We start from the raw sequence: 576,716 nt of genomic DNA on the forward strand, positions 1-576,716 counted from the left end.
GTTTCCCAGAAGGGCCAGAGCTGCTCCTGAAAAACCCAGGAATGAGCATGTCTTTCACCTGCTCCAGTCCCTGCACTCACTGCCCAGCCACACTGATCTGCTCTAGGTCATTCAATAAACAGAAGCTCCCTTTGTCTGGAACGTCCTCCTCCACCCATCCTTTTCCTTCAGCTCCTCCACTCAAGCTGAGTCGCAGGGATAATTGGGTTGGAATGATAATGTCTGAACAGGCAGCTATACATGGTGAATGTACTAAATACTACTTGGTTGTACACTTTAAAATAATTTGTGACATTAAACTTTAAAGAATGGAAGAGTTTAAATGGCTCTAAAATCCCAAAGAACATACAAAAGGTTAAAGAAAACAAAGACGCGGTGAGGTTTTTATTGGAGGTGCTGTGGTGCTGAGGCTGCCTTTAGCAGCCAAGTGAGAGGGGGTGCCTGCAGAGGGGAGGCCCGGAGGGCACCTGTGCCTCTGCTGTGGGGCAAGAGCCCCGACCCTGAGGAATCTGGAAGTCAGTTGGCACCTATGGGCCCAGAACATGGGCAGAGGTAGGATCAGTGGTGGATTCAGCCAGTTCGCACCGGTTCATCAGAACTGATACCTAATTTTTTGTTGAGTTTGGCGAACCAGTTGTTAAAATGGCACTTATAACCAGGGTTCTATCTAAGGTGGGCACCTGGGCAGCCGCCCAATGTGGAAATTGCAAATATACATTCCTCACTCTTTTTAAACGTTCATCTGGGCAATAGTGAATTCTAAGTGCCCTAGTAATGTTCATTCCATCCATAGGTGAAAAAAATTGCAAGTGAGGATGCCATCAAGAAGCAATGTGGAAATATCTTAAATAACAGTTTAATTGTTTTTTGTCAGGTGTTATTTAATATTTTTATTAATGTTTTAAAACTTATCTAGTTTTTGTGTACCTCTTTTATTGTTCTTATTTAAGTATTAAATACATGAAATAATAAGTACCTTTTGATATATCTTTTTTTATACTTAAAATGGTCATTAAGTCAGAGAACCGGTTGTTAAATTATTTGAATCCCACTTCTGGGTAGGATGTTGCTCGGTGTGTGTGCGTGTTGGTGGGAGTGCTGCGGGCAGTGGGTTGCAAACAAAAATGAGGCAGGGGACCCAGGAAACAGCCACGTACAGTTCTGATTGTGCAGGGGACCCCTTTCGGCAGATGTAGGAGACCGTGTTTACTAGAAACACAGTAAGTAAGAGAGGGGGCACGTTACATGATCATTTTGGAGGTCAGTGACTTGATCCTAGCAAGGAGAAAACCTAGAATGCTGACTCCAGAGTTCAACTTTCTGTAGTTAATAAGTAATTTGTTCAATTTGAAGGAGGTTTTATTATGAACTTGGTAAAAAATCTGAAAGACGTTTCTTTTTATGTAGCAGAGTACAGGTTAAACTAGACTTTTTTTTACCATCTTGCGCACCGCCCTCTGCCTGGCACACTAATGGGTGCCCACGTGAGGACTGGGTCCATTCAGGCAGGGCTGCACCTGTGCCCACTTAGCCTACCTGTCTGTCCTTCTGCCTCATCTGCTCTTTCTCCTTGTACTTTTTATTGTGCTAAAATATACATAAAACTTACCATTTTAACAATTGTTAAATGTATAGTTAAGTAGCATTAACTACATTACAGTGTTGTCTATCAAAGAATTTTTAACACCCGAAGCAAATAGTCCATCCCCACTAAGCAGTAACTTTCCTTTCTACCCTCTCCACAGCCCCTGGCAACCACTGTTCTTCCACTTTCTGTCTCTAAGAATTTGCCTGTTTGAGGTGCCTCAGTTAAGTAGAATCATACACTATTTGTCCTCTTGTGTCTGGCTTACTGCATTTATAATGTTTTCAAGGTTCATCCATGTGGTAGCATGTGTCAGAATTTCATTAACTTTTGAAGGCTCTGTAGTATTCTGTTGTATGTATATACTATACTTTGTTCATTCATTCATCTGCTGATGAAAGATGTTTTTTAAAACATCCAAGAAAAAACTACATTTAAGCTAAAATAGGGACATAGTTAATTTTTAATTAGGAATCATCATGCCATGGTGAGGCGATGGTGTTCATAAATAACTTTTTTGCACATACTACAAACCTCATTTACCTTCTGAAAAAAAAAATCAATGTGAAATGCTGAGATTTGCACACTTGGAATAACAATTTAGATTTTGCTGAGTATCAGTCCATTATAAGAAATTTATTTTAGGAACAACTATACAAGAAATAGAGACTTGTGACCAGGTGGCAGACATTTTAAAACTAGTAGCTGACTGGACAAAATGGTAAGAAAATTACTTTGAGCATTAGAGGAAACTGAACAGGCACGCTGCCACTGTGAGCCAAACCCCCTAAGGCCAGGGTTAAAGGACCATAGGGAATAGCAGAACCTGAAGGTTGCACTCTGCAGCCCATGACTTCCACTGAGGAATCTTAGCTCAGGAGTGTGAGTTCGGCAAACCAGTTGTTAAAATGGCACTTGTAACCAGGGTTCTATCTAAGGTGGGCACCTGGGCAGCCGCCCAATGTCGAAATTGCAAATATACATTCCTTACTCTTTTTAAACGTTCATCTGGGCAACAGTGTATTCTAAGTGCCCTGGTAATGTTCATTCCATCCATAGGTGAAAAAAATTGCAAGTGAGGATGTCAATCAAGAAGCAATGTGGAAATATCTCAAATAACAGTGAAATCCCCAAGACATGTGGGTCTAGGAACCGGGAGGCAGAGCACTCTGCCACGGTGCTGGAATGGAGCCCTGCATAGCCAGATGCCTGGGGCTCAAGGTAAGAAGACTGGCACCAGCACAGCTCTCACCATAGGGCATTTGGAGAGAGGTGGATGGGAAAGAAGAGGAGGTCTGTTGTCTGTTGGGTTGCCTCATGGGGATTCCCTTTCCTGCAACCACTGAAGACATGAGTGGCTTCTCTTGGAAGCACAAAGAGGCAGCTGGTGCCCTGATGTTGGCAACCTGGAGGTCTTTGAAATTTAACTGCCTGGTGAGACAGAGGGTGAGCAGGACAAACCAGCCTGCCATGCACACTCCTGTCTGGAAAGGTCACACAAGCCAGCCCTCCCCTCAACTGCCCTTCTCTACAGCATAACCTTTATTTTTTTTCTCACATGGCACATTTTTAAACAGCTACTTCTTTTTTCCTTTTAAAGAATTAAAGCTTATTTTAAAAATTATTTTATTTTAGCCTGACCAGGCAGCGGCGCAGTAGATAGAGTGTAGAGGACCAGGTTCGAGACCCCGAGGTCGCCAGCTTGAGCACGGGCTCATCTGGTTTGAGCAAAGCTCACTAGCTTGGACCCAAGGTCGCTGGCTCGAGCAAGGGGTCGCTGGCTTGAGCAAGGGGTCACTCGCTCTGCTATAGCTCCACAGTCAAGGCACATATGAGAAAGCAATCAGTGAACGACTAAGGTGTTGCAACAAAAAGCTAATGATTGATGCTTCTCATCTCTCAACGTTCCTATCTGTCTGTCCCTATCTGACTTTCCCTCTGTCTCTATGTAAAAAAAAAAAAAAAAAAAAAATTTGTTTTAAAAATCATGCTTTAAAAATAATTTTTTTAGCTGAGAAAGTATTTTATATTAGTTTTAGGTGTACAGCATAGTGGATGGTTATATAATTTACAAAGTATATACCCTGATAATTCAAGTACCCACCTGTCATAGTTATTACAATATTGATTATATTCCCCATGCTGTACTTTACATCCTTAGTACTATTTTGAAACTACCAGTTTGTACTTCTTAATCTCTTCACGTTTTTCACCCATTTTCCCAAACTCTTTCCCTACGTGCAAGCATTATTTTTTAACTTAAAAAAAATTTTTCTCACCTGACCAGTCGATGGCACAGTGGATATAGAGCGTCGGACTGAGATGTGGAAGACCCAGGTTGGAGACCCCGAGGTCGCCAGCTTGAGCACGGGCTCATCTGGTTTGAGCAAAAGCTCACCAGCTTGGACCCAAGGTCGCTGGCTTGAGCAAGGGGTTACTCAGTCTGCTGAAGGCCCACGGTCAAGGCACATTTGAGAAAGCAATCAATGAACAACTACGGTGTCGCAACGAAAAACTGATGATTGATGCTTCTCATCTCTCTCCGCTCCTGTCTGTCTGTCCCTATCTATCCCTCTTTCTGTCTCTGAAAAAAACCAAAAAATAAATAAAAATTTTTTCCCATTGATTTGAGAGAGAGTGTGGAGAGTGAGGGAAAGGGAGAGAGAAAAAAGCATCGACTTGCTGTTCCACTTAGTTCCATTTACGTAGCGTGCACTCATTATTTCTTGTACACGTCCTGATCAGGGATCAAACCTGTGACCTGGGTACACCAGGATGATGCTCCATGCAGCCAGGGCAGCATTATTTTGTTCTTTAAATCTATGAGTTTCTTTCTGTTAATGAAATCGTGTAGTATTTTGTCTTTTTATGACTTATTTCACTTAGCATACCCTCTAGGACCATCCATGCTGTCGCAAATGGTAAGTTTTCATTCTTTTTAATGGCTGCGTAGTATGCCATTGCATATATATACCACTGCTTTTTTATCCATTCATCTATTGATGAGCACTTGAATTGCTTCCGTATCTTGGCTATCATAAATAACACTGCAATGAACATCAGGGTGCATATATCTTTTTGAATTACTGTTTTGGGTTACCTCAAATGGGTATATACCCAGAAGTGGAATTTCTAGGTCTTCAGGCAGTTCCATTTTCTATTTTTTATTTATTTATTTTTTATTTATTCATTTTAGAGAGGAGAGGGAGAGACAGAGAGAGAGAGAGAGAGAGAGAGGAGAGACAGAGAGAGAAAAGGGGGGAGGAGCTGGAAGCATCAACTCCCATATGTGCCTTGACCAGGCAAGCCCAGGGTTTCGAACCAGAGACCTCAGCATTGCCAGGTCGATGCTTTATCCACTGTGCCACCAGAGGTCAGGCTCCATTTTCTATTTTTTGAGTAAACTCCACAGTTTCCTACAGTGGCTGCACCAATTTGCATTCCCACCAATAGTCACGAAGGTTCCCCTTTCTCCACATCCTCATAACACTTGTTGATTTGATAGCTGTTCTGACATATATGAAGTGATGAAGTGAAATCTCACTGTGGTTTTAATTTGCATCTCTGATGACTAGTGACATTGAGCATGTTTTCACATGTCTATTGGCCATCTGTATGTCTTGGGAGGTCTTTTCAGGTCCTCTATTTTTAATTGGATTATTTGTATTTTTTGTGTTGTTTGTTTTGGATATTAACTTAAGGGATATATCATTGGTGAATATCTTTTCCCATCCAGTAGGCTGTCATCATTTTGTTGGTTTGGTTTTCTCATTTTGCTCATGGATTCCTTCCTGAACAAAAAACTTTTCAGTCTGATGTAGTCCCATTAGTTTATTTTTTGTTATCCTTGCCCAAGGAGATATATCAGAAAAAAATACTGCTAAGAGAAATGTCAGAGATTTTACTGCCTGTTTTTTTCTAGGGGTATTATGGATTCTAGTCTTACATTTAAGTCTTTAATTCATGTTAACTTTATTCTTGTATATTGTGTAGGAAGGTGTCCATTCCCCCACTTTTTTTTTTAACGAGACAGACAGGAAGGGGGAGGCATGAGAAGCATCAACATGTAGTTGTGTCACTTTAGTTGTTCATTTATGAGAAACATACATATGAGGGGGCTCCAAGCAAGCCAGTGATCCCTGCTCAAGCCAGCAATCTTGGGCTTCAAGCCAGTGACCCTGCGCTCAAGCCAGCGACCTTGGGGTTTTGAACCTGGGACCTCAGTGTTCCAGGTCGATGCTCTAACCACTGCACCACCACTGATCAGGCCCCACTTTTTGTTTTTGTTTTTTTGCAAGTATCTGTTCACAACACCATTTATTGAAGACTGTCTTTTCTGATTGTATGTTCCGGCCTCATTTATCAAATATTGTTTTGACAATATAGGCGTAGGTATATTTCTGGACTCTCTAGTCTGTTCCATTGATCTCTGTTTTTTATGCCACTACTATGCTGTTTTGGTTACTATGGCCTTGTAATATAGTTTGATATCAGCATGATTCCTCCAACTTTGTTCTTTTTTAAAAATGCAATTAGGTTTTGTATTTTTTTTAGATTTTATTGATTATTTTTTTTTTAGAGATAGGGGAAGAGAGAGAGAAATAAAAAAATTTATTTATTTTTGTGGCAGAGACTGGGAGAGTCAGAGAGAGGGACAGACAGACAGGAAGTGAGAAAGATGAGAAACATCAGTTCTTCATTGCGGTTCCTTAGTTGTTCATTGATTGATTTCTCATACATGCCTTGATGGGGGGCAGGGGCTACAGCAGACCGAGTGATCCCTTGCTCGAGCCAGCTACCCTGGGCTCAAGTTGGTGAGCCTTGCTTAAACTAGACGAGCCCATGCTCAAGTTGGAGACCTCAGGGTCTCGAACCTGGGTCCTCCACATCCCAGCCAATACCCTATCCACTGCACCACTGCCTAGTCAGGCGAGAGAGAGAAATAGAAAGAGAAGTAAGAAGCTGGAAGCATCAACTTGTAGTAGTTGCTTCCTGTATGTGCCTTGACTGGGCAAAGCCAGGGTTTTGAACCAGCAACCTCAGTGTTCCAGGTCAACGCCTTATCCACTGCACCACTGCAATTCAGGCCACTTTGTGGTTCTTTCTCAAGATTTCTGTGGCTATTCCAGGTCTTTTGTAGTTTCATACAAATTTTTATATTATTTGCTCTAGTTCTGTGAAAAACAGCATTGGTAACTTGATAGGGATTGCACTTAATCTATAAATTGCTCTGGCTAGTATGGACATTTTAACGATGTTAATTCTTCCTATCCATGAGCATGGTATATGCTTCTAGTTCTTTTTATCTTCTTCAATTTCTTTCTTCAATGTCTTATAATTTTTTGAATATAGGTCTTTTACTCCCTGGTTAAATTTATTCCTAGTCATTTTTTTTCTGATACAATTGTAAATGGGATTGTTTTCTCAGTTTCTATTTCTAATGGTTCATTATTAGTGTATAAAGATGCAACAAATTTCTGAATATTTGGTATCCTACTACTTTTGATGTTTGTGATTTTTATTTTTCATAAGTTATAGTTCCTTTCATTATCTTTTATTGATATCTTTACTGTGGAAAATATACATAACATAATACTTGGTATCTGAACTATTTTTAAGTGTAAAATTTAGTGGCATTAGTATATGCATATTGTTGTATAACCACTGCTAATATCCATCAATAGAACATTTTCATAATCCCAAACAGAAACTCTGTACCCATCAAGTAATAACTCCCCACACCACCTTCCCCAGTCCATAATAACTGTTATTCTGTTTGTTTCCATGAGTATTCTACTCTAGATACCTCATATAAATGCAACCATACAATATTTGTCTTCCTGTGTTTATTTAATTTTTGCCTTTCATTGTAAGTGACCGCTCTTAGACTTTTATCTCATTGAAGTTTTATCCGTGTTATTTGCATCTTCAATTGAATTAAATACTGGTTTTATGAAAATGATTTTTGCTTTGTCATGCCGACAGGTCAGTCGATGTGGAAGGCTGACCTTCACCTGCCCTCCAGTTCTCTCTGAAGTCATCTCCTAAATGCCCTTCGACAGACTTATCCTCTTCAAACTGGGCTTTCCAAAGAAGTGTCCTGTACGACTGGACACAGATTCGAAATCCTTCTCCCTTTCACGGGCAGTATTTTTCTAACCCACACAGCAATGGAAAGGTTTCATCCTGCTGTTACCCCTGCATGCGTCCTGTTGTTTCTGGCTTTCAATTAAAGACTGCCCTCTAATACCTATGGGCTGGGGTTGCCAGAAATAATACAGGATGCCCCAGTATATTTGAATTTCACATAAACAATGGGTATTACTACATAGTATGTCTCAAACATAGCACAGGACAGACTACACTAAAAATTTATTCATCTAAAATTCAAACTTACTTGAGAGTCCTGTGTTTTATTTGCTATATTTGGGAGCCCTTCTGTGGATACTACCCAGAATACCAAACTCAAATCCAGTCCATAGACTACTATCTTTCACCTTGAAAGTCTAGGTAGAGTATGAACCACACTCTTTCCCCTTTGTCTTTTCTCAGGCCCTACAGAAAAATGCACCAGACCATATTAATCTATGATAATTTTACTTACTGTAGGACTAGGGCCAGTGCAGAAAAGAGTTACAATGCAGGCACATGATTTCCAGAACTTGGTAGCCCTTTACCACCTGGGCAGTTCAATATGCATTCCCTGCAGCTGGAGAAGCTCAGTGGACTCACACCAGAGAAATCTATAGGGCAAGAGTGGGGCCTTGCTCAGCTATGGCCTTCAGGTTGGCCTGCATTCCTGGTGTTTGCTGGGAGAGGATGCACAAATGTTTTCTGAGGACCAGATTTTCTGAGGACATGCATGCACATGCAAGAACAGGCATGGAGCCATTTTCAGTGAAATGATAAATGGTCTGAGGCTTCAATCCTGCAAAGACAGTGGGTGGAGGAAAATTTGCCAGACTAGTGGCCTTTGTTGGCCTTTCTTCCTGGCCTACAAAGTCAGTCCTGGGGCATTTGGGATAAAACTAAGGGGAAGCTCTAGACCTGAGATGCCTGTGTCTGCTTGGAATCTCTGGGTATATCCAGTGGGTACCCTAACCAGTCTCCCTCTCCACAAAGCCCATGATTGGGCTCTTGTCAAGTTGAGCTGTTTCTAAAGAAATGCCATATTTTGCCTTTGCTGGGTAACTCAGTGGATAAAGTCTTGTCCTGGTGCACGGAGGTCACAGGTTTAATCCCTGGCCAGGGCAACTAGGTGGAACAAGGAGTTGATGCTTCTTTCTCTCTCTCCCTCCCTCCGCTCGTGCCCCTCTCTTCCTCATTTTCTCTCTCAAATCAATAGAAAAATTTCTTTTAAAGAATTAAAAAAGGAAAAGGGGCTATGATTAATCCTCACAGCCATTTCCTTTGATTGATCCTTTTAGATTGAGGCTCCCTGTGCACTTCAGGGGAGACGCTACAAAGCCCCTTGCACATCTCCAGTCAGGAAAGAAATGACCCTTTATGGCTGCTGAATGATGAGTCAATAAGAAGTTCTTTATTTTCTAAAAGTATAAAAATACATAGAAAAAGGGACTAACTCTTGGCTAGAATTAAGAGATAATATAGCCCTGGCTTGTTGGCTCAGTGGTAAAGCATTGGCCCTGCGTGTGGAAGTCCTGGGTTCAATTCCAAGCCAGGGCACACAGGAGAGGCACCCATCTGCTTCTCCACCCTCCCCCTTTCCCTTCCTCTCTATCACTCTCTTCCCCTCCCGCAATCAAGGCTCCACTGGAGCAGAGTTGGCCCAGGCACTAAGGATGGCTCCATGGCCTCCGCCTCAGGTGCTAAAATGGCTCCGGTTACAACGGAGCAATGCCCCAGATGGACATCATCCCCTGGTGGGCATGCCGGGTGGATCCTAGTTGGGTGCGTGTGGCAGTCTGTCTCTCTGCTTCCCCACTTCTCACTTCAGAAAAATTAAAATAAAAAAAAGAGATAATATCGTTTAACAAACATCCCTGTGGGCAAGCCCACAATAGAACAAGTATTGCTCCCAAACCATTAATAATCTTACTCATCACTCTGCCCCAGACTCTTTTGAATTAGTTTTATTAAATCTGACTCTAAAAGTAAGGATTGTACTTCTTCACATTGATAAAATAAAATTCCAAGGCTCTGAAGAAAATATTACGTTAGTCCCAGGGAACTTTTCTCCCCAAGAGTTGATTGGTCACTTTCTGTGGAAGAAAAGACAGGCAGAAGAGAAGTTAGCAACTCTTGCCATCAGAGGCACACAGGCACACCTTACTTCAGACACATCACTGAAGAGACCAATGTTGTCCCATCCAAATCTCATTTATCTTCCCACCTATAGAATCTATGGTAATTGGACAAAAAATACTTCCTGAAGTGTTTAGGAAAGTTGCTCTATAATAAATATTTATCATTTCTATATAGATGCAGATACTTTAAAATCCTGATAGACTAATCCATTCATCAGTTCACAAACACACAACTCAAGGAGAGGCCTGAGGCAGGGCATGGGGCTTCCCTGCTTGAGGGGGCCCAGCCTGAGCTCTGGGGTGTGTTCCAGAAGCACTTTTCTAATCCCACATTGGTCTGGTATGAACTTGTCTTTTGGTTTCTGACTGTCAGAGTCTTCTTTGGGTGAAGTGAGGGGTTGGGAAGGAAATCAGGACAGTAAAGGACATGGACATTCAGGCACAGTAGCATATTTCGTTCTCAGGAAATGATTGTCTAGCAAGCCGTTGGCCTGGACATTCTGGGACCTGAAGCACCACTGGTTCCGCTAGGGCTGCGGGCAGGAAATGGTGCTGGCACTGAGGTTCGGGCTCCCCAAGCTGCCAACTCTTATGCTAAACTCAGACATAGCCACTTTTATTTTAAAAGTTATAGAGGTATAGCCTGGCCTGTGGTGGTACAGTGGACAGCACACCAGCCTGGAATGCTGAGGTCAGTGTTTTGAAACCCTGGGCTTGCCTGGTTAAGGCACATACGAGAAGCCACTTACAAGCTGATGTTTCCTGCTCCTCCCCCCGCTTTCTCTTGCTCTCTCCTCTCTCTAAAAAAATCAACAAATCTTAAAAAAAAATTTTTTTTTTGGTTTCATTCCAAATGTATAACTGGAAGGTGCCTCTTTTAGATTTGCTTTTTTATTTTTAGATTTGAATTCTAGTCATAGGTGCCTTTATCGTCCAAATTTCAGCAATGGTACAATGCATATGAGTTTAAGCTCACTCCCCAAATGTCTTTAATTCAGTCAGTTCAGATGTGTTTCTGACCAGTTCTGCTCTAGGACTGACTGACCTTTTTATACAGCTGGGCTCCCAACCGGTATGACTTATACTCCAGTCTCCTCTTTTCCTCTTCTCTCTCCTTCTGTACCTCTGGAAGCTGCTCATAAACCCTTAGAAATGGCACCAGTGGAAAGACAGGAAGCGGTAAGGTCACCAGAACCCAGAGGCACACACTGTCTCCCCACCCACCACCCTAAGCTCTGCTCTTTCAAGGCCTCCTTTCTGGCACATGGACACAGAAAACCCTGGTCTGGGGTGCTTATGATCTGGGAGACAAGTAAATAAAAACACAATAAAATCCTGCAAATAGTAGTTACTTCTGGGAAAGGAGTGGGTTAATGGGGAAGAGATAAACTGCTTTTTACTCTACATGCAAAACTGTATATTTTCAATATGAGAATAAACATGTATTACAATTTTAGATTTTTAAACATAAAGGAGATATATGTATGATAAAAGTACAATAGTCATATCTCCAAAAGGCTATACAATCTAACAGGAAAAGAAAAAAGGTATTCTGAGTGAAGTATGTCAGAGAAGACCAGAGAGGAGATTAAGCTTAAGGTGGGTCTTGAAAACTAGGAGCAGAAAGGGGACGAGAGGAGAGAGAGTACCGCGAGCTGGGCTACGGAAGGTCTCATAGCAATGTGAAAGCTTGGACTCTGTCCCATCAGGGATTGAGTGGCACTGATTTTAAGGAGGAAAGAGCAAGATCAAACATGGATTTGATAAATATGCTCTTGTTGCAAATAATTCTAAATTTCCAATAAAAACAGTTAAATAGTGGAATTTTTTACAAACAGTTAATGGAATTATCACAAAGCATAAAAAATTATCTTTTCAAAATTTTTTTCACAGTTTCAATGTGAAAACTGTACAGGAAAATGTTCACAATATAAGGTTGAGCATAATAAAGCTGGATACAAACCTGTATATATTTGTTTGAACAGTGATTTGTGGGAAAATGTGTGTTAATACAGGTCCCTGCCAAAGCTGCACTCCTGCCAGAAACAGGAATAGAGTGTATTATATTTAGATGCAAGGGTCATGAGTGATAGGCATTTTCTTATTTCTTCTTTTCTCTATATTTTCCAACATTTTCTATAATCTGAAAAAATAACCCAGTGAAAATAATGGAGAGGTTCTGTGGAATGGATTAGAGAAGTCAGAGAGCAGAAGTGGAGAAAACAATAGCCCTCTGGGAGCGAGAAGTAGTCCAGAGCATCAAGAAGCCCAGGCTCTAGGATGTGCTGGTGGGCTGCATGTGTAGTGAAGGGTAAGGGACCGACTGCCCAGCTCTCCAGAGACTGGGTGTCTCAAGCAAGCACAGGAGTAAAGAATGGGGAGTTCCATTTTGGACATAGTGAAGAAGATCACTATCTGAGAAAGCAAAAGAGGAAGTCAGGAAAGAGACCAAAGTGGAACAAACACATGCTTTTAAAAGTCATTGTGTCTACCTGAATCATTACCAGCTAGAAGCAGCGGTCACTGGGACTTGGACGTGAGCTGCAAATTATAGAATTGTGACAACAATTCCAGTGCCATGCAGACTTTTCCTGGATGTGGACTTTTCCTGGACTCCTGCTCCTTGTGACAGCTCCTAACAGACTGAACTGGAGTTGGGTTGCATTTTTCAGGGATTTGGCATGGTGTTAGGGCCAAATTGGACTTGGTGAACATGTTAAGGACACTACTCTTTTATGGAATCTTGCTGTATTGGCCAAGAGTTTGCTTAAAGGCTTTAATCACTGTAAAAAAAAAAATAGAAGACTAGATAAAGAAGATGTGGCACATATACACCATGGTATACTATTCAGCCATAAGAAATGATGACATCCGATCACTTACAACAAAATGGTGGGATCTTAATAACATTATGCGGAGTGAAATAAGTAAATCAGAAAAAAACAAGAACTGCAGGATTCCATACATTGGTGGGACATAAAAATGAGACTAAGAGACATGGACAAGAGTGTGGTGGTTACGGGGGGTGGGGGAAGGGAAGGAAGGAGAGGGGGAGGGGAAGGGGGAGGGGTACAAAGAAAACTAGATAGAAGGTGATGGAGGACAATCTCTTTGGGTGATGGGTATGCAACAGAACTGAATGACAAGATAACCTGGACATGTTTTCTTTGAATATATGTACCCTGATTTATTGATGTCACCCCATTAAAATAAAAATTTATTTATATAAAAAAAAAAAGTCATTGTGTAGATCAGTCATAGTCAACCTGGTCCCTACCACTCACTGGTGGGTGTTCCAACTTTCATGGTGGGTGGTAGTGGAGCAACTAAAGTATAAATAAAAAGATAGACTTAACTATAGTAAGTTGTTTTATAAAGATTTATTCAAACTTAGCAAAAATACAACATAAAGTACTTGGTAAGTAATTATTATTATATGCTTTAACTTGCTGTAACTCTACTTTATAAATTTTATAAAGTAAAGTTACTTCCCTACTTTATAAATCACCATTACTGTGGAACCAGTGGGCAGTTAGAAAATTTTACTTATAACAGAGATACAAAAAAAAAAGTGGGTGGTAGGTATAAAAAGGTTGACTACCCCTGGTGTAGATGGTATTATTTTGAGTTGTACTCTTAAACCTGTATGGTTTGGCAAACCATGTCATCCCAATAAATTAAATTAAAAATAAAAATAAAAGGTTTTCAAATAAAAAATAAGAAGAAAAGAAGTCACTGTTCATGAAAAACACAATGAGCTATATATCACCTCACACCTGTTAAAATGGCTATTATAAAAAAAAAACAAGCAAACAAGGGATAGTAAATGTTGGTGAGGATGTAGAGAAAAGGAAACCCTTGTGCATGGTCAATGGGAGTGTAAATTGGTATAGCACAATGGAACACAGTATGGAGGCCCCTCAAAAAACTAAATATAGAGCTACTATATGATCTAGCAATCCCACTTCCAGGTATTTATCCAAAGGAGATGAAATCACAACCTCAGAGAGATTATCTGCACCTCCATACTCATTGTAGCACTATTCACAGTAATGAAGAAATGGGAAGACCCTAAGTGTCCATCAATGGATGAATGAATAAATAAAATGTGATATATATGTATATCCATATATATATATTTATAAAACTAGATAATGTAATATTATTCAACCACAAAATAAAAAAAGAAAAATAGAAGAAGAAGAAGAAGGAAGAAGAGGAAGAAAATCCTTCCATTTGCAACAACATAGTCGGACCTTGAGAGCAATATGCCTTTATTCTGGGGGTGAGCCAGAGCTCTTGACCACTTGCTGGCTTGATCTGTACTTCTCTAATTACTCTTATTCTTTTGGCCTTACCGTTTAGACCTCTGAATCATTTTCTTCTTTTCAGTAGGCCTGTCTTTCTGGAAAGCCAGGAAACCTAAACAAGAGAAGAAGGGTTTGCAGTGAACAGTGATTTAGCAACACAAGAGCTGTGTGATAGAGCTGCTAGGACTTTGTGGCCCTACCATGGGCTGATGGTGCTAGATGGCCACCAATGGCCACGGCCACAGCCAGGGTTAGACTATGACTGTCAAAGTAGCCTGTGTCCTGAAGACACAACACTCTGGCATAGACTAGACTATGAATTGCAACACTGCCCAGTTTACAGGGAATTCAATGAAGGCATGAGGTAGTACTTTATAGTTTTCACAGCTCTCATCTCTTATTTTATTGATCTCATACCTAGCATAACTGTGAAGAGCACAAACTCTGGAACCAGCCCACCTCATTCAGATCCCAGCTTATTAGGTGTGTGATCATGGGCACGATCCTTCATCTCTCTTTGCCTTAGTTTTCTTATCTCTAAAATAGGGATATCAAGACTATCTATCTAAGAGGTGTTGTAAGCATTAAACAAGAATAACATCTAGGTAAAGCCTAGATCAAGGGCTACATAACTATTATTATTATAATTATTATTACCACTACTATGACTACTACTACTACTATTATTATTACCACTCTGTGAAGCAGATAAGCCTGGAATCAGCCCTTTCTTTAATGAAAAAAACCCATTATATTATGTTTGGGACTAACTTGCTCACAGACAAAGAGCTCTTTCATAAAAACATCTTTCTCACTGCAGTCTCATTTCTAAGTTGCAGCAACAAGATAAGAACAACTGGGCTTATCTGGACCATGCAAGTACTGGCAGCGACTGGGCAGGTTCTGTTACCTAAGGAAGTAGACGTTTCAGCAAGTAAAAAGTCACTTTCCATTCACATAACTGGCCTGGCACTGAGCAGTCCTCCCTAGCAAGAGGCACACCTTGACCCCTCCCCCCAGGAACAGGAAAGTGAACAGAGCACCTCGTTTAGGGAGCAGGGCGTGCAGGGCCCTGACGGCCCTGCCACTCTCTCCCGGTGTTGAACAGTGCCTCCCGTTCACTCTGTAACATGTTCTGCAGCTTCCTCTCCTGGACTATTAACTTCAAGCGCTTTATTCGCTCCCCAGAGTGGGAGATAAAGTCAGGTCTGTGAAGCTGAAGTGATTCCTAAGGAAGAGAAAAGCCCATCCTCACATTAATGATGCAGTCTGCTGTCCAAGGGCCTAGAAAAACAGTACTTGACCAACAGACTTAAGGAGCCCATGTGTAAAGGTATGTTCTACTCTCTAGAAAATATCTCCAGTTGAAGAATAGCCTAACAACTCTCTGTGTGGGACAGCTCCAGTAGGAAAATCAGAGGGTCAAAGACATGCCTTTGGACTAGGTCAAGAGCTAAGACTGTAACAACTACAACTCTCCAAATGGGAGAGCTTGGCCCATTGTGCTGTCTTACATTTCCCTTCAAACAAATATTACATCATTAAACAACATTTCCTTTAGGTCTCAAAAACATAAAGAAGAGACTTGGCCCCCTTTGAAACCTGTGTTAAACAGAACAGAAGTGATGGAGGAACAAATGTAAGTCTGATGCAAACGTGAGGCCCCCAGAGGACAGGCAGGTGTCTACACACCCAAGGACCACTGTCACAACATCTTCTGATGCGTGGTTTAAAATGGTTAACAGAGTAAGGCAGCCTTTAATTAACAAGGAGAGTGAGAATAGATGAACTACAAAGGTGTGAGAAACCAGTGTCACATGACTGAACTTCTGAAAGTCAAGTCACAGATTTAACGTCATTGTTGTGCACCCTTCCTTCCCCCTTAAATGTAGGGCTAAAATGAACTCAGTGCCATGCACCTGCAAGGTTGCTCTCACAAATGGCTTCGGTGGACCTCGGCCCAGGCCTGCTGGTATCCCACGGCTGTCTGTGTGCTGACCCTGCCAGTTCTGTTCCGGAGTGGTTCCCTCCAGGGCTTGGTGTTGGTGACTGGTGCAAACCAGGAGATGCCAGGGCCATGAGGCTTGAGCAGCTTTTCCTTCTTAGGGCCAGACTTCACATTTTCCACAGGAACAAACCATGAGACTCCTGTAGGAAATATTTTTTTTTTTTTTTTTAATTTTTCTGAAGCTGGAAACAGGGAGAGACAGTCTGACAGACTCCCGCATGCGCCCGACCGGGATCCACCCGGCACGCCCACCAGGGGCGACGCTCTGCCCACCAGGGGGCGATGCTCTGCCCATCCTGGGGATCGCCATGTTGCGACCAGAGCCACTCTAGCGCCTGAGGCAGAGGCCACAGAGCCATCCCCGGCACCCGGGCCATTTTTGCTCCAATGGAGCCTTGGCTGCGGGAGGGGAAGAGAGAGACAGAGAGGAAAGCGTGGCGGAGGGGTGGAGAAGCAAATGGGCGCTTCTCCTGTGTGCCCTGGCCGGGAATCGAACCCGGGTCCTCCACACGCTAGGCCGATGCTCTACCGCTGAGCCAACCGGCCAGGGCGGAAATATTTTTTAAGTGATAAAAAAAGATGTTTCCTTTTTCTCATCAGAGACATGTGTATAATAGAGGCTCTCAGCAGACTCAGCTGATGCCCAGAAGTCTGCTTACTGTAGGCATAACTCTGCAATTGTAGTGCTGGATACTTCTAAAATTTGGTTTTCTTGTCATGGTGGTGCTGGGGTGGAAATGGGGTCAACATAGAGACATTTAGAAAAACAATCCGAGCATTTCAAGAAACTTAAAATTCACTAGTTTTTCTGCTACAGAACTGGGAATTAGAAACTAACCTTCACAGGAGCTCTGCTTGTTCTTCCTTAACTTTTTGTCCCCAAGATAATTGGTAAGGAGCTTTTTTTCTTCTATTTTTTCTGCTATTTTTTCTTCTGACCAAGAAGTCACATCACTGTCTTCTTCCACTCTAGTCTTGCTAGAAATTGGAGTTGGGAAAGTCACCCCAACATCTCGAGTGTGTTTTTTGACACCATTCACAATCTCCAAGTTACCTGAAGGGAAAGATCACCAATGGCTCTGGAAGCAGCCTTGAGACTTATTTGGCAGGTATATTCAAATCAGTAAATGAAACATTTTAAGGCTTCAAAAATGCAGGCTACTGCCTTTGTGGGTGGGTGGGGGATATATGAGGGAAGGAAAGTAAGGGGGGAGGTGATAGGAAGAGAAGGAGGAGGAGGGGAAAGAGGTTCTATATCTAAGCCAGTTTAAATGTTAGAAGAAAAGAACTACTAATATAGATTCCATAGAAGGAGAATTTCAGCTCTAATCCCAAGTGAGACAGAGTAAATGACTGTAGTCCTACTGGCAGTCACACAAGTAAGGACAAGATTGACAGATGTCAAGACAAGATTTGAGGGGGGGGGGGAAATCAAGGTGGGAGTTTTTGTTTATAAAATCAAAAGTCAGAGCCTGACCAGGCAGTGGAGCAGTGGATAGAGCATCAGACTAGGATGCAGAAAAACCAGGTTCGAAACCTCGAGGTCACCAGCTTGACACAGGCTCATCTGGCTTGAGCTGGAGGTCGCTACTTGAGCATGGGATCATAGACATGACCCCATGGTCACTGTATTGAGCTCAAAGTCGCTGGCTTGAGCAAGAGGTCACTCGCTCTGCTGTAGCCCCATGATCAAGGCACATATGAGAAAGCAATCAATGAACTAAGGTGTCATAATGAACTGATGCTTCACATCTCTCTCCCTTTCTGTCTGTCCCTCTCTCTGTCTCTGTCAAAAAAAAAAATTTTTTTTAATCAAAAGACAGAGAAAGGCATAATATGAAAGCCTCCTTCCTATTCCTGTTCTCCATTTGCTCAGTTCAGAACCCCACTGATTCCAGAAAACCTTTTTGTGCATATGCATGCAATCTCCTTCTTCCTTTTTTTTTTTTTTTGTATTTTTCTGAAGTTGGAAACGGGGATGCAGTCAGACAGACTCCCGCATGCGCCAAACCGGGATCCACCCGGCATGCCCACCAGGGGGTGATGCTCTGCCCATCTGGGGCATCTCTCTGCTGCAATCAGAGCCATTCTAGCACCTGAGGCAGAGGCCACAGAGCCTTCCTCAGCGCCCGGGCAAGCTTTGCTCCAATGGAGCCTTGGCTGTGGGCTGGGAAGAGAGAGACAGAGAGGAAGGAATGGGGGAGGGGTGGAGAAGCAGATGGGTGCTTCTCCTGTGTGCCCTGGCCGGAAATCGAACCCGGGACTCCTGCACACCAGGCCAACGCTCTACCACTGAGCCAACTGGCCAGGGCCTTCCTTTATTTTTTTAAATACATGTAGCAGCATGCTATTCACTGCTCTGTATCTTGCTTTTTCTTTTTAGTTAAATATCTTTGAAATCTTGCCATATTTGTAGAAAGAGAAATTTGCCATTCTAAGTAGAATTTCATTAATTAGATGTACAACAATTTCTTTAACCACTTGGTTAACCGTGGATACCTAAATTGAATTTAATGTTCTACTATGATAATACTTCCATTAACTTTGTGGTTATTTCTACACACTTGTCATTTTGCACATATGCAGAGTGCATATACAGGCTAAAGTCCAAATGTAAAAGTACTGAATGAAAGTAATTTTGACAGAAACTGCCAAACTGCCTGTCATAGGGATTATACTTTCGACTTATACTCCCACTAGAATGCACGAGAGCACCTATGTCCTTATACTCGCCCATACACTTGTCAGCAACCTTAGATTTTTGCTAATCTGATAGGTAAATGATGGCATTTGAGTAGTGTTAATCTTCATTTAGAATGAGGTTGAGTACCTTATGTTTAACAAATACTTGTATTATGGTGAGAAGAATGTTTAAATTCAATAAATTTACCTGCTTGCACGCCCTTGTTTAACATATGTGCATTTTGCTTGTCGCAAAGGGTAGAGCTTGAGCTCCAGAAAGTACTGGTAGAAGATGAAATAGAGTCAGAAGAAATCATGTGGTTTTCCACCTAGAAAAAATAAGAGACCCTGTTACCATTACCTGCAAACAACAGCACAATTACCCACAGGATAAGAAAATGTATATCACCACCAAGAAGAACCCTTTCTTTTTTCAAATTTTAAATAAAATAGTGAGAAGAGGCGAGGCAGAGACAGACTCTTGCATGTGCCCTGACCGGGATCCACCCAGCAAGCCCACTAGAAGACGATACTCTGCCCATCTGGGGCCCTTGCTTCTTTGCAACGTGAGCCATACTTTTAGCACCTGAGGCGGAGACCATGGAGCCATCCTCAGCGCCCAAGGCCCATTCACTCCAATAGAGCCAGGGCTGCAAGAGGGGAGAGAGAGCCTGACCTGTGGTGGTGCAGTGGATAAAGCATTAACCTGGAACACTGAGGTTGCCAGTTCGAAGTCCTGGGCTTCCCTGGTCAAGGCACATATGGGAGTTGATGCTTCCTGCTCTTCCCTCTTCTCTCTCTAAAAATGAATAAATAAAGTCTAAAAAAAAATTAAAGAGGGGAGAGAGAGAAAGAGAGAGAGAGAGAAGTGAGAGAGGGAGCAACATATGGGTGCTTCTCCTGTGTACCCTGACTGGGAATTAAACCCTGGACGTCCACATGCCTAGCCAATGCTCTACCGCTCAGCCAACCGTCCAGGGGCAAGAAGAGTCCTTTCTTATCCAATCCAAATTGTGGAGATGAAGTTTCCAAATTGTGGAGATGAAGTGACAATGTGAACATGCTGAACATGCTACCACATAATTTATGATAGGGAGGAGAATGCTGTTGTAGTTGAATAAGGGCCTTAACTGTTTCCTGAAGGTAAGATAAATCAAATAAACAAACAAACAAACAAAATCAAACTAGGTATATTCCTAAGACTTGAAAACACTGGCCTGGGCCAGATAGATCGGTTGGTTAGAGCATCATCTTGAAGCACAGAGGTTGTCAGTTTTATCCTCAGTCAGGGCATGTACAGCAACAGTTCTATGTTCCTGTCTCTGTCTCTCTCTCCCTTACTTTCTCTGTACAATCAATAAAATAAACATTAAAAAAAAGAATAAAGGAAAAACCTTAAAGAGGGTGCTAGCCAAAAATTAGCTTAGTTGGTCTTCAGAATGAAATTCTGACTAGATACCTGCATAAATTTTGATGAGAGATAGAGGGCTGGGGATAATTAAACAGTGTGATAAGCTGTACAGTGCTTTCTATCAAATCAGACTCAGATACTCACACAAAGATAAAGGCCAATGAGCTGAAAGGCCCCCTGAGAAGTCCTGAATGAGTACTGGAAAAAGCATTAAAGAGCCTGAAAAGCCTTTTCCGTTACATCAGAGATAGGATAGAAATGAAAGGAAAGTTCATAGGTTTAAGTTGATGGTGGAATATTAGTGGATGATAAATTATCAAACTATAGTTGAACAAATATACATAGTATAAGATAGTATTTCTTAAACTTTATCATAACAATGCCCTGGAGGAAAGGCCCTTACCCAGAACACTGGCTTGGAATCTCATGGAGATATGAGTCTCTGTATTTTGAATAAATTCCAGGTGCTTATCTCCTTAAGCAAGTTTGGCAGAGGTAAACAGAAGCCCAACTCAGAAAGGAAACTGAAGATATCTGCTCCCCTGAACTAGATAAATTATATTTCAGGGACTTCAGGAAACTTAGCAACAGAATCCTGGAGGAGAGGAGCTATGTTAGATGTCTTGAACAGGAGATGTTTTGTTTTGTTTTTTAATTTATGTCTTTTATTTTTTTAACTTTTAGAGAGGAGTGAGAGAGAGAGAGAGAGAGAGAGAGAGAGAGAAGGGGGAGGGAGGAGCAGGAAGCATCAACTCCCATATGTGCCTTGACCAGGCAAGCCCAGGGTTTTGAACAGGCAACCTCAGCATTTCCAGGTCAATGTTTTATCCACTGTGCCACCAAGGTCAGGCAGGAAATGTTTTAATTTTCAAAAAGGTAAGCGTTGCAAACTGGTGGGTTTGACACTAATGAACTGAGAGATTTAAAAATGAATCACCAACCTGATAATCTGAAGCATCTGCAGGTCAAAGAAAACATGAGCAAATTTCAGACAAGGAGCAGTAAGGCAGGCAGAACAAGCCTTGCCTGCTTAGCCTTATTTTTCTTATGAGACACAGTCACTATTTGGCAGACCAAAAGAATGTGCAGTAGAGACCTTGAAGACAACAACAAAACTTCTCATGACATCTTGCCTGCATGAGTTATATGCTTAAATGATAATATATAGAACCATAACTGCTTGAAACACTCTTACACAAATATTATCAGCACAGGTGAGAGGCCTTTGCTGAGTGATATATCTTGCATTCAACAACTATTTCCTAAGCACTTACTGTGTGCCAGTCACTTGGTGTATTCTGCCTATTCCTTCTTAACACTGTATGTATCAATGTCTCAGAGATATGGAAAGCAGATTTCCCCTAAAATGTACATCTTGGAGGGCCTAAATGGCCATCACAATCCCAAATAACAACAGGAATGATGGGCCAAATCAAGTAAGGGATAATTGTAAAGTAGGCAGGAGGAATGGAAAAAACTTGGATGCAGTAGACAAAGCTCTGGGTCTGGAGACCTAAGCCAGCCACAGATCCTCCCTTCACGAGCCGTGTCTACTTGAAAAAGCCACCACCTCTCTGTGCCACTTTCCCAGTTGAGAAAGTGAACACCTACATTTCTGAAATTATGGAATTGTTAGGAAAACAAGTCAGTTTGATAATAACCAGTAAAAAAATAATATAAATCTGTGAAATTATTATCTTAAAACAAGTATGAGTACAGAAAGGGTGATGAGAAAGATGTGAATGACCAGAAATACACTACACCTTCTCTAAGGCTATAAAAGAAACAAGCAAACAACAACAACAACAAAAACACAATACAAAAAAAGAAATAAAGGAGGAAAAAGCACTTGTACTAAAATAAACTGATTTTCAAGATATATTTTAAGTACAGCCTGACCAAGTAGTGGATGGAGCATTGGACTGGGACACAGAAGACCCATGTTTGAAACCCCAAGGTCGCCAGCTTGAGCACGGGCTCATCTGGTTTGAGCAAAGCTCACCAGCTTGAGCTCAAGGTCGCTGGCTCGAGCAAGGGGTCACTCGCTCTGCTGTAGCCCCAACCCCTGCCCTTGTCAAGGCACATATGAGAAAGCAATCAATGAACAACTAAGGTGCTGCAATAAAGAATTGATACCTCTCATCTCCTTTCCTGCCTGTCCCTATCTGTCTCTCTGTCACTCACACACACACACACACACACACACACACACACACGATATATTGTAAGTACAAAAAGCAAAGTATGCTGCCATTTTTGTGAAATGAGTATTAAATATATTTTTTGTATTAGTATAAAATACCTGTGGAAGAAAAGAACCCAATTGGAAAGGAGAGGTAAAACTATTTTTATTTGCTAATGAGATGATTCTCTTTGTAGAAAATATGAAAGAATACATAAAAGTGTACTAGAACTAAAAGAAGTTAAGCCAGATTGCAGAATATAAGATCAATAAGATTTTAAAAATCAACTGTTTCCATATCTAATAATAAATCTGTAATAAACTTCCAAGAAACAATTCCATTCATAATATCATCAAGAAGAAAATATTTAGGAATAAACAGAAGTGCAAGCTTTGCATTCTGAAAACTACAAATCATTGATGAGAGAAATTAAAGATCAAAATAAATAGTGAGCCCTGGCCAGATAGTTTGGCTGGTTGGAGCATGGTCCCAAAGCACAGAGGTTGCTGGTTTGATCCCCAGTCAGGGCACATACAGGAGCAAATCTATGTTACTAGATCTGTCTCTGCCTCTCTCTTTCTTCCTCTCTCTCTAATATAAAAAAATATATATTTTAAAATAAGTAGATATTCCACATATGTAATTTAAAAGTGGGTAAAAGATTGAATAGACATTTCACCAGAGATATGAGGGCTAATTAGCATATAAAAACATGTTCAACATTATCAGTCATTAGGAAAATGCAAATTAAAATCACAATGAGGTATCACTTCATACTTACTAGGGTAGCTATAACAAAAAAGATGGACACTACTAAGTGTGGACAAAACAGAAACAGAAATCTTCAAATATCATGAATGAAAATGTAAAAATGGTAGAGCCACTTTGGAATTTTATTAAAAACTAAAGATAAACTTAACATATTACCCAGCAATTCCATTCAGATAAATGAAAACATATGTCCACACAAATGTTTTCACAAATATTCACAGCATATTATTTATATTATCAAAAAAAAAAACCCAAACAAATTAAACAATCCAAATGTCTAACAACCAGTATTTGGATAAATGAGGCATAGTCATATAATGGAATACTAATCACCAATAAAAAGGAACTACTGATACATACTACCACATAGATAAACACTGAAAACATGTTAAGTAGAAGAAGCCAGATGAAAAGCACTACATATTAAATGATTATATTTATATGGAATGATCAGAAAAGGCAGAGGCAGGTTAGAAATTGTGGCTATAATGAGGATTGATTGCCAACAGGCAAAAGGGACCTTTTCAGGTGACAGAAATGTTCAAAAACTGAACTGTGGCAATGACTGCACAACTATGTAAATTTACTAAAAATAATTGAATTGTACACTTGAAACAGATGAACTTTTATGTAAATTATACATCACCAAAGCTGTTTTATAATCTCTAATGATATGCAAGAACAAGTAACATTGAGTGACTCTAGAAAGAGCAGGGTGTCTGGGAAACAAGTGGGGAAGGACACTCTATCCAATTTTTTTACATTTTTAATTTTGTACCATGTGATTGTCCTACCAGTTTAAGAAGTGAGACTAAACAAACAAACAAACAAAAACTTAGGCCTGACCAGGCAGTGGTGCAGTGGATAGAACATCAGACTGGGATGCGGAAGACCCAGGTTCGAGACCCCAAGGTCGCCAGCTTGAGCATGGGCTCATCTGGCTTGAGCAAAAATTCACCAGCTTGGACCCAAGGTCGCTGGCTCAAGCAAGGGGTTACTTGGTCCACTGAAGGCCCATGGTCAAGGCACATATGAGAAAGCAATCAATGAACAACTAAGGTGTCACAATCCACAACGAAAAACTAATGATTGATGCTTCTCATCTCTCAGTTCCTGTCTGTCTGTCCCTGTCTATCTCTCACTCTGACTCTCTCTCTGTCTCTGTAAAAAAAATTAAATTAAATTAAAATTAAAAAAAAAAAAAAGCTTAGAAGAGTCCGGCAATCAAGATCTACCAGCTCTGGTGAGTTCAACAAGTGGAAAATCGATGTTAGGCTAGAGAAGTGTTCTAGCCACAGAAAGGAACACGGTTAATTAAGTCTGCTCTGTCAACATGCTTTCACCACCTGAAGTACAGCATGCTTAGGTGTTTAAAAGTAGGATACTGACAAACTGAATAGACCCAGGAAAGCTGCCAACTTAGGAAAAAGGAGTAAGAAACATGACCTTAGAGGAATGGTTCAAAAAGCAAAGACTAATAAGAAAACAACCCTTAAGGGGAGGAAATGGGAGCCAAGAGGTAGATAGACCCATTTTCTGTGCCTGAAGAGTACAAAACTGAGAACAGAGCCAGAAAATCCATGTGAGCAGGTTTTGGATCTTTGTAAGTTATACCCTTTGATAAATGGAGTCTTAGACAAATGGAATGAGTTGCCCATGAACAGTGAACAGAAGAGCTGTTGAAGCAGAGGCTGGAGCACCTTGTGGTATATGTAGCAGAGTGCGAATGATAGTGTCCTCCAAGCCTGAGCCTGTGAACCCCCTGCACTTCCAGAATACACACTCAGTGGTATGCATTACTGGTGTGAAAGAACACATTTACATTTGATTCAATGAGAAGCCTTATGGGTATGCTTCCATTTCTAGGTTGTCTCCCTGATTAAGTAATTCCTGCCCTAAAAAGGGTTAATATTTAAAAACAGAAAATAGTCTAAAAATTAAATTTTCTTTCAACAGAATACATTTAGTTAGCCCTCTAGACTGGTGAAAATAAAAATGACATTAAAAAACAAATGTTTTCAAGGATGTGGAGAAATTGGAACCCTCATACAATGCTGTGAGAATGCAAAATGGTGAGAATACTTCAGATAATAGTCCAGTAGACCCTCAATGGTTAAAATATAGTTACATATGACCCAGCATATATCCACTCCTAGGCACAAGCACAAAAAACATCCACATAAACACATGTACATGAATGTTCACAGCAGCTATGTTAATAGTAGCCAAAAAGTGGAAGAAATCCAAATGTCCATTAACTGATGTCTGGATAAATAAAACATGGTATATTCATACAATGGAATAGGATTATTTGGTAATAAAAAGGAATGATTACAAGCTACAGTATAGATGAACCTTGAAAACATTAAGCAAAAGAAGCCTGTCACAAAAGAACCATATTGTATGATTCCACTTAAATGAAATGTCCAGAATAAGAAAATCTATGGAGGAAGTACATTATTAGTGACTGCAGCCGGGGCTAGGGCAAGGGTGGGAGTTTGGGGGAAATAAGGAATGATTGCTAATGTGTACAGTGTTTTGGGGAGTGTTGAAAATGTTTTAAAATTAGATTGGGGTGATGGTGCACAACACCATGCACACACTAAAACTCACTCAACATTTTTCTTTTTGACAAAGACAGAGAGAGACAGATAGGGACAGACAGGAAGGGAGAGAGATGAGAAACATCATCAATCCTTCGTTGCAGCACCTTAGCTGTTCATCGATTGCTTTCTCATATGTGCCTTGACTGGGGTGGGGAGGGCTACAGCAGAGCAAGTGACTCCTTGCCCAAGTCAGTGGCCTTAGGCTCAAGCCAGCAACACTGTGCTCAAGCTGGTGAACTGTGCTCAAACCTGATGAGTTCGCGCTCCAGCTGGCGACCTTGGAGTTTCGAACCTGGGTCCTCTGCATCCCAGTCCGACGCTCTATCCACTGCGCCACTGCCTGGTCAGGTAAAACTTATTCAACTTTACATGTGAATTTTATAATATGTGAAAAATCTCAAGAAAGCTGTAAAAATGAATTTATTCATGTATGCCAACTGAAATACATGTAGATTATGAAGCCTTATTTGGACAGAAAACCTCCTCATGTTCTATAGCTCTGCATCTTTTCTGTTACTGAATACAAGAACAATAGAAGGTGACCAAGTGTCATTTTAACATAATAAAGAACAGACAGTCCTAACAAAAATGTGGTGCTGGATGTTGTATGTTATGATGAAACACTACACACACACTATGGTTAGAGCCACATGCAAACAATGAGAATCACACAATCATGCCATGTTGACTTCCAGAGTCATAACAAACACAATGCACAGGTCTGCATTGTTTGACAATTTGTGCTGAGAACCCACCATGGGATAGATCATTTTTGCTGAATTCATTTACAGATGGTGTCTGTAAACCACAACAGGTCACTTTCCTTGGTCCATGGGACAGGCTCAAGTATTTCCTCTAACGATAGCATCATTCCTCAGGGCCTGGTATTAACCAGGTGTGGGTCAGTCCACTTAGTTCTCTGCAATGAGGCTTACACATAAAGATTTTTAAGTGCCTGATCAGGTGGTGGTGCAGTGGATAGAGCGTCGGACTAGGATGCGGAAGACCCAGGTTCGAGACCCTGAGCTCGCCAGCTTGAGTTCAAGCTCATCTGGTTTGAGCAAAGCTCACCAGCTTGAGCCCAAGGTCGCTGGCTCGAGCAAGGGGTTACTCGGTCTGCTGAAGGCCTGTGGTCAAGGCACATATAAGAAAGCAATCAATGAACAATTAAGGTGTTGCAATGTGCAATGAAAAACTAATGATTCAGCGGTAGAGCGTCGGCCTAGCGTGCGGAGGACCCGGGTTCGATTCCCGGCCAGGGCACACAGGAGAAGCGCCCATTTGCTTCTCCACCCCTCCGCCGCGCTTTCCTCTCTGTCTCTCTCGTCCCCTCCTGCAGCCAAGGCTCCATTGGAGCAAAGATGGCCCGGGCGCTGGGGATGGCTCTGTGGCCTCTGCCCCAGGCGCTAGAGTGGCTCTGGTGGCAACATGGCGACGCCCAGGATGGGCAGAGCATCGCCCCCTGGTGGGCAGAGCGTCGCCCCATGGTGGGCGTGCCGGGTGGATCCCGGTCGGGCGCATGCGGGAGTCTGTCTGACTGTCTCTCCCTGTTTCCAGCTTCAGAAAAATGAAAAAAAAAAAAAAAAACAAAAAAAAAACACTAATGATTGATGCTTCTCATCTCTCCATTCCTGTCTGTCTGTCCCTGTCTATCCCTCTCTCTGACTCTCTCTCTGTCTCTTTAGAAAAAAAAAAAAAGATTTTTAAGTGACTACAAGTTAACTAACATTATCAGCTACCATGGTTTAAGCTTTATTGTTGAGTCTTGGAAGATGATACATGCTGGCTGGCTGATTCTGTTTTAATTTCTATTATTATGAGAGCAAACTCACCTGCTGATGCCTTATTCCACACTGGGAAAAGCAAGTTAACTGCCATCATCTCAGAGATGTTTCAGGCTTTTTGTAGTACTTTTTATTTTAACTAAAATGTGAGACTCGTTCCCACATTTGTTGATCAAACACCATCAGATAGATCCAGGAAAAAAAAGCTTTTCAATTAAAATTTTACTCTTTTAGGTGGAAATAGAAAAGCATATCTAATATAGAGGAAAAGGCCATGTTTTCTTACATGACAATGTGGCTATTCTTCGTGGAGAAAGGACTATTGCTGACCTCCTGGCAGTCAGGGGACCGCAGGGAGATGTTTTGTTTTCCCCCCAGAGGAATGGGTTTATGTCCATTCATTTATAACTGCTCAAGGTTAGGACCAGAGATTCACAAAGACTGAGTCAAAATTAGAAATATAGTAGATAGTATCAAAAGATATTTTTTTCTTGTGAAAAGTTTTTAGTTATGTGCAGATCAAATTGGCAACTGTGGTTTCAATAATAAAATTTACTAACCCATAAAGGGAGACACAATCACAAAGTATCATTCAAAACAGCACTTTCACACAGTTTTAATTCCTAGAGACAAAATTAAAGCTTAAAAAAGAAGGAACTCAGTTAACTAATATTCAGCATTAGAAAATCAGAACTGGTCGTTTATTTCAGCATGTATAATAGATAGCAATTATGAAAAATCTTCCCCAGAAAATTAAAACTGTGTCTGCAAAATAGATTCTTAGAAAATTTATTCTGTTATACAAATGGGATGATTCTGCATGATGCCAAAATTTAACATATGATCATAAGACTGGATGGTTAAAATGTAAACTGCGTTCAAGAAAAGCAAACAGGATAAAAAAGTTTCCTAGATAATGGCAGGGTTTGGGGTAGGGAAAATAATGAAGCAAGTCATTAATTAATAGATATGGGCAAAACCAAGTTAATAAGTGACCATGAAAAGCTTGTAGGGGGTGGCAGAGCTGGATGACATGGGTCTCAGGGGATTTTCTATCAGATTGGAAAATTATGGTCTGGAAGTACCTCCTGCTCCCTTTTTCTTCCTCTGCATTCTCTCCAATCTTTCCTCTTGGCTTTAATATTTATGAAGATTATGACCACCTCTACATGATTCTAAAATCTTTATTTCACTCTGATATATCTATGTGTGTTAGATATTTTCAGTTGGATGTTCTGATCTAGCTTCAAGTTTAATAAATAGAATGGCTTCACATTTTGGTCAATTAGTTTTGTCTTTAGAACTCTTTATTTTGATAAGTTAGCATACTATTTCAGCTGTTTTGAGTAGAAATTTCAAAAGAACCATGGCTAATAATAAAGTCCAACTGATTACAGTCCAGCTTAAAAGAATATTAGACTTTCCTAGTAAGTTTAGGAATATCATTTTACTTAAAAACTTCTATTGACAATTAGCTGAACATAAAATAAAATCATACCTCACACACAAAAATAAAGTCCATGTGGAGCAATAGTTTAAGTGTGTTGCTCTCTACCCTAAAGAAAATACTAAAAGAAAACCCAAAGAATATTTTTAAAATGACCTTGAGTTTGAGAAGATCTTTTTCAGTGTGGAACAAAGAAATAAAAATTTGAGTATATAACAAGACTACAGGCAAATCTCATTTTATTGTCCTTTGCTTGATTAAAATCTGCAAACACTGTTTATTGCAAACTGCAGGTCTGTGGCAATCCTGCATCAAGCAAGCCTATCAGTGCCATTTTTCCAATAGCATTTCCTCAGTTCATCTTTGTCATATTTTGGTTATTCTTGCAATATTTCAAACTTTTTCATAGTTACTAAATTTTGTTATGGTGATCTGTGATCAGTAATCTGATGTTTCTTTTGTAATTGTTTTTGGACACAATGAACATCACCCATATAAGACAGCACACTTAATAAATGTGTATATTCTGATTGCTCCAATGACCAGTGGTTCACCCATCTCTCTCCCTCTCCTTGGGCCTCCTTAGTACCTGATACACAACAATACTGAAATCAGGTTAATTAGCAACCCTACAATGGCCTCTAGAGTTTAAGTGAAAGAGCTGCAGGTCTCTCACTTTAAATCAAAAGCTAGAAATTATTAAGCTCGGTGAGGAAGGCATGCTGAAAGCTGAGATAGGCTGAAAGCTATGTCTCTCGCACTGTAGCACTCCAGCCCGCTGGGAATACCAGTGTCGTTTGGAAGAAACCTACTCAAGATACAAACTTATGTCAAGAGGAAGAGGGGGAGACCTGCCAAGGGAGGCAAAGAAGACCTCCTGAATCTCCTTCCCCTCAGCTTTTATTGATCAGAAGCAGAACAGAGGTAACAGGATTACAGGGAGGGAGACCAGGTGGTAAGGGGAAAGAATGACTAATGGCCATTTGCTGACATGAAGAAAGTGATAATTTGGGTCTTTACATTCTTTCTCTTTTGCTAATTAACAAGCACAAAGGAAGGGGCAATCTAGAACCTCTAGGCTAATTTTCTAAAGCCCATTCTCATGCCATCCTTTGTGTCTACACAAAGGTAACTCACTCACAATCTCTTGGTGTTTGCATCCAAGAGACATTCACTCAGGCTTTTAACTAAAGTTCCCCAATCCAAGTCATAGAGCAGGGGACCCCAAACTACAGCCTCGTGGGCCGCATGCGGCCCCCTGAGGCCATTTATCCACCCCCCTCCCCGCTGCACTTCTGGAAGGGGCACCTCTTTCATTGGTGGTCAGTGAAAGACGCAAAGTGCAGCATTGCTCACATCCTGTACTACTTCTGGTGATGCGGAACGCATGCGTCAGGGCTCCGGAAGCCCATCATATCACTTGTTATGCTAGCAGTGACAAATATGGAACCAGACATTGACCATCTCATTAGCCAAAAGCAGGCCCATAGTTCCCATAGTTCCCATTGAAATACTGGTCAGTTTGTTGATTTAAATTTACTTGTTCTTTTATTAAATATTGTATTTGTTCCCGTTTTGTATTTTACTTTAAAATAAGATATGTGCAGTGTGCATAAGGATTTGTTCATAGTTTTTTTTTATAGTCTGGCCCTCCAATGGTCTGAGTGAACTGGGCCCCTGTGTAAAAAGTTTGGGGACTCCTGTCATAGAGGGTTCAAGGTTAGATGGGTGATTGCCTACATTGCACCAGTCACATTGTGAATGTAAAAAAAAAAAAGCTCTCAAAGGAAATTAAAAGTGCTACTCCAGTGAACACAGGAATGCTAAGAAAACAAAATAGCCTTACTGCTGAAATGGAGAAAATTTTTCTGGTGAGACCACACCAGCCACAGCATTCCCTTAAGCCAAAACATAATCCAGAGCAATGCTCTAACTCTCTTCAATTCTATAAAGGCTAAGAGAGGTGAGAAAGTTGCAGAAAAAAAGCTTAAAGCCAGCAGAGTTTGGTTCATGAGAATTAAGGATAAAAGCCGTCTCCATGACATAAAACTGCAAAGTGAAACAGCAAGTGCTGATATAAAAGTGGAGGCATCTAGCAGAGATAATTAATGAAGATGGCTATATTAAACAACAGATTTGCAATATTGACAAAAGAACATTATACTGGAAGATACAATCTAAGCCTGACCAGGCAGTGGTGCAGTGGATAGAGCGTTGGACTGGGAAGCGGAGGACCAAGGTTTGAGACCCCAAGGTCGCCACCTTGAGCGCTGGCTCATCTGGTTTGAGCAAAGCTCACTGCTTGGACCCAAGGTCACTGGCTTGAACAAGGGGTTACTCAGTCTGCTGTAGCCCCACAGTCAAGGCACATATGAGAAAGCAATCAATGAACAACTAAAGTGCCACAACAAAAAACTGATGCTTCTCATCTCTCTCCGTTCCTGTCTATCTGTCCCTATCTATCCCTCTCTCTGACTCTCTGTCTCTGTTAAAAAAAAAAAAAAAAAAGATACAACCTAAGACTTCCACACCTACAGAGAAGTCGATTGCTGGCTGTAGGGCCAGTAGCCATGGCCACCATCACAGCCACCTGGCCCCTGCAGGTTTGCATTTGATTCAAACAGATTGTACTAAAACAATGGCACCCGGCGGACAAAAACACACACTGGGCTCCAAAACCCATTCATTCAGTGCTCACAAAGCTCCTGTCTTATCTGAGTTTCCTAGAATCAAAGGTTTCTAGCTCACTAGGCTAGTGAGCCTTATTCACCTCTGTTCCCCATCTCCTTCTCTCTGCACAAACTGCACCAACTGGCTTCTCCTTCAGCATTCTGCCATCTTGGCTGCCTCTCCTCTCCTCCACTTGGCCTTTCTCTGCTCTCTCCTCTAATGCTAATCTCAGGAACTGAGAGAGAGCAAGCTCCTGGTCTGCTCCCATTTCATAGTGTAGAAATCAAAACCTTTAATCCAATATACAAATAAGGAAGTCTCTGATACAAAGTCACTTATCTGAGGCATAATGAGATTCCTCATGAGAGTGCACCACCCCACATCATGCAATCAGTCAAGGGTGTGGGGAAAAGCTTAGTCTTAAAACTAAGCCTTAGGTTATAATGACCTGGCCTGCTTACAGCCTGTACCCCACACCCAATACAAAGTATAAGTGAGCATACATATATATCATATTACAAACTTATTTGACCAACACTGGCTTCAAAGGGCAGGTTAGGGGCTAATGCAGCTGCTAAGTTGAAGATAATGCTTATTTACCACCAAAAACCCTAAGGCAGGGGTCCCCAAACTACGGCCCGCAGGCCCCCTGAGGCCATTTATCCTGCCCCCGCCGCACTTCTGGAAGGGGCAACTCTTTCATTGGTGGTCAGTGAGAGGAGCATAATTCCCATTGAAATACTGGTCAGTTTGTTGATTTAAATTTACTTGTTCTTTATTTTAAATATTGTGTTTGTTCCCTTTTTTTTTTTTTACTTTAAAATAAGATGTGTGCAGTGTGCATAGGGATTTGTTCATAGTTTTTTTTTAGTCCAGCTCTCCAACGGTCTGAGGGACAGTGAACTGGCCCCCTGTGTAAAAAGTTTGGGGACCCCTGCCCTAAGGCCTTTAGAAATCATGCTAAATCTACTCTGTCTGTGCTCTATAAATGGAACAAAGCCTGGATGACAGCACCTCTATTTGCAACATGGTTTACTAAATATTTTTTTCTTTTTTTTTTTTTTTTATAAATTTTTATTAATGTAAATGGGATGACATTAATAATTCAGGGTACATATATTCAAAGAAAACATGTCTAGGTTATCTTGTCATTAAATTATGTTGCATACCCCTCGCCCAGAGTCAGATTGTCCTCCGTCACCCTCTATCTAGTTTTCTCTGTGCCCCTCCCCCTCCCCCTCCCCCTCAATCTCTCCCTCCCTCCCTCCTGCGTCCTCCCTCCCCCCACCCCTGGTAACCACCACACTCTTGTCCATGTCTCTTAGTCTCGTTTTTATGTTCCACCAATGTATGGAATCATGTAGTTCTTGTTTTTTTCTGATTTACTGATTTCACTCCGTATAATGTTATCAAGATCCCACCATTTTGCTGTAAATGATCTGATGTCATCATTTCTTATGGCTGAATAGTATTCCATAGTGTATATGTGCCACATCTTCTTTATCCAGTCTTCTATTGAAGGGCTTTTTGGTTGTTTCCATGTCTTGGCCACTGTGAACAGTGCTACAATGAACATGGGGCTACATGTGTCTTTACGTATCAATGTTTCTGAGGTTTTGGGGTATATACCCAGTAGAGGGATTGCTGGGTCATAAGCTAGTTCTATTTGCAGTTTTTTGAGGAACCACCATACTTTCCTCCATAATGGTTGTACTACTTTACAGTCCCACCAACAGTGGATGAGAGTTCCCTTTTCTCCGCAGCCTCTCCAACATTTGCTATTACCCGTCTTGTTGATAATAGCTAATCTAACAGGGGTGAGGTGGTATCTCATTGTAGTTTTGATTTGCATTTCTCTAATAACTAATGAAGCTGAGCATCTTTTTATATATCTGTTGGCCATTTGTATTTCTTCCTGGGAGAAGTGTCTGTTCATGTCCTCTTCCCATTTTTTTATTGGATTGTTTGTTTGTTTGTTGTTGAGTTTTATGAGTTCTTTGTAAATTTTGGATATTAGGCCCTTATCTGAGCTGTTGTTTGAAAATATCATTTCCCATTTAGTTGGCTGTCTGTTTATTTTTATATTAGTTTCTCTTGCTGAGCAAAAACTCTTTATTCTGATGTAGTCCCATTCATTTATCTTTGCCTTCACTTCTCTTGCCATTGGAGTCAAGTTCATAAAATGTTCTTTAAAACCCAGGTCCATGAGTTTAGTACCTATGTCTTCTTCTATGTACTTTATTGTTTCAGGTCTTATATTTAGGTCTTTGATCCATTTTGAATTAATTTTAGTACACGGGGACAGGCTGTAGTTGAGTTTCATTCTTTTGCATGTGGCTTTCCAGTTTTCCCAACACCATTTGTTGAAGAGGCTTTCTTTTCTCCATTGTGTGTTGTTGGCCCCTTTATCAAAGATTATCTGACCATATATATGTGGTTTTATTTCTGGGCTTTCTGTTCTGTTCCATTGGTCTGAGTGTCTATTTTTCTGCCAATACCATGCTGTTTTGATTATTGTGGCCCTATAATATAGTTTAAAGTCAGGTATTGTAATGCCCCCAGCTTCATTCTTTTTCCTTAGGATTGCTTTGGCTATTTGGGGTTTTTGTATAGTTCCATATAAATCTGATGATTTTTTGTTCTATTTCTTTAAAAAATGTCATAGGAATTTTGATGGGAATTGCATTAAATTTATATATTGCTTTGGGTAATATGGCCATTTTAATTATATTTATTCTTCCTATCCAAGAACAAGGAATATTTTTCCATCTCATTGTGTCTTTTTCTATTTCTCTTAACAATGCTTTGTAGTTTTTGTTATATAGGTCCTTTACATTCTTTGTTATGTTTATTCCTAGGTATTTTATTTTTTTTGTTGCAATCGTGAAGGGGATTATTTGTTTGAGTTCATTTTCTAATATTTCATTGTTGGCATATAGAAAGGCTATGGACTTTTGTATGTTAATTTTGTATCCTGCAACCTTACTGTATTGGTTTATTGTTTTAGTAATCTTTTTGTGGAGTCCTTCGGGTTTTCGATGTATAGGATCATATCATCAGCAAAAAGTGATACCTTTACTTCTTCTTTTCTGATATGAATGCCTTTTATTTCTTTGTCTTGTCTGATTGCTCTGGCCAGAACTTCTAGCACCACATTAAATAAGAGTGGAGAGAGTGGACAACCCTGTCTTGTTCCTGATTTAAGGTGGAAAGTCCTCAGTTTTATGTCATTTAATATGATGTTGGCTGATAGTTTATCATATACGGCCTTTATCATGTTGAGATATTTTCCTTCTATACCCATTTTGTTGAGCGTCTTAAACATAAAATTGTAAAACACACATTTCTTAAGAACCCTTGAAAGCCAAGATATTTACAAAACAAGACTAGTTGCCAATGGGAGGATAGGAATGAGTCTGGGGCATGGGGATAAAAGTTTTAAAAGACACTAGAAACACATTTAACTCAATCCTTGGAACCTCGAGTTAAAAAAAGAATATTTTACTTTATCTTGTTATACAAACTGTATATAGTACTTTTCTAATTCTATTATTTCATTCTGTGACTAGAAGGATTTATTGTGAATTCAAATAGGTATTTTCGGCAGAAACTAGAATGCAATGAAAAACTTGAGAATTAGGCCCTGGCCGGTTGGCTCAGTGGTAGAGCGTCGGCCTGGCGTGCAGGAGTCCTGGGTTCAATTCCCGGCCAGGGCACACAGGAGAAGAGCCCATTTACTTCTCCACCCCTCCCCCTCTCCTTCCTCTCTGCCTCTCTCTTCCCCTCCCACAGCCGAGGCTCCATTGGAGCAAAGCTGGCCCGGGTGCTGAGGATAGCTCCATGGCCTCTGGCCTCAGGCACTAGAATGGCTCTGGTCGCAACAGAGCGATGCCCCAGATAGGCAGAGCATTGCCCCCTGGTGGGCATGCTGGGTGGATCCCGGTCGGGCACATGCAGGAGTCTGTCTGACTGCCTCCCCATTACCAACTTCAGAAAAATACAAAAAAATAAAAAGAAAAAGAAAAAGAAAAGAAAAACTTGAGAATTCTCCTTTCTAGCTCATAATTAATATTTTGTGTTTGATCAATCTGGATTACCTTACTTTTTAATTAATGTTAAACAAAAATAAATTTATGGTTATTAGAAAATACATGCTTTTGATAAAATAATAAAACACACAGAATAAATAAAAAATTAGAATACCATAATTTTAAGATGTTATTATTTTGTCATGTATATATATATATATTTATTATATTTAGAATAATAGAAATATAGCTTTAAATCTTGCTTTTTATCTCTTAACATACATGAAATGTAACCTTTAGGTTCCAAAATACTGCTTTTGACTGTTGCTTCTCTCCACATATGTTCATAATGGTAAACACTGATATGAAATCAGCCTGTTTTATAAAAAGTAAAAGAACACTGGAAAACATTTGACTTGACATTACTAAAACTCTCATTTTATTTTTTATTCTCTCATGGAGGTCTCCTTGTTTGGTAGTAGGTTTGTGTTGTTCATTTGCCTGTCTGCTAATAACATGGATAATTGAAAGTAATGAGGTAAAAAAAACCAAAGAATTCATCTCCAGCTTTTTTCCATAAACAAAAACTCCAAAACCTTTTATTTTGTACTGACAGTAGCAAACTCTCCCCCTTCTTCAACCCAGAAACAGAAAAAGAGATGAGGGAGGGAGGGAGGAAGAATACAAGAGAAAACAAAGGAAGGGAGAGCACAGGAGCAAACACAGCAAAAGCATGATAAAGGGAGGAAAGGAGGAGCAACCAGAAAAACAAAAGACACAGTGGAGACAGTAGACACAGGGGGGCGGCAAGGGGGAGAGTGCAGTGCACAGTGAGCATACAGAGGCAGACTCAGGGAAAAGATAAGGCAGTGAGAGAAAAGCATGGGCTGCAGAGACAGGGGAGGGACTGCATACATAGAGCAGAGAGACACACAGAAAAAGTCAAAGAAACAGTAGGTGTCATTATAGGAAGGAGGGAGAGATAAGTAGGCAGCTGTAGCTATTTCTTAATACTGACTCTTAAACCCTCAAATGTATAAAGGGGCAAAAATGTGTTGGGCACACATGTTCAGGACAAAAAAAGGCATTAACACATCTAAGGAAATCTGGTTAAAGACAAGATAGGAGTTCAAAAAAGAAACAAAAATGATCAATAAACACACAAAAGAAAAATTTAAAATCCACTGGGTATGATTTTTAAAATGCAAATCAGAATATATATCATACATATTTCTGCCCCATCTGACTGTCAAATGCTAACAAGAATGCTATTGCCAGGTATTGCTCAAGGTATTATTATATATAACTGGGGAAAAAAAAATTTTGATTCAGCATTTCAGTACAACTTAGCAGTGTGTGTTAAACATTTTTAATGTGTATACTTAGTAACTCAGAAATTCCATGTTTAGAAATGTATCTCAAGGAAACAAGAATATTCATAAAGATGTAACATGACTATTCATCTGAGTGCAGATTATGATAAAAAATTTCCAAACAATTCAAATATTAGGAATAGATAACTGATTAAATACTATATTTATACAATGAAATCCATAAAGCTATTAAAAAGACTACATAAACCTGTATTTGACATAGAAAGACATCTATGATATATTAAGTGTTGAGGTTCAAAACAATACACATAATATGATTTTATTCTTTTGACTGTTGTCTCCATATATAAGCATGATTGTAAAGACTGATATGAAATCAGCCCACTTTATAAAAATGTAAGGAACACTGGTAAATTTTAATTGAACATTAATAAAGCTCTCATATTCTACTCTTATTGAGGTCTCTTCATAGGGTATTTAGCTACATTAGAACATGGACATAATAAAAATAGATCCAACATAAGCAGTAGGTGCATGAATCACTAAATACAAACCCACAAGCTTAATTAAGAAAATGTTAATCATGACTGGTTCAGGATGGTAAGAAGTATGGGTGATTTCTTTATACTTTCTATATTATCTGAATTCTTTATATTTAGTTATCTTTTTACCTTTATACTCAATGGAAATAAAGAATTATCTTTTTTGACAAAATATTTTGTAATAAAAAGATAGCAAAAAGTAGTAGAAGCACCAACAGAAGCTGTCCTGACAGCTAAGTCATCCACAGCCCATGATGAGGAAAGACATAAGCATATTCTAGTTGAGACGAAGCCTACAGAAAAGAAAGAAACCCAATATAAAAGATAGAGAAACAGATAAAATAGATGAATTTTAGAAAATATGATGGCATAAAGATAGGTTTAACGAACCTCTTCTTCAGTAACTGGAAGACACAAACAAAAAGCAAAAAAAGTAGAAAAGAATATTCAGAATCTAGGGAAGAGACTCAACTCATACCACACAATTCCAGAAATACTGTTAGGAGAAACAACTGGGACCAAATTTAAGGGGCCATCACAAAACTCTTCCTACACAGATCATACAGAAGGTTAAAAGGCAAGTCAATTAAATTTCTTGTATCTCAGTAAAGGAACTGATGTACTAAGTGGCCCAGGAGAAAGATAAATATTCTAATTGAAGACATGTTCCCTGTGGAAAAATAGCGCCTTCTGCCCTAGTCAGAATGATATACATTCCCCTTCTGGCCAGGAAGAAGTCAGAAAAAGGTCTGGGAAATAATCCCTTAAATATAAATATATTAGTTTCATTACTAAGACTTGCTAGAAAAAAAACCCAAAACCTCAGTCATATCATTGCTCACACAACAATGCTATGAAAGCTACCACCAGCTGACCCTAAACTAGTACAGTAACAAAATTCCAAGGCCATTAAAGAACTAGATATTTTACTTACCTCCACAATTGGTAAAGTGTCCATCAGTTTATGAGTTTCAGAAACAATGGCAGCTAAAACTGTCACCTAATGTATCTGTTCAGAGTACTAGAATCACCTACTATCTTCCTGCCTTTCCTAATTTTAAGGGAAAAAGAATACAAGCCATATAAAATTAGTCTTCAAGTTCATGTCCAGGAAAGAATATTCAAGCAGTATCTTGAAAACAGGTAATAAGAATATCATAGAGAATTCCTCTCCATTACTTGTGGGCACATAGATGGTTTCAACAACACTGTTCAGAGACAAAAACAGTAATCTAAGAACAAAAAAGGGAATTGTATAGCATTAAAGTAAAAGAAAGGAAAAAAAGAAAGAAGAGAATTTATCTTCTAAGGCTTTCCCATTTTAGTCAATATTTATATTCTTACTTTAAAGAAAATTTAAAGAGCCTGGCCAGGCGGTGACATAGTGGATAGAGCATCAGCCTGGGACACTGAGGACCCAGGTACAAAACCCTGAGGTCACCGGCTTGGGCGCAGGCTCATCCCGCTTGAGTTCGGGCTCACCAGCTTGAGCATGGGTTCATAGACATGATCCCATGGTTGCTGGCTTGAGCCAAAAGGTCATTAGTTTGGAAGTCCCAGGTCACTGGCTTGAGCCCAAGGTCGCTGGTTTGAGAAAAGGGTCACCGACTTGGTTGTAGCCCCCTGCACAAGGCACATATGAGAGAGCAATCAATGAACAACTAAGGTGGCACAACAAAGAAATGATGCTTCTTATCTTCTCCCTTCCTGTCTGTCTGTCTATATCTGTCCCTCTCTCTATCTCTCTGGCTTAACAAAAAACAAACAAATAAATAAATAAATGCTATTGCTATTTAAAAAGGCTTTTAAAAAATGCTTTGAAGGAGTAAAGTAGTATTATAAAATCACCATATAGTACAGATCTGCAGAACCTTTCATGGAGAAATTTTTTTAAAAAAGAGTTATGTATCTAATGGAATAGATCCAAGATAAGCTAAGATAACAGAGGGAGATTAAAAGGCAGTTAATAAAATGAACACAACTCATAAAAAATAATATCTATTATGTTAAAGCCCAGGGACAACAACAAAAAAAGATTTCAAATCTATAACCTCATGTTTTACCTCACAAAACCAGAAACTGAAGAGCAAACATAACCTAAAGCAAGTAGAAAATTATTAGAATGAAAATGAATGAAATCGAGAAGAAAAAAAGAGAGAAGTCAAAGAAGCCAAAAGTTGGTTCTTTGAAAAGATTAACAAACATTTGGGGCCTGCCTAGGTTTTACCTTCTCTGAATATATGAAAACCCACTGAATTATACACTTAAGAGACTGAACTGTATGGCATGTGAATTTTATTTCAAGAATAAAAAAATTATAGAGATTGACCAACACTGAGGTATACCAATCACTAAACTTAAGGGGAGCAAAATTTGAATTAAGGATTATTATCCAAAAGTTTTATACCCAATCAAGTTGTTATTTTTTTTAAAGGTTTTATTTATTTATTTTAGAGGGTGGGGGAGAGAAAGAGAGAGAGAAGGGTGGAAGGAGCAGGAAGCATCAACTCCCATTTGTGCCTTGACCAGGCAAGCTGAGGGTTTCATTTGAACCGGTGAACTCAGTGTTCCAGGTTGACGCTTTATCCACTGCGCCACCACAAGTCAGGCCTGAACAACTGTTTAAAAATCTAGCCAGCCTGACCAGGTGGTGGCGCAGTGGATGGAGCGTCGGACTGGGATGCAGAGGACCCAGGTTCGAGACCCCGAGGACACCAGCTTGAGTGCGGGCTCATCTGGTTTGAGCAAAGCTCACCAGCTTGGACCCAAGGTCGCTGGCTCCAGCAAGGGGTTACTCAGTCTGCTGAAGGCCCGCGGTCAAGGCACATATGAGAAAGCAATCAATGAACAACTAAGGTGTCGCAACACGCAATGAAAAAACTAATGATTGATGCTTCTCATCTCTCTCCGTTCCTGTCTGTCTGTCCCTGTCTATCCCTCTCTCTGACTCTCTCTCTGTCTCTGTAAAAAATAAATAAATAAATAAATAAATAAAAATCTAGCCAAACAAAATACTTATTTAAATTAACAAATTCATAGTTATATGAAAAGACTCATAGTAAATACTGACCCTATATTTAAAAACATAAACTAATATAAAGTAGGGATTTGGCTCAGTGGTAAAGCGTCGGCCTTTTTAACAAACATACTATGGTAATAGAAGATGTTAATAATACAAAAAACTTGGGGAGGGGTCAGGGAATGCTATTATATTTATACTTTTTCTACAAATCAAATATTATATTGGATTAGTATCTAAAATATATCACAAGAATAGAAGTACTTCTGAATTTCTATCCTCTGCCTACTGTACACTAATTGAAAAGGACAATCATAAGAAAAGAAAGTAATAGGACAATCTCACTTATGGATATAGAAACAAAAATTCTAAACAAAATGTTAGAAAGCCAAATGTTGTGGGGTTGTGTGTGTGTATATATGCTTGTGTGAATTCTTACCAAGAAGGTTTACTCCAGGAATGCAAGGTGAGTTACATTCAAAAATCAATCAAGGCCCTGGCCGGTTGGCTCAGTGGTAGAGCATCGGCCTGGTGTGCAGGAGTCCCAGGTTCGATTCCCAGCCAGGGCACACAGGAGAGGCACCCATCTGCTTCTCCACCCCTCCCCCTCTCCTTCCTCTCTGTCTCTTTCTTCCACTCCTGCAGCCGAGGCTCCATTGGAGCAAAATTGGCCCAGGCCCTCAAGATGGCTCCATGGCCTCTGCCTCAGGTGCTAGAATGGCTCTGGCTGCAAATGGAGCGACGCCCAGATGGGCATGCTGGGTGGATCCCGGCTGGGCACATGTGGGAGTCAGTCTGTCTGCCTTCCCATTTCCAACTTCAGAAAAATAAAAAATCAGTCAATGTGATTCAACACCATCAATAAAATAAGGAGAAAATGCACAGGATCATATCAATATGATCAGATAAAACATTTAATAAAAGTTAGTAATCAGGTGTGATAAAAGCTTACAACAAAGAAAAAGAACAAAAAACTTTAAAGCAACTATCCTAAATATTGTGAAATGTGGAGAATGTTCATTGTGAGATTAGGAATTAAATAAGAATGCCAACTCTTACCAATTCTACTCAACATTTTAGTAAAGGTCTTAAGTTGTATCAGCAGAAAGAAAAGAAAAAAGGTATTAGGATAAGAAAGGGAGACATAATACTGTCACTTTTCATATTTGACATAATTTTGATAAAAGTCCAAAATATATACAGAGAACTAATTAGAATGTAAATTTTTAGAAAAGTTGCCAGATGAGATCAAATTTTTTAAAATCTACATTTTTCAATATAATTTCAACCTAAAATACGCCTGACCAGGCAGTGGCACAGTGGATAGAGCGTTGGACTGGGATGCGAAGGACCCAGGATTGAGACACCGAGGTCGCCAGCTTGAGCGTGGGCTCATCTGGCTTCAGCAAAAAGCTCATCAGCTTGGACCCAAGGTCGCTGGCTTGAGCAAGGGGTTACTCGGTATGCTGAAGGCCCATGCTCAAGGCACATATGAGAAAGCAATCAATGAACAACTAAGGTGTTACAACACGCAGTGAAAAACTAATGACTGATGTTTCTCATCTCTCTCCGTTCTTGTCTGTCTGTCCCTATCTATCCCTCTCTCTGACTCACTCTCTGTCTCTGTAAAAAATAAATAAATAAATAAATAAATAAAATTAAATGTGTCTAACCCCACAACCTCTCCAAACATTAAAAAAAAAAAAAATCAAGGAGCAAATTAGAAGACACATGGAGCCTTGTAGGAGTCAGAGCACAGTGGGAGCTCCCCTGCTTCCACGAGGGGGGGTTGAGGCTGAAACCCAGAAGGGCTCTCATTCCAAGGAGAAGAGCAGAAAATATCGCTCACAGCCACCTGCCTGGGGACCTGGGAATGAGGAGTGCTGAAAGGGCTGGCTTGTCTTCCAAAAGGAAAGTGGGGAGAGAGAAACAGATGGCCAGGGGAAGAGGAATGCATGGGATGACCTGAGAAGCTGACTCATCCAGTGCGAAGGCGGCCATAGCTGAGGGAGGGGTTGATACCTCCACACAGCACAAGCCTAAAGTGGTTCCGGGTGACTCACCTCCGAAAGCTCTCCTAGCTCTCCAATCAGCAAAACAAGACACAGCTGAAAACAGGAAGTGGGGAAGAAGGGCAGTAACTCATGTCTCCATGGAGATCTGAGATACACCTCCCCCTACTGAAGCAGAGAAAGCACCCCCACCCCCTGGAGAGTAGCTGGCAGATCAAGCCTTCAGAGTCTCTGGTTACACCCACCACATTCCTGGATACAGTTTCAAATAAGTCCCCTGCTGAGATCAGTAAACAAGATTACCATCAAGTTAAGAAAACTAAGAAGAAAACAAACAAATCAATACTTCAAAGCAGCTCTACTAGGTAAGGAGATCACAACTGGAAGAAGCCTGTAAGTCAGGGGTCCCCAAAGTTTTTACACAGGGGGCCAGTTCACTGTCCCTCAGACCATTGGAGGGCTGGACTATAAAAAAAACTATGAACAAATCCCTATGCACACTGCACATATCTTATTTTAAAGTAAAAAAACAAAACGGGAACAAATACAATATTTAAAATAAAAAACAAGTAAATTTAAATCAAGAAACTGACCAGTATTTCAATGGGAACTATGGGCCTGCTTTTGGCTAATGAGATGGTCAATGTGCTCCTTTCATTGACCACCAATGAAAGAGGCGCCCCTTCCGGAAGTGCAGCGGGGGCCGGATAAATGGCCTCAGGGGGGTGCATGTGGCCCGCAGGCCGTAGTTTGGGGACACCTGCTGTAAGTCATACAGAGAATAATGGGTAGGCAGAGAAGCGTAAGTCATATGCTTCAACAACATAACTCCTCAGAAAAAGTCCTGGATGAATTGGAAGTAATCAAATTACCAGATGCAGAGTATAAAATAATGATTGTTAGGATGCTTAAGGATCTCAAAGCTACAATAGATGGACTTAATGAACACCTCAATAAAGAAATTGTAAGCATCAAAAAGGACATGGAAATAATAAAGAAGAACCAGACAGAAATGACAAACACAATATCAGAAATGAAGACTACACTAGAAGGAATTAAAAGCAGGCTGGCTGAAGCAGAGGATTGAATCAGTGACTTACAGGACAAGATAAGTGAAAACATGGAAGCAGAAAAGCAAAAAAAAAAAAAAAAGAGGATCAAAAAGTCCGAGGAAACCCTAAGAGAGCTCTGTGACAACATGAAGAGAAACAATATCCGCATAATAGGGGTTCCTGAAGGAGAAGAGAAAGAAAAAGGACTAGAGAAGCTCTTTGAAGAAATTACAGGTGAAAATTTCCCTAAATTGAGGCAGAAAAGAGTCGCATAAGTTTAAGAAGCAGAGAAAACACCATTAAAAAAGAACCCAAAGAGACCCATAACAAGACATATCATAACCAAACTACCAAAGCTAAGAGATAAAGAAAGAATATTAAAAGCTATAAGAGAAAAACAGTCAATCACCTACAAAGGAACACCCATAAGGATGACCTCTGACTTCTCAACAGAAACACTTGAGGCCTGAAGGGATTGGCAAGAAATATTCAAACTAATGCAGAACAAGAGCCTACAACCAAGACTTCTTTATCCAGCAAGACTATCATTTAAAATTGAGGGAGAAATAAAAGGCTTCCCAGACAAAAAAAAAAACCTCAAGGAATTCATCACAACCAAACCAATGCTGCAAGAAATGTTAACGGGACTGCTGTAGACATAACAAGCGGAGGGGGGAGGGATAAATAAATAAATAAATTCAATAAATATTATATATATTAAAAGAGAAATATAGATGAAAAAATGGCAGGGAGAACACAAGATGGCACTGGAGTAGGTGGACATACCAACATCCACCTCCCAGGATCAAAGTGGATTAAAAACTAATTTTAAGAACTATCATCTGGAAAAACCAACTTTGGACTAAACTAAGAGGACTCTCCAACCAAGAAACACTGAAGAAGCCACACCGAGACTGGTAGGAAAAGCGGAAATGCAGAGAGGGCTGCCCAGCTACCCAGAGCGAATGGCAGCTGGGAGAGACTCACGTGGTGGGAAGTGAGTTTAGCAGAGAGGGGAGGGTCCTGAATACCAGGAACAAAGCCCCAGCCTGCAGCCCCAGAGCCTAGAAGAGGCGTAAGGACAGTATTCAGCTGGAAACAAGTCAGGATACTGTTTGTGAGAAAGAATCTGATTTCTCAGACCCGGGATTCTTCTTAAAGAGACTGTGCAGAAAACCTCTCTCATAACCACTCACCCATGGTTCCAGGGGACAGGGAGAGAGGAGAGGTCCAGAATAGCAGGAAGAGAGTATAATCTAGGAGGCACAGGGAGAATCATTTTGGGAGACAGCCACCCTAATCCCTGGTATGAGTCACTCCCCAAATCTGAAGTGAATATTACCCCTGGAAACAGCAATACCAGCAAAGAAAAGCAGGACACCAGCCAAACAAGCTCTCCCGCGGCACTCAGACCAGAGTCGCTTAGAAGGAGGGAGCTTTCGGGGCTACAGTAGTGAGTGTTAGGGTCTGAGCTGCAGCACCCTCACCCACATGGCTGAGGGCTTGCCGGAGGGCAGGCAGCAGTGGGACACAGAGGCGCAATTCTGTTGGCAAGGGCAGAAGCTCCTGGCTGCCACTGGGCTCAGGTGTGAGCTCAGTCTTGCCCAGCTGGGGAGAAGTAGGTGTGCAAAAGCGGTCAAGCCCAGCTGCTGGCAGCCTGCAATCCAGCCTGTGGGAGAAGGGCAAGAACCCAGGAAGGGGTGGAGACCAGCCCTTAAGCAAGGGTGCATGAGCACAGCCTTGCCCCGCCCACTGAACCGAGGCTTGTGGCCTGACTTAGGAGCTGGCTCCTCCCAAGGGGGTGGAGACAAAATCCCAAAACAGGCAGAGTCCCACTACTGAGTGTGGGCATGCAGTCCTATCTGACCTATGGAGCCAAGGCTAGCAGCCGTTCCACGAGTGGGCTCCTCTTGAAGGGCAGGGCAAAAGCCCAGAAACAGGCGGAGACCCGCAGCTGAGCTAAGGTGCTCACCACTGCCCTCAGGGCCGAGCATAATGCCACCCATAAGGGTGGGGCAAAGGCTAAGGCCACCAAGGCTTGTAAACCCGAGCACGTGATTACAGCCACTCCCACAAAGGAGAGGTGGAAACCACAGCAATAGCCCCAGTGGGCAGGCACCGGCAACGCCCAAACACAAAAGCCCTACACAGTAACAGAAGAAGGGGTGGCAGGCCCGCAAACAGATAATACCTAGAGAACAGAGACCATACCCAGTGGACTCCAGTGGCCAAAACCTTCCTTTACACAGAGAAATGCAACACAAATGAACCAAGAGAAATCCCTAGAAAATGACCTGAATGAATCAGATATAACCAAATTACCAGATGAAGAGTTTAAAATAATGATTGTTAGGATGCTCAAAGATCTTAGAAAAACAATAGATGGTCATTACGAACACCTAAATAAAGAGATAGCAAATATAAAAAAGGACATTGAAATAATAAAAAAGAATCAGTCAGAAATGACAAATACAATATCTGAAATAAAGAACACAATGGAAGGAATTAAAAGCAGGATGTATGAAGCAGAGAATTGAATCAGCGAGTTAGAGGACACCATAAATAAAGGCACAGAAGGAGAGCAGAAAAAGGAAAAGAGACTCAAAAAGTCTGAGGAAACTCTTAGAGATCTGTGACAACATGAAGAGAAATAACATCTGCATCATAGGAATTCCTGAAGAAGAAGAGAAACAAAAAGGGATAGAGACGTTGTTCAAGAATATCATAGCTGAAAACTTCCCTCAATTAAGGCAGGAAAACATCTCACATGTTCAAAAAGCACAGAGAACTCCATTAAAGAGAAAACCAAAGAAATCAATACCAAAACACATCATAATTAAAATACCAAAGCTAAGTTATAAAGAGAAAATATTAAATCTGCTAGAGAAAAAAAAAAACTATCACCTAAAAAGGAGCCCCCATAAGGTTGACTTTCATCTTCTCAACAGAAACACTTGAGGCCAGAAGGGAATGGCAAGAAATATTCAAAGTAATGCAGAACAAGAGCCTACAACCAAGAATACTTTATCCAGCAAGGCTATCATTTAAAATTGAAGGAGAAATAAAAAGCTTTCCAAACAAAATAAAACTCAAGAAATTTACTACAACCAAACCAAGGCTGCAAGAAATGCTAAAGGACCTGTTCTAAACAGATCAATGAAGAAAAAGAATATAGCAAAAGAGAAATGCAGTTTTTAAAGAATAAAATGGCAATAAACAATTATATATCAATAAACTTAAATGTAAATGGACTAAATGATCCAATCAAATGACATAGGATAGCTGCGTGGATAAGAAAACAGGACCCATACATAGGCTGTCTACAAGAGACACACCTTAAATCAAAAGATGCACATAGACTGAAGATAAAGGGTTGGAAGAAAATATTTCACTCAAATGGAAATGAAAAAAAAAGCTGGGGCAGCAATACTTATATAAGACAAATTGGACTTAAAAATAAAGGATATAGTAAGAGATAAAGAAGGCAACTACATAATGATAAAGGGAGCAATCCAACAGGGAGATATAACCGTTATAAATATCTACATACCTAATATAGGAGCACCTAAATATATAAAGCACACTTTGATGGATTTAACGGACGAGATCAACAGCAATACTATAATATTAGGGGATTTCAATACCCACTAATATCACTAGATAGATCCTCAAGAAAGAAAATTAACAAAGAAACAGCAGAGTTAAAGGACATACTAGATCAAGTAGATTTAATAGATATCTTCAGAACCTTTCACCTAAAAGAGCAGAATATAAATTCTTTTCAAGCGCTCATGGTACATTCTCTAGAAGAGACCACATGTTAGGGCACAAAAGCGGTCTCAACAAATTTAAGAAGATTGAAATCATATCGAGCACTTTCTCTGAACACAATGGCATTAAACTAAAAATTAAGCACAACAGAAAAACTGAAAAATACTCAAACACTTGGAAACTAAATAGCATGTTATTATATAATGAATGGGTAAATAATGAGATCAAAGAAGAAATTTAAAAATTCCTAGAAACAAATGATAATGAGCATACATCAACTCAAAATTTATGGGAAACAGTAAAAGCAGTACTGAGAGGGAAGTAGCATTAAAGGCATACCTCAAGAAGCTAGAAAAAGCTCAAATAAAGAACTTGACCCAACATCTAAAACAGGGGTCTCAAACTCAACTCAGCATGTGGGCCGCAGAGCAAGATCACAGCCGTTCGGTGAGCCGCACTAGGTCTACAAAAGGCAATTGTTGGCCCTGGCCGGTTGGCTCAGCAGTAGAGTGTCGGCCTGGCGTGCAGGGGACCCAGGTTCGATTCCCGGCCAGGGCACATAGGAGAAGCGCCCATTAGCTTTTCCACCCCCCCTCCTTCCTCTCTGTCTCTCACTTCCCCTCCCACAGCCAAGGTTCCATTGGAGCAAAGATGGCCAGGGCGCTGGGGATGGCTCCTTGGCCTCTGCCCCAGGCGCTAGAGTGGCTCTGGTCGCGGCAGAGTGACGCTCCGGAGGGGCAGAGCATCGCCCCCTGGTGGGCAGAGCGTCTCCCCTGGTGGGTGTGCTGGGTGGATCCCGGTCAAGTGCATGCAGGAGTCTGTCTGACTGTCTCTCCCTGTTTCCAGCTTCAGAAAAAAATACAAAAAAAAAAGGCAACTGTTACACAACACTTTCCTTGAACTTCGTGGATTAGTCTGCGGGCCGCACAAAATTGTTCAGCGGGCCGCATGCGGCCTACAGGCTGCGAGTTTGAGACCCCTGATCTAAAAGAACTAGAAAAAGAACAGCAAATAAAGCCCAGAGCTAGTAGAAGGAAGGAAATAATAAAGATCAGAGCAGAAATAAATGACATAGAAGCTAAATAAACAATAAAAAGGATCAATGAAACCAGGAGCTGGTTCTTTGAAAAGGTAAACAAGATCGATAAAACTTTAACCAGACTCATGAAGAAAAAAAGAGAGAGGACTAAAATAAATAAAATTGGAAACAAGAGTGAAGAAATAACAACTGACACAACATAAATATAAAATACTGTAAGAAAATACTATGAAGAACTGTACACCAAAAAACTAGATAATCTAGATGAAATGGACAAATTCCTTGAAACATATAATCTTCCAAAAATTAATCTGGAAGAATCAGAAAACCTAAACAGACCAATTACAACAAATGAGATTGAAACAGCTATCAAAAAACTCCCAAAAAAGAAAAGTCCTGGGCCTGATGGCTTCACAAGTGAATTCTACCAAATATTCAAAGAAGAACTAAACTCCTATCCTTCTCAAGCTATTTCAAAAAATTCAAGAGGAAGGAAGACTTCCAAGTTCCTTTTAGGAGGCGAGCATAATTCTGATTCCAAAACCAAGCAAAGACAACACAAAGAAAGAAAATTATAGGCCAATATCCCTGATGAATTTAGATGCTAAAATCCTCAACAAAATATTAGCAAACCAGATCCAGCAATATATGAAAAAAATCATACACCATGATGAAGTGGGATTTATTCTTGGGAGGCAAGGCTGGTACAATATTCATAAATCAATCAGTGTGATTCATCACATAAACAAAAGGAAGGAAAAATACCACATGATAATTTCAATAGATGCAGAAAACGCATTTGATAAAATCCAGCACGCATTCATGATCAAAACTCTCAGCAAAGTGGGAATACAGGGAACATACCTCAACATAATAAAGGCCATCTCTGACAAACCCACAGCCAACATCATACTCAATGGACAAAAATTAAAAGCAATCCCCCTAAGATCAGGAACAAGGCAGGGGTGTCCCCTTTTACCACTCTTATTCAACATAGTTCTGGAAGTCCTAGCCACAGCAATCAGACAAGAAAAAGAAATAAAAGGCATCCAAATTGGAAAAGAAGAAGTAAAACTATCATTATTTGCAGATGATATAATATTGTATATAGAAAATCCTAAGGTCTCAGTCAAAAAACTACTGGACCTGATAAATGAATTCAGCAAGATGGCAGGATATAAAATTAATACTCTGAAATCAGAGGCATTTTTATACACTAACAATGAACTGTCAGAAAGAGAATTTAAGGAATCAATCCCCTTTACCATTGCAACCAAAAAAATAAAGTACCTAGGAATAAATTTAACCAGGGAGATTAAAGACTTGTACTTGGAAAATTATAAAAGACATTGATAAAAGAAATCAGGGAAGATACAAACAAATAGAAGCATATACCATGCTCATGGTTAGGAAGAATAAACATCATTAAAATGTCTATATTACCCAAAGCAATTTATAAATTCAATGCAATACCGATTAAAATACCAATGACTCACTTCAAAGATATAGAACAGCGGTTCTCAACCTGTAGGTTGCAACCCCGGCAGGGGTCGAATGACCAAAACAGGGCTCGCATAAAGCCATCGGAAAATACATATGTACATTTTTAAATAAAATATGTATTTCCGATGGCTTTAGGTGACCACTGTGTTTTGGTCATTCGACCCCTGCCAGGGTTGCGACCCACAGGTTGAGAACCGCTGATATAGAACATATATTCCAAGAAATTATATGGAACCAAAAGAGCACACGAATAGCCTCAGCAATCTTGAAAAAAAGAATAAAACGGGAGGTATCACACTTCCGGATATCAAGTTATATTATAAGGCCATTGTACTCAAAACAGCCTGGTACTGGCATAAGAACAGGCATATAGATCAATGGAACAGAACTGAGTACCCAGAAATAAACCCATATTTTTATAAACAATTGATATTTGAAAAAGGAGGTAAGAGCATACATTGGAGTAAAAACACCTTCTTCAACAAATGGTGTTGAGAAAATTGGACAGCTACCTGCAAAAAAAATAAAACTAGACCACCAAATTACACCATTCACAAAAATAAACCCAAAATGGATAAAAGACTTAAATATAAGCTGTAAAACCATAAGCATCTTAGAAGAATACATAGGCAGTAAGCTCTTTGACATCTTTCGCAGCAATATATTTGCCGATTTGTCTCCGCAGGCAAGTGAAACAAAAGACAGGATAAACAAATGGGATTTTATCAAACTAAAAAGATTCTGCACAGCTAAAGACAATAAGAAGAGAATAAAAAGACAAACTACACAATGGTAAAATATATTTGACAATGCGTCTGATAAGGGGTTAATAACCAAAATTTATAAAGAACCTGTAAAACTTAATACCAGGAAGACAAACAATCCAATCCAAAAATGGGCAAAAGAAATGAATAGACACTTCTCCAAAGAGGACATACAGATGGCCAATAGGCATATGAAAAAATGCTCAACATCACTAATCATTAGAGAAATGCAAATTAAAACCACAATGAGATATCACCTCACACTAGTCAGAATGGTGCTCATCAATAAAACAATACAGAATGTAAGTGCTGGTGAGGATGTAGGGAAAAGGGAACCCTCCTGCACTGCTGGTGGAAATGCAGACTGGTGCAGTCACTGTGGAAAACAGTATGGAGATTCCTCAAGAAATTAAAAATTGAACTTCCTTTTGACCCAGATATACTACTGTTAGGAATATACCCCAAGAACACCATAGCACTGTTTGAAAAGAAGAAATGCACACCCATGTTTAGGGCAGCATTGTTCACAATAGCAAAGATCTGGATACAGCCCAAGTGTCCGTCAGAGGATGAGTGGATTAAAAAGCTTTGGTACATATATACTATGGAATACTACTCAGCCATAAGAAATGATGACATCGGATATTTTACAACAACATGGATGGATTTTGATAACATTATACTGAGCAAAATAAGTAAATCAGAAAAAAACTAAGAGCTTAATGATTCCATAAATAGGTGGGATATAAAAATGAGACTCAGAGACATGGACAACAGTGTTGGGGTTTCAGGGTTGGGGGGAGGAGAGGGAGGGGGTTGGGGGAGGGGAGGAGCACACAGAAAACCAGTTAGAAGGTGACGGAAGACAATTTTTATCAAAATCACCCCATTAAAATTAATCCAAAAAAAAAAAAAAAAGAATTTGGCTAATTCAGGCAGTTAGAAGAATAGTATAAGGATGCTAATTTTGCTTCTCAGGCCACATCCTGCAAAAGGAGCCCCAAGAAAATTGGTGATTTGGCTCCTCTGATTTTGCCAATTGGATTAAAAAAAAATAGGTCAGGAACGCACTGAAATGGAACTAACAATACATGGGCATAAATTTAAAGGACTTTTAGATACTGGAGCTGATTTATCTGTTATTGCTAAGCAACACTGGCCCCCTTCCTGGCCCACTCATACAGCAGCCACAGAATTAGAAGGTATAGGGCAGAGTAAATCCCCTCAAGAAAGTTCTAGTTTTCTACATTGGGAAGATTAAGAAGGTCTTCTGGATTTTTCAAGCCTTATGTGCCCCCTGGATGGCCAGTTAATTTGTGGGGTAGAGATATTTTGAAAAATATGGGAGCATGCTTGTCAGTCCTAATGGTTTAGTCAGTACTCAGATGCTTGATTAGAGATTTTTGCCCACTAAGGGACTAGGGAAAGAACAGCAAGGAATTCTCACCCCCATTGAAGTGGTACCCAATACCAAAAGGTGTGGATTAGGATATCAAATTTTAGCATAGGGGCCTTGGTAGCTCCTGCTACCTCAATAATGCATTGTGCATACCCAATTACTTGGAAATCACATAATCTTGTATGGGTAGACCAATGGCCCCTTTCTCAGGAGAAACTTAGGGCAGCTTCTCAATGGGTATAAGAGCAGCTACAGCTTGGGCACATTTAACCACCTAATAGCCCATGGAATACACTTTCATATTTTGATCTTGTTGCCTCCTCAATTATCAAGGGGCATAGCTTATAGGTTTTGAGCCTCAAAATTATTGTTGTTCCTTTATTCAAAGGATCAACAACAATAGCTCTGGGAAACTTCCACTAAATGGCAAATCGCTTTTGCAAATCAATGGACAACTTTATGAAAAGACTGGTATGTCAACATAGAGCTCCATGTTTTATAGGACATACTCAAGCTCATGCCATGCTCCCTGGAGCTTTAGCACAAGGGAATGCCCTTGTTGATCAAGCTACCCGAAAGAAAATTATTTGGAGCAACCATGACAGATCGAAAAATTCAGTCTCATACTATTCATCACCAGAACGCTGCAGCCCTGTGTAAAGAGTTTCAACTTTCTCGGGAAGCTGCATGGCAGATTGGGAAATCCTGTCTAAGGAGTCCTACAGTACAATTTATCCCTTCACTTGGAGTTAACCCTCAAGGACCCCTACCAGGACAACTTTGGCAAATGAATGTTACTCATATCCCTTCATTTGGCAAACAGTCCTATGTCCACACTTCCTGATATCAAGTTATACTACAAGGCCATTGTAATCAAAACAACTTGGTACTGGCATAAGAACAGACATACAGATCAATGCAACAGAACTGAAAACCCAGAAATAAACCCACGAATTTATGGTCAATTGATATTTGACAAAGGAGGTAAGAGCATACAGTGGAGTAAAGACAGTCTCTTTAATAAATGGTGTTTGGGAAAACTGGACAGCTACTTGCAAAAAAATGAAACTAGACTACCAACTTACACCATTCACAAAATAAACTCAAAGTGGATAAAAGACTTAAATGTAAGCTGTGAAACAATGAACAACTTGGAAGAAAACATAGGCAGTAAGCTCTCTGATATCTCTGTAGCAGTATTTTTGCCGATATCTCCACGGGCAAGTGAAATACATTTGCTAGTACAACAACAATACCCTAATACCAAAACCTAAAAATGTATCAGGAGTAAACTAAAGGTCAATTTCCATTTGTAAATATAGACCCCCCAAATCCTCAGCAATATATTAGCAAAGTGAATAAAGCAACATATAGAAAGAATTATATAATATGACCAAATAAACTTTTTCCCCAGATTTCAGAATTTTTGCATATATAACTGTTAATCAGTCAATGTTAGTAAATCAACAATCAAATATCATGTTATTGAAAATTAATAACAAACAAAATAATGATCTCAACAGTCATAGAAATAGCATTGATATAATTCAACACTTTTTCATAATGAAAACATTCAGCAAACCAAGAATAAGTGAAACTTCCTCAATTTGACAAAGAACATAAATGAGAAAAGAAATCACAAGTGACATCTTTTCCCTGAAATCAGGAAGAAGAAAAACTCTACTTTATTCAACATTGTACTAGAGTTTTTTCTACCCAGGGCAATTAGGCAAGAAAGTAAGAAAAGGAATCCATGTTGAAAAAGAAGAAGTAAAACTAATCTAGCACAGATAGCATGATCTTTTATATGGAAAATCCCATAATATGTACTAAAATACCCTTAGAACTAAAAAAGCTAGCCTTGCAAGATTACAAGATCAATGTACAATTATCATACTAAGTTCTATTACTCAGTGCTGATTACTTTACTTATTTAAAAAATTATTCACCCAAAAAGACAAACCAAAATGTATCTTTGTACATGCCTCTTAAAAGCTAAAACATGACAACCAGTGAAGAGGAGTAGGGCCAGGCTCCCTAAGGTTGGACAGCTGCAATTGTTACCTAATGCCACTAGGATCCTCCCAGGGCCAGCAGTAACCTGAGCTCCAGCACTCTTCTCTTTTTGTTCCCCTATCCCCTTTCTGCAACCTGACTCCCAGCCAGACCTTGGTTTTCAAGAAAGCTGAACCTTTCCAGATGCAGAAGCCACAGGGAAGGCCTGGTGCTCTTGGAAAGAAGGGTTTCCAGGGCCTGCTTGGAGACTCAGGCTTCCTCCATCAGGACTGGCATTGCAGCATGAGGGCTTGAGGCTAGACTCTAGACCAGGGATCGGGAACCTATGGCTTGAGAGCCAGATGTGGCTCTTTTGATGGCTGCATCTGGCTCTCAGACAAATCTTTAATAAAAAATAATAATAATGTGGAGACACCTGAAGATGGCAGCGGAGTAGGCAGATGCATAGACTCCCAGCTCACACCACTGAACTGGATTATAAACTAATTTATGAACAATCAGCATGAAAAATCAAATCTGAACTACAAGAACAGCTTTCAAAAACCAAGGAGCAAAAAAGAAGCAACAACAAACCTGGTAGAAAGCACCTGAATCTCCCCTGCTTACAGGAATGGGGGAGGGGTGAGGCTGGGCTCTCACTCCAAGGAAATGAGCAGTAAATACTGCTCACAGCCACTTGTCTGGCGACCAGGAAACGAGGTGTGTTGAAAGGGCCCGCTTGTCTTCCAAAAAGAAAGGAGAGAGAGAGACGGATGGTGAGGGGGAGAGGAATATAGGTGATGACATGAAAAGCAGACTCATTCAGTGCTGGAGGTGGCCATAACTGAGGGATGGGCTGATCCTTCCACAAAGCAAAATAAAAAAGTACTTCCAGGTCACAGAGATACACATTTCTCCAGCTCCAATCAGTGCAACAAGACACAGCTGAAAACAAGAAGTGGGGAGGAGGGGCAGTAACTCAGGTCTCCATGGAGATCTGAGATACACCTCTCCCTACTGAAGCTGAGAAAGCAACCCGCCCCCAGAGAGATTAACTGGCAGAAGAAAACTTCAGAGCCTCAGGTTACACCTACCGCATTCCTGGATACAGTTTCAAATAAGCCCCCTGCTGAGAACAGCAAACAAGACAATCACCTGTTAAGAAAAAAAACAAATCAAGACTTCATAGCAGCCAAAATCCTAAAGTGGATTACAAATAATAGCTGATGCCAACCAAAGAAGACCTAGAAACAACACAAGTAAAAACTGGAGGCAGACAACTCCAAGCCTAGACTCAACCAGCTCTACAAACAAAACACCCAAACACCCAGACTCAATGAGAAGACAAAGAAGTGCAATCCAAATGAAGCCCCAAGAGGAAACTTCAGGAGATGAACTGAGTGATATGGAAATAATCAAACTTCTGGATGCAGAGTTTAAAATAATGATTGTAAGGATGCTTAGGGATCTTAGAACAACAATGGATGGTCATCACGAACACCTAAATAAAGAAATAGCAAGTATAAAAAAGGATATTGAAATATTAAAAAAGAATCAGTCGGAGATGACAAATACAATATCAGAAATGAAGACCACAATGGAAGGAATTAAAAACAGGATGGATAGGGCTGTTGATCAAATCAGCGAGTTGGAGGACAACTGGAATGAAGGCATGAAAGCAGAGAAGAAAAAAGAAGAGACTCAAAAAGTCTGAGGAAACTCTTAGAGAGCTCTGTGACAACATAAAGAGAAATAACATCCACATCATAGGGATTCCTGAAGAAGAAGAGAAAGAACAAGGAATAGAGGGTTTGTTCAATCATATCATAGCTGAAAACTTCCCTAAATTAATGCAAGAGAAACTCTCACAAATTAAAGAAGCACAGAGAACTCCACTAAAAAGAAACCTACACCAAGACACATCATAATTAAAATGCCAAAGCTAAGTGATAAAGAGAAAATATTGGGATGACGTCAGAGTAATGGCATGGTAGGAAGCGATACCGATAAATCTCCCCCAAAACTCAACAAGATCTTCAACCAGAAACAGAAAAACCTATCCTTGGAGCCTCCAGATGTTTTGCAATACACCCGAAGGTATGGTCGAGCGAAGAATTGGCTAAATATATAATCAAACCCCAAAGGAAACAGGGAGTAAGAAATGCTCCACCTTCCTCACTAACCTAAACAGGGCGGCTTTCACTGGGAACTGAGAATATAGAAACTAAGGCAGGCAAAGGGGATGAATAGATCCAGGCCGTGGCACAAACGGCCGAACCAGGCTGTGGCACAGAGATCCAAGCCAAGGAAAAACTGTACCTGTCGCAAGCCGGGCAATACAAGCTAACACTCGCACAAAACCCAGACAAAGAAAGACAAGCAGGGCAGCCATATTCCCCAATCTCCGGGTAGGCGTGTGCAGATAATGGGTGAGAGATTCCTTCCAAAGCCCCGGGAGTGGGCACCCGTGTTGCCCCACAGAAAGGTAGAGTCAGAGCCTTTGTGTGGGCCAAAAGCAGAATCTCCAGGCCGCCCCAGTGCCCTGAGGGAGCCACGCATGAGGAGGGAGCGAGAGCCAATACCAACGCTGGAACTTTTTCATGCGGGAGGGGGATTCACTCAGAGGGTGAGGCGGCCAGCCTGTTATCCTGGTCTGTGCGCATGGAGAGTGAGCGAGAAATTCCTCTTAGTGCCTCAGGAGTGGGCGCCCGTGTTACCCCACAGAGGGGCAGAGTCAGAGGCCTTTGTGTGGGCCGAAGGTGGAATCTCCGGACCGCCCCAGCGCCCTGGGAAAGCCGCGCACGGGGAAGGAGCGAGACCCAATTCCAATGCCGGAACTTTTCTGTGCGGGTGGGAGTTTCACTCAGAAGGTGTGGCGGCCAGCCTGATATCCTGATCTGCGCATGCACATAGTGAGCGAGAGATTCCTTCGAGTGCTTCGGCAGTGCCCACCCGTGTTATCCCACAGAGGGGCAGAGTCAGGGGCCTTTGTGTGGGCCAAAAGTAGAAACTTGGGCCGCCCCAGCGCCTTGAAAAAGCCGCGCTTGGGGACGGAGCGGGAGACAATTCCAAAGCTGGAACGTTTCCATGGGGGTGGGGGTTTCACTCAGAGGGTGAGACTGCTGGCCTGATATACTGGTCTGCACGCACAGATAGTGGGCGAGAGATTCCTCCAAGTGCCTTGGGAGTGCGCGCCCATGTTATCCCACAGAGTGACAGAGCCAGAGGTCTTTGAGTGGGTGAAAGCCCCGCCTGATTATGCTAGCAGCTCTAACTGACTGAGGCTCACCCAGAGCCCTGTGCTGAGTGGGAATAGAGTGGGGAGTTGCCAGCTTTTTGAGCCTCTTACTATCCAGGCAGAGGCAGCAGTAACCCCAAAGTTGGATTATCAGGCTACTAATTGAGGAAGGAAAGACTAGGAGAAAGGCTCCAGGAACACAGACTCTCTCACTGGTGGACCCTATAAATGCTAATGCGCCTCGACTGCCAATGAGACTGAAGCACAATACACAATATTGCCATAGAGACTTATCAACTGCAAACCTCTACCTGAGTGTGCCAAAGGGGCAGAACTCGGGGTACAGAGTCACCAACCAGGAAGAGGGAGAGGAAAGAAAAAGCAAGAAGATAACCTCTCAAAATCAACAATAATCTGCAGACTTTATATCCTATCCCATTTTATTATATTTGTTCATTTGTTTCTCTTATCTTCATTCTTGATTTTTTTTTTCCTCCTCCAATTTGGTCATTTAACTCTCTGCTGGTCTTACTCTCTCCTCTCCTTGAACTACACTACCCATAAGTGTTACATCTCCCATTATCTTTAATTTCCTCTTCCTTTCTCTCTATGAGGGTTGCACTCCAAAACACTTAATTCTCTCTCTCTCTCCTCTTTTTTCTTTTTTCTTCTTTCAGTGGTTCCCTCTTTTTTCTCTCTCTCTTTCTTTTCTCCCTCTATATTAGTTTCTTCCTTTCTCCTTTACGTCTCCTCTCATTCAAACCTCAATAACGAACAATATCTTATCTGGGACTCAAACTTATGTTTGTGGCATTTTGGGGGGGGGGGGTTACTTCACTTTTTTAACACACTAGCAGTTCTCCTATCCCTGGCTCTCCATTTTATCTAGTTCTTGTTCCACTAAATACAACACTAATTTTTTAATTTATCCCCCCATTTTTCTGTTTCCCTCTTATTCCTCACATCATAACTCTTAGTCAACCAACACCTAAAAGCAAATCATTTTATTCTTGACCCAAATTTTTTTCTTATTTGCTTTTTGTGGGTCCATACCCCCTTTTTTCTTTCTTTTATTTTTTTTTGCCCCTTTATTACTTCTCCCCAATTCAGGCCCTCCATTACAGGCATTGTTTGTTCTATTAAGTACAATATAATTGACAGTTCACCACAAGATTTTCTCAAGAAAGAGGGGAGAGGAGAGAAGAGGAAAAAAGAAGGGGGGAATAATTTCATTTTTTTTTAATTTTTATTTTATTTCATTTTATTTATTTAATTATTAATTAAAAAAAAAACAATTCTTTTTTATTTTTAATTTTTTTTAAATTCTTATTCTTTATTAAATCTCATTAATACTATAAACAAAACCACACTCCTATTAAGGAAGAGAAAATCAAATATCATGGATACAAAAGAAAGACAGGGAACACAGCTAGATGAGAAAAAATCTATGGAGAAAAAATTTAATTTATTGGAAACCTTGGAGCTAAATGACAGAGAATTTAAGATAGAAATCCTAAAAATCCTCCGAGATATACAAGAAAACACGGAAAGGCAATTTAGGGAGCTGAGAAAATAACTCAATGAACACAAAGAATATATTTCCAAGGAAATTGAAACTATAAAAACAAATCAAACAGAGATGAAAAACTCAACTCACGAGCTGAAAAACAAGGCAACAAGCTTAGCTAATAGAACAGGCCAGATAGAAGAGAGGATTAGTGAAATAGAAGACAAGCAACTTGAGGCACAACAGAGAGAAGAAGAAAGAGACTCAAAAATTAAAAAAAATGAGATAGCCCTACAAGAATTATCTGACTCCATCAAAAAGAATAACATAAGAATAATAGGTATATCAGAGGGAGAAGAGAGAGAAAATGGAATGGAGAACATACTCAAACAAATAATAGATGAGAACTTCCCAAGCCCGTGGAAAGAACTAAAGCCTCAAATTCAAGAACCAAACAGAACTCCGAGTTTTCTTAACCCCAACAAACCTACTCCAAGGCATATCATAATGAAATTGGCAAAACCAATGGCAAAGAAAAAATTCTCAGGGCAGCCAGGGAAAAGAAGAATACAACATATAAAAAAAGGCCCATTAGATTATCATCAGATTTCTCAGCAGAAACTCTACAAGCTAGAAGGGAGTGGACCCCAATATTTAAAGTCCTGAAAGAGAGGAACTTTCCGCCACAAATACTATACCCATCAAAGCTATCCTTCAAATATGAAGGAGAAATAAAAACATTCACAGATACAGAAAAGATGAGGGAATTTATCATCAGAAAACCCCCACTCCAGGAATGACTAAAGGGGGTTCTCCAATCAAATACAAAGAACAACAACAAAAAAAAACAAAGCCACAAGTAAAATCTCCAAGAAGAACACAATAAAACCAAATTGAAACTGTGACAACAACAAAAAAAAAAGGGGGGGGGAGAGGATGAAGATTACCAGTAGCAAAGGACGATGGAGTGCAAAAGTACTCACAAAATAGTGCGCTACAATAAACAGGGTAGGAACACTTTTCATTACATCAATGTAACCACCATTGAAAAAACCACCACAGAAGCACATGAGATAAAAAAGATAGCAACAGAGGAAAGATGTATGGAATACAACCAAATAAAGACAAAAGATAGAAAAACAAAAAAGAAGGAACAAACAAGACATAAAACTAACAGAAAGAAATCTATAAAATGGCAATAGGGAACTCACAAGTGTCAATAATAACACTAAATGTAAACGGATTAAACTCACCAATAAAAAGGCATAGAGTAGCAGAATGGATTAAAAAAGTAAATCCAACTGTATGCTGCCTAAAGGAAACTCATCTAAGTAACAAGGATAAAAACAAATTCAAAGTGAAAGGCTAGAAAACAACACTCCAAGCAAATAACATCCAAAAAAAAGCAGGCGTAGCAATACTCATATCTGATAATGCTGAGTACAAGACAGCAAAAGTACTCAGAGACAAAAATGGCCATTTCATAATGGCTAAGGGGACACTGAATCAAGAAGACATAACAATTCTTAATATATATGCACCAAACCAAGGAGCACCAAAATAGATAAGACAGCTACTTATTGACGTTAAAACAAAAACTGACAAAATTACAATTATAATTGGAGACCTCAATACACCGCAGACGGCTCTAGATCGGTCATCCAAACAGAGAATCAACAAAGATATAGTGGCCTTAAACAAAACACTAGAGCACCTGGATATGATAGACATCTACAGGACATTTCATCCCAGAGTGAATGATTATACTTTTTTCTCCAGTGTACATGGATCATTCTCAAGAATTGACCATATGTTTGGCCCCAAAAACAACATCAGCAAATTCAGGAAAATCAAAGTTGTACCAAGCATATTTGCTGATCATAAAGCCTTGAAACTAGAATTCAACTGCAAAAAAGAGGGAAAAAATCCCACAAAAATGTGGAAACTAAACAACATACTTTTAAAAAATGAATGGGTCAAAGAAGAAATAAGTGCAGAGATCAAAAGGTATATACAGACTAATGAAAATTACAATATGACATATCAGAATCTATGGGATGCAGCAAAAGCAGTGATAAGAGGGAAGTTCATATCACTTCAGGCATATATGAACAAACAAGAGAGAGCCCAAGTGAACCACTTAACTTCACACCTTAAGGAACTAGAAAAAGAACAAAGACAACCCAAAACCAGCCGAAGAAAGGAGATAATAAAAATCAGAGCAGAAATAAATGAAATAGAGAACAGAAAAACTATAGAAAAAATTAATAGAACAAGGAGCTGGTTCTTTGAAAAGATCAACAAAATTGACAAACCCTTGGCAAGACTTACCAAGGAAAAAAGAGAAAGAACTCATATAAACAAAATCCAAAATGAAAGAGGAGAAATCACCACGGACACCATAAATATACAAAGAATTATTGTAGAATACTATGAAAAACTTTATGCCAATAAATTCAACAACCTAGAAGAAATGGATAAATTCCTAGAAAAATAAAACCTTCCTAGACTAAGTCAAGAAGAAGCAGAAAGCCTAAACAGGCCTATTCATACAGAAGAAATAAAAAAAAACATTAAAAACCTCCACAAAAATAAAAGTCCAGGCCCTGACAGCTATACCAGTGAATTTTATCAAACATTCAAAGAAGACTTGGTTCCTATTCTACTGAAAGTCTTTCAAGAAATTGAAGAAGAAACAATACTTCCAAACACATTTTATGAGGCCAACATAACCCTCACACCAAAACCAGGCAAGGATGGCACAAAAAAAGAAAACTACAGACCAATGTCTCTAATGAATACAGATGCTAAAATACTAAACAAAATACTAGCAAATCGAATACAACAACATATTAAAAAGATAATACAACATGATCAAGTGGGATTCATCCCAGAATCTCAAGGATGGTTCAACATACGTAAAACGGTTAACGTAATACACCATATCAACAAAACAAAGAACAAAAACCACATAATCTTATCAATAGACACAGAAAAGGCTTTTGATAAAACACAACACAATTTTTTTATTTAAGACTCTCAACAAAATGGGTATAGAAGGAAAATATCTCAACATGATAAAGGCCATATATGATAAACTATCAGCTAACATCATATTAAATGGCACTAAACTGAAGGCTTTCCCCCTTAAATCAGGAACAAGACAGGGTTGTCCACTCTCTCCACTCTTATTTAATGTGGTACTAGAGGTTCTAGCCAGAGCAATCAGACAAGACAAAGAAATAAAAGGCATCCATATTGGAAAAGAAGAAGTAAAGGTATCACTTTTTGCAGATGATATGATCCTATACATCGAAAACCCCAAAGAATCCACAAAAAGACTACTAGAAACAGTAAGCCAATACAGTAAGGTCGCAGGATACAAAATTAACATACAGAAGTCAATAGCCTTTCTATATGCCAACAATGAAACAATTGAGAACGAACTCAAAAGAATAATCCCCTTCACAATTGCAACAAAAAAAATAAAATAGGAATAAACATAACAAAGAATGTAAAGGACTTATATAATAAAAACTATAAACCATTGTTAAGGGAAATCGAAAAAGATATAATGAGATGGAAGAATATACCTTGTTCTTGGTTAGGAAGAATAAATATAATCAAGATGGCCATATTACCCAAAGCAATATACAAATTTAATGCAATTCCCACCAAAATTCCAATGACATTTTTTAAAGAAATGGAGCAAAAAATCATCACATTTTATGGAACTATAGAAAACCCCTAATAGCCAAAGCAATCCTAAAGAAAAGGAATGAAGCTGGGCGCATTACAATACCTGACTTCAAACTCTATTATACGGCCACGACAATCAAAACAGCATGGTATTGGCAGAAAAATAGACACTCAGACAAATGGAACAGAATAGAAAGTCCAGAAATAAAACCACATATATATAGTCAAATAATTTTTGATAAAGGGGCCAACAACACACAATGGAGAAAAGAAAGCCTCTTCAATAAATGGTGCTGGGAAAACTGGAAAGCCACATGCAAAAGAATGAAACTGGACTACAGTTTGTCCCCCTGTACTAAAATTAACTCAAAATGGATCAAAGATCTCAACATATGACCTGAAACAATTAAGTACATAGAAGAAGACATAGGTACTCAACTCATGGACCTGGGTTTTAAAGAGCATTTTATGAATTTGACTCCAATGGCAAGAGAAGTGAAGGCAAAAATTAATGAATGGGACTACATCAGACTAAGAAGTGTTTGCTCAGCAAGAGAAACTGATAACAAAATAAACAGACAGCCAACTAAATGGGAAATGATATTTTCAAACAACAGCTCAGATAAGGGCCTAATATCCAAAATATACAAAGAACACTTAAAACTCAACAACAAACAAACAAACAATCCAATAAAAAAATGGGAAGAGGACATGAACAGACACTTCTCCCAGGGAGAAATACACATGGCCAACAGATATATAAAAAGATGCTCATCTTCTTTAGTTATTAGAGAAATGCAAATCAAAACTGCAATGAGATACCACCTCACACCTGTTAGATTAGCTATTATTAACAAGACAGGTAATAGCAAATGTTGGAGAGGCTGTGGAGAAAAAGGAACCCTCATCCACTTTTGGTCGGAATGTAAAGTAGTACAACAATTATGGAAGAAATTATGGTGGTTCCTCAAAAAACTGAAAATAGAATTATCTTATGACCCAGCAATCCCTCTACTGGGTATATGCCCACAAAACTCAGAAACATTGATACGTAAAGACACATTCAGCCAGTTATTCACTGCAGCATTGTTCACAGTGGCCAGGACATGGAAACAACCAAAAAGCCCGTCAGTAGATGACTGGATAAAGAAGATGTGACACATATACACTATGGAATACTACTCAGCCATAAGAAATGATGACATTGGATCATTTACAGCAAAATGGTGAGATCTTGATAACATTATACGAAGTGAAATAAGTAAATCAGAAAAAACCAGGAATTGCATTATTCCATACGTAGGTGGGACTTAAAAGTGAAACTAAGAGACATTGATAAGAATGTGGTGGTTATGGGGGGAGGGGGAGAGGGGGAGGGAAAGGGGGAGGGGGAGGGTCACAAAGAAAACTAGATAGAAAATGACAGAGGACAATCTGACTTTGGGTGATGGGTATGCAACATAAGTGAATGACAAGATACCCTGGACTTGTTATCTTTGAATATATGTATCCTGATTTATTAATGTTGCCCCATTAAAAATAAAATTTAAAAAAAAGTAAATATTAAAAGCTGTGAGAGAAAAAAAGGCTATCACCTACAAAGGAGCCCCCATAAAAATGACATCAGACTTCTCAACAGAAACACTTGAAGCCAGAATGGAATGGCAAGAAATATTCAATGTAATGCAGAACAAGAACCTAAAACCAAGACTACTTTATCCAGCAAGGCTATCATTTAAAATTGAAGGAGAAATAGCCCTGGCCGGTTGGCTCAGCGGTAGAGCGTCGGCCTAGCGTGCGGAGGACCCGGGTTCGATTCCTGGCCAGGGCACACAGGAGAAGCGCCCATTTGCTTCTCCACCCCTCCGCCGCGCCTTCCTCTCTGTCTCTCTCTTCCCCTCCCGCAGCCAAGGCTCCATTGGAGCAAAGATGGCCCGGGCGCTGGGGATGGCTCTGTGGCCTCTGCCCCAGGCGCTAGAGTGGCTCTGGTCGCAACATGGCGACGCCCAGGAGGGTCGCAACATGGCGACACCCAGGATGGGCAGAGCATCGCCCCCTGGTGGGTAGAGCGCCGCCCCATGGTGGGCGTGCCGGGTGGATCCCGGTCGGGCGCATGCGGGAGTCTGTCTGACTGTCTCTCCCTGTTTCCAGCTTCAGAAAAATGCAAAAAAAAAAAAAATATATATATATAAAATTGAAGGAGAAATAAAAAGTTTCCCAGACAAAAAAAACTCAAGGAATTCATTACAACCAAACCAATGCTGAAGGAAATGTTAAGGGGCATGGTTTAAACAGATCAAAGTGGGAAAAGAATATAGCAAAAGAGGAATATAGCTTTAAAGAATAAAATGGCAATAAACAACTAGATATCAATTATAACCTAAAATGTAAATGGATTAAATGATCCAATCAAATGATGTAGAGTAGCTGCGTGGATAATAAAACATGACCCATACATAGGCTGTCTACAAGAGACACATCTTAAAGTAAACGATGCACATAGGTTGAAGGTAAAAGGATGGAAAAAAACATTTCATGCACATGGAAATAAAAAAAAAGCTGGGGTAGCAATACTTATATCAGACAAAATGGACTTTAAAACAAAGAATATAGTAAGAGATGAAGAAGACCACTACATAATGATAATGGGAGCAATCCAACAGGAAGATATAACTATTATAAATATCTACGCACCTAATATAGGAGCACCTAAATATATAAAGCAGACTTTGATGGATATAAAGAGTGAGATCAACAGCAACACTATAATAGTAGGGGATTTTAATACCCCACTAACATCACTAGATAGATTCTCAAGAAAGAAAATAAACAAAGAAACAGCAGACTTAAAGGACACACTAGATTAACTCGATTTAATAGATATCTACAAAAATTTTCACCCTAAAGCAGCAGAATATACATTCTTTTCAAGTGCTCATGGTACATTCTCTAGGATAGACCACATGTTAGGGCGCAAAAGTGGTCTCAACAAATTTAAGAAGATTGAAATCATATCAAGCACTTTTGCTGATCACAATGGCATGAAACTAGAAGTCAACCACAACAGAAAAGCTCAAAAATTCTCAAACACATGGAAACTAAATAGCAGGTTGTTAAATAACAAATGGATTAAGAATGAGATCAAAGAAAAAATTTTAAAAATTCCTAGAAATGAATGATAATGAGCATACAACAACTCAAAATTTATGGGACACAGCAAAAGCAGTACTGAGAGGGAAGTTCATAGCACTACAGGCACATTTTAAGAAGCTAGAAAAAGCTCAGATAAACAACTTAACCCTGCATCTAAAAGAACTAGAAAAAGTACAGCAAGTAAAGCCTAAATATAGTAGAAGGAAGGAAATAATAAAGATCAGAGCAGAAATAAATGACATAGAGACTAAAAAAAAACAATACAGAGAATCAATGAAACTAGGAGCTCGTTCTTTGTAAAGGTAAGCAATATTGATGAACCTTTAACTAGACTCACCAAGAAAAAGAGAGAGAGGACACAAATAAATAAAATTAGAAATGACAGTGGAGAAATAACAACTGACACAACAGAAATACAAAGGATTGTAAGAAAATACTATGAAGAACTGTATGCCAAAAAACTAGATAACTTAGATGAAATGGACAAATTCCTTGAAACACACAATCTTCCAAAAATCAATCTGAAAGAATCAGAAAACCTAAACAGATTGATTACACCAAATGAGATCAAAACAGTTATCAAAAACCTCCCAACAAAGAATAGTCCTGGGCCAGATGGCTTCACAAGTGAATTCTACCAAATATTCAAAGAAGAACTAACTCCTATCCTTCTCAAGCTATTTCAAAAAATTCAAGAGGACCCTGGCCAGTTGGCTCAGCGGTAGAGCGTTGGCCTGGCGTGCAGGGGACCCGGGTTTGATTCCCGGCCAGGGCACATAGGAGAAGCGTCCATTTGCTTCTCCACCCCGCCCCCTCCTTCCTCCCTGTCTCTCTCTTCCCCTCCCGCAGCCAAGGCTCCATTGGAGCAAAGATGGCCCAGGCGCTGGGGATGGCTCCTTGGCCTCTGCTTCAGGTGCTAGAGTGGCTCTGGTCATGGCAGAGTGACGCCCCGGAGGGGCAGAGCGTTGCCCCTGGTGGGCGTGCTGGATGGATCCTGGTCGGGCGCATGTGGGAGTCTGTCTGACTGTCTCTCCCCGTTTCCAGCTTCAGAAAAATACAAAAAAAAAAATTCAAGAGGAAGGAAGACTTCCAAACTCCTTTTATGAGGCAAGCATAATTCTGATACCAAAACCAGGCAAAGACAACATAAAGAAAGAAAATTATAGGCCAATATCCCTATAATGAATATAGATGCTAAAATCCTCAACAAAATACTAGCAAACTGGATCCAAAAATATATGGAAAAAATCATACACCATGATCAAGTGGGATTTATTCTTGGGAGGCAAGGCTGGTACAATATTCACAAATCAATCAATGTGATTCATCACATAAACAAAAGGAAGGAGAAAAACCACATGATAATTTCAATAGATGCAGAAAAAGCATTTGATAAAATCCAGCACCCATTCATGATCAAAACTCTCAGCAAAGTGGGAATACAGGGAACATACCTCAACATGATAAATGCCATCTATGACAAACCCACAGCCAACATCATACTCAATGGGAAAAAATTAAAAGCAATTCCCTAAGATCAGGAACAAGGCAGGGGTGCCCACTTTCACTACTTTTATTCAACATAGACCTGGAAGTCCTAGCCACAGCAATCAGACAAGAAGAAGAAATAAAAGGAATTTAAGTTGGAAAAGAAGAAGTAAAGCTATCATTATTTGCAGTTGATATGATATTGTATATAGAAAATCCTAAAGTCTCAGTCAAAAAACTACTTGACCTGATAAATGAATTCAGCTAGGTGGCAGTATATAAAATTAATACTCAGAAATCAGAGGCATTTTTATACACCAACAATGAACAGTCAGAAAGAGAAATTAAGGAAACAATCCCCTTCACTATTACAACAAAAAAAAATAAAGTACCTAGGAGTACATTTAACCAAGGAGACTAAAGACTTGTACTCGGGAAATTATAAAACATTGATAAAAGAAATCAAGGAAGATACAAACAAGTGGAAGCATATACCATGCTCATGGTAAGGAAGAATAAACATCATCAAAATGTCTACATTACCCAAAGTAATTTATAAATTCAATGCAATACCAATTAAAATACCAATGACATACTTTAAAGATATAGATCACATATTCCAAAAATTTATATGGAACCAAATGAGAACACAAATAGCCTCAGCAATCTTAAAAAATAAGAATAAAGGGGGAGGTATCACACTTCCTGATATCAAGCTATACTACAAAGCCACTGTACTCAAAACAGCCTGGTACTGGCGTAAGAACAGGCACATTGATCAATGGAACGGAATGGAGATCCCAGAAATAAACCCACAGCTCTATGGACAACTGATATTTGACAAAGGAGGTAAGGGCATACAATGGAGTAAAGACAGCCTCTTCATCAAATGGTATTGGGAAAATTGGACAGCAACCTGCAAAAAAATGAAACTAGAACACCAACTTACACCATTCACAAAAATAAATTCAAAATGGATAAAAGACTTAAATGTAAGGCATGAAACCATAAGCATCTTAGAAGAAAACATAGGCAGTAAGCTCTCCGACATCTCTCGCAGCAATATATTTGCTGATTTATCTCCACGGGCAAGGGAAATAAAAGACAGGATAAACAAATGGGACTATATCAAACTAAAAAGCTTTTGCACAGCCAAAGACAATAAGAACAGAATAAAAAGTCAAACTACACAATGGGAGAACATATTTCACAGTACGTCTGATAAGGGGTTAATAACCAAAATTTATAAAGAACTTGTAAATCTCAACACCAGAAAGACAAACAACCCAATCAAAAAATGGGCAAAAGAAATGAATAGATACTTTTCCAAAGAGGATATACAGATGACCAATAGGCATATGAAAAAATGCTCAACATCACTAATCATTAGAGAAATGCAAATTAAAACCACAATGAGATATGACCTCACACAGGTCAGAATGGTGCTCATCAACAAAACAATACAGAATAAGTGCTGGTGAGAATATGGAGAGAAGGGAACCCTCCTACACTGCTGGTGGGAATGCAGAGTGTTGCAGCCTCTGTGGAAAACAGTATGGAGATTCCTAAAAAAATTGAAAATCAAACTGCCTATTGACCCAGCCATCCCACTTTTAGGAATATACCCCAAGGACACCATAGAACGGTTCCAGAAGGAGAAATGCACCCCCATGTTTATAGCAGCATTGTTCACAATAGCGAAGATCTGGAAACAGCCCAAGTGTCCATCAGATGACGAGTGGATTAAAAAGCTTTGGTACATATATACTATGGAATACTACTCAGCCATAAGAAATGATGACATCGCATCATTTACAATAACATGGATGGACCTTGATAACATTATATGGAGTGAAATAAGTAAATCAGAAAAAACTAAGAACTATATGAACCCATGCATAGATGGGACATAAAAATGAGACTCAGAGACATGACAAGAATGTGATGGTAACAGGGAGTGGGGTGGAGGGGTGGGCAGGGGGCGAGGAAGGAGAGGGAGGGGTGAGGGGAGGGGAGGGGCACAAAGAAAACCAGATAGAAGGTGACGGAGGACGATTTGACTTTGAGTGAGGGTTATGCAGCATAATCAAAAGTCAAAATAATCTGGAGATGTTTTCTCGAAACATATATACCCTGATTTATCAATGTCACTGCATTAAAATTAATAAAATTTTTTTTAAAAAAAAGCTAAAACATATTCCCCAAACATCCTTATTCACCATAACAGTGCCAAGAACAATAGTATTTTTGACACTGGACACTCAATCCATATGTAAACAAATAAATACTGGGAAAGCTTTATCCTCTGAGGGAAATGAGAAGTATAGATCAGTATGTACCTAGTCTGATTTCAGGTCCCATATCCGCTACTTACTGACTATGTGACATAGGCCAAGTTAATGCTACTATTCTACTTCGTCCACATTAAAATGAGAATAATAGAGTTGTTGGGGAAATAAATTATTAAATATATGTAGCGTGCTTAGAACAATGTCTAGTACAAAGAAAATGTGATAAGTTTTAATATGTTATTAAAGTCACTCCCAAAAATTCAACTTTGGTGAATATAAACAGGCTATATAACACTGCATTTACTGCAAGGTTAGCAAATTTATAGCAAACTCCCAATGCTGAACCTTGGCAGACGTTGTTAATAATGGCAGTATTCTTTTTCCAGAACTTGTCTCAACCTTCTCAAGACCTGTCTTCAGTCCACATGGCAGAAAACTTTAAAGCTGTTTGCAGTCCTGTGTTGCTTCTATTACCATTCTACCAAAACTGCACCTAAACTTAACTCCTGTTCATCAGGTTTGCCCTCGTACCTTGCAAAGAAATTCCCTCTCCCCCAAAAAGAAGTCTATTACTGACTCCTAATTTCTAATGTGCCTACTAACTATAGAATATTGAGTTACTGTTTAAATGTTACACCCCGCGTTTATTGTTTAGATGAGTATTACCATATTTCCCCATGTATAAGAAACACTCCTTTTAGAAAAATTTGAGGTCTAAAAACTGGGTGTATCTTATATAGTGGTTGTAGATTTTTTAACTTGCATTTCCCAGTTTTTCGTGCTTGTTTAGCACTCATTGTTGTAGACTTTTTTACTTGCATTTCCTGCCTTTTCGCACTTGTCTTTGTGCTCATTGTTTCACACTTGTTACTGGTATATTACAGTAGGTTACATTTTACCACGTTCTGCCTAAAAATGGCTCAGAAATAATTTTCATACAGTGCTGAATTCAAGTTAAAAGTGATCTAGCTTGCAAAAGTGGATAAAATCGTGCTGCAGAACGTAAGTCTGGTCCTCCTCCCACTGAGAAATCAATTTGAGACTGGCTACAGGAAGAAGAACCCCTCCTGAAAATGCCACAGCAGAAGAAGTCCATGAGGGGAAAGTCAGCAAAATGACCTGATTTAGAGAGGGAATTGAAGATATGGATTGAAGAGCAAAGGGCAATTGGAATTCTGTGTCCACAAAGATGGTTCAGCATGAGGCAAGAAGAATTGCTAATGAAAAAGTTACTGATTTCAAGGAGGACACAATTGGTGCTTCAGGTTCATGGAATGAAATGGACTAAGCACGCATACACACACCAGGCTTGCCCAAAAGATGCCTGAAAGCTGTGAGTAGAAAGTCCCTGAATATTGTCATTTTGTCATTCAATGTCAGAAGACACATCAGTTTGAGTTGGGACAGATTGCAAATATGTACCATGTCCCCCTTCAATTTGATGTCCCAAGTAACAGAACTGTTGATAAGAAGGGGGTGAAAACTGTAACTGTGAAGATAAGTGGACATGAAAAGAGCCATTATACAGTTCTACCTTGTTGTGCTGACAGAACCAAGCTGCCTCCTATGCTGATTTTCAAATGCAAAACAATGTCAAAAGAAGACTTTCCTCCAGGAGTGATTGCTTACATTCATGATGAGCATTGGATGGATCAGGATGGGATGAAGATCTGGTTTGATAAAGTTTGGAGAAGGAGACCAGGTGGGTTCTTAAGCAAACCTGCCCTATTGGTGCTTGATCAGTTCAGGGCACACATAACAAAAAACACAAAGAAGACTGCTGCAGAGCAAAAACAAAACTTGCTGTAATACCTGGAGGCTTAATATCCCAGCTCCAACCACTTGATGTCAACATTAACGAACCTTTCAAAGCTGCCATGAGAGATGAATGGAACCAGTGGGTGAAGTCTTCTGGGGACAATTTGACACAAGCAGGAAGAGTGAAGAAATCAATGATAGGAGAAGTTTCTACCTGGGTGAAAAGATCCTGGGATAATATCAAGATTGAGATCATTGTCAAGTCATTTAAGAAGTGTGGCATTTCAAATGCCATAGATGGAACTGAGGATGAGGCAATATATGAAAACAGTGATTCCTCAGCAGACACAGATGAGTACAAGCTAATGGATGGGAGTTTCGACAGTGATGAGGCGTTGTATAAATTTTATGATGAATAAAACTTGAGTTCAATAACTTTATGTAATACATTTTTTTTTCAAAATTTCAGGCCCCAAAATTAAGGTTCATCTCATACATGGGGAAATATGGTAATAAATGGCCAGTGCCAATGTCAAACTCTAGGGAATGTCTTTCAGTCACAACAGCCTCTTTCAGTTCCTGGAACCGGCCAAGTGTTGTGCTGCTGTAGGCCTTTTTATGTTCAGTCATCCCTTGCCATATTGTGGTACACTTTTGCGATCTCGCTGTATTGCAGATTTTTAAATTGTATATATATATATAATTTTGTATCACAGATTTGGCACTATATTATGGGATTTTGCAGTTTATAGATATTTTATATATTTATTATTTTAATTATTTTTGCAGTAAAATAAGCATTTTCTAGCCTAAAAAATTGAATGTATTTATAAGAGTGTGGGAAAAGTTAATAACAGTGTGGGAAAGGTTTATAAAGCCTTGAAATATATATAAATAATAAAATAAATATAAGGTCGCTACTTCACGGATTTTCGCCTATTGCAGGGGGTTCTAGAACCTAACCTCTGCAATAGACTAGAGACCACTGTACTGTTCCCTCTGTCTGGAATAATCTTGCCCTTGCTAACATAGGTGACCCTATTATCTTTGGCAAATTTTTATTTATCTATGAATTTATCACTTCTTACTTGTTTACTGTCTCTATCTTCAACTACAATGTAAATTCCACAGGGTAGGTCAGTTGCTGGATTATTTATCATTTATTGTATACTCTGGCATACAATATATGAGAAACAGGTAGTGATGGATGAATGGATGGATGGATGGATAGATGGATGATGGCTGGCTGGATGTATGGATGGGTAGATGGATATATACATTCTGTTAGCACAGATGTAACTTAATTTCTTATTCCCTAAAGTGAACATCAATAGGTTTTTCTTAAGAAAAATGGAGATCAGAATAATAATCTTTAATGTAAAAACATATTTAGTAAATGACATTTAACACAATAGAAAAATATATCAAAACATGTGAGATTTTTTATGAAAATGGTTGAAACCAAAGCAGTTTCCTTTTATTCCTCAGTCATCTAGAAAATAAAATCAACCAGAATATTCAAATTGATAGCTAATAAAAATCTTATGATACATTGCTGGTATATAGTAACTCTAGGCTATAAAATATTTACTCACCATTATAACTCATACACATTCTGTGAAGAACTAAAGTGATTTTCTTAGAAATTAAATCTCAGCTACCATGCCTGATGTTAGTGGTCTACTTACCCATTAGTTAAAATGATGGTATAATAGTTCAAGTCAAATAGAGACATTCCACTAGGATTTAGTTGGTCCATAACTATGACAGGTAAAGAGTCACCATTAATTAGCCAATACAGAAACATATAATCACTACATTTTATTATACATAAAATTTTCTGACTCTAGAAAAAACACAGATGAAGATGAAACTGATTAACATGGCAACAAACACAAATGTTTCTAACTCTAGTAATAAAGTAAATAGATGATTCTAAAACTGTTAAACCTACCTCTAAGAACAGTGAATTAAATTCACTGTTCTGTAAGAGTCTACAAGAAAAAAATCTAATTTTGGGGAATATCTGTCAAACTAATGGATCTGTCCCCTATTTTATATCTTAATCTTAATTATGATTCTATTTTTTTAAAAGCACCAAATTGTTTTAAAGTATCTAACAAGATAATTAAATTAGATCACAATGAAATTTGTTTTCCCATTTATTTATCCTTTTCTCCTTTGAAATATTCTCCCACTAGTAATTACTGATTACCACTAGTTAAAAGCTCTTGATTCCCTCATTGTGGCTCATATATAAAAATGTACAATATCTATGAATACAACTAACAATTTCAGTTATACAAAACCAGAGAATCCCACTAATACAACTGCACTTTATGGAATCTTTTCTGTGTTTTTTTTTTAGAAAATGTGTTTATTGATGCTTATGTAAATACTCCAGAATATTACTTTCACTGCCTCAGTTCAGAAGTGGCCTGGAGTTGGACACTGTAATAATAATAAGAGGAAAATGAGAAAACAGCTCTAATTGTGATGTATTTGGGAGCAATAGTAGCAAGAAGTGACTCTTTCATAGTTCTTATTTGTGCCAAATCCTGTTCTTTTTCTTTGTTAAATTTTATTTAGAAATTAAATTTAAAGGGGTGACATTGATCAATAAGAGCCCATAGGTTTCGGCCCTGGCCAGTTGGCTCAGTGGTAGAGTGTCAGCCCGGTGTATGGAAGTCCCAGGTTCAATTCCTGGTCAGGGCACAAAGGAGAAGCGCCTATCTGCTTCTCCACCCTTCCCCCACTTCTTCCTCTCTGTCTCTCTCGTCTCCTCCTGTAGCCAAGGCTCCATTGGAGCAAAGTTGGCCCAGGTACTGAGGATGGCTCCAAGGCCTCCGCATCAGGCACTAGAATGGCTCTGGCCACAATGGAACAATGCCCCAGATGGGTAGAGCATCTTCCCATGGTAGGCATGCCAGGGTGATCCTGGTCGGGCACATGTGGGAGACTGTCTGACTGCCTCCCTGCTTCTAACTTCGGAAAAATATATAAAAAAAGAAAGAAAAAAAGAAAAAGAGTACATAGGTTTCAGGTAAACATTTCTATAACATTTGAACTGTTAGTTATGTTGTATACCCATCACTCAAAGTCAAATCATTTTCCATCACCATATATCTTCTTTTAAAAATGGTGAACCATCTGACCTGTGGTGGTGCAGTGGATAAAGCATCTACCTGGAATACTGAGGTTGCCAGTTCGAATCCCTAGGCTTGCCCAGTCAAGGCACATATGGGACTTGATGCTTTCTGCTCCATCCCCCTTCTCTCTCTCTCTCTCTCTCTCTCTCTCTCTCTCTCTCTCTGTCTCTTTCCATCATCTCTCTAAAATAAATACATTTTTTAAAAATATTTAAATTAAAATGGTGAACCATGAGTTTTGTTGCAGTCAACTAAATGTAATCCAACCAACAGTATAAAATAATAACATGAGGTCTTGGCCAGTTGCTTATTTGGTTAGAGCACTATCCCAAAATGATATGGTTGTGGATTTGATCCCTCATCGGGGAATACATGGGAAGCAACTAATGAATGCTCAACTGAATGGAACAACAAATGAATGCTTCCCTTACCCCTCCCCTCTCTCTCTCTTCCTCTGTCTTTCTAAAAATGGCCCTGGCCAGATACCTCAGTTGGTTGGAGCACCATCCCAAAGAGCAGAGGTTTCTGGCTCCATCATAGGTCAGGGCACATATAGGAACAGCTTGATGTTCCTGTCACTCTCTCTCTAAAAAAATAAATAAAGAATGAAGAAGAACAAGGAGGAGGAGGAGGAGGAGAAGGATAAATAATAAATTATCTAAAATACTTTGCCACTTTCTTTGGAAGTTACCTGATTTGTTCATTGTGTGTGTGTGTGTGTGTGTGTGTGTGTGTGTGTATCTTTACCTTCCTCATTGCTCATCTTAAATTAGACAAATGTTAATATTCATTTGTATTTCTTGAATTTAAATTAACAGAGTAGTGGGAGGCTAATTAAAGAGAGGAAGTTGGACTAGAATTAAAAATTGGCAGCAAATTACTAAGTATTGTCAGGCTGACAAGGGCCTTCAAGGCAGGAATGCACAGGGATCCTCAAAAAAGGGAGGCTTTAACACAAACTGATAGTTCCCTGATTAACTTTCTTACCTTTTTTTGTCTCTCCCTACTCCATTCTCTCAATTTCCTTGGTCATGGCTGCTGCCTTTCCATCTTCTATTCACCCTTCAGCATAATCTCAACTCTGAGCCTCCATGTCCTTCTTAGATGCACAATTGTTTCCTCACAGATTTAGCACATTCCAGAAATGTCTTACCAATTAAGCATAGTGCCTAAGGTCTACCATACTTTAGCAGTACATAAAAATGTTTTAATTTTAATTTATTTTAAAATGAGAAGAAAAAAAATGAACTCAGTAATGTTAAACATAATCATGAATTATATGCATTTATCTTTGTATCAATGCAATTATAATTCTTAATATTTTTACAGAGAAAGAAACCCACAAAATCAAAATTTTCTTAGGCCCACAGAAGTCATAATGGGCCTTAAATTCCTCTGAGTCAGCCCAGCCCTACATTCCTCCCCATTCAAAACTGCTTCAGTCTAGCCTTATGGGTAATGCCCAGACCAGAGGTAACTATATGAGCATTTATTTCAATCCTGATTTATAGTGATGGCTGCATAACTCACTTAATTTACAAAAAAATTATGAAATGGTCACTTGAAATAGGGTGAATTTTATAGTATGTAAAGTACACCTTATTAAAATTTTAAACTAAAGATATAGAATTTAAAAGAGCAGAAACACAGTTGTGTCTAAAGATATAAAAAGATAAATTTCAGATTACTATATTTATTTGAGAGTTAAAAATTTATATACCCTATATATGATCAATATTACAAACATGGAGAAAGAATAGTGACAACAAAAATGCCAAAACTTTCTATATATGAAAATAATGATTGAAGTTTTGTGCTAAAAACACTAACTCACTATAGTAGTAATTAGGAGAGCCTGGTTGCAATTAAGTACAGGAAGGATATTAAAACTTCCAATAGATATTTCTGTAAGCCACAACAGAAGAATAAGAACAACAGAATAATTGGAACCACATCCCAACCCACTTCCTTGTTATTTACCAATATCATTTGAAGAATACAGTTTAGATGCTGATGTCAGACAATCTTCAGTTGACAACTTTAAATCATATTAAAACTTAAAAAAAATTAAAGAATTTTATAACAAAGCTTAAATTTTATAGCCCTGAAACAACAAAAAATTTGATGCCCACTAAAAACCACATCCCCGCCACTGTGATAGCTGCACAATGTAATGGTTTTGTTGTGGCTGAGGCAATCATCTCTAAGTTAATAATTAGCTACTACTCAAATCAAGTGTAACTTGTCTATTGTACACTGGGTTGCTTCTAAGAGAGGAAGTACACCATTTTTAGCAACTGATATTGAATATTACAATCATTCACTTGTAATCCTACATAAAGCAATCAAAAGGCATAGAGGCCCTGGCCGGTTGGCTCAGTGGTAGAGTGTCGGCCTGGCGTGTGGAAGTCCCGGGTTCGATTCCTGGCCAGGGCACATAGGAGAAGTGCCTATCTGCTTCTCTACCCCTCCCCCTCTCCTTCCTCTCTGTCTCTCTCTTCCCCTCCCGCAGCCGAGGCTCCATTGGAGCAAAGATGGCCCGGGCGCTGGGGATGGCTCCTTGGCCTCTGCCCCAGGCGCTAGAGTGGCTCTAGTCGTGGCAGAGCGATGCCCCGGAGAGGCAGAGCATCGCCCCCTGGTGGGCAGAGCGTCACCCCCTGGTGGGCGTGCCGGGTGGATCCCTGTCGGGCGCATGCGGGAGTCTGTCTGTCTCTCCCCATTTCTAGCTTCAGAAAAAATAAAAAAGGAATAGAAAAGTATCTTTTTAACCACTGTGTAAAATCATTTTCAGTTATTTTCCAGGCAACTAAAATTAACTGCAAATGTCATCTACTTAATGCAGGAGAAATATAAAAAAGAAAATGAATACATGTTTTAAAGGTGAAGTTTATTATGTTAGTTTGAAAACTATCTAAATATAGCCCTTCTAATTTACATAAAGCAAATTTTTATTATTTTGTGGTTTGGTTTTTGTATCTAGAATCTACAAATGTTATCTTAAATTAAAAGATTAAATGAAGTTAGTCAAGATTTCTATATTACAAAAAGATATAATAATTTGATAAAATCATTGTCAATAACCAACTTCTGAATCTCAGCATAATTTATAATACTGTAAAATACTTTTTCAATAATGTAATAAAATTAATGCTAGTCATTAGCAGAATACTTTCAATTTACAAAGAAGTTTTCACATCCTTTATTGCACTAGATCTTTAAAACAACACAGTATATTAGTATACTAAATATTTGTGGTGGGTTCCCCAACATTCATTTTCCCTTCCTCTGACCAAAGGATAACCACACCATTTTGGGGGGGAATTACCTCTCCATAGTCACAGCCATATGATTTGGGTGAAGTTACCGCAACACTAGTACTGACAATGGCTTGATGTAATCTATCTTCCAGGCCTCACTGATTAGTTAAAGTCATTTAGCCCAGTGAAAATATATGGCCTTGTTTTCTGGGACTTCAATGAAAAAGGACATGCTTTTTCTTCCACGAGAATCACTGAAAGATTCTGAAACCTTTAAGACTGGTACAGTATAAGAATGGGAGATCTGGAATGAGAACTGCTACAGCTTCAGCTCCTCCTAGTGAAGGATGGAGAAATGGGGGAAAATGAGAAGAAAGGCAGAGAGCAGAAAGTAGGAATCAAAACAAAAAAGTGAAGAAAGAGAAGTGAGAGAAAAAAAAAGAAAGGTGATGTCCATATCTAGAGAAGTACACATGAGAAGAAAAGAGGGAGTCTAGAGACAAGGAATAGTGCAGAGAAAGAATCAGAGAAAAACAGCTGGAGTTTCAGTGGGTTCAGGGATGAATATGCCCTTATTACACAATGCTGGGCACTCCAGGTAAGCTTCAGCATAAATGGTCATCTGTGCCATGCCCTCCAAAACTCTCTAACACTGTTTACAACTTCGAGGCTATTCTGAATGCAGAAGTTGTAGCAAGTATCCAAGCAAACATAGTCTTTGGTGGAAAAGAACACCACCTATCAGAATTTAGACATATAGAAACAGAAGCCTTGAGAGGTTAAAATTCAGATTCATAACTATACCATACAAAGCCTATAACAATCTCCACCCAACTACATTCTCTAATCCTGTCAGAGAGCCACAGAGAAGTATGTATCACCTCCAACTCTCCCATATGACTTGGATGCCTCTACTAGTAAATCTTAAATGGGCATGTCACATTTCCACTCCAAGCCTCATCAGCTACCATGGAGCTTGGGACTCAGGGATTGCTCAGTTGAGCAAAACTGAAACAAAAAAATCTAGTCACCCATGACTTCAAATGCTATTTTTCTAATTCTCATATTTTAACAGAAACATTTGTCCACCAGGTTAAATTCATGATAGTTTTCATTCATTGGAACTAAACATGATTAGATAATGACTAAGAGGGGCCACTTTATTGCACTAACTTGTTACGGTTCTTGTCACACTGCTGGTGGAAAGTCTTTGCTATGTGTTTCTTTGACACTGAGTGAGCTTTTGCTTCTTCTGTTTCTTACTCAATTTGCCTTCTCCCCTGGAACTTCACCACAGAAAAGCTAAAGCTTGCCTGTCCCTCAGGGCCAAAGGTATTGCCTTCCTGAAGTAAGAAAAAGAAAACCAGTCAAAATGTCAGACACCAAAGTTCTTGCTCTGACTCTGTTGGTCAAAAAGATCAACCTCTCTTAGGCTCACTTGCCTTGTAACTAAAATGGGAATAAAAATTTCTTCCCTCTCTACTTACTTCAAGTGATTATTATGAGGATCATATAAAATAGATGTGAAACTGCAAAGCTCTAAAATAAGGCACAATAGATTTTTATTGTTAAAAGGCAGTGTATGACAATAGACAAGATATAAAAACAACCTAAGTGTCATTCAATGGCAAATGGATAAAGAAAATGTAATACATATATCATATATATATATCACAGAAATATATATGTATATATACATAGACACAGTTGACCCTTAAATAATATGAAAATTAGAGCACAAACACCCCCCACTCTTCAACACATACAATTGAAAATCAACATATAACTTTCAACTCCCTAGTTGACCCTCAGTATCAATGGGGAATTGGTTTCAGGACACTCAGTGGATTACCAAAATCCAAAAGTGCTCAAATGCCTTATATAAAATGGTGTAGAACAATGCATACAGCCCGTCTTCTGCATCTGTGAATTGCCAATGGAGGACTGAAAATACCGTTTCCAATCAACATGGAAGCATAGGGAAATGCAGTACTGGAATCCTCCCATAAGCACAACAAAATTACAACTAAACTGAAGAAAAACATCATTCATAACCACTGAAATCTAGCTAAACAAAAGTCCTACCACTAAGAATATGCAGAAGCCAAAAAAAAAAAAAAAGAATATACAGAAGCCAAATCTAGATGAGTATGAGGGGCAGAAACATAGAACAGGCTGGTCCATACCATGTGTGGAGGTTAAGAACTTGGAGAGACGTCTTGGTTGAAGAGGTGTCCCCTCAAGATCAAGGGTTCCAATGTCAGGAAGAGAAGTCCCCGCAACTTCTGGCTGTGAAAACCAGAAGCTGAGGGTGATGGAGAACTACTGGAGTCCCAAACATTTTCCCTTAAAGAGCCCATACACAGACTTACTCAGACTCAGTCCCTCTGAGTTCCAGCTCTGGCAAAGCAGCCAAAAAGCACTGGGGATGTACAGGGAGGAAATGAACTGTCTGGCACCAATACAAAAGTTGAAGGGCAGCCTTCTCCCAGACAGAAATGCTAGAAGAGACCACTGCTCCTTTGCTGAGCTCTCCATGCCCTCACCCCCCAACAAAGCTGACAGATGGATACCATATCTGAGTTTCCATCAATCAGGCTAACACTGTTTTTCCTGCCCTGGTGATTCGCTGAGACACACTGCCTGATGCAACTTTTGGGTCCACCCACGCTGTTTCCAGTAGCTTTTCCATGCAAACAGCCTATCTTGTCTCATGCTTTCAATTAAAATTTCTCAAACAAGCAGCATCTGGACTCTCACTAAGTGACCCCAAGCCTGGCACTAGCAGCAGCCAGCCTCAGTTCACACTACAGTCTCATCTAGGAACCTCCAAGCCTGGCACAAGTAGCAATCATCTGCAGATAGCTTTATAGCTCATGCCTGACGGCCCCAGTCAGTGCACAGGTGGCAGCTCACCTTGTCTTGCATCTCCCAGGAGGCCCCAGAGCCAGTGCACACAGTGAAAGCTTCAGACAACTTCAAAGTACCACCCAACCACACCCATGAGCAACACATTCAAGGGGAGAGTCAGCAGGCAACAGAGCTCTGCTGATGTAAGTCCTACTCCATGTGGTCAGACCCTGTACAGCTGATCCTCCATGGTGGTTGCACCAGTGCTCCCATCCAATTAGCCTGGGGTAAATCCCTCCCAGGAGGTGACAACAGCAATCAAGGCAAAACTACAACAACTGTGTACACACCCCAAATAGAGGACATGCAAGGAGGGCACAGCTCAGTTGATTGGGGAGACTGTGTCACTAGACCCTACAGGACACCTACACCTACATCTCCTACTCTACCAAGCCTGGGAGATGTAACAGTCCTTTCTAATATATAGAGAAAAGAAAAACAAAACAAAACAGAGAGACTGTCAAAATAAGGAGGAAAAGAAACATGTGCCAAATGAAAGAACAATAACAACAACAACAAAAAAAAAAAAAACTCCAGAAAAAGAATTAAACAGAACAGAGACAAATGACCAGATGCAGAGATCAAAACACTGGTTTTAAGGATGCTCAATAAACTTAGGGAAAAAGCCACTGAACTTAGAACTTCAAAAAGGAGACACGAAACATAAAAACAAAGATAGAAAACATAAAAAAAAGTCAGAAATGAAGAATACAGTAACTGAAATGAAGACTATATTATAAGAATCAACAGTGGAGTAGACTCAGCAGAAGATTAAATCAAAGATACAGAAGGTAAGGAAGAAGAAAACATGCAAATTAAACAAAACAACAAATCCAAAACCATGAGGATACTATAACCAGAATCTGGGACAACTTCAAGTGCACCAATTTTTGCATCATAGGGGTGATGGAAGAAGAGAGATAGCAAGAAATTGAAACCTAGGTGAAAAAATAATAATGAAAAACTTCCTTAATCTAGTGAATAAAATAGAGATACAAGTCCAAGAAGTGCAGAAAGTCCCAAACAACCTGAACCCAAAGAGGCCCACACTAGACACATTATAATTAAAATACCAAAAGTTAAAGAACAAGAGAATCTTAAAAGCAGCAAGAGAAAGGCAGTTAGTTACCTACAAGGGAGCTTCAAGACCCTAAGGTCGCCAGCTTGAGTGCGGGCTCATCTGGCTTGAGCAAAAAAGCTCACCAGCTTGGACCCAAAGTCGCTGGCTCCAGCAAGGAGTTATTCAGTCTGCTGAAGGCTCCCGTCAAAGCACATATGAGAAAGCAATCAATGAAAAACTAAGGTCTCGCAACGAAAAACTGATGATTGATGCTTCTCATTTCTCTCCATTCCTGTCTGTAGTGGAATAACCCATTGCATGGCCTTGGATGGGAACACAGCCAACAAGAAATGAATGTTTTGCCAAGAAAATTGTTTTGTGACTTGAAGGCGGGTCACTGAAACAGGTCTATGTGACTGAAGGCAGTTGCTGGGCTTTTCTCAGCAAAACATTCTCATAAGATTTCTATACTTTCCAAGGTTATCCCTTAAGATAAGGAGAGGAATGTTATGGGATCCATAGAAGCAATAGCAATTAATGCCTTCTGATATTATGTTGTTACTAAGCTATCTTGCAGGTGCACTCTGTATCTTTAAGTAAAAGTTACCCTTGATGTTATGCCAATTTCTCAGTAAACAAGCTTTTTGAAATCTCGTGAATAAAATTAGAACACAGCGTGAACTCCAGGCCATTTGCCTGAGTGAGTGGTGGTCCTTTGCTAGTCCTTGATGATTTCATCTGCTGATCTCTCTCTCTGCACCCCCGACCCACAACAACATTTGGCACCCAACGTGGGGCCTTAAGAAGAGGTTGGGAACAGATGGAACCCCGAAAGCGTAAGTTGGACGTGCTGTGTATGCGATACTTTCGGGTAACTAGCAAAGTCATGGGAAATTCCCATTCATTATGGGACAATTATGTACAGGTTTGAAATCCCTTTTAAAAGGCTCTGGGATTCAGATAAAAGACAAGGTTTTGTTATGTCTTTTAAATGCTATTCAGAAACACTGTTATTGGTATACTCCTGAACATTGTAATCAATTGAATTTGAATGTTTGGCAACAAGTAGAAAAATCTTTATGCTGTGTTCATCAGCATGGAGATCCACTTGATGCTGAAATGTGGGCTGCTTATAATCTTATTGCTACATCCCTTGGACCTTTGCAATCAGATGGAGATTCTGTTAAAGACTTGAGTGAGGTTATTTTTAGTAAGCCTGAAGAATTTGATTCAGCACAGAATGAACAGAATAATGACTTGGACAATACTGTCTCTGCTTCTGAAGTTACTGATAATGTTAATGAAATTCAGCCATCCACAGGCTTTCATCCCTCTTCCTTAAAAAATGAGGGAGCCCCTATAGATGATGTTGCCTGTCTAAAACATTTATTAAGTAAACTACAATTTACACTGGAACAACAGGAGAATGGAAATCAGTATACTGCTTATCCTGTTCAAAAGCAAGATATATGTGAGCTTACAGCTCCTCCAATTCAAGGTCAAAAATTAACTGGTACTGGCAAGGGAAGGATTTTTCAATTCCCTGAAATCTCTGAAATGCAACAGGTGCTTATGCATCATGAGGACTTAGAATCTAATTCTAGTTATTTTTCTGCATCTATCTTTCCAATTATTCGACAGCCTTTTCCTCTTAATGCTCTAGATCCTGGGGGAGGGCATAATATCCAATTTGACCAAACTGAATTTACTTTCTTAAAGCTAGTCAAACAGCCTGTTACTACGTATGGACCTCAGTCCTCATATGTTCAAGGTCTTATCTATTCCTATTGTAATGATCATTTAATGATTCCTTTGGATTGGGATTTACTTGCTAGTACGGTTTTGGAACCAGGACAATATTTACAATTCAAATCTTGGTGGAGAGAGGAGGTTCTTTGAATATCTCACATGAATGCCAGAAATAATCTCCGGAGCTACTTTTGAAATGCTCATAGGCGTTGGTGCTTATGCAGCTGTGGGACAACAAACTGGTTATACTGATGCTATTATAGCTCAGATTAGATCACTTGTCTTAAAGCCTGGATGCAAATCACTGGAAATGGAGACAAGGAAAAAAAGGCTTACAGCTTTACATCAGTTGATACAAACTAAATTAGAATTAGGACATATAAAAGAATCATGAAGTCCTTAGAATTCTCTAGTCTTTGTAATAATAAAATAAATAAATACTAATTTTCTTTGGTGTTTTAGCTACGGTCCTCTGAACTATCATTTTGTTTCATTCTTATTCTTTGCCTGGAAACTGAGGCATGGGACATGTGTTGGATCTGACTATAAAAAATATCCCAGCAGCTGCCAAGAAAATTTTCTTGGGGAAATTTTGTTTAGTCTCATCCATCATTAGTCCCTCTGTCAGAAAATGCCCTGATTAAAATCAGGCAGGCATCTTTCTAGTCTGACTGTGCTCTGAAATCCTGGGTTTCTGTGGTTTGTCTGGTCTGGTTTGTCTGATTCTAATTTCTGTTTAGTTTTGTTTGATGTTGTCTAAAATGTGATTTTAAAGGCCTGAACTGTTTACATACAAAAATTTAAAATGCCGGCTTTTATATTGAAAAAATAGTTTCATCCATATATTTTTTGCTTTAAAATTAAAAATTATAAGGAGCACTCATTTAAATTTAAATTGAATATAATATGGATCCTTAAGACTTGCTAATTTTGTTAATACATTGTAAGGTATATTCAAAGTTTGAAATCAAATAAGAATTATTTGATTAAAGTTATATGTTATACTTGTGTTTCTGTGTTGAAAATTGTCTTGTTTGTGTGTAAAATATGCTCAAATTTGTAAAACTAAGGAATTAAACAAAATTAAGTCATTTTAAGAATTTATCTCAAGCTGCTTCAGACAGTTGGCTGCTTGTAAGGCAACATCCTGAAAAAGGAGGCACTGAGGAAAGCGGGAATTTAGTTCCTCTGATGCCCTATAATAGACTTAACAATACAAAAGACTTTTAGATATAGAAGCTAATACATCTCTTATTACTAAGCAACATTAGTTTTCTTTTTAGCCCACTTAGGCAGTAGTCACTAAGCTGCATGGCTTAGGAAAAATCCCTAACAAAGCTCTAAAATTTCTTTTACAACAGGAAAATAACAAGGGTCATTTGGCCTCTGATAAAGAAAAACATTTATCTTATAAATAACTAAAAGAGCAACTTTTTAAATTACAGTCTAAACTTTCTGACAAGGCATTTTTTATACTCACTATGACCAAATTTCTGTCAAAGCTCTTAAAGAGTTAAAAATGGCTTGTTCCCAGTATAAAACTAACTGTCTTATATGCAGGAACTGCTATACTCCTTCATAGACTCTGAATGTTTTATTTCAAAAAATTCAGAAATGTTAGCTTGGACTGTTCTTTCAAAAGTGAGAGTTACAATATATAACTTAGGAAAATCAAGCTTGTATTCAAGCTAATCAAAATGCTAATGCTAACCCTCTTATTAATATTACACAAGATGAACTTTTTAAATAGAGAGTTTTCTAATTTACAACAGCAATGTAGACAAAATGTAGGGGTGAGGATTTGCTCTTATTTCCACAGATACGGGACTAGTAGATACCTTACAGAAAATTGAAGCCTCGGCATAAGTTGAAAATAGAAAAAAGGGGCCCTGGCCAGTTGGCTCAGTGGTAGAGCGTTGGCCTGGTGTGCGGGGGACCCGGGTTCGATTCCCGGCCAGGGCACATAGGAGAAACACCCATTTGCTTCTCCACCCCCACCCCCTCCTTCCTCTTTGTCTCTCTCTTTCCCTCCCGCAGCCAAGGCTCCATTAGAGCAAAGATGGCCCAGGCGCTGGGGATGGCCCCTTGGCCTCTGCCCCAGGTGCTAGAGTGGCTCTGGTTGCGGCAGAGCGACGCCCCGGAGGGGCAGAGCATCACCCCCTGGTGGGCAGAGCATCGCCCCTGGTGGGCGTGCCGGGTGGATCCTGGTTGGGCGCATGCGGGAGTCTGTCTGACTGTCTCTCCCCGTTTCCAGCTTCAGAAAAATACAAAAAAAAAAAAAATAGAAAAAAGGGAAATTTGACAATTAAATAAACTTACCTAGGAGGCAAAAAAATTTTTTTAATTAAGACTAAGACTTCAAAAAACATCATTGACTCTGTTTCTAGCAATGCTAGCTGTTGTGTCTATAACAATAAGCATAACTAACTATTCTTACTAAGTTTATATTACTTAAATAAGCAATGTTGAATAGTCAGACACTGTATCAACATTATGTAAATCAACCTTTATAAAAAATTTGTTAGAAACATCCTCAATCTTTAATAATCCATTATATAAATGACATATTAAACAACTGTGGACTTCTCAATAATGTATAAATAGTAACATTAATACTAAAGTTAATGATTGAAAACAGACTGTGATTGTGTTAAAAAAAATCAAATTGTTAGCATGCAAAGACAAATTAAGCTATAATGTGATTAGAATGTAACTACTTTTTGTGTTACCCCTATTTCTTAAAATCATACTTAATTCCCTTAGGAAAATGTTAAAAAAAACATTTGTTAAATCATTATAATGTAACTAAAGAAATCATTAAATTACAAAGACATATTCATGAAGCTTTTCAAAGAAAATTAGAAATTCTAACATGGCAACCTATATTGAAGGGATTAATAGATAATTTATTGCAATTAAATCCTATTGAATATATTAAAGGATTTTGGGGATCCACTGTAAGACTTATATAATAATATTCATTCTATGTTTTCTTTTATATGTAGTCTGTTGAAAAATCAAAGCAAGAGAAATAAGGGATGAATGACAGAAGGCTGTGTTTTCTGTAGTTCTTCATAACATTCAGCATAAACAAAAAGGGGGAAATGTAGTGGAATAACCCATTGCATGGCCTTGGATGGGAACACAGCCAACAAGAAAAGAATGTTTTGCCAAGAAAATTGTTTTGTGACTTGAAGGTGGGTCACTAAAACAGGTCTATGTGACTGAAGGCAGTTGCTGGGCTTTACTCAGTAAAACATTCTCATTAGATTTCTGTACTTTCCAAGGTTATCCCTTAAGATAAGGAGAGGAATGTTGTGGGATCCATAGAAGCAATAGCAATTAATGCCTTCTGATATTATGTTGTTACTAAGCTATCTTGCAGGTACACTCTATGTATCTTTAAGTAAAAGTTACTCTTGATGTTATGCCAATTTCTCAGTAAACAAGCTTTTTGAAGTCTTGTGAATAAAATTAGGACACTGCATGAACTGAGGGCCATTTGCCTGAGTGAGTGGTGGTCCTTTGCTAGGCCTTGATGATTTCATCTGCTGATCTCTCTCTCTGCACCCCCGACTCACAACAACACCTGTCTGTCTGTCCCTATCTATCCCTCTCTCTGATTCTCTCTTTGTCCCTGTAAAAAAAACACACAAACCCCCCCCCAAAAAAACCAAACAAATAAACAAAAAACATGACCCTTCCTGCTGTCTACAAGAGACTGGCTTCAGATCAAAAGACACACATAGGCCCTGGCCAGTTGGCTCAGTGGTAGAGCGTCGGCCTGGCGTGCAAAAGCCCCGGGTTTGATTCCAAGCCAGGGCACACAGGAGAAGCACCCATCTGCTTCTCCACCCCACCCCCTCTCCTTCCTCTCTGTCTCTCTCTTCCCCTCCCACAGCCAAGGCTCCATTGGAGCAAAAGATGGCCTGGGCGCTGGGGATGGCTCCTTGGCCTCTGCCTCAGGTGCTAGAATGGCTCTGGTCCCGACAGAGTGACGCCCCGGATGGGCAGAGCATCACCCCCTGGTGGGAGTGCCGGGTGGATCCCGGTCAGGCACATGCGGGAGTCTGTCTGACTGCCTCCCCATTTCCAGCTTCAGAAAAATACAAAAAAAAAAAAAAAAAAGACACACATAGACTGAACTTAAAGAATGAAAAAATATTTATTTTTTACTTTAGTGAGAGGAGGGGAGGCAGAGACAGACTCCCACATGTGCCCCAACCAGGATCCACCTGAAAAGCCCACTAGAGGGCAATGCTCTGCCATCTGGAGCCCTTGCTCTATTGCAACCAGAGCCATTTTGGCACCTGAGGCAGAGGCCATGGAGCCATCCTCAGCACCCAGGGCCAATTCTCTCTAATTGAGCCAAGGCTGTAGGAGGGGAGGAGAAAAGTGAGAGAAGCAAGAGGGGAAAGGGTAGAGAAGCAGATGGGCACTTACCTGCATGCCCTGACCAGAAACTGAATCCAGGACATCCACATGCCAAGCTGATGATGTTCTATGACAAAGCCAACAGGCCAAAGCTGAAGAAACATTTTATAAAAATAAAAACAAGACCCTGGCCCATTGGCTCAGTGGTAGAGTATCAGCCTGGCATGTGGATGTCCCCAGTTCATTCCTGGTCAGGGCACACAGGAAAAGTACCATCTGCTTCTCCACCCCTCTCCTTCTTCCTTCTCTCTCTCTTTCTCTCTTCATCTCCCACAGCCATGACCCTATTGGTTCGAGTGTATCGGCCCCAAGCACTGAGGATGGCTCCATGGAGACTGGGCCTCAGTTGCTAAAAACAGCTTGGTCACAAGCATGTCCCCAGAAGGGCAGAGCATCGGCCCAGATGGGGGTGGCCAGGTAGATCCCAGTAGGGCACATGTGGGAGTCTGTCTCTCTATCTCCCCTCCTCTCACTTGGAAAAGAAGAAAATAAATAAATACATACATACATACATACATACAAAAAGGAAAAAAGGCTGGGAGTAGCAAAGACTATTTAACAAGAGACAAAGAAAAACCTGCAATTCTACTTCTGGATATTTACCCAAAGAAACCCAAAACACTAAGTTGTAAAAACCTCTACATCTGTATGTTCACTGAAGCATTATTTACAATATCCAAGACATGGAAGCAACTTAACTATTAATAAATAAATGACTAAAGAAGTAGGGCATATATAGAATGAAATATGATTCAGCCATAAAAAGGAGTGAAATGTTGTCATCTGTAACAACATGGATGGACTAGAAGGTACCATACTAAATGAAATAAGTCAGACAGAGGAAGACAAATGTCATGATTTCAGCCATATGTGGAATCTAAAAAATGAAATAAACAAGCAGAACAGAATAAGACTCACAGATACAGAGAAAATTTTGATGGTTCTCAGATGGCAGAGGGGTTGGCGGATGGGTGGAAAAGGTGAAGGATTAAGAAGTAAAAATTAGTAGTGACAAAATAGTCATGGGGATATAAAGTACAGCATAGAAAATATAGTCAATAATATTATAATAACTGTGTATGGACAGGTGAGTACAGATTGAGGTGATCACTTTGTAAGTTATATAAATGTCTAATCACTGAATTGTACAGCTGAAACTAATATAATATAGTATATCAACTGTAATTTAAAAATAAAAACTTATTTAAATTAAAATTTTTTTTCAATCCCCTATTGATTGAATCTGCTGATGTGAAACCCAGGGATATGGACAACTGATTATATATATTGTACTTAGTGAAAAAAATCTGTGTACCGTATTTTTTGCTCCATAAGATGCACTTTTTTTCACCTAACAGCAGAGGAGGAAATGCCCATAAGTCTTATGGAGCGAAAAATATGGTATTTTAATAAATATTTTTGCCTGACCGGGTGGTGACACAGTGGATAGAGCGTCGCACTGGGATGCGGAAGGACCCAGGTTTGAGACCCGGAGGTCGCCAGCTTGAGTGTGGGCTTATCTGGCTTGAGCAAAAAGCTACCAGCTTGAACTCAAGGTCACTGGCTCGAGCAAGGGGTTACTCGGTCTGCTGAAGGCCCACAGTCAAGGCACATATGAGAAAGCAATCAATGAACAACTAAGGTGTCACAAGGAAAAACTGATGATTGATGCTTCTCATCTCTCTCTGTTCCTGTCTGTCTATCCCTCTCTCTGATTCTCTCTCTGTCCCTGTTTTAAAAAAAAAAAATTTAACACACCATTTGGTTCAGAATATTTTTTTCCTATTTTCCTCCTTAAAACCCTAGGTGTGTCTTATGGTCAGCTGCGTCTTATGGAACAAAAAATATGGTAAATATGAACCTATGCAGTTCAAACCCATGTTGTTCAACAGTTAACTGTATACAACGGAATTTCATTGGTCAAAAAAAACAAAAAATAAATAAATAGTTTACCACTTGCAACAATATGGATGAAGCTTGAGAGCATTATGCTAAGTGAAATAAATCAGAGAAAGGCAAATACTATATGATCTCACTTACATGTGTAATCTAGAAACAATTTAAAAAATATTTAAATGCCAAGTTCATAATTTAGAGAACAGATTGGTGGTTGCACATCTGTTCAGGGAGTAAATAAGGATGGGCAAAATGTAAAAGGGGGTCAAAAGGTACAAATTTAGGCCCTGGACGGTTGGCTCAGTGGTAGAGCATCGGCCTGGCGTGCAGAAGTCCCAGGTTCGATTCCCGGCCAGGGCACACAGGAGAAGCGCCCATCTGCTTCTCCACCCCTCCCCCTCTCCTTCCTCTCTGTCTCTCTCTTCCCCTCCCGCAGCCGAGGCTCCATTGGAGCAAAGATGGCCCAGGCGCTGGGGATGGCTCCTTGGCCTCTGCCCCAGGCGCTAGAGTGGCTCTGGTCACGACAGAGTGACGCCCCGGAGGGGCAGAGCATTGCCCCCTGGTGGGCAGAGCATTGCCCCCTGGTGGGCGTGCTGGGTGGATCCCGGTCGGGCGCATGTGGGAGTCTATCTGACTGTCTCTCCCCGTTTCTAGCTTCAGAAAAATACAAAAAAAAAAAAAAGGTACAAATTTACAGTTATAAATAAGTTATGGGACGTAATGTTCAGCTTCTTTCCATAGCTAATATTTGTGTTTCTCTGTTGAGGAGATAAATCATTCATTTAGAGGAGTTCTTTTATACTTTTATCTAACCATTAAAATTGTGACTGTGACTGAAAGGTAATGTTGAAAACCTATACATAGTATTTCACCTTTAACCATATTGATGTTTTTACTTCTGTGCACTTCCTTACTTTTGTCTGAGAAATTAAATCTCCACATCAGTGTTCTAAGTTTACTTCCCATGTATGCCATTTAAATCTGAAGTTCCCATCTGAGATATCTAATTTTTCATATGGTACAGCAACTGGGTCTGCTCCAGTGAAAAAGAGGCAAAACGCCCTTTCGAGAGAAAGTTAACCCTTTTACTACGTTAGTTCAGTATTTAGCATAACATAGCTGATACCTATCTAAACCATGGATTCTTAATCTGCAGTTAATGGAAAAAATTCTGGCAACTAACTAACCTGAATAGAAAATATACACATATATCTTTATTTTCATCAAGCTCTAAGTCAGCGGTTCTCAACCTGTGGGTCGCGACCCCGGCGAGGGTCGAACGATCAAAACACAGGGATCGCCTAAAGCCATCGGAAAATACATATTTATTACACAATACATTTTTTAATAAAATATGTATCAACATATGTGTAATGTTTATTGGCAATTGAATCATAGGTACTGCTGTGGTACCTATGTTATGTTTGTTGATTTGTTGCCTACATTCATAAATGAAGAAAGTGCTAAAATTTACTTAGAGCAGCGGTTCTCAACCTGTGGGTTGTGACCCCAGTGGGGGTAGAACGACCAAAACACAGCCTAAAGCCATCGGAAATACATATAGGCCAGTGGCAAGTTCAGTCATGGCCACTCCTAGACAAACTGGATCTCCATCCTGATTTAAGAGTTGAATTGAGAGAAACAGAGAAAACTGAGAATTAAAACCATCATATGATTTCTCACAAACACTAAATAAATACAACAAACTACTATTATGGACATCTGCTGGTGGTGAGACTAGATTCATATTTATTGTGCATTTACTGAATTTCTCACCCTAAACCCTACGAATCAAACTAAACCAAAAAAATAAAATAAAATATTTTTAAACATATATGGAGTTCTTTTTAATATATTTTACCTTGATTACACTAAAAAAGTAAATAATTGAATTTGAATTTAAATAAGTCAATCTGTTGGGAAGGAAAGAATTCAAGTAGTATTTGCTTTTCCTCTGTTGGGTAGGAGGCTCTCCCAGGAAAAAGGTCTAATTTTCTAATAAGCATAACAGGCAGACATACTAATGGTATTTGCTTTAAAAAAATCCATAGAAAGTTTTTATCAGGATACCCCTGGTTTAGAATTATACGGCATACAAACCCAGAACCTATAGATTTATGGATATAGGGAACAAGTTATGCAATTTTCGGAGTGTGTTTCACAGCACGTAATGTTTCCTATTGTATGTGGTAACACATGTACTTCACTAGAAATCTTATCTAACGCTCTGGAATTGAGAGCTCTGTCTATTGTGGAAAGAAAGGATCTGGGGAGCCCTCTCAATTTCCAGAAGTTCTCTCTGCTTCTCCTGTGCCTTTTCATTGCTTGTATCTTTGAAATTACAAGTAAAGTTTGATACTGATTAACATCTACAATTTATGTCAGTCTAATCTGACAATCCAATTATTGACACATATGTAAAAATACCAGAACACTGACTGACAAATAATAAGTACCCTATAAAAATGTGTTATCAAAATTATCATCTACTATATTATCAGTCATCATTATTTCAAAGTTCCTAATTTTCACTACCTTGAATTCTTCTAAGGCTTTCATTGCACAGAATAACAGTATGACATATCAAAATCTCTGGGATGCAGCAAAAGCAGTAATAAGAGGAAAGTTCATATCACTATAGGCCTATAAGAACAAAAAAGAGAGAGCCCAAGTAAACAACTTAACCTCACATTATAAGAAACTAGAAAAAGAAGAACAAAGGCAACACAAAACCAGCGGAAGAAAGGAGATAATAAAAATCAGAGAAGAAATAAATGAAATAGAGAACAGAAAAACTATAGAAAAAATCAATAAAACAAGCAGCTAGTTCTTTGAAAAAATTAACAAAATTGATAAACCCTTGGTAAGTCACACTAAGAAAAAAAGAGAAAGAACTCATATAAATACAATCCAAAATGAAAAAGGAGAAATTACTACAGATATCATAGATATACAAAGAATTATTGTAGAATACTATAAAAAACTATATGCGACCAAATTTAACAATATAGAAGAAATGGATAAATTCTTAGAACAATACAATCTTCCTATACTGAATCTTGAAGAAGCAGAAAGTCTAAACAGACCCATAAGCAGGGAAGAAATAGAAACAACTATTAAAAACCTCCCTAAAAATAAAAGTCCAGGGCCAGACAGCTATACTGGTGAATTCTATCAAACATTCAAAGATGACTTGGTTCCTATTCTACTCAAAGTCTTCCAAAAAATTGAAGAAGATTCAACACTGCCAAACACATTTTATGAGGCCAACATAACCCTCATACCAAAACCTGGCAAGGACAACACAAAAAAAGAAAACTACAGACCAATATCTCTAATGAATACAGATGCTAAAATACTAAACAAAATACTAGCAAACTGAATACACCAACACATTAAAAGATTAATTCATCATGATCAAGTGGAATTCATCCCAGAATCATAAGGATGGTTCAACAAATGTAAAACAGTTAATGTAATACACCATATCAACAAAACAAAGAACAAAAACCACATGATTTTATCAATAGATGCAGAAAAGGCATTCAATAAAATACATCATTTTATGTTTAAAACACTTAACAAAATGGGTACAGAAGGAAAATATCTCAATATAATAAAGGCCATGTATGATAAACCATCAGCTAACATCATATTAAATGGCATAAAACTGTGGAGTTTTCCCTTAAAATCAGGAACAAGACAAGGATGTCCACTCACTCCACTCTTATTCAATGTAGTGCTGGAAGTTCTAGCCAGAGCAATCAGACAAGAGAAAAAAATAAAAGGCATTCATATTGGGAAAGAAGAAGTAAAGGTTTCACTTTTTGCAGATAACATGATCCTGTACATTAAAAACCCCAAAGAATCCACAAAAAGACTACTAGAAACAATAAACTAATACAGTAAGGTCACAGGATACAAAATTAATATACAAAAGTCCATTGCCTTCCTATATGCCAACAACAAAACATCAGAAAACAAACTCAAAAAAACAATCCTCTTCATGATTGCAACAAAAAAAATTAAATACCTAGGAATAAACATAACAAAGAATGTAAAAGACCTATATAATGAAAACCAAAAAGCATTGTTAAGGGAAATCAAAAAAGATATAATGAAATGGAAAAATATTCTTTGTTCTTGAATAAGAAGAATAAATATAGTCAAAATAGCCATATTACCCAAAGTGATATACAAATTTAATGCAATTCCCATCAAAATTCCAATGTCATATTTTTAAAAAATGGAACAAAAAATCATCAGGTTTATATGGAACTATAAAAAACCCTGAATAGCCAGAGTGATCCTAAGGAAAAAAAACAAAGCTGGGGGCATTACAATACCTGACTTCAAATTATACTATAGAGCCACAATAATCAAAACAGCATGGTATTGGCAGAAAAATAGACACTCAGACCAATGGAACAGAATAGAAAGCTCAGAAATAAAACCACATGTATATGGTCAAATAATTTTTGATAAAGGGGCCAACAACACACAATGAAGAGAAGAAAGCCTTTTCAACAAATGGTGCTGGGAAAACTAGAAAACCACATGCAAAAGAATGAAACTCAACTACAGTTTGTCCCGTTGTATTAAATTAATTCAAAATGGATCAAAGACCTAAATATAAGGCTTGAAACAATAAATTACGTAGAAGAAAACATAGGTACTAAACTCATGGACCTTGGTTACAAAGAGCACTTTATGAATTTGACTCCAAAGGCAAGGGAAGTGAAGGCAAAGATAAATGAATTGAACTACATCAGACTAAGAAGCTCTTGCACAGCAAAAGAAACTGACAACAAAACAAACAGCAAACTAAATGGGAGATGATATTTTCAAACAGCAGCAGAGATAAGGGCCTAATATCTAAAATATACATAAAGAACTCATAAAATTCGACAACAAACAAGCAAACAATCCAATAAAAACAATGGGAAGAGGACATGAACAGACACTTCTCCCAGGAAGAAATACAAATGGCTAGAAGATATATGAAAAGATGCTCAACTTCATTAGCTATTAGAAAAATGCAAATCAAAACTACAATGAGATACCACTTCACACCTGTTAGATTAGCTATTATCAATAAGACAGGTAATAACAACTGTTGGAGAGGCTGTGGAGAAAAAGGAACCCTCATCCACTGTTGGTAAGAATGTAAAATAGTACAATTCCTATGGAAGAAAGTATGGTGGTTCCTCAAAAAACTAAAAAAGAACTACCATATGACCCAGCAATCCCTCTACTGGGTATATACCCCCAAAACTCAAAAATATTGGCATGTAAAGATACATGCAGCCCCATGTTCATTGCAGAATTGCACAGTGGTCAAGACATGGAAACAACTAAAAAGCTCTTCAATAGAGGATTGGATAAAGAAGATGTGGTACATATATACTATGGAATACTACTCAGCCATAAGAAATGATGACACCGGATCATTTATAACAACATGGATGAACCTTGATAACATTATACTGAGCAAAATAAGTAAATCAGAAAAAACTAAAAATGATATGATTCCATACATAGGTGGGACATAAAAATGAGACTCAGGGACATGGACAAGAGTGTGGTGGTTACCGGGGGTGGGGAGGGAAAGAGATGGGGTGGAAAGAGAGAAGGGGCACAAAGAAAACCAGATAGAAGGTGATGGAAGACTATATGACTTTGGGTGATGGGTATGCAACATAATCAAATGCCAAAATACCCTGGAGATGTTTTCTCTGAATCTATGTACCCTAATTAATCAATGCCACCCCATTAAAATTAATAATAAAGAAAAAAAAGCTTTTACACAGCAAAAGATCCATCAAAAAAACAAAAGAAAGCTGACTGAAATGGAGAACATATTGACCAATGATACATCTGATAAGGGATTAATATCCAAAATTTATAAATAATTTATATCAGTCAACACCAAGAAAAAATAATCTAACTTAAAAATTGGCAGAGAAACAGAATATATACTTCTCAAAAGAGAACATACAGAGGGCAAATAAACATATAGAAAGATGTTCAATGTCAGTAATCATCAGAGAAATGCAAATTAAAACCACTACATCACTTCAAACCTGTCAGAATGACTATCATCAATAAACCGACAAATAGCAAGTGCTGGCACAGATCTGGAGTAAAAGGAATCCTTGTGCACAGTTGGTGGGGATGCAGATTGGTATAACTACCATGGAAAAGAGTGTGGAGGTTCATTAAAAAATTAAAAATGGCCTGACCAGGCGGTGGCGCAGTGGGATAGAGCATCAGACTGGGATGCAGAGGACCCAGGTTTGAGACCCCGAGGTTGCCAGCTTGAGTGCGGGCTCATCTGGTTTGAGCAAAAGCTCACCAGCTTGAACCCAAGGTCACTGGCTCCAGCAAGGGGTTACTCGGTCTGTTGAAGGCCCATGGTCAAGGCACATATAAGAAAGCAATCTATGAACAACTAAGGTGTTGCAACGTGCAGTGAAAATTAATGATTGATGCTTCTCATCTCTCTCTGTTCCTGTCTGTCTGTCCTTGTCTATCCCTCTCTCTGACTCACTCTCTGTCTCTGTAAAAAAAAAAAAAAAAAAAAAAAAAAAAAATTAAAAATGGAGCTGCCTTATATCCCAGCAATTCCAGTTCTGGGTATTTATTCAAAGAGACCAAAAACACTAATTTAAAAGAATATATACATCCCTATGTTCACTGCAGCTATTTATAATAGCTGAGGTATAATAACAACTTTAGTGCCCATCAATAATTGAGTGGATAAAAAAGTTGTAGTACATGTATATAGTAGAATATTATTACTCTGACATAAAAAGAAATAAAATTTTATCATTTGTTACAACATGAGTGGAACTATAGAGTATTAAGCTAAGTGAAGTTAGTCAGAAAAAGACAAAATACCATAACATTTCACTTTTACATAGTATCTAAAGAACAAAATAAACCAAAAAAAACCCTGAATTGGAACAGATAATGAATGGGACTACATCAGACTAAGAAGTATTTGCTCAGCAAGAGAAACTGATAACAAAAGGGAGAGGGAAAGGGGGAGGGGGAGGGGCACAAAGAAAACTAGATAGAAGGTGACAGGACAATCTGACTTTGGGTGATGGGTATGCAACATAATTAAAAGACAAGATAACCTGGACTTGTTATGTTTGAATATATGTATCCTGATTTATTGATGTTGCCCCATTAAAAAAATAAAATTATTTAAAAAAAAAAATTTCTAAACACAGAGAACAGACTGATGGTTGTCACAAGGGAGAAGGTTTATGGGAATGAGTGAAAAAAGAAAAGGGATTAAGAAGTACAAACTGGAGGATGACGTCAGAGTAATGGCGCGGTAGGAAGCAATACCGATAAATCTCCCCCAAAACTCAACAAGATCTTCAACCAGAAACAGAAAAACCTATCCTTGGAGCCTCCAGATGTTTCGCAATATACCCAAAGGTATGCTCAAGTGAAAAATTGACTAAATATATAATCAAACCCCGAAGGAAATAGGAAGTAAGAAATGCTCCGCTTTCCTCACTAACCTAAACAGGGCGGCTTTCACTGGGAACTGAGAATATAGAAACTAAGGTGGGCAAAGGGGGTGAATAGATCCAGGCCGCGGCACAAATGGCTGAACCAGGCTGTGGCACGGAGATCCAAGCCGAGGAAAAACTGTTCCTGTGGCAACCCGGGCAATACATGCTAACACTCGTGCCAAACCCAGACAAAGAAAGACAAGTGGAGCAGCCATTTTCCCCGATCCCCTGGTTGGCGCACGCAGATAGTGGGTGAGAGATTCCTTCCAAAGCCCCGGGAGTGGGTGCCCATGTTGTCCCACAGAGAAACACAGTCAGAGGCCTTAGTGTGGGCCAAAGGTGGAATCTCTGGACGGCCCCAGTGCCCTGGGAAAGCCGCGCATGGGGAGGGAGCAAGAGCCAATTCCAACGCCGGAACTTTTTCCGTGCAGGTGGGGGTTTCACTCAGAGGGTGAGGCGGCCGGCCTGATATCCTGGTCTGCGCCCGCAGATAGTGAGCGAGAGATTCCTCCGAGTGCCTCGGCAGTGTGCACCTGTGTTATCCCACAGAGGAGCAGAGTCAGGGGCCTTTGTGTGGGCCAAAAGCGGAATCTTGGGCCGCCCCAGCACCTTGAAAAAGCCACGCATGAGGACGGAGTGAGAGCTAATTCCAATGCTGAAACTTTTCTGTGCGGGTGGGGGTTTCACTCAGAGTGTGAGACAGCCGGCATGATATCCTGGTCTGCATGCACAGATAGTGAGCGAGAGTTTCCTCCAAGCACCCCGAGAGTGGGCACCCGCCCGTGTTACTGGACAGAGTGGCAGAGCCAGAGGTCTTTGAGTGGGTGGAAGCCCCACCTGATTATGCTAGCAGCTCTGACTGACTGAGCCTTACCCAGAGCCCTGTGCTGAATGGGAATAGAGTGGGCAGTTGCCAGCTCTTTGAGCCTCTTACTATCCAGGCAGAGGCAGCAGCAACCCCATAGATGGATTATCAGGCTACTAATTGAGGAAGGAAAGACTAGGAGAAAGGCTCCAGGAACACGGACTCTCTCACTGGCGGAGCCTATAAATGCTAATGAGCCTCGACTGCCAACGACACTGAAGCACAATACATGACATCACCATAGAGACTTATCAACTGCAAACCTCTACCTGAGCATGCCAAAGGGGCAGAACCCGGGGTACAGAGTCACTGACAAGAAAGAAGGAGAGAAAAGAAAAAGCAAGAAGATAACCTCTCAAAATCAAGAATAATACGCAGACTTTATAACCTATCCCATTTTATTATATTTGGTCATTTGTTTCTCTTCATTCTTGATTTTTTTTTCTCCTTCAATTTGGTCGTTTAACTCTCTGCCGGTCTTACTCTCTCCTCTCCTTGAACTACACTACCCATAAGTGTTACATCTCCCATTATCTTTTCTTTCCTCTTCCTTCCTCTCTATGAGGGTTGCACTCCAAAACCCTTAACTCTCTCTCTCTCTCCTCTTTCTTCTTTTTTCTTCCTTTAGTGGTTCCCTCTTTTTTCTCTCTCTCTCTCTTTCTTTTCTCCCTCTATATTAGTTTCTTCCTTTCTCCTTTACGTCTCCTCTCATTCAAACCTCAATAACGAACAATATCTTATCTGGGACTCAAACTTATGTTTGTGGCATTTTGGGAGGGTTTTACTTCACCTTTTTAACACACGAGCAGTGCTCCTATTCCTGGCTCTCCATTTTATCTAGTTCTTATTCCACTAAATACAATAGTAATTTTTTAATTTGTCCCCCCATTTTCCTGTTTCCCTCTATTCCTCTCATCATAACTCTTAGTCAACCAACACCTAAAAGCAAATCATTTTATTCTCGACCCAAATTTTTTCCTTATTTGCTTTTTGTGGGTCCATACCCCCCTTTTTTTTTGCCCCTTTATTACTTCTCCCCAATTCAGGCCCTCCATTACAAGCATTGTTTCTTTTATTTAGTACAATATAATTGACAGTTCACCACAAGATTTCCTCAAGAAAGAGGGGAGAGGAGAGGAGAGAAAAAAAAGGAAGGGGGGAATAATTTCCTTTTTTTAATTTTTATTTTATTTTATTTTTCTTTATTTCATTATTAATTTTTTTTAAAAAAACTCTTTTTGATTTTTTATTTCTTTTAACTTTTTATTCTTTATTAAATCTCATTAATACTATCAACAAAACCACACTCAGATGCCATTAAGGAAGAGAAAACTGAATAACATGGATACAAAAGAAAGAGAGGTAACACAGCTAGATGAGGAAAAATCTATGGAGAAAAAATTAAATATATTGGAAACCTTGGAGCTAAGTGACAGAGAATTTAAGATAGAAATCCTAAAAATCCTCCGAGATATACAAGAAAACACAGAAAGGTAATTCAGGGAGCTCAGAAAACAACTCAACGAACACAAAGAATATGTTTCCAAGGAAATTGAAACTATAAAAACAAATCAAACAGAGATGAAAAACTCAATTCACGAGCTGAAAAATGAGGTAACAAGCTTAGCTAATAGAACAGACCAGATAGAAGAGAGGATTAGTGAAACAGAAGACAAGCAACTTGAGGCACAACAGAGAGAAGAAGAAAGAGACTCAAAAATTAAAAAAAATGAGATAGCCCTACAAGAATTATCTGACTCCGTCAAAAAGAATAACATAAGAATAATAGGTATATCAAAGGGAGAAGAGAGAGAAAATGAAATGGAGAACATACTCAAACAAATAATAAATGAGAACTTCCCAAGCCTGTGGAAAGAACTAAAGCCTCAAATTCAAGAAGCAAACAGAACTCCGAGTTTTCTTAACCCCAACAAACCTACTCCAAGGCACATCATAATGAAAATGGCACAAACCAACGGCAAAGAAAAAATTCTCAAGGCAGCCAGGGAAAAGAAGAATACAACATATAAAGGAAGGCCCATTACATTATCATCCGATTTCTCAGCAGAAACTCTACAAGCTAGAAGAGAGTGGACCCCAATATGTAAAGTCCTGAAAGAGAGGCACTTTCAGCCACGAATACTATACCCATCAAAGCTATCCTTCAAATATGAAGGAGAAATAAAAACATTCACAGATACAGAAAAGATGAGGGAATTTACCATCAGAAAACCCCCACTCCAGGAATTACTAAAGGGGGTTCTCCAATCAGATACAAAGAACAAAAAAAAACAGAGCCACAAGTAAAAGCTCCAAGAAGAACACAATAAAACCAAATTTAAACTGTGAGAACAACAAAAGGAAAGAGGGGGAGAAGATGGAGATTAACAGTAGCAAAGGACGATGGAGTGCAAAAGTACTCACAAAATTGTTCGCTACAATGAACAGGGTAGGGACCCTTTTCATTACTCAAAGGTAACCACCATTGTGAAAACCACCCCAGAAGCACATGAGATTAAAAAGATAGCAACAGAGGAAAGATGTATGGAATACAACCAAATAAAAACCAAAGATAGAAAAATGAAAGAGAAGGATCAAACAAGACACAAAACTAACAGAAAGCAAGATATAAAATGGCAATAGGGAACTCACAAGTATCAATAGTTACACTAAATGTAAACAGATTAAACTCACCAATAAAAAGGCACAGAGTAGCAGAATGGATTAAAAAACAAAATCCAACTGTATGCTGCCTACAGGAAACTCATCTAAGTAACAAGGATAAAAACAAATTCAAAGTGAAAGGCTGGAAAACAATACTCCAAGCAAATAACATCCCAAAAAAAGCAGGTGTAGCAATACTCATATCGGATAATGCTGACTACAAGACCGGAAAAGTACTCAGAGACAAAAATGGCCATTTCATAATGGCTAAGGGGACACTGAATCAAGAAGACATAACAATTCTTAATATATATGCACCAAACCAAGGAGCACCAAAATATATAAGACAGCTACTTATTGATCTTAAAACAAAAACTGACAAAAACACAATCATACTTGGAGACCTCAATACACCGCTGACGGCTCTAGATCGGTCATCCAAACATAGAATCAACCAAGACATAGTGGCCTTAAACAAAACACTAGAGCACCTGGATATGATAGACATCTACAGGACATTTCATCCCAAAGTGACGGAGTATACATTTTTCTCCAGAGTCCATGGATCATTCTCAAGAATGGACCATATGTTGGGCCACAAAAACAACATCAGCAAATTCAGAAAAATTGAAGTTGTACCAAGCATATTTTCTGATCATAAAGCCTTGAAACTAGAATTCAACTGCAAAAAAGAGGGGAAAAATCCCACAAAAATGTGGAAACTAAACAACATACCTTTAAAAAATGAATGGGTCAAAGAAGAAATAAGTGCAGAGATCAAAAGATATATACAGACTAATGAAAATGACAATACGACATATCAGAATCTATGGGATGCAGCAAAAGCAGTAATAAGAGGGAAGTTCATATCACTTCAGGCATATATGAACAAACAAGAGAGAGCCCAAGTGAACCACTTAACTTCCCACCTTAAGGAACTAGAAAAAGAAGAACAAAGACAACCCAAAACCAGCCGAAGAAAGGAGATAATAAAAATCAGAGCAGAAATAAATGAATTAGAGAACAGAAAAACTATAGAAAAAATTAGTAGAACAAGGAGCTGGTTCTTTGAAAAGATCAACAAAATTGACAAACCCTTGGCAAGACTTACCAAGGAAAAAAGAGAAAGAACTCATATAAACAAAATCCAAAATGAAAGAGGAGAAATCACCACGGACACCGTAGATATACAAAGAATTATTGTAGAATACTATGAAAAACTTTATGCCACTAAATTCAACAACCTAGAAGAAATGGATAAATTCCTAGAACAATACAACCTTCCTAGACTGAGTCAAGAAGAAGCAAAAAGCCTAAACAGACCTATCAGTAGAGAAGAAATAGAAAAAAACATTAAAAACCTCCCCAAAAATAAAAGGCCAGGCCCTGACGGCTATACCAGCGAATTTTATCAAACATTCAAAGAAGACTTGGTTCCTATTCTACTCAAAGTCTTCCAAAAAATTGAAGAAGAAGCAATACTTCCAAACACATTTTATGAGGCCAACATAACCCTCATACCAAAACCAGGCAAGGAGGGCACAAAAAAAGAAAACTACAGACCAATATCTCTAATGAATACAGATGCTAAAATACTAAACAAAATACTAGCAAATCGAATACAACAACATATTAAAAAAATAATACATCATGATCAAGTGGGATTCATCCCAGAATCTCAAGGATGGTTCAACATACGTAAAACGGTTAACGTAATACACCATATCAACAAAACAAAGAACAAAAACCACATGATCTTATCAATAGACGCAGAAAAGGCTTTCGATAAAATACAACACAATTTTATGTTTAAGACTCTCAACAAAATGGGTATAGAAGGAAAATATCTCAACATGATAAAGGCCATATATGATAAACCATCAGCTAACATCATATTAAATGGCACTAAACTGAAGGCTTTCCCCCTTAAATCAGGAACAAGACAGAGTTGTCCACTCTTTCCACTCTTATTTAATGTGGTACTAGAGGTTCTAGCCAGAGCAATCAGACAAGACAAAGAAATAAAAGGCATCCATATAGGAAAAGAAGAAGTAAAGGTATCACTTTTTGCAGATGATATGATCCTATACATCGAAAACCACAAAGAATCCACAAAAAGACTACTAGAAACAATAAGCCAATACAGTAAGGTCGCAGGATACAAAATTAACATACAGAAGTCAATAGCCTTTCTATATGCCAACAATGAAACAACTGAGAAGGAACTCAAAAGAATAATCCCCTTCACGATTGCAACAAAAAAAATAAAATACTTAGGAATAAACATAACAAAGAATGTAAAGGACTTATATAATGAAAATTATAAACCATTGTTAAGGGAAATCGAAAAAGATATAATGAGATGGAAGAATATACCTTGTTCTTGGCTAGGAAGAATAAATATAATCAAGATGGCTATATTACCCAAAGCAATATACAAATTTAATGCAATTCCCATCAAACTTCCAATGACATTTTTTAAAGAAATAGAGCAAAAAATCATCAGATTTATATGGAACTATAAAAAACCCCGAATAGCCAAAGCAATCCTAAAGAAAAAGAATGAAGCTGGGGGCATTACAATACCTGACTTCAAACTATATTATAGGGCCACGACCATCAAAACAGCATGGTATTGGCAGAAAAATAGACAATCAGACCAATGGAACAGAATAGAAAGTCCAGAAATAAAACCACATATATATAGTCAAATAATTTTTGATAAAGGGGCCAAGAACACACAATGGAGAAAAGAAAGCCTCTTCAATAAATGGTGCTGGGAAAACTGGAAAGCCACATGCAAAAGAATGAAACTGGACTACAGTTTGTCCCCCTGTACTAAAATTAACTCAAAATGGATCAAAGATCTCAACATAAGACCTGAAACAATTAAGTACATAGAAGAAGACATAGGTACTCAACTCATGGACCTGGGTTTTAAAGAGCATTTTATGAATTTCACTCCACAGGCAAGAGAAGTGAAGGCAAAAATTAATGAATGGGACTACATCAGACTAAGAAGTGTTTGCTCAGCAAGAGAAAGTGATAACAAAATAAACAGAAAGCCAACTAAATGGGAAATGATATTTTCAAACAACAGCTCAGATAAGGGCCTAATATCCAAAATATACAAAGAACTCATAAAACTCAACAACAAACAAACAAACAATCCAATAAAAAAATGGGAAGAGGATATGAATAGACACTTCTCCCAGGAAGAAATACAAATGGCCAACAGATATATGAAAAGATGCTCATCTTCTTTAGCTATTAGAGAAATGCAAATCAAAACGGCAATGAGATACCACCTCACACCTGTTCGATTAGCTGTTATTAGCAAGACAGGTAATAGCAAATATTGGAGAGGCTGTGGAGAAAAAGGAACCCTCATACACTGTTGGTGGGAATGTAAAGTAGTACAGCCATTATGGAGGAAAGTATGGTGGTTCCTCAGGAAACTGAAAATAGAACTACCTTATGACCCAGCAATCCCTCTACTGGGTATATACCCTCAAAACTCAGAAACATTGATATGTAAAGACACATGCAGCCCGTTATTCATTGCAGCATTGTTCACAGTGGCCAGGACATGGAAACAACCAAAAAGCCCATCAATAGATGACTGGATAAAGAAGATGTGGCACATATACACTATGGAATACTACTCAGCCATGAGAAATGATGACATCGGAACATTTACAGCAAAATGGTGGGATCTTGATAACATGATACGAAGCGAAATAAGTAAATCAGAAAAAAAACAGGAACTGTATTATTCCATACGTAGGTGGGACATAATAGTGAAACTAAGAGACATTGATAAGAGTGTGGTGGTTACGGGGGGGAGGGGGGAATGGGAGAGGGAAAGGGGGTGGGGAGGGGCACAAAGAAAACAAGATAGAAGGTGACAGAGGACAATCTGACCTTGGGTGGTGGGTATGCAACATAATTGAACAACAAGATAACCTGGACTTGTTATCTTTGAATATATGTATCCTGATTTATTGATGTCACCCCATTAAAAAAATAAAATTATTAAAAAAAATCTGATTAATCGAACATTATTAAAAATTAAAAACATGTATTTCAAAGGGAACTCATCAAGAAAATGAAGAGATTGTCCCAAAAAGTTTTGTAGACCCTGGCCGGTTGGCTCAGTGGTAGAGCGTCGGCCTGGTGTGCAGAAGTTCCGGGTTCAATTCCCGGCCAGGGCACACAGGAGAGGCACCCATCTGCTTCTCCACCCCTACCCCTCTCCTTCCTCTCTGTCTCTCTCTCCCCCTCCAGCAGCCAAGGCTCCATTGGAGCAAAGATGGCCCGGGCGCTGGGGATGGCTCTGTGGCCTCTGCCTCAGGCGCTAGAGTGGCTCTGGTCGCAACATAGCGACGCCCAGGATGGGCAGAGCATCGCCCCCTGGTGGGCAGAGCGTTGCCCCTGGTGGGCGTGCCGGGTGGATCCCGGTCAGGCGCATGCGGGAGTCTGTCTGACTGTCTCTCCCATTTCCAGCTTCAGAAAAATAAAAAAAAATAAAGTTTTGTAAATCACTATCTGATAATGAACTTAAACCCAAAATTTATAAAAAAAATACTTGAAACTCAGTAAGACAAATACCATTAAGTCATTTTTTACATGGGCCAACAATTTAAATAGATATTTCTCCAAAGAAGATATATAAATGGCCATTATACACATAAAAAGCTGCTCAGTATCATTAACCACTAGGAAAATGTCAATGAAAACCATAATGAGTTTATGATTCAAGAATAAGAAGACAAATAATCCAATTTTAAAATGAACAGAAGTGTTTAAAAACACCTTTCTCCAAAGGAGATATACAAATAACTGTTAAGCACATGAAAATATGCTTAACATTAGTCACCAGTGAAATACAAACCAAAAGTACAATGAGATGTCATGCCACACCTACTACAATGACTATCATGAGGAAAAGAGAATTATAAAGTGTTAGAAAGGATGTGGAGAAATCAAAACTGTTATACACTGCTGCTGGAATTGTACAATGGTTTACTTGCTGGGGAAAACTGTCTGACATTTCCTCTAAAAGGTAAACATAGATATCCCATACGACCTAGCATTTCCATTTATAGGTGGACACATAGCCTCACAAAAACTTATACACAAATTTTCATAGCAGCACTATTCATAAGAGCCTAAAAGTGAAAGTAACCCAAATATCCATCAACTGATAAATGGATCAAGTGTGAGGTAGCCAGCCACAAGATACGATATTTTAGGCAATAAAAAGAAATGAAGTTCTGATACAAACTGTAACATGGAATATCCAGAGAAGGCAAATCCAGAGAGTCAGAAAGTAGTGCCAGGGGCTGGGAGAAAATAGAAATAGGAAGTGTTGTTAATAGTCTTGTCTTCTTTTTTGGGGTGATAAAATTGTTCTAAAATTGTGAGACTGACGGGCTGTCTGCTGCGCTAGGAGAGCCGCTAAATTGTTCTAAAATTGATTGTGATGATGGTTGCACAAGTCTATGAATATACTAAAAACCACTGAATTGTATACTTCATTTTATTTTTATTTTTTGAGAGAGACAGACAGGCCAACAGGAAGAAAAAGAGATGAGAAGCATCAACTCATAGTTGCAGCACCTTAGTTGTTCATTGATTGCTTTCTCATATGTGCCTGGACCAGGGGCCTCCAGCTGAGGCAGTAACTGCTTGCTCAAGCCAGAGACCTTGGGCTCAAGCTAGCGACATTGGGTTTCAACCCAGCGACCTTTGGGCTCAAGCCAGCAACCATGGGGTCATGTCTATGATCACATGTTCAAGCCGGTGACCCTGAGCTCAAGTCAGATGAGTCAAGCCAACAAAGTCAGGGTTTTGAACCTGGGTCCTCAGCATCCCAGGCCAATGCTCTAGCCACTGCACCACTGCCTGGTCAGGATGAATTGTACATTTTAAATGAGTGAATTGTATTGTATATAAATCATATCTTCAAAATACTCTTATTTTAAATACCATTATAATGCTGATAAATAAAACAAAAATAGAAATATATAAAAATAAAGTTTAAAAAGTCTTTTTTCAAGGTTTTCTAAAAATCATGTATTTAGTAAAACTCTAGAAGTTATATTTCATTCTAGGATGTTTGGTAGCAATAACTAAAGAAGATGTACCATTCATGTTCTAACATAATTCAGAAGTAGCTATGTTCATACTTTGGAAATCCCTCATAATCATGTTCCTATCACTGAATAATTGTCAGCATGGTAAAGAAAAAAGGAAGCAAAAATAAATTGCTATTCAGGAATCATCACAGCAAACCACATTGTGGCTGTGAAGGGACTAAGTATTGCCAGATACAGTCAGACAGAATCAGAGAAGTGGCAATGTATGAAAGTCCCCATCTATACCCAGAGCTCCACTAGAGCCCTACAGCCATGACAAGAAAAACAATGTGGCCCCTCACTTGAAATCTGGGACAAAGTGGCACTGTCCCTTTATGTCAATAGGTATAGAAATTCATCATTCAGAATACTTAGTAAAATTACATTTGAGAAAAAATGGATAATTAACAAAATATTTTAAGCAGTATGCCCTCAAATTTCATCCTAATTTATTGGGAACAGTCTATTTAAATTGACTTTCAGAAATTAAGTAATATTTTTATTTCACTAAATTTTAGTTCTAGAAATTGATAATAGAATTACTTTTTATTTTTCTCATGATCACTCAAAAAACACTTTTAAATGCATTTAGCTTTTTGATAAATTATTGACATCCTTTTATAAGAACAATTTATGATGATTTTCCTATAAAACTAAAACAGGTATACTTCTCATCAATAGAGGCATAAGAAATGACAGATTTTACTTAAGACTTATATAATATATACAGTTATAGTGGGAGGACAAAATATAAAATAAAAATATGCAGTCTTCCCAATTACTCACTTTTCATATTCATTCATGTATTTCTCCATTCTCACTGGTATCAATGTTGTTTTCTTAAACTCCCTCATTTCCTCATTCATCCATTTATTCAAAATTTCATTAAAAGTAAAACCTGAACATTACTTAGAAAACTACTGAAATCTGAATAAAGTTTGAGGTTTAGTTAATGGTATTGTACCAGTTTTAATTTCTTAGTTTTGATCATTCATTGCACTATGGTTTTGTAGTATTAACATTACAAATCGGTGGTAATGATAGAGGGTGTGAATTAAGAGTATTGGAAATTTCTGGACTATTTTTGCAACATTTCTGTAAGTATGAAACTTTTAAAAATAGAAATGTTGAAAAGTAAAAGCTAAATTATTTCTTTAACAATTAATTCATAAACAATATGACAATTTTGAAGTGGCAAAAATGTTGTGGTGGTTTGGTTTTTTAAAAATAATGCAACCTAGAAAATAGGAGAAGAAAACAAGATAAGAAAACACTTGTAAAGGTGTTGTCTCCTTGACATCACAATATTCCAAATTATAAAACTAAGAGTTTTAAAAAGCTTTGTCCAGGTAGCTCAGTTGGGTAAAACATCTTCCTGAAAAACCAAGATTGTGGGTTCAATCCCCAGTCAGAATACATACAAGAATCAAGCAGACCTGGCCTGTTGGCTCAGCAGTAGAGCATTGGCCCAGCATGTGGATGTCCTGAGTTTAATTCCCAGGCAGGGCATACAGGAAAAGCAACCATCTGCTTCTCCACTCTTCCCCTCTCCCTTTTCTCTATTTCTCCCCCCCCCCTCCATAGCCTTGGCTCTGTTGGAGCAATTTGGCTCCCAATGCTGAGGATGGCTCCATGGCCTTGCCTCAGGTGCTAAAATAGTTCGGTTGCTGAGCAATGGAGCAATGACCTCAGATGGGCAGAGTATTACCCCATAGGGGACTTGCCAGGTGAATTTTAGGCCAGGCATATGCTGGAGTCTGTCTCTCTGCCTCCCAGCCTCTCTCGTTAGGAAAAAAAAAAAAAGAATCAAGCAATGAATATGCATAGATAAGTTGAACAGCAAATAGATGTTTCTCCTTCTCTCCCTTCCTCTCTCACTGAATTAATCAATCAATTAATAATTTTAAAAATGATTTTTAAAAGATTATTCCCCAAACACAATTTAATACTATTTAACATTTTCATTCATTTTTCCATGTTTGTTCCCACTCCTTTCAGAGTCTGGTCAATAAAATAAACTGTTAAAAAATAATGAAGGGGCCCTGGCCGGTTGGCTCAGCGGTAGAGCGTCGGCCTAGCGTGCGGAGGACCCGGGTTCGATTCCTGGCCAGGGCACACAGGAGAAGCGCCCATTTGCTTCTCCACCCCTCCGCCGCACTTTCCTCTCTGTCTCTCTCTTCCCCTCCCACAGCCAAGGCTCCATTGGAGCAAAGATGGCCCGGGCGCTGGGGATGGCTCTGTGGCCTCTGCCCCAGGCTCTAGAGTTAGGCTTTGGTCGCAATATGGCGATGCCCAGGATGGGCAGAGCATCGCCCCCTGGTGGGCAGAGCGTCGCCCCATGGTGGGCGTGCCGGGTGGATCCCGGTCGGGCGCATGCGGGAGTCTGTCTGACTGTCTCTCCCCGTTTCCAGCTTCAGAAAAATGAAAAAAAAAAAAAATAAAAAATAATGAAGGGAGTCTGACCAGGTAGTGGCACAGTGGATAGAGCATTGGACTAGGATGTGGAGGACCCAGGTTTGAGACCCCGAGGTCACCAGCTTGAGCACGGGCTCATCTGGTTTGAGCAAAAGTTCACCAGCTTGGACTCAACGTCACTGGCTTGAGCAAGGGGTTACTCGGTCTGCTGTAGCCCCACGGTCAAGGCACATATGAGAAAGCAATCAATGAACAACTAAGGTGTCACAACAAAAAACTGATGATCGATGCTTCTCATCTCTCTCCGTTCCTGTCTGTCTGTCCCTATCTATCTCTCTCTGACTCTCTCTCTGTCTCTGTTAAAAAGAAATGAAGGGAGAGAGGAGGAATAAAAAATCATCAGTTTTTCTAAGTTATTTAATACCTTGTTTTGATTAAAAATGTATGCAATAAACTGTAATATATCTGGCAGATAATTTAATTAAGAAGCATGAATTTGAAAAGTCACCAAGTATTTTTATCTTTAGTTATATTACTTAACCTAACTACTTATAAAACAATAAAAATGTTAAAAATTTCTAATTATACTGCTCACAAAAATTAGGGAATATTTTATTGCTTCATATTCATTTTAAAATATCTCAATCCAATAAAAAAATGGGAAGAAGACATGAATAGACACTTCTCCCAGGAAGAGATACAAATGGCCAACAGATATATGAAAAGATGCTCAGCTTCATTAGTTATTAGGGAAATGCAAATCAAAACTACAATGAGATACCACCTCACCCCTGTTAGATTAGCTATTATCAACAAGACGGGTAATAGCAAATGTTGGAGAGGCTGTGGAGAAAAAGGAACCCTCATTCACTGTTGGTGGGACTGTAAAGTAGTACAACCATTATGGAGGAAAGTATGGTGGTTCCTCAAAAAACTGCAAATAGAACTACCTTATGACCCAGCAATCCCTCTACTGGGTATATACCCCAAAACCTCAGAAACATTGATACGTGAAGACACATGTAGCCCCATGTTCATTGCAGCACTGTTCACAGTGGCCAAGACATGGAAACAACCAAAAAGCCCTTCAATAGAAGACTGGATAAAGAAGATGTGGCACATATACACTATGGAATACTACTCAGCCATAAGAAATGATGACATCAGATCATTTACAGCAAAATGGTGGGATCTTGATAACATTATAAGGAGTGAAATAAGTAAATCAGAAAAAAACAAGAACTACATGATTCCATACATTGGTGGAACATAAAAATGAGACTAAGAGACATGGACAAGTGTGTGGTGGTTACCAGGGGTGGGGGGAGGGAGGACAGGGGGAGAGTTAGGGGGAGGGGGAGGGCACAGAGAACTAGATAGAGGGTGGCGAAGGACAATCTGACTTTGGGCGAGGGGTATGCAACATAATTTAATGACAAGGTAACCTAGACATGTTTTCTTTGAATATATGTACCCTGATTTATTAATGTCATCCCATTACCATTAATAAAAATTTATTTAAAAATAAATAAATAAATAAATAAATAAAATATCTCTGAATTTTTGTGATCAGTATTGTTGACCTCATTTTCAAAATAAAAAATTATCCTTAAATGTATTTGTATCCATAAGTCATACATTTATTTCATACTGAGTCATTCATTATACTAATGTAATCTACAGAAAATTTTGTTTTTACTCAGGGGCACATGAATTTTTTAATAATCTATTTTCTGAAATATGAATTCTACCATTTACTAAGGCATTACTTTTGGAAAAGTCTTAGCCTTTCTTAGTCATTTCTCAATTCACAAATGTAGGTTATGATAAAAATCTACCTCACTGGTAGCTGTAAGAATTAAATAAGCATATGAAAGCATTAAATCAAAGCATTTTACAAATACAAAAGGCTGCAAAAATATGACTTTTTACAAGATTCTTGGTGTTGTGCTGGGAGACCTATAAAATGATCTGGTAACAGTTCTGAAGACAGATACAAGTTGAGAACATCAATAAAGGACTGAGAAGGGGGAAGGGATGGTTAAAGAGATACTTAGAAATTTGAATTCTCAGACTTGATTACAGATTGGGTAGGGTAAGAATTTAAAGTAAAATTAATTTGGGAAAACAATCAACAGGAAATTAAGTTCCTTAATAAGAAGGTGATATTTTGATTATGAACCCCACTGTAAGTATGACTTACAGTCCTAGTTAATAGAAAAAACACCTTTAGAAGTACAAAGAACAGTATAAAGAACAAAAAATGAAATATTCAGTTCAAATGAGGATTTTAATACAGAAGAACACAGTCATCACCTTCACATCTACAAACTCTAGAATTATACAGTATATGAACCTTCTATGAACACATGCTCTACTCAGCCTACTCATGGAAGCTAAAATTATGCTTCTAGCAACATTTACATAATTAATTTTCACAAAGTTACATGAAGAAAATTCCACTTAATGGCTAAAACACTGCTCAGAGCTATAAATTCTATTCCTAAGTGCCTTCACTTTCTCACCTATAAACAGGCATTTGAATAAGACTACAGCACGGTTCTTTCGTATAATTCAGGTGATGCCTTTAACATCAGTTTACAACTTAACAACTACCAATAGAAAATATATATTTACCTTTTTACAGAGTTGAACACTAAAGTCAGACAATTTATCTCATGTTACACTGAGTGACAAAATGAAAGTTCAAACTGTGGTTTTCTGTTTCCAAGATTATTCAATAAAAGAATTAAATAGGTCATCAATGAAGACACTAAAACTGCTAAAGATAATGACAGAAACTGGACTTAACAAGAGAACTGTGAAGATTAAAGTTCCCAAATAACATGCCAGAGGAGAGACAACTCCAGAATAACTGAATTTATGCGGGTGGGGAGAAAAGCGTTCGTGCACAGATTTTAGAAGAAGAGTAAAGGTTGGCATAAGGTTATAGAACCATAGACTACATGTGAGGATGAAGAGCAAGAAGCCTGCGACACTGTGTCTACCCTGGGTTTGCAGAAGGTATAATAACAAAGAATAAACATCATCCAAAGGAGAGGAATTTGAAGAAAGTAGTAAATATTATACATGCATAATCTGAGTATTTCAAAAGAGCAATCCCAATCTATACTCCCTTTCTATATTGGTATTCTTGTATACTTAAAGGTTCTTTTTTTTCCTATAATATTTAAATAAACTATATTTACTTTAGTCTTCCCTTCTGGTTTTAGAAAAAAATTCCTTTTTTTAAAATTTCATTGGATTGTTTATAATTTGTAGACATTTCTATGGCATTTTTGGTGTTTATAAATCAACTCAGTATTATAGTTCCAGGCATGCCAGTGAACTACTGATGATCTATAATAAACCTTATTGATCACCAATTCTGCTAACATTAAATGGACAATTTAGAAAGATGGTAACAATAACAGCCTCTATAACAAGAACTACTAACCATTAAGAATCTTCATTCTCTAGGAGAACATATTTGCTAATAATATTTCTGAAAGAAGTTAATACCCAAAATTTATAAAGAACTCATATAAGTCAACACTAAAAAAACACAAACAGCCCAATTAAAAAGTGGGCAGAGGATATGAATGGATGCTTCTCAAAACAGAACATACAGATGGCCAACAGACATGAAACCATGCTCAATGTCACTAATCAACAGAGAAATGCAAATTGAAAACACCTTGAGACATCACCTCATACCTGTCAGAATAGCTATCATCAATAAATCAGCAAACAACAAGTGTTGGCACAGATATGGAGAAAAAGAAACCCTTGTGCACTGTTGGTGGGAATGCAGACTGATGTAGCCACCATGGATAAGAGAATAAAAGGCCTTCAAAAATTTAAAATGGAACTGCATTATGACCCAAGAATTCACTTTTGGGTATGTGTCTGAAGAAACCCAAAACACTAATTTGAAAAAATATATGTACCCTTATGTTCATTGTAGTGATATTTACAATGCCAAGATATATAATCAACCCAAGTGCCCATCATAGACGAGTGAATAAAAAGTGGTATTCCGTATACACTATGGAATATTACTCGGCCATAAAAAAGAATGAAATCTTATCATTTGTGACAGCATAGTTGGACCTACAGGATATTATGCTAAGTGAAATAAGTCAGTCAGAGAAAGACAAATAGCATATGATTTCACTTATTTGTGAACTCTACTGAAAACAAAATAAATGAACACACAAAAAAGAAGCAGACTCTCAGGTATAGAGAGAGAGGAGGATTGGGGGGCTGGGTAAAAAAGGTGAAGGGATTAAGCCAAGAAAAGAAACTCATAGCCTGACCAGGTGGTGGTGCAGTGGATAGAGCATCGGACTGGGATGCAGAGAACCCAGGTTCGAGACCCCGAGGTCGCCAGCTTGAGCACGGGCTCATCCGGCTTGAACAAAAAGCTCACCAGCTTGGACCCAAGGTAGCTGGCTTGAGCAAGGGGTAACTCGGTCTGCTGAAGGCCCTCAGTCAAGGCACATATGAGAAAGCAATCAATGAATAACTAAGGTGTTGCAACAAAAAACTGATGATTGATGCTTCTCATCTCTCTCCATTCCTGTCTGTCTGTCCCTATCTATCACTCTCTCTGACTCTCTCTCTGTTCCTGTAAAAAAGAAAAAAAAAAAAAAAGAAACTCATAGACACAGACAACAGTATAGAGATTACAAGAGGGAAAGATGGTAAGAGACACTAAAAGAGGGTAATGGGGGGATAAATGGTGATGGAAGGAGACTTGACTTAGGGTGGTGAATACACAATAAATATATAGGCAATGTACTGTATACCTGTAACCTACATAATTTTATTAATCAATGTCATCCCAATAAATTCAATGAAATAAAATAAAAAACAGACTCATAGATACAAAGAACAAACTGATGGTTAACAGATGGGAGGATGTTGGGGGACTGGATGAAAAGGGTGAAGAAATTAGTAAGTAGAATTGGTATTACCAAAATAGTAACAAGGATATAAAGTGTTACATAGGAAATATAGTTGATAAAATTTCAATAACTATGGAAGGTAACAGGTGGGTACTATACTTATTAAGAGATCACTTAATAAATTATATAAATGTTTTACCACTATACTTACCTCTGAAACTAATATAAAATAATGAATGTCAACTAAATTGAAAAAATTTTCAATTAAAAAAAGTCATTGATAGTAAAAGGCAAGCCATGACTAGGAGAAAATATCAACAATGTGTATGTCTACATATACTTGTATCTAGATTATAGAAAGAAGTCAATGAGAAAAAGACTAACACTCCAATTATATTTTTTAAATAAACAGAAATGACTGAAACATATAGTTCACAAAGATATCCAAATGGCCACTAAGCATGAGAAAAACATGCACATTATAACTCACCAGAAAAAATGCAAGTTCAAATCACAGTAAGATACTACTACAAACCTACCAAAATGACTAAAATTGAAAAGACTAACATTGTCAAGAATCAGTAAAGATAATTAAAATTCCCATACATTGCTGGTAGAATAACCTGTTTCCATTTTTGGAAAACTGGCAGTATACTAAAGCTAAATATGCATCTAACCTGTGATTTATTGGCTCCATTCAGGAGAAATGATTGTGTATGTCTAATAAAAGACATTCAAAAGAATGCTTATAAGATATTTATTCATAAGAGACAAGAACTGGAAACAGTTCAAATATTGATTGACAAAACAATGGAGAAATTGTGGTGTATTCATACAATGGAACAATATAGGGCAATTAAACACACTTCTGATACACACAATTGAATGAATTTAAAACATATTGCATTGTGCAAAATAAGCTACACATAAAAACGTTCATACCATAGAATACTATTTGTAGAAGATTAAGAATAGGAAGAACTAGTGTATAGTAGTAGAAGTCAATCTCTAACAGGAGGTGGTATTTCTGGGGAAGAGGTATAAAGGAACTCTTGTAGGTGATGGAAATGTGCTATCTCCTCAACTGGGGATGCTTATCAGGTGTATATATTTGTAAAACATCATTAAACCATACTCAAGATTGTTCACTTTCTTATATGTAAATTATACCTCATTTTTATGAGATTTTAAAAAGTTGAGAAATTATATTACCAATTGTATTTTTTTTTAAAGACGAAAGACTATTTTAGGCAATAAACACCCTGATATATATAGTTCCTGGCACTGTCCCTCAGAGATCTTTTTACTTGAACTTTATCTTTATTTTCTGTTAATGTTTGTTTTCCCCACTTAAGGATGATACACTTAATCTTCAATACTTGCCATAGTTCTCAGCATAAAGAGAGAATATGTGCAATAACCATTCATTCAATCAATGAATTAAGAAGTGGAAGATGCATCCATGTGAAAGAAATACAGTATATGGAAGTTTGCTTAATACATGTAAAGTGGATAAAATAATATTTGGCAAATAGTAACTGCTCAACCAATGTTGAATTAGGGAAAAAAATGCCCAAATTAGGGTAACACAAGACATAAAGTTACTGACTGATAAATGATAAGGTTGAATACACATTGTATGGTTATGCCTGTCAGAATGTAGCACAGTATATTAAAGGAGTGACAGTAATCCTCCACCTCAATTGTTTTGGTGTTAATTCATTTTAACATCTGAATATACAAAGTTAAAAGTTCCAGATCCTTTCATATATTCACAATTGAGTTCAGTGCTCTTAAATAAAACCACTCACAATAATGTCTCATACATAAAACAATTTTGGTAATATAGAGTAAAGAAAGATATAACAATACTCCATCTTCTCAGTGGATAGAAAGAAAACCAATACACTTGAATATTTTAAGAAAAGGCCAACACTTTATCTAAGACTGGTGAAAATAAAACAGAAAGAGAGTACAAAAAGGCCTTATATTTCAAGTCACTAAAATCCTGCCTGCTTTAAAATTAATAGAGGGAGACTTGACTTGAGGTAATGAACACACAATGCTATATACTGATGATGTATTGCAGAACTGTACACCTGAAACCTGTATAATTTTATTAACCAATGTCACCTCAATAAATTTAATAAAATTTTTTAAAAATTTAATAAAGAAATCAACAGAGCAGCAAAAAAATTAATAGAAAGAAGTAAGGACTGTAAAAAAAGACTTGAAGTCACTTGGCCTATTGCAGCGTTATTTTCTGAAGAATTACTTAATGAAAGTAATTTAGGGAAGAAACACCTACTGAATATATTTTTTTAAGACTATCATTCTTTAAAACCACATATAAAGAAAACAATAGGCCAATATCACTAATGAACATAGATGCAAAAATCCTCAACAAAATATTAATAAACCAAATTCAGTGATACATTAAAAAGATCATACACAATGATCAACTGGGATTCTGGGGATGCAAGGTTAGTACAATATTTGCAAGTCAATAAAGGTGATACATAAAATGAGGGATAAAAATTACATGGTCATATCAATAGATACAGGGAAAGCATTTGATAAAATCTAATACCACTTTATGATAAAAACTCTCAGCAAAGTGGGAATAGAAGAATCATTTCTTAATATAATAAAGGCCATATGTGACAGACCTATAGCCAACATCATATTCAATGGGCAAAAACAAAAAAGAACAAGCCTGGGAGGTCTTCTTTCACTGCTCTTATTCAACATAGTACTGGAAGTTCTAGGGCAGGGGTCCCCAAACTTTTTACACAAGGGGCCAGTTCACTGTCCCTCAGACCGTTGGAAGGCCGGACTATAAAAAAACTATGAACAAATCCCTATGCACACTGCACATATCTTATTTTAAAGTAAAAAACCAAACGGGAACAAATACAATATTTAAAATAAAGAACAAGTAAATTTAAATCAACAAACTGACCAGTATTTCAATGGGAACTATGCTCCTCTCACTGACCACCAATGAAAGAGGTGCCCCTTCCGGAAGTGCGGTGGGGGCCGGATAAATGGCCTCAGGGGGCCGCATGTGGCCCGTGGGCCGTAGTTTGGGGACCCCTGTTCTAGGGACAACAATCAGACAAGAAAAAGAAATAAAAGACATACAAATTGAAAAGAAACAAGGAAAACTATGACATGATTATACATAGAAAACCCTAAGAATCCATCACAAAACTACTAGATCTAAAACTTGAATTTGGCAAAGTAGCAGGGTACACAATTAATATTCAGAAATTGTTAGTATTCTTTTTTCTTATTTTTTTTTATTTTTTTTATTTTTTACAGAGACAGAGAGTGAGTCAGAGAGAGGGATAGACAGGGACAGACAGACAGGAACGGAGAGAGATGAGAAGCATCAATCATTATTAGTTTTTCATTGCGTGTTGCAACATCTTAGTTGTTCATTGATTGCTTTCTCACACGTGCCTTGACCATGGGCCTTCAGCAGACCGAGTAACACCTTGCTGGAGCCAGTGACCTTGGGTCCAAGCTGGTGGGCTTTTGCTCAAACCAGATGAGCCCGCGCTCAAGCTGGCGACCTCGGGGTCTTGAACCTGGGTCCTCTGCATCCCAGTCCGATGCTCTATCCACTGCGCCACCACCTGGTCAGGCAGTATTCTTATATACCAATAATAAATAATCCATAAAGAGAAAATAAGAAAACAATCCATTTACTAGTACAACAACAAAAATAACACACCTAGGAATAAATTTAATCAAGGAGGTAAAAGACCTGTACTTGCAAAATTATATGAAGAAAGAAATTAAAGAAGATATAATAAGTGGAAATACATATCATGTTCATAGATCAAAGAATTAACATCATTAAAATGCCCAGGCTAACTAAAGAAATCTATAAATTGACTGCAATTCCCATGAAATATAAATGACCTATTTCATATATGTAGAACAAATATTCCAAAATTTTACATGGAAACAGAAAGACCCCATATAGCCTCAGCAATCTTGAGAAAGAAGGTTACAGGTATCACAATACCTGATATCAAACTATATTACAAGGTCACTGTAATAAAAAATGCCTGGTACTGACATAACAACAGACATATAAATCAATGGAACAGAATAGAAAGCCCAGAAATATACAAATGCCTTTATGATTAATTAGTATCAATATTTGTCAAAGGAGGCAAAAGCATAATGGAGAAAAGAGGATCTCTTTAATATAGTAAATGATACTGGAAAAATTGGACAGGTACATGCAAAAAAAATGAAACTAGACTACCAAGTTACACTATACATGACAAAAGCTCAAAATTGATAAAAGACTTAAATGTAAGTTACAAAACCATAAAATACTAGAAGAAAATACAGGCAGTAAAATCTCAGACATCTCTAGTGACAATATTTTTGCCAATGTATCTACTTAGGTAAGGGAAACAAAGGAAAAACTAAACAAATGACTACATTAAACTAAAAACCTTTTGCACAGTGAAGGAAACCATCAACAAAATGAAAAGAAAACCCACTGCATGGGAGGCCATATTTGCCAATGTTACATCTGACAAGGGGTTAATATCCAAAATACAGTGTGTCCGTAAAGTCATGGTGCACTTTTGACTGGTCACAGGAAAGCAACAAAAGACGATAGAAATGTGAAATCTGCACCAAATAAAAGGAAAACCCTCCCAGTTTCTGTAGGATGATGTGGCAGCATGTGCACATGCACAGATGATGATTAACACCGTGTATGCAGCAGAACAGCCCATGGCCATGCCAGTCAAGATGTGGATGGTACAGAGGAAAGTTCAGTGTGCTCTGTGGCTCGCTAAATTCGAATCCGTGACCAAAGTGCACCGTGAATATCGATGTGTTTATAACGAAGTGCCACCACATAGGAATAACATTACTCGGTGGAATAAGCAATTGAAGGAAATCGGCAGTTTGGTGGAGAAACCCCGTTCTGGTAGGCCATCAGTCAGTGACGAGTCTGTAGAGGCTATACGGGATAGCTACCTACGAGCCCTAAAAAATCTGTGCGTGAGCCCACATCGAACTGCACTGAATAGGTATGAAATTGGGAGAGTTTCCTTTTATTTGGTGCAGATTTCACATTTCTATCATCTTTTGTTGCTTTTCTGTGACCGGTCAAAAGTGCACCATGACTTTACGAACACCCTGTATATAAAGAAGTTATACAACTCAACATTGGGAAGACAAATAATCCAATTAAAAAGTGGGGAGAGGATCTGAATAGACACTTTTCCAAAGAGGACATACAGACGGCCAATAGATCTATGAAAACATGCTCAAGGTCACTGTTCATCAAAAGATGCAAATTAAAACCACAATGTGATATTGCCTCACATCTGCCAAAATGCCTATCATCAATAAATCAATAAGCAAATGTTAGTGAGGATGTGGAGAAAAGAAAACCTGCATGCACTGTTAGTGGGAATGCAGACTGATGCAGGCACTGTGTAAAACAGTATGGGTTTCCTCAAAAAATTAAAAATAGGCCTGACCTGTAGTGATGCAGTGGATAAAGTGTTGTCCTGAAATGCTGAGGTCGCAGGTTTGAAACTCTGGGCTTGACTGGTCAAGGCACATATGAGAGTTGATGCTTCCTGCTCCTCCCTCCTTCTATCTTTCTCTCTCTCTTTCTCTCCCCTCTCTCTAAAACTGAATAAATAAAATCTATTAAAAAAATTAAAAAGAGAATTGCATTTTGACCCAGTATGTCCACTTCTGGTAATTAATTTGAAGAAATCCAAAACAATAATTCAAAAGAATATGTGCACCACTATGCTATGTTCATTGCAGCATTAGTATTTACAATAGCCAGTATTTGGAAGCAACCCAAGTATCCATCAGTAGATGAGTGGATAAAAATATTGCAGTACATTTACACAGTGGAATACTACATGGCCATAAAAAGAAGAAATCTTATCTTTTTTAACAGCATGGATGGACCTGGAGAGCATTATTCTAAGTGAATAAGCCAGTCAGAGAAAGACAAGTACCACATAATTTCACTCATATGTAGAATCTAGTAAACAAATTAAACTAACAAACAAAATAGAAACAGAGACAGGGATACACAGAACAGATTGACAGCTGTCAGAAAAGACGGGGGTTGGAGGACTGGATGACAGAAAGTGAAGGGATTAACCAAAAAACTGTATTTTCCATAGACACAGACAATAGTGCGGTGGTAAGCAGAAGGTAAGGGGGTGGGGGGAGGTGGAGGTGGGCAAAGCAGGAGTAAAATGGGGACAGAAAGAGACTCTGCTTTGGGTGACGGGTATAAGATGCAATGTGCTCATGATGTTTTATTGATTTGAACCTCCAAAACTTGCACCCCAATATATTCAATTTTTTTAAATGTCAAAAAAATTAAAAATTAAAAAATAAAATAAAAAAAGACTACCAATCTAATTTGTTTTGGAAATGGATGTATTTATTATTTTTATTTACTAGGCTTTCACATGCTTTTATTAAATTTTATTTAATTACATTCTTATTGTTTTCCTCAAGTGTACATTTTCTATAGTCTGATCTCACCAACCACATTTTGGATTTGGATCTCACCAACCATCTATACACATTTTAGGATTTTCCCAATCTGTCATCAATGGAGAGGGATTGTTATAAAATCAAATTAATCATTTCACTGTCAGACCCTAATGCATATAATAATCAGGCACAACTATACTTGAGGCATTAGCAACAAATTCTAAAATACATGACCACTCACAGTATTGCAGAGGGAAAAAGAAATCTTCCAGTATGAACACATACCAAACGAAGGCACTCTGATAGAAACAGACATATGATGTGGACAAGTCTAGTTAGCCATTCTACTTCACACAAGCAGTATTCCTAAATCACATGAAGGGGCTTATGCTAAACTTGAATAACATAATACATATGGGAAATGTGTTTACCACTCTACTGCTTCTTGCTAAAAAAGAATGTCATTGTCTGTGAGGTCAAATTGATATTTAGGCCATACTGACATTTTTAATGTCATTCACTTTCCCTGGATTTTTTCTAAAATTAACCCAGTTTAAACCTATGGCTCAGTAAAGATGAAACCCCTTTGAAATACCTGTGGAAAAATTGAATAGTTTACAGAAAGATACCTACCTCAGGCCTGACCAGGCAGTGGCGCAGTGGATAGAGTGTCGGACTGGGATGCAGAGGACCCGGGTTCGAGACCCTGAGGTCGCCAGCTTGAGTGCGGGCTCATCTGGTTTGAGGAAAAGCCCACCAGCTTGAACCCAAGGTCGCTAGCTCCAGCAAGGGGTTACTTGGTCTGCTGAAGGCCCGCGGTCAAGGCACATATGAGAAAGCAATCAATGAACAACTAAACAACGCGCAATGAAAAACTGATGATTGATGCTTCTCATCTCTCTCCGTTCCTGTCTATCCCTCTCTCTGACTCACTCTCTGTCTCTGTAAAAAATAAATAAAAATTAAAAAAAAAAAAAGAACAAAAAAAAATACCTACGTCAGGCTCTGTGATGTGCATCATCCCAGAAAGAGCAGAGGCCACAGTGTCATAACCAGCTCGCTGAGACAGTGGGTCTGTCTGACCATACCCTAAAACAGTAAGAGGAGACATACTCAGCACCACGAAAGGAGAACAGCAGTACAATAGTATGCTTAAAACCACTTGTACCCAGAAATTTTGCAGCATTTTGTTACTATTACAATTGATACTAATCTCTGAAGGAGGCAGTAAAAATTAACCGTGGTGTTACACCCCATAAGGTTGCATATGGGCCAGAAACATGCACAAATGTTTTGTCAGGCCTGAAGAATGTTTTGAAATGTTCTTATTTAGTATATAACATTTAAAAATCAGAAGATAGTTAAAAAACACAAATTTCTAGATTTTCTTGAAAAATCAGAAAATATATTAAGAACTAGGCCCATATTCTCACATGGCAACAGAGTTAAATAATAGCTCTTCCCTTAACAAAGAGCATAAATTCTCCAATTTGCTACAGTCTCCACCACTTAGTCCTTTATACCAGTGGTCCCCAATCTTTTTTGGGCCACGGACTGGTTTAATGTCAGAAAATATTTTCACGGACCAGCCTTTAGGGTGGGACAGATAAATGTATCACGTGACCGTGACAAGCAGCAAGAGTGAGTCTTAGATGGATGTAACAGAGGGAATCTGGTCATTTTTTAAAAATAAAACATCGTTCAGACTTAAATATAAATAAAACGGAAATAATGTAAGTTATTTATTCTTTCTCTGCAGACCGGTACCAAATGGCCCATGGACCAGTAGCAGCCCACAGCCCGGGGGTTGGGGACCACTGCTTTATACCTCAACCTGTTTCACTATTTAACTTCTAGACTCCAACAGGTATTTGCTACTCTTATTCTATACAAAACAATACACAAAGTAAAACAAAACAATCTCTCCCTAGGTTTTATCTCAAATATACAAAAAATATATAAATGATGATTAAAAATTTGAGTGTGAATGAAATGATTACATTTAACAGTGCTTTTTAGATTACAAGGAGACAGTAAAGGTATCACATTCTTTTTCCATCAGCAAAAATCAAGAGCACATAAGAAACATTTTCTCCTGCTCTCCTCAGTACTGGTGGTTATTATTGAATAATAAAGGTTATATTAGGAGTTACATGAATCTGTTTCCAAATCCCATGTGTCATCAGAAAGTAGCCAGATGAAGACCTTTTCATAACCATCAGCTATTGTCTGAAATTCCCTGCATACTCTGCTTTAGAAAGATCGGGAAAGGTGTGTATCAAGGTCTCTGCTTGCTCCCTTAGCCACTTGGAACATGCTCCATCTAGTTCACTCCATCTAATACACACTCACTCCCTCACATCCTCCAAGTCAGCACTGAAATGATGTCTCACCAGAGGGACCTTCCCTAAAGAGCTTTTATAAAAGAGCACTCTCACTTCTTACTCTTAACCACCCTCATCTGAGCATACTTGTCTTCATAGCCCTTTTAGCTGCAAGATATATAACATAGTTTTTACTGATTTATTTTGTCTCCTCTCTACTAAAATGTATACTCCAAGGATTTTTTTTTTCTATTCAATCCACTGTTGTATCCTCAGCATCTAGAATAGAATCCAGAAACATTTAATGCATGAATGAATGACTACTTGTTACATAAAAATAATTTTTCTAATAAACACAAATAATCCATTAAAAGTAAATTAATAAGGAAACCAAAGAGTTTCCTTCTATTTTGTTTTGTTTTGATCTTGATCAAAATGATGACATAGAAGACATTTTCCTCTTCTCATGGACACACTGAATGTAGAGCTGCACGTGGAGCTTCTCTCTAAGAGAAATCCATGATGAACTAGCTGAATGATTCCTACATATCGGGCAACAGAAAACAGCCACTTTGAAATTGGAAGGAAAGGCTGAGACAGATTCTCCTCATAAATCCCACTCCATGCACAGTGCTATACAATTATGAGGGAACCCCAAACTCCCAGATTCTTCGCAAGGAGTGAAGGGTTTCAACAGCACAGTTAGTGCCCTAATTTTGCAAGTTCCTACCCAAAGAATGGGACCCCAAAACAACTATCTCTGATAGCCAGCAGAGTTGGGGTCAAAAGAACTATAGCAAACAAAGAAATTGTTGAGACACAGGAGTACTAACTACAGCTATCCCCTGAGGGCTCCCATTCTTTCCCTGAAAAGGGTTTAACTGCATACTGTATAAGATGCTAACTGAGGATCCAGACACTAATTAACACACTTTTAGAGGCTGATTATGATCTTACCTAGAACCAAAAGTAACCACTGGGTGCATCTCCACTTTCTCTTTCCAGCTAACTCCAACAACAAAACTAGGTTACCAGCATCTCCCTGGAAGGAACATCTACTTCCACACATGTCCCATGTTGTAACTTCTGCAACTACTGCTAAGGGATGGGCCTCTGGATCATCTGGCTATGACTGCCAGCCAGGCTTTCTTAGCCCCACAGGACTTTAGAAAACAAACAAGCAGTTTTTTAACAGGCTAAGGAGCATACACACACACACACCTATATACCCAGGCTCAGTGCAGAAGGAAAAGGGAGTTATAAGCTTTTTCAGTTGTTGCTTAAGGGTCCAGCTAATCATCCTGCATCAAGGTGATGGATGACAACAATCTTCCCCTTTGGGACATTGCTGGGTCTTCTGAACACTTAACTACTGAGAAGCAGGAAGAACAATGACAGTGTCTTAGAGAATTACAAAGGTTTCAGAGGCAACCAGGAACTCAAGCTGGACTGACTGAAAAGATTCATCTCACAAAATCAGTCTGTAAAGACTGAAGAGGTGGTTAGTTTAATTAATATGCTAAAATCAACATAGAAAGTCAAGGAAAATGAAGAAATAAGGCAGTATGCTCTAAATAAAAGAACAAGATAGCCTGACCTGTGGTGGCACAGTGGATACAGCGTTGACCTGGAATGCTGATGTCACCAGTTTGAAACCCTGGGCTTGCCTGGTCAAACTAGAGTTGATACTTCCTGCTCTTCCCCTGCCCCTCAAATGACTAAATAAAATATTTTTAAGAAATTTTTTAAAAGCAAGGTAAATCTTCAGAAACTGATAATGAAATGGAGATAAGTGATTTATCTTATAGTTAAAAATAATGCTCAACAAGGCCAGGAAATAAATGCTGAGCAAAGTCAGAATTCTAACAAGAAAATATTACAAAGTACCAAACAGAAAGCACACAGCTGAAAAAAAAAGCTAACTAAACTGAAAAATTCAGTAGAAAAGTTCAAGAGCACACTAGATTGAATGGAAGAAAGAAGCAGTGAGTTAAAAGATAGGGCAGTAGAATTCATCCAGAAGAACAAAAAGAAAAATAATACTGAAAAGGAGTGCAGATAGCTTAAGGGACTTACAGGACATTAAATTGACCAATACATGCACTATATGGGTCCCAGAAGAAGAGAGAGAAAAGGGCGAAAGAAATAATGGCTGAAAACTCCCTTAACCTGTGGGGTGGGAGGTGGATAGGGACCAAATGTGATAAATCTGAAGATTCACATAAAGACATTATAACAAAATTTTTAAATGTTAAAGGCAAAAAGAGACACTTTAAAGCAGCAAAAGAAAAGCAATTTGTTACATACAAGGGAACCTTCATAAGACTAACAGCAGATTTTTTTAATAACCTTGCAGGCCAGAAGGGAGTGGAATAAGATATTCAAAGTGCTGAAAAAAAGCCTGCAAACTAAGAATACTCTATCCAACAAAACTTTCCTTCAGAATTGAGGGAGAGATAAAGAATTTCCAGAAAAACAGAAGCTGAAGGAGTATATAACCACTAGACCAGCCTTACAAGATATGTATAAGGAAGTTCTTCAAGCTAAATGATAGGATGCTTATTAGTAACATTAAAACATATGAAAGTATAAAACTCACTAGTAAAGTTAATATATGGTTAAATTCAGAATAATATTGTAATGGTGGTGGGTAAATCACTTACAACTCTACTGTGAAGATTAAAGGACAAAAGTATTAAGACTAGTTATAACTACACTATTAATGGGTACACAATATGCAAAAGGTGTATGTTGTGAGCAGAAGAAACAAAGGCAGCACTCTGACCAGGGGGAGAATGGCGAGGACCCATGTGTGGGATCCAGAGATGAGAACGCAGACTATGAGGGTCCCCTGGAGTCTCCCAACCTGCCGGTCGCAGAACTCCCAAACTTCTGCAAGGGCAGACACTTTGTCTCAGACAGGGCTCCTTGCAGACCACTGGAGGAGCTCAGGTGCTGCTTCACCACCTTCACTGGTGAGCTCAAGAACTACAGGAGCGACCTGGTCTGTGTGTGATCACTGTGCAGGAGAGGGACCCCAGCTCTGAGGAGAGACCCCTCGCTGGCTCCGTTTGTCCATGATAGATCTACAATTATAGTGAGAAGCAGAAGTTATTTCTTCACTAGTTCTACGGGGTGGTGCCCCAGGCCTGAAGTATGTGCTTGCGCATACATGCACACATTGGTGCATACACATATGTGAACTGACTTGGCTTGAGGAAATATGCATGTGCACACGTGTGTGTATACAGTTTTATCAATATCAATTATTCCTCAATAGGTCTGGGGAAAGAAAGAAACAAAACGTATGTAATACAAAGTCCCCAAATAAAATTATCACTTAATAGTAGAAATTAAAATAGTTCAAGATTAAACTATATTTGTCATTACTGATGGCAGGAAAGGTGTCAAAACATGTCTCTCCTTTATGGTTTATTATGAAAAGTTTCACACAAATAAAGGTAGAGAGAATTGTATAATAAATTGATCAACCAACATCAATAATTATTTACTCATAACCAATACTCTTTCCACTATACTTATTCTATTATTTTGGTTAAACTTATTATATGAAGAAAAAGGTAAAACAATTTTTTTAATACCAAAATGTCTTGATTCAGGAAATAACAACAAAATTATAGGCTCTGTCATGTTTTTCTCCCAGTTCCAGAAACAAATCTTGTAAATTTTGCGCTATTACTTTTCAATCTATAGAAAAGCAAAAATGGGATATAAAGTGTTAAGTCAACAATTTCCATGTAGAAATTCATGCCAATGATTAGGAGTGAACTAATATTCCAAGGCAGCTAGTTCACAGCTATGGAGGGCACCCTAAACAAGGCTTCCAGTCATGAATACAATGGTTTCCAAAGCCCTGGTATCTCCAACATAAAGAGGGCCTTTAGGAGCAGAGGGAAAATCCATCACAAGGCAGGAACACTGTGCTCTTTAGACACCTATTATCTCAAGTTAAGTCAAGAAAAGAAATTACATTTCAGTCCACTCAAGGTAGAGAAATCAGGTGCTAAGGCTTCTGACCAGAGGCCCAAATCCATCAGATGGGACAAACAGAGACCCCTGCCATCAGCACAACCAAAAATGGAATCTTCCAAATAAAGGCCTGTAGGAAAACACACTCAGAATAACAAACAGCATGCTAAGTAAAAGTGTACCATAATACTTGCCTTACAATACAAATTAGAATTTCTATTTCTATTCATGAAAAATATAAAGTTACTTCTTGAACACAGTATGGCATGGTGAATAGGAGGATGAGTTCTAGGAATGAAAATAATCTGCATTCAAATTATAGCTCTGACAACCCTGAGCTTGAGGGTCCACAACATTCACATTTATCTCAGAGAGTCATTATGAGAATTCAATTTGATAAGGCAGTATAAACAAAATGTACTTTATGAGAGCTAAATATATTTAGTTAATAAATATGCATTGGTTGGCCCTAGCCAGTTGGCTCAGTGGTAGAGCATCGGCCTGGTGTGTGTAAGTCTCGGGTTCGATTCCCAGCCAGGGCACACAGGAGAAGCACTCATCTGCTTCTCCACCTTTCCCCCTCTCCTTCCTCTTTATCTCTCTCTTCCCCTCCTGCAGCCAAGGCTCCATTGGAGCAAAGTTGGCCCGGGCACTGAGGATGGCTCCATGGCCTCGGCCTCAGGCACTGGAATGGCTCCCACTGCAACAAAGCAACGGCCCACCCAGTCGGGCGCATGTAGGAGTCTGTCTCCCTCCCCGCTTCTCACTTTGGAAAAATACTAAATAAATAAATAAATAAATAAATAAATATGCATTGGTTAATACACTAATAATATAGTAGTTTGCCCTTTCCACAAAATACTGAGAATAACAAAAATTACCTTGAGGTACACTGAAATGATGAGACTATATTCTAAGTCTTGCAAATATGTTATTTAATAACCCATTAAAATGAAAAGTTTTTCTACTTGTTCATTTTAGAAAAGATGGCAATAAAATATATACATTTTTATTTTCATAGTATGAGTCAAAAATTATTCTATCTTCTCACCTTCCACTTACCTTAACTATTTGAATATGACTACCAGTACTATCAATAAATATTTATGACAATAAGAAAATTTTAAAGCAGGGGACTGATTAACAAAATGGAATTTTGCAAAGATTACTGTTGGCAATATAAAGACTGAATTATTTATTAATAATTTAATAAAAGGCTGAAAAAATGATAAGCATAGAAGTCAGATCGTTGTTTTTTTTTTCATTTTAAACTTTAAAATTTCAAAAATAACTATCATCAAAATCCAAATTAAGGAGGAAAATATTAAGCATGTCAGTTCTATTTTACATTGAAGTAAGGAGGTAAGGAAAAATATAGAGGTTAGAAAACTCAGAGATAAACACCTCTCATTCTCTTTCTCTCTTTCTTCCTCCCCAAACCCCTCTCTTCTTCATTCTCTCTCTCTCTCTCCCCCCTCCCCAATCGCACCTCACTACACTCCCTTATGGTACTGGCATTCATTTTAAAGAGCAACCTCGCCATCTTGTGGCTTTTATGAACATTGAGAGAGCAAAACTTACATTTCCAGACTTGTAAGTAAAAATGCAAGAGGAGGAAGCTGAAGGGAAAAGATATTTTATCTTTTAATTTACCCTGAATACCAGATGATCTGGCCTGCCCACTTCTGGTTTCACTCATCTTTCTTTTTGTGTCTAACTTTTGTGTTTCCTTTTTCTTAATTTATGAGCTCTCAGAAAGCAGGCACTGCATGGGTGCTTTTGTTTCCTGTACCACCCACACCTCTCACAGCTCACAACACTGTATCATTGGTTTATCTTTTGGAGATTAAAGGTCCTTCTGACAAACTGGTAAGAAGCTATGAACACTTTCTAGGATAAAGTAGTTGAACATATTCTTATCTGCTTATAACCTCATTCATGTACCCCACCCCACCCCCACCCCCACCACCTGCTAAGAAATAGGTTAAAGACCTTCAGTTGGTAATCACTGCTTGTTATCTAACAACTCCAAGCCCAGCTCACATCCATTATCAGGACAATTCTCCTGAGGCAGGTCAATTCAAGGACATCTTTGAGACTTCCAAGCAACTAGGAGCTTCAGACTGAGATCTTCCCAAACATAAAAGAACAAAATAAAGTAAGTTTCCTCTAGACTATTTTCATAAGCCTCCTGTTTCTGATCTCCCTACCTCATGCTTGCCTCTTATGATCACAGTGATCATTCTAAATGTAAATCAGAGTGTACTACTTTCCTGCCTAAAGCTTTCTAGAGGCTTTCCAAGTCACCTAGAATAGATATGAACTATTTATCCTGGCTTAAAGAGTCCTTCATGACTTGGTCACTGCCTGCTCTCTGGTCTGATCTCATCAGTTTTCCCACTGCCCCCTATCTTGAGTTCCTCTGGTCTTCTTACCATTCTCTGAATATATCCAACACCTTATTCCCATCCTGAGGCATTTGTACTTCCTATAATGATTTTTCTTACAATTTTCACATGGCTGGCTACTACTGAATATGTGATCTTAAATATACTCTCTCAAAGAGGCCCTCCCTGACCACCCAATCTAAAATAAACTCCTAAGAATTTTCTAACATTTTATCATATTTTCATAGATTATTTTTTAATTTTTGAGGAATATCTGTCTGTCTTCTAAAACGTAAGCACCATGAGAGCTGTGACCAAATGTCTGTTATCTGCAATATCTTCAGAACCTACAATGTCTACCAGTATCTCAGTAAATGTGTATTGAATAAATAAATGTGAATAAATGAGCTTAGAAAATAGAAATAACACTTATCTTAGTTAACGCTTACCTAACACTTATTCTTTGGCTAGAAGGCAAAGATTAAACTGTACTTCCTCTAGTAATACCTGAAATAACCTGTTTAGGGTAGAGGACAGAGGGAGAAGGTCTGGACACCTAAATTTCCCAGGTTCAACTGTTGACATTTCCTAGTAGTCCATATATGGTGTCCCCTCTCTTCTCACTCTCTGTGTTCTCTCTAATGCATCTGATCCATACCATGGCCCACACAAGATACTGGAAACATCCATATATGGAATAATAAGAACAATATTTATTGAGTTATTGTATAATAGGTACTCTATTAAAATTTTGTCCATTAGATCAGTTAATTCACACAACAACCCTATGAGTTAGGTAACGTTATCCCCTTTTTACAACTATAAAAACTGAGGTTTAAAAGGTAGTATGCCCTGTCTCAGGTCACATTAATAGAAAGCAGGCCCTGGTCAGTTGGCTCAGTGGTAGAGTTTCTACCTGGTGTGTAGAAGTCCTGGGTTTGATTCCTGGTCAGGGCACACAGGAGAAGAGACCATCTGCTTTTCCTTCCCTCCCCCTCCTCCTTTTCTCTCTCCCTCTTTGTCTCCCACAGCCATGACTCAATTGATTCCAGCACGTTGGCCCCTAGTTCTGAGGATAGCTCCATGGAGCTTCTCTCTCAGGTGCTAAAAATAGCTTGGCGAGCATAGGCCCCAAATGGGCAGAGCATTGGCCTCAGATGCGGTTTGCTGGGTGGATCCTGGTCAGGGCACATGAGGGAGTCTATCTTTGTATCACCCCTACTCTTACTTTAAAAAAAAAGTAAGTAGCAGAACTAGAATTTTAACCAAGTCTGGGCCCTCAAATATAAAGATGTCTGTTTGTGCATGTTTGGAAATCTCCACCAGAAGTCCAAGGTAGCTCAAGGAGGTGAAGATAACCAAACACTCACATGCCATCAGCCCACACCAGTCCTGTTCCACATTCACTACTACACTGAATGAAATATCAGCCTCACATTTGCAAAAATCCAGAACCTTAAGAGTCATCCTGGAGTCTTTCCTTTAAGTTTGTGCCCATACACAATTTATCATTAATTCCATATTATCTGATCTGCCAAATAACTCACAATCCATCTAAATCTTTATGCTCTATAATAGATTAGTTATTGGTTCCCCAGCTAAGATTCTTCACATAGCTATAAATGCCTTTTATATATGTAATTCTGATCAAGTCATTTCCCTTAATAAATTTTTATTGGCCCCAGCCAGTTGGCTCAGTTGACAGTGTCAGCCAGGCATGCAGATGTCCCAGGTTTGATTCCCAGTCAGGGCACACACGAGAAGCTACCATCTGTTTCTCTTCCCCTGCCTCTCCCCCTTTCCTCTCTCTTCCCCTCTCACAACGGGTGGCTCAAATGGTTTGAGTGTTGGCCTCAGGCACTGAGGATAGTTCAGTTGATTTGAGCATTGGACCCAGAGGGGGTTGCCAGGTGGATAGTGGTTGGGACACATAAAGAGTCTGTCTCATTATCTCCTCTCCTCTCACTTAAAATAAAGATTTTTTATTAAATTCTTATAAGATAAAAATAATAATAATAAATTCTTACAAGATAAAAAGATTTTAAAAAATAATAAATTCTTACAAGATAATAATTCCTTATTATAACACTGAGTCATTTGTAACCTGGCCCCTAATCACTCTATATGTCATCTCCTTTCCTCCTCTCAAAAAACTCATATTTAATATAACTGTTCTCCTAATATACAAGGCTCTTGCATTCCTCTGGGCCTCTGTACATTCCCATCTGCCTGGTAAGCATAATCCTCTTAAGAGAAAGACCTAGTCAATGAGCTATTATGGATGAGAAAGAAAGAGGTTTCAAAGAAGACTAGGATCCACCTTGGAACCAAAATAGTAAGACTCACAGAGTAGAAAACAGGCTGACAGCTGTCAGCAGGGAATGAGGAGAAGACTAGGGGTGTGAGAGGAGGGTAAAGAGATTGAGCCAAAAAAATGGGAAAAAACTCATGGACATGGACAACAGTGTGGTGATTCTGGGGGGGGGGGGATGGGCTGAATAGAGGTGGAGGAGGTTTTAGGGGGGATAAATGGTGATAGGCAGACACTTGACATTGGGTGGCGAACACACAATACATGTACAAATGATGCATTATAGAACTGTAAACCTGAAACCTAAGTAATTTTGCTAACCAATGTCACCCCAATAAATTCAAGAAAAGGGGGAAAAAAGCATGTCTAAAGTTAATATCATGGTTATATGCTAGATACTTACTACCATTTCAACAGCTACAGAAAATCCAACAATATATTTTGTACATAAAAGGAGAACAGAATGCAATAAAATATTTAACAATAAATAATATAATACTTCAAAATGCATATAAGTATCTGGACTTTGTTTCTTTTTCTGCTCATTTCTGGTATATAGATTGTTTCTTAATTCAAATGATAAATTATGAACTCATGATACCTTTTATATTTTAAATATATTTATTTTCTTATCTGTTCACTGAAAAGACTAACCCAGCAATAATGAGCATCCTTAATATTCACACTGTGGTCTCTAAATACCATTCCCCACTAAAAGGTATTATGGTTCCTTTGGGAAATGTTTGATTCCAGGATGGGGCATGAAATGTACAAAGTGCACCTAGAATATTTTGTTATAGCAGATATCAAGGAAGCTATCAAAGACTACTGGTCATCAAAAGGATGCAGAAGCCACCTTGAAAAGGCCCTTACAGGTCAAGGATCAGACCACTTTGAGTATCAATAGAGATAATATCTTCAATGGCCTGAAGCACATCAATTTTGCTGAATTCTGTGAGTTTATAATGATATATATATTTTGTAATCATCAGTCACCCTTGGAGGATACAAGGAAATAAATTCACTATCATGACAATTGATAAATGGAAAGAATTTGCATCTATCCTGCCTTTAATAAATGAACTATAGTACTATCTTGGGTAATGATTTAGTTAATGAGGAAAAAATTCCTCTTACAGAAATTTTCCAACCAATATGAAGAAGAAATGACAGGACCAGGATACCATCATTTTGTAACTCCTAATGGATTAATAGATCTAGGCAATCATCATCAATGGCTGTTAACATCACAAAAAGAGCAACAGCTAGCCCCTCTGTGTCTCCCACTAGAACTATACACTACCTTCTATAGAATATTCATGACAAAAAAAGGTAAAATCTGAGCAAGCCTGTAAGATGTGTCAATTTATAAAGAAAAACAAAACAAAAATAAACAGAAATGTAAGCAGCAAAATTCAAACTACCTAACAGGACAAATAAACTAGTTTTTTAAACAAATAAAGTACAAGGGAAAAAAAGATTGAGGAGGAACTATAAATTAAAGAAGGTTTAAAAAACATATCAGTCAACTGCAACATTTGGATTTAACTTGGATCCCAATTCAAATTAACAAACTATTAAAATAAAAGAGCAAGAGAATTGGGAAAATCTGAACACCAACTACATATTTGATGATATTAACAAATTATATTTTATTTTTATTTACATGTGATAATATTGGGTACCTACACTTTAAAAAGAGTCATTTTCTCCTGTTTTAAAAGAACTACATTCTGACATATTTAGAAATGAAAAAATATGAAGACTGAGATTTGCTTTAAAATACTGCAGAGAGAGAAAAGAGGTGGGATCGGAAACAAAATAAGATTGGCTATGGTCATTATTGAACTTGGTTATATGTGTCTCAAGAGCTAGTATACTATTTTCTCTACTTTGTGTGACTTTAAAATTTTCCACAATAAAATATCAAAAAATAAACTAATTTAAGAATAATATGCAAAGATTATTAGAGCTGAATGGGTATGGGGCAAAAATTCTTGCTTTAAAGATGAGAAAACTAAGGCCTAGAGAGGTTAAGGGACTTGTCCAAAGCCATAAAGTCCATCAACAGCAAATCTAGAACTAACACTCAAGTTTTCAGTTTCCTAATCCGGTTCTCCTTTATTTAAACAGAGGAATTCTATTCTCTTCTGAAGATTCTTCTTAGCCTCTTTTCACTTCATAGAATTAATTCAGAAACAGATTAAAGAGCCAGTTCTCTGGCCCTGGCCGGTTGGCTCAGCAGTAGAGCGTTGGCCTGGCATGTGGAAGTCCTGGGTTTGATTCCCAGCCAGGGCACACAGGAGAAGCGCCCATCTGCTTCTCCACCCTTCCCCCTCTTCTTCCTCTCTATCTCTCTCTTCCGCTCCCACAGCCAAGACTCCATTGGAGCAAAGTTGGCCCGGGTGCTGAGGATGACTCTGGTTGCAATGGAGCAATGCCCCAGATGGGCAGAGCATTGCTCCCTAGTAGGCATGCCAGGTAGATCCTGGTCAGGTGCATACAGGAGTGTGTCTCTCTGCCTCCCCACTTCTCACTTTAGAAAAATACAAAAAAATAAAAATAAAAAATGTATCTGGCTCAACCTGATTTTAAAATAAGCCTTTTCTTTTTCTTTCAGAAAAAAATATAATAAAAAGAAAAAAAAGAGCCAGTTCTCCAATAAGTGTTTTAGTTTTATTTTTGTGCTTTGTTTTGTGGATATTTCTCTTATCATGCTTCTTTCCCCCACTATGACAATTCAATGAGATGTGTTCAGCAAATGGGCCAGTTTCACATTCTTATGGCTTGTCACTCAACTCTTTCTATTGGCATTGTGAAAAACCTTCTTATTACTTTTGATAGTTTTCCCATATTCATACCTCCCACTGAATAGGGTTTGTACTTCTGTCACATGCACAATTTAGATCCTCAGTCATACCTCATTTTGGTGGGGTTTTTCCTTTTCCCTCAGGGTACTGATACAGCATTTATAGCCTGTAAGATATGTACATTTCTATATGCAAGATTACATACCTCAGCAATATTCCAATGACATTCCTGCAAATTTCAATACAGCAAGAGACCTTTCTGCAAACCTGCTAACCAATCAAAGCTAACACTTAACCCAAAGACTGCATACAAAGTCAACTAATAGAGGTAATTTTAGGTGGTAATAATAAAAATAATAATAATAATTAACATGCACAGAGCACTTAGTATGTTCCAGGAACTGTTCTGGTACTTTGTGTGTGTTATCTCATTTGAGTCTCATAAGAAATACAAGAGGTAAATTTTATTATCCAATTTAGTTATTATTGAGAAAAATAAGGTTTCACAAAACTGTCTTACCTAAAATCACACACATCTACTTACTGTGAGTCTATAAGTAATTACTGAAGTATTGACACTCATTACTATGTAATCACTTTTACAAAATATTTCCATGAATAGCAACCATTCATACCTGGTCCAAAAACATGGTTTGCTACCTCAATAAGCTTTGAAATTAGATCCTTCAACCTCTATCACAGAGAAACAGTAAAATAGGTTGATTAGTTTCACAGCACCTAAAACATCTAAAATAGTATACTATTAGAATAAGGGAAGATAAATAAATTTGTTAGTTAAGCAGTATTTTGCAATGCAGCAAAAGCATACCAAGCAAAAATATGTTTACACTGATGAAATTACCACTTTGTTTTATGATACCCAAATTGATGATGTCAATATATAAAAGTAGGTCTTGTTTGACAATTGTTTCTTATGCATATGTTTCATTTTCCCCAACTAGTTAGCATAACACTAAACAGACAGTAAAAACTTAATAAACACTTGCACCTGACTACTATATATTTTTGTGTTTTATACCATTTCATGCATGCCTATGACAGTCTTCATATAGACTATCTGAGGGAGGAGAAACCAGAAGAATGCAGAGGAGAGGGGGCCTGCAATGTCTAGGGTCTTACACTCCAGCCTGTGACCTCAGTCAGTGTTCAGGACTAAGAAACAAGGGCAGATAGAAAAGTTTGAAAAATAACAACCCACAGCTGTGGACCTTGCTTGTTATCAGTTCCTTGAAATGAACTCACAGCTCTAGAAAGAAGAATAAGTAATAAGTCAAGGACAGACCCTCCGGCCTCCTCTTCCCTCTCCCCTCCCGGAGACACAAAAGTCACATAGGCCTGCAAACAGAGAAGTCACAGAAATCAGGCATTTGTCATATGTAAGCTAAAGCTGTAAAGGTATATAAGCTGTAAGAAATCTAACTTTGGGGAGCTTGTGTTTTGTTGACTCTGTTAGGATCATGCAGCTCTGCTGGCTAAATAAATCCTACTTCCTTCATCAAGTTGTCTGGGTGTTTTTGTCCTCCTTTGATTCCTGCAATATATCAAAATATATGTTTTTACAAGATTGACAGAGTTAAAAATTGTTGGGTACCAAGACACCATGTCTACTATAATATACAGTTTTTTATGGAAAAAATGAAAAGTCTTCAAAACTATCATCATCCAAATGAAGTGCACAGTTGCAAAGGCTCTGATGATCATGCCAGTGCATCATGCCTACAGTGACTTTAACGACACCCACAATGATGTACATATACACGCACACAGAGACTACCCTAAATCCCAGAAGACTTTAATTATAAGAAGGGGGAATACTACTATAAACCACATTGGTAAATGAAAAGGAATTGGAGAATTTTTCCTCAAATTAAAAATTAAAATGTGTTTTCATGGACATACTCAAAAGACACTATTTCAGCAATTACATCTATATCACAAATGTCAACTTTTTCTGGAAGATAAATACAGCTCACATTCTGAGTTGCCCCTTAAATTCATTAAAGAATAAAGAGGATTACCACTGTTAAATATTTTTCATTTTCAGAAGTAAGATAAAATCATAAATGACAGAAATATTAAACACACTCTATGAGTAGAAAAGAAAATAAAAATCCAGCCAGACTCTCACATAAAACCAGTTCCCTATAGCAAGATTCCCACACTCTAAATAGCAGCACTATGTAAGCCTGTGAAAGGACATTTCAGGCAAGGAACACAAAAATGTTTCATACCAATCTTTTTACAGAGATTAAACATAATCTCAAATTAAATCCAGATAAATGAATAACTCAATTGGATGACAAATTAACAAGAATCACCTTTACTCTTGTTCCATTGCCAAGAGAAAAATACTCAATTAAGTACAGTCAGCATCTTTATTTAATAGAGCTCACTGAAACAAAAGTAAGAAACCCAAGTAAGAAAAATATCAAATAAAATCCAGTCATCTTTGGACTTACCAAAGTTGGGAGCAATTAAATTTTTTCCAAAACTGCAGACTACTGGGTAAGCAATAGTTCCTAAGTAAGCTGATACACATAGTGACACCAAACCCAAAAGCTGAGAAATAACATGAAATTAGGAGAAAAAGTATAATATATAATGGAACTGGTTAAAATAATCACTTGTAGAATAAAGTTATGGGAGGTTTAAAAAGTTTGCCAACATCAAAATTACAACTAACTAAACAATCATCATTCGAACTGCCTGAAACCTAGCTGAGCAGCCTTATAACTAAGAATAAAAATAAGAGGCCACAAAAAAACTGGTAGGACAGACAGAGATGCTGAACAGACTAGTTCCACACCCATGTGTGGTGGTTAAAAATTAAGAGGGATATTTCTACTGCTGTGGAGGTATATCTTGAGGATCCAGGGCTCCCAGCCCCACACCAGGCCCCCCAGCCCAGGGGAACCAGAAAGACAAACCCCATAACTTCTGGCTATAAAAACCAACAGGACCTGATCAGGTGGTGGCACAAAGGATAGGGCGTCAGACTGGGACACGGGGGACCCAGGTTTGAAACCCTGAGGTCACTAGCTTGAGCACAGGCTCATCCGGTTTAAGCATGGATCACTAGCTTGAGCCCAAGGTCTCTGGCTTGTGCAAGGGGTCACTTGGTCTGCTGTAGCCCCCAGGTCAAGGCACATATGAGAAAGCAATCAATGAACAACTAAGGTGCTGCAACAAAGAATGGATGCTTCTCATCTCTTTCCCTTCTTGTCTGTCTGTCCTTCTCTCTGTCTCTCTCTGTCCATCACACACACACACACACACACACACACACACACACACACACACAAAACAACCCAGCAGGGATTATGGCTGACTGAGACAGAGGGTTGCTGGACTCCCAGGCATTCCCTCTAAAGGGCCTTACTTGGACTGATTCACTGTGAGCTCCAGCAGCATAAAAGACTCCAGAGACATATGTGGAGGAACTAAATTGTCTGGCTTCTGGGAAAACGTTGGAGGGGCAGCTTCCTCCCACACAGAAGTGCTGGCAGAAGCCATTGCTCCTTTTCTGAATCCTCCCCCCACAGAGCAGGCAAGTGGGCAACATATCTGAATCCCCACCAACATGGCTAACCATGTTGATTCCTTGAGACCCCCAAACTATGCACATTCTAGCCCACTCAAGCTGTTTCTAGTGCCTCTTCCATACCAACAAGCCTGCCTTATCTCATATTTCAGACTGACCTGAAATTTCTCAAACAAGCAGTGTCTGATCTCCGTGTACCCTGTAGCTCTTGCTAAGTGGCTCCAGGCCCAGTACTAGTAGCTGCTGGACTTGGTTCACAGCATGGCCTCTCCTAGTCACCTCCAAGCCCAGAACAAGCAGAAGGCATCTAAAGATCACTTTGAAGCTCATGCTGGGTGACCCTGGGAAGGGCACAGGCAGAAGTTGACCTTGGCCGGTACTTCCCAGGAGACCCCCAGAGACAATGCACCAGGTAGAAAGCTCCAGACCACACAAAGGCATCAACACCCAGCAATCCCCATGAGCAACATACCAATGAGGTAGAATGGCAGGTACATAAGCCCCACTACAGTGAATTTCACTCTGTGAGAGCAGTCCCCACATAGCTGATCCACTGTGTTGGTCATAGCAAGGTCACAACCCATAAATATGTCTGGGGATAAATCCCTCCCATTGACATTCTCTCAGCAATCAAGGCTCAACTACAACAGAATGGTGCACAGAGCCCACAAAGGAGGTGTACTTGGAGCTTCCAGCTCAGGTGCCCAGGGAGGCTGTGCCACTAGGCCCAATAGGACACCAGCAAGAATGGGAGATGTAGCACCTCCACTTAATACATAAGAAAAACACAAGGAGGCAGCCAAAATGAAGAGACAAAGAAACATGTCCCAAATGAAAGAGCAGAATAAAAGTCCAGGAAAAGAACTAAATAAAATGGAAGCAAACAATCAACCAGATGCAGAGTTAAAAATAGGGTTATAAGAATGTTCAGTGAACTAAGGGGAAGAGTAGATGAACTTAATGAAAACTTCAACAAAGAGATAGGAAACATAAAAACAGAGATAGAAACACAAAAAAGAACCAGTCAGAAGAGTGAATACACAAAATGAAATGAAGAATACATTACAGAAAATCAACAATGAAGTAAATGAAGCAGAAGATCAAATTAGCGATTTGGTAGAAAAGGAAGCAGAAAACACCCAGTCAGCTACAGCAAAAAAAAAAAAAATCCAAAGAAATATAGATAGTTTAAAGAGCCTCTGGGACAACCTCAAGCATACCAACATTCACAATATGGGAATGCCAGGAAAAGAGAGCAAGGAATTGAAAACCTTTTGGAAAAAAATAATAAAAGAAAACTTCCCCAACCTGGTAAAGGAAATAAAAATACAAGTTCGGGAAACACAGAGTCCCAAACAGATGAACCCAATGAAGCCCACACCAAGACACATCATAAATAAAATGCCAATGGTTAAAGAAAAACATAGATTTGTAAAAGCCACAAGAGAAAAGCTATTAGTTATGTACAAGGGAGCTCCCATGAGACTTTCAGTTGATTTCTCAACAGAAACTTTACAGGCCAGATGGGAGTGGCACACAATATTTTAAATGATATAAAGAAAGGACCTATAACCAAGATTACCTCACCCAACAAAGCTATCATTTAGAAGCAAAGGACTGATAAAGAGCTTTCCAGACCAGGAAAAGTTAAAGGAGTTCATCCTCACCAAACTGGTATTACCAAAAATGTTAAAGGGTTTTTTTAAGAAGAAAAAAAAATCAAAAATATAAATAATAAAAAAGGCAATAAATACATGCCTATCAAGTTACTTTAAATGCAAATGAATTAAGTGCTCTAATCAAAAGACATATGTTGGTTTAATGGATAACAAAAAAGACCCATACACATGTTGTCTAAAAGAGACTAACTTCAGATTGAAAGACACACAGACTAAAGTAAGGGGATGGATGAAGTTATTTCATGAAAATGGAAACAAACAAACAAACAAACAAAAAAGCTGGAGAAACAATACTCATAACAGACAAAACAGACTTTAAAACAAAGGCTATAAGAAGAGACAGAGAAGGACTCAGTGATTCCACTTCTAGGTATTTGCCTGAAGAAATCCAAAACACCAAATTGAAGTGACATAAACATCCATATGTCTAATGCAGTATTATACATAATAGCCAATATATGGAAACAACCTAGATGTCCATCAATAGATAAATAGATAAATAAGTGGTACATATATACAATGAAATATGATTTAGCCATAAAAAGAATGAAATATTGCCATCTGCAACAACACGGATGGACCTAGACGGTATCGTGCTAGTAAAATAAGCCAGTCAGAGAAAGACAAATGCTAGATGATTTCACTTATATATAAAACCTAAAAACCAAAATAAACATACAAGAAACAGGCTGGTTGCTAGATGGGTGGAGGGGAGAACAGGTAAAAATGATGAAGGGATTAAGAAATATTGATTGGTAACTTTAGAATAGTCACAGAGATGTACAGTACAGCATAGGGAATATAGTTAATAACACTGGGGAACAAAATTTTTGTTGCATCCACAAAAACACTTGTTCTTACCTAACTCAAATGTGCTGATCTCAAATCTGACATTAGTTTTTCTCGGTGAGCTACAGATATTTTTCAATTCAAGATTTTAGGTTTTTGCCTGACCAGAAAGTGGCTCAGTGGATAGAGCAACGGACTGGGATGTGGAGGACCCAGGTTTGAGACCTCAAGGTTGCCAGCTTGAGCACGGGCTTATCAGGTTTGAGCAAAGCTCACCAGCTTGGACTCAAGGTTGCTGGCTCGAGCAAGGGGTTACTTGGTCTGCTGTAGCCCCACAGTCAAGGCACATATGAGAAAGCAATCAATGAACAACTAAGGTGTTGCAACGAAAAACTAATGATTGATGCTTCTCATCTCTCTCAGTTCCTGTCTGTCTGTCCCTATCTATCCCTCTCTCTGACTCTCTGTCTCTGTAAAAAAAATAAAAATAAATAATAAATAAATAAAAAGATTTTAGGTTTTCATCTTATTGTAAAATTTTCAATATTTATTTTAACATAATAAAGTAGAATGTCTTTTTGGGCATCATCTTTGTGAAAATATAATAATTTATATAATGCAGTAAATACACTAATACACTAAAAGATATAATTGCATCAGAATTTGTCTGCAATTTCAAAATAGAACATATTAAAACACTTATTTTAATCATAAAATTTGCGCAAAACTTATTTAAATTCTATTCAGGAAAAAAATTGGCATTTGTAGCCCTTGCGTTTGTGTACTTGTTGAGGACAATCTTGTTTGATGTTCCAGCAGTAGTCTGCTCATCACTAACAGCTCCAAGATTTTTGGGAAACTTATCAAGGTGACTGTTCAGGAAACGAATCTTTTTTTTTTTTTTTTTTTTTTTTTTTTTTTTTTTTTGTATTTTTCTGAAGTTGGAAACGGGGAGGCAGTCAGACAGAATCCCGCATGCACCCGACCGGGATCCACCAGGTATGCCCACCAGGGGGTGATGCTCTGCCCATCTGGGGTGTTGCTCTGTTGCAACCAGAGCCATTCTAGCACATGAGGCAGAGGCCATAGAGCCATCCTAAGCGCCCAGGCCAACTTTGCTCCAATGGAGCCTTGGCTGCGGGAGGGGAAGAGAGAAACAGAGAGGAAGGAGAGAGGGAGGGGTGGAGAAGCAGATGGGCACTTCCTCTGTGTGCCCTGGCTGGGAATCGAACCCGGGACTCCTGCACGCCAGGCCGACGCTCTACCACTGGGCCAACCAGCCAGGGCCAGGAAGCGAATCTTAACGCTCATGTGACATCCAATGTCGTGGAAAGCCAACAGCATCCTTTGAACCAGAAGTTCATAGTTTTCTGCTTTTTTGTTGCCAAGGAAGTTCTTTGTAACTGCCACAAAACATTGCATGCTTCTTTCTCCTCCTTATTCATCTTCCTGGCAAATTCTTCATCACATATGAGGGTTCAAATCTGAGGTCCATTGAACCCTCATATACACCTGCTTTTATCTTCTCGAAAGACAAGGCAGGAAAAGCAAAAATAATATGTTGAAAACATTTACTTTCTCTATTCAAACTGCTTCATTAAGCCAAGTTTGATGTGAAGTGGGGGGCAAATGATCCTGTCTCGATTAACTACAGGCTCTTTCACAATATTTTGCATCCCTACTTCCAGAGCTTCAGTTTCAGTCACTTCTTCATGTCCAGAGTTTCTACCGAGCTCAGCTGTCCCACAAACACAGAAAGCAAGGATACTTTGTGAAACCTCACTGTTGTCCTAGCAGAAAATTTACCATTTTAAGATCCACACAAATGATCCAGTTATGCTACTCATACTTCAGAAAGTTGAGGACAATTTTTATGTCATTATAATCTTCTCACAGATGAGCTGAATAACCAATTGGAACCACTGAAAATAGGTAATATATGCACGTGTCACAAATGATGAACTATTGTGCCTTTGACTTGAAGTGTGTAACAGCCACATATATAACAGAAGGTGTCAGGACTATTCTTACATTTATGCCTACTCAAAGAAGCCATGATTCAATCTTAAAACAAAATAAGAGGGTGTTTTTATCAGATAATAATTTTCTATATTTAAAAACAACTACAATTATGTAAAAGCGATGTTTATAAAACATCAATTGCCTTGTGGTTATGTTCAGTCCAAGAGTCGTTACCCTTTATCTCCAATTTAAAAAACAATGCATGCCATTAACTGTAACAAAAAGAAATTAAAATTGCATAAAAACTAGAGCATGCACCAAAAAACGGATTTCAGATCTGAAATCAGCGATGCATAAATATATAGAAACAGTTCTGGAACCTCATGCAACAAAAAATGAAAAAATAATTGTTCCCCAGTGTAATATTGTAATAACTATGTATGGTGTCAGATAAGTATCAGGGTGATCACTTTGCAAGTTATATAAATGTCTAATCACTGGGTTGTACACCCAAAACTAATATAATATTGTTTGTCAACTATAATAGAAAAATTTTAAAAAATATTTTTAAAAAGAGTTTGCAGTTGTGAGCACATCTAATTGCTTAGCTGTTGGTTCTTAAATACCATTTCTCTCAATGGAACCAGGGTTCCTTAGAGAAAGAGTCAATTCCATGGCTGGGGTGTGGAGAGGGTCAACAGAATAAATATGAAACATTTTGGGCCAAAAATTAACAAAGTGCTCAAAGGATAATGACTACATATCAAAAAGATACAGGGGACATCGTAAATCTCACTGGGGCAATTTGAACATCAAAATAAATAATGATAATAAAGAATTGTAATTGAACACAAGAGTCACAATGATATAAATAAATAAAGGAAATGGAAAGCTCTCCTTTGTAGTAAAAGGCAACTAAAAAAATGTAGAAGGAATGGAGAAATTAGAAACAACATTATAATAATAAACTCAGGCAAGAATCACCCATGTATGATAACAGTGGATGATAGTTTGAGCAAGTATCAGAATTTACATACCATATTCCCCATGTTTAAGACACACCCTTTTTAGAAAAATTTGGGGTCGAAAAACTAGGTGCGTCTGGACACGAAGAAGTGACTGAAACTGAAGCTCTGGAAGTAGGGATGCAAAATATTGTCTTTGCACTCATTGTTTCACACTTGTTACCAGTATATTACAGTAGGGTTACGTTTTGCCACATTCTGTGTAAAAATGGCTCAGAAAAGATTTTCATACAGTGCTGAATTCAAGTTAAAAATGATGCAGTTTTCAAGAGTGGATGAAAATCATGCTGCTGAACATAAGTTTGGTCCTCCTCCAACTGAGAAATCAATCCGAGACTGGCTACGGGAAGAAGAAACCCTACTGAAAATGCCACGGCAGAAGAAGGCCATGAGAGGAAAGTCGAAAAAATGGCCTGATTTAGAGAGGGAATTGAAGATGTGGATTGAAGAGCAAAGGGTAATTGGAATTCCTATGTTCACAAAGATGGTTCAGCATGAGGTAAGAAGAATTGCTGATGAAAAAGAAGTTACTGATGTCAAGGAGGACACAATTGGTGCTTCAGGTTCATGGAACGAAATGGACTGAGCATGCATACATGCACCAGACTTGCCCAAAAGATGCCTGAAAGCTATGAGCAGAGGGTCCTTGGATGTAATCATTTTGTCATTCAATGTCAGAAGACACATCAGTTTGAGTTGGGACAGATTGCAAATAAGGACAAAGTCCCCCTTCAATTTGATGTCCCAAGTAACAGAACTGTTGATAAGAAGGGGGTAAAAACTGTAGCTGTGAAGAGAAGTGGACATAAAAAGAGCCATTATACAGTTGACCTACCTTGTTATGCTGACGGAACCAAGCTGCCTCCTACGCTGATTTTCAAATGCAAAACAATGTCAAAAGAAGACATTCCTTGAGGAGTGATTGTCCACATTCATGAAAAGGGTTGGATGGATCAGGATGGAATGAAGATATGATTTGATAAAGTTTGGAGGAGACCAGGTGGGCTCTTACACAAACCTGCCCTATTGGTGCTTGATCAGTTCAGAGCACACATAACAAAAATACAAAGAAGATTGCTGCAGAGCAAAAAACAAAATTGGCTGTTATATCTGCAGGCTTGACATCTCAGCTTCAACCACTTGATGTCAGCATTAGCAAACCCTTCAAAGCTGCCATGAGAGACGAGTGGAACTAATGGATGAAATCTTCTAGGGACAATTTGACACCAGCAGGAAGAGTGAAGAAACCAACTATAGGAGAAGTTTGTACCTGTGTGAAAAGATCCTGGGATAATATAAAGATTGATATTGTTGTCAAGTCATTTAAGAAGTGTGGCATTTCAAATGCCATAGATGGAACTGAGGATGAGGCAATATATGAAGACAGTGAGTCGTCATCAGATACAGACGAGGACACAGATGAGGACAAGCTAATAAATGGGAGTTTTGACAGTGATGAGTAGTTGTATGAATTTTATGATGAATAAAACTTGAGTTCAATAACTTCATGTAATACTTTTTTTTTCATGTTTCAGGCCCCTAAATTAAGGTGTATCTTATACATGGGAGCATCTTATACATGGGGAAATATGGTAGTTACAAAGTATATGCTCCCCCACACACACATACACATGCACACACACACTATAAAGGGTAAAACAATAACTTACATTTGAGAAACCTAGCAGATACTACCTTAATCCAATAATCAAAGCTGTAGTGCTAATAATAGAACTAGTATGTGCCTCTTGAAACGAAGTACTAAGAAGAATTCTGTATGGTTTCTGTGGTGTAACAGTCAAGAGTACTTAACTCAAATCTATTTATGAGGAAACAACAGACAAGCCAAAATGAGGCACATTATATAAATAATTGACCTGCAATCTTCAAAAATTTCAATGCCATGAAGTACACAGAAAGACCCAGGAATTACGAAGAAAGACCCAAAAGAAGCTCAAGAGACATGACAACCAAATGCAATACAGATTTTGGGTTTGTTTATGCTATAAAAGGACATTACTGGGACATCAGAAATTAACAAATAATAGTAATATTTCAATGTTAATTTCCTGATTTTGGTATTGTACTCTAGTTACATAACAGAATTCCATTAATTCTTTGGTTTGAAACACAAACCAAGAAATTTAGGAATAAAGTAACATCACAAGTCACAAGTCTGAACCTGACCAGGTGGTGGCACAGTAGATAGAGCATCGGACTGAGATGCAGAGGACCCAGGTTCAAGACCCCGAGGTTGCCAGCTTAAGCGCGAGCTCATCTGGTTTGAGCAAAGCTCACCAGCTTGGACCCAAGGTCGCTGGCTTGAGCAAGGGGTTACTCGGTCTGCTGTAGCCCCATGGTCAAGGCACATATGAGAAAGCAATCAATGAACAACTAAGGTGTCGCAATGAAAAACTAATGACTGACACTTCTCATCTCTCTCCGTTCCTGTCTATCTGTCCCTATCTATCCCTCTCTCTGACTCTCCCCCTGTCTCTGTAAAAAAACAAACAAACACGTCACAAGTATGTAACTTACTCTCTCATATGGTTCATAAAAATATAGATAGATTAGATAGATGATAGATAGGCAAAGAGATGATGATATCAGATAGACAGATGATAGATAGATAGATAGATAGATAGATAGATAGATAGATAGATAGATAGATAGATAGATAGATAGATAGATGATAGATAAATGATAGCTAGATTAAGAGAGAGGTAGGAAGGATAAAACAGAAAGTATTTGTATGTCTATATCTATGGATGAGTTCTAACATTAACCTTAAAACTATTTAGCTTGCCTCTATGCTCTAGAAAGGAGGAGGAAGAAGAAGCAAGGGAGGCAGCAGCAGTAAAGTTTAGAAAAGGGTAACACTTTCTAAATGCCATGTATGTCACACACATTATCTCGTTTAATTCTCACAATAACCAAGAACCTGCAGTTGAGAAAACTGTACTTGGAAAGGTTAAGTAAATTATCCAAAGTCACATGAGTAGTAAGTGGCAGAGCCAATATTCTACTTGATAGGAGACAATGTCCCCTCCTCTCTGCTTTAATCACAGTAGTTCCACCTTTACCTGTGTTACTTTTCTATGTAAAAGTTGAAGAAAGGCTCAATAACATTTAAAATGACACTAAATACATGAATAAGTGCATAGTCCAAACACACATTAAGAGTAAACTGTGTATTACTAAACTACAGTGACTTCCTAAACCACAGTCTTCCAAAAATCCTCTGGCTCTCTAAATATCCAAGGTATGAATCAATCACACATTAATTTATTTATATACCAACCTCCAAGGAACAAAATACAAATCCTCCCAGAGGTGTCATTTAAAGCCTTTTCTTGTCGATTGAGATTATAAATTTGTAGAACTATATCTTTTGATACAAAGTGTTTAACTAAGTTTTTTGATTTAAGAAGTCTGAAAAAGCACCAAATCTTATGTAGTTATCTCAGAATGGTAGCACTATAACTCATAATTATTTTCTTTTTAATACTCCTGTATTTTCAAAGTTTTCCAAAATAAATATTTGTCACTTTTATAATAGAAAAGAAAAAATAAGAGTATTTTAAATTTAAAAACATAGCTAATATAACTATCTGATTTATTTTATGATTAGATCTCTTATCAATGATAATTGCAAAGTACTTTTCCCTGATTTTTTTTCTCTAAGAACATAAAAATTCATTTTTTATTAAGATTTTATTTACTGGCCCTGGCCAGCTGACTCAGCAGTAGAGCATCGACCTGGTGTGTCAATGTCCTGGGTTCAATTCCTGGTCAGGGCATGCAGGAGAGGTGATCATCTGCTTCTGAACCCCCTTTTCTCTCTCTCTCTCTCACTCTCTTTCTTCCCCTTCCTGTATCCATGGTTTAATTTATTCAAGCACATCTGCCCCAGGTGCTAAGGATGCTCTATCTCAGGTGCTAAAAATAGCTTGGTTGCCAGCAGCCCCAGATAAGCAGAGCATCAGCCCCAGACAGGGGTTGCCAAGTGGACCCTGGTTGGGTTGCATGCTGCAGTCTGTCTCTGTATCTCTAGTATTCTCACTTTAAAATTAAAAAGTAAAGATTTTATTTATTGATTTTAAAGAGAGAAGAGAGAATGGCAGTGGGGGAGGGAACGGGTATGTTCCTTGACTGGGTAAGCCCAGGGTTTTGAACTGATGACCTTAGCATTCCAAGTCAATGCTTTATCCCCTCCGCCACCACAGGCAAAGCAAAACATGACAATTCTAAGAGAAGATCTATCCATATTCATATATTTGGTGTCTCCACTGATGGTGAACATACTGACTCTAAAGACACAAAACAAAAATTGTGCAGTTATTGTATCTTCAATATAAAAATTTGGTTTTATTTCAATATATTCATCTTTCTCATTATCTGAGCTAAACTAATATTAAGATGAATTTACATTTTCTTTCAATAGTCCAAACAATGGCAAAGAAAAATAATTCAAATCATTTTAACTAAAAACAGGGGAAAAAAGGGGCTCTTTTCCTCCCCAACTGCTTGAAGATTGGCACTATCATGAATGATACAGTAACTGTCTGGACCAGGAAGTTCATGACCAATAGACTACTCCAGCAAAAACAAATGGCCAGTGATGTTCTTCAGCCTGAAAGGCAGTAGTACCCAAGACAGAAATTCAGAAAAAACTAGCCAAAATATATGAGACTACACCAGATGTCATCTTCATGTTTGGATTCAGAACCCATTTTGGTGGTGGTAAGACAACTGGCATTGGCATGATTTATCATTTAGATTCACAAAGAAAAATAAGCCCAAACATAGATTTGCAAGACATGGCCTGGATAAGAAGAAGACCTCAGGGAAACAGAGAAGGAGACTCAAGAACAGAATGAGAAAGTCAGGGGAATTGCAAAGGCCAATGCTGGTACTCCAAAAGTGAGCTGGAGACTGGACAACAGAAATAAGGATTCTTCAGTGACTTTATCTGTGGTAGTTATGCAGATTTTTCATGAAAAGATTAATGAACTAAGAACTTAAAAAAATAAGACCTGACTAGGTGGTGGCACAGTGGATAGAGTGTTGACCTAGGATGCTGAGGTCCCAAGTTTGAAACCCTGAGGTTGCTGGCTTGAACGCAGACTCACCAGCTGGAACACAGGTTGCCAGCTTGAGTGTGGATCATAGACATAACTCCATAGTTGCTGGCTTGAGCCTAAGGTCGCTGGCTTGAGCCCAAGGTCGCCCCCTTGAGCAAGGTGTCACTGGATTCATTGGAGCCCCCACTCAAGGCACATATGGGAAGTAATCAATAACTCAAAGTGCCGCAACTATGAGTTGACGCTTCTCATCTCCCTCCCTTCCTGTCTGTCTCTCTGTCTTGGTCTCTCTACCTTTCTCTCTCTCACTCTCTTGCAACAACAACAAAAAAATATGTGTCAAGCAGAGTCAGTCCCGTTCAAAATTTTTCTTCAGCTAATTCAAAAATAAATAACTTAGAATTTACCATGGCTTTTTTTAGAATAAAAAAATAAGGTGAAGCTGGCATTATTTCATTGAAAATGTGTATTTCTATTTATTTGTGGAGTTTTACCAGGTATAAAAATTCTCTACATTATATGAAAACTATTGCACAAATAGTAGTTTCTGTTGCAGCCCAAATTAAATGGGCTTGATAAAGTGATTAGAGACTTTCAGATTTTGTCATTCTCACACACAACTTAGATGAAGCAGTATGTTCCTCCATCATCACTCAGGGACTATCATTTGGCCTGATGTTCTCATAGCCTGAAAATATTTGGTAACAGACTTATTACAAAATCATAAACCAATATTGAATTTCCACCAATACAATCAGGTTCCAAAGCCAGGCTTATGTTTTTAATTAATACTAACTTTGCACCATAGGTACATAAATAAACATCTGCAACACTCTTGAGAGTATCATTAGATCAAGATCAAATGTCAGGAAATGTATCAAAAGTGGTTCTTCTAATTTCCGGGTTAACAAGGCAACAGACAGCAATCCAAGTATGATTCCTCTCAACAACCCATCAAATAACCTATGGAGAATTCAATAAAGATAAAAACTGGGGGGAAAAGAGATTAGAAAAAAAAACCTTTAAAGTTAAAGGGAGGAATAAGACTATACTTTCAGGGATCATTTCTATAGTTTGTTAAAGTTAAAGGGAAGATAGGTAACACTGTATTCCATGTTTAGTGGAGAATTTCCACTAAAAGTATGACTGATGCAAAGGATTAAGAAGTACATTCTTGAATGATAAAGCATGTATTCTGTTCAGAACTAGATCATACAGGCCACCTTCAAATAAGAAAAGGGGATCTTTTTTTCTCCCACACATTCCTAGTCTAAAGGAAAACCAACCAAAGATTAGAATAGAATTTTTATCTCTACAAGGTCCTAATTAGTTAATTGATACTTTTTATATGGCAATGAACAAAATATTTAGAATTCTAAGGAAAAAATTTTAGATCTTTTGAGGTCAAAGAGATTTTTTTTTAAACAAGGCCCCTTTTAATTAATTTCTATGTTAAAGTATTATCTGCAGTTTTCAATAGTCCTTGCTGATGAGTTTTTAACTTTTTAATTTTTGTTTTATTGTGTCTGTTTGATATTTATTTTAAACATACATACAACCAAATCATCACCCTTATTATTAGCACACCTAGTGGAGAGAGGTTCATCCATGGAAAATTTCCACGGAGCTAGCCTGGTCACTACTCCACAAAGAGACAAGGTGACCAGACTTGTATAACAGATCATGATGATATCCAATTATAACATCCTTTCTTTTTATCACTTGAAGCACTGGGATCCAAGCTTCTTCTAGTCTTCAATAAAAACATTACTGCTACAAAAAAACAAACAAACAAACAAACAAAACATTACTGCTACAAAGTAGCATATATGCATAGTTCCCCAAGAGTAAATAAAATAATTTTGCAGAGCCTCTCTTGCTTTCACCTTTCTCTTTTAAATTGTGTAAATTTTCCTCTTGGAATGGAACTCCTTAACCATGCATGACTTGAGGGACACTAATGACAGTTTTCCAAGCCCATTTTTTCCCAGAAGAATTAGCACATAGCAAATAGCCAAGCATCTCTGCCCACAGATGCAAGATTTTCTAAGAGTAGCCCTGTACAGTTATTAATTCTAGACTCCATAAACTGCATGTAAAAATAAATTTTTTAAAAACCCTACAGTTTTCCAAAACAGAATTTGGTTCCTCCATTCACTTGACATCTTCTACAGTCACTTATAGACTACCAATTTCTGGTACACAACAGAGGAGAAATTAGATGAGTAATTGTAGACATGCTCAGCATGGTGAGATGCTTTAACCAAGACAAAGCATTATCAGCAGGGGTGGATACAAGAATAATTCTGGACGCAATTCATGGTGGGGAGGTTGGCAGGAGAGTAGGCAGACCTCACATAGTATCTGTGACGCTAGCTTAATGATGCTAACAGGCAGTTAAAGCCAGAAACTAAATTTCATGGAGCAGCAAACCTCTGCTAAATTCAGATACAGATTCTATAAACAAGTTGCCATTCAATCTAATATTGATAGAGGGAAATACTACTATCCCAATGGACAGTCAGTGTGGAAAAGAAAACTCCACCAGGAATACCCTTACATGTGGCCTGTACCTCCTTGCTGCCCTGTAATCCCTTTCTCCTTCTTATGTAAAGAGGGTGCTAGCCAGTCCTGTTTCCTCATGCTTTCTTGTAAGCTATATACATATCTGCACCAAGACAAAATGGAAAAAAAAATAAAATTATTTTTAAAACACTTTTGTTCTCCAAAACAAGTAAAGAAACAGGCTTTCTCCTGTGGACAAAAGCTGTAATAAATAAATAAATAAATAAGCTTCATTTTAAATCCATAACATCTGCCCTAAAAAAGGTAATTATAGCTAGATATTTCCTATAGCGTCTGGGCTGTAACTTGTGGTCATCACCTCTACATTCTAATGAAGAAATATCAGCTCTAAATCCAGAACTGTTCACAGCATAGACCTTCAGCTATCTCTAAATATTATTTGCATTTGGTAAGAAATAAATGACACAGGAAACTGATTAGTCACTATTTGTTGTTATCCTAAAAGTTCTGCATCATTACAATTAAAAATATCAAAGTATAATATGGCCCAGAAAAAAAGAGAAATTATTAATTTTTATAGACCTTAAAATAATGTACATGCTAGAAACTTTAAGGATCTTTCTCAGTCCTTTACCTCATACTTCACATCTTCAATGAATTCCTATCAATTTAATCTCTGAATTATCTCAAAAATGTACATATTCCTTCTTCTCTATAGAGTCTTTCTACTTTAACTCTTAGTTTAGATCCACAGTGAAATGAAAAATACCACTATAACCTCAACACCCTGTGCCCAGTCCATAGTTCTGACACACAAAGAAGTACAGGTTGTGGGGTGGTCAGCAGTGGGGGAAGGTCATGTGGGGAACTCAGGCCCAGGAACTTTGGCTAGGAATGCCCACACTCGGGTTCGCCAAAAGAAACTTCCCAGGAGCCCTTTGGAAAAAAGCGAATGTCTGCCAGTCAGTGAGATTTCACCACGTCATATTAGCTCGACCACCCTAGAGACCCTTTAAATATCTCTCACACGGGTCACCCCATGCGACTTCTCTGACCCCTGCCCCCAGGACCAGAGAACATCATCTGGGCAGCATGGTACTCAATAAAACCTTTACTACTCCACACTTTGTGGCTATACCCCTTCCTTCCTTCTCGGTGGGGAAAAATACCTTACATTTGGTGCCAAAAATCTGGGAGGAGTTGAAGTCCACAAGGACCGCTCCTCTTCCCTTTCCCTCTGAGAAAAAAACAGGAACTCTGACCTTCCACTCACTTCGGCGCAAGTGTGGTTAAGTCTCCTGCCTCCAACCTCCCCTCAGTTCTTTCTGCCAAGACTTCCTGTTCGAAACCGCAGCTGTGTCAGGGACCTCTTCAGTTCCAAATGCATGTGTGCCGTGGAGACGTCCCGAGCACATCCACTTTCCCTATCCATCTGTGGCCAGAGCTTGAGTTTTGGGATGCCAGTTCTCAACTCTGACAACTCCGAGGACTGAGGGCGGCCGTGGGGGCACAGGAATCCAAAAACACTCCTGGAGTTGCCTTATCCGAAATCTCTCCCTCCCTAAAGAAGAAGAAACTGTTCTTCTCCGCTGTGGTCAGGCCACAGAACCCACTGGATAATCAGACAGGTAGCCTCCTGAAGGGACTTTCAGTTTTAACACCCTCACCAATTAAACTATCACCAAAAGAACTAGAAACTGGGCCTGACCTGTGGTGGCACAGTGGATAAAAGCGTCGACCTGGAAATGCTGAGGTCACTGGTTCAAAACCCTGGGCTTGCCTGGTCAAGGCACATATGGGAGTTGATGCTTCCAGCTCCTTCCCCCCCCCTCTCTCTCTCTGTTTCTCCTCTCTCTCTCTCTGTCTCTCCCTCTCCTCTCTAAAATGAATAAATAAAAAAATAAAATAAAGATAATGATTATGGTAATAAAACTTTTAAAAAAAAAAGAACTGGAAACTGGTTCGAGATCCTTACATTCAGGGCTTCTAATTATTTGTGAGCCTGTCCTTAATCTCTGTGCCACCTGTTCTACCACGCAGGCCTTTTTTTGGCCAGAGAAACCTCACCTAAAACCTCCGCTCCTAATCTTTCCTTCTCCACAGACTCCCAATTCTTTCCCCCTCCTGCTTGTACCCCAGGACACCCCTCTCTTGGGACTCCTCTCTGGTCCTTCTGCAGACCTCTTCCGCTCAAGTCTCTTCCCTCTAAGAGCCCCCTCCTCTCCTTTCGCTGGATCCTGTTTCTCATTCACCTGTAAATACCAGTCTCTCTTTCTCCTCCCCTGCTGGCCAGGGGCCCTTCCCTTCTCCACTGTGTTCTTAAGACCCTCTTCCGTCAGGCCATTCTCAGCCTGCCATTGGCTCTTCCACTGGTTTGCAGGACACCCAACCCCAATTTTCTTTTCTTTTCTTTTCTTTTTTTTTTTTTTGTATTTTTCTGAAGTTGGAAATGGGGAGGCAGTCAGACTCCTGCATGCATCTGACCGGGATCCACCTGGCATGCCCACCAGGGAGCAATGCTCTGCCCATCTGGGGCATTGCTCTATTGCAACCAGGGCCATTCTAGCACCTGAGGCAGAGGCCATGGAGCCATCCTCAGCACCCAGGCCAACTTTGCTCCAATGGATCCTTAGCTGCGGGAGGGGAAGAGAGAGACAGAGAGGAAGGAGACGGGGAGGGGTGGAGAAGCAGATGGGCACTTCTCCTGTGTGCCCTGGCCGGGAATCGAACCCGGGACTCCTGCACGCCAGGCTGATGCTCTACCACTGAGCCAACCAGCCAGGGCCCAACCCCAATTTTCCGGCAGGAATTTCTGGCCCTGTCCTGCCTCTAGCTCCAGCATTTCTGGCAGGATCTGGGTGCCGGGCTCCCCACGAGCCCCCCTCCTCTTATTCTCAACCCCCAAACCCCTATTCGAGACCTGTGAACATGGCATTTAAAGTTTTCAATGGTCGTGGCTGGTAGAAAAAAGCTGAAGCTTTTCGCCAGGCCCGCATCCAGCAGAAGGTAATGCTCCAAACTCAGGCTCTTGTGGAAGCCCTGAGGCCGGCAGAGCAACAGGGGCAAGGCATATAAAGTGCCAGATCCAAGTCCAAGCCACAAAAAGAAATCCCACCAGGAGCTTGCTTTAAGTGTGGCCAGAAGGACCACTGTGCCCAACAGGGCCCCCACCCATGGCTGCTCACTGAGCCCTGTCCTGACTGCAAGCAACCCGGTCACTGGCAGAGTGATTGCCCCTTTAGGCAACAGGCTTTTCCTCAGTGTCTCTACGTGGAGGACAAGCCGCTTGAATGGAAAGGCCAAACTAGCCAGATGGGCCTATCATTGAAATTCCTAGACCTCATGGACGGCTGACACAGCCTGGACTCGGAGACCCCCATCATCCTCACCAAACCCAGGGTAACACTGCAGGAATGGGTAAGTCCATCTCATTTCTTGTGGACACAGGAGCTGCCTTCTCTGTTTTGCCATCACACTATGGACCTCTAGTTCCCTCACAGGTCTTGGTTATAGAAATGGATGGGACCCTTTCTTTTCCTCTTTGCACACCACTCCTGACATACAGTTTTGCCTCAAACTTGTCTCCATGCAGGACCACTGGCAGTCAGAACCACTGGACTCTACTCGTCTCCAGCTCACCAAAAGGCTGGACCTTGCAGATACCCCTATTACTTCTCTTTTTTTTTAATCCTTACAGGACCACATCATGAAGTTTCTCCAGTCACAGCCAAACAGATATTCTTCCTGACACCCCTCAGAGCCACCATTTTCCAATCTCCCCCTTCCCATGATGCCCCTAATCAGCAGGAAGTAGATAGATGAATAAGTGGTGCCCCTAATTAACACAAAAAGACCAGAATGTGAGGTGGTGGGCAATGGGGGAAGGTCACATGGGGAACTCAGACACGGGACCTTTGGCTAGGACCATGCACACTCGGGAATGCCAAAAGAAACTTTCCAGGAGCCCTTTGGAAAAAAGCAACTGTCTGTCAGCCAGTTAGATTTCAGAACGTCATATTAGCTCGACCACCCTAGAGACCCTTTAAATATCTCTCACACGGGTCACCCCACATGACTTCTCTGACCCCTGCCCCCCTGGGACCAGAGAACATTGTCTGGGCATCGCAGCACTCAATAAAACCTTTACTATTCCACACTTTGTGGCTACGGCCCCTTCCTTCCTTCTTGGCAGGGAAAAATACCTTACACAGGTCATCCTATTAAAAATTTCCAATGAATTTCCAATCAAAGATAGTGAACTCAGGAGTCAAAATCACAATTCTTTCTCCCAATTCTGACAGAAATAACCAAGGGAAATATATAAATGTAGTAGAGATTCCTAAAGTTCAGGAATCTCTACTACATACAATTCAAATAGGATTAGCTGGACAAATGTCTGAAGTGTAATTTACCTCTGCAAGCTCATTTCCTCACAGGAAAACAAACAATAGTGAGTACGTAGTGGTAAAGGCAGAACTGAGTGGCACCACTTGGTTGAATATCTTGCTCTACTAGCAGAGCAATCCTAAACAAGTGACTGAAATGTGTTTCAGTTCTCTTGCTTAAAAATTATGAATTATAGAAGTTATCTTGTGGGGATGTTGTAAAATTAAACCAATTAATACATGAAAAGTAATATGCCTATTATTTAATGTGTTCAATAATTGCTATTATCATCCCACTACAATGTAAACCCCAATTCCAGCAACAGGAGCATGAGATAGATACACATTTGATGCAAACAACAGTAATGCCACATTATTTACCTCAGGTTTGCTCTTATATGATTGTTATTCCATGTAAGTAATACATATACTTAGTTTATTAAGTTAAATAGTATTCCAAGATTTATAACCAAAAAAAAAGTCACATCTCCCTAAGTTCAAATCCCACAACCCATAGAGAACCACTTCCAACTCTTTTAGCTGTTTCTTCTAGTATATTTACTTTATTTTTTAAATTTTATTTATTGATTGAGATAGAGAGAGAGTGAAAGGTGGGGGGGGGGAGAGAAAGAGACATCAATTTGTTGTTCCACTTATTTACACATTCATTGGTTGATTTTTGTATGTGCCCTGACTGGGGATGGAACCCACAACCTTGGCATATGGAGATGATGCTACCTTGCCAGGTTTTCTAGTACATTTACTAAATTTAAATGATACACACATTACAATTCTTGAATTTCAAGTTCAGACATGAAATATTAGCTTACTACTATTGAAGATGTGGATTGTGCTATCAAAATCACTTCCCAGATATAATAATACCATAAATTTTGCCCAATATTTATATTACTATGACTATGAAAATATTGCCCACTTCTGAACCACATCTTTCCTTTCTTCACCTTTTGGTGTGCTTAGTTTTCTATGTGCCTATATCTAAATCTGCTCCCTAATTTACCAGTCAACATAATTTAACTTCCTATGATGTCCAAACACATCAGATCATCTCTCACTTCTCTGACATTTTGTTTTTAATTGTAGAAAACTGCCTGAAGGCCTGTATTCTCTTGTGCAAGCTGGACCAGCTGCTTTCTAGGCTTACTGTACAAGTTGTCATCATGGGCCTTCCTTGACCTCTTTCCTCTATGAAACCCTTTGTATCCTGGATATTATAATCAATTATTATTATCATCATTTTCATCATTTGTTTATTTTAATGGAAAACTTTCTTCAGTATATTCCTGAGAAAGTATTTAAAAAAGTGTAATTTTTTTTTAATTTGAATAAAACATAACTGAAAATCTTTACTCAACTCTTACACTTGATTTATCTGGGTTTGGAATTCAAGGTTAAATATCATTTTTCACTAAAATTTGGAAGATTTCCTTCCAATAGGTTAAGATCATTACCTGATTATCTAAATCGTCCCATCTTTAATGACTTTTTGGTCTATTTGTTCCATCAATTACTAACAAAGAAATATTAAAATCTTCATCTATTACTGTGAATTTATGTTTTTCCTTGTAATTTTATCAATTTTGTTTTATATATTATGAGGTCCTACTGAGGGCTTTAGAATTGTAAAACTCCTAATAATTACCATTACAGCCATGTGAATAATAAGCTATGAATTGTTATCAAGTATCCCTTATTTCGTTCAATGTTTTCTGCTTCAATATCTACCGTTTAGTATTAATAGAGCTTCACCAGCTCTCTTTTGGTTAATATTTATATACTATATCATTTTCCATCTTTTTCTTCTTAACTTTTTTGGTATCGCTTTAGATGTGTCTCATAAATAAAACTGAGTTGGATTGTGGGGGTTTTTTTTAACCTAGTCTGACAATCTTTGATATTAACTGGGAATTTTAATCCTTTTATATTGAAAGTAATTGTATGACATATTTGTGTTTAATGCCTCAGTCATCTTCTAAGGTCCTTTCTATTTGTTCCAGTTGTTCAATGTTTCTTTTTTTCTCCTTCCTTAACTTCTTTTTGATTGCTTTAATATGTTATCATTCTTTATCTCTTGCATTAGTTTAGAACTTATGCCCTCTCTTCTATTTTTCTAGTTCACAGCCTAGAAAACATACTACACAAACTTTGAATTATCACTTTATCTCTTCTTTACCTCTATCCTCCTCCAGACAATGCAAAAACATTAGAATCCTTTTACCCCCTCCTTACTTATTTGCTATTGTCATGTGTGTGTTATACATATTATATATTAACATGTATTTTATTACATATTATGCTTTATAAAGTCAATATTCATTTAGATTTACCCATGTAGGTTCATGTTAAAAAGTCTTTGTCTTCATTTTCAAAGAATATTTACATAGAGAATTTTTAGCTATTTATTTCAGCACCTTGATAAAGATATTTGTCTATTATTTTCTAGCTCCCAGTATTGCTATTACAGTAAGTTGTAAGCTGTCCGACAACTCTCATTCCTCTGAATGTTTTCCCCTCCCCTTTTAACTAATGTTAATATTTTCTTTGTCTTTGATTTCTATACTTTCATTATAATGTGCCTAAATAAGGATTTCTTCCTATTTACCATGTTTTCATTTAGAGTAATCCTCCTCAGTCCTAACATGCAATCCTCCACACACTCTATTTCTTCATCCGACACCTGTTTTCAAATGATGTGATGTAGGACTCAAGTGTTCTAGATAACAAGTAAGCCATCAAATCAAAGGACCCAGGTACTGCAGTGATTAAATTGCACAAGGCCCTCTATGGCTCATACTATCTGTAATATAAGAAATAAGTAAACTTTCCCAGCACCATTTATTTAAGAAGCTTTCTTTTCTCCATTGTATGTTTTTGGCTCCTTTGTCAAAGAAAATTTGTTCATATATATGTGGTTTTATTTTTGGGCTTTCGATTCTGTTCCATTGGTCTGTATTTTGTTTTTCTGCCAATACCATGCTGTTTTGATTATCATGGCTCTATAGTATAATTTGAAGTCAGGTAGTGTAATACCTTTGGCTTCATTCTTTTTCCTCAAGACTGCTTTGGCTATTTAGGGTTTTTTACAGGTCCATACAAACCTGGTAATTTTTTGTACTATTTCTTTAAAAAATGACTTTGGGATTTTGATGGGATTGCACTAAATTTGTATATTGCTCTGGGTAATATGGCCATTTTAACTATGTTGAGTCTTCCAATCCATGAACATGAAATATTTTTTCATCTCATTGTGTCTTTTTCAATTTCTTCCAATAGTGTATTATAGTTTTCAGTATATAGTTCCTTTACATCCTTTGTTAAATTTATTTCTAGATATTTTATATTTTTATTGTTGGAATTATAAAAGGGATTTTTTTTAGTTCATTTTCCAAAATTTCATCATTGCCATATAGGAAAGCAATAGACTTTTTTTTTTTTTCGTATTTTTCTGAAGTTGGAAATGGGGAGGCAGTCAGACAGACTCCCGCATGCACCCAACCGGGATCCACTCAGCATGCCCACCAGGGGGCGATGCTCTGCCCATCTGGGGCGTCGCTCTGTTGCAACCAGAGCCATTCTAGCACCTGAGGCAGAGGCCATGGAGCCATCCTCAGCACCTGGGCCAACTTTGTTCCAATGGAGCCTTGGCTGTGGGAGGGGAAGAGAGAGACAAAGAGGAAGGAGAGGGGGAGGGTGGAGAAGCAGAGGGGCACTTCTCCTGTGTGCCCTGGCCAGGAATTGAACCCGGGACTCCTGCACGCCAGGCCGACGTTCTACCACTGAGCCAACCAGCCAGGGCAGCAATAGACTTTTGTATATTGGATTTCTATCCTGTGACTTTACTGTATTGGTGTATTGTTTCTAATAGTTGGGTTTTTTTTGTTTATTTGTTTGTTTTTTTGGTGGAGTCTTTGGGATTTTCTATACATGGGATCATGTCATCTGCAAAAAGTGATACCGTTATTTCTTTCCCAATATGGATGCCTTTTATTTCTTTCTCTTGCCTGATTATTCTGGCTAAAACTTCCAGAACTATGTTGCATAAAAGTGGAGAGAGTAAGCAACCTTGACTTGCTCCTGATTTTAGAGAAAAAGTCTTTGTTTTTTCACCATTTAGTATATTAGCTGATAGTTTGTTATAATTGGAAAGCCAAGTGCAAAAGAATTAAACTTGACTACACCTTGTCCCCTGCACAAAAATTAATTCAAAATGGATCAAAGACCTAAATATAAAATCTGAAACAATAAATTACATAGAAGAAAGCATAGGTATTAAACTCATGGACATTGGCCATACAGAACAATTTATGAATTTGACCCTAAAGGCAAGGGAAGTAAAGGCAAAAATAAATAAATGGGACTATATCAAACTAAAAAGCTTCTGCACAGCAAAGGAAACTGACAACCAAACAAATAGGCAGACAGTTAAATGGGAGATGATATTTTCAAACAACAGCTCCAATAAGGGATTATATCCAAAATTAAATAAAGAATTAAAGAAAGAAAGAAAGAAAGAAAGAAAGAAAGAAAGAAAGAAAGAAAGAAAGAAAGAACTCACAAATCTCAGCAACAAAAAAGCAAACAATCCAATTAAAAATGGGGAGAAGGCCTGAACAGACACTTCTCCCTAAAAGATATACAAATAGCCAACAAATATATGAAAAGAAGCTCTTCACTGGCTATATGAGAAATGTAAATCAAAATTACAATGAGATACCACCTCATATCTGTTAGATTGGCTATTATCAACAAGACAGGTAATAACAAGTATTGGAGAGGCTGTGCAGAAAAAGGAACCCTCATTCACTGCTGGTGGAAATGCAAATTAGTACATTTGCATTGGAAGAAAAGAAAATATAGTGATTCCTCAAAAAACTAAGAATAGAACTACTATATGACCCAGCAATCTTTCTGTCAGGTAGCTATGCCCAAAACACAAAAACATTGGCACATAAAGACACGTGCATGCCCATGTTCATCACAGCAGTGGCCAAGACATGGAAACAACCAAAGCGTCCCTCAATAGAGGATTGGATAAAGAGGATGTGGTACATAAACAATGGAATACTACTCAGCCATAAGAAATGATGACATAGTGACATTTACGACAACATGGATGATAACACTATACTGAGTGAAATAAGTAAATCAGAAAAAGCTTAGAACTGTATGATTTCACACATAGGTGAGATATAAAACTGAGACTCATGGACATAGATAAAACGGAAGTGGTTACCAGGGGGAGGGGATGTGTGGGGGGAGGAAAGGATATAAAGAGGGACAAATATAAGGTGACAGAAAATGATTTGACTTTGGGTGATGGGTATACAACATAATCAACAGTTCAAATGCTATAGGAATGTTCACTCGAAACTTATGTACTCTTATTGATCAATGTCACCCTATGAAATTTAATTTTCTAAATAAAATATAAGAGAAAGAAAGAAACTAAATTAACTCATTGAGACATGGGACTTGTTTATGAGAGCAGTTTACCTACCCTAACCAATATACTATCATTTCAGCTTTTCAGGCAAAATACTTTAAAGTAATCTTTGATTTCATTCTCTTGAATTCCACATTTGATCCTTTGGCAAATTCTGTCAGTTCTAACCTTAAAATACGCCCAGAATCTGACTACTTTATACACCTCCACAGTTATCATCTTGGTTCAAGGCATCTTCAGCCTCAGATATGCAGCACCCTCTTAACTGGCTTCATTGCTTAAGTCTTTGAAAATATATCATATATCACTCCTCTGCTCAAAACCCCCTCATGAGTTTGCTATGTCACTCAGAGTAAAAGCCAATTGTCTCTTTTTTATCACCTCCTATTCACTCTTATGCATCTATATAATCTGGCTTCTTCACCCAGCATTCTAGCAAATTGCTCTTGCAGGAATAACAATAACTTCTTAATTATTTTGCTTAATGATTTCTTTTTCCAGTCCATATCCCATTTGGCTCAACAATTAACTCAGTGAACATTTGCTGAGTAACTACTGCATTATAGACATCATGCTTATATTGAGAAGACAAAGAAAAAATACATGGTACTGCCATCAAACTGATCACAGACTCTTGCTTGAAGGAAGAAAGATGTCAATTAAATAATTACATTACATGTTTGGCAGGAGTAGATATAATACTTATTTGTTGAGTGAATAAATGAATGGGTAGATTCATGCATGCATGCACATTTATGAATAAATGCAATCTAATGAATGTTAAAACCAAGATAATACAAAAGAAATTATGAAAATCCAAAGACAGAAATGTCCTTGGCACAGCATGTGCCTGATATTGATCATTCTACCTTCTCCTTGAAATTTTCTCCTGCCATTGAGAGAATGGTATTGAACTTGTTTTCCATTTCTCATTTCTCCCAAATCCCCAGATACTTCTCCAATGGTTCAACCTCCTAGATGATTGAAATCATCTCAATTCTTTTCTTGATTTTTCTTTTTCTTTTTTTTTTTAAGTGAGAGGAGGGAAAGCATAGAGTCAGACTCCCATATGTGCCAGGATCCAAACAGCAAACCCACTAGGAGGCGATGCTCTGCCCATCTGGGGCCCTTGCTCTGTTGCAACCAGAGCCATTTTTTAGCACCTGAGGCAGAGGCCATGGAGCCATACTCAGTGCCCAGGGCCAACTCACTCCAATAGAGCCATGGCTGCAGGAGGGGAGGAGAAGAGAGAGACAGAGACAGAAAGAAGCAAGAGGTGGAAAAGTAGAGAAGCAGAAGGGTGCTTTTCTTGTGTGCCCTGGCTGGGAATTGAATCCAGGACATCCACACACTGGGCCAATGCTCTACCACTGAGCCAACCAACCAGAACTCAACTCCTTTCTTGTTCTTTTCTTTTGGTCACTCAGTTCTTGTGCTAAATCATCCTTTAATCCATCCCTTTTATTCTATTTCCATTGTTTCTCTTTGTTCAGACTCACTGTTTTTCCCCAACACTATTTTAATATATCTACAACTGGTAAACTGCTGTCAGGATAGTCTCTTTTTAAATGAAATTCTCTACCTGAAGTTAATTATCTTACTAAAATGGAGTTGATATTTCCTTGCTTAAAATTTTTTATGATTTCCTATTGATAACAAAATGGAGACCAAGATTATAAATCTGGCATATAAAGTCCTTCTATGGGGCTTCAATCTACTTTTCAAGCCTCATCATCTAACTCATACTTTATCCACATAGGACTCTGCACTGTTTTTTAATTCCATGTCATTCATGCCTCAGTTCTAACTATTTAATTGATTTCACCATGTAAAGTGACTTTCCCTCTAGTCTCTTCCTAGAAAAAAAAACTAATCATATTTCAAACACCAACTTAACTATTATCTCCTTTGTTAGGACTTCCACCACCACCATAAAGTTAGTCAACTCCTAATCTGTGTTTCACAGCACTTTGTCCATTCCTTAAATTGATTTGTAACTATTTGGTTCCATATGAATTATCTCCTTCCCCAAGGGCTGTTGGCTGCCCACATATTTTATTTATTTTTATGCTCCTGGTACCTATCAAAGAACTTAAATACAGTGGTACCTTGAGATACAAGCAGACCAACATACGAGTGTTTTAAGATACAAGCTGCAACTTGGTCCATATTTTTGTTTGTTATCTGAGCAAAATTCTGAGATATGAGTCGTGATTCAGGAAGCTGCTGCTAGTTGGCGCGTTGGTGCACAGGTCCAGTATCGGCAGCACAACACCAGCATCTCGTTCTTTCTCATGTGTTACCTGCAGAATCAAGTCAAACCTCGTGCGCTGTACTCGTTCTTGCATCATTTTTGCATTTTTTACTAACTTCTTTTGTGTGCTATCATGGGGCCGAAGAAAGTGAGTGTAAAGGACAGTAGTGAGAAGAATAGAACGATGTCAATAGAAGTAAAGCAAGAAATAGTAGAAAAACAGGAGTGTGGTGTACAAGTGATTGAACTGGCAAGGCTGTACAACTGCAATACATCTACAATTTGTACCATCCTTAAACAAAAGGATGCCATCAAAAGTGCAAATCCAGTGAAAGGAACTACAATTCTGTCCCAATTAAGGACAAATATCCATGAAGAAATGGAGAAGCTTCTGCTGGTGTGAGTGAAACAGAAAGAGCTGGCAGGAGATACAGTGATGGAGATTGTAATATGCGAAAAGGCACGTATTATATATTTATGGCGACTTGAAGAAGAAAGAACCATCAACCTCAAAAGAGGCAGCAAAAGATATGTTTAAGGCAAATCCAGGCTGCTTTGAAAATTTCAAGAAGAGATCTGGCATCCACTTGGTGGTGAGGCATGGTGAAGCCGCTAGTGCTGACGTTAAGGCAGCTGAGTACATCGCATGTTTTGCTGTACTTATCGCAAAGGAAGGCTACATCCCCCAACAAGCGTTCAACTGTGATGAAACAGGATTATTTTGGAAGAAAATGCCCTGGAGGACATTCATCACCACAGAGGAGAAGAAGCTGCCAGGCCATAAACCCATGAAGAACCATCTGACCCTTGCATTGTGTGCAAATGCTAGCGGTGACTGAAGAGTAAAGCCACTGCTAGTGTATCATTCCAAAAATCCTCGAGCCTTTAAGACTCACAAGATTCTTTGTTTTTTAAAACTGAAGATTTTCTTTTTTTTTTTTGTATTTTTCTGAAGCTGGAAACGGGGAGAGACAGTCAGACAGACTCCCACATGCGCCCAACAGGGATCCACCCGGCATGCCCACCAGGGGTGACGCTCTGCCCACCAGGGGGCCATGCTCTGCCCCTCCGGGGCATCGCTCTGCCACGACCAGAGCCACTCTAGCGCCTGGGGCAGAGGCCAAGGAGCCATCCCCAACGCCCTGGCCATCTTTGCTCCAATGGAGCCTTGGCTGCAGGAGGGGAAGAGAGAGACAGAGAGGAAGGAGGGGGGGCGGGGGTGGAGAATCAAATGGGTGCTTCTCCTATGTGCCCTGGCCGGGAATCAAACCTGGGTCCCCCGCACTCCAGGCCGACGCTCTACCGCTGAGCCAACCAGCCAGGGCTAAACTGAAGATTTTCTTATTTTATTTATTTATTTTTATTTATTCATTTTAGAGAGGAGGGAGGGGGGAGAGAGAGAGAGGGAGAGAGAGAGAGAGAGAGAGAGAGAGAGAGAGAGAAAGGGGGAAGGAGCAGGAAGCATCAACTCCCATATGTGCCTTGATCAGACAAGTGCACGGTTTTGAACCGGCAACCTCAGTATTCCCAGGTCGATGCTTTATCCACTGTGCCACCAGAGGTCAGGCAAGACTCACAAGATTCTTAAAAAAAAAACTGCAGGTTATGTGGCATGCCAATACTAAGGCATGGGGTACGTGGCAGTTTTTTATTGAATGGGTAAATCTCATCTTTGGTCCTGCAGTGAAGAAATATCTTCAAGAAAGTAAACTCCCGATGAAAGCATTACAAATCCTTGGAAATGCTCCAGCTCACTCACCTAGTTTTGAAGATGACATTCTCAATGAGCTCAAATTCATAAAAGTCCTCTACCTCCCACCCAACACGACTTCAATCTTGCAACGTATGGATCAGCAGGTCATTTCCAACTTTAAAAAGCTTTACACGAAGCACTTGTTCCACTGCTGCTTTAAGGTGACTGAGAATACAATTCTAACCCTTCGAGAGTTTTGGAAAGATCACTACAACATCGTGATATGTTTACGCATAATTGACTTGGCATGGCAAGAGGTTACAAGAAGAACCTTGAACTCGGCGTGGAAAAAGTTATGGCCTGATGTTGCTGCAGACAGGGACTTCGAAGGATTCAAACCAGAGACCGACTGAGGTAGAAGCATTGGAGGAGATTGTCCCTCAGAAAGTCGATGGGTCTAGAGGTAGATGAGGGCAGACGTAAACAAGCTCGTCAAGGAACATGAGGAGGAACTCTCAACTGAGGAGTTGAAGGAGCTACAGATGATGCAACATACAGAGCTTCTGCAAGAGATTAGTAGTGAGGAGGAGGTAGAGTCAGAAGAAGTGATTTCTAAAAGTGAAATTAAAGACATGCTGGCAATGTGGGAGAAGCTTTCTAGTTTCATTGAAAAGAAACACCCAGAAAAAGTTTCAACTGGTCATGCTTCAGCACTTTTTAATGACACTTGTTTGTCACATTTCCATAACATTTTAAAAGGCAGGCAAAAGCAAACCTCTCTGGATAGATTTTTATTCAAAAGTCCTGCAAGTGAAAGTGCCAAAAAGTGCAGCCAAAAAGGCAAAAACAGGTAATATTAAATGAAAAAATATGTAATGTTAAGCTTAGGTTAAGTTTAAAGTTAAGAAAGTGCATTTTTTTACAATTAAGATTTTGTGGTTTCATTTTAAGTAAAGAAAGTGCAGTTTTAGTTTACATTTAGTGTTAAGAAAGTGCAGTTTTAGTTTATGTGTCTACAGTGCCTGCATCCCTTCCTCCCTCCCTCCTCCTCCACCATTTACCTCTGTTAGTAGCACTTGTCTATCTCCAAGGTAAGAATACAGTACTAAATAACACTTTTTTTCTTTTATTTTATATATTTTGTTATGCACTGATAAAGTATACATGTGTTTTTCTTAATTAAAAACATGTCTTTTTTCATAATTTAGAATGGTTTGGGGATGTTTCACAGGGCTGGAACAGATTAAATCTATTTCAGTTATTTTAAATGGAAGAACTTTGTTTGATATACAACTTGACTGACTTACGAGCTTGGTTACAGAATGAATTAAACTTGTATCTCAAGGTACCACTGTATTTCTTGGTTGGCTATTCTACCATCTCAGTATAGGTTCCAAAAAGTTTTTCTCTTTTTAACTTAGAAAACATTCCTCCATTTGTATTTTGGTAAATTTTGGCTCAGATTACAAACAAAAATAACTGCACTTTAATGCAACATACAATGAAGTAAACACACAAAGCATTGTTGAGCCAGAAAATACAGGAAACATTAGAACATGAGGATGAACATAGTTCACAGTATTTACACTGAGATATGGTTGCTCATGAGCAGTTTGTTCACCATTTTAAACACTGTTGTACACATGCTGGAGCTGAGGGTATATGGAAGGCAAATATCTGGACTACTGTGAAGAAATAAGAGTAGAAGACTCGAGGTTTGAAAATAATTCTGCATGTTAAGATTGTATCACTTTTACAGATTCCATTTGCACTCATTTAATCCTTACATGAACATTGCAGCAGGGGAGACACCAGCATCATTGTTCCCATTATATAACCAGAAAACAGTGATGAAAACAGATTAACTTGACAAAAAAGTTTCACAACCAATAAGGACAGAACTGAGAATTCAACTCAGGCCCTCTGACAATTGAATCTTTGCTTTCCTTGGAGAACTGCAAGAAACATGATTGAAATTTACAGCTGGAGTAGGGGAAATGTGCTCTTCTAGAAGTATTTGGAACCATAAAATTTTCTTTGTCATATGAAAATTTTTTAAATAATTATAATACTATTTTGAAGTAAAATCAGCAATTATCATAGAACTCTCATGATCATAACTATTTATTTTAACAGGCAATTCTTCTCTTTGGGATCCTTTGAGTATTTCCTATATACAATGTTAGGAGTCAACAGAATGATAAAAATACAATCTAAAGATATAAAATTAGTATATAGAATAGGATTTTAACCAAAACACATACAATATGGTCAACATTTAGTATTAAGCTGAGGAACAGAGTTAAGAAATAAAATGGAGTCACTATAGTCAAGGTGCTAAATTACTAATTTTAAGTAGGTAGAGGAACAAGACAAAAGTTCTATTCTGGCTTTAACTAGCCTAGGAACTCAAACTTTTGAACTTTCCAGTCTTATATCAATGCCTGGATAGACACACCAAACCTTCAGATAATCCTCTGACTACCCTCTTGAAGAACTAAGGAAAGAATGTTCACATATCCAGACCATCTGACATCCATTATCCAGATCACCAGTCATCTAGAGGATTATCATCTTGGACCAGTCAGAAGCTATGAATGCAGGACTGATTCTTCTCAAGAATGTACCTTTTACTATAAGAATGCTTAACTTGTCTTTCTTCTTTCAAACACTTCTGGGTTTTGTCTAGCTGTGTTCCCTGTTTGAAAACTCTAAGAACCTCAAATAAATCTTTATCATTTCTAGTCAATGCATCCAGGTTGTTTTTTAGTTCATTCAACAAAGCAATAACAACCATATGCTAATAATTATGTATTAATTTTATCCAATTAAAAAAAATAAAAACTAAAATCCTTGAACTAATTTATTTTTGGACAGAAGAGTGTTTTAGACATTCAACACTTACTCACCAAATATTTGTATTTGTAGACATAGTAAAACATTTTCTTACAGCTGTAACAGCTATGACATATTCTTCCACAGTAAACCTTGTAGTTTAGACTAGCACTTTTTACTTTTTACATGTTTTCTTTACTTTTTTATTTTTTAATTGTAATAAAGTATACATAATATAACATTTAACCAGTTTTAAGTGTACAGATTGTGGCATTCACATTTTTGATCACCCATCACCACCATCCATCTCTACAACCTTTTCATATTCCCAAACTGAAACTGTGTCCATTAAACAATAACTCCCCAGTTGGCCCTCCATCAGCCCCTGAAAACCACCATTCTACTTTCTGTCCTAAGAACTTGACTACTCTAGATACCTCATAAAAGTAAAACCATATACTAGTTGTTCTTTTGTGACTAGCTTATTTCACTTAGCACAATATCTTCAAGTTTTAACCATATTATACTATATATTAGAATTCTCTTCCTTTATAGGACTAAAGAAATTCCATTATAGGTATATACTACACTTTATTTATCCATTTATCCATTAATAATCACTGGGTTGCTTCCAACTTTTGACCAGTTTGAAAACTGCTGCTATAAACATAGGTGTGCAAATATCTGTACAAGTCCCTGCTTTCAATTCTTTTGAAATTATACTCAGAAGTAGAACTGGTGGGTCAGATGGTAATCCTATGCTTAATTTTTTGAGAACCCTCCACTGTGGCTTACATCATTTTACTTACCCACTAACGGTGAATGAGGGTTCTAATTTCTCCATATCTTCACCAACACTTTTTTTTTGTAATAGCCACCCTAATGAATACCAAGTGGTATCTCTTATTGTGGTTTTGATTTGCATTTTCCCAATGAGTATTAATGTGAAGCATCTTTTCATGTGTTCATTGCCACTTGTATATCTTCTCTGAAGAAATACTCATCCAAGTTCTTTGCCCACTTTTTAATGGAGCTATTTGACTAGCCTTTCTTATAACCACATATATTTGCTAAAGTGTTCATAGTTCTTTTTATTTTTCCACTGATCAAGAGAGAGGGAGAAGGAGAAGGAGAAGGGAGGGAAGGGAGAAAGAGAGAGAGAAGCATCAGCTTGTTTTTTCACCTAGTTCCATTTAGTTGTGCACTCATTGATTGCCTCTCTTTTTGCCTTAACCAAGGATTAAACCCACAATTTTGGTTGCCCAGCCAACATTTTATCAACTGAGCTACCCAGCCAGGGCCAATTTTCCAAAGTTTTTAAACTCTTGTCTTTTTCACAATACACTTTTGTGAGTTATACATTCTTTACAAATCAGAGTTACTGATTCCACAATCAGATATTCTATCAACATCTCTGATCTTTCAGGGTACATGACAATTACTTACTCAACATATTTTTTTGATATTTGGGATTAAAGATACTATGGTCCAAATGAAGGACTGAAAGCAGTAATACTATATTAATGCTGGCTTGAAGGGCATCCACAGAACAAAAAGAAAAAAAAATCATTAGCGACTTCCAGGCAAGAATGCGGGTAGGTAAACACATTACTCACCTCCTCCTACAGTCTCATCAAAATTACAACTAAACTGCAGAACAACCATCATTCAGAACTGCCTGAAATCTAGTTGAATGGAAATCCTACAATTAGAGAATGAAAGAAGCCACATTAAGACTGGTAGGGGGAGAGAAGATGTGGAACAGGTTGGACCCATACCCACATGTGGCAGATAAAAATAAGGAGGGCCTGATCTGTGGTGGCGCAGTGGATAAAGCGTCGACCTGGAAATGCTGAGGTCGCCAGTTCGAAACCCTGGGCTTGCCTGGTCAAGGCATATATGGGAGTTGATGCTTCCAGCTCCTCCCCTCCTTCTCTGTCTCTCCTCTCTCTCTCTCTGTCTCTCCCTCTCTTCTCTAAAATGAATAAATAAATTAGGAGGGATATCTTGGCTGAATAGGTTCCCCCCTCAGAAGTGAGGAGTTCCAACCCAATACCAGGCCCCAGTTCAGGGTTCCAATGCCAGGAAGAGAAGTCTCCATAACTTCTGGCTGTAAAAAAACCACTGGGGATTGAGGCTGAGGAACATAAAACCCTAAGCAGTTCCTCTTACAGGGCCTTGCACATGGATTTTCTCAAACTCACTTCCTCTGAGCTTCAGCACTGGAACAGCAGCTCAAAAGGCAACTGACATACAGGAACTGATCTATCCCACATCAAGGCAAGAGCTGGAAGGGCAGCTTTCTCCCAGAGAGAAGTGCTGGCAGAGGCAGCTATTTCCAGTAGCTTTTCCATATAAATGACGTATCTTGGCTTAGGTTTCATATTTTACTAAAACATCTCAAGCAAGAGATATTTAGGCCTCAGAGACTCTGTACCTCTTGCTAAGTGGCCCTGGCACTAGCATCAGCCAGTCTTGGTTCATAGCTCGACCTTACCTGGGTACCTCCAAGCCCAACACAAAGAGCAGCTATCTGCATATCTGCTCATGCTGAATGACCCAGGGCAGAACACAAATGGTGGCTAACCTTGGCCTGCACCTCCTGGGAGGACCCAAAGCCAGCACACCCAAGGGACAGTTTAGACCATGTTGAATCATCACCACCCAACCACCTCCACAAGTGATAAACTAAAGGGACAAACTCAGCGGGTACCAAAGCCCTGCTGAAGTAAGTCCTGCTCTGTGTAGTGGGCCCCTTCACAGCTGATCCTCCATGGTGGACAGAGGTCAGTAGTGGGTGGTCAAACCTGCTCCTTGCAGTCAATCAGGCTGGAGGTAAATTCATCCCATTGACACTCCAGCTGCTATCCAGGCTCAACTACAATAAGATGGTATACACAGCCCCTATAGGGAGCACACTACAAGTGACCAGCTTGGGTGGTCAGGGAGATTGAACTGCTGAGCCCTACAAGACACCTACTATATTAGCTCACTCTACCAACCCCAAGAGACGGAGCAGCTCTGCCTCATATACAGAAACAAACACAGGGAGTCAGCTAAAATGAGGAGACAAAGAAATATGTCCCAAATGAAAGAACAGAACAAAACTCCAGAAAAAGAACTAAACAAAAAAGAGACAAGCAATCTGCTAGACACAGAGTTCAAACCATTGTTTATACAAAAGCTCACTGAATTCAGTGAAAACCTCCAGTCGGAAATGAAGGATACACTAACTAAAATGACGAATAACTTATAGGGAATCAACAGTAGAGTAGATAAAGTTGAGAATCAAATCAGCAATTGGGAATATAAGGAAACAAAAACCACCCAATTAGAACAACAAAATAAAAATTCAAAATAATTAGGATAATGTAAGAAGCCTCTGGGACAACTTTAAGAGTACCAATATTTGCAATCATGCAAAAGCCAGAAGAGAGAGGAAGAAATAAACCTATTTGAAAAAGAATCACAGAAAACTTCCCTAACTTAGTAAAAAGATAGACATACAAGTCCATGAAGCATAGAAAGTCCCAAACAAGATGAACTGTAAGAAGCCCACACCAAGACACATCATAATTAAAATGCCAAAGGTTAAAGAAAGAGAGAATCTTAAAAGCAGCAAGAAAAAAAGCAGTTACCTACAAGGGAGCTCCCATGAAACAGTTGATTTCTCAACAGAAACATTTCAGACCAGAAGAGAGTGGCACAAAATATTCAAAGGGATGAAAAGGACCTACAACCAAAATGTCTCTTCTCAGGAAGTATATCATTTAAAAATAAAAGTGAAATAAAGAGCTTCCCAGACAAGAAAAAGATAAAGGAGTTCATTATCACCAAATCAATGTTACAAGAAATGTTCAAGGATCTTCTTCAAGATGAAGAAGAAAAAAATGATTAAAAATATGAACAATAAAATGGAAATAAATACATACCTATTAATAATTAAATCTAAAAAACAAACAAACAAAATAAATGAACAAGCAGAACAGAAACAGACTCATAAGTACAGAGAACATTTTGACGGTTACCAGATGGGAATCAGGTTAGGGAACTGGGTGAAAAAGGTGAAGGAATTAAGAAGTACAAATACAAATATTGATAGACTTACAACCTATGCAACTTACGACCATTCAACTCTACAACCGCAATCGCTAGCCACAACTGCTCTGCGTCTGGCAGCGCAAGCGTTGCCCAGCTGGGCTTACGACAGTGTGGACCAGCTTCCGGCAGCACTACCATCTCCGCGTGCACTATTTCAACTGTTATCCCAGACGTGGTACAGCAACTTGTGTTTTGTGTCTTGGATATTTTTCATCAAATCCCTCCCAATATGTATACTGTTAAGCCAGTGGCCAGGGCCACCATCACAGCAGCCTGGCCCTGGCAAGTAAAAACACACACTGGGCTCCAAAACCCATTCACATTCAGTGCTCACAAAGCTACTGACTTATCTGAGTTTCCTAGAATCAAAGGTTTCTAGCTCACCAGACTTTATTCACCTCTGTTCCCCATCTCCTTCCTTCTCCCTGCACAAACTCTGCACAAACTGGCTTCTCACTCAACACTCTGCCATCTTGGCTGCTTCTCCTGGCCTCTTCCATATGGCCTTTCTCTGCTCTCCTCTCTGCTCTCTCCTCTCTAATGCTATCTCAGGAACTAAGAGAGCAAGCTCCTGTTCTGCCCTCATTTTATAGTGTAGATTCATAACCTTTAATCCAATATACAAAATAGGGAAGTTTCTAATACAAAGTCATTTATCTGGGACATGATGGGATTGTACCACCCCACATCAAAAAGGGTGGGAAAGGTTTAATCCCAAAACCAAGCCCCAGGCTACATGGATCCTGCCTGCCCACAGCCCGCCCTGGGCAGTGGCTTCCACGTGGGCAGCGCCATCTTTAACAAAGTGAGCATAATATATTTTATCTGCTCAACAATTATTATATTATATTATACTATTATATTATATTATATTATATTATATATTAAATTTAATTATTGATTTTAGAGAGGAAAGGAGAGAGAGACACAGAAAGAAATATTGATCTGTTTCTGTATGTGCCACTACTAGGGATTGAAACCACACAACCTTCGTGTTTCAGGATGACACTCGAACCAACTGAGCTTTCTGGCCAGGGCACAGAATATTTTTGACTAGTCTAATTTTATGGTAGGAACTGTATGTATGCCTTTTAATAAAATTACCTTTCTTTAAAAAAATTATTTATTGGTTTTAGAGAGAGAAGAAGGGAGGGGAGGAGGAGGAAAAAGAGAGAGAAAGAAATATCGACCTGTTCCTGTGTGTGCCCTGATCGGGATTGAACCTACAACCTTTGAGTATCAGGAAGACCAAGCTATCCAGCCAGAGCTAAAATTTCCCTTTTTAAGGAAAGATGTTTGCAAAGTGCCTTTTTGATTTTTGTGAATTTCCCAATAGCATTTTCTAAGTCTCTGTCCTTGTATAGACAGATTGTGAGATTCCACTTTGATCAGGAGAGCAAAACTAGTTCATTTAAAGGGAATTTTATCCATGAAGGCTGTCTATAGGACAAGTTGACCTGAACAGATAGACTCTTTGCACAGAAGACAAAAATAAATAAATTAAATTAAATTAAAATAAATAAAAGGCAGGGACTGAAGTGGAAGAACTATAGTCTAAAGCAGCGGTTCTCAACCTGTGGGTCGCGAGGTCCTCACGAGGGACCTCTTAGTAAATGGAAGTGAGTCAGTGTGCATTGGAGCCTCCTGTGTGGCTAAACCTCAGTTTATGGCTCTTTGTGGGTTCCTCAGAGACTTTAGACCAGCGGTTCTCAACCTGTGGGTCGCGACCCCGGCGGGGTCAAATGACCAAAACACAGGGGTCGCCTAAAGCCATCGGAAATACATATTTTATTTAAAAATGTATTGTTTTACTTGCACCTGGCAGGCAAGTAAAAACACACACTGGGCTCCAATTTAAAAATGTATTGTATAATAAATACGTATTTTCGGATGGCTTTAGGTGACCTCTGTGTTTTGGTCGTTCGACCCCCGCCAGGGTCGCGACCCACAGGTTGAGAACCGCTGCTTTAGACTATAGTTCTTCCACTTCAGTCCCTGCCTTTTATTTATTTTAATTTAATTTAATTTATTTATTTTTGTCTTCTGTGCAAAGAGTCTATCTGTTCAGGTCAACTTGTCCTATAGACAGCCTTCATGGATAAAATTCCCTTTAAATGAACTAGTTTTGCTCTCCTGATGGTCCATTTGGCTCAAAGGGAAAACTCCTTTTTCTTGTTCTTCTTCACCATGGACAGAAGTGCAGTTTATTCTCAAATCTGTTAGTTCTGCTGCCTTTAACTGTTGTAACCATAACCTCTTTAAAAAAAAATTTTTTTTAACATAATTTTAAGCACATGTCAAGTTCTTAGGTAATTTCACATTCTTAGAACACAGGTCAAGATTTCAGATGCTTTTTATGAAGTATCCCTTATGTGGCTTGAAGTAAAGAGGAAGGAGCTTCTTCCTCCAATTTTTTCTGAGCAAATACTTGCTAATAAGTCTCATTTGTCTTTCTACCTTTTTTTGTGTTCTCTCAAATGAATGGTAAGCTAGTGGCAGCAAAACTGGTTTCATAATATTTTAACATGACCTGTGTTGTGTTCTGGCACTAGGACATTCTTTCTGGGTTTGAAGCCTTAGCTGGAATTTAGGCAGGAGAATCCTGTTTGAACATTTTTAAACTCAAATTTTGTTGAAGAAGTATGTTTTGAAAGTGGAAAAGAATAATATTAAGTAGAGCAAACCTGATAGGTGTTTTCAAAGTTTTTAAGTATGAAGACATAATATTTAATAAGATTTTGATTAAATTTTTTAATTTAAATAAGTGTTTTGATTAAATTTTTAGTTATTTAAGCACACATGAAAAGGTCAAGCTTCTCCATATACCTAATTTTTAAAGAAATCTCTTTTTCCAATAGCAAATACCACTTTAAAGCCGATACTGAGTTTTTTACTGGGTTAAAGAACATTATTATAGTTTTCCTCAGAAACTCTTTGTGAAACTGTAGAATTAAGAAAATGGACAAAATGATATTAGGATAAAAGAGACAAAATTACTCTTCTTGAAAGGGTCCTGCTGGGTGTCATTATGGATATTCAGTGAGTACCATCTTATGACATGATTTTATACATATAAATGTATTTTTGAACTATTCCAGTTCCTTATACTATTGATCAATAAAAGACAAATCCAAGACTTGAAAAGGAGTTTGAGCTGTTTTCTCAATGCTTTAAAATTTCAGGAGCAAGGACATAGAAATATGATATAAATCTAAAGTCAGCTGGTTTTCCCTTTCGTCTCTGATTTCCAGTGTATGGATATAATGGCTCTCAATTTAAAGAACCTTTTGGGGACAAGAGACCAGTAAGAGGGAAAATGATGCCAATGTTAGTTAATGTCAAAGCAGTAGTTATTTCAAAATCTCTCCAAGTGAAATGATTCATAGCTCATGCCAGATAAACATGCCAAGACTTAACTATCATCCAGAAACTCTGTCGTCAGAACTGAATTGTTTCCTCTTTTGGTAACAGTTGGAAAATAAAGCCATAAATTTAAAGAGGCAATGCTAGATAAGAAATGTCATACTTAAATGAAAAAAATATAACTGTTAGATTTAGATTTATATAGCAATTACTTCATGAATGCTAATGATTAAATCATTTTATTATTTTTCAATTACAGTTGACATACATTATTATATTAGTTTCAGGTGATTAGATATTACATAACTTACTAAGTGATCATCCTTATAAATCTTGCAGTCATCTGACACCATACATAGTTATTACAATATTATTGACTGTATTCCTGATGCTTACATCCCCATGAATATTCTGTAACAACCTACAACTAGTGCTTGACTTACAACCACGATTGGTTCCAACAGACTGGTCGTAACATGATTTAGTCGTAAGTTGAGTAGGCTATATGTACATTACTGTGAAATGATGTTATAAAAATCTTTAAGTCATATTTTATCATAATTTTCTTCCATTATTGTTATATATCATAATTTTCTTTGTTCATTTTATGCCATTTGTATCATCTTTACACCATTTTGTTTCTTATTTTTACATTCGTCAGGTTATGTAAAACACTACATTACCAGTACAACTGGTTTAATATTTGCAAAGACAATTTCCTCTTGGTAGATGTTGGGCAGATAAAATATATTATGCTCACTTTGTTAAAGATGGCGCTGCCCACATGGAGGTCCATTGCCCAGGTGATATTAATGTGTGTTGGGGGCGGGCTGTGGCAAGCAGGAACCTTGTAGCCTGGGGCTTGGTTTTGGGATTAAGCTTTTCCTACCCTTTTTGATATGGGGTGGTACAATCCCATCATGCCTCAGATAAATGACTTTGTATTAGAGACTTCCCTGTTTTGTATATTAAAGGTTTTGATTTCTACACTATAAAATGGGGACAGAACAGGAGCTTGCTCTCTCGGTTCCTGAAATTATCATTAGAGGAGAGAGCAGAGAGGAGAGCAGAGAAAGGCCACGTGGAGGAGGCCAGGAGAAGCAGCCAAAATGGCGGAGTGTTGAGTGAGAAGCCAGTTTGTGCAGAGTTTGTGCAGGGAGAAGGAAGGAGATGGGGAACAGAGGTGAATAAAGTCTGGTGAGCTAGAAACCTTTGATTCTAGGAAACTCGGATAAAGTCAGTAGCTTTACGAGCACTGAATGAGTGGGTTTTGGAGCCCAGTGTGTGTTTTTACTTGCCTGCTGGGTGCAAGCTAGGATTAAAGATGATGGCCCACCAGTTTTTGGCTCCGCTGTTTCTTTGTTGACTGTCTGAATCCAATGCGAACCTACATGGGCCAGGCTGCTGTGATAGTGGCTGTGGATACTGGCCTTACAATAATATAATATAATATTTATCCTTCTGCAAAGATAATGAAATTAACAATAAGAAAAATAAATGTTTTAAAATGTGGTAGAGAAAATTCATACTGATATATTTTTATACTTAACAACATGTTTAGAAGATACAAAAGAAAGAAGGTACATCTTAAATTGTTAAGAAAAATATTGATAATTTTAAAAGTATAGAAGTACAGAACGGTCACTTTAACAAAAAAGACTTTTTAAAATATAGTATATAAATAGGTTCTTTCAGAGAGTCTCTACTCATTGGTACACAAAAAGCCCTACAGTTCTCTCAAAAAGAAATTCCTAATGGATTATAGCTTTTTAAACACTGCCCCCTAATGTTCATTCTCTGCTTCCTCTAAAATGATAAGAGATCATCCTAATACAATTAGTTAGGTCCTCCCTCCCATGCAATCAGCCCAGCATTTTTGTCCTGCAGACCAGATTTCACAGCCTGAGGCAATCTCAACCACACAGCTGTCAGAGTGCATTAAAGTAAATCTCCTAACCACTCTAAGATTACTCTCATAAGCAATAAGGCCAACATGGGGGTGAGAACAGACTATTTGGGCTTAGACAGCACTGACAAGACAGCAGTATCACTGGGAAACATCAGGAAAGTCTAGAGTCCCAAACATAACATGTGCAACTTTAGACTGATTAATCGGTCTTACTGAAAAACAAACACTGGTCACCAAGAATATTGAATTTTTGAAAGAGCGATGGCTCTTGCTTTATATACACACAAACTTATGACTCATAAATGATCTTTGCCTCTAAAAGAATCTGTTGAAATTTAGACTCCCTGATGAACAAATTTTTTCATGATTTCCACCTCTGGAAATGTGATTAACAACAAATGAAAGAAAATAGCAAAAACACATTATTCTCAATTATAGCTGTTCAGTGTTTTGTAACGATAAAAGCCATGTCATCACTTAACAATGATATGTCGAAGTATGAAAAGCATAGAGGCACTTTATACTAAGTCAAGGAGTCTGAGTTTTAAACCCACCCACTATTAAATAGCTGCATGTCCTTAGGCACTTTAGCTGTTCCCTATCAGAAAATAAAGGAGAATGTATTACAGTGGTACCTTGAGATACAAATTTAATTTCTTCTGTAACTGAGCTCGTAAATCGGTCAACTCATATATCAAACTGCCAATACTGGACCCATGTGTGAACATGCCAACTAGTGGCAGCTTCCCAAATCACGACTAGTATCTTGGAATTTCACTCTGATCTCAAATAAAAATACAGACTAAGTCGCAGCTGGTATCTTAAAAAAAAAAAAAAAAAAAATTGTATGTTGGTCTGTTTGTATCTCAAGGTACCACTTTATATGGGTGTTTTTCTAATGATTGTCAGGATGTGTGGACACAGGGTATTATAGAATTATGGGAGGTATTTTTTCAAACTACACATGCCTCTCCCCATCACCTCCTTACTCCCCCACCCCTATCACATTAAAGCACATGATACACTCATACTCCCTTTAGCTGAAAATTTGTGAATTACATAATCTATCTCCTAGGCACTTTGCTGCAGTAAAATGTTAATACAGAATCTGAGAACTGGAAGAAAACTTAGAGATTTTAGAGCTATAAGCCATGGCTCAAAATATTTTGACTCTAACCATAGTTAGTTATAGATGTGTACCTTTGGAAAGTACGAGGTTTCCCCAAGTAGATTAACAATTTATTTGGCTAGGTGATGTAATAAAATGTATTGTCATTTCCAATCTTCACCCTTCTCAGAATCCATGTTCCTGCCACTAGAGTAGAATATATTTCCTCACCCATTGGTATTAGGCTTGGTCATGTGACTTTCCCTGACCAAAGCAACATTAGCAAGGTAATGAGACAGGAGTGTTTAGACCAGCTTCTGAGATAGGGCCTTTGCTCTTGTGCACTTGCCTTTCGCTGGGAAGGAAAATGCATTTGGTACCTACCAGTCCAAAGATTGTAAAATAGGCCTCAATCTGTACTTTGCAGTCAAATTAAATCAGTCTTTTTTTTTTTTTTTTTGACAGAGACAGAGAGAGAGTCAGAGAGAAAGATAGATAGGAAGGGAGAGAGATGAGAATCATCAATTTTTTGTTGTGGCACTTTAGTTGTTCATTGATTGCTTTCTCATATGTGCCTGATGGGGGGACTACAGCAGAGTGAGTAACCCCTTGATCAAGCCCAGCAACCTTGGGTCCAAGCTGGTGAGCTTTGCTCAAACCAGATGAACCCCCACTCAAACTGGCAACCTCAAGGTCTTGAACCTGGGTCCTCCGCATCCCAGTCTGATGCTCTATCCACTGAGCCACCGCATAGTCAGGCTATATCAGTCTTATCAGCTGAATCCCAGCCAGCCCACATTCACAGGAATCAGAAAAAAATTCTTATTTTCATATAAGATTTTGCATTTGTTGCATATGCAGTACTTTTTTTTTTTTTTTTTTTTTTTGTATTTTTCTGAAGCTGGAAACGGGGAGAGACAGTCAGACAGACTCCCGCATGCGCCCAACTGGGATCCACCCGGCATGCCCACCAGGGGACGATGCTCTGCCCACCAGGGGGCAATGCTCTGCCCTTCCAGGGCGTCGCTCTGTTGCGACCAGAGCCACTCTAGCACCTGGGGCAGAGGCCAAGGAGCCATCCCCAGCGCCCGGGCCATCTTTGCTCCAATAGAGCCTTACTGCGGGAGGGGAAGAGAGAGACAGAGAGGAAGGAGAGAGGGAGGGGTGGAGAAGCAGATGTGTGCTTCTCCTGTGTGCCCTGGCCGGGAATCGAACCCGGGACTTCTGCACGCCAGGCCGACGCTCTACCACTGAGCCAACTGGCCAGGGCTATATGCAGTACTTTTATGATAAGATGACAATTCAGAATATTTTACCTATTTGAATATTTAGATATTCACATTTCCATTGGACTGTGATATTTTAAGGAAAAATTTCTGACTTTCCTACTGATATATAGACACAAAAATGAAACTATGGTTACATACTTATAGTATATCTAAAAAAGAATCAGATCTAGTGCAGAGTCATCTACTATGTACAGAACTTGTCTCTCATGTTAATTCAGTTCAGAAATTAATGATCACTGAACTCTTCATCCTATCTAAAATAATAACAATCAATGAAATATTGCAGTGATAGTTTACTTTACAAAAAAATACCACTATACAGATAATATTATGAAAGCACTACTTATACTAAAATAATATGTCACAGTCAAAATATTAAAATCATGAGTAATAATTATACATAAAATAGTATTGTGGATTTTACATTATAACAAGATTTTCAGAAATTTATATACTTTAAGATAAATTTATTAAAATATAAGGAGTATATTTTTTGCTTAATTTCTTTAAAAAAAATTTTAAATATATTAGTTTCCCTTCCTAACTTACAAATAAAAACTAAAGCATAATGACTATAACTGTATATTTACTTCATGCTTCAGATTCTTTTAGTGTCTTAAAGTAATGATCATTGTATAGTGCTATAGATGAACTCTAGAAGAAATAACAAATTAGGCCAAATGCACAGCCCCCAGGCTATCTTCTGAAAGTTTATTGGAAAATATAAACATAAGATTTACCACTAAAATATACATTCTTTTCAACTGCTCATGGTACATCCTCTAGGACAGACCACATGTTAGGAGACAAAACAAGTCTCAATAAATTTAAGAAGATTGAAATATCAAGGATCTTCAATGCATTAACCTAGAAATCAACTACAATAGAAAAACTGAAAAACATTCAAACACTTGGAAGATAAATAACATGTTATTAAATAATAAATGGGCTAACAATGAGATCAAGGAAGAAATCAAAAATTTCCTTGAAACAAATGAAAATGAACTTACAACAACTCAAAATTGATGGAACACAGCAACAGTAATCCTAAGAAAAAAGTTCATAGCATTACAGGCATACCTTAAGAAGCAAGAAAAAGCTCAAATAAACAACTTAACTCTGCCTCTAAAAGAACTAGAAAAAGAACAAGTAAAGCCCAGAGGAAGTAGAAGGAAATAATAAAGATTAGAGAGGAAATAAATGACATAGAGACTAAAAAAACAAAACACAAAAGCTCAATGAAACCAATAGCTTGTTCTTTGAAAAGGTAAACAAGATTGATGAACCTTTAACCAGACTCATCAAGAAAAAGAGAGGACCCAAAGAAATAAAATGAGAAACAAAAATGGAGAAATAACAACTGAGACTGCAAACATACAAAGGACTGTAAGAAAATACTATGAAAATCTGTATGCCAAAAAATTGGACAACCTAGGTGAAATGGATAAATTCTGTGAAACACACAATCTTGCAAAATTCAATCGGGAAGAATCAGAAAACCTAAACAGACCAATTACAACAAATGAAATTGAAACAGTTATCAAAAAACTCCCAACAAACAAAAGTCCTGGACCGAATGGATTCATACGCAAATTTTACCAAATATTCAAAAAAGAACTAACACCTATTCTTCTCAAGCTATTTCAAAAAATTCAAGAGGAGGAAAGAGTTCCAAGCTCCTTTTAGGAGGCAAGCATTATCCTCATTCCAAAATCAGGTAAAGACACTACAAAGAAAGAAAATTATAGGCCAATATCCCAGATGAACATAGATGCTAAAATTCTCAACCAAATATTAGCAAACTGGATTCAGCAATACATTAAAAAAGTCATACATCATGATCAAGTGAGATTTATTCCAGAGAGGCAAGGCTGGTACAATATTCACAAATCAATCAATGTGATTCATCACATAAATAAAAGGAAGGACAAAAGTCACATGATTATATCAATAGATGCAAAAAAGCATTTTATAAAACCCAGCACCCATCTATGATCAAAATTCTCAGCAAAGTGGGAATACACGTAACATACCTTAACATAATATGACAAACCAACAGTCAACATCATACTCAATGGGCAAAAATTAAAAGCAATCCACTTAAGATCAGGAACAAGGCCAGGGTGCCCCCTTTCACCACTCTTATTCAACATAATCCTGGAAGTTCTAGCCACAACAATCAGACAAGAATAAAAAATAAAAGGCATCCAAATTAGAAAAGAAGAAGTAAAACTATCATTATTTGCTGATGGATATGATACAGTTACATAGAAAAATCTAAAGTCTCAGTCAAAAAACTACTGGACCTGATAATTGAATTTGGCAAGGTGGTAGGATATAAAATTAATATTCAGAAATCAGTGGCATTTGTATACACCAATAATAAACTGAAAGAGAAATTAAGGAAACAATCCTAATCACTATTGCAACAAAAAACATATAGTACCTAGTAGTAATTTAACCAAAGAGGTAAAAGACTTGTACTCAAAAAATTATAAGACATTGAAAAAACAAATCAAGGAAGATACAAACAAATGGAAGCATATACTGTGTTCATGGATAGGAAGAATAAACATCATTAAAATGTCTATATTACCCAAAGCAATTTATAAATTCAATGCAATTCCTATTAAAATACCAATGACATACTTCAAAGATATAGAACAAATATTCCAAAAATTTATATGGAACCACAAAGAACCCAAATAGCCTCAGCAATCTTGAAAATGAAGCATAAAGTGGGAGGTATCACACTTCCAGATATCAAGTTATACTACAAAGCCATCATACTCAAAACAGCTTGGTACTGGCATAAGTACAACCATACAGATCAGTGGAACAGAACAGAGAACCCAGAAATAAACACACAACTTTATGGTCAATTGACATTTGACAAAGGAGTTAAGAGCATACAGTGGAGTAAAGGCAGTCTCTTTAATAAATGGTGTTGGGAAAATTGGACAGGTACATGCAAAAATATGAAACTAGACCACCATCTTATACCATTCACAATAATAAACTCAAAATGGATATAAGACTTAAATGTAAGTTGTGAAACCATAAACATCTTGGAAAAAAACAAAGGCAGTAAACTCTCCAATATCTCTTGTAGCAATATTTTTGCTGATTTATCTCCAAGGGCAGGTGAAATAAAAGACAGGGTAAACAAATGGGACTATATCAAACTAAAAAGCTTTTGTACAGCAAAAGACACCATGAACAAAATAAAAACACAACATACACAATGGGAGGACATATTCGACAATATGTCTGATAAGGGATTAATAACCAAAATTTATTTTAAAACTTGTAAAACTCAACACAATCAATATTGTAAACAATCAATTAAAAAATGTGCAAAATAGCCTGACCTGCGGTGGCATGGTGGGTAAAACTGGAACACTGAGGTCGCTGGTTCAAAACCCCAGGCTTCCCTGATCAAGGCACATATGGGAGTTGATGCTTTCTGCTCCTCCCTTCTCTTTCTCTGTCTCCTCTCTCTAAAATGAATAAATAAAATCTTTAAAAAAAATAGAAAAAAAAATGTGCAAAATAACTAAATAGACACTTCTCCAATGAGGACATACAGATGGCCAATAGGCATATCAAAAAATGTTCAACGTCGCCTGACTAGGCAGTGGTGCAGTGGATAGAGCGTTGGACTGGGATGCGGAGGACCCAGGTTCACAACCCCGAGGTCACCAGTTTGAGTGCGGGCTCATCTGGTTTGAGCAAAAAAGCTCACCAGCTTGAACTCAAGGTCGCTGGCTCGAGCAACGGGTTACTCGGTCTGCTGAAGGTTCATGTCAAGGCACATATGAGAAAGCAATCAATAAACAACTAAGGTGTCGCAACAAGAAACTGATGATTGATGCTTCCCATCCCTCTTCTTTCCTGCCTGTCTGTCCCTGTCTATCCCTCTCTCTGACTCTCTCTCTGTCTCTATAAAAAAAAAAATGTTCAATGTCACTAATCATTAGAGAAATGCAAATTAAAACCACAATGAGATACCACCTCACACCTGTCAGAATGGTGCTCATTAACAAAACAACACAGGATAGGTGCTGGCCAGGATGTGGAGAAAAGGGAACCCTCCTGCACTGCTGGTGGGAATGCAGACTGGTGCAGCCACTGTGGAAAACAGTATGGCATTTACTCAAAAAATTAAAAATGAAACTGCCTTTTGACCCAGCTATCCCAGTTTTAGGACTATATCCTAAGAATACCAAATCACTGATTCATATGAAGATATGTACCCTCATTTTTATGGCAGCATTGTTTACAATAGCCAAGATCTGGAAACTGCCCAAGGGTCCGTCAGTGAACAAGTGGATTAAAAAGCAGTGGTATATATACACAATGTAATACTATGTGACCGTGAAAAAGAAGAAAATCTTACCTTTTGTGATGGCATGAATGGATCTGGAGATTATTATGCTAAGTGAAATAAGCCAGGCAGAGAAAGACAAATATCATATGATCTCACTTATATGTGGAATCTAATGAATAAAGTGAACTGAGAAACAGAATAGAGGCAGAGGCAGGGTCACAGAGAGCAGAGGGACAACTGTCAGAGGGAAGGGGGATGAGAGGATGGGAGCAGAGAAGGTGAAGTGATTAGTGAAATTATATATACATAACACAGAGATACAGATAACAGGACAGAAAATCCCAAAGGGAAGGGGGGAAGGAGTTAGGGGGTGGAGGGCAAAGGGGGTATAATGGGAGACATGAAGGTGGGGGTGAGGGAGTTATATTGAGTGGGACACTTGAATACATGTTAACACAATAAATTAAAATTACGTAATAAAAATTTACAGAGACAGAGAGAGTCAGAGAGAGGGATAGACAGGGACAGACAGACAGGAACAGAGAGATGAGAAGCATCAATCATTAGTTTTTCGTTGCACATTGTGACACCTCAGTTGTTCATTGATTGCTTTCTCATATGTGCCTTGACCATGGGCCTTCAGCAGACCGAGTAACCCCTTGCTTGAGCCAGTGACCTTGGGTCCAAGCTGGTGAGCTTTGCTCAAACCAGATGAGCCCGCGCTCAAGCTGGCGACCTTGGGGTCTCGAACCTGGGTTCTCCACATCCCAGCCCAACGCTCTATCCACTGTGCCACTGCCTGGTCAGGTCGTAATAAAAATTTCTTAAAAAAAAGATTTACCACTAAACATTATCTCCTAAAAGTAGAATGCAGGAAAAAATGGCAGCTATTAAAAACTCTAACCTGACCTGTGGTGGTGCAGTGGATAAAGCATCAACCTGGAATGCTGAGGTTACCAGTTTCAAACCCTGGGCTTGCCTGGTCAAGACATAATAAAGAAGCAGCAACTACAAATTGATGCTTCCTGCTCCTCCCCTCACTTTCTTTTTCTCCCTTTCTCTCCCTCTCTTTCTCCTCTCTCCAAAATCAATAAACTCTTTTAAAATATAGAATAAAACCTCTCTAATCAAGTTCTGATTATTTAGTCATTGACTGAAGAAACTCCTGTTGAATTCCTACTATGTGCACTGCAGTATGTGTGCAACTGAGAGTAGAACAACAGCCTAGCAGAGGTCCCCAAACATTTTACACAGGGGGCCAGTTCACTGTCCCTCAGACTGTTGGAGGGCCGCCACATACAGGGCTCCTCTCACTGACCACCAATGAAAGAGGTGCCCCTTCCGGAAGTGTGGCGGGGGGGCCAGATAAATGGCCTCAGGGGGCCGCATGCAGCCCGCAGGCCATAGTTTGGGGACACCTGGCAGGATAGTGGGGAAATAGGCAAGTAGAGACAAATACAAAATGTGATAGAGCACAACCAACAAGATCTTCCAGGATAAGACAGTGCACAGAAGTAATGCTATCCTCTGTGAGAACTAAAGGACAAAGAGAGAATACCCAGGTATGGTAGGGAAATAGTATCCCATGATGTACAAGGGCTCTGAAGAGAGAGAGAGCAGGATGAATTTAGGCAATGGAAGCAGTCTGGATCCATATATGCTTTGTGCTTTAATCTTTGTGCTTAAACTGTCTATGAAAATAGACACTTTCTTCAACTGCCATTCAGGAGGCTCTTCCCACCCACTCCCAACCTCACTGACAATTATTTCTCAATTTTCTTCATCAGCTCCCAAATATCTGGTCACTGTAGTACACCAGGCTCAGCCTCTCAAACGCTCCTTTCTCTTTATTCTCTCACTAAATCAGTGGTAGTCAACCTGGTCCCTACTGCCCACTGGTGGGCATTCCAACTTTCATAATGGGCAGTAGCGGAGCAACCAAAGTACAAATAAAAAGATAGATTTAACTATAGTAAGTTGTTTTATAAAGATTTATTATGCCAAACTTAGCAGAAATCTGACATAAAGTACTTGGTAAGTAATTATTATTATATGTTTTAACTTGTTGTAACTCTGCTTTATAAATTTTATAAAGTAAAGTTATTTCCCTGCTTTATAAATCACCATTACTGTAGAACTGGTGGGCGGTTAGAAAATTTTACTACTGACAGAGATACAAAAGTGGGCGGTAGGTATAAAAAGGTTGACTACTCCTGCTCTAAATGATCATAGCCAGGCTTCAAATACCATCTAGTTGATCATAGCTATCAAATTTTACATCTCCCCTTAATTCCTGACTCTTAGACTCAATCCCTTACTCTATATCAGTGGTCCCCAACCTTTTTTGGGCCACGGACCGGTTTAATGTCAGAAAATATTTTCACAGACCGGCCTTTAGGGTGGGACAGATAAATGTATCACGTGACTGAGACAAGCATCAAGAGTGAGTCTTAGACAGATGTAACAGAGGGAATCTGGTCATTTTTTAAAAATAAAACATCATTCAGACTTAAATATAAATAAAACAGAAAATAATGTAAGTTATTTATTCTTTCTTTGTGGACCGGTACCAAATGGCCCACAGACCAGTACCAGTCCACAGCCCAGGGGTTGGGGACCACTGACTCACCCTGTTTCAGCCAACCTTTCCTTGTCCTCAGACATGCCTAGCACATTCTTGCTTTAGATCCTTTGCACTTGCTGTTCACCCTCCCTAAACCGCTCTTGGCCGATATCTGTATGATTCACTCCTTTACTTCATTCAGGTCTCTGCTGAAATGTCACCTTACCAATGAAGACTTTTCTCACCTCCTAGTATAAAATAGCTGCTCTTCACCCCATCCCCTTGCCCTGCTTTGTTTCTCTTTAGTCCTTATAATGATCAAACCTAGTTTCAAAAAAAAGAATATTTATTAACCATCTATCTCTCTAATATAGAAGTTAAATCTCCTTGAAAGCATGGATATAGTTTGTTCACTGCTGTATCCCAGAACCTTAGAATGATGCCTGTCAGGGAGTTGCGATCAAAGTGGTGGAGCAGGTAAACATTAAACTATCCTTCCAGGACCACATTTAAATTACAACCAAGAGACAGAATAATCAACCTGGAGAAGTAAAGACTAGCTGAATAGAAGTCCTATAACTAAGGATATCAAGAAGTCATATCAAGACTGGCAAGAGTGCCAACAGTAATCAATCAACTACAAAAGGAGAGTACACACAGAGACGAGAAATGTGCTGGGTCCACACCCACATGTGGCAGTTGAGAATTAGGAAGCAGAGCCCATTCGCAGAGGTCCCTTGTGAGGAACAAAGACTCCCAGGCCCACACTGTGTTCCCCAGCCTGGAACAGCAGTATCAGGAAGAAAAGCCCACAGAACAACTATGAAAATCAATGAGGATTGCCCTGGCCGGTTGGCTCAGCGGTAGAGTGTCGGCCTGGCATGCAGGGGACCGGGGTTTGATTCCCGGCCAGGGTACATAGGAGAAGCACCCATTTGCTTCTCCATCCCCCTCCCTCCTTCCTCTCTGTCTCTCTCTTCCCCTCCTGCAGCCAAGGCTCCATTGGAGCAAAGATGGCCAGGGCGCTGGGGATGGCTCCTTGGCCTCTGCCCCAGGCGCTAGAGTGGCTCTGGTCGTGGCAGAGCGATGCCCCGGAGGGACAGAGCATCACCCCCTGGTGGGCAGAGCGTAACCCCTGGTGGGCGTGCCGGGTGGATCCCGGTCTGGCGCATGCGGGAGTCTGTCTGACTGTCTCTCCCCGTTTCCAGCTTAAGAAAAAAAAAAAAAAATCAATGAGGATTCAGTCCATCCACATGACATGGGAGACTAATGGAAACCCAAGCATCCTCTTAAAGTGAATGTGCACAAACTAACTCACACACAGATATATACTTGGGCTCCAGCGGAGGGACAAAGCCTCAGGAGGCACCAAAAACATACTCCTCTTTTTTTTTTCCTTTTGTGTGTGTGTGTGTGTGTGTGTGTGTGTGTGTGTGTGACAGAGACAGAGAAAGACAGAGAGAGGGACAGAAGATAGGGACAGACAGAGAGGAAAGGGGATAAGAAGCATCAATTCTTCATTGCAGCACCTTAGTTGTTCACTGATTGCTTTCTCATATGTGCCTTGACTGGGGGGGGAGGGCTACAGCAAACTGAGTGACCCCTTGCTCAACCAGAGACCTTGGCTCAAGCTGGTGAGCCTTGCTCAAACCAGATGAACCCTAGCCTGACCTGTGGTGGTACAGTGGATAAAGTCTTGACCTGGAATGCTGAGGTCACTGGTTTGAAACCCTGGGCTTGCCTGGTCATGGCACATATGGGAGTTGATGCTTCCTGCTCCTCTCCCCTTTCTCTTTCTCTCTCTCTCTCTCTCTCTCTCTCTCTCTCTCTCTCTCTCCCCTCTCTGAAATGAATAAATAAAATAAAAACCAAATGAGCCCATGCTCAAGCTGGTGACCTCGAGGTTTTGAACCTGGGTCCTCCACATTCCAGTCCAATGCTCTATCCACTGCACCACTCCCTGGTCAGGCAGAAACATACTCTTAAAGGGCGTGTGCACAAACTAACTTACTCATAGACATATACTTGCACTCCAGTGGAGGGACAAAGCCTCAGGAGGCACCAGAAACATATAGGAAAAAACTTCAGGGTGTGGGCTGGAGGGAGAGTCACCATCTTTCCTGTGGTGAACCCTCCCCCAAAAGGGCCAAATCCAAAACTGTTTCACCTAGTGAACACTACTCCTCCCACCTTGGTGACTCCCTGAGACCCTACCTCATCAAATTCAAGTACCACCTAAGGCTCTTTCAGTGACTGACCCTTATAGGCAGCCAGCAGGAAATGGCAGGTCTCGGGAGGACCTAGTATCTTTTGCTAAGCAGGCCCCAAGCTCAGTACTGGTGTGAGCCAACCTGGGCTCTATTGTGGTCTCTCCCACACTGCCAGCTCAGGCAGCTACCAACTGCAGATTGCTTTGTAGTTCCCACCAGGTAGCACCAGGCTGGTCACAGGCAGCCGATGACCATGGCCTATACTGGAGCCCCCCCAAGAGGCCCCAGAACTAACACACCTGGTGGCCATCTTCAGATAACAACAGAGTACTGCCCAATTAGCTCCAAGAAGCACACCCACACAGTGGTCTCAGCAGGCATTGGACTCCAATGGGGCAAATCCTACTCTGTGGGGCCAGCCCCCCCACATACCAGTTCATACGCTGGGGTCACAACCAATACTCAAAGTCAGTCAGCATAAGAGTAAGCCCCACCCACTGATATGCCAACAGAAATCAATCAACTACAACAGGAAGGCACACACAACCCATACAGGGGACACTCTTGCAGTATCTGGCTCAGATAATCAGGGAGACTATGCCATGGTGTCCCACAGGACTCCTACTACATAAGGCCACCCTACCAAGACCTGGAGACATAATAGATCTACCTAAATAAAGAAACAAAACAGAGAAGCAGCCAAGATGTGGAGACAAAGGAAAATGTCCCAAATGACAAAACAGAAAAAAACTCCAGGAAAGAATTAAACAAAATAGAGGCAAGCAGTATACCAGAGAGAGAAAAATATCATATGATTTCACTTATATGTTGAACCTAAAGAACAAAATAAACAAACAAAACAGAAACAGACTTGTAGATACAGAGAACAAACTGATGGTTGTCAGATGGGAAGAGGATGGAGGGGCTGGGTGAAAAAGGTAGAGGGATTAAGAAATACAGATGGTAGTTACACAAGAGTCATGGGGATGTAAAGTTCAGCATAGGAAATATATCTAGTCAATAACATTGTAATAACTATGTATGATGCTAGGTGGGTACTAGAATTATCAGGGGGATTATTTCATAAATTACACAAATGTATAACCACTATGATGTACACCTGAAACTAACATAAAATAATACTGAATGTCAAGTAATTTTTAAAATTTTTTTTAATTTTTTAAAATAATAATGCCTGTCAGATCATTGGCCTGCCATAACTATTTGGTGGATGATCAAAGACTGAAAAATATGAACATTTCTAACAAAAGCTATTATTAATATAACTTTCAATTTTCCAAACCACTTTACTATTTTGCATCACTAATAGCTAAGTGCTTATAAAATATGTAAAACTAACAATTATGATGACTGTTTATTCCCTTTGGTCTAAATATATACACACACACATTACATATATACATATAAACATTACACGCAAAGTTGACTAAAAAGTTTGAAGAGCCTGACAGACTTTATAGCACTCTCTTCCTTGGCTTAGTACTTTTGAATGTATTGAAGAGATATGTTGAGTTTCTGTGTTATCTTAAAGCTAATTAACATATCAACTATAATTCTACATAAGTTAATAGGACTTTGTAAATGTCTGCAAAATAAAAAATAGAAAAGTTAGCAAAAATTATACTGAAAAGTCACAGAAACATAAATTGTCAATAAACATTTGAAAAATGTTAGCCCTGGCCAGTTGGCTCAGTGGTAGAGTGTCAACCCAGCATGTGGAAGTCCAGAGTTTGGTTTCTGGTCAGGGCACACAGGATAAGCAACCATCTGCTTCTCCTCCCCTCCCCTCCCCTTTCTCTCTCTCTCTCTTCTCTTCCCACAGCCACAGCTCGATTGATTCTAGCACAGCGGCCCAGGAACTGAGAATGGCTTCATAAAGCCTCCACCTCACGTGCTAAAAATAGCTCAGTTGTGAGCATGGCCCTAGATGGGCAGAGCATTGGCCCCAGACAGGGGTCATCAGGTTGATACTGGTCAGGGCGCATGAGGAAGTCTATCTACAGTGTGTCCATAAAGTCATGGTGAACTTTTGACCGGTCACAGGAAAGCAACAAAAGACGATAGAAATGTGAGATCTGCACCAAATAAAAGGAAAACTCTCCCAGTTTCATACCTATTCAGTGCACTTTGATGTGGGCTCACGCATGCTCCTTAGGTAGCTATCCCATATAGATAGCTACCTAAGGAGCTAGCTACTCTAAAGACTCGTCACTGACTGATGGCCTACCAGAATGGGGTTTCTCCACCAAACTGCCGATTTCTTTCAACTGCTTATCCCACCGAGTAATGTTATTCCTATGTGGTGGCGCTTCATTATAAACGCGCCAATATTCATGTTGCAGTTTGGTCACGGATTTCGAATTTAGTGAGCCACAGAACACACTGAACTTTCCTCTGTACCATCCACATCTCGACTGGCATGGCCGTGGGCTGCTCCACTGTATACACGGTGTTACGTCATCATCTGCGCATGCGCATATGCTGCCACATCATCCTACAGAAACTAAGAGGGTTTTCCTTTTATTTGGTGCAGATTTCACATTTCTATCGTCTTTTGTGGCTTTCCTGTGACCAGTCAAAAGTGCACCACGGCCTGACCTGTGATGGCACAGTGGATAAAGCATCAACCTGGAACCCTGAGGTTGCCGGTTCTAAACCCTGGGCTTGCCCAGTCAAGGCACATATGGGAGTTGATGCTTTCTGCTCCTCCCCCTCTCCTTCTCTCTCTCTCTCTCTCTCTCTCTCCCCCCCCCTCCTCCCTCTCTAAAATGAATAAATAAAATCTTTAAAAAAAAAAGTGCACCATGACTTTACGGACACACTATATCTTCCCTCCTCTGACTTAAATTAAAAAAAAAAAAAAAAGATGTTCATTTAGGTTAATGTTCTCTAAAGGGTAACTTTCAGCAACCTAAAATGCTTTAGATGGGGAGGAAGAGCAGAATCACCTCAAGAAAAACAACAGCAGTAAGAAGTTTCTTACAGAAACAAACAGAAACTGGACAAGCTAGTCACGGACAAGGATGTGGTCCTAAAATACCTGTGATGGAGCAGTAGATGATGTGAGGAGCAGTCTTGTCTATATATCTTCATATCCCAGGCCCATTGCAGACAGCTTGCCAGGGATGTAGTTTTCCACAAAAACATCACAAACAGCCCTGGCCGGTTGGCTCAGCGGTAGAGCGTCGGCCTGGCATGCAGGAGTCCCAAGTTCAATTCCTGGCCAGGGCACACAGGAGAAGCGCTCATCTGCTTCTCCACCCCTCCCCCTCTCCTTCCTCTCTGTCTCTCTCTTCCCCTCCCGCAGCCAAGGCTCCATTGGAGCAAAGATGGCCCAGGCGCTGGGGATGGCTCTGTGGCCTCTGCCTCAGGCACTAGAATGGCTCTGGATGCAACAGAGCGACGCCCCAGAGGGCAGAGCATCGCCCCCTGGTGGGCATGCCGGGTGGATCCCAGTCGGGCGCATGCGGGAGTCTGTCTGACTGCCTCCCCGTTTCCAGCTTTGGAAAAATGGAAAAAAAAAAAAAAAAAAAACACATCACAAACAGCTGCAAGCTGAAGGAGGCGGTAAAGAGAAATTAAAGTTCTTGAAGGATTGCCAAACTCTCAACAAATCCCCACAGTATAAATTTTAATTTCAGTAGACAAAATTGATCAGACAAAAATCACAGGAAAAGTAGAATTAGATCAACAAAAAGGCTCAGTTAACTACTTTAGGCATTACTACCAATAAAACAGTGGCTATTAAAATTCTCAGTCAATAGCATGTTATCAAATGGATTCTGCATATGGTAAATGTACAAGATATCTAGGCTGCCTGGTCCAAATATATTTTCAGAAGTGTAAGTATAAAAATTAAAACATAAGTATGAAAAATATATGAAAACAATCTTTTAAACCCTTTACCAAAAACTAAATGCAATTTATTTACTACTTTTCCATCCTTATAATGTGACTTTCCTCATTATAATATGCACATATACATGCAAACATGATTCTGAAATGCTTTCATACTTTTCAGATGCTTTCTTTCCAAACTGTATAAAATGTATTTAATAAACCATTTTTTTTAAAACCAAAAAACTATTAAACTAGAACCCAGTGAGTCAATAACTGTCTGAAACAACATAGATTTTGAATCCCAGATAACTGCTAAAGAAATTGGAAGCCAAAAAAAAAATAAAAAAGAAAAAAAAAGAAATTGGAGGCCAATAAACCACTGCAAGCCTTACTTGTAGAATTCTTTTCAAATTTTCAATTGTAACAACATATCTTTTAAAATCCTTTTTAAAGTCATTACAGAAATTATTTTAAGTGACCCAGAGAAATTCATTACAGTAATTCTTGAACACATCCAAGTACCTAATAACTACTCAACAAAATTTTATTGCCACATTGACAAAGATTTAGATAAATTCACACACATAAAATTAATGTGACATGCCTGACCAGGTGGTGGCGCAGTGGATAGAGCATCGGACTGAAATGAGGAAGATGCAGGTTCGAAACCCCGAGGTCGCCAGCTTGAGCGCAGGCTCATCTGGTTTGAGCAAAAGTTCACCAGCTTGGACCCAAGGTCGCTGGCTTGAGCAAGGGGTTACTGGGTCTGCTGTAGCCCCACGGTCAAGGTACATATGAGAAAGCAATCAATAACAACAAAGGTGTTGCAAGGAAAAACTAATGATTGATGCTTCTCATCTCTCTTTGTTCCTGTCTGTCTATCCCTCTCTCTGACTCTGTCTCTGTAAAAAAAAAAAAAAAAAAACAAACAAACAAAAAAATTAATGTGACAGAATCAGACTCTAACCCTGGCTGACTGGCTCAGGGGACAGTGTCAGCCCAGTGTGTGGCCATTCTAGGTTCAATTCCTGGTCAAGGAACACAAGAGAAGCGACCATCTGCTTCTCTTCCTGTCCCTCTCCTCCTCTTTCTCTTCCCCTCTTGCAGCCTGTAGCTTGATTGGTTGGAGCATCAGCCTCAGACGGGTGCTGGATGGATCCAGTTGGGGCACATGCAAGAGTCTATCTCACTATCTCCATTCTTCTCACATTAAAAAAAAAAAAAAAGAATCAGACTCTAGATCAGGGGCAGGCAAACTTTTTCCATAAAAAGTCAGACATCAAATATTTTAGCCATTGCAGGCCACACATAGTATATTCCATCACACATTCTTCTTTATTCTTCCTTAACAATCTTTAAAACTGTAAAATCCACTCTTAGTCCATGAGTCACTCAAAAACACACCTTATTTAGCCTGCACAGCTTGCCAACCTCTGGTCTAGATGGAAAGAATTGAACTAACATAAACGTTAGATGGAAACACATAAATAAACTGTGTGTCTGTTATTGTATCACCATATTTGGACTGTGTATATGGAATTGCATGACTTAACCAATTTTGGGAGGATAGGAGGGAATCTTAGAACACATTTCAAGAAAATAAACTAACATGGTCCAGAGTTCCAGAAATAGAAATACCAGAAGCCCAGGTGACCACCTGCAGGAGAAGAATGTTAAATATATTAAAATAGAAAGGTGTAAGTATGCACCCCAAATTTCAAGCAAAATAGGCATCCCTTCCAAATTTCAGGTGCCAATTAGCATTTGACCTGTTTCTCTTATGGGCAACTTCCTACAGCACGCTCCAGAGAGAGTCCCAATAAATATACAGTTATTTAAACTGTTGTTTTTTGTTTGTTTGTTTGTTTTTACAGGGGCAGAGAGAGAGTCAGATAGAGGGATAGACAGGGACAGAGAGAGATGAGAAGCATCAATCATCAGTTTTTCGTTAGGACACCCTAGCTGCTCATTGACTGCTCTCTCATATGTGCCTTGACCGTGGGGCTACAGCAGACTGAGTAACCCCTGCTCGAGCCAGTGACCTTGGGCCCATGCTAGTGAGCTTTTCTTTGCTCAAGCCAGATGAGCCCATGCCCAAGCTGGCAATCCCAGGGTCTCGAACCTGGGTCCTTCTGCATCCCAGTCCGACGCTCCATCCACTGCGCCACCACCTGGTCAGGCTAAATATACAGTTATTTATTGTTAATTTTATAACAAGTATTGCTTGAAGATTTGGAGAAAGAGCAAAGCTATAGTTACACATCAATTTATTCCATAAATTTCTCTGAGCATCTATTTACTACCTATAAGGCAATCCTGCAGGAACTAAATAAAACAAACTACATCAGTCTCATCTAAGCATCTACACTGGTCATCTCTCACTTCACGAATTCTGCATGGTACATGATACAGTACCTTATGCAAATGATATCAAATAAATTATTTTTAATTTTTTTTTTTTTTGTATTTTTCTGAAGCTGGAAACGGGGAGAGACAGTCCGACAGACTCCCACATGCGCCGGACCGGGATCCACCCGGCACGCCCACCAGGGGGCGACACTCTGTCCACCAGGGGGCGATGCTCTGCCCCTCCAGGGCATCGCTCTGTCACGACCAGAGCCACTCTAGCGCCTGGGGCAGGGGCCAAGGAGCCATTCCCAGCGCCCGGGCCATCTTTGCTCCAATGGAGCCTCAGCTGCGGGAGGGGAAGAGAGAGACAGAGAGGAAGGAGAGAGGGAGGGGTGGAGAAGCAGATGGGCGCTTCTCCTGTGTGCCCTGGCCTGGAATCGAACCCGGGACTTCTGCACACCAGGCCGACGCTCTACCACTGAGCCAACCAGCCAGGGCCTATTTTTAATTTTAAAACACCTTGTGCCAGTTCCTCAAAAGTTGAACAGAGAACTACCATACGAACCAGCAATGCCTCTCACAGGTGTATGCCTAAAAGAATTGCAAACAAGAACTCCAATAGAAAACTGTTAGCAAATGTGCAGAACAGCATTATTCACAATAGCCAAAAGGTGGTAACAACCCCTGTTCAGCAACAGAAAAATGTCCATAAAGTGGAATATTATTCAGTCATAAAAAGAAGCTCTGATAACCTGACCAGATGGTGGCGCATTGGATAGAGCATCAGATGCCTGGGATGCTAAGGACCCAGGTTCAAAACTCCAAGGTTGCTCGCTTGGGCATGGGCTCACCAACTTGAGTGCAGAATTGTTAGCTTGAGCGTGGGATCATAGATACGACCCAATGGCTGCTGGTTTGAGCCCAAAGGTCACCAACTTGAAGCATGGGGTCAATGGCTGGGCTGGAGCAACCCCAGTCAAGGCACATATGTGAAAGCAATCAATGAACTAAGATGCCGCAAGGAAGAGTTGATGCTTCTTATCTCTCTCCCTTCCTGTCTATCTGTCTCTCTCTCTCTCTCTCTCTCTCTCTCTCCCTCACTTAAAAAAAATGTTCTGGCCTGACCAGGTGGTGGCGCAGTGGATAGAGCATCAGACTGGGATGCGGAGGACCCAGGTTCGAGATCCTGAGGTCGCCAGCTTGAGCACGGGCTCATCTGGTTTGAGCAAGGCTCACAGCTTGGACCCAAGGTCGCTGGCTCAAGCAAGGGGTCACTTGGTCTGCTGTAGTTCCCCAGTCAAGGCACATATAAGAAAGCAATCAATGAACAACTAAGGTGTCACAATGAAAAACTGATGACTGATGCTTCTCATCTCTCTCCATTCCTGTCTGTCTATCCCTCTCTCTGACTCTGTAAAAATAAATAAATAAATAAATAAATAAATAAATAAATTTTTTAAAATGTTCTGTTATAAGCTACAGTATGAATGAACATTGAAAAGATTATGTTAAGTGACATCAAACAGACACAAAGGTATTATACAAATATTGTATGATTTCATGTACATTAAATATACATAATAGGAAACTTCAGAGACAAAAAGTAGGTAAGAGATTAACAGGGGTTGGGGAAAAGGGAAGTGGAGAGTTACTGCTTAATAAATACAGAGTTTCTCTCTGGGGTGATGGGATATTTCAGAAATAACAGGAATGGTTGTACACTGAATATAACTAATAATACTGAATTGTAAACTTGAAAATGATTAAAGTGGAAATGTTTGTTATATATATTTTTCCATAATAAAAACAATTGTTTAACAATGTAAAGTATGTGTATTGTAAATTTCTATGGAATCCTGAATCACATCTCAATCCACATAAAGTGTCAACATGAAGCACAAATTTACTATTTCAATAAAACAAAAATATAAGTATAATAAATTATTTATGCTAATAGAAAAGTATTTAAAATATTTTAATTAATCAAAAAAAGCAGATTAAAAATATAAATGGTATTATCTCATGTTTTGGGGGGAAAATTAGTATACAAAGGCATAAAGAGATTTGATATGATACATTAAAATAGTAATCTTTTTCCCATGAATAGGTATTACTTGTGTAACAGAAAAAAAATTTTTTTTAAAGATTTTATTTATTCATTTTAGAGAAGGGAGGAGAGAGAGGAGGGGGAGGAGCAGGAAGCATCAACTCCTATATGAGCCTTGACTGGGCAAGCCCAGGGTTTCAAACCGGTGACCTCAGCGTTCCAGGTCGACGCTTTATCCACTGCGCTACCACAAGTCAGGAACAGAAAAATTTTTAACTAAAAAAGTTCTCAGAGTACTATGTAGTCTGACTAGTCATACAATTTTATTTTAAAAATTATGAAAACGTTGAGTTTAAGAGCTAAAGATTTCCATTGATAAAGATACCTGGTAGTTTTCATGATACCCAAGAACTCAGTATGTATGCATTTTGATATTTATTGATGAAATATCACTGAAAAAAATATGTTAGAGCAGAAATTGTCTTTATCTCCATTTTATAGATATTTATTTTAAATAAATAAAAACTACAAATGTCAGGAGCCGATCCACTAGTGCTGGCTAACAAGGTCACAGCAGAAGAAGATCCACAATTGCTGGCTGACAAAGTCACAGCAGAAGAAGACCAATGGCTGCTGGTTTATAAAGTCACTGCAGTGAAGACTAACAGCTGCGGGTTGACAAAGTCACCGCAAAGGAAAGGCACAACGATACTTCCCCCTTTTGACCTTTTTGAATTAATCTGGCCTTATATTCCCCCTTTTCTGGGTGTGTGCTATCATTTATGGCACAGGGATAACAGTACCGTACTTTCCCTGTAGATTCGTAGTAATGTCTTTGGAAATGAGACAGAGGGTGTGAGTTCCACAGAAAAGCCTGTAAGCCCCTTGAACTGGGCTCATAGACATAAGAGGCTGGCTATGATATCCCTCATAAAGGGTTAAGTTGGTAGGAGAACTTCTTCTTATTAATCATGTTAGAAACAATAGATTGTGACTTATGAATAGGTAGGAAACAGTAATTATACACAGAGTACTTTTCAGCCTTCACTTAATTCATCACTTTACCTCCCTGAGCCTTTTCATGTAGTAGAGTAAAGAAACTTTCCTTTCTTCTTGCATACCTGACCTGCAGGTGGTGGAACACTCTGAGAAAAATAGAGTTAGAACTTAACTAGAGTATGAATATAGTAATAAATAAAATTTGATTAGACAATAGCATCATAGGTAAGGTAGAGTTGTTATTCAGTACTGACCTTTTAGAAGTTTGTACCAACATTATTATTGCTGTTCAAGTTATTGTATAACTGTACTTTGAATTACTTACCACTTGATTTATAGTTACCTAAAAAATGTAAGCATAGTGATACAAAAACAATAATTAATCAATGTATTCTGAATATCATGTGATTGTAACTTAGTGTGTGTGCATAAAAAGAAAGCTAGACCAGCATTTGGCGGAGATGCCTGGCAGTAAATGCTAACGAGAGAATAAAGAGAAAGAAAAGAATTCGGCTCTCTCACTCGATTCGCGCCGACGCCGTCTCTTCCTGTGGGACCCCTGGATTCCCCCCAGGGCTGGACCCCGGCATACAAACTTACTAGATATTCTTAATGAATTTGTCAACCAACAAATTCTCTTTCTCTCTCTTGTTACAGGATATTCAGTCATTTCAAGATTATGTATTGTTGGTCAAATAAATTTGTAAATATGATATATGTTTGCTCGTTTATAGTTTGCATTGGGTGTGGGGGACAGGCTGTAAGCAGGCAGGGTGGTTATAGTCTAAGGCTTAGTTTTCAGACTAAGCTTTCCACACACCCTTGACTGTTGCATGATAGGGGGTGGTGCACTCTTATGAGGAATCCCATTTATGCCTCAGATAAGTGACTTTGTATCAGAGACTTCCTTGTTTCTATATTGGATTAAAGGTTTTGATTTCTACACTATAAAATGGGGCAGAGGAGCCCATGCTGAAGGAGAGCAGAGAAAGGCCACATGGAAGAGAGGAGAAGCAGCCAAGATGGCAGAATGCTGGGGGAGAGGCCAGTCTGTGTAGAGTTTGTGCTGAGAGAAGGAGATGGGGAACAGAGATAAATGAGGCTGGTGGGTTAGAAACTTTTGATACTAGGAAACTCGGATAAGTCAGTGGCTTTGGGAGCCTTGAATGGATAGGGAAGTGTTTTCCCACTGTGCGTATTTCTTGCCCACCAGGTGCAAGCTAGGATTAAAGCAAACGGCCCACAAGTTCTTGGCTCCATTGTTTCATTACCGTCTGTCCAAATCAAATGTGAACCTGCACGGGCCAGGTGGCTGTGATGGTGGTCGTGGCTACTGACTTTACATATATGTTTCCTATAGCTTTACCAAAGTCATTCATAAAAATTCTATACAGGTCCTGGCAGGTTGACTCAGTGGTGGAGCATCAGCCCAGTGTGTAGAAGTCCCTGATTCCATTCCCTGCCAGAGCACACAGTAGAAGCGCCCATCTGCTTCTCCACCCTTCCCCCTCTCCTTTCTCTCTATCTCTCTTTTCCTCTCCCACAGCCAAGGCTCCATTGGAGCAAAGTTGGCCAGGGTGCTGAGGATGGCTTCATGGCCTTTGCCTCAGGCACTGGAATAGCTCTAGTTGCAAGGGGGGAACAGCTAAGATGGTAAGAACATTGCCCATAGTGGGCTTTGCTAGGTGGATCCCGGTCAGACTCATGTGGGAATCTATCTCTCTGCCTCCCTGCTTCTTACTTCAGATAAATAAATAAATAAATAAATAAATAAATAAATAAATAAATAAATAAATAAATAAAGTCTAAACAGAACACTGCTAAAAGAAGAGTCATCAGAAAACTTCCTATAAGTTACACTGATCTCCACATCACCTCCAAGTAAGTCAACTGCTCCAGCAGAGACCAAACTTGTTTACAGGATTTCCCTGATCTAATAATCTACTAGGAAATAAAGTGAGAAAAAAAGAAAAAATAATAAAAGATTGGTTCCTAGTTTTGCTGGTGATCGCCTCTACTTCATCTAGTTGCTCACAAATTACCTAATAATCTATTCTAGAATCTTGCACAGAATAAAAAACAAGTACAAATTTGTATGAGTTAGAGAAACCACCATCTTTTTCTTTCTGAAAGGGAAAAAAATAAATCTTCCTTCTAATCACAGAGTAAAATAAGAACTAAAACCAACAGGAAATATAGAGTACCTAATTCTGAATTATCTGTATTAGATGTAACTAAGGAACAGACTAGATGAGCAGGATCAGAAGTAGAGGAGAAAGTGATGGCAGTAATTTAACTATATTTATGAGTAAAAAAAAATCATAAAATAATTTTCAAATGTTATGTCAAAGAATGTCTTTATTTGTAGATGTATTCAGAAAGATTTAAAAGCAAAGTTGCATAACATCTTCCACTAACTTTCAAATAGTTCAAAAATACACATACAAACACATACATACACATATGTAAATAAATATAGCAAAATGTTAAAATTGTTGCAACTTTCAACTTTTTTGTTGTTTGAATTTTTGATAATAAAATTTTGGAAGAAAATAAAACCTATAACATTGCTCTGTGAACATAGTATGGATATTAACATGGAAACTGTCAACTAATTAACATGGAAAATTATTTGGAATGTAAATAACGTGTTAGAAAGTTATAAAATTATATTGCCATGAAAATACCAGGCTCCACACAGATTTTCTAAGCAGAGTTTTGTTTTTCACACAAACTATTTGTGGTTAACCTAGTTGACAAAGCAGTCATATATTGGGGGATTCTCATGTATCCAGCTGATTGCTTGGTATAATACTTTGGAACTGTTTCTATAAACTAGACTCATCATATTAGCAATCATAAACACCAAGGTCTGAATGCAAAGGTTATTTTACTACTGTTAAAGCCAAAAGAGAAATCCATGCCATAAAGAATAATAAAAAAACAGGCAAAAGTAATTTTTCCTCTAGGTAGTAAGATTCATAACTTAATGAATGATATAACTAGCTAAAAGCCACAGACATAAATAATGACTCCAGTCAACCCCTGTTTAATATGAGCTGAAGTGTACTTTACTGTTATCAGTCAGAATAATTGAGCCCACAATGAAACTTAACATTACTCTAGTATGGTGGGGGACACTGGCCAGATCCAAGAAGAGTAAAAAGAAGTACTAGCAATTCATTTATTTCAGCAGACTATACATATAGTCCTAAAATATTCAAAAGTCTTAGCATACTTCTGTTATGAATTCCAACCCCCATTAAGAAGCCCTACTGAGATTTTAAAGTATTTGTTCAATCAAATCTGAAACCTTGGGCCTGACCTGTGGTGGCGCAGTGGATAAAGTGTCGACCTGGAACACTGAGGTCGCCGTTTCAAAACCTTGGGCTTGCCTGGTCAAGGCACATATGGGAGTTGATGCTTCCTGCTCCTCCCCCCTCCTCTCTCTCTCTCTCTCTCTTCTCTCTTCTCTCTAAAAAAGAATAAATAAAATCTTTTTTTTTAAGTTTAAAAAAAATCTGAAACCTTGACTATTCAAGATATCAGAATATCCTGAAATAAAAGCAAAGAAGTAGGAACTCTGAACACTAAAAATGAAACTGAGAACACAGAACAGAAAGAGAAGAATTAAAGAAAGAACAATCTTTTAGATAAATAAGAATAAAAACTGAGAAGATAAAAAAAGAGGGGGGCTGAAATTGAAGACAATGGGAGCTGGGTCGAGATGACAGTAATGACTAGAAAAACAGAGCAGGGCTACAATAACAAGGAACAATTTAGAAAAATCAAACAAAGATTCACCTGAAAAAAAACTAAATTATGCTACAGAAAAGATGTAGGAAAACAAGGCAATAAGATCAGGTCAATTATCAACCTTTGGGTTCAAAATATATCTAGTAAACAAAAATTTTAACTTACTGGATTGATCCAACAGAACCAAAGTAGATAGTCACTGATTCTCATCTTATAAATATAAAAAATTATCTTTCAATAAAATATATATAAAAAAAAAGTAGATGCAAAGCAATGATGTTAAAGTTGACTCTTTGGCATAAAACGATGTTGGGAGCGTGTTCTCTAATCAAATAGACTGACATCCATTAGATTAGATTTTTTTGTATTTTTCTGAAGTTGGAAACAGGGAGGCAGCTAGACAGACTCCCGCATGTGCCCGACCTGGATCCACCCGGCATGCCCACCAGGGGGCGACACTCTGCCCATCTGGGGCGTGGCTCTGTTGCAACCAGAGCCATTCTAGCGCCTGAGGCAGAGGCCACAGAGCCATCCCCAGCGCCTGGGCCTACTCTGCTCCAATGGAGCCTTGGCTGCAGGAGGGTAGGAGAGAGACAGAGAGGAAGGAAAGGGGGAAGGGTGGAGAAGCAGATGGGCACTTCTCCTGTGTGCCCTGGCCGGGAATCGAACCCGGGACTCCTGCACGCCAGGCCGATGCTCTACCACTGAGCCAACTGGCCAGGACCTTAGATTAGATTTTAAATGTTAACAAGGATGGCAAGCATGTTCGAATTCAGTATCATGTGCATCAGGAACAATCGTTCTAAGAACAGCCCTACAAAATAGTACTATTATTATCCCTATTTTGCTGATAAGGAAGCTGCGGTATTAAGTAACCTGCCTGAAACAACTAACTAGTAAGTAGAGAAGAAATCCCAGCAGTGGAACACTAGGATGTGCCCCAAACCACTCAGAATCCTGCCCCTAAGGAAAGATACCAAGATCATGTCTGGACATATTGGCTGTCTGAATAAGTGTTAGAAAAAGCTTGGGTTCTCCAGTGCTATGACAAGGGTTCAAATATCAAATCTTCCCTTTATGATGATCTTTAGAGCATCACCTAAGCCTCACAAGACTCATTTCCCTCCTGTGAAAATTAAGATTGCTAATACCTCACCTATTCTGAGGATTTGAGGAGATAATGTAAGTAAAGTGCCCAAGTCTAAGATCTAATCCAAAATAGATACTCAGTCAATAGCAGCTAGTACTACAGCTGAATACCCTCACAGTGTGAAGAAACATTATACACAATATACAAGATATTACAAAGCAAATTAGACTATAAAAATAAAGTTAATTCTTAAATGACATTTATAGCAAAATTACAGATTGGCAATGGAATACAATTTTAAAACACTTTTATTCTATTGTTCAAATCCCTCATTACAACCCAGGTGAGCATTCTATACCTCTTTGATGATTTTCACCCCCTTTGGATCCTTGATATTAACAGCTATACTCTAAAAATTAAAATATATGTATTAAAATGGTATCATAACATTTATTGTTTATACTGACTTTTTGATAAGGGAGTCATTTATATCACAGAGTCTCTTCTTAAAGCAACTGTATTTTCCTCCTGAAGAAACATTTAAATCATTTTTGCTGGTTTTATTTGCAATTTAAAATATGTTAGAATGTAGCAAGGATTACAGTAAAAATTCTTCAAGTAATAATACCAAGTGTTAGGTAATTACTAGTCTCCAAAATAACAGCAAAGGTAAACAACCTTTTAACAAATTTAATAAAATTATTTCCTTTATAAACCATTATAATTTGTCATGAAATTTTTTAAGTTAGTAGAGAAGAAAGATTAGTAAAAAGAAAAAGATCTATTGTTTCTATTCGGTAACTGTTGAATGAATAAAATTTCACCTTATTTAAAATATTAATTACATCTATAAAAAAAGGTGGAAACAAACAGGCCAGGATGATATCAAAAGTTTTGTTTTTACAAGAGAATTACACAAAGAAAGCAGGAAAGAAAAAGGAGTGATATTCTTACTTTTTTATTTCGGTTTACACTGAGAAAGTAAGTGCTTTCTGTCCCCAGAAAAGGTGACCCCCAAGCTCGTGTTTCATCACCAGCTCCTGAAAACAACAGTATGAGCTATTATTCTTTAACTTTGAAACATCATGAGACATTTCAAACCGACAGGCTCACTGTTCAGACACATTCACAGGCCCCTGAATAAGATCGACTCAGTGCAGTGAAATGAGCAATGTAGAGGGGGCCACAGGAGCCAGTTAGAACTATCCAAACCATTTACCTATTTGTGTTCATCACTAAATCCTTCCATATTCTTTTCCTAAAATACACCCCTATAAGTTAGAATCCAGAAGACTTCCAGCGGGCAGTCTTTAGATTTAATAAAGGGCAAATTTGAGAGGAAAAAATTACTCTGTTTTGGTCTTAAATGTTCAAAAAAAAATGCTGAGTCTGCACATACTGCCAAGTCACTTTTCCTCATATTTGTGTTGAAAACTATTTTGAAGACCCAAAACAATTAAATATAAAATATGAACACTAAAATGTATTGGGCAGGAGAATTAAGGGAAAGAGATCAATCAGTCAGAAAAAGAGTGATAAACAAGGCTTGACACCAAATGTATTGCTACTGGACATAATAAAAGCCTAGGCAAGGGAAGGTATCCCTGCCATGGAAATGAAAAAGTACAAAGAGGCCTGATCTGTGGTGGCGCAGTGGGATAAAATGTCGACCTGGAACACCGAGGTTGCCGGTTCGAAACCTTGGGCTTGCCTGGTCAAGGCACATATGGGAGTTGATGCTTCCTGCTCCTCCCCCTTCTATCTCTCTCTCCCCTCTCTCTAAAAATCAATAAATAAAATATTAAACAAAAAAGAAAAAGTACAAAGAAAAAACAGGCCAAAGAAAATAAAAAAATGTTTCTAAAATTAATATAAATGCAATTATTTAACCTAGTGATAAACTGCAGTAGCGAGAAAAATTAGATCAGATGCTCTACCTAGAATGGAAGACCCAGTGCTTGCAATTGGAAGGTGCTGTGGTAATGAAATTGATCGCAATGTGGGCATTAGAATATTTATGGAGCCTGGACAGGAAGATGTTTAGCTAGAAAGTAAACATTTTTCAGCATCTATCCAGCAATAACTAAAAGCAATAAGCATCACTGACTTAATAAATAAAGTATTATCTCCGGAAAGCAGGATTTACCAGGTTCTTCTACTACCTGGAGCCTCAAAAACAAGTCAGCTAAATATAATAATATATTCCCCATGCTGATCAGAGAATCTTCTGCTAATTGCTTTAGCTCCTGAGTAGATCTATTTTGCAAAAAGTTAAATCTTCCAAATCAAGCATTCTACTTTATGCCATTTAATCACTATGGTAAATTAGTAAGTTGATGTAATCATAAAATAGTTTCTAGTCTTATAGTTATATGCACACAATTCAAGGCTAGACCATTTGGACTGGTTTGGGAATTGTTCCAACCATAACGATTAGATCTTGAAGAATAAAAAATAATGTTAATTTTTGAAACCTTCCCCCAAAAAGCTGTTTATAGGATGATGTAGAGCAGTGTTTTTCAACCCCCAGTCAGTAGACCAGTCTGCCAGAAATTTTATGCCAGTCCAAGAAAGAGTTAACCACCCTGATGTTATATGAAGATTATAGACCTAACAATAGCGAATTCGCTATGCTCAAAGTAATTTCTGCCTGAGTGGTCCCCAAAATAATTCTCCTATTTAACACTGGTCCCTAGCTGTTAAAAGGTTGAAAACCACTGACCTAGTCTATAATCATTGGGTCTATAATCTTTATATGACATCACGGTAGTGAACTCTTTCTCAGACTGGCTGGAAATTTCTGGTGGACCAACAGCAGTCTGCCAACCAGCAGTTGGAAAACACTGATGTAGAGGACATAGACTCTGCTCTGAGTGCTTGTTGGAGAAAAGGGGCAGACAACATGACACTTCTTTTTTTTTTTGCCACCACCCACACGCCCACCTCGACACTTTTCAAGTGTCAATAACAGCATGAACTGCATACCACAATGCTAAGATGGTACCAAATAAAAGTGAGACTTGTATACACAGGAAAAATTTACTTGGTGGACAAAGGGAGAAAAAATAACAGGAAAGATGTCAGACAAAAAAAACAAAGAATTAATCTTGCCTGACCAGGCAGTGGCCCAGTGGATAGAGCTTTGGACTGGGACACAAAGGACCCAGGTTTGAAACCCCGAGGTCACTGGCTTGAGCGTGGGCTCATCTGGTTTGAGCAAGGCTCACCAGCTTGAACCCAAGGTCGCTGCACTGAGCAAGGGGTCACTCAGTCTGCTGTAGCCCCCCACCACCGAGGCACATATGAGAAAGCAATCAATGAACAACTAAGGTGCCACAACGAAGAATTGATGCTTCTCATCTGTCTCCCTTCCTGTCTGTCTGTCCCTCTCTCTGTCTCTCTGTCTCTGTCACACACATCTAAGCTTAGATGTTTTCCCTCAAAATCTTTATAGTAAAATAGAAAAATGTTTCTTTTATTAGAAATAGAAAAGAAGGGATTAGGTTGGGGTATTTGGGTTCTTTTTCTTTCTCTCCTTTTTCTGGGTCATATTTCTTCCCTATTACCCTCCCCTTGTCCTGGCCTTTACTTCATCCCACAGTGAGGGAGATCAGCAAGGCTCCATCCAATCTGTCTCAACAGTAAGGTTTGTGTGGGCCTAAGGAGAGCCAGAGTCTGACCTGTCTGGATATTATGTATTAGCTGTGTGACCTTTGACAAATTATCTCTCTGTGTCATCGTCTTCTCATTTATAATCCAGGAACAATAACATCAGCCCACAAGGTTGATGTAAAGATTAAATGAGTTAATATAGGCAAAATGCTTAGAATTGTGTCTGGCACTATGGTAAGTGTTATTAGCATTAGTATATGTTGCATCTCAATTTCCATCGGAGGCTTTCAGGTGAGTGTGAAGGACTTGGCTTAAGCCTTAGCCTTAGGCACAGATAAAGAATAAAGAGATCATTAGTAGAGGTTCAGAAGAAAATAAGGAGTGGAGAAGAGAAAATAATCATGTATTTCAACTCTTTTTTCATTCCATGTTCAATTACATAGATATTTTTAAAACTATTAAAAATACTTGTTACTAAAAAAAAAAAAATACTTGTTACTTTTTTTCTGTGTTTTAAAGGGCAATAGCTTTACCTGGTCTTTCCACTTTTATAACTTCTGCTCCAAGAGCTCCTAAATTCATTGTAGCAAAGGTCCCGCCAGTATTCTACAATGTTAAACAACGATAAATTGCCATCTTTAAGTTTTTTTATTTTCTCAACAGTCCATCAACACTGACAGCTCATATAATGCTAGTAAGAATTAAAATTCTTAAAAACTGTTCAAAAAAGTAATTTGGCCATACGTATCAAGAGCTTTATAAAGTAGGTTCCCTCCCTGGCCAGGTGGTTCAGTGGATAGAGCATCATCCCAGGGCATTAAGGTTGCAGGTTTGATCCCTGGTCAGGGCACGTGCAAAAAGCAATCAATGACTACAGAACTAAATGGAACAACCAAGTGGAACAAGAACTTAATGCCTCTCTCTCTCTCTCTCTCTCTCCATCCTCCCACCCTCAACTCAGTGGGAAAAAACTAAAATAAATAAATAAAAAGTTTATTCCCTTTACGCAGTATTTTTCTTCCAGAATTCTATCCTAAAGAAGAAATTAAAAGATTCCTGAGACAAATATTTATCTAATAGGAAGCCTAATTTATAACAGTGAAATGATTAATTTTGTGACAACTATATAATAAAATATATATTTTTGTTGAATTCTGAATGACAGAAAAACATTCAAAATATAACATTATGTTTAAAATATGGGTTAAACTATCATTTCAATATGGTTCAAATTTTTGTTTTTAATTTTTTTTTTCTTTTTGTATTTTTCCAAAGTTAGAAGCGGGGAGGCAGTCAGACAGACTCTGCATTGTGCCCTATGGGAATCCACCAGGCATGCCCACCAGGGGGTGATACTCTGCCCATCTTGGGCGTTGCTCCGTTCTGGCCAGAACCACTCTAGCACCAGAGGCGGAGGTCATGGAGGCGGAGGCCATGGAGCCGCCCTCAGCGCCTGGGGCCAACTTTGCTCCAATGGAGCCTTATCTGTGGGAGGGGAAGAGAGAGATAGAGAGAAAGGAGGGGGGAAGGGTGGAGAAGCAGACGGGTGCTTCTCCTGGGTGCCCTGGCTGGGAATTGAACCCAGGACTTCCACATACTGGGCCAACACTCTACCACTGAGCCAACTGGCCAGGGCTCAAATTTTTGTTTTTAAAAATTATATATAAATAGGCCCTGGCCGGTTGGCTCAGTGGTAGAGCGTCGGCCTGGCGTGCGGGGGTTGTACATTTGTCCAAACCCCAGGCGCTAGAGTGGCTCTGGTCGCTACAGAGCGATGCCCCAGAGGGGCAGAGCATCGCCCCCTGGTGGGCAGAGCGTCGCCCCTGGTGGGCGTGCCGGGTGGATCCCGGTCGGGCGCATATGGGAGTCTGACTGTCTCTCCCCATTTCCAGCTTCAGAAAAAAAAAAAAAAAATTATATATAAATATACAGATTGAAAAGAATGCTAAAAAAGGAAAGAACGCATAAATATTATACTGTTTTTAAAAATAAAATTACAGAAATTTTTTTCTTTCTATAATTTTGATAATAAGCATATAAGCATTCTCTTTAGTATAAAAAAATAAATGAATGATTTTTGAGAAAAGGTTAAAACTCAATCACCAAAAAACAGGTAAGCCAATACAGACCTTGTTAGATCCAGAATTTTTACACCCTCCAATGGCTTCACGTTGTCCGTATCTGGCAAACACAGAAAAGAGTTGATTAATTAATTTCCAGGATGAAGAATGCATGTTTCTTCATACGGTTTTGTTTTTGTTTTTTACAGAGACAGAGAGAGAGAGTCAGAGAGAGGGATAGACAGGGACGAAGAGATGAGAAGCATCAATCATTAGTTTTTCGTTGCGCATTGCAACACCTGAATTGTTCATTGATTGCTTTCTCATATGTGCTTTGACCGCGGGCCTTCAGCAGACCGAGTAACCCCTTGCTTGAGCCAGCGACCTTGGGCTCAAGCTGGTGAGCTTTTGCTCAAACCAGATGAGCCCGCACTCAAGCTGGCGACCTCGGGGTATTGAACCTGGGTCTTCCGCATCCCAGTTTGATGCTCTATCCACTGTGCCACCTCCTGGTCAGGCTCTTCATATGGTATTTTAATCAATCTTTATTACCACCAAAAAAAGAATTTTTTTTCTTTTAAACTATTTCTGCTTTACATGTAACAGAAATTTTGACCTGATCTAATTAAGTCAATTTGTAAAAATTAAAGCCTCCAATCCCAGCTTATTCCCAATTAATTAAACCCATAGAACTACACTTATGATAGTTTCTCTAATGAAAAATAAAAAGTGAGAGGGGGAGAGATGAATGGGCTGAGCACAGAGTATTTTTAGGGCACTGAACGTACTCTATCTGACATTATCATGTTAGTTATGTCATTGTACATTTGTCCAAACCTGAAGAATGTACACCACAAGTGAAACCTGACACACAGTATGAACTTCCGGTGATTATGATGTGTCCATTTAGGTTCCTCAATTGTAAGTATCCTCTCTGGGGAGGCCAGAGATAGATGGGGAATCTCTGTACCTTCCTCTGAATTTTGCTGTGAACTTGAAACTGCTCTAAAATATGCAGTCTTAATAATTGAGTGAATAGTAAACAGAGGTACTAACAAAAAATAATAATAACAAAGACCTATGCATATTTGTTTTACATATAAGACATGGAGAAAAAAATCAATTTAAAAAGTTTATTAAACAATTTCCAATCATATCTGTATTTCCTTTTTCTTTTTACTCATCAGCTTTAAAAATAAAAAGATAGGTTGGTAATTATATCAGTAATTCATAACATATTTAACATCAACATTAAATCACAAAATCAAATTCTAGTAAAATAGATTACAAAGTTTAGATTACAATGACTGAGATACAGCTCAACTTTTGAGGAAAAATGATGCGATAAATAGTTCAGTACATTTTTTTTTAAAGAATGCTTTTTTTATTGTTATTACAGAGACAGAGAGAGGGATAGATAGGGACAGACAGGAATGAAGAGAGATGAGAAGTATCAATCATTAGTTTTTCGTTGTGACACCTTAGTTGTTCATTGATTGCTTTCTCATATGTGCCTTGACCGTGGGCCTTCAGCAGACCCAGTAATCCCTTGCTCGAGCCAGCGACCTTGGGTTGAAGCTGGTGAGCTTTTGCTCAAACTAGATGAGCCCGCACTCAAGCTGGCAACCTCGGGGTCTCGAACCTGGGTCCTCGGCATCCCAGTTCGACACTCTATCCACTGCGCCACCGCCTGGTCAGGCAATTCAATACATTTTTTAAAAAGACTTCATTGGTTCCTGATTCCTGTGGCACTAGATAGGCTGGGAGAGAGGCCTGTAGGAGTGCGTGCATCACAGCTATTGCCATATACAGATAATTCTGACATTTCCAGAGCTTTTTGGAGCCAGAAGTGATTTGCTCATCCCCTTAGATAAACCGTATTCTCACAAGCACTATTTGGATTCTTTGGATCATTCATCTTCAAGGAAGAAATGAAAAGGAAAACTATAAAAAGACAACATCAGAAAGATGCTCCAGTTTTCTGGGCAGGCCTACTCCAAGATTCTAATGGGAATTCTGAGCACATAGTAAGAGAGAACACTTATCTTTGTGAATGACTTAAAGTGCTTTTCACTTCATGGACATTCAAGAAATACCTTTGGGTCTAAACCAAACATCAGAATCAAACATTCCAAAAGAGTTCTGAAAAACCAGGAGACTGCTAACATAACAGAGATGTTGATCCTCTGCTATGATAAAATTAAAATGCTTTGTCCAAGAATTTACCCACGAATCACACCTCTAGGCTCTGATTTACATTCCTTCCTTCCCACTAAGTGCTTCTTCCCAGCATCACCTGCTAAAACCCTACAAGTTCTCCTTTAAATTACCTGTTCTCCATGAATTTACTTCTTATCTCCTAACTGGATATTACTCCTATGACCTTAACCCATATGTTTTTTGTTTCAGTTGTTCTTATGACATTAACTTCATTCAACTCTCTTATTATTTTTTTATTAAAGATTTTATTGATTAATTTTAAAAAGGTGAGGGAGACAAGAAGTGTCAACTCATAGTTGCTCCACTTTTAGTTGTTTATTGCTTGTCCTATCTGTCTTGACCAGGCAAGCCCAGGGTTTTGAACTGGTGACCTCAGCATTCCAGATTGACGCTCTGTCCCAGGGGTCGAGAACCTATGGTTCACAAGCCAGATGTGGCTCTTCTGATGGGTGCATCTGGCTCACAGACAAATCTTTAAAAAAAATAATAATAGCCTGAGCAGTCGGTGGCGCAGTGGATTGAGCATTGGACTGGGACGCAGAAGGACCCAGGTTCGAGACCCCTGGGTTGCCAGCTTGAGCGCGGGCTCATCTGGCTTTAGCAAAAAGCTCACTGGAATGGACCCAAGGTCACTGGCTCGAGTGGGGGTTACTCAGTCTGCTGAAGGCCCCACGATCATGGCACATATGAGAAAGCAATCAATGAACAACTATGGTGTCGCAAGGAAAAACTGATAATTGATGCTTCTCATCTCTCTCCGTTCCTGTCTGTCTGTCCCTATCTATCCCTTTCTCTGACTCTCTCTCTGTCCCTGTAAAAAAATTAAAAATAAATAAATAAATAATAATAATAACCTTAAAAATATAAAACATTCTCATGTATTACAATCCATTCATTTCCTACAGCTCATGTTCATGGTTGCGGGTGGCTGGAGCCAATCACAGCTGTCCTCCGGGACAACACCAAATTTTTATTGGATAATGCGTAACATACACAGGTCGTTGTATGGCTCTCGTGGAATTACATTTTAAAATATGTGGCATTCATGGCTCTCTCAGCCAAAAAGTTTCCCGAACCCTGCTCTATCCTCTGTGCCACCACAGGTCAAGTGTGTTCTTATTACTTTAGAGTGTGTATCTCCTATCCATTTTGTGCTTGTGCACTGGTGACCACTAAGCTTTATACAATACTAAGTACTCTACAAATAGTTCTTTATTTGGATGCAATTAACCTAGCTAAAAATAATTTTTAGTAATGCTATATCATAGATTATAAATATTACCTGGTTAAGATCATGAGTTATAAAAAAAACAAATGTCTCCTTTTAAAATCTTAATAAGCTACCTATTTGTCTGCTGATTTATCAACAGAAACATTTCAGGCCAAAAGGGAGTGGCATGAAGTATTCAAAGTGATGAAAAGCAGGAACCTAAAACTAAAACTATTTTACTTAGCAAGCTATCATTTAAACTTGAAGGAGAAATAAAGAGCTTCCCAGAGAAGAAAAAACTAAAAAAATCCATTATCAGCAAACCAACATTACAAGAAATGTTAAAATATGTTTTAAAAAAAGGGAAAAGAATATAAGAGGAACACGGTTTTAAAAAAAGGACAATAAGCACATATCTATCAATAATCAATTTAAATGTAAGTGACTTAAATGCTCTAAGCAAAAGACCTAAGGTAGCTGAATGGATAAGAAAACAAGACCCATATATATGCTGTCTACAAGAGACCCAAGTAAAACCAGAAATGAATTAAAATGCCATACTACCCAAAGCAATCTTTATCTTCAACACAATTCCTATCAAGATACCAGTGGTAGCCTGACCCTGCAGAGGCAGAGTGGATAGAGCGCCGGCTAGAGTGTCGGCCTGGGACGCTGATGACCAAGGTTTAAAACCCAAAGGCGTGAGTGGGCTCAACAGCTTGAGTGCAGGTTCACCAGCTTCAGCGGGGGTCACTGGCTTCAGCGTGGGATCATAGACATGACCCCATGGTTATTGGCTTCATCTGAAAGGTCACAGCTAAAGCCTAAGGTTGCTGGTTGGAGCCCATGGTTGCTGGTTGAAGCAAGGGGTCACTGGGCTCAGCTCGAGCCCCCTCCACCCCAGTCAAGGCACATATGAGAAATCAATCAATGAACAACCAAGGTGCTGCAACTATGAGTTGATGCTTCTGATCTGTATGGCCAGTGGCCACCACCATTGCAGCTATGCAGGTTCCCAATAGATTCAGGCAGATAGTAAAGAAACAGTGGAGCCAAAAAATGGTGGGCCATTTCTTTATTCTAGCCTCACACTGTCCAGCAAGTAAACATACAGAGCTCCCAAAGCCACTTACACACATTCTCCAGTTCCACAACCAGGAGAATCTTCTCCAGTTTTTCCTAGAATCAAAGGCTCCCACCAGTCTCAGTCACCTCTGGTTCCCCATCTGCATACCTTCTCCCTTCTCCTCTCTGCACAAACTGGCTTCTCCTTTAGCACCCTGCCATCTTGGCTTCCTTCTCCTTCTCTTTTTTTTAAAACTTTTTGGCACAAAAACCCCTCCTCCAGCACACATTAGCATAACAATGGTCCTTCCCAAGCAGGAAGATAATTAGCAATTTCACAGAAAAACCTAGTGTTCAAAACAAAACAAAAAAACCTGGTGTTGCCCAGCACCATTTTTAACAATAAAAGTGAACAAACTCATAAAATACAGATTTAACAAATTCACTTGCCCAACATCATCTCTCCCTTCCTGTCTGTCTGTTCCTGTCTGTCTCTCACTCATTAAAAAAAAAAGATAGCAATGGTGTATTTCACAGAACTAAAACAAATATTTCAAAAACTTTTCTGGAACCACAAAACAGCCAAATAGCCATCTTGAGTACAAAAGAACAAAGTCAGAAGATTCATGTTACCTGATATCAAACTATATTACAAGGTCATAGTAACCAAAACAGCATGGTACTGATATACAAACAGACATATAGATCAATGGAACAAAATAGAGAGCCCAGAAATAAACCCATATCTATATATGTAGAGGCCTTAAATAGGAATTTAAAACAGGGACAAAGTTCAATGTCCTGAGGCAAAGGCCACAAGGGCTTTACTGGCAAAAGTATTGAACACAGCTGTGCTGAATGCAGCACAATAGGAATAGCATTAGGGATTCTGATTAAACAATAGGTTGGGACATTTGAGCTACTTCCCTTGCTCTTTAATCTGCTCTAAAGTTCCCCTTCCTGACTTTCTCTTTCTCTTCTCTGCTTCCTGACTTCCTCATTCTTGTCCCTGCTTCTATTTTTTGTGTATCAATAAATACCCTTAAGTATTGGGAGTCAGGACCATCTCAAGAAACCTGTATAGTGGATTATTAGGTGATCTCCCCTAGGTCCCTACATGCATGACATGTGATCTTTGAGTACTCATGGTCTCTGTGATATATGTAGGCAATTAATATTTGACAAAGGAGATAAAAACATACAATGGGGTAAAGACAATTGTATGGCCAGGAGCCGCCATTGTGGCAATTAACATGCAGGTTCCCATTGGATTTGGGCAGTGTTGGGCAGATAAAATATATTATGCTCACTTTGTTAAAGATGGCGCTGCCCATGTAGAAGCCCACTGCCCAGGTGATTATTGGATCCACCGGGTACGAGCACAAATGTCAGAGACTTTCAGGAACTTAGATCGTACTTTATTGGCCAAGTTTAACCTGCGCAGGGGCGAACTCCCCAGATGTCCTGAGACACCATACTCACAGGGAGATGCAAATGGGAGTCGCCCCTGGCGCTTACAGCCAGGTCCTTATATATCCTAAGTGTAAAGCCAGTAGTTACAGCCAGGGCCACCATCAGAGCAGCCCTGCCCATGCAGGTTCGCATTGGATTCGGACAGTCGGTAAAGAAACAACGGAGCCACAAACTGGTGGGCCATAGTCTTTAATCCTAGCTTGCACCCGGCGGGCAAGTAAAAACACTCACTGGGTGTAAAGCCAGGAGGCAAGGCCATGGCCACTATCACAGCAGCCTTCTGGCCCATACAGGTTCACATTGGATTCGGACAGTCGGCAAAGAAACAGTGGAGCCAAAAACTGGTGGGCCATAGTCTTTAATTCTAGCTTGCACCCGGCAGGCAAGTAAAAATACACACTGGGCTCCAAAACCCAGTCACATTCAGTGCTCACAAAGCCACTGACTTATCCGAGTTTCCTAGAATCAAAGGTTTCTAGCTCACCAGACTTATTCACCTCTGTTCCCCATCTCCTTCCTTATCCCAAATACAAACTCTACACAAACTGGCATCTCACTCAGCACTCCACCATCTTGGCTGCTTCTCCTGGCCTCCTCCACGTGGCCTTTCTCTGCTCTCCTCTGCTCTCTCTTCTAATGATAATCTCAGGAACCAAGAGCACAAGCTCCCGCTCATTCCCTATTTTATAGTGTAGAAATACAAACTCTTAATCCAATATACAAAATAGGGAAGTCTCTAATACAAAGTCACTTCTCTGAGGCATGATTGGATTGTACCACCCCACATCAAAAAGGGTGGGAAAGGCTTAATCCCAAAACCAAGCCCCAGGCTACAATGATCCTGCCTGCCCCCAACACACATTAATATCACCTGGGCGACGGCATCTTTAACAAAGTGAGCATAATACATTTTATCCGCACAACAGCTGGGTTTAGCTTAGTGGCAAATTTCAAACATAAACTTCTGATAAGGGTCTCTGACCAATGGAATGCAAACGTTTTTCCTCCTTTGTGCTGATCTTCTTTGTTCTCAGCCTCACAGGGGCTCTATCAGCACCTCCCTGTTCTGGCTCCTTCAATAGTTAGTTACACTCTGGCAGTCTCAGCACCCCTTCCTGAATCTAACAGTGATGATATTAGTTGCCATTCCTGCTTGGAATGGGTATGATTATGTTAATATGTGTTGGGGGAGGGCTTTCATGCCAAAAGGTTTTAAAAGGAAGAGAGATCATCTTGTTTCTGGAGAAGAGTGATTACATTCTAGGAGGAGGCTATGCTGTAGGAGAGCAGAGTAAGGCCATGTAGAGGAGAGGAGAAGCAGCCAAGATGATGGAGTGCTTGAGGGAGAAGCCAGTTTGTGCAGTTTCTGCAGAGAGAAGGAGATGGAAAACAGAGGTGAATAGAGCTGGTGAGCTAGAAACCTTTGATTCTAGGAAACTCAGATAGGTCAGTGGCTTTGGGAGCCCTGAATGGAAAGGGAAGTGTTTTCCCACTGTGTGTATCTCTTGCCCACCAGGTGCAAACTAGGATTAAAGGTGATGGCCCACCAGTTTTTGGCTCCACTGTTTCATTACCATCTGTCCAAATCCAATGCGAACCTGCATGGACCAGGCTGCAGTCATGGTGGCCGTGGCTACTGGCCATACAGGCAGATGGTAAAGAAATGGCATTCGGAGGATGGTGGGCCATACTGTTTATTGGTGTCTCACCAAGACAGGCAAGCCACAAGAGAAGACAAGGGACTATGAAGGGCAAGGGATCAGGGAGGCCCCTGCAATGGTGATAGCAAGAACCAAGAGAAAGTAAGCTCCAGGTCTGCCCACTTTATAGTATAGAAATCAAAACCTTTTAATCCAATATACAAACAAGGGAGTCTCTGATACAAAGTCACTTATCTGAAGCATAATGGGATTCCTCATAAGAGTGCACCACCCACATCATGCAACAGTCAGGGTGTGGGGAAAAGCTTAGTCTTAAAACTAAGCCTCAGGCTATAACAACCCTGCCTGCTTACAGCCTGTCCCACACACACAATGCAAACTATAAGTGAGCAAACATATATATCAATTTACAAAAATATTTGACCAACAGTCCACCCCTATTGCTTGCTTCACAATCTAAACCACAGGTATCTTCCATGATGATCACTGTGCAAGGAGTGGGGTACATTGCATAAACAGAAACAGTACCAACTACAGCAATAGGATTGATAAATCAAAAGCTATGGGCAAAATGAGAGAGCTGTCAGAGGCACCAAGAAAGGCAAATCTTTTCCCTCTGGCAGAATATAGGCCAGAGTTTTGTCTGCAGACAGCACCGTAGCTGGTACCAGAGGCCGCCCTGAGCGGGCATACCAAACCTTCTTGGCCAATACACCAGCATCTGCTGGTTCTATGTGTAGTAAAATAGGAGAAGTCATTATTGGCCATAAAGAAATTATGAAGGTGCCCTTCATAATGCTGTCCCCCTGAGCACTCAAGGAATAATACACTTCTACCTTAGGTGGCCAGGTGTTGGTTACCCTAGGAGTTAACTGGAGGTCCACCTCTAGCCCCTTTCCCCATGGTGCCAACAAGGCCACGCATCTCAGATGGGGGGGCCTGTACAGTCCAGGGCCAAGTCCATCAAAGCCGTTGGCCTTTAAGAAGGGCTATTGAAGCAGGCAGGAGCACATTGCCCTGCCGTCCAAAACCTCCTTGGTGCATATCTGCAACTGAATGGGGGCAGCTGCCCGATGCAGGAGGGCCTCTACTGGAGCTGGGCTCCCCAGTCAAGGTCTCTCATTCAAAATCCTGAGTACTGTCTATAAGTGGTGTGTTCATCCAGTAAGGAAGCTAGCCGGTGCACCCCTCCCCCCCTGTCACAGTCCCTGCTTTAAGAGTCCATTATACCACTCAATGATACCAGCAGCCTGGGGTGGTAGGGAACATGGTACTTCCAGTCCAACCCCCCAGCTTTTGAGCCCATTGCCTCACCATTGAACCAGTGAAGTGGGTACCATTGTCACTTTCAAGGACCAGCGGTTGCTCATGTGCAGCACTCAGGCAGTACAGAGCCTCTATGACTGCCCTCTGGTCAGGGTTACAGGTGGGTTAAGCAGCAAGCAGACTGGTGGCAGTATCTACACAAGTGACTGCATACTGGTACCCTTCTGACTTTGGTAAGGGTCTAATGATGTCTATCTGCCATTGTGTCAGTGGAACATGACCCCTCTGGATCTGTCCAAGTGACACCATTGGTCTCCGAAGGTGCTCCTTGGAACATACTGCACATTGCTCACAGGCTGCAAGTACCTCTCCATAGGACACAGGCAAGTTCCACACCTTAACCATAGCACACATAGTTTTTTGTCCTGCATGGAGCAGGCACCAGTGGAGCCACTGCACCCTATCACCTGAAGGTGCAAGTCTCCAACGTATCTACCTCATCATTCCCAGGATGGGCTAAAGGGGCATGCCCCGTGACATGGTACACTGTCACCTGCTTCTGGTGTCCCATTTCCCATAAGTCCTGCCACATAGCCTGACCCCATAGTGGATGATGCATTACCACCCACTGGTTAATGTGCCAAGTAGCAATCCAAAGGGTCAGTCCACGATAGACAGCCCAGCTGTAAGTGCAGATCACCAGAGGTAAAGGTTAATTATGGGCAACTAGCCAAACAGATCTTAATTCTGCTCATTGGCTACTTTGGCCTGTACCTGTGTCCATTCAAATAGTCTCAGTGGCCGGATAGAAGGCTATAGCCATCCATTTGGCAGGTTGGCTCCTGCTAAAACCATCAGTATACCAGGCATCCTAGGGATGGGCACCTGCCCCTACTGGTAGGGACTGACTTCAGGTTCTGCCTCCTGAGCACCAGCTGCACCTGACTCTAAGGTCACATAGGTGACTGAACCCAAGACTTCTTGCAGTTCTGCCCTCAATGGGCTGGTGCTAAGAGCACAGCAGTGTTGCAGGTAGGTGTTGGAATCCATGGGAGTCCAAAAGACCAAAGTAACAGGCTTTATTGAAAGGAAGAAAGGAACCCTGCCAGGCACTTCTTCCGGGGAGAAGAGTGCAGGTTACAGACTAGGGATGAATTATATAGTGTTTGGGAGAGCCTGAGGGTATACTGAGGCAAAAGTTCTGGTATGTCTGGAATGCTGCTCCTTGGGGGGCTTGCCAGCTTCTTGGAATTCCTCTGTCTCAGGGGCGATAGTCCAGTAAGGGTGAGGTCTGACAGATAAGCAGAACATCAAGAGGGCAGTTTGGAATTCACGTACCTATCATTTCTCAACTCTGTGGTTACATATAGAAGAAAGAACGTTATTAATTTTATAATATACAGTGAGGGGTGACGAGGAGAAAGAGGAGAAAAAATTGGAAAATTATTGCTTCTTCAGGAGAGAAATCAAGAAAAGAACCGTGCCAAGCCAAGTTCCCCATCCAGTTAAGAAGGTTGTCTATTTCCATGCTGTAAGGTCTGAACCAGGCGATGTCCTCGAAAACCTGAGTGAGAAAGTAAAAAAATTTTGCAAGGTAATAATTGTTAGTTGCTTGCTCCAAGTGCTGATTGAACAGGGTGACATGGTGATACATGGTCTCCTGGATGAGCCTCATGAGACGTGCTGGTCTGGTTCCTCTCGAACATGTGGACATGTGGACATTTTTAGAGACAGGGAACCTGTTGGTGTAAGGTTTTAGAAGGACTGAGTATGTGTGGTTTAAAAGGAAGAGGGTTTGGAGAACATTCAGGAGGGAACTTCTCGGGCTGAGGGGTGGCTTCTTCCTGCTGTCATCCCTACTTATTTGATATTTCCCTCATGAAGTTCTCCTTGGGGTATTGGGGAATAGGAGTGTAGGAGCATTTGATTGTAGGTAATCCTAGAGTTTTCTCTCATCAGGGCCTGTAGGAATTTGATAAAGGGAGCAAGTATTTGGAGATCAGGAATGCAGAGATAAGGAGGGTTGTATAGAGAGAGGGGGGTGAAAGTTCTTCCATGGTAAAGTTAGAGATATTTTTTCCTGGCAGCCCTGGAGAGAGCAGTTAGCTTGAGCTAAAAGAAATGTTTTCTGTTCATTTGTAGGCTCTTCTTCAGCCAAGAAGACCCAGTGATCTTGTCCCCTTGCTATGTGAAGAGTAAAAAGACTGAGAATTGAGCCCTGGCCGGTTGGCTCAGTGGTAGAGCGTCGGCCTGGGGTGCGGAGGTCCCGGGTTCGATTCCTGGCCAGGGCACATAGGAGAAGCACCCATCTGCTTCTCCACCCCTCCCCCTCTCCTTCCTCTCTATCTCTCTCTTCCCCTCCCGCAGCCGAGGCTCCATTGGAGCAAAGATGGCCCGGGTGCTGGGGATGGCTCCTTGGCCTCTGCCCTAGGCGCTAGAGTGGCTCTGGTCACGACAGAGCAATGCCCCGGAGAGGCAGAGCATCGCCCCCTGGTGGGCAGAGCGTCGCCCCTGGTGGGCGTGCCGGGTGGATCCCGGTTGGGCGTATGCGGGAGTCTGTCTGACTGTCTCTCCCCGTTTCCAGCTTCAGAAAAATACAAAAAAAAAAAAAAAAAAAAAAGACTGAGAAGTGTTAAGAGGTGAAAACTATTCATTCTAGTTTTTCAGGGATATGGAAGAGTTTTAGGGATAGGGGACCTGTAGGAGTTGAAAGGTAGGATTTAGGAGGTTTGTTGATATAGGGTTTCACATTTTTCTGTTTCGCGAGGGCAGGTTTCAGGGTTGGTGTGTAGGGTTAGGTAGATTTTTCCAATTTTCTGATTGGCGAAGGTCTGCATGTGGTTCTGTAAGAAACTAGTGAACAAATGTAAGAGGCAGAGTTTAAAAGTTAGAAAAATAAATAGGAGAGTAATGGACTAATGAAAAGCAATAGTCAAGACACCCAGTTTGTGTGAAACCACTGATTCCATGTATACAAATTTGCTAGGCTTCAGAGAGAGAGTAAGAATAAGACAGGGAAGTGGCCAGTCCCCCTGCCCCTAGACCTATTTCTGTAGAGATTCCTAAAGCAATAAGAAGAAGGATTACCTGTACAGCTCGTTTGGTCCTTAGATTGACAGGTCGTGTACTAGAAATTGAAAAAGGCTCATGGGGTGGGATTGGGTTGATATTTGGGGTGAGATAGATTAGGGTATAGATTTTTGTCCAATTAGTAGGAAGACACATATAGGTGTTGGTCCCACACAAATAGAAAGCCTTTGATTGGGTGAGGCAGGTTGAGAGGTGAATAGAGAATAGAAGGACAAGGGGTCAGTTTTGGTTCTCTGTTTCTGAGCTACAGATGGTCAGGGTGGAGGAAAGAGATGCCCTTAGCAGCAGAGAAAGTTGTCAGGATCACAGTGTGTGGACCTGTCCACATGAAAGTCAGTCCTTGGGTAATGTAATGCTGGAAGCACATCTTGGACAATCTTTGAACAGTTTGCTGAGTAACCTGTAAATCCTGCAAGTACTTAAGGAAAGGGTGGTTACATTTCTACACTTTGCAGTTAGAATTTAAGTCCTAGTGACCACTGCTTCTAGCTGGAATTAGCAGCAGGTCCCAGCCTACAATAGGCATAGGGCATGGAGATAAGAGGAATAAAGGAGATACTATACATAAAATAAAGTAACAAAATCAGACTGCCAATACCCACAATAGAGATCTTTGAGGGATAGTAAAACTTAAATACTCAAGCGAGATATAGTAGATGGCCCTTGTGTTTCCAAGAAACGGGATCAGTTTATCTGCTACTGGGAAGAAATAACTTAGGCTCGTGAACGATGTCCTTGGGCCTTCAGTGGCAATTCCCAGCATTCTGGGTAAGGTCAGGTCACAGGTAGCTGGAGCAGGGCTAGAAGAGACTGAACCCTCCCTCCATGGAGCAAGGGGGCAGCTTACCTTCTCGTGTCCCTTTTTCCACTGCACAGACGTGTGAACCAGTGGGGCCAGGAAGCCTGACAGGCTTCAGTTCAATGATCTTTTTTCCACTCTGGAGCAGGGCCCTGATGGAATCCTATGAAGCCCTTTAGGGCGCTGGAGCATTTAAGAGCGTATGCCAAAAGCTGGTATTTCCTGACTTCTTTTGGGCCTTGTTTGCCTTTTCTGTTACTTCCTTGGTCATAAATCTTAAAAGCCATGCTCAGAAGATCTCACTGAGGGGCTTGACTAAGAGCAAAATTAGGAATTCACTGTTTAAAGAAGCCCATTAGACTGAGGAGAGAAAGAATTTGATATATGGTGGTAGGTGGTTGGAGACTGTGGAGGGTCTATGTTCAATCGAGGGTGAAACTTCACGTGGTGAGGGTTAAGGCGATGCCTAGATAGAGTATGGACTGAGAGTGAAGTTGAGTCTTAGTAGAGAAGACAGGATATCCCTTCATGGCGAGGAAATTAAGAAGGGTGGTGGTGTGTCTCCTTGAGGCAGGCAGGCAGGGGCTGCAGAGGAGTAGGTTATTTACATATTATAAGAGAGTACTAGTTTTGAGATTGCATGCTGCTAAGTCCTGAGCTTGTGCCTGCCCAAATAGGTGTGGGCTGTTCTTGAACTCCTGGGGTAAGACAGTCCACGTAAATTGCTGGGCTACATTAGTGTCTGGATAAAGGTAAACAGAAAGTAAAAGTCAGGGTGTAGAAGAATGGTAAAGAAGGCATTCTTGAGGTCTAGGACCTATACAGATTAGGGACGACTGGATGGAGGGGAATTACTGCCTCATTGATTAGGTGTAAGGCTTGTAGGAGGCAATAAGCACCTGAAGGTTTTTGAACAGGAAGGATGGGGGTATTGCAGGGAGAGTCCATAGGGATGAGTAAGCCTTGATTTAAGAGGTGGGTAATTATTGGTTTAAGGCCTTAGAAACAGACACAGTTACACATTAAACAAAGACTTCACATATTATGAATTAAGAAATTTAAATGAGTGTGCTTTACTTGTTTCAATTAAAATTATACTGGAGATATTTTCTGACAAACAAAGAGACAAGACAGATTACTTACTCACATAGCTTAATATACAATTCTGCTTTTTAAAGTTTTTCGAGATGGCAGGGAGTTGCCAGCATAGAGGAGAGGAAGAGAGAAGGCAGATGGATGGACAGTGTGAGCAGCTGTATGGAAAGAAGGAGGGTCAGAATCTGCAGGAGCAGGAGGAGGAGGAGGAGGGCATAGCTGTATCGGAAGCTGGTGGGGAGAGGGAAATGGGTAAAATACAGCCGAAGCCAGTGGGGAGGAGTCGAAGAAGAGAGACAGGCACCACAGCTGGATCCACAGTTTTTAAGGAGGGAGGAGGGATTTAAGAACATAGTGGAGAAGGGAGGAGCCCCTGGACAGCAGAGGAGGAGAAAGAAGAGTTGGAAGTCCACGGAGAAGAAAAGATTAGAAGCGGCGATTACTCTGGCCAAAAACAACCTGTGTGTAGAACAGAAGGCACAGAAATTAAGGACAGGAGAGAAGGGAGAAGAAAGGCCTGTACATGTTAGGAATCTCTGATGCCCTCCCTGTCCGGTGGCAGAAATTGTCAAGATCTCATAGGATATTGTAATGGTAGTAGAAAGGAACCTGGTTAGGCGCTTAGACTTTCAGGGAAGTCCGTAGAAGCTAGCCGCTCAGAGTAGAAACCTCCCAAACTGTTAACCTCAGAGAGTAGAGTGAGTCCCGAAGGAGTAGGGGAGTAGTCTCTGAGGCCTGAGATTGGGAGGAGCCCATGTTCCAAGGGAAGCCTGGCTGGATGGTTTGGATGGAGAGGAGCCCATAGTAGAGGAGACTGGTGAGAGAAGGGGGCGTCCCTGCCTTCAGTCAGTTCTGAGAGAAAATCTCCATAGAAAGAGAGTCTCAGACAAGACATCATCACCCCAAGGCCGAGATCCAGGGATGTAAGAGAGGGGCCTGGCTAGGCGTGCCTAGACTTTCTTAGAAGTCCATAAAGGAGTAGAGGCAGACCACCCATAGATATGGGGTCTGAATTCAAAACCGTCCGACTAGGAAGGGGTGTTTTTAGAGAGAAATTTGGAGGCCAACCAGGGAAGGGCAGGGAGAAACTCCTTAGCTTCTGGTCCATCAGGGGTTCAGGACAGGGTTAGACTGCCAGCCAATCAACCTACAATTACACGTCCAAACAGAATCAGGGAGTAAGCCCTGGATGAGCTGCTGCTGCCCATTGCTTCCCTGGTTGTAAGTTTGGACGGCAAAAAGGGATTGTCCAGGCAGTTAGTACCCTGTCCCAGGTTTCGGCACCAAATGTTGGAATCCATGGGAGTCCGAAAGACCAGAGTAACAGGCTTTATTGAAAGGAAGAAAGGAACCCTGCCAGGCACTTCTTCCGGGGAGAAGAGTGCAGGTTACAGACTAGGGGTCAATTTTATAGTGTTTGGGAGAGCCTGAGGGTATACTGAGGCAAAAGTTCTGGTATGTCTGGAATGCTCCTCCTTGGGGGGCTTGCCAGCTTCTTGGAATTCCTCTGTCTCAGGGGCGATAGTCCAGTAAGGGTGAGGTCTGACAGATAAGCGGAACATCAAGAGGGCAGTTTGCAATTCACGTATCTATCAGTAGGCACCCCACTTAGCCAGGGTGGACATTTGGGCCATACCATTACGTGGTTTGCTTGCCCAATCTCTCACCCATCCTGCAATAGGGTATGCTGTCTTGACTGTAACTGGTGTTGTGGTTGTAATGCTCTCAGTTGCCAGGAGGGCAGCATACGCAGCTGCCAGCTGCTTCTCCACTGAGTAACGAACTTCAGCACCTTTCCACAACTGGGACCAAAACCCAATAGGCTGCCGTAAGCGCTCTGTCTGTTGCCACAAGCCCCATCCAAACCCCTTGCAAGGTTACATGAACATCCAGCTCACAGGGCCTGGCAGGATCAAACACATTCAAGGCCTGTGCCACCTCGACAGCTCTCTTAGCTGCTGCAAATGAGCCTTGCGCCTGCTCAGTCTAATCCCAACAAACCCCCTTCCAAATAAGGTTGTACAAGGGGTGTAGTAACTGAGTCAAATGGGGTATTAATGCTTACCAATACCCCAACAAACTTAAGAATTCCTGTAACTGTTTTACCTTAGTGGGCACAGGGTATGCTTCGATCTTATCTATAACTGCGTCAGAAATAACTTTTGTCTTACTCGATCAGACAACTCCCAAGAATTTAACAGATAACCCAGGTCCTTGTAATTTGTTCTCATTTCCCAGCCACATGCTTTCAAATGGGATAGCAGGGTAGGGACTGCTTGCTCCAATTCTGGAAGAGAGTCACTAGTTAGCATAATATCATCAATATAATGATACAGCCTGATCAGGCAGTGCGCAGTAGATAGAGTGTCAGACTGGGATGCGGAAGGACCCAGGTTCGAGACCCTGAGGTTGCCAGCTTGAGCACAGGTTCATCTGGTTTGAGAAAAAAGCTCACCAGCTTGGACCCAAGGTCACCGGTTACTTGGTCTGCTGAAGGCCCATGGTCAAGGCACATATGAGAAAGCAATCAATGAACAACTAAGGTGTCAAAATGAAAAAATGATGATTAATGCTTCTCATCTCTCTCCGTTCCTGTTTGTCCCTATCTGTCCCTCTGACTCTCTCTCTGTCCCTGTAAAAAAAAATATATATATATATATATTATGGTCTACCGGAAAGTTCTGCCCGTTTCTATCACAACAAGTTAAGATATGTAAGCACATGTTTATTTGGCGCATGTGTGCCTCTATATTTTTATCACTTAATGTATACATACTGACGTAGCAAATTAACTAAAACAAAGTTGATTCACATTAGTCTTACGTGTGAAGCAATAGTGTACCCATGGCTACTGATAAAGTTCATTTACGCCACTATAATTTTTACGAATTTCAACAAGGAAGAAATGCTACAGAAGCATGTAGAAATTTATTGAAAGTGTTTGGTGAAGGTACAGTTTCTGATAGGACATGCAGAGGATGGTTCGAAAAATTTAAAACAGGTGATTTCGACCTTTCTGATAAGCCACGTTCTGGGCGACCATCTTTGATGGATAACTATGTTGTTAAGACCATGTTGGAGCAAGATCCTTTTCTGACAACATTGGGGATCGTAGAAAGGCTTAATTCAGCTCAGCAAATCATTTTGGACCATATTTGGAAGATAGGATTGGTGTGGAAATATTCAAGAGGTGCCACATGAATTAAGTCAGAAGAATTTGGATGATTGAGTAGTCCAAAAACGGACAGAACTTTCCGGTAGACTATATATATATATATATATATATATATATATATATATATATATATATATTCCAGGCGAACTGCGTCTGGCTGTTTCCATTTAGCCAGGTCAGCAGCCACCAGCCCATGGCACAAGGTGGGGCTATGCAAATAGCTCTGGGGTAACACTGTAAATGTCCATTGTCTCCCTTCCCAACTGAAGGCAAATTGGTCTTGACTCTCTGCAGCTATATCAGTAGAGAAAAAAGAATTGGCCGATTCTGCCACAAAGTGGTATGTCCCCAACTCATGGCTTAGCCGATCCATCATGTTAGCTATCAAGGGTACAGCAGCATGCAAAGGGGAACAACTTTATTAAGTTCTCTATAATCTACTGTCATTCTCCACGTTCTGTCTGGTTTGTGCACAGGACATACTGGGAAATTGTAAGGACTGTGTGCTGGCTGGATGATCCCCACCTTTTCTAAATAGTTCGAGGATTGTCCCTGTGACTTCTTCATAACCACCTGGCATGCGGTACTGCTTGGTGTTAGTCACACACTGAGGGATGGGTAATTGCAAAGGGAATGTGATGCATGTCCTCGCAACACTGCCTTCACAACCCTGATTCACAGCCAGAACTCCCCGGCTGTAGTTTCTGACCACAGTCCTTGCAAGACATCTACTCCCAAAATATATTCAGGAATAGGAGATACATACACCTTATCTGGCTTAGGAGGCAGTCTTCCTATCCCCAATGGAATAGTTATTGGCTTCACTCGAACAGTTTGGCCCCCATAACTGTCAATGGCCATTGGGGTCCCAGCAAACCACTCTGGGTTCCCATAGAGGAGGGAACATTCTGCACCTGTATCCACCAAGGCCAACACTTGTTGTACATTGAAAGGGGACCAGTGGATAGCCAGTTCCAAGTGTGGCCTTCGGTCCCCGCCCATCCCTGTTAAACGGGTTCCTTGGCCCCTTTCCTATTCAACTGGTACAATGGGTCTTGGGAGTTCTCCTCTTCCTCAGCTGTCTCTATCATATAATCTTGTAACCGAGCTTCCCGCGCACCAAACGTTTTATTGGTAGCTGCTGGGGCCTTTCGTCTCAGTGGCTGGAACTTCTGTTCTGGTTTAAGCTGCCACCAAAGCTCCAAAAGAATTTTATTAGACTGGCCATCCAATTTCCCCTTATCTTCTCCAGCCACAATCATATCTACCCACATCTGTGTTCGGGTAACCTTTACAGGCCCATTTCCCTTGTTAGTGGGGAGGGGGAAAACATAGGCAGTAGCCCTCACTGCTTTATGATCCTGAGCGGCCTCTAGCTCTCCCAAATCTGCTACCATCTGTGTAACTGCATTGATGGGCTGCCCCACATAAGGGCCCAAGATAGGCACAAGTGACTCAAAAAGGGCTGATGGGGCGCTAACAAGGATAAATTCCCTCATTTTGCCGAAAATACTTCCTCGTCTGGTCCACAGGACCCACGGGACCCACAGTTGAAAACAGCATTCTTCATACGTAGTTCCCGAAGGGCCTTTACTAACTCACTGTAGCACTGCCACCAACTCACTGCCCTTGGCAATTCTCCAGCATTCTGACAGACCACACGAATGGTGGCCATCACCCATTCTAATAGGGTATAGTCTCCTGGGTTGCCATGGCAGTTCTGAAGATGCTGCCTCAAGGAGGAGTGTGTGGTAATGGCAGCCAATTTCTCCATCTCTGTTCCGGAGAGGATGATGCCATCTACCACTATGTCCCATAATCATAGTAACCAGGCTACCAGGGATTCAGTAGGTTTCTGCCTAAATTGTACGCCTAACACCATCAGCTCTGCCTGGGTATAGGACCGGACCACAGAGTGTTCCATTACCTGGGCAGGAAGCTGTGGCTGCCTGTTGGTCAGATAAAATATATTATGCTCACTTTGTTAAAGATAGTGCTGCCCACGTGGAAGCCTGTCACCCAGGTGATGGTATTGGTTGCCCTTCTTGCTTAGGATGGGCATGTGTGTTGGGGGCGGGCTGTGGGCAGGCAGGATCCTTGTAGCCTGGGGCTTGGTTTTGGGACTAAGCCTTTTCCACTCTTTTTGATATGGGTTGGTGCACTCTCATGAGGAATCCCATTATGCCTCAGATGAGTGACTTTGTATCGGAGATTTCCTTGTTTGTATATTGCATTAAAGGTTTTGGTTTCTAAACTATAAAGTGGGGCAGACTGAGAGTTTGCTCTCTCTCAGTTCCTGGGATTAGTATTAGAGGAGAGAGCAGAGAAAGCAGAGCAGAGAAGGGCCGTGTGGAGGAGAGGAGAAGCAGTCAAGATGGTGGAGTACTGAAAGAGAAGCCAGTTAGTGCAGAGAGAAGGAGATGGGGAACAGAGGTGAATAAGGCTGGTGAGCTAGAAACCTTTGATTCTAGGAAACTTGGATAAGTCAGTAGCTTTGTGAGCACTGAATGAGTGGGTTTTGGAGCCCAGTGTGAGTTTTTACTTGCCCACTGGGTGCAAGCCAGGATTAAAGCTGATGGCCCACCAGTTATTGGCTCCATTGTTTCATTACCGTCTGTCCGAATCTAATGCGAACCTGCATGGGCCAGGCAGCCATAATGGTGGCCATGGCTACTGGCTTTACACTGCCCTTGAGGGACTCTTCACTGCTGGGTTTTTACCTTCTTGGCGACCACTAGTCGGGCTCTCAGTGTGCATATGACAGCTTCAGCTTGAGCCTTCTCATCCTCAGAAGAGGAGTTGCAAGCGCCTGCTCCCACTGACTCAAAGCCAATCCACCAGCACAGATGCTGCTGCTCCTTTGGTGACCGTTTAGGGTCCTGTGGCTTCTGGCTTTTGGCCAGAAGCTGAGACTCCAGCTCTTGAATCCACCAGTGCAAACGTTCAGCTTCCAGGGCAAACTGCAATTCACGAACCCATAATTCCTTTTCCAGTGCTTGTTCCAATTCCAGCTTTTCCTGCCATTCAATTTGCAATTCATACTGAAGCTTTCAATCTTGGGCGGCTTCTCACACAGAACTCCTGGTTTCATCTTGAGTAAAGAACACCCAGCCTATGGCCCCTAAAAGGACAGCCACAGGGGGCCAGAAAAGCAACCAGTCGTCTACCCCACCCCTCAAGGGTGGCGGCCACATACCAATCTCCAAATTCTGCCACAAACTATGCCAGTTATAAGGCCAGGAGCTGCCATTGTGGCCATTCACATGCAGGTTCCCATTGCATTCAGGCAGACAGTAAAGAAATGGCAGAGTCGAGAAAAAGAAGAAATGGCGGAGTCGGAGGATGGCGGGCCATTCTATTTATTGGTGTCTCACCAAAACAGTCAAGCCACAAGAGAAGACAAGGGAAAAGCAGAAAACCTGTTTTTCCCATGAAGGGCAAGGGATCAGGGAGACCCCTGCAATGGTGATAGCAGGAACCGAGAGAGAGCAAGCTCCCAGTCTGCCCACTTTATAGTATAGAAATCAAAACCTTTTACTCCAATATACAAACAAGGGAGTCTCTGATACAAAGTCACTTATCTGAGGCATAATGGTATTCCTCATGAGAGTGCACCACCCACATCATGCAACAGTCAAAGGTGTGGGGAAAAGCTCAGTCTCAAAACTAAGTCTCAGGCTATAACAATCCGGCCTGCTTACAGCCTGTCCCCCACACACAATGCAAACTATAAGCGAGCAAACATATATATCAATTTACAAACATATTTGACCAACAACAATCTATTGAACAAATGGTGTTGGGAAAATCGGACAGATACATGCAAAAAAAAATAAAAATAAAACTAGACCACCTCCTTACACCACACACCAAAATACACTTAAGATGTAATAAGACTAAAATATTAGACATGTGTGGGTTAAATAAGTTTGAAAATATGATGTATATGTTTGTTCACTTAGAGTTTGCATTGGGTGTGGGGGACAGGCTGTAAGCAGGCAGGGTCATTCTAGCCTAAGGCTTAGTTTTAAGACTAAGCCTTTCTCACCCTAAGTGACTTTGTATCAGAGACTTCCTTGTTTGTATATTGAATTAAAGGTTTTGATTTCTACACTATAAAATGGGGCAGAGGAGCCCATACACCAGGAGGGCAGAGAAAGGCCACATGGAGGAGAGGAGAAGCAGCCAAGATGGCAGAGTGCTGAAGGAGAAGTCAAGTTTGTGCAGAGAGAAGGAGATGGGGAACAGAGGTGAATAAGGCTGCTGAGGTAGAAAGCTTTGCTTCTAGGAAACTCAGATAAGTCAGTGGCTTTGGGAGCCCTGAATGAAAAGGGAAATGTTTTCCCACTGTGTGTATTTCTTGCCCGCTGGGTACAAGCTAGGATTAAAGCTAATGGCCCACCAGTTCTTGGCTCCATTGTTTCAATACCGTCTGTCCGAATCTAATGCAAACCTGCATGGATCAGGCGGCTATGACGGTGGCCGCGGCTACTGGCCATACAACATGAAATTATAAAAATCCTAGAAGAAAACATATAAGCACTAAAATTTCAAACATTTCTTATAGCAGTATTTTTTCTGATATACTTCTCAAGCAAGGGAAATGAGACAAAAGATAAACAAATGGAACTATATCGAACCAAAATGTTTTTGCTTAGCAAAGAAAACCAGCCAAATGAAAACACAACTCTTTGAATGGGAGAGCTGTAAGGCCAGTAGCCACAGCCACCATCACAGCCACCTGACCCATGAAGGTTCACATTAGATTTGGACAGATGGTAATGAAACAACGAAGCCAAGAACTGGTGGGCCATTAGCTTTAATCCTAGCTTGCACCCAGCAGGCAAATAAAAACACACACTGGGCTCCAAAACCCTCTCATTCAGGGCTCACAAAGCTACTGACTTATCCGAGTTTCCTAGAATCAAAGCTTTCTACCTCAGCAGCCTTATTCACTTCTGTTCCCTATCTCCTTCTCTCTGCACAAACTCTGCACTAACTGGCTTCTCCTTGAGCATTCTACCATCTTGGCTGCTTCTCCTGGCCTCCTCCACATGGCCTTTCTCTGCTGTCTCACAGCATGGGCTTCTCCTAGAACGTAATCACTCTTCTTCCTATTGTTAAGCTCAGGAACCAAGAGAGAGCAAGCTCCCGGTCTGCCCCACTCTATAGTATAGAAATCAAAACCTTTAATCCAATATACAAATAGGGAAGTCTCTAATACAAAGTCACTTATCTGAGGCATGATGGGATTCCTCATGAGAGTGCACCACCCCACATCATGCAATCAGTCAAGGGTGTGGGGAAAAGCTTAGCCTTAAAACTAAGCCTTAGGCTATAACCACCCTGCGTGCTTACAGCCTGTCCCTCACATCCAATTCAAACTATAAGTGAGCAAACATGTATCATATTTAAAAACTTATTTGACCAACAAGAACATATTCACCAATACATCTGATAAGGGACTAATACTCAAAATTTATAAAGAACTTATAAAACCCAACATCAAAAGGCAACCAATCCAATTAAAAATTGGGCAAATGACCTGAAGAGACACTTTTCTAAAGAGGACATACAGATGACCAATAGACATATAAAAAATATGCTCAATGTAACTATCAGAGAAATGAGAATTAAAACAGCAAAACTGCAATGAGATATCACCTCACACCTGTTAGAATGGCTATTGCATGGCCAGCAGCCGTGGCCATCGCTGCCATGCTCATGCAGGTTACTATTAGATTCGGACAGATGGTAGAGAAACTGCGGAGCCAGAAACTGGTGGGCCATTCCTTTATTCTAGCCGTGCAGCCAGCAGGCAAGTAAAAACACATGGCTCCAAAATGCACTCATTCAGAGCTCACAAAGGTACTGACACATCTGGGTTTTTCTAGAATATAAGGCCCCCACCAATCTCAGTCACTTCAGGTTCCCCATCTGCCAACATGGCTTCTTACTTTGCAAAACTGGCTTCTCTCTCCTTCCCTTCCATCATGGCTTCTTCTTCTTCTTCTTTTCCTTCTTCCTCCTTCTCAAAAACTACCTGGGCCCACAAAGATCCCTCCTCCAGCAACATTAGCATAACAATGGCCCTTCCCAATCAGGAAGGTAATTAGCTGTTTCACCTGGGCAGCACCATTTTTAACAAAGTGAGCAACATAAAAATCACATTTTATAAACTTATTTGTCCAACAGCTATAATCAATAAAAAACAAGTGTAAACAAGTGTGTAGAGAAAAGGGAACCCTCATGTCTTGTTGGTGGGAATGCAGATTGATACAGCCACTGTGGAAAGTAGTATGAAGTTATCTCAGAAAACTAAAAATGGAACTGCCCTTTGACTCAGTGATTCCACTTCTGGGTGAAGAGGGAGCAAGCTTCCCTTCTCCCTTGAAAGGGAAGAAACCAGAAGAATACAGGGAAAGGAGCCAGCAGGAATAATTGAGTCAGTCAGTTATAAATTAACTACATCTCATAGTTCTCTATATGGTTACTTGGAGCCGCTTGCAACACAAAGCAAGAAAAGCAGGATCTGTATGTAGCTATGAACAGTGATCCCGGAACCCCGTCCCCCTTGCTGACCCAACCAAAACTTCCCCTCCCCTCGAGTCCTGGGAAACCTTAAACAAAGGAATCATGCTCCCATTGCTTGGTCATATACCTTTACAGTAAGAAAATCTAATTCGGGGAGCTTGAGCTTTGGTGCTACAAGGTCCACATGCTCTGCAGGCTACTAATAAATTATCCTTCTTCTATTAATTAAGTTGTCTGAGTGTCTCCTCCCTCAGGTGTATCCTTAAAAGCTTGAAACACTAATTCCAAAAAATAAAAATACATGCACCCCTATGTTCACAGCAATGTTATTTACAATAGCCAAGATATGAATACAGCCCCAGTGCTCATCAGTGGATGAATAGATTAAAAAGCTGTGGTACATTTAAATTTACACAATGGAATACTACACGGCCATGAAAGGGAAGGAAACCTTACCTTTTGCAGCAGCATGGATGGACCTGAAGAGCATTATGCTAAGTGAAATAGCCAGTCAGAAAAAGGCAAGTATCCTATGATTTCACTCTTATGTGGAATCTAATAAATAAAATTAACTAACATGCAAAATAGAGACAGACTCACAGAGAACAGGTTGACAGTTATGGAAAGAGTGGTGCAGAGGAACTGGGGAAAGAAGGGGATGGAGAGAGCACAAAAAGATTAAGAAAAAACAACTCATGGACAAAGACAACAGTGTGGTGATCGCCTGATGGAGGAGAGGTGGAGGAGGGTCTGGTGGCATAAATGGTAGTAAAGACTTGACTTTGATAGGGGAAACCAAGTGTTAGAAGTTTGGCTTCAGTAATAGTAGCTTTCTGTTGTGATCAATAGAAAATTATGTAACAGTTAGGAAATAGTATATTTGCTTGCTATTCTCTCTTAATATTCTCTCTTCCTGACCTTCCCCTTTGAAATGTGGTGAGAAGTTTATCTTTGCAGCAGGACCTGGAAAGTGTCCTTGGAAGCAAGCATCTGGAAGGGTCCCAGACCTAGAAAGCAGTGGGAGGGGCCTGAAGATTGAGAAAGGAAACAGTCAGTCTGAACACTCTCTTGCGGGAAGAATGTGAAGACAGATGGTCCATTATCACAAGAACAAAGGACCTCACTACTTCCTTGCGTACATGATTAATTACATGGACTTTGCCCCTTGTACCATTAATAACAACCTCCAAACCCTACGAAAAGAGTCAGCACTGTGAGAGTGTTCAGGCAGTTCTTAGGACCTGAAGTCTATTGCCTTCTCAGGTTGTTGGCATTTTGATTAAAGACATTCCTATGCTACTCAGTACTTGTCACTGTGACTGGTGCTACAGAAATGGGCAACTCTAACTGCAGCTTGTTCTGATAACATTTCTGGCAACCCAGATGTAACCAATTGTGGGACCCCTGGCGGAGATCCCATAAGTTGTCCAGACAGAGGAGCCCTGTGAGCTGGAGCTGGAATCTTCCTAGCAGCTGCCAAGTATATATATTTACTTGGGCAAGTTGATTGGCTATGCTCCTTAGTGCCCCTCGTCAGGATTTTGACAGTACAAAAGTGTCTTTCTGCTCTGGTTGCGCACTGAAATACCAGGTTACAATTGAGCATGTAAAATTTAGAGGTACCTCTCTGTTTCTGTTTTCTGGTTATCTGGTTACAGAGCTCCATCTGGTCTGGTAGAATGGGTGGCACTGCCTGCATTCCTAAAAACAGTCTAATGAGCAAATGAATTTGTAAAATTTGTTATTTGAGTTTGCTCACTTTTATTGTCAAAAATGGTATTGATCCATGGAATTGCTAATTACCTTCCTGCTTGGGAAGGGCCATTGTTATGCTAATGTGTGCTGGAGGAGAGGTTTTGGGACCAGAAAAGTTTTAAAAGAAGAGAAGGAGAAGAAAGAAAGCCATTTTTGCAGAGTGAGAGCAGAAAGAAGACAGTGCTAGAGAGTGAGAAGCCATGATGGCAGAGAGCCAAGGGGCTTTTGTGAGTTCTGCTGAGACTGGTGGGGGGCCTTTGATTCTAGGAAAAATCAGAGAAGATTCTTCTGATTGTGGAACCGGAGAATGTGTGAGTGGCTTTTGGGAGCCTTGTGTGTTTGCTCCGGCATCAGTCTTGAATAAAGAAATGGCCCACCAGTTTTTGACTCCACTGTTTACTGTCTGTCCAAATCTATTGGAAACCTGCATGTGAATGGCCATGATGGCAGCGGCCCCTGGCATTACACAGTCCCTTGGGATGAATGAATTCTGGTGAATTGTCCAACCTTTACTTATAAATCTTTTAAGTGATATCAACTTAGAATAGCCAAAATGTAGTTCTTTTGAGGTCTAAATTAATTTTTTGCCTGCAAATGTAAAATAGGCTGGCTCTAAAATTAAACTGAATAGAAAACATTCTCACTATATATACTCTATAAAAGAGTGTCATTCATGTATTTAAGTGCTCTGGGCATTGTTGCTTTAAACTTGGAATGTGTGAGGAGCACTCATTTAAACTTAAATAGAATGAATTTTAATCCGGAACTTCTTTTTTTTATTCTGTAAAATCAGGCAATGCTAATAGTTGTGTTCTGCGTTCATTCTCTCCAGTTTTAGGGGCCAAATAGTAACACTGCTATCAAGCTTAATTAGGTTTTATTTATGTCATACTTGTGTTCCTGTATTGTATTTATTTGTATGTAAAATTGTATTCAGGTCTGTCAAATATGAGGAGTCAATTTAAGTTTAAAAGTTCTCATCTGTCGCCTGACCAGGCGGTGGCGCAGTGGATAGAGCGTCGGACTGGGATGCGGAAGGACCCAGGTTCGAGATCCCCCAAGGTCGCCAGCTTGAGCGCAGGCTCATCTGGCTTGAGCAAAAAGCTCACCAGCTTGGACCCAAGGTCGCTGGCTCCAGCAAGGAGTTACTCGGTCTGCTGAAGGCCCGCGGTCAAGGCACATATGAGAGAGCAATCAATGAACAACTAAGGTGTCGCAACAAAAAACTGATGATTGATGCTTCTCATCTCTCTCCATTCCTGTCTGTCTGTCCCTATCTATCCCTTTCTCTGACTTTCTAAAAAAAAAAGCTCTCATCTGTCTATTTGTCTGTCTGTCTGAAACTTAAGCTATTCTATGCACATTAGAAATCCTTTATCCCTGTTGTTTTGGCTTTGTGCCATCTGGACCTTGTAAAGGTCATTTGCAATATTGGTTAGTGTGAAATAAGGTTTTAAGACTAGTGTCTCAGTCCCTCCTTTTGGAAGATTTGGCTTATAAATACCTTTTCACTCGAACTCTGCCTTTATTTCAAATATTTTGTTTTATATTTTAAAATAAGCTCAGTCTCAGTTCCATCAGACAGTCTGTAAGGTCGGTGGATAATGGGAGATGGTCACGTGGGGAACCCAGACCCACAAACTTTGGCTAAGACTGCCCACAACCAAGCACGCCAAAAGAGGCTTCACAGGAACCCTTTGGAAAAAAGTAACCGTCTGTCAGTCAGTGAGATTTCACCATGTCAAATTAGCTTGACTTCCCTAGAGGGACCCCTTTAAATATCTCCCACGTGGTTTAATCCTTGCAACTTCCCTGGCCTCCATCTTTCCTTGGGGCCAGGGAACCTCGCTGGGCGGGATGCATGCTCTGTACTCAATAAAGCCTTTTGTTATTCCACACTTTGGGGCTCCGGCCCCCTTCCTTCCTTCTCGGTGGGGAAAAATACCTTACATTTTGGTGCCGAAACCTGGGAGGAGTTTGAAATCCGCAAGGACCGCTCCTCTTTTCTGTCTCCTCCAAGAAAGAACCAGGATCTCTGACCTTCCACCCACTTTGGCACATGGTGCGGTAAGTTCCCTGCCTCTAGCCTTCCTCTCAGTTCATTCCTCCGAGACTCCCTGTCTGAAACCGTAGCTACGTCAGGGAAGTCTTTTCTGTTCCGAGTGAGTGTGTGCTTGCGGAGATGTCCCAAGCATATCCACTTTACCTTTTCTGTCCGTGGCCAGACCTTGAATTTTAGGATGCTAATACTCAAATCTGACCACTCCGAGGACTGAGGGCGGCTGTGGGGGCACAGGAATCTCCCTCCCTAAAGGAGAAGAAACTGTTCTTCTTCTCCGCTGTGGCCAGGCCACAGAACCCACTGAACTAGCCTCCTAAATGGACTTTCGGTTTTAACACCCTTACCAATTTAACTATCACCAAAAAAGCTGGGAACTGATTGGAGATCTCTTACATTCATGGCTTCTAATTATTCACACACCCGTCCTTAATCTCTGTGCTGCCTGTTCCACTGTGCAGGCCTTTTTCTGGCCAGAGAAACCTCACATAAAACCTCCACTCCTAATCTTTCCTTCTCCACGGACTCCCAACTCTCTCTCCCTCCTGTCTGATCCCCGGGGGCATCCCTCTCCTGGGACTTTTCTCTGGTCCCTCTGCGGACCTCTTTTGTGCTCAGGTCTCTTCCCTCTGAGAGCCCTCTCTCCTCCCTTCAAAAAAACCTGTTTCTTATTTACCACTACCATCTCTCTTTCTCCTCCCCTGCTGGCCAGGGGCCCTTCCCTTCTCCACAGTGTTCTTAAACCCCAATTTTCTTGCAGGTAGTTCCTGCCCTGTCCTGCCTTTGGCTCCAGTGTTTCCTGCGGGATCTGGGTGCCAGGCTCCGCATGAGCCCTTCTCCTTCTTTTCTCAACCCCCAAACCCCTATCCAGAACCTGTGAACACGGCATTTAAAGTTTTTAAGGGTCTCAATTAGTAGAAACAGGCCAAGGCTGTTCACCAGGCCCACATGCAGCAGAAGGTAACGCTCCAAACTCCGGCTCTTGTGGCAACCCTGATGCCAATAGGCAAGGCACAGTAAGTGCCCGACCCAAATCCAAGCCACAAAGAGAAACTGCACCAGCAGCTTCCTTTAAGTGTGGCAAGCAGGACCACTGGTCCTGGCAGGGCCCCTGCCGGCAGCTGCCCACTGAGCCCTGCCCTGACTGCAAGCAGCCCAGTCACTGGCGGAGCGATTGCCCCTTTGGGCAACAGGTTTTTCCTCAGTGCCTCTACATGCAGGACAAGCCGCCCGAATGGGGAGGCCAATCCAGCCAGGTGGGTGCATCGTTCGAACTCCTAGGACATGGCCTGGACTCAGAGAACCCAGGGTATGCTGCAACAAGTGGGTAAGTCCATATCATTTCTTGTGGACACGGGGGCTACCTTCTCTGTTTTGCCATCACACTCTGGACCTCTAATTCCCTCACAGGTCTCAGTTATGGGAATGGATGGGACCCCTTCCATTCCCCTTTTACGCCACTCCTGACATGCAGTTTTGCCTCAAGCTTGCTTCCTTACAGGACCACTGGCAGTCAGAACCACTGGACTCCATCCATCTCCAGCTCACCAAAAGGCTGGACCCTACAAATGCCCCTATTACTCCTCTTTTTTAAAAAAAAAAAAATCCTTACAGGACCACATCCACGAAGTTTCTCCAATCACAGCCACACAGATGTTCCTCCTGACACCCCTCAAAACCACCACCTTCCAATCTCCCCCTCCCCACAATGCTCCTAATCAGCAGGAAGTAGCCAGATGAATAAACAGAGCCCCTTTTCTATTTAACACAAAAGGTCAGAATGTAAGGTTGGTGGATAATGGGGGATGGTCACGTGGCGAACCCAGACCCGCAAACTTTGGCTAGGACTGCCCACAACCAAGTGCACCAAAAGAGGCTTCACAGGAATCCTTTGGAAAAAAGCGACTGTCTGCCAGCCAGTGAGATTTCACCATGTCATATTAGCTCGACTTCCCTAGAGGGACCCTTTAAATATCTCCCACGTGGTTTAATCCTTGCGACTTCCCTTGCCTCCATCTTTCCTCGGGTTCCCAGGGAACCTCGCTGGTAGGGATGCGTGCTCTGTACTCAATAAAGCCTTTTATTATTCCTCACTTTGCGGCTCCGGGCCCCTTCCTTCCTTCTCAGCAGGGAAAAATACCTTACACAGTCCGCAGACCATATTCTAGCTGATGGTTCAATTTACAGTTATAAGTCAATGACTAATCGAAATTATGTTCACAATCAATATTTGGCAAAGGAAGCAAGAGTATATAATGGAGTAAAGACAGTCTCTTTAATAAATGGTGGTGGGAAAATTGGACAAGTACATGCAAAAAAATGAAACTAGACTACCAACTTACACCATCCACAAAAACAAACTCAATATGGATAAAAGACTTAAATGTAAGTAGCGAAACCATAAAAATCTTGGAAGAAAACATAGGCAGTAAACTCTGTGATATCTCTTGTAGCAATATTTTTTTTTTTTTTTTTGCATTTTTCTGAAGCTGGAAACAGGGAGAGACAGTCAGACAGACTCCCGCATGCGCCCGACCGGGATCCACCCGGCACGCCCACCAGGGGCGACGCTCTGCCCACCAGGGGGCGATGCTCTGCCCATCCTGGGTGTCACTATGTTGCGACCAGAGCCACTCTAGCGCCTGAGGCAGAGGCCACAGAGCCAACCCCAGCGCCCGGGCCATCTTTGCTCCAATGGAGCCTTGGCTGCGGGAGGGGAAGAGAGAGACAGAGAGGAAAGCGCGGCGGAGGGGTGGAGAAGCAAATGGGCGCTTCTCCTGTGTGCCCTGGCCGGGAATCGAACCCGGGTCCTCTGCACACTAGGCTGACGCTCTACCGCTGAGCCAACCGGCCAGGGCTTGTAGCAATATTTTTGCCAATATATCTCCACAGGCAAGTGAAATAAAGGACAAAATAAACAAATGAGACTATATCAAACTAAAAAGCTTTTACACAGCAAAAGACACCATTAACAAAATAAAAAGACAATCCACTCAATGGGAGAACATATTCACTGATACATCTGATAAGGAATTAATAACCAAAATTTATAAAGAACTTCTAAAACTCAACTCCAGGAAGGTAAACAATTTAATTTTAAAAATGGAAAAAGGAACTGAATAGACACTTCTCCAAAGAGAGTATATAGATAGCCAATAGGCATATGAAAAAATCTGTCCACCAGAAAGGCATTATTAATATATACTGGCACCAGCAATATATGAAAATAAGGTTTTCCACCATCTTCTATAACCCTGAATATGATCTTTTGGTTTTGTTGCAAATTTGATAATTAAAAGATAGCATGTCACTGTCATTTTATTTTGCATATATTTAATGATTTCTGAAATTAAACTATTTTTCTTATCTGCTGTTTTTATATCTTCTAAATTACCTATTCTTATTGTTGTCCCATATTTTTATAGGCACAGTTCTCTTTTTCTTATTGATTTGTATGTATTCTTTATGTACTATAAATATTAACCTTTTATCAGTCATACTTAGTAAAAGTACTTCATCCCTATCTGCTGTTTGCTTTTTGAATTGTTTTGGACTTTTGTTTTCTAAAAAACAATCACACTACTTTCTGCCTTTGGTATTATTTCAGAGTTCCTAGCAACATTTTCAGTGATTTGCTAAAAGGATTCACAAGATGCGGCATATAGCTGTATTCATGACTAAGGTTTATTACAGCAAAATGATATATGACAGGATCAACAAGGGAAAAAGGCAGAATCTGGAAAAATCCATGCATAGGCTTCTTATGTTCTTTCCTTCCCATGAAACAATACCAAAGGCATAAAGTAAAGCAAATAATATATGATATTGACATTTTTTCTTGCTTTTTATCTTTCTAAACATTTCAGATTTTCTACAAAAGGTACTCATTGATTTTATAACTGGAAAAATACAAAGATATGTAGTGACATTAAAATTTCATTTACTTGGCCCTGCCTGGTTGGCTCAGTGGTAGAGCATCAGCCTGGCATGTGGATGTTGGGTTCGATTCCTGGTCAGGGCACACAGAAGCGTCCATCTGCTTCTCCACCCTTCCCTCTCTCCTTTCTCTCTGTCTCTTTTCCCCTCCCACAGCCAAGGCTCCACTGGAGCAAAGTTGGGCACTGAGGATGGATGGCACCATGGCCTCCGCCTCAGGTGCTGGAATAGCTCTGGATGCAATGGAGCAATGTCCCCAGATGAGAAGAGCATTGCCCCCTAGTGGGTTTGCCAGGTGGATCCCATTCCAGTGCATGCGAGAGTCTATCTCTCTGCCTCCTCACTTTTCACTTCAGAAAAATACAAAAAAAAAATCATTTATTCATTTTAAAACAAAAATTTGTGTCTGAAAAACAATATTCATACTCTTACATTTTTTTCACATACAAGTATTCTGTCAGAAATTTCATTATTTTTTGATATATATTTTTTTAATTTTTTAAAAGACTTTATTCATTTTAGAGGATGGGGCAGGGGTTGGGGGAGCAGGAAGCATCAACTCCCATAGGTGCCTTGACCAGGGGTAACTCAAGGTCTCAAACCAGCGACCTCAGCATTTCAGATTGACGCTTTATCCACTGCACCACCATAGGTCCAGCCTAGATGTATATATTTTTAAAGATTTTATTCATTGATTTTTATAGGGAGGTGGGGAGTAAGAAGTATCAACTCATAGTTGCTTCAGTTTAGTTGTTCATTGCTTGCTTGTTGTATGTGCCTTGACTGGCCAATCCCAGGGCCACAAACCAGTGACCTCAGAGTTCCAAGTCAACACTATATATACTATGCTACCATCAGCTAGGCAATTTTATTATTTTCAATGAAAGCTTTCATAATTATGAGTTACTGCTTTGATACCAGTGCTATAACTGGGTAAAGAATATTAATCTACAAAAAAGTAAAAATGTATAAAGCATTTCACCTGTACTTAACTACTATAAATAATAGGTACATACTTATAACTGCAAAGATCATCAAAGAGTTTGGCTCTGAGAGATTCTTGAAAGAAAGTGTTGCATAACCAGGTGGTGGCACAGTGGATAGAGCATCAGACTGGGATGCAGAGGACCCATGTCCGAAACCCTGAGGTCACCAGCTTGAGCACGAGCTTATCCAGCTTGAGTGTCGGCTCACCAGCCTGAGCACGGGGTCGCTGGCTTGTGCATGGGATCATAGAAATGAGCCTATGGTCGCTGGCTTGAGATCAAGGTCACTGGCTTGACCAAGAGGTCACTCGGTCTGCTGTAGCCCCCGCCTCCACAGCGGTCAAGGCACCTTTGAGAAAGCAATCAATGACCAACTAAGGTGCCACAATGAAGAATTGATGCTTCTCATCTCTCTCTCCTTTCCTGTATGTCCCTATCTGTCCCTCTCTCTGTTTCTGTCTCTGTCAAACAAAAGAAGAAAAGTATTTCTTTGCCTTCGGCATTGCAAATAGTAAACTGGATCACTCTGGCAATCATTAATCAGCCTGAGGAGAGAGACGCAGTTTGTCCTTAGCACCTTCCCCTCTCTCTTTTTTTTTTAAATTGAATTTATTGGAGTGACACTGGTTAACAAAATTATACAAGGTTCAGGTACACAGTTCTACAACACATCTTCTATACACCACACTGTGTTCACCCCCATCGTCACCATTTATCTCCCGTATGTCCTCCTGCACCTCCTCTTATCCTCCCCTCTAGCAATCACCACACTGTTGTCCATGTCAGTGAGAGTCTCTCTTTTCTTTGTCCTTTTTTGTTTAATCCCTTCACTTCTATCCCCAGACCACCATCTCAGCAGCTATCAATCTGTTCTCCATCTATGAGTCTGTCTCTGTTTGGCTTTTTCATTCTTTTTATTAGATTCCACATGAGTGAAATCATATGGTACTTATCTTTCTGTGACTGGCTTACTTCACTTAGCATAATACTCTCAGGTCCATCCATGCTGTCACAAAGACTATGAGTTCCTTCTTGTTTTATGGACGAGTAGTATTCCATTGTGTAAATGCTCCACAGCTCTTTCATCCACTCATCTGCTGATGGGTACTTGGGCTGCTTTCATATCTTGGCTATTGTAAATAATGCTGCAATGAGTATAGGGGTGCATTTCTTCTTTCAAATTAGTGTTTTGGGTTTCTTCAGATAAATTCCCAGAAGTGTAAATCCTGGGTCAAAAGGCAGTTACATTTTTAATTTTTTTGAGGTAACTCCACACTGCTTTCCACAGTGGCTGCACCAGTCTGCATTCCTACCAATACTCCATGAGGGTTTCCGTTTCTTCACACCCTCACCAACACTTAATATTTTACACTGAAAATATGTTAATATCTGTACTTACTCATAAAATCTAAAAGTAAACACAAGGTTTCTAAAGCAGAGATCAGATATTACATCAAAAAATGCACCATATTTTCCCACAGCTAATATGCCATGGGCATTGTAATGACAGTCAGTTGAAGGCCTTCACACACAACAGCTGAACCATAGGAAAGGTCCCCAAAATATGAAACTACAGTCTATAAAAACAGCTAAATTAATCTCCCAGGGTAAACAAATTCTTCTTGGAAAGAAAAAGAGAAAGTCCCTGAAGTCTTACCCTTTGGAATATAAATAAATGTCTCCAGTGGGGAGATAAACTTCATTGGTTTTACAATCTCAGTCTTGGGAAATGTCTCAGAAGCTCTGAGTTTTACAAGCCTTTGAAATATAAACAAAAGCTTCCGGCTCCAGCCGGTTGGCTCAGTGGTAGAGCATTGGCCTGGTGTGCAGGAGTCCCGGGTTTGATTCCCAGCCAGGGCACACAGGAGAAGCACCCATCTGCTTCTCCACCCCTCCCCCTCTCCTTCCTCTCTGTCTCTCTCTTCCCCTCCCGCAGGTGAGGCTCCATTGGAACAAGGTTGGCCCAGGCACTGGGGATGGCTCCATGGCCTCTGCCTCAGGCACTAGAATGGCTCTGGTCACAACAGAGCGACGCCCCAGATGGGCAGAGCATCGCCCCTGGTGGACATGCCAGGTGGATCCCGGTCGGGCGCATGCGGGAGTCTGTATGACTGCCTCCTGTTTCCAACTTCAGAAAAATACCAAAAAAATAAAATAAAAAGATAAAAAAGCTTCCAGGGAGTTAGTTCCCTTTTCAGTCATCTTTTAACTTCCAATGCTTGCTCTTTAACCCAGGTTCTAGTTTTCTTACTTTATAAAACCCTGACCATGCAGAAACTTGAAAATACTCAATCCTTGATAATACATAGTAAAACTAATGAAAGTATTTATATTGCAGTCTAGTTATTACCTGATGCCTCTGTGGATGAAAAAAGGGGCCACATGCTGAACCTGGCAAGCTCAGGGAATGTCTGCACAGTGGCCTCACAGACTCAGAGACCTGAAGGAACCACAAAGGATGGTCCGAAATTAAAACTTTCTAACTAAAAACAGTTCATGGCAGGTAGTCATGTTCCAAGGAGGTATTTTTCTCTCACAAAGGTCAATGTTTGACTTAATCTAGCCTGTCCATTGTCTTTTGCACCTACACTACTGTATCTGATAACATGCAGGTAACCCTCTTTTCCTGTCCCCCTCTCAGGCCGTGTCCCACCAGGGCAGAAACCCACAAGTCCCTTCACTGTCATTGTTAATGTAATTAATGTGAATGTTAATTAACTATGAACTACAGTATCTTATTCCGGTCTACGTAAAAAAAGTTTCTGTACTTTTACTCCAATCCCAGAGATTTCCCTGTCTTGCTTTCTCCCACCTCCTGCCTAATCCATCACCAATTCAAACAATTTCATGTAATCCCCTTACGTCTCTGTATAAAATAGGCAGTGAAACCACCATTTTCTGGACCACTTTCTCTTTTTTTTTCTTTTTTCTTTTTTTTTTTTTTTTTGTATTTTTCTGAAGCTGGAAACGGGGAGAGACAGTCAGACAGACTCCCGCATGCGCCCGACCGGGATCCACCCGGCACGCCCACCAGGGGCGATGCTCTGCCCACCAGGGGGCCATGCTCTGCCCCTCCGGGGCGTCGCTCTGCCTCGACCAGAGCCACTCTAGCGCCTGGGGCAGAGGCCAAAGAGCCATCCCCAGTGCCCGGGCCATCTTTGCTCCAATGGAACCTTGGCTGTGGGAGGGGAAGAGAGAGACAGAGAGGAAGGAGGGGGGAGTGGAGAAGCAAATGGGCACTTCTCCTATGTGCCCTGGCCGGGAATCGAACCCGGGTCCCCCGCACGCCAGGCCGACGCTTTACCACTGAGCCAACCGGCCAGGGCCGGACCACTTTCTTAATTCATTGAGACTTTGCTTCCCAGCAATTGTAGATGGTTTAGCTCAAATAAACTCCTAAAAAGTTCTTACAGGTTTGGAAGTTTCTTATGTTGACACCTCCTACACACTGGCTTTCAAACCCTCTGGAGAATGCTGGGAACTCCTCAGAGGCGCCCCGTGAGCATCTTTTCAGAGGAGCAGTTCAAGTGGCAATACAGGGTGAACAGGGGTCTGGAGCCCCAATTCCTGCTTCAAATACAGCCCATCTGCACTCATATTGAAACCATAAAATACATCAAAGTTCATGCTGCTCATCACCAATTCAGAGACAGCCTGAATCTTTATGGACACTTTATTCAGTTGACTGGCAATCTGGAGAGATGGGAGTTACATTCCCAAATCATCTCAACTCCCTTTCCCCAGCCAACTTTTTTATAAGAGGAAGAAAAGGGTAGGTAAAGATTTTTGAGATTTCAAGGGAGAGTTAATCAGATCATAGTGAGAAAGAGCTCTGTCCTTGGAATACAGAGTTATATCCTTAGAATACAAAGACTTTGCTTGCAGGCCTCCGGGGCACAAAGATGGGTCACTCAAGATCTTGTAGATTTCGTTAAGTCTTGTAAGGCCGACAAAGGTGGAGGCCTATTCAGCTATCCCAGTTCCTGGAACAAAGCTTTAACTGTGTTGGCCTGACCTGTGGTGGCGCAGTGGATAAAACGTCGACCTGGAAATGCTGAGGTCGCCGGTTCGAAACCCTGGGCTTGCCTGGTCAAGGCACATATGGGAGTTGATGCTTCCAGCTCCTTCCCCCCTTCTCTCTCTCTCTCTCTCTCTCCCTCTCTCTGTCCTCTCTAAAACTGAATAAATAAATAAATAAAAATTATAAAAAAAAAAGCTTTAACTGTGTTAATCATTATGCCTACTGTTCATACCATAACCAAAGCCACCATTACTGAAGCTAAAATTTAAACTCTTCAGTTCCCCCATCAATATGTTTTTTTGAAGATAAGTTTCTACCAAAAATAAAAAAATTTAAATCCACTGAAATAAGAAACACCAAAACTTGTACGTAACCTAAATAAAGATCCTCAGTTTTATAGAAACATTTACATTTATACTTAAATTTCCTTGTCTTGGAAATTGTACTTGCATTAAAGTCAATTAAAAAAAAAAAAACTGGCCCTGGCCGGTTGGCTCAGTGGTAGAGCGTCGGCCTGGCGTGCTGGAGTCCCGGGTTCGATTCCCGGCCAGGGCACACAGGAGAAGCGCCCATCTGTTTCTCCACCCCTCCCCCTCTCCTTCCTCTCTGTCTCTCTCTTCCCCTCCTGCAGCCGAGGCTCCATTGGAGCAAAGTTGGCCTGAGCACTGAGGATGGCTCTGTGGCCTCTGCCTCAGGCGCTGGAGTGGCTCTGATTGCGGCAGAGCGACGCCCCAGATGGGCAGAGCATCGCCCCCTGGTGGGCATGCCAGGTGGATCCCGGTCGGGCGCATGCGGGAGTCTGTCTGACAGCCTCCCGGTTTCCAACTTAAGCAAAATACAAAAAAAATTAAAAAAAAAAAACTGCCTGACTAGGTGGTGGCACAGTGGATAGAGCATACGACTGGGGTATGGAGGACCCAGGTTCCAGACCCCGAGGTTGCCAGCTTGAGTCCAAGGTCACTGGTCAAGCAAGGGGTCACTCGGTCTGCTGTAGCCCCCCCCCATCAAGGCACATATGAGAAAGCAATCAGTGAACAACTAAGTGCCACAATGAAGAATTGATGCTTCTCATCTCTCTCCCTTCCTGTCTGTCTGTCCCTATCTGTCCCTCTCTCTGACTCTCTCTGTCCCTGCCACACACACAAAAAAAGAAAGAAACAACTTATATATAACACATAGACACACCACTGTGTGCTCTCCAGAAGGAAAGAGGGGTGGGGGTAGGTGGAAGTGGGCAAAGGGAGTAAAATGGGGATGGGACAGAAAGATATTTTGCTTGGAGGGGTGAATGACACAGGGGGCAAATGGTGTTTCATCAAGTCATATATTTGAAACCTCTATGGTTTTGTGAACCAATGTCATCCTAATAAGTTCAATTAATAAAAAAACAAAACCAACAACCAATGAGAAAGCATGCAATACCTGACTATTTAGTCAGCGGCACAGACCTCTTTTCCCTTACTCTATCTAATAAAAAAAAATGACAACAGACAACGGAAGTGCACGCACGCGCATACACACACACACACACACACACACACACACACCACAGATCAAAATGAAGTTACTTCTGCTAAAGCACATCACCTAATTGCAGTTCCAGCCTTTCCCAGAAATGGAATTTTAAACCAATCAGTCGAATTTCCAGATCAATACTAATGAAGTAATCAGCCCAACAAAAAATGCTACCATTCTGAACCCTACCCGGGTAGCTCAGTTGGTTGGAATGTTGTCCCTGATACACCAAGGTTGCAGGTTCGATCCCTAGTCTGGGGATCAACCAATGAATACATAAACAGGTGGAACATGGAATGGGTTTTTCTCTTTCTTCCTCTCTCTCTAAAATCAATAAAATAAAATAAAAATAATAAATAAATAAATAAATGCTCTAGTCTCTTCCCCCAAAAGAAAATGACCTGGCCTAAAAATAATCCTTCCTTTTCTTTTGTTACTAACTGCTCTGCCACACCCTTCTGCCTATAAAAAACTTCCATTTTGTACAACCTCCTTATAGCTAGATGGAATGCTGCCCAATTTATGAATTGTTTAATAAAGCCAATTAAGTCTTCAAATTTGCTCAGTTGAGCCTGACCTGTGGTGGCGCACTGGATAAAGCGTCGACCTGGACATGCTGAGGTCACCGGTTCGAAACCCTGGGCTTGCCTGGTCAAGGCACATATGGGAGTTGATGCTTCCAGCTCCTCCCCACCTTCTCTCTCTCCCTTTCTCTCTCCCCTCTCTAAAAAATGAATAAATTAAAAAAAAATTGCTCAGTTGAATTTTACTCTTTAACAGTGCAAAACACACACCACCACAAATTTAACCAATTATTTCTGGGGCTCCATATAACTCACAGGTACTCAGAAATTTCCTTGATGTTCTCTGTCTGTTTATGTTCTCATATCCATCATTCCAATTCATTTCTCTACCCCCAAGTAACTCAACATTAAACCTTCTGAACTTATCCTCATCTCTTGTCCTAAACTCACCATTATACAAATAAATTCAATGTGTCGACATAAATATTCAAACTTGTAGAGAATTTCTGAGTTAATTTGAGCCACAGTGACAGTTACTAGGAAGCAAAATTTCAATGGATAAAGAAAACTCCAAAGAGTGGCAGCTTTGCAGCTTATTTTATCAAGAGGGGGAGACATAAGGGGTTTACATGAAATTCATTGGTGGTAGATTAGGGAAGCAAGGGAAATCTCTGCAGTTGGATCAAGAATAACATGAGGAAACAAATGCTTCTTTTACACTGGTGGGTATAAGATAGTTAACAATGAACATTTACAGCACACAGAGATGGGCAACAAGATAATAATGAGGGTTCTGAGGTCTTGTGCTCTGGTGCTGTGGGGATACCCTCAGGAGTCTGGGGAAAGGGGATTACTCTGACATTCTGAGGGTGATATTGTAGATGCAAAAAGACCTTATAGCTCAGTTGGTTAGAGCCATGTCCTGGTTCTGATACACCAAGGTCATAGGTTCAATCCCCAGTCAAGGCACACACAAGTATCAACCAATGAATGCATAAATAAGTGAAACAACAAATTGATGTTTCTTTCTTTATCTCTCTCTCTCCCCGCCCCACAGCTTTCTCTCTCTAAAATCATTTTTTAACAAAGACAATAAACAGGCTTCCTTAAGGTAAAGATTGACCTTTGTTAAGGAAGATACAGACTTAGGATGTGATTACCAGTCATGACTCGCTCTAGTTAGAAATTTTGTTCAGACCATCCTATGTGGTTACTTTTGGTCTCTAGAATTTGTAGGGCCTGCCATATGGACCTTTATTGGTCAAATAAGTTTGTAAATATGATATATGTTTGCTCTCTTATAGTTTGTATTGGGTGTGGGGAACAGGCTGTAAGCAGGCCAGGTCGTTATAGACTAAGGCTGTTTTAAGTCTAAGCTTTTCCCCACACCCTTGAATGATTGTATGATGTGGGTGGTGCACTCTGATGAGGAATCCCATTATGACTCAGATAAGTGACTTTGTATCAGAGACTTCCTTGTTTGTATATTGGATTAAAAGGTTTTGATTTCGGCCCTGGCCGGTTGGCTCAGCGGTAGAGCGTCAGCCTGGCATGCGGGGGAACCGGGTTCGATTCCCGGCCAGGGCACATAGGAGAAGTGCCCATTTGCTTCTCCACCCCCACCCCCTCCTTTCTCTCTGTCTCTCTCTTCCCCTCCCGCAGCCAAGGCTCCATTGGAGCAAAGATGGCCCGGGCGCTGGGGATGGCTCCTTGGCCTCTACCCCAGGCGCTAGAGTGGCTCTGGTCACGGCAGAGCTTGGCCTCTACCCCAGGCGCTAGAGTCGCTCTGGTCGCGGCAGAGCGACGCCCTGGAGGGGCAGAGCACCGCCCCCTGGTGGGCAGAGCGTCGCCCCTGGTGGGCGTGCCGGGTGGATCCCGGTTGGGCGCATGTGGGAGTCTGTCTGACTGTCTCTCCTCGTTTCCAGCTTCAGAAAAATACAAAAAAAAAAAAAAAAGTTTTGATTTCTACACTATAAAATGGGGGCAGACCAGGAGCTTGCTCTCTCGGTTCCTGAGATTAGCATTAGAGAGGAGAGCAGAGAAAGGCCACGTGGAGGAGGCCAGGAGAAGCAGCCAAGATGGTGGAGTGCTGAGGGAGAAGCCAGTTTGTGCAGGGAAAAGGAAGGAGATGGGGAACAGAGGTGAATAAGTCTGGTGAGCTAGAAACCTTTGATTCTAGGAAACTCAGATAAGTCAGTAGCTTTGTGAACACTGAATGAGTGGGTTTTGGAGCCCAGTGTGTGTTTTTACTTGCCCGCCAGGGGCAGGCTAGGATTAAAGATGATGGCCCACCAGCTTCTGGCTCTGTTGTTTCATTACCATCTGTCCGAATCTAATGCGAACCTGCATGGGCCGGGCGGCTGTGATGTTGGCCCTGGCTACTGGCTTTACAACCTCCTCTGAGCTTGTCAGGTTTAGTATGTGGCCCCCTTTTCTTTCACAAACGCAAACACAAAATGGGACAAAAGTGGTTTGATAGGGAAATTCAAGAGTTATAAATTTAGCTTTAGTAATAGTAGCTTTTAGTTATAATCAATAGGCTTAATGATTAATCCAAGTAAAAAGCTTTGTTGCAGATAATGGATACATAAATGGATCTACAAGACTTCAGGAGGCTGCAAGCAATCCACCTTTGTGCACCAGGTCCAGGAGATCCACAAGCAAAATGGTATCTATGCTCCAAGGACAAAACGCCCACTGACAAGAACACAGATAAAGAATTACTGGTCAGCAGATTAAAACAAAACAAAAAACACTAGAAAAATCCCTGAACTGCAAGTTTTATCTAGTTAACTTTTCTCTCAATTCCAAACCCTCTTACCTATCCCTTTCTTCCCCTTATAAAAACGGTTGGCTTAGGCCCTGGCCGGTTGGCTCAGTGGTAGAGCGTCGGCCTGGCGTGCAGAAGTCCCGGGTTTGATTCCCGGCCAGGGCACACAGGAGAGGTGCCCATCTGCTTCTCCACCTCTCCCCCTGTCCTTCCTCTCTGTCTCTCTCTTCCCCTCCCGCAGCGAGGCTCCATTGGAGCAGAGATGGACCGGGCGCTGGGGATGGCTCCTTGGCCTCTGCCCCAGGTGCTAGTGGCTCTGGTCGCAACAGAGCGACGCCCTGGAGGGGCAGAGCATCGCCCCATGGTGGGCAGAGCGTCGCCCCCTGGTGGACGTGCTGGGTGGATCCCGGTCACATGCTTGCGGGAGTCTGTCTGACGTCTCTCCCCATTTCCAGATTCAGAAAAATACAAAATAAATAAATAAATAAATAAATAAATAAAAACGGTTGGCTTAGATGAGGTGTTAAGATGGTTTTGGGGTACAGAACCCCCATCTTCTCAAATCTCTGGCCAGCTGAACAAAGTGCCCCTAAAGATTCAATCCTTGTCTCTACTTATTTGGCAGAGTGGTGACAGGAAGCATGAACACAAATATTTTTCTGGTTTCAAGTTTATAGTTGTTCATATAGAAAATAATATAATAAATAATAAAAATAAATAAACTCTGTGTTTCACGTGCTCACAACTGTAAACCTACTTTTGCCTTCCCCTGTAGCTACCTGGGGATTTCAGACCCACCAGCTTAAGGAAGCCTGAAATTTCAGGCAGACTGAAATTCCCAGACTAATGCCTGTACATAACTATACTTACAAAAATTCAATATTAAGGTTACACCTCCTAATCGCTATATCTAAAATAATAGGCTATATAACACCAGTTTCAAAATTTTGCAGTCTTAGTTATCTATTCCATTATTCAAAGGACAGACTGTCAACTTGAAAGGGGGCTACAGAGGGTAAGGGGTTAATATTAAACAATGTATCTTATACAATTTAATTTGCTTTGCCTTTTCTCCAAGGATACTTGGCTAAGAAATTGTTTTGCAGATTTAGATGGCATGATCAAGCATTCATAAGTCTAGGAGTAGACCAGATGTCCTGACATCAATCAAGAGATCTCTGGGACAAAACAATCTGATCAGACAATCTCAAGGGACATATGTTAAAGTCTTTGAAGACAATCCTGAGAAAAGTTCACCGCTTCCATCCTTGCATGACTGATCACATATGCTTATGATTTTAACTGTTACCAACCACCCTAAAAATAATATAAAAGACCCAGCTTGAAAACAGATGTTGACAGTGACGTCACGGAAATGGCGCCATGAGCAGCGCATACGACAGATCTCCCCAAAATCTCAACAAATTTATCAACTAGAAACAGAAAAATTTATCCTTGGAGCATTCCGGAGTTCCACACACACTGAAGGAAAAAGGGCTGTTATCACTTGAATCTGAGAGACAGGACGGAGCCGAGGGTATGGAGGAAGCTAACTACCGCATGGACGTTCATTCAAGCCGAGGAGGAAGTGTGCCTGTGGTGAGTCAACCCACACGTACAACTGCCCGCCCACACTTGGGGAAGAACAGCCTGAGCGCTGCGAGCAGCCGCCTGCACGCCGTGAGAAACCGCGCGCGCCCTGCGCCGCGGTCCGGTGGCAGAGCAAGCTCCCTTTCGCCGGGAGCGTCCCCAGCAGCCCGCGCACTGCGAGTGAGAGTCCCCAGCCACCGGCATGCCCAGAGCACCCCATTCGCTTGCATACCCTGAACGTCTCACTCGCCCATGTGCCCAGAGCACCCCACTCGCCCACACACCCAGAGTGCCCCATTCTCCCACGCACCCAGTGCACCCCAGCCGCCAGCGGCAAGGCAAGCGGGAAGGGTGCCAAAGCTATCTTCCCTACTCCGGAGCTTCTCTCCGTGGGCGGGGCACCTCACCCAGCCATTCAAGCTAACAATCAAGCATTGGGGGAGGGGCACGTGGGCAGCTTGAAATACTTTCTGGAGCACAGCTGCAGATCCAATCACTGATAGCTTAACCCACGAAATCTGCGCACCCACAGGGCTCTAATTGATAAGATCTCTCTCAGTTCTGCGATCCAAGACAAGAGGCGTGATATTTTTTAGTGCCTCTCGCTAAAGGGGCGGGGGCAACTTCTGATTGACAGAGCCTTCATATTCATGGATATACGCTAACAAGAGGGATGTTGGGCAGATAAAATGTATTATGCTCACTTTGTTAAAGATGGTGCTGCCCACATGGAGGCCGTTGCCCAGGTGATATTAATGTGTGTTGGGGGCAGGCAGAATCCTTGTAGCCTGGGGCTTGGTTTTGGGATTAAGCCTTTCCCACCCTTTTTGATGTGGGATGGTACAATCCCATCTTGACTCAGATAAGTGACTTTGTATTAGAGACTTCCCTATTATGTATATTGGATTAAAGGTTTGGATTTCTACACTATAAAATAGGGGCCGAACAGGAGTTTGCTCTCTTGGTTCCTGGGATTAGCGTTAGAGAGCAGAGCAGAGAAAGGCCACGTGGAGGAGGCCAGGAGAAGCAGCCAAGATGGCGGAGTATTGAGTGAGAAGCCAGTTAGTGCAGAGTTTGTGCAGGGAGAGGGAAGGAGATGGGGAACAGAGGTGGATAAGTCTGGTGAACTAGAAACCTTTGATTCTAGGAAACTCGGATAAGTCAGTAGCTTTGTGAGCACTGAATGTGAGTGCGTTTTGGAGCCCAGTGTGTGTTTTTCCTTGCCCACTGGGTGCAAGCTAGGATTAAAGATGATGGCCCATCAGCTTTTGGCTCCGTTGTTTCTTTACCGACTGTCTGAATCCAATGTGAACCTGCATGGGCCGGGCTGCTGTGATGGTAGCCACGGCTGCTGGCTTTACAAGGGACTTGGCAGATGTTAAGATCTATACAGGAAGCAGCGACTTGTGCCTCTTCTTCCCAGCCAAATCAGGCTACAAAGTGTGGAAAGCCTGGGTTGAGTGGTCCAACTGAATGCTAGGTGCTGAACAGGCCTAAAGGCTTATTGAAAGTCACCTTGACAACAATTGGCTCCCAGCCCCGCCTGATTACACTGGAGGCTCTGACTGCCAGAGCCTTACGCTGAGTGGGGATAGAGTGGGGATTTCCCAGCTCTTTGAGCCTCTTACTCCCCAGGCAGAAGCAGTGGCAGCCTCATAGTTGGATCACCAGGCTGATAATTCAGGAAGGGGAGACTAGGAGAGAGGCTCCGGGAAAGCAAACTCTCTCATTGTTGGACCCTGCAAACACCAACAAGCATTGACTACCAACGAGACTAAAGCCAATTATATGACATTGCCATAGAATCCCATCAACTGCAAATCCCTACCTAAGCGTGACACAGGGGCAGAGCCTAGGTTACAGAGTCACTGACCAGGAAGAGGGAGAGAAAAGAAAAAGGAAGAAGTTAACCTCTCAAAATCAAGAAAAATCCACAGACTTTATAACTTGTTCCACTATTTTTTCATTGTTATTTGTTTCTTCAATCTTATTGCCTTTATTATTATTTCTATTTCCTCCACCTCAGTCCTTTTATTCTCTGCCCATCTTATTCTTCCCTTTTCTTGAACTACACTACCCATGAGTGTTACATTTTATTTCTTTTCTTCATCCTTACTCTCCTTTAGGGTTACACTCCAAAACCCTTAACTCTCACTCTCTCCCCTTTTGTTTTTTTTCTTTTCCTTTTTTTCTTCCTTCGTTTTTCTCTTTTTCTTATTTCTCCCTTTCTATTTGTTTCTTCTTTTCTCCTTTTACTTTTCCTCCCATTCAATCCTCAATCACGAACAAATTATTTAATCTGGGACTCAAGGTTTTTTGGGTTTTTTTTGCTTTTGTTTTTGGTTTTTTGTTTGTTTGTTTTTGTGGCATTTTGGGTACTTTTTCCTTTGCTTTTTAACTCATTAGCATTCCTCCCAACCCAAGATCTCCATTGTATTTAGTCTTTGCTCCACTTAATACAACAGATTTTTACTTATATTTTTTTCTTCTTTATTATTCTTTTCTCCTTTTTTCTGTTTCCCTCTTATCCCTCTCATTATACCTCTTAGTCGACCATCACTTACAAGCAAATCATTTTATACTTGTCTAAAGTTTTCTCCATTTTTTGCATTTAGAAGGTCCCTACTCACTTTTTTACCCCTTGAACTCTTCACCCCAAATCAGGCCCTCCGTTATAGGCAGTTTTTGTTCCACTTAGCATAATATAATTCACAGGTCATCACGATATTTCCCTAAGGAGATGAGAGGAGGGGAAGAGAAGAAAGAAAAAAGGGGGAAAAAATAAATTATTACTGTTTTTTTTTGTGTGGGGTGTTTTTCTTTTTTCCTTTTTTTTTCTTCTTTTTTTTTTACTTTTTATTCTTTATTAATTCTAATTAGTGCTATCAACAAGACCACCCTCAGACGCCAATAAGAAAAAGAAAATCAAATATTATGGATACAAAAGATAGGTAACACAAATAGATGTGGAAAAATCTATGGAGAAAAAAATTTAACATATTGGAAACCTTGGAGCTAAATGACAGAGAATTTAAAATAGAATTCCTAAAAATACTCAGAGATATACAAAAAAAAACCAGAAAGGCAATTTAGGGAGCTCAGAAAACAACTCAACGATCACAAAGAATATATTACCAAGGAAATTGAAACTATAAAAACAAATCAAACAGAAATGAAAAACTCAATTCATGCGCCGAAAAACGAGGTAACAAGCTTAGCTAATAGAACAGCCCAGATAGAAGGTAGGATTAGTGAAATAGAAGACAAGCAACTTGAGGCACAACAGAGAGAAGAAGAAAGAGACTCAAAAATAATAAAAAACAAGAAAGCCCTACAGGAATTTTCTGACTCCATCAGAAAGAATAACATAAGAATAATAGGTATATCAGAGGGAGAAGAGAAAGAAAATGGAATGGAGAATATACTCAAACAAATAATAGACGAGAACTTCCCAAGCCTGTGGAAAGAACTAAAGTCTCAAATTCAAGAAGCAAACAGAACATCAAGTTTTCTTAACCCCAACAAACCTACTCCAAGGCACATCATAATGAAGATAGCACAAACCAATGACAAAGAAAAAATTCTCAAGGCAGCCAGGGAAAAGAAGAGTACAACATATAAAGGAAGGCCTATTAGATTATCATCAGATTTCTCAGCAGAAACTCTACAAGCTAGAAGAGAGTGGACCCCAATATTTAAAGCCCTGAAAGAGAGGAACTTTCAGCCAAGAATACTATACCCATCAAAGCTATCCTTCAAGAACGAAGGAGATATAAAAACATTCACAAATACAGAAAAGATGAGGGAATTTATCATTTCCCACTCCAGGAAATACTAAGGGGGTTTTCCAACCAGATTCAAAGAACAAAACAAAACAAAACCACAAGTAACAGCTCCACCAAGAACACAATAAAACCAAATTTATACTGTGACAACAAAAGAAAAAAAGGGGGGGAGAGGATGGAGATTAACAGTAGCAAAGGACGATGAAGGGCAGAAATACTCATAAGATAAGGTACTACAATGAATATGGTAGGTACCCTTTTCATTACTTAATGGTAACCACCCTTGAAAAAATCACCACAAAAACACTTGACTTAAAAAAGGTAGCAACAGAGGAAAGAAGTATGGAATACAAACAAACAAAAACAAACGATAGAAAAACAAAAGAGAAGAATCAAACAAGATACAAAACTAACAGAAAGCAATTTATAAAATGGCAATAGGGAACCCACAAGTGTCAATAATAACACTAAATGTAAATGGATTAAACTTACCAATAAAAAGACACAGAGTAGCAGAATGGATTAAAAAAGAAAATCCAACTGTATGCTGCCTACAAGAAACACATCTAAGGAACAAGGATAAAAACAAATTCAAAGTGAAAGGCTGGAAAAAAATACTCCAAGCAAACAACACCCAAAAAAAAGCAGGTGTAGCAATACTCATATCTGAAAATGCTGACAACAAGACAGCACAAGTACTCAGAGACAAAAATGGTCATTTCATAATGATTAAGGGGACACTGAATCAAGAAGACATAACAATCCTTAATATATATGCACCAAACCAAGGAGCACCAAAATATATAAGACAGCTACTTATTGACCTAAAAACAAAAATGGACATAAATACAATCATACTTGGAGACCTCAATACACTGCTGACGGCTCTAGATCGGTCATCCAAACAGAGAATCAATAAAGATATATTGGCCTTAAACGAAATACTAGAACACCTGGATATGATAGACATCTACAGGACACTTCATCCAAAAGCGACAGAGTATACATTTTTCTCTAGTGTACATGGAACATTCTCAAGAATTGACCATATGTTGGGCCACAAAAACAATATCAGCAAATTTAGAAAAACTGAAATTGTACCAAGCATATTCTCTGATCATAAAGCCTTGAAACTAGAATTCAACTGCAAAAAAGAGGGAAAAAATCCCACAAAAATGTGGAAACTAAACAACATACTTCTAAAAAATGAATGGGTTAAAGAAGAAATAAGCGCAGAGATCAAAAGATATATACAGACTAATGAAAATGACAAAATGACATATCAGAATTTCTGGGATGCAGCAAAAGCAGTAATAAGAGGAAAGTTCATATCACTTCAGGCCTATATGAACAAACAAGAGAGAGCCCAAGTAAACCACTTTACTTCACACCTTAAGGAACTAGAAAAAGAAGAACAAAGACAACCCAAAACCAGCCGAAGAAAGGAGATAATAAAAATCAGAGCAAAAATGAACGAAATAGAGAACAGAAAAACTATAGAAAAAATCAATAAAACAAGGAGCTGGTTCTTTGAAAAGATCAACAAAATTGACAAACCCCTGGCAAGACTCACCAAGGAAAAAAGGCACAGGACTCAAATAAATAAAATCCAAAATGAAAGAGGAGAAATCACCACAGACATCATAGATATACAAAGAATTATTATAGAATACTATGAAAAACTATATGCCACCAAATACAACAATCTAGAAGAAATGGATAAATTCCTAGAACAATACAACCTTCCTAGACTGAGTCATGAAGAAGCAGAAAGCCTAAACAGACCAATCAGCAGGGAGGAAATAGAAAAAACTATTAAAAACCTCCCCAAAAATAAAAGTCCAGGCCCAGATGGTTATACTAGTGAATTCTATCAAACATTCAAAGAAGACTTGGTTCCTATTCTACTCAAAGTCTTCCAAAAATTTGAAGAAGTAATACTTTCAAACACATTTTATGAGGCCAACATAACCCTCATACCGAAACCTGGCAAGGATGGCACAAAGAAAGAAAACTACAGATCAATATCTCTAATGAATACAGATGCTAAAATACTAAACAAAATACTAGCAAATCAAATACAACAACATATTAAAAAAATAATACATCATGATCAAGTGGGATTCATCCCAGAATCTCAAGGATGGTTCAACATACGTAAAACGGTTAACATAATACACCATATCAACAAAACAAAAAACAAAAACCACATGATCTTATCAATAGATTCAGAAAAGGCTTTTGATAAAATACAACACAATTTTATGTTTAAGACTCTCAACAAAATGGGTATAGAAGGAAAATATCTCAACATGATAAAGGCCATATATGATAAACCATCAGCCAACATCATATTAAATGGCATAAAACTGAGGACTTTCCACCTTAAATCAGGAACAAGACAGGGTTGTTCACTCTCTCCACTCTTATTTAACGTGGTGCTAGAAGTTCTGGCCAGAGCAATCAGACAAGACAAAGAAATAAAAGGCATCCATATCAGAAAAGAAGAAGTAAAGGTATCACTTTTTGCTGATGATATGATCCTATACATCGAAAACCCAAAGGACTCCACAAAAAGATTACTAGAAACAATAAACCAATACAGTAAGGTCACAGGATCCAAAATTAACATACAAAAGTCCATAGCCTTTCTATATGCCAACAATGAAATATTAGAAAACGAACTCAAAAAAATAATCCCCTTCACGATTGTAACAAAAAAAATAAAATACCTAGGAATAAACATAACAAAGAATGTAAAGGACCTATATAACAAAAACTACAAAGCATTGTTAAGAGAAATAGAAAAAGACACAATGAAATGGAAAAATATTCCTTGTTCTTGGATAGGAAGAATAAATATAATTAAAATGGCCATGTCACCCAAAGCAATATATAAATTTAATGCAATTCCCATCAAAATTCCTATGACATTTTTTAAAGAAATGGAACAAAAAATCATCAGATTTATATGGAACTATAAAAAACCCTGAATAGCCAAAGCAATCCTAAGGAAAATGAATGAAGCTGGGGCATTACAATACCTGACTTTAAACTATATTATAGGGCCACAATAATCAAAACAGCATGGTATTGGCAGAAAAATAGACACTCAGACCAATTGAACAGAATAGAAAGCCCAGAAATAAAACCACATATATATGGTCAAATAATCTTTGATAAAGGGGCCAACAACACACAATGGAGGAAAGAAAGCCTCTTCAACAAATGGAGCTGGAAAAACTGGAAAGCCACATGCAAAAGCACGAAACTCAAGTACAGTTTGTCCCTTTGTACTAAAATTAATTCAAAATGGATCAAAGACCTAAATATAAGACCTAAAACGATAAAGTACATAGAAGAAGACATAGGTACTAAACTCATGGACCTGGGTTTTAAAGAACATTTTATGAACTTGACTCCAATGGCAAGAGAAGTGAAGGCAAAGATAAATGAATGGGACTACATCAGAATAAAAAGTTTTTGCTCAGCAAGAGAAACTGATAACAAAATAAACAGACAGCCAACTAAATGGGAAATGTTATTTTCAAACAACAGCTCAGATAAGGGCCTAATATCCAAAATTTACAAAGAACTCATAAAACTCAACAACAAACAATCCAATAAAAAAATGGGAAGAGGACATGAACAGACACTTCTCCCAGGAAGAAATACAAATGGCCAACAGATATATGAAAAGATGCTCATCTTCATTAGTTATTAGAGAAATGCAAATCAAAACTATAATGAGATACCACCTCATCCCTGTTAGATTAGCTATTATCAACAAGACAGGTAATAGCAAATGGTGGAGAGGCTGCGGAGAAAAAGGAACTCTCATCCACTGTTGGTTGGACTGTAAAGTAGCACAACCATTATGGAGGAAAGTATGGTGGTTCCTCAAAAAACTGAAAATAGAACTACCTTATGACCCAGCAATCCCTCTACTGGGTATATACCCCAAAACCTCAGAAACATTGATACGTAAAGACACATGTAGCCCCATATTCATTGCAGCACTGTTCACAGTGGCCAAGACATGGAAACAACCAAAAAGCCCAAGACTGGATAAAGAAGATGTGGCACATATACACTATGGAATATTACTCAGCCATAAGAAATGATGACATAAGATCATTTACAGCAAAATGGTGGGATCTTGATAACATTATATGGAGTGAAATAAGTAAATCAGAAAAAAACAAGAACTACATGATTCCATACATTGGTGGCACATAAAAACGAGACTAAGAGACATGGACAAGAGTGTGGTGGTTACCAGGGGTGGGGGGAGGGAGGATGCGGGAGGGAAGGAGGGAGAGGGTTAGGGGGAGGGGGAGGGGCACAAAGAAAACTAGATAGAGGGTGACGGAGGACAATCTGACTCTTGTCATTTAATGACAAGATAACCTAGACATGTTTTCTTTGAATATATGTACCCTGATTTATTAATGTCATCCCATTAACATGAATAAAAATTTATTTTAAAAAAACAACAACAGATGTTAAGTAGACTTTGAGTTTAAAGTCTTTGCCTTCTCAAATCACTGACCATCTGATTAAAAGAACATTATCAACTGACAAGTGGTGCAGTGGATAGAGCGTCAATCTGGGACACTGAGTTCCCAGGTTCAAAACCCCAAGGTTGCCGGCTTGAGTGTGGGCTCACCAGCTTGAGCACAGAGTTACTGGCTTGAGCCAGTGACATGATCCCATGGTCACTGACTTGAGCCTAAAGGTCACTGATTTCAATTCCAAAGGTCACTGGCTTGGCTTGAGTCCCCTGGTCAAGGCACATATAAGAAGCAATCAATAGGCCCTGGCCGGTTGGCTCAGCGGTAGAGCGTCGGCCTAGCGTGCGGAGGACCCGGGTTCGATTCCCGGCCAGGGCACATAGGAGAAGCGCCCATTTGCTTCTCCACCCCTCCGCCGCGCTTTCCTCTCTGTCTCTCTCTTCCCCTCCCGCAGCCAAGGCTCCATTGGAGCAAAGATGGCCCGGGCGTTGGGCATGGCTCTGTGGCCTCTGCCTCAGGTGCTAGAGTGGCTCTGGTCGCAATATGGCGACGCCCAGGATGGGCAAAGCATCGCCCCCTGAGGGGCAGAGCACCGCCCCTGGTGGGCGTGCCGGGTGGATCCCGGTCGGGCGCATGCGGGAGTCTGTCTGACTGTCTCTCCCTGTTTCCAGCTTCAGAAAAATGAAGGAAAAAAAAAAAAAAAAGAAGCAATCAATAGGCCCTGGCTGGTTGGCTCAGCAGTACAGCATCAGCCCGGCATGTGGCAGTCCTGGGTTCGATTCCAAGTCAGGGCACACAGGAGAAGTGCCCATCTGCTTCTCCACCCTTCCTCCTCTCCTTTCTCTCTGTCTCTCTCTTCCCCTCCTGCAGCCAAGCCTCCATTAGAGCAAAAAGTTGGCCTGGGCACCAAGGATGGCTCCATGGCCTCTGCCTCAGGTGCTAGAATGGCTCCAGTTGCAGCAGAGCAACATCCCAGATGGGCCGAACATCACCCCCCGGTGGGCATGCCGGGTGGATCCGGGTCGGGGGCATCCGGAGTCTGTCTGTCTGCCTCCCCCTGCTTCTCACTTCGGAAAAATACAAAAAAGAAAAAAAAAGGAGTAATCAATGAACAACTAAAGTGGCGCAACTATGAGTTGATGCTTCTCATCTTTCTCGCTTCCTCTCTCTCTCTCTCTCTCTCTCTCTCTCTCTCTCTCAAAAGAAAAAAAAAGAGTGCATTATCACAATTTGACCCTTGTCTCTGTGTATTGTTTTGTGGTGATAGGAAGCACAAACACTTGTGTTCTGGTTAAAAATTCATATTTCTTTACTTAGGGCAAATAATAATAAAAATTTTAAAAAGAAAAAGAACAAATCCTGAGTTCTGGTCCTATGTCTACTTTCAATGCGAATTTAAGCAAACCACTTAACATTTCTTGAACAATTTTTCATCTGTAAAAGGCATGTGGTCTATTCTTAGAAGTGATCCAAGGGGAATGTGCAGTGTTCCTAGTGAACAATAGAGTGAAGAAATAAGATGGAGTCACTATAGTTAAGTTGATAAATTACTACAGTCTAGTAGGTTAAGGTATGAGGAAACTCTTCTCTTCAGTAACCCTCTGATTATCCCCTGAAGGACTAGGGAAAGAATGTTCACATATAAAGATCATCTGACATACATTATCCAGGTCACAGGTAATCTAGAGCAGTGATTTTCAACCTTTTTCATCTCATGGCACACATAAACTATATACTAAAATTCTGCAGCACACCAAAAAAAAATTTTTTTTTTGCCAATCTGACAGAAAAAAGGATGTAATTTTTATCCATTCACAGCAGACAGCTATTGTTGTATTATTTTTTTTTACTTGGCAATCCAGGGAAAGAGGTTAGTGCCCCTAACTAAATAGTCAGATAGTGCGTGTTTTAAAAATTCTTGTAGCACACGGTTGAAAATCACTAATTGAGAGGATTACCAACTTGAACCAACCCAGAGACTAAGAATACAGGCCTAATTCTTCTCAAGAACATAATTTTTACAATAAAAATTATGGACCAAGAAGGGGCCACATATTAAACCTGACAAGCATAGGGAATGTCTGCACAGTGGCCTGACAAACTCAGAGACCTAAAGTAACCACATAGGATGCTCTGAAATGAAAACTTAACTAAAAGCAAGTCATGGCCAGTATTCACATCCTAGAACCATATCTTCCTTTACAAGGTCAATGTTTACCTTAAGTGAGCCTTTTTTTTTTCTTTTTTAGTGAGAGGAGGGGAGGCAGAGAGACAGACTCCTGCATGCTCCCCTACTGCAAGCTCACTAGGGAACAATGCTCTGCCCATCTTGGACCATTGCTAGGAACGGAGCCGTTCTAGCACCTAAGTCAGAGGCCATGGAGCCATCCTCAGCGCTCAAGGCCAATTTTGCTCAAACTAATGGAGCCACAGAGGCAGGAGGGGAAGAGAGAGGGAGAGAGAAGGGGGAGTTGTGGAGAAGCAGATGGTCACTTCTCCTGTGCCCTGACCAGGAATCGAACCAGGGACATCCACATGCTGAACTGACAGTCTACTACTGAACCAACTGGCCAGGGTATTACTGTCTTTTTGCATCTATGAAACATACCTTTGGAATGCCACTATAATCCCCTTTTCCAAACCCCTCAAGGGTACCTACCCTCCCACCAGAGCAGAAAACCACAGAACCCGTCATTGTTAGCTTGTTGCCCAAATACCAGCTCTACGCACTGTAAATGTTCATCTGTAACTATCCTGCACTCACCAATAGAAAAGAAGCCTTTGTTTCTCCGTTTTACTTTTTATCCAATCCCAGAGATTTCCCCACTTTGCTTTCTTCTGCCTCCCTAATCACCAACAGAGTTCATGAAACCCCCTTACACATCTTTAAATTGTAATGCATAAAATAAACTGCAAAACTGCCATTCTCTAAAGCATTTTCTCAATCCTTTGAAATTTTTGCCTCCTGGCATTGTCATCAGTTTAGCTCAAGTAAACTCATGAAAATTCTCCACAGATTTGGATGTTAACAGAATTCTTAGTTTTTCTTCTTCCAAATGTTGGCTAGTTGTGTTTCTGGTTTGCAAACCGTAAGACCCTTGAATAAATCTTTATCATTTATTTCTAACCAAAGCCTCCAGACTCTTTTTAGTTCATTTGACAAGATAATTATCATGAATTTACTTGCCTGACCTGTGGAGGCACAGTGGGTAAAGCATGGACATGCAATGCTGAGGGCACCTGGTCAGAACCCCAAGTTTGCTGAGTCAAAGCACATAAGAGAAGCAACTACTATGAGTGGATGCTTCCTCCACCCCTTCTCTCTCTCTCTTCTCTCTTAAAAAAAAATTACTCTCCCTCAATCCTCATATATATCTTTAAGAACGATGAACAGCACACTGTCATGCTTAACCTACCTGTCAAAAATGTCCCACTGTATTTCTTTCCCTCCCCCTTTTCTAATGCAAGTTCATAGCTGTAGAAGATAGCAAGATATCATCATAGGGAAGAATATTCTGGAACTGTAAACCAAGTAAAAAGACAACTTACAGCACTTTACTTAATTCTGCAAAATAATTTGTCAGTTAAAAAAATTAAGTTAATTTTGTTCACCACACCGTTATTTTTCTGCTCCCACCCTCCAGAAAAAGTACATTGGTTGATTATATGAAAGGGACATTTGAGAATCAATGATAAATATAATGTGGCCTGTTGATCCAATAACTACTATTTGAGTGCTCAATTACCAGGCATTAAGGTAAGCACCAAAGGCAATGTCCAGAAAGAATTTTGACTATAAGTATTTAATAAAGTGGATAATCTGGGGTCCTCAGGCATTAATTATATCACAGAGCCTTGATGAGACTATTCTGCCTTGACTGGTTCTACAATCAAAGGTGAAATTTGGTAAACTGAATTCTCTCAAAATAAAAAATAAATAAAAACTGGATCTGCATTCAGCAAAGCGGCCAGTCGCTGGGCAGACCGCTGCCCTGGTATCACAGAGCCCAGAAGAGGAACGCAGCGCCCAAACATGTGCAGGCCACCACGACTCTAAGACTAAGTTCTTTAAGGCTGTTCCCTGCAAGCTGATTTTAAGACTCAGTGACTATAACCCCAAATTATGAAGGCGTAAAAAAAAGTTCTATAAAACTACAGTCAATATAAATTTCGAATTCTGAACAAATTCTGGGACAGCTGGTATAAAGGCATGCTTTGTTATACGTGAAGTGTCGTTCTTGAATTATCACATTTTCTTTATAACTAAGATTCTGTGAAACAATCAAGATTCTAAGAGCTTTGGTCAAATTTTGCTTTTTTGAAAATCAGTAACCCTGCTTCCCAGCCATGTCCCCAGCCTGCTAATCCAGACGGGAGTCAAGTCCTGCACTTGTTTGCACAGCCTCTCCAACTTCAAGGTGCTGGCTACAGCCCCTTCACAAATGCGGAGGTAAAATTTTTAAGTTGTTTAAACTTGGGGGACGAGAGGGCTGGAGTAGCCAAGAGAGGAGGGCCGTCGTCTACTGTGACCTCGGGGGGCCGACAATGCTAGGCACTGACGGTAGGCGGGAGCGCGGACGGGACAGCTCAGGCCCGCGCCCGGCGGGGAGGCTGTAAGACCAAAGGGCGCGCGGCGGGGCAGCGGGATCTTCAGGGCAGCTCAGGTGCATTCCTCTGGGCACTGCCGGAGGTAGGAGGCTAGGGGTCGCCTGCGCTGCCCGCACCGAGTCTGGGAGGGTACCTGATTGCGGGCGGCTGGTCCACAGCTGCCTCACCCCCCCCCCCCGCCCCCCCAGCTGCAGATAACGCTGGTTCCCCGCGGAGCCGCGGTTCTCGCCAGCGCCGCCAGCATCTCGAGCCTCTTGGTCCAAGTGACAGGACCGCAGCGCGCGGCCAGCCGCCGCCAGGGGCGCCCACAGCCGCCTCAGACCCCGCCCCCGCCGGCCGCCTCAGACCCCGCCCCGCCGGCAGCGGGGGCGCCGGAAGCGGCTCTTTGGTCCTACGTCCTTCGCGTGGCTGGTGTCTGGTCCGTCCATCTCGACCAAAGACCGCGAGACTGCACTGGTTATTACCGGGGTGGATGTTGATCCTTTCCTTTATACCTTCTTTCTCCTGCCTTCACTTGAATTAGCTCAAGTTCAATAACTCACTATTACCATACACCTAGCGGAACCTTTGCGAAGCCGGAACCTTTGTGTTGTATGGCGCTGGCAGCCCGAGGACTGTTTTGGAAAATGACCAGCAATGCACTGTGACGGGTTTGTCGGGACAGTTCCGGGGACGATCAGCAAGGTCTTCGTCTCCGTCTCCAGATATGCACCGACCGAACTTTCGACCTTCGACTCCTCCTTACCCCGGCCCTGGTGTAGGAGCCTGGGGTAGCGGGAGCAGCTTCCGGGGTCCCCCGAGCGGAGGCGGACCACGGCCGCCCTCCCCTCGGGACGGGTACGGCAGCCCGCATCACACGCCGCCGCACCACACGCCGCCGTACGGGCCCCGGTATAGGCCCTACGGGAGCAGCCACTCGCCGGGACACGGCGGCAGTTTCCCCGGGGGCTGGTCCGGGTCTCCGTACCCTGGCGGCTACGCTGGCTCCTACTCCAGGTCCCCCGCGGGGTCCCAACAGCAATTCGGCTACTCCCCAGGGCCGCAGCAGACCCACCCCCAGGTAATAAATAGCCAGTGTTTGCCGACCTTACTGTATGGCAGGCATGGTGTTAATAATCCCTGTACGTGAATTATTTTTTAATCCTCTGTGAGGTGAGACGCTATTTGTAACCGCTTTGCAGATGAATAAACTGAGGCTCAGGGAAGTTAAATAACTGTCTTTAGATTACCCAAGAAAGTGGCAGAGCTCGCGCTTTTAGCCGCTACGCTGTCACTCGTGCGTATTTCCCTAATTCTGTCTCCTTCGTCATATCACTGACTATTCTGAGCCTGAGTCTCGGGAAGGGGGGCAGCAGGGGAAACGAGTGAATTCCCGCAGAAAGTTCATCTACATTATAGGGTTACAGGCTGCTAGCAATTTTATTTTTCTTCTCCCCTCACCTCCTCCATCCTCCTCTTCCCCCCCCCCCCCTTCCTCCTCCCATCTCACCCTATTCCCAGGCTTTGTTTTCGAGCTACCCTGGCTTCTCCAAGTTTTCTCTAGGGATATTCCGTGATAGTGAAAGTTTCCTGTCCCTCTCAGTGAGAGTGAAGACAGAACTTGAGAGTTTTTCGTTTTTTGTTTTTTTTTTTAAATAGGTTATTTCTGTTGTGTTTAGAATTTTTGTGGTTTACAACTTGCATTTACAACTTTACTTAGGCAACCAACCCCAACCCTTGGCTAATGAGATGGGAAGGTTCTAGAAATTTTGAAGCTGTAAGGTAAAAAGTTTTAATTTACCTAACGGGGAAAAAAAAAGGAAATTTTGAGGAAACATCGAAATACAGTTATTTCTTATTTCATCACCAACTGCAAAGTTAGAAAACCCAGAGTATTTGAAGTGTCAGTAGGCATGGAATTAATAATAAAAGAGCATATCAAGGTTTAAATACTTTTAAAAAAAAAAAACACTAGCCTGACCAGGCAGTGGCGCGGTGGATAGAGCATCGGTCTGGGATGCGGAGGACCCAGGTTCGAGACCCCGGGGTCGCCAGCTTGAGCGCGGGCTCATCTGGCTTAAGCAAAAAGCTCGCCAGCTTAGACCCAAGGTCGCTGGCTGGAGCAAGGGGTTACTCGGTCCGCTGAAGGCCCGCGGTCAAGGCACATATGAGAAAGCAATCAATGAACAACTAAGGTGTTGCAACAAAAAACTGATGATTGATGCTTCTCATCTCTCTCCATTCCTGTCTGTCCCTATCTATCCCTCTCTCTGACTCTCTCTCTGTCCCTGAAAGAAAACAAACAAACAAACAAAAAAACACTAGATGAAAGAAGTGTTTCATGTCCATGTGAAGAGGACATGTCCCAACTTTCTCAGTCCCAAGTGTTATTATTCAGGGTCTCAAGAAGAGGAGCCGCAAAGTGTGGACTTGGCATATGAATTTGGCTTCAAGAAACAACTTTCAACTAGCACTGTGATTCCAGCTAGCTTTTAAAGAAAAATTACCAGTTATCTCTACTAAGTGTTATTTTTTAACTGATGATTTTTTTTTCTAAAGGGTTCTCCAAGGACATCTACACCTTTTGGATCAGGGCGTGGTAGAGAAAAAAGAATGTCTAATGAGTTGGAAAACTATTTCAAGCCTTCAATGCTTGAAGACCCTTGGGCTGGCCTAGAACCAGTATCTGTAGTGGATATAAGCCAACAATACAGCAATACTCAAACATTCACAGGCAAAAAAGGAAGATACTTTTGTTAACAGTTCTGAAATTCAACTGGAAGCTTCATATGTCAGGAACATCTTGGACAAAACTTTCACTTGTGTACTTATTAAGTTGAACCCTGACATGGTGACTTTGATTGAATAATTAGTTGGTTCTTAGTGTTTTTCATCATGTCAAATAGTGTTGGTTAGAGAAGATGTATAGTAGGATAACTTGCAATATTTAGCTCTCTGAAAGTGCCTACCACATTTTGCCAAATATTTAACATTCTTGGTTATATAATGGACATTTGTCATTTAATGTCTTTCCAGTGTTTTAAAATAAAACTTTGTATTTCTAGCTATATTGTGGTTTTGTCATATGCTAAAGGAGTAGAATTATTTAAATAATGCTTTGTAAGCAGAATTTATAAGTAAATATTTTGCTTGCTACTTTTGAAAATAAAATAGATAAACCATCCTTTGAGATGTAGATAGTTCTATATTTGTTCATAGGGAAAAGAGGGGTAAGGGAAAATAATAAAGTAGATATCTGCTCCTATTCTAATCACGGTTTTATGTGCATATTTTATGTAATGCTTTTGTAAAGATGCATTGAAACTTAATTGGAAGTCACAGAAACTCATTTAAATTTAAGTAAAAAAGAGTTTTTATGCCCTTTATACTCATTTAACTAGAAAGGACAAGATCATACCTATTTCTTGCATAGCTAGATCAAAGTATTTTGTGTTTGAATTTCTCAATATTGGGGAGTCATTTTCTCTTGAGGCCAAAGAAGATGGCTATCAGCAGTTTCAAATCCCTTCCATGTGAAGAGGACATGTCCCAACTTTCTCAGTCCTAAGTGTTATTATTCAGGGTCTCAAGAAGAAGAGCTGCAAAGGAATGAGGCAGCAACAATACTGCAAGTGGAGGACCCCAATCTCTTCTGAATTGAGGTGCCTTAGAGAGAGAGAGATCAGTTACCCAATCTATTTATTTATTTATTTATTTTTTGTATTTTTCTGAAGTTGGAAACGGGGAGGCTGTTAGACTCCCGCATGCGCCCGACTGGGATCCACCCAGCATGCCCACCAGGGGGCGATGCTCTGCCCATCTGGGGTGTTGCTCTGTTGCGACCAGAGTCATGATAGTGCCTGAGGCAGAGGCCACGGAGCCATCCTCAGCGCCCGGGCAAACTTTGCTCCAATGGAGCCTTGGCTGTGGGAGGGGAAGAGAGAGACAGAGGAAGGAGAGAGGGAGGGGTGGAGAAGCAGATGGGCATTTCTCCTGTGTGCCCTGGCCGGGAATCGAACCCGGGACTCCTGCACGCCAGGCCGACGCTCTACCACTAGCCAACCAGCCAGGGCCTACCCAATTTATTTATTTATTTATTTATTTATTTATTTATTTATTTATTTTTATTATTATTTTTTTGGAGGGCTATTATCTTTAATCCTACCTTGCACCTGGCAGGCAAGTAAAAACACACACTGGGCTCCAAAACCCACTCATTCAGTGCTCACAAAGCTACTGACTTATCCAAGTTTCCTAGAATCAAAGGTTTCTAGCTCACTAGCCTTATTCACCTCTGTTCCTCATCCTCTTCTCTGTGCACAAACTCTGCACAAACTGGCTTCTTCTTCAACATTCCACCATCTTGGCTGCTTCTCCTGGCCTCCTCCACGTGGCTTTTCTCTGCTCTCCTTTCTCTGCTGTCTCCTCTAATGGTAATCTCAGGAACCAAGAGCCAGTTACTCAATTTATTAAGCAGAAACATGACATCATGTCTGAGAAACTAACAAGCAGAATACAGCGTACAATTTTATTTAGTTTTGCAAAACTAATTAGATTGTTCTTTTCTTTCTGAGATGTAACACCACACCATCTGCTGTCTGATTTCTGACCTGCAGAAAGCTCCAGCAGGGCCAAGCACCACATCCTTGAGGCCTTCCCTGGACGTGACTGCCTTCAGTCATGTATGCTTGGTCTCAACCTTCACTTTCTCAGGATGGGAACAGAAAGTCAGTTGGTACTTTGGCTTTCCTCCAACATCTCCCCCCTTTTTCTTTAACTCATTCTGCAACATTATGGTGTACAAGGAGGCTTGTCCTCCAGAGTGACACAAGTCGCTTCTGCTCTTTCTCCAGACTAAGCAAATACAAAAACATAAAACAGCAATGACAATTAATGCACTTATTGTAGAAGCTCATAGTAATTGTAAATGTTTAACAGGGTTTAGTTCAGATAATCCATCAGCAATACTACTTAATAAAGGTGCACTAGAAAGCACTTTCAGTTTTTCTCTAAAAGTGTCCTATATATATATCTTGTTGCAGTTGTTTGCGCATCTGAACAGGGATCCAGACTCCTGTACTGGCTTAAAGTATATAAACAGAATCAACAGATTGATTATAATTAATAGAGGAATTGAGACATGTATAAAAAGAACAATTCACACAGGTAATGAGATTAATCAATTCATTCCAGAACACAGGACCAATCACAAACATTTAAGGTAGACATACACAAGCCTGTATATTATGAGATTCATTGCATGTAAATGTCAATGAATAGGTTCCTGATTGATAAATATCTGAACCTTTCTGTGTACTTTTATGATGTAAACCTATTCCAATTTTCCATAAATCTATATGTGTAAGTCCTATAAAGTGAGGAGCCAGGGGAGGCATTCCTCCACCATGCCATACAGTAGGCTCTCCAGTGCTATTGGTAAATATGGTGTTATTCCCTTTTCCAGGTTAACTTATGTAAAGAATATTTGGTCCAAGCAGAGCCAACTGGGGCCCAATCAATGACACTTCCATAGGAAGTATTAAGAAGTACTCTTCCGATTTCTCCTTTACATGTTTCCCACAGCATCCAGCTATCTATCCATTAGTATGCCTTTGTTGACAATTAGGAAGATTGGGAGCACTATCAGTGGTGCCATTAGATGACTCATTCTGAAAGGTCCACCCTTGTAATATATATAGAATAAGGTGCTGTGACCTATTTTGTATAATAGATAAACAAACCTGTGATTTTATCTTTACCAATGATTTCTTGCACCTATACAAATGGGTAATCCATTTGAGCCGACATTATAATTTGATATAACCCATCCTTCAGGCCTTAAGGGTCCACGGCTGTTAAATGGTTCTGGAAGCCAAACAGAATGAATAACATAAACAGAAAACAGGGGTGTCTTTCTAACGAACAGTTCTAGTTAAAGGAGGATTAGGAATATAAATTCAGTAAGAATAGTTGGTTCCACTTACTGTTACAGCCACAACCACCAATATTGCCAGGAACAGAGTCAAGGATGATTTTGGAGTCTTAGTCCCAATTAAAATATTTTCTGCCTCCTGGGTAAGTTTCTTCAGTTGCTCCCAAGTAGTTGGTTCAGTTTTTTGTGTTGCAGTTGTCTTCACCTTCACTTCTCTGATAACCTTTGGCTCTAGGCTTAATCTCTCTATTTCTTCTTCTGGCACTCAAAGATGTCAAATCTCCCACTCTTCCACTTCCAACTCATGCCGAGGGTTCAATTTTCTGGAAGGTATCCACTGGTCTCCTGTATCTGTGGAGATAAGAGCAAATCCTCGCTGCCCTATTTTGCCTACACTGCTGTTGTAAAGCAGCAAACTGTCCCTGTCCAAAAAGTTCATCTTGTGTAATATTAACAGGAAGGTTAGTGTTAGCATTCCGATTAGCTTGAATACAAGCCTGATCCTCCCACTAAGTCATAAATTATAAATATTCTGCTCTTGAAAGAACAGTTCGAGCTAACATTTCCCAACAACAGAAGGAGGAGGCAGAGGCCAATTATGTTGGTTAGTTTTGAAAGGGTTAATACTACGGCACACCTCCACGTTGTCGGAAAGTTTAGACTTTAATTCAAAAAGTTGTTCCTTTTGCAGGATGTGGCCTGACAAGCAGCCAACTGCCTGAAGCAGTTTGAGACAAATTCTTGAAATGACTTATCAGGACCCTGCTTAATTTTGCTTAATCCCTTTGTTTCACAGACCTGAGCACATCTTTACACACAAACAAGACTATTTTCAGCACAGAAACAAGTATAACATATAATTTTGATTAATCCTAATACTTGAATTACTATTTGACTTCTAACTCTGAATATATCTTATAATGCATCAACCAAATTAGCAAGCCTTAAGGATCCATTGTCTATTCAATTTAAATTTAAATGAGCGCTGTTTACAAGTTTTAATTTTAAGCCAAAAATGTAGGGATGAAATTTTTTCAATATAAGAGCCAGCATTTCCAATTTATGCATGCAAGAACTTAATTCAGGCCTTAGAAAAATCACATTTTAGACAACATCAAACAAAAACTAAACGAACTAGAATCAGACAAACCAGAGAGAAACCCAGGATTTCAGAGCACAATCAAATTAGAAAGATGCCTGCCTGATCTTAGGGCATTTTCTGACAGAGACTGATGGATGAGACTAATCAAAATCTCCCCGAGAAGAAAAAACTCGGTGACCACTAAGAGATTTTGTAATCAGATTCATCAGGAGTACCCTGTCTAAATTTCCAGGCAAAGAATAAGAAAGAAACAAAATGATAGTTCAGAGGATTGTAGCTAAAACATTAAAGAAAATCAGGCCATAATAGGAAAAGCTGTAACTTTCCTAATACCTGAGTCTCCTATCCATTCTCAAATTCTATAGCTGCTGCAACTGGAAATTCAGGTTGACCATGCTGAGACCTCTCCTCCACCCTAATTTCAGCTGAGCAGCAAACTCAGAATTAATAAGCTCTGATAACCCACTACCATTGGACCAGCCTTTTAAAGGAATTATTTCTCCACTCTGATAAGCTCTCCAGAGAGAGTTCATTACTAATCTCCACTGTCATAAATTAAGTAAATTTTTTCCTGTGAGGGTAAAACAGTAACAATGCCTTCTAACTAAATACCATAGTCTAAAGTTTCTCTCAATTTTGACTTTGGAACTATGTAACAATCTCTTAAGCAACTGCAAATAGGCATAGGCTTTGTAGTCACTTGATGGGGAATTAATTCCCCTTGTTCCACTAGCCCAGAGTAGGGACTTACTCGTCTGCACGGATCCCTCTGGTTCCCCTGGGCTGAAAACCAAAAGCAGTCTTGAAGACTCATTTCCTCAAGTCCCTGTTTGGGTGCCATTTGTTGTTGTTATTCAGGGTCTCATGAAGAGGAGCCACAAAGGAATGAGGCAGCGACAATACTGCAAGTGGAGGACCCCAATCTCTCCAGGATTGAGGTACCTTAGAGAGATCAGTTATCCAATTTATTAAGCAGAAACATGACATCATGCGTGAGAAACTAACAAGCAGAATACAGTGTACAATTTTATTACTTAGTTTTGCAAAACTGATTAGGTTGCTCTTGCCCTTTCTGAGACGTAACAGCAGGGCCAAGCATTGTGTCCTTGGGGCCTTTCCTGAACGTGACTGCCTTCAGTCATGTATGCTTGGTCTCGACCTTCACTTTCTCAGGATGGGAACAGAAAGTCACTTGGTGCTTTGGCTTTCCTCCAACACCAAGGAAAACAGATTGGCCGTGCTGGCTTAAATCATGTTTGTGTAGTTCTGATCCAAAAACTGACCAAAGTAGTGAGACCTAATTAGTTTGAACAATGGACCCACCTCTATGGTGAGATAGGAAGCTGTGATCTTCAGCCCCACTAGGCCTACGTGGAGCAGAGAAGTGGTTTTCCACAAGAAGAAATGTTATGTATATTTACCTACAGTAATGGAAACAAAAAAATATGAAGAGCTATTTTTTTTTCCTAAGCACTTAAAAACAAAACGAAGTCTATTTATAATATCCAGGCTTTGTAAAGATGTAGAGGTCATAATACATGAAAATAGAACTAGTTAAAATTTTGTTTAAACATTCCCAGAAATGTCTAAAAATGAAATAGTCACACCACCTATTTGAGCCATACCCAGTTCTATTTGTTAGGTCTTTGCAGAGGCAAAGAAGAAAATGAGAAGGGAAGGATTTTAGATTAATAAAATCTTCATGATACCCAGTACTACTACTACTGGTTACTAGCTGAATGAGTTATTTAACTTCTCTATGCCTCAGTTTTCTCATATGTAAAGTGCATAAATTAATAGTACCCATGTCATAGAGGTGTTGTGTTTCAGGATTAAATGTGTTTACATGTGTGAAACTCTTGGGCCAGAGCCTGGCACATAGTAAGCACTTAATTGTAGCTATTTCTCATTTACCCCTATATCCTCAGCTCTTAGAATGATGCCTGGAAAAATAGTAGGTGCTTAATAAATATTTAGTGAATGGGCCTGACCTGTGGTGGCGCAGTGGGTAAAAGCGTCGACCTGGAATGCTGAGGTCGCCGGTTCGAAACCCCAGGCTTGCCTGGTCAAGGCACATATGGGAATTGATGCTTCCTGCTCCTCCCTCTGTTCTATCTCTTTCCTCTCTCTGTCTCTTTCTCTCTCTGTGTCTCCTCTCTAAAAAAAATGAATAATTAAAATGTAAAAAAAAAGGCACTTTAAAAATAAATAAATAAATATTTAGTGAATGAATGCACATTCTGATTATATTCACTATATTGCTCAGCCTTTATTCCTGTATATAAAAAAGTAAAGTAAATGCTTTTCCCCCAGTGTATTAAAGGAAATGTCTTTATTCCCTAACATCTTGTCTTTCCAGATGATTTGAGGTAATGAGGTGTGATGAACACTTTTATAAACCTTTTATTGAACTTCATAGATAAGAAATATCTTGGCTTTTGGAAATAATTATTAAAGCATCTTTTACAGATCACTGGGTTACTGGCAAAGATAAAAAGGAAGTCAGGAAGAAATTTGTGCTAAAATACATATTTGGCTCAAATTTTAACTGTTCTGAAGGTTTTTGTGCATTTTACTATACTGATTTATAAATGTAATATTAAAAAAACTAAATGTAAACATTTTTCCTGTTAAGTTACCAACATCAAATTCCAGAGGTCTGACTTTTCCTGACTTTTTTTTAATTTATTTTTTATTCAGAGACAGAGAGAGAGAGTCAGAGAGAGGGATAGACAGGTACAGACAGACAGGAACAGAGAGACGAGAAGCATCAATCATTAGTTTTTTGTTGCGCGTTGCAACACCTTAGTTGTTCATTGATTGCTTTCTCATATGTGTCTTGACTGCGGGCCTTCAGCAGACCGAGTGACCCCTTGCTTGAGCCAGCGACCTTGGGCTCAAGCTGGTGAGTCTTTGCTTAAACCAGATGAGTCCACGCTCAAGCTGGAGACCTCGGGGTCTCGAACCTGGGTCTTCCGCATCCCAGTCCGATGCTCTATCCACTGTACCACCGCCTGGTCAGGCTTTCCTGACTTTTTTAAGAGAAACATTTGTTTTCAGGAAAGGTACATTGCTCTATTGCTCTACTTGGTTGTATTTTCAGTTCTCAGAGTTCTTTCAACATAATTTGGTTTCTATTATTAGCCTATTTTTGTTTAGGTGAGTGAAAGAAATTAGTTGAGTACTCTTTTAAATAAAAAAATGAGCCCTGGCCCGTTGGCTCAGTGGTAGAGCATCAGCCTGGGGTGCAGAGGTCCCGGGTTCGATTCCCGGCCAGAGCACACAGGAGAAGCGCCCATCTGCTTCTCCACCCCTCCCCCTCTCCTTCCTCTCTGTCTCTCTCTTCCCCTCCCGCAGCCGAGGCTCCATTGGAGCAAAGATGGCCCGGGCGCTGGGGATGGCTCCTTGGCCTCTGCCCCAGGCGCTAGAGTGGCTCTGGTCGCAACAGAGCATCGCCCCCTGGTGGGCAGAGCGTCTCCCCTGGTGGGCATGCTGGGTGGATCCCGGTCGGCGCATGCGGCAGTCTGTCTGACTGTCTCTCCCCGTTTCCAGCTTTGGAAAAATACAAAAAAAAAAAAAAAAAAAAAGATTAGCCCTGGCCAGTTGGCTCAGTGGTAGAGCGTCGGCCTGGTGTGCGGAGGTCCCGGGTTTGATTCCCGGCCAGGGCACACAGGAGAGGCGCCCATCTGCTTCTCCACCCCTCCCCCTCTCCTTCCTCTCTGATTCTCTCTTCCCTTCCCGCAGCCGAGGCTCCATTGGAGCAAAGATGGCCCAGGCGTGCCTGGTGGATCCGGTCCGGCGCATGCAGGAGTCTGTCTGACTGTCTCTCCCCGTTTCCAGCTTCAGAAAAATACAAAAAAAAAAAAAAAAAAAAAAAGATTATATTTTTAGAGTTTCAGAATACACATTTTTACCTCCATAAAATTGCTAATTTTGTTAGAAAAATTTATAGTTAAGTATGCATCTTAAATATTTATATAATTAAAGAGTGGAAAAAATAGTCTATAGCTGTGTCTTCAAACAACAGTATTCAACTTTCCAAGGGATATGCAGGCACAGGTCGCTTTAAGGAGATCCAGACCAGATCCTCAGTTCCCATAGGTACTTTGTAAGACTGATCTGCCTAAAGACATCTCCATTATCAGTGAATTATTCCATTTCTCCCTTTTCTCTTCTGCCATTGTGTAAATCACCCTACCCTACTATGGCAGCTGTATTTTTAAAAAATTACCCCACAGTATTTTAGGTCACCACATATTCTTCCAGACTTGCCATTACCCCATCAAGATGTGGAGTTAAACCCATTCCCTTTGAACGTAAGATGTTTCCTTTCCACTAAGGAAGTGTGGTGGAGATTCATACATTTTCATTATGGGAGAAGTGTGATCTTAGAAATTGGTTATACTGGCCCATGTGGAGATGTTCAGAATTTAGATGTGTTGTCAAATAGAGAGATAGAATAATCATAGTTTAGTTAAATAACCTTACCTTTTTTGTTATTGACTATTCAGAAAGCCATTTTTTCTATGGATTAATAGTATGAAAGTAAAGCAAAGAGCATGAAGGAAAGGCACCTTATTTTTATGCAACAAATCAGGAGGTTGCTGGCCTCATCTGTTTTAGAATAGTCAAGATTGGTGTAAGAAATGAGGGGTTTTGGTGAATTGGCTGTCAGGCAGTCTTCACCGTTATCAGTAATGGTAAAGAGCCTGATGAAGATGTCTAAAACCTGTCTGAGGAACATAATTTGCATGATTTCAAGGAAGAAGTTTCATGTTTATTTCTGACATACTAACATTACATCTTCAAGTTGAAAGATCATATTTCAGAGGTAAGCTCATGGTTTTATACTTTCTAGAGCATTTTTTATATTCTATTTTTTTAATTTTTATTCATTTTTTAGAGAGGAGAGAGAGGGAGAGAGAGAGAGAGAAGGGGGGAGGAGCAGGAAGCATCAACTCCCATATGTGCCTTGACCAGGCAAGCCCAGGGTTTCGAACCGGCGACCTCAGCATTTCCAGGTCGATGCTTTATCCACTGTGCCACCACAGGTCAGGCAGCATATTTTATATTCTTAGGTATTAACCTTTGCCAGGATCATTATTAGATTCCATAAATTCATATTAATTTTTTACCTGGCCCAAGGCTCCTGCTTATTGTTTCTAAGCCATTTCTCTGCTTTTCTTCATTCTTGCTATGTAATTAGGTTTAAATTAACACATATATTGTGGATTTTATTGTAAATAATCATCAATAGTAGTCATAAAACATAATAGCCATCACAATATCATGCATAATCCCTGAACTTACTAGTGACTATCTTTTTGCTCTTAATTTCCACAGTCTAATACAATTTTTCTTCTAAGACATTATTATTATACAATTCACTATTATATACCACTTAATAAAAGCACTGCCAATTAAACTGATATGCCATTGATTATAAGGTGCATCTAATTTCAGAGCTGTTAAAATGTGCATCATAGTTTGATGAAATGACATAAACAATACTCCTTAAAAGTAGAACGTACAGTTACATATAGGTAGAGGTGGAAATATCCATAAAATATAATCTTAGGACAGACAGTGCATTTAACTTTAGAAACCTAGCTTTACTTAAAATTCTCAGATTTTTATATTCTTTTTTTTTTTTTTTTTTTTTTTTTTTTTTTTATTTTTTATTTTTTATTTATTCATTTTAGAGAGGAGAGACAGAGAGAATGGAGAGACAGAGAGAGAGAGAAGGGGAGGAGGAGCTGGAAGCATCAACTCCCATATGTGCCTTGACCAGGCAAGCCCAGGGTTTCGAACCGGCGACCTCAGCATTTCCAGGTCGACGCTTTATCCACTGCGCCACCACAGGTCAGGCCAGATTTTTATATTCTCTTCTAATTCTGTAAAAAACATAAATGCTTTTCAAACATAAAAATTTCTAATCTTTATATACAATAATTATCCTCAAGAAATCTGTGCAACTCCCAATTTTATGGTAGGTGTTTTTACTCAGTTTTGTCTTCATTTTCTATAAGCAAGATTACTCTGAGTGTAAGAATTTAAATTAGTCTTGGTAAAGCTTTTTGGTTAACACTCCAAGGAGTTGAGAAGAAAAATGATCTGACCAACAAGGTCTCCAATGAGGGTAGTTTTTAATTTTTTGACTTTAGCAAAATAGAAGAAAGCTTAATCAAATTGTCAAGTAATGATCATTACAAATAATTTAATGATCAGTTTATGATTTTTGGCATAGAACATAAGAGGCATCCAAGAATTAAGTGTCAAAAATTGATATATTGGTATTGTTCTTATCATTTGAATAGTAATGATAATTTAGAGAATAGTCTTTGCTATTTGGAGGTTTATAGTCATAAGAAATGAATTTTTTAATTTCCAAAAATATTTTTTTTCAATAAATATTTTTCATACATTCTGAGAAACAGCTGTATGAGAGGGTATCAGTAAGAGACTCTAAAGCATCACACTATATTACAGTGAGATAAAAACTATATGGGGAAGTAAAATAGAAATGAGTTGAGAATAAAATAGTGTAAAATTTTCTACTATTCCAAGGAGTGGCAGTAGACATCAAATTGCTATGATATTTAGATTTAGTTAATAATGTACTTGATTTAGCTTAAAATATCACTACTATATAAATGACTTCTTTGCATTTATTGAAACTTAAGACAAAAATGTTTTTAGCCCAGGCCAGGTATCTCAGTGGATAAAGTGTCATCCTTGTGCACTGAGGTCACGGGTTTGATCCCCGCTCCGGGCATGTACGAGATCAGTCAATGACTTCACAACTAAATGGAACAACTAAGAGGAACAATAAGTGGATGCTTCTCTCTCTGTCTCTCTCTCTCTCAAATCAATGAATAAAAAATGTTTTTATATTGACTTGAAAATTTGTAAAAGGATACATCACTTTTCAAAATTACTTTAAAGAATATATGGCCAAAGTGGGTTTTTTTGTGTGTTTTGTTTGTTTGTTTGTTTGTTTTTTGTGTGGCAGAGACAGAGAGAGGGACAGACAAGAAGGGAGAGAGATGAGACGCATCAATTCTTTGTTGTAGCACCTTAGTTGTTCATTGATTGATTTCTCATATGTGCCGTAATGGGGGGGAGGGGGACTACAGCAGAGTGAGTGACCCCTTGCTCAAGCCAGCGACCCTGCATTCAGGCTGATGAGCCCGCACTCAGGCCAAATGAGCCCATGCTTAAGTCAGCCACCTTAGAGTTTCGAACTTAGGTCCTCTGCATCCCAGTTCAACGCTCTATCCACTGCGCCACCACCTGGTCAGGCTATATGGCCGAAGTTTTAAAGATCTCCAACCAGTAGAGGGGAGAGGGAGATTTAATAAACTAAATCCAAAAGAAGTCAGGGAAGAAGGGAAAAAATTAAAAATGACAGAGCAAATATTTCAGTAATAACAACAAACCTAGGAAAAGTAAAATTTTCCAAACATCAGATTTGATTAGAAAAATAGAATCAGTCTATTTTCTGGTTTAGAAAAGATACATCTAAAATAAAGAATGAAGGCTCTGGCCAAGTTGCTGAGTTGGTTAGAGTATCGCCTCAATACACCCAGGTTGCGGTTTTAATCCCCAGTGAGAGTTCATGCAGAAGTTAACTACTGAATGCATAGTAAGTGTAATAACAAATTGTTTCTTTCTCCCTTTCTCTCAAATCAATTTGAAAAAATAGAAAAAAACAAAGAGTTAATGTAGAATTTGTAATGCTATAGAGTACTAGTATATCAGATAGAGATTATATATGATATATATTTATTTTCAGGTACACACAGCATATAATAATTTTTTTATAGATGTTCTAAATCACAGAGTCTCTGCAAATTTCAAAGATTTGGTAGATGTGCAAATCATTCTTTCTGACCAAAATGTTCAATAAATTTAAAATCAAGTCCCCTTTTTGTCAGAAAGTACCAGTGAAACATAAGACAAAATATAGAGAACATCAACAAAAGTAAAAGCCTATTCTTTGTATTAATTAAAGCAAGACAAGATTGATGGGGGGATGACAAAAAGATAACATCAGGAACTATGCTAATAAAATAAAAGACTACAGTGAGAAAACAATAGTGATGAAATCACTTAGAAGTTAGAAGAATAATGCAACAGTGAAGTAAATCATCACTTGCATCATCCTTCAGTTTTCTTATTGTAGTGCCTCAAATACTGCATCATGTTACAAGAAGGTTGAAAGAAATCTAGAGACATAATTTATGTAAATGTTTTTAGGCCTTTATTTGGCCACAACTAAATAAAAAATTGTTTTTTTTATGTTTACATTCTTATTAAAATTTCTTTATGGCCCTGGCCGGTTGGCTCAGTGGTAGAGTGTCAGCCTGGCGTGCAGGAGTCCCGGGTTCGATTCCCGGCCGGGGCACACAAGAGAAGCGCCCATCTGCTTCTCCACCCCCCCCTTCTCCTTCCTCTCTGTCTCTCTCTTCCCCTCCCGCAGCCAAGGCTCCATTGGGGCAAAGTTGGCCTGGGCGCTGAGGATGGCTCTGTGGCCTCTGCCTCAGGCACTAGAATGGCTCTGGATGCAACAGAGCAACGCCCCAGATGGGCAGAGCATCACCCCCTGGTGGGCATGCCAGGTGGATCCCGGTCGGGCGCATGCAGGAGTCTGTCTGACTGCCTCCCCCTTTCCAACTTCAGAAAAATACAAAAAAATAAATAAATTTTTTTTCTTTAAAATGTTGTTTCTCTTTATTCTCTACATTTTCATTAAATAAAATATTTTTAAAAATTAAAAGGTCCATTTGACCCAGATGACAAATGATTGCTGGTTTTCCTAGTATGCTGAGGTTTAAGGTGAAGAAATTACATTACTACCAATAATGGCTTTGAAAGTCATGTAGGATGACCAACTATGACAAAGTATATGAAAACAAATAAAAAGTAATATTTTAGAAAATGTATAATTAACATCAGCTTAAAAATAATACACTGCTCACAGAAATTAGAGAATCAGGGAACGTGCAGATACTCCAGTACTTTAAGCCTTTAATATAGTACATTTTCAACAATGAAATAAAAGTTGGTTTTACATCTCATTTGCATAATCTAACAACTTTCTTTGACTTGTCATTTGTTTTTCTGATGTTCTTGTTTAATAAAAAAAAATCAAATGCTTTTTTGGTAGCTTCATATTCATTTTTAAATATCCCCTAATTTTTGTGAGCAGTATAGTCAGAATAAACCAATAACCATTACAGATATTGAGTTGCTATTTTTCTCCCCATCAGATTTTCCAAGCTTCCATGGAGTACATAATTCCATATTTTAAAAACTTAGTAAAAAAGTACCAACCGCCTGACGAGGCAGTGGTGCAGTGGATAGGGCGTTGGACTGGGACATGAAGGACCCAGGTTTGAAACCCTGAGGTTGCCAGCTTGACCGTGGGCTCATCTGGTTTGAGCACAGCTAACCAGCTTGAACATAAGGTCGCTGGCTTGAGCAAGGGGCCACTCAGTCTGCTGTAGCCCCCACCCCCCATCAAGGCACATATGAAAAAGCAATCAATGAACAACTAAGGTACCTCAATGAAGAATTTATGCTTCTCATTTTTCTCCCTGTCTGTCTGTCCCTATCTGTCCCTCTCTCTGTCTCTGTCACACACACACACACACACACACAAGTATCCACCACATCTGACACCTATAGTATTAGCTTGATCTCAAACCTGGCTAAGGACCCTATAAGTGGAAATCATAGATCATTTCATTTATGAACATAATTGCTAAAAAATCCTAAGTAAGATGTCACGGTTCAACAGTTACAAATTCAAAGAACAAATAGGTTTTATCAGGATTGGAAGGGTGGTTCAGTATTTGGAAATTTATTTCTATAATACGCCTTATTGCCCTGGCCAGATAGCTCTGTTGATTAGAGCTTTGTTCCAAAGTGCAGGGTTGCAGGTTCTGTTCCTGGTCAGGGCACACACAGGAGCAGATGGATGTTCCTGTCTCTCCCCCTCCCACTCTCTAACATCAACAAAAATTAAAAATTAATTAATACATCTTATTAATTGGTTAAAAGAGAAAATCTATAATCAGTACCTGAAAAATATTTGCTTAAAATTGAAGACACAAAAATCTTTGAGAAGTGAGAAGAAACCAGAGTTGTAAAGAGAAAGATGACACTTACCTTGTTTGCAGATAATATATTCTGTGTACAACTCCAAAAGAAGCAAACTTTTAAAAACTATTCTGAAACAATATATAAGTACAGCATTCCTACACGCCAAAATATGGGAAAAAATATCCCACCCTCCAAAGCAAGCGGCAATAAATCTTAGCATGTGGGGGGAAGAGGCAGACAACAGAAAATTATAAAGCATTTTTAAAGTACTTTTTAAAAACTATGACTAGGGCCGTGGTGGGAGGCGCAGTGGATAGAGCATAAGCCTGGAGCACCAAGGTCTCACGCAGGCTAGATCTCGGTCCCTGGCTTAACCCCCGAAGCTCCCTAGTTGGAGCCCCAGTCAGGACACTTGAGAAGAAGTCAATGGCACAACTAAGTGGAACAACAGTTGATGCTTCTCTTTCCCCTTCCCTTCACCACCTTCCTTGCTCTCAAAAAACAAACAAACAAACAAACAAAAAAAACCAGTATGACTGAATGCATAGATTTTTTTATGGATGGAAAGATCAGTGTTGCACATGACTACTCTTTCTAAATCTATAAAGTCAATCCAATTCAATCAAAATCTCAAAATTTTCGTGGACTTTGCAGAATGATTCCAATATTTACATGGAAGAAGACAGCGTCATTAGTCATAAAAAGGTTGAAGAAGTGCCATAGCAGGATAGCTCTGTTGGTTAGAGCTTTGCCTGAAGTGCCAAGGTTGCCTGATTCAATCCCCAGTCAGGGCACACACAGGAACAGGTCAGAGTTCTGGTCTCCCTCTCCCTCTCGCTAAAATAAATAATAAAAATGTTAAAATGTTGAAAAATGTAAATAGACTTCGTTTAGCAGATAAAGCTAATGACTGATTGGTACAAGAATAACAGACCACAGTGTCCCTCATCTATCGTGGGGGTTAGGTTCCTGAACCCCTGAGATAGGCGAAAATCCACAAAGTAGCGACCTTATGTTTATTTACTTATATATATGTTAAGGTTTATTTCTATTTAATATTCTTTTAATATGTTTTAATTAATACTTTCTTATATTTTTTAAATTTTCAATTTTTTAAGGTAGAAAATGCTTATTTTACTGCAAAAATAATTAAAATAATAAATATATAAAAATACCTATATACCACAAAATTCCGCAATCCATGATACAAAATTAGATATATACAATTTAAAAATCCATGATACAGTTGAGACCATGAAAAGTGAACCGCGATATAGCAAGGGATGATTGTGATGAAACAAAAATAGAGACTTCAGAATCAAATCCACACATGAAGGCCTGAATATGGGGGAAAAAAAGTTTAGAAGAAAATTTTATGAATTTGTAATAGGGCAGGATATTTTTATACAAGATACAAAGAGCACCTAAAATGTTAACAAATTTGACTGTTAATATTAAAACACAATAAATGGCACCATAAAGCATTGGCTGTTCACAACACATATAACAAAAAATTATTCTCATCCAGAATATGTAAATTTCTACAACTCAATTAGAAATGCAACCAATTCAATTGGCCAAGAAATAAAATTAGAGGAAACCTAGATGTACAATAAGCATATGAATCTCTAATATAATCAAAATTGAAGTGACTTCACAATCACATTAATCAGATTGATGAAACTTGAAACTGCCTGACCAGGTGGTGGCGCAGTGAATAGAGCATCAGACTGGGATGCGGAGGACCCAGGTTTGAGACCCTGAGGTCGCCAGCTTGAGCATGGGCTCATCTGATTTGAGCAAAGGTCGCCAGCTTGTTCCAAAGGTCGCTGGCACGAGCAAAGGGTTACTTAGTCTGCTATAGCCCCATGGTCAAGGTACATATGAGAAAGCAATCAATGAACAACTAAGGTGTCACAATGAAAAACTGATGATTGATGCTTCTCATCTCTCTCCATTCCTGTCTGTCTGTGTCTATCTGTCCCTCTCTCTGACTCTCTCTGTCTCTGTAAAAAAAAAGAAAAAAGAAACTTGAAACTTCTGATAGAGTGATAGTGAAGATGTGGAGTACACAAGTGCTCATGGAAGTATAAACTGGTGGAACCACTTTAGAGAGTATTTGGCTGTATAGTGAAGCCAAAGATGCTCAATACCCTGACACCTAGGAAGCTCATATCTAGATACTGTGGAATAAAATTATTATAAGCCCCAATTAATGTAATTTAAACTTGTCTAAAATTGTAGCTGGAAACATTAGCCACAAGTCAGAATAGCATAGAATGAGAAAGCGTTCTAAGAATTTCGAAAGTACTTTGGGGAATGCAAATATGTGTAGAAAGAGTTTTTTAATGGTCAGAAACTATTTATGTAGCAATTACCATAAAATGTAGGTTAAATGTCCTTGTTAAATGTTCACTCAGAAGGACAGACTCATTCAATAACATTCTTAGATTTATCTTTAACAATCCTCCAGGGATTATCTGTCCACATGTGATTATTGAGAAGTAAACTTTTAAAAATATTTGTGCATAAAATTTGTACATTTACTTAGAGTTGAGAGAGTAGGATGAATTTGCTCATGAACCTTGTGTAAAAACCTGCTGACCATCACCTTGTTTTCATATTTTACTCAGCATATTCTCACTGAATAAATATATATAAATAAAATATTCTCTTACTGAATAAACTCTCTTGCTGAATAAAAGTATCTGAAAGCCTTCCTCACAGGAATTATTCTTGCAAATGGAGAATTAAAACACAACAGAATAATTTTTTCCACAATATGTAACCTAGAGAAATATATGCACTTGAATTTGTGCAGAGACATATTCAAGAATGTTCTCTGCAGTAATCAAAAAGTGACAACAAGGCCCTGGCCGGTTGGCTCAGTGATAGAGCATCGGCCTGGCGTGCAGGAGTCCTGGGTTTGATTCCCGGCCAGGGCACACAGGAGAAGCACCCATCTGCTTTCCCACACCTCCCCTCTCCTTCCTCTCTGTCTCTCTCTTCCCCTCCCACAGCCAGGGCTCCACTGGAGCAAAGTTGGCCCGGGCGCTGGGGATGGCACTATGGCCTTCACCTCAGGCGCTAGAATGGCTCTGGTTGCAACAGAACAATGCCCCGGATGGGCAGAGCATCGCCCCCTGGTGGGCATGCCGGGTGGATCCCGGTCAGGCGCATGCGGGAGTCTGTCTGACTGCCTCCCCATTTCCAACTTCAGAAAAATACAAAAAAAAAAAAAGTGACAACAGTCTGACCACCAAGAGGAGAAAGAATGAGTAAGTAAGTTGCATATGTGCACAATTCAGCAACTGAATTAATTAAAACTACATGATACAATATGGAAAAATTCAAACTAATTTTGAGCAAAGAAAAGCAAAAAAAAAAAAAAAAAAAGCCTATGTGGTATTCTTTACATAAAAATGTAAAATGTACTTTGTGTTATTTATAGATGCATAGAGTAAAATAGTAAAAAAAAAAGGTATGAATGTAACAAATACTATATACATAATAGTAATTATTTGGGGATGGATGAGGAGAGACAGGATTAAATAAATTTGAATTGGTGGGTATATGTTTCAAGCTTTCCAATTTTGGAAACTTACATTATTAAGGCTGGCTATAGGGCATAAATATACTTTTCTCATTTCTTTGAGTTTTTTTGTTTGTTTTTTTACAGAGACAGAGAGAGAGTCAGAGAGAGGGACAGACAGACAGGAACAGAGAGAAATGAGAAGCATCAATCATTAGTTTTTCATTGCGACACCTCAGTTGTTCATTAATTGCTTTCTCATATGTGCCTTGACCGCGGGCCTTCAGCAGACGGAGTAACCCCTTGCTCAAGCCAGTGACCCTGGGTCCAAGCTGGTAAGCTTTGCTCAAACCAGATGAGCCCACGCTCAAGCTGGCGACCTTGGGGTCTCGAACCTGGGTCCTCCGCAACCCAGTCCAACGCTCTATCCACTGCACCGCCGCCTGGTCAGGCTGAGATTTTGTTTTTTAAGTGAGATTAGGGGAGATAGACTGATTCTCACAATCACCCGGATCAGGATCTACCTGGCAACCCCTATCTGGGGCGGATGCTTGAATCAGCTGACCTATTTTGAGCATTTGCGGCTGATGCTGGGACCAATCAAGCTATCCTCTGTGCCCCGGGCCATCACTGGAACCAATCAAGCCACTGGCTGTGGGAGAAGAAGAGGGAGAGGAGGGGGAGCAGGAGCGGAAGAGAAGCAGATGGTCACTTCTCTTGTGTGCTCTGATGGGGAATCAAACCCAGGACATCCATACACCAAGCCAACACTCTATCCACTGACCCAACCAGCCATGGTGAGATATTTCATAATAAAAACTTTACTCTGATCTCAGCACATTTGATAATGCCAGAATTACACTAACAAAACCAGACAAAGGTATTACAAGAAAGGAAAACTATACAAAAATCTCTCAGGAATGTAGATGAAAAATCCTCAGCAAAGTAGCAAATTCAATTTGACAATGTATTTAAAGAAATAAACCATGAACAAGTAGGATTTTAGGTATGCAAGACCAGTTCAACATTCAAAAATAAATGTAATCTATTATCATATCAATAGACTAAAGAAGAAAAGTCCTATGATCTTATCAATAGATGCAGAAAAGGCATTTGACAAAATCCAGCACACGTTCACAATTAAAACTAAGCAAACTGGGAATAGAAGGGAACTTCCAAAACTTTATAAAAAAAACATCTACAAGAAACCTACAGCTAATATCATACTAAATGGTAAGAAACCAAATGCTTTCCATCCAAGATCAGGAGCAAGGCAAGGATGTCCCTCTTACCACTGCTTTTCAGCATCTTACTGGAAATCCTAGCTAGTGCAATAAGACAAGCAAGGAAGGATGGGGAAAGGCATATATGATGGGGAAAAATAAATACAGTCATTTCTCACCATATTGCGGTTCCCTTTTTGTGGCCTCACTATTGTGGATTTTAAAATTGTATATATCTAATTTTGTATCAGATTTTTTTATATATTGCAGGATTTTACAGTATATAGGTATTTTTGTATATTATCTTAATTATTTAGAAAGTGTTTAAGTACATAGGAGGTGTTTATAAGAGTGTGGGAAAAGTTAATAACGTGGGAAAGGTTTATAAGAGTGTGGGGAAGGTTTATAAAGACTTAAAATATATATAAATAATAAAATAAATATAAGGTTGCTACTTCACGGATTTTCGCCTATCGTGGGGGGGGTTTGGAACCTAACCCCCATGATAGATGAGGGACCACTGTAAAATTTCTTTGCAGATGATGTGATTGTCTACATAGAAAATCACAATTGCCCTGGCCAGGTAGCTCGGTTGGTTAGAGCATCGTCCTGAAGTGCCAAGGTTGTAGGTTCAATTCCTGGTCAAGGCACATACTGGAACAGATGTTCCTGTCTCTTTCCTGCTTTCTCCCTCCCTCTCTCTAAAATCAATAAAATAAAACATTTAAAAAAATCACAATCAAAAAATGTTTTGGGCCTGACCTGTGGTAGCACAGTGGAGGAAGCATTCAATCTGGAATACTGAGGTTGCTAGTTGAAAACCCTGTGCTTGCCCGGTCAAGGCACATACAGCAACCAAGAAACAACTAAAGTGAACCAATTATGAGTTGATACTTCTCATAATGCTCCCCACACCACCATAAAATCAATAAATAAAATCTCTTTTAAAAAAAAAGTATTGCCTGACCAGGTGGTGGCGCAGTGGATAGAGTGTCGGACTAGGATGCGGAGGACCCAGGTTTGAGACCCCGAGGTTGCCAACTTGAGCGCGGGCTCATCTGGTTTGAGCAAAGCTCACCAGCTTGGACCCAAGGTCACTGGCTTGAGCAAGGGGTTACTCGGTCTGCTGAAGGCCCATGGTCAAGGCACATATGAGAAAGCAATCAAGGAACAACTAAGTTGTCACAATGAAAAACTAATGATTGATGCTTCTTATCTCTGTCCGTTCCTGTCTGTCTGTCCCTGTCTGTCTCTCTCTCTGACTTTGTCTCTGTTAAAAAAAAATGTTTTGGAACTAATAAGCAATTATAGCAAGTTTTCAGTATAAACAGTTAATATACAAAAGTCAATTCTTCTCATAATATTAGCAATGAACAATTTGACTTGAAATTAAAAATCCAATAACACATTTGCACCAAAATCCAATACCACTTACATTAGCACCAAAAACATTTACTTAGGTATAAAGCTAACAAAATACAAGATATATATATATATATATATATATATATATATATATATATATATATATATATATGGAAAACTACAAAATGGCAAAAAACATTTTTTTAAAGATTAAATAAATGGAGATATTCCATGTACATGGGTAGAAAGAGTCAATACTGTATTGTCAAGATCCAGCTCTTCCCAACTTGATTTATAGATTCAGTGCATTCCCAACTAAAATTCCAGAAGTTATTTTGCAGATATTGATAAATTTAATCTAAAGTTTAATTGTAAAGGCAAAAAATTTCAAGGCTTATTGTAAACCTACAGTAACCAAGACCATGTGGTATTGGTGAAAAAGAAGACAACTAGGTCAGTGAACACTGTACAGAGACCAGATGTCGATACACACAAATGTAGTCAGCTGATCTTTGACAAAGGAGCAAAAGCAATTTGATAGAAAAAGAATAATCTTTTGGCTCTGGCCGGTTGGCTCAGCGGTAGAGCATCAGCCCAACTTGTGGAAGTCCTAGCTTTGATTCAGGACAGGGCACACAGGAAAAGTGACCATCTGCTTCTCAATCCCATGCTTCTCCCCTCCTGCAGCCAGGGCTCGAATGTTTTGAGCAAAGTTGACCCCATGTGCTGAGGATGGCTCCATGACCTCTCTTTAGGCACTAAAATAGCTCGGTTGCCAAGCAACAGAGCAGCAGGCCCAGGTGGGCAGACCATGGTCCTGGGTAAGGGGTTGCCAGGTGGATCCCCTCAGGGCACATGCGGGAGTCTGTCTTTCTGCCTTCCCATCTCTCAATTAAAAAAATTTTTAAAAGTCTTTTCAACAAATGGCCCTGGAAAAATTGGGCTTTTACATGCAAAAAAAAAGTGAGTCTAGACACAGACCTTACACCTTTTACAAAAATTAACTCAAAGTGAATCATAGTCATAAATGTAAAACAAATCTATAAAAAGAAGATAACACAGGAGAAAATCTAGGTGAGCTTCGGTTTGGCAATAACTTTTTAGCTACAATAGTAAAAGCATGGTCCATAAAAGAAAAAAATAAGATGGATTTCATTAAAATTGAGAACCTCTGTTCTGCAAAAGACACCATTAAGAAAATAAAAAGACAAGCCACATATGGAATATATTTGCAATCAATGAGACACACCACTGTTACAATGGTTAAATCCAATGGCAAAAATCTGAATGATGGACAATGCCAAATGCTGGCAAGGATGTGGAGCAACAGAAAATATCATTTCTGGTGAGAATGCAAAATGGTACAGCTGATTTGGAAGGTAGTTTGTAAGTTTCTTACTAAACTAACATACTCTTTACTATATAATCCAGCAATCCCATTCCTTGGCTACCCAAATGAGTTGAAAATTTACATCCCCACGAAATCCTGCACACAAGGAGCACACTTTCCACTGAAGACTGTGTTCCCTCTCCCCCCCCCCCCCCCCCCCCCCCCCCCCCCCCCGTTAGAGCTGAAACACCAACAATGTCTCAGATCCAATGTCTAGCGGAGCGGAGCAGAGCAGAGCAGCAAAGAGCAGATCCCACACTGCATTGCAGCTGAGCTGTTCCCCAGCCGCGCTGTACCGCTGTTGGCACTGAATAGTGTTTTTCCTTCTTCACCACACCCAAAATTGGGGATTTTTGTTGGCACTGAATTGGTACCAACAATAATCGGTTGACAATCCAAACCAAAGGGAGGTCACAGGCCTGGGGCACAAAGTTGAAAATGGCCAATTAGTTTGGCATGCTTTTTGTACATGTGAATAGAAATATCCTAACTGGTGGTACATGAACGTGGGAATCATTCAAGATAATATTTTAACATGACTGAAAAGAAAAATACCTTATATTTCTGGGTGGGGATGTATGTGCAAACAGACTTGAGTAAGAAAACAAGAAATTTGCATGGTATTTGGACATAACAAATAACATTAATAGCTATTGAACAAATTAATATATAAATAAATGTGAAAATATGAACTGTGTACAAAACTAAAGAACTTTTTTTTACATTTATATGTATATGATTTTATTTTTTAAACAATCTAGGTTTGTATGGTGAAAATTCAAGTAAAAAGATAAAAAATTCTCTCCCTCCCCCCCAAAAATCTGGACATGAATGTTTATAACAACTTGATTCATAACTGCAAAACTTGAAAGCAACCAACACGTCCTTCAGTAGGTAAATTGATGAACAAGCTGTAGTACATCATCTAGACAACAGAAAACTGAAGCTCCTTCCAGGGACTAAGGAATTCAGCCAAGAAGCTGGAGACATTTAGGAAGCTGTCAAATGAACATTGGAATCTCAGGCAAACTACAATCTTTCTAACCAGTGGTGACAGCCAGAAGCTATATTGATGATGGTCTCTTCTTCATTTCTGCCTCCCAAATCTTGGACAAGTGCATCTAATTGGCAAAACTGAATTTATATTCAGAAGTGTTGGTGCAAAGAATTCAGGGCATTTCAAACAAACAAGCAAACGCTAACCTACTTTCTTAACCTTACCCCAAAATGAGTCTTCTGGGTAATGAGACCAAGACAGGAAAGAGCAGAAAAACCAGAGAGCAAACCTAAGACCTCATAGCATTATCTAAGCTCCTTTATCCAGCCAGGCCCTGGATTTTCTCATGGTACATTTTTTGTATAGGTCAATTTAGTTGGATTTTTCTGAACCTTGCAACTTGAAGGAATCTAGACTAGTACTGCTGTCTTAAGAGATATCTATGATAAAGAAAACAAACACTGTTGACACCTTAGTTATTTTAATTTGCCTTGTTAAGTTAGATAACTTAATTCAAGTCATAGATTGAGAATCTATCATTTTTTTAAAATGAATGCCATATAGCTGAAAATGAGAAACACTTCTCATGACAGTATACATAAATTTTCATGGAAGATAAGTATGAAATGTGTGGCTTTTGAGGGAAAACTCTAGCAATGTATAAACTGATAAAACTCTCTTAGCAACCCAGTGGAAAGGAAAGATTCTAGCTCCTTTTTTTTTTATTTTTTTTATTTTTTATTTTTCTGAAGCTAGAAACGGGGAGAGACAGTCAGACAGACTCCCGCATGTGCCCGACCGGGATCCACCGGGCACGCCCACCAGGGGGCGACGCTCTGCCCACCAGGGGGCGATGCTCTGCCCCTCCGGGGCGTCGCTCTGCGGCGACCAGAGCCACTCTAGCGCCTGGGGCAGAGGGCAAGCAGCCATCCCCAGCGCCTGGGCCATCTTTGCTCCAATGGAGCCTCGGCTGGGCTGCGGGAGGGGAAGAGAGAGAGAGGAAGGAGAGGGGGAGAGGTGGAGAAGCAGATGGGCGCTTCTCCTGTGTGCCCTGGCCGGGAATCAAACCCGGGACTTCTACACGCCAGGCCGACGCTCTACCACTGAGCCAACCGGCCAGGGCAATTCTAGCTTCTTAACAGTTTTCAACAGTCTTGGAATTGAGTCTCACTAATTGAGTCACATGTTCATTGCTTAATCTGTAACTGTGACAAGAAAATGTGTTTTTGATAGTGGGTCAAACCTAGAGCACTTGCCTCCATAAAGGCAGAGGCTGAGTTAGTAGCAGCCCTCTTAACCACAGACTGAGTATGGGGATGCATAGCTTCCCGATTGAAAGCAGAATGTCATTGAAAAAAAGGGAAAATAAATTCTAAGTAAGAAAAATATTCCATCTCCTAGCAGCTCAAATTTTCATATATACGCTTCTTTCTATACATATATTTTAATAAGTTTTTGTTTTATTTTACTTTATGTTTTAAACATTAAATTTACAGAATAGTTGCAAACATAGAACGACCACATACCCTCACACAACTTTTCCTGGTTTTTACAGCTTATGTAACCAGAGTACATTTATTAAAACAGAATACCTAACTAAACTACAGACTTTAGATTTCTTCATCAGTCTCTCCATTGATCTTTCTTTGTTCCAGGATCCGATCCAGGATTCCACATTGCATTTAGCATACATATTCTTTTTAAAACAATCACATCTGATAAAATAAAATTAACGTATATGACAAAACATACCTCCTTAAAGAGATAACTCAAAGTGTCATTATTCATGTTGAAGTTCAAAAAAATCTCTAGATGATATGTATTCCTTTTTTAGGTTTAGATATACCACTGCTTCTGGAAATTTATGGCTACATTACACACTTAACCAATTCCACCATACTCAATATACGGTGGTAGCAGGAAAATGGGATAATTACAATTGAAAGGATGAGGAGGAGGTTGAAGAAGAAGAGGGAAGGAGGGAGGGGGAAAAGGGATTAAAGGGATGGATGGAAGGAAGGAAGGAAGGAAGGAAGGAAGGAAGGAAGGAAGGAAGGAAGGAAAAAAGGAAGGAGGGAGGGAGGGGGGGGGGGAGGGGGGGAGGGGGGGGAGGGGGGGAGGGGGGGGAGGGGGGGAGGGAGGAAACTTTCATTAGGATGGGATAGAAATGAAAACACATAGTGGTCACCACATACTGTACATATAACATACCTTAATTGAAAAATAGCAAAGACTTCTTGTCAGCAAAAACATTTTTTTTTTTTGTATTTTTCTGAAGCTGGAAATGGGAAGAGACAGTCAGACAGACTCCCGCATGCGCCGGACCGGGATCCACCCGGCACGCCCACCAGGGGCGACGCTCTGCCCCTCCTGGGCGTCGCTCTGCCGCGACCAGAGCCACTCTAGCGCCTGGGGCAGAGGCCAAAGAGCCATCCCCAGCGTCCGGGCCATCTTTGCTCCAATGGAGCCTTGGCTGCGGGAGGGGGAGAGAGAGACAGAGAGGAAGGAGGGGGGGTGGAGAAGCAAATGGGCGCTTCTCCTGTGTGCCCTGGCCGGGAATCGAACCCGGGTCCCCCGCACGCCAGGCTGATGCTCTACCACTGAGCCAACTGGCCAGGGCCAGCAAAAACATTTTTTGATCAGCCGTGGTTCTCCTGTCTGAATTTCCTTTGTTATTGTTACATGGCCATATCTGAAATGAGCAATGAGGAGTCTTTTCTCTTCAGATAATTACCTTTTGTTATCAACTTCCTTGTTCTTATGAAGTGTTCTGCCTTACTTGGACTAACTGCTCCAGTTTATACTCTTACTTGATATACTCTTACATAATTTTATCTCTTTGAAGGGTCTCCCTTTTGGTGCATCCATATTATATATAAATGGACATATTTATAATACATATGAATATATAAAAGGAATATTTGTTCACTAAATACTGAATGTGTAGCCTGGCCTGTGGTGGCGCAGTGGATAAAGCATCGACCTGGAATGCTGAGGTTGCCGGTTCAAAACCCTGGGCTTGCCCGGTCAAGGCACATATAGGAGTTGAAGCTTCCTGCTCCTCCCCCCTTCTCTCTCTCTCTCTCTCTCTCTCTCTCTCTATCCCCCCTCTAAAAAAATGAATAAATAAATAAAAATAATTAAATACTGAATGTGCCAGACATAATTCTAGGTGCTGGAAGTAGAGAAGAAGAACAACAACAAAAAACACACAACTCTGGACCCCTTGGAACATATAGGGGAAAAACTGATAATTCTGGAGAGTTGTGAACTTGGAGGGAAACTCTTTGGCAAAAAGGGATTCTCTACGACAGAGGTCGGGAACCTATGGCTTGTGAACCAGATGTGGCTCTTTTGATAGCTGCATCTGGCTCGCAGACAATTCTTTAATAAAAAAAATAACATTATAAATATAAAACATTCTCATGTATTACAAACCATTCATTTCCTACCACTCGTGTTCATGGTTGCAGGTGGCTGAAGCCAATCACAGCTGTCCTCCAGGACAGCACCAAATTTTTATTGGATAATGCGTAACATACACGGGTCGTTGTATGGCTCTCATGGAATTACATTTTAAAATATGTGGTGTTCATGGCTCTCTCAGCCAAAAAGGTTCCCGACCCGTGCTCTAGAAGAACAAATAATTTATCCATAGTAACAGGAAAGAAGTTAGTGAAATGGAAATGGTTAGTGAAAGGTGGAGGTGATATTGTAGGAACTTTGGAATTTCTCTTATTTATTTCTATATCATTGAAATGGACATCAAAGTCATCAACTGAAATTTAGGATAAGGGAGTATTATGGGTTGAGTTACGTTGCCTCTGAACTTATATGTTGAAATTCTAACCCCAACACCTCAGAATGTGACTGTATTAGAAGATAAGGTTTTCAAAGAGGTAATTAACTTAAAATGAGGCCTTTAGCCCTGGCCGGTTGGCTCAGCGGTAGAGCGTCGGCCTAGCGTGCGGAGGACCCGGGTTCAATTCCCGGCCAGGGCACACAGGAGAAGCGCCCATTTGCTTCTCCACCCCTCCGCCACGCTTTCCTCTCTGTCTCTCTCTTCCCCTCCCTCAGCCAAGGCTCCATTGGAGCAAAGATGGCCCGGGCGCTGGGGTTGGCTCTGTGGCCTCTGCCTCAGGCGCTAGAGTGGCTCTGGTCGCAATATGGCGATGCCCAGGATGGGCAGAGCCTCACCCCTGGTGGGCGTGCCAGGTGGATCCCTGTCGGGCGCATGCGGGAGTCTGTCTGACTGTCTCTCCCTGTTTCCAGCTTCAGAAAAATGAAAAAAAAAAAAAATGAGGCCTTTAGTGTGAGCCCTAATTCACTATGACTAATGTCCTTTAAAAAAGAGGAAACTTGGACACACTGATGGGAGGGAAAATGTGAGCTCAACAGAGGAGAGACCATGTGAGGACACAGCGCGCAGTATGGCAGCTCTGGCAACAATACACAAAGTACTCGGGGCTTGAGTAGAGAGACAAGCACGATGTGACCTTGTGGAAGAGTGAGAATGGAAAGGACTCAACAATTATGCTATACTTTATCAAATCTAAGATGCCATTGATTTGAAAACACCATTATTTTAGATGCCACTGAAAAAGGAAAAACCCTGCCCATTAAACTATGGCATGCCATAGTGGCACATCTAAGACATCATCATTCCAGGTATATTAAGTGTGAAAAATGTGTATGTTTTAGAATTGATGAAATATGGTCATGTAATTGTTGGGCAGCCTTAGGGCCCACATGAGATTAGTGATCATTAAGTAAAGTGAAACTTAGTTGGCCTGGTTGAGTGTTTTTCAAGCAAAGCTCATCTGTATGGATGCGGGCATACAATGGATTTAAACAGTATTTTGGGAGATTGGGTCAAAACCGAGTTTTGGCTTTTTCAGATGAGTACAGGAAAGCAAGAAGGTGACAAGGCAGTTAAAACACTTGTGTATAAGGGACTGAGGAATTGATTACAATGAAAAAGGTAGTTGCAGCCCTGGCCGGTTTGCTCAGTGGTAGAGCGTCAGCCCAGCGTGTGGAAATACAGGTTCAATTCCCAGCTAGGGCACACAGGAGAAATGCCCATCTGCTTCTCCAACCCTCCCCCTTCTCTCTTTCACTCTATCTCTCTCTCTTCATATCCTGCAGCCATGGCTCTACTGGCTCCAGCAGCAGCAGCCGGGAGCTGAGGATGGCTCCATGGCCTTGCCTCTGGCACTAAAAAAATGGCTTGGGTTGCAATGGAGCAATGCCCCAGGTGGGCAGAATGCCCCCTAGTGGGTTTCCTGGGAGGATGCCGGTCCGGATGCATGTGGGAATCTGTCTCTATGCCTCCCCTCCTCTCACTAAAATAAAATTTTAAAAAAGAAAAAGAATATGAGTACTAGAAGGAGTGAGCTGCAAACTTAGGAGGGGTTTTTCAAGGAGTAGTATAAGTAGTATGCTTTAAATTGCAATTTAGGGGGAACTATGTGATCGGTGTTGATGAAATGCAGGGTTTTACAATGGCATGTATAGCTGAGGTGAGGTGGAGGATAAGATCATTAGAGAAATGGTCTGGAAACAAAGAAGCCAAGGTATGAAGGATCACTCATATGAATATTGAAATCAAGATAGAAATAGGAGAGAGTGAAAGCCAGGAATTAAAATAACTACAACGGTGAAATGTCAATAGTCTCGACCTGAGAGTCAAAGCTATGGAGTTTTAAGGAGGCAACAAGAATAGCCTGAAAGTGATAAGGAAAATGAAGGGTAGGTAAGTAGGCTACAGGCTCAGTGGTACATGGGAGAGGAAATATCTATCATGTGAATGGGCTGCAGAGCAATCAGTGTTTTCAGGAAAGTGCCTGTTTCAATCAGAGCAAGAAGGGCAAGGGAACACAGCTCTACCTGAACACAACAATTATGGAATTTTAAGGTCAAAGTCATTTCCCATAGATTTTGCAGAAACTTTTGGCATCCAGTTTTAATGGTGAGGAGTCTGATGCTAGTATGGTTTTCTTCGTTTTGTAGACAATCTGTTTTTGTTAGATCATCAATAAAAATAAATCTAAAGTTCCAATACAATTTAAAATTCTGAGCTATTCTTTTTATGTTTTATTTTTTAGCAAGACAGGGACAGGAGAGCTATGAGAAGCATTGATTCATAGTTGGAGCACTTCAGTTGTTCACTGATTGCTTCTCATATGTGCCTTGATGAGGGTGGGAGTGGGAGGAGCTCCAGCCGAGCTAGTGACCCTTGCTCATACCAGCCACCTTGGTCTTCAAGCCAGCGACCTTTGGGCTCAAGCCAGTGACCTTTGGGCTCAAGCCAGCGACCATAGGGATCATGTTGATGATCCCATATCAAGCCAGATGAGCCCACACTCTAGCTGGTGACCTGACTTTTGAACCTGAGACCTCAGGGTCCCAGGTCAATGCTCTGTCCACTGCACCACCACCAGTCAGGCTTGATGTATTTGAAGTATAAATCTTTTATCATATATCTTGCATTGCATTCCATAGACCTCTTCAGTTAGAAGAGACTCACATCTCTTTCAACCCTGGTAAATTTTCTTCTAATATTTCTTTGCTTGTTACTTCCTTTTTATTCTCTCCATTCTCTCCTTTTGAAACTCCTATCAGATGAACAGTGAAATATCTATTGTAGATCTACCTTCTACTCCTTAATTTTCCTTTTATACTTTTTTTTTCTTTTCTTTTCTTTTCTTTTTTTTTTTTTTTTTTTTTGTATTTTTCTGAAGCTGGAAACGGGGAGAGACCGTCAGACAGACTCCCGCATGCACCCGACCGGGATCCACCCAGCACGCCCACCAGGGGGCGACGCTCTGCCCACCAGGGGGCGATGCTCTGCCCCTCTGGGGCGTCGCTCTGTTGCAACCAGAGCCACTCCAGCGCCTGGGGCAGAGGCCAAGGAGCCATCCCCGGTGCCCGGGCCATCCTTGCTCCAATGGAGCCTCGGCTGCGGGAGGGGAAGAGAGAGACAGAGAGGAAGGAGAGGGGGAGGGGTGGAGAAGCAGATGGGCGCTTCTCCTGTGTGCCCTGGCCGGGAATCGCACCCAGGACTCCTGCATGCCAGGCCGACGCTCCACCACTGAGCCAACCGGCCAGAGCCTCCTTTTATACTTTTATGTAAATTTTTATGGTGAATTTTAAGGAAGATCATCCCCAGAATCTCTTAGCTTGATATTCAATCTAATTTAATCTTCAGCTGTGGATATTCTATGTTACAGCCCATCCACCTTTTTGTTTGTTTGCAATCATATTTTTATTTTTATTATTTTACTAACTTATTTATTTAGCAAGAGATGGAGAGAGAGAGAAAGGTGGGGGACAGACAGGGACAGACAGACTGGAAGGGAGAAAGATGAGAAGCCTCAACAACCTTAGTTGTTCATTGATTGCATTCTAATATGTGCCTTGACCAGAAGGCTCCAGCATAGACAGTGACCCAGTGACCTCTTGCTCAAGCCAGCAATCTTTGGCTTCAAGCCAGAGACCTTTGGGCTCAAACCAACCACCGTAGAGTGAGGTCTATGATCCCATGCTCAAGCTGGCAACCTCACGCTCAAGCTGATGAGCCCATGCTCAAGCTGGTGACCTTGGGGTTTTAAACCTGGGTCCTCAGCATCCCAGGCTGATGCTATATCCACTGTGTCACTGCCTGATCAGATTACAATCATGTTCTTATATCCAATAACCGATTCTTACTTTTGTCAACCTTTTCTTATTTTTTATTTTATTTTTATTTATTTATTTTTGTGACAGAGCGGGACAGACAGACAGGAAGGGAGAGAGATGAGAAGCGTCAGTTCTTCCTTGCAGTTCCTTAGCTGTTCATTGATTGCTTTCCCACATGTGCCTTGACCAGGGGGCTATAGCAGAGTGAGTGGTGATCCCTTGCTCAAGCCAATAACCTTGAGCTCAAGCCAGCAACCTTGGGCTTCAAGCCAGTGACCTTTGGGCTCAAGCCAGCAACCATGGGGTCATGTCTATGATCCCACTCTAAAGCCAGCAGCCCACACTCAGGGTGGGGAGTTCCGCACTCATGCCTGATAAGCCTGTGCTCAAGCCAGCAACCTCAGAGTTTTGAACCTGGGTCCCAGTCTGATGCTCTATTCACTGCGCCACTGCCTGGTCAGGCAACTTTTTTTTTTTTTTTTAAATAAATGCTTAATAAACTAAAGGTGATTCTCCAACATTTATGCAACTCTGATCTAAGACAGTCTGGTAATTTCATTTCTTTTATTAGTGGCTGACTTAGCAATGTGTATATAGCTCAGTTTGCGCTAGTGAGATGTACTTCTTAAAAGGTAATTCTTCTTGCTCTAAATTTTTTTTTTTTTTTTTACACAGACAGAGAGTGAGTCAGAGAGAGGGATAGACAGGGAAAGACAGACAGGAATGGAGAGAAATGAGAAGCATCAATCATTAGTTTTTCATTGCACGTTGCAACACCTTAGTTGTTCATTGATTGCTTTCTCATACGTGCCTTGACCGTGGGCCTTCAGCAGACCGAGTAACCCCTTGCTGGAGCCAGTGACCTTGGGTTCAAGCTGGTGGGCTTTTGCTCAAACCAGATGAGCTCGCGCTCAAGCTGGCGACCTCGGGGTCTTGAACCTGGGTCCTCTGCATCCCAGTCCGACGCTCTATCAACTGCGCCACCACCTGGTCAGGCACTCTAAAATTTTTGTTTAACGATGATACCTGCAACAGCCACAACTATCTTGCTGTTATGCTAAGTGTAAAGCTAACACACAGAGAAATACAGAACCCAAAGAACTACAAAGAGGAAACATGGAGTCCTCATGTACTATGTCTGATGCCCAACCCTTTCTGGATGTGAGAAAATAAATTTCCCTATTACTTATGCAGTTTTGAGCTGGATTTTCTGTTATTTGTAGTCACAACATGCTGACCTTATTCAGAATATGCTTCAAACAGCAAAACCTAAAATGTGGAATCAGCAAGGTGAAGGAGATAGAGACTTGGGCAAGGTGATTCTCTCTAGTCTAGGTGAAGATGGCCCCTGACTTGGCTAAGTTGTTACCTCATACATTGGGACACTAACAATGTATCTACAGAAACGTAGTATTAAGGAAAATGAGGAGAAAAAAATCAAGGTGTTGGAATATGTTGGCTATTTCTTGTAACCTACAAGGAGATGCATCCAGCTGAAGACGGCCTGTCTGACAGCAGACAACAGTTCTAGCTGTGCTTGCAGTCCAATCTCTGCCCAGGAAATGAGAGACATAGCAGAAGATAAAATTGAGGGGAAAAAAATGATAAACCCTGTCAGACCTGTGGTGGCGCAGTGGAAATGCTGAGGTTGCCGGTTCGAAACCCTGGGCTTGCCTGGTCAAGGCACATATGGGAGTTGATGCTTCCTGCTCCTCCCCCTTCTTTTTCTGTCTCTCTCTCTCTTCCTCTCTCTCTCCTTTCTAAAATTAATAAATAAAATAAAAATAAATAAAAAAAATGATAAACCTTATTACACCTTTCTCAGAAGTATAGAATTATGAATTATTTCTTTCTACTCAAGGCTATTGTTTCAAATTACCTTGAGGCCAGGTATTATTAAATAGAAGGTCAGAGGAATGAATAGGTTACAAAAATAAATCATGGAATGATGGTGTGTCGTGTATTACACTGTTTCATCAGAAAAATGAAAAAGGGTGATTCAATTGATATCCTTTTAACAATTAGCACAGTTATAATTATAATCAGAATTTTTAACTCTAAATTTAATAACTTGTTTTTGTAGCTTTCATAATCATTAAAGATCAAGTATCAACCAAATTGTTCCAACATTATGTAATTCCCCTCTCCAATTTCTTAAAGAAAATTTTCATGTGAGCCTTAAAATAAGTGGTTCTGTATGGACTCTGGAGCCAGACAGACTCTTAAGAATTGAATGTGTGTGTCCCCACAAATTCATATACTGAAGCCCTAATCCCAAATATAGCTATATATGTAGGAAGGAAGGAATTAAGGTCACATGAGGTCATAAGAACAGGGCCCTGATCAATTAGGATTAGTGTCCTTATAAAGAGAGACACCAGAGAGCTTGCTCTCTCTCTTCATGAACTCAGAGGAAAGGTCATGTGAGAACACAGAGAGAAGGCAGCCATCTACAAGCTGGGAGAAACAGAACCCTGCTGGTCATTGATGTGGAAATTCCAGCATCCAAAACTGTGAGAAATAAATTTCTGTTTAAGTCACTCAGCCTCTGGTATTTTGTTATGATTATGTTCAAATCCCAACCCTGTGACTGTGGGCATTTGTTTAATGTCTCTTTCCCAATGCAGTAGTCCCTTCTTATCCATGAAGGATACATTCCAAGACTGCCAGAGGATTCCTAAAACTGCAGATCATACCAAACCCCCAGTGGTCCCCAACCCCCCGCTGCGGACCGGTACCGGTCCGCAGAGAAAGAATAATTAACTTACATTATTTCTGTTTTATTTATATTTAAGTCTGAACGATATTTTATTTTTAAAAAATGACCAGATTCCCTCTGTTACATCCAAGACTCACTCTTGACGCTTGTCTCGGTCACGGGATACATTTATCCGTCCCACCCTAAAGGTCGGTCCGTAAAAATATTTTCTGACATTAAACTGGTCCGTGGCCCAAAAAAGGTTGGGGACCACTGCCCTATATGATAACCTAGAGAGGTACTATGCAACTTACAGGCAGGTAGAGTATCACATCCTGGGTGGGATAAAGAAGGTTGGTGTGAGATTTTATCGTGCTACTCAGGAAAGCAATTTAAAACTTAAGAATTATTTCTGAAATTTTCTATTTTAAATATTTTCTAACCACAGTGACTAAGAGTAACTGAAACTGTGGATAAGGGGGTACTACCATATTCTCTTCTGTAAAATTTAGTTATGAATAGTATTTATCTCACACAGTTATGAGGATTAAATAATATGTATGAAGGGCTTAGAACAGTGCCTACCCACAGTAAACAAAGTGTTGGCTAAAGAATAAACTACAATAGTCTGACCAGGTGGTGGTGCAGTCGAAGCATTGGACTGAGATGCAGAGGACCTAGGTTCAAAACCTGGAGGTCGTCGGCTTGAGCACAGGCTTACCTAGCTTGAACCCAAGGTAGCTGGCTTGAGCAAGAGGTTACTTGCTCTGCTGTAACACACCTTCCCCCCCAGTTAGGTACATATGAGAAAGCAATCGGTGAACAGCTAAGGAGCTGCAAGGAAGAATTGATGTTTCTTATCTCTCTCCCTTTCTGTCTATCTGTCCCTATTTGTCCTTCTCTCTGACTCTCTGTCAAAAAATAAATAAATAGGCCCTGGCCGGTTGGCTCAGTGGTAGAGCATTGACCTGGCGTGCAGGAGTCCCGGGTTCAATTCCCGGCCAGGACACACAGGAGAAGCGCCCATCTGCTTCTCCACCCCTCCCCCTCTCCTTCCTCTCTGTCTCTCTCTTCCCCTCCCGCAGCCGAGGCTCCATTGGAGCAAAGTTGGCCCAGGCGCTGAGGATGGCTCTATGGCCTCTGCCTCAGGCACTAGAATGGCTCTGGTTGCAACAGAGCAACGCCCCAGATAGGCAGAGCATCACCCCCTGGTGAGCATGCCGGGTGGATCCCAGGTGGGTGCATGCGGGAGTCTGTCTGACTGCCTCCCCGTATCCAACTTCAGAAAAATACAAAAAAAAAAAATATATATATATATTTTTTATATATAGCCGAATAATAATAGTTAGTTTAAAACAAAACAAGTGATTTCGACTCACTAAACTATGGTCTTATCCATAACTATTAAATGTCCTTGACCTATATGAACACAATATTAGCCTTTACAACAAATAGAGTAATACTTTCATGAGTATTTTCTATGCTCTCCTTTGATAAAAAGCTGGGAGCATAACAGTAATTTTTACTTAAGGCAGTTCTACAAACTATCAACAAAATGGTGGAAGTTCTGAAGGTCTAACTTGATTTAAGGATACTACTTTGAATAACTGCAAAAATGCATGAACTTCTTTATATATTTAATGAAGTAGTGTTAGTGCCTTTTTTTTTTTTTTTTTTTTACAGAGGCAAAGATAGACAGGGACAGACAGACAGGAACAGAGAGAGATGAGAAGCATCAATCATTAGTTTCTCATTGTGCGTTGCGACTTCTTAGTTGTTCATTGATTGCTTTCTCATATATGCCTTGACCGTGGGTCTTCAGCAGACCAAGTAACCCCTTGCTGGAGCCAGCGACCTTGGGTCCAAGCCAGTGAACTTTTTGCTCAAACCAGATGACCCCGTGCTCAAGCTGGTGACCTTGGGGTTTCGAACCTGGATCCTTCCGTATCCCAGTCCGACGCTCTATGTACTGTGCCACCGCCTGGCCAGGCATGTTAGTGCTTTTGTACTTTGTTCAAAGTCATACAAAATCTATTTTTTTCCACAAGCTTTTTTTTCTTACCCTTTTGAATTTAGGCCTATGATCTACTTCACATTAATTTATGAATATGATGTGATATAGGACACAAGGTTCATCTTTTCCCCCTCATGGATAGCAGTTACTCCAGCAACATTATGTTTTGTTTTCTTTTTTATTTTTCTGAAATGAGAAGTGGGGAGGCAGAGAGACAGACTCCTGCATGTATCCGACCGGGATCCATCTGGCATGCCCACTAGGGGACAATGCTCTGCATTGCTCCATTGCAATTGCTCTGTTGCAACCAGAGCCATTCTAGCACCTGAGGCAGAGGCCATGAAGCCGTCCTCAGTGCCAGGGCCAATTTGGCTCCAATGGAACCTTGGCTGCAGGAGGGGAAGAGAGAGACAGAGAGGAAGGAGAGGGGTAGGGTGGAGAAGCAGATGGGCACTTCTCCTGTGTGCCCTGACCGAGAATCGAACCTGGGACTTTCACACACTGCTGATGCTCTACTGCTGAGCCCACTAGCCAGGGCCTCCAGCAACATTTTAAAAAAGATTATTTTATCTTCACTAAATTTCATGAAGGTGAAAATATATGTGGGGCTCTGTTTCTGGACTTGTGTTGGTCCAAAACTTCCGAAGCTTCCCAAATGAAATCTGAAATTGGTCCCAGTAAACAGAGGGCAAGGAGAAACTGAAGAAAGAGACAGATCACTCCAGATTGATAGGAGGCAGATTTAAATAAGCAAGAAAATTTACCTACAAAGCCTGTCAGGCTCCTCAAGAGGAGATTTCCACCCTTTTGTCAGAGTTTTATAAGTTTATAAAGAAGTTTCAGTCACATATACCATCCAGATTATCACAACAACACATTACTTTCTCAAAGCTGTATCCTCAAAAACGCCCCCTACTATGGGTACAGTAGCCAGCTCTTAATTTCCAAGGGGCAGGGGAGGAGTGAGGAGCCTCCGCTTGCCCAGATTCAGCTTGATATCAACCTGTAGTTACATCTTCTCAAAGACCTCCTACAACATTCTGTTTCCTGTTCAACTGGTCAGCAATTTTCAACCTTTATTCTCTCATGGCATATATCAACTAATTACTAAAATTCTGCGGCACACCCCAAAATACATTTTTTGCAATACTGACACAAAAATAAGTATAATTTTCACACTGGACAGCTTTTGTTGTGGTAGTTGCTGTCATATTTTTTTATTTGACAAACCAAGGAAAACAGGCATTGCATGTTTTAAAAATTCTTGCAGCACATTATGTCTATTTTTACATCAATACCACACTATCTTAACGTCTGTTACTTTATATTAATCATTGAAATCTAGTAGAAAAGTTTTTCAACTTAGTTCTTCAAGCTTACCTAGATTATATGAGTTTCTTTGCATTTGCACATAAATTGTGATGTCAGCAGGTCGATTTACACACACACACACACACACACACAAGCCTGCTGTTTTTCTAACTGGGATTGCATTGAATCTATAGATAGCTCAACATGAGTAGAACTGACATATTATTGAGGCTTCCAATCCATGAGTTAGTGGGCTCTAGTTCCCTCCTGCCCTCCCTAGCTTTAGATCTTTACTCTCAGCAATTTTTTTTATAGTTTTTAGTATAAGATAATTTGTCTTAGGATTTGTTCCTAAATATTTGACTTTTTATGCTAACGTGTTTACTAATGAATTTTATTTTCCAACTTTGCTAGCATATATATATATACTTATAATTTATTTTTGTATATTAAACTTTTATTCAGATACCTTGCTAAAATAAATTCTTCTGTATTTTCTGTGTAATCAATCAAGTCATCTTCAAATAGATTTTTTTTCCCTTTTCCAATCTTTGCACGTTTTCCCCCTTGCAGTATGGCTCAGGCTACTCATAAAATATTGATAAGTATGGACCTCAGGGAGAAAGTATACAAGGTTTCAGCATTAGCCTTGTTACTGTAGGTTTTTTTTTTCAAAAGATATTCCTTATCACATTAATAAATTTTTATTTCTAGTCTGCTGAGAATTTTCATAAATTGATATTTATCTTAAACTTTTTGACCTTATTGAGATGATGTTATGCTTTTTCTCTTTCATTAAATGAATGTGGTAAATTAAATTGATCAATAAATGTTATTCAATTTTGCATTTGTGGAATAAACCCCTTAGTTATGATGTAGCATTCTTAAAAAAATAACTATTTTCTAATATTTTGTTAAAAATATTCAACGAGAGATATCAGCTTGTCATTTTTTCTTGAGGTCCATGTCTGGTTTTGGTGTCAGGGTCATGCTGAATTTATACAATGAATTCCTTAATTCTGTAATCTCTAAAAGTTTGTGAAAATTATAACTTTTTCTGTGTTTGGAAGATTTCCTTTTTTTTTTTTTATTCAGTGAAAGGAGGGGAGATAGACTCCATCATGCACCCCAACTGGGATCCACCTGGCAATTCCACTAGGGGGTGATGCTCTGCTCATCTGGGGCCCTTGCTCCATTGCAACTGCAGCCAGTTTTTTAGTGTTTGAAGGGGAGGCCATGGAGCCATCCTCAGTGCCTGGGCCAACTCGTTCTAATCGAGCAGGAGGAGAGGAGAAGAGAGAGAGGGGTAAGGGAGGGTTAGAGAATGAGCGCTTTTCCTGTGTGCCCTGATCGAGAATCAAACCCGAGACATCTAAACGACCGGCCGATGCTCTATCACTGAGCCAACCCAAAAGGGCTTGGAAGATTTTTTTTTTGAATATTCAAAAAAAATTTTTTTAATTAATTTTAATGGAGTGACATTGATAAATCAGGGTACATATGTTCAGAGAAAACATCTCTAGGTTATTGTGACATTTGATTATGCTGCATTCCCATCACCCAAAGTCCAATTGTCTTCCGTCACCTTCTAACTGGTTTTCTTTGTGCCCCTCCCCTCCCCCAACCCCATCCATCTCCTCCCCCCCACCCCATAACCACCACACTCTTGTCCATGTCTCTGAGTCTCATTTTTATGTCCCACCTATGTATGGAATCATATAGTTCTTAGTTTTTTCTGATTTACTTATTTCACTCAGTATAATGTTATCAAGGTTCATCCATGTTGTTGTAAATGATCCGATGTCATCATTTCTTATGGCTGAGTAGTATTCCACAGTAAATATGTACCAAAGCTTTTTAATCCACTCGTCCACTGACAGACACTTGGGTTGTTTCCAAATCTTCACTACCATAAACAATGCTGCCATAAACATGGGGGTGCATTTCTTCTTTTCAAACAGTGCTATGGTGTTCTTGGGGTATATTCCTAAAAGTGGTATAGCTGGGTCAAAAGGCAGTTCAATTTTTAATTTTTTGAGGAATCTCCATACTGTTTTCCACAGTGGCTGCACCAGTCTGCATTCCCACCAGCAGTGCAGGAGGGTTCCCTTTTCTCCACATCCTCGCCAGCACTTACTCTATGTCGTTTTGTTGATGAGTGCCATTCTGACTGGTGTGACATGATATCTCATTATGGTTTTAATTTGCATTTCTCTAATGATTAGTGATGTTGAGCATTTTTTCATATGCCTATTGGCCATCTGTGTGTCCTCTTTGGAGAAGTGTCTATTCATTTATTTTGCCCATTTTTTGATTGGATTGTTTGTCTTCCTGGTATTGAGTTTTACAAGTTCTTTATAAATTTTGGTTATTAACCCCTTATCAGACGATTCTCAAATATATTCATATTCTCCCATTGTGTAGTTTGTCTTTTTATTCTGTTCATATTGTCTTTAACTGTGCAAAAGCTTTTCAGTTTGATATAGTCCCATTTGTTTATCCTGTCTTTTATTTCACTTGCTCGTGGAGATAAATCGGCAAATATATTGCTGCGAGAGATGTCAGAGAGCTTACTGCCTGTTTTCTTCTAAGATGCTTATGGTTTTATGGCTTACATTTAAGTCTTTTATACATTTTGAGTTGTTTATTTTTGTGAATGGTGTAAGTTGGTGGTCTAGTTTCATTTTCTGGCAAGTAGCTGTCCAATTTTCCCAACACCATTTGTTGAAGAGGCTGTCTTTACTGGAATGTATGCTCTTACCTCCTTTGTCAAATATCAGTTGTCCATGAAAGTGTGGGTTTATTTCTGGGTTCTCTGTTCTGTTCCATTGATCTATATGCCTGTTCTTATGCCAGTACCAGGCTGTTTTGAGTACAATGGCCTTGTAGTATAACTTGATATCTGGAAGTGTGATACCTACCACTTTATTCTTCCTTTTTAAAATGGCTGAGGCTATTCGTGCTCTCTTTTGGTTCCATATAAGTTTTTGGAATGTGTTCTATATCTTTGAAGTAAGTCATTGGTATTTTAATCGGTATTGCATTGGATTTATAAATTGCTTTGGGTAATATAGACATTTTAATGATGTTTATTCTTCCTAACCATGAGCACAGTACATGCTTCCACTTGTTTGTATCTTCCTTGATTTCTTTTGTCAATGTTTTATCATTTTCCAACTACAAGTCTTTAATCTCCCTGGTTAAATTTATTCCTAGGTACTTTATTTTTTTGGTTGCGATGGTGAAGGGGATTGCTTCCTTAATTTCTCTTTCTGACAGTTCATTGTTAGTGTATAAAAATGCCTCTGATTTCTGAGTATTAATTTTATATCCTGCCACCTTGCTGAATTCATTTATCAGGTCCAGTAGTTTTTTGACTGAGCCTTTAGGGTTTTCTATATACAATATCATATCATTTGCAAATAATGATAGTTTTACTTGTCCTTTTCCAATTTGGATGCCTTTTATTTCTTTTTCTTGTCTGATTGCTGTGGCTAGGACTTCCAGAACTATGTTGAAAAAGAGTGGTGAAAGGGGGCACCCCTGCCTTGTTCCTGATCTTAAGAGGATTGCTTTTAATTTTTTCCCATTGAGTATGATGTTGGCTGTGGGTTTGTCATAGATGGCCTTTATCATGTTGAGGTTTGTTCCCTGTATTCCCACTTTGCTGAGAGTTTTGATCATGAATGGGTGCTGGATTTTATCAAATGCTTTTTCTGCATCTATTGAAATTATCATGCGGTTTTTCTCCTTCCTTTTCTTTATGTGATGAATCACATTGATTGATCTGCGAATATTGTACCAGCCTTGTCTCCGAAGAATAAATCCCACTTAATCATGGTATATGATTTTTTATATATATTGCTGGATCTGGTTGGCTAATATTTTGTTGAGGATTTTAGCATCTAAATTCATCAGGTATATTGGCCTATAATTTTCTTTCTTTGTGTTGTCTTTGCCTGGTTTTGGAATCAGAATTATACTCACCTCATAAAAGGAGCTTGGAAGTCTTCCTTCCTCCTGAATTTTTTGGAAAAATTTGAGAAGGATAGGAGTTAGTTCTTCTTTGAATATTTGGTAGAGTTCACTTCTGAAGCCATCAGGCCCAGGACTTTTCTTTTCTTTTTTTTTGTGGCAGAGACAGAGAGAGGGACAGATAGGAACAGACAGAAAGGGAGAGAGATGAGAAATATCAATTCTTCGTTGTGGTTCCTTAGTTGTTCATTGATTGATTTCTCATATGTGCCTTGACCACTGGCCTTCAGCAGACCGAGTAACCCCTTGCTCGAGCCAGCAACCTTGGACTTAAACTGGTGAGCTTTGCTTAAACCAGATGAGCCCACGTTCAAGCTGGCAACCTCGCAGTCTTGAACCTGGGTTCTCCACATCCCAGTTCAATGCCCTATCCACTGCGCCACCGCCTGGTCAGGCAGGACTTTTCTTTTTTGGGAGTTTTTTGATAACTGTTCCAATCTCCTTTGTTGTAATTGGTCTGTTTATGTTTTCTGATTCTTCCAGATTAATTTTTGAAAGATTATATGTTTGTCCATTTCATCTAGGTTGTCTAGTTTTTTGGCGTACAGTTCTTCATAGTATTTTCTTACAATATTTTGTATTTTTGTTGTGTCAGTTGCTATTTCTCCAGTCTAATTTTTAATTTTATTTATTTGAGTCCTTGCTCTTTTTTTCTTGGTGAGTCTGGTTAAAGGTTCATCGATCTTGTTTATCTTTTCAAAGAACCAGCTCCTGATTTCATTGATCCTCTGTATTGTTTCTTTAGCCTCTATGTCATTTATTTCTGCTCTGATCTTTATTTATTTCCTTCCTTCTACTACCTCTGGGCTTTACTTGCTGTTCTTTTTCTAGTTCTTTTAGATGCAGGGTCAAGTTGTTTATTTGAGCTTTTTCTAGCTTCTTAAGCTATGCCTATAATGCTATAAACTTCCCTCTCAGGACTGCTTTTGCTGTAGATTTTTTTTTTTGAGTGAAGCATTCTGAGCCTTATATTCTATTTCTTTCAAAAATGTGACTTAAATTTCTTCTTCCATCAATCAGTCTTGAGTTGTATTTGTCTATTTTATCTAAGTTACCAAATTTATTAAAACAGTTAATAAGAGCATATACTGTCTGGTTCCCTCAATTCAAAGCTTAAGAACAGGCAAAAACAATCAAAGGTGATAGAAGTTAAAATAGCTTCTCTAGGGGTAATGACTGAGAAGGAGCAAGACCATACGGAGTGATAGGTTCATTCTCTACCTCTCTCTGGCTGGTGGTTACATATATACCATATAAACTGGATGGGAATAAACATACAAAAATTCATTACATGCCTTAATATTACTTTAACTTATATATGTTATGTTTAATTTTAAAATAAAAGTAAAAGTAAAGCTTAGCCTGTGATTTTGATGCCCACTCATGACTGAAACTTTTGCGTTCGGGCACAGCCTGGGAGCAGCAATCTGAGCACAGGATGACAACAACATATTCAAGATGAATGGTTCAGATGCTGAGAGACTCACACCACTTCCTTCTAGCAAATGTAGTGGTAGCTCATATCATCTCTTCCAATGGAAACAGAGAAATAGACCATTATCTGAACTGGAAAATAAATTTGTGTTAAAAAAAAGAAGAGATGAACTATATGTACTTTTGACAGCTCTGCACTATCACTTCTTTCAGGTGTTAAAACGGAACTGACAGAAGATAATGCAAATATTTTATATTCTGTGGAAAGCATCAATGATGAATATTGTTATTGGTTGACTGAAACCGATATCTTCCAACATAAATTTTATTTTATTACAAAGACATTTTTCTGAGTTAAAATTAAAAATAAGCATCAATGATTATAAGCAAAATTCCCCCTTCACCACACCCACCCAGTCTTTCTCCAACAGCAAACACACATAAAGCAATTACTATACTATATACCAGGTGCTGTTACTTAATCCTCAAAACTTAGGTATTGTACACATCTAACGAACATAAAAACTGATGATCAAAGTTTTGATAACTTGCTTAAAGTTTCACAGATTAATAAATAGTAAAACCAGGATTTGGACTGGTTTGTAAGCCTGCTTTTGAAAGCACTTTGATCAATAATCACCCACAACCAGTTTGAGTTTTCAAATTCTTTGAAATATTTAAAGCTAAATAGAAGCAGTCTATACACATTACAAATCAACAGAAGACCCCAAAATACATATTTTTTAAAAAGGAGAAAATGAAAATCAGTTTAGCAAAAGATTAGGAACAAAGCCAGGAAGGTACCATTTAAAAAAAAATTTTTTTTAAAGACAAACAGAGCCTGACCTGTGGTGGCACAATGGATAAAGCATCAACCTGGAATGCTAAGGTTGCCAGTTCAAAACCCAGGGCTTGCCTGGTCAAGGCACACATGGGAGTTGAGGCTTCCTGCTTCTCCCCCCTTCTCTCTCTCCCTCTCTCTCTCTCTCTCTCTCTCATGTGCATGCACTTTCTGTCTCTCTAACAACCTTAAAATTTTTTTAAGAAAAATAAAGACAAACATTATAAAATAAAATGACAGAAACTCAAGTAATTCAAAACGTAAAAAAATAAAGAAAAATTAAACTTGCATGGAAAAAAATTAAGTACTTATGACCTGGTATGCGCTGAATATAACACTGAATATATTAAGCAAAAAGGATTAGACATATAAGGAAAAATACATAATAGAGGCATAAGAATTTATTTTACATGTCTCACTGCTTGAGAGATAACAAAGGATATAGAGTATCTGGGCACTAGTGTTTAATTGATAGTATTGATTTAATGGTTATATGAAAACTGTACCGTCTGACTAGGCGGTGGCGCAGTGGATAGAGCGTCGAACTGCGATGCGGAGGACCAGGTTCAAGACTCCGAGGTCGCCAGCTTGAGTGTGGGCTCATCTGGTTTGAGCAAAGCTCACTAGCTTGGACCCAAGGTAGCTGGCTTGAGCAAGGGGTTACTCGGTCTGCTGAAGGCCCACAGTCAAGGCACATATGAGAAAGCAATCAATGAACAACTAAGGTGTTGCAGCGTGCAACGAAAAACTAATGATGGATGCTTCTCATCTCTCTCTGTTCCTGTCTGTCTGTCCCTATCTATCCCTCTCTCTCTCTCTGTCACTGTAAAAAACAAAACAAAAAAAACTGTACCAAAGGACATACCCATCCTAGCACCCAGAAAATGTTTACAAAAATTGCTTAGCAACCTAAAAAGAAATTTTTAATAAATTCCCAAATGAACCTACATGTACTAGAAATTACAAGTTAATAACAAAAACACTAAAATAAAAAATTTAAATATACCAAACACCTTAATAATTCCTGGATCAACTGCAAACAAATTTGCAACCTCGAAATATCTAGAAAACAATAAAAATATATACAACGTTCTTAATTAACCTATAGGATGGTGCCAAAGTAATAGAAAATTCGTAAACATTCAAATGGTCTTAGAATTGGAAGAAAAAGGAATGGACCAATTTAACTCAAGAGGTAGAAATAAATAAAGCAAAAAATAAAGAAATAAAGAAATAAAAGGATTCAAAATAACGCTAAAATAAATTAGAAATAAGTGATAGATTATTATTTCCTGATGGTGAAAAGAGTATGGAGGTGGAAGGGGGAAAATCCTATTTGTCTAATCAAGGAGAAAAGGGTATTTTAATAATAGATCATAATTGTATTTATTTTTTAAAAATTATTTATTTTGTATTTTTCTGAAGTTGGAAACGGGAAGACAGTCAGACAGACTCCCGCATGCGCCCAACTGGGATCCACCCGGCATGCCCACCAGGGGGCGACGCTCTGCCCATCTGGGTGGGGCGTTGCTCTGTTGCAACCAGAGCCATTCTAGTGCCTGAGGCAGAGGCCATGGAGCCATCCTCAGTGCTCGGGCCAACTTTGCTCCAATGGAGCCTTGGCTGTGGGAGGGGAAGAGAGAGACAGAGAGGAAGGAGAGGGGGAGGGGTGGAGAAGCAGATGGGTGCTTCTCCTGTGTGCCCTGGCCGGGAATCGAACCCGGGACTCCTGCATGCCAGGTCGACATTCTACCACTGAGCCAGCCGGCCAGGGCCTCATAAATGTATTTAAAACATTGAGATTAAGTGCAGCTATATGCTAAACACATTTTAAATATAAGGTAGACTATATGATGAACTTCCAGAACAAGGGAAATTACCAAGATTTACTCAAGAAACAGAACCTTGAACAGAATAAAAGGATTCATGAGGAAATAAAAAATTGTGAATTACCTTCAAGAAAGAGTCAAGTGTATCTGGATATAAATAAAACAGCATAACTTCACTAAAAAGATAATTCTCATTATATTTAAACTATTATAAATCAAATAAAACATGAGTTTTTCAGTTTTCTCTGGAAAGCTATCAAAACTGCTATTGAAAGTCAGATTTATGTCTTATGAATGAATATAAATACAAAAACCTAAATGCGGGGTTAGTTAATAAAATGCTTTTCTTTTTTTTCTTTCTTTTTTTTTTTCCTTAAGAGAAGTTGGGAGGTAGAGACAGATTCCCACATGTGCCCAACCGGGATCCACTTGGCATACCCACTAGGGGGCAATGTTCTGCCCATCTCAGGCTTTGCTCCTTTGTAACCCAGAGGCATTCTAGCACCTGAGGTGGAGGACATGGAGACATCCTCAGCACTGGGGCCAACTTGCTCCAATGGAGCCTTGGCTGTGGGAGGTGAGGGCAGAAAGAGAAAGAGAACGAGAAAGGGAGGGAGAGGGGTGGAGAAGCAGATGGATGCTTCTGTGTGCCCTGGCCAGGGAATCAAACCCAGCACATCCACATGCTGGGCCAATGCTCTACTGCTGAGCAGGTTGGCCAGGACCTGGAAACCTTTTTTTTTTTTTTTTAAACAACATATTAGAAATATAGTAAAGAAAATTTCAAACTTTTTTCTTTTTTTTTTTTTGTACTTTCTGAAGTTGGAAACAGAGAGGCAGACAGACTCCCGCATGAGCTCGACCGGGATCCACCTGGCATGCCCACCATGGGGTGATGCTTTGCCCATCTGGGGTGTCGCTCTGTTGCAACCAGAGCCATTCTAGCACCTGAGGCGGAGGCCATGGAGCCATCCTCAGCTCCTGGGCCAACTTTTCTCCAATGGAGCGTTGGCTGCAAGAGGGGAAGAGAGAGACAGAGAGGAAGGAGAGGGGGAGGGGTGGAGAAGCAGATGGACGCTTCTCCTGTGTGCCCTGGCCAGGAATCCAACCCGGGACTCTTGCACGCCAGGCCGACGCTCTACCACTGAGCAAACCAGCCAGGGCCAGAAAATTTCAAACTTTTAATGAGGAACATGCAAAACAAATTCTATTATGTTTTAAGTGGAAAGACAACCTCTGCCCTGCCCAAGTAAATTAAACAATGTTTCCAGTTAAAATTCTAATAGGGTACTTGGGGAAAGTAATTAAAATGATTCTGATAGTCATATGGAAAAGTAGGCAGAAATAGAAAGTTTTGACAAGGGACAATTAAGTTGGTCCCACAACAAATACTGTGTCACCCACTGTTACAGAAATTGAAAGTGATGAAAATAGACTACAATGACAGATGCATAATTTAATAAAGTGTAGTAGTTGTAACCAGAAGTGAAAGATCAGGGGCGAACAATAACTGAAATCCCAGAAACAGACCCAAGAGAGATGGCACTTTATTTTTCAAGATTTTATTTATTGATTTTAGAGAGAGAAAGGAGGGAGGAAGCATCAACTCCTAGTGCTTCACCTACATGCCTTGATTAGGCATGCCTGGAGTTCCAAACCAGTGACCTTAGTGTTCCAGGTCGATGCTTTATCTTTGCACCACCACAAGTCGGGCTACAGAGATGGTATTTTAAAACTAGGGATAAAATGAATTATTTAACAAATGCTGTTGGCCTAAGTGTAAATTTGGATCATTACCTCACAACAATTAAAATATATATTAAGCCTGACCAGGCAGTGGCACAGTGGATAGAGAGTCGGACTGGGACGCAGAGGACCCAGGTTCAAAACCCTGAGGTCGCTGGCTTGAGCAAGGGGTCACTGGTCTGCTGTACCCCCCCCCCACCATCAAGGCACATATGAGAAAACAATCAATGAACTAAGGTGATACAATGAAGAATTGATGCTTCTCATCTCTCTCCCTTCCTGTCTGTCCCTCTCTGTCACACTCACACACACACACACACACACACACACAAAATCTATATATATTAAAAATCAATTCAAGAATGGATTAGAAGTAGAAAGCTAGAGAAGTAAAATAAAATTTGTATGAAAATCAATCTAAGAGCCTGACCAGGTGGTGGTGCAGTGGATAGAGCGTTGGACTGGGATGTGGAGGACGCAAGTTCGAGACCCCAAGGTCGCCAGCTTGAGCGTGGGCTCATCTGGTTTGAGCAAAGCTCACCAGCTTGGACCCAAGGTCACTGGCTTGAGCAAGTGGTTACTCCATCTGCTGTAGCCCCTCGGTCAAGGCACACATGAGAGAGCAATCAATGAACAACTAAGGTGTCATAATGAAAAACTAATGATTGATGCTTCTCATCTCTCCATTCCTGTCTGTCCCTATCTATACCTCTCTCTCTAAAAAAAAAAAAAAAAAAAAAAAAAAAAAATCAATCTAAGAGAAAGCTTTTCCTAGAAACCATAAGGGGAGATGAATAGACTTTGATATATATAATTATTAAGTTTTCCTATATCAAAATACATCCCTGGAATGTTTAAGATTCTAGTTTTAAAAGGGTGGCTCAATACATCCCAGGGCACTGAGGTCTCAGGTTTGATCCCGGTCAGGGCACAAAGGAGAAGCAATCAATGAGCGCACAACTGAAAAAGGAACTAAGTGGAATGAGTTGATTTTCCTCTATTAAAACAATGGAAAAAACCCAAAAAACCATACCTTCCCTATACATAGGTCTTCAAAGCAACAGAGATAAACACCTAATAATTAGGCATATGAAGGTTAATAAACAAAACACCTAACATAAAATAATGAATTTCATTTGTAATCTAAGAAATATGAATTAAAACAAGATGATTTACCACCTGTTAAACTGGCAGACAAAAAATTTAAAAATGACAAAGCTAAGTGAAAAGGCGAAATAATAAGAATGTAAAACTGGCACACCATTCCTGAGAGCAATTTGAATGCAACCTTAGACCAACAATTCCAAGGGAATTATGTATGCTTGCATGCATGTATGTATGCTTGCATGTATGCATGTGTGTGCACTTTCATATTTCTACTTGTAACAGAAAAGGTAAAAATATTGTGTTCAGCAATAAGAAATTGTTAAATTATGGTTTGTCCATAAAGGAATAATTTCAAACCATTAAAAGGAGGGTCGAATTATGACATAGAAGGATGTTCACAATGTACTATGAAAAAAGCTAATTAAAGTATAATCCTTTAAGAAAAATCAAATATATATTCACATACATCTATCAGAAGGCAAAATATTTATTTCTCTTATTTTCATTTTTTTAAGAGGAGGGAAGATAGATTCCCACATGCACCCCCACTGGGATCCACCCGGCAACCCCTGTTGAACCCAATGCTTGAATCAACCCAGCAGCTATCTTCAGCACCCAGGGCAAAGCTCGAACCAGTCAAGCCCCAGGCTGAGAAAGGGAAAAAGGGAGAGAAGGGGGTGGGCAGAGAGAACCAGATGGTTGTTTCTCACATGTCCTAAAACTGGGATCGAATCCAGGTCTGCACGCTGGGTGCAATGCTGTATCCTCTGAACTAACCAGCCAGGGCCTAAATATATTTTTTAAAGGCAAAATATTAATGGTAGTTATCTCTGGTGTGTTTCTATGTTTGCCTTTTTCTTTTTTTTCTGTGTAAAAACATTTCTTTGTACTAATATTTAGAATACAAGAAGTAAAGAAAAAAGACAGAACTCTAATATGTACAAACATAAAAAGGAAAAAAGGGTTCCTGGTTCTAACCTTGGTCAACAAAACATGCCACAGTAGTTACAAGTGGTCATCTTGATCAGATATTCCTAAGTCTGTCTGCAGATAAGCAAGAAGAAAACAAGGCTAAAAACAGTAGTTTATTTACATACTATCAAATACAGACTTTTTTAATGGCTTGAACACATTAGATTTAACAGCTATAAGACCCTACTAAAAGTTCTTGCAAGAAAAGTACAACAAATTGTGGGGAAAAAATGAAAGGATGATTCACTACACAGCTTCATTTGGAATGCAATTAGAACCAGAAAACTCTTTTTAATGGGACATTTGATAGGGTGAAATGAAAAAGACCCACAAAATTTTAGTCTATATAATTCAAAGGGCAAGATCTTTCAATTATGGTTAAAATTTTGTTTTCCCATCTTCAACTGGATCCTTTGACAACTTAATAGCTTTTAGTTTTAATTAAACTAGAAACAGTTTAATAAATTATCTGAGGAGGCTTTTGGTACATGACAAACCATTGCTCTCCTTATAGAGCAACTTAAAAATTTAAAAACCCTTCAAAAATATAAAAGCAATGTTTGCAAGTCTGCTTGCTGCTATCAGTCTTCTTCCTAAAATAGAAAATAAAATTTTATGATTCAGGTTTATTATCTAATTTTTGGATATTTCAGTAACTAGTCTTTAAAAAAAAAAAAGACTCCTTTTAAAGACTATCCCCACATATGAAAAAAAGTCTCTAAAGGCATTATGTTTTCCAAGATTGTTTATTTTCCTAATTTTCTGATTTGTTTTTAAGTTGACTATTTAAAGTCATCTGTGTTAAACTCTTGTTTAGTATTCTAAATTTAATTATTTTATTTTACTAAAACCCTGGTATTTTAATTCAGTCTTACTGAAAAGGTAAGTATTTACTAGAATTCAGACATGGCTTAGAGGAGCAAGCACTGGCAATTATCTCTCTTAAGTCTTATTTTTCTTAACAGTAAAGTGAAGAGATGAACTAGACGTTTTTAAATTACCAGGACATCCTGTTCAGCCTTTAAAATATAAAATCCAATATCCCAGGGTATCAGTAGAGCTTCATTCAAAACATATTTCAGATTTACTTCAAAAAATAAAAGAGCAAAGGTAAAAAATTATCACAAGTTGGATTAAGCTTATAACAAATACAGCAAAACTTTTAACTCAGAAGTACCAGTAAAACTAATCTGTAAGTATTTAACCCTTTTACCCTCCATTTTCCTCAAGAAATCTTTATATTTCCTACAAATTGGCTTACTGAAAACTAGCTAGATTAAAATTAGTTTTCATTACTGAGTTTCCAGTTCAATTTCCAGAACCTTATTTCTCTATTCAAATATGACTTGAAAATTTTAAAATTCATTTTTTTTAAATTTTTTTATTGATTTTAGTGAGAGAGGAAGGGAGAGAGATAGACAGGAACATTGAACTGTTCCCGTATGTGCCCTGACTGGGGAACAAACCAGCAACCTCTGCGCTTCGGGACCATGCTCCAACCAACCCAGCTACACAGCCAGGGCAAAAAAAGACATTCACATTCTCAGGTACAAAATACCACTAGCTTTTCCAGACACTTTTTAAATCATCTTGTTTACTGTCGCCAACTAGAAGCATGACTTCCATGTTTATTGGAAGAACAGTACCTAGCACTTTTTTTTTTTTTTTTTTTTACGTTTTTCTGAAGCTGGAAACAGGGAGAGACAGTCAGACAGACTCCCGCATGCGCCCGACCGGGATCCACCCGGCACGCCCACCATGGGGCGACGATCTGCCCACCAGGGGGCGATGCTCTGCCCATCCTGGGCGTCGCCATGTTGCGACCAGAGCCACTCTAGCGCCTGGGGCAGAGGCCACAGAGCCATCCCCAGCGCCCGGGCCATCTTTGCTCCAATGGAGCCTTGGCTGCGGGAGGGGAAGAGAGAGACAGAGAGGAAAGCGCGGTGGAGGGGTGGAGAAGCAAATGGGCGCTTCTCCTATGTGCCCTGGCCGGGAATCGAACCCGGGTCCTCCGCACGCTAGGCCGACGCTCTACCGCTGAGCCAACCGGTCAGGGCCAGTACCTAGCACTTTGCAGGCACAGAATATATGACTGACAGAATGAAGCTCTGAATCACAGCTAACACATTATCTTAATTTACATTCCATAAACTATTTAAATTAATAAACCCCTTAAAATTAGTCTTTTAAAATTACATGGTTGAGTGCAACTCTCCAACACATAATGGATTAAAGACAGGAAAAATAATGAGGTGCATGCAGAAAAACTTGCTGTGTCAGGAAATACACAAAGGAATTTCACATGGGAGACAAATTATTTTCTTCTTTTGGTAGATCAATCTTTTCTTCATCTTATTTGCAATCTGACTTACCATTTCTTTTCCCCATAAAACTGAAGCAGTATTTTATGTTCCTAAGGTTTTACACAAGAACACCCAGTGACTACTGCAATTACTATAACCTAATTAGAAATTTCCCAACACTGTTCTTTTTATTAGTCAAAATTCACTAAAACATTAAATGATATGGAACAATGCATTTTTACTACATTTCATTGATTTTTAAGACACATTCTTTTGCATAACATCTCTGAATTTGGGGAGTATCTTTAAATTGATGCATCTTATTTAGAATTATGTTGTGATTTAACTAGCAACATTATATCTAAGTGGTGCATAAAATAATGGTATATCTCTCAATCAATGCTGTCTTAGGGTAATATTAGAAGCTGCAGTTCAAATTTTCAAGTAAAAATTTCCCTATCCTCCCAGCCAATCTCGCAACACAAATATATAATTGAAATGTTCAGTTAGAAAAACTATCCAAACGCAGTTCAATTTTATATAAAATATTTAATTTTTAAAACACAAGCTATTCATGTCACATAAATATCTTCAATTTTATGTTAGCTACTATGGTCAGCAGAATTAACAAGTGTGACTATTAAGAATAACTTAGATACTGTCACTTATAGGAAAGTCTAAAGCTCTAAGACTCACCATATTAAAATTTCAGATATTTGAATATTGTAGCTATTTTGCAAAATTTCAAAATATTTCTTCACTTCCTGCAATGTAGTTTCATTTTAAGTTGTTAGTACTTGATATCCAAATTAAAGCAAAATAAATTTTTTCATTCATTTCTCCCCAACAACAAAAATTCCATCAAAAAATAAAATGGTCAAGTGACATTTTATAGCAGTAAACTGGTAAATTATCCACTTAAAAATATTCTTACTCTCACCAAGCTAGAATGCTTCCCATATACTATTTTAAACAAAGGTTCACAAGTCAAATAGAGAGCACAGGGTAAAAAAGACTGACTTTAGAACTGGAGCAATTTCCATTCTGTAACAGTTTTTCAATTTAAGATTCCAATAAAAAGTTACCAGGAGAGAAGAGTTAAAACAAAACAAAATGGTTAACTGGTACATCTCTCATTTCCAGAGTCTACTTTTCCATTCAGTGATATGGAAACATTGATTATTTACCTTGGGTTCCTTTCTAGAATTATAATAATTATCTGCGTGAGTGTGCACAAAAAGTTAGACTTGACACCATTACAGCTTAAATAAGGATTTGTCCATCATTATTTGTTGCTTTTAATTTTAAAGAAATGTTGAAATAAAATGAACTTGTTCTGGATAAGAGGTTTTCTCTCACTTTTTCTTTGCTGCAATAAATTTAATCGAGGCAATGTTTCTGGCTAACAACAGTTAAATTTTTCTTACAATGGCAATTGTATAACTTAAAATACGGTGTTTGCCACTCCTCCCTCATGAATATTAATAGAATTATGCAAATTATGTTATGCCTTGCTTCTATGCCGCTGCCCTTCAATTATCCCTGGCAAAAGGAAACAGGAACAATATGGAAGCCTGAAAGAAAATGATGCTCTGAAATTCTCATTAAGCTATTACTTTCAACCACTTAAATGACAAAACTTTTTAGAACTTATCGGGAATAACAAAGTACTGATTGCAGTCCCTTTCTTTACTCTTACACCCTTTTCAAGAAAAGGTGGTAGTGGAAGGTAACACAGCCCAAATACAGGCAGAAAAGGAGAATGTGTGATAGGTAGAGAGAATGGATCTAACAGGAACTGAATAGGCAGACCCTAAACACCCAAAAGCTCCCTTTCTTTTCAACACAATGTACTGATTCCCTTTAGAAGACAAATGGGTATAAAGATTAACTACCTTTTCAGACCTTATGCTTACCTGTTAAGGCACTTACTTACCACCCCCCCCCCCCCACCCACAGTTTTCTTATAAAACCCACTATTTCATTTGAATGCATTTTGCTAGGTTATGATAACCTGCCAAATAAAACAAAAATAACATTGACCATTTTTTTTATAAAACTGTTGCATCAAGAGAAAGGTTGTGTTTTATTTTCTGAAATGAGCACAAGTACACCTTTCACAATAACACTGAAAGCAGGTGCAAAGACTGACAGTGACCTTTGACTAAAGATAGCTTTGTAAAAAGAAAAATACCAAATAAATCAGTGCCCTTTCTGATTGTTGTAAAACTGGAGAAGGGAGGGGTTGTTTGTTACATAAAAGTTGGTCCAAACTTACAAAAAAAAGCACAAATGTGCATAGTTCAGATCTGCAAGAGGGCCATAAAAGACTTTTATGTCCCTAATATTAGCATTCACTTAAAACTGCAGGAATACAAAATAAAATCATTAACTAGAATTTGTGAAGATGTACAATCAATAGATCTAGTTTTTAGAACAGCATGAATTTAAGCAAAGGTGTTTTTTTTTTTTTGGTCTTTTTTAAACTATTGTATGCAAGACCCTTTCCACATAAAAATAAAGCTGTTGTTGAATTAATATTATTCAAGTCTCTTGGATTGCTGCCTTAAATTGCAGCTAGAAAAGTCTTTCCAGATAAAAATGATGTGCCTGAGGAAAAACTGATACTCAATATGGCAGCCCTCTGCCTCGACCTCTGCCAGCTGATGTGCTGATGTGTCCCCTGTATCCTTGTGAATAGCCAGGTCCTTGGGCAGGAGAAGTCCAGGTCTGCCCATGCATGAGGCTGGAGCCACCTGGGTTTTCCTGTAAGGTACCACCATAATTATAGTTGTGCATCTTTGCTGGCAAAGGATGAGTACTCTCTGGCCCTGTGGAAGGGTCACTGCTGTTCGCCAGGACTGCAATGGGGCCATGGCTATACTCAAATCTATGGTCCTTGTCTCCACTAAACAGCATGGGACCAGTATTGAGGTAAATGTCTCCATATCCAGCTACTGAACTGGGAAATGACTCGGAAAAGGCAGAAGGCTGAGGTGGACCACCAGAATGAGATGAAGTAGTACTGTAGTTATCCAGAGACTGAATATCTGAGTTTCCAATGAAGCTACGTTGTTCCAATGGTAGAGCAGAGCTACCTCCCAGACCATCATTACTAACATAAGGAGCAGAAGAGAAAGAAGAGGATCCAAAATTGTCCTTGTAGTCTGAAGTGGATATATAAGTGTCTCCTGCCTGGTAATCAATACCACCTTCTCTTTTGGGATCATCCTGGGGCTGATGCTGAGCAAGTAGCTGTAGCAGGGCTGCTTTCACTCCAGCATGAGGGTCAGTTAACGAAGAACTAGTGGTGGGTCCATGCTGGTTTTCTGTCCGGTAATCCAGATCTTCTTCAGTGACTGGTGGTGGTTCTGGTGGTTCAGGAGGTCGTTGATCAGGAGGCAGAATACGAGGCCGGTCTGGTTCTGGTGTGAGCTCTAATGTCCTCATGTCTTGGTGCTGGATGAGGTCATCTTGTCCTAAGTGAAAAAAACAAAAACAAAAACAAGAGTCAAAGTTTACTATTGAAAACCTAATGTTCAAAATAGTTAATTCTTCCTATGGATGATCCTAAAGTGCATTAGAAGTTACATCTCAGCACATTTCTACCTGCTCCCCCCAAAAAGAAAAGAAAAATTAAAAAGGAAAAAGGTATGTAAGTACTAATATTGCCTGCTGCTATTTAAGTCTATGGTGACTAAAACTGTATTATATTTGACTTTTTCAAAGGTATCTGTGGGAGACAGGCTGTAAGCTGATAAAGTCCTTAGACTTTCAGTCTAAAGACTCTTCCCCCACACCCTTTTAAGATTAAGATCTTCCCACACCCTTGACTATTGCATGGTGGTGGTAGGGGGTGCATTCTTATGAGGATTCCCGTTTATGCCTCAGATGTGTGACTTTGTATCAGAGACTTTCTTATTTGATTATGGCTCTGCACTATATAATAAAGCAGACCGGGGCTTTGCTTTTGCTCTTGCAAGCTAAAGGCAATGCAAGAGACCTCCCGATCCCATCCTTTTTCTCTCTGAGTTTATTTCTTCATTCCATACTGTTCTTACTCAAGAACTGGACAATTACTATCTGTGCAGGTATGTGGCAGGTTATCTCATATACACCTGTTTATTGCTTGAAGAACAAAAGCTACTGTATATGCAAAATGTCTGCCTTGGTCAATCATCCTGTTGTAGTTGGAATAAAATTTTTTTCTTCTTCTTTTCCAAGTGAGAGGAGGGGAGATAGAAAGACAGACTCCCACATGCACCCAGACCAGAATGCACCTGGTAATCCTCATCTGTGGCAGATGCTCTGCCCATCTGGGGCCACATTCACAATCAAGCTATTTTTAGTGCCTGAGGTGGAAACTCCACGGAGCCATCCTCAGCACCCAGGACAATGCATTCGAACCAACTGAGCCATGGCTGTGGGAGAGGGAGAGTGGGGGAATGTAGGGGGAGGAGTGGGGGGGGGGAAGAGAATGAGAGCAAGAGAGAGGGGGAAGAGGTGGATAAGCAGTGGTCAGGTCGCTTCTCCTGTGTTCCCTGACTGGGAATTGAACCTAGGACATCCATATACTGGGCTGACGCTCTACCACAAAGCCAACCAGCCAGGGCCAAAAGATTATTTCTTAAACCATAGGTTTAAATGAGAAGAATCTATGACAATCAGGAGTTATATCACACATGGATAATTAGCTAAAGAAACAATTCCTACAAGTAAATAGACTAAAAAACTAACTTAAGACCTGAGAATTTTCAGACATCTCCTAGCAATGCCACTAAACAATACTCCTTAGGTAATCACTAACAGCAAGAAAACAGTGTGAAAGCAGCATTAGTGGTCTGCTATATGTACTCACCCGACACTGGAGTGCTGGGTTCTGGAGGCGGCCTGAGCTGTAACGATGCTTCGTGCCCCGATCCATTTTCCCTTTCTTCTAGTAGCACATCCTTCTGCTTTGATTGCTGAGCCTTTATTAACTGAGTCAAAAGGACTGCAAATGCGCTCTGCACAGCTGCCTGGGCAACATCAGTTTCCACTTTTGGCTGGATACTCTGAGAAGAAGGCTGAATTCCTCCCAATGGTTTTGAAGACTCTTGTTGTGGTGTTGATGGATCTGTCTGTTTTTCACCTGTTGCCAAAATTCCAGCAGGAAGGTTTATTTTATTTAGCTGTTGTTGAGTCTCAGAGTTTACCTTAACGTTCAACACTTAGACAAAATCAGCCATATTAATACTTGTTTTAGATTGTAGTAGGTTTAGTAGAATGGCCAATTCACTGTGGTTTAACTGCTGTCCAGGGCCTGTTTTTACTAAAAACAAAATTTGTATTAATTAGAATTGCCATAATTCAGAGCTCCTCTGCCCATAAAATGGCTCTGCATGACAATATAAAAATGTCTATTTGTAGGACAGTGTTTAAGAAACACTGTTGAAAAGGGAATCTCAGTCTAGTCTAATCTCACATACATTTAAGATGTAACTGAATATAAATTAAAAAACAACAAAAAACCCTGTGGTCCATTTTTGAGTAAGTTATCTTTAGTGGTAAACATTTCAAAAGGAAAATCAAGACTAGCACCAGAACCCCATGCTATATATAATATAACCAGGAACTATCACCTGTGAATGAGAACTGGGTGATGAGAATGACAACAGCTACGCTGTCAGGTACTTTCTAACCGTTTTTATACAACCTTTATATATATATAATTATATATATAGTCATGCTCTATTATTAGCCCCATTTTTTAATGAAGAAGAAAGTGACATCCAGAGAGACTTAACTTGCCTACGGTCACAAACTCTGTAAGTGGCAGTTTTGAACCCAGTATTCTGATTCCATAGTCTGTGCTCCTAACTACTCATGGTGAGGAGCTCCTAACTACATCTAAATTAACGTCGATTATCTAAAAATCTAACCTTATGTTTGTAGTAGCATGTTGTAGACTTTTTAAATAAATATACTTTATTCAAATTACTTTTTAAAATTTTAAGTCACTTTGGGTAAAGATATTAACTCATCACCAGCAAAACAGATTCAGTTGTTTTTCTTTTTCCAATTTTCAGTTTAGACTTGTATGGTTTTATACAAGTTCTAGTGCAAGCTTATCTGAGTCACATACAGGGGTGAAAAAAGGTAGGTTAATAGTAATAAATAATACAATGATTAACAAATAAATACAAGAATGAACTGTTTTGCATACTCACAACTGTAACCCTACTTTTGCCCACTCTTTTTTAACAACCCAGCTCAATGAATATAATACAACATATGTTAAGTGATAAGAGACACTGATAAGCAAATTCCATAACCACATAATAAAAGAGAAACTCCAAAAAAGATAAAAAACTGATGATTAATGCTGTCTTTTTATATTCTCTATAGATTTCAAGACAGTTTATTATTTAATATATTTTTAGATGAATTGAAAACAAATTTTTACAAGCTACTCTTATGACCTGCAGCATTAAAGAACAAAGTTTGATTACTACACCTCAATGGCCAGTTTTCCTCATTTTTCTCTATTAAGAGAGGCAAGCTCTACACAAGCTCTGAGACATACTCTTTAACTATGGTTTTGGTTTCTCCTCTACAGAAATGGCATTACATCTTATTTCAAGACTTATTAATGAAGAAAAAAAGCAAAGAGAATACATTCTTATTTCAAAAAGTAACAGAAATCTCACTTAATAGGGAGTTAAAAAAAAACAAAAATATAACAAAATTCCACCGTTAACAGGGTTGCTAAATATATAAATAAGAAATAACAAAACGAGCCCAGAAAGGGCAATTCATTTTTACTGACTAAAACTGAATGAACTAACCTCTATTCCACTAGGTATGCTAGTGGAACAAGGACAATAGCTACATGAACAGGAGTCGAATAAAGAACTGACAGTCTTGTCAAGGAATGTGAATGCTGGAACACTTGACCACCATCCACACTATTCTTTTTTGTGTGAATGTGTGTGTATGAGAGAGAGAGAGAGAGAGAGAGAGAGAGAGAGAGAGAGGGGAAGATAGACATGAAGGAAGAAAGATGAAGAACATCAAAATTCTTCACTGCGACACCTTAGTTGTTCATGGATTACTTCTTGTATGTGCCTTGATTAGGGAGCTCAAGCTGAGCCAGTGACCCCTTGGTCAAAGCCAGCAACCTGTGCTTCAAGCCAGCAACTTTTTGGGCTCAAACCAGCAACCATGGGATCATGTCAATAATCCGACGCTCAAGCCAGCGACCCCGTGCTTAAGATGGTGAGCCTGTACTCAGGCCAGTGACCTCAGGGTTTCGAACCTGGGACTTCAGTGTCCCAGGTCGATGCTCTTCTATCCACTGTGCCACCACTGGTCAGGCCCTTCCAAACTTCATATTACTGCCATCTCAGATGCTGTTTCAGTCGCAGGTGGTATATAAAACATGTAACTTAAATACAAATTAAAAAAATTTCCTCTTGCTTCTCTTTTGTCTTTCTCCATATATGTATTAAACATTTTCAACATGAAAAGAAATAATATTGAACTTGATATAGAAAGCCTTCATAGTACATACAACAGATGTGTTTTCCAAAGCTATGTATATCAAATATTTTCATTGAAGAAGAGGAATTCACTATTTCAAGAAATTCTGAAGAATACATCTCTAGAATAAAAAACATCTGCTGGTTCTTAAAGTTAACATCTATCAACACTTTAGTCTGACCAAGGTCAAGTATGAGCTTGTAGATTACACAGGAAAGCTTAATGGTAGTCTTCTTCAAGCTTTCTCAGGTAATCTGTTTACATTCATTCATAAAAACTCAATTTGATGCACAGATCTGTAATAATCAAATAACTAATCAATCAATATTTACTTATCTCTTAACATATACAGCCTCCTTTTTCATGTTTAATAAACTACCACCTCTATTCACACATACATATACAGGCATAACTCAAAAATACTGTAGGGTTGTTTCCACAAAATAAAGTGAGTATCACAATAAAGCAAGCCAACACAAAATTTTTTGTTTTCCAGTGCATATAAAAGTTATGCTCACAGTATACTGTAGTCTATTAAGTATGCAATAGCATTATTCCTAAAAATAATATATATATTTGAATAAAATATACTTTATTGCTAAAAAATGCCAACCATCATGAGCCTTCAGCCAGCCAGCAGTCTTTGTGCTGGTGTGGGGGATGTCTCACCTCCCTGCTGGTGGCTGCACACTGACCGGGGTGGTTGCTGAAGGCTGGGGTGGCTGTGGCAACTGCTTCCAGTAAGATCACCACGAAGTCTGTGCATCAGCTCACTCTTCCTTCATAAATGACTTCTCTGAAACACGTGATGCTATTTGATAGCACTTTATCATAGTAGAATTTTTTTCAAAATTGGAGTCAGACCTCTCAAACCCTGATGCTGCTATATTAACTATGTCATATTCTAAAGCTTTTGTTGTCATTTCAACAGTATTAACAGCATCTTCACCATGAGTAGATTCCATTTCATGAAAGCACTTTCTTTTCCATGAGAAATAACTCTCATCTGTTAAAGTTGTAATGTGAGATTGCAGCAATTTAGTTACCTCTTCAGGCTCCACTTCTGATTCTAGATCTCTTGCTATTTTCCTATCTTCCTTCCTCCTCTGAAGTCTTTAATCCTCAAGTCATCCATCGGGGTTGGAATTATCTTCTTCCAAACATCTATTAATGTTGATCTTTTGCCATCTTCCCATGAATCACAAATGTTCTTAATGGAATCTAGAATGGTGAATTCTTTCCAGAGAGTTTTCAATTGACTTTGCTCAGATCGCACAGTGGAATCACACTATCTATGGCAGCGATAGCCTTACAAAATGTATTTCTTAAATAGTAAAAAAATACTCCTTGATCCATAAGCTGTAGAATGGATGTTATGTTAGCAGGCATGAAAACAATCAAAATCTTGTTGTCCATCTCCATCAGAGATCTTGGGTGACCAGATGCACTGTCAATGAGTAGTAATATTCTGAAAGGAACCTTCCTTCCTCAGCAGTAGGTCTCAATAGTGAACTTAAAATATTCAGTGAATCATGTTTTAAACAGCTGTGCTGTCATCTAGGCTTTGTTGTCCCATTTATAAAGCATAAACAAAGTAGCTGTAGCTAATTCTTAAGGACTCTACGATTTTCAGAATGGTAAGTGAGCACTGGCTTCAACTTCAAGTCACCAACTCCATTAGCCCCTTACAAGAAACAGCCCATCCTTTGACACTAGATTTTCCCTCTAGCTATCAAAGTCCTAGACAGCCTCTTCTTCCAGTATATGGCTGCTTCATCTACATTGAAAATTTGTTGTTTACTGGAGCCACCTTCATTAATTCTCTCACCTAGATCTTCAGGATAACGTGCTGCAGCCTCCACACCAACAGGTGCTGCTTCACCTTGCACTTTTATGTTATAGTTTCTTTCCTTAAACCTCATGAACCAAGCTCTGCTAGTTTCCAACTTTTCTTTTTCAGCCTCCTCACCTCAGCCTTCACAGAATTGAAGAGTTAGAGCTTGTCCTGGATTAGGCTGTGGCTTAAGGAAGTTTTATAGTTGGTTTGATCGTTTACCCAGACCATTAAAACTTTCTCCACATCAGCAATAGGCTGTTTCACTTTCTTGTCATTCACGTGCTCACTGGAGCAGCACTTTTAATTTCCTTCAAGAACTTTTCCTTTTGGCCCTGGCCAGTTGGCTCAGCAGTAGAGCATCACTCCGGCATGTGGCAGTCCCGGGTTCGATTTCTGGTCAGGGCACACAAGAATAGTGCCCATCTGCTTCTCCACACCTCTCCCTCCCCAGCCAAGGCTCCATTGGAGCAAAGTTGGCCCGGGCGCTGAGGATGGCTCCATGGCCTTCACCTCAGGTGCTAGAATGGCTCTGGTTGCAACAGAGCAATGGCCCAGATGGGTGGAGCATTGCCCCCTGGTGGGCATGCCGGGTGGATCCCCGTCGGGTGCATGCAGGAGTCTGACTGCCTCCGTTTCTAACTTCAGAAAAATACAAAAAAAAAAGAACTTTTCCTTTGAATTCACAACTTGACTAACTGGCATAAGAGGCCTAGCTTTTGGCCTATCACGTCTTACGGTATGCCTTCCTTACTTAATAAGCTTAATCACTTCTACCTTTTCATTTAGCTTTCACTTGGAACACTCAGAGGCCATTATGAGGTTATTAATTGGCCTAATTCCAATATTGTTGTGTCTCAGCGAACAGAGAGGTCCAAAGAAAGGAAGAGACATGGGGGAACAGTCAATGGAGCAGTCATAAAACACACACTACCTTTAACTGTTAAGTATGCTGTCTTATATAAGCACAGTGTGGTTCCCCAAACAACTGCAATAGGAACATCGAAGATTACTGATCATAATAAATATTATAATAATGAGAAAGTTTGAAATGTTGTGAGAATTACCAAAATGTGATTAAGAGACATGAAGTGAGCAAATGCTCAATGCAGGGAGGCCACACATTTTCAATTTGTGAAAACTGCAATATCTGTGAAGTGAAATGAAGCGCAGCACAATAAAACAAAGTCTGCCTGTATTTATTTCACATCCGTCTCCGTCTTCATAAAAGAAATTAAACTAAATCTGAATGCTTTCTGGTTTCTTTATGACAAATGAAGGAGTAGATTCCATTTTTAAAAAAGTTAACATTGAAGAGATTGATTTCTCATGAAGGTGCTTCTTCTTACAACAGATTGAGTCAGAAGAAGAAATTTAAGATTCCCCAAAATACCCTTCTTTATCATACTTCAAGTCATTTTTGGCACAAAATCAAATTCCAATCTTTTAGAGTCTTTAATATACGGGAAAGATATCAAAAGTAATCTAAGGATATTATGAATAGTATAAGAGCTGCTATTATAATTTTTAGCTGTCTTCCTATATTGTTCTCCTTACTTTTTTTTTTTTTTTTTTTTTTTTTACGTTTTTCTGAAGCTGGAAACAGGGAGAGACAGTCAGACAGACTCCCGCATGCGCCCGACCGGGATCCACCCGGCACGCCCACCATGGGGCGACGCTCTGCCCACCAGGGGGCGATGCTCTGCCCATCCTGGGCGTCGCCATGTTGCGACCAGAGCCACTCTAGCGCCTGGGGCAGAGGCCACAGAGCCATCCCCAGCGCCCGGGCCATCTTTGCTCCAATGGAGCCTTGGCTGCGGGAGGGGAAGAGAGAGACAGAGAGGAAAGCGCGGCGGAGGGGTGGAGAAGCAAATGGGCGCTTCTCCTATGTGCCCTGGCCGGGAATCGAACCCGGGTCCTCCGCACGCTAGGCCGACGCTCTACCACTGAGCCAACCGGCCAGGGCCTCTCCTTACTTCTTAAGCATTCACTGACACTAAATGCTGAGACTCACTGAGAGCAGTGTTAATAAAACATGTGCTGACTCCTGCATTAGGAAGAAAAAGGAAGTAGAGAAATCTGACTAATAACTAGTCTTATACATTTTGAGGTCTTCTTTATAAGTTATTCTTACCTTGAGATTGCTTAACATTGTGGTGCTAGTAGCAGTAACATAGCTGTACTGGCACAGGCAAATAACAAGGAAATGTCAAGTTCAGCAAACAAACCTTAACGTTCAACTTTTAACTTCAAATGCTAGAGCATTACAATCAACAGTAGTCACAAGACAACTGGAATAAAACCGACTCATGGAAGCATTACTGACCAGGTGCTATATTCGAGTTGCCCTGAGATTTCAGTTGTGAAGTCGACAGCATACCCTGGGGTGTGTTGGCTCTGCTGTCATCCAAGCCCAGAGATAAGTCCTTTCTAGGGGCTTTAATTGTGGAAACATCATCAGTCATGCCCATCTGCTTCTGTCTTCTCCGCTTTTTACTCCATAACTCATGACAGTCTTGCCACAAAGGAAGGCTGGGGGAAAAAAAAGAATAAAATTGCTGACCAGTGGCATTACTTAACAAAAAAATACTAATATTTCTTAACAGAGCTGCCACTTTCCATCTCCCACCTTTGCAAATTGTTCTTGAAGACTTCACACTTACATGCTTTATAAATTGTTTCAATAAAAATTGGCGTTGATGCCTTACCTCCTTCAGGACTTCCCCTTTTATAAACAGACTATTTTTCTGAATAATCAATAAACACTCATTTATTAAAACTATAAATGAAGACTAGTCATAAAAGTAGGTTTCAATTATCCCTGATGCAATCTTTTAAAGCCAATTCTTATTGTACATCATACATTGAATACAGCATAAGACAAAAAATATGCCACTTGCAGAAATTAGACAAAAGAGTAATAAGTACTAAAGGCTAAGACATAATATTTGTGAAAAATTTTCTATTACAATCTTTTACCTTTTTAATACCCTCATATTTACTTCTGTAAGCAAATGCTCTAGAATTAACCTGATGCTAGAGGTATTTCAAAAATAGGTAATCCAGGCCCTGGCCGGTTGGCTCAGTGGTAGAGCGTCGGCCTGGCGTGCAGAAGTCCCGGGTTCGATTCCCGGCCAGGGCACACAGGAGAAGCGCCCATCTGCTTCTCCACCCCTCCCCCTCTCCTTCCTCTCTGTCTCTCTCTTCCCCTCCCACAGCCAAGGCTCCATTGGAGCAAAGATGGCCCGGGCACTGGGGATGGCTCCTTGGCCTCTGCCCCAGGCGCTAGAGTGGCTCTGGTTGGAACAGAGCGACGCCCCGGAGGGGCAGAGCATTGCCCCCTGGTGGGCAGAGCGTTGCCCCCTGGTGGGCGTGCTGGGTGGATCCCGGTCGGGCGCATGCGGGAGTCTGACTGTCTCTCCCCGTTTCCAGCTTCATAAAAATACAAAAAAAAAAAAAAAAAAGGTAATCCAGGCTCATTGCTCATCAGCCAAGAGTTCTGAATAACTAGCAACTATAAAACTTACCCTCAATTCTGAAATAAATGTACTTGAATATAATTTCATAAACCTGACAACACTGCAGAATAACTTTTGCTTAAAGAAAGACATAAATATTTAACTTATAAATGTTTTCTTACCCTAATAATCCAATGGGAAGTTACTATTATATCTATTTAAAGATGAGAAAATTAAGGTTCAGAGAGGTTAATAAACTTGCCCAGAATAACTACAAATTTCCTTAAGCAGCCTCAACCTGGTGATATATATGTCTGCAGTCTTCAACCTATGTATGTTTTCCTCTAAGGACGTGTTAAGACTTTCTAAGGGGATATCCCTGGAATTGTTTCAAAAGAATTTCCATATCCATACATCCTCTTTCCTAAAACTGATCTTTAAGAATGGGCTGCATATTCAGTAAATTCTTTCATACCTCCTCTTTTATAATTACTCTTATGTTATAAAATAAAGGCATATGCAACAATATGGTTGATTCTTAGCAATGTAATATAATATTAAGTTAAAAAGGTCATTCCCAAAAGATTACAAATAGCATGATACCCTTTTGTAAACTTAAAACAACTAAAATTTAAAAATATAAATTGCTATGACTATATAAAGATGACAACAAAAATATATAAAAAAACAGAAACGGGTGATGGTTACCTCAGGTGGGAAAGGCAAGGGGATATAAATCGTGGGACAGGGTGGGGAAGTATGACATGATTAAAGTAGGCTATTTTCAAGATTCTAGCTTTTATTTGGTAGGCTCATATCTGCTTATCAAAATCATTTAAAATAACCAATTAAATTAAGTAACTAATGGGAAAAAAAGAGAGCCATGCATGGACCAATGATGAGTAACACAAGGATCATGATTAAACGAAGTTTATGCACCTGAGGTCCAAAAACAAAACAAAGGCATACCTCTCAGCCATCTTACTATGGTGCATTGCCTCAGCGTGTAAAAACCTCCTGGAGTAACAAACAAAGGGACAATTTGAAATATTGATATTGGGAAGCTATAAGGCACCATAATCCCGCCAAAGCCGTCCCTCTCTTTTTTCTCCATCTCTCTCTCTTGCTCTGCCTGTGTGAGCACACACATGTGTGAATTATAAGATGTGCAGCCTTGACCTCTGTTGAGATATTCTGAATTCAGATGTACTGCTGTACTACAATAATTAGAGTGATTTCACTTCTTCCACCCTAATGTTCAGAGAATATATAGTTCTTGATAAAGAGTCCCATGAGAGTAAGGCAAAGAAATCCACTAGAAAGGGATTTTTGTTCCTTCCCACAATTTACAGGTAAGGGACTCTTTATAGATTGTTTCAACACTCATCTCTAGGAAAGATAAACATTACCCAAAAAATAGCTAAAACAATAGAGGTTAGTGATGCCAACTCACAGATATACCAGAAATGTTTTCTAGGATGAACAAATTTCTACGTACTTTTCTGAAAGGTTCAAATACTGGCTCAAACTTTTACTTACTGGGTCTCATTAGGTATGTAATGACCTTTGTACCTCAGCTTTCCTGTCTTTAAAAACAAGATAAGAATACCTTATGAAGTAGAGGTAATATACGTTAACATACGTAAGTGCTCAGACATAGTTAGGCATCATATTCATGTCTGACATCATTTATTATCATGCAATAAGGTAGATTAAAGCTATTTTTATTAAATCTTATAAAATATTTAATACAGCTGATTATATTTTATCTTATAAATTGTTTAATGCTTTACACTTGCTATTAAGAAAAAATAAAATCATATGTTAGTTGCCATCGAATTGACTTTTAGCAATATATACTTTTTCTGTTTTCATTAAATACATCAGAAAAATTTGCCACGACATCTAATACAATTAATGGGGTTGTTTCTGTGTTTTTTTTAATACCCCACTCTTATTTGATTATTCCTAAAAAAATTGATCAAAAGAGTTTAGTACATACATGTATTTACTAAAGGAATACTAGGCCTTTCTTCATAGTCCTTAGCTCATAAATAATTTATAATTTTAACTATTACATATTACAAAATGAGAGGTAACAGTGTTAACATAACTTTTTATTTAAATATTAGATTGAGATCACTATAATTTTGACTTGACTGCTTTAGTGATGTATCCCATAATTACAGAATTTTTACATGTGTATGAACATTTATTTATAATGAAAGAAAAATGTAGCCCAGTATGTTGTGATAAAAAACAGCAAATTCAGGAGATACATTTGACAATATGAACAGTTTGCCATTAGGTTTTTTGGCAGACATTTTTCATAAACTGAATAGGACACATCTGTAGTTCCAAGGTTTTGACAAAAACATATATTTTAAAACTGTAAAGGAAATAAATTGGCTTTCTACCCTTTTCTAGGTATGCCAGTTAAAAAAGTACTGATAAAAGAAAAAATAACAAGTATAAGAAGTCATCTAATATGTATTCATAAAGCTTCTTTGGTTTATTTTCCCAAAATTTGAAAAATTAAATGATTAATGAGTAAATAACATCTTTTGGCAGGCAAATCCTTACTGTCAAAACAATAAAGAAAAACATAATCTTAAGTTTACATCTGAAAGTTCATTAAAATTATTATTTTTTTTGTGACAGAGACAAAGAGAGAGACAGACAGGGACAGATAGACAAGGGAGAGAGACAAGAAGCATCAATTCTTCATTGCAGCACCCTAGTTGTTCATTGATTGCTTTCTCATATGTGACTTGACTAGAGGCTATAGCAGACTGAGTGACCGCTTGCTCAAGCCAGCGACCTTGGGCTCAAGGTGGTGAGCCTTGCTCAAAGCAGATGAGCCCGAGCTCAAGCTGGCGACCTTGGGGTTTCAAACCTGGGTCCTTCTTGTCCCAGTCTGACACTCTATCCACTGTGCCACCACCTGGTCGGCCTTAAAATAATTTTTTTTATCAGTTATTTTTTAAATGTTTATTTTTCCATTATAATTGTTAATAAGCTATATAAAACAATAGAAAATTTTTTATAACGTCATCTACTAGAATATACACAGTCACTATTACTTGGTTTGTGTTTTTTTTTTTAAGTGACAGAATTTACTTGTTTTAACATAGTTGTCATACTTATATCCAATAAATTAGTAAACTGTGCCTCATCATTCAATAGATTATAATGCAAACATTTAAAATAATACCTATGGATTCCCGGCCAGGGCACACAAGAGAAGCGCCCATTTCCTTCTCCACCCCTCCGCCGCGCTTTCCTCTCTGTCTCTCTCTTCCCCTCCCGCAGCCAAGGCTCCATTGGAGCAAAGATGGCCCGGGCGCTGGGGATGGCTCTGTGGCCTCTGCCTCAGGCGCTAGAGTGGCTCTGGATCGCCCCCTGGTGGGCAGAGCATCGCCCCTGGTGGTCGTGCCGGGTGGATCCCGGTCAGTCTGTCTGACTGTCTCTCCCTGTTTCCAGCTTCAGAAAAAAATGCAAAAAAAAAAAAAAAAAAAATTAAAATAATACCTATGAAGACTACTTACATGGAAAAATATTTATGATTTAATGTAAGAAAAAAGTTAAGGAACAGACTTGCATGTAAAGTATGACAACTATGTTAAAATAATTTTTTTTTCTTTTTTTTTTCATTTTTCTGAAGCTGGAAACAGGGAGAGACAGTCAGACAGACTCCCACATGCGCCCGACCGGGATCCACCCGGCACGCCCACCAGGGGCGACACTCTGCCCACCAGGGGGCGATGCTCTGCCCATCCTGGGCGTCGCCATGTTGCGACCAGAGCCACTCTAGCGCCTGAGGCAGAGGCCACAGAGCCATCCCCAGCGCCCGGGCCATCTTTGCTCCAATGGAGCCTTGGCTGCAGGAGGGGAAGAGAGAGACAGAGAGGAAAGCGCGGCGGAGGGGTGGAGAAGCAAATGCGCGCTTCTCCTGTGTGCCCTGGCCAGGAATCGAACCCGGGTCCTCCGCACGCTAGGCTGACGCTCTACCGCTGAGCCAACCGGCCAGGGCTTTAAAATAATTTTTGATGACAGATTCCTATATGATTTTGGGGACATATATATGGAGAAAGTTAAAAAAATTCAGTGAAATAACTATAACAAAACTCCATCTATTCTCAACTGCTTGTTTATAAGGGTACTTATTAAAATGAAATGAATGTGGAACTATGTCCCATTCTAAAGTAAGTACTTATTAATCAATAGATATGTAAATTATATGGGGAAAAAATTCAGCCCCATTGACTTCATTAGGTTGCATTTCCACCAAAAATTTAATATTTTCTTTTTTTAACTGAAATTTGTATTATTATTTGCAATGACAAATTAATCAAAAAGAAAGCTTTGCAGGCAGATTTAAAAAATCAAACTTCCATTTTACATATATATATTATATACATATTTACTTAAAAGATGTATAGTAATCAATATAATAGTTTCAAACAAAAATATATGTTGCATTAAAAACCTGCAAAAACACTGTAAGTTCAAAATGAAAAAAGACCAATGTCAAATTGTTAGAATTTCTTCATACATTTTGTAAGTGAATGTTAGTGAATAAAAAAGTGCTAAGACATTTTAATTCCACTGAAGATATTAAAAGGGATGTAATGGCTCCATTTAAGTGTCAACCTTTATAATACACTGAAAATTACCTCTTTTGCAACTATTTAAACCCTTGATTTAAAAAGTTTAGATGTCAATTAAAAATTCATTTTGACACAGTTTCACCAGATTTCTTTTACGTGTACTACTAAACCAAGAGATTAATTTAGTATTGCCAATCTGGAAGAAAAATGATAATATATTACTCTTGTTCTGATATAGCCGGAAGCTACCTAGCTAGTATTATTGCAAAAAAAAAAAAAAAAAAAAGTCAGACTTTAGAATGTATTACAAAATAACTAGCTTGGATCTTCAAAAATGTCAGTGTCATAAAAATTCTCCCCCAAAAATGAATCAAGAATGGAGAGACATGACAGCTAAATGAAATACATAGCTGAGTGAATTTTTATGTCCCACACCCTGAAAAAGAATAGGCTATGAAAGAAATTATTGTAGAGCAACTTTTCTAGGGACTGTTAGATACTGTAATGTTAAATTTCTTATGCTTTATTATGATACTGTAGTCATACAGAATTAAGTTCTAGTTCTTATAGATACACGTGAAGCACTTAAAAAGTGTCACTTCCACAATATAATATTCAAACAGTTCAGTAAAATGTTTATATAAAGTGTTATAGCAAATGTGCCCAAATATTAATAACTGTTGAATCGAGGTGAAGGATATATGAATGCTCATTGTATTATTTTTTCCATTTTAATGTAAATTAAAATAATTTTTCACATCCAAAGTTGAAAAAAGTTCTTTGGACACCTGAACCAAAGTTTCAAGACTGCTAATACAATTTTTTTTTTTTTTTTTGTATTTTTCTGAAGCTAGAAACCGGGAGAGACAGTCAGACTCCCGCATGCGCCCGACCGGGTTCCACCCGGAACGCCCACCAGGGGGCGACGCTCTGCCTACCAGGGGGTGATGCTCTGCCCCTCCGGGGCGTCGCTCTGCCGCGACCAGAGCTACTCTAGCGCCTGGGGCAGAGGCCAAGGAGCCATCCCCAGCGCCCAGGCCATCTTTGCTCCAATGGAGCCTTGGCTGCGGGAGGGGAAGAGAGAGACAGAGAGGAAGGAGAGGGGGAGGCGTGGAGAAGCAAATGGGCGCTTCTCCTGTGTGCCCTGGCCGGGAATCGAACCCAGGACTTCTACACGCCAGGCCGACGCTCTGCCACTGAGCCAACCGGCCAGGGCCAAGACTGCTAATACAATTGATTAGCCAAAAAACAACCCCATGAAGCAATTCAACAGTGAATAATACAGCTCCCTCAACAAGTCAAATTGATATATCCTTTCAAATCATCCCACAAAAGCTATTCATATACAGCAAAAACTTAATGAAGCTGAGAGATATGACACTCTCATAGAAATACAGTAAGGCCAATCTGAGTGATAAGTACAAAAGTCAGGATTCCAACTCCAAAACCTATGTTTGTTAATTTACAGTTTGCTAACTAAATTATGTGGAAACATTTTATTATTATGGATAGGCTTGCTTTTATGATGCTCATTATCACTTTTTAAATTATTAAGAAAATCCCTACAAAGTTTGTAGATCTTTTTTTTTTTAATTTTATTTATTCATTTTAGAGAGGAGAGAGAAAGGGAGAGAGAGAGACAGAGAGGGAGAGAGAGAGGAGAGAGAGAAGGTGGGGAGGAGCTGGAAGCATTAACTCCCATATGTGCCTTGACCAGGCAAGCCCAAGGTTTCGAACCGGCGACCTCAGCATTTCCAGGTCGATGCTTTATCCATTGCGCCACCACAGGTCAGGCAAGTTTGTAGATCTTACTAAGAAAAACCAAATAAAATGCTCTGTCCTACCCTTTTCCCCAAATTAATCCTAGAGAAATTACAGGAGCCACAAGAGTGAAGTTTCAAGAACCTAGCTATTCTGGGACTCCCAAACTATATGCATGCTACCCCCCAGTGGACAATATACTCATTCTATATGGGTTTTTGATACTAATATTTTTTTATCCAATGATAAAAAAAAGTCCTATTATACTGTCTGCCAAGAAATATTTCAGAACTTCTTCCTTTTATTGGACTAACTTGCATTCCAGAACTGGCTCCACCCTTTACTATATTTGTATCCTTGGGCAAGTTTCTTAACCTCTTTGAGCCTGCTTCCTCCTCTGTAAAATGGTGGTGGTAAAAAATAATACCTACCTGAAAGTACTCTAAAGATTAACACAACACATGAAACATGTTTAGCATTAGCACTCAAAATGTTAGCAATAGCAACTACATAGTAGCATGATCAGTCGTTTGGGCAGTACAATAAGCTGCAGCAGTAATATTTTCTTAAGTTAAAATATTTTAATAAAATTATCTCCAGGAAGGCTACTTTTGCTAGTTCCACAGTTAGCTAAACATTAAGCAAGGTTCTGCATTCTATGCGATGTGCATTACTATTATTCTATTTCTTTTTACTTAACTAATCATGAAAAAGCTTCTGACAGATCCTTTATAGTTGAGATCTAATAATAATAATACGAAGTCACTTACTCTGGTGGAGGCATTTTAGAGGGTTCCACATCCCTCAGGAACTCACACTGCAGAGCCTGTTCTGCAGTACAGCGCTTACTAGGATCCAAGGCGAGCATGTAATCAAATAGGTCTAGCGCAGCTGCAGGAATACTGACAGGAAAGGGTTACAAACGTCATACATGTTCTCTGACACAAGTTTAATGTTTCTTTAGAAGTTTATTTCAAATACTAGCATTTTGTGACATATTGATAATACTTTATTCCAGTAAATTCCAATTTTCGCTTGAAAAAAATAGTTTTGCATATTCTTGTAACTATTATACTAAGTAATTTTAAACTTGGCAAATGAAAGTATATTTTATTACTCTATGGGCTATTTGCTGTTTTAACATAAGATTTGATTAGAATAGTTTCCTACAACAAAATGAAAACCTGAGCTCAAGTAACTTGAAAGACCTTTCATTAAAATTTAAAATACTATTTAAATTCTTTCATATAAGCACCAAAACTAACACACAAACCCAAAACACTGATTCCATAATGGTGGTAAAATGATAATTTGCATGTAGCAAAGAAAACTCAAAATAAAATGACATAGAAGAATTGTGATAGGTCTACTCTGAGTCAGAGGATACAGTGACATTTAGAATTCACAAAAATAACTAAAAAACAAAACAAAAACACATTCAATACAATATGGATGTTTAAGCAACCCCTTCTTACAAAACAAATTCTTCTCTTAACTTTCGACGATATTGCTTCTTTGGTTTCATGGTGTTGAAATATGGTAGTTTGATTACATCAGGCCACACTGCAGGACATGGACTCCCACATATACGGCTAAACACACAAAAAGAAGAACATCACTATAAACTACACAAAGTAATACATACAACTGCTAATAAAAAATATCAACTCATTTATATCCTGATATAAGTATAGGAATTTCCATTAAATATTTTAGTCATCCCAACTTAATTACTTGTTTCAAGAAATCAACTTATTTTGAGCGGATATTTCTAATACTCCAAACATTCCAGTTCCCAGAAAGCAAATCTTACTGTTCATAAAATCAAATCTTAAAACAAAAGTAACACTCAATACATGCCGATCATATTTTGAACCAAAGTAAAAAAATTTATGCCAATTTTAAGGAACTAGAGTTCAATATATGTCTTTCTCTGGTTTTATAGGTATCTGGCATCACCTCTCCTCATGAATATCATGACGTTTGCAATAATAGCAGAAACAGATATATTACACTCAGGAAGGTAAGTATATTGTAAGGACTGCTGAATTCTGTCAGTTGGAGGACACTAAAAGTAACATTCCAAAAACAAACAAGTTCTTTAAAATTGTGTTATTGATTTCAAGGTACTTAGCAATTTTAACTGATTTAACTCTTTGCTTATCTATATATTGAAAACCTTAATTATTTTTACATTAATTAGTAAATCCTTATTATAATTTATAGAATTACTGCTATAACAAATATGCAATTCCAGCTGTCAACAGTTAAAAACTGATTTTGGTAACTGTAGATTAGAAATTGGTTAAATATGCTTGAGTGTACTGAGTAATGAGAATATACTCAAAGGATAAATGTATATTATATATATAATGATCAGCTGATCTTTAAATGTAAAAAGGTCCATGTATAACTAAAAGTAAAAATTTCTATACATACATAAATATAAATGCATGTACCAATGTGTATAAACAGTTGACAACTAAAATTGCCAAACATTCCTATGCTGAGCTTTAGAGAATGCTATGTCAGAAACACACACTTACTGTGTAAGACAACCTCTTACATTTTTTAAAGCAATATGACACCCAAACTGTGCTTTTTTTTCAATATACAATAATCTCTATCTATGGCGGATATGTTCCAAGATCCCAAGTGGATGCCTGAAACCATGAATAGTACCAAATTCTAGGGGTGCTGTTTTTCTTTCTATACATACATACATACCTATAATCAAGTTTAACTTATAAATTAGGCACAGTAACAAAGTAATTCTAATAATCAAAAAGAATTATAACAGTATTCTGTAATAAAAGTTATATGAATGTGGTCTCTCGCTCTCAAAATATCTCATTTGTACCGTACTCACCCTAATACAGCGTGGACACGCTGGACAAAGGGATGGTTCATGTCCCAGGTGGGAAGGAACGAGATGACATAAAATTTCATCACACTACTAGGAACAGCGTGCAATTTAAAAACTTATTGTTTATTTATGGAACATTACATTTAGCATTTTCAGATCGTGGGTAACTGAAATCAAAACCGCGAATAATGGGAAACTACTATATTTTAGGATTTCTATAAGCCCGAGCTTTAAAAACGTGATAAAAATTTTATTCTTTGTTCACTCCCAATATTTTCTTCCTTACAACCTAGTTTTCGCAACCTCCTGGAAAATATAATAGTTTTCTTATAAAGAAGGCCAACCTCAGGAGCACAGCTTTTTCATGATCTGGTCCTACACTGCCATCCCTAGTCTCAGCTGCCAATCCATCTCTCCCCACAGACTAGCCACACCTCCATCTCAGTGGACATATTCCTTCTCCCCAGATACTACCTGGCTGAATCCTTTTCTTTTGTCGAGCCTAAACAAAAATAATCCATTCATAGTTTTCTGTATCCTCAATGCTACTCAAAAGTACGTAACATTTTTTGCATGTTACTTGTTTCTTTTGACACTATTTCATCCTGCTTTGTATTTTAGTTGTTTACATGTGTTTCTCTTGCTCAATTATAGTTTGGAAACCATGTCACTTAACAGACAAGAGGGAAAGGGAATACAAGACATATGTTACTGGCAAAGAGAAGTAGGGAGGTACTCAGGCAAAGATATGGACATGGCCAAGAACAGACATTTAGGAGGAGGACTGAGGAAATCAGTACAAAAGCAATTTAGAGCTCAGGGAGGTTTATCTGAAGATAAAGTGGCGCCACACAATACAGGTGTAAGAAACAGTTTGCCCGACTACAGTAGATCCTTAACAAAGGTCCGAACTGCACAAGCCCACTTATACAGAGATTTCTTTCAATAAATACTGTAAGTGTATTTTTTCTTCTATTTTCTCTTAAAACATTCTTTCTCTACCTTACTTTATTGTAAGAATATAGTAAATAATACATATAACAAAATATTTATTAACTGCTTCTGTTATTGATAAGGCTTCTGGTCAACAGTAGGCTATTAATATGATATATAGTAGTTAAGTTTTGGGTAAGTCAAAAATTATACTCAGATTTTTGACTGCACATGGGGATGGGTGTCCCAAACCCCCGTGTTGTTCAAGGGTCAACTGTATGACGAAGACAAACTTTGAAAACCAACTTTAGCATCCTGTGTTATACTGATCAAATTGCATTGTGTAAAAATGTTTCTTCTTTCGTAAAAATGGAGATTAATTTCACTTTGGACATATGAAATTAAATGACATAGCATCTGGCCCATTAATAGCTTTACAATGAATATGTTTCATTACCTCTTAGCTAAAGAGTTTCAATTATTTTATTATACGTGTTATGGCAAAACATCTAAGTAATAAAGTTATCTAATCGGTAAACAGCATACGTAATAGACTAATACTGAGGCATGGGACTTTACTAGAAGCTAGGAAGTAGATGGGAACTGATAATAACTGTATATTAGCAAAATCCATGCCTGTGGCCAGTCAGCTATCCCAAAATCATTTACTAAAGATGTATTAAAATGCATCATATGCTAAATCCCAAATATCTGAGCTCTATTTTAGAAATTTATTCAGATCTACTGATTTGTATTTTCTGCTGTCAATACTATGTATGTAGTAACTTTATATTTTTTATGAGGCTGACAAGACAAACCCCTCTATCTACCCATTTCTCTAATTTCTCTTCTCAGAATTCCCTTACAGAAGAAATATACAATCAATACTGCCACACTCCAAAAGTAGGAGAATTCTGTGAGGATTCAACACAGCTGCTCTGAACTTATTCAGAAAGGATTGCTATCCTTACAAAGCTTAATATTTCCATCCTACAAATATTTTTACATTTCCTTCATTTACATGTAGTTCAATTAGATCTTGTGTGCACACACATACATATGTAATACACATATATACCTATGTGTATATACATATATGTATTTCCATACATATATACATATACATGTATACACACACATATATACATACATATATATATATATATTTAGCATGGGAGACAGGGACAGACAGACAGGAAGGGAGAGAGATGAGAAGCATCAATTCTTTGTTGTGGCACCTTAATTGTTCATTGATTGCTTTCTCATATGTGACTTGCCCAGGAGGAGGGGGTGGCCTCCAGCCAAGCCAGTGACCCCTTGCTCAAGCCAGCAACTTTGGGCTTCAAGCCAGCGACCTTTGGGCTCAGGGCAGCAACCATGGGATCATGTCTATGATTTCACGCTCAAGCTAGCGACACCACTCTCAAGCTGATGAGCCCACACTCAATCTGGCGATTTCGAGTTTCAAACCTGAATCCCCTGCATCCCAGGCTGATACTCTATCCACTGCACCACCGCCTGGTTACGTAGCTCTTACACATTTCTTTTTAAGGGCTTTATTTTTCATTTTTAAAAATGTGTTGTTATCCTTATATTTCCTAAACAGTAACTGAGAAAATTTTCTTACAGAAACACTTGAAATTAGACATACAAAATTAAGGCAGCCATCTGATGATTCCTAACAGTTTTAGTAGTTGTTTCTTTGAGGCTTTCCAAGTTTATAATTGTACTACCAATAATCAGAATTCATTTGCTTTAATATCTTTATCTCTTTATCATATGGTATGTTACATTATATAGCAATTCCAAAACAATGTTAAAATGATAATGATGCACTACACAATACTGGGTGATTTTATTTTGTTTCTGATTTTAGTGGGAGTACTTTTATTGCTTACCACTGGGAAGGACGATGACTTTGGTTTGAAAAACACAATACATAATAAAGATATTTACAAATAAAGATACACAAATTCACACATACATTCTGTTAAGGAAGCATTCATTTATTCTTTTTTTACAATGTGCTTTATTTTTGTGGCTTTTACATACTTAAAGGATACCTTAGCTTTATCAGTTTGATTTTTAGAAAACTTCTATTGTTAACTAGACTCACCCTAATTAAAAAAAAGAAAAAAAGAAACATTATACTCATTACCTGCATTTTCTTCCCTGGGCTACTAGATGCTATAATATTAACAATTTCCTAATACTTAAACATCCTTACATTCAAACAAAAAAATACTACCTGGGCCTAATAAAAGAACTATTATTTTAAGTATAATGCTGTGTTCTACTTGTCAATTTTTTCTGCATCAATCCCCATGTGATATTAATATACAGCACCAGTTTTCAAATCTAGGTATCCCCTAGATCCTTCAAGAGTCTGGCAAGTTAAAGGCATTACTAAGAGCCCTGGCTGGTTTGTTCAGTGGATAGAGCGTCAGCCTTGTGTGCGAAGTCTTGGGTTCTATCCTCGATCAGGACACACATGAAAAGCAACCATCTGCTTCTCTCCTCCTCCCTTTCCCCCTTCTTTCTCTCTTCCCCTCTTGCAGCCAGTGGCTGGACTGGTTTGAGTGTTGGCCAAGGGTGCTGAACATAGCTCAGTTGATTCAAGCATCAGCCCCAGATGGGGCTGCCAGGTGGATCCCCTGGTCAGGGTGCATGCAGGAGTCTCTCTATCTCCTTTCCTCTTACTTAAAAAAAATTAAATAAATAAAGGTATTACATTCAGACATTATTTCCCTTTTTTCAATATATCAACTTTGCACTAAGGGTACAAAGCCAATGGTGGGTAAAACTATCACCACCTTAGCATTATTCAAGGTAGTGACATCAAACAATAACAATAAGTACTCTTCACCACCACACAATCTCAGGGGAGGGGGTAAGCCAGTTTCACTTAAGAATGTATTGTTGAGTGGCCAAGACATGGAAACAACCAAAAAGCCCTTCAATAGAAGACTGGATAAAGAAGATGTGGCACATATACACTATGGAATACTACTCAGCCATAAGAAATGATGACATCAGATCATTTACAGCAAAATGGTGGGATCTTGATAACATTATAAGGAGTGAAATAAGTAAATCAGAAAAAAACAAGAACTATATGATTCCATACATTGGTGGAACATAAAAATGAGACTAAGAGACATGGACAAGTGTGTGGTGGTTACCAGGGGTGGGGGGAGGGAGGACAGGGGGAGAGTTAGGGGGAGGGGGAGGGGCACAGAGAACTAGATAGAGGGTGGCGAAGGACAATCTGACTTTGGGCGAGGGGTATGCAACATAATTTAATGACAAGGTAACCTAGACATGTTTTCTTTGAATATATGTACCCTGATTTATTAATGTCATCCCATTACCATTAATAAAAATTTATTTAAAAAAAAAAAAAAAAGAATGTATTGTTGAAGCAGTAAAAAATACTAATGTTATTGAATCATAACACTTGAATATACATTGTTTCAATATTCTCAATGATGAAATAGAAAATACTCATAAAGCACTTACTTCTACTGCACAACAAAGTCTGATAGCTACCATGACAAGATCCTGTACAAGTGTTTGAATTGCAAGCTGAAGTAACTGCTTTATTCATGGCCCACCTTTTATACCTGCAAGAACAACTAACAAACTATGGTCATTCAGACTTTGGTATCTGTCAGACGTTTTCTCAAATATAATCAAAGTCAGCTTGTTACTTCAAGGAAGACAACTGCAGTATTTAAAGTCAATTATACAATTTGAGCTTTTAGAATAAAATCAGAATACTAGAAAATGTAAACCATGAAACTGACAGCTTTGCAGTCTTTTCTGATGAGATTAGTGGTAATAACAAATAATATATAATAAAATGTTACATTTGGAAGAGATGCTCAATTCAGTTATACAATATTTCCCAAATGACCAATACATAATTTACAAAACCATCATAGTTGTAAAAGATCCATTCAGAGTGCAGGAAAAACCAGAGGATTTCAAAATATCAAAGTACAAAATATTCCTTCATTTGGTTTCAGACTGCACATTTTAACTAACCTGTAAAAAATTACCATTTATTTAGTACAGTTTCAAAACAGAATATGCACAATTACCTGAAAAGACTAGTGAGAACAGAGTATCACAGACATGAGGATCCCAGATGTAATTTACTAAGCCAAACATTAAAAGATATGTAAAAATATATAACAAGGCTATTCTTTCCACCAACATTTATTTCCATTTGGAAAATAATGACTTTTTACAATTTTAGATGTTATTTTTAACATTATTTTAAAATAAATTAAAAATATTTTTAATTTCTCAGTTTTGATTTCTAATGTGGTAAATATCAATAGATACAATCAACATAAACAAAACCTCCTGGGGAGCAGTCATAATTTTTAAAAGTGTAAATAAGTTTCAAGACGAAAATGATTAAGAAGCACAAGTCTACAGAATTTTTATGCTATTGATTTATAAAAGGTATACATTCCTCATTTTTAAAAACACGGGAACTTCTCTTTTCCTATGTTCTGAAAAACCAAAGCCTGTACCATTAAAACTTCTAAAGTTTCATCTGTGTCACCATCTAGGCCTGAGGCTTTCAGGGGAAGAACAGTGGGGGAAAGAGGGGAAGGCTGAATAGACACGAAGGATTCTTTTCATTCCTATCTATTTTTAATTTCTTCCATGATTATAAGTATCTTTTATTTTATAAGCAATGTACTTTGTGTGATATATGAAGTCTCTTTCATTGGCTGCTAGAAGTCTTATAAGGGTTGACTAGTATAAAAACATTGCATCTCATTCATCCCTTTTTTTCCTCACCTTTGTTTTTCACTCTCTTTTGCCATCATTTTTTAACACATACTCTTCTATCACAAACTTTTGTAATCTGCCTAAGATACCTTTTTAAATAAGGCAAAATACAGATTACTTGACTACTGTAGTTGTATAAAGCTCTTTAAGATAGATTCTGATGAGCATCTCCACTCTTGATCAGTTTATACATATTTTTAAAATACAAACTCTAGAACTCATCATTCCTGAGGCTTTTGTTTAGAAGGGAGAAATATCCCAACATTATTGCAAATAAGATAAGAGCAAGAAGTATGTATTAGAAAACTTACATTTACTTAATTTTTACAACCCTAAGTATATTTTAAGTCCTGTCTTACTATTGAAGAAACAACTTAGAACATCATGAAACTTACCATAAGTCACAAGAGCAGGAAGTAGCTAAGTGGTCATTAGAACTGAGGTCTGTAAGATTCCAAAGCCCACCCCTTTTCAATATACTTTGCTGCCTCTTTCAACAGGGAGACTTATCAGAAACTTCCGTTTTTTTTCTTGTTTTAAAATAATTAATGCTACAAAATCAAAGTTGAAGTATCTTTTTCTGTTTTAAAATATTTAATATCCTATCAACAAAACAAAAAACAATCTGAAATATATAAACTGGAAAGTAAAACAGGTCTGTGTTCAGCTAGACAATGCCAGACTCTTAATGTGTTTGTTTTGCCTAAATGGGATCATATCAAACATATCCTTCTGGAAAACTGGTCTTTTCACTGAATTTTGTTGTTTTTCCATGTCAATATCTCTAGATCTACCATTTTCTTTTTAATTACTTGATAGTATGCTACTAAGTGGACGGACTGAGCTTTCTTTTCCCAGATGACTCACTAACTGAGATAACATGCTCATAAAATAACTCAAGTATACTCATGCCTCAGGATTATTACTTTGCTGTTCCTTGATTTCTTTTGAATCTCCAATCAAACAATACTTTATGGGAAAGACATTCTTTACTAGCTACAACACAACACTACCTCCTAACATTTTCTATCCTCTTACACTTATAACTACCTGATATATTTTATTGTTTGTTTTGCCTGTCTCCTCCAACCATAAAGTAGCAAAAGTTGTGTGCCAGTTACTAGGCACTGAAGGAACAATCTTGACCCTCCAGTGTATCCTAAGAACCTAGTAAATGGCACACAACCAACAATCAATACTGTTTAATTAATCCCCCGACTTGATATATCTTATGTATTATAATCTAAGGTCCAAAAATACTTGCTTAATTCCTGGACTTGCCATATAATTCCACTGTTTATCTATGTATCTTGTACCAGTACAAAATGGTTTTAATAGTTACTATAATTTTGTTTTAACATATGCCAAATTTTCCTTTTTTTTAAGAATTTTCTTGGTTATTTTCATGTTTATCTTTCTGGGATGAACATTAAAATCAATCACTTCAAAAAATGTCTTGAAATTCTCATTTAGAACTATAGTGATATAGGAAGAACGCTCATCTTTAAAAACAATTAAGACATCCTAGACAAAAATAAGATATGCCTCTCCAATATTTATTCAAATCTTCTTTATAATTTGAAGAATTTGGGACATTATAGTTTTGAATATTCCTGGGTGGTTTTTTAAAAAGCTTCTTTCCCATCCACTACTTTTTTTTTTTTTTTTTGAGAGAGAGAGAGAGAGAGAGAGAGAGATGAGAAGCATCAACTTATAGTTGTGGCACTTTAGTTGGTCAATGATTGCTTTTCACACATATCTTGACCAAGGAACTCAAGCTGAGCCAGTGACCCCTTGCTCTAGCCAGTGACCTTGGGCTAAAGCCAGCAAGCCTGCCCTCAAGCTGGAAACTTCAGGTTTTCAAACCTAGGACCTCAGCATCCCAGGTCAACGCTCTAAACTGTGCCACCACTGGTCAGGCCACTATGTTTCTAACTAATTATTATTGTTTTTGTTTTTGTTTTTTTAATTGTATTTATTCATTATAGAGAGGGGAAAGAGAGAGAGAGAGAGAGAAGGGGGGAGGAGCAGAAAGCATCAACTCCCATATGTCCCTTGACCAGGCAAGCCCAGGGTTTTGAACCGGCAACCTCAGCGTTTCCAGGATGACACTTTATCCACTGCGCCACCACAGGTCAGCTAACTAATTATTATTGGTTCTTATTTTATAAAAGCTATCGTTTTTAGTATGTATGTATTCATATGTAATATATATTACTACATTTTGGTGTACACATAACACACACACATTTTCTTAACACTTGTCATTTTACCAAACTTTTTATTTAAGGTGTATCAGGTGATTCCCTTGTGTGTTACACCCATGCATACATATATGCAATATTATCATATACAAATTATGACAATACTGCTTTCATCTTTTCACTAATTGTACTTCTTATTGCATCCCTTTTCTACTAGGCAATTGGTTGGTACTTATAAAATACTCTTTAAATAATGATACTAGCAGACAACTTTTTCTCACTCTCGATTTTACTTCTATTATTTCACCACCACATGTTATTCTGGTTTCCACTTTGTGATACATATTTTTATCATGTTAAAGAAATATCCCTCTATATTTCCTTAGTGCTTTAGCAGTTTATATTTCTAGCAAATGCCTATTCAATACCTATCAAGATAAACATATTATTTTACTTATATTATAATAAAGTTATAATAATAAACTTCCTAAAACTAAAATATCCTTATATTCTTGAGATGAATTTTACTTGGCTTTCTTAAAGTTAATTTTCTAATGAAAAGCTGGAGATTGTTGGTGAATCTCTGAATTTCTGGATTAATATTCTGTAGAAATTTTTCATGTTGTCTTTGTCATTTTGGTGTCATAGTAACTCTGTAAGAAGTTGCAGAAAGTTTTACTTCCTACAAACTACTGAGAGTTGGTTAAATGTTAGATACTGAGGTAAATAGGTTTATATTTCGATTTTGCCACCATGCTATTGCTACTGTCTGACTCTGGACAAATACTTGACTTCTGTAAGGTCCAGTGCTCTTAACATTAAAAAGAAGACATAGGATTGTTATAGAGCTTAACTGAGCCCAATTCAAGTGAAATTCTTAGAACAAGGCTTGCATAATATAGCTAATTATTAATAGATTCCCTAGTATACAATATAATCAGGACAAACAGTAGGTTATCTAAAAAAATGATGATAGGAAATCACTTTTAAAATAAGATACAGAGATACATAATTTAAACATTTTATTTTAACTGAAAGTGGATATTTATTCTCCAATCACTTGACATAGAGCCAAGGCCGCCTCTCTGAACACAAGATTCAATGAATGGGATTCTGCATTAGCTTTCTTATATAAACCACACCCATAACAACCCCATCAAGAATTTAAAACATTGCCTTCTAAATTTTAAACATACAGTTTTCTTTCTAACATATAGTTACTTGCCCATTCCTAATTAATTTGACAGCAACTCTGTCAAGTACTTGCAGAGCACTGCATCTGTACATTTAATATTTAATTAAATGACAAATATACAATATAATGGCATAAAAGATTAAAAACAATTACCTCAGTCACCATACTCTTCAACTGGTGGAATAAATATATAGTTATAAGAGTTACAAAGAGAGTAGTCTACTAGCTGTAAAAATTCAGCTTGCCACGATATCTAAGCTAATGTTATTTACAGAGAAAATGGAAAGCATCTATTAATCCATTAAGTCTGTTGAAGGGATAATTTAGAGCAGGGGTCCCCAAACTTTTTACACAGGGGGCCAGTTCACTGTCCCTCAGACCGTTGGAGGGTCGGACTATAAAAAAAAATATGAACAAATTCCTATGCATACTGCACATATCTTATTTTAAAGTAAAAAAACAAAATGGGAACAAATACAATACTTAAAATAAAGAACAAGTAAATTTAAATCAACAAACTGACCAATATTTCAATGGGAACTATGCTCCTCTCACTGACCACCAATGAAAGAGGTACCCTTCCAGAAGTGCGGCGGGGGCCAGATAAATGGCCTCAGGGGGCCGCATGTGGCCCACGGGCCATAGTTTGGGGACCCCTGATTTAGAGTATATTGGTATTTGTGTCTCATACCAATATCTTTTCTAAAAGTTTTCATTTATGGTTTGAAACACTCATGCAAATCTTACAACTTGTAAATTAACAGTAGTATATAGGAAAAAAACCCTCTTTTTAAAAAAAGTTTATTTAAAAATATTAGATGAAGAGAAAGGTGACTAATGTATGGTAACTCCTTATAACCTAGGCCTTATGATGGCCTCCACATAATGAAAACCTATAATAGAAGACAGATGCATGTATTTTGTTGAGTATACATACATGCATATGTATACATATAAACATGCACAGATGTATATAAAATAAAGTATTTCTTTACAATATTTCAAAACATTAATTCTTCTATCCTGCCATACTTAAAAAAATAATTATCTACCATTTATTTTCTCCTCCCTCATATTTATCACTCTTTCCAGTACTATCTTTTCGACTATAAGCACTTTGATTTAATCACAAAAAAGATTCAGGAACTTTAAGAACCTTAATTCTGGCCCTGGCTAAGTAGCTCAGTTGGTCAGTGTTGTCCCAACACACCAAGGTTGTGAGTTCAGGTCGCACATGTGAGGTTGGTCAGAGCACATGCAAGAATGCACAAATAAATGCATTGTAAGTGGGACAACAAATTGGTATTTCTCTCTCTTCCCCCTTCCTTTTTCTCTAAAATCAATCAATCAATCAATCATTTTTAAAAGAGCCTTAATTTTACTAGATCAAGTATCAAAACGGCTGCATTCTAATTTCTCCTCCATTCAGCAATCATTACAGCCTTCGAGAGATCCATACTGTTGTTCTGCTGAAAACAGTCTGAAAGATTTTAAATTTCCTACAGATTATAATAACTCCCTCCCAGCAAATATTACAATCATGAGCTTACCTTATTAATTCTAGTTGTGCAAGTTCCTGATTTGCTTGAAATATAGGTTTTTTAGTAAAGAGTTCGCCAAGGATACATCTAATAAAAAAAATAGCCATCATTACCAAATGATAAGATTTTACTTTACTAATGAAAGTTTCAGGTAAATTAAACCAGTCAATAACCCTATCTTACCCACAGCTCCATACATCAATAGCTGGTGTATATCGTTCTTCTCCTAACAGCAGTTCAGGTGGACGGTACCATAAAGTGATGACCTTGTTAGTATACGGCCGACTAAAACAACAAAAAAAACCACAACAAACTCTATTTAGAGTTAGTATCTGCTAGAATAACAGATTCTCCTAGAAAATATTATTTTGGCTAATCAAAGCACCCCTGAAATCCTAATTAAAATAACTTTCATATGCCTACTACTAAATACAGACAGGCTATAACATCTGAAACATGTTCATAAAATACATCTTGGGAGCAGCATGATTAACTAAAAAAATTTCCTTAACATATAAAAATAAAAAAGTTGGCAGGTTTTAACTGTAATCTGACCAAAGAAAGGTCTTTTTATCATCTGAACTGTTCAGTACTGCTTTTCCTTTCATCATAACTTTTAAAGAGATTAGTTTGACTTAAAGGGAGTTGATTTTAACTAAATTGGCAAATTACTAATACATATAAAATATAGTTCAAATTGGAACCACCTAATAAAACTTACGAGAACAGAAAGTATAGAAATGTGTAGATTGTAGTAGTTGAGTATATGCAGCAAAGAACCAATATCAAGATGTAGGATACTTTACCTGATGATTCCTTTGTCATCTTTAAAGGCAGAGGACATATACATATTGCTACCTTTTTTTTTTTTTTTTTTTTTTTTTTTTTTTTTTTTTTTACCATAGAAGAGATTATCAAGTAAGCTGTTGTACTAAGAAAAGTTTGACCATCACAGTACAAATTGTCTGGCAAAATGTTTTCAATCCTCAGAGAATAATCATGTTCTGCTGATTCACATGAATAATGAAGGTCTAAGAAGCTAGAGGTGGTTCTTTGACTCTCATCTTTAGGCTTTATAATTCAGAATGAATCACTATGTCTTTAGCTCAATCCTAAACCTCTTTCTGAATAGCCTCTAAATCACAAGGATGCCAAGGCTGAATCATAGGAAATTTCCCAGTGAGGCTGTATGTATTCCACTTGAGTTTGGATTAGGTCTGGACCAGTTTTGGAAATGAGGAAAAGGAGCATGTCATTTGTAAAGCAATTCCCTCTTGTGGATCTGAAGTTCTACGTAACATAAGACGTCAGAAGCCTATCAGCTCTACCTCCATCCAGCCAAATTTCTCCAAACAATTTAAACGCTTGTACTATGAAAGCCATCAATTTGAGCATCACAGCATTACCAAAGACAAGACTATATTAAAAGTATGCTAAAACCAGGAAAAAAAAAAAGAGTAACTGACCTTATTATAAACTGTGATAAAGTTGGGCTTAATCATTCTTTAAAAACATGTTCACCTCTTTATGCTTTAACTCCTTTTAAATTTGAAATTTCTCTTCTATTTTTCTCAATCAAATTCTAGACCTCTTTTAAAACATAATGAAAAGACCACCTTCATAAAGTCTGATCTTTATTTACAATAGATTTTCACATTCTTACTAACCACCGTATTAAAACTCTATTTCATGTTTTCTTCCTTCCCTAAAAGTCAAGCCTGACCAGGCGGTGGCGCAGTGGATAGAGCGTCGGACTGGGATGCGGAGGATGCAGGTTCAAGACCCCAAGGTCGCCAGCTTGAGCGCGGGCTCATCTGGTTTGAACAAAGCTCACCAGCTTGGAACCAAGGTCTCTGGCTTGAGCAAAGGGTTACTCGGTCTGCTGTAGCCCCACGGTCAAGGCACATATGAGAAAGCAATTAATGAACAACTAAAGTGCCACAACAAAAAACTGATGATTGATGCATCTCTCTGTTCCTGTCTGTCTGTCCCTGTCTATCCCTCTCTCTGACTCCCTCTCTGTCTCTGTAAAAAAAAAAAAAAAAAAAAAAAAAAAAAAAAGTCAAAAGACCTCAGAGACCATTCTTTATTATGAACCCTACACACAAAACCTGAACAATGCTGGGCATAGGGCAGACACCTTAACATACGCGGTCTTGCAACTTTAGATGACATATATCAATTAGCTAGCTGGGTCAAAGAACAAAGTTTGTGAAAATTGTGATTGATTTTCTAAAATATTTCAAGTGCCTAAAAGCATACGAAACCATGGTTTTGTTACAAAAGTGCAACTAAATATATATGGTCTCAAGAAAATGTTTAATATAAATCTGTAGTTAAATTTTAACTTTATGTTAAAAATTATTTTTTGAGAGTGAGAGACAGGAAGGGGGGGGAGAGAGTAATGAGAAGCATCAACTCATAGTTATTAATTGATTCTCATATATGCCTTGAACGGGGGGTGGGGGGACCTCAACCTGAGGCAGTGACCCCTTACTCAAACTCGCAAGCCAGCACTCAAGCTGACAAGCCCATGATCTAGTATAACCCTGGGGTTTTGAACCAGGAACGACTTCAACATCCTAGATCCATGCTCTATCCACTGCACCACCACTAGGTAGGCTATTTAAAAACATTTTAAATGTTTTTTAAAAAGCATGTGGGGCCTTGGCTGGTTAGCTCATTTGTTTAGAGTGTAGTCTCGATATGCCAAGGTTGTGATTTCTAGTCAGGGCACACACAAGATCAACCAACGAGTGCATAAGTAAGTGAAACAACAAATGATTTTTTCTCTCTCTCAAATCAATTAAAAATTTAAAAAGCATGTTAAATTATGTGGAGAAATTACACAAATTAATATTACTAAATTCCACTGGAAAAAATATTTAAATAGATGATTATTTTATACACTACATATAAAGTTCTAGGCAACATTTAGAACAGTCATCTTAGTTACCATATGTTTTAAATGTTTTTTTTTGTTTGTTTTTTTTTACAGAGACAGAGAGAGTCAGAGAGAGGGATAGATAGAGACAGACAGACAGGAATGGAAAGAGATGAGAAACATCAATCATCAGTTTTTCGTTGCGACACCTTAGTTGTTCATTGATTGCTTTTTCATATGTGCCTTGACCGTGGGCCTTCAGCAAACCAGGTAACCCCTTGCTCAAGCCAGTGACTTTTGGGTCCACGCTGGTGAGCTTTTGCTCAAACCAGATGAGCCTGCGCTCAAACTGGCGACCTTGGGGTCTCGAACCTGGGTCTTTCCGCATCCCAGTCTGACGCTCTACCCACTGTGCCACCGCCTGGTCACGCTAAATGTTTTTTAATAAATACTATACTTTAAGCATTTTAACAAATTAGTTTTTAATACACTTTCAGTAGACACTAAAAATAATGGTTTTTATTAAAGCCAAGAAAAAGCTCTTGATCATTTATTCCAAAATTTTGCACAATCACTTTCCACTTTAATGTTTAATGAGAAAGAAGTATGCAGACAAAAAGGAATTTATAATTATAAAAACAAACTCCAAGGTAGGTGCAGTTAGAAGAAAATAAGGTTAGTTGAATCACCCAGTTAATAACTGTTTCTAGTATTATCAAGAAAATATTCCATGTTATGAATTAGGTAGGATGCTGTGTTTACAAACAAAAAGACACAAGTAAAAGGCACTGAAACTTTGTTTTGAAATGAAGAAATCCCAGAAAACTGAAGTACTGTTGTAATATGAAAATATATCATCCAATGTCTGACAAATAAATGAAAATATGGAATCCCCCAAAATGAACATTTCTAACTTGGTCTACTAGGTTTGGCCACCCACAGTAAGATACTTTTTAGGTAATCAAGGTTAGATCCAGAGCCTAACCAGGGAAGCACTCCAGTATAACAAAAATGAACACAGCCTTTCTGTTAAAAGATGCGAGTTTAATTCTTACTTAGCTCCGCTATTTACTGTGTGATCCTGGAAAACATACTTAAGTTTCCTAAACTTCAGTTTCATTACCTATAAAATGTGCGTAAAAAAAATAATATCTATATCACCATTTCATAGGACTGCTTTCTCTTCAAATAATTCTTGTGAAAGGCTCTGTATATAATAAAGTACCAAATACAAATGCTAGTTAAGTTCATTTCTTTCTTTATAAACAACAAACATTTACTGAAATTCAATCTTGGCACTGCACTGCACTAACCAAGCACTAACAGATGGTTGTATCAAACAGCCAACCAACCATAGTTGTAGCTGTTTAGAGCCTTAAAGTCTGGTGGCAATACAGATATAAATTATAGTAATATATTCTGAGTACTACATAAAGTAATAAATAATGTACTTTGGACACATAAAAGAAGATGTGCCCATTTTGCCTATGGGATTCAGGGAAGATTTCAAAGGAGGTAATGACAAAATCACACAGTGAAGAGAAGAAAACCAGATCTCTCAGACTGAGGTAATGGGAAGTATAATTTCACACAAAAGAAAACAACTTACTGTAGATTCACAAAAGTAGTCAAGAGCTCAGCTTGTTTAGAGAAGTGTAAATAGTTTAACATTGCTATTATCTGGGCACAGGTGTACATAGATAGGAGGGTAGGGTGGTTGAAAAGAATGATAGGGAACCTGGCCTGTGGTGGCACAGTGGGTAGAGCATTAACCTGGAACACTGAGGTTGCCAGTTTGAAACCCTAACCTTGCCTAGTCAAAGCACATGTGGCAAACAATCAATGAACAACTAAAGTGAAGCAACTATGACTTAATACTTCTTGCTTTCCCCCCTCCTCTCTCTGTAAAATTAATAGCCGTAAAACCAATTAAATTTTCTTTGCAATGGACTATATGAAATATATCTGTAAGTGAGAATGACCGAATACCTTTAATAAAAGTGGGGGATAGCCTGACCAGGTGGTGGCGCAGTAGATAGAGCGTCGGACTGAGATGAGGAAGGACCCAGGTTCAAGACCCCGAGGTCGCCAGCTTAAGCGCGGGCTCATCTGGTTTGAGCAAGGTTCACCAGCTTGAGCCCAAGGTCGCTGGCTCGAGCAAGGGGTTACTCAGTCTGCTGAAGGCCCACGGTCAAGGCACATATGAGAAAGCATCAATGAACAACTAAGGTGTCACAACATGCAACGAAAAACTAATAATTGATGCTTCTCATCTCTCCGTTCCTTTCTGTCTGTCCCTATCTGTCCTTCTCTCTGTGTGTCTCTGTAAAAAAAAAAAAAAAAAAAGTGGGGGATAGCCTGACCTGTGGTGGCGCAGTGGATCAAGCCTCGACCTGCAATGCTGAGGTCGCTGGTTCAAAACCCTGGGCTTGCCCAGTCAAGGCACATATGGGAGTTGATGCTTCCTGCCCCCCCTTCTCTCTTCTCTAAAATGAATAAATAAATAAATAATAATTTTAATTAAAATAAATAAATAAATAAATAAATGTGGGGGAGAAGTCCTAACCAGGTAGCTCATTTGGTTAGAGCAGTGGTTCTCAAACTTTTTGAAGTCAGGGTGCATTTAAAATCCTACAAATAATTATAGGCGCACTATATACAAAGTTCTGAGAAATATGTTATAATAATTAAGTCAAATATTAAAGAAAAAAATATAAAGTCGAAGTGTGCTTTCATGGTAATTAAATAAAATAAATACAACAAAATTAAATTTATTCTGACATTAAAAACCATTTTTATGTTACATTTTTTGTTATGCTGTTTAGAATTTGTAAAAAAGAGGAGTTAAAAAACAACAAAAAGTTATCTTTTTACATATATATAGAGAGATATTCTTAGTAAGACTTAGTAAATTCGGCAGGTCCTGGAGCGAATGTGTTTAAGTTTTTTCATTCTTGTGTTTATGAGAAACATGAGCCTGATGTGTCCTAGCAATTTCTTCAATGTTTGGGCATATATTTGAAAGGCAAACTCTCATTTCCTTGTCAGTCCATTGAAGAGTACCTCTCTTTTTACTCTTAATTGTGTTGAGTGCAGAAAACTCCCACCATACATATCATCTTAACTTTATACCAAACAAAGGATAGAAGAAACTTGCCTCCAGTCTTTCTGGGGAACATGGGGGGTAGTGTAAAGTGTACACTGTAAACAATCCAGCACCACAGCTTGACAGCCTTTTGCAACTTAATCAGGCAAGTGAGGTGGGGGGTTAGGCAGGTTGTCAGCTCATAGCCAATTCCCCACACCTCTGTCCCCCAAAATCTAAACTCCAAAAACCCTGTTGGTTTTTTGGTCCCCAACAGGCACATATTTCTCTGAAATACCATAAGGTACACCTGGACATCTTCTAGGGTGCTCCTGTGCATCTGGGTGCACACTTTGCGAACCACTGGGTTAGAGCATCATACCAATACGCCAAGGTTGCATGTTCAGTCCCCAGTCAGGGCACATACAAGAATTAACAAGTGAAACAACAATAAATAAGAGAAACAACAAATTGATTTTCTATCACTCTCTCTTCTTCTCTCTCTAAAATCAATCAATCAATAAATTTAAAAATATAAATAAAGTAGGGAATGAAGGAAAAACAGACTTTCTAAGGGGATGTAAAGATAGGTTTTATATAACAATATGTTTAAGGTAACTAGATCATCTAGAAGATATATGTCCAGTAAACATACAACTTTAGAGATTAAGGATCAAGGCTTGAAAGTCAGATTTGTAAATCTTCAGCATTAAGGAAACTGATCAAATTTCCAATACATGAGGAATGGTAGCAATGTACCCTAAAGAATTAAACTGCCTTTCTCATTTTATATGCTCAGAATGTAATCTACTCCATTAGGGCCAAAGGAAGTATAATTTATGTCTTTTTATTTTTTGTTTTTTTTTAAAAGACTTTTCTTTCTTTTTTTTTTTTTTTTTTTTCATTTTAGAGAGGAGAGGGAGAAACAGAGAGACAGAGAGAGAGAAGGGGGGGAGGAGCTGGAAGCATCAACTCCCATATGTGCCTTAACCAGGCAAGCCCAGGGTTTCGAACCGGCGACCTCAGCATTTCCAGGTCGACGCTTTATCCACTGCGCCACCACAGGTCAAACTGCAGTTAAATCAGTGATCAAAATGAGACTACCATTTCTGAGGCTTGTTTAGTCACATTATTTGTTGTTATTCATGTTATGAGTGATCTTTCATATTACCATGGTTCCAATTTTGTCTAGGGTTTCCCAGAAGACCCTCTGTACGACCTAGAACTCCCAAAGCTCCCTGCATTAATCTATACCAGGAGGGTCTTCCATATCAGGATAACCTTTTTACAGATCAGAATTAATAAAAGTTTCTATGAACATATTTAAAATTTTAGGACATATAAAATACAAATGTTTAAAATAACTACAATTCTAGCTTGAATGCGTTAAGGAGGTAATTTTATCATGAATATAACCTCATCTAATTCTTTGAAAAGTAACGGAGGCAATTCTTCTCTCCCTCCCCCATTTACACCTATACACAGAGCATTGAGGAAATTTAGTTTTATTTTTAAAGGCAATTTTATGAAAAGACACTAGATGGCGATATTGCCTTCCAAAATGTTTTCAAGACATTTTGATGTTAATTTTTAGAACCATGAAATGTTTTTCAATACCTTATAAAAATGGATTTTAGATCTTAAAATTATATTTGAGAATAATGAGGTCTAGAGAGATTGACTTGCCTAATAATCCACAATTAATTAAAAAGCAATGCCATTACTAGAGCCAAAAGTTTCCCCATTTACGCCTAAAGGTTTTATATTCATTGGATTAAAAAAGTAAATGTGCTAAGTTTCTTGTCTAGAAAATGAAATTAATTTCAACTTATATGGAAAGCACTACTTTTTCAAATGGGACAATCACATAAAGAAAAAACTATACTCTGTCATTTGAAAAGCACTGGAGCAACTTGTAAAATAAAAACTCCAACGAGGGTTTTACTGTGGCTGAAGTCGGAGAAAAAGCTGGACTGAAAATAGCTACTGAAAAAAAGAATCAAATGATGAAATAAGACAAAAAACCTCTGTTCACAAACTCTATACTGAAGACAAATGAGACAAAGTATGAATACTGATGTTCAACCCAGCAGTTCTTACTTTCTTATGTTGTAGTAGTACACATGACAGAGGATATCCATCCTGGTCACGCCCTTCAATGTTCAATTCCTCCATACTAGCTGTAACTCCTTTCAGTTTTCCACAAATTCAAAAATGATATCCACCTGACCTGTAATGGTGCAGTGGATAAAGCATCAACCTGGAATGCTGAAGTCGTTGGTTCAAAACCCCAGGCTTGCCAAGTCAAGGCACATACAGGAAGCAGAGAAGCAACTACTAGGAGCTGATGCTTCCCACTCCTCCACCCCACACCTTTCTCTCTCTAAAAAATCAATAAATAAAACCTTAAAAAAAATTTTTTTCCAAAATCAAATGAGTGAGAGATGTGGTTAATTCTATCAGAATGGTAAGCTAAAATCTATTCTATTTATTTTTCTATTCTATTTTTAAACAAATAAACCCTGTAATAATTTCTTAAATACTTTAGTTATTCTGTCTATAGCTAATTACTTAGAAAAATATTTCAAAGTGACAACATTTGGATAACAAATACCTAACTGATGTAAACGGCATATAAAAACAAAGAAATATGAACGAAAGCTCATCTGCTGTATGTTTACTTCAAAAAATACCTAGAAGACCTGGACAACACAGAAATCTGTTCTGTTAAAAGCAGGTACACTAGAAATAAGTTATGCTATTAAAATTTACTCAAACAATATATATATTTTAAAGTCATTCCATCAGAACAAGCTAACTTCTCTAACTGGTTTTAAAGAAATTGAAATGATCTGATTCTGAAAAAAGCCTTAAAAGGATTAATAAAAAGCTTTAAAAGAGTATATAGACCCTGGCGTCAAGAGTAATAGCAGCATGAGAGATACTCTTTTCTGTCCCCTTGAAAGTTCAACAAATTGAATAGCTATAACCCCAGCAAAGAAATCCCAGCGAAGAAACCCCTACTAGGCTCACAGGTACACCATGCACCCAAATGTACTAAAAAGTGGAGCAGTTTGAAAAGGGGGACAGAAGATAAAATGCATTTGCGGTGGACTCTGGAGAGAGAGACAAACTCAGAGTGACCGGTTTGGTTTTTTTTCTCTACTGGACTTTGGGGTGGAGGGATGCTTGGGCTCTCTGGATTTTGTCTGAGGGATTCTAAGAGGGAAATTCAGAGTGACTGGGTCTCCTTCTGCCAGGAAAAGCAGTCAGATAGAGGGGGAGAGAGGAAGATAAATCAAAGCGACCAGAGTATGAGGTCATGGCCAGTGTTCCCATGGTCAGCCTGCAGCCTGCACTAGGAAGAGACAGAGCAAGATAAAGTGCAGCCCCCAGCCCACCAGATACCACTTCTCTCAACTCACAGTAACAAGAGTGGGAGACAAACCCCACAGCTAACTTCCCCAGAGCCATTCATTCTCTTCCCCTGAAGAACAGAGGTGCACCACATCTGGTCCCCAGGTCTATTGAGATGTGGGCAAGAGTGCCCCAAAGCTTGAGATCACCATTGCTAGAGTCGAAAAGCGGTAAAGCCAAAGACATAAAGCCCTCATAACACGCACCACCCACCAATGAGACTGTAGCCCCACCTACATTGCTGCCACAGCAACATCTCCAGGGAGGTCAGCCCAGGAACTTCACAGAGCTAAAACTTGTAATACAGTGATATTTACTTTAAAAATACCTCAAAACTGAGATTTATTTTTCCTATTTTTCTTATTCCTTTTTACAATTTTTCATTTGAATTTTATTTTCTTTACTTTTTATGTTTTTATTCTTATTTTTTGCAGGTGTTTTGTTTTTTATTTCTTTGCTTTCAATCTTTTTTCCTCTGGTTTTTCTTCTATACTTGTCATAATTTAAAAAATTTTTACATTTCTATTGCATTTTTTATTTTAATTTTTTATTTTTTTAGTTGTTTTTAAGTTAGGGTTCTTAACCATACCACTTTCAAATGGCATCAAGGAAGAAGAAATTGAATACCATCACTACACAAGACAGAGACGTGCCTGACCAGGCAGTGGTGCAGTGGATAGGGTGTCAGACTGGGACTCGGAGGACCCAGATTCAAAACCTCAAGGTCACCAGCTTGAGCATGGGGTTGCTGGCTTGAGTGTGGTATTATACACATGAGCCCATGGTCACTGACTTGAACCCAAAGGTTGCTGCCTTGAAGCCCAAGTCGCTGGCTTGATCCTAAGGTTGCTGGCAGAAGCAAAGGGGGTCACTCATGTTTCTGGAGCCTGCCAGTCAAGGCACATATGAAAAAGCAATCAATGAACAACTAAGGAGACTAAAGAGCCGCAATGAAGAATTGATGCTTCTCATCTCTCTCCCTTCCTGTCTGTCCCTATTTGTCCCTCTCTCTGTCACACACACCCACACACAAACACAAAACAAAACAAATCAAAATTAGAGGTAAAAGCTCCAAAGTCACAATAAAAACAAGGTAACAATAACATACAAGGGGAGAGGATAAAGAGCCACAGTAGCAAAGGAGGATGCAGTGCAGAAGCACCCGTAAGACAAAGGACTCTTGTACATATGAACATTTTTCTCTTAATAAGCTAATGGAAATCACCCACAAAAAAGCTACTACTGAAACACATGGCTTAAAATAGAAGACACAGAGGGAAAAAGATGGAATACCATCCAACAAAAACAACTGACAGAAAAAGAAAAAGAAGAACCAAACATGACACAGAACTACCAGGAAAAAAACCCTAAAATGGATATAGAAAATCCTCAAGTGTCAATAATTTCCCTAACTGTAAGTGGACTGAACTCACCAATAAAGAGGCACAGAGTAGCAGACTGGATCAAAAAGCAAAACCCAACCATATGCTGCCTTCAAGAAACACATATAAGCTTCAAGGACAAAAGTAGATTCAAAGTGAAAGGTTGGAAAATGATTCTCGAAGCAAATAATAGCCAAAGAAAAGCAGGTGTAGTCATATTCATATCTGATAATGCTGATTTCAAAACAAAGGTAACCAGAGACAATGATGCACATTTCACAACGATAAAGGGGACATTGTATCAAAAAGACATAACACTTCTGAATATATATGCACCAAACCAGGGAGCACCAATATATTATATGTAAGACATCTACTAACTGATCTAGAAATAGAATCAGACAAAAACATAATCATACTTGGAGATTTCAACACAACATTGATGGATTTAAACAGATCATCCAAACAGAAAATCAACAAAGAAATATTGGCCTTAAATGACATACTGAGTAAAATGGACATAATAGACATTTACAGAACATTTCATCCCAAAATATCAGATTGTACATTTTTCTCTTGTGTGCAAAGAACATTCTAAAATATAGACCATATGCTGGGTCACAAAACTAACATCAACAAATTCAGAAAGACTGAAATTATACCAAGCATATTTCTGACCCTAAGTCTTTGGCACAGTGGATACAGTGTTGGACTGGGACACGGAGGACCCAGGTTCAAAACCCCAAGGTCACTGGCTTGAGCAAGGGGTCACTCGGTCTGTTATATCCCCTCGGTCAAGGCACACATGAGAAAGCAATCAATGAGAAACTAAGATGCCATAACAAAGAATTGATGCTTCTCATCTTTCTCCCTTTCTGTCTGTCTGTCCCTATCTGTCTCTGTCACAAAAAACAAAAATCATAAAAATGTGGAAATTAGACAACATACTTCTGAAAATGACTGGGTCAAAGAAGAAATAAAAACAGATCAAAAGATATATGCAAATGAAAATGACAACACAACATATCACAATTTCTGCAATGCAGCAAAAGCAGTAAAAAGAGGAAAGTTTATATCATTACAGGAATGTATCAAGAAACAAGAAAGATCTCAAGTAAACCACCTAACATCATATCTTAAGGAACTAGAAAGAAAAGAACAAAGGCAACCCAAAGTCAGCAGAAGAAAGGAAATAGTAAAAATGAGAGCAGCGCTAAATGAAATAGAGAAAAAAAAACTATGGAAAAATTAATACAACAAAGAGCTGGTTCATTCAAAAGATCAATAAAATTGACAAACATCTGGCTAGACTCACTAAGGAAAAAAGAGGAAAGACTCTCATAAACAAAATCCGAAATGAAAGTGGAGAAATTACCACCAACCTCATAGATATACAAAGGATCATATTAGAATACTCTAGAAGATTATATGCCACCAAATTCAACAATGTAGTGGAAATGGATCAATTCCTAGTACTATACAATCTAGACTGAGTCACAAAGAAGTGGAAAGCCTAAACAGACCTGTATGCAGGGAGAAAATAGAAACAATTATCAAAAATCTCCCAAAATCAAGTCCAAGACCAGATGGCTACACTACTGAATTCTACCAAACATTCAAAGATTTGGTACCTATCATTCCAAAGTCTTCCAGAAAATAAAAGCAATACTCCCTAACACATCTTAAAAAGCCAACATAACCCTCACACCAAAACCTGGCACGGACAACACACAAAAAGAAAATGTCAGACCGATATCTCTAATGAATACAGATGCAAAAATCCTAAACAAAAACTAGCAAATTGAATTTTAAAAAGGACATTAAAAAATAATACATCATGGCCTGACCTGTGGTGGCGCAGTGGATAAAGCATCGACCTGGAACACTGAGGTCACTGGTTCGAAACCCTGCACTTGTCTGGTCAAGACACATATGGGAGTTGATGCTTCCTGCTCCTCCCCCCTTTCTCTCTCTCTCTCTCTTTCTCTCTCATTCTTTCTCCTCTCTAAAATGAATAAATAAAAATTAAAAAAAAATCACGATCAAGAGGGATTCATTTCAGAAGCACAAGGATGGTTCAACATATGGAAATCAATCAACGTAAAACACCACATCAACAAAGAACAAAAATCATACGATCCTATCAACAGATACAGAAAAGGCATTCGATAAGATACAACATCCCGTTTTGTTTCAAATACTCAATAAAATCGGAAGAGAAAGGTAATTCAACATAATAAAGGCCATATTATGACAGACCATCAGCTAATATCATACTGAATGGTGAAAAAAATGAAAGCTTTTCCTCTAAAATAAGGAACGAGACAAGGCTGCCTACTCCTTCTGCTCTTATTCAACATAGTTCTGGAAGTTTTAGCCAGAGCAATCAGGCAAGAGAAAGAAATAAAAGTCATCCATATTGGGAAAGAAGAAGTAAAAGTATCACTTTTTGCAGATGACATAATTCCGTATACAGAAAACTCCAAAGACTCTACCAAAAATCTATTAGAAATAATAAATCCAATACAGTCAAGTCACAAAATACAAAAATCTATTGCTTTTCTACACGCTAATGATGAAATTTTGGAAAATGAACTCAAAAAAACAATTCTTTGTACAACTGAAACAAAAATAAATAATATACGTATGAATAAACTTAACAAAGGCTGTGAAGGACCTATATACTAAAAACTACAAAATACTACTGAAAGAAATTGAAAAAGACACAATGAATGAATAAATATTCTATGTTCATGGACTGGAAGAATCAACATAGTTAAAATGGCTATATTACCCAAAGCAATATACAAATTTAATGCAATCCCCATCAAAATTCCAATGTCAGTTTTTAAAGAAATAGAACAAAAAATTACCAGGTTTGAATAGAACCATAAAAAACCCCAAAAGAGCCAAAGCAATCCTGAGGAAAAATAATGAAGCCAGAGGTATTACACTATCTGACTTCAAATTATACTATAGAGCCACGATAATCAAAACAACACGGTATTGGCAGAAAAACAGACATATAGACCAATAGAAGAGAATTGAGAGCCCAGAAATAAAATCACATATATATATGGACAAATCATCTTTGACAATGGAGTCGAAAAACACAATGGAATAAAGAAAGCCTCTTCAATAAATGGTGCTGGGAAAATTGGAAAGCCATATGCAAAAGAATAAAACTTGACAACAGTTTGTTCCCCTGAACAAAAAATTAATTCAAAATGGATCAAAGACCTAACTATAAAATCTGAAGCAATAAATTACATAGAAGAAAACAGGTACTAAATTCATGGACCTTGGCTGGAGAGAACAATTTATAAATTTGACCTCAAAGGAAAGGGGAGTAAAGGCAAAAATAAATGAATGGGACTATATCAAACTAAAAAGCTTCTGCACAGCAAAAGAAACCAACAACAAAACAGATAGGCAGCCCACTAAATGGGAGATGATAGCTCCGATAAGAGGTTAATATCCAAAATATATAAAGAACTCACAAAGCTCATCAACAAACAAACAATTCAATTTAAAAATGGGGAAAGGACCTGAAAAGACACTTCTGTCAAGAGGACATATAAATGCCCAACCAATATATGAAAAGATGCTCATCTTCAGTAGTTATTCAAGAAATGCAAATAAAAACTACAATGAGATACCACTTCACACCTGTTAGAGTGGCTATTATCAAGACAAGTAGTAACTAGTGTTGGAGAGGCTGTAGAGAAAAAGAAACCCTCATTCACTGCTGGTGGGTTGCAAATTAGTACATCCATCACGGAAGACAGCATGGTCGTACCTCAAAAAATTAAGAATAGAATTATCATATGACCCAGCCATCCCTCTACTATGTATCTATCCCAAAACTCAAAAATATTGGTATGTAAAGACACATGCACTTCATGTTCATTGCAGCGTTATTCACAGTGGTCAAAATATGGAAACAACCAAAGTGTCCCTTGATAGAGGATTGGATAAAGATGTTGTACATATATACAATGGAATACTACTCAGCCATAAAAAAGATGACATAGTGCCATTCACAACAAAATGGATGGACCTTGAGAACATTATACTGAATGAAATAAATGAAAAAAAAAAGCTAAGAACTGTATGATTTCACACATAGATGGGATATAATACTGAGACTCATAGACATAGATAGAAGTGAATTGATTACCAGGGGAAGGAGTATTGGGGGAGGGGGACTGTTAAGGGTATGGGGGGAAGGTTATAAAGAGGGACAAATATGAGGTGATAGAATGATTTGACTTTGGGTGATGGGTATACAGCATAATCAACAGTTTAAATGCTATAGAAATGCTTAACTGAAACCTATGTACTATTATTGATCAATGTCATCCTGTTAATTTTCTAAAAAAAATTAAAAAAAAGAGCATATAAACCCCTGATGGATAAGATATTTACTTATAAAATTATGCACTATTTTATATTACAAATTTGATTAAGCAGAAAAAATTCAGTATATTTAACATAAAAATGCATTTGTGGGATTTTAAATTTCCTAATTCTCTAAGATCAAAATTCCCTTATTAATTCAGCAGGGCAATGAGGACTATAGCTCAGTAATACACCTCACTCATGGCACATACCACATTTCATTTTAAAAGGTTTGACATAAAATTTGGCTATACCATCAGTTTTCCTAGAACATATCTATTCCAATGTGAACAAATATCTACATAAAAAGAATCAGATGAGAAATGGTAATTTAGTTTCTCTCCATCTACACTGAAATCTAACATAAAAACAAGAAAAAGTGGATTTATATTTAAGTATGATAAACACATACTGTAATATGGAAGGATGACCTAATTACAGTGAAATCTCAAATAACCAGGTAAGCAGAGAGAATCCTTATGAAACAGAATTTCCCACTAGAGAACAGACACTGAAATTCAGTCATTCAAAAAATATCCTTCAAGTGAAGTGTTGGATTAAGTACACATTTGGACCAGTTCATTTTTTCCTTCAATTTCTACCAGGAAGCACTATTTTGTTTTACAGAAAAAAAAAAAAAATAATGCCAGTTGGAAACCTTGAACTATATACTTTTGACTCTGCTAGCAAATATTTTTTAATCTTTAAAGTTACTCAACCTTTTCTGGGTCTCAGATTTCTCAAATGCAAAATGATGGTTATAACTTTTAAGCTCTAGGACAATTGAAAACTTAAATAAAAGCCAACTATACAATACTGGCTTTAAATAAAATATTAATGAAGACTGTAGTGAATAAAACAAAAGAAAAAAAGCTCTGACTAAAAAGTAGGCAGAAGGGACTGCAAGCATGTCTATAACAACCCGTCCACACCACAGTTTGGAAAGGGTTTCATGGAACTCAAATGAATCTAAAACATACCATTTTTAAAAATCTCTAAAAACTAAACAATGAAAATAATTTTCAAAATGATGTTACAGGCACTGCAGGATTGAAAAATAAACAGATATTTTTCATTCTAAAAAATTCAAACAGAGGAGTATTATTTCAAACCAGAAACTGGCAGATTTAGAGAAAGTAAATACCAATTTCTAAGAATTCCAATTAACCAATATTTCATTATACTAAATATGGTTACACTAAAGAAATTACAGAGCTGCCATACATAAAGAGTGTCAGAATTAAATATATATCTAAAAATAAAGAAAAATGTCATCTAACCGGAAAGAAATGAGCTAAACTGCAGATTTATTAAATTCAGTTAATTCTTTAGTTTGTTTATATAAAATACACTATTTTACAAAAATATTTTAAAATTCCATATTAGTTCTAGTAAGACAAGTCATATCTGAGTCTCACCAGTCACAAAAGTACCAAAGTGAAACACACATGCCCATTTTAGCCAGAGAAGCACCACACACAGTTTATACAATGAACTTCCTACCAGGCCGTTTCAATAAAAGGTTCCAGGGAGCTTAAACATACCCAATTATAGAAGTAATTTTTAAAAGGCAGTTCAAAATAATAAAACAAAGTATATAAATTTAAACATGCAAAATAAAAAGCATATACTAGGTTTTCACTAAGCACAAACATTACAAATGCCTGAATGCCTCAATCAGCATTAGAAATATAAATTTCGGAAAAATTCCTACGTGTAAAACAGCACATTTAAAAAAAAAGTTATGTTTACCTTTAAATACTAAAAACACAATTATTTTAAAATTGAGATAAATGTATAAAATTTCGTAATTAAAATAGTCAACCAAATTATGGTGTAAAATTATATTATCCATTATATTTAACCATAAAATGTAAATTTCTCTTTTCTTAAAATAAATTAAAACTATTAGTAAGGTATCCTTACTGTAGCTTCTCACACTGGTCTCTAAAGTTTGTAATGTTCATTTGAAAGTACTCTTTTTTTTTTGGAAAGTACTCTTACCTCTCTTCTGAGCTATACAATCGAGCAAGTCCAAAATCTGCAAGTTTTATCTGCCCTCTGGTAGAAACAAAACAAAATGAATAAAAGGTATTAGTCTATTTTGAATTGGTCATACACATTCATATTCTATTCCTAGAACCAATAAAAAATGTACTTATATAAACTTTTACCTTTGATCACACTGTAGTACCCAAGGTCCTACAGGTAAAGGCAAGTAGATAAACTCAGGATAAGGTAAAAAATTAGTACTTTTTTTTTTTAGAGAATTTCAGCTAATATACACTAAGTACTATTTTTATTATTATTACTATTATTATAGTAGTAGTAGTTTAACAGTATTCCAGTATTATTTAGTTCCTATTCAGAAAAGTACACTTTTAAGGAAATGAGATAGTTTCTACCACTTTGTTATAAGACAAATTACTTGTTTAAGCCAATAACTTGTTCAAGAACCAAATAACATCATTTTAAATTTATGTTTAATTTTCCTGTTCTTAGAGGGGACTAAGCACATGGAACACTTTATACTAACCAAAATCAGGACCAGGCATGGTTCACTTAAACTAACACCAATTACAATAGAATTATCAGCATTCAGGTTATGCTGTCATTAAAATAGTCAACATAAGCTTTATATGTTATGTATGTATACATATGTGTGCAGATATGTATACATTTCAAGAAAGCTCACTTTAAAACTGTAATGACTTTTAAAAAACACTATAAATAAAAAATTCTAAAATCTATTCTCAATATAAAGCTAAAAATCATATTATCAATTATTAGATTCATTCACATTATTTGAAGACTATCAAACTTTCTTTTTTATGTACATAACAAACTACTACTGGAAGCTAATTAACTAAAGTTCGTTTAACACAAATCCAGAAATAACACAAGTTGTAATTTTGCTGATTATATTAAAATTGTTTGAGTAATGAAATACAGTTGACCCTTGAACAACGTAGGTTTGCTGCATGGGTCCATTTATATGCAGGGTTTTTCCCAATAAATAGTGTAAATGTATTTTCTTTTCCTAATGATTTCCTTAGTATTTCTTTTCTCTAGCTTACTTTATTGTAAAAATACAGTATACAATACATATGACATAAAATATGTTAATCAACTATTTATGTTATCTGTAAAGCTTCCTGTCTACAGGAGGCTATGAATAAAGTATTTAGAGAATCGAAAGTTCTTCACAGATTTACAGCTGTGTGTATAAGGGTGGGGGTTAGTGTCCTTAGCCCCACAGTTGTTCAAGGGTCAACTGTAATCTAAATTATAAACCCTTTTAACAAAATCAAGGTATACATTATATTACACTCACTTTGAACATGCATATCAAACTCATGTCATACCTATTATTTAGAAGAATATTTGAACATTTAATATCTCTATGCAAAAAGTTCTTCTTATGACAATAATCCAGACCTTCCATGAGCTGTCTCATAAATGACTTTATGTGATTTTCATTAAAGTGAACCAAGCCTGATTCCAGTAGTCCCATCAGATCATGGTCCATATATTCAAATACCAGATAAAATGCACCTAAAAACAAGAATAATTAAAACATTAAAGATTTTTATTCTTACATCTTTTCTATAGGTTCACAATTCTTTTAAATAAAATTCTGAAGTGAAAATTAATCCTGGAAAAGAAGTGCTACTTTGTCACTTTGATAATATTCATGTTTCTCTCTGAATTTAATACCACTACATCCCAAGGACTAATCTAACACAGTCTGTGTCTTGTAAACGACACTCTTAAGATATAAAAGCAACCCTGTTGATTTTCACAATGCAGAGTTTCTAAGTATAATTAATGTAAAATAAATTCTTAATTGTCATACATAGTCAAGCAAATTGTCTCTCAACAAAAGTTGAATAATATCAGTATAGCCCATTAAAGAAAACTTAAAGGTGGCAAAAGAATTGTTTTTAATAAAAAAGTCTGGAGATGACGTCAGAGTAATGGCGGGGTAGGAAGCGATACCGATAAATCTCCCCCAAAACTCAACAAGATCTTCAACCAGAAACAGAAAAACCTATACTTGGAGGTTCCAGATGCTTCGCAATACACCCAAAGGTATGATTGAGTGAAAAATTGGCTAAATATATAACCAAACCCCGAAGGAAATAGGGAGTAAGAAATGATGAGGGAATTTATCATCAGAAAACCCCCACTCCAGGAATTACTAAAGGGGGTTCTCCAATCAGATACAAAGAACAAAAAAAAAACAGAGCCACAAGTAAAAGCTCCAAGAAGAACACAATAAAACCAAATTTAAACTGTGACAACAACAAAAAGAAAGAGGGGGAGAAGATGGAGATTAACAGTAGCAAAGGACGATGGAGTGCAAAAGTACTCACAAAATAGTTCGCTACAATGAACAGGGTAGGGACCCTTTTCATTATTCAAAGGTAACCACCATTGAAAAAACCACCACAGAAGCACATGAGATAAAAAAGATAGCAACAGTGGAAAGATGTATGGAATACAACCAAATAAAAACAAAAGATAGAAAAACAAAAGAGAAGGATCAAACAAGACACAAAACTAACAGAAAGCAAGATATAAAATGGCAATAGGGAACCCACAAGTATCAATAATTACACTAAATGTAAACGGATTAAACTCACCAATAAAAAGGCACAGAGTAGCAGAATGGATTAAAAAAGAAAATCCAACTGTATGCTGCCTACAGGAAACTCATCTAAGTAACAAGGATAAAAACAAATTCAAAGTGAAAGGCTGGAAAACAATACTCCAAGCAAATAACATCCAAAAAAAAGCAGGTGTAGCAATACTCATATCGGATAATGCTGACTACAAGGCAGGAAAAGTACTCAGAGACAAAAATGGCCATTTCATAATGGCTAAGGGGACACTGAATCAAGAAGACATAACAATTCTTAATATATATGCACCAAACCAAGGAGCACCAAAATATATAAGACAGCTACTTATTGATCTTAAAACAAAAACTGACAAAAACACAATCATACTTGGAGACCTCAATACACCGCTGACGGCTCTAGATCGGTCATCCAAACAGAGAATCAACAAAGACATAGTGGCCTTAAACAAAACACTAGAGCACCTGGATATGATAGACATCTACAGGACATTTCATCCCAAAGTGACTGAGTATACATTTTTCTCCAGTGTACATGGATCATTCTCAAGAATTGACCATATGTTGGGCCACAAAAACAACATCAGCAAATTCAGAAAAATTGAAGTTGTACCAAGCATATTTTCTGATCATAAAGCCTTGAAACTAGAATTCAACTGCAAAAAAGAGGAAAAAAATCCCACAAAAATGTGGAAACTAAACAACATACTTTTAAAAAATGAATGGGTCAAAGAAGAAATAAGTGCAGAGATCAAAAGATATATACAGACTAATGAAAATGACAATACGACATATCAGAATCTATGGGATGCAGCAAAAGCAGTGATAAGAGGGAAGTTCATATCACTTCAGGCATATATGAACAAACAAGAGAGAGCCCAAGTGAACCACTTAACTTCCCACCTTAAGGAACTAGAAAAAGAAGAACAAAGACAACCCAAAACCAGCCGAAGAAAGGAGATAATAAAAATCAGAGCAGAAATAAATGAATTAGAGAACAGAAAAACTATAGAAAAAATTAATAGAACAAGGAGCTGGTTCTTTGAAAAGATCAACAAAATTGACAAACCCTTGGCAAGACTTACCAAGGAAAAAAGAGAAAGAACTCATATAAACAAAATCCAAAATGAAAGAGGAGAAATCACCACGGACACCGTAGATATACAAAGAATTATTGTAGAATACTATGGAAAACTTTATGCCACTAAATTCAACAACCTAGAAGAAATGGATATATTCCTAGAAAAATACAACCTTCCTAGACTGAGTCAAGAAGAAGCAGAAAGCCTAAACAGACCTATCAGTAGAGAAGAAATAGAAAAAACCATTAAAAACCTCCCCAAAAATAAAAGTCCAGGCCCAGACGGCTATACCAGCGAATTTTATCAAACATTCAAAGAAGACTTGGTTCCTATTCTACTCAAAGTCTTCCAAAAAATTGAAGAAGAAGCAATACTTCCAAACACATTTTACGAAGCCAACATAACCCTCATACCAAAACCAGGCAAGGATGGCACAAAAAAAGAAAACTACAGACCAATATCTCTAATGAATACAGATGCTAAAATACTAAACAAAATACTAGCAAATCGAATACAACAACATATTAAAAAAATAATACATCATGATCAAGTGGGATTCATCCCAGAATCTCAAGGATGGTTCAACATACGTAAAACGGTTAATGTAATACACCATATCAACAAAACAAAGAACAAAAACCACATGATCTTATCAATAGACGCAGAAAAGGCTTTTGATAAAATACAACACAATTTTATGTTTAAGACTCTCAACAAAATGGGTATAGAAGGAAAATATCTCAACATGATAAAGGCCATATATGATAAACCATCAGCTAACATCATATTAAATGGCACTAAACTGAAGGCTTTCCCCCTTAAATCAGGAACAAGACAGGGTTGTCCACTCTCTCCACTCTTATTTAATGTGGTACTAGAGGTTCTAGCCAGAGCAATCAGACAAGACAAAGAAATAAAAGGCATCCATATCGGAAAAGAAGAAGTAAAGGTATCACTTTTTGCAGATGATATGATACTATACATCGAAAACCCCAAAGAATCCACAAAAAGACTACTAGAAACAATAAGCCAATACAGTAAGGTCGCAGGATACAAAATTAACATACAGAAGTCAATAGCCTTTCTATATGCCAACAATGAAACAACTGAGAAGGAACTCAAAAGAACAATCCCCTTCACGATTGCAACAAAAAAAATAAAATACTTAGGAATAAACATAACAAAGAATGTAAAGGACTTATATAATGAAAACTATAAACCATTGTTAAGGGAAATCGAAAAAGATATAATGAGATGGAAGAATATACCTTGTTCTTGGCTAGGAAGAATAAATATAATCAAGATGGCTATATTACCCAAAGCAATATACAAATTTAATGCAATTCCCATCAAACTTCCAATGACATTTTTTAAAGAAATAGAGCAAAAAATCATCAGATTTATATGGAACTATAAAAAACCCCGAATAGCCAAAGCAATCCTAAAGAAAAAGAATGAAGCTGGGGGCATTTCAATACCTGACTTCAAACTCTATTATAGGGCCACGACAATCAAAACAGCATGGTATTGGCAGAAAAATAGACACTCAGACCAATGGAACAGAATAGAAAGTCCAGAAATAAAACCACATATATATAGTCAAATAATTTTTGATAAAGGGGCCAACAACACACAATGGAGAAAAGAAAGCCTCTTCAATAAATGGTGCTGGGAAAACTGGAAAGCCACATGCAAAAGAATGAAACTGGACTACAGTCTCTCCCCCTGTACAAAAATTAACTCAAAATGGATCAAAGATCTAAACATAAGACCTGAAACAATTAAGTACATAGAAGAAGACATAGGTACTCAACTCAGGGACCTGGGTTTTAAAGAGCATTTTATGAATTTGACTCCAATGGCAAGAGAAGTGAAGGCAAAAATTAATGAATGGGACTACATCAGACTAAGAAGTTTTTGCTCAGCAAGAGAAACTGATAACAAAATAAACAGAAAGCCAACTAAATGGGAAATGATTTTTTCAAACGACAGCTCAGATAAGGGCCTAATATCCAAAATATACAAAGAACTCATAAAACTCAACAACAAACAAACAAACAATCCAATAAAAAAATGGGAAGAGGATATGAATAGACACTTCTCCCAGGAAGAAATACAAATGGCCAACAGATATATGAAAAGATGCTCATCTTCTTTAGCTATTAGAGAAATGCAAATCAAAACGGCAATGAGATACCACCTCACACCTGTTCGATTAGCTGTTATTAGCAAGTCAGGTAACAGCAAATGTTGGAGAGGCTGTGGAGAAAAAGGAACCCTCATACACTGTTGGTGGGAATGTAAAGTAGTACAACCATTATGGAAGAAAGTATGGTGGTTCCTCAAAAAACTGAAAATAGAACTACCTTATGACCCAGCAATCCCTCTACTGGGTATATATCCCAAAAACTCAGAAACATTGATACGTAAAGACACATGCAGCCCCATGTTTATTGCAGCATTGTTCACAGTGGCCAGGACATGGAAACAACCAAAAAGCCCATCAATAGATGACTGGATAAAGAAGATGTGGCACATATACACTATGGAATACTACTCAGCCATAAGAAATGATGACATCGGAACATTTACAGCAAAATGGTGGGATCTTGATAACATGATACGAAGCGAAATAAGTAAATCAGAAAAAAACAGGAACTGTATTATTCCATACGTAGGTGGGACATAATAGTGAAACTAAGAGACATTTATAAGAGTGTGGTGGTTACGGGGGGGGAGGGGGGAATGGGAGAGGGATAGGGGGTGGGGAGGGGCACAAAGAAAACAAGATAGAAGGTGACAGAGGACAATCTGACTTTGGGTGGTGGGTATGCAACATAATTGAACGACAAGATAACCTGGACTTGTTATCTTTGAATATATGTATCCTGATTTATTGATGTCACCCCATTAAAAAAATAAAATTATATAAAAAAAAAAAAGTCTGAGCTCAGTTGGACTTTAGATGACTTCCTTTAAGCCTTCAACATATAATTTAATTCTGTTGATACAACTCCAGAGTATTTAAAAGCACACAAATTACAACTTTATGCTATAAAACCAGCTTAATCCTGCTATCATAGCACACACACAACTGTACTTATGAGATTCAAAAATTCTAAATGACACTTGCACAAACTGAATCCCGAGCTATAACAAAAAATATTCTAATCAAGCAGAGTTTAATTTAGCAATTCAAGAATGGAAATAGTAATAAAATTTAATACACCTATTTGTAAAAGGATAAAATTATCAATATGCCAAAAAAAAAAAAAAGTCACCTGAAGAAAGTTCATGCTCAGTTTGTAATAAAAACAAAGCAGCAATCTCATAGTAAACTTGAAAAGTATATAATGGTACTTCTCTGAAACCAACAACTAATTATATATTTATTAGTACAATGCCAGGTGTTATATACAAAATAAAAACATTCATTATTATTAACTGTTCTAGAAGTTAATTAAATTAAAGATGAACTATAACTATTAAAAGAGACAAAAGCTCTGGCTGCTTGGCTCAGTGGTAGAGCATCAGCCCAGCATGTGAAAGTCCTGGGTTCGATTCCTGGCCAGGGCACACAGGAGAAGCACCCATCTGCTTCTCCACCCCTCCCCCTCTCCTCCCTCTCTGTCTCTCTCTTCCCCTCCCGCAGCCAAGGCTCCATTGGAGCAAAGTTGGCCCAGGCACTGAGGATGGCTCCATGGCCTCTACCTCAGGTGCTAGAATGGCTCATAATGGCCCAGATGGGCAGAGCATCGCCCCCTAGTGGGCATGCCTGGTGGATTCCGGTTGGGTGCCTGCAGGAGTCTGCCTCTCTGCTTCCCTGATTCTCACTTCAGAAAAATACAAAAAAAAAAAAAAGACAAAAATATTATTATGGGTGATATAATGACTGTACTCCTAAAATGCTAGAAGAAGAGAGTAGCTGCTTTGAGAAAATCATATAAAAAAGTGAAAGACTTCACACATATACCAGCAACAAAATAAAACAAAATAAAATACCTAAGAATAAATATAACCAAGGATGTAAAAGACCTGTACTCAGAAAATTAAAACACATTAAATAAATAAACTGAAGAAGATACAAAGAAGTGGAAGCATATGCAGTGTTCATTGATAGGAAGACTTAACATTGAAATGTCCATATTACCCAAAGCAATTTCTAGATTCAATTCAATTCCTCTCAAGAGAGCAATGATGTTATTTCACAGAACTAGAACAAATATTCCAAAAATTTGTATAGAACCACAAAATACTCCAAATAGCAAAAGCAATCTTGAGAACAGGAATCTTGAGAAAGAATGAAGTTGGAGGAATTACCCTACATGGTATCAAACTATCACAGTAATCAAAACAACATGGTGCTGGCATAGAAACAGATTATTTAGGTCAATGGAACAAAACAGACAGCCCAGAAGGAAACCCACACCTTTACAGTTAATTAATATTTGACAAGTGAGGCAAGAACATACAATGGGGTAAAGACAGTCTATCCAATAAATGGTGTTGGAAAAACTGAACAGATATGTGCAAAAAAATGAAACTGGATCACCTTAAACCATATACAAGAATAAACTCAAATGAAATAAAGTTTTAAATGTTATGACTCAAAACCATAACAATCCGAAAAGTGTCAGAAAGGCAGTAAAATTTCTGACACTTCTTGAAGCAATACTCTTTTCTGATATACCACCTCAGGCAAGAAAAACCAAAACAAAAAATAAACAAATGGTACTACAACAAAGATGTTTTTGCATAGCAAAAGAAACCAACAATATGAAAAGACACCCTTTGAATGGGAGAACATATTCACTGATACAGCAGATAAGGTCATAATATCCAAAATTTAAAAGGAACTTATAAAACTTAACACCAAAAACCCCTCAAAGAATCCAATTCAGAGATGGGACAGCTGACTGGTGATAGCACAGTGGATAAAGCATCCACCTGGGACACTGAGGTCCCAGGTTCAAAGCCCTGAGGTCACCAACTTGAGCACAGGATCACCAGCTTGAGCGTGGAATCATCGACATGATCCCATAGTTGCTGGCTTGAAGCCCAAAGTGAGTGGCTTGAGCAAGAGGTCAATGGCTTGGCTGAAGCCCCCCAGTCTTGAGAAGCAATCAATGAATAACCAACAGTGCCCCAACTACAAGTTGATACTTCTCATCTCTCTCCCTTCCTGTCTCTCTCTCTCAAAAAAAAAAAAAAAAAAAAAAATTGTAGCGGTACATTTACACAGTCAAGAATACTATTTGTGGGAAAAACCAACCTTGGACTAAACTAAGAGGACTCTTCAACCAAGGAACACTGAAGAAGCAACACCGAGACTGGTAGGAAAAGCGGAAACACGGAGAGGGCTGCCCAGCTCCCTGGAGCGAACAGCAGCAGGGAGAGCCTCGCGTGGCGGGAAGTGAGTTTAGCAGAGGGGGAAGGGTCCTGAGCCCCAGGAATAAAGCCCCAGCTTGCAGCCCCAGAGCCCAGAAGAGGCGTAAGGACAGTATTTAGCTGGAAACAAGTCAGGATACTGTTTGTGAGAAAGTGTCTGATTTCTCAGACCCAGGATCCTTCTTAAAGGGACCGCACAGAACATCGCTCTCACAACCACTCACCCGGGGCTCCTGGGGATGGGGAGAGAGGAGAGGACCAGAGTAACAGGAAGAGAGTGTAATCTAGAAGGCACAGGGAGAAACATTTCGGGAGATAGTCACCCTAACCCCTGGGACGAGTCACTCCCCAAAGCTGAAGTGAATATTTCCCCCAGAAACAGCAATATCAGCAAAGGGAAGCAGGAGAGTAGCCAAACAAGCTCCCCCGCGGCACTCAGAGCAGAGTCGCATAGAAGGAGGGAGCTTTTGGGTCTACAGTAGTGAGTCTTAGGGTCCGAGCTGCAACGCCCCCACCCACTCGGCTGAGGGCTCGCCGGAGGGCGGGCGGCATTGGGAGACAAAAGCGCGGTTCTGCTGGCAGGGGCAGAAGCCAGCTGGCCACCACTGGGCTCAGGTGTGAGCTCAATCTTGCCCGGCTGGGGAGAAGGGGGCGTGCAAAAGTGGTCAAGTTCAGCTGCCAGCAGCCTGTAATCCAGCCTGCAGGAGAAGGGCGGGAACCCCGGAAAGGGTGGAGACCAGCCCCTAAGCAAGGGCACAGGAGCACAGCCTTGCCCCGCCCGTGCAACCCAGGCTTGCGGTCTTACTTGGTAGCTGGCTTCTCCCGCGGGGGTGGAGCCAAAAGCCCAGAAGAGGCAGAGTTCCCCTACTGAGCTGAGTTTGGGCACGCAGTCCTGCCCTGCGGTAGAGCCAAGGCTAGCAGCCATTCCTCCTGCAAGGGCAGGGCGAAAGCCCAGAAACAGGCAGAGACCCGCAGCTGAGAAAAGGTGCTTGCCAGTGCCCTCAGGACCGAGCATAACGTCACACAAGGGGTGGGGCAAAGGCCAAGGCCACCAACGCTTGTACACCTGAGCAAGTGATCACAGCCACTCTCGCGAAGATAAAATGCGGAGGCAGAGAAATACAACACAAATAAACCAAAAGAAATCCCCAGAAAAGGACCCAAGTGAATCAGATATAACCAAATTACCAGATGCAGAGTTTAAAATAACGATTGTTAGGATGCTCAAAGATATTAGAACCACCATAGATGGCCATTACGAAAACCTAAATAAAGAGATAACAAATATAAAAAAGGACATTGAAATAATAAAAAAGAATCAGTCAGAAATGACAAATACAATATCTGAAATAAAGAATACAATGGAAGGAATTAAAAGCAGGATGGATGAAGCAGAGAATCGAATCAGTGAGTTAGAGGACACGATAAATAAAGGCACAGAAGCAGAGCAGAAAACAGAAAAGAGACTCAAAAAGTCTGAGGAAACTCTAAGAGAGCTCTGTGACAACATGAAGAGAAATAACATCCGCATCATAGGGGTTCCTGAAGAAGAAGAGGAAGAACAAAGGATAGAGACTTTGTTCAAACATATCATAGCGGAAAACTTCCCCCAATTAAGGCAGGAAAACATTTCACATGTTCAGGAAGCACAGAGAACTCCATTAAGGAGAAACCCAAAGAAATCAACACCAAGACACATCACAATTAAAATACCAAAGCTAAATGATAAAGAGAAGATATTACAAGCTGCTAGAGAAAAAAAGACTATCACCTACAAAGGAGCTCCCATAAGGATGACTTCTGACTTCTCAACAGAAACACTTGAGGCCAGAAGAGAATGGCAAGAAATATTCAAAGTAATGCAGAACAAGAGCCTAAAACCAAGACTACTTTATCCAGCAAGGCTATCATTTAAAATTGAAGGAGAAATAAAAAGCTTTACAGACAAAAAAAAAAACTCAAGGAATTCACTGCAACCAAACTAAGGCTGCAAGAAATGCTAAGGGACCTGTTGTAAACAGATCAAAGGAAAAAAAGAATATAGCAAAAGAGGAAAACAATTTTAAAGAAAAAAATGGCAATAAACAATTACATATCAGTAATAACCTTAAATGTTAATGGATTAAATGATCCGATCAAGAGACATAGGGTAGCTGCGTGGATAAGAAAACAGGACCCATACATATGCTGTTTATAGGAAACACACCTTAAATCAAAAGATGCACACAGACTGAAGATAAAGGATGGAAAAAAACTATTTCACGCAAATGGAAATGAAAAAAAAAGCTGGGGTAGCAATACTTATATAAGACAAAATGGAATTTAAAACAAAGACCATAGTTAAGAGTTAAAGAAGGTCACTACATAATGATAAAGGGAGCAACCCAAAAGGAAGATATAACCATTATAAATATCTACACACCTAATATAGGAGCACCTAAATATATAAAGCAGACTTTGATGGACTTAAAGGGTGACATCAACAACAATACTATAATAGTAGGGGATTTTAATACCCCATTAACATCATTAGATAGATCCTCAAGAAAGAAAATTAACAAAGAAACAGCAGACTTAAAGGACATATTAGATCAACTCGATTTAATAGATATATTCAGAACCTTTCACCCTAAAACAGTATAATATACATTCTTTTCAAGCGCTCATGGTACATTCTCTAGAATAGACCACATGTTAGGGCACAAAAGCGGTCTCAAAAAATTTAAGAAGATTGAAATCATATCGAGCACTTCCTCTGATCACAATGGTATTAAACTAGAAATCAACCACAATAGAAAAATTGAAAAACATTCAAACACTTGGAAACTAAATAGCATGTTATTAAATAACGAATGGGTTAATACTGAGATCAAAGAAATTAATAAATTCCTAGAAACAAACGATAATGAGCATACATCAATTCAAAATTTATGGGACACAGCAAAAGCAGTCCTGAGAGGGAAGTTTATAGCATTACAAGCATACCTCAAGAAGCTAGAAAAAGCTCAAATAAACAACTTAACCCTGCATCTAAAAGAACTAGAAAAAGAACAGCAAGTAAAGCCCAGAGCTAGTAGAAGGAAGGAAATAATAAAGATCAGAGAGGAAATAAATGATATAGAGAATAAAGAAACAATACAGAGGATCAATGAAACCAAGAGCTGGTTCTTTGAAAAGGTAAACAAGATCGATGAACCTATAACGAGACTCACCAAGAAAAAAAGAGAGAGGATTCAAATAAAATTAGAAATGAGAGTGGAGAAATAACAACTGACACAACAGAAATGCAAAATACTGTAAGAAAATACGATGAAGAACTGTATGCCAAAAAACTAGATAATCTAGATGAAATGGACAAATTCCTTGAATCATATAATCTTCCAAAAATCAATCTGGAAGAATCAGAAAACCTAAACAGACCAATTACAACAAATGAGATTGAAACAGCTATCAAAAAACTCCCAAAAAAGAAAAGTCCTGGGCCTGATGGCTTCACAAATGAATTCTACCAAATATTCAAAGAAGAACTAACTTCTACCCTTCTCAAGCTATTTCAAAAACTTCAAGAGGAAGGAAGACTTCCAAACTCCTTTTATGAGGCAAGCATAATCCTGATTCCAAAACCAGGCAAAGACAACACACAAAAAAGAAAATTATAGGCCAATATCCCTGATGAACTTAGATGCAAAAATCCTCAACAAAATATTAGCAAACCGGATCCAGCAATATATGAAAAAAATCATACACCATGATCAAGTGGGATTTATTTTTGGGAGGCAAGGCTGGTACAATATTCGCAAATCAATCAATGTGATTCATCACATAAACAAAAGGAAGGAGAAAAACCACATGATAATTTCAATAGATGCAGAAAAAGCATTTGATAAAATCCAGCACCCATTCATGATCAAAACTCTCAACAAAGTGGGAATACAGGGAACATACCTCAACATGATAAAGGCCATCTATGAGAAACCCACAGCCAACATCATACTCAATGGGCAAAAATTAAAAGCAATCCTCTTAAGATCAGGAACAAGGCAGGGGTGCCCCCTTTCACCACTCTTATTCAACATAGTCCTGGAAGTCCTAGCCACAGCAATCAGATAAGAAAAAGAAATAAAAGGCATCCAAATTGGAAAAGAAGAAGTAAAACTATCATTATTTGCAGATGACATGATATTGTATATAGAAAACCCTAAAATCTCAGTCAAAAAAAACTACTAGACCTGATAAATGATTTCAGCAAGGTGGCAGGATATAAATTCAATAGTCAGAAATCAGAGGCATTTTTATACACTAATAATGAACTGTCAGAAAGAGAAATCAAGGAATCAATCCCCTTTACCATTGCAACCAAAAAAATAAAGTACCTAGAAATAAATCTAACTAAAGACTTGTACTCAGAAAATTATAAAACATTGATAAAAGAAATCAGGGAAGATATGAATAAGTGGAGGCATATACCGCGCTCATGGTTAGGAAGAATAAACATCATTAAAATGTCTATATTACCCAAAGCAATTTATAAATTCAATGCAATACCTATTAAAATACCAATGACTTACTTCAAAGATATAGAACACATATTCCAAAAATTTATATGGAACCAAAAGAGAACACGAATAGCCTCAGCAATCTTGAAAAGGAAAAATAAAGCGGGAAGTATCACACTTCCGGATATCAAGTTATATTATAAGGCCATTGTACTCAAAACAGCCTGGTACTGGCATAAGAACAGGCACATAGATCACTGGAACAGAACAGAGAACCCAGAAATAAACCCACAGCTCTATGGACAACTGATATTTGACAAAGGAGGTAAGGAAATACAATGGAGTAAAGACAGCCTCTTCAACAAATGGTGTTGGGAAAATTGGGCAGCTACCTGCAAAAAAATGAAACTAGACCACCAACTTACACCACTCACAAAAATAAACTCAAAATGGATAAAAGACTTAAATGTAAGGCGTGAAACCATAAGCATCTTAGAAGAAAACATAGGCAGTAAGCTCTCTGACATCTCTCGCAGCAATATATTTGCTGATTTGTCTTCACAGGCAAGTGAAATAAAAGACAGGATAAACAAATGGGACTTTATCAAACTAAAAAGCTTCTGCACAGCTAAAGACAATAAGAACAGAATAAAAAGACAAACTACACAATGGGAGAATATATTTGACATTGCGTCTGATAAGGGGTTAATAACCAAAATTTATAAAGAACTTGTAAAGCTTAATACCAGGAAGACAAACAATCCAATCCAAAAATGGGCAAAAGAAATGAATAGACACTTCTCCAAAGAGGACACACAGATGGCCAATAGGCATATGAAAAAATGTTCAACATCATTAATGATTAGATAAATGCAAATTAAAACCACAATGAGATATCAGCTCACACCAGTCAGAATGGCGCTCATCAATAAGACAACACAGAATAAGTGCTGGTGTGGATGTGGAGAAAAGGGAACCCTCCTGCACTGCTGGTGGGAATGCAGACTGGTGCAGCCACTGTGGAAAACAGTATGGAGATTCCTCAAGAAAATAAAAATCGAACTGCCTTTTGACCCAGCTATACCACTGTTAGGAATATACCCCAAGAACACCATAGCACTGTTTGAAAAGAAGAAATGCACCCCCATGTTTATGGCAGCATTGTTCACAATAGCAAAGATCTGGAAACAGCCCAAGTGTCCATCAGAGGACGAGTAGATTAAAAAGCTTTGGTATATATATACTATGGAATACTACTCAGCCATAAGAAATGATGACATAGGATCTTTTACAACAACACGGATGGGCCTTGATAACATTATACTGAGCGAAAGAAGTAAATCAGAAAAAACTAAGAAGTATAAGATTCCATACATAGGTGGGACATAAAGATGAGACTCAGAGACATGGACAAGTGTTGGGGTTACAGGGTTGGGGGAGGAGAGGAAGGGGGTTGGGGGAAGGGAGGGGCACAAAGATCATGGCTTTTCAGCATTTGCCATATTCCCCCTTTAATGTATAGACAGACAGCAAATATTTACTTATGGTGTTTCCACTATAAAGACTGCTGTCTTAGGGACAAATGCTGATGAACTATTTCAGCAGTTCCTCCTTCTTCAAAGACTTATATGTCAACATAGAGCTCCATGTTTCATAGGACATACTCAAGCTCACTTCATGCTCCCTGGAGCTTTAGCACAAGGGAATGTCCTTTTTTTCTCTGTTTTCTTTTTTTATTGTTGTATTTTTTCTTTTATTTATTTATTTTTTGTATTTTTCTGAAGATGGAAATGGGGAGGCAGTCAGACAGACTCCTGCATATGCCTGACCGGGATCCGCCTGGCATGCCTACCAGGGGGGAATGCTCTGCCCATCTGGGGTATTGCTCTGTTGCAACCAGAGCCATTCTAGCGACTGAGGCAGAGGCCATGGGGCCATCCTTAGTGCCTGGGGTGGCTTTGCTCCGATGGAGCCTTGGCTGCGGGAGGGGAAGAGAGAGACAGAGAGGAAGGAGAGGGGGACGGGTGGAGAAATAGATGGCGCTTCTTATGTGTGCTCGGACTGGGAATCGAACCTGGGAATCCTGCACACCAGGCCAAGGCTCTACCACTGAGCCAACCCGCCAGGGAATAAGAATTCCCTTGTTGATCAAGCTACCCAAAAGAAAATTATATAGAGCAACCATGACAGACCGAGCAAGTCAGTCTCATACTATTCATCAACAGAACGCTGCAGCCTGGTGTAAACAGTTTCAACTTTCTCGGGAAGCAGCACACAGATTGGGAAATCCTGTCCAAGGGGTCCTATACTGCCCCTTCATTTAGAGTTAACCCTCAAGGACCCCTACCAGGACAACTTTGGCAGATGGATGTTACTCATATACCTTCATTTGGTAAACAGTCGAATGTCCACATTACAGTGGATACATATTCCGGATCTATAGTAACCTCTGTCAGAACAGGAGAGGCTGCTAAGCATGTTATAGCTCATTGTCTGTATGCATTGTTCTATTATTGGATTTCCTAAACTGGCTAAACTGAAAATGCTCCTGCATATGGAGCAAAAGCATTCACTGTATTTTGTCATGCTTACAATGTTTAAAGTTAAGGTATTATTAAAGTGTACTCAGCAAACATTTTAAGGTCAATTTAAAAAAAATTTTTTTAAAGGGGGTAGTCATATCCTGGAACTCCTACGGGTCTACCATATCATGCTTTTTACTTAAAAAAAAAAAATTTACATTTCTTTTGAATTCTGACGAACAGAAGACACCAAATCTTTTTCGCCTGCAAACTACTACCTTCTTTATTAAATCCAGCTAATAACACTGTTTTGTCTTTTTCCAAATAGCTCCAGATATATGGAAAAGATTTATATAGGCAAATGGGGATCCTCAAACCCCTCAGCGAGATCTTCTGAGCATGGCTTTTAAGATACCTAGAGGCAGAAAAAGCCCAATAGAGATCAGGGGAACTACCAGCTTTTAGGATACACCCTTAAAGGCTCCAACGCCCCAAAAGGGTCTCATAGGATGCCATCTGGGTCCTGCTTCAATAGTGGAAAGAAGGTCATTGAGCTAAAGCCTGCCAGGCTTACATGCCTCTGCTGTGAGGAAACAGGGACACTGGAAGGTAGGCTTCCCCCTCGCTCCTCTAAGGGAAGGTTCAGTCTCTTCCAGCCCTGCTCCAGCCACCTATGACCTAACCTTGCCCAGAAAGCTGGTGTTTGCCACTGAAGGCTGAAGGTGCCCAGGGCCGTCGGCCCCATCTACAACACCGTGGACGAGCCTAGGGTATTTCTTCCAAGAAGCAGGTAAACTGATCTCATTTACACAAGGGCCACTTAACTATGTTTTGCCTGAATAGTCAGGTTTTTTATTCTTCCCTCAAAGATCTCTATTGTGGGTGTTGATCGTCCTATTTTCTGCTGCTTTCCTTAATACAATATATAGTGTTTCCTTTATCCCTCCTACCTCAATGCCCCACTCATATTTCAGGCTGGGACCTACTCCTAACTTAGAGCTCTCTTTCCCCCTTTTGCCAACTTCTATTATGAATCTACCTTTGCCACCCAGCTTACTGTATCCCAAGGTTCTCTTTACCATGCCACAGTCGCAGAGCTCCAGGGAAAAGCAACCTGGTCTCATCTCTCCAGGCAGAGAAGAACAGAAGCTCCATATCCACGCATGCTGCAAATGGCTTTTCCAGTCTACCTGAATCATTACCAGCTAGAAGCAGCGGTCATTGGGACTTGGACATGATCTGTAAAGTATAGAATGGTGACAACTCCAGTGCCATGAGGACTTTTCCTGGATGTGGACATTTCCTGGTCTCCTGCTCCCTGTGACAGCTCCTAACAGACTGAACTGTGGTTGGGTTGCATTTTTCAGGGATTTGGCATGGTGATGGGGCCAACTTGGACTTGGTGAACATGTTAAGGACACTACTCTTTTATGGATTCTTGCTGTATTGGCCAAGAGTATGCTTAAAGGCTTTTAATCACTGTAAAAAAAATAGAAGACTGGATAAAGAAGATGGGGCACATATACACCATGGTATACTATTCAGCTAGAAGAAATGATGACATTGGATCACTTACAGCAAAATGGTGGAATTTTGATAACATTATGCGGAGTGAAATAAGTGAATCAGAAAAAAAACAAGAACTGCAGAATTCCATACATTGGTGGGGCAGAAAAACGAGACTAAGAGACATGGACAGGAGTGTGGTGGTTATGGGGGGTGGGGGGAGGGAAGGAGGAAGAGGGGGAGGGGGATAAAGAAAACTGGATAGAGGGTGGCAAAGATCGATCTCTCTTTGGGTGATGGGTATGCAACAGAACTAAATGACAAGATAACCTGGAAATGTTTTCTTTGAATATATGTACCCTGATTTATTGATGTCACCCCATTAAAATAAAAATTTATATATATATATATAGATATATAGATATATAGATATATATATATATATAGAGAGAGAGAGAGAGAATACTATTTGTAAAAAAAATAAAAAGGAAGAAATATTACTTTTTGTGACAGCATAGGTGGACCTGGACAGTATTATTTAAGTAAAATAAGCCAGTCAGAGAAAAACATGTAGTGTATTTACTTACATACTTACATGTAAAATCTAATAAACAAAATAAACTAAGAAACAAAATAGAAACAGAATGACAGATACAGAGAACAGACTGCTGTCAGAGGGGGACTATGTTGAGAGCTGGGTTAAAACAAGGGATTAAGAGAAAAAAAACCTTACAGAGACAATAGTGTGGTGATTACCAGGAGGAAACGGGTGGAAGAAGAAAAAGAAGGTAAAGAGAACTATAAATGGTGATGGAGGGAGACTTGAGGTGGTGAACAACAATGCAATATACAGATGATGAATTATAGAACCGAACACCTGAAACCTATAAATTTTATTATCATTTCAATAAGTTCAATAAAATAATGAAAATATAAAAATGAGTAACTAATGATAAAAAAAGAAAAGCATTATTTTCTATATTTCATTGAATATAACTAAAGCACTTCACTGTGTCTTTTACTGACTACTCAAAATACACAATCAAAAAATGTTCCATTTGGTTATTCTGGAACAGAGTATAATTTGTTTAATAAATATTTTTCTCCTCTATTCAACATTTACATAATTTACACTGGGAAAACAAGGAAACCAGATGGCTGGATAGTTTTTATTTTATGTAAATCACTGAAAGAATTAACATTTTTACTATGTAAAATTATACTTAAAATCAATTAAGGAAAACACTGATACCCTAATAAATATAGGCAACATAAACAGGTATTATATAGATAAAGAAATATCCCGTGTGCCCTAACCAGGTATCAAACCCAGATTCCCACCTGCCAGTGGATGCTCTACCACTAAGCAAACTGGTTAGAGCCACTCTTCTACTTCTAGTCTATCCAAATTTCACCTGAGGTAACTCACGTAAGTGAAATCATACAATATCTGTCCTTTTGTGACTGCCTTATTAATCTTAGCATAATGTCCTCAAGGTTCATCGCTGTTGTAGCATTACACGCTTTCCTTCCTTTTTAAAGCTCAATGATATATTGTGTGCATATGCCACATTTTGCTTATCAATTCATCTGTCCAAGGTCACCTGTGTTGCTTTGACCTCCTGGCTATAAATAATGCTGCTATAAACCTGGAGTACAAACATCTCTTTAAGATGTTTTTAATTTCTTTGGATATATATATATATATATATCCAGAAGTGGAAATGTTAGATCATGCAGTATTCCTTTAATTTTTGAGAATGGCATATTGCCCTGGCCAGGGCGATTAAGTGGATTGTCAACCTGGCACACCTAGGTTATGGTTCCAATTCCCAGTCAGGGCACATAGGAGAAGTAATCAATGAGTGCCCAACTAAGAGGATCAATGAGTTGATGCTTCTCTTTCCTTGCTCCTTCCTCTTTCTCAAATCAATGGAAAATTTAAATATATAAATTACCATATCATTTTTCACAGCAACTGTATTATTGTACATTCCCACTGGCAGAAAGAGTAAGGGTTTCAATTTCACCACATCCTTGCCATCATTTGATATTTTGTACTATTGCTTTTATTTTTATTTGATAGCCATTATAGGGGTTATGAAGTAGTAACTTCAGTTTTGGGGGTTTTCTTTGACAGAGACAGAGTGAGTCAGGGAGAGGGACAGATAGGGACAGCCATTAAGGGAAAGACATGAGAAGCATCAGTTCTTCGTTGCAGCACCTTAGTAGTTCATTAATTGCTTTCTCATATGTGCTTTGTTCGGTGGGGCTACAGCAGAGCTAAGTGATCCCTTGCTCAAGCCGGATGAGAACACACTTAAGCTGGCAACCTTGGGGTTTCGAACCTAGGTCTTCTGTATCCCAGGCCAATGTTCTATTCACTTGTGCCACCGTCTGGTCAGGCAGAAACTTCAGTTTTGATTTGCATTTTGCTAAAGGTGACTGATGTTGAGCATCTTTTCACATGCTCAATGTCCACTGAAGAGCTTTGACCTTTCACTGTTGTTGAGTTATAGTTTATATAAACTGTGTGTGATCCTTTCCTTATGATCAGCAACTATTTTCTTCCATATTATGGGTTGTTCTTCTCTGTTGATCATGTCCTTTGATGCATAACTTACTTTTGATGTAGTCCAATTTATGTGTTTTGTTGTTACCTGTGATTTTGGTGTCAGATCTAAGAAACCACTGTCACTTCCAATGTCATGATGTTCCCTCATTTTCTTGTACGTTTTATCATCTTAGCTTTTATGTCTAGGCCTTTAATCCATTTTAAGTTAAATTTTGTATATGGTGTTAGGTAAGGGTCTAACTTTATTGTTCTGCATGTGCACATCTCATTTTCCCTACACCATCTGTTGAAAACACTACCTTTCCCCAAAGAATGTCTTAGCACACTTGTCAAAATTCATTTAATCAGATACACAAGAGCTTATTTCCGGGCTTGACATTCTGTTCCATCAGTCTATATGTCTGTCTTTATACCAGTACTACACTGTTTGATTACTACAGTTTTGTGGTAAGTTTTGAAACCAGAAAGTGTGAGACCTACAACTTTGTTCTTTTTCAAGATTTGTACTTTGACAATTGGGAGTCCTTTGAGATTCCATATGAATTTTAAGATGAATTTTCTATTTCTGCAAAATCCATTGTTGAGATTTTCAGAGGAATTACACAGATCACTTTTAGTATTAAAATCCTAACAATACTGTCTCCTAATCCATTAACAGAGATGTCTTTCACTTACTGGTGTTTTCTTTCAGCACTGTTTTGAATTTTCAGTGTATAAATCTTTCATTTCCTCAGTCAATTTATTCCTAAGTATTCTATATTTTGATGCTATTGTATATTGTTTTCATTTCCTTTTCAGATTGTTCACGGTTAAGAGTACAGAAACACAATTATTTTTTTATTTTTGTGATAGAGACAGAAAGAGGGACAGATAGGGACACAGACAGGAAGAAGAAAGATGAGAAGCATCAATAATTCTTTGCAGATCTTTAGTCTCCTTTGTTGTTCACTGATTGCTTTCTCTTATGTGCCTTGACCAGGGTGCTATAGCAAGCGAGTGACCCCTTGCTCATGCCAGCGACCTTGGGGTTCTGAACCTGGGCCCTCTGCGTCCCAGTCCGACGCTCTATCCACTGTGCCACCGCCTGGTCAGTTGAAACACAACTATTGTTGCATCTTGATGCTGTGCCCTGCTACTCTGCTAGATTCATTATTGTTTTGTTTTGTTTTGTTTTTCTCATTTTTCTGAAGCTGGAAACAGGGAGAGACAGTCAGACAGACTCCCGCATGCGCCCGACCGGGATCCACCCGGCACCCCACCAGGGGCGACGCTCTGCCCACCAGGGGGCAATGCTCTGCCCATCCTGGGCGTTGCCATGTTGCGACCAGAGCCACTCTAGCGCCTGAGGCAGAGGCCACAGAGCCATCCCCAGCGCCCAGGCCATCTTTGCTCCAATGGAGCCTTGGCTGCGGGAGGGGAAGAGAGAGACAGAGAGGAAAGCGCGGCGGAGGGGTGGAGAAGCAAATGGGCGCTTCTCCTGTGTGCCCTGGCCGGGAATCGAACCCGGGTCCTCTGCACGCTAGGCCGACGCTCTACCGCTGAGCCAACCGGCCAGGGCTTAGATTCATTATTAAGTCTCACATTTTTTGGTATGGAATTTTTAGTATTTTCTACATATAATTTTATCTATAAACAGAGGTAATTCTATTTCTTCCTTTTTAACTTAAGTGTCTATTTCTTTTTATTGCTTAATTGCTCTGACTACTGACTTCTAGCACTGCATTGCAGAGAAGTAAAAAACTCGGGTATCCTTCTCTTCTACCTGGTTTTAGAATACTTTTATTCTTTCACCACTGGGTATAATATCAGCTACGGTCTTTTCACATATGGCCATTAACATGTTAATGTAGTTTCCTTCCATTCCTTATTCGCTTACTGTTTTTATCATGAAAGGGTGTTAAACTTTGTCAAATGCTTTTTCTGCCATCAACTGTGATAATCATGATTTTGTCCTTAATTCTGTGAATGTAGTATTTTATATAGTTGATTTTCATATTGAACCATATATGCATTCTTTCAACACACTATTGAATTCAGTTTGCAAGTATTTTCTGAGAATTTTTGCCTAAATATTCATCAGAAATATTGCTGTGATTTTTTTCTTGCAGTGTCTTTGCCCATGTTTGGTAGCAAAGTAATGTTGGCCTAATAGAGGAAGTTTGGATGTGTTTCCTCCTATTATATATTTTTGAAGAATCTGGAGAGTACTGGTGTTAATTCTTCTTTAAATGTTTGGTAGAATTCACCAGTGAAGCCATCTGGTTCCAGAGTTGTTGTTTTCTGTTGTAGATTTTTTGATTATAGATTCATCTCCTTCCTATACTACTCACAAAAATTAGGGGATATTTCAAAATGACTATGAAGCAATAAAAAAAAAGCATTTGATATATTTTTAACAAGATCAGAAAAGCAAATGACAAGTCAAAGACAGTTGTTCAGTTATGCAAATGATATACAATACCAACTTTTATTTCATTGGTGAAAATGCATTATACAAAAGGCTGAGCCTGACCAGGCGGTGGCGCAGTGGATAGAGCATTGGACTGGGATGCGGAGAACCCAGGTTTGAGACCCCGAGGTCGCCAGCTAGAGCGTGGGCTCATCTGGTTTGAGCAAAAGCTCACCAGCTTGGACCCAAAGTCGCTGGCTAGAGCAAGGAGTTACTTGCTCTGCTGAAGGCCCAGGGTCAAGGCACATATGAGAAAGCAATCAATGAACAAAAGGCTGAAAGTACTGGAGTATTTGCCCATTCCCTGATCCCCTAATTTTTGTGAGCAGTGTAGTTATAGGTATGTTCAGATGTTCTATTTCTTCATGATTCTTGGCAGGATTTCTGTTTCTGTGAATTTATCCATTTCATGTAGGTTATCCAATTTGTTGATTTGAGTAGTTCATTCCTTTTTATGGCAAAATAATAACCTATCATATGAACATACAGGTTTCCCTGCTATCTGATAATACCAAATCCCTACAAAACCTTTCAAAAGCCAATGGCGTAAAGCAAGGAGTATCCCCTTTTCACAAGTTTGTGTTATATCACTTTGCTTTTACTAAAGACCTGAAATAGTAGGGTAATAATGGCTTTTCATGTAAAATTGAAAATGCTCTTTATATCTCTTCCCATTACTAAAACCAAGTATTAATGTAGGTCTTTCATAAAAGCAAAGTGGTATAACAAAAACATTAGGAAAACGGTGATACCTGTTTCAGATACTATCTATTCATCAGTAGATGAACATTTAGATTGTTTGCACTTTTTGGCTAATATGAATTATCCTGTTATAAACATTGCTAGTTTTTGTGCAGCAGACATTTGTTTTAACCTCTTGGATATATCCTTAAGGATAGAAGTTCTAGGTCATGTGGTAACACTATGTTTAATATTTTCAGAAAATGGGAGGGAGGGAGGGAGGGGAGGGGAGGGAAGGAAAAGTATATATATATATATATATATGCAAGTCTTCCAGTCTCTCTACATCTTCTCCAATAGTTATCTTTTTAGCATGGTCATTTTATAGCCTACAGTATGTAGAAGTGGTGTCTCACTGTGGTTTTGATTTGCATTTCTCTAATGGCTATAATGTTAAACATCTTTTCATGTGCTTATTGGCAACTATATATTTTCTTTGGAGAAATGTCTATTTAGATCCTCTGCTTACTTTTTTTAAGAGTTCTTTTTGCCTGATCAAGCAGTGGCTCAGTGGATAGAGCATCAGACTGGGACACAGAGGACTCAAGTTTTAAATTAGTATCATGGATTTTGGTATCTAAGGGGTATTTTGGAACCAATGCCCTTCAGAAACTAAGGGATAACTTAAGTTTTTAGGGAGTCAAAAATTACATATGCACCTAACTGGTGATGGCATAGTAAACAGAGCATCAGCCTTGGATGCTAAGGTCGCAGGTTCAAAAACCTGAGGTTGCTGGCTTGAGTGCAGGATCATCAACATGATCCCAAGGTCAGTGGCTTGAAGCCCAAAGTCACTGGCTTGGCTCCCCCCACCCCCAGTCAAGGCACATATGAGAAGCAATCAATGAACAAAGTGAAGTAACTGTAAGTTGATGCTTCTCATTCTCTTTCTCATCCTCTCCCTCAAAATCAAAATAAAAATTTTAAAAATTATAATGAATTTTCAACTATGCATGGGCACCCACCTACACATTGTTCAAGGGGCCAACTGTACATTCTAGATACAAGTCCCTTATTAGATACTGATTTACAAGCATTTCCTCTCATTCGATGAGTTGTCTCTTCACTTTCTCAGGAGTGTCTACCAATATACAAAAGTTTTTAATTTTGATGAAGTCTAATAGAACATTTGGGATCAATGACCATTAAGCTTCTTCTTTAAATGCCATAATTAAAAAGGCTTTGGCTTATCCAAGGTCATGAAGACTTACTCCTATTTTCTTGTGAGAATTTGCAGTTTTTGAGAATTTCTGCATAAATATTCATCAGAAATACTGCTGTTTTTTCTTGTAGTGTCTTTGACTGGAGTTGGTTTTATAAGATTTTTTAGCTCTTATAATCAGGTCATTGACCCATTCTGAATTAATTATTGTGTATGGTGTGAGAAAGAGGTCAATTTCCTTCTTTTGCATGTGGCTATCCAGTTGACCCACACTGATTATTGAAAAGGCTATTCTTTTCCATTTAATTGTACTGGTATCTCTGTTAAAAATCAATTGACCATAAAGGTAAGGGTTTATTTTCTAGACTCTCAATTCTATTCCACTGATCCATGTTTCTAATGCCAGCCAGTGTCACATTCTTTATCACTCTAGCTTTGCTGTAAGATCTGAAATAAAGAAATATGAGTCCTATTTTTTTTTAACAGAGACAGAGAGTTAAGAGAGAGGGATAGAACAGACAGAAACAGAGAGATGAGAAGCATATATCAATAGTTTTTTGTTGCGTGTTGCAACACCTTAGTTGTTCATTGATTGCTTTCTCATATGTGCTTTGACCGTGGGCCTTCAGCAGACCGAGCAACCCCTTGTTCGAGCCAGCGAGCTTGGGCTCAAGCTGGTGACCTCAGAGTCTCGATCCTGGGTATTCCGCATCCCAGTCCGACACTCTATCCACTGCCCCACCGCCTGGTCGGCGAGTCCTGTATTTTTAAGACAAAATTTTGGCTATTTTACCTCTCTTGAATTTCCATATGAATTTTAGGATCAGCTTGTCAGCTTCTGAAAAGAAGCCAACTGGGATTTTGACACAGATTGCACTAAATATATAAATCAATTTGGGAAATACTGCCACTTTATAAAGCCAGTAGACCCATGAACATGAAATGTCTTTTTGTTTATTTGGGTCTTCAATTTCTTTCAATGATGTTTTCAAAGTACAGGTCCTTACAATTTTTCAAATTTATTCCTAAATATTTTATTCTCTTCAAGACTATTATAAATTCAACTTTTCTTCATTTTACTTTGGATTATTCATTGTTAGTATAGAGAACTACAACAGGTTTTTGTACATTACTCTTATATCCTGCCACCTTGCTGAACTCATTTATTGATTCTAAGAGGTTTTTAATGGATCCCATAGGATTTTCTATGTATATTGTGTGTACATATAGATACACTGATACATATACACACAAACTAATAAGAAACAGTTTTACTTCTTCCTTTCATATCTGGTTACCTTTTATTTCATTTTCTTGCCTAACTGCCCTCGCAATGTTGAGCAGAAATTGTGAGAGCCAACACCCTGTTTTTCCTAGATGCCCCTTATCAGGTTGCCACAGTTCCCTTCTATTCCTAGTTTTTTTCTATTCCTAACCTATGTTTGAGAATGTAAACTGGCACAACCTTTCTGGAAAACTTGGGTGAAAGGGTCAGAAAAGTTCAAAGTTTAAATCCTTTGACTTAGTATTCCTATTTCAATTAATCTATTTAAGGGAATGATCAGATGTAGATAAAAATCTTATACATAAGACAACAGAATGAAAGGAATCTGGTTCCAATGTCTGAGAACTCACTGACTGCTAGGATTGATGGGATATCTGCTCCTTAATTTCAGGACCTTTGTCATTGATTTCTAACCAAACCTATAATTCAAAGTTAGTCAGCACTTTTCTGAGCAGATAAAGTACCTTCTTGGTTACAGGTATATGAATCGCTGCACACCACTGCTGGAATTTCCCAGTGTAAAATTTCAATACAGGAAATAGTTAAATGCCTAAAAAAACCTAAATACACAACAATGGAGGAGTAAAATATGGCCCATTCCAGTGACAAATTATGCCAATAAGTAAAGCATATTTTTAGTGAGAGGAGCAGAACCTCAGTTTGGGAATAAATAACTGTAAATATGTGAAAAAAAACATACAGGGAAAATATATAGAAAAATAATAGTGACAATATTTGGATTATTTTATTTTTATCTTTATATTTTATTTTCCAAATTTACAAAAATAAACATTACTTTTATAATCAAGTAAAGAAGGCCCAATTCATTAACATTTTCCTTTCTCCTCCTCTGCCCCACTCAAAAGTTACTTACTCTAACGGCAGTGATTTCCGACCTTTTTCATTTCTTAGTACACATAAACTAATTACTAAAATTCTGCAGCACATCAAAAAAGTAATTTTTTGCTGATATGACCAAAAAAAGGGTATAATTTTGATTTATACACACCTGACAGCTATTGTTGTATTGGCTATTTTTTAAATTTGACAATCTAAGGAAAAAGAGGTCAGTACCCCTAAGTAGTCAGGTATTGCATGTTTTAAAAATTCTTGCGGCACACTAGTGTGCTGAGGTACACAGGTTGAAAATCATTGCTACACAGTAATAGTGCTACATAGGAAGAGGGCAGCAGGATCTTAAAACTATCAGTCACTGGCCTGGTACCCTTAAATAAAAATTTCACATAAAATCCAGATACAAATTGAAATGTACAACTGAGACTATTTTATACACTTAAATTTTACATGCCATAACGAACAACACAATACAGGAAGTCCCCGTAGAAAAAAAAAAAATTTAAACTGCCGAGTGCCTTTCAAATCTGCCTCAACATGTGGCTGGAGGCCCAATGTAACAAAAAAATTTATTCTGCCTGACATATGGCGCAGCGGATAAAACGCTGACCTGGAACGCTTATGTCGCTGGTTTGAAACCCTGGGCTTGCTCAGTCAAAGCACATATGGGAGGTGATACTTTCTGCTCCTCTCCCTTCTCTTTTTCTTTCTCTCTCTCCCCCTCTCTCTCCTCTCTAAAATAACATCTTTAAAAAATATTAAAATAGCCTGACCTGTGGTGGCGCAGTGGATAAAGCGTCGACCTGGAAATGCTGAGGTCGCCGGTTCAAAACCCTGGGCTTGCCTGGTCAAGGCACATATGGGAGTTGATGCTTCCAGCTCCTCCCCCCTTCTCTCTCTCTGTCTCTCTCTCCTCTCTCTCCCTCTCTGTCTCTCTCCTCTCTAAAAATAAATAAATAAAGTAAAAAAAAAAATCTTTAAAAAAAAAAAAAATATTAAAATAAAAATTCATTCTTAATAAAATTAAAATGACCTGCAAGTTTTCTTTTTTTAAGATTCAAAGCAAAACAAAACCGTTTACAGTTGTCAAGAATAGACTCCTTAGCAAAGTTCTCTTATTTGGTAGGCTGCACAGCCTGTAGTATTTAAATTGTTTTCATTTCTTTTGAAACTCAGCACCCATAACTAAAATTCCAGTGATGAAGTACTGACTGAGTTAATAACAGTAAGGAAAAACTTCTGGAAAGAAATAAGAAATAAGTTTGTCATTCACAAACTGGTCTGATTTACATGTAACAAGTACTGATCCTTCTGGTTCCCTGAAATTAGCTTATGTCAGGATCAGATATTTTTTAAAAATCCTAGCAGTATTCAATAGAACTTAATTTCATAGAAATATTCAATAGCTTCCCTAACCAAAATGTAACCAGTAGCCAAGCGCACTTGAAAGATAGCTAAAAAAGCATCTAAGAAACTGAACTTGCCCTGATACGGGCCTGGTAAAATAAACACTTATCAACTACAGAGCACTTAAATGGCAGCTAACCAACTAAGGAACTGAACTTGCCCAGGTGTGGAACCTAGAACAATAAAGATCTGTGCAGTGAAAGAATGAATAAGTCAGTAATTTCCTTCACAAAGAATGAGATACTAGCAATTCTATATTGTAGAAATGAGTTCAGATTTTAAAGAAAATGAGATATAGAAGCTGAGTTAAAGCAACATAGTTTTTAGGGGATATAGCAATCTTTATTGCTTCTTGACAGTTATGAATTAAAATGCATTCCTCTTTACCTACCCAAATCACACCTACCTTTAACATTATACCTATTCTACAGAACCTTCTTACTTCTGTATTTTATTCATTCAAAATTTAATAATAATCTGTGTGCTCCATACTATGAATATAAAGAATAAAATTCAGTCTCTAATCTCAGGGACTTCAATAGAAATGATATGAAAACATCATGACATGTTGAAACAGGAAATACTATAACAGAACTCTGTATAATATAAAATGCAAACGTAGAGAAGCACCATATAGGAATGGGACTATGAAGTGAAATTTAAGAATTCTTCCCTCAACCACAGTGTGACACCTAGCCACAAGTATTTGCTATAGAATATTGTTTTCTTGATTTTTAGGAAACTTCAAAATTAAAAGTTATTTAAATTCTCACACTAAGCAAATACTGATATTTAAACTATTATAGCTAACTTAATTTGTGTATAGCAATTATAATAGTGGTTTTTTATTTTCAAGGACATTATGTTAATTTTAAATACCAAAATACTATTTTGTTGAAGTGATATTACAAATATTTTCTTGTCTTTTAATCTGAATACTGAAATACTTACATCTTAAGATAATGATTCATGACTTGTGTTTTTACTTGATACTGCATATAACTGACAAAACAAAGTCTTCTCTACCCTGATAATTATTATCTGCATTACCACTTTCAATGAAATATTATTACACTCATTCAGAAAGTATTTCGTTATAAACTCATAATCCTCAATGAGAAGAAAATACAGCAAAGCTTCTGTTGGAAAATAATTCACATGCCAGTTCAAAAACAGTTAAAATATGAACATGAGAGACTGAAATTAAAATAAGTTATGGCATCCTACTCTCCTATATATACTTCAAGAAACGGAAGAACTAAAGGTACAAAACACTTTATTTGAAACAAAACCCCGCCTGACCAGGTGGTGGCGCAGTGGATAGAGCGTCGGACTGGGATGTAGAAGGACCCAGGTTCGAGACCCCGAGGTCGCCAGCTTGAGCGCAGGCTCATCTGGCTTGAGCAAAAAGCTCACCAGCTTGGACCCAAGGTTGCTGGCTACAGCAAGGGGTTACTCGGTCTGCTGAAGGCCCACGGTCAAGGCACATATGAAAAAGCAATCAATGAACAACTAAGAAGTCGCAACGCACAACAAAAAACTAATGATTGATGCTTCTCTTCTCTCTCTCCGTTCCTGTCTGTCCCTGTCTATTTATGCCTATGTAAAAAAAAAAAAAGTCTGAAAACAAAACTCCCCCCATTCCTAACAATAAACGGATTGAAAACTCACAAGATCCAAAATCCCATGAGTTATTAAAAAGCTATCCGGACAGCGCATCATTTCTAAGTTTTTACACAAAAATATGCCCATGATTTGGTATTATCATTTAACCCTGTTTTCGTAAGGACAATTAACTTCTTTTTTAACACCAAATAATATTTTATTTTCAATTTTTCATGATTCTATTCATTTCTAAGTACAGCCAACTTTTAAAAAAATTATTTTATGCTGGTATTCTTTTTTTTAAACCATGGTAATATAAATGCTATTTATGACTTCTTTAAATTTACATAGTACTCTAACATATTCATAGCCAGTGAAATGCAAAATACCAAATTCTTCTACAGCATAGTATTATTGGTCACCAAACTGGAGAGTGAAAGGAAACCTTACAGCTGTGAGAAAGTACAAATGTTTTCACGAAGGCATACTGACCAAGATGACCATGTAGCATCTGTTCCCTCAAATGCCTCACAACTTTGGAATGCCCATTGTGACCAACACGTGTCAGCACACAGTAAATTCTCACAGGTTTTTCACTTTCTCATTCAGCTGGTGAACTGAGGTAGAAAGTTGGTTATAGTGCCCTCCTTCATCTAACCATCAAAATTTTGAGCAATCACATCCACTGCCAGGCCAGTTGTAGCCTTGGCTCCTCTGAAGCAGCCAACCAAACACTGACTTCAACAAGATCCAGTGCTGATAGCAACCCTGTATTGTGTATTTCCTCAGTAATATAAATGCCTTCTCACAGGGGTTCTTGTAGTTGGAGCCAGTGAAGGGTCAAATGAATCAATATCAAAAATGAGATGGACTGGCCTTTTGTTTTTTGCCAATTAACAGACTGAATGTCTATTCTATTGCCTTCTGGATACCAAGTCAATCTATTCCTTTCATGAAAAAATACTGGATATGACAATTTTTTTAAATAAAATTTTCAGAACAATTCATATCTCTTAGACTTAGACCAATACACGATACTTGGGGAAGAGGTACAAGGTCAGATCCAGAAGAATCCTGGGAGCTGTGGTACCTTGTCCTGCAGTTATCTGAGGAGAAATAAAACTATCCATGGAAATTTCCAGATGCAGTGGTGAGGGGTGTACTGGTGTCAGCATGGGCATCAACCTAGATCACACAAAGGTCTAGACAATGCTAAGCATGGTCATGGTTACTAACAATTCCAAATACCAAGCTGTGGTCGCCTCCTACTGTGACACAACTGAAGCCACCTGACACTGCTCTAACTCCCTCAGCCAGTTCCTGGTTTGCAAGGCCCACTGAGTGAGAATTCACTATATAAGATGTAGAGATCATCTTTGGGGACTAAAGTGCAACTCAAATTTCCAAAGTCTTCTAGGTGGCAGCATAAACTAGAGAATCTTTTCATCAAGCCAGTTTTTGTTAAAGCAGCGACCTGGTCCTGGCCAGTTGGCTCAGTGGTATAGAGTCAGCCCCGCATGTGCAAGTTCCAGGCTCGATTTTCAGTAAGGGTACACAGGAGAAGAAACCATCTGCTTCTCCACTCCTGCCCCTCCCCTTCTCTCTTCTCTCATCCCCTTTTGTAGCCATGGCTCAAACGAGCAAGTTGGCCCTGGGCAATGAAGATGGCACCATAGCCTCACCTCAGGTGTGAAAAAGACTCAGTTGCCAAGTAACAGAGCAGCAGCCCCAGACAGGGGTTGCCGGGTGGATCTGGGTCAGGGAGCATGCAGGAGTCTGTCTCTCTGCCTCCCTTCCTCTCACTTGATTAAGAAATAAATGAATAAGCAGCAGGACCATACTCTGCTCTTCCTCTTTTCTGCCCCTGTAAGAACAGGGGTCCAATCATAGCCAGAGTGGACAGACTTTTTAGGATAAAGTGCAAGTGCACTTGAGCATCTACAGATGTGAGGAGACCGCTTCTTAACTATAAGATGGGTAGTGTGGGACATCATCAAGTGAGAGCTTATATTGCCATTCTTATGCAGTCAATGCCTTGTGTTATAAAGCAAATGTTTATATTTTTATAAGTTTATATTTTACTTGATTTTGTTGTTTATAATTTTCATATTATAATTGTTTAACATAGTTTCACCTTTTAAAATCTTATGAATTCTCATATAAAATAAAATCCAAATTCCCATACTGCCTTTCTGCTTCACCATGGCAATCACAATTAATAGAATGTCACACAGCTAAGCATGGTCAGGATTATAACTCAAGGCCTCTAAATCTTTTTCCCTTTTACTAAATCATGCTGCCTCATGATGGTTCCCATCAAAATTAATGGATTCATTTAAAAAAGGATTATGGATCACCTGATACCTGTTAGAATGCCTATTATCAAAAAGAAAAGAAATAGCAATTGTTGATGAGGATATGAATAAAAGAAAACCCTTGTGCACTGTTGGTGGGAATGTGAACTGGTGCAGCCACTATGGAAAATAGTATGAAGGTTCCTCAAAAAAATAAAAAATAAAATTATCATATAATCCAGGAATTCTGCTTGAGTATGTATCCAAAAGAAACAAAAACACTAACTCAAAAAGATATATGCAGCCCCCATGTTCATGGCAGCATTATTTAGAACAGCTAAAACATGGATGCAATGTAAGTGTCCATCAAAAGATGAATGAACCTGACCAGGCGGCGACGCAGTGGATAGAGTGCGGACTGGGATGTGGAGGACCCAGGTTTGAGACCCCGAGGTCGCCAGCTTGAGCACGAGCTCATCCAGTTTTGAGCAAAGCTCACCAGCTTGGACCCAAGGTCGCTGGTTCAAGCAAGGGGTTACTCGGTCTGCTGTAGCCTCATGGTCAAGGCACATATAAGAAAAGCAATCAATGGACAACTAAGGTGTTGCAATGAAAAACTAATGATTGATGCTTCTCATCTCTCTCTATTCCTGTCTGTCACTATCTATTCCTCTCTCTGACCAAAAAAAAAAAAAGATGAATAAATAAAATGTGGTATGTATATATACAATTGAATATTATTCAGCCATAAAAAGGAAGAAAATTTTGACATGGAGGGAACCTGATTGAGAACATTATGATAAGTGAAAGACTGCTGGTTGCCACAAGCAGGGGATAGGAGATAGGTGAAATGAGCAAAGGTGGTCAAAAGGCACCAACTTCCAGCTATAAAATAAGTAAGTCATGGGGGTATGTACAATACACAGCATAGTGACTACAGTTAATAATACTGAAGTGTATATTTCAAAGTCACTAAGAATAAATCTTAAAAAGTTCTCATCACAAGAGTAACAATTTGTGGCCTATGGCAATTGAGGTTAACTGGATTTACTGTGATCATTTTACAATATGTACAAATATTGAATTGTTGAAACCAATATAATATTATATGTCAATTATACCTCAATAAAATAATTTTGAAAAGGGGTTATCTTTTAAATTCTATACTTTCTCACATACTGTTATAATACATTTAACTTATAACTGGCATCTAAATGTAACTTCTCATATAATAACACACTTTCTTACTTATCATATCTAATATAATTACAAACAGAATTATGCTGAGGAAACGTAAGAGGAGGGTAAAAATACATAAAAATCTATGATTTGCAAAATACAGTGCTATGCACTATGAAGCAATCAAACCCAAAGCAAACCAAACCAAAAAACAAAGATTTCTCGAAAGGAGAATAAATTATGACCACAAATATATAGAAGCCATAAATACTTTATATGTTCATGGCCAGTAGTCGTTTTTAAAAATGTTAAAGCATGGACAAGATCGTAGTAAGTAGAGCTCACTTAGTCATTCAGCAATTAGCCATTCAGTACCTTCTGTGGTCCAGTTACTGAGCTAGGTAGGGGATTATAACAGTGAATAAAGCAGGTATAGTTCCCATCCTTATGTGGAAAACGAGTAAGTAGCAAATCAATACAGTTATTCTGATAGTTATGAAGAAAAAGACTATCTGGGGCTCTTAAATGGTGTGTCTATATACAGGAGAAAATGGGAAGATTGGTCATAATAAAGCAACATAAGGCTGAGACCTAGTGGGTGAGAAGTGAAACCTCTCAAAGTGTGTGTGTGTGTTGGGAGTGGGTTTAAGTCCAGAAAAGCAGAATGTTTAAGGCAGAGAAGTGCACTGGTATATGTGATCATTCAAAAGACTACTATGACTGAAGTTTGGTAAGCAATCAGAAAAATGGCACAGATTGGACTGGAGAGACAGGTAGGTGGTATGACCCCACTGATCAAAGCAGGAGGTTCAAGGTATGCTGGAAAAAAAGCAAATATTATATATTAATTTGGCTACAGTATAAGGTCAATGATAAGCAATATTTCCACACAACCCTCAAGTATAAAAGTTTAATTTTTACTGCACAGTAAGAGAAATAATGTTTCCTTTTAATGAATAAAGGGATAGCAGGCTAGGCTCAGGATGCTAAAAACCTTGTTAATAAGGTTACACTGCTAATAAGCTACGTCACAAATCCCAGACATACTAGCTTAAGTCAAACCAGTATACTTTCAACTACACCAGGGGTCCCCAAACTATGGGCCTGCAGCCCCCTGAGGCCATTTATCCGGCCCCCGCCGCACTTCTGGAAGGGGCACCTCTTCCATTGGTGGTCAGTGAGAGGAGCATAGTTCCCATTGAAATACTGGTCAGTTTGTTGATTTAAATTTACTTGTTCTTTATTTTAAATATTGTATTTGTTCCCGTTTTGTTTTTTTACTTTAAAATAAGATATGTGCAGTGTACAAAGGGATTTGTTCATAGTTTTTTTTATAGTCCGGCCCTCCAACAGTCAGGGACAGTGAACTGGCCCCCTGTGTAAAAAGTTTGGGGACCCCTGAACTACACAGTAAGAAGTAATGAAACATATAATTAAGAATACAAACTAGGATAAAAGTAAGGCTAAGTAATATGGGCATTATCATGGACAAAACTAATGGAAGTGACAGTATCAAGTAAAACAATAATTCTTATGATCTCCATAATGAATATAGAATACTTTCAAACAGAAATTCCTTTATACAAAAACACTTACCATATATTATAGCAATCATTCTACACTGTGTTCCCAGAATAAGATTGTGTGTGTGTGTGTTTTAGTACAGACAGAGGCTAAATACCATGTTCAATCAGAACCTTATACTTTAATCTGTTTTATATTAGACATAGTTAGAAAAAAAAATTCTGCTCTTCAAAAATCAGAGTGTAAAGGAGTCAGCACTGGCTCCAAAATCTCACTCTGAGATCTAAAACCTACTGGCAGTAGAACCTTCCTTTCACCCGTTATTTGCCCTAATGATCATTACTATAAGAAATGCACCAATTTCTTTTCAGCTTTTCTGCTAAAAGCCAACCATGAACAAGATGCAGTTTATTAAATGCAATTTCAGGTAAGATTTTTGCCTCCACACTTTCAGAAATAATAAGCTTACCATAAAATTTCCTTGCATGTTAAGACATTATAACATTGAAAATATAAGGTATACATATTCTAATACTACCATAAACTCTTTCTCAATCACTAAACAAAGATGATGAAAAATTATACAGTGATGCTCGAAATACCAAGTACTATTTGTGTGATACTGGTAAATGTGCTGTGATGTTTACTTATGTGAATCAAAAACCACGAAATAAATAAATCAATTCTTCTACTCAACTACATTTATTTAAATGGTCCATATCTATAACTAAATCTGCAAGAATGCTAACTCATGAGTACACAATACTGGTTATGCAAATAGGCACACATACCTTTATCCTTCTTAAAATCCAAAGCATCTTCTTTATCGGTAACTATCTCCTTCATATTGATAATACTCTGGTGAGTAAGCTGCCGAAGAATTTTAATTTCTCGAATTGCTGTAATCGGAAAACCTTCTTTTTCATTATCTAGACGTACTTTTTTTAAGGCTACCATTTCTCCTATTAGAAAATTAAATAAATCAGGTTACTAGCTGACAAAAAACACATGACATTTTTCTTAATTTTAAATTCATTTTAATTTATAATTTTGTTCCAAGTTCTTCAAATTGCAACCCACAAAATATATTTTAGTTTCAAACATACATTATAACGTTGATAGTTCAAGAAATTAAATTTTAAGATATTTATCCAAACTGTGGAATAACAAACAACTGGATAAAGAGATAGGGTAGGTCTACATGTATTATTATTTTATGCTCAAGACTAATGAAAAAAAGCATTATGAAGAAGAGTAGATACATTACACTGCCATTTTTGAAAAGTAAATGAGAAGAGGATAAATCTATCAAATATCCTTATATAATATATGCTTAAAATCTCCCTGAACAGATAAGGAAACTGTCAATTGTAATGCTGAGAAGCTATGGTCAGATATATTCATTCACTTGCCTAAAGTTGCCCAGTTATCCAGTAATAAAAGTGGGATTCAAAATCTGGTTTCACTGTCGCAAAAGTATGTGCTCTTTCCATTCACTAAATAAACAGCCTTATAATTTAGATATGTGCGTTTGAATCAGATAAAACATAAATATTAAATAAAACACACATATGCACACACATAAATTCCGTGATAAGAAAATAATCATCACTATAATAAAGGTCTGTTCATTCTACTTCTTTGGAGAAAAAAGGAATTCTTTACTTAAGAAGAATGTTTATCCCTTTACTCATTAAAACATACTTTATTCATTTTTAGAGAAATTTAATTTGAGGATAATTTTTTTTTATTACATAGCTTTAAAAGTTATTTAATCTCTTTTTTATAATGCAGAATCATCATTATCAATATTATTCCATCCTGTAACTGCCTTCCGGAGGTTCTAAGCATAAGGTAGTCTCCCCTATATTAAATACCCTGAAATAGCTATGTTATTTTAAACTGGTTTATTTCAACAAAGAATTATAAGATTATACTCCGGCTCAGTGTATTATAAAATATATAGCCTCTGACAGTTACTTTTTCCTCTTTTTCAAGGCTTTTTAAAACTTTCAGGTTCCTGATTATGTTCTAGAAAGATCAAGCTGCTAAATCTGGCCTCCAAATAAAAGGTAATTTCTACAGAAAAAAAAATATTTTGGCCAAAATAAAAGTGTTGCATAAAGCTTACTATAAAAAAATTCACTATAAAGACTAGTAACATTAATATACTTTTTTCATGATTACTGACAACATAAGAATTTGTTAAAGGAAAAGAAACCTAAATGCCAGATTACAATCACAAATACTAAAGGAGCAGTTTTAGAAAATATAAATATACGCATATCCACTCATATGTATGTACTCAATTCTTACACAACTGAATATATAAAATAAGACAGAACAAAAACATGTTAATAAAAATTTAACATTTTTCTTGAAAATTCCTGAAGTTATATATTAGAAAAGAAACACAATTAATACATTCCAAACCTAAAGATTCACAGCATTTCGCACTCTTACCAGTATCTTTATCCCTGGCCTTGTAAACTTGTCCATAGGTACCTTCTCCAATAATTCCGATGATATCAAATTTATCCACGCAGCGTTTTCCCCAGTCAATATCTTTTTCTTTGATTTCACCATAGCGAGGCCCACATATTCTATCAAATATAGTTCTGAAGTTTTTATATACAACCAAGCAAACTAAACAAACGGTTAAAAACTCAATATTCACCCACCACCCAATCTTATATCCTTTATTTACCCCTACCCTTCCACATTTGTGATCTGAAACAAGTAACCCTGGAACTTAGTATTATAAATTATCATGAAAGTCAAGATATCATTCTCCACACTGACTCTTCTTCTGTAGACTAGTACTAAACTGAAAAAGAGAAGAAGTAAAGCTTGTATGAAGGACTTTCAGAAATAAAGGATCATTTTTCAGTGAGTGGACAAAACCAACATTAGTATGAAGAGTTAAATTTCTCTCACCAACCTCCAGCAGAGTTCTTTTTTATTCATGTTCTCTCTCTCTCTCTCTCTCTTTCTATATATAATATATATATAAATGCTTTCAAACATTACCAGAAATTTAATGACAAATTTAGAATTATGATAGCTAAAATTATCTTAAAAATAAAAACACCATAAAGACTTTTAGTCTAAGAATACAAAAGTACTACTGTATTTCCTTATATATAAGACGCTCCCACGTATAAGACACACCTTAATTTTGGGGCCTGAAATTTGAAATAAAAAAGTATTACATAAAGTTACTGAACTCAAAATTTATTCACTATAAAATTCATACAACTCTTCATCACTGTCAAAACTTCCACCCATTAGCTTGTCCTCATCTGTGTCTGATGACGAATCACTGTCTTCAACAATGTGCACAAAAACAAGCAGGAAATGCAAGTAAAAAAAAACTACAATCACTGTATAAAGACACACCCAGATTTTAGACCCCAAATTTTTCAAAAAAGGGTGTGTCTTATACATGGGGGAACTATGGTAATAAAATCAATGCTCAGAAATCCACTCTTTAAGTATATGTATGTGTATATTATACATATAAATATTTGACCTTTTTCAAAAACATATGTAATTTTATAGTATTTTAATATTCCAGTAGAAACAAATTTAAGTAAAGAAATACAGCTCAAAGGAAGACTATTTTAACAGTTTTCCAGCTTCCTACTCCATACCAGAAAAATCATCTTACACTCGGTGCTACCTCAACAGCAACACTGAAATCAGATCTAACTCAGTCTTACTCACACTTGCATTCGGTTTAGTTGTTTTTTTTATTTTTAAAAAAGGAAGACAACATTCTCCCCACTTAACTGATGAACAGGTCTCAAAGAAAGAGTTATTTCCAGGGACTTACTTGAAGCTAGTTTGGAGTAAAAATTTCAAACCTTCCGCCATTCCATCTCTTGCAAAATGAAGAATGGATTCAGTTATGAGAGCAAAGGACTAAAACCAAAGGAAAGTCTAGGAACTTGCCTATTACTAGTTTTGTTTGGGCTCACTTAATGCTGACTTCCACCATGTCCAATGTCAGTGATTCTATATTATTTAAATACATACCTTAATTATAAAAGTTATCTTTAATACAATTCCTCCCAAAATTCATACATTACAAACTGTGAAAGAAAATTCGATTTGGTTTTATTAGTCATTCTGAATACGTATGCAAGCAATTATTAATTTTTTTCATAGCTCTAAAGAGTTTATTCATATACTTGAGTTGAAAAAATAAATACACTTTTATTTTAAATCTTAATTTTGTGTTTTATGATTTTTATGTTGATATAGAATCACCTCTAGTCAGTTTAAGAGCAGAAAGAATACAAGCACATACTTAGGCCTCCTTTTACTATGTAACGAGGTTGCTGGTTTCTTTTCCTCTGGACTCTTCGAGAGATCATCTCCTCCTGGTAGCTCAGGGGGCAGTGGTAAATCAGCAAGGAGACATCGAAGTTTCTTCTCTACTTCTTTTTTAACTGCTTTTACTGAAATATTTCCTCGTAAGCTAAAAAGAAAAGAATAAGACAAAAAAAACAAAACCAAAATTTATTTCCTTGAGAAATAAAAATGCAGCCATGCAATGGCAAAATATTAAACTAAGTTTCTTATTTTCCAGATAAAATAATATAACTATATTCAACTGAAAAAATAAAATTGGAGGGTAAAAATGACACAAAATCAGATAAAAACTAATGAATTTTGAACAAAGTATGGACTATCAATAACGGTTCATTAATTTTTAACAAATGTACCACACTAGTGTTGTTAATAAGGAGGAAACTTAGAGCACCAATTATGGGGACTTTGTAATTTTTCTGTAAGTCTAAAACTGTTCTAAAAAATTGCATTTTTAAACAATATATAATTACTATAAAATTACATTAAAAATGAAAGTCAATTGTTTTAGAAGAGTCATTAATTTTATAATAACATTTGGTTTGATGCTGGCAAAGAGACAAAAACTGTTTTAAGAAATAAATAAAACTACAAGCTATTATTTATCATGCCCATTTAAATAACAAACAATTAATTTAGCTTCATTCCTCTACAGGTTAATTTTTCTAAACTGGACACTGATTCTTTTAAGTATTTTTAAGGTTCTACCTTATCAGAATTGCAGGTGAAGTTTCAGCTCAATTAGTTTTATACTTTTTATGAATGCAAAAAGAGCTCTGATTTCTAAAGTATATCTTAACTTGGTAACTTGTTATTCTAAAACTCCCAGATACTACAAAATCTTTAATAATATGACATGTTGAGAGAAGCTTACAGTGATAATAAAATTTGGCCTTCACATACTTTCATAGTAGTTAATGAGTTCCATAACAAAAAAGTTTAGTAAAACTACACTGCTGTGGTCATAAGTTACTAACAAAGTTATCTACATCTATCATTTAATTTAATTTCTTAAAACAAAACTTCTAGCCCTGGCCGGTTGGCTCAGTGGTAGAGCGCTGGCCTGGCGTGCTGGAGTCCGGGTTTGATTCCCAGCCAGGGCACACAGGAGAGGTGCCCATCTGCTTCTCCACCCTTCCCCCTCTCCTTCCTCTCTGTATTTCTCTTCCCCTCCCACAGCCAAGGCTCCACTGGAGCAAAGTTGGCCCGGACGCTGAAGATGGCTCCATGGCCTCTGCCACAGGCACTAGAATGGCTCTGGTTGTGACAGAGCAGCGCCCCAGATGGGCAGAGCATCGCCCCCTGGTGAGCATGCCAGGTGGATCCCGGTCGGGCACATGCAGGGGTCTGTCTGACTGCTTCCCCGTTTCCAACTTCAGAAAATAAAAAAAAAATAAAATAAAAAAAAGAGAAAGAAAAAAAAAACCCACACAAAACTTCTATTAATTTAGGACAATAATATTATTTTACAACAAATTGATCCTTTAATACCATCTGATTAAAACTTTTTCAATAACCACAATAAAATTGTATATTTTCTTCATAACCCTGTTATTCACCAAAAGGTCTTTAACAGAAAAAACATGCTCAACAGAAAATTGTGTTTCAGTTTTGTTCTATTTATTTTTTGCAGTTTTATTTTTAAAGTAATGGAATCACAGAGCCCACTTTTCAACTTTACTGTCCTCCATTCAACAAATATGGACTGTATACGTCTATGTGCTAGGTATTACATAAGGTACTGGAGATCTAACAACAAAAAGAATAACAATTAAGACATAGTTCCTCTCAGAAAGGAGCTTACAGTTTTTGAAAGATAATCAGGTAAGCAACAGGATAAAGTACTACACAAATAGATTCTCAGAGTAATGTGGTAGCTAATGGGTAATTTAATCAGGATTGAAAGACAGTAAAAACTTCTTTCTAGAAAAGACACAATTGGAACTGTCTGAAGATAAGCCATTTTATGGAATTTATTTAGAAAACTGAGGTTGCTAACTTGTAATTAGACTTTAGTAAAAAAAAATCTCATTTATCTGAGGATTCAAATCAACATCTGGGGAAAAAGTAAACTAAGAGTCTTAACTTTACTTATAATTTAAAATTTTTTAAATTGCCTATATTCCAAATATAAACTTCAAATTCAGCAATATTCCCAGACTTATGAGAAATACTGCTTTTCAAAAATCACATTATATAATTAAAAACACTGTACTTTCACTGAATACTTGCAATAACCAAATTGCAAATGTGATTTTTAAAAACTTTCCATATAATTTAACAACAAAAACAAAAAAAATGCCTTAACAAGAAATATTCAAGACCAAGAGAAGAAACTTAAAATATTTGACTGATGACCATAGAACTAGATTTGAATGAAAAGAAACGATGTTTTGGTATGGGAAACTATATACTGTCAGTCTCCAAATTAATCTATACATTTAATCGAGTCCCCAAAAAACCCCAAGGAAGGGTCTTTTAAATACAACCCAACAAGCTGACTGACTTTAAAATCTATCTAAAAACAAAAGCAAAAAACTGCCAAGAAATTTTTATTTGGGGGGGGGGAGTGGTATTAGCCGTCATACATACAGTTACCTATCTAAAAAGATCTCAAACCAGAAGCCAAAGAAAAGCTGGATGAACTATTATATATATATATATATATATATATATATATATATATATATATGTATTACTGTCTGCCCAATGTTTTGTAAAACACTATGATTTAACTATCAATATTTTTAAATCAGAAGATTTACATAAACATTTGGGTTCCAGGCTTCTTGTAAAAAATAAGTTAAAATCTCTAGCAATACTGGGACCAAATTCGTATCTAGCAGCATTGAAGTTGAGGCTGAATAGCAGGGCTGTTCACTAATCAGTATGTAATTTATTCCATCCTTTCACTTTTACATTATTTGCTTTACCCTATAATAGAAATTTAAGTTTGAGAGCCAGTATACCATGCATCTACAAAAGCTGAAACAATAAAGTACTAGCAAAGAAATAATTACAGAAGTTAACAGAAAAGAGAGTTCAGAAACACAATTATCTATAAGAATTTTTATATATGGCATCACAAATCAGTGATATGGATTATTCAATAAATCATGTTACCATTTGGATTTATTAGTCCACCAGGTGATAAGGAGAGCCATATCTTTCTTCTTCATTTAAAAACCAAAAACAAATTTCTGTGAGATGTTAGTTAACCTTTTTTAAATTTATAAACTCAGAAGTTTTAAAGGAAAAATAATAGATCTGACTAAAATTTTTTAAATGGAAAACATCAATATAGTCAAAAACAAAAGACAACAGACTCTGAAGCAAAGGTCAAAATACCTAACATTAGCAGTGCCTACAAATCAAATAGAAAAAGGAAAATGATCGGAAGAAAAAGCCAGTTTAAGATATAAACAAGCAATTCACTGTAAATGTAGAAAGATGCTCTACCTCAATAATCAAAAAAATGCAAATTTAAATCATTACATATTTTAAAGATTATAAAAAAACTGAACATTGAGAATGTTGGTGAAGTATTTTCATACCTTTGGGTGCATAAATCTGTACAGTCTAATTGAGATACAATGTGGCAGTTTCTATCAAATCTTTAGAATGTACATACTTTGACATTCCTCAAAACTATCCTACAAAAGCTGCCCACATGTACATGAAAAGGCAAGTTTAATAGCAAACAATTATAAACCTAAGTATCCATTAATCAACAGCAAAATAGTAAGAGCATAATGCATCCATTCCTATAGATAGGAATACTGAACCTATCTACACCAAAACGAAAAAAATCTCCAATACACTGAATAAAAACACAAGTCAAGGAATATTATGCACAGTGTGATCCTAATATTTTTAAAAAAGAAAACAATATTGCCCTGGCTGGTTGACTCAGCAGTAGAGCGTCGGCCCAGCATGAGGAAGCCCCAGGTTCAATTCCCAGTAGGGCACCCAGGATAAGTGCCCATCTGCTTCTCCACCTTTCCCGCTGTCCTTCCTCTTTATCACTCTCTCCCTCTCCCGCAGCCAAGGCTCCACTGGAGCAAAGTTGGCCCAGGCGCTGAGGATGGCTCCATGGCCTCTGCCTCAGGCGCTAGAATGGCTCTGGCTACAACGGAGAACCATCCCAGATGGGCAGAGCATCGCCCCCTGGTGGGCATGCAGGAGTCTGTCTGACTGCATCTCTGCTTCTAATTTCGGAAAACTATCAATCAATCAATAAATGAAATAAAAGAAAACAATATATATAAAAACATATAGTTAACAGTCTATCTTATGATTTTCAGAGAGTAACAGATTCCAGGTCTAGGAAAGAAGCAGCAAAGTTCAAAGTGAGCCTGAAAGATATCATGTGGCTAGGAAACAAGGATGCACTCAAAAATCAATGGGGTTGTCAGGCCCTGGCCGGTTGGCTCAGTGGTAGAGCGTCGGCCTGGCGTGCAGGAGTCCCGGGTTCGATTCCCAGCCAGGGCACACAGGAGAAGCGCCCATCTGCTTCTCCATCCCTCCCCCTCTCCTTCCTCTCTGTCTCTCTCTTCCCCTCCCGCACGCAGCCGAGGCTCCATTGGAGCAAAGATGGCCCGGGCGCTGAGGATGGCTCTGTGGCCTCTGCCTCAGGTGCTAGAATGGCTCTGGATGCAACAGAGCGATGCCCCAGAGGGGCAGAGCATCGTCCCCTGGTGGGCATGCCTGGTGGATCCTGGTCGGGCACATGCGGGAGTCTGTTGTCTGTCTGATTGCCACCCCGTTTCCAGCTTCGGAAAAATGCAAAAAAAAAAAAAAAAAAAATCAATGGGGTTGTCAAAAGGACAATGGAGTCAGTTTAAAAGAGTTCTGAACTGGCCAAATTTCAGACAATTGGAGCATCAAAAGGGAAGAGTGACTGTAACTGGTGTTGAATAAATCTTTGGCACCACTCATGTTAGCAGTAGCACTCAAGAGTCTTAAGAAGCTTTCATATGTGTGAAACATACAAACACATTCAAAGAAATAAGAGTAGAGACACAACAAAAGAAAATAGCAGAAAACACAGAAAAGAAGGTGAGTCAAAAGAATTTTTTAATGAGCAAGTATGAAATGTGCCACCAGCTCATTAAAAGACACATAAACAAAGAATATCCTTAAGTGTTCACAGGGGTATGCGCTGAGTTCCTAAAACTATCTCGAGTAAAAATATATCTCTAAAGAACATATGAAGAATAAAGAGAACAAGTCTCACTGGTCCCAAATTACTGGGTTCTCAGGTACTAATGGTAAGTGACTCATTTCTGCACTCACTATAGTACTGGAAAACCTATTACAGCCCTTACCAAAGTTACAAATCACTACTGTTATGAACCTTCAGTGTTTCCAGGTAACAATCAAACCTGGAAATAACACAATTTGTGGTAAATGGGATAACACTTGATTATACTAGATGGGGTCTATGGGAAACATTTTTGATTGTAGGAAAAAGGAACCTCAGAAGCCATGAAAACAGGAATTCTGTTTTAAGTTATAAAATGTTCATAATGTGGCCCTGGCCACTGGCTCAGCAGTAAAGCATCACCCAGCGTGTGGAAGTCCTGGGTTCAATTCCCAGTCAGAGAACACAGGAGAAGTAACTATTTGCTTCTCTACCCTTCCCCCTCCTCCTTCTCTCTTCCTTCTCCTCCTGCAGTCATGGCTCAAATGGTCAAGTGAGTTGGCCCCGGAGCACCAAGGATGCCTCCATGGCCTTCCCTCAGGCGCTAAAATGGCTTGGCTAAGCAACAAAGCATCGCCCCCTAGTGGGCTTGCCAGGTGGATCCCAGTCAGGGTGCATGCAGGAGTCTCTCTGCCTCCCTGCCTCTCACTTAATATACACTGGTCACAAAAATTAAGGGATAGTTATCACTTCATATTCATTTTGAAATATCCCCTAATTTTTGTGAGACATATATATATATATATATATAAATTTCATAACACTAACCAAAGTGAGTACTTGAAACACCTAACCACATGACGTTTTTATTTACTTGTTTTCAAATTCAATTAGCTAGGAAAACTGCCATATATTTAGTTGCTTCTTAACAGAAAGTAAGAAGAAAAAAGCTCTAATTTCTCCATAAATATAAAAAAAAGTAAGTGGTATAATAGGTAGGTATAACACAATAGCACAATGCTTCTATCCCAGCATACATTTAAGAAACCTTCTTAGAATTGCATTAACTTTACAGCTACTCTTACCCTTATCCTCTTAAAAAAATTTTTTTCAGATAAAAAAACAAGTCACACCTCCAATATTCATAATAAAATCTCTAACCATGTTAAAGAAAAGCATTCCACCTTATGGGTTTTCTGTAATCAATTTCTAATCACAAAAAATTTACAATAAAAAAACCCGAGTAAACTAAAGGAATAAATTTAAAAAGCCATTAAAATCGGTAAATAGAAAAGGCCACTGAAGAAACTCAGAAATAATCAAGACACATGTTTTACATCACCTAGGGCAAACTCTCTCATAAAATGTCCTGTCTCTGACAGCATAATCGAGCAATACTAAACCTAAATAAATACTGGCATTTCTAAGTCCCAAACGCAAAACTGATATATACATTTTATCCCAAGCTAATGGCAAATTTTTCCTGGGATTATTAGCATGAGCTTTATTTAAGTTTGTCATTCTACAAACAATGTGCTTCATTTTAAGAAATAAATTAGAGGAGGGATGCATTCGGAGAGACACTAGAATCTATGTAAATGCAATAAATAAATTTTTTTAAAAAAGAAAGAAATTAGAGAATTAATCCACTTGCTTATAGTCTTTCTTTGTAAAGGCTTTTTTGGGCAAAAAAAAAAAAAGTCAAATAATTTCTCACTTCAAACTCACATACATTTTTCTTTAAACAGTTACTTATCAAATTTTCTGTACTTACTTATCAGCATCTTTATCTTCAGGCAGCATAGGAGGCAAAGGTAATGGTGGTAATGTAGAGGTCACCAGAGCTACATGTTGCTCCTTCTCCTTGACTCCTATGCTTGGTGTAAGTGGTTTGGTTTTCTCTTTAAGAGATACTGGTTCCTCCTTTGTAGCAGCAGATTTACTCTCCTTCCCAACCACAACTACTTTCTTGGCGGTTTTATCTACAATCAAATTATTGTCTACCTTTGTTACCTGAAGAGGTGGCTTTGTTTTTGTCTTGTCATTTTTTAAAGTTCCACCACTTGAGGGAGAAGGTACATGCTCAATTTTAAGTTTCTTCACATCCTTCACATGGTTGGTCTGGGATGCGCTGGCACCAGCTTCTGTATTCCCCTTCGTAGGAGTAGAAGTGTTTGAAGCTTTGGCAGCTTTGGCAGTGGCCTCAGCAGCCTTAGCTGCCTCTGCAGCTCTTGCTGCCTCTGCAGCTCTTGCTTTTTTATTCTTGTTCAATTCAGCTGCCAGGCTACTCTTCAGGGTTAGTGTGCTAGGAGAAATGCTAGAATGGCGACTCCTGGATCTAGACAACCTGTGTCTGCTACGAGATCGTGAATGCCTAGATGAATACGGGCTTCTGCTCCGGGATTTGGCAGATCGTCTGGTGGAAAATAATATTTAGTCAGTAATTCAGAAAAGTTCAGTTGAAATTCACATAAACTGCTAACTTGAGCCTGTGAAATGATTTATTTAATTTCAAAATCATACTACATTTTAGCGGTAGAGCGTTGGCCTGGCGTGCGGGGGACCCGGGTTCGATTCCCGGCCAGGGCACATAGGAGAAGCGCCCATTTGCTTCTCCACCCCCACCCCTCCTTCCTCTCTGTCTCTCTCTTCCCCTCCCGCAGCCAAGGCTCCATTGGAGCAAAGATGGCCGGGGCACTGGGGATGGCTCCTTGGCCTCTGCCCCAGGCGCTAGAGTGGCTCTGGTCGCGGCAGAGCGACGCCCCCTGGTGGGCAGAGCGTCGCCCCCTGGTGGGCGTGCCGGGTGGATCCCGGTCTGGCGCATGCGGGAGTCTGTTTGACTGTCTCTCCCCGTTTCCAGCTTCAGAAAATACAAAAAAAAAAAAAAATCATACATTTTTTGTGGAAGGATTTTCAAAAAGCAAAAAGTGCTTTTAAGTAGTACTGGTGATCTGGTGGCTATAGTTTTCCTGAAAATAGTAATTATCTTAATCTTGATCTATCCTACAAATGCTCAAAGATAAAGTTAGATGAAAGATCTCTGTGAGAAAAAAATACTGTTAAGAATTAGGAGGGAAAAAGGGTGACAAGGCATCACTACTGTCTAAGAAAATACAAGTAGGCAACAAGGATACTAGTGGTAGCAGTAACAGGGTAAAGTCTGACTGATCTTTTACCAGGGAGATAACCTCTAAATCTCAAAAGCACCATGACCCGTTAAATTCCGAAGCAGGTCAGTCAACAATAGTGAAAAAGACAAAACCTGGCATTAGGCAATAAGTAAAAGTCTCTTGGCCCTGGCCGGTTGGCTCAGCGGTAGAGCGTCAGCCTAGCGTGCGGAGGACCCGGGTTCGATTCCCGGCCAGAGCACACAGGAGAAGCGCCCATTTGCTTCTCCACCCCTCCGCCGCGCTTTCCCTCTCTGTCTCTCTCTTCCCCTCCCGCAGCCAAGGCTCCATTGGAGCAAAGATGGCCCGGGCGCTGGGGATGGCTCTGTGGCCTCTGCCCCAGGCGCTAGAGTGGCTCTGGTCGCAACATGGCGACGCCCAGGATGGGCAGAGCATCGCCCCCTGGTGGGCAGAGCGTCGCCCCATGGTGGGCGTGCCGGGTGGATCCCGGTCGGGCGCATGCGGGAGTCTGTCTGACTGTCTCTCCCTGTTTCCAGCTTCAGAAAAATGAAAAAAAAAAAAAAAAAAAAAGTCTCTTAATCTTAGAAACTATATACTTAATGACTGCAATTCACTTCTCAAAAATTACTGGAAAACTAAACTAACATGTATTTAAAAGTAGTATACTGGCAACTAAAGCTCCTATAGAACAAATGAGCACAGCACCAAATGAAATGCAGTTCAGCTTTTCAAATCTACATCTTAGCGAAGCTTTATATTCATAAGAAAAAACATTATGGTAGTTACGTTACCTCATTTAATGCTCATATCAACCCCACTAAAGTAACTGTAGTATACAAATAAGAAGCTGAATCTAGGTTACCTAAAGGTAGTTATATTAGTTATTTATCTTATTACCATTACCCTATCTCTCCAATAGCCTCTATTCTATTCTATGACCCAAAGGCTGACCTCAACAGATGCATCTTCCAGGTTCCAGTGCTGCCTGTCTCTAGCAGATCAGAAGGCAAAGAAAGGCTGGATTATTTCTTTCCAACTACCCTCCTTCTCTGGCCCACTTTTTCCAACAGAAACTATGTCCTTCTACTACCACAGCTCCTGCCAGGCACCCCCTTCTCCACAGCTCTAAGTATGCTCCAATAACATCCTATTTTCCTCACCCCTTTGAGCTCACCTCTATAAATAGTGAAAATATCCCCTATGGTTTCCTTAATCCACCCAATCTCTGTGGTCCTTCATTACAGTCTCTTGAACCCTTTGAATTTGATTCCGTTTCCTTCTAGAACCTTGCCTGATCTAGTTGTATGCCAGGTGTTGGTTAAACCCTCAATTAGGAAAGTTAACACAATTAACACATTAACATACTACCAAGGAGAGAGATCTTGTTGAAATTTTGTAGAATTTGGGGGGTGGGGTGAGGTGGAAGGGAATCAGAAAAAAGAAGCTCCTGGGAACCATAATTAAAATGGGCAGAGAGAAAAGGAAGAACTGGACATTTTCCTTTATATCTGCTGTTCAAGTATGAAAGAAAAAGTTTAGAAGCATTCTAAAATTCTAGTGAAAAAAACAAAGTAATGATTAGGTTTAGAATAAACTCAAAAACAAATTCAGCTCCTTCCTGCCTGGCCTGTGGTGGGCAGTGGAAAGAGCGTTGACATGCAATACTGAGGTCGCCAATTCGAAACCCTGGACTGGCCTGGTCAGGACACGTACAACAAGCAACCAATGAACCACTAGAGCAGTGGTAGTCAACCTGGTCCCTACCGCCCACTAGTAGGTGTTCCAGCTTTCATGGTGGGCGGTAGCAGAGCAACCAAAGTATAAATAAAAAGATAGATTTAACTACAGTAAGTTGTTTTATAAAGATTTATTCTGCCAAAATTAGCAAAAATCTGACATAAAGTACTTAGTAAGTAATTACTATATGCTTTAATTTGCTGTAACTCTGCTTTATAAATTTTATAAAGTTACTTCCCTACTTTATAAATCACCATTACTGTGGAACCAGTAGGTGGTTAGAAAATTTTACTACTAACAGAGATACAAAAGTGGGCGGTAGGTATAAAAAGGTTGACTACCCCTGCACTAGAGTGAAGCAACTACTACTCATCCCCTTACCCTCTGCTCTCTGTAAAGTGAATAAATGAATCTTAAACAAACAAACCAAATTCAACTACTCCCTCATTCTTCCAAAAACATTTCAAAATGTACTAAAGGCCAACCAGTGTTCAGCACTGAGCCGTTTAATACAAACTTCACACAAAGTATTTATATCACACTATTTTAGATTAACAAGAACACTGGTTCAAAACATTCTAATCTAACACTTGCTTATCATTAAATACACATATATACCAATCATTAAAGTCACCAATGAGCTTACAGTTATTCATGAAAATGAAAGGAATACTTGGTTATAAAATATTTTGGAAAACTTTAATAAAGGAAGCAAAAGTTCCTAATATGATACACAACTGGCCACATTTTAAATTTCTTCTCCATTAAGACTCCTGGACCTCTGAATAAGCATGATATGAGTTATGTTTCCATATTCTGATCAGATATCACTGAGCAACAGAAAAGTACACAGCAGACAAAAGCAAAAAGACTTGTCATCTCATCAGAGGTAACAGCACAGAACTTTTCTTAAATTAACTCTCCTACCTACACTAACAATCAAACAAATTATATTTAACTGGACAATTTATGGTCAGTAAATTTTACCTTAGGAAAGAGATACAAAGATATCAGGTAAAATCCCAACATAATTAATTACTCTGGCCTTAATAGCTATTCTTTTCTGAATAGAATTTGAATAAGAAAGATTATCAGTAGAGATTTTTAAAAGTTTCACTCTATAAAAAGTATTTTTTTGGGGGGGAAAATATTTTGACAATGACATTTTTATGATAGATGGTCTCTATATCAATTGACTTCTAGACAAACCTTCTTCTCCTCTCTAATTCCTTTTGTCTTCAAAAGTTCCTTCACTATTTTAGGTCACAATAAACTTTCATACTTTCAGACATTGCACATCTACTAATAAACTTCAATTACATACTTACTGTTATAACAAACATAATTTGGGAAGTTAAACCTAAACATAAATACAAAACTCAAGCTTAGGTCGTTTTTACTTATGAGCTAATATGTCAGCCATACAAAGCTACGAGGGTGAAAAGGGGATCTCTAAGACTACATAAACATGTATCATGAAGAACTGAAATGGATGGTACAGCTAGCAATTCTGTTTTATACACAAATTTTTTCTTCTTATTTTTGTTCTTTTCCAAGTGAGAGAAGGGGAGATAGACAGACTCCCGCCTGTGACCTGATCTAGATCAACTGGGATCCACCCAGCAGCCCCCATCTGGAACCGATGCTCTGCCAATCTGGGGCCATGCTCGCAACTAGCCACTTTTAGTGCCTGAAGCAGAGGCACCATGGAGCCATTCTCAGCACCCGGAGCTAATGCGCTTAAGCCAATCAAGCCATGACTGGGAGACGGGGAGGGGAAGTTGAGAAGGAGATGGTCACTTCTCCAGTGTGCCCTGACTGGTAATTGAACCCCAGACATCCACACATTGGCCCAATGCTGTACCACTGAGCCCACTGACAAGGGCCAAGACTTCTTTCAAAAAAACCTTTCCTAACATTTCTACACTGTATATTCTACAGTGAATATATATACAGTATTTGCTGTTTCTTGTTTATAAAATTTTAAAACCCTAGCCAGTTTTGTCAGTGAGTGGTTCGAGTGTTGGCCCAGCATGTGGATATCCCAGGTTCATTCCCAGTCAGGGAATACAGGAGAAGTGACCATCTGCTTCTTTCCCCCTTCTCTCCCTCTTTCACTCCCACAGTGGCTCAACTGGTTCAAGCGTCAGCCAGGTGCTGAGTGAAGGTGGGTTGCTTAGTCCAAGCATGTCAGCCTCAGACACTAAAAATAGCTCAGTTGAGCCCTGGCTGGTTGACTCAGCGGTAGAGCATCAGCCCAGTGTGTGGAAGTACCAGGTTCAATTCCTGGCCAGAGCATACAGGAGAAGTGCCCATCTGCTTCTCCACCCCTCCCCCTATCCTTCCTCTCTATCTCTCTCTTCCTCTCCTGCGGCCAAGGCTCCACTGGAGCAAAGTTGGCCTGGGCGCTGAGGATGGCTCTGTGGCCTCTGCCTCAGGTGCTAGAATGGCTCCGGGTGCAACAGAGCAACGCCCCAGATGGGCAGAGCATGGCCTCCTGGTGGGCATGCTGGGTGGATCCCAGTCGGGCACATGATGGAGTCTGTCTACCTTTCCGCGCCCCTCCCCGCCACTTCTCACTTCAGAAAAATACCCCCCAAAATAAAAATAAATAGCTCAGGTGATTAGAGCATCAGCCCAGACAGGGTTGCCAGGTAGATCCTGGTCAGAGCACATGTCAGGGTCTCTCTCACTATCTCCCCTCCTCTCACTTAAAAAAAAAAAAAAAAAAAAAAGAAGTTATAGGATCTCTTTCAGAAGTTCAGAGACCTTTTCATGTTTCTGAGAAAGTTTTCCTAAATTCATACACATAAAGCAGGAGCAGGATAAAAACCCAGTATCCCAAAACCCAAACAGTTAGTGTTCATTGATAATTAGGTTAGTGTTCCTCAGAAAGAGAGCATCATATACTGTTCACTCAATTATATCACAAATAATCTCTTGAAGAATCCAGGTCTTCAGAAATTCTGCCTAATTAGAAAATACTGATTCTTAAAATTTTTACTCTAGTAATATCCAATCCCTCAATTATAGAACAATGCTCTCCAATAAAACTTTCTGGAATGATAGAGATACTCTATACATGTAATATCCAACACATTAGTCATTACAGTATTTTTTAGCCTAATTTTTCTACCCTGCTTATTTTACATGCTAATAGCAGCTTTGTCCATTTCTAAACCTTCATGACAACCTGCAAAATGCATCCCATACAAAGATGGTTCAACACATGGAAATCAATAAACATGATACACACACCTTTAACAAAATGAAGGATAAAAATGCTACGACCACCTCAATAGATGCAGAAAAGCTTTTGACAAAATTCAATATCCATCCAACTAAACTAACTGGGTATAAAAGGAACATACTTCAAGATAATAAAGGCCATAGATGACAAATCCATAGCTAACGTGACTCAACAGTGAAAAGCTGAAATTTCCTCTAATATCAAGAACAACAAGACAGTGATGACCAACCCTCACCAGTTGTTTTTGGTTTTTTGTGGTTTTTTGTGGGGGTTTTTTAAGTGAGATAGAGACAGGCAGGCAGGGAGAGAGATGAGAAGCATCAATCATTAGTTTTTCATTGTGACACCTTAGTTGTTCATTGACTACTTTCTCATATGTGTCTTGACCAGAGGATTCCAGCTGAGCCAGTGACCATGGGGTCATGCCTAAGCCAGCGACTCCATGCTAAAGCTGGATAAACCCACATTCAAGCCAGCAACCGCAGGGTTTAGAACAGGGGTCCCCAAACTTTTTACTCAAGGGGCCAGTTCACTGTCCCTCAGACTGTTGGAGGGCAGACTATAAAAAAAACTATGAACAAATCCCTATGCACGCCGCACATACCTTATTTTAAAGTAAAAAAACAAAACGGGAACAAATACAATATTTAAAATAAAGAACAAGTAAATTTAAATCAACAAACTGACCAGTATTTCAATGGGAACTATGCTCCTCTCACTGACCACCAATGAAAGAGGTGCCCCTTCCGGAAGTGTGGCGGGGGCCAGATAAATGGCCTCAGGGGGCTCCATGCGGCCCGCGGGCTGTAGTTTGGGGACCCCTGGTTTAGAACCTGGGTCTTCAGCATCCTAGGTTGACGCTCTCTCCACTGCACCACCACTGGTCAGGTCCAACCCTCAACACTTTTTATTCAACACAGTATTAGAAGTTCAAGCCAGGGCAATTAGGTAAGAATAGAAGGCATCAAAATCAGAAAATAATAAGTAAAATTTTCTGTTTGCAAATGCCATCTTACAAATAGAAAACCCTTAAGGATGCTACCAAAAAGCTGTTAGAACTAATAAAAAATTCAATGCAGTAAAATTGCAGAATACAAAATAAACATACAAAAACCAGTTGTTTCTATACACTAACAAACTACTGAAAAATTTTTAAAAATTTCATTTACAACAGCATCAAAAAGAATTAAATGCACAGAAATAAATTAAACAAAGGACATGAAAGAAACTGAAAACACAAATAAATGAAAAGATACTCCATGCTCATTGGAATAATAAATATTTAAAATGTCCATACTGCCCAAAGCAATCTACATTTCAACACAATCCCTATCAAAATTCTGACGGAATTTTTTACAAAAGTAGAAGAAAACAACCCTAAATTTACAAAGAACCACAAAAGGCCTAGAATATTTAAAACCATCTTGAAAGAACAAAGCTGGATAATACACTTCCTGATTCCAAACTATACTACAAAGCTATAGTAATCAAAACAGTAATGCCATGGTACTTGTATAGTAACAGCTCTATTAACTGTAACAGTACGTACTATGCTATCTCTTAAATTCATCTCCTGTTTCAAATCTTTTTTTACCCTATCTACTCCATACTTACATGCAACACCTTCTTTTAATATCTACTTCTTGCCAGTCTGTACTTTTAATTTCACCACTTTCCTCCACCCTTTTACTCAGGCTAGATCTTCCCAATTTCCTTGTGCTCATACCATATCCCATCAATTGTCTCATTTTATTGATTCCAACTCTATATTCCCTTATGTCCATACTTCTCTGCATTTTCCTACTGCTGCTGTAAAAAATTACAACAGATTTAGTGTCTTAATCAACACAAAATTTATTCTTACAGTTCTGGAGATCAGAAGTCTAAAATCAGTCTCCATGGGCTAAAATCAACATGTCATCAGGGCTTTGTTACTTCACAATCTCTTGGGAAATCTGTTTCATTGCCTTTTCCATTCCTTGGCTCATGATCCCATACCAATCCAATCTCTGCATCTATCATCACATTTCCTCTATTCCTCTGCTTAGGCTTTTCTGACTCTGACCCTCTTGCCTTTTATAAAGATCCTATGATTACACAGTTCCCATCCAGGATCATATCTCCACCTCAAGATCCCTATTTTAATCACATTAGCAAAGGCCCTTTTGCCATGTAAGATAACATATTCACAGGTTCACACAAGCATCTTTGGGGAGGAGGAGCATTATTCAGTTTACCACTCCCATCTCCTCTGTTCTCCAGGGCACTGTTGTTCTATTTCAGCTTTCATTACCTCTCCTCTAGGTTTCCTTAGCATTTTAAAAATAACTAATCTTTTCATATCTAATCTCTTCCTGCTCCAATTATTTCTACAGACAGTATAACCAAAATAATCCTCAATGTTCAGTGACTACATGTCCCAAATTCACTGTTTCCTTTTTTTAGTACCTATTCCAAACCTCACAACTTTCTTTAAGCTCTCACTCTATTCCCAATGTCTTTTCTTAACATCTCCGTACATACTTCTATTCTGCAGAAAAAACAAAGATCATCAGGCATGTCTTCTCCCTGCAAACTTAATCTGTATCTCCAAGCAACTCATATTACACCTGAGTAGAGGTGTTTCTCTTCCTACTCAAGGCTAAGTCCTCTAAAATGCTATCTCTAGATCTTTACTTTATAGTGTGGTCCAAAGATCAGCAGCATAACATCAGCATCATCTGAAAGCTTGTCAGAAATGCTGTATCTCAGGTCCTACCCAGATCTTCTAATAAAGAATCTGCATTTAACAGGACCTTCATTAAAGTTTGAGATGGAATATACTGGGCTCCTTTATTGCAACTGTCTATTTGCTATTAACCTTCATGGAATAAATAACTCAGGTCTCTAAGATCTTTAAAAAATGATCTTTTATTCCCCTCGGGGGGGGGAATAAAAAATAAATAAAATTATGATACCTTGATATTGTATGTTTACCTCTCCTTCCAATTACAGCCAAATTCTGGCTCATGTCCTTACTGCAGTTATTGAGGTGACCAATGACCTATCTACCTTCCTTTTGAGGGGGATGAAGAAAAAAAGAAAAAAAATCAGTATCTGTGATGACAATGTTGATCACACCCTTAAAAAAACTTCCTAGCCTGACCTGTGGTGGCACAGTGGATAAAGCGTCGACCTGGAACGCTGGGGTCACCAGTTTGAAACCCTGGGCTTGCCCAGTCAAGGCACATATGGGAGTTGATGCTTTCTGCTCCTCCCCTCCCCTCCCCCTTCTCTAAAATGAATAAATAAAACCTTAAAAAAAAAAAAAAAAAGACTTCCTAATCACTTTCACTACTTTTTTTTACTGATTATTTTCTTACTTCTACAGCTGTTTCTGAGCACTCTTTATGGTTCTCTTCTTCACTATACTCATTCTCCCATAATAATTTAATTTATGCTAATGTGTGGCTTAAATTATCACCTAAACATTGATTACTCCACCAAGTCATCTACCCCCAACTATCCATGTACCCTCAACACAATCCAGTTAAAAGTATTCCCTCTCCAAACCCATTCCTTTCCTCCTTACATATACCCTATTCTCAGGAAACGACACCCATGGAAATAGCAGAAACCCAGAAGTCATTCTATTTTTCACATGGTCCCTTTTCCTCCCTTCTTCCATATCCAATTGATATCCAAGTCTTACTAATTCTACATTTAACCTTTTGAGTAGTACAAACGTTCATGTACGTCCTCGTGCCTTTTGACCATCCAGAATACGATCGTACATGTACGTCTCTCAGGGTGTCACTTCCCAAAGCCAGACCTTGAAACAGCCTCAACGGATAAGCCACAACGAAAATGCTTCACATGTCAGCACACTACAAGAAGGGACGTAACGGAGGGACACAAGGGTGATGTGCATTGAATGTAACAAACCACTTTGCCTGCATCCATGTTTTGAGGATTACCACATTTGAAAATTTTTTTAATGTATGGAATAAATAAAAATACCTACAAATTGTCCTAAGAATATCATCATATGCGAGTACATATTTGAGATTTTGCTAATAACAATACTTCTTTATTTACAGATGGAAAGTACATGAAAATTGCATGAGATAAAAATTTTTATTTTAAAAATGTGTAAGGCAACATTGTTCTTGTTTCCATAAGTTGGTTATCAAACAAACATGATTTTAAATTAATAAAACTGTAACTGGGACTAATTTCACTTAAAAAAGAAACAACTCACTCCTGGGGCTCAGCGAGCATGTAAAAAATTCACTACTCAAAGGGTTAAGAGTCTCTCCAGTTTTCCAGGCTCTTTATCCTTATAGCCACTATTTCACAGTAGATTTTATATCATCTCTCACTTGGCCCAATTGGTATAGAGACCAAATACCATAATACATCATTTCCAGAATAACCTTTTGCCAGGTTCCCCCACCTTTAGTCTCTGTCTTTTCTAATTTATTCTTCATACTGCCACCTGCATCTTTTAGTTACCCCCTCCACCAAACTCTTCACAGCCTGTACTGCATACAAAGACCTTGTCCAGCCATCCCAAAACACATAAAATGCTCAACCTAGAATGTTTTCCTCAGACTCATCACTTCATCTCTTATATCTAAAGCAAAGAGACACTTCATATTAAAGTATCATCAGGTCTACCACACCTCTATATAAAGCCTTGGCAGGCAGCTGGAGATTTTTTTGTTCTATGATCTTACCACCTTTTGATCATACCTAATTAAAATATTAGATAATCTGTCTTCCTCAACTAAGCATCCCAAGAAAAAACAGAGTGTGTTGTTAAGATATCAAGTCATGCCCTGGCCAGTTGGCTCAGTGGTAGAGCGTCGGCCTGGCGTGCAGAAGTCCCGGGTTCGATTCCTGGCCAGGGCACACAGGAGAAGCGCCCATCTGCTTCTCCACCCCTCCCCCTCTCCTTCCTCTCTCTCTCTCTTTCTCTCTCTCTCTCTCTCTCTTCCCCTCCCGCAGCCGAGGCTCCACTGGAACAAAGATGGCCCAGGCGCTGGGAATGGCTCCTCGGCCTCTGCCCCAGGCGCTAGAGTGGCTCTGGTCGCAACAGAGCGAAGCCCCGGAGGGGCAGAGCATCGCCCCCTGGTGGGCGTGCTGGTTGGATCCGGGTCAGGTGCATGCGGGAGTCTGTCTGACTGTCTCTCCCATTTCCGGCTTCAGAAAAATACAGAAAGAAAAAAAAAAAAAAGATATCAAGTCATGCCTGACCTGTGGTGGCGCAGTGGATAAAGCGTCAACCTGGAATACTGAGGTCACCGGTTCAAGGCCCTGGGCTTGCCTGGTCAAGGCACATATGGGAGTTGATGCTTCCTGCTCCTCCCCCCTTCTCTCTCTCCCTCTCTCTCTCTCCCTCTCTCTCTCTCTCCTTTCTAAAAATAAATAAATAAAATCTAAAATAAAATTGAAACTAGTGACTTAAAATAATTAAAAAAAAAAAAAAAGATATCAAGTCATATCCTGGCTGGCCCTGCCTAGCACAAACATGGCAATAGCAGATGCTCAATAAATATTTGTAGAATTAAGTTTACTGCAAATAGTACTCCTATTGAATGTAATTCACCTTCCTTAGGCTGGTATTAAGACCCTGTGTGATCTTTCTGGCCCTACCCTATCTTTCCTTATCAAGTTCTGAATCTGCCTAATGCTTCTCTCCATGCCTTTACTCCCACAGATTCACCTACTGAGAAATTCTTTCCCCTCCATCTTCTATTAAAGTTCTATCTATTTTTCAAGGTCTAGTTCAAGAGTCCTTCCTTGTTCAGAAAGCCTTACCATCAACACCAGGAAAGAAGCAAACTGTCCTTCCTTTGAATCCTCACAGCACTTTATATGATCTTTATTAACCTCATATTTTATGTATCACATTGTCTACAAGACTACATACATCCTCCCTGAGGAGCAGAAATAAGGTCTATTTTTTTAAAATCATTCCATAGCCCTTAGCAGAATATCACACAAATAGTAGTAGTCTTACTAAATAAACAAACATACTACATTTAACCTCACAGTTTACAAAACACTTTTCTAGGCATTTTTCATTTGACTTGCTCTTAAAAGCAACCAAGGTATAGACCCAATGGCTTTAGGTGACCCCTGTGTTTTGGTCGTTCAACCCCTGGGGTCGCGACCCACAGGTTGAGAACCGCTGGTATAGACAAAGCAGATGCAAAAACAAAAATAAAGAAGCCTAATAAATTTACTTAGAGACCAGGAGCTATGAAGATGTAGAGAAAACTCAAGATCAAGTCTTTCAATTCAAACCCAGGCATATTTATTGCTATCACATCATACTACATCTTTCCCCTCAATGTATTTAATTCTTATCTATCTTCATAGATCAAGTTCAAGTACGATCTCCTCTATAACCTCCCCATTTGCTGAAATCACATAATACTTGTTACATAATACTGCCTTGTATTTTACGTCTTTGTTTGTTAAGTTGGATTTTGTCATGCCTTTACCTAAAACTCTCCAATGGCTTCTCACTGTATTTAGAATAAAAGTAAAAATCTTTGTGATCCACAAATCCAAACAGCCTCTCATTTTTTTTTATTTTTATTTTTGGGGGGGTATTTTTCTGAAGCTGGAAACGAGGAGGCAGTCAGATAGACTCCCGCATGCACCCAACCCGGATCCACCCGGCACGCCCACCAGGGGACAATGCTCTGCCCAGCTGGGGCATCGCTCTGTTGCAACCAGAGCCAGTCTAGTGCCTGAGGCAGAGGCCATGGAGCCATCCCCAGCGCCCGGGCCATCTTTGCTCCAATGGAGCGTTCGCTGCGGGAGTGGAAGAGAGAGACAGAGAGGAAGGAGAGGGGGAGGAGTGCAGAAGCAGATGGGCGCTTCTCCTGTGTGCCCTGGCCGGGAATCGAACCCGGGACTCCCACACGCCAGGCCGACGCTCTACCACTGAGCCAACCGGCCAGGGCCTAGCCTCTCATTTTTATTATATCTTCCTTTACTCACAAGGCTCGAGCCATTCTAGACTCTCTTCTGATTCTTCAAAAGGTCATGCTTCTTCCTGAGTTGATTTTTTTTTTTAATTTTTATTTGTTGATTTTAAGTAAGAGCAGAAAGGAAAGAGAGAGAGAGAGAGAGAGAGAGAGAGGAATATCAAGCTGTTTCTGTATGTGCCCTGACTGGGGATCAAACCAGCAACCTCTGCACTTTGGGATGATGCTCTAGAGCCAACCAAGCTGTCCAGCCAGGATATGATTTGATATCTTAACACACTGTTTTCTCTTAGGACGCTTAGGTCATTACTTGGCTGGTTCTTTCTCATCATTCAGGTCTCCATTTATCAACTCCACAGTGAGACTTTCCCTTACCAGATAGATAAACGAGCACATCTATACCCTTCATCACTATATCCCCAGTGCCTAAAACTGCTTCTGCCATGCAATCAACAGCCAAAAGATTTCTATTGAATTGAGGAGTAAAAAAGAGCAAACAGGATTTCTACTTTTCTGAATGCCTGCAAGTACTAGCAGAATGCTTTCAGTAACCACTATCCAGCTAGTTAACCAATGGTCATAGGTCCATTGATTAAATTCTAGTTAAACTAAAAAGTTAGGAGACAATTACATTTAGTTAATTAGCATCTTCATATAAACACTGAGACAAATTATTTTTATTAACAACCAAACTTTGCAGCTGAGCCATTTTTTTAGCGCCTGAGGTGGATACCATGGAGCCATCCTCAGTGTGCCGGGCCAACTGGCTCCAATAGAGCCATGGCTGCAGGAGAGGAGGGAGGGAGGGAGAGAGAGAAAGAGAGAAAGAGAGAGAGAGAAGTGAGAGGGGGAGGGGTAGAGAAGCAGAAGGGCGCTTCATCTGTGTGCCCTGACCGGGAATTGAAACCCAGGATATCCACGTGGGGCCAACGTTCTACCACTGAGGCAACCAGCCAGGGCCATAACCAAACATTTTATATCCATTATCCAACAGGAATTTAATGAGCAACACTAATTATTCTAACATAAACCATTCCTTATTTTTAGTAACTAGAGGATTTTCATGATTAGAAAAATACAGTCACAAAAAAATACAAAATGCCAGTAAAAAAATAAAATGCTCCCTTTTCTTTGATAACCAGAAAAGACAAAATAAAATACCATGATGGTAACAAATTTCCATATATCAAAATGGCAAAAATAGAAAATTTGAAAATACCAAGTATTCAAGAGAGTGCTGAGCTGACCAGGCTGTGGTGCAGTGGATAGAGCGTCGGACTGGAATGCGGAGGAACCACATTTGAGACCCAGAGGTCACCAGCTTGAGCGTGGGCTCATCTGGTTTAAGCAAAGCTCACCAGCTTGGACCCAAGGTCACTGGCTCAAGCAAGGGGTTACTCGGTCTGCTGAAGGCCCGCGGTCAAGGCACATATGAGAAAGCAATCAATGAACAACTAAGGTGTCGCAACGAAAAACTGATGATTGATGCTTCTCATCTCTCTCCGTTCCTGTCTGTCTGTCCCTATCTATCCCTCTCTCTGACTCTCTCTCTCTGTCCCTGTAAATAAAAAACAACAACAACAACAAAAAAGACCAAATATCGGCCCCAGATGCGGGTTGCCAGATGAATCCCAGTCAGGGGGCAAGTGGGAGTCTGTCTCACTATAATTATAATCTCTCCTCTCACTTAAAATAAATAAAGTAGGAAACTCTATTGTAGTTCTATACACTAGCAATAAACAATCAAAATAAAAATTTAAAAAAAAATCTATATATTTATAATAGCCTTAACAAGAAACCTAGGAATAAATAGGCCCTGGCTAGCCGGCTCAGTGAATAGTGTCATTTGACATATGGAAATCCCAGGTTCGATTCCTAGTCCAAGCACACAGGAGAGGCAACCATCTGCTTCTCCCCCCTTCCCCCTTCCCCCTCTCTTCCTCTCCCACAACCAGTGGCTCAAGTGGTTTCAGCATTGGCCCCAGGCACTGAGGATAGCTTGTTGATTGGAGCATCAGCCTCAAAGCTAAAAATAGCTTGTTTGATTCCAGCACTGACCCAGACAGGTTGCTGGGTGCATCCTGATCAGAGCACATGTGGGAGTCTATCTCACTATCTCCCCTCCTCTCACTAATAAAAAGAAAAAAAGAAAAAAGAAAACCTAGGAATAGGTTTTACAAAAGAGGTACAAGGATTATATTACGAAAATCTCAAAATACTAAAGAAAATACACTACTCACAAAAATAAGGGAGTATTTTCTTCTCTTTTTTTTGGTATTTTTCTGAAGTTGGAAATGGGGAGGTAGTCAGACTCACTCCCGCATGTGCCTGACCGGGATCCACCAAGCATACCCACCAGGGGGTGATGCTCTGCCCATCCGGGGCGTCACTCTGTTGCAACCAGAGCCATTCTAGCGCCTGAGGCAGAGGCCACAGAGCCATCCTCAGTGCCCGGGCCAACTTTGCTCCAATGGAGCTTTGGCTGCGGGAGAAGAGAGAGACAGAGAGGAAGGAGAGGGGAAGAGGTAGAGAAGCAGATGGGTGCTTCTCCTGTGTGCCCTGGCCGGGAATCGAACCCGGGACTCCTGCACGCCAGGCCGACGCTCTACCACTGAGCCAACCAGCCAGGGCCAGGGAATATTTTCAAAATGAATATGAAGCGATAAAATATCCCCTAATTTTTGTGAGCAGTATATTAAGGAAAGCCTAATTAAATGAAATGTCACGTTCATATGTTAGATGATTTAACATTATTAAAAGGCAATACTCCCAAAACGATCTATGGATTCAATGCAATACTTACAAAAATCCCAGCTACCTTTTTTGCACAAATTAACAAACAGCCAAAAATTCCACGTGAAAATCCAACTCCCTTCCCCCCAAAAGGTCAAAGCAATCTAAAAGAACAAAGTTAGAAGACTAACACTTCCTGTTTCAAAAATCACTGCAAAGTCAGAATAATCAAGAATGGTACTGGTATTACGATGGGCGTGTAAATCAATGGAATAGAACTGTGAGTCCAGAAATAAACCCTCACATATATGATCAGTATATTTTCAACAAGAATGCCAATGGAGAAAGAATTGTCTTTTTAATAACTAGGACAACTAGATATCCACATGCAAAAGAATAAAGTTGGACCTCCTTCTCTCACCATAAAAAAAAAAATTAACTCTAAACAGATCATAGACCAAGATGTAAAAGCTTAAAGTGTAAAACTCGTATAAGAAAATACAGAAGTCTTTGTGACCTTCAGTTAGGCAAAGCCTTCTTAGATATGACACCAAAGAACAAGCAACAAAAGAAAAAATGAAGTGGACTTCAACAAAATTTAAAACTTTGTGCTTTAATGGATATCAACAAAGGCATACAACGGGAGAAAATATTTTCAACTCATATATCTCTACAATAATTTATTTAATTGCTCCCCATTCAAAATACTTAGATTGTTTCAAGCTTTGTTTTTTTTTTTTAAATCAGGTGTACATTATTCCTCCCATTTTATAAGAAAGATCAAGGTTCGAAAAGGTAAGTTAATGAAATGCTTGACAGTGCTCTGCTAGAAAAGCACCTAAATCCACATCTGTATAATTTCTAAATTCTTGCTTTTTCCATAATACTAAATATTTATTTACTCAGCTAACTCAAAGCACAAGATCTACCAAATGAACAGTAATATTTTGGTTTTGTTGACACCCTGATCTAGGATTTCTTTCTTTTCTTCTTTTGTGTCCACAGAAAAATGACTCAGAAACTAAGTGACTTGTCCAAAGTTACACTGTTAGAACAGCTGAAATCATTATGAACAAGTCACTTGGGAAGACTCCACTTCTTTGTATTAAATTAAAACTGATTCTCCTGAATACAGGAATTTCTCTCTTTAGGAGAAGGAATGTTATAAGTCATATTAAGGGACTTGTATCAGAATATATTAAGAATTCTTAAGATTCAACAATAAGATAATTGATTTTAAAATAAGGATCTGAATAAACAATTCCCTCCAAAAAGATAGAGAAATAGCTAATAAACACATGAGAAGATGCTCAGTATCATTGGTCAATATTAGATATCATTTTAAACATCAGGATGATAATAATCAAAAAGACAACTATAGCCAATGATGTGGAGAAATCAGAACCTTCATATATTGCTAGTAGGAATATGAATATGATGCAGACACTTTGGAAAACAGTTCGGCAGTTCCCTAAAATGTTAAACATGGGATTACCATACAATCCAGAAATTCTACTTTTAGGTATATACTGAAGAGAAATACTGTAAATTGTACATAAATGTTCACAGAAGCAGAATTCATAAGAGTAAAAATGTGGAAACATTCCAAAGGTCCATCAACTGACAACAAAATGTACTGGTAATATATCTTGCCTGACCTGTAGAGGAGCAGTAGATAGAGCGTCAACCGGGATGCTGAGGTCCCAGGTTTGAAACCCCAAGGTCATCGGCTGGAGAGCAGGATGGCAAGAGCAACATGATCCCAAGGTTGCTGGCTTAAGCAAGGGGTTACTGGCTCAGGTGGAGCGCCCCCAACGCACATCAAGACATGTATGAGAAGCAATCAATGAACTAAAGTGAATCAACTATGAGTTGATGCTTCTATTCTCTCTCCCTTCCTGTCTCTTGAAAAAAGAAAAAATGTAATATAGCCATATAATGGAATATTTGCCATAAAAAGAAATGAAGTACTAAAGTACTGCTACATGTTACAAACATTATGTTGAAGTGAAAAAAATAGTTAATTGTTTGATTCCATTTATATGAAATGTCCAGAATAGGCAAGTTCATAGAGACAGAAAGTACTTGCCTAGGACTGGGAGAGGTGGGAATAGGGAGTGACTACTAATAGGTGGAGTTTAGTCTGGGGGTGATTAACATGTTCTAAAATTAGTAACGATGGTTGCACAACTGTAAATATACTAAAGACCACTGATTGTACCATGTAGAGTTAATTGTATGGCGTGTGTAAATTGTACTTTATAAAAAGATGTTCCTTTTAAAGCTAGAAAAAAAAATAACTGAAATGTTTTTATTTTTGGTCCAAAAGTATACTTCCTTTCCTTTATGTTTCTTATGCAACACTAAAAGTTAAAAAAATAAAAGACACATGGCTGACTTTTTACAGTCTGACTCCGGCAAACAAGTTCTAATTCACTGAGCATAACTGTCTTCATGTTTCACTAAAGAAAAAGATAGTGAGGAGTAGAGGGAGAGCTTATTACTTGATTTGCCCGAAGGCACATATTTTTGATTAGTCTAGCTCTAGTCATTACAAATTTATTCAGAGGCTTGTTAATATCAACAGGATTTTTTAAAAAATCTGAAGTTCTTATCTAAAGCACTTTAAACATCATTTTCTGGGTACCTATTACCTATCATATGCTATAGTCAGTGCTTCAAAGGCATTAAGATTTAAAAAGAACCCCATGGGATTTATAATCCAGTGGCTAAAGCAAAAACAAAATATTATGAAAATTCTTGTCAAGCCAGAAGTGGAGTAAGTCAAGTACTAAAGGGTAAAAAATAGTCATGTAGAACTCCATAGTTAGCAAAAATATCTTTCAAAATGGAACTTTTCAGACAAACAAAATAGCACACCTCCATTATAAGAAATATTCACCTGACCTGTGGTGGCGCAGTGGATAGAACGTCGACCTGGAAATGCTGAGGTCGCCGGTTCGAAACCCTGGGCTTGCCTGGTCAAGGCACATATGGGAGTTGATGCTTCCAGCTCCTCCCCATCTTCTCTCTCTGTCTCTCTCTCCTCTCTCTCTCCCTCTCTGTCTCTCTCTCTCTCTTTCTCTCTCCTCTCTAAAAATGAATAAATAAAATTTTAAAAAAAAATTAAAAAAAAAAAAAGAAATATTCAAAGCCATTCCTTTAGCCAGAGAAAAATACTACAGCAAAACTTGGCTATATGGAAAGGGATGAGAAAGTGGTTGAAAAAGTACACATTAAAAGAGGTGTAAGTGACTTTTCTCATTGTGAAATTTCAGGTCTATATATAACATGCGTAAGTCATACAAATGTAGAATAGTATAAGAGGAAGCAAGTGGGAGGGGAGGGGAGGGGAGAGGAGGGAAGGGGAAGGGAGGGGAGGGGAGGGGAGGGAGAAAGAAGGAAAAACAGTAAGAAGAGTTCAGTTTGTATTGTGATCAGCATATATGATAAGTAAGGATAGTCTGAGTGAGTCTGGGGTGGGGAATCTTCAACACCCAATTCAAGAATTTGATTTCGTAAATACATTTTTTTGCAGTGTTTCTCAACCTTTTTTACACTTGGGGACAGGTCAAAATAGGAGAACTATTTCAGGGACTGCTAAGGCAGAAATCACCCTGAGCATAACTCTTTTTAGACCGGCATAAAATTTCTGACGGACTGGTAGAGTTGAAAAACACTGTTTTATAGAAAATGACAGAAGCAGAGTAGTATTTTAAGATTAATTTGAATGCACAAAACAGGAGGGGCTTAAAGAATCAAGGTCCCAAAGCATGCAGACTCAACAGTAAAGTCCACAAACTAAGAAGTTTCGAACTAAAGGAGTAGACTAGATCACCAACCGAATGAGCAATTTATTAGAAGTGCGGAGGAAAAAAAATAGTATTATTAAAGTTTGTTACTGGGTGCCTGAGAGAAACTACCTCTTAAAACAAGTGCACACATGCACAAATCAAAAACTTCTTAACATAAAAAGATTAAAAGACAAAAAACAAACTCATGAAAAATACTAATGCCACATACACACACACAACTTAATATCTCTAATACAAAAAGGGCTCTTATAAATTAATAAAACAAAATTAAGAAATTAAAACATTCAATAGTACATGAAAATAAATTCAAACTTATTAGATATTAAAGAAATGCAAATGAAAACAATAATGCAGGTGTCCGGAACCTTTTTGGCTGAGAGAGCCATGAACGCCATATATTTTAAAATGTAATTCCATGAGGGTCATACAATATGTTTAACACTAAAAACAAGTAAATGTGTGCATTTTATGTAAGACCAACACTTTTAAAGTACAATAAGTCTCTGAATTCCTTTTATTAACATTGTTATGCTGTTGCTAACCAATGATGTAAAGTCCTTCTTACCATTAATGTGGCTTCTGGGGCTGCATGGTTTTGCTGATGGCTTTATAGTCTGGTTGATTCGTGGTGAGGTTAAGCTTCATGCAGGCGTTGAGACTTCCATCTGTTAAATGTGATCGTAGGTTGGTCTTAACATTTTTTAGATGTGAGAAAGACTGCTCACATGCATACATAGAGCCAAACATTGTCAGTACAGCAATACTCACACGCTGCAGTGTGTGATATGTGACAGGAAGCGCATTCCAAGTTTTGACAATCAGCTGGTCCGCGGTTGAAGTTTTTTCATTTCTCCCCACGTGTTTGCTCGCCAACTCTGCTTGCCATCATCCAAGTCCTTCCAAATCTTCAATCAGTGACTAGAACTTATTCACCCACATGTCTGAAGCCTTCAGGTCAGCAGCTTGTAGCTCAAAGTCTCTTGACACAGACACCAGGGATGTAACTCAGGTCAGTGCTGTCCACTGTACAATCGTGTGGATGAGTGATGAACTTAAAAAGATGAGTGCGCTCACGAAATTCTCCAAAGCGCGTTTTGAATGACTGCAGGAGATTAGATGTGAAGCCCACTAGCTGCTGGAGATCAAGATGTTGAGCAGGGTCACTTGCTGTGCATGCAGCTTTAAACTCTCCCAGTTTTTCAAAGTGTAGTAAACGACCTGTTTCAATGTCAGCAGTGAAGAGTTCCAGCTTGTTTTCAAATGCAAACACTGTTTGTTGAAGGGATAAGACTGTATTTCCAACACCTTGCATTTTCACATTGAGCTGGTTCAGTTGTTCAGTTATGTCCACGAGATAGTAGAACTTCAGGAGCCACTCAGTGTTAGCTGACTCAGGATGTTCAACATTTTTCATTTCAAGAAAAGCCCGATTTCACTCAGACAAGCCACGAAACGGCTGAGCAACTTCCCTCTTGACAACCAAAGCACACTGCTATGCAGAAGCAGACCAGGATAATTATTCTCTACTTCATCCAGCAGTGTTTTAAACTGGCGATCACTGAAAGCTCGGGCAACAATAAAGTTGACCACCCGAATGACATTACCTCACCAAGCTGCTCACCACACATCTGAGCACAAAGCGCCCCCTGATGTAGGTAGGATGCAGTGAAAACTTCAGATGGGTCTCTTTTCATGTTCACAGAGAAGTGCTATGAATCCTCTGTTTTTCCCCACCATGCACGGAGCACCATCAGTACACACCAAAATAAGTTTATCCATTGGTAGAGTTTTTTCTTTAGCAAACTCAGTGAAAGACTTGAATAAATCCTCCCCTCTTGTTGTCTCTTTCATAGGCAAAACAGCAAGACTTGCCTCACGTAGTGTGTTACCGACAGCATACCTTGCAATCACACTGAACTGAAATAAATGGCTTACGTCTGTTGACTCATCCAAAGCAAGAGAAAAGAATGGTGCTGCATTTATGTCTTTCACTTGTGTTGCCTCAATTTGATTTGCCATCATGATGGTACGATCGTGAACAGTTCTTGCCGACAGAGGCATCTCTTTTATTCGTCTGATTATCTTGTATTTATCCGAAAAGTCGTCAAAAAGTTCAATGGTAACATCAAGCATGAATGTTTTGGCATACTCCCCATCTGTGAATGGCTTTCCGTTTCTCACAATTGCTAAAGCACCAGCAAAGCTAGCTGAATTCCAGTCACCTTGTTGGGTCCAAACACTGAGTTGCTGCTGACTAGCTTGCACTCTGCACAGCAGCTCTTGACATGCTTTCTTCCTGCTGTCGCATACTGGATATTTTGATGCAAATGCAGTATGGTGTGTGTCGAAGTGCCGCTTTATATTTGACCGTTTTATTGATGCAATTTTATCATTGCATATTAGACACACTGCAGTACCTGCTCTCTCCACAAAGGCAAATATTTCTGTCCATTTCTGCTGAAAACTACGATACTCATCTTTTTTTCTTTTAGCCATCTTCTTCATCCAAAGGGTTTCTGCAATTAGCTAGCTGACTATTTGATTAAAAGGAGGGAAGTTTACTTCCTGACCTCACAACAACCCTTGTACGTTACACATTATCCAATAAAAATTTGGTGTTGTCCTGGAGGACAGCTGTGATTTTCTCCAGCCACCGCAACCACAAACATGAGCGGTAGGAAATGAATGGATTGAAATACATCAGAATGTTTTATATTTTTAACATTATTATTTTTATTAGAGATTTGTCTGCGAGCCAGATGCAGCCATCAAAAGAGCCACATTTGGTTCATGAACCATAAGTTCCCAACAATGGGTACTCCTCCACTGTTGGAAAATAGAAATTGATAAAAAGCCTTCTGAAGCCTGACCAAGCGGTGGCGCAGTGGATAGAGCGTCGGACTGCGATGCCAAGGACCCAGGTTCGAGACCCCGAGGTCGCCAGCTTGAGCGCGAGCTCATCTGGTTTGAGCAAAAAAGCTCACTAGCTTGGACCCAAGGTTGCTGGCTCAAGCAAGGAGTCACTCAGTCTGCTGAAGGCCCGCGGTCAAAGCACATGTGAGAAAGCAATCAATGAACAACTAAGGTGTCGCAACGCGCAACAAAAAACTAATAATTGATGCTTCTCATCTCTCCGTTCCTGTCTGTCTGTCCCTATCTATCCCTCTCTCTGACTCTCCCTCTGTCTCTGTAAAAAGAAAAACACAAACTAGATTATAAGTTTTAAAATAATAATAAAAAATAGCTGACAAAAAAAAAAAAAGCCTTCTGAAGATGCAATGTGACAGTTTATCAAAACTACAAATGAGCATACCCATATTTGGTCCAACTATTTTACCCCTGAGAAATCTACAAGGTATTATGGGATAAATGCAAACAAAATTTACAATAGATACATTCCCATAGCAGAAAAACAAAACACACACAAAAAATCTAGGAGTAGTAAAATGGACTTGGCCGAACAAGTTATGGAACACACATGCAATGGAATACTATGAGCCAATAAAAAGAATGTACTAAGAAACACAAGGTACAAAATAACATTGTAGTATGTTCCCATTTATGGAAATTCTTATGTCCCTATGCATATAAGCATAGAAAAATCTAGAAGACCATTCATCAAAATGTCAAGACTGATCATTTCAAGCAGTTGGATTCAGGAGGACTTTTTAATTATACTTTTCTATACTAACTAAGAATTTCTACCATGAGCCTCTATTATTGTTGTAAACAAGTGAAAAATAATGATGAGCAATATCTGAAAAAAATGACTCCAAGAGGTAAAATAATTTAATGTTAGATAAATTAAATTTGGAGTGGCAATAAAATATCTCAATGAAAGTGCCCTATGCAACTGAAAATGAAAAAACAGAAAAGAGTGGAGTCATGCAGTCCATTAACTATTTTCAGTTCGTCTTACTACCCTTTTCTTTTTTATTTTATAAAAACTCCAATTTTTAACCTAAATTTACTTTCTAATCTACATTTGTTTTCTTTCCCAAATATATTAAGAACATTAGATTCTCCCATAATTTAGAAATATAAGAACAAAATTCACTGCAAACAAATATTTCTGATTCTAGCTTGATATTTTTGCTACTTTAAAACTTACAAATACCGGCCCTGGCAGGTTGGCTCAGTGGTAGAGCGTCGACCTGGCGTGCAGGAGTCCCGGGTTCGATTCCCAGCTAGGGCACACAGGAGAAGCACACATCTGTTTCTCCACCCCTCCCCCTCTCCTTCTCCGTCTCTCTCTTCTCCTCCAGCAGCCAAGGCTCCAGTGGAGCAAAGTTTGCCCGGGCACTGAGGATGGCTCTGTGGCCTCTGCCTCAGGCGCTAGAATGGCTGATTGCGGCAGAGCAACGCCCCAGATAGGCAGAGCATCGCCCCCTGGTGGGCATGCCGGGTAGATCCTGGTCGGGCGCACGCGGGAGTCTGTCTGACTGCCTCCCTGTTTCCAACTTCGGAAAAATACAAAAACAAAAACAAAAACAAACAAACAAAAAAAACCTTACAAATACCAATATATGAAACAAAGCCAAACAAAAACAAAATAACAAGTGATGCTTATAGGAAAAGTACACAATAAAACAAGAAGTTAAAATCTTAAATATTGCCTAGCCTGTGGTGGTGCAGTGGATAGAGCATCTACCTGGAATGCTGAGGTCGTAGTTCAAAATCCTGGGCTAGCCTGGTCAAAGTACATAGGAAAAGCAATCAATCAATGAACAACTAAAGTGAAGCAACTATGAGCTGATAGTCCTCTCTCCCCTCTCTCTGTAAAGTCAATAAATAAAATCTTAATAAACAAAATAATCTTAAATGTTGAACGTTACGCAACATTAATTTTAAACTGGTTTTCAGAAATAGCTACAATTTTCCAGAGTTAGAAAATAAGAGCTTAACATATGGTCTTCTCAGAAAATGATCACTAAAAAAGAAACAAACAAAAACACCAGATCATTTACGTTGATCAGTACACATAGAGTACCAATATAAACACTAGATTTGAATTTTTCTATTCACACTAAAAGGGATTCCTAGCATCCCCGACTCATTGCAGTAAAGAAACTAGAAAAAATGTTCTTAAATTGTCTCCTTATAAATTAAAACAATTATTTCCCCCATTCTAGAGTATATGTGAACCAAAATAGCAAGTGAGTTTAAAAACACTGGTATCTGTGTAAAGGTTGGTTTGTATTTATCAGTGGAGAAAAACGCTATTTCAAGTTATTCAACTACTAATGCAGTTTGGAATCTGTCCTAATAGGAGCTTACAATATAGTAGAGAAAACACAAATGTAGCCAGCCAAATATTTAATACTAAATAGAACTTTTTAAAGCTCCATAACAAAGATAAAGCAAAGTACTGCAGGAATATAGGAAAAAGAATTAACTTTCTCTAAATGAATGGAGAAAGGTTACAAGATGGTAGAGTAGAACTTGAGTTGGGTTTTGAATGTAAAGCTGGAAGCAGAGAAGAGAAAAAAGGGCATTTCAACCAAAAAGAACAGCAAGAGTAAAAACAGAGAACTAAAAGTGCCTCCAAAAATAGAATTTTGATAACACCCAAGGTCTCTGGCTTGAGCGTTGGGTCACCAGTTTGAGTGTGGGATCCTAGACATGACCCCTCGGTCGCTGGCTTGAGCCCAAAGGTTGCTGGCTTGAAGTCCAAGTCACTGGCTAGAGCAAGGGTCACTGGCTGGGCTGGAGCACCCCAGTAAAGGCACATATAAGAAAGCAATCAATGAACAACTAAGGAGTCACAACGAATGTTTCTCATCTCTCTACCGTCTTGTCTGTCCCTATGTGTCCTTCTATTTTTCTGTCTCTGTATCTCTCGCTTAAAAAAAAAATTCTAATAAAATGGGGCCAGATCATAAAAGGCATTACCTGATGATGCATTAGAAACCTTGGACTTGGCCCTGGCCAGTTGGCTCAGTGGTAGAGCATCAGCCCAGTGTATGGATGTCCCAGGTTCAATTACCAGTCCAGGCACACAGGAGAAGCTCCCATCTGCTTCTCCACCACTCCCCTCTCATATCTCTCTCTCTCTCTCTCTCTCCTTCTCCCACAGCCATGGATCGGCACTGAGGGTGGCTCCATGGCCTCTGCCTCAGGCACTAAAAAATGGCTCCAGTTGCAATGAAACAATGGCCTCTCTGCCTCCCCTCTTCTCTCTGAAAAAAGAAACCTTGGACTTAATTCTACATAATGAAAGTGACACAATGTAACCAAGACTTTAAGAAAACTCTACTAAAAAAGAATGAATTAGGAAGAAAAGACTAGATGGATAAGGAAGAAAATAATAACAGGAAGTGTGATAAAAAAAAAATGAGGCCTGAACTAAGATGCTAGAAATGGAAATGGGATATAAATTAGTGTTAAAACAAAAATGTGGTAAGGATGGAGTAGATGTAAATGTCAGGTAAAGTTTGGGCAGAAGCAGCAAAACATAAGACCATCATGAGCATGAAAAGAATAATTAAAGATTTGGAGACTTATGAGAGTTCACTTAAATTTCCAGCCCTCTGAGTGCTTCTGCATTTATTCTACTATCCTATATTACTGACACTTAAAAAATAAAATCTAAGGATACTTATGACTTGTTTCTATTAAGTACATATTATATCAGTAGCATTTTATGAGTGTTAGGAGCCTCTTTTCTTTATTCTGGTATGTTTTCATTTTATATATTTTAGAACATTAGTTATTTGGACAAAACACTAAATAATCCATGACAGAGGTACCCCATATCATATGCAAGTGAATACTAATAAATTCACTTATTTACATCTAGGGTCCACCCATGTTTAGATTCTCAGAGTCTTGATATTTTTCCATAAGGGAGGCTCTGTTGCTTTGTGGTAGAATAGAACTTGCACAGGTTCAGAAAGAGACCAATTATATATAATAACTTATTTTACTAATTATACCTGATTTGAGTGGCTTCAGATCAGGATATCCCAATGCAAAACAACCATCAATAACTAAGTGTAATTAATATCCTTAAGAAATGTTTTTAGCTTCATGTTCATAAAAACCGCAGGTCAGTAAAGATAAAATGAGCTGAAAGTATCTTTAGAAAATTTGATTTTTAAAAACCTCAAAATGCTGCAATGATGGTCAGGAAAACAGAAATTAATATATAAATACTCAATGAGGGGTTGAATTTTAGCAAAACAAATCATTATGTAAGGTAATCAACTCCAGTGAATGCAAGGTGAGGTTCGATATAGCATAATATCAAGAGCAAGTGCTTTAGAATCAGACCAATTCAAGCTGACCTTGGAACAAATTACTTAACTTTTTAGAGTTTCTATTTCCCAATCTATCAAGAGAAATGTTTCCAACTATCACACGGGTTTGGGGGGTGAATGTGCATTCAGTATTTATCATTGCCTGGCACACAGTAAAACCCAAGTGTTAGTATCATTCCCTCCCTTTCTTAAACAGCCCCCTCTCTTCAGTACACTCTCACATTTATTATAGGGCCAATCAATAAAATTATGTAACTTCTTACATCCCAACAGTCAAGTAGTAAAGAAAATATGGTAAACTGCTTATATAGGGGAAAAAGTAAAGCTAAGGAGGGACTGATTAAAAGAAAGTCAAGAGCAAAGGACTGAAGATTCAGACGAAGGCAAAGAGCAGGTTGTAACCTATGTCAATAAAATGAAGAGGATTTATTCTAGGACCTAACACCAAGAAAAATATCGGCCCTGGCCGGTTGGCTCAGCGGTAGAGTATGAGCTTCTCCACCCCCACCCCTCCTTCCTCTCTGTCTCTGTCTTCCCCTTGGCCGCAGCCAAGGCTCCATTGGAGCAAAGATGGCCCGGGCGCTGGGGATGGCTCCTTGGCCTCTGCCCCAGGCGCTAGAGTGGTTCTGGTCGCGGCAGAGCGATGCCCCGGAGGGGCAGAGCATCGCCCCCTGGTGGGCAGAGCTTTGCCCCTGGTGGGCGTGCCGGGTTGCCGGGTGGATCCCAGTCGGGCGCATGCAGGAGTCTGTCTGACTGTCTCTCCCCGTTTCCAGCTTCAGAAAAATACAAAAAAATAAAATAAAATAAAAAAATAAAAAAGAAAAATATCAATACCAGTATTTTGAATGAGTATACATTTCCTTAAAAACATCTACATACCGGTTGGCTCAGTGGTAGAGCATCAGCCTGGCGTGCAGAAGTCCCGGGTTCGATTCCCGGCCAGGGCACACAGGAGAGGTGCCCATTTGCTTCTCCACCCCTTCCCCTCTCCTTCCTCTCTGTCTCTCTCTTCCCCTCCCGCAGCGAGGCTCCATTGAGCAAAGATGGCCCGGGCGCTGGGGATGGCTCCTTGGCCTCTGCCCCAGGCCCTAGAGTGGCTCTGGTAGCAACTCTGCCCCAGAGGGGCAGAGCATCGGCCCCTGGTGGGCAGAGCGTCGCCCCTTGGCGGGCGTGCCGGGTGGATCACGGTCGGGTGCATGCGGGAGTCTGTCTGACTGTCTCTCCCCGTTTCCAGCTTCAGAAAAAAATAAAAAATAAATCTACATACACTGATAATTTATTGATATATAAGCTCCATGTGGGCTGGAAAAAAGATCCAATGCTATTTCCTACACCGTAACATGGTGTATATATATTAAATACTTAAGATGTAATCCAAGCCCATAGTAATATTTCATATGTTCAGTAAACTCCATCATCCCTTCATTTACCCACTCAACAATAATTAAAAGTCTATTTATGCCAGACACAATGCTGAGCACTGTGATTACAACGGTGGGCAAGACAGGCTAGATGCCTTCATGGAGCCCCTGATCCAGCAGACTATTCATTCAACAGTATGGGCCACATACCAGTTACTGAATTCTAAAAGCAAAGCTTTTCTTTTTTGGCTCAGAGAGTGACAGGAAGGGAGAAAGAGGAGAAACATCAACTCATAGTTGCATCATTTTAGTTTTTCACAGATTGCTTCTCATAGGTGCCTTGATGGGGGGTGGGACCCTCAAGCAGAGCAAATGACCCCTGGCTCAAGACAATCACCTTGGGCTCAAGCCAGCGACTTTGGGATCATGTTGATGATCCTGCTCTCAAGCCAGAGGCCCCTCGCTCAAGCTGGTGACCCAGGGGTTTCGAACCTGGGCCCTCAGCATTCCAAGACTATGCTCTATCTACTGTGCCACCATCACACCACCACTGGACAGGCAATACTCTCTTTTGAACTAGACAAGTGAGTTCAATCAGTTGTTCCTGAACAGTAATTAATGCATTTCCTATATTTAAAAATCTTAAAATTTTCAATCAACTATTTCAGCTGCAAATTCTGGGCCTCACATTTAAGCAGGATGTTTGATACACTAGACAAAATGTGGAATATCTAAAAACCATACCTTATGTAAAATGAGTTTTTTGGCTATGCCTTTACATCTTAAAGAGGTAGCATACAGGTATGCTCTGTATCATTTCAAAGCAATGGGTAGAAAACCTGAAGCAATGGGTAGAAAGTGACACAGAGGTGGATTTCCATTTCAGTATGAAGAATTCAACAATTCAAGCTCTTCAGTAACATGTTAACCATTAGATTTCTGTAATAGTATACAATATTTCTATACTTTACAAAACATAAACTTTCACTTAATTCTTGAAATAATCCATTAAAAAATAATAATAACCTCAAAGTATTTCCCTGTTTTGCTTTAGGAAACTGAGTGAGTCTCCAAGGATCTTGCAAAGACCCTGGGCAAACCAAGACTAGAACTTGAGTCCCAGAGAAAACTGGCTGTCTTCAAAGCAACATCTTCCCACCTCTAGACATATTCAGGAACACACCAAATGGCTGTTAGCCAAGTATTCTAAAGCTTATTCCAAATCCAATCCTTTAGAAATACATAGTAGTGGTCAATACACACACTATGAAAAGATTTCACTAAAGCAAGGTCCTCTAGAACGCATGCTTCACGAAGGCAAGGACTTTCTTTCTTCACTGCTATATCCCAGTCCCTAAACCAGTACCTGGCATATGATACATACTAAACAAATATTGGCTAAATATGAATAATACTAATCACACATATCATTATTACATAATATAAACAAAACACATAGTGCTATTAGATAATAAAGGACATTCCTCAAGTATCAAACAACCAAAAAGCCTGATCATTCTTAAAATTGCATCATACTCTTAAAATCACTATCTAAAGTTCTGAAACTTAACCTAATCAGTTTCCAAAAACAAATTCAATTTTTAAAAGAATAACAAATATTTTGGCAAACCTAAAATATCTTAAAAGTGAAATATGAGGTCTTACAAGATGTAAAAGATAAATTTGGTGAAATGACTTCTCAGTTTGACAGTTTTTCTTAGAGAATCAATCAACTAGCATACTTTTTTCATAATAGAAAGCTTTTGTTTGTAATTTGTTTTTTCTATGAAAGGGAGAGCACATACACACAAAACATGATGTTCTAGCCATGCTAAATCACAAAGGTACCTATATGTATAAACTTTGTTCTGTTCTTAGATATCTACGAAATGAATTGCATTTTTACAGCAATTATTTCCATTAGAGTGAGCTCTTTGTAGCATCATGTAAATTTAGACAGCATCTATAATCAACTAGCATTTTAAATGTGCTTGAACACAGTAAGAATAAAGAGTTATAACTTTGTTTTGGTTGAAAGACAAATTCACACCTGTATGAGAGAAACTCACATCTCTTTACAAACATTTGTTAGGCTGACACTTCAAAAACGTTTGCTAAACTTACAGGTACATATACTGTATAGACAGAATCAACATAATTGGTACACAGAGGTACTTAGCATCCATTTAGCATTTATTGAAAACTAAGACCAATGGAAAAACCACAATCAATGCAAATGTCATTTTGTAAAATCCTAAATTGTAAGGCCTAAAATTTCCAGATATATTAAGAAATCTAAGAACTTGCAAAATACTGAAAATTTCTTTTTAATTCACTTTGTTTGACAGATAAGTATATATCAATACTCACACTTTTTGCAGGGAAATTATTATAAAAAAGCATAATAGCTATATAAAATATTTACCCCAATTTCACTAGGTTAACTTATACCTTTTAAAGATTTCTCAACAAAAAGCCTGATATTTAAAGGTCTACTTAACTTGAAAGAAAGTGTAAATAGCAACTTAGAATAATAATAGTATAAAGAATGCACTAAACCATTCAATTAGTTACACTGGACTACATCAACTAGATTACATTTACATGTTATTAGCAACTGGGTGTCATCACAAACCAATAAAGAAATCATAATCGTGTCACAATTTTCTAATATTTGAAATTATGACTTTGATGGACTGCATAGGAACTTATTCCACATAAGAATATTGCAGAAATGGGTCATTTTTCTTGAGAATGTAGAACTGTATGTAAGTTTTCACATATGAAAATAAACTTTACAGAAAAGCTGCTTTTCCATCTTTGACACATTTACAATCTATATCTAACTCTGACATCTCAGCACGTCGATTCAAACTCTCTTTTACAACATCTAGCCCCTATACTGCAGTCCATTCTTAAGTCTCCAACAATGAGACCTCGTCATAGAATTTTCAAAATTACGACAAATTAAACTCTAGGTTTATCCAAATTAATTGCTGGAAAAACAAAGCCCAATCGAGAGAAACCTGTTCGTCTGTGAACAGGTTTAAAACCTTGAACTCTTCCTTAGAAACCTTCCTTACCAAAAGAAAAGCTTGGTTGGATCTGTTTCTGTCCCTCCACTCCCCTCAAAGGTGTCATGAGCGCCAAAACGGCCCTTGATACTAAAAGCGCGTCCGAAGTTGGGTTTGTTCTTCTCCGGTGGTTTTAAAGAGCCCAATTCCCACTTGCCCTGCCTCCGGGGACCCGGCCAGCCTCGCCAGAGGTACGCGCACGGGACAGCGACTCACCTGATCACAGGGCTGTAAGGGCTGCGGGAGCGCCGCCAGCTGCTGCTGCTGTAGGGGCTGGGAGACACGTCGCCGCCGCGCTCGTACGAGCTGTGGCGGCTGTAGCTGGGGGAGCGGCGGCGGCTGTAGGGGCTCGGCGAGCGCGGCGGCCGCCGCGAATAGGGGCTGCTGCCACCTCCTGCCGGGCTGGGGGACTTGCGGCTCCTCAGGCTCTGGGAGGCCCTGTGGGCCACCGGGCTGTCGTCCCGGCCTCCCAGGGGACTCAGGGACCGCTGCCGCCGCCTGTAGGCCTTGGGCTCGGCCTTGTCCTCCCGGTAGGCCTTGGGCGGCTCCTTGTAGGCGGAAGGCGGCTCCTTGGACGACTTAGTCCGGCACCGGTGAGCCTTCACGTCTCGGTCCTTGCGACTGCTACTGCTGCTAGACGTGGCCGAGGCGCTCTTCCGGCGGCCGCCGCTGCTGCTGCTGCTGCCGCTCTTGGTGGCCTCCGCCCGCTCTTCGCCGCTGTGGCTGTGGCGACTGCGGGTCTTGGAGGCCTCGCCGCCGCCGCGCTGCCCGTCCCGCCGCCGGTGCTCGCGGTGGCGCTCCTTGCTGCGGCCGCTGCTGCGGCGGCGGTCCCGGCGGGGCCTGCGCCCAGAGCCCTCCCCGCGCCGCTGGGTGCCGGAGGAGGAGGCCGGACTCCCGCCGCTGCCCCCCGTTCCCCCGGCAGCCGTCGCCGCCGTTGCCGCGCTGGCCACCCCCAGCAGCAGCCCCTGCTCGGACTGGGAGCTCACATCCTCGTATTCCACCAGCGGGGTCACACCCCCGCCGCTACTGGCACCGCCACCGCCGTCCTGCTGCGGCTGGGGCAGCGAGAAGACCCGACGCTTCTCCGCCTCCTGCCCGGCGCGGGCCCCGCGGCGCCGCTTCTGCCGCGCTCCAGGGCGCCTCTTGCCTCTAGCCAGCCGCTTGACCTCCAGAGGGGGGCCCGGGCTGAAGCAAGAGGAGGAGGCCGCGGCGGCGGCGGCGGCTGCGGCGGCGGCGGCCGTGCCGGGAGCAGCCAGGAAGAGCAGAGGCGGCGGGGGCGGCGGCGGTTGCAGGAGCTGCGGCTGCAGGAGCGGCAACAGCAGCGGCGGCTGCTGAGGGGACAGGAATCGCCTCCGCTTGCGGCGTTCCTCCAACTTCTTCTCCGCCCAGCTCAGGCCCCCGCCTCCCCCCAGCGCCGTGTCCGAGCTGCTCGGCATCGCCTAGAGCTCGCCGCAAAGCGCGACGCGGGTGCGGCCTCCTGCCGGGTTAGATCCTGGCCATCTCTCCCGCCGGAAACGGGAACAGCTGAGGCGGCGGAGGGACACCGAGCGCCAGGACAGTCCGGGACACACGCCACGATAATCCGAGTCGGGACTAGGGTCCCTGGGTTCCAGGTCACGGTGGGGTACGCAGCGGCCTCCAGGCCTGACGGACGCAGGAATCGGGGCGGCAGAGCTCCTGGAGGTACTTGTCGTCCTATCCTTAGCAGCAAAGACACCAGATGCACCGGGCGCTGACCTGCGGGGGAGTCCGGAGTCCTCCAAGTGCCCCCGGGGTCGGGGAGCGGCCTTGGCTGCGCTCGGCTCGAGCAGCGCAACGCGGAAGTACCACCTTCGTTTCCACTTCACTCCATTGCGCCCTGACGTTGGGTGCAAGTTCAGGGGAGGGGAGTGGGCGAGACAACAACACGCCTCCGCCGCCTCCCCCTCCGCGTCGACGTCGTCCTCCACGGGTGGCGGTGAAACACGGCGGGTGCCTCTGACTGGCTGGGGCCTGACAACTCCCGGCCTACGGCCTCGCGAACTCTACGGCCCGCGCAGACCGGCGGCGGGGCGAGGCGGCCGGCCTGCGGCTCTCGGTTGGGGCTGCGTGTGAGCGGGGCTGGGCGAGGGGCTGTTTCCGGGGAGATGGGGGCGGGGAAGCGTTTCTGAGTCTGGCGGTGGGTACGAGCTCTGACTTTCTTCTTCCTTCGCCGGCGCGATTAGAGGCGGTGGAGCTGCCCTATCCTCCGCTTCTCCCCCCGCCCCCTTCCACGAGGAGGCTTCGGGCGTGCGCGGCCGGCCAAGCTCGCTCCTCCCCTTCCCTCCGCTGCTCGTCAGGAGAAGGGGAGACGACGGCAATCCCTGGTTGGGCCCTAACCTTCACAACCCCTCCTTCTCGTCTCGCTCTTTCGGCCTTTCCCCCGGGTCCTGACGCAAGGCCGGGGGCGCGCACGCAAGTTACGCTCCGAGAAAGCCGAAGGTGAGTGGTATCCGGGTAAAAGAGGCGGGAACAATGTGGCCTCGCACAGACGTGCTCGCTCCCGCCAGCGACTGGCATCCTGAACGGAAGTGACGTATATACAAATATCTACGTCCGGTGAGGGTGGGACTTCGTGTGAAGAAGGGTTAAAGAAAGGAGAGGCCGCCTGCGTCTCTCACTGCCTTAGCTGGAGGCTCGGGGTGATGGCGACCACGCCGCTTCTGCTACGTCCATCCCGCAGTGCTGGCTCTGACTCTCCGCAGGCGCCGCACCGCCTGCCTGTTGAAAGGTCACGGCGAGAGACAATCTGGAGGCTTTGACAGGAATAATGGGGTTCTTGGCCTCTAGGCTTGATGCCTACCCATTAGCTACCCTCAACCAAGCCCCGGGATTGGAACAGCTGAGAGAACAGAAGAGCAGTTCCCTGCAAATGAGGGCGCGGAGGTGGCGTTATCTTAAACTGCTTCACGTACACTCAAGTTCGAGGTCCAGTTTTAAAAACACATCTGGAAATCACTGTGTCGAGGTCTAATAACACTGAAATTTACTTTTTTGAAAAGCCGTAAATTAATCTAAGCAGTAAATGAAACGTCAAAAAAGGACTATTGAAAAAGCCATGCGGTTGGCTCAGCGGTAGAGTGTCGGCCTAGCATATGGAAGTCCCCAGTTCGATTTCCGGTTAGGGCACCCAGGAGAAGCGCCCATCTGCTTCTGCACCCTACCCCCTCTCCTTTCTATCTCTTTTCCTTGAGCACCAAGGCTCCACAGGAGCAAGGTTGGCCTCGGTGCTGAGGATGGCTCCATGGCCTTCGCCTCAGGCGGTACAGTGACTCCTGCTGCAAGGAGCAATGTCCTAGATGGGCAGAGCATCGCCCCCTGGTGGGCATACCGGGTGGATCCTGGTCCCGTCTATGCGCGAGTGTCTTGACTGCCTCCCGCCCGAAGAGTGGGTGGGAAAAAATACAAAAAAGAAAAAGAAAAAGCCCAGCGGCCTTGAAGTCAAGTGGGGGCAGCCCCCTACTCTTTCTCCTTAACATCTAAATCCATGGGGCTGCCAAAAGTAACCATTCAGGGACCTGCAACTCATTTCTTGTTTTTCCAGGCTTGCCTTTCAGTTTCTGAGCATTTCTATGGATTGGACACAGGATAATTAGGTTAAAATCTAAATGCCAAGGCTTTTTATTGGTTCAGTTAAGAAAAGCTAAGCAGTCCAAGTGGCTACATGCAGTCACTCCTTTGCAGATTTATTTGTTCAGACTATCAGTTGGTTCTTAGTTCTGTTTTGAGGTAAAAGGTGAAAGATTTATAAGATCTGAAGAAAAATCAGTGTGGATTTTGGTTCTTAAACATTTGGTATCCATCATTTATAGATACTTTAGTGTAAATAATATTAATTTGTTTTACATCCAGTGTATCTCAAACTGGGCTAATCTAGCTAAGATCAGACTTAAATGAAAATGAATACAAAGGTGTTTGTTGCTAGAAGGCGGCAAAGGAATAGGTAATTTAGAAGTCAGAGCATTTCTCAGGAGGAAAGTTCTAGGTGGGCCACATAGTGGCACCTCCTTTGCAGCCAGAAGGAAGTAGTACAAGGGCTTTGGGAAACTGAATAGAAAAGTTAGAGACAGGATCCCTAAAATATTTGCTGATAATTGCTGAGTGGAGGCCTGATAGTTAACCTGCTAAAGAATAGTTGGCACAGGGTTTTTTTTACAAAAAAAGATCAACTTGCCCCATCATCCTACTTTGAAAAACTTGATGTGACAGAACAAGGAGAGCAAAATACAAGGTTTCCCTAGCAGGTCTTCATATCTGTAACCAATTCCACTTGAGAATGTCTTCTGTCATACTTGCAAAGAAGATGTGATCCATATTAAATGGATAGAAATTTGCAAATAGAAATCATGTGCTAAAATAACTTCAATGAGGTTTTTGCCACCTACCTGTTTCCATAAAGATTCTATCTTGGGGAGATAGGAAGGGAAGGAAATGAAGCATTTTCAGTTCCCCAAAGATGCATGCACTGAAATACTAATAATTTAGAGACTTCAAAAAATTAGAAAGACTTTATATTAGAAGCCATCTTATTTTATAATAAGCTTATCTACTTGCTTTTTATATAAAGAGATTTGAAATTGCCACTTGGGACTATATTTTAGGATTTTGTTAGTTGTGTTATAATTTATTGTCTTCTGGTTAAAAAAAAAGGTAAGTTTTTTGTTGTTGGTTTGTTTAACAGGTTATACATATCATATATAACCTTTTTTTTATTTAGAAACAGACAGGGACAGAGATGAGAAGCATCAACTCATGGTTGTGGCACTTTAGTTGTTCAGTGATTGCTTTCTCATATTTTCCTTGACAAGGAGCTCCAGCTGAACCAGTTATCCCTTGCACAAACCAGTGACTTTGGGCTTCAACGCAGTGACAAGTGAATCATGTCTATAATCCCACACTTGAGCCAGAAATCCTGCTCTCAAGCTGGATGAGCCCTCGCTCAAGCCAAGTGGCCTCCCCTGGGTCCCCAGGGTCCTGGGCAGAAACTCTATCCATTGTGCCACCACAGGCAGTATACAAGCTATTCTTAAAGTGTACTATGAAACTAAAACCTTTGGTCCCTAGCTGGTTGGCTCAGTAGATAGGGTAGCAGCCTGGCGTATGGACATCTTGAGTTTGATTCCCAGTCAGAGCACACAATGGAAGCCACCATGAGCTTCTTTCCCCCTTATGTACCTCTTTTCCCCCAACCTTGGCCCCGGACACTAAGGATAGCCCAGGCACTAAAAAGAACTCAGTTGATTTGAGCATCAACCCAAGGTCGGGGCATATGCGGGAGTCTGTCTCATTATCTCCCCTCCTCTCACATTAAAAAAGAAAAAAGAGCCTGATCAGGCAGTGGTGCAGTGGATAGAGCGTTGGACTGGGATGGGGAAGACCCAGGTTCGAGACCCCGAGGTTGCCAGCTTGAGCGCGGGCTCATCTGGTTTGAGCAAAAGCTCACCAGCTTGAGCCCAAGGTCGCTGGCTCAAGCAAGGGGTTACTCAGTCTGCTGAAGGCCAACGGTCAAGGCACATATGAGAAAGCAATCAATGAACAACTAAGGTGTCACAGTGAAAAACTAATGATTGATGCTTCTCATCTCTCTGTTCCTGTCTGTCTGTCCCTGTCTATCACTCTCTCTGACTCTGTCTCTGAAAAAAAAAGAAAAGAAACCTTTTTAATCAAGAATATTTTCATAATAATAATGATGTTATTTACTCATTCTTTCACAAATGAACAGTGGAGTTTACCAGAAAAACGTGACATGTATGACATCATTTTAATGGCTAATGCAATGTGTACGTATTATGTGTTCACAGGTTTTCTAAAGTATTCTAGGTATAAGGTTTCTAAAATGTGTAAACATTTGGAATATCTGCAAAACTCAGGGAACCAATGTTTTCCAAATGATGAATGGATATTACAAAAACAAGAGTAAAAGATTTACCATATTTCCCCATGTATAAAACACACACTTTTTCAAAAAATTTGGCATCTAAAAACTGGTTGCTTCATACAGTGGATGTAGTTTTTTTTTGTTTGTTTGTTTTGGGTTTGTTTGTTTTTTTTGTATTTTTCCGAAGTTAGAAGCTGGGAGGCAGTCAGACTCCTGCGTGCGCCCGACCAGGATCCACCCAGCATGCCCACCAGGGGCGATGCTCTGCCTATCTGGTGCATTGCTCCCTTGCAGCCAGAACCATTCTAGCACCTGAGGTGAAGACCATGGGGCCGTCCTCAGTGCCCAGGCCAACTTTGCTCCAATGGAGCCTTGACTGTGGGAGGGGAAGAGAGAGACAGAAAGGAAGAAGAGGGGGAAGGGTGGAGAAGCAGTTGGGCGCTTCTCCTGTGTGCCCTGACCAGGAATTGAACCCAGGACTTCCACACACGGGGCTGACGCTCTACCACTGAGCCAACCAGCCAAGGCCTGGTTGTAGATATTTTTACTTGCATTTCCTGAGCTTTACTTGCATTTTTTGTGCATTTTTGCTCTCATTGTTGAACACAATGAGTCATCATTAGACACAGATGAGGAAAAGCTAATGGGAGTTTTGACAGTGATGAGGAGTTGTATAAATTTTATGATGAATAAAACTTGAGTTCAATAACTTTATGTAATACATTTCAGGCCCCAAAATTAAGGTGTGTTTTATACATGGGGAAATATGGTATTCAAAGTACAAGACAGACCAATGTGTTCTAATGTAACAGCACAAAAAATACATTGATCTAATTTTTTTTCTTTTGGTGACAGAGACAGAGAGAGGAACAGATAGGGACAGACAGACAGACAGGAAGGGAGATGAGGAGCATCAGTTCTTCCTTGCAGTTCGTTAGTCTCCTTAGTTCATTGATTGCTTTCTCATATGTGCCTTGACTGGAGGGGGGTGCTGCACCCAAGTGAGTGACCCCTTGCTCAAACCAGTGACCTTGGGCTCAAGCCAGCAACCTTGGGCTTCAAACCAGCAACCTTTGGGCTCAAGCCAGCAACTGGGGGTCATGTTTATTATCCCATGCTCAAACCATGTCAAGCTGGTGAGCCTACACTAAAGCCGGCAACCTTGAGGTTTCGAACCTAGGTCCTCTGCATCCCAGTCCGACGTTCTATCCACTGTGCCACCACCTGGTCACGCTATTGATATAATTTCAGATTCCACTTGACAAATAACCTTTGAGTAACTACTGTGAAGTTTTGGTGTAATGTCAAAGAATAAACATAATTATCTTGAAAGGTTATTAATATATTCCTTCCCTTTTCCAAAAACATAACATGTTTATATATTTCCAGCAAAACAACATATTGCAACAAATTGAATAAAAAGGCAGATATGAGAATTAGTTTTAATTTTATTAAAGCAGACAATAAAGAGATTTGCAGAAAGACCTGGCCAGGTAGCTGACTGGATAAAATATTGTCTCGGCACCGTGAGGTCACAGATTATAAAAGGGCAGATACGAGAAGCAATCAAAGAGTATACAACTAAATGGAACTAAGTGGAATGGTGAGTTGATGCTTCTCTTTTTCTTTTTCTCTCTCCTTTTCTCTCTTTCTCTCTCTCTCTCTCTCTCTTTCTCTCCCTCCCTCTCAAATCAAGGGAAAAGTTTAAAAAGATTTGCAGAAAGGTAAAGCAATAATTCTCTAATATTTTTGTTTTGTAAAGATAATTAGCCCTGGCCGGTTTGCTCAGTGGTAGAGCGTTGGCCTGGCGTGCTGGAGTCCCGGGTTCGATTCCTGGCCGGGGCACACAGGAAAAGCGCCCATCTGCTTCTCCAGACCTCCCCCTCTCCTTCCTCTCTGTCTCTCTCTTCCCCTCCCGCAGGCAAGGCTCCATTGGAGCAAAGTTGGCCTGGGCGCTAAGGATGGCTCCATGGCCTCTGCCTGAGGTGCTAGAATGGCTCTGGTTGCAACAGAGCAACGCCCCAGATGGGCAGAGCATCGCCCCCTGGTGGGCATGCTGGGTGGATCCCGGTCTGGCGCATGTGGGAGTCTGTCTGCCTCCCCGTTTCCAACTTCAGAAAAATAAAAAAAAAAAAAAAAAAAAAAAAAAAAAAGATAGTTATTTTTTAATGTTTTGTGTTAATGTGGTGGAATTGTTGTTTTAAATATTTTTAAATTTTCTCAATGTTTATTTCTATACCAATAGATGTAACTCATATAAAGCAAAGCTTCTTTGTGATCCTCAAAAATTTTTACAAGAGTAAAGGGATCCCCAGACCTAAACCTTTGAGAAATACAAAATGCAAAAATTATTAAAATTCTGATTTTCTCCTTCATGCTTCTAACTGGTACAGAGAGTTCACAGATAGGTCATGCACTGTCATTACAGTATTTTTCTTATAACTTGGAATTTCTCCAGTGTCTTTTAACTTCGTCCTTTAGAGAGGTTTTATTACTTTAAATTGGGGGTTTTTCTTAGTCTTGCAAAAATTTAAGCTCCTTTTCCAGCCCACTATTCTCCATGACAAGGAAGAATACCAAGCATATTGTACTGTTAAAAGAGAGAAAAGCAAAGCTGAAATGATGGAACTTTTCAACTCAATGATAAGGACAGGTTGTGGCTAGTATTTACTGAATGCTAACTGTGTGTCAGGCTCTGTGCTAGATGCTTTATATCTATTTTCTCATTTGATCCTCTATAAATAATGCCTACAGAAAGGGTGACCATAGTCCTGGGTTTGCCTGGGGTGGTCCTGGTTTCTGCCTCTTGTTCAACCATAATTTGTAATAGTATTCCCTTTTCAGTACATAAGTTTCTAAGTTTGAATATACCATAAATTATCTGATAACCCTACCTGTAAAAATTATTGCCGTTTTACAAATGAGAAAATTGACACATAGATTGAGTGTCTTGCCCAAAGTACACTGCTAGTAAGTTTGGATCTGGCATCCTAAAAACAAGTCTGTCTGTCAAGCTTAGTAGTCCAGTCTTTTAAGAATTACAAGATTTTTCACAGTGATAACACTGCTGCTGAAATTTATGTTGAGCCCAACTATAGCAAATATAACACAATCAAAGAAATCAAAATTTATGATAAAAGTTTTAAGATCAACTTTGCCAGTAAAACAAGTGATAGATGTGCCTCTCCCACTCTCATCTTTGACACAGTTCAGAGGCCCACACTTGCTATCAACCTGGCACCATACATAATTAATACAAAATTATTAACTACATATATATTCCCTATGCTGTACTTTTTAAAAAAAAAATTGATTTCAGCGAAGGAGGAAGAAGAGAAAGAGACAGGAACATTGAGCTGTTCCTGTATACACCCTGACTGGGAATCGAACTGGAAATCTCTGCAGTGCAGGACAGTGCTCTATCTGAGCCACCTGGGCAGGGCACCTATGCTGTACTTTAGATCATTGGTTTTCAGCCACTAGTTCAACCAGCACAAAATTTCTGGTGGATGGGCAGTTGAAAAACACTGCTTTAGATCACTGTAACTACCAATTTCTATTTTTTAGTCCCTTCATCTTTTCACCCAGTCTCCTCAGCCTTCCTCCCATCTGACAACCCTCAGTTTCATCTCTGTTTATCTGTGAGTCTGTTTTCTTTTTTTGTTCATTTATCTTGTTCTTGAGATTCATATGGTTCATCTCTCTCTCTGACTTATTTCATTTAGCATCATAATACCCTCTAGGTATATCTTTGTTGTCACAAATGGTAAAATTTCATTCTTTTTCATGGATGAGAATATTCCACTGTATATATGTACTACATCTTCTTTATTCTGTCATCTATTGATGAGCACTTGGTATGTTTCTATATCTTGTCTATTGCAAATGATGCTGCAATGAATAGAGAGGATCCCTATTTATAGAACAGGAATAGTAGACTAAACTGTTAAAGGCCTTCTAACATTGCTTTTTCCTGATCATAAGTAACAGAAAGCTGGCTTTGCTGAGGGTATAAATGTGCCTAGCTAAAAACTTGATCTCCCAGCAGTCCTTGCAGCTGTAGGACATCACTGTTGTATGCAGTTCAGGCCAATGAAACATAAATAGAAGTTGTTGAATGAGGCTTCTGGGAATGATTCTTATAATGAAAGACTAATTTAGCTGACCTATGTCTTTTACCCTTTCCCTTATTTTTTTTACTTCTGGAACTCAAATCAATACTGGAGTTTGACCAATCACTTTATTACTACAAAGGAACAAGCACATACTAAGGATGGCTAGGTGAAAAAAAGAAGAGCCTAGCTCTCTGAAAACATTGTGGATCTACCCAACGACTCCTAGACTGAAAAAGACACCTAAAACATAATATGTTTAAGCCACTGTTTTTCCAATTATATTACAGCCAAACTAAGTTCCTAAATATTAAAATATCCCATGCTCCCATCCTAGGTCCCTGATAGATTCTTTGATTAATGATAGTACTCCTTCCTGCTAATCTTAATATAGACTCAGAATCCATCTCAACATGAAGTGTCTGAAAGCCACACTGCAGCAGATCAGCCACATTACTCAGTAGCTCAAGTCTGAAAAGGACATGGTCTGTGTGGTTCTGCAACCGTCACTGGAAGGGCAAATGATCAAGCAGTGACTATTTGCACTGAGATGATTTTGAGGCTACTGGGTCCCCTGTTTCAGGGGGACCAATATCCTGTCCTCTGGCACTAGAGTCCCATTTTGTTACCCCTTGCTGCGTGGGCCCTCACTTCACTATGTTGTTGTCAATTTCCATGAGGATGAAGCCTTTCCCTTGGTACCTTTTACCACTCTGGGTTTTCCCATGTGTTTATACTGAAATGCCCCTCATCCCAGTAATGGTGGCAGAGAAAAAGGGAGAACTAGAGAGAAAGAACCCTGGATTTATACCAGAGCTTTGGGGATTAAGTTTTTCATTCAATAAGAAAAGAAGAACACAAAGGGTGTAGGTAGGGGTAGAGGGATTTAGGGAGGTCGTGGGAGGAAAGGTAAAGTTCAATGATGCTCTTGATTTTAATTCCTACATCCGAAATCACTTTGTTCTCAAACAAAGCTTGGGACACACACACATACACAGTGTAATGTGTTTTAGAATAAAAGTATAATGCAAAATATACTGCTAACAAAAATTAGAGGATATTTTCAAATGAATATGAAGCAATAAAAAAAAGGATTTGATTTTTTTTTTATTAAACAAGAACATCAGAAAACAAATGATGTCAAAGTTTTTTGATTATGCTAATGAGATGCAAAACTAACTTTTATTTTTTTGGTGAAAATGCACTGTACAAAAACCTGAAAGTACTGGAGTATCTGCATGTTCCCTAATCCCCTAATTTTTGTGAGCACTGTATATGGTAAAAGTTAATTTTTAGATCAGTTTCACTAGAGAAACCGAAGTGATAGATATGCTGCTCCCATTCTCCTCATTTATACATTTAAAGGCCCATTATCATTTAGTCAGAGCTGGTACCATCAACAAAATTATTTTACATACCTGTCCTAGAGCATTTCTTGTGATTATTTGAGGATTTGATTGTTCCAAACATTTAGGATTCATACCTTGATACAAAACTATGTACATTACAGTTACATTATACTAGTTGTGGCTTATAGAGAGAAATCAAATTAATACATTAAATTATGTCTGAATTTAAAGGGCACATAATGTATTAGAATAAATATTTTGTTGATATTTAATTGCATAAGAAAATATACTCGAGTGTTTAGGAATTTTTGGAATTCAACTACAGAACAAGAATAAATTTCTAATTGTCTCAACTAACAGAGCTGATGGAGAATACATAAACAAACATGAACAATTCATCTATGTTGTGTTAAAAGTTCTCATAAGTAAGGTCATTATAATCTTAAAATAGGTCAAAGGAAATATTTTCTACCAGAACTTTTTAACTGACAATGTGACTCTTTGTTTTTAGGGCATTGCAACCAAAGTATTATAATTAGCATTTTAAAATTGATATACCCTTATTTGTGGTCAGATGGTTTTCAACAAGGGTTCCAATATAATTCAATGGGGAAGAATAGTCTGCAACAAACAGTGCTGGGACAACAAAATAGCCACATGCAAAAGAATGAAATTGGACTCCAACCTCATACCACATACAAAAATTAACTCAAAGTGGATCAGAAACCTAATATAAGAGCTAAAAACTATGAAATTCTGAAAAGTAAACATAGGAATAAATGTTTGCACCATTGGTTTACAGAAAACTTCAGACGAGACATCAAAAAGCACAAGACAAAAAAAATACAGTGGTAACTTGACACACAAGTTTAATTCGTTTCATGGCTGAGCTTGTGACTCAATTTGCTCGTGTGTCAAATCAAGTTTCCCCACTTAAATTAAAGGGAATGCAATTAATCTGTTCCGGCCCCAAAAAACAACATGAATTTTTTGTTTTATGTGCTTTTAAATAAGAAAATGTACTTTATAAATATATATATACACATAAGAGAGAATATAAAGAAATAAACTGATTTATGAAGTATCTACAAGGTCAGGTGAAGATGCTGGCAGAGGGGGAGAAAACTGGTGGAGGAGGTTTTCATTTTGTGCGCTATCACTTAACATAACTTACTCTTTACACACTTAACACTACATTTAATTGCAAAATTTAACTTACACACTACATACGATATGTACCTTTATCGCTAAACTTAATTGCTATTTTTTTACTTTGCTTAATCATCATTTTCTTCACTGACTTGGCTTTTTCATCACATTTTCCTCACTTTCACTTAGAGGCCATTTCAACAAAAACCTTTCCATGGAAGCTTGTTTCTTCCTCCCTTTCAGAATGTTGGCACGCTATTTGGTGGAGGGTGGCAGAAGCTCGTGATTCAAATATCCGCTCGTGACTTAAAGCAAAAAATCCTGTGAGTGACTGCTCATCTCTTAAATTGCTCGTGAATTAAAGTGCTTGTGTGTCAAGGTACCACTGTAGCTTGGTTAAGCTTCTCAAAATTAAAGAACTTTGTGCTTCAGATGGCACCATTAAGAAAGTAAAAAGGGCAGCCCATAAATATTTACAAATTATATATCTATTAAGGGACTTATATTTAGAATACATAAAGAGCTACTACTACTCAATAATGACATGATAAATAACCCAGTTTAAAAAAATGGTTAAAGGATCCAAATAGTCATTTCTCCAAGGAAGATATACAAATGGCTAAAAAGAACATGAAAAGATGTCCAATATCGTTAGCTATTATGGAAATTCAGGTAAAAACCATAGTGAGATACCACTTCAACACCAGGATCACTATAATCAATAGGGAGGTTTTGTCAAAGGCGTGGAGAAACTGAAACCCTCATACATTGCTGGTGGGAATGCTAAAATTGGTATAGCTACTTGGAAAACAGTTTGACAGATCCTAAAAATGTTAAACATTTGAGCCACCAATTCTACTCCTGGGTATATACCCATAAGATATGATGAAAACATATTTCCATGCAAAAATTTGTACATGAATATTTATACCAGCATAATTAATAATAACCAGAAATTGGAAACAACTCCCATGTCCACCAACAGAAAAATGGATAAACAAAATGTGATATGTCCATACAATATAGTATTTGTCCAGTAATAAAGAGGAATTAATTTCTAATACATGCTACAAAATGGATGAACTTTGAAAACTAAGTGTAATAAGCCTTAATTTCTGTCTCTTGATCTTAACCGAAAGTACAAAGTAGACAGTATTATTCCCATTTAACAAAGAGAATAAAGCTCAGAGATCGAGTTGTCTTTAACCACATAAATAATTGAAAATGGAATTTTAGAGTGACGTCACGGACATGGCGCCGTGAGCAGCGCGTCCGACAGCTCTCCCCTAAATCACAACAAATTTATCAACTAGAAACAGAAAAATCTATCCTCGGAGCATTCCGGAATTCCACACAAACTGATAGCGAAAGGACTGTTATCACTTGAATCTGAGAGACGAGGGTGTGGAGGAAGCTACCGCAGGGACGTTCATTCAAGCCGCGAGGAAGTTCGCCTGTGGCAGAAGCAGTTGCAGCCTTATAGCTGGATCACCAGGCTGCTAATTCAGAAAGGGGGGACTAGGAGAGAGAATCCAAGAAAGCAAACTCTCTCATCGTTGGACCCTGCAAACGCCAACAAGCCTTGACTACCAGCAAGACTAAAGCAAATTATATGACATTGCCATAGAATCCCATCAACTGCAAATCCCTACCTAAGTGTGACGCAGGGGCAGAGCCTGGGGTACAGAGTCACCGACCAGGAAGAGGGAGAGAAAAGAAAAAGGAAGAAGTTAACCTCTCAAAATCAAGAAAAATCCACAGACTTTACAACTTGTTCCACTAATTTTTTTGTTGTTGTTGTTGTTTGTTTCTTCTATCTTATTGCCTTTATTTCCTCCACCTTGGTCCTTCTATTCTCTGCCCATCTTATGCTTCCCTTTTCTTGAACTACACTACCCATGAGTGTTACATTTTATTTCTCTTCTTCATCCTCACCCTCCTTTAAGGTTATACTCCAAAACACTTAACTCTCACTCTCTCCTCTTTTGTTTTTTTTTTGTCTTGCTTTATTTTATTTTTTTTCTCTTCCTATTTTATTTCTTCCTTCGTTTTTCTCTTTTTCTTATTTTTTCCTTTCTATTCATTTTTTCTTTTCTCATTTTACTTTCCTCCCATTTAATCCTCAATCACAAACAAATTAGTTAATTTGGGACTCAAGGCTTTTTTTGGCTTTATTTTTCTTTTTTGCTTTTGTTTTTATTTTTTTTCTTGTTTGTTTATTTTTCTGGCATTTTGGGTCCTCCCAACCCATGGTCTCCATTGTATTTAGTCTTCGCTCCACTTAATACAACAGATTTTTACTTATTATTTTTATTTTTTTTTCTTCTTTATTATTATTTTTTGGTCCTTTTTTCTGGTTCCCTCTTATCCCTCTCATTATATCTCTTAGTTGACCATCACTTACAAGCAAATCATCTTATGCTTGTCTAAGATTTTCTTCCTTTTTTTTTTTTTTTTTGCATTTAGTAGGTCCCTACTCCCTTTTTTATTCCCTTGAACTATTCACCCCAAATCAGGCCCTCCATTATAGGCACGATATTTCCCTGAGGAGGGGAGAGGAGGGAAAGAGAAGAAAGAAAAAAGGGGGAAATAATAAATTATTACTGTTTTTTTTTGTGGGTGTTTTACCTTTTTTTTTTTTTTTTTTTTTTTTTACTTTTTACTCTTTATTAATTCTAATTAGTGCTATCAACAAGACCACCCTCAGATGCCGATAAGAAAGAGGAAATCGAATAATATGGATACAAAAGAAAGAGAGGTAACACAAATAGATGTGGAAAAATCTATGGAGAAAAGACTTAACATATTGGAAGCCTTGGAGCTAAATGACAGAGAATTTAAAATAGAAATCTTAAAAATACTCAGAGATATACAAGAAAACACAGAAAGGCAATATAGGGAGATCAGAAAACAACTCAATGAACACAAAGAATATATTACCAAGGAAATTGAAACTATAAAAACAAATCAAACAGAAATGAAAAACTCAATTCACGAGCTGAAAAACGAGGTAACAAGCTTAGCTAACAGAACAGCCCAGATTGAAGATAGGATTAGTGAAATAGAAGACAAACAACTTGAGGCACAACAGAGAGAAGAAGAAAGAGATTCAAAAATAATAAAAAACGAGAAAGCCCTACAGGAATTGTCTGACTCCATCAGAAAGAATAACATAATAATAATAGGTATATCAGAGGGAGAAGAAAAAGAAAATGGAATGGAGAATATACTCAAACAAATAATAGACGAGAACTTCCCAAGCCTGTGGAAAGAACTAAAGCCTCAAATTCAAGAAGCAAACAGAACACCGAGTTTTCTTAACCCCAACAAACCCACTCCAAGGCACATCATAATAAAGATGACACAAACCAATGACAAAGAAAAAATTCTCAAGGCAGCCAGGGAAAAGAAGAGTACAACATATAAAGGAAGGCCTATTAGATTATCATCAGATTTCTCAGCAGAAACTCTACAAGCTAGAAGAGAGTGGACCCCAATATTTAAAGCCCTGAAAGAGAGGAACTTTCAGCCAAGACTACTATACCCATCAAAGCTATCCTTCAAGTATGAAGGAGATATAAAAACATTCACAAATACAGAAAAAATGAGAGAATTTATCAACAGAAAGCCCCCACTCCAGGAAATACTAAAGGGGGTTTTCCAACCAGATTCAAAGAACAAAAGAAAACAACACCACAAGTAACAGCTCCACCAAGAACACAATAAAACCAAACTTAAACTGTGACAACAAAGGAAAAAAAGGGGGGAGAGGATGGAGATTAACAGTAGCAAAGGACGATGAAGTGCAGAAATACTTATAAGATAGGGTACTACAATGAATATGGTAGGTACCCTTTTCATTACTTAATGGTAACCACCCTTGAAAAAACCACCACAAAAACACTTGACTTAAAAAAGGTAGCAACAGAGGAAAGAAGTATGGAACACAAACAAACAAAAACAAATGATAGAAAAACAAAAGAGAAGAATCAAACTAGATACAAAACTAACAGAAAGCAATTTATAAAATGGCAGTAGGGAACCCACAAGTGTCAATAATTACACTAAATGTAAATGGATTAAACTTACCAATAAAAAGACACAGAGTAGCAGAATGGATTAAAAAAGAAAATCCAACTATATGCTGCCAGAAGAAACACATCTAAGCAACAAGGATAAAAACAAATTCAAAGTGAAAGGCTGGAAAACAATACTCCAAGCAAACAACACCCCAAAAAAAGCAGGTGTAGCAATACTCATATCTAATAATGCTGACTACAAGACAGAAAAAGTACTCAGAGACAAAAATGGTCATTTCATAATGATTAAGGGAAGGTTGAATCAAGAAGACATAACAATCCTTAATATATATGCACCAAACCAAGGAGCACCAAAATATATAAGACAGCTACTTATTGACCTTAAAACAAAAACTAACAGAAATACAATCATACTTGGAGACCTCAATACACCGCTGACGGCTCTAGATCGGTCATCCAAACAGAGAATCAACAAAGACATAGTGGCCTTAAACGAAATACTAGAACACCTGGATATGATAGACATCTACAGGACACTTCATCCCAAAGCGACAGAGTATACATTTTTCTCTAGTGTACATGGAACATTCTCAAGAATTGACCATATGTTGGGCCACAAAGACAATATCAGCAAATTTAGAAAAATTGAAATTGTACCAAGCATATTTTCTGATCATAAAGCCTTGAAACTAGAATTCAACTGCAAAAAAGAGGGGGAAAAACCCACAAAAATGTGGAAACTAAACAACATACTTCTAAAAAATGAATGGGTCAAAGAAGAAATAAGCGCAGAGATCAAAAGATATATACAGACAAATGAAAATGAAAATACGACATATCAGAATCTCTGGGATGCAGCAAAAGCAGTAATAAGAGGAAAGTTCATATCACTTCAGGCCTATATGAACAAACAAGAGAGAGCCGAAGTAAACCACTTAACTTCACACCTTAAGGAACTAGAAAAAGAAGAACAAAGACAACCCAAAACCAGCTGAAGAAAGGAGATAATAAAAATCAGAGCAGAAATAAATGAAATAGAGAACAGAAAAACTATAGAAAAAATCAATAAAACAAGGAGCTGGTTCTTTGAAAAGATCAACAAAATTGACAAACCCTTGGCAAGACTCACCAAGGAAAAAAGGCACAGGACTCAAATAAATAAAATCCAAAATGAAAGAGGAGAGATCACCACAGACATCATAGATATACAAAGAATTATTGTAGAATACTATGAAAAATTATATGCCACCAAATACAACAATCTAGAAGAAATGGATAAATTCCTAGAACAATACAACCTTCCTAGACTGAGTCATGAAGAAGCAGAAAGCCTAAACAGACCAATCAGCAGGGAGGAAATAGAAAAAACTATTAAAAACCTCCCCAAAAATAAAAGTCCAGGCCCAGACGGTTATACTAGTGAATTCTATGAAACATTCAAAGAAGACTTGGTTCCTATTCTACTCAAAGTCTTCCAAAAAATTGAAGAAGAAGCAATACTTCCAAACACATTTTATGAGGCCAACATAACCCTCATACCAAAACCTGGCAAGGATGGCACAAAGAAAGAAAACTACAGACCAATATCTCTAATGAATACAGATGCTAAAATACTAAACAAAATACTGGCAAACCGAATACAACAACATATTAAAAAAATAATACATCATGATCAAGTGGGATTCATCCCAGAATCTCAAGGATGGTTCAACATACGCAAAACGCTTAACGTAATACACCATATCAACAAAACAAAGAACAAAAACCACATGATCTTATCAATAGATGCAGAAAAGGCTTTTGATAAAATACAACACAATTTTATGTTTAAGACTCTCAACAAAATGGGTATAGAAGGAAAATATCTCAACATGATAAAGGCCATATATGATAAACCATCAGCCAACATCATATTAAACGGCATAAAACTGAGGACTTTCTACCTTAAATCAGGAACAAGACAGGGTTGTCCACTCTCTCCACTCTTATTTAACGTGGTGCTAGAAGTTCTGGCCAGAGCAATCAGACAAGACAAAGAAATAAAAGGCATCCATATCGGAAAAGAAGAAGTAAAGGTATCACTTTTTGCTGATGATATGATCCTATACATCGAAAACCCGAAGGACTCCACAAAAAGATTATTAGAAACAATAAACCAATACAGTAAGGTCGCAGGATACAAAATTAACATACAAAAGTCCATAGCCTTTCTATATGCCAACAATGAAATATTAGAAAACGAACTCAAAAAAATAATCCCCTTCACGATTGTAACAAAAAAAAATAAAATACCTAGGAATAAACATAACAAAGAACGTAAAGGACCTATATAATGAAAATTACAAAGCATTGTTAAGAGAAATCGAAAAAGATACAATGAGATGGAAAAATATTTCTTGTTCTTGGATAGGAAGAATAAATATAATCAGAATGGCCATATTACCCAAAGCAATATACAAATTTAATGCAATTCCCATCAAAATCCCTATGAGATTTTTTAAAGAAATGGAACAAAAAATCATCAGATTTATATGGAATTATAAAAAACCCCGAATAGCCAAAACAATCCTAAGGAAAAAGAATGAAGCTGGGGGCATTACAATACCTGACTTTAAACTATATTATAGGGCCACGATAATCAAAACAGCATGGTATTGGCAGAAAAATAGACACTCAGACCAATGGAACAGAATAGAAAGCCCAGAAATAAAACCACATATATATGGTCAAATAATCTTTGATAAAGGGGCCAACAACACACAATGGAGAAAAGAAAGCCTCTTCAACAAATGGTGTTGGGAAAACTGGAAAGCCACATGCAAAAGAATGAAACTCGACTACAGCCTGTCCCCGTGTACTAAAATTAATTCAAAATGGATCAAAGACCTAAATATAAGACCTGAAACAATAAAGTACATAGAAGAAGACATAGGTACTAAACTCATGGACCTGGGTTTTAAAGAACATTTTATGAACTTGACTCCAATGGCAAGAGAAGTGAAGGCAAAGATAAATGAATGGGACTACATCAGAATAAAAAGTTTTTGCTCAGCAAGAGAAACTGATATCAAAATAAACAGACAGCCAACTAAATGGGAAATGATATTTTCAAACAACAGCTCAGATAAGGGCCTAGTATCCAAAATTTACAAAGAACTCATAAAACTCAACAACAAACAAACAAACAATCCAATAAAAAAATGGGAAGAGGACATGAACAGACACTTCTCCCAGGAAGAGATACAAATGGCCAACAGATATATGAAAAGATGCTCAACTTCATTAGTTATTAGAGAAATGCAAATCAAAACTACAATGAGATACCACCTCACTCCTGTTAGATTAGCTATTATCAACAAGACGGGTAATAGCAAATGTTGGAGAGGCTGTGGAGAAAAAGGAACCCTCATTCACTGTTGGTGGGACTGTAAAGTAGTACAACCATTATGGAGGAAAGTATGGTGGTTCCTCAAAAACCTGCAAATAGAACTACCTTATGACCCAGCAATCCCTCTACTGGGTATATACCCCAAAACCTCAGAAACATTGATACGTGAAGACACATGTAGCCCCATGTTCATTGCAGCACTGTTCACAGTGGCCAAGACATGGAAACAACCAAAAAGCCCTTCAATAGAAGACTGGATAAAGAAGATGTGGCACATATACACTATGGAATACTACTCAGCCATAAGAAATGATGACATCAGATCATTTACAGCAAAATGGTGGGATCTTGATAACATTATAAGGAGTGAAATAAGTAAATCAGAAAAAAACAAGAACTACATGATTCCATACATTGGTGGAACATAAAAATGAGACTAAGAGACATGTACAAGAGTGTGGTGGTTACCAAGGGTGGGGGGAGGGAGGACATGGGAGGGAGGGAGGGAGAGAGTTAGGGGGAGGGGGAGGGGCACAGAGAACTAGATAGAGGGTGGCGGAGGAAAGTCTGACTTTGGGCGAGGGGTTTGCAACATAATTTAATGACAAAATAACCTAGACATGTTTTCTTTGAATATATGTACCCTGATTTATTAATGCCATCCCATTACCATTAATAAAAATTTATTATAAAAAAAAAAAAAGAAAATGGAATTTTTACCAAACTGTACATCTGAAACACAAAAACACTTTAAATGTTTCTTGATCTATGTCCAACAATCTCGTCCTTGTCTTTTGTTGTGTCCTCAGTGATCACACAAATTCTTCTTTCCTTTTTCCCTTTCTGTATTTGTACCAGGCCTTCTCAGTGTCCTGGGCATACATGTAACAATTTCCAGTGGAAATTAAGGAAACTTAGAGTTAGGAAAAAAAATCTTTAAAAATAGCTCAATCCTCCTTGCCTCTCTTCATTGATATAAACTGAGAGTTCCACAAATCAAATGTCTAAGGTCCTATTGCTGCTTTGTCAAAGAAGCCAAGTGTATTTAATCTCTTCTTATTCAGTACTCTACATTAGATTTTCAAACTCATTAGTGATACTCAAAAATATTCAAAGAGTGCACAGGCTAGAACAGTGATCCCAACCTTTTTTGGGCCACAGACCAGTTTAATGTCAGAAAATATTTTCACGGACCTGCCTTTAGGGTGGGACGGATAAATGTATCACGTGACCGAGACAAGTGTCAAGAGTGAGTCTTAGATGGATGTAACAAAGGGAATCTGGTCATTTTTTAAAAGTAAAACATCGTTCAGACTTAAATATAAATAAAACGGAAATAATGTAAGTTATTTATTCTTTCTCTGTGGACCGGTACCAATGGCCCATGGATCGGTACTGGTCCGCGGCCCGGGGGTTGGGGACCACTGGGCTAGAAGGTTTGGAGGAAATTTGTTTTCAGATTCTCAGCTTTATTTTTTTTAATGGGGGTCAGATCCTCAACTTCTAACACTGATATCCCTCAGAATGTACTCATAGTTTCTTGCTCGTTCTCTTTTTCCCATTTTACAAAAAAAAAACAAACACAACTGTCTCCTATTCTCTGATATTAATGGCACATTGCCTAAAAGTATAAGGACAAAAGCAAACCAAACCATTGATCAGAACACTGGTGTGAGGAAGACTATTTTTTTTTAAAAGATATTTATTTATTTATTTATTTATTTATTTACAGAGACAGAGAGAGAGTCAGAGAGAGGGATAGATAAGGACAGACAGACAGGAACGGAGAGAGATGAGAAGCATCAATCATCAGTTTTTCCTTGCGACTCCTTAGTTCATTAATTGCTTTCTCATATGTGCCTTGACCACGGGCCTTCAGCAGACCGAGTAACCCCTTGCTCGAGTCAGCGACCTCGAGGTCCAAGCTGGTGAGCTTTTTTGTTCAAACCAGATGAGCCCGCGCTCAAGCTGGCAACCTTGGGGTCTCGTACCTGGGTCCTTTGCATCCCAGTCTGACGCTCTATCCACTGCGCCACCACCTGGTTAGGCAGGAAGACTTTTTTTAATCAAGACAATCTGTCTCATATTAAGTGATACTCTTCTCTGGACACATGAACTAGTAGGAGGCACATTAATGTTTAAAAATTATAAATCAAAACATGAAATATACCTGCTTTTTAAATCAATTATATATTAATGGTAGTTGTAATTATGACTCAATCTAGAAAAAAACATTCCTATTCACATTTTTTTTAATTTAATTTTTTTAATTTTATTTACTCATTTTAGAGAGGAGAGGGAGAGAGAGAGAGACAGACAGAGAGAGAGAGGAGAGAGAGATGGGGGGAGGAGCTAGAAGCATCAACTTCCATATGTGCCTTGACCAGGCAAGCCCAGGGTTTCGAACCGGCGACCTCAGCATTTCCAGGTCGATGCTTTATCCACTGTGCCACCACAGGTCAGGCCTATTCACATTTTTATAGCAGGATATATGATAGAATAATCAATAGAAGACTTTAAAGCAAAAAACCATGTTAGTGTATTACATTGGGACAAAATTATGAAAGCAACAGAATGGAAATACAGATTCAAAGAGTAAAGGGAACAAGGTAAAATTCTGCCAGTTGATGGCATTTTACTAAAAGAATGATAGTGGGTATCAGGCAGCAATTGGTTGAAAGTCTTATGGATACACACAAGAATGATATAATAATTTTATTTTTAAATGTTAACATGTATGATAGCACAGAAAATTGCATCTTTTGCAACTATTTAAATTTATAATTAAAAGAATCTTAAATGTCAACATTAAAGGGTGAATACATAGGCCTCACAGTTATTTGAGAATGTGCGCCCTGGCCGGTTGGCTCAGCGGTAGAGCGTCGGCCTAGCGTGCGGAGGACCTGGGTTCGATTCCCGGCCAGGGCACACAGGAGAAGCGCCCATTTGCTTCTCCACCCCTCCGCCGCGCTTTCCTCTCTGTCTCTCTCTTCCCCTCCCGCAGCCAAGGCTCCATTGGAGCAAAGATGGCCCGGGCGCTGGGGATGGCTCTGTGGCCTCTGCCTCAGGCGCTGGAGTGGCTCTGGTCGCAACATGGCGACGCCCAGGATGGGCAGAGCATCGCCCCCTGGTGGGCAGAGCGTCGCCCCATGGTGGGCGTGCCGGGTGGATCCCGGTCGGGCGCATGCGGGAGTCTGTCTGACTGTCTCTCCCCGTTTCCAGCTTCAGAAAAATGAAAAAAAAAAAAAAAAAAAAAAGAATGTGCAAGCAAAAAAACTGAAAACTACTGTCTCAGGTATCCTCTGTACAATATTGATGACTCCCAGTAAATTCATACCATTATAAAATAAATTCCCAATAAATCTATCTGCTAATTTTTTACTCTGTATTATTTCCACACATAAAAGAAAGCACGTTATTTCTGTTCTTTAAAAAAAAAATGATTTTAAAGTCAGGAAATATCAGAGAGTTTTTGCTTCCACCCCTAAATTTTGCAGCCCTTTTCTTACACAGTCTTCCCAGGCACTGCTTAAAAACCTTCAATTGTTCCCTCTGCAGCACCCCCTCCGGTCAAGGCACATATGAGAAAGCAATCAATGAACTAAGGAGACTAACGAACTGCAAGGAAGAATTGATGCTCCTCATCTCCCTTCCTGTTTGTCTGTCTGTCCCTATCTGTCCCTCTCTCTGTCTCTGTCACCAAAAGAAAAATAATTAGATCAATGTATTTTTTGTGCTGTTACATTAGAACACATTGGTCTGTCTTGTACTTTGAATATCATATTTCCCATGTATAAAACACACCTTAATTTTGGGGCCTGAAATGTATTACATAAAGTTATTGAACTCAAGTTTTATTCATCATAAAATTTATACAACTCCTCATCACTGTCAAAACTCCCATTAGCTTGTCCTCATCTGTGTCTAATGATGAATCACTGTGTTCAACAATGAGAGCAAAAATGCATAAAAAATGCAAGTAGAGCACAGGAAATGCAAGTAAAAATATCTACAACCAAACCTTGGCTGGTTGGCTTATTGGTAGAGTGTCAGCCCCGTGTGTGGAAGTCCTGGGTTCAATTCCTGGCCAGGGCACACAGGAGAAGCACCCAACTGCTTCTCCACCCTTCCCCCTCTTCTTCCTTTCTGTCTCTCTCTTCCCCTCCCACAGTCAAGGCTCCATTGGAGCAAAGTTGGCCTGGGCACTGAGGACGGCCCCATGGTCTTCACCTCAGGTGCTAGAATGGTTCTGGCTGCAAGGGAGCAATGCACCAGATAGGCAGAGCATCACCCCTGGTGGGCATGCTGGGTGGATCCTTGTCGGGCGCACGCAGGAGTCTGACTGCCTCCCAGCTTCTAACTTTGGAAAAATACAAAAAAAAAAACCCAAAACAATCAAACAAAAAAAACTACAACCACTGTATGAAGCAACCAGTTTTTAGATGCCAAATTTTTTGAAAAACTGTGTGTTTTATACATGGGGAAATACGGTAAATCTTTTACTCATGTTTTTGTAATATCCATTCATCATTTGGAAAACATTGGTTCCCTAAGTTTTGCAGAAATTCCAAATGTTTACATATTTTAGAAACCGTATACCTAGAATACTTTAGAAAACCTGTGAACACATAATACGTACATATTGCATTAGCCATTAAAATGATGTCATACATTCACGTTGCCTCTGGAAAACTCCACTGTTCATTTGTGAAAGAATAAGTGAATAATGTCATTATTATTATGAAAATATTCTTGATTGAAAAGGTTAAGACAGTCTCTTCAGCAAATGATGTTGGGAAAATTGGACAGATACACATAAAAGAATGAAACTAAGGCATTTTCTTACACCATATACAAGAATGAACTCAAAATCGATTAAAGACTTTGTAAGAAGCCCTGGGTGGTTGGCTTAGTGGTAGAGTGTCGGCCTGGCGTGTGGAAGTCCCAGGTTTGATTCCTGGCCAGGGCACACAGGAGAAGTGCCCATCTGCTTCTTCACCCTTCCCCCTCTCCTTTCTATCTCTCTCTTCCCCTCCCACAGCCAAGGCTCCATTGGAGCAAAGTTGGCCCAGGCACTGAGGATGGCTCCATGGCCTCTGCCTCAGGCACTAGAATGGCTCCAATTGCAACAGAGCAACACCCCAGATGGGCAGAGCATCATCCCCTGGTGGGCATACTGGGTGGATCCCGGTCAGGCACATGTGGGAGTCTGTCTGTCTGCCTTCCTGCTTCTCACTTCAGATAAAGATAAGTATAACTCCTAGAAGAAAACATAGGCAGTAAAAATCAAGGCATTTCTCTTAGCAGTATTTATATGTATATATATTTCATAGGGCAAGGGAAACAAAAGAAAAAACAAACAAATGGGATTATATCAAACAGAAAAGTTTTTGCACAGTAAAAAACTATCAACAAAATGAAATTACAACCCCTTGAATGGGAGAACATATTCACTAATGATACATTTGATAAGGGGTTAATATCCAAAATTTATAAAGAACTCATAAAACAACACCAAAAAACAAACAAATAAAAAACCACACAAATAAACAATCTGATTAAAAATAAACAGAAAACCTGGATAGACATTTTTCTAAAGAGGACATACAGAGGGCCAATAGACATGTGAAAAGATACTCAATATCACTAATCATCAGAGAAAAGCAAATTAAAATCACAATGAGGTATCACCTCACACCTTTCCAAATGGCTATCATCAATACACCAACAAACAAGTGTTGGCAAGAATGCAGAGAAAAAAGAACCCTCATGCACTGTTGGTGGGAATGCAGATTGGTGCAGTCACTGTGGAAGGTAGTATGGAACTATCTTAAGACCCAGCAATTCCACTTCTGGGTATTTATCTGAAGAATTCCAAAATGCTAATTAAAAAAGATATATGCATTCAGCAGGGGTGGGGCCAGGCAAAAAAAAAAAAAAAAGATATATGTATTCCTATGTTCATTGCAGCATTATTTACAATAACAAAGATATGAAACCTACCTAAATGTCAATCAATAGATGACTGGATAAAGAAGTAGTACATATATACAATGGAATATTACTCTGCCTTAAAAGGAATGAAACCTTGTCATTTGTGACATTATGTATAGGCCTAGAGGTTTTAATGCTAGTGAAATAAGTCAGAGAAAAATAGCATCTGACTTCACTTATCTGTGAGGAATCTAAAAATAAAAATAAACAAAACAAACAGATTCACTGTAACAGAAAACAAATTGATGAGAAGGGGATTGGGCAGCTCAGTGAAAAAGGTAAAGAGATTAAGAAATACAAATTGGCAGTTACAAAATAGTCATGGGGTTATAAAGTTCAGCATAAGGAATATATTCAATAATAGTGTAATTATGATGACAGGTTGTAGAATTATCACGGGGATCACTTTGTAAGTTATATAAATGTCTAATTATCTGAAATTAATGTAATATTGAATGTCAACTGTAACTGAAAATAAAAAAGAAATAATGTAAAAGATCATAACACTTTAGCTGAGTAGGACGAGTGATGAGGACATGGGAAGAGGCGGAGGCATTGAGAAAGGTGCAGGATCCAATAACTATAGGTCCAAATCGAAATCACACAGTATTTATGTGGGAGATCACAGCAAGTTGGAACAATAGTAGGTGCCCATCATAGAAGGAATTGCTTAAAATGGAAATTCTCGGTGAAATACTGGTTATACAAATGTTTAGAGTAGCACAGTTCAATGGAACTTTCTGTGACGTTGGAAATGTTCTATATCTGTGCTGTCCAATACTGCAGCTACTAGCCACATGTGGCCATTGAGCATTTGAAATGTGGCTAATGTGACTGAGAAACTGAATTATAAATTTTATTTGATTTTTATTAATTTAAATAATCACATGAGGGTAGTGGCTACTAAATTGGAAAGAAAAGTCTAGTGTATAATGATGTCAGCTGTTTTTTTGTTTTATTTTGTGGCTTGCAACCCAACAGCAGCAAAAAGCAATAGTAAAAAGGAAGGAGGAAAAACAAATACATTGTGGTGAGTTACTGAGCTGGTCACAGCTTTATAAGAAAATACACTGGTCGTTTGGCCATATCAGACATCTCTGGAGGTACCATGTGGCACTGTTGTATGTAAGAACAGCTCATCCTGGGGAGAAAAACAGATGTACTCATCTACCAGCTCCTTCACATTTCCTGCCTTCCATTCCTCAAGCTTACCACACAGGGCATTAATTATCTCACACTTCTGGTTTGGGCAGAGAAAGTGGTGCGGTTCTTCATTTAACCTGGGAATGAAAAGAAGAGCCAGTTGGTGGGTCACTTAAGACCTGGGTTCTGAAGCAGCTGCTTTATGAGTGGGCATGAAAGAGGTTAGACCAAAGTCAGGCACTCACCCTGTGGGAGTATGAGTCATTGAGCAAGAAGCCAAGGTTCTGGAGTGGGGTCAGGAAGAACTTGACCTGGGAGTGTGGGTTAGTGCATAAAATCAGTCTGGTATATTGTAATTGACCTCGGGAAGTCACCTAAGTACTTCAAGCCTTAGTTCCCTCTTCTATACAATGGCTAATAGTACTTACCTCATCTATAGATATATGAAATCCAAAGGCAGCATATATATACTACTCACAAAAATTAGGGGATATTTCAAAATGAATATAAAAAGATAAAAAAAAAGCATTTGATTTTTTTTTATTAAACAAGAAGATCGGAAAAGCAAATAAATGACCAGTTAAAGAAAGTTGCTCGATTATGCAAAGGAGATGCAAAACCAACTTTTATTTCTTTGATGAAAATGCACTATACAAAACGCTGAAAGTACTGGAGTATCTGCATGCTCCCTGATCCCCTAATTTTTGTGAGTGGTGTATATTACCCAGGATTATTACAAGAACTTTGTAACAATAAGGAGGGCAGGTACCATTCTTGCAATTTCACAGATATGGAAAGTGAGGCTAAGAAAGATTAAATAAAAACAATTATAAATGACAGAGCCAGTTTATCTGACTCAGCATATTACTCTTTTCACCATATCACATTTCCTCTTGAGATTTCACTGGGGAACTGAATTTCAACACTGTAAGAGAGCAAAAGATTCAAACATGAAAGTGAGCAAAAAGTTACGTTGGTATAGATATTAGCAAGGGTAAAATATGTGTCCAACAACATGCAATTCTAAAATGTCTTAAGTGATTTTGTAAAGTAAAATGTAAAACAGTTTACAAGGAGAGTTTTAGAAGTACTCCAAAAAGTGTTTTGAATTAATTTATTTCTGTTGAATCACAGTGATCTGTTGAAGCATAAAATATAAGACCTATTCATTATTTCGAACAGTTTTCAGAGGAACTGGTCTCATTTGCTAGGCAAGCACAGCAGGAAATCTGCTATCATTGAGATCCTACGTGCTCTGACTTGTCAAGACCTACCTTTGTGTTTCCTCCTGCCAAGTAACAGGCCAGCTATCACGTTCTCCAATCCCTTGGATCCAACTGCTTCTCTGACTGTTACAGCTGAAGTCATACAACCTCCACTGACAGCAAACTGTTTCAGATGTCAGTTCCGAGGAAAAGAAAATGAAATGGAAGGATTAATTAAGCAAAGGCCCTTCAGACTGCTGTAAGTAAAGTTCAATAATTAAAATAAGTCACAAACTATTAGGGCTTTTTTTTGCACTTTATGTAAATACAGAGAAAAATCAATACTCTTTCAAAAATAGGGTTGTTACTTTCTAGACTTGAAACTCTCCAAGTGAGGTGATATAGGAATGACAGAGTTAATGGAGTTAAACAGAGCTCTTCAAGAAGCCTGGTAAATACCCTGAAGGACACAGCAGAGACGAACTAGTTCACAACTGAAGACTTTCCTGTGAATTCATGGCCTTATGAAAGCTATGGAAACAAACTGACACCCATTAACTGATGTCATTATCCTGAGAAGCTAATGCTGGAAGGGATGGGAAGGTCATCCAAATGTTAGACTGAGTCAAGTGTCCTGGACACCCAGAGCTTCCTCATAAGAGGAAAACGGGGTTCTGCATCTCCAGATTACTCCCCCAGCTCTAAACCAGAAGGTCGGGAAAGGGCCAAAAGGTACGATGATAAGTGATATGGGCCCCTTTTACGGGGTGTTGGATGGTGGGCTGCTATTGATGTAAGCACTTGTGTGGACTGTCTCTGAGGCCATTTTTAGTGATAAGGAAGAAGAGTTTCAAATACACTATACAGGGCGATGGAATGCTGTATAAACGAGTTTCAAATGAAATTTCCACCAAAAGGGATAGAAACTGTGCTGTCAGAGAAGAAATAAGTCTGTTTAATGTTTTTATATTTTTGTACCCAGAATGGTGATTTCCATGGATACAGTAGAACAAAACAACTCTTTGTCATTAACACTGATAGTAAAGAAGCTCAATTAAAAAAAACAAAACTATCCTGGGCTTTGTGAAGTTAACTGTTTGCCTTTTATTTTTAATGATCAGGGGAGGAAGACATGTATGCTTTGACTTAATATTATCTTATAAGGCCTTGACCTGCTGTCATTTCATACACAGCTGTGAAAAAATGTTTTAAAACTACTAGTGTTTTTTTAGACTAATTTGCGTTTTACACCCTCTCCTTTCTCCAACATTTATAAATATCACGTAAGGTTCTGCTCCTTGCTAGTTGTGTGATGTTGAGAAAATTACATAATCACTTTCTTCTAAATTACTTTCCAAATTATCGACTATTTCCTGGCTCTTTCCCTTTTGCTCCTGATATTCACATAAGAGTCTAAAGAGAAAATTTAAATATCAGTAAAGTTTAACTCTCATTTTAGCATGTTTTTTATTTTATTTTATTTGTTTTAATTTTATTTATTTATTTATTTGTGTTTACGTAGATTCTAGTTTGCCCCAAATGCATCCCCCCTCACCCTTATTCCCTTCAACATCTCCCTTGCCCCCCTTCCTACAGCACCCTCCCCCCTTCCCTTCAGGTTTATCCCATCCTATCAGCCCCTTTCCCTCTGTCCTCTTTTCCTCTGTTCCCTTTGATCCCTCCTCTGCCTCAATTCCGTTCCTCAGTCCTCATTGTTCCTTGGGTTCCTCAAATGAGTGAGGTCATATGGTATTTTTCTTTCTCTGCCTGGCTTATTTCACTCAACATAATAGTTTCCAGGTCCATCCATGTTGTTGCAAAAGGTAATATTTCCTTCTTTTTCATGGCCCCATAGTATTACATTGTATATATGAACCACAGCTTTTTAATCCACTTGTCCACTGACAGTCACTTGGGCTGTTTCCAGATCTTCACTATTGTGAACAATGCTGCCATAAACATGGGGGTGCATTTCTCTTTTTCAGTTGGTGATATGGTGTTCTTGGGATATATTCCTAAAAGTAGGATGACTGGGTCAAAAGGCAGATCCATTTTTAAGTTTTTGAGGAATCTTCATACTGTTTTCCACAGTGGCTGCACCAGTCTGCTTTCCCACCAGCAGTGCAGGAGGGTTCCCTTTCCTCCACATCCTCGCTAGCACCTATCCTGTGTTGTTTTGTTGATAAGTGCCATTGCCATTGCGACGGGGGGGGGGGGGGGGGGACATGGTATCTCATTGTGGTTTTAATTTGCATTTCTCTAATGATTAGTGATGTTGAACATCATTTCATCTGTCTATTGGCCATCTGTATGTCTTCTTTGGAGAAATGTCTACTCATTTCTTTTGCCCATCTTTTGATTGGATTGTTTGTCTTCCTGGTGTTGAGTTTTACAAGCTCTTTATAAATTTTGGTTATTAACCCCTTATCAGACATATTGTTGAATATGTTCTCCCATTGTGTAGTTTGTCTTTTTATTCTGTTCATATTGTCTTTAGCTGAACAAAAGCTTTTTAGTTTGATATAGTCCCATTTGTTCATCCTGTTTTTTATTTCACTTGCCCGTGGAGATAAATCAGCAAATATACTGCTGCGAAAGATGTCGGTGAGCTTACTGCCTATGTTTTCTTCTAAAATGCTTATGGTTTCACGACTTATATTTAAATCTTTTATCCATTTTGAGTTTGTTTTGTGAATGGTGTAAGTTGGTGGTCTAGTTTCATTTTTTTGCAGGTAGCTGTCCAATTTTCCCAACACCATTTGTTAAAGAGGCTGTCTTTAATCCAATGTATGCTCTTACCTCCTTTGTCAAATATCAGTTGTCCATAAAGGTGTGGGTTTATTCTGGGTTCTCTATTCTGTTCCATTGATCTATATGCCTGTTCTTATGCCAGTACCAAGCTGTTTTGAGTACAATGGTCTTGTAGTATAACTTGATATCAGGAAGTGTGATACCTCTCACTTTATTCTTCTTTTTCAAGATTGCTGAGGCTATTCGTGTTCTTTTTTGGTTCCATATAAATTTTTGGAATATGTGTTCTATATCTTTGAAGTATGTCATTGGTATTTTAATTGGTATTGCATTAAATATATAGATTTCTTTGGGTAATATAGACATTTTAATGATGTTTATTTTTTCTAACCATGAACATGGTATATGCTTCCACTTGTTTGTATCTTCCTTGATTTCTTTTGTTAATGTTTTATAATTTCTTTAGTACAAGTCTTTAACCTCCTTGGTTGAATTTACTCCTAGGTACTTTATTTTTTTGGTTGCAATAGTGAAGGGGATTGTTTTCTTAATTTCTCTTTCTGACAGTTCATTGTTGGTATATAAAAATGCCTCTGATTTCTGTGTATTAATTTTATACCCTGCTACTCTACTGAATTAATTTATCAGGTTGAGTAGTTTTTTGACTGAGACTTTTGGGTTTTCTATATACAGTATCATATCATCTGCAAATAATGATAGTTTTACTTCTTTTCCAATTTGGATGCCTTTTATTTCTTCTTCTTGACTGATTGCTGTAGCTAGGACTTCCAGTACTATGTTGAATAAGAGTGGTGAAAGGGGGCACCCCTGCCTTGTTCCTGATCTTAAGGGGATTGTTTTTAATTTTTGCCCATTGATTATGATGTTGGCAGTGGGTTTATCATAGATGGCCTTTATCATGTTGAGGTATGTTCCCTGTATTCCCACTTTGCTGAGAGTTTTGATCATAAATAGGTGCTGGATTTTATCAAATGTTTTTTCTGCATCTATTGAAATTATCATGTGGTTTTTCTTCTTCCTTTTCTTTATGTGATGAATCACACTGATTGATTTGCAAATATTGTACCAGCATTGCCTCCCCAGAATAAATCCAACTTCATCATGATAATTGATTTTTTTCATGTATTGCTGGATCTGGTTTGCTAATATTTTGTTGAGGATTTTAGCATCTAAATTCATCAGAGATATTGGCCTATAATTTTCTTTCTTTGTGTTGTCTTTGCCTGGTTTTGGAATCAGAATTATGCTCACCTCATAAAAGGAGCTTGAAAGTCTTCCTTCCTCTTGAATTTTTTGAAATAGCTTGAGAAGTATAGGAGTTAGTTCTTCTTTGAATATTTAGTAGAATTTACCTGTGAAGCCATCCGGCCCAGGGCTTTTGTTTGTTGGGAGTTTTTTGATAACTGTTTTGATCTCATTTGTTGTATTTGGTCTGTTTATGTTTTCTGATTCTTCCAGATTGATTTTTGAAAGATTATATGTTTCAAGGAATTTGTCCATTTCACCTTTGTTGTCTAATTTTTGGCATACAGTTCTTCATAGTATTTTCTTACAATATTTTGTATTTCTATTGTGTCAGTTGTTATTTCTCCACTCTCATTTCTAATTATACTTATTTGAGTCCTTTCTCTTTTTTTTTTTTTTTTTTTTTTGTGATTCTGGTTAAGGGTTCATTGATCTTGTTTACCCTTTCAAAGAACCAGCTCTTGGTTTCACTGGTCCTCTGTATTGTTTCCTTAGCCTCTATGTCATTTATTTCTGCTCTGATCTTTATTATTTCCTTCCTTCTACTACTTCTGGGCTTTATTTGCTGTTCTTTTTCTAATTCTTTTAGATGCAGCGTTGTTTATTTGAGCTTTTTCTAGCTTCTTAAAGTATGCCTGTAGTGCTATGAACTTCCCTCTCAGTACTACTTTTGCTGTGTCCCATAAATTTTGAGTTGTTGTATGCTCATTATCATTTATTTCTAAGAATTCTTTTATTTCTTCTTTGATTTCATTGTTAATTCATTCATTATTTAATAACATGCTATTTAGTTTCCATGTGTTTGAGAATTTTTCAGTTTTTCTGTTGTGGTTGATTTCTAGTTTCATGCCACTGAGATCAGAGAAAGTGCTAGATACAATTTCAATCTTCTTAAATTTGTTGAGACCACTTTTGTGTCCTAACATGTGGTCTATTCTAGAGAATGTACCATGAGCACTTTAAAAGAATGTATATTCTGCTGCTTTAAGGTGAAAGGTTCTGAAGATATCAAATCCAGTTGATCTAGTGTGCCCTTTAAGTCTGCTGTTTTTTGTTAATTTTCTTTCTTGGGAATCTATCCAGTAATGTCAGTGGGATATTGAAATTTTCTACTATTATAGTATTGCTGTTGATCTCTCACTTTATATCCATCAAAGTCTGCTTTATATATTTAGGTGCTCCTATATTAGGTGCGTAGATATTTATAATGGTTATGTCTTCCTGTTGGATTGCTCCCTTTGTCATTATGTAGTGACCTTCTTTATCTCTTAAAATGGCCTTTGTTTTAAAGTCCATTTTGTCTGATATAAGTATTGCTACCCCAGCTTTTTTTTTATTTCCATTTGCATGAAAAAATTTTTTCTATCCTTTTTTACCTTTAGTCTATGTGCATCTTTTGTTTTCAGGTGTCTCTCTTGTAGACAGCATAGGTATGAGTCCTGCTTTCTTATCCATGCAGCTACCCTATGTCTTTTGTTTTGTTTTTTTTCTTCCCCTATGTTTTTTGATTGGATCATTTAATCCATTTACATTTAAGGTTATTATTGGTATGTAGTTGTTTATTGCCATTTTATTCTTTAAAGCTTTATTCATTCCTCTTTTCTATATTCTTTTCCCTTTTTGTCCTGTTTACAACAAGCCACTTAACATTTCTTGCAGCATTGGTTTGCTTGTAATGAATTCCTAGAGTTTTTTTTTTGTCTGGCAAACTTTTCATTTCTCCTTCAATTTTTTTTTTAATTTTATTTATTTATTTATTTATTTTACAGAGACAGTGAGTCAGAGAGAGGGATAGACAGGGACAGACAGACAGGAACGGAGAGAGATGAGAAGCATCAATTATTAGTTTTTCGTTGCGTGTTGCAACACCTTAGTTGTTCATTGATTGCTTTCTCATATGTGCCTTGACCGCGGGCATTCAGCAGACCAAGTAACCCCTTGCTGGGGCCAGTGACCTTGGGTCCAAGCTAGTGGGCTTTTTTTGCTCAAAGCAGATGAGCCCGCGCTCAAGCTGGGGACCTCGAGGTCTCGAACCTGGGTCTTCCGCATCCCAGTCCGACGCTCTATCCACTGCGCCACCACCTGGTCAGGCTCTCCTTCAATTTTTAATGATAGCCTTGCTGGATAAAGAAGTCTTGGTTGTAGGCTCTTGTTCTGCATTCTTTTAATATTTCTTGCCATTCCCTTCTGGCCTCAAGTGTTTCTGTTGAGAGTCAGATGTTATCCTTATGGGGGCTCCTTGGTAGGTGATAACCTTTTTTTCTCTAGCAACTTTTAATATTTTCTCTTTATCTCTTAGCTTTGGTATTTTAATTATGATGTGTCTTGGTGTAGATTTGTTTGGGTTTTTCTTTAATGGAATTCTCTGTGCTTCTTGAACTTGTGTGACTTTTTCCTGTATCAACTTAGGGGAGTTTTCAGCTATGATTTCATTGAACAAGGTCTCTATCCCTTGTTCTTTCTCTTCTTCTTCAGGAACCCCTATGATGTGGATGTTGTTTCTCTTTAGGTTGTCACAGAGCTCACTTAGAGTTTCCTTAGATTTTTTTCTGTCTCTTTTCTTTTTGCTGCTCCACTTCTGTGTTTTCGTTTATCTTGTCTTCTAAATTGCTGATTCAATCCTCTGCTTTATCCACCCTGCTATTAATTGCTTCTAGTGTAGCCTTCATTTCTGATATTGTATTTGTCATTTCTGACTGGTTCTTCTTTATTATTTCAATGTCCTTTTTGGTGCTTGTAATCTCTTTATTTATGTGCTCATGTATCTTTCCGTTGTTGTTCTAAGATCTTTCAGCATTCTAATAATCCTTATTTTAAACTCTGCATTCGGTAGTTTAGTTATTTTCATATCATTCAGTTCATTTTCTGGAGGTTTCTCTTGTTGATTCATTTGAATTGCACTTCTCTGTCTTCCCATTATGTCTGTGTGTTTGGTTGTGTTGTTTGTAGAGCTGGTTGTGTCTACGATTGGTGTTGTCTGCCTCCAATTTTCAGTTGTGTTATTTCTAGGTTTTTTTGGGTTGGCATCAGCTGTTGTTTGTAATCCAGTCAGATTTGGCTTTTTTAGTAGAGCTGCTTTGAAGTCTTGATTTGTTTATTTTCTTCTCATTTTTCTTAACTCAGTGGTAGTCTTGTTTACTGATATCAGCAGGGGGCTTATTTGAAACTGTATCCAGGAATGCTGTGGAAGTAATCTGAGACTCTGAAGGCCTGATCTGCCAGCTACTCTCTGGGGGTGGGGTGCTTTCTCTGCTTCAGTAGGGGGAGGTGTATCTCAGATCTCCATGGAGACCTGAGTTACTGCCCCTCCTCCCCACTTCCTGTTTTCAGCTGTGTCTTGTGCTGATTGGAGTTAAAGAGATTTCTGGAGATGGGTCACCCAGAACCACTTTAGGCTTGTGCTATGTGAAAGGATCAACCTCTCCCCCAGCTATGGCTGCCTCCACACTGAATGATTCAGCTTCTCAGGTGATCCCATGCATTCCTCTGCACATCACCATCTATCTCTCTCTCTCCCCACCTCCTTTTGGAAGACAAGCCAGCCCTCTCAGCACACCTCATTCCCAGGTCCCCAGGCAAGTGGCTGTGAGTGATATTTTCTGCTCTTCTCCTTGGAATGAGAGCCTTTCTGGGTTCTCAGCCTCACCCTTCCTTTGTTCCTGGAGCAGGGGAGACCAACTCCACCTCGGCACTCCCTATCAGGCTTGTTGTAGCTTCTTCTTTGCTCCTTGGTTTTTGAGACCTGTTCTTGTAGTCCAGAGTTGGTTTTTCATGCTGATTGTTCCTAAGTAAATTTGTAATACAGTTTGGTGGTGTGAGCTGGGAGTCTGTGCATCTGCCTACTCTGCTGCCATCTTGGTATCTCTGTCTTTGCATGTTTTTAAATATAATAATCCTATTAATAGCTATAGAACACTAAGCATTCTTCTAAGGATATTTATTCACAGAGAATAACTCATTTACTTCTCAGAACATCCCTGTGGTGTAGGCATTAATATATTTCACAAATGTGGCAATATAAAATTAAAGAGATTATATTGTTTTAAATTTATTTTATTTTTGTGTGACAGAAACAGAGAAAGAGATAGAGTGAGAGACAGATAGGGACAGGCAGAAAAGAAGGGAGAAAGATGAGAAGCCTCAATTCTTCATTGTGGCACCTTAGTTGTTTATTGACTGCTTTCTCATATGTGCATTTATGGGAGGGGGGCTACAGCAGTGCAAGTGACCTCTTTCTCAAGCCAGTGACCCTGTGCTGAAGCCAGAGACTTCAGGGTTTTGAACCTGGGTCCTCCGCATTTCAGTTTGATGCTCTATTCACTGTGCTACTGCCTGGTCAGGCCTAGAATAAAGTTAGTGACTTATGACCTACACCATTTTCTCAGATTTAGGCCAATTCTACCTTTTCTGAAATATGAGTAGTTTGAATTTTCATTTGTTTTTTTTTTGTTGTTTGTTTGTTTGTTTTTGCATTTTTCTGAAGCTGGAAACAGGGAGAGACAGTCAGACAGACTCCCACATGCGCCCGACCGGGATCCACCCGGCACGCCCACCATGGGGCAACGCTCTGCCCACCAGGGGGCGATGCTCTGCCCATCCTGGGCATTGCCATGTTGCGACCAGAGCCACTCTAGCGCCTGGGGCAGAGGCCACAGAGCCATCCCCAGCGCCCGGGCCATCTTTGCTCCAATGGAGCCTCGGCTGCAGGAGGGGAAGACAAGAGACAGAGAGGAAGGTGTGGCGGAGGGGTGGAGAAGCAAATGGGCACTTCTCCTATGTGCCCTGGCCGGGAATCGAACCCGGGTCCTCCGCACGCTAGGCCGACGCTCTACCGCTGAGCCAACCGGCCAGGGAAAATTTTCATTTGTTTTTAAAGAATTTTGTTTAAATCAAAGACCTTTATACATCTAGATTTTTTTCAGAGCAAATACAAAAAATTATAGGAAAAGAATTCTACAGCATTTCTGGTTTTGAATTTGAGAGGAATTCTGCAGCATCTAGATCTGAATTTATAGTGTCTTATCATATACTTTATAATTTTATGTAAAGTGGGGCAAGCTGTTTAACTTTCATGAACTGTGTCATTCTCAATTAAAATTTTGTGCAAAAGAAACACATACAATAAGTTTCTGCTAAGAAGTCTAGAGATAAATGGAAAAAAGTCTCTTTTAAATTCAGCAGCAGTAAATATTTAGTGATTGACTACTCTTTTGTGCAACATTTAAATAGCAAGAATACAATTCAGGCCTTCAGGAAACTTACATTTAAATCATTCAAAAAATAGTTATAACAGTTGATTATGAGCACATTACTCTATGAGAAAACAATTCTTTAGCAGAAATTTGTCCTTTTTTTGGTTTAATTTTTGTTTAAACCAGGTGTTAAACTGGGACATCTCTGTGGGAAATGGGAAGAGGGCAATGGAAAAGGGTGGGGTTAAGCAGAACAGGCAGGCGTTTGATTATTTATCTGGCTTGGGATTTGTCTGTTAAATAAATGAACTGAGAACTAAACTTTCTCATTAAAACCGTAAGATTACAAGGCCACTAATAAAATTAGGGTCATAAGAGAATGAGTGAAGCTGCCAAATTATGATGAATTATGCAAGGAGATGCTGTAGAAATACCCAAGATAGTACACAACCCAGCTTTGGAGGAATAGTGAAGATCTCTCCTTGGAAGAGAGGCATACCTACATTGCACTTTAATGGATAAGTAGGAGTCAACTATGGGAAAGAGGATTGAGTAATGAAGAAATGTCCAGGAGCTCAAGGACAAGCAAGCACCACATTTGGAGTGGTTGAAGAGCTAAGAGAGGGGATCAGAAAGGTAGAAAGATGAGCAATTTTCTTATCAAGAAAGGACTTAACTGTCATGAGGCTATTAAGATCCATTAAAGAGTTAGGTAAGGGGAAGGCCTTAAGCAGATTTGCCTTTGAGTAAAATATTCCTCAGGAGATAGTCTTGATATTGGCCCACTTTTCCCTCAGTGTCTTAGAGGAAAGAAATTTAAATATAATAAGCCTGTTTCTCAAATTTAATCAAAATTTAATATCTTAATGTTGTTCTTAGAGGCAACACAGAGGTCTTGAATGACTACCTAAATAAATAAATTCAACTTGTAAACTTTGTGTAAATGTATGCTGCAAATGTATTGGTAGGTTTTTATAGAAACAAGAATTTCAAGATAAACTGGGTATAGTTCTAGAGATGATTTTTTCCTTGTGCACTCTCTATGATTTGATTCCTTGTAGTTATCATTTAAACTCATGCCAGGTGTCATGAACACTTGTATGATTAAGGATCTTTATTCCCTCTTTGAAGGGCACAAATGCCTCCATAAAACATAGATGTCACTTTCAAGGTTTTTCATAGGCAAGTTAAAAATAAAATCACCAGAATATATTCTTAATTTTTTAATTTCTCAATATTATGAAACATAACAGATTACATTTCCCAGATTTCATTTCCAAGCAAGCTCAGCATTAAGGACTTTCAAAGGTGCTAAGACATATATTTCTCCATAGAGAGGCAGTGCCAGTTGCTACTTCTCCAAACTTTTCTCACCACTGGCCTCTTTTATTATTACTGTCATAAATAGTTTTAGTTCCTAACTGCTAAAGCAACTTCCTCCTAATAGTAATGCCTGTCTACCTTTCAAAATTAAAGAATATAAAATAATTTATAACAAAAAGCAATAGTCACCTGCCTCACCCCTTAAACCATTTTCCAGAAGAAACTACTTTGAATAATTTTTGTATTATTAATCAACTTTAGACATTTTCTCCTTATTTCCTGCTATGACAGATATGGATTTAGCACATTTATTTCATATCTCATTTACTTTCCTCTCACTTGTTAATCATATTCCTATACTGTATTTATTTTCTCTTTTGCAGAGGATACAAATTGATGGCCTGGAGGCTAGCTCTGACTACAGATGTGTTTTATTTGGATTGCAGATGAGTTAAAAAACAAACAAAAAAAAAAAAACCCAGCATTGAAAAATGGTAAGCTTTAACATTTTAAAAACTCCGAATGTTTAGCTTCTCACAAAAAGTCAAATGGGGCATGTTTTAATTTCCTAGGGTCACTGTAACAAAGTATGAAAAACCAGGTAGCATAAAAAAACAGAAATTTATTCTCTCACTCTTCTGGAGGCTAAAAGTTCAGAATCAAGGTTTGGCGAGACAGTGCTTCCTCAGAAAGTTCAAGGAATTCTTCTTTGCTTCTTTTGAGCTTCTGGTGGTTGCCAGCAATCCTTGGCATTTCTTGATTTGTAGCTATATCACTAAAATTTCTGCTTCAATCTCACATAGTGTTCTTCTCTCTGTGTGTCTGTCTCTTTGTCCAAATCTTCTCTTCTTGTAAGGATACCACCTTTGGATTTAAGACTCACCCTAATCTAGTATAACCTCATCTTAACTAATTATATCTGCAAAGACCTGTTTCCAAGTAAGATCACATTCTGAGGTTCCAGGTGGCCATGAATTTTGGGGAGGACACTGACCCAGTACATGGAAAATATGGTCCCTGTTCCAAAAACTGATCATAACTGGTTTGTACTCTCCAAATGGAGCAAGCACTTACTAATATGCCAAAATTCTCATCACATCTACAAGGTAAACACATACACCATTACCTGAACTCTTTTTCTCAGGTTTATTACCTGCTTCACTGCTGTAAACATCTCGGTTTGCTAACTATGCTACTGGCTACCTTTCTAACTTATAAATAATATATCAAACACTCCTATTTCATGTCTCATAAACTTTTGTCAATATTTCATAGGTCCCTTCTTGTTTTATAAGATCAGGATATTGTTTCTTTTGATTTATTTCTCTTTCTCTTCTGTTGCTTTTCTTTCTGTCTTACAAATTTTGTCATCAGCACCTTAATTATTGCTCTGGGTTGATTGTGTCCCCCTCTCCAAAATTCATATGATTGAGGTTCGAATCACCAGTACCTCAGAATGTGACTTATTTAGAAATAGGATGATAGCAGATATAATCAGTTAAGATTAAATCATATTGAAGTAACATGGGTCCCTAATCCAATATGACTGACATTTTTAAAAAGAAAAAATTTGGAAAGAGACATACACACAGGGAGAATGCCATCTCAAGGTAAAGGCATAGATTGGAGTGATGCAATTGAAGCCAAGGAATGCCAGAGATTGCCAGCACGCCACTGGAGGAGATAGGACAGAGTCTCCCTCACAGTCCTCAGAGCCAGTACACCACCAGGGGAGACGGGACAGCCTCCCTCACAGTCCTCAGAGCCAGTACACCACCAGGGGAGACGGGACAGCCTCCCTCACAGTCCTCAGAGCCAGCACACCACCAGGGGAGACAGGACAGCCTCCCTCACAGTCCTCAGAGCCAGCACACCACCAGGGGAGACAGGACAGCCTCCCTCACAGTCCTCAGAGCCAGTACACCACCAGGGGAGACGGGACAGCCTCCCTCACAGTCCTCAGAGCCAGTACACCACCAGGGGAGACGGGACAGCCTCCCTCACAGTCCTCAGAGCCAGTACACCACCAGGGGAGACGGGACAGCCTCCCTCACAGTCCTCAGAGCCAGTACACCACCAGGGGAGACAGGACAGCCTCCCTCACAGTCCTCAGAGCCAGCACACCACCAGGGGAGACAGAACCTGACAAATGAATTCTGTAAGGTGGCAGGATATAAAATTAATATTCAGAAATCAGTGGTATTTTTATACACTAACAATGAACTGTCAGAAAGAGAAATTAAGAAAACAATCCCCTCACTATTGCAACAACAACAACAAAATAAAGTACTAGGAGTAAATTTAACCAAGGAGGTTAAAGACTTATACTCAGAAAATTATAAAACATTGATAAAAGAAATCAAGGAAGATACAAACAAGTGGAAGCATATACCGTGTTCATGAATAGAAAGAATAAACATCATTAAAATGACTATATTACCCAAAGCAATCTATAAATTCAATGCAATTCCTATTAAAATACCAATGGCATACTTCAAAGATATAGAACACATATTCCAAAAATTTATATGGAACCAAAAAAGAACACGAATAGCCTCAGCAATCTTGAAAAGAATAAAGTGGGTGGTATCATACTTCCTGATAACAAGTTATACTACAAGGCTATTGTACTCAAAACAGCTTGGTGCTGGCATAAGAACAGGCATACAGATCAATGGAACAAAACAGAGAACTCAGAAGTAAACCCACACTTTTATGGACAATTGATATTTGCAAAGGAGGTAAGAGCATACAATGGAGAAGAGACAGTCTCTTTAACAAATGGTGTTGGGAAAATTGGATAGGTACTTGCAAAAAAATAAAACTAGACCACCAACTTACACCATTCACAAAAACAAACTCAAAATGGATAAAAAACTTAAATGTAAGTTGTGAAACTGTAATCATCTTGAAAGAAAACATAGGCAGTAAGCTCTCCAACATCTCTCGCAGCAATAAGTTTGCTGATTTATCTTCACAGGCAAGTGAAATAAAAGACAGGATAAACAAGTGGGACTATATCAAACTAAAAAGCTTTTGTACAACTAAAAACAATATGAAAAGAATAAAAAGACAAACTACACAATGGTAGAACATATTCGACAATATGTCTGCGAAGGGGTTAATAACCAGAATTTATAAAGAGCTTGTAAAACTCAACACCAGGAAGACAAACAATCCAATAAAAAACAGGCAAAATAAATGAATAGACACTTCTCCAAAGAGGACATATAGATGGTCAATAGGCAGATGAAAATATGTTCAACATCATTAATCATTAGAGAAATACAAATTAAAACCACAATGCAATACCACCTCACACTTGTCAGAATGGAACCCTCCTGCACTGCTGGTGGGAATGCAGACTGGTGCAGCCACTGTGGAAAACAGTATGGAGATTCTTCAAAAAATTAAAAATGGAACTGCCTTTTGATCCAGCTATCCCACTTTTAGGAATATATCCTAAGAATATCAGATCACTAATTCAAAAGAAGAAATGCACCCTCATGTTTATTGCAGCATCATTTACAATAGCCAAGACCTGGAAACAGACCAAGTGTCCATCAGTGGGCGAGTGGATTAAAAAGCAGTGGTACATATACACAATGGACTACTACATGGCCATGAAAAAGAATAAAACCTTACCTTTTGTGACAACATGGATGGACCTGGAGACTATTATGCTAAATGAAATAAGCCAGGCAGAGAAAGAAAAATACCATATGACCTCACTCATTTGAGGAATCCAATGAACAATGTGAACTGAGGAATAGAATAGAGGCAGAGGTGGGATCAAAGGGACCCAAGGGAAACTGGTCGCAGGGAAAGGGGATGAGAGGATGGGATCAGAGAAGGGAAAGAGATTAGTGAAATTATGTTTATATAACACAGGGTTATAGAAGCCAGGGAGCAAATCCTGGAGGGAAGGGGGGGAACACGTTGGGGGGAATGAACAATGGGGGTATCAAGGGAAACACGGGGGTCGGGGGGAGAAATATTCAATGGGACACTTGAATCTCTGTAAACACAATAAATTAAAATCAATGCAAATTAAAAGAAATTTATGCTTTCCAGAGCTTACTCTGGTAGTTATTGGAAGAAGTACAGGGATAAAGTAAAAAAAAAAAAAAAAAAAAAGAAAAACACTATTTAGGGAGGTAAATTCAATGGGCTTCATTTTCCTCGTTTACAAAATGGGATTGTAGAATGGAATTATACTAGAACAGGCATCACAAATGCAACCTCTACCAGGGCTGAACAAGTCCTGTGTGTGCGAGTGTGTGTGTCCAGTGCATGTGTGTGGGCGGGGTCTTATTGGATGGATTGAAGACATCCCATCTGAAAGAGAGCAGGAACTACTCATGCCATGTCATTGTGTATAGCAATTGACATAGTGGTGTCAGATTTCCCAGTTTTGTTTTTTTTAAATAAACACTTTTTGTGAACTCACCCAATAATTATATTGGTAAGTAATTTAAATTAACAAATAACAGAAGCAACAAAACTATGCAGTCTACGTAGATATATCTGCCAGCTATGAATTCTAATGATATCAGTTTTGAGACTCTGAGACACAAACAGCTCAAGAGCCCCTTTCAGCTCTAACAATATGATTTCACAATATCGCAATAGTGTTTGTGTTACAAAGTCATTGTTTATTTATGGTAAGACACATGGATAAAAATCTTTGGTACTACTTCAACAAGATTAACTAGATATTCCCCCATTAATCCACTGATATTTTTATTTACTAATTCATTCATTCAACCAGCATTTGTATAGTGCTAATTATATGCAAAGCAATGTTAAACTGAGATAGTGATGAAAGAAAGAAGTGAACTTGGGGGGTTGAGGAAAGAGATTAGGATTTCTTACAAGAAGGAAAATCAGTTATTTCTCACTCATTGCCTCCACCAGCAGGTCTCAGAGAAGAGGGAGCTGCAGCTTGACCCAAGTCCTTAGTGCTTAGTCTTCACTTACCAGGACACAGGGTGAGCAAACTTGTCCATTGCAAGTACCCAGGACACTCAGGATGTGACTGCTTATTTATGCTTCCACGTGAAGAAAAGACAAATGGGAATTTAAAAAAAAAGTAAAGTAAAATAACATTTAAAAATAAAGGAAAGGAAAAGAAATTACTGTTCAAAGTGGATACATCTGCCAGCTGTGATTATTGCAAAACTAAGTTAACAGATGACATTTGCTAAAAGACAGTCCTGGAATTCTTTCTTTTATTTTTTCTTTTCCAAGTGAGAGGAGGAGAGACAGAGAAACAGATAGTGCTCTGACTGGGATCTTCCCAGCGACCCCTGTCTGGGGCAGATCCTCTGCCCATCTGGGGGCATGCTTGCAACTGAGCTCTTTTTAGTGCCCAAGGCAGATGCTCCTGGGCACCTGGATCCAACACACTCAAGTCAATTGAGCCTTGGCTATGGAAAAGAAAAAGAAAGAGAGAGAAGGGGGAGGGGTAGAAAAACAGATGGTTACTTCTCTGTGCCCTGACTGAATTGAACCCAGGATATCCACAGGCCAGGCCAATGCTCTACCACTGAACCAACCAGCCAGAGTAGAAATTTCTTTAAGAAAACCCAAAAAACAAAAACATAAGATCCAAGATGGATACAGAGTAAATGAAAGTTACATTCACCTCTTCCCAGGACCAAGTCAGAATTACAACTAAATTACTAGTAGCCAAATTTAAAAAGGACAAATAGGCCCTGGCCAGTTGGCTCAGCGGTAGAGCGTCGGCCTGGCGTGCGGGGGACCCGGGTTCGATTCCCGGCCAGGGCACATAGGAGAAGTGCCCATTTGCTTCTCCACCCCCCCCCTCCTTCCTCTCTGTCTCTCTCTTCCCCTCCCGCAGCCAAGGCTCCATTGGAGCAAAGATGGCCTGGGCGCTGGGGATGGCTCCTTGGCCTATGCCCCAGGCGCTAGAGTGGCTCTGGTCACGGCAGAGCGAAGCCCCGGAGGGGCAGAGCATCGCCCCCTGGTGGGCAGAGCGTAGCCCCTGGTGGGCGTGCCGGGTGGATCCCGGTCGGGCGCATGCAGGAGTCTGTCTGACTGTGTCTCCCCGTTTCCAGCTTCAGAAAAATACAAAAATAAATAAATAAAAAAATTAAAAAGGACAAATAGATAGATAAGCAAAATTAATTTTAATAATATATTTTATACAACCTAATGTACCCATAATATTATAAAATTACTAATGAGATATTTTACATTCTTACCGTGTCTTCAGTATCTAGTGTGTATTCCACATGAGCTATATTTCAAGTGGTCACTGGCCGCATGTGATCTGTGGCTACAGTGTTGGACAGCACTGCTCTAGAGTCTGTGAGCAGCAGCACTCGTAGCACTACTGACCAATGTTCACGAGCTTGTCTGCTATTTTGTTCTCTGCCTCTTTTGTGAGCCACACTGGGTGAGAAAGCACTTGGGTACTCAGATGAAATGATACCTAAACACTGGGCAGACAGCCGCAGATGTTGGTATCTAAGATAATGTTCCCTGAGTGAGCATGTGGGGAAAAGATTCCTGACCTGAGGAGGAAATTGGACTTCACTATCTCTTCTAACACTGAGCCCCTGAACTCTAGGATGGGTTTCAAGCCCTTGAACTGTTTCTGTCTAATGGAAATGGCAAATGCTAACTTTCAAGTTATTCTTGTTAATGCTAAGTGCATGACCAAGTGCCATGCCTACTACAGACAGAAAAACAGACTGAGACACATATAGAGACATACAACACGATTGTTTTGGTAAGGAGCTTTTATTTTTGCCTAAATACAAATGATTCTGGGAATGTGTATATATCAGGTAACATACGATTATATGATCTTACAAGTTCCTTGACATTTTTATTTTAATGAAAAGTTTTGCTGTAACCTCAGAAACAATAGCCTGATGGGAGCAAAAATGGGTCCAGGAAAGAGCTGGGCAATTTACTCTATGAACCAGAAGGTCTACTCTTGTGCACCCTGGCTGGTGGTGCTCAGATCTGGGAGATGTGATATGGTTGGTGGTGGGGTGGGAAGTGGCAGCAGAAGCAGCCACTTGTTTTGTCAACAGAGGGTATCACAAATCTGTGAATCAGTTTCTAAACCTTGGCTTGCCTAACAATCAACTATGGATTTTGTTTAAAATGCACAATTGTCAGCTTGAATGGTGGTGGCACCATGGATAGAGTGTCAATTTGGGATGCTGAGGTCCCAAGTAGGAAACCTCGAGGTTACCAGCTTGAGTGTGGGCTCATCCAATGTTAGCACAGAGTCACCAACTCGAATGCAGGGTCAGGGACTTGATCCCATGGTCACTGAGTTGAAGTATAAGGTTGCTGGCTTGAGCAAGGGGTCACTGGCTTGTCTGAAACTGCCTCTCTAACCCCTCCTCCCACCTTCGTCAAGGCATGTATAGAAAGTAACCAATGAACAACTAAAGTGCTGCAACTATTTCTCATCTCCTCGTCTCTCTTCTCTCTCTCTTTACTGAGAGAGAGAGAGTAAAATGCATAATTTTCATTTCCACCTTCACAGCTTTTCATGCAGCAATTTCAGGGCTGGATGGGAGAAGTCTGGATGTAAGCAGTGTCTTAGAAGATTCTGAAGTAGTTGGTCCCTAAGGAAACATTGGTATTCCAGCAACACTTCTAGGCATAAGGAGCAGAGCCTGGCTTCTCATTCACTGCCTGTCAGGGGCCCACTAGGAGCCAGCCTGTGAGGAACTGTGATCTCAAGCATGAACTGAAGTGGAGATAGGAGGCAGAGGAAAGGATGGGGATTCCAAAGCAACAGCTACCTGGACCACCAGCACAGACAATGTGAGGCTCCTGGAAGATGCTCCTTCCCTGCTAAGATTGACAACTATCACCAACACCAGAGACTTGGCAGTTCCACAAAGTTATTATTGGTGCTTCTGCTCTGAGCTTGTCTGCAGTCCATATTACCAATGCGGAATCTTGCAACTGCTACTTGGGGAGTCATAGAGGTAGCTGTAAAAGCAGTAATCCAGAAGTAGGTAACAGAGGACTCAAAAGGCAAAAACGGGATTATTTGGTGTGAGGTTGAAACAAAAACATTATAAAATGAGTGGTGTCTTACTTAGCATAAGTCACCAGAGGGCGCCAGAACATCTTTGTCCAATAGATGTTTATGTTGAAGGAATCCCATTAAGCTTTGATTAAACAAAATGCTTGCCCAAAGCAGCAGTCTCCACTGAAGTACTCTAAAGATAAAAGAGAGTGAACAGGTGTCCCCTGAAAGTCTTCTGAGGCATGAAATTTTATTGATGTCAGTTTTATGTTAAAAGCTGATGTGACTTTCCACTGATACATCCTGGTTTGTATTAACGTAGCAGACAATGTTTTACATTTCTAACACCGGGTAAACAGGATATTCAGGAGGGCACCTGTTGTTCTTGGCACAGACCGGCCTGACCCGTGCATTCTGAATTTCTGCAGCTGGAGCTTGCTGGGGAGCTCAAATAGCCCTACCTGCTGCAACACCTCCTATAAGCCCACCTCTGAACTAGGAACCCCCAGCTTTCAGGGCTGATGACCTCAAGAGCCCCCATTCCACTGTCCGCCTTTAACACAGGGGAAACAGACTCAGAGGGGCACAGGGACTGGTTCAGAGTCACACTTCAGGTTAGTCTTGAGGCCGAGTTGGAAACTTTTATTTTTCTAACCCATAAACTGATACTGGAGTTCTCTGCTCTGCATCCCATTCTGACGCTCAATCCACTGCACCACTGCCTGGTTGATACTGGAGTTCTCAACAGGAAGCAAGCTCAGTTTACTAAATGTCTAAAGCCTAAACAAGGATATTAAAGAGTCTGAGACCCAGAAAATGAGGTTCAACATGCAAAGCAGCCACCCTTTTGTGGGAGTTAGGGGTGGGGGAAGGCAGCTCAGAGCAATGTACTCTTCTGCAAAATTCTCCTGTACTGCTGCCATCCTCTGTTCAACTAGGAAATTAAACTTTGACATAAAGTTAGCTTTTCCATTAAAATGTTATGCTACATTTTTATCATAATACTGTTTTCCTAAAGCATTTGCTTGATATTTCCAAGCTCTGTGACCATCATTAGAGATACATGAGGGGAAAACAATGAAGAGACATGAAATTTTCACAACAAATTACTGAGAAATTAAATAAATATTTTAACTTCTTGCAGATTCTACCTTTATGAGTGTTGGAATCCATGGGAGTCCGAAAGACCAGAGTAACAGGCTTTATTGAAAGGAAGAAAGGAACCCTGCCGGGCACTTCTCCTGGGGGAGAAGAGCACCGGTTACAGACTAGGGGCGAGTTATATAGTGTTTGGGAGAGCCTGAGGGGATACTGAGGCAAAAGTCCTGGTATGTCCGGAATGCTCCTCCTTGGGGGGCTTTGAGCATGTGGGTGTTGAATCGAAAGTCCTGGTATGTCTGGAGCCCCTCCTTGGGGCGGCTTGTCAGCTTTTGGAATTCCTCTGTCTCAGGGTCAATAGTCCAGTAAGGGTGAGGTCTGACAGATAAGTGGAACATCAAGAGGGCAGTTTGGAATTCACGTATCTATCATTTCTCAACTCTGTGGTTACATATAAAAGAAAGGCAGTTATTAATTTTATAATATATGGTGAGGGGTGATGAGGAGAAAGAGGAGAAAAAATTGGAAAATTATTGTTTCTTTTGGAGAGAACTCAAGAAGGGAACCTTGCCAAGCCAAGACCCCATCCAGTTAAGGAGGTCATCAATTTCCATGCTGTGAGGTCTGAACCAGGCGATGTCTCTGAAAACCTGAGTGAGGAAGTAAAAAAAAATTTTGCGGGGTAATAATTGTCAGTTGCTTGCTGCGAGTGCTGAGTGGACAGAGTGACATGGTGATGCATGGTCTCCTGGATGAGCCTCATAAGACGTGCTGGTCTGGTTCCTCTCAAATGGGAGGACATATGGAGATTTTAAGATACAGGAAACCTGTTGGTGTAAGTGTTTTTAGAAGGATTGAATATGTGTGGTAAAGAGGAAGAGGGTTTGGAGAACATTCAGGAGGGAACTTCTCGGGCTGAGGGGCGGCTTCTTCCTGTTGTCATCCCTACCTATTTGATATTTCCCTCGTGAAGTTTTCCTTGGGGTATTTGGGAATAGGAGTGTAGGAGCATTTGATTGTAGGTAATCCTAGAGATTTCTCTCATCCCGGCCTGTAGGAACTTAATAAAGAAAGAGGCAAGTTTGGAGATTAGCAATGCACAGATAAGGAGGGTTGTATAGGGGTGTGTGTGTGTGTGAAAAATTCTTCCATGGTAAAGTTAGAGATATTTTTTCCTGGCAGACCTGGAGAGAGTAGTTAGCTTGAGTTAAAAGAAATGTTTCATGTCCGTTTGTAGGCTCCAAGAAGACCCAGTGATCTTGTCCTTTTACAATGTGAAGGGAAAAAGACTGAGAAGCGTTAAGAGGTGTTGCTATTTATTCTCCTAGTTCTTCAGGAATATGGGAGAGCTTTAGGGTTAGGGGACCTGTAGAGGTTGAAAGATAGGATTTAGGAGGTTTGCTGATATAGGGTTTCAGATATTTCTGTTTCGCAAGGGCAGGTTTCAGGGTTGGTGTGTAGGTTTAGGTAGATTTTCCAGTTGTCTGATTGGTGAAGGTCTGCATGCAGTTCTGTAAGAAACTAGTAAACAAATGTAAGAGGCAGGGTTTAAAAGTTAGAAAAGTAAATAGGAGAGTGTGTGGACCAATGAAAGGCACTAGTAAGATGCCCAGTTTGTGTGAAACCACTGATTCCATGTTTATGAATTCGCTGGGCTTCAGAGAGAGAGAGAGAGAGAGAGAGAGAGAGAGAGAGAGAGCAAATAGGAATAAGACAGGGCAGTGTGGCTAGTCCCCCTGTCCCTAGATCTACTTTTGTAGAGATTTCTAAAGCAATAAGAAGAGAAATTACCTGTATAGCTTGTTTGGTCCTTACATTGATGGATAGTTTATTAGGAACTGGAAGAGGCTCATGGGGTGGGATTAGGTTGATATTTAGGGTGAGATAGATTAGGATACAGGTTTTTGTCTAATTAGTATGGAGACACAGATAGGTGTTGGTCCCACACAAGTAGAAAGTTCCTGATTTGGTGAGGCAGGCTGAGAGGTGAATAGAGAATAGAAGGACAAGGGGTCGGTTTTGTTTCTCTGTTTCTGAGCTCCAGATGGTCAGGGTGGAGGAAAGAGACATCCTAATAAGTGGGGAGGGTAGAGGATTGTTAGCTAGGGTGACTGATTAAACATTCTTTGAAAACCAGTTTTCTGACTGTACAAATTCTTTTTTCTCGGTACAGATCTCCTACAACCTGCACAAACCTTCTACAACTTACATAAACCTTCAACTTTCATGCACTTTCTTATCCAGAAATAACTGGCCTTCATAACAACTTGCTTTTCCTTTTTCTTTCAAAAGTATTTCCATACCTTATACCTTCTATTATCAAAACCATACAATTCCTTTCTAGTCAGAACTCTTGATTTAAAAATTTTTAACCTCTAGTGACAATCAAGTTGACTTTCTTTTTATCCTAGTTTCCCTTTTCCCAAAGCCTGATTAAAAGAGTCCTTAGTTTTTTCATATATTTGCCATACGTAGACCAACCAGCTTCAGGTTTGTGGTTGGAGTAAGGCATGCTGTTTTTCTATTTTAGCAGCAGTGGGAGTTGTCAGGACCACGGTGTGTGGACCTGTCTACGTGAAAGTCAGTCCTTGGGTGATGTAATGCTGGAAGTGCCTCTTGGACAGTCTTTGAACAGTTTGCTGAGTGACCTATAAAACCTGCAAGTACTTAGGGAAAGGGTGTTACATTTCTACACTTTGCAGTTAGAGTTTAAGTCCTAGTGACCACTGCTTCTAGCTGGAATTACCAGCAGGTCCCAGCCTATAATAGGCATGGGGCATTGAGATAGGAGGAACAAAGGAGATACTAAACATTAAATAAAGCAATAAAATAAGACTGTCAATACCCACAGTAGAGATCTTTGAGGGATAAATAGAACTTAAATATTCAGGCAAGGCATAGTAGATGGCCCTTGTGTTTACAAGAAATGAGATTAGCTTATCTGCTACTTGGAAGAAATACCTTAGGCTTGTGAATGGATGTCCGTGGGCCTTCAGTGGCAATTCCCAGCACACTGGGCAAGGTCAGGTCACAGGTAGCGGGAGCAGGGCTAGAAGAGACTGAACCCTCCCTCCATGGAGCAAGGGGGCAGCTTACCTTCTCATGTCCCTCTTTCCACAGCACAGGTGTGTCAACCGGTGGGGCCAGGAAGCATGGCAGGCTTCAGTTCAATGACCTTTCTTTCCAATCTGGAGCAGGGCCGTGGTGAAAGCTATGAAGCCCCTTAGGGCACTGGAGCTAAAAGTTGGTATTTCCTGACTTCTTTTGGGCCTTATTTGCCTTTTCTGTTACTTTCTTGGTCATTATAGACCTTAAAAGCCATGCTCAGAAGATCTCACTGAGGGGCTTGACTAAGAGCAAAATTGGGAATTCAGTGTTTAAAGAAGCCTATTAGACTGAGGAAAGAAAAGATTTGATCTGTTGTGGTAGGTGGTTGGAGACTGTGGAGGGTCTGAGTTTGATCTAGGGTGAAACTTCAGGTGGTGGGGGTTAGAGTAATGCCTAGATAGACTAGGGACTGAGAATAAAGTTGAGCCTTAGCAGAGAAGACAGGATAACACTTCATAGCGGGAAGTTAAGAAGGGTGGCAGTGTGTCTCTTTGAGGCAGGCAGGGAGGGGCTGCAGAGGAGTAGGTCATCTACATACTGTAAGAGAGTACTAGTTTTGAGATTGTATGCTGCTAAATCCTAAACTAGTGCCTGCCGAAACAGGTGTGGGCTGTTTCTGATCCCCTGGGGTAAGACAATCCAGGTAAACTGCTGGGCTGCATTAGTGTCTGGGTAAAGGCAAACGGAAAGTAAGAGTCAGGGTGTAGAAGAGGAATGGTAAAAGAAGGCATTTTTGAGGGGTAGGATTGTGAATGAGTGGTGTTTGAGAAAATGTGTGACAGTAATTTACAGAGATTAGGGACTACTGGATGGAGGGGAATTACTGCCTCATTGATTAGGTATAAGGCTTGTACGAGGTGATAAGCTCCTGAAGGTTTTCAAACAGGAAGGATGGGGGTATTGCAGGGAGAGTCCATGGGGATGAGTAAACCTGGTTTAAGAGATGGGTAATTACTGGTTTAAGGCCTTAGAAACAGACACAGTTACACATTAAACAAAGACTTCACATATTATGAATAAAGGAATTTAAATGAGCGCACTTTAGTTGTTTCAATTCAAATTATACTAGAGATATTTTCTGACAAACAAAGAGACAAGATGGATTACTTCATAGCTTAATATAATTCTGCTTTTTAAGTTTTTCGAGATGGCAGGGAGTTGCCAGCATAGAGGAAGAAGAGAGAAAGCAGGTGGATGGTCAGTGTGAGCAGCTGGATGGAAAGAAGGAAAGTCAGAATCTGCAGGAGGAGAGAAGGAGGTTAAAGTATTGGTGTGGCACCACATGGTCAGAGGAGTCAAAAGGATTTAGAGCTCTGAGGAGAGAGGAGAGGGCAAGGAGGAAAGAGGTACAGTCACAGTTTGTAAGGAAGGAGGAGGGGTCAGAGAGGAGACAGAACTGCAGTTTGTAAGGAGGGAAGAGAGGTCAGAGATGAGACAGGCACAGCTTCTAAGGAGGGTGGAGGGGACAAAGAACACAGCGGAGAAGGGAGAGGCCCCTGGCCAGCAGGTGAGGAGAAAGAGAGACTGGTGAAATGAGAAAACAGGATTTAGTGAAGGGAAGAGGCTTTCTGGAGGGAAGAGACTCCAGCAAAAAAGATTTGCTGAGAGACCAGAGAGGGGTCTCGAGAGAGGGGTGCCCCGGGGGTCAGGCAGGAGAAGGAGAGAGTTTGGGAGTCTGTGGAGAAGGAAAGATTAGGAGCAGAGGTTTTAGGTGAGGTTTCTTTGGCCAAAACCGGCCTGCATGTAGAACAGAAAGTACAGAAATTAAGGACAGGAGAGAAAGGAGAAGAAAGCCTGCACGTAAGGAATTTCTGATGCCCTCCCCATCTGGTGGCAGAAATTTTCAAGATGTCTTAAGATATTGTAATTGAATGTCCCGTTTTCAGGCCAATGGGAGTCATTGTCTAGTCTGTACTGAGGCCATGCCATGTTAGAGAAGAAGATTAATTTCTTCAGTTTGAGGTCTGAGAGACCAAGTTTGGTGAGGATTTTTATGAGACATCCTAAAGGTGTCTGGTCGGAAGGCTTAGACTCTGAAGAGCCCATAGTGGAGACAGGTGAGCAAGAGGGGGCGTCCCCACCTTTTGTCACTGTCCCAAGAGGAGAGAATCTCCGTGTGAGGGAGTCGTTCCTGATAGAGGTCGTCACCACCTGTCAGGGAGTTCCGAGGACGAGAAGTCCGAGAGAGTGGAGAGGTTTGGCTAGGCGCCTAGTCTTCCATGCAGTCCACTGAGACTGAGTCAAACCCCTCAAAACATGAGGCGTATCAGAGAATACCGTCTGACCAGAAAGGGGTATTTTTAGAGAGAAATTTAGAGGCCAACCGGGGAAGGGGAAGGGAGAAACTCCTTACCTTTCTGGTCCAGCAGGGGTTCAGGGTTAGACTGCCGGCCAATCAACCCACAATTACACGTCCAAACAGAATCAGGGAGTAAGCCTGGGACGAGCTGCCACTGCCCATTGCTTCCCTGGTTGTAAGTTTGGATGGCAAAGAGGGATTGTCCAGGCAGTTAGTACCCTGTCCCGGGTTTCAGCACCAAATGTTGGAATCCATGGGAGTCCGAAAGACCAGAGTAATATTTATTGAAAGGAAGAAAGGAACCCTGCCGGGCACTTCTCCTGGGGGAGAAGAGCACCGGTTACAGACTAGGGGCGAGTTATATAGTGTTTGAGAGAGCCTGAGGGGATACTGAGGCAAAAGTCCTGGTATGTCCGGAATGCTCCTCCTTGGGGGGCTTTGAGCATGTGGGTGTTGAATCAAAAGTCCTGGTATGTCCGGAGCCCCTCCTTGGGGCGGCTTGTCAGCTTTTGGAATTCCTCTGTCTCAGGGTCAATAGTCCAGTAAGGGTGAGGTCTGACAGATAAGCGGAACATCAAGAGGGCAGTTTGGAATTCACGTATCTATCAATGAGTGCAAAATATATGTGGATCTAAGATATTATAATATGCTTTTGCTGCATAATAACTGACTCAGAACATACTTTGAATTAAAATAATTGCAACTATTGGGTGTTTATTGTATATTATATATTTTATATGGATACATACAGTATTTTATGGATACATACAGTATCTGTATTTTATGTGGATTAATTTATTTATTCCTCATTGTAACTGCCAAAAGTAGGTACCATTATGGTCCCCATTTTACATATAAAGAAACAGAATTATGAGGATATTGAATAATTTGGCCAAGGTCACACAGCAGACATGGTAATTGGGAGTGCAACCCTTGGAATCTGGCTTAGAAGCCTATGATTTTAACCACAAGGCCAGTGGTTCTCAAAGTATGGCCCCAGGCCAGAACCATCATTACCTGAAAACTTGATAGAATTGCAAATTTTTAGACCCCACCCCAGACCTTTGAGTCAGAAACTCTGGAAATGGGAACCAGCAGAGTTGTTTGGGTTTTTTTTTTTGGAACCAGCAGAGTTTTAACCAGCCCTCCAGGTGATGCTGCCACAGGCCAAAGTTTGGCAACCACTGACCTAGTCTATTACAACTAAATTATAGAACAATCAACATGGATAACCAACTGAAAACTAGCTGAGCAGAGAAGTCTTATAACCAGGGTTTACAAAAGAAGCCTGTAAGGCCAGGAGCCGCCATCATGGCCATTCACATGCAGGTTCCCATTGGATTTGGGCAGACGATAAAGAAATGGCGGAGTCAGAGGACGGGGGGCCATCCTATTTATTGGTGTCTCACCAAGACAGGCAAACCACAAAAGAAGACAAGGGAAAAGCAGAAAACCAGCTCTTCCCATGAAGGGCAAGGGATCAGGGAAACCCCTGCAATTGTGATAGCAGGAACTGTGTGTCCAAGCTCCTGGTCTGTCCCACTTTATAGTGTAGAAAACCAAAATCCCTTAATCCAATATACAAACAAGGAAGTCTCCGATACAAAGTCACCCATCCAAAGCATAATTGGATTCCTCATGAGAGTGCACCACCCAGATAATACAATCATTCAAGGGTGTGGGGAAAAGCTTAGTCCCAAAACCAAACCCCAGGCTACAACGACCTGGCCTGCTTATAGCCTGTCCCCACACCCAATATAAGTCACAAGCGAGCAAACATATATATCACATTTACAAACTTATTTGACCAACATTCCACCCCTTTTGCTCGCTTTACAATCTAAATCACAGGCATCTTCCATGATGGTCACTGTGCAAGGAGTAGGATACATTGCATAAACAGAAATAGTACCAACTACAGCAATAGGATTAACAGATCAAAAACTATGGGCGAAATGAGAGAGCTGTCAGTGGCACCAAGAGAGGCAAATCTTTTCCCTCTGGCAGAATACAGGCCAGAGTTTTGTCTGCAGACAGCACCGTAGCTGGCACCAGAGGCCGCCCTGAGCGGGCATACCAAACCTTATTGGCCAATACACCAGCATCTGCTGGTTCTATGTGTAGTAAAATAGGGGAACTCATTATTGGCCATAAAGAAATTACAAAGGTGCCCTTCAAAATGCTGTCCCCTTGAGCACTCAAGGGATAATACACTTCTACCTTAGGTGGCCAGGTGCTGGTTGCCCAAGGAGTTAACTGGAGGTCCACCTCTAACCCCTTTCCCCATGGTGCCAACAAGGCCACCCATCTCAGATGGGGGGCCTGTACAGTCCAGGGCCAAGTCCATTGAAGCCGTTGTCCTTTAAGAAGGGCTGTTGGAGCAGGCAAGAGCACGTTGCCCTGCTGTCCGAAACCTGGCTTGAGTAAAATGTCCTTGGTGCGTATCTGCAACTGAATAGGGGCAGCTGTCCGATGCAGGAGGGCCTCTACTGGAGCTGGGCTTCCCCGTCGAGGTCGCTCATTCAAAATCCGAAGTACTGTCCATAAGCGGCGTGTCCATCCAGTAAGAGAGCCGGTGCCCCCCTCCTGTCGCAGTCCCTGCTTTAAGAGTCCATTATAACGCTCAATGATACCAGCAGCCTGGGGGTGGTAGGGAACATGGTACTTCCAGTCCACCCCCAGCTTTTGAGCCCATTGCCTCACTGTTGAACCAGTGAAGTGGGTACCATTGTCACTTTCAAGGACCAGCGGTCGCCCGTATGCAGCACTCAGGCAGTCCAGAGCCTGTATGACTGCCCTCTGGTCAGGGTTACGAGCGGGGTAAGCAGCAAGCAGACCGGTGGCAGTATCTACACAAGTGACTGCATACTGGTACCCTTCTGACTTTGGTAAGGGTCCAATGATGTCTATCTGCCATCGTGTCAGTGGGACATGACCCCTCTGGATCTGTCCAGGTGACACCAGTGGTCTCCGAGGGTGTTCCTTGGAACATACTGCACATTGCTCACAGGCTGCAAGTACCTCTGCATAGGACACAGGCAAGTTCCAAGCCTTAACCGTAGCCCACATAGTTTTCTGTCCTGCATGGAGCAGGCGCCGGTGGAGCCACTGTGCCACATCACCTGCAGGTGCAGTCTCCAACCATCGCACCCTTGCCAACGTATCTGCCTCATCATTCCCAGGATGGGCTAGAGGGGCATGCCCTGTGACATGATATACTGTCACCTGCTTCTGGTGTCCTATTTCCCATAAGTCCTGCCACATGGCCTGACCCCATAATGGACGGTGCATTACCATCCACTGGTTAATGTGCCAAGTAGCAATCCAAAGGGTCAGTCCACGATAGACAGCCCAACTGTCAGTACAGATCACCAGAGGTGAAGGTTCATTATGGGCAACTAGCCAAACAGCTCTTAATTCTGCCCATTGGCTGCTTTGGCCTGTACCCGTGTCCATCCAAATAGTCTCAGTGGCCGGATGGAAGGCGATAGCCGTCCATTTGGCAGGTTGGCCCCTGCTGGAACCATCAGTATACCAGGCATCTTCGGGGATGGGCACCCGCCCCTCCTGGTAGGGACTGACCTCAGGTTCTGCCTCCTGAGCCCCAGTTGCACCTGACTCTAAAGTCGCATAGGTGACTGGACCCAAGACTTCCTGCAGTTCTGCCCTCAATGGGCTGGTGCTAAGAGCACAGCGTTGTTGCAGATAGGCACCCCACTTGGCCAGGGTAGACATTTGGGCCATACCACTACATGGTTTAGTTGCCCAATCTCTCACCCATCCAGCTATAGGGTATGTTGTTTTGACTGTAACTGGTGTTGTGGTTGTAATACTCTCAGTTGCCAGGAGGGCAGCATACACAGCTGCCAGCTGCTTCTCTACTAATGAGTAACGAACTTCAGCACCTTTCCACAATTGGGACCAAAATCCAATAGGTTGCCGTAGGCGCTCTGTCCGCTGCCACAAGCCCCATCCAAACCCCTCCGAGGTTACATGAACATCCAGCTCACAGGGCCTGGCAGGATCAAACACATTCAAGGCCTGTGCCACCTTGACAGCTCTCTTAGCAGCTGCAAATGAACCTTGCGCCTGCTCAGTCCAATCCCAGCGAACCCCCTTTCGAATAAGGTTGTACAAGGGGCGTAGTAACTGAGCCAAATGCGGTATAAATGCTCGCCAATACCCCAACAAACCTAAGAATTCCTGTAACTGTTTTACCGTAGTGGGCACGGGGTAGGCTTGAATCTTATCTATAACTGCGTCAGGGATAACTTTTGTCTTACCTGACCAGACAACTCCCAAGAATTTAACAGATAACCCAGGTCCTTGTAATTTGTTCTCGTTAACTGCCCAGCCACATGCTTTCAAATGGGATAGCAGGGTAGGGACTGCTTGCTCCAATTCTGAAAGAGAATCACTAGTTAGCATAATATCATCAATATAATGGTACATGCGGACTACCTCTGGCTGTTTCCATTTAGCCAGGTCAGCAGCCACCAGCCCATGGCACAAGGTGGGGCTATGCAAATAGCCCTGGGGTAACACTGTAAAGGTCCATTGTCTCCCTTCCCAACTGAAGGCAAATTGGTCTTGACTCTATGCGGCTATATCAATAGAGAAAAAAGCATTGGCCAAGTCTGCCACAAAGTGGTATGTCCCCAACTCATGGCTTAGCCGATCCATCATGTTAGCTATCGAAGGAACAGCAGCGTGCAAAGGGGGAACAACTTTATTAAGTTCCCTGTAATCTACTGTCATTCTCCAGGTTCCATCTGCTTTGCGCACAGGCCATACTGGGGAGTTGTAAGGACTGTGTGCTGGCCGGATGATCCCCACCTTTTCTAGTTCAAGGATTGTCCCTGTGACTTCTTCATAACCACCTGGCAGGCGGTACTGCTTGGTGTTAGTCACACGCCGAGGGACGGGTAATTGCAAAGGGGAATGTGATACATGTCCCCGCAATACTGCCTTCACAACCCTGATCCGCAGCCGGAACTCCCCAGCTGTAGTTTCCAACCACAGTCCTTGCAAGACATCTACCCCCAAAATATATTCAGGAATAGGAGATACATACACCTTATATGGCTTAGGAGGCAGTCTCCCTATCCCCAATGGAATAGTTATTGGCTTCACTTGAACAGTTTGGCCCCCATAACCGTCAATGGCCACTGGGGTCCCAGCAAACCGCTCTGGGTTTCCATAGAGAAGGGAACATTCTGCACCTGTATCCACCAAGGCCAACACCTGTTGTACATTGGAAGGGGACCAGTGGATAGCCAGTTCCACATGTGGCCTCCGGTCCCCGCCCATCCCTGTTAGACGGGTCCCTCGGCCTTTTTCCTATTCAAACTGGTACAGTGGGTCTTGGGAGTTCCCCACTCCCTCGGCCGTCTCTATCATATAATCTTGTAACCGAGCTGTGCGCGCACCAAACGTTTTATTGGTAGCGCTGGGGCCTTTCATCTCAGTGGCTGGAACTTCTGTTCTGGTTTAAGCTGCCGCCAAAGCTCCAAAAGAATTTTATTAGACTGGCCATCCAATTTCCCCTTATCTGCTCCAGCCGCAATCAAGTCTACCCACATCTGTGTTCGGGTAACCTTTACAGGCCCGTTTCCCTTGTTAGTTGGGGGGGAAACATAGGCAGCAGCCCTCACTGCTTTATGATCCCGAGCGGCCTCCAGCTCTCCCAAATCTGCTACCATCTGTGTAACTGCATTGATGGGCTGCCCCACATAGGGGCCCAAGATAGCCACAAGTGACCCAAAAAGGGCTGACGGGGCGCTAGCAAGGACAAATTCCCTCATTTTGGCCGTAAACACTTCCTCGTCTGGCCCACGAGACCCAGGGTTGAAAACAGCATTCTTCATACCTAGTTCTCGAAGGACCTTTACTAACTCACTGTAGTACTGCCACCGACTCATTGCCCCCGGCAGTTCTCCAGCATTCTGCCAGACCATACGAATGGCAGCCATCACCCATTCTAATAGGGTATGGTCTCCTGGGTTGCCATGGCAGTTCTGAAGACGCTGCCTCAAGGAAGAGTGTGTGGTAATGGCGGCCAATTTCTCCATCTCTGTTCCGGAGAGCATGATGCCATCCACCCCTATATCCCATAATTGTAGTAACCAGGCTACCAGGGATTCAGTAGGTTTCTGCCTAAATTGTGCCCCCAACTCCATCAGCTCTGCCTGGGTATAGGGCCGGACCACAGAGTGTTCCATTACCTGGGCTGGAGGCTGTGGCTGCCCCTGAGGGACTCTTTGTTGCTGGGTTTTTACCTTCTTGGCGACAACTGGTCGGGCTCTCAGTGTGCGTATGGCAGCTTCAGCCTGAGCCTTCTCATCCTCAGAAGAGGAGTCGCAAGCGCCTGCTCCCGCTGACTCAAAGCCAATCCACCGGCACGGATGCTGCTGCTCCTTTGGTGACCGTTTAGGCTCCTGTGGCTGCTGGCTTTTGGCCAGAAGCTGAGACTCGAGCTCTTGAATCCGCAGTTGTTTCTCCAACAACTGCCGGTGAACACGTTCAACTTCCAGGGTAAACTGCAACTCGCGAACCCGTAATTCCTTCTCCAGTGCTCGCTCCAATTCCAGCCTTTTCTGCCGTTCTATTTTCAATTCATACTGAAGCTTTTGACCTCGGGCAGTTTCCTCTTGAGTAAAAAACATGTAGCCCATGGCCCCTAAAAGGACAGCCATGGGGAGCCAGAGCAGCAACCAGTACTCTATCCCACCCATCAAGGGTGGTGGCTCCATACCAATCTCTGAATCCTGCCGGAAACTACGCCAGTTGTAAGGCCAGGAGCCGCCATCATGGCCATTCACATGCAGGTTCCCATTGGATTCGGGCAGACGATAAAGAAATGGCGGAGTCAGAGGACGGGGGGCCATCCTATTTATTGGTGTCTCACCAAGACAGGCAAACCACAAAAGAAGACAAGGGAAAAGCAGAAAACCAGCTCTTCCCATGAAGGGCAAGGGATCAGGGAAACCCCTGCAATTGTGATAGCAGGAACTGTGTGTCCAAGCTCCTGGTCTGTCCCACTTTATAGTGTAGAAAACCAAAATCCCTTAATCCAATATACAAACAAGGAAGTCTCCGATACAAAGTCATCCATCCAAGGCATAATTGGATTCCTCATGAGAGTGCACCACCCAGATAATACAATCATTCAAGGGTGTGGGGAAAAGCTTAGTCCCAAAACCAAACCCCAGGCTACAACGACCTGGCCTGCTTATAGCCTGTCCCCCACACCCAATATAAGTCACAAGCGAGCAAACATATATATCACATTTACAAACTTATTTGACCAACAAAGCCACACTGGAACAAGTAGGAAGGGCAGAGATGTGAAAAAGGCTGGGCCCACTCTCATGGGCAGTAGCTGAGAATCCAAAGAGATATCTCAACTGCAGAGTTCTCCCCTGAGGAGTGTGTGGTCAACCCTATTCCCAGCTCCCCAGCAGAGAGCATCTGAGCTGGGAAGAAGTGCTTACATAACATCTGGCTGTGAAACAGCTGGGATCCTATCTGCCACGGAGTGAAGGAGAAGTCTGCTAGAAATCCAGGTGCCCTCTTAAAGGGCCAATGCACAAATTCTTTTTTTTTTTTTTTAGTGTGTATACGTGAATACGCATACATGTAATAGAAAGAGAAAGAGAGAGAGAGAGAGAGAGAGAGAGAGGAACAGATAGGGACAGAGAGATAGGAAGGAAAAGAGATGAAAAGCATCAATTGTTGCAGAACCTTTGTAATTTATTGATTGCTTTCTCATTGTTGGAATCCATGAGAGTCCAAAAGACCAGACTAACAGGCTTTATTGAAAGAAAGAAAGGAACCCTGCTGGGCACTTCTCCCAGGGAGAAGAGCACCAGTTACAGACTAGGGGCGAATTATATAGTGTTTGGGAGAGCCTGAGGGGATACTGAGGCAAAAGTTCTAGTATATTCCCTTTTACGGTTTTAGGATTTCAGCTTTCTGGAATGCTCCTTCTTGGGGCAGGTTGACCAGCTTCTTGGAATTCCTCTGTCTCAAGGGCAATAGTCCAGTAAGGGTGAGGTCTGACAGATAAGCAGAACATCAAGAGGGCAGTTTGGAATTCATGTATCTATCATTTCTCAACTCTGTAGTTACATATAAAAGAAAGGCAGTTATTAATTTTATAATATACTATGAGGGGTGACAAGGAGAAAAAATTGGAAAATTATTGCTTCTTCTGGAGAGAACTCAAGAAAAGAACTTTGCCAAACCAAGTTCCCATCCAATTAAGGAAGTCGTCAGTTTCCGTGCTGTGAGGTCTGAACCAGGCGATGTCTTCGAAAACCTGAGGAAGTAAAAAAATCTTGCGAAGTAATAATTGTGAATTGCCTGCTGCAAGTGCCAAGTGGACAGAGTGACATGGTGATACATGGTCTCCTGGATGAGCCTCATGAGATGTGCTGGTCTGGTTCCTCTCGAATGGGAAGACATGTGTAGATTTTTAGAGACAGGGAACCTGTTGGTTGTAAGTTTTTAGAAGAACTGAATATGTGTGGTTTTAAAGGAAGGGGGTTTGGAGAACACTCAGGAGGTAACTTCTCGGGCTGAGGGGCGGCTTCTTCCTGCTGTCATCCCTACTTATTTGATATTTCCCTTGTGAAGTTCTCCTTGGGATATTGGGGAATAGGAGTGTAGAAGCATTTGATTGTAGGTAATCCTAGAGATTTCTCTCATCCGGGCCTGTAGGAACTTGATAAAGGGGGCAAGTATTTGGAGATCAGGAATGCAGAGATAAAGAGGGTTGTATAGCAGGGAGTGAAAGTTCTTCCGTGGTAAAGTTAGAGATAGTCTTTCCTGGCAGCCCTGGAGAGGGCAGTTAGCCTGAGCTAAAAGAAATGTTTCATGTCCGTTTGTAGACTCTTCTTCAACCAAGAAGACCCAGCGACTTTGTCCCCTTACTATGTGAAGGGTAAAAAGACTGAAAAGTGTTAAGAGGTGAATGCTATTCATTCTCCTAGTTCTTCAGGGATAGGGGAGAGCTTTAGGTTTAGGGGACCTGTAGGGGTTGAAAGATAGGATTTAGGAGATTTGCTGATATAGGGTTTCAGATTTTTCTGTTTCATGAGGTTAGGTTTCAGGGTTGGTGTGTAGGGTTAGGTAGATTTTTCCAATTTTCTGATTGGTGAAGGTCTGCATGCAGTTCTATAAGAAACTAGTGAACAAACGTAAGAGATAGGGTCCAAAAATTAGAAAAATAAGTAGGAGATTGAGTGGACCAATAAAAGGCAATAGTCAAGACTCCCAGTTTGTGTGAAACCACTGATTCCATGTTTACGAATTCACTGGGCTTCAGAGAGAGAGAGAGAAAGAGAGAGTCGAAATAAGACATGGAAGTGGCCAGTCCCCCTGCAGGTAGTGTACTAGGAATTGAGAGAGGCTCATGGGGTGGGATTAGGTTGATATTTGGGGTGAGATATATTAGGGTACAGATTTCTGTCCAATTAGTAGGGAGACACATATAGGTGTTATGCCGTTTTTCTACTTTAATAGCCATGGGAGTTGTCAGGATCACGGTATGTGGACCTGTCCACGTGAAAGTCAGTCCGTGGGTGATATACTGCTGGAAGTGTCTCTTGGACAGTCTTTGATCAGTTTGCTGAGTAACCTGTAAATTCTGCAAGTACTTAGGGAAAGGGTGGTTATATTTCTACACTTTGCAGTTAGAGTTTAAGTCCTAGTGACCACTGTTTCTAGCTGGAATTAGCAGCAGGTCCCAGCCTACAATAGGCATGGGGCATTGAGACAAGAGGAATAAAGGAGATAGTATACATTAAATAAAGTAACAAAATCAGACTGTCAATACCCACAGTAGAGATCTTTGAGGGATAAATAAAACTTAAATATTCAAGCAAGGCATAGTAGATGGCCCTTGTGTTTATAAGAAATTAGATTAGTTTATCTGCTATTTGGAAGAAATACCTTAGGCTCATGAACAATGTCCTGGGCCTTCAGTGGCAATTCCCAGCATGCTGGGCAAGGTCATGTCACAGGTAGATGGAGCAGGACTAGAAGAGACTGAACCCTCCCTCCATGGAGCAAGGGGGCAGCTTACCTTCTCATGTCCCTCTTTCCACAGCACAGATGTGTCAACCGGTGGGGCTGGGAAGCCTGTCAGGCTTCAGTTCCATGACCTTTCTTTTCACTCTTGAAGCAGGGCCCTGATGGAATCCTATGAAGCCTTTTAGGGCACTGGAGCCTTTAGATCAGTGGTTCCCAACCCCAGAGCCGTGGACTGGTACTGGTCTGTGGGCCATTTGGTACTGGTCCACAGAGAAAGAATAAATAACTTACATTATTTCCGTTTTATTTATATTTAAGTCTGAACGATGTTTTATTTTTTAAAAGTGACCAGATTCCCTCTGTTACATCTGGCTAAGACTCACTTTTGATGCTTGTCTCGGTCACATGATACATTTATCCATCCCACCCTAAAGGTCAGTCCGTGAAAATATTTTCTGACATTAAACTGGTCCGTGGCCTGACCAGGTGGTGGCGCAGTGGATAGAGCATTGGACTGGGATGCAGAGGACCCAGGTTCGAGACCCCAAGGTCGCCAGCTTGAGCGCAGGCTCATCTGGTTTGAGCAAAATCCCACCAGCTTGAATCCAAGGTCGCTGGCTCCAGCAAGGGGTTACTCAGTCTGCTGAAGGCCTGCGGTCAAGGCACATATGAGAAAGCAATCAATGAACAACTAATGTGTTGCAATGCGCAATGAAAAACTAATGATTGATGCTTCTCATCTCTCTCCATTCCTGTTTGTCTGTCCCTGTCTATCCCTCTCTCTGACTCACTCTCTGTCTCTGTAAAAAATAAATAAATAAATAAATAATTTAAAAAGGGATTTATATCATTTAAAAAAATAAATAAATAAACTGGTCTGTGGCCCAGAAAAGGTTGGGGACCACTGCTTTAGAGCATATGCCAAAAGCTGCTATTTCCTGACTTCTTTTGGTCCTTATTTGCCTTTTCTGTTACTTCCTTGGCCATTATAGACCTTAAAACCATGTTCAGAAGATCTCACTGAGGGGCTTGACTAAGTGCAAAATTGGAAATCCAATCTTTAAAAAAGCCTTAATTAGACAGGAAAGAAAAAATTTGATTTGCGGTGGTAGGTGTTTGGAGACTGTGGAGGGTCTGAGTTCAATCTAGGTTGAGACCTCAGGTGGTGGGGGTTAAGGCAATGCCTAGCTAGACTACGGACTGAGAATGAAGTTGAGCCTTAGCAGAGAAGACACAATATCCCTTCACAGTGAGGAAGTTAAGAAGGGTGGTGGTATGTCTCCTTGAGGCAGGCAGGGAGGGGCTGCAGAGAAGTAGGTTATTTACATATTGTAAGAGAGCACTAGTTTTGAGATTGCATGATGCTAAATCCTGAGCTAGTGCCTGCCAAAACAGGTGTGGGCTGTTTTGAACCCCTGTGGTAAGACAGTCCATGTAAATTGCTGGGCTGCATTAGTGTCCAGATCAGTCCAGGTGAATGCAAACAGAAAGTTAGAGTCAGGGTGTAGAGGAATGGTAAAAAAGGCATCCTTGAGGTCTAGGATTGTGAAGTGAGTGGTGTTTGAGGGAATGTGTGACAGTAACTTGTAGAGATTAGAGACTACTGGATGGAGGGGAATTATTGCCTCATTGATTAGGTGTAAATCTTATATGAGGCGATAAACCCCTGAATGTTTTAGAACAGGAAGGGTGGGGGTATTGCAGGGAGAGTCTGTGGGGATAAGTAAGCCTGGTTTAAGAGGTGGGTAATTATTGGTTTAAGGCCTTAGAAATAGACACAGTTACACATTAAATAAAAATTATAAATTAAAAAATTTAAATGAGCACGCTTTACTTATTTCAATTAAAATTATATTAGAGGGGCCCTGGCCGGTTGGCTCAGCAGTAGAGCGTCAGCCTGGCATGCGGGGGACCCGGGTTTGATTCCCGGCCAGGGCACATAGGAGAAGCGCCCATTTGCTTCTCCATCCCCCACCCCCCCTCCTTCCTCTCTGTCTCTCTCTTCCCCTCCCGCAGCCAAGGCTCCATTGGAGCAAAGATGGACCAGGCGCTGGGGATGGCTCCTTGGCCTCTGCCCCAGGCGCTGGAGTGGCTCTGGTCGTGGCAGAGCTACGCCCCGGAGGGGCAGAGCACCGCCCCCTGGTGGGCAGAGCGTCGCCCCTGGTGGGCGTGCCAGGTGGATCCCGGTCGGGCGCATGCGGGAGTCTGTCTGACTGTCTCTCCCTGTTTCCAGCTTCAGAAATAAAATAAAAAATATATATTAGAGGTATTTTCTGACGAACAAAGAGACAAGACAGACTACTCACTCATGCTGCTTAATAGACAACTTTGTTTTTTTAAGCTTTTCGAGATGGCAGGAAGTTGCCAGCGTAGAAGGGAGGAAGAGAGAAAGCAGACAGACAGACAGCATGAATAGCTGGATGGAAAGAAGGAGGGTCAAAATCTGCAGAAGGAGGAGGGTAAAGTACTGGTATGCCATCACATGGTCAGAGGAGTCAAAAAAGATTCAGAGCTTTTTTTTTTATGTGCCTTGACCGCAGGCCTTTGGCAGACCAAGTAACCCCTTGCTCGAGCCAGGGACGTTGGGCTCAAGCTTGTGAACTTTTGCTCAAACCAGATGAGCCCTCACTCAAGCTGGCGACCTTGGGGTCTTGAACCTGGATCTTCTGCATCCCAGTCCGACGCTCTATCCACTGCGCCACCACCTGGTCAGGCAGATTTAGAGCTTTGAGGAGAGGAGAGGGGGTGAGGAGGAAAGAGATACAGTCACAGTTTGTAAGGAAGGAGGAGGGGTCAGAGAAGAGACAGACAGAACTGCAGTTTGTAAGGAGGGAGGAGGGGTCAGAGAAGAGACAGGCACCACAGCCAGAGCCACAGCTTTTAAGGAGAGAGGAGGGATTTAAGAACACAGTGGAGAAGGGAGGGGGCCCTGGCCAGCAGGGGAAGAGAAAGAGAGACTGGTATTTGTGAGTGAATAAGAAACAGGATTTTGTGAAGGGAGGGGGTTTTTTGGAGGGAAGAGACTTGAGTGAAAGAGATTTGCAGAGGGACCAAAGAGGGGTCCCGAGAAAGGGATGCCCCTGGGGGTCAGGCAGGAAAAGGAGAGAGTTGATAGTCTGTGGAGAAGGAAAGATTAGGAGCGGAGGTTTTAGGTGAGGTTTCTTTGGCCAAAATTGGCCTGCGTGTAGAACAGAAGGCACAGAAATTAAGGACAGGAGTTAAAGTAAAAGGAAGCCTGCTTGTAAGGAATTTCAGAAGCCTTTCTCTTCCGGTGGCAAAGATTGTCAAGATTTCTTAGGATATTGTAATTGAATGTCCTGTTTTCAGGCCAGTAGGAGTCATTGTCTAATTTGTATTGGGGCCACGCTGTGTTACAGAAGAAAATGAGGTTTTTTGGCTTAAGGTCAGAGAGGCCCAACTTAGTGAGGCTTTTTTTTTTAATGAGACATCCTAGAGAGGTCTGGTCAGAAGGCTTAGACTCTGAAGAGCCCATAGTGGAGACAGGTGAGCAAGAGGGGGCATCACCTCCTTTTGTCACTGTCCCAAGTGGAGAGAATCTCCATGTGGGGAAGTCATCCCTGATAGAGGTTGTCACCACCTGTCAGGGAGCTCTGAGGACGAGAAGTTCGAGAGAGTGGAGAGATTTGGCTAGGTGCGTAGTCTTCTGTGCAGTCTACTGAGACTGAAAGTCAAACCCCTGAAGTCAAAACGTGAGGCATGTCAGAGAAAACCGTCCTACCAGAGAAAATTTTGTGGAAAAGAGAAGCCGACCGGAGAAGGGGAAGGGGAAGGGAGAAACTCTTTACCTTTCTGATCTGGCAGGGGTTCAGGACAGGGTTAGACTGCCGGCCAATCAACCTACAATTACACATCCAAACAGAATCAGGGAGTAAGCCTGGGATGAGCTGCTGCTGCCCATTACTTCCCTGGTTGTAAGTTTGAATGGCAAAGAGGGCTCATCCAGGCAGTTAGTCCCCTGTCCTGGGTTTCAGCACCAAATGTTGGAATTCATGGGAGTTCGAAAGACCAGAGTAACAGGCTTTATTGAAAGGAAGAAAGGAACCCTGCCAGGCACTTCTCCCAGGGAGAAGAGCACCGGTTACAGACTAGGGTCGAATTATATAGTGTTTGGGAGAGCCTGAGAGGATACTGAGGCAAAAGTTCTGGTATGTTCCCTTTTACGGTTTTAGGATTTCAGCTTTCAGAATGCTCCTTCTTGGGGCAGGTTGATCAGGTTTCTGGAATTCCTCTGTCTCAAGTGCGATAGTCCAGTAAGGTTGAGGTCTGACAGATAAGCGGAACATCAAGAGGGCAGTTTGGAATTCACTTATCTATCACTCATGTGAGACTTCACGGGAGTTGGGGAGGGGCTCCAGCCGAGCCAGTGACCCCTTGCTGAAGCTAGTGACCTTGGACTCAAGACAGTGACCTTGGGCTTCAAGCCAGTGACCTTTGGGCTCAAGCCAGTGACCATGAGGTCATGTCTATTATCCCATGCTCAAACCAGTGACCCATGCTCAAGCTGAATGATCCCTCACTCAAGATGGCGACCTTGGCGTTTTGAATCTGGGTCCTCAACATCCCAGGCTGATGCTCTATCCACTGTGCCACCACCTGGTAGTTACAAAATAGTCATTGAGATATAAAGTACAGTATAGGGAATATAGCCAATAATATTGTAGTAACTATGTATGGTGTCAGGTAGGTACTGCAAATATTAGGGACAATACTTTGCCACATGTTTGATTATCTTACCACCATGTATACACCTTAAACTAATACAAAATATTATTGAATGTAAACTGTAATTGAAAAAAAAGACACACTACATCCAGGGGAAAAAATAAAATGAAATAAAACATAAATATTAAGAAGAAGAAATTCCCCAGACAGGGGATTTTTCCCCTCAGATTTTGAAAACCAACAAAAGATTGCTTGGGCTTCCCCAATAAAATTAGAGTATCCCCATCCCAACTATGTGTTTTCAGGTTTTAGTAATATAGTTTAACTGGAACTACATTTTCCGGAATTCCCCCCAGCCCCACAATTCCCAGTTGGCATGTGCCACTAGAGACATCTGGTGTGGAATTTGGACAGCAGAAGTGAAACAGCTGCCAAATAGCTCCCAGAAAGATTAGTGCCAGGTGTGGAGCACTGTCACAGCCCATCCTTCTGCTGCCTTCTCTAAAGACTACCTTGTTGGTGTGGGCAGCCGCTGGGCTCCCTGGCCCTCCAGCTCCAGGAACCTCTTTCAGCTACTAAGTCCTAGGTCAAGTGTGTGTTTAGTTCCATAGGCATGCTCTGGCTTTTTTTTTGTGGGACACCACTTCCTTGTATTTCGAGGCTTTTTGAAAGACATATGTGGGTTGTGATCTGTCCTTTAGTTCCAGCTTTATGCTTGTGGGTTCCAGTTTGTTTTTGTTTCTTCCTTCATATCCATCTTTATCTTTACTTTCAGACTCCCTGCCTTGCAGCCTCCAAGATCAGTCATACTTGTCTCTTTAAACACTCCCTAAATTACTCAGTGTCCATTGTAAGTCTCCTGCTATTTAACATTCCTGGGAAGGTGCTTTTCCTCTGATTAAACCCTGACTAATACCCTGGAACAGAGATAGTACACCCCTTCTAAGAACAGATGATGGACAAACCAAGAGGGACCCAGGGAGTGGCCTTGAGGGGGAAGATGCTGGCTACCCACAGTGTCCTCACTCGTGTCCAGGAGATTGTAAGGGTAATCTTGTCTTCAGGGGAAGAAAGATCAACCAAAATTTGGTAACCCTGACTTTTTATGCTATCTTCAATACAAAGTCACACAAGTGCCATCAATTTCATGGTTTGGTGGGAGGATGTTAAAACAAGCCTGACTTGTATGGGACCAACCCCACCAATTATTAGCTGAGGGGCCTTAGTGAGTTACTTAATTACTCTTTGCCTCAGCTCACTCACTTGTGAACTGGAGATGTTACTAGTACTTACATTGTAGGTTGCTGGGAGGTTTACCTGAGTTAATATATATAAAGTGCCTAGAATAATACTCAGCACATATAAGCCCTATCTAAATTTCTTCTGTTTATTTATAGGAGATATTCACACTTAGAGGTAACCTGGGTTTAAACTATGCCTCTTGGAGACTACTTCCCTCTATCTTTACCCTAGGAATTCCCATTGCCTCTCTTGCAAACATTCTCCTATCTCCCTTACTTAAAAACCCCACCATTGGCCCTTATAGAGACATCTTTTGTGCAGCATACCAATTTTTTCCTGGGTCTTCTTTGTCCTGACTTCACTTTACAGAAACCAATAATCACATCCAAGGTTCAGGCTTCCATTCAAGACGGTAGAGTTGGGTCCTGGCCAGATAGCTCAGTTGGTTAGAATGTTGTCCTGAAACACAGAGGTGGCCAGTTAGATCCCGGGTCAGGGCACATACAGGAACAGATTGATATTCCTCTCTTTGTTGCTCTCCCTTCCTTTCTATCTAAAATCAATAAAATAAGCATTAAAAAAAAAGGACGGCAGAGTTGGTAAATGTGGTATTCGCATTCCCACAACCACATCAGAATTATACCTAAACAACAGAACACCATCATTCAGAGATGCCTGATATCGATCTGAATTCAAGTCTTAAAACCAAAGACATAAAGAAGAAGCCACATCAAAAATGGTATGAAGGGTGGAGACCTGGAATGGGCTGGTTCCACACCAACACGTGGAGTTAAAAATCAGGAGTGGTATTTCGGTTGCAGAGGTTCCCTCTGTGGAGTGAGGGGTCTCAGCCCCACACCAGGACTCCAATCTTAGGATTCCAGTGCAAGAAAGACAAGTCCCCATAACTTCTGGCTGTGCAAACCAGTGGGGATTATGGCTAAGTGAGACAGGGGCCTTTGGAGTCCTAGATGTTTCTTTTAAAGGGCCCACAAACAAACTTGGTCAGACCGACTTGCTCTGAGCTCCAGTGCTGTGACAGCAGCTCGAAAAATGCCAGGTGAATACTGCAAGGAACTGAATTTTCTGGATTCAGAGCAAAGGTTGGAGAGGCAACTTTCTCCCGTACAGAAGTGCTGGCAGAGGGTATTGTTCCTTTGTTGAGCTTTCCTTGCACAAAGCTGGCAGGTGGGCCCCATATCTAAGTCTCCATCAACTGACTAACATTGTTCACCCTACTCAGGTGATTCCCTGAGACACTACACCACCCAAATTGTGGGCCCACCCAAGCCATTTCCAGTGGCTTTTCCATACAAATGGTCTATGTTGACACATATTTCAGACATTCCTAAAATTTCTCCAAGAATCACAAACCCCAAACAAGTAGTATCTGGCTTTGATATGCTCTGTACCTCCAGCTAAGTGCTCTCAGACTCACCACTAGCGGCAGTTGGCCTTAGTTTTTAGCTTGAATTCTCCTGGCCACCTCTAAGCCCAGCTCAAGTAATAATCATCAACAGATCATTTATTAGCTTATGCTGGGTGGCCCTAGCAGAGCACAGATTGTAGCTGACTTTGGCCTGCAACTGCCAGTAGTCCCCAGAGCCAACATACCCAGTGGACACATTCAGACCATGCCAAAACACCACCTAACAACCACTAGAAGTGACACACTCACGGTAGATACTCATCAAGCACCAGAACCCAGCTGAAGCAAGCCCTGCTCTGTAGGGTCAGCCCCTGCACAACAGCTACTCCAATATGGTTGTAGCAAGTCCTCACAGTTGATGACCGTGGGGTGAATCCCTTTAACTAATGAGCAGACATCAATTTTCAATTAGAACAGGAGGCTACACACAGCCCACACACAGAGGTATACCTGAAATGCTTCTTCCAGTGAAGTTTCCTGGAATGCTGCCTTCCAGAAAGGCAGCACCACCTGGCCCTGCAGGACACCTATTACATAAGGCCACTTTACCAAGTCCAGGAGACATATTGTAGCAGCTCTACCAAGATTGGGAGACATAGCAGCTCTACCTAATACACAGAAACAAACACAAGGAGGCAGCCAAAATGAGCAGACAGAGAAACATATCCCAAATGAAGAAAATAAAATAAAAAATTACAGAAAAAAACTAAACAAAATGGAAACAGGCAATCTACCAGATGCAGAGTTCAAAACACTGTTTATACAGATGCTCTATAAACTTAGAGGAAGAGTAAATAAACTTAGAGAGAATGCCAGCAAAGACATAAGTAACATAAAAATCAAGATAGAAAACATAAAAAGAACCAGTAATAAATGAAGAGTACAATAACAAATGAAGAATATATTACAGGGAGTCAACAATAGAGTAGATAAAGCAGAGGACCAAATCAGCAGTTTGGAAGATTAAGAAGCAGAAAATACCCAATCAGAAGAGCAAAACAAACGAACAAACAAAACCTTAAAAATGAGGATAGTTTAAAAGGCCTATGGGACAGCTTCAAGCATACCAACATTTGCATAATAGGAGTACTGAAAGTAGACGAGAGATAAGAAGGAATTAAAATATATTTTTAAAAATTATTAAAATTACTCTAACCTGATGAAGAAGATAGATAGACAAGTCCAGAAAGGAGAGAATCCCAAACAAGATGAACCCAAAGAGGCCCACACCAAGATACATCATAATTAAAATACCAAAGGTTAAAGACAAAGAGAGAATCTTAAAAGCAGCAAGAGAAATGGAGTTAGCTACCTAAAAGGGAGCTCCCATAAACTGTCAGCTGATTTCTCAAGAAAAACTGTAGGCTAGAAAAAATTGGCACAAAATACTCAAAATGATAAAAAACAAGAATCTCCAACCAAGATTACTTTACCCAACAAGGCTATCATATAGAATCAAAGGAGAGATAAAGAGCTTCTCAGACAAGAAAAAGCTAAAAAGAAACCACTATTATAAAAAATAGAGTATTAAAGGGTCTTTTCAAGAAAAAAAGAAAAGAAAAAAAAAATTTAAATAATAAAATGGCAATAAAAACATATTTATCAACAATTACTTTAAATGCAAATAGATTAAATTCTCTAAATCAGGGGTTGTGAATTTATGGCTCATGAGCCAGAAGTGGCTCCTTGGATGGCTGCATCTGGCTTGCAGACAAATCTTTAATAAATAAAAAAATGTTAAAAATATAAAACATTCTGGCCCTGGCCGGTTGGCTCAGTGGTAGTGTTGTCCTGGTATGCAGGAGTCCCAGGTTTGATTCCCGGCCAGGGCACACAGGAGAAGCACCCATCTGCTTCTCCACCCCTCCCCCTCTCCTTCCTCTTTGTCCCTCTCTTCCCCTCCCGCAGCCAAGGCTCCATTGGAGCAAAGTTGGCCCAGGCCCTGAAGATGGCTCCGTGGCCTCTGCCTCAGGCGTTAGAATGGCTCTGGTTGCGACAGAGCAACGCCCCAGATGGGCAGAGCGTTGCCCCCTGGTGGGCATGCCTGGTGGATCCCGGTCGGGCGCATGTGGAAGTCTGTCTGACTGCCTCCCCGTTTTCAACTTCAGAAAAATACAAAAAAAAAAAGTTATATATATATATAACATTCTCATGTATTACAATCCATTCATTTCCTACCACTCATGAACATGGTTGAGGGTGGCTAGAGCCAATCACAGCTGTCCTCTGGGACAACACCAAATTTTTATTGGATAATGTGTATTGTACACCAGTCGTTGTGAGGTCAGGAAGTAAACTTCCCTCCTTTTAATCAAGTAGTCAGCTAGCTAATTGCAGAAACCCTTTTGATGAAGAAGATGGCTTAAAGAAAAAAAGATGAGGAGTATCATAGTTTTCAGCAGAAATGGACAGAAATATTTACCTTTGTGGAGAGAGCAGGTTCTGCAGTGTGTCTAATATGCAATGAAAAATTGCATTGATGAAACGGTCAAAACTAAAGCTGTACTTCAAAACATGCCATAATACATTTGCATCAAAATATCCAGCGGGGGACAGCAGGAAGAAAGCATGTCAAGAGCTACTGTGCAGAGTGCAAGCTAGTCAGCAGCAACTCAGTGTTTGGACCCAACAAGGTGACTGGAATTTGCCTAGCTTTGCTGGTGCTTTAGCAATTGTGAGAACTGGAAAGCCATTCACAGATGGGGAGTATGCCAAAACATTCATGCTTGATGTTGCCAATGAACATTTTGATGACTTTTCGGAGAAAGATAAGATAATCAAACAAATAAAAGACATGCCTCTGTCGGCAAGAACTGTTCACGATCATTCCATCATGATGGCAAATCAAACTGAGGCAACACAAGTGAAGGACATAAATGCAACACCATTCTTTTCTCTCGCTTTGGATGAGTCAACAGACGTAAGCCATTTATCCCAGTTCAGTGTGATTGCTAGGTATGCTGTCAGTGACACACTACAAGAAAAAAGTCTTGCTGTTTTGCCTATGAAAGAGACAACAAGAGGGGAGGATTTATTCAAGTCTTTCACTGAGTTCGCTAAAGAAAAGAATCTACCAATGAATAAACTTATTTTGGTGTGTACTGATGGTGCTCCTTGCATGGTGGGGAAAAACAGAAAATTCATAGCACTTTTTCATGAACATAAAAAGAGATCTATCCTAAGTTTTCACTGCATCCTACATCAGGGGCGCTTTGTGCTCAGATGTGTGGTGAGCAACTTGGTGAGGTGATGTCGCTGATCAACTTTATTGTTGCCTGAGCTTTAAATGATCGCCAGTTTAAAACACTGTTGGATGAAGTTGGGAATAATTATCCTGGTCTGCGTCTGCACAGAAGTGTGCGTTGGTTGTCAAGAGAAAAAGTGCTCAGCTGTTTTGCGGCTTGATTGAGCAAAATCTGGGCTTTTCTTGAAATGAAAAACATCGAGCATCCTGAATCAGCTAACATTGAGTGGCTTCTGAAGAGCTACTATCTCGTGGACATGACTGAACATCTGAATCAGCTCAATGTGAAAATGCAAGGCGTTGGAAATACAGTCTTATCCCTTCAACAAACAGTGTTTGCATTTGAAAACAAGCTGGAACTCTTCACTGATGACATTGAAACAGGTCGTTTACCACACTTTGAAAAACTGGGAGACTTTAAAGCTGCATGCACAGCAAGTGATCCTGCTCAACATCTTGATCTCCAGCAGCTAGTGGGCTTCACATCTAATCTCCTGCAGTCATTCAAAGCGCACTTTGAAGAATTTTGTGAGCACACTTGTCTTTTTAAGTTCATCACTCATCCACACGAGTGTGCAGTGGACAGCACTGACCTGAGTTACATCCCCGGTGTCTGCATCAGAGACTTTGAGCTACAAGCTGCTGACCTGAAGGCTTCAAACATGTGGGTGAATAAGTTCAAGTCACTGAATGAAGATTTAAAAAGACTAGCACGACAGCTAGCAGAGTTGGCGAGCAAACACACATGGGGAGAAATGAAAAAACTTCAACCCGCGGACCAGCTGATAGTCAAAACTTGGAACGCGCTTCTCATCACATACCACACACTGCAGCATGTGAGTATTGCTGTACTGACAATGTTATGTCTCTACGTATGCATGTGAGCAGTCTTTCTCACATCTAAAGAACGTTAAGACCAACCTATGATCACGTTTAATGAATGGAAGTCTCAACGCCTGCATGAAGCTCAACCTCACCATGTATCAACCAGATTACAAAGCCATCAGCAAAACCATGCAGCACCAGAAGTCGCATTAATGGTAAGAAGTACTTTATTCATCATTGGTTAGCAACAGCATAACATCGTTAATAAAAAAAAAAAAATCATTGGCCCTGGCCGGTTGGCTCAGTGGTAGAGCGTTGGCCTAGCGTGCAGGAGTCCCAGGTTTGATTCCCAGCCAGGGCACACAGGAGAAGCACCCACTGCTTCTCTACCCCTCCCCCTCTCCTTCCTCTCTGTCTCTCTCTTTCCCTTCCGCAGCCAAGGCTCCACTGGAGCAAAGCTGGCCCGGGTGCTGAGGATGGCTCTATGGCCTCTGCCTCAGGTGCTAGAATGGTTCTGGTTGCAATAGAGCAACACCCCAGATGGGCAGAGCATTGCCCCCTGGTGGGCATGCCGGGTGGATCCTGGTCGGGCGCATGTGGGAGTCTGTCTGACTGCCTCCCCATTTCCAGCTTCAGAAAAATACAAAAAAATAAATAAATAAAAATGTTACTTCTTTAAACTCAAAAAAAAATAAAAAAATTCAGAGGCTTATTGTACTTTAAAAGTGTCAGCCTTACATAAAATGCACACATTTACTTGTATTTAGTGTTAAACATATTATATGGCTCTCACGAAATTACATTTTAAAATATGTGGCATTCATGGCTCTCAGCCAAAAGGTTTCCGACCTCTGCTCTAAACCAAGAACACAGGGTGGCTGAAAAAAAATTGCAAAATAAAACCCTTACATATGTTGTCTACAAGAGACTCACTTCAGATTGAAAAGCACACACAAACTGAAAGTTAGGGATGTAAAAAAATATTTCCTGAAAATGGAAACAAAATATAGCTGGTATAACAATAATTACATTAAATAAAATGGACTTTAAAACAAAAGCTGTGACAAGAGACAAAAAAGAACCCAGTGGTTTTACTTCTGGGTATTAATCTGAAGAAACTCAAAACATTAAATTGAAATGACATATACATCCATATATTTATTGTAGCATTATATACAATAGCTTAGATATGGAAGCAACTTAAGTGTCCATAAATAAATGAATAGAAGAAGAAGACATGATGCATATATGCAATTAAATATGACTAATCCATAAAAAGAATGACATCTTCCTATCTGCAACAATATGAGTAGACATAGAGGGTATTGTGTTGAGTGAAATAAGTCAGGTAGAGAAAGCCAAATGCTATATAATTTCACTTTTATGTGGAATCTAAAAAACAAAATAAACAAACAAGTAGACCCCAAACAGACTTAGAGATACAGAGAAAATTTTGACAGTTACCAGATAGTAGAGTTTTGGGGAGCTGGGTGAAAATGTGAAGGCATTAAGAAGTACAAATTGGTAACTACAGAATAGTCACAGGGATGTAAAATACAGCATAGGGAATATAGTCAATAACATTCTAATAGCTATGTATGGTATCAAATGGATACTAGATTTATCAGGGTGATGATTTTGTAAGATATATAAATGTCTAATCCAGGGGTCGGGAACCTTTCTGGCTGAGAGAGCCTTGAATGCAACATATTTTAAAATGTAATTCCGTGACAGCCATACAATATATTTAACACTAAATGTGTGCATTTTATGTAAGACCAACACTTTTAAAGTACAATAAGTCTCTGAATTCTTTATATTCAGATTGTTATGCTGTTGCTAACCATTGATGAATAAAGTACTTCTTACCATTAATGTGACTTCTGGTGCTGCATGATTTTGCTGAGGGCTTTGTATCTGGTTGATATGTGGTGAGGTTGAGCTTCATGCAGGCGTTGAGACTTCCATCCATTAAACGTAATCGTAGGTTGGTCTTAACGTTCTTTAGATGTGAGAAAGACTGCTCACATGCATACATAGAGACATAACATTGTCAGTACAGCAACACTCACATGCTGCAGTGTGTGGTATGTGACGAGAAGCGCGTTCCAAGTTTTGACAATCAGCTGGTCCGCGGGTTGAAGTTTTTTCATTTCTCCCCATGTGTGTTTGCTTGCCAACTGCTAGCTGTCGTGCTAGTCTTTCCAAATCTTCATTCAGTGACTTGAACTTATTTACCCACATGTCTGAAGCCTTCAGGTCAGCAGCTTGTAGCTCGAAGTCTCTGGTGCAGACACCGGGGATGTAACTCAGGTCAGTGCTGTCCACTGCACACTCGTGTGGATGAGTGATGAACTTAAAAAGACAAGTGTGCTCACAAAATTCTTCAAAGTGCGCTTTGAATGACTGCAGGAGATTAGATGTGAAGCCCACTAGCTGCTGGAGATCAAGATGTTGAGCAAGGTCACTTGCTGTGCATGCAGCTTTAAAGTCTCCCAGTTTTTCAAAGTGTGGTAAACGACCTGTTTCAATGTCAGCAGTGAAGAGTTCCAGCTTGTTTTCAAATGCAAACACTGTTTGTTGAAGGGATAAGACTGTATTTCCAACGCCTTGCATTTTCACATTGAGCTGATTCAGATGTTCAGTCATGTCCACGAGATAGTAGATCTTCAGGAGCCACTCAGTGTTAGCTGACTCAGGATGCTTGATGTTTTTCATTTTAAGAAAAGTCCAGATTTTGCTCAGACAAGCCGCGAAATGACTGAGCACCTTCCCTCTTGACAACTAACACTCATTGCTGTGCAGACGCAGACCAGGATAATTATTCCCAACTTCATCCAGCAGTGTTTTAAACTGGTGATCATTTAAAGCTCAGGCAACAATAAAGTTGATCAGCGACATCACCTTACCAAGCTGATGGCCACACATCTGAGCACAAAGAGCCTCCTGATGTAGGATGCAGTGGAAACTTAGAATGGATCTCTTCATGTTCATGAAGAAGCGCTACAAATCCTGTTTTTCCTCACCATACACGGAGCACCATCAGTACACACCGAAATAAGTTTATCATTGGGTAAATTTTTTTCTTTGTGAACTCAGTGAAAGCCTTGAATAAATCTTCCCCTCTTATTGTCAGACTTGAATAAATCCTCTCTTGTTGTCTTTTTCATAGGCAAAACAGCAAGACTTTCCTCATGTAGTGTGTCACTGACAGCATACCTTGCAATCACGCTGAACTGGGATAAATGGTTTAGTCTGTTGACTCATCCAAAGCGAGAGAAAAGAATGGTGTTGCATTTATGTCTTTCACTTGTGTTGCCTCAATTTGATTTGCCATCATGATGGTACAATTGTGAACAGTTCTTGCCGACAGAGGCATGTCTTTTATTCATTTGATTATCTTGTCTTTATCCGAAAAGTCATCAAAAGGTTCATTGGCAACATCAAGCATGAATGTTTTGGCATACTCCCCATCTGTGAATGGCTTTTTGTTTCTCACAATTGCTAAAGCACCAGCAAAGCTAGCCGAATTCCCATCACCTTGTTGGGTCCAAACATGGAGTTGCTGCTGACTAGCTTGCACTCTGCACAGTAGCTCTTGACATGCTTTCTTCCTGCTGTCCCCCGCTGGATATTTCAATGCAAATGTAGTATGGTGTGTGTCGAAGTGTTATTTTATATTTGACCGTTTCATCAATGCAATTTTATCATTGCATATTAGACACACTGCAGAACGCTCTCTCCACAAAGGCAAATTTCTCTGTCCATTCCTGCTAAAAAGTACGATACTCCTCATCTTTTCTTCTTTTAGCCATCTTCTTCGTCAAAAGGGTTTCTGCAATTAGCTAGCTGACTACCTGATTAAAAGGAGGGAAATTTACTTCCTGACCTCTAAATGACCCATGTATGTTACACATTATCCAATAAAAATTTGGTGTTGTCCCAGAGGACAGCTGTGATTGGCTCCAGCCACCCACAACCGTGAATATGAGCAGTAGAAAATGAATGGATTGTAATACATGAGAATGTTTTATATTTTCAATGTTATTATTATTTTTTATTAAAGATTTGTCTGCAAGCCAGATGCAGCCATCAATGGAGCCACATCTGGCTCACGAGCCATAGGTTCCTGAGCCCTGGTCTAATCACTGGCTTGTACACCTGAAACTATTATAGTATTGTCTATCAATTGTCATTTAAAAAAAAATTTTTTTTTTAAATATAATGAGTTAAATAAAAAATAAAATATAAGATGCAAATGATTCTGTGAGGTTTGAGTGGTCATTGTGAGGAATATGGGTGAGGGAGCACTGGGAACCTTTTCCACCTTTATCATTAACTAATTGAGCACCTGCTGTATACCATGCAGTTTACCAGGAACACTACATATAATGTTTCATTCAGTTTCTCTTTGTTTCATGGGAGAAGTTGTTGAAGCTAAGAGAAGTTAGGTAATTCCTCAAGATCACACAGCCAAAGAGTCATGAGGTCAGGATAGGAAATCAGATTGTGGTGGGCCGTACAATACTGGCCAAAACTGTCCACTACAAAACTTTGATCCATAGTTATTGTTAGAAAATCTTTACAGAAGAGAAGAAGAGACAATGAAAGGGTTAGCTCTGCAGGGAGTGTAAGGCCAGTGGCCACCTTTATTATGGCCATTCACATGTAGATTCCCATTAGATTCTTTACAGAAAGAGTGGAGCCAAAAATAGTGAGCCACTCCTTTATTCAAGACTCACACTGGCTGGTGAGGAAACAAACACAGGGCTCCCAAAGCCACTCACACATTCTTTGGTTCCACAACCAGAAGAATATTTTCTGATTTTTCCTAGAATCAAAGGCCTCTACCAGTCTCAGCAGAGCTCACAAAAGCCCCTCACCTCTGTGCCATCATGGCTTCTCACTCTCCAGCACTCTGCATTCTCTCTGTTCTCACTCTGCAAAAATGGCCTTCTCCTCCTCCTCCTCCTTCTTCTTCTTCTCCTCTTCCTCCTCCTCCTTTTTGGCACAAAACTTCTCCTCCAGCAACATTAGCATAACAATGGCCCTTCCCAAGCAGGAAGGTAAGCAATTTCACAGATCACATACCTGGCACTGCTACCCAGTGCCATTTTTAATAATAAAAGTGAGCAAACTCAAAAAACACAAACTTTATAAACTCATTTGCCCAACAGGGACTAAGGAGGAAAAAAGAATGAAAAGTGTCCAGAGGAGTGTGCCTATAACTGGCTCACTTCCATTGTTTTCTCTCCCCTCAACCTCCATTTTGGCCCTCATACCAAAACCGGGCAAGGACAGCACAAGAAAAGAAAACTACAGACCAATATCTCTAATAAATACAGATGCTAAAATACTAAACGAAATACTAGCAAATCAAATACAACAACATATTAAAACAATAATACATCACGATCAAGTGGGATTCATCCCAGAATGTTTAGGATGGTTCAACATATGTAAAATAGTTAAAGTAATACACCATATCAACAAAACAAAGAACAAAAACCACATGATCTTATCAATAGATACAGAAAAGGCATTCAATAAAATACAACACAATGGGTACAGAAGGAAAATATCTTAACACGATAAAGGCCATATATGATAAACCATCAGCTAACATCATATTAAATGGCACAAAACTGAAGGCTTTCCCCCTTAAATCAGGAACAAGACAGAGTTGTCCACTCTCTCCACTCTTATTTAATGTGGTGCTAGAGGGTCTAGCCAGAGCAATCAGACAAGACAAAGAAATAAAAGGCATCCATATTGGAAAAGAAGAAGTAAAGGTATCACTTTTTGCAGATGACATGATCCTATACATCGAAAACCCCAAAGAATCTACAAAAAAACTACTAGAAACAATAAGCCAATACAGTAAGATCACAGGATACAAAATTAACATACAAAAGTCCATATTCTTTCTATATGCCAAAAATGAAACATTTGAGAAAAAACTAAAAAAAATAAATCCCTTCATGATTGCAACAACAAAAAAATAAAATACCTAGGAATAAACTTAAGAAAGAAATTAAGGATGTATATAATAAAAACTACAAAGCATTGTTAAAGGAAATTGAAAAAGATACAATGAGATGGAAGAATATTCCTTGTTCTTGGATAGGAAGAATAAATATAATCAAGATGGCCATATTACCCAAAGCAATATACAAATTTAATGCAATTCCCATCAAAATTCCAATGACATAGCCCTGGCCGGTTGGCTCAGCGGTAGAGCGTCAGCCTAGCGTGCAGAGGACCCAGGTTCGATTCCAGGCCAGGGCACACAGGAGAAGCGTCCATTTGCTTCTCCACCCCTCTGCCATGCTTTCCTCTCTGTCTCTCTCTTCCCCTCCCGCAGCCAAGGCTCCATTGGAGCAAAGATGGCCCGGGCACTGGGGATGGCTCTGTGGCCTCTGCCTCAGGCGCTAGAGTGGCTCTGGTCGCAACATGACGACGCCCAGGATGGGCAGAGCATCGCCCCCTGGTGGGCAGAGCGTCGCCCCATGGTGGGTGTGCCGGGTGGATCCCGGTCGGGCGCAAGCGGGAGTCTGTCTGACTGTCTCTCCCCATTTCCAGCTTCAGAAAAATACAAAAAAAAAAAAAAATTCCAATGACATTTTTTTAAAAATGGAAGAAAAAATCATCAGATTTATATGAAACTATAAAAAACCTCAAATAGCCAAAGCAATCCTAAAAAAAAAGAATGAAGCTGGGGGCATTACAATACCTGACTTCATACTATATTATAGAGCCACGACAATCAAAACAGATGGTATTGGCAGAAAAATAGACACTCAGACCAATGGAAAAGAATAGAAATTCCAGAAATAAAACCACATGTATATGGCCAAATAATTTTTGATAAAGGGGCCAACAACACACAATGGAGAAAAGAAAGCCTCTTCAACAAATGGTGCTGGGAAAACTGAAAAGCTACATGCAAAAGAATGAAACTTGACTACAGTTTGTCCCCTTGTACTAAAATTAATTCAAAATGGATCAAAGACCTAAATGTAAGACCTGAAACAATAAAGTACATAGAAGAAGACATAGGTTCTAAACTCATGGAAATTGGTTTTAAAGAGCATTTTATGAATTTGACTCCAAAGGCAAGGGAAGTGAAGGCAAAGATAAATGAATGGGACTACATCAGACTAAGAAGTTTTTGCTCAGCAAGAGAAACTGACAACAAAATAAACAGACATCCAACTAAATGGGAAATGATATTTTCAAACAACAGCTCAGATAAGGGCCTAATATTCAAAATATACAAAGAACTCATAAAACTCAACAATAAACAAACAAATAATCCAATAAAAAATGGGAAGAGGACATGAACAGACACTTCTCTTAGGAAGAAATACAAATGGCCAACAGATATATGAAAAGATGCTCATCTTCATTAGTTATTAGAGAAATGCAAATCAAAACTACAATGAGATACCACCTCACACCTGTTAGATTAGCTGTTAACAAGACAGGTTATAGCAAATGTTGGAGAGGCTGTGGAGAAAAAGGAACTCTCATTCACTGGAGGTGGGAATGTAAAGTAGTACAACCATTATGGAAGAAAGTAAAAAATAAAAGTAGAACTACCTTATGACCCAGTAATCCCTCTACTGGGTATATACCCTCAAAACATTGATACATAAAGACACATGCAGCCCCATGTTCATTGCAGCATTGTTCACAGTGGCCAAGACATGGAAACAACCAAAAAGCCCTTCAATAGAAGATTGGATAAAGAAGATGTGGCACATATACACTATGGAATACTACTCAGCCATAAGAAATGATGACATCGGATCATTTACAACAAAATGGTGGGATCTTGATAACATTATACGGAGTGAAATAAGTAAATCAGAAAAAACCAAAAACTACATTATTCCATACGTAGGTAGGACATAAACATGAGACTAAGAGACATTGACAAGAGTGTGGTGGTTACGGGGGAGGAGGGAGAGGGGAAGGAGGAGGGGGAGGGGCACAAAGAAAACTAGATAGAAGGTGACAAGGACAATCTGACTTTGGGTGATGGGTATGCAACATAATTGATCCACAAGATAACCTGGACATGTTTTCTTTGAGCATATGTATCCTGATTTATTGATTTCACCCTAGTAAAATTAATAAAAATAAAAAATAAAATAAATAAATAAAATCTGACCAGGAAAAAAAAAAGACCCTTTTAGACTGGCTGTGTTGTGCGGTGGATAGAATGTTGACCTGGAATTCTGAGGTCACTGGTTCAAAACCTTAGGCTTGCCTCGTCAAGACACATATAACAAGCAATCAATTAACAACTAAAGTGAGCAACTATAAGTTGATACTTCTCATTGTTCCTCCCTACTCTCTATCTTCTCTCTTTAAAATCAATTAATACATTTTAAAAATCTTAAAAAAAGACCCTATTATTTAGCATTCCTAATTATTTGCTATGCTTTCTATGTAGATTTATCTTAGAGTTTTATAATAAATTTGTTTTTTTCTCAAGCTTTATATGTTTTCACTCTTTATTAAATGCATTTTACTTTGCAACTTCAGCATGTCCTGAAGATGCTCCCGCCAACTGAGCTACCTCAGTTGTCCAGGGCCAAATTTTTACTTTTTTTAGGTGATGTATCTTTTTTACTCTAACCATTCTCTGGCCAAACTATGTAAGTTGTTCAGTCTGTCCTACCTTACATAGAGTTTTTTGTCTTTTTAACTCTTTTTTTTCAATTGTAAAATATACACAACATAAAAATTATTATCTTAAACATTAAAAAATGTATTTGAGTGCATTAAGTTCATTCACTTTGTTGTGCTATAATTGCCATTAATACTTAGAACTCTTTCATCATGCAGTACTGAAACTTGTACCTATTAAAGCATAACTCCCGCCCTGGCCGGTTGGCTCAGCGGTAGAGCGTCGGCCTGGCGTACAGGGGACCCGGGTTCGATTCCCGGCCAGGGCACATAGGAGAAGCGCCCATTTGCTTCTCCACCCCCACCCCCTCCTTCCTCTCTGTCTCTCTCTTCCCCTCCTGCAGCCAAGGCTCCATTGGAGCAAAGATGGCCCGGGCGCTGGGGATGGCTCCTTGGCCTCTGCCCCAGGCGCTAGAGTGGCTCTGGTTGAGGCAGAGTGACGCCCCAGAGGGGCAGAGCATCGCCCCCTGGTGGGCAGAGCGTCGCCCCTGGTGGGCGTGCCGGGTGGATCCCGGTCGGGTGCATGCGGGAGTCTGTCTGACTGTCTCTCCCTATTTCTAGCTTCAGAAAAATAAAAAAAAAAAAAAAAAAAAAAAAAGCATAACTCCCCATTCTTTCCTGCCCTCAGCCCCTGGCAACCACCATTCTACTTTCTGTATTCTACTTTCTACGAATTTGACTACTACTCTAGATATCTCATATAAGTGGAATCACATAGTATTTGTACTTCTGTGACTTGCTTATTTCACTTAGCATAATAATCTTCAAGGTTAATCCATATTGTAACATGTCAGTATTTCCTTCCTTTTGATGGCCAAATAATGTTCCATTGTATGTGTAAGGCCAGTAGCCAGGGCTACCATCACAGCCGCCTGGCCCATGCAGGTTCGCATTATATTCGGACAGTCGGTAAAGAAATAACGGAGCCAAAAACTGATGGGCCATCATTTTTAATCCTAGCTTGCACCCGGCGGGCAAGTAAAAACACACACTGGGCTCCAAAACCCACTCACATTCAGTGCTCACAAAGCTACTGACTTATCCGAGTTTCCTAGAATCAAAGGTTTCTAGCTCACCAGACTTACTCACCTCTGGTCCCTGTTGGGCAGATGAAATGTATTATGCTCACTTTGTTAAAGATAACACGAGGAAGCCGTCGCCCAGGTGATATTAATGTGTGTTGGGGTGGGCTAAAGGCAGGCGGAATCCTTGTAGCCTGGGGCTTGGTTTTGGGATTAGGCCTTTCCTACCCTTTTTGATGTGGGGTGGTGCAATCCAATCATGCCTCAGAGGGTGACTTTGGGTTGGAGACTTCCCTACTTTGTATATTGGATTAAAGGTTGTGAAGCTACACTATAAAATGGGGGCAAAACGGGACTTGGCTCTTGGTTCCTGAGATTAGCATGAGAGAGCAGAGAGAGTAGAGCCAGCAGCAGGAGGAGGCCATGTGGAGGAGGCCAGGAAAAGCAGCCAAGATGGCGGAGTGCTGAGTGAGATGCCAGTTTGTGTAGAGTTTGTATCTGGGAGAAGGAAGGAGATGGGGAACTGAGGAGAATAAGTCTGGTAGCTAGAAACCTTTGATTCTAGGAAACTCGGATAAATCAGTAGCTTTGTGAGCACTGAATGTGATTGGGTTTTGGAGCCCAGTGTGTATTTTTACTTGCCCGCCGGGTGCAAACTAGGATTAAAGACTATGGCCCACCAGCTTTTGGCTCCACTGTTTCTTTACCGACTGTCCGAATCCAATGCGAACCTGCATGGGCTGGGCTGCTGTGATAGTGGCCCTGGCCGTGGCTCCTGGCTTTACAGTCCCCATCTTCTTCCTTCTCTCTACACAAACTCTGCACAAACTGGCTTCTCACTCAACACTCCACCATCTTGGCTGCTTCTCCTGGCCTCTTCCACGTGGCCTTTCTCTGCTCTCTAATGCTAATCTCAGGAATCAAGAGAGCAAGCTCCTGTTCTGCCCCCATTTTATAGTGTAGATTCATAACCTTTAATCCAATATACAAAATAGGGAAGTCTCTAATACAAAGTCACCTATCTGAGGCATGATGGGATTGTGCCACCCCACATCAAAAAGGGTGGAAAAGGCTTAATCCCAAAATGAAGCCCCAGGCTACAAGGATCCCGCCTGCCCACAGCCTGCCCCCAACACACATTAATATCACCTGGTGGACGGCTTCCATGTGGGCAGAGCCATCTTTAACAAAGTGAGCATAATATATTTTATCCGCCCAACAGTATGGATAGCCACATTTTGTTTATCCATTCATCTGTTGAGCTGTTTTCACCTTTTGGCTACTGCAAATAAATGCTGCTATGGCTCTGGCCAGATAGCTCAGTTGGTTAGAGTATTGTCCCAAAGAACAGACACTGCCAGTTTGATCCCCAGTCAGGGCACATACAGAAACAGATCTATGTTTCTGTCTGTCTGTCTGTCTCTCTCTTCTCCTTCTTCTCTCTAAAATCAATCAATAAAAAAATTTAAATGCTGCTGTATGGCTAATGGCTGCCTACATTGTGGCTATGAAGGTTCTCATTGGATTCGTGCAGACAGTAAAGAAACAGTGGAGCCAAAATAATAGCCATTCCATTTATTAAAGTCTCATACTGGTAGACAATCAAACAGGCAGGGAAGACTACTTCTCTCTCATTCAAGGCTCCCAAAGCTCTGATGCATTCTCTAATTCCACAACCCAGAAAATCTTCTCCAGGTCCTCTTGGAATCAAAGGCCCCCACCAGCCTCAGCGGAGCTCCCAAAGCCCCTCAGCTCTGGTTCCACATCTGCACTACTTCTCTTCCTGCAAAACCCAGGCTGGGGGAAAAATTCCTTCTCCAGCAAACATTAGCAATAAAATGGCCCCTCCCAAGCAGGAAGGTAATCTGCAATTTGCAATCTGCTGCCCTGAGGACAAGCACTGCAGCCTTTCACAGACTACATACACATGGCGCTGCCCCAGCCAATACCAAATATAAGTAAGCAAACCTGAGAAACACATTTTACAAACTTATTTGCCCAACAGCTGCTATGACCATTATTGAGATGTCAGTATTAATAAGGCAACCAATGTTTTAAAATGAAAAGGACAAAAATAAATTAAAGAAAACAATATCATAAATAAAAGAAACATTTTATTCATTGGAACAATAATACACTATAATATAAATGCATAATAAAAACATTTGTAATATTTTATATTGTAATTATGCTTACATGTTTATTAATTTTTAATAATAATTGTAAGAAGAAAGTACTTTTTTTACTTACTTACTGCATACTTTTCCATTGAATGAATAATATTTGTCAATGTATCATCTTGTAACAATATATTGGAAATATCGGAAGAAATATCCCTAATATTAAATTTTATGTGAATTGTACTTACCTGTCTATGATTGAATATTCACTGAGAAAGAAATAATCGTGAGTCTACAATGTCTTATGTGCCATGTCGTGTTTCAGTAAGAAGTACACAAAGCCATTTGCGTGCTCGGTATATCACGTGCTATCTCAAGGTCTCCTGTGCGGAATGCATGAGTCTCATAATTGTGTCTTGCCACACTGTATTGATCCTTGATAAATCATCATGTCAAATACAAATACATCACATCACATGTAATGTATTGACTCTGCATCAATTAAATACAGACATTTACAGATTAGTCTTCCAATATCAAAAAGAAGGACATGTAGGAGGACCCTTTTTTGAGGGAGGATGAAACTTACAAAAAAAGGGCTGTCTTCACTAAAGGAAGACAATTGGTCACTTTAGTAGTATTAATTATTTTGTGTATATACTAGATTACATGGTAGTTTTTGATAGATAAAATGGCTACTCAACCACCATCTTCCTTAAGAACAATGCAGGCCTAAAGGAGGAAGAAAGACTTCTTTTTGAATTTTCTTTTTGGAACACACTAGCCTTGTGTTTTCAGTTTGACCTATGGTTTCTGCCTTTCAGTTTCATGTTTAATTTTTGGAAAAACAGCCATACTGCTTTCCATAGTGGCTGCATCATTTTATATACCCTCTAATAGGCATAGGACTTCTAGTTTCTTCAAATACTCACCAACACTTGTTCTGTTATTTTTTTTAATAGTAGCATCCTTAGAGGTGTGAGATAATATCTGTAGGTCAAATAAATTTGCAAATATGATGTTTGTGTTTGCTTGCATTGGGTGTGGGAGATAGGCTGTAAACTGGCAAGGTCCTTATAGCCTAAGGCTTAGTTTTAAGACTAAGCTTTTCCCATCCTTTTTTTTTTTTTTTTAATAATTTTTTTTTTGTATTTTTCTGAAGCTGGAAACGGGGAGAGACAGTCAGACAGACTCCCGCATGCGCCCGAGCGGGATCCACCCGGCACGCCCACCAGGGGGCGACGCTCTGCCCCTCCGGGGCGTCGCTCTGCCGCGACCAGAGCCACTCTAGCGCCTGGGGCAGAGGCCAAGGAGCCATCCCCAGCGCCCGGGCCATCTTTGCTCCAATGGAGCCCTGGCTGCGGGAGGGGAAGAGAGAGACAGAGAGGAAGGAGGGGGCGGGGGTGGAGAAGCAAATGGGCGCTTCTCCCATGTGCCCTGGCCGGGAATCGAACCCGGGTCCCCCGCACGCCAGGCCGACGCTCCACCGCTGAGCCAACCGGCCAGGGCCTCCCATCCTTTTAATACTAAGATCTTTTCAACATTCATCTAATATTAAGATCTTCTCAAAACTAAGCTTTTCCCCACACCCTTGACTGTTGCATAATGTGGAGTGGTGCACTCATATGAAGAATCCCATTTATGCCTCAGTTAAGTGGCTTTGTATCAGAGACTTCCTTATTTGTTTATTGGCTTAAGGCTTTAATTTTCTATACCAGGGGTCTCCAAACTATGGCCCGTGAGCTGCATGCAGCCCCCTGAGGCCATTTATCTGGACCCCACTACACTGCCAGAAGGAGCACCTCTTTCATTGGTGGTCAGTGAGAGGAGCATAGTTAACATTGAAATACTGGTCAGTTTGTTGATTTAAATGTACTTGTTCTTTATTTTAAATATTATATTTGTTCCTGTTTTGTTTTTTTACTTTAAAATAAGATATGTGCAGTGTGCATAGGGATTTGTTCATAGTTTTTTTTTATAGTCTGGCCCTCCAATGGTCTGAGGGACAGTGAACTGGCCCCCTGTGTAAAAAGTTTGGGGACCCCTGTTCTACACTATAAAATGAAGCAGACCAGGGGCTCTTGCTCTCTCAGTTCCTGCTTGTAAGGCCAGGGGCTGCTGTCGCCAATGAGCCATTCACATGCAGGTTCTCATTGAATTTGGACAGACCGTAATGAAACAGCGGAGCCAAGAACTGGTGGGCTATTAGCTTTAATCCTAGCTTGCACCCGGCGGGCAAGAAATACACACAGTGGGAAAACACTTCCCTTTTCATTCAGGGCTCTCAAAGCCACTGACTCATCCGAGTTTCCTAGAATCAAAAGTTTCTACCTTACCAGCCTTATTCACCTCTGTTCCCCATCTCCTTCTCTCTGCACAAACTCTGCACAAACTGGCTTCTCCTTCAGCACTCTGCCATCTTGGCTGTTTCTCTCCTCCACATGGGCTTTCTCTGCCCTCTCCTCATGGCCTTTCTCTGCTCTTCTTTCTCTGCTCTCCTCCAGCATGGGCCCCTCTGCCCCATTTTATAGTGTAGAAATCAAAACCTTTAATCCAATATACAAATGTTGGTCAAATAAGTTTGTAAATATAATGTATATGTTTGCTCACTTATAGTTTGCATTGGGTGTGGGGACAGGCTATAAGCAGGCATTGTCCTTATAGCTTAAGGCTTAGTTTTAAGCCTAAACTTTTCCCCACACCCTTGACTGTAGCATGATAGGGGGTGGTGCACTCTTATGAGAAATCCCATTTATGCCTCAGATAAGTGGCTTTGTATCAGAGACTTCCTTGTTTGTATATTGGATTAAAAGTTTTGATTTCTACACTATAAAATGGGGCAGAGGAGCCCATACTGGAGGAGAGCAGAGAAAGGCCACGTGGAGGAGAGGATAAACAGCCAAAATGGTGGAGTGCTGAAGAAGAAGCCAGTTTGTGCAGAGTTTGTGTAGAGAGAAGGAGATGGGGAACAGAGGTGAATAAGGCTGGTGAGGTAGATACCATTGATTCTAGGAAACTCGGATGAGTCAGTGGCTTTGGGAGCCCTGATTGGAAAGGCAAATGTTTTCCCACTGTGTGTATTTCTTGCCCACTGGGTGCAAACTAGAATTAAAGCTAATGGCCCACCAGTTCTTGGCTCCATTTTTTCATTACCATCTGTCCAAATCAAATGCGAACCTGCATGGACCAGGTGGCTGTGATGGTGGCTGTGGCTACTGGTTTTAAAACAAAAAAGATGAAAATGAAAATACGACATATCAGAATCTCTGGGATGCAGCAAAAGCAGTAATAAGAGGAAAGTTCATATCACTTCAGGCCTATATGAACAAGCAAGAGAGAGCCGAAGTAAACCACTTAACTTCACACCTTAAGGAACTAGAAAAAGAAGAACAAAGACAACCCAAAACCAGCCGAAGAAAGGAGATAATAAAAATCAGAGCAGAAATAAATGAAATAGAGAACAGAAAAACTATAGAAAAAATCAATAAAACAAGGAGCTGGTTCTTTGAAAAGATCAACAAAATCGACAAACCCTTGGCAAGACTCACCAAGGAAAAAAGACACAGGACTCAAATAAATAAAATCCAAAATGAAAAAGGAGAGATCACCACAGACATCATAGATATACAAAGAATTATTGTAGAATACTATGAAAAACTATATGCCACCAAATACAACAATCTAGAAGAAATGGATAAATTCCTAGAACAATACAACCTTCCTAGACTGAGTCATGAAGAAGCAGAAAGCCTAAACAGACCAATCAGCAGGGAGGAAATAGAAAAAACTATTAAAAACCTCCCCAAAAATAAAAGTCCAGGCCCAGACGGTTATACTAGTGAATTTTATCAAACATTCAAAGAATACTTGGTTCCTATTCTACTCAAAGTCTTCCAAAAAATTGAAGAAGAAGCAATACTTCCAAACACATTTTATGAGGCCAACATAACCCTCATACCAAAACCTGGCAAGGAGGGCACAAAGAAAGAAAACTACAGACCAATATCTCTAATGAATACAGATGCTAAAATACTAAACAAAATACTGGCAAATCGAATACAACAACATATTAAAAAAATAATACATCATGATCAAGTGGGATTCATCCCAGAATCTCAAGGATGGTTCAACATACGTAAAACAGTTAACGTAATACACCATATCAACAAAACAAAGAACAAAAACCACATGATCTTATCAATAGATGCAGAAAAGGCTTTCGATAAAATACAACACAATTTTATGTTTAAGACTCTCAACAAAATGGGTATAGAAGGAAAATATCTCAACATAATAAAGGCCATATATGATAAACCATCAGCAACATCATATTAAATGGCGTAAAACTGAGGACTTTCCACCTTAAATCAGGAACACGACAGGGGTGTCCACTCTCTCCACTCTTATTTAACGTGGTGCTAGAAGTTCTGGCCAGAGCAATCAGACAAGACAAAGAAATAAAAGGCATCCATATCGGAAAAGAAGAAGTAAAGGTATCACTTTTTGCTGATGATATGATCCTATACATCGAAAACCCAAAGGACTCCACAAAAAGATTACTAGAAACAATAAACCAATACAGTAAGGTCGCAGGATACAAAATTAACATACAGAAGTCCATAGCCTTTCTATATGCCAACAATGAAATATTAGAAAATGAACTCAAAAAAATAATCCCCTTCACGATTGCAACAAAAAAAATAAAATACCTAGGAATAAACATAACAAAGAATGTAAAGGACCTATATAAAGAAAACTACAAGGCATTGCTAAGAGAAATAGAAAAAGACACAATGAGATGGAAAAATATTCCTTGTTCTTGGATAGGAAGAATAAATATAATTAAAATGGCCATATTACCCAAAGTAATATATAAATTTAATGCAATTCCCATCAAAATTCCTATGACATTTTTTAAAGAAATGGAACAAAAAATCATCAGATTTATATGGAACTATAAAAAACCCCGAATAGCCAAAGCAATCCTAAGGAAAAAGAATGAAGCTGGGGGCATTACAATACCTGACTTTAAACTATATTATAGGGCCACAATAATCAAAACTGCATGGTATTGGCAGAAAAACAGACACTCAGACCAATGGAACAGAATAGAAAGCCCAGAAATAAAACCACATATATATGGTCAAATAATCTTTGATAAAGGGGCCAACAACACAAAATGGAGAAGAGAAAGCCTCTTCAACAAATGGTGTTGGGAGAACTGGAAAGCCACATGCAAAAGAATGAAACTCGACTACAGCCTGTCCCCGTGTACTAAAATTAATTCAAAATGGATCAAAGACCTAAATATAAGATCTGAAACAATAAAGTACATAGAAGAAGACAGAGGTACTAAACTCATGGATCTTGGTTTTAAAGAACATTTTATGAACTTGACTCCAATGGCAAGAGAAGTGAAGGCAAAGATAAATGAATGGGACTACATCAGAATTAAAAGTTTTTGCTCAGCAAGAGAAACTGATATCAAAATAAACAGACAGCCAACTAAATGGGAAATGATATTTTCAAACAACAGCTCAGATAAGGGTCTAATATCCAAAATTTACAAAGAACTCATAAAACTCAACAACAAACAAACAAACAATCCAATAAAAAAATGGGAAGAGGACATGAACAGACACTTCTCCCAGGAAGAAATACAAATGGCCAACAGATATATGAAAAGATGCTCAGCTTCATTAGTTATTAGAGAAATGCAGATCAAGACTACAATGAGATACCACCTCACCCCTGTTAGATTAGCTATTATCAACAAGACGGGTAATAACAAATGTTGGAGAGGCTGTGGAGAAAAAGGAACCCTCATACACTGTTGGTGGGAATGTAAAGTAGTACAACCACTATGGAGGAAAGTATGGTGGTTCCTCAAAAAACTGCAAATAGAACTACCTTATGACCCAGCAATCCCTCTACTGGGTATATACCCCAAAACCTCAGAAACATTGATACGTAAAGACACATGTAGCCCCATGTTCATAGCAGCACTGTTCACAGTGGCCAAGACATGGAAACAACCAAAAAGCCCTTCAATAGAAGATTGGATAAAGAAGATGTGGCACATATACACTATGGAATACTACTCAGCCATAAGAAATGATGACATTAGATCATTTATAGTAAAATGGTGGGATCTTGATAACATTATACGGAGTGAAATAAGTAAATCAGAAAAAAACAAGAACTACATGATTCCATACATTGGTGGAACATAAAAACAAGACTAAGAGACATGGACAAGAGTGTGGTGGTTACCAGGGGTGGGGGGAGGGAGGACGCAGAAGGGAGGGAGGGAGAGGGGAAGGGGGAGGGGGAGGAGCACAGAGAAAACTAGATAGAGGGTGACAGAGGACAATCTGGCTCTGGGCGAGGGGTATGCAACATAAATTAATGAGAAGATAACCTAGACATGTTTTCTTTGAATATATGTACCCTGAATTATTAATGTCATCCCATTAACATTAATAAAAATTTATTAAAAAAATAAATAAATAAATAAATAAATAAATAAAACAAAAAAGAAAGTCTGTGATACAAAGTCACTTATCTGAGGCATAAATGGGATTCCTCATAATAGTGCACCACCCCACTTCATGCAACAGTCAAGGGTGTGGAGAAAAGTTGTTTTGAAAAAATCTTAGTATTAAAAGGGTAGGAATGGCTTAGTCTTAAAACTCAGCCTTAGGCTGTAATGACCCTGCCTGCTTACAGCCTGTCCCCCACACCCAATGCAAAGTATAAGTGAGAAAACATATATATCATATTTACAAAATTATTTGACCAACACTACTATCAGCATTGCAGAGGCCTCCCTGATTCCTTGCCCTCTATGGGCAAGAAAACCTGCTTTTCTCTTGGCTTTTCTTGTGGCTTGCCTGTATTGGTGAGACACCAATAAACAGAATGGTCCACCATCCTCTGACTCTGCCATTTCTTTACCATCTGCCTGAATTCAATGAGAGCTTGCACGTAAATGGCCATGATGGTGGCCCCTGGCCATACAATATCTCATTGTGGTTTTGATGATTAGTGATGTTGAACATCTTTCATATATCTGTTGGCTATTTGTAAGGGTTTTTTTAAATAGAAATATTTATTCATGTCTGTTGGTCAAATAAATTTGTAAATATGATATATATGTTTGCTCGCTTATAGTTTGCATTGGGTATTAAGGACAGGCTGTAAGCAGGCAGGGTTGTTATAGCCTAAGGCTTAGTTTTAAGACTAAGTTTTTCTCCACACCCTTGACTGTTGCATGATGTGGGGTTGTGCACTCTTGTGAGGAATCCCATTATGCCTCAGATAAGTGACTTTGTATCAGAGACTTCCTTGTTTGTATCTTGGATTAAAGGTTTTGATTTTTACCTATAAAACAGGGCAGAGGAGCCCATGCTGAAAGAGAGCAGAGAAAGGCCACGTGGAGGAGAGGAGAAGCAGCCAGGATGGTGAAGTGCTGAAGGAGAAGCCAGTTTGTGCAGAGTTTGTGTAGAGAGAAGAAGATGGGGAACAGAGGTGAATAAGGCTGGTGAAATACAAACTTTTGATCCTAGAAAAACTCGGATGAGTCAGTGGCTTTGGGAGCCCTGAATGGAAAGGAAAGTGTTTTCCCACTGTGTGTATTTCTTGCCAGCCAGGTGCAAGCTAGGATTAAAGCTAATGGCCCACCAGTTCTTGGCTCTGTTGTTTCATACCCATCTGTCTGAGTCATATGTGAACCTGCATGGGCCAGGTGGCTGTGATGGTGGCCATGGTTACTGGCTATACAATGTCTTTTGCAAAATTTTAAATAACTTTTGTTGGTCAAACAAAAGCCAGTTTGTGCAGAGTTTGTGCAGAGAGAAGGAGATGAGGAACATAGGTGAGTAAGGCTGGTGAGGTAGACACCTTTGATTCTAGAAAACTTGGATAAGTCAGCGGCTTTGGGAGCCCTGAATGAAAAGGGAAATGTTTTCCCACTCTGCGTATTTCTCACCCACTGGGTGCGAACTAGGATTAAAGTTAATGGCCTACCAGTTCTTGGCTCCATTGTTTCATTACTGTCTGTCTGAATCAAATGCAAACCTGCATAGGCCAGGTGGCTGTGATGGTGGCTGTGGCTACTGGCCATACAAGTTGTTTCTTTTTCATTGTTGAATTTTTCTTGTGATTCTTAATTGTGTTTTTCTAAGTAAATCTACTCCTTTTTTCTAATAAATTTTAAATATTGTGAACAAAGTGTAGCTTCTTAGAACTCTTTTATGTAGTGTCAGTGTTCATTTAGGAATAAATACAAAACACTAAAAAAAATAATAAAATAAAAGAAGCAAAAGAAATGTAGTTTCCAAATAGACTCTGGTGAATTATTATGTTTTCACAAGCAAGTCTTGTGAAAAGCAGTAAGCTGACTCATTAAAAATATAGGGTTAGAGCCTGACCTGTGGTGGCGCAGTGGATAAAGCGTCGACCCAGAAATGCTGAGGTCGCCGGTTCAAAACCCTGGGCTTGCCTGGTCAAGGCACATATGGGAGTTGATGCTTCCAGCTCCTCCTTCCTATCTCTCTCTCCTCTCTCTCCCCCTCTCTCTCCTCTCTAAAATGAATAAATAAAAACATTAAAAATTAAAAATATAGGGTTAGAGATGATTAGCTAATTTAAAACTTAACATAAGGCTCCTCCACATCAGCTACTTCTCGAAATGGAACAAATGTAGTACAGGTAGAATAATCTCCAGCATCTCCTGCATGTTCCTTAGGCAATCCTGATTCACCTGACCCAGTATCTCCAGCTACTTCTGCAGGTTCTCCTGCCTCTCCAGCTTTCTCCTCCCAATAGCTCACTCTCTCCCACCACAGGAATACAGGTAGGAATTTTTTTTTAATCCTTTAATTTTCTTTATTTTTACACATTAAAAAATGAAACACACTATACAAATGGTTTTCCGGAGCAGGTTACATGCAGGTTTGTCCGGGCTCCTCTCCACACGCGGCCCACGTCCCAGAGCCACGCGGCCACCACGGAGTCGGCAGATGAGTTAATGCAGTAGTATTCAGCCCTCAGCATGGAAGGGGCATTCCCTCTGTTCTTAAATTAGGTTAAATGGCATTGGTGTCCATATTTACAGGTAGGAATTTTTTTTACACTCATTTTTGTCATTTCTTTTCTGTTACCACTGAAGGAGGAGAAACCGGAAGAATGCAGAGGAGAGGGAGGCCTTCAATGTCTTACACTCCAGCCTATGTCCTCAGTGTTCTTGACTGAGGGAACAAGGTCAGATAGAAATGTTTGAAAAATAACAAACCATGGGTATGGACCTTGCTGATTATCAGTTTCTTGAAATGAATTGCAGCTCTAGTAAGAATAGTGAGTGATAGAATTATTAAGAACAGACCCTCCGGCTGCCTCTCCCCTTCCCCTCCCTAAGACCCAAAAGTCACATAGGCCAGCAAACAAAGAAGTCATAGAAATCAGGCATTTGTCACGTGAAAACTAAAGCTGTAAAGGTATATGAGATGTAAGAAATCTAACTTCGAGCCTGACCAGGCGATAGTGCAATGGATAGGGTGTTGGACTGGGATGTGAAAGGACCCAGGTTCGAGACCTCGAGCTCTCTAGCTTGAGCACAGGCTCATCTGGCATGAGCAAACAGCTCACTGGCTTGTACCCAAGGTCACTGGCTTGAGCAAGGGGTTACTCAGTCTGCTGAAGGCCCATGGTGAAGGCACATATGAGAAAGCAATCATTGAACAACTAAGGTGTCGCAATGAAAAACTGATGATTGATGTTTCTCATCTCTCTCCATTCCTGTCTGTCTGTCCCTATCTATCCCTCTCTTTGTCCCTGTAAAAAAAAAAAAAAAGAAAGAAAAAAGAAATCTAACTTCGAGGAGCACGTGTTTTGGTTGCCTCTGTTGGGGTCATGCTGCTCTGCTGACTGAATAAATCCTACGTCCTTTATCAAGTTGTCTGGGCACTTTTGTCCTTTGATTCCTGCAATACCACAATACAGTGTACAGTACAGTATATTTATGTCCTTTTCATTTTTCCGTGGCTTAGTTGTGTTTTTATGTTCTAGATTATGATTTTAAAACTGTGTTAGGATAGTTAAGTGACTTAGGCTACAATGTGTTTCGACTTACAATAAAATTCAGGTTATGTCACTGTCTCACTGTCGTAGGAACAGAACTGTGTCATTGCCCAAGGACCCCCATACATGATTACAAGAAGCAAGGAAGGATTGGATTACAGCATAGTTAACAACAATTGTGTGCTTTCTTGAGGGTGGTTATTTCAAAGGTGTGTTAACTTAGATTCACAAGAACAATAGACAGGACTTGCTACAGGCAAAAATAAACCTTTTGGTAGAGAAGGTACATGTCAGAGTCAACTATCTATCATTACCTGCCCAGTTATGAGTTTATATCACATCACCCTTTGTGGTTACTTTCTGTAGAACCCTTTTACTACCTACACTGTGATGGCCTCCCTGCGTCTTTCTTTTCATGTAGGTTTAAAGAAAAAAAATGCAGGATGGTGTTTCAGGGTGGTGTTGAAAGATGCAGGGAGAAGGAATGGGCCCTCAGAGATGAAGGAAGGACACTTCGGTCCTCATCTAGCTGTGTAACCACAACCAAGTCACTTATACTTTTGGGGGGTTGGTCCATGATATCCAAGAACATTTCTTCATAATTTAATACTCTAGCAGGAATCAAGGAAGACAGAGACACCCAAGTTGATGAAGGAAGTAGGATTTTAATAGCCAGCATGATTCCAAAAGAGGCAATAAACCATGAGCTCCCTGAAGTCTTAAATATCTTTTACAGAATATATGTGTTCATGCAAAGGGCTTGTGATCCCTTTGTCTAGAGATAGATGTCACTCTTATGATTTCAGGAGGGAAGGGTAAATTTTGATGGGGGAAGGGGTTTCTGGACCACTGGTCTCAGCTATGTACAAGTCCTGTTCTTCTTGCTTTGTTTTATAACCAGCTCCAGGCAACCTTTCAGAGAACTGTAGTTAATCTATAACTAGCTGACTCAGTTACCCCTCCAGGTTCTTTTCCTTTGCATTCTTTTTTATTTTTATTTTAATTTTATTTTTTAATTTTTTTACAGGGACAGAGAGAGAGTCAGATAGAGAGATAGATAGGGACAGACAAACAGGAATGGAGAGAGATGAGAAGCATCAATCATCAGTTTTTCATTGCGACACCGTAGTTGTTCATTGACTGCTTTCTCATATGTGCCATGACCGCGGGCCTTCAGCAGACTGAGTAACCCCCCGCTCGAGCCAGTGACCTTGGGTCCATGCTAGTGAGCTTTTTGCTCAAGCCAGATGAGCCTGCGCTCAAGCTGGCAACCCTGGGGTCTCGAACCTGGGTCCTTCTGCATCCCAGTCTGACGCTCTATCCACTGCGCCACTGCCTGGTCAGGCTTCCCTTGCATTCTTTTCTTTTCTTTATTCTTAGGGAAGGAGGTGGCATCCCCTCCTTTCTCATTCCCTTCTTTGAGACTTCAGAATTTCTTTTATGCTGGAGTCTCACATTCTTAATTCGACCCCTGGGGGCCTTTAGGGGCTACTCATTATCTTTTTAGTCTTCTATCTGGAGTTTTCTCTTTACCTTTCTTTTTTTTTTTTTTGCCTCTGAACAAACCTTCTACAACCTGAATAAACCTTCTGCAATTTACACAAACCTTCTTCACTATTCAGAAATCACTCACTTTCAGAACAACCTTTTCCTTTTTTTTTTCAAAATACCTCTGTATCTTATGTCATTAAAACAATACAATTCCTTTCAAATTAATCAGAACTCTTAGTTTCTAAAAACCTTAACCTTTTGTGAGGACTAAGTTAGTAATAAGTAATCCTCTTTTAAAATATTCCTTTTTGGAGGTGTTCTTTTTCTAAGTAGCCTATCAGACACATGGCCAATATTCACAGGTTATTCTACAGGGGATAGCTATGAGCACATATGTAGTTTTCATTTACCATGTAGCTTCTCTCCCAGCCAAGGGACCCACATCCCCTTTCTGTATGACTCATAGTGGCACATGCATCAATTTTTAAGATGACTTGTTCTGGCTTTCCTTTGACCCTAGTTTCCCTCCCTCCCAGAGTCCAATTATAAGGAGTTCCCCAGGCTTCAGATGTGCATGGACCAGCCAGCTTCCAGTTGTGACTAGAGCAGGACATGTTGTCTTTCTCAGGGTCAACTTACAGGGCTTGGTGGGACCTGTCTGCACCATCCACGAGGGAGTCTCTATGGAGCCACCAGCTTTAGTTGACTGTGATGAACCCAAGCGGGTATTTTCTCTATTTTGACAACTGTTGGAATGGTCTAGATCACAGTGTAAAGTCCTCTTCACTTGAATGGAGGGGTGCTGGATTCCAAACTTTGACCTATACCTGGTTACTTGGGGAAAAAAAGAATGAACAGGAGCAAATAGACTGATCAGGGCCCTATCTAACACCTACTTGGTTATGGTACAGGCTACCTTACCTGAAGCCTCTAGTTGTCTGTGTAGTTCTGTTTCTCCTAGTTCTCTGCAGGGGGAGGGTCCATGTCAAACTACATAATATTGGGGGTAGCCTATTGTATAATACCTCATAAGGTGAATACCCGGTGTTTTTGGATGGAGTACACTGAATTTTAAACAGAATTAAAGGTAAAGCCTGCACCTATTTAAGACCTACTTCCTGTCATAATTTGCTAAGCCCTAATTTCAGAGTCCTATTTGTGCGTTTCACCTTTCCCAAGCTCTGAGGTCTGTATGCTGCGTGAAGTTTCCAGGAGATGCCCAATGCTTGACCTGTTCCTTGTACACCTTAGCCACAAAGGCAAGGTCATTGTTAGAGCCTACCTGAAGTGGAAGTCCAAACCTTGAAATGACTTCTCTGAGCAATGCCCTTGTTATTTTTCTGGCCTTTTCAGTCCTGGTAGGATAGGCTTCTACCTATCCTGTCTTCTGGTGTTCTTGGCAGTGGATTACTGCTATTTGTTCTGGCTTCCAGACTACTTTTAGCAACTGGAGAGTTTCTCCTGGATATTTGAGGTCCTTGCCCCAAGCTACCAGGAGCCCTCTTTCTTATATATAGCCCCATGGACTTGCAGAGCAAGAAAGACAAAGCAGGAATTAGTTCATTTTTTCCCCCTTCACTGTGCTCTAGGGCCTGAGTCAGTCAGAGCTATCATTTCTGCCCACTGAGCAGAAGTGCCTTGGGGCAGAGGCCATGCATCTACAGTTTCTGTTCAGAACATACCCTGCTTGCCTTTCCTCTCCTTCACTGGGGGCAGTGTTGTGGGACCTACTGCTGTCTTGCTCCTCTTGAGACATACAGCACAAAATGTTTTGCTAGGTCAGGAAGACCTAGAATTGGGGCAGCTTGGAATTCTTTTTTAAGAGTCTGAAAAACACAGTCCTGTTCCAGCCTCCAGGCTATGGGTTCTTTTTCTCCCCCCTTTGTGACTTCATAGAGGGGCTTGGCCAGTACTGCAAACTTGGGGATCCATAAACGGCAGAATTCTGCCGCACCTAGGAACTCTTAACCTCCTCTCTCCCTGCTGGAGAATAAATCCCAAGTATTTTCCTTTCCTTTGGCAGATCTGGGCCTTCTTCTTCTTCTTTGAGACTTTGTATCCATTCTTCTCTAGATGGCATGTAAGCTTGTCTGTTCCTCCAGCAGGTCCTTGGAGAGTCTCATGACTTAGCAACAGGTCATCTACATACTGAAGGAGGACACACCCAATGTCCTGTGCAGGAAACTGTTGGAGGTCAAGAGCAAGGGCCTCTCCAAAGATGGTAGGGGAGTTCTTGAACCCCTGTGGGAGCTTAGTACAGGTGTACTGTCCCATTGCCCCTGTAGCTGGGTCCTCTCAGTGGAAGGCAAACTGCTCCCGACCTCCAGGAGCCAGTCTTGTGCTAAAAAAGGCATCTTTCAAGTCCAAGCAAGTGAACCAAGAGACTTGGGCAGAGAGGTTAGGAGTTGGGTACTGTCAGGTGCAGGGTCACTGCTGCCTCATTTACTACTCTCAAGTCCCGTACTGGCTGATAATCATTAGTTTCCAGTTTTCTGACGGGAGCAAGGAGTATTCTAGGGTGAATGGCACAGGATAATAATGCCATGCTCCTTGAGTCTCTGTAAATGTACTTGGATTCCTTTCAAGGCTTCCCTAGGAATTGGGTGTTGTCTTTGGCTAACAGGCAGTGCTCCAGGCTTTAACTCCATCCATACTGGCATTTGATTTATTGCCAGCCTGGGGGGGGGGGGTTATCTTCTGCCTATACCCCCGGCCATTTCTGGGTTAGCCTCTGACTGGGTGGCTTCCCAGGCTCGGTAGCACAAATTCTCCATTTCTCCTCTCTGAGATGGTTATAGTTAAAACAAGCTTAGGCTTTGGCACCTGCAAGTCTAGCCGGCCATTGTCAGCAAAAGAGATAGTAGCCCTCAGTTTACTTAGCAGATCATGCCTCAGAAGGGGCAGTGACAGTCAGGCATGTACAAAACTGATGCATAACCTCATGACCTCCTATAGGACATTTACGGGGTAGACAGAACGCCTGTTCTGCCTGTTTTCTTGTGGCTCCTACTATGTCTACTCTATGGGTGGAGAGTGGTACTATTGGCCTGGCCGAGTCTCCACTGAGTGTTCAGCCCCTGTATCAATGAGGAAGCCTATCTGTTGGCCTCCTTCTATCATACAGACTTATCAGGGGCCCCTGAGGTCGGTCACCCTCAGTTCAAGAGGGATTGCCCAGCTGTGTTGCACAGTGTGGCTTTTCCTTTGGAGGCGGCCGGCAAGCACGCCTCCCCTTGTCCCGCCTGGGACAGTTATTTTTCCAGTGACCAGTTTCCCGGCAGATGGCACCCAGATCACGACACAAGGGGCCCTGCCCAACTGTCTGCTCTTTCCCTTGCATATCTTCTTTTCGTTTTCAAATGGGGGAGGCTTTCCTTTGCTCTTGTACTGAAGGGCAGCCGCTATAAGCTGTCTTTTTATTCATACGGCACTCATCTTCCTGCCTGTTTGCAATCTTTTTGTTGACATAAATCTTGTTGGCTTCCTCACTGTGTTCCTTTCTTCTCTCAAAGGCATCTGTACTCCTGGCCCTGTCTTTGAGTGCAGCCTCCCAGCTAGGGGAGGGGAGCCTGGACCTGTTCCAGCTGGGCAGTGAGAGGGGCCTCCCGCCCAGGAGGCTTCTTCTGGGGCTTGATAGACCTGGCAATGATGGGCCTGAGTCAGTAGCAGTCTCTGGGGTGGACAGGAAGCCAGGTGTGGGAGGGTAAAGCCTTTCCAGTATGCATGATGGGGAGCCAAAGTTTCTGTTTCTTCTGGCTCTCTAGGGGTTAAAATTTCTGGCACCAGCCTGAGGCCATGGCTCTCCAGGATTGATAGAATGCTTCCCTGCCTTTGCTATCAATATCTGACCTCTAAGCCAAGGGGGAGGGTGCAATACCAGTGTAAACCAGGTGTTTATGTAGGAAAACTGGTCAGGGTGGCCTGGATTTCTAGTGACTACCTGCTACACCCTCCGCACAACAGATTTGTCTAAGCTTCCTTCTGCTGGCCATTCTATACTAAAAGCAGGCCATTATAGTCCAGACAAGGTCCTCAATTTTCCTGGGGACATAGTAACTCTGTAATCCCCTGAGAACCTTTTCTTAATGTTCCTGATCATCCTGGCCAGGGGAGTGAATTTTCCCTGTGAACCTTCCATACCTCCCATGACAAACACCAGTCATGCCACAAGGAGGAATTCAGGAAGGGTGGGGGAAACTTGGAGGGGATGCCACTTGCTTCAGTCCATCACCGACTGTTCCCCTTGCAGAGATCTCAGGTCGTTTTGGCTTATAGAAGGCTGATATGAACTGTAAGCATGCAGTTCTGCCTCTTAGCCATACAAGGGGTCTTATAAAACTGTGGTCCGGGACCCAACACTTTCTTCAGCCCTGTGGGAAGGAGTCTGAACTCCTACCCAGTGTCCATTATGTTCACTCTGAACTCACTCACTTTCACACAACCTCTCATACACCCATGGAGGGTGATGAGTCACCACTCCTAACCCACGAGGACTACTCCCCACACCTGTGAAGAGTACACAGTCGCTGCTCTTAACCTATAGACTCTCTGGAGGTTGATCAGGTGATTAGTGACTCTCTGGGGGTGAGCAGGCCTCCCTTCTGCCCAGTGGGGCGGGACCCCAGCTAGCTTTTCTTGTTGTTTTCCTTACCATGGCTCTGACACACCTGTCTCCTTGTTCCTTCATTCCTTCGTTGTCTGGTCCTTGCTGGAACTGGCGGAAGGAATCCCCCCCCCGCCCCGTCCTACAGAGACATCTACACAGGGAAATTCCCTGTGTATGCTCAGCAAGTGCGTTGGCAGGGTGGCTGGATGCCGCAAACCAGTGCGGCTCCTAATAACAGTGTGGAATTAAGGAAACACACTTATCAAAACAAAAACTATGGGACCAGGAAGACTCTTCAAAATGCCTGGCAGTATCTGAGTACCCCATAGCTCCAGTTCACTTTATTATATAGCCATATGCAAATCAAGGACCTTGATACAAAGTTGCACATCCAAGGCTAAGACAGGAACTCTCTCAAGGCATAAACAGGATACATTAGTGAAATCTACCAACATCTGAAAACAAACTAAGAGCCAGAGGAAGGGCATGTAAATTGCTTCCAGCAACCCAAGGAAGCAAGTGGAATGGGTGCAAATAAATACTCAGCGTAATAGCCAAATATGGAGATAGAGGGGGGAGAATTTAGCCTTTTACTAAGCCTCAAATTTTCAATGGCTTTTTGCAATTTACGGTCCACAACAGCTGGAGGCTCCCCAATGGGGTTCCTGAAGTCAGCCAGTCCAGGTGTCTTTCCTCCTTGCTTGCCAGTCAATGCACCAAATTTGCAGCAGGAATCAAGAGGGACAGAGATGCCCAGACAAGCTGATGAAGGAAGTAGGATTCTAACAACTGGTGGAGCAGCATGATCCCCAAAGAGGCAATAAACCATGAGCTCCCCAAAGTTAGATTTCTTACATCTTATATACCTTTTACAGAATACATGTGTTCATGCAAAGGGTTGTAAAGCCAGTAGCTGCGGCCACCATCACAGCTGCCTGGCCCATGCAGGTTCGCATTTGATTCAGACAGATGGTAATGAAACAATGGAGCCAAGAACTGGTGGGCCATTACCTTTAATCCTAGCTTGCACCCAGCGGGCAAGTAAAATACACACTGGGATTCAAAACCCACTCATTCAGCGCTCACAAAGCTACTGACTTATCTGAGTTTCCTAGAATCAAAGGTGTCTACCTCACCAGCCCTATTCACCTCTGTTCCCCATCTCCTTCTCTCTGCACAAACTGGCTTCTCCTTCAGCACTCTGCCATCTTGGCTGCCTCTCCTCTCCTCCACGTGGCCTTTTTCTGCTCTCCTCTCTGCTCTCCTCCTAGAACGTAATCCCTTTTCCCCTGGAACATGATCTCTCTTCCTTTTAAAACCTTTTGGCACGAAAGCCCTTTCCCAACACATATAATCATGCCCATCCCAAGCAAGAAAGGCAACTAATATTATCACTTGGGTGACGGGCTTTCATGTGGGCAGTGCTATCTTTAACAAAGTGAGCATAATATATTTTATCTGCCCAACAGGGTTTGTGATCCCTTTGTCTAGAGGTAAATGTCACTCTTATGACTTCAGGAGGGGTGGGTAAGTTTTGATGGGGCAAGGGGTTTCCAGACCACTGGTCTCAGTTATGTACAAGTCCTGTTCTTCTTGCTTTGTTTTACAACCAGCTCTAGGCAACCTTTCAGAGAACTGTAGTTAATCTATAATTAGCTGACTCAGTTACCTCTTCAGGTTCTTTTCCCTTGCATTCTTTTCTTTTCTTCCTTCTCAGGGCAGGAGAGGGGCCTGCCCCTCCTTCCTCAATACAAAAGTCGTAATTCTCCTAAAAATGACAATGAGAGTTTTCATTAGAAAACCATTGTAACATTGTAATCTCATACTTTAGATTTTACAGATGAAGTCATTCTGAAACCAGAAAAGTCAATGTTCATGCTGCCTGTTTCTACCCAGCCAAATACTTAGGGATAAGAATTGAATTTTTTTTCAGAGTTCAGCTTTCTATTGAACATTACAAAAGAAATTTAGTCAAAAAGACCAAAGTCCATGTCATCATCAGATTCCTCAGAGTCTTCTTACTTTGCTTCCACTTTCTTTTCCTCAACTGGGGCAGCAGTAGTGGAAGGGGCGGAACCTCCTCCTGGTGCAGCTCTAGCTGCTGGGGCAGGTCCACCAGCTCCTACATTGCAGATGAGGCTCCCAATGTTGACATTGGCCAGAGCCTTTGCAAACAAGCCTGGCCAGAAAGGTTCAACATTTACACCAGCTGCTTTAATGAGGGCATTGATCTTGTCCTCCGTCACCGTCACATCATTGTCATGCAGGATGAGGGCCGAGTAGATGCAGGCTAACTCCAAGACAGAGGCCATGGTGTGGGCGAGTGCTGGGCAAGCGCTGCTGGATCGGTGCTAGTCGCCAGATGAAGTGAGGACCTCACCCCAACGCGGCCTTAGCTCCCTCAGAAGAACTGAGCACCTTAGCGGCAGCTGAGGAAAGGGCAGAATTGAATTTTTATAGGTTCTCTGTTAAGATGGCCAGCAATCCAAGAAAATGGCAGGTTATGTACCCTAAAACACCATTTTAACAGCTCATCTCAAGCTGAACTTTTTCTAAGGGGAAGAAAAGGGTAAGTAAGGGGTTTGGAATCAGAGGGAAAAAAAGTTAATTAGATAAAAGTTGCATTCCAGAGATTTTTCTGGCATGGCCAGTAATTCTTTTTCTGCATCATGGTCAGTGGGCATCTTATCCCTGGAGCACAAAGGCTTTGATACAATCATGATTGCTTGCAGACCTCTGAGGCATAAGAGTAGATTGTGCCCTCCTGGAGTCACAGAAGCCTAGTTGTGTATTTCAGCTCTTGGAACAAAGCTTTTTTTTTTTTTTTTTTTTTTTTTTAAATAAATTTTTATTAATGGTAATGGGATGACATTAATAAATCAGGGTACATATATTCAAAGAAAACATGTCTAGGTTATTTTGTCATTAAATTATGTTGCAAACCCCTCACCCAAAGTCAGATTGTCCTCCGCCACCCTCTATCTAGTTCTCTGTGCCCCTCCCCCTCCCCCTAACTCTCTCCTTCCCTCCCTCCCATGTCCTCCCTCCCCCCACCCCTGGTAACCACCACACTCTTGTCCATGTCTCTTAGTCTCATTTTTATGTTCCACCAATGTATGGAATCATATAGTTCTTGTTTTTTTCTGATTTACTTATTTCACTCCGTATAATATTATCAAGTTCCCACCATTTTGCTGTAAATGATCTGATGTCATCATTTCTTATGGCTGAGTAGTATTCCATAGTGTATATGTGCCACATCTTCTTTATCCAGTCTTCTATTGAAGGGCTTTTTGGTTGTTTCCATGTCTTGGCCACTGTGAACAGTGCTGCAATGAACATGGGGCTACATGTGTCTTCACGTATCAATGTTTCTGAGGTTTTGGGGTATATACCCAGTAGAAGGATTGCTGGGTCATAAGGTAGTTCTATTTGCAGTTTTTTGAGGAACCACCATACTTTCCTCCATAATGGTTGTACTACTTTACAGTCCCACCAACAGTGAATGAGGGTTCCTTTTTCTCCACAGCCTCTCCAACATTTGCTATTACCCGTCTTGTTGATAATAGCTAATCTAACAGGGGTGAGGTGGTATCTCATTGTAGTTTTGATTTGCATTTCTCTAATAACTAATTAGAGAAATAATCTGTTGGCCATTTGTATCTCTTCCTGGGAGAAGTGTCTGTTCATGTCCTCTTCCCATTTTTTTATTGGATTGTTTGTTTGTTTGTTGTTGAGTTTTATGAGTTCTTTGTAAATTTTGGATATTAGGCCCTTATCTGAGCTGTTGTTTGAAAATATCATTTCCCATTTAGTTGGCTGTCTGTTTATTTTGATATCAGTTTCTCTTGCTGAGCAAAAACTTTTTATTCTGATGTAGTCCCATTCATTTATCTTTGCCTTCACTTCTCTTGCCATTGGAGTCAAGTTCATAAAATGGAACAAAGCTTTTTACATTTGTTAATCATTTCAGCCTATTAACTATAAGTAGAAGCTACTAAAGCTAAAAATTTTAACTATTGAGTTTCCCCTTTCAGTTCATATATATATATATATATATATATATATATATATATATATATATATTTTAATATAATGATAAAATCTCTCCTTTTAGATGGATATTTACATTTTAGTTGAGTAAAGAAGGAAACATATTCCTAATGAACATATCCTTTTCACCCAACACAAGGTAAACCAGAGGCGATTTTCTTAAAAGTGTTGTGTGGACAAACTATGGAAGACTAGCTTTAGGAAAAGGAAGGAAAAGTGGATAAATTGTTTCTTTATAAACAACTGATTTGGCTTTGAGTTGGGAGAGCATGGGAAGATCATTGAGGCTCTCGAGTTGTGCTAACTCCTTTCCTAGAAAATTCCATACCCAAAGTAAATGGTAATTATGTCTTGAAACCCACTTTTGCCTACCTTCTATGTCTGTAAAGTAAGATAAAATAAGGAAGAATTTTGAAACAAAAGAGAAAAAGAATGGGACAACATAGTTCCTAAAACCTCTTTTAAAACTCAAGTGGTCAAAAATAATTTTCTAAAATTCCAATTGGCAACTCTGGATCTTCTCACAAACCAGAGAAATTGTTCTGATAAGTGGCCTTGATGTCTGAAGATTTTGCCTCCAGGACTTCTAATTTAAAAATATTTCACAATGTATGCTCATTATTTTATAAGGCAAACAATATATCTTTATTTTCTCTATGTTACTGTTAGTCTAGAGCCTAGGGATCCCTTGTCTCTTAAGAAATAAAAGTAAAATGATTTAACCACCAAGAAATGTTTTAGGGCCCAGGCCGGTTGGCTCAGTGGTAGAGCGTTGGCCCGGTTTGTAGAAGTTCCAGGTTCGATTCCTGGCCCAGGTACACAGAAGAAGTGTTCATTTGCTTCTCCACCTTCCCCCCTCTCTCTCTATCTCTCTTTCTTCTCCACAGCCAAGGCTCCATTGGAGCAAAGTTGGCCCAGGGGCTGAGGATGGCTCCATGGCCTCTGCCTCAGGCACTAAAAAATGGCTCCAGTTGCAATGAAGCAACGCCCCAGATGGGCAGAGCATTGCCCACTAGTGGGCTTGCCTGGTGGATCCCAGTCGGGCACATGTGGGAGTCTTTCTGTCTGCCTCCCCGCTTCTCACTTCAGAAAAATACAAAAGAAAAAAAAGGTCTTAGGAGCAATTCTTACTAAAGAATACTTATTCATTCATTTAAAGACTTATTATAAGCATGTAATAATGAACCAAAACAAAGAGTGATCTCATGAAGCTGGATTATAAGTAAGGAAGACCTAAATAAATAAATATATAACATGAGCTGGAGATAAGTGCTTCAAATAGAAATAAAACATCATAAAGTTGCAAAAAGCAGATGGGGTCATGTGTTCCATTTAGGGAGGCTGGTTCAGGCATACCTCTCTGATAAGGTGACATTTGAGTAGAGCCCTGAATAAAGTAAGGGAGTGAAACGTGCTTATCTAGAGCAGGAGTTTGCAAACATTTTCTGTAAGGGGCTGGATAGTAAATATTTTTGGCTTTGCAGCTACTTAACTTGTCCTTAGGGCAAAAAAGCAGCATTAGTGAATGAGTCAGTCTGTGTTCCACTAATCCCTTAATTACAGGCAGTGCAATTTGAGTTTCATGTACTTTTCATGTGCCACAAAATATTATTAAATTTTTTTTCTAACCATTTAAAAATATAAAACACATTTGTAAGGCCAATAGCCATGGCCAACATCACAGCCACCTGGCTTTTGCAGGTTTGCATTTAATTCCGGCAGATGGTAATGAAACTATGAAGCCAAGAGCTGGTGGGCCATTAGCTTTATTCCTAGCTTGCATTCAGCAAGCAAGTAAACATAAACATATTGGGCTCCAAGACCCACTCATTCAGTGCTCACAAAGCTACTGACACATCCGAGTTTTCCTAGAATCAAAGGCCCCCATCAGTCTTATCCCCTGTGGTTCCCCATCTCCCTTCTCCTCTCTGCACAAACTGGCTTCTCCTTCAGCACCTGGCCATCTTGACTGCCTCCTCTCCTCCAACCACGTGGCTTTCTCCTCTGGACCAACGTGGTCTCCTCCTCTTCAAAATGGTCTCCTAGCTCCCTTTTTAAAAACCTTTTGGTGGGACAATCCCTCCCTCAGCACACATTAGCATAACCAAGCCCTTTCGCAAGCATGAAGGTAACCAACCGCCCCACATGGGCAGTGCCATTTTTAATTAAAAGTGAGCAAAACCAAATAACACAAATTCTACAAACTTACTTGCCCAACAACATTCTTAGCTCAGGAGCAGTATACAAATCATCAGTGAGCTATGTTTGCTGACCCTTGATCTTTGACTCCTGCTGATCTCAAGTAAACGCTCTCCAGGAGAAGGAACAATTAGACCTTGAAGCAGGAGCATGCATTATTTTATAGAAAGCATAAGAAAGGTCCATCTAAAGACATCAACTACTAGTCATCATGGAAAAGAGCCCCCTACACTCATTCCAAATAATTTTTATCTAGTATGCCAAGCTTCTAACTTTAAATATCTTTAAGACTAAATTTGTTCTATATTAGAATCCCTTTAGAAGACAGATACCACATTTCAGAGGGGTGGGTAGATCTTGAAGAAATTTCTTAGAAGTAGGTTTTGAACTGGTTTTGTAACAGTGTGAAATGTTTAGTCTCTCTGACTCCATTTTATTCCAGCCTGCATTGTTCCCATGGCTTTCAAGTTAATAATAGCTCCTTCTACTGGCTTGAGTTTTGTTTTTTTAAAATAGCTGTTGCTGGAAGGTGGGGGAAATGCATACAAAAATAATGATAGTTTATCAAAGATTTGCAGGTGTCTCTAAGATTGGACTCAGATCAGCCAGGGTCAAAGTACTGAGAATAAAGAGATTTAGAGATTTTGAGGTTTTACCTCAAATCCCTGCTGGTGCCCAGATACCTATAGTCCTCAATCACCTCTTGCTCCTCTGATTTTCTCTTCCCTTGACATAAAAAAAGATTGAGGTCTGACCTGTGGTGGTGCAGTGGATAAAGCGTCGACCTGGAAATGCTAAGGTCGCCGGTTTGAAACCCTGGGCTTGCCTGGTCAAGGCACATATGGGAGTTGATGCTTCCAGCTCCTCCCCCCTTCTCTCTCTCCTCTCTCTCCCTCTCTCACTCCTCTCTAAAAATGAATAAATAAAAAAAAACTGTTCTATAAAAAAAATAAAAATAAAAAAGATTGAACTGTGTATTTTCTTAAGGCGGATTTGAGGAACCACAAATGGCACTGTTGGGTAAACAAGTGTTTTTTAGGTTTGCTCGCTTGTACTGGGGCAGGGCCATGTGTGTATAGTCTGTGGAAGGCTGCAGCACTTGCCCTCAGGGGGGCAGATTGCAAATTGTGGATTGTCTTTCTGCTTGGGAGGGGCCGTTGTTTGCTATTGTTTGCTGGAGAAGGGGTCCCCCCTCCCATAACCTGTTTGGCTGGAGAGTGCTGAGGCTGGTGAGAGCAGTGAGTCCAGAGAAGGAGTCCGGGTGTGGAACTGGAGACCAAGGCGAGGCTTGGGAGCCCTGCTGAGGTGGTGGGTGCTGACACAGAGGGAAACACTCTTTCCTGCCTGCTTGCTTGTTCGCTGTTATGAGACTTGAACAAACGGAATGGCCCACTGTAAAGTCAGTAGCCAGGGCTACCATCACAGTCGCCTGGCCCATGCAGGTTTGCATTGGATTCGGACAGTCGGTAAAGAAATAACAAAGCCAAAAACTGATGGGTTGTCATCTTTAATTCTAGCTTACACCCAGCGGGCAAGTAAAACACACTGGGCTCCAAAACCCACTCACGTTCAGTGCTCACAAAGCTACTGACTTATCGAGTTTCCTAGAATCAAAGGTTTCTAGCTCACCAGACTTATTCACCTCTGTTCCCCATCTCCTTCTTTCTCCCTGCACAAACTCTGCACTAAATGTCTTCTCACTCAACACTCCACCATCTTGGCTGCTTCTCCTGGCCTCTTCCACGTGGCCTTTCTCTGCTCTCTGCTGTCTCCTCTAAGGTTAATCTCAGGAACCAAGAGAGCAAGCTCCTGTTCTGCCCCCATTTTATAGTGTAGAAATCAAAACCTTTAATCCAATATACAAAATAGGGAAGTCTCTAATACAAAATCACTTCTCTGAGGCGTGACTGGATTGTACCACCCCACATCAAAAAGGGTGGGAAAGGCTTATTCCCAAAACCAAGCCCCAGGCTACAACAATCCTGCCTGCCCACAGCTTGCCCCCAACACACATTAATATCACCTGGGCAACGGCCTCCATGTGGGCAGCGTCATCTTTAACAAAGTAAGCATAATATATTTTATCTGCCCAACAATCCACCCCTATGCTCACTTTACTACCCACAATCTACATCACCGGCATCCCTGTGCAAGGAAATTAGAACATTACACAAATTACAACATGACAAATCATACAGTTTCAACAATCACAAAGGTACACTTCACCAGTCTCTGAGCACTTTGCCCAAAACGCAAAATGTCCTCGGCCTTCTTTCTAGCCACGGGAAAAGCTTCCCGGGGCAGGGGAGTGCTCTGAGCAAAGCCACCCTCCACCCCCATCAGGGTATTTCACATCGTCCAAAATCCGTAATCCGTAAGTCCATCCAACAAAGGAGCCAATGCCCACTCCGGTCGTAGTCCAGGAAATCAGTCCATGCACATGAGACCTCAGCCACCCCCCTCATCCCTGCCATCCTGGCAGGTTTTACACTGTCCCAAAGAGGAGCACGTGGCAATGGCAGTCAGCATTTCCATCTCTGCTCCAGAGAGCATGACAGCATCCAACCCTATGTCCCAAAATCGCAGACCTACCAGGGCCATAGTAAGAACTCCTTGCTTCTGGGCTCTCACCTTCTGGAGACTGCGGATCGGATCACAACTCCAGCCCAATTCTCCTCATCCTCCAAAGAGGAACTGAAAACATAAGCTCCCGCTGCCAGGCTCGAGTCCTGGGCTGCTGCAGCCTTCTGCTCGGCAGACCTTGCAGCTCTGGACCCGGCCTCAGCCTCCCGCCACTGCTGGCTCTCCACAACATCCAGGGCAATCTGCAACTCATCAACCTGTGAATCCTCCTCCAGCAGCTGCTCCATTTCCAGGCGAATCTCGCAAACCTGGTCGGCCTCCTTCTCTAGCGCTTCCTCCAGCTCCAGGGTCAGCATCTGTTTCTCCCACATTTGCTCCAGCTCCTTCCACTGCTTGGTTGGCAGGTCCTGGGCAGCCTCTTCCACAGAGCTCACAGTTTCCTCACACATGGCTATAAAAGTCAGCCAGCCTACAATCCCCAAAAGGACAGCCATGGGGAACCTTAACACTAGCCAGTCCTCTACTCCACCACTCAAAGGCTCCTTGCCGATCTGTATTGAATCCTGCCACAGACTATGCCAAATGTAAAGCCAGTAGCCAGGGCTACCATCACAGCAGCCCTGCCCATGCAGGTTCGCATTGGATTTGGACAGTCGGTAAAGAAACAACGGAGCCAAAAACTGATGGGCTGTCATCTTTAATTCTAGCTTGCACCCAGCGGGCAAGTAAAACACACTGGGCTCCAAAACCCACTCACATTCAGTGCTCACAAAGCTACTGACTTATCCGAGTTTCCTAGAATCAAAGGTTTCTAGCTCACCAGACTTATTCACCTCTGTTCCCCATCTCCTTCCTTCTCCCTGCACAAACTCTGCACTAAATGTCTTCTCACTCAACACTCCACCATCTTGGCTGCTTCTCCTGGCCTCTTCCACGTGGCCTTTCTCTGCTCTCTGCTGTCTCCTCTAAGGTTAATCTCAGGAACCAAGAGAGCAAGCTCCTGTTCTGCCCCCATTTTATAGTGTAGAAATCAAAACCTTTAATCCAATATATAAAATAGGGAAGTCTCTAATACAAAATCACTTCTCTGAGGCATAATTGGATTGTACCACCCCACATCAAAAAGGGTGGGAAAGGCTTAATCCCAAAACCAAGCCCCAGGCTACAACAATCCTGCCTGCCCACAGCCTGCCCCCAACACACATTAATATCACCTGGGCAACGGCCTCCATGTGGGCAGCGTCATCTTTAACAAAGTGAGCATAATATATTATATTTTATCTGCCCAACACTCACCATTTTCTGGCTCCACAGTTTCTTTATCATCTGCTTGAATCCAGTGAGAACCTTTCTGGCCACGGCCATGGCCACGGCCACTGGCTTTATAGGCACCTGCTCAGTAAATAAATCTTTCCTTACTCCAAAGTCTGACACTAAGCTTGGGCCTTTGATTTGTCAGGCACACAGACTTTTGTACCAGTAACAGTTTGACTTTGAAAAAAAGGACACAGTTCCAACAGATAGACATAGAGTTAGAAAGAATATTCTAGTTAGAGGAATAACATGAACAAAGGCCTAAAAGTGGGAGAGTAGCAGGTTGTAGATTATAGGTCCTTATGATTCTACTCCAACTAGTGTGTGTGTATGTGTATGTGTGTGTGTGTTGCCTTAAAATGTTACCCTTTAGCCTGACCAGGAGGAGGCGCAGTGGATAGAGCGTCGGACTGGGATGCGGAAGGACCCAGGTTCGAGACCCTAGCTGAGTGTGGGCTCATCTGGGTTGAGCAAAAAGTTCACTAGCATGGACCCAAGGTCACTGGCTCAAGCGGGGGGTTACTCAGTCTGCTGAAGGCCTGCGGTCATGGCATATATGAGAAAGCAATCCATGAACAACTACGGTGTTGCAACAAAAAACTGATGATTGATGCTTCTCATCTCTCTCCGTTCCTGTCTGTCTGTCCCTATCTATCTCTCTATCTGACTCTCTCTCTGTCCCTGTAAAAAAAAAAAAAATTAAAAAAAAATGTTACCCTTTAAACAAATTCTACCCTGCATCAGAATCAGCTAGATGGCTTGATAGTAAATATTTTTGGCTTTGCAGCTACTTAACTTGTCCTTAGGGCAAAAAAGTCCAACTGCTAGACCCCCACCCCTAGGATTTCTAATTCTGCAGGTCCGGGGAGGGTTACAGATGTGCATTCCAGTGAGTTCCCGGTGATGCTGATGGGGCAGGTCCTAGTGACCGGCTTGGAAATCCACTGCCTACAGGGTTTCTGCCCCAGAGAAAGGCTAGGATCCAGCAATCATCTGTGGCCTGACCTTCAAAATGGGATAGTGCCTGAGACCAGGAATAAAAGAAATGATGTGGAACCCATCATTGACTTTTTTATGCATGAATTCCTTTCCCCTCTCACCTTCTTTCTTAAACTATCCAGGAGGGCTTAAAATTTATAAACATGTTTCATATTGTGTTTTGCTTCTAGATTTTAAAAAAAAGCCATAGAAACATGTTTTTCTATCAACAACAAATGAAGCAACATCATGGAGTGGTACACAATATAGCAAGCATTCAGAGACAACACTAGGTGTACTGATGGTGGCTGAGGCCAGGCAGGTTCACCTTGGATTCAGGAAGATGGTAGAGAAACTGTGAAGCCTTGGGCCATTTCTGTTTAATAGAGTCTCACAATGGCGGACGAGCATACAGGCAGGAACCGCCTCTCAGGCAAACGAACAGCAAGAATGACTCCTCAAAGTGGCAGGCAGGCAATCTACCATCTGCAATCTTCCCTGAATGCAAGCACCTATAGCCTTACATAGGCTATGCAAATGTGCCTCTGCCATGTGCTCATGCACTAATCAAGCAAAATGCTTGCAGCTGCTAAACCAGAGAGCAAGCCTACCACAACTGTTTTCCAACATTGCACCCCTTTAGGGTTGCTCGCTTCACAATCTACATGACAGGTATCTTCTGTGATGGTTCCTGTGTGAGTGAGGTATGTTGCATAAACAGACTATAGCAACAGCATAACTTATATAATAATTACAAGCAGTGGTCCAATCTCACAGGGCCAAGAGGAGTCCAATACATTCAAGGCCTGTGCCCTCTTGATAGTTCTTTTAGCTGTTGCTGCTGCTGCTAAAAAAAAGCACCTACATATTTCCCTATGTATAAGACACACCTTAATTTGGGGGCCTGAAATTTGAAAAAAAAATGTATTACATAATGTTATTGAACTCAAGTTTCATTCATCATAAAATTCATACAACTCCTCATCACTGTCAAAACTCCCATCCATTAGCTTGTCCTCATCTGTGTCTGATGATGAATCACTGTCTTCAACAATGAGCACAAAAACAAGCGCAAAAAAGTGGGAAATGCAAATGGAAAAATCTACAACCACTGTATAAGATGCACCCAGATTTTAGACCCCAGATTTTTCAAATAAAGGTGTGTCCTATACATGGGGAAATACGGTGCTGTCTTCTCAGGCCAACACCTGATGCAGAGCTGGAAGAAATGTTAGGCACATGTTCTCTGAAGCCCTTCACTTGAACCAAGTTTCCAATGATTAGTGAGAAATCTGGATGACAGGCAGTGGAAAAATTAATACATTCCAAAGAAGTATCTTTTTTAAAACAGAAAATGCCAAAAGTAAAAAATTCTCCTTTGTGTTCCAAAATTAAACAATGAAAAGTGAGGTGAAACACACAGACACACACGCACTGAATGGTCAGAATAACTTCTGGGTGCTGACCAATCCCTTTGAAGGGCTGAGGCCTTGTCTACAGAAGGAGTGGCCTGACCAGTGAAGGACTACATCTCACAACGCTGTCATGTACCCAGCAGTGGCTTACGGGGTACTTGATCCAGGGTGGCTTCTCTCAAGCTGGTCAGCACCCTGTGACAGGGTCTGGGGAAACTAAGTCCCTTCATTGTGACAGCTCAGCAAGGGCTCACTAAGGGCTCTAGTAAGGTAAGGACAGACTCACAGGAAAGAAGCAGAGAGGCTGTGAGTGACAGTTCACTTGCCACTAAGGAACAAAGGGACAGAGAGACTTGTTCTGGATAGCTCTCTAGTTCCAGGACAAAAGCATTCTTTTTTTTTTTTTTTTTTTTTTTCTGAAGCTGGAAACGGGGAGAGACAGTCAGACAGACTCCCGCATGCGCCCGACCGGGATCCACCCGGCACGCCCACCAGGGGCGATGCTCTGCCCACCAGGGGGCGATGCTCTGCCCCTCCGGGGTGTCGCTTTGCCACGACCAGAGCCACTCTAGCGCCTGGGGCAGAGGCCAAGGAGCCATCCCCAGCGCCCGGGCCATCTTTGCTCCAATGGAGCCTTGGCTGCGGGAGGGGAAGAGAGAGACAGAGAGGAAGGAGGGGGTCGGGGGTGGAGAAGCAAATGGGCGCTTCTCCTATGTGCCCTGGCCGGGAATCGAACCCGGGTCTCCCGCACGCCAGGCCGACGCTCTACCACTGAGCCAACCGGCCAGGGCCGACAAAAGCATTCTTAAAGTCAACTCTCTTTGCCTTGATAGAAACTCACGTGGGCTTCTTGAAAGGTACCTAATGCCAACAGCAGCTATGTTTCTGATTACTACCATTGTTTCTAACTAGAAAAGCAAAAGTTTTGTTATTTTAAAACATTCCAGCCTGGCCTGTGGTGGTGCAGTGGATAAAGCATTGACCTGGGAACACTGATGTCACTGGTTCAAAACCCTGGGCTTGCCTGGTCAAGGCACATATGAAAAGCAACTACTACAAGTTGATGCTTCCAGGTTCTACCCCTCTTTCTCTCTCTCACCTCTCTCTCTCTAAAATGAAAGTTCCATCTTATATACTGGGGGAAAATGGTCTAGAAGCAGACACGAATCTAGGTTTTATGAGGCCTGAAGCTTATACAGACTGAATCACCATCTTTTAAAAAAATACAGGACACTAGGAGAGGCCTGTGCAAGTTAGAAGCATTAAAGCCTCAGTTTCACAAACTTCACAGTAATTCAACTCTTCTTAGAAATGAAAGCATGATTCTGTGGGGCAATATGACCTTAGACATGTCACTTTCCAACAATTACATGTTTTAATTTAGGTAAAAAGTTCCCCCTAGGATACTACACTATACTATCTTCATGCTTTACTTCAGTGTTTTTAAGATGTAGCTAATGAAATATCTGTGGGAATGACCAGCACTTTTTAAAAGATGAAAGAGTACAGGATGGAGAAGAACATCATCAGGGTGTATCGCAAGATATAAGGGTAACTATTGCACTGTGAAACTTTTGTTTAGTTTTTTAAATATATATGCCAGTGATTCTTAATTTCTTTGGTTTCAGGTCTCTTCATACCCTTAAAATATATAGAGAAACTCCAAATTTCTTGTATATGTGGGACATATATACTAATATTACTGTATTAGAAATTAAAACTGAGAGTTTTAAATGCACTTATTTAAAACCATAAGTGTTGTGGTCACCCCAAGGAGGCGGGATGAACGCAACAATGAGCAGGATGTCTGGATGGTGACCACCGTGAAGGGCCTTTCTTCTTTTGCTTTGGCTCGCTAACTGGCTTTGCTGCCTGTTCCCAAGTATGTATTTTGAGCTGCACCCTGCTGGCTAGCGTGCTCCCTGAACTGGACTGTTGCCTGATGAAAAGCTTGTACTTTGAACTGTCCTGCTTTGTGCTGACTTTGCTATGTCCTACCCAGCCTCTATTATAGGTATAACCACCTGAAGTTGAAAATTTTAATAATTGGTATTTAGGTTCTGTAGAATGGGATTGAGGCTCTCTTTAAAGTAACTCTGGGTCATTTGTCTCGCCTTTTGCTAGATATAACCCTCTCTATACCCCTTGGCTACCTGGGGAGCCCCTGGGGGTTGATAGAGTGAACAGAAATGGGAGTTTTCACACACTACAGAGAGCATTGCCATCATTATATGTGCTGGAGCTTGTCAGAGAGCTGCTGCTTTTCATCCCTTTACTGGGATATCCCTAATTAAGGATGGGACCCGTGGGTTAGCACAATAAGCTGGACTTCATGTAGAGAATTTAGCAGTATTCCCTGGCCAACAATCAGATCCATCTGTGCTTTTTTGCAGATACCTGGGTCCAACAAATGGCAGCAACAATTTATTATCCTAGGTTGCAACTTTATGGGTAAAGAACTCTGGGAATCTGTTGCCTTGCAGATACCCCAAATATAAAGCAATGTCACACATATCTTTGCACATACTGAAAGCACAATGTGAGAGCTCACCAGGATGCTCCTATCCTCTTTTCTGTTCAGACATTGCTAATAGTGAGCAAGGCACACGTTTGACTTTGTGAAGCACGCAATGCTGGGCTCTTGAACAAGACATTCAACAGAACTCCCTAACCATTTGCAGGCTACAGGTCTCAGAGTACTGTATTGGCTTTTGCTACAAATTCAAGTTAAATTAAATGAAACATAGCATGTTTCAGTCATCAGTTAAATACCAGAGGTGAATTTTAATAGTGAGTTCGACTCCATTTTTGACACTTGAATGCTGACATCTTTCAACTTCTCTCCTGTTTTCTCCTGACCCACATGAGAAGGCAATAAGAAAGCTTATGAGCTTTCTCCCTAATGAAAAGTTTGGAACACACAGAATCTGGTCTGCATGAGGAAACCCTCACTCCAGTCCCACCCACTATGGTGGTCGGTACAAGTTTTCCAAAATTCTAATTTTTACTTGAAAGCTCAAATTTTATTATTGGCAACAAATGCTAATCATTATTGTCCTTAAAGTGACACACTCACTTTATTTATTTAATTTTTAAAAAAAGTTTATTGATTTTTATTATTTATTTAGTTAGTTTTAAAATTTATTGTGTCAGCACAGTTTCAAGTGTCCCACTCCATATAATGCCACCTACACAACAATCATCACTTTCCTATTGTTGAGGAAATGCTTGCCAAATACTCAAGTGTGAATCAAACCAGTTTATCTACTAAGCTTTGTTCCAGAAAGTAAAAATGGTGTTCCATGAAAAATACAGCTAGTTTAGTTTGCAACTCAAACAATAGCTCAATGCCTTTCTTTGACAGCTATTGTACTTCAGTATGCAGCAAAAGTGCTTTATTCTTAATTATTTTATAACACAGGATATTAAAAGGACGTGTGTTCAAGGATCAGAATTTGATAAAATTAATGAATTTTTTTTTTTTTTTGGTATTTTTCTGAAGCTGGAAACAGGGAGAGACAGTCAGACAGACTCCCGCATGCGCCCGACCGGGATCCACCCGGCACGCCCACCAGGGGCGATGCTCTGCCCACCAGGGGGCAATGCTCTGCCCCTCCGGGGCTTCGCTCTGCCGTGACCAGAGCCACTCTAGCGCCTGGGGCAGAGGCCAAGGAGCCATCCCCAGCGCCCGGGCCATCTTTGCTCCAATGGAGCCTTGGCTGCAGGAGGGGAAGAGAGAGACAGAGAGGAGGGGGGGGGTGGAGAAGCAAATGGGCGCCTCTCCTATGTGCCTGGCTGGGAATCGAACCCAGGTCCCCCACACACCAGGCCGACACTCTATCGCTGAGCCAACCGGCCAGGGCAAAAATTAATGAATTTTTACAGCTTTGTTAAGAATGTTTTTGCCTGACTTGTGGTGGTGCAGTGCATAAAGTATCGACCTGGAACGCTGAGGTCTCCAGTTTGAAACCCCAGGTTTGCCTGGTCAAGACACATATGAAAAGCAACTACTACAAGTTCCTTCCTGTTCCTTCCCCCTGCCTTTTTCTCTCTCCTCTCTCTAAAATTAATAAATAAAATCTTAAAGAAAATAAAAAGGTATGAAAAAAAAGAAGGTCCTTTGGCCAGAGCCAAGGGGTGAAAGAAGGGTTTAGAGACCTCCAAGAAGGCACTGAGTTAGGGAAAAGTTGATGTTCCCTCCCACCCCACACCAAAGCGGGCTGAAGGGCGACTGGGACTGGCTGTTGACAAACTGTATTGTCGAAAGTGTTCTGGCACTCACCACCCTTCGCCCAGCTTATACTCCTCAAAATCAGAATTCAAATGAAACAAACAAACCAACAAAAAGAATGTTCTTAACCCCGGCCAGGTAGCTCAGTTAGTTACAGCATTGTCCTGATACACCAAGGTCGTAGGTTCATTTCCTGGTCAGGGCACGTACAAGAATCAACCAATGAATGTATAAATAAGTGGAACAACAAATTGATGGTTCCTGCTCTCTCTCAAATCAGAAAATAAAAGTGTTGTTTTTTAAAGAATGTTCTTAAATGACACTGGCTTTTAAAAATGTTGCCAGTGCATGGAGCCTGACTTGTGGTGGCACAGTGGATAAAGTGGCGACCTGGAATGCTGAGGTCACTGGTTTGAAGCCCCGGGCTTACCTGATCAAGGCACATATGGGAGTTGATGCTTCTTGCTCCTCTCCCTCTTCTCTCTCTCTCTCTCTTTCTCTCTACTCTCTCTCTCTAAAAATGAATAAATAAAATCAAACAAGAAGATTCTCTTTAAAAAATAAAAATAAAAAAATAAAGTAAAATGTTGCCAGTGCATGAAGATGGAGAGGGCAGGACTACTAGTACAGATGGTGCTACTGCCTTGACTGGTGCTGAGGCAGCAACGAGTTCACCATGACTACTTTTCATCATCAGTCAACACTGTAAAAAAGGCAGATCATGTCTGGGGTTCAGAAGCAAGTGATTTGAGGCTGTGAAATAAAGTAGCATTTTTGACAGGGAAAAGGAGGAGACCAGGAATCTGGAGCCAAGGGGTCTAGTGTGTCTGGCCCCTACACTACTCAGCATAGAGGGTTAGAGGTAAATATTTTTTAGGTGATGGATGAGCTGTGTGAGCTTGGGAAATCACTTAGCCTTCCTGGGGCTCAACTGACTATAAACTGAGGCAAACTACTTTTGGAAATGTACAAGTGGATAAAGGTGGTGAAACCCTAAAGGATGCTTCTCTATAAATGTGCATTTCTGTAGGGGAACAGGACACATGGGTCATTTGATGTGCAAATTCATGAGTGGAAAGAATATCCTTTTCTATTCTTTTTAAATTGGTCCCAGATGGTTGGTAACATCCATTAAAATCCTTACAAAAGACCTCACCTTATTTGGAGCTAGGTGAAGAGAATGAATCTAAATCAAATGAAAAACTACCCATACTAAGTTGAAGTGTCCCTACTCTCCCTGTGAAAATTCATGTTCTTCCATAACTTATGAATGTGACCCTATTTGAAAATAGGTTTTTTGCAGATGTGATCAGGTAAAGAAGCAGTCATACTGTATTAGGGTTGGGTCTAAATTCAGCGATTGGTGTATTTACAAAGAGAGGGAGATTTGGAGACAGAGATGCAGACACAGACAAGGACAGAAGGAGGTCCTGTGACCATGGAGGCAGGGACTGGAGTGAGGCAGCTGCCTGCTGAGGAACACCCATGATTGCCAGCACACTAGGAGCCAGGAGAAGCACAAGCAGGATTCTCTTACAGGTTTCAGGGGGAGCATGGCCCAGTCAACACCTTGAGCTCAGACTTCTGACCTCCAGAATTTGAAGAAAATAAATTGTTATTCTAAGCCACCAGTTTGGGGTAGGGTTTACAGCAGCCATAGGAAACTAGTATAGCATCTTAGAAAACTTCTACTTAAGAAAAGTCGCCTTACCAGGCGGTGGCGCAGTGGATAGAGCGTCAAACTGGTATGCGGAGGACCCAGGTTCGAGACCTTGAGGTCGCCAGCTTGAGCAAGGGCTCATCTAGTTTGAGCAGAGCTCATCAGCTTGGACCCAAGGTCGCTGGCTTGAGCAAGGGGTTACTCTGTCTGCTGAAGGCCCGCGGTCAAGGCACGTATGAGAAAGCAATCAATGAACAACTAAGGTGTCGCAATGAAAAACTGATGATTGATGCTTTTCATCTCTCTCCGTTCCTGTCTGTCTGTCCCTGTCTATCCCTCTCTCTATCTGTCTTTCTCTGTTTCTGTAAAAAAAAGAAAGAAAGAAAGAAAGAAAGAAAAGTCAATATCACACATTATGAATAGTTCTTAGACCTCTCTAGGCCTGAGGGTGTGTGTTCACTGGGAACATTGCGCTGTGGCTGTGACCACTAATTAAAGATGTTATCTTTTAAAAGATAACAGTGAAAATCTATATCATTTAAGTCAAAAGGCCTTATAGGTAGAACCTGTGTATTTTCTGATGCAAGCCACTGGCTCCAACTCCCTGGAGATACCTATTTTCCTCACACAATTTTAGGAAACTCCTGACTGTGGTGACACAAGGTGGGCAATTTAAGTGCTGCCCTGATGTTGTGCCCAGCCCTGCCCAAGAGTTTTCACCATGCACATGAACAAAAAGACAAATTGTGAAGCCATAGCAAAGACACCCTGGATTTAACTTCCGTGGTGGGCAAGTAGACCCTGTACTTCATAAACCTCTCCAGGTTACTCTGAGGATGAACCAGTTGAGGAAAATTACAGCCAGACCCAGAAATATGATTCAAAATATTAATACTTCTTGTTTGCATTATAGCTGCTGCATTCATATAGGTTTAAAATGCAAATACTACGAGGTTAATTTAACACAGTGTCATACTTCACAGCGAGAGAATATTGAGCATCTAGGTAATGAGAAGTTGAAAATGAACAAGTGAGTTAAAGACTGAAGTGTAAAGAAGCTAAATATATTAATGAGATTTCATTTATATGTAATGTTTAGAATAAGCAAATCCATAGAGACTAAAAGTAGATTAGTGGTTGCCAGAGGTTGGGGAGAGAAGGCAACGAGGAGTGAATACTTAATGAATATGGCATTTCCTTTTGGGAGGATAAAATAGTTCTGGAATCTGCAGTAAGTGAATAGACAAACTGTGTTGTACCCAGACAATGAAATATTGTGTATTATATATATTTAGCACTAAAAACAAATGGGCTATCAAGCCATGAAAGGACATAGAAGAAACTTAAATGCATGTTACTAAGTGAAATGGGCCAGTTTGAAAAGACTGTGTACTGTGATTTCAGCTATACTGCTCACAAAAATTAAAGAATATTTCAAAATGAATATGAAGCTATAAAATACCCCTTAATTTTTGTGAGCAGTATATATGATATTCTGAAAAGGCAAAACTATGGAGAGAGTGAAAAAAATCAGTGGTTGCCAGGGGTTAGGGAGGAGGAAGGTAGCACAGAGGATTTTTAAGGCAGTGAAACTCTTCTCTATAACACTACTAATAATGGACACATTCCATTATGAATTTGTCCAAACCCATGGAAAGTACTCTGGTACTTTCCTTGCTTTGGTAGTGTATATGAACAAATCAAAACCTAAACCAGAGTCAATGCACTCGAATCTCAGAAAGAAAAAAAAATTAAGAACAAGCAGCCAACTAGGCTTTTCTATATAAAGCAATGCTCAAGCTATAGCCAATCAAATAATTTATTTGATTTGCTTTTTCATCTTCTCTATAAAAATCTTTCTCCTCACGCTCATTGATAGAAGGCTCTTAACTACTTTTTGTTTGGGACTGCCTGATTCAAATTGATGTTTGCTCAAATAAACTCTTCAAATTTTAATGTATCTTTAGTTTATCCTTTAAGAATCACCATATACTGATTGTACACATTACAAGTGGGAAGAATAGCTCTAATACATCCTCCAACTCCAGGATGCTATATTTAAATGACAAGACAATTCAACATAAAACTCAGAGGAAGTCCGGGTTTTTATTTAGATATTCTGAATCCACAAACACTTCTCCTGACATACTATAGAGATATGGCAAATTTTTCTTTTCTTTTCTTTTCTTTTCTTTTCTTTTCTTTTCTTTTCTTTTCTTTTCTTTTCTTTTCTTTTCTTTCCTCCCTCCCTCCCTCCCTCCCTCCCTCCCTCCCTCCCTCCCTCCCTCCCTCCCTCCCTCCCTTCCTTCCTTCCTTCCTTCCTTCCTTCCTTCCTTCCTTCCTTCCTTCCTTCCTTCCTTCCTTCCTTCCTTCCTTCCTTCCTTCCTGTACCTTGGTTTATTTTCACTTTACAATTTATTTCAGAGAGATTTCCATCTCAGCACATTCTTAATGACCACATTACAGTCTTACCACAATGCAATCAGTTTTGCTCTACAAAAACACAAATTTGTTTCAGGGTTAACTGATGCCTGAAAGAACTATCTCAACATAATGGAACTTTCACATTTGCTTATGCGTGATTATTTCTGCAAGAGCTGTTAGGTGAATATAGAATGCTGCACCCTGTAAGGTGAGCCACAGACAGACCTTGGCTGCATACTAGTTCACACTTCACACTGGTCAACACCTCACATGTCCCACAGACCGCAGCTGACTGCTGTGCATCAGCCATGCCCATCCAGGAGATGTGCCACCTCAGAGAGATGATTCTCCAGGAAGAAGACTCACTCAATCTGTGTTTCACTTTGCAAATTAAATCCCGAAGTTTTTTTCTTGATAGGTCATTCCAAAACACTGGGACAGTAAAATCACAAATATTTCGGACATTTAGAGACATTAAACATAAAAAGAGAACCACATCTTCTTCTGACAATAAGAATTTTGAATGTTTACATGGGATGATCTGATGAAATCAAATTGAGAAACCAGGAGGTGGCACCTGGTGTGCAGCTGGGAGCCTGGCAACTTAGAAAGAGCATTCTGGAAAAGTGAAGCTGGTGAAGTTCCCCCAGTGAGGTTGGTAGCATGGAGGAGATTTTAGTGGCCCAACTAGAGATCATAGTGGTCCAACTTAGTGGCACAAACTAGAAAACTAAAGAATACGTCAGAGTAATGTTGGCATGAGAGATATTCTTGGTATTTCCCCTTGAAATTTCAACAAATTGAACAATTGTAACACAGTGAAGGAACCCCAGCTGGACTTGCAGGTGCACCTGTAAGATTCATGCACTGAATGGACTAAAGGTGGGATGGGATGAAAAGGGGGGTAGAACATAAAACGCATTCACTGTTGGCTCTGGAGACAAACCTGGAGTGACTTTTTTTTCCCTCTGAACTGCAGAAAGGAGAGAAACTCTAGCTCTCTGGATTTTATCTGAGGGGTACAGAGATGGACACTTGGAGTGACTGGGTCTACTTCTGCTGGGAAGAGCAGTAAGACAGAAGAGCAGAAGGGGAGATAAACCTAAGCAGCCAGAGCATTGGGTAACAACCAGTGTTCCTGTGGTCTGCCTGCAGCCCACACCCAGCAGAGACAGAGAAAGTTAAAATGTAGCCTGCAGCCTCTCAGATTCCACCTCCTTCACCTTGCAGTATGGAGAGTGGCAGAGACTAACACCACAGCAAGCTTTCCACAGCTGCTGTCTGCCCTGAAGAACAGAGGTGCTCCACATCTAATCCCGAGGTCTGTTAAGAAGTGGAAAAGAGTGCCCAGAAGCCTGAAATCACCACTGCAAGAGCCATAAAACCATAAAGCTGAAGCCATAGAGCCCTCACAACACACCCCATCCATCAACATGACAGAAACTCTGCCTATATTACTGACACAGCACCATTGCTGTGGGAGGACAGCCAAGGAACTTCACAGACCTAAAATATAGTGCCACCTACTGGAAATAACATCTCAAAACTGAAATTTATTTTTCCATTTTTTCTTTTTTGTTCTCTTTCACTCTTTTTTTCTTTTAAATTTAATTTTCTTTCATTTTTATATTTTCTATTTTTTGTGTTTCACTTGTTTTTGATATTTTTTGTTTTTGACCTTTCTCATAATTTTTTAAATTTCTATTTTTTATTGTATTTTTTATTTTATTTTTTGATTGTTGTTTTTTGTTAGAGTTCTTAACAATAACACTCTCAATTGCCATCAAGGAAGAATAAATTGAATACCATGACCACACAAGACAGAGATGTAATTCAGAAAGAAAAAAAAAAATCTCCAGGAAAAAAATCTCAATCACATAAAAACCTTGGAGTTAAATGAGAGAGAATTCAAAACTGAAGTTCTAAAACTCAATGAGGAGTGACGTCAGAGAAATGGTGCTGTAAGGAGCGATACCAATAAATCTCCCCCAAAATTCAACAAGATCTTCAACCAGAGACAGAAATATCTACCCTTGGAGCCACCAGGAGTACCACAATAAACACAAAGTACTATCAACAAAACCACCCTCAGATGCCATTAAGGAAAAAAAAATCGAATATCATAGATACAAAAGACAGAGGGATAGCACAGATAGATGAGAAAAAATCTATGGAGAAAAAAATTAATATATTGAAAACCTTAGAGCTAAATGACAGAGAATTTAAAATAGAAATCCTAAAAGTACTCAGAGATATACAAGAAAACACAGAAAGGCAATTTAGGGAGCTCAGAAAACAACTCAATGAACACAAAGAATATATTACCAAGAAAATTGAAACTATAAAAACAAATCAAACAGAGATGAAAAACTCAATTCACAAGCTGAAAAACAAGGTAACAAGTTTAGCTAATAGAACAGGTCAGATAGAAGGTAGGATTAGTGAAATAGAAGACAAGCAACTTGAAGTACAACAGAGAGAAGAAGAAAGAGACTCAAAAATTAAAAAAAAAATGAGAAATCCCTACAGGAATTGTCTGACTCCATCAAAAAGAATAACATAAGATTAATAGGTATATCAGAGAGAGAAGAGAGAGAAAATGAAACGGAGAACATATTCAAACAAATAATAGATAAGAATATCCTAAGCCCATGGAAAGAACTAAAACCTCAAATTCAAGAAGCAAACAGAACTCCAAGTTTTCTTAACCCCAACAAACCTACTCCAAGGCACATCATAATAAAATTGGCATAAACCAACGACAGAAAATATTCTCCAGGCAGCCAGGGAAAAGAATACAACATATAAAGGAAGGCCCATTAGATTATCATCAGATGTCTCAACAGAAACTCTACAAGCTAGAAGAGAGTGGACCCCAATATTTAAAGTCCTGAAAGAGAGGAACTTTCAGCCACGAATACTATACCCATCAAAGCTGTCCTTCACATACAAAGGAGAAATAAAAACATTCACAGATACAGAAAAGATGAGGAAATTTATCATCAGGAACCCCCACTCGAGGAATTACTAAAGATGGTTTTCCAACCAGATACAGAACAAAACAAAACAAAACCACAAGTAAAAGCTCCACCAAGAAAAAAAATAAAACCAACTTTAAACTGTGACAACAAAAACAAAAAAAAAAAGGGGGAGAAGATGGAAATTAACAATAGCAAAGGACAATGGAGTACAAAAGTACGCACAAGATAGTGCATTACAATGAACAGGGTAGGAACCCTTTTCATTACTTAATGGTAACCACCCTTGAAAAATCCACCACAGAAGCACATGATTTAAAAAAGAGAGCAACAGAGAAAAGAAATATGGAATACAACCAAAAAAAACAAAGGACAAAAAAACAAAAGAGAAGAACCAAACAAGACACAAAACTGACAGAAAGCAATGTATAAAATGGCAATAAGGGCCCTGGCCAGTTGGCTCAGCGGTAGAGCGTCGGCCTGGTGTGCGGGGGACCCGGGTTCGATTCCCGGCCAGGGCACATAAGAGAAGCGCCCATTTGCTTCTCCACCCCACCCCCTCCTTCCTCTCTGTCTCTCTCTTCCCCTCCCGCAGCCAAGGCTCCATTGGAGCAAAGATGGCCCGGGCGCTAGGGATAGCTCCTTGGCCTCTGCCCCAGGCGCTAGAGTGGCTCTGGTCGTGGCAGAGTGATGCCCCGGAGGGGCAGAGCATCGCCCCCTGGTGGGCGGAGCATCGCCCCTGGTGGGGGTGCCGGGTGGATCCCGGTCGGGCGCATGCGGGAGTCTGTCTGACTGTCTCTTCCCGTTTCCAGCTTCAGAAAGGTACAAAAAAAGAGAAAAAAAAAATGGCAATAAGGAACCCACAAGTGTCAATAATTACACTAAATGTAAACAGATTAAACTCATCAATAAAAAGGCACAGATTAGCAGAATGGATTAAAAAAGAAAATCCAACTGTATGCTGCCTACAAGCAACTCATCTAAGCAACAAGGATAAAAACAAATTCAAAGTGAAAGGCTGGAAAACAATACTCCAAGCAAATAACATCCAAAAAAAAGCAGGCGTAGCAATACTTATATCTGAAAATGCTGACTACAAGACAGCACAAGTAGTCAAAGACAAAAATGGTCATTTTATAGTGATTAAAGGGACGCTGAATCAAGAAGACATAACAATTCTTAATATATATGCACCAAACCAAGGAGCACCAAAATATATAAGACAGCTACTTATTGACCTTAAAACAAAAACTGACAAAAATACACTCATACTTGGAGACCTCAATACACTGCTGATGGCTCTAGATTGGTCATCCAAACAGAGAATCACAAAGATATATTGGCCTTAAACAAAGCACTAGAGCACCTGGATATGATAGACATCTACAGGACATTTCATCTCAAAGTGACACAGTATACATTTTTCTCCAGTGTACATGGATCATTCTCAAGAATTGACCATATGTTGGGCCACAAAAATAACATCAGCAAATTCAGAAAAATCGAACTTCTACCAAGCATATTTTCTGATCATAAAGCCTTGAAACTAGAATTCAACTGCAAAAAAAGAAGAAAAACCCCACAAAAATGTGGAAACTAAACAACATACTTTTAAAAAATGAATGGGTCAAAGAAGAAATAAGTGCAGAGATCAAAAGATATATACAGACAAATGAAAATGACAATACAACATATCAGAATCTATGGGATGCAGCAAAAGCAGTGATAAGAGGGAAGTTCATATCACTTCAGGCCTTTATGAACAAACAAGAGAGAGCCCAAGTGAACCACTTAACTTTACACCTTAAGGAACTGGAAAAAGAAGAACAAAGACAACCCAAAACGAGATGAAGAAAGGAGATAATAAAAATCAGAGCAGAAGTAAATGAAATAGAGAACAGAAAAACTACAGAAAAAATTAATAGAACAAGGAGCTGGTTCTTTGAAAAGATCAACAAAATTGACAAACCCTTTGCAAGACTTACCAAGGAAAAAAAAGAAAGGACTCATATAAACAAAATCCAAAATGAGAGAGGAGAAATCACCACGGATATCATAGATATACAAACAATTATTGTAGAATACTATGAAAAACTTTATGTCACTAAATTCAACAATCTAGAAGAAATGGATAAATTCCTAGAACAATACAACCTTCCTAGACTGAGTCAAGAGGAAGCAGAAAGCCTAAACAGACCAATTAGTAGGGAAGAAATAGAAAAAACTATTAAAAACCTCCCCAAAAGTAAAAGTTCAGGCCCAGACAGTTTTACTAGTGAATTCTATCAAACATTCAAAGAAGACTTAGTTCCTATTCTACTCAAAGAAAGTCTTCCAAACAATTGAAGAAGAAGCAATACTTCCAAACACATTTTATGAGGCCAACATAACCCTCATACCGAAACCGGGCAAGGACAGCACAAAAAAAGCAAACTACAGACCAATATTTCTAATAAATACAGATGCTAAAATACTAAACAAAATATTAGCAAATCAAATACAACAACATATTAAAAAAAAAGTACATCACGATCAAGTGCGATTCATCCCAGAATCTCAAGGATAGTTCAACATACATAAAACGGTTAACATAATACACCATATCAACAAAACAAAAAACAAAAACCACATGATCTTATCAATAGATGCAGAAAAGGCATTTGATAAAATACAACACAATTTTATGTTGAAGACTCTCAACCAAATGGGTACAGAGGAAAATATCTCAACATGATAAAGGCCATATATGATAAACCATCAGCTAACATCATATTAAATGGCACAAAACTGAAGACTTTCCCACTTAAACAAGAACAAGACAGGGTTGTCCACTCTCTCCACTCTTATTTAATGTGGTGCTAGAGGTTCTAGCCAGAGCAATCAGACAAGAGAAAAAAAGAAAAGGCATCCATATCGGAAAAGAAGAAGTAAAGGTATCACTTTTTGCAGATGACATGATTCTACACATCAAAAACCCCAAAGAATCCACAAAAGGACTACTAGAAACAATAAGCCAATACAGTAAGGTCACAGGATACAAAACTAACATACAAAAGACTATAGCCTTTCTATATGCCAACAATGAAACATTTGAGAATGAACTCAAAAGAATAATCCTCTTCACGATTGCAACAACAACAAAATACCTAGAAATAAACATAACAAAGAATGTAAAGGACCTATATGATGAAAACTACAAAGCATTGTTAAAGGAAATCGAAAAAGATACAAAGAGATGGAAGTATATTCCTTGTTCTTGGATAGGAAGAATAAATATAATCAAGATGGCCATATTACTCAAAGCAATATACAAATTTAATGCAATTCCCATCAAAATTCCAATGACATTTTTTAATGAAATGGAACAAAAAATCATCAGATTTATATGAAACTATAAAAAACCCCGAATAGCCAAAGCAATCCTAAAGAAAAAGAACGAAGCTGGGGGCATTACATTATCTAACTTCAAACTATATTATAGAGCCACAACAATCAATACACCATGGTATTGGCAGAAAAATAGCCACTCAGACCAATGGAACAGAATAGAAAGTCCAGAAATAAAACCACATATATATGGTCAAACAATTTTTGATATAGGGGCCAACAACACACAATGGAGAAAAGAAAGCCTCTTCAACAAATGGTGCTGGGAAAACTGGAAAACTACATGCAAAAAATGAAACTTGACTACAGTTTGTCTCCTTGTACTAAAATTAATACAAAATGGATCACAGACCTAAATATAAGACCTGAAACAATAAAGTACATAGAAGAAGACATAGGTTCTAAACTCATGGATCTTGGTTTAAAAGAGCATTTTATAAATTTGACTCCAAAGGCAAGGGAAGTGAAGGCAAAAATAAATGAATGGGACTACATCAGACTAAGAAGTTTTTGCTCAGCAAGAGAAACTGACAACAAAATAAACAGACATCCAACTAAATGGGAAATGATATTTTCAAACAGCAGCTCAGATAAGGGCCTAATATCCAAAATATACAAAGAACTCATAAAACTCAACAACAAACAAATAAACAAACAATCCAATAAAAAGATGGGAAGAGGATATGAACAGACACTTCTCCCAGGAAGAAATACAAATGGCCAACAGATATATGAAAAGATGCTCATCTTCATTAGTTATTAGAAAAATGTAAATCAAAACTACAATGAGGTACCTCCTCACACCTGTTAGATTAGCTATTATTAACAAGACAGGTAATAGCAAATGTTGGAGAGGCTGTGGAGAAAAGGAACCCACATTCACTGTTGGTGGAAATGTAAAGTAGTACAACCATTATGGAAGAAAGTATGGTGGTTCCTCAAAAAACTGAAAATAAAACTACCTTATGACCCAGCAATCCCTCTACTGGGTATATACCCCCAAAACTCAGAGACATTGATACATAAAGACACATGTAGCCCCATGTTCATTGCAGCATTGTTCACAGTGGCCAAGACATGGAAACAACCCAAAAGCCCTTCAATAAATGACTGGATAAAGAAGATGTGGCACATATACACTATGGAATATTACTCAGTCCTAAGAAATGAGGATATCGGATCATTTACAACAAAATGGTTGGATCTTGATAACATTATACAGAGTGAAATAAGTAAATCAAAAAAAAACTAAGAACTGCATTATTCCATACATAGGTGGAACATAAAAACAAGACTAAGAGACGTTGACAAGATTGTGGTGGTTACGGGGGGGGGGGGGATGAAGAGGAGAAGGGGGAGGAGGAGGAGCACAAAGAAAACTAGATAGAATTTGACAGAGGACAATCTGACTTTGGGTAATGGGTATGCA

General features: G+C 39.7%; 3 protein-coding genes, 2 non-coding genes and 3 pseudogenes across 8 annotated transcripts; 4 read left to right on the forward strand and 4 right to left on the reverse strand.

Moving 5' to 3' along the window:
• Positions 1-15,254: 15,254 nt before the first annotated feature.
• On the reverse strand, positions 15,255-264,739 carry SUGCT (succinyl-CoA:glutarate-CoA transferase). The gene is made up of 8 exons (XM_066343682.1): positions 264,731-264,739; positions 264,322-264,641; positions 262,997-263,055; positions 121,808-121,899; positions 19,061-19,181; positions 17,009-17,224; positions 16,082-16,310; positions 15,255-15,390 (listed from the first exon to the last, which is right to left on the reverse strand). Exons 1-7 carry the CDS (start codon positions 264,737-264,739, stop codon positions 16,096-16,098), a joined length of 1,032 nt encoding a protein of 343 aa, XP_066199779.1. The 3' UTR covers positions 15,255-15,390; positions 16,082-16,095.
• LOC136376464 (small ribosomal subunit protein eS24 pseudogene) lies at positions 148,195-156,273 on the forward strand (annotated as a pseudogene).
• On the forward strand, positions 219,648-219,723 carry TRNAP-GGG (transfer RNA proline (anticodon GGG)). The gene has a single exon. It is a non-coding gene; the product is annotated as a tRNA-Pro (tRNA).
• On the forward strand, positions 264,557-402,822 carry MPLKIP (M-phase specific PLK1 interacting protein). 4 transcript variants are annotated; one of them, XM_066343317.1, is made up of 3 exons: positions 264,557-265,248; positions 338,912-338,989; positions 341,621-343,897. In XM_066343317.1, exons 1-3 carry the CDS (start codon positions 264,895-264,897, stop codon positions 341,705-341,707), a joined length of 519 nt encoding a protein of 172 aa, XP_066199414.1. In that variant the 5' UTR covers positions 264,557-264,894; the 3' UTR covers positions 341,708-343,897. The 4 variants fall into 4 exon arrangements, with proteins under 4 accessions (XP_066199414.1, XP_066199417.1, XP_066199416.1 ...); XM_066343320.1 differs by lacking the exon at positions 341,621-343,897 and adding an exon at positions 402,767-402,822 and having other exon boundaries at positions 264,562-265,248; XM_066343319.1 differs by lacking the exon at positions 341,621-343,897 and adding an exon at positions 352,227-352,266 and having other exon boundaries at positions 264,562-265,248.
• On the forward strand, positions 274,407-274,482 carry TRNAP-GGG (transfer RNA proline (anticodon GGG)). Its single transcript has one exon. It is a non-coding gene; the product is annotated as a tRNA-Pro (tRNA).
• On the reverse strand, positions 318,317-446,831 carry CDK13 (cyclin dependent kinase 13). The gene is made up of 14 exons (XM_066343315.1): positions 445,469-446,831; positions 413,687-414,328; positions 406,708-406,878; positions 404,859-404,998; positions 403,187-403,357; positions 369,049-369,238; positions 367,688-367,744; positions 350,698-350,799; positions 350,524-350,601; positions 338,442-338,558; positions 337,737-337,868; positions 329,464-329,669; positions 322,641-322,913; positions 318,317-321,261 (listed from the first exon to the last, which is right to left on the reverse strand). Exons 1-14 carry the CDS (start codon positions 446,686-446,688, stop codon positions 320,411-320,413), a joined length of 4,350 nt encoding a protein of 1,449 aa, XP_066199412.1. The 5' UTR covers positions 446,689-446,831; the 3' UTR covers positions 318,317-320,410.
• On the reverse strand, positions 397,824-399,703 carry LOC136375998 (arginase-2, mitochondrial pseudogene; annotated as a pseudogene).
• Positions 446,832-550,056: 103,225 nt separating the features above from the next.
• Positions 550,057-550,479, reverse strand: LOC136376035 (large ribosomal subunit protein P1 pseudogene; annotated as a pseudogene).
• Positions 550,480-576,716: the final 26,237 nt, after the last annotated feature.

This window comes from Saccopteryx leptura, chromosome 6, assembly GCF_036850995.1.
Source record: "Saccopteryx leptura isolate mSacLep1 chromosome 6, mSacLep1_pri_phased_curated, whole genome shotgun sequence".
NCBI classification, from domain to species: Eukaryota; Metazoa; Chordata; class Mammalia; order Chiroptera; family Emballonuridae; genus Saccopteryx; species Saccopteryx leptura.

Excerpts from the sequence above, each read along its gene's own strand:
- SUGCT (XM_066343682.1), bottom strand. Across the intron at positions 19,182-121,807 it reads TGCACATCACAGAGCCTGAC|GTGGAAAACCACATGATTTC; the intron begins GTAGGTATTTTT and ends TATTTTTTCTAG. Across the intron at positions 17,225-19,060 it reads AAACAAGGGCGTGCAAGCAG|GTAACTTGGAGATTGTGAAT; the intron begins GTAAATTTATTG and ends CTTTCCCTTCAG.
- MPLKIP (XM_066343316.1), top strand. The coding sequence starts at position 264,895 with ATGCACCGACCGAACTTTCGACCTTCGACTCCTCCTTACCCCGGCCCT. Across the intron at positions 265,249-266,726 it reads CGCAGCAGACCCACCCCCAG|GGTTCTCCAAGGACATCTAC; the intron begins GTAATAAATAGC and ends TTTTTTCTAAAG.
- CDK13 (XM_066343315.1), bottom strand. The coding sequence starts at position 446,688 with ATGCCGAGCAGCTCGGACACGGCGCTGGGGGGAGGCGGGGGCCTGAGC. Across the intron at positions 404,999-406,707 it reads CATAGTAAAAGGAGGCCTAA|AATATGTGGGCCTCGCTATG; the intron begins GTATGTGCTTGT and ends TATATTTGATAG. Across the intron at positions 322,914-329,463 it reads CAACTCGAATATAGCACCTG|GTGAAAAACAGACAGATCCA; the intron begins GTCAGTAATGCT and ends TTTTGGCAACAG.